At 42.4% G+C, this 576,716-nt stretch overlaps 7 protein-coding genes, 2 non-coding genes and 2 pseudogenes across 14 annotated transcripts; 5 read left to right on the top strand and 6 right to left on the bottom strand.

Moving 5' to 3' along the window:
* The first annotated feature begins 11,455 nt into the window (after window positions 1–11,455).
* Window positions 11,456–13,936, top strand: LOC121439942 (ribonuclease P/MRP protein subunit POP5-like). Its single transcript, XM_041640567.1, has 2 exons — window positions 11,456–11,546; window positions 12,224–13,936. Exons 1-2 carry the CDS (start codon window positions 11,456–11,458, stop codon window positions 12,826–12,828), a joined length of 696 nt encoding a protein of 231 aa, XP_041496501.1. The 3' UTR covers window positions 12,829–13,936.
* A 22,950-nt stretch (window positions 13,937–36,886) lies between these two features.
* Window positions 36,887–59,997, top strand: Xrcc2 (X-ray repair cross complementing 2). Of its 2 annotated transcripts, XM_041640715.1 has the most exons (4): window positions 36,887–36,994; window positions 51,216–51,297; window positions 58,072–58,728; window positions 59,707–59,997. In XM_041640715.1, exons 1-4 carry the CDS (start codon window positions 36,956–36,958, stop codon window positions 59,727–59,729), a joined length of 801 nt encoding a protein of 266 aa, XP_041496649.1. In that variant the 5' UTR covers window positions 36,887–36,955; the 3' UTR covers window positions 59,730–59,997. The 2 variants fall into 2 exon arrangements, with proteins under 2 accessions (XP_041496649.1, XP_041496648.1); XM_041640714.1 differs by having other exon boundaries at window positions 58,072–59,997.
* Window positions 59,998–106,825: 46,828 nt separating this feature from the next.
* LOC121439941 (keratin-associated protein 9-1-like) lies at window positions 106,826–115,329 on the bottom strand. The gene is made up of 2 exons (XM_041640566.1): window positions 115,274–115,329; window positions 106,826–108,020 (listed from the first exon to the last, which is right to left on the bottom strand). The coding sequence occupies exons 1-2, from the start codon at window positions 115,327–115,329 to the stop codon at window positions 106,826–106,828; spliced, it is 1,251 nt and encodes a 416-aa protein (XP_041496500.1).
* A 28,617-nt stretch (window positions 115,330–143,946) lies between these two features.
* LOC121440072 lies at window positions 143,947–144,104 on the top strand. The gene has a single exon (XR_005973326.1). It is a non-coding gene; the product is annotated as a U1 spliceosomal RNA (small nuclear RNA).
* Window positions 144,105–214,238: 70,134 nt separating this feature from the next.
* LOC121440068 lies at window positions 214,239–214,386 on the bottom strand (annotated as a pseudogene).
* Window positions 214,387–249,725: 35,339 nt separating this feature from the next.
* Cct8l2 (chaperonin containing TCP1 subunit 8 like 2) lies at window positions 249,726–251,414 on the bottom strand. Its single transcript, XM_041640536.1, has one exon. It carries the CDS (start codon window positions 251,412–251,414, stop codon window positions 249,726–249,728), a length of 1,689 nt encoding a protein of 562 aa, XP_041496470.1.
* Window positions 251,415–268,378: 16,964 nt separating this feature from the next.
* On the top strand, window positions 268,379–492,713 carry Kmt2c (lysine methyltransferase 2C). Its single transcript, XM_041640535.1, has 60 exons — window positions 268,379–268,397; window positions 269,366–269,527; window positions 318,464–318,552; window positions 343,138–343,279; window positions 349,153–349,350; window positions 351,499–351,647; window positions 352,621–352,730; window positions 369,771–369,933; window positions 377,409–377,580; window positions 380,181–380,292; window positions 390,863–391,032; window positions 391,597–391,748; window positions 392,765–392,869; window positions 393,840–393,917; window positions 395,096–395,799; window positions 401,639–401,758; window positions 404,017–404,133; window positions 406,924–407,025; window positions 407,210–407,314; window positions 409,883–410,064; window positions 410,286–410,450; window positions 411,448–411,557; window positions 412,180–412,245; window positions 413,246–413,458; window positions 414,543–414,671; window positions 417,164–417,283; window positions 418,812–418,942; window positions 426,142–426,310; window positions 436,564–436,692; window positions 436,868–436,900; window positions 436,999–437,115; window positions 440,273–440,405; window positions 440,638–440,852; window positions 442,200–442,273; window positions 443,230–443,412; window positions 443,808–445,703; window positions 446,191–446,483; window positions 447,756–449,578; window positions 451,020–451,131; window positions 453,419–453,497; window positions 455,101–455,164; window positions 456,910–457,142; window positions 462,634–464,352; window positions 467,821–468,033; window positions 468,721–468,885; window positions 470,250–470,391; window positions 470,517–470,664; window positions 472,404–472,582; window positions 472,682–472,818; window positions 473,597–473,846; window positions 474,953–475,092; window positions 475,498–475,605; window positions 477,461–478,577; window positions 479,371–479,507; window positions 480,941–481,083; window positions 481,346–481,514; window positions 487,908–488,024; window positions 488,353–488,426; window positions 488,611–488,719; window positions 490,761–492,713. Exons 2-60 carry the CDS (start codon window positions 269,367–269,369, stop codon window positions 490,851–490,853), a joined length of 14,778 nt encoding a protein of 4,925 aa, XP_041496469.1. The 5' UTR covers window positions 268,379–268,397; window position 269,366; the 3' UTR covers window positions 490,854–492,713.
* LOC121440056 lies at window positions 299,816–299,983 on the bottom strand (annotated as a pseudogene).
* A 6,439-nt stretch (window positions 492,714–499,152) lies between the features above and the next one.
* Window positions 499,153–535,023, bottom strand: Galnt11 (polypeptide N-acetylgalactosaminyltransferase 11). Of its 5 annotated transcripts, XM_041640722.1 has the most exons (13): window positions 534,879–535,020; window positions 533,356–533,517; window positions 519,940–520,272; window positions 519,089–519,212; window positions 517,451–517,617; window positions 516,245–516,370; window positions 513,193–513,442; window positions 510,749–510,866; window positions 506,656–506,808; window positions 502,848–503,066; window positions 501,464–501,568; window positions 499,945–500,082; window positions 499,153–499,825 (listed from the first exon to the last, which is right to left on the bottom strand). In XM_041640722.1, the coding sequence occupies exons 3-13, from the start codon at window positions 520,232–520,234 to the stop codon at window positions 499,694–499,696; spliced, it is 1,827 nt and encodes a 608-aa protein (XP_041496656.1). In that variant the 5' UTR covers window positions 520,235–520,272; window positions 533,356–533,517; window positions 534,879–535,020; the 3' UTR covers window positions 499,153–499,693. The 5 variants fall into 5 exon arrangements, with proteins under 5 accessions (XP_041496656.1, XP_041496657.1, XP_041496659.1 ...); XM_041640723.1 differs by lacking the exon at window positions 533,356–533,517 and having other exon boundaries at window positions 534,879–535,023; XM_041640725.1 differs by lacking the exons at window positions 533,356–533,517; window positions 534,879–535,020 and adding an exon at window positions 530,172–530,190.
* Window positions 535,024–537,706: 2,683 nt separating this feature from the next.
* Galntl5 (polypeptide N-acetylgalactosaminyltransferase like 5) lies at window positions 537,707–575,514 on the bottom strand. Its single transcript, XM_041640565.1, has 8 exons — window positions 575,307–575,514; window positions 571,893–572,010; window positions 565,868–566,034; window positions 562,508–562,630; window positions 561,050–561,299; window positions 551,054–551,171; window positions 540,469–540,618; window positions 537,707–537,886 (listed from the first exon to the last, which is right to left on the bottom strand). Exons 1-8 carry the CDS (start codon window positions 575,512–575,514, stop codon window positions 537,707–537,709), a joined length of 1,314 nt encoding a protein of 437 aa, XP_041496499.1.
* Window positions 539,188–539,320, top strand: LOC121440070. The gene has a single exon (XR_005973324.1). It is a non-coding gene; the product is annotated as a small nucleolar RNA SNORA75 (small nucleolar RNA).
* Window positions 575,515–576,716: the final 1,202 nt, after the last annotated feature.

Genomic DNA, 576,716 nt, shown 5'->3' with positions numbered 1-576,716 from the left:
TCCAGTGTCCTTTCCTATCCCACAGACGCATGAACAGCCCTGACTCAGTCTCCCAACAACATGACCTATCAGAGGCTCTGCAGCTCCTAGTGCTTAAGAGTTCCTCTGTCAGACACTAAGAGACAGGCATGGATCTGCATAGGAAGGTATGAAAAGCAAGATCTCCTGAGTAAATTGCGAGCTTGTAGGTCACGGGAGAGGGGAGAAGGGGAGAAGGGAGGAAAGGAAGGGAGTGTAGAAAAATGTATAGCTCAATAAAAACAATTTTTAAAAAAGAACAGAAGGTCAGGACTCTAAAGGACACTGTGAGTTGTATGTGTGGGTTTTTGATCAAGCTGGTACTTTAAAAAGAAGAGAGAGCCCCCTCTGTCTTACAATTCTCCAAAAAACATTCCAGAACTCTGTGTGTGTGTGTGTGTGTGTGTGTGTGTGTGTGTGTACATGCATCAAAGAGTCAAAGAAACAGCTTTTGAAACTTGACTCTCTCCTTCCACCATGTGGGTTCCAGGGATCCAGCTCAGGTCATCAGCTTAGCAGCAAGTGTCCCTTCCCCATTGAGCCACCTCACAGGTCTCTTATATAGAAAATTTACCTCAGAGGTGGAACAGAGCTAGGAATGGATCTCGGTTGGCTAAGTGTTTGCGTGGCTGACAAGAAGCCCTTGCTTCCCGCTTAGATCTGCGTGAAGGAAGCATAGTACTGCTCACTTATTATTCCTGTACTTGGGAGGCTGAAGCAGGAGGATTTCGTGACTTCCAGGCCAGCCTGAGCGACAGAGTGAGGGGGAGCAGGATCAACAGGGAAAACTGAAAGAATCTATGAAGAAAATGACCTCATTGAAGGAACTTCTAGGCATGGGTAGTCAGTCCCAGAGTACACTGGCCTGGAACTGGGGACCTGGGGGGTGGGGTCATTCCTGTAAGGATGCTGTAAGATTGTTGGGCACAGAGGCGCATACCTTTAATCCCAGCACCTGGGAGCCATAGGTAGTCAAATCTTTGAATTCGAGACCAGCCTAGTCTACATAGTGAGTTCCAAGACAGCCAGAACTACATAGTTAGGTCCTGTCTCAAAAAGAGAAAATGAAAAGAAAAAAAAAAAAAGATTAACATCCCCCTGGGACAGGTTTCAGAATTGCTCTCCTGGTCATTGCTGAAATTCTAGATTCCATCCATTAAAATCATAAACAGCTCTGGGAAAGGCAGGGGCTGCAGGGCTCACACACCACATTGTAAATTAATTGCTATTTCCTGAGCCAGTAAGTAAGGACGCATGGGCGGCGGGAAAGGGGGTGTTTATTTTTTTTTTAAAGTTTGGGCAACTGCCAGTAGTGCTGAAAATTTAATTACTGCTGCAAGAGAGTAATTAAATTTTGGAAGCAGGAAACTTATGTCCCAGAAGTTTAAGGCAGCTTAGGGGCGCCTGAGGAGAAAGCCCTATGGCATAGTGGTTGGCACCTCCCCATCTCCACCCTGCGTATGGCTGCCAGGCTGTGATGCAGGCTAGACAGTGCTCGTAGCTTGCTGTTGTAGTGATCAGGGGTAGGCCAGGGCATGACACCAGAATGTGGGAGCAGCCCCTTCCCAAAGGCAGGAAAATAATCACCAAGCAGATCCCAAAGCCTCTGCTATTTCCCACACAGCCCGAACTGTGCTTCAGCAAGGCCAAGATGACCAGAAAAGGTGATATTTGTTAACAGTGAGCCCCCCCCCCCCAGTGTCCCACAAAGGCCTTTGTTTAGATGGCACGCATTAAGATAATACCACGCCGTGCAACCACTCTGCCCGGTGCACACACGTGCTGCTGACAGCGAAGGGGCAGGCCGGGGGTGGCGGTAAGCCACAGACATTCAGCTAAGTCGTACGCCAAAAGCTGATCACACACTTAACATAAAATTTTGTGTTTTCAGAGATCTTTTTTGCCTTCGGCTCTGCCTTGGGGAAAAAAGCACGCCCATGAGGGCCCTGATGGGTGGTATGCCCCCAAACAATCATTTCTCAGGGTGAATATTAGTTTAGTAATATGTTCTACATGCTCAGAAGTCTCAGCAGCGCTCCACCCTAGGGGAAGTTAGCCTTGGTCTGATGAAGGTTGTTCTTTGGGACCAACATTTGAGGTTGTTAGGTGGGTTTTTGTGAACATTTTGTTTTTGTTTTTGTTGTTGTCGAGTTGTTTTTTGTTTGTTTCGTTTCTTGCTTTTTATTTTTTCTTTCTTGCTTTTTTGTTTTTGTTTTTGTTTGCTTTGTTTGTTTGTTTGTTTTTTGAGACAGGGTTTCTTTGTGTAGTCCTGACTGTCGTGGAACTAGCTCTGTAGACCGGTTTGGCCTTAAACTCAGAGATCCACCTGCCTCTGCCTCGCTAACTCTGGGATTAAAGGTGTGCACCACCACTTGAACAAAGCCAAATGAACCAGAATCCTTGAGTCTGCCCTTTCCCATTTTCTACACACAAGACCCCAACCCTGCCTGTTCACTCTCCACTAGTGAGGGTCCTTTAGCATCTTACCTGCCGAAGGCTCCCAGCACAAATTCACATGAAGCTGTTCCACAAAGGCCTTGTCAGGAGGAGGCACAGGTTTCTTATTCTGACAAAAAAATAAAATAAAAATAAATAAAAATTCTTAGAGATCATGTGGTCAAGGAGAGATGTTTGAGAAGTATCTTGTCCTCCGCACTGAAGATACCTTCCAGCACCTCCTCCCAGCCTGTCAGCAATAATCAAGGACCCCAAGTGTCCCTTTCATTTATAGTGTCCTTTTCTTTTTTTCTTCTTTGTTTTTAAGACAAGGTTTTGTGTAACCCCAGCTGATCTCAAACTCACTGGAGGCCAAGGATGACCTTGAACTTCTGGTCCTCCTGCCTCCACCTCCTGATAACTGAGATTCCAGGCGTGTACTGCCACATTTGATTCACGTGGTCCTGGGCATCAAACCTGAGGCTCTGTGCAGGCCACGTAAGCACAATACCAGTGGAGTCCCATGCCAGGGCTCAAGTGTCCCCGTTGGCAAGGAAGTCTGGCAGACACATAACCCGCTAGCTGCTGTCAGTTGTTGTCTCGGGTAGGGGAATCGTTATCCTAACTGGTCATTTATTATAGTAATCTGCCCTTTGAGATATTCAAAAGCACCAGTGAACTGGATTTTCTTTCTCTTTTCCCTTTTCTTTTGCTCTCAGAGTTGGGAAGGAACCCAGAGCCTTGCACAAGCTAAGCAAGCATTCTAGCACAGAGCTAAGGCCCCAGGTTAGGTTCCCATTTCCTTCCTCACACAGTCTCAGCTTCACCTTGAAGGGAGATTCCTAATTATTTCAGACATCACTCCACTTAATAAGCCTCAGAACCAAGACATGTACCTATCACGGGGCCATGGATCCTCTTTGTTTGATGAGAGCATCTAGAGGCATCCTGAAGGCACTTAATCGTTAAAAACTATTTTAAATGAATAGCTGTGGAAGGTTATAAAATTCAAAATCTGAAACATAAATACTCAACTAAAATCAAAATATTACGTCTTTTTTTCTTTACTCTCTCTAGCAATACAAACAGTCAATCCACTGGGAAAAGAAGGCTAAAAACAGATTCTCACAGCACTGTCCTCAGAGCTGTGCTGACAGATGCTTGATTGACAGCTGTCAGTCATTCTACCGATGTGGGATTAGTCAGAGTCTTAAGTGGACAAATGGAAAATTAATTAAAAATCTTTCATGAGAGGAATAACACTGAACTAATCTTGTAGACAGAGGCTGCTCGTTCATTTCCTGGCCGCCTTAACCTGGGCATGTGCTGCAGTCCCAGCACTTGGGAAGTGGAGGCAGGAGGATCAAGAGTTCAAACTCAGTCTCAGCTACATAGGCCAGCCTGAGACACTTACAGGTCTGTAGTTAAGAAAATAAAATTGAGGCATACGGTGGAGGCCAGAGGACAGCTTTTCGGAAGTTGGTTCTCTCCTTTAACCATGTCTCTATGTCCCTAGAATTGGATTCAGATCATCAGGCTTGGCAGCAGGTGGCTTAACCCATTGGGTCCCCTTGCCAGCTTCTAAATGAAACCTTTAGACCTTCTTTTAGACTCTCTCTTTCTCCCTGCCTCCCTCCCTCCCTCGTTCCCTCTCCCTGTCTGTCTGTCTGTCTGTCGGCAGGCTGGCCTAGCTCTCTATACCGCCAAGGACTACACTGAGCTTCTGATCCTGCTGCTTCTATGTCCTGAGTTCTGAACTCACAGGTGGGCCAGCATGCCCAGTGTGTTCAGCGGCCAGAGACTGAACCTAGAGCTTCACGCACCCTAGGTAGGCACTCTGTCAACTGAGCAACATCCCCAGTCCCTGCCACTGGTGGGGCACAGTCATACATACAAAGATCCTATAACTAACAACAACAAAACCTTCCCAGGCAGCGTGTGTAAGATGACAGAAATGATTATATCTTGGCCTATCTTGGTGATTAACTGGAAAAGAGACATTAGTCAAGGCCTTTTGTCCTGATTGCCTCTCATCACATGCCAGAGGGAGAGAACAGTCCCTTTGTCATCACTGTATCTTGGAGGTCATTGGGTTAGGTGAAGAAATGACTATAGCAGGCTTTGGAAATCAATGACGCACTTGTCGGGGAGAAGCTTCCCTTGCTGGCACTGCGTGCAGGGAACAATGAAAACAGGCGCTCAATACACAGCTGAGGTGACTAATTATTACATTGTAGCGGACACAGCTGCCTCAGGAGCCCGACAAAAGCACTGAACCAATCTGTATTGTTTTTATTGTTGGGTTTTTTTCTTTAATTATTTTGTTTTTGTATTTTTGTCATACTTCTGGTTCTTAGTTTGTTGTGCTTGGGTTTCTTGTGGGGATTTTTGTGTCTGTGTGGTTTCTTGTTTGCCCATTTGTTTATTTGCTTGTTCATTTGTTTGTTTTGAGACAGGGTTTTCAAAGCAGCCCAGGCTTTCTGCAGATTCACGATGAAGCTAAGGATGGCTTGGAGCTTCTGCTCCTCCTGCCTCTGTCTCCCAAGTAGGATTAGAGGCATGTACAACCACACCAAGTTTATACAGTGCTGGGATTGAACCCAGCATGTGGGCAGACATTCTGACAACTGAACTCTATCTACAACCTCTGTTTTGGGAGATTTTTTTTTTTTTAGAAGATCTATACTATAGTTCAAGCTGGCCTAGAACTCGCTATATAGCCCAGGGTGGCCTTAACTTATCCTCCTGCCTCACTTTCCCAAATGCGAGGATTACAGACATTAGCCACCATCTCCTGTCAGTCCATACTACTGTTGCTTTATTTGTTTGATATTCTAAGGAAGGGAACATGTGTACCATGGTGCCCATGTGGGGGACAACTTTTGAGAGTTGGTTCTCTCCTTCCAATGGGTCCCAGGGTTCAAACTCGGGTCATCGGGCTTGCTTGGCGCGTACTTTTGCCCCACTGAGTCATTGACACCAAAGTTAAAATCTTGATCTTAAAGCCAGGTGGTGGTGGCGCGTGCCTTTAATCCCAGTACTCAGAAGGCAGAGGTAGGTGGATCTCTGTGAATTCAAGGTCAGGCCTGGTCTATAAGAGCTAGCTCCAGGACAGGCTCCAAAGCCACAGAGAAACCCTGTCTCGAAAAACCAAACCAAACCTAAACAAAACAAAAAAAACCAAAATCTTGGTCTTGTTAAATTTCCATATCAACTTTTGAGATGATGGCTGAAGCAACGCCATTTTGCCCTGATTGTGCCCTAACAGCATTTGTATCTGCTCCAGAGCTTTTCAACCCCGAACCCAATGGACAGTCATGTCCACCTTGGCAACGCATTTGAGACTGTCCATGATCCTAAGCATGAACCAGATGTATAACCAAAGCAAAATGTTACCAGGTGCCTTCTGGGAAAGGAGAGGAACTTGGGATGCATGTAGGTGCTCGGGGGGGATGCCAGCAAGACACTGAAAAAGTTGAACACACAATACAGAGGGAAGCCACACGGCAGAATGTAGATTAGTAGAAGCAGGCTAATTTAAGATGTAAGGGCTAGTTGGGAACAAGCCTAAGTAAGCAAAAGGCCAAGCTTTCATAATTAATAATAAATCTCCATGTCATCATTTGAGGCCTGGCAGTTCCAAGGAAAGTCCGCCTACACCCCCTGCCTTTGTTCTGAAATTAAAGCTGGGTACCACCGTGACTGTTTTATACCATGCTAGGCGTTAAACCCAAGACTGAGCCGCTACTCCTGGTTTCTGCAGAGCTGGGTATCAAATCCAGGCTTTGGGCATTCTAGGCAAGCACTCTATCGACTAAGCATATCCTCTGACTTACTTCTTTCATTTGTACTTTTTATTTGTTTGCTTATGTATGTTTCGGTGTGGGTTTATGTCCATATGTAAAAGGCAGTGCCCATGTTCAAGAAGATGGGAAGTGTGAAAGAGCCTTTATGGGATGAGGGCAGACACACCCGTATTGATAACAACTCATAACTGTGGCTCATATGTGTAATCCTAGCACTTGGGAGACTGGGGCAGGAAGATTCCTGCAAGTTCAAGACCAGCCCAGGGTACAGAGTGGAACTTTGTCCCAAAAAGCTGAAAGCAGGGCTGGAGAGATGGTTCAGTAGTTAAGAGTGCTATTTCCAAAAACAAACAAATCAACCAAAAAGGAGTGCTATTTCCAAAGGGTGCAAGTTCAATTCCCAGGATCCATATCAAGTAGCTCACAAAGGGCCTGTAACTCCAGAGCCAGGGAATCACCCCCACTCTCTAAGAACACCCATACTCCTGTGCACATACCCACACACATATACACGATCAAAATAAAATAAAGCTGGAATCCATGACATTGAATTACATTCTCTAAGCAGCACAAATTAGTTCTGAGAGTTAGCTGTTGCTTTTTTTTTTTTTTTAATGCCACTTGGTAGAAAAAGGAGTGGTTCATTCCCAACAAGCTGTTTGTACCCAAGATTTAAAGGCTTACTACATCAACACAGACAATTAGCTTAAATCGAAAGCCTCTTGTACAATATCCAGAAAAGGGCGTTATTGGAATGAAAATCTCCTGAGAACAGCTCTGCTGATGCACTGGGCAGGTGCTGATTGCCAGGAGGCATCAAGGCATCCAACAGGATTGGATGACATCAGCATGAGTCTCACTGTGTGTCAAAATCGCATGAGGTCATTTCACACTAATCAAACGGGTGGCAGGAGAAAGGTGCCATTCAGCGTGTATTACCTCAACCGCCAACAAAAGGGCTGGAGACCAAGGGCTTAATGAATCTAACCAAACAAGGAGAGCAGTGGCGGTTGTGCCGTTAAGGCTCTATTACTTCTCTCATGGGCCCTAAGGCAAGTTCTCCAAAGTGATTCTGTGGTCATTAAAAAACTTTCCTGCTTTCAGCTGCGGAGTTCTTCTCATTGCAGACACTGAGCAGTTGTTTCTGGGTTACTGAGGTGGGGGGGGAGCATTGGAAACCTTCATTATTGGGCTGCAAAAAATGTTAGTAACGCACCTCAAATTCTGTCCAAGGGCAGATATCCAATGAGCTAGAGAGTGTGAGTGTGTGTGTGTGTGTGTGTGTGTGTATGCATGTGTGTGTAACTGTGGCTATCTATATAAACCCAGTTGCGTTTTTGTTGTTGTTGTTGTTTGTTTGCTTGTTTTCCTGAGCCATCCACCAGCCAAGCATTCACACTATCCCAGTAGCCCGGGTCCTACTCACTTTTAAGGAGGGGTCCATAAAAGAATCATAAAGGACTGTGGAGGGGAAAGACCAAACACTGTGATTTTTTTTTAAGCTGATGGGTGGGTTCTGAGCAATACCTTCAGGAAGGTAGGTCTGACAGTCATCTCTAAGATGGTTTAAACAGGAAGGCGAAGGTTACCAATAACAATGACCTGGTCTTGGGGTGTGTCTCGGTCGATAGGGTGCTGGCCTAGCGTGCATAGCCCTGACTCTGATCCTCAGCTCCACGTCAGCCAGATGTGGTGGTACACCTCTGTAAGCCCAGCACGTGGAGGGGGAAGACGGGAAGGACAGTAAATTTAAGCTCAGTCTTTGTCCCATAGTGAGTTCAAAGCAGCTTGGGCTACAAGAGATCTGTCTCAAGGTGAGAAAAGAGACAGCGATGTGGGGAGATCCACGAAAACTGTGTTATGAGCTCCAGAAAAGTATGGATTTACAAAGGATAATTTCAAAGATTTATCTATTTTTATTTTGTATTTTGCCTATGTGTGTGTGTGTGCATCATATGTGTCTTGAAGTCATCTTAGAGACCAGGAAAGGGCATTAGGAACCCTGGAGCTGAAGTTACAAATGGTTGTGAACTACCAAGAGGGTGCTGAGAATCAAACCCAGGTCCTCTGGAGGGGAAGCCAGAACTCTTAACCACTGAGCCTTCAGTCCTGCGCCCATGAAGGATGCTTTTAAGATGGCCCACCCTGAGGCAAAAAAAAAAACAAGGAACGATGAGAACTTTGCTTTTCAGCTTGGGCATGTGGATGGAGAAGTGAAATCTTAGGATCGAGGAGATGGAGGGATGGCATGTTTGATATGGGGTTGGGGATATGCGAATTAAAGAGGCAGGTAGGGTAACTAGATAGAGACCAAACACAGAACCCAGTCCCACTCGCCCACTGTCTGCTCGGATGGAAAAAAGAATGAGGGGACATGCTTCCAACCGGAGGACCATAGAAGGGTCCAATATGTTGATGGCCGATTCCAGGATGTCACAAAGGTTGGAAGGCAGGCAGCGATGGGATGCAGACTGGAATGGGGTTTCTCAAGCTTCTACACGCCTCCATTTTTCTCAAGTGGAAGATGCAGAAATACATTACTAACCACTTAATTGCTGATGAAGATGAAAGAGGTTGTGAACAGAATTTATTCAGTGTGTGGTGCACACGGTACTCAGTGTATAGCCTTACAGGCAGTCAGGCAGAGCGAATGGTTAGCTAGTGGACGCGTGGATAGGAAAGCAGTAGCGGGCAGGGGAGGAAGTACAATGAAGGGCACAAAGGCATGTGTAGTCTAGAGGTAGGGATGAGTTCAGGTCAACCCCCTAAACCAAATGACAGCATTAGCATCAGGCACTTGTATGCCTGATATCTATGCTTGTCAGCAGGAGAGCTGGAGGGTTTAAAGATACATCTGGGGGTGGCTGTGCATGCAGGATGATTGCTGTGAGTCTGAGGTCAGCCTTAGCTACACGATGAGTAATATGCCATATGGGGATACACAGCATGACCCTGTCTCAAAAAGGTACTCAAATAAATAAAAAGTAAAGATACATCTGGTTACAAGAATAAACTTGGGAGCTGGTGAGATGGCTCAGCTGGTTCAGCCCTTGGAACTCACATAGTGGAAGGAATGGAGAGACTCTGGCAGGCTGTCCTCTGGCCACACACATTCTGTGGCTCATGTGCCAACACCACCTCCACCCCCAATAAATAAATAAGTAAATATTTGTTTCATAATAAGAAACTTGGTAACTGGGTGGGGTCCCTAAGTAATCGTAACAGAAAGAATGACTGGGCCTCACTCTGCTGATGGGGGTCCATGCAGAAAGACCTCCTGAGGTAGCACACTGGCCTAGTCTCAGACACTGAGGAAAGAGTGAAAGATGCATCTCAACTGCCACTGCGCCTCCACCTCTCTGCCGATTCTCTCCCACACTCTGGTTCCAGGCCAGGCTCGACACCTAATATAGCATCAAACTCAGGATGTGGGAAGGAAGCAGACAGAAGAGAAGAGGGGCAGAGGTGGTAAAGCCCATCACCAGAAGACCAGATACATGGCCTTCAGTCTCAGGGCAAAACCAACATCCATGGTGGATCTCAGGAAACTGAATAGTCTTGAGCCAAGTGTGACCTCACCATTAATGTGAGACATTGTACAGAGAATTACATGGTCCTAAAGACAGCTCAGCTCCAGTTACAAGACCCTGGTCCTGGCTAGGGTATGCATGCTTGCACTCACAGGGCAAAGGGGGTAGAAGTAGGCTGGACTTACAACTCTGGAGCACAGTTCACTCAGAATAGTAAATTAATCTAAGACAAGAAATAAACAAAACAACCCTTCTTTTTTCATTTATCAATAGATAAAACCTCAGTTATCTCAGGCTAGCCTGAGAATGATCTTGGACTATTTAGATGAGGATAACCCTGAACCTGAGGACATCCTTGAACTTCTGATCCTCCTGCTTTGCTCTTCCAAATGGGGTTAAAGGTGTGCACCCAACAGCAGGTGTGCTGGGGTTACAGGCATGCACCCCGACAGCAGGTGTGCTGGGGTTACAGGTGCTTACCCCAACAGCAGGTGTGCTGGGGTTACAGGCATGCACCCCAACAGCAGGTGTGCTGGGGTTACAGATGCACACCCCAACAGCAGGTGTTCTGGGGTTACTGATGCACATCCCAACAGCAGGTGTTCTGGGGTTACTGATGCACACCCCAACAGCAGGTGTTCTGGGGTTACAGATGCACACCCCAACAGCAGGTGTTCTGGGGTTACAGATGCACACCCCAACAGCAGGTGTTCTGGGGTTACAGGTGTGCACCCCAACAGCAGGTGTTCTGGGGTTATAGGTGCACACCCCAACAAGTGTGCTGGGGTTACAAGTGTGCACCCCAACAAGTGTGCTGGGGTTACAGGTATGTACCCTAACAAGCAGATTGTGGTGTGATGATGGACTGCAGGACTCCAAGGGTGCCAAGCAAGCTCTTTACCAACTAAATTACATCCACAGCACCCTCCCTGTCCCCAATCCCATTTTGAATTGTTTAATGTGAACTGGCACCTTAGTTGCTGGTGTGGCCCTCAGAAGCATTTGGGGGCTCACGTGACATTGTTAAAGCTTGGGGAAAGTAATGTTTTCCTGAGAGGAGGCCCTTTCCCTCTTGGTCTCTCACTCCTGCCTCAGGCTGGTGAAGGGTGGTGAGCTCTGGCTCTGGATTTTACTCCTGGTCATGCAAAGTCAAGCATTCATTACTTTGGATCCTGACATCTATTTAGTCATAAAACTTTTAAAACCATAGGGTTATACAGCAGGTGCATACATATCCCTAAGCATTGGAACCCAAACATCCACCCTCTGCGCAGCACCTACCTGAGACACTAGGAGGCAGTGTTAGCCAGTCATCTGTTCCTAAGGCTCCAGGCAAGCATGAAAGGAACACTTCTTAATTGACCATACATTAGCTTTAGGCTGTAAGAGAAAAATGCAAAGATACTTCTAATTGCTAACATATAACTATAAATCCTAAGATAAAATTGTGCTCACAAAACAGACTGAAAGAGAGGCCAGTGTGTGGCTGAAGGAGAGCTGGAGAGCTTTGATTGGTTGATTGATTGATTGATTGATTGTTGATTGACTGATCCAGGTAAAGTCAAGGGGCAATACAACCTGGTGCACCAGCTTTGGTTCCATCTGAGTCCTTTGGCCTGGAGCTCAGCAGCTTTCCTTTGCGGCAAAAAGGAAATAGAAGTGAAAATGAAGAAAGCAGTCAAGAGTAGCGCTCAACAGGGCCACCCATCTGAGATTAGCACAGATCTCAGGAGCAGTTCTGGGCACCCAACAGCAGGTGTGCTGGGGTTACAGGCATGCACCCCAACAGCAGGACCGTCCCTCCATGTCTCACTTATGGAGAGATCCAGGACTTGTAGAGATACTCCTGAGTTCCTAAGATGAACAGAGAAGAGCTATGTCAGCCCCAGTAGACTGTAGAATAGATAAGAGGGACGATCGTTCACGTTTGAGAAAGTAGCATGAATATCAGTCCATGCCACAAGATCTCCAGGTCCGGGAGGCAGAGACGTGAACAACCCAGCTGCTCTAAAAGGTGGTACCCCAGGCATTTCAGGCAGTTCCGGGGACCTTGGGTAAATTTACATATTTCTGTCTGGAGAGATGAGTTAGAGCTACCTGTAATACTAGCACTTCAGAGGTTGAGGCAGGAGGATGACTTTGAGTTTGAGGTCAGCCTAGGAGGGGATTATATCTAAAATGACAAATCCAGCTCATTTGAAGATGTGCGGCTCAGAGCATTCACATCCGAATTCCACCTCCCTCTCTTGGGGGCTGTGTCTCTTCGGAGTCTGCCTTGCATCTCTAAAATGGGGTTAATGTGTAGACGACACAGATCATCTATGAACAGCATTCACCATAGTAGCAAGCCATGTGGAAGACGCTTGTCAGATACTAGCTGGTTGTAATAGTGATTATTTTGATGATGCTTGTGGCACCGTGAGGACGTTGCAGCCCAGACAGCTCAAAAACTACCAAGAGAGGCTTCCCCCCCCCCCCCCCCCCCCCCCCGCGCCCTCGCGGCGGGGTCGCGTGCCCCGGTCGCGCTCACCGCTGCCGTCTGCCGCAGGTACCTCCTGTGCGAGCTGGTGTCAGAGGACGCGCGCTGCCGCCTGAGCCTGGACGACCGCGTGCTCGGCGGCCTCGTCCGCGACACGATCGCCCGGGTGCACGGGACCTTCGGCGCCGCCGCCTGCTCGGTGGGCTTTGCAGTTCGCTACGTCAATGCCTACACCGGAGTAGTGCTACTTCGATGCCGAAAGGAGTTCTACCGGCTTTTGTGGTCAGCTCTCCCTTTCATCACGCATTTGGAGAGCAAAGGACACCGGTACTCGTGTTTTCTCAACACACTGCACGTGGGAGGTACAATTAGAACCTGTCAGAAATTCCTGATAAGGTACAACCGGAGACAGCTGTTGCCGTTGCTGCAGAATTGCACTGATGAAGGGGAACAGGAAGCCATTAAGAAGTCTTTCTCGATAAGCCGTCTACTGGAGAAAGAGCCGTCCGAAGAGCTCTCAGACATTGCTGGTGAGGACGCTGCGGAAGCAATAGAATGACCCTGTTTCCAGGCCCACTTGTGGGACCAGGAAGTTGGAGTTGGCAGCAGCGCCCCACAGTTCTCCAAACTATGAGCCAGAGCACAGGTCATGGCTGCCTTTACCATCCATGGTCCTAGAGGCTCTGTACAGAAGTTTCCTATGTAACCACTGAGCCGAGTGGGTGGAATAAATATTCTTGGCTTCCAAAGCAACATTCCTAAACTACATAAAGTATATAATTCATGCTTGGCCAGGTCTCTGCTATCACACTGGCCTTGAATGTGCTTCCGTGTGGTACTAGATGAATTTTAAATATTCCTAGTCCCTTAATATAAGAATTCAGGCATGGTAGTACATGCCTTTAATCCCAACACCAGGCTGGCTGAGGTAAGCAGATGTTTTAGGCCAGCCCTGTCTACAGAGTGAGTTCCAGAACAGCCACAATTACAGAGAAGTGTTGGTGAGGAAGACTCGTGTGAAGCAGAAATACTGGTGACTAACCACCAACTACAATGACATAATCTAGGGTCGGCCCAGTATATTTTGGGACTGCAGACACCAGGATACCCGCCTGACCACTGATCCGGCGGCTTGATAAGAAATGTAGCTTTCAGCTGGCCCAGTGAGGCAGGATAGCACTTGGGAGGATTGCTGGCTTGAATGCGGACGGTTCCCAGGTGGCGGGACTGTCTGGGAAGCCTACTGTTCCCAATTAGCTCTCTGCCTCCTGCTAATGGATCAAATGTAAGATGCCAGCTACTTCTCCAGCACCATGTCTGCCTGTCTACTGCCATGCTTTCCGTGATGATTATGGACTCACCCTGTATGGTGGTTTGAATAGGTATGGCCCCTGTAAACTCCTGTATTTGAAAGCTTGGTCATTAGGAGTTGTGGCCTTGTTGGAGGAATTGTGTCACTGCAGCAGCAGGCTTTGAGGTTCCTGTGCCTCAACCTATACCTAGTATGGCTCACAGTTGCTTCCTCTGCCTGTGGATCAAAATATAAAATTCACAGCACCATATCTGTTGAAGCACTGCACTGCCATGCTTCTCACCACGAAGATAATAATGGATGAGACCTGAAACTGTAAACCAGACCCAATTAAATGTTTTCTTTATAAAAAAAAAAAAAAAAAAAAAAAAAAAAAAAAAAAACTACCAAGAGATAACTCCAGAACCCATCCCAATGGCTGCAGTTCCGGTGTTTTGTTTGTTTGGTTTGGTTTATGTGTGCTCGTGTCTATGTATGTGTGTGTTCGCATGAGTGCGGTGCCCACAGAAGCCCGAAGATGTCAGATCCTATAGAGCTAGGATTCTGGGTGACGGTGAGTGGCCTGATGTGAGTGCTGGAAACAAGTTCCAGACATCTGTGAAGTCCCCTTAGCCCCTGAGCCCTCCTCCTAGCCTCCCACCTGCACTGTAATAAATGGGTGAAAGTTTGCTCATCCAGAGTTATCCTGCTGTGATCCCTGGGTCATGGCACAAATTATTTAATGAATATAAATCTCAAAGCAGCTGCATTTTGCAGCACTCTGAGGAGCAACGCTTAATTAATGTGGTAGTTCATTGACTTCCAGTTAATAGCTCACATAGGGAGAGATATTATGTATTTATCTTCTTCAGTGCTGACTTTCAAATCTAGGGACTTGCATATGCCAGGCAAACTCTCTACCACTGAAGTACACCAGTCTTGGTTTACTGTATTGTTTTTGTTGTTGTTTTGTTTTTTTTAATTTTATGGTAAATTTTACATGTATGTTTGTGTATGTATGTGTCTCTGTGTGTACATGTGTGTGTGTGCATGTGTATGCACCAGTTTGTGTTCAGAGGCCAAAAGATGGTGTTGGGTGTCCTCTGTCTATCTTAGGGGTTCTCTATCTATCATTCTCTGCCGACTTTCTCTCTCTGAACCCAGGGTCTTCTCAGCTCAGCTTGAAAGCAGCAAGCCCCAGCCACCCTTATGTCTCCGCCCCCTCACAGCTGAGGTTACAGTGTTTGCAGAAACACCCAACTTGTTTTGTGGGTGCCATTACATTCTCCCCACACTCTGCTGATTCCTTTGCTCTTCCCAACCTCCCAATCCACCCCCTCTCTCCTCCTCCAATGGCTGCTTTGACTTCTGGAGGCAGGTTACTATTTGTTTTTTGGTTTTTGCTTTTTGTTTTTGCTTTTGAGAAGCCTCACTGTGTAATTCTCCCTGTTCTGGAACTCCCAATCCTCCTGCCTCAGCCTCCAGAGTTCTGGGCTACAGTCCTGAGCCACCACCACCTGGCTTCTGAGTGTATTTTAATTCACAATAAGATGAAATAAAAGGAATGCCCTGTCATTACTGGTACAGTCTTGCGAACCAGTGGATAAGAGTGTTTGCAAGGAATTCAGCTTCGGGTAAGGATGAGATCAGGCCAGATTCCTTGAACTCAGATGCTGTGTGGAGCTTGTTCCTTAGAGGTAGGGGAGTCAGGGAAGTGAGTGAGGCTTGTTCTGGACTGTTCCCTTTGGTCAGATAGACGCACAGCAGCCCACAATAGGTTATTGTTATGAGAGGCAAAGAGAGCCAGCAATTTGGTCTTTGCTTTTCACTTTTTACTTACACTCTTCTGCTTGTGTTTTTAAATCTCTTTTAGTTTCAAGTCAGCACAGTGGAAGACACTTTTATCCTTTTAAAAATGCTTTTTTTTATTCATTCTTTGAGAATTTCATTTGGCACAGTTTGATTATATTCACCTCCCACCTCTCTCCCTGGGAGATATTTTCAGCAAACATTATCTCTGCCCTGAAGGAACTGTCAGCTAAGGAAGAGGAGTAGTATGAACCTGGAGAACTACCCCTAGTCTTGGTTTTCTCTGGGAGGTGTGTAATCTTGCTTCCCTCTCTGCCCACAGAATCCAATATGAGTTGCTTAGCCCTTGCCTTCCTCTGGGCTGGTCACCTAAACTGCAGCTGGCTCTGGACAGGAAGGAAACAGAAGCAGAATGCCACAGTTATAGCATCTCATCAAATGCTTCTAGTGGCTGTCCAGGTGGGCTGGCCTCCCCTGGGTGCCATAGCCTGCGAAGCTACCAGGGTCTTAGAGCCTTCCTCGCGGTACCCACTCTGGCTGGCTCATCCTGGCCCAAGCCACAGCGGTATTCAGTCTGGATTCCTGACCCAGCTCTAATACTGATACATGTGAGTGCAGGTTCATCCGTGTACACCCGTGTGTGACTACAGAGGCTGGGGGACAACCTTACTGTCATTCTCAAAAATGCCGTCCACCTCCATTAAGACAGTCTCCCATTGCGCTGGAGCTCATCAATGAGGTCAGACTGGCTGGTTATCAAACCCCAAGAATCCTATCATTGTTTCTGCAGCACCGGGATTAGAGGTGCATGCCCCCACACCTGACTGTATTTTTGTTTGTTTCATTTTTGGCAAGTTCTGAAGATCAAACTCAGGTCTTGGTACTCCAAAGGCAAGTGTATCACTGAGTCATCCCACCGATCTCTCTAGGCCTTCTTAAGGTCACCTGCCTGTCTTGTCCTTTCAGCCTGAGCCTGCCTACACCCCTGCTGTGACATAAGGTCCTCACAACACCCCCACACTCCCACTCCTACCTCCCCCCCCCCAAGAGGTGAAAGGAAAGCTCCACCCCACCTACTGAAGTGCCCGACCACCTTATTCTTTACATAAAGAGTACTTTGCCGCAGGGAATGAACAACAGCTATCCGGTGAACGTGGGATTGCCCTTCCGCCAGAGTGGCTGCTCAGCCTAATTTGGTAAGTGTTTCTTTCATCTCCATTGTTCAGGGTGAACTGTGCCGTTTGTAGATTATCCTCACTGGCCATCTGCCTTGCTTCTCAGTCATTTAGAAAGTATTTTAATAACGTCTTTGCCAACAAAAAAATAAACAGAGAGTGGCATTACTCTTTCTAAAAGCCTACATCTTGTTTACTGTGCTTATCTTATAATATCTTATAAAATTTTAATAGGGCCTGCGGTACACATCTTCTGAAAGTGGCAGAGCCACCCTGCAACTAGAAAGAAACAAATGGAAAAACAACAAGATGTAAGAAAATGTTCTTTGGAGGTACTAGAGGAAATTATAACAGTAAAAAAAACAAATTACAGGGCTAGGAGTGGGGAGATGGCTCAGGTGGAAAAGTGCCTGCCACACAATCATGAGGACCTGACTTAGACCCCAAGAACCCACAAAACAAGTACTGAGTATATGACCAGCTAGCCTAGCCTAATCCAAGAGTTCCAGGCCAAGTGAGGAAGACACTGGAGGCTGACTTCTGGTCTGCACAAAGACACACACAGAACAACAGCATTGCAGTCCAGGGTACAAACCATCAAGGGGTCTGACTGTTTTCCCAGGACGTCTTCTAATTCCTACTGAGGTGCCACAAAGGTGGCAAAGCTGAGTAGACGTTTGACAGGCCTACAGTGAGAACCCGGAAAACCCCAAGCCTTTATCAGCCATTCAACCATATTTAATCTACTTGTTATTATGCACGTGTGCATGATGGGGGACACACATGCCACCGCTCACCCATGGAGGTCAAAGGACAACTTCATGGAGTCTGCTCTCTCCTTCTACCTCGATGTAGGTTCCAGGAATCGAACTCAGGTCACCAGGCTGGCGCAACAACGATGGCCAGACACTGTTAGGCAGGTGATTCGGGGAGGATGGGGCGGGGGTGGTGCTTGGCTCACAAAGCTCAGTGACAGTACCCAGTCTGGGACATTTGTGCACTGATGTATGACAGGCCTGCATTGCTGAGGAGCTTCCCTAGGGAGCCCCCCAGGGTGATGGACACCATCCAAACAAAGGCCCTTGGAAGACACCTCCAAGGACATGCTATTTTCTTCCTAGCCATGGTGGACTGGAAAATTGCTGATGTAACATTGAGAGAAGGAAACTATTGCCCTCTGGGGTAGCCAGGGAGGCTATGAGCAATGGTCTTGCCCATTCATTTGGCACGGTGGTCTGAAAACAAAGCCAGATGATTTGCTGAAAGCACAGAAAAGGCGTCCGGCCCACTTGCCCATGTAGACTGTGTTCCCCTCTGAAACGCATAAGCTGGGCCTCTACCATCTGCATCCATCTTCCAGGCTCCTGCCAGAACAGCCCTGCTAACTGCAGACCGCCTTAGCCACTCCTCTAGTGGGCAGTCCCAACGCCTTCCACCGTGCTCTAAGCGCCAACAAGGTTAGGTTCTTCACAGCAGCAGCCCACTCAGTGCCACCGGCTGCTGTCTTTGTCACTTCCTTGTAGCTGTGATAAAACCCAGTGACCAAAAGCAACGTATACAGTAAAGAATTGAGTACGGCTTACAGTTCCAGAGGGATACGAGTCCATCACAGTGGGGAAGCAGGCCAGAAGCGCCAGGCATGATGGGAGGGGCGGGAAGCTCGAGAGCTCACGTCTCAAGCATAGAGGGTGAGGCTAGAAACTCTCAAGCCCACCTCCAGGGGTGTATTTCCTCCTGCAAGGCCAAACCTTCCAATCACCCCAGCCCACAAACAACAATACTATCTGGGGACCAGTGTTCAAATACTTGAGCCTATGGGGGGGGGGGGGGGCATTTCTAAGGCAAACCACTAAGCCACGGTCTCTGATCTTAAGAATACCGGATCCTAGATGGTTTCTAAGGGAAAGAAGTCCATTTAGTTCCTGGTTCTAGGTGCTGGACCCCCAAGACAGGACAGCCACTTGGGCAAGGCTGTGCACCACATCACGGATAGCAGAAAAGCAGGCCAAGCGGAAGTTCTCAAGCGTGGTGACAAAGCTCAAGGAGTGACCTCACTGTGCAACCTTGTCAGCCCAGCAGGGAGGCCCTGGTCCTGCTGAGCAAGCCGCTCACCTCCCAGCACCTCCACGGTGGCAGTCGGCATTTAGCCTGAGTTCCGAGGGAACCGACCCTGTTAAGATGGGAGCCGATGAAAGGTGGTCATGGTAGGATACGCCTGTCATCTAGTGCTCTGGACGCAGAGACAGGCATCCCTTTAAGACCGAATGTGACTACATGGGGAGTCCCAAGCCAGTCAGCTATGTAAAACCCTGCATAAAACAGCAGCTAAGGCTCTGGCTTAGGGACCAAAGCCACATGAAGGCCATGTTTGTCAGCTTTTCTGGGTTACTCAGAGAAGCACAACTTTTCCTTTTCTTCTGTCACTTTTCCAAGTTTGTTTTCCTGAACACTTTGTGCATTCCCTGGCCCAACATTCCCGGCTCCCTTACCTTCTCTCCAAAGCTCCCCTCCCTGTCATGTAGCTGCTTGTCCACCATGTGTCTGACCTCTGCCAATTTAAATGGCATGGCTTTTTCCTTTCTCTCTTCCACTGTCCTCAGGGTGGCAGCTGAGGTTTCACTGCTTGCCTGCCCTGTGGTTTTTATTTTAAATGCTAATAAAATTGCCCTCGTGGGTCTGACAGCACCAATAGAAACATAGCAAGTACATTGGTTACTTTTTCTGTTGCTGTGGTAAAAACACTAGGACTAAAAGCAACTTAGGGAAGAAATAATTTATTTTGGCTTATGGTTCCGGAGTGGGAATCCCTAACTTCAGGGGAGGCATGGTGGCAGAGAGCTGGAGTGGGAAGCAGAGAGACCACACCTCCAACAGGAAACACAAAGCAGGGGAGCCAGACAAGCCTGGGAGGTAAAGCTGCTCTCAGACCTGACCCGCCCACGGTGACGTACTTCCTTCCAGCAAGGAAATCTCAGCAAACGACACCTGCAACCAGGACCCAGGTATTCAAATCCGTGAGTCCGAGGGGACAGTTCTCATTCAAGTCACCGCAGCAAATGTTGCCAAGCGGTAAAACAGCTGAGAGAAATCCCTGAGTATAGCACAGAACTTTCTAGTTAATAATTTTTGAGATTCGGGATAATAAGGAAGATGCTCTCAAGTTGTGGAAGGCTTCTGGGCCACACAGACAACCGTGCATCCCCAAGCCTGGCCTATTGAGTGACTACTTAATAATAAATGCTGGCTATCTGATTACAAGTGCTAGAAGTTTTTGTAAGTTAAGTGCACCCGCCAAGAGGGACTTTTATAAAGAGCCTGGCATGGACCGAGGGACTCTCATCCCCTATTCTAAGCCATAGAGAAGAAAGAAAAACAGCATGGGGGAAAAAAAACGATCGTTAGGCCTCCACCAATACGGTATGATTTACATTTCTCTAAGGTCCTGGTTTCTGAAATTTTCCAAAGACTGCACCTTCTTTTCTGGGCACAAGGCCACTACTCCCTTCCTGAATCTATATGGTTCATGGCCCATCCACACACAGGGACAGAGCAGTAACCTTCCAGTGCTAAGATGCCCTGTGTGGGCCAGTCCGGCCTTCACAGTCTGATTCGGTGCAGAGGTCGAGATCAGAATAAATGCAGTTGCTATGGCTTCCCTACAAGTTACAGAGCAGTTTCAGAGAAGAGGATAGGACTCGAGGTGTGGGGGTCACCTCGAGGGAGGACAGTGATGGGACAGGTGTGGGACCAGGATGCTGGGTGTGCTCCTCAGAGGACTTCCAGCTTTCTCTGAACATCCACAGAGCCTGACTCCGAATACACTGATGTATCTATCAATTGTTCCCTAGACCTGTGTCTCCCCACATGTCCTTCAAGTTACTGAAGGACAGAAAGAAGTTTCCAATCCTGTCCATATCCCCAGGTGGCCAACAAGGTCCTACTTATGATAGGCTAGATATTAGTTGTCACTTGTCTCCTTGGGGTGACAAAAGAAACTTAGTGTTTGAGGTATTGCTGTGACAGAACACCATGACCAAAAGCAACTTGGGGATGAAGGGGTCTATCTGGCTTACATATCCCAAGTCCCAGACCATTGAGAGAAATCAGAGCAGCAAACCTGGTGGGAACCTGGAGGCAGGAGCTGATGTAGAGGCCATGGAGGGGTGCTGCCTACTGGCTTGCTTCTCATGCCTTGCTCAACCTGCTTTCTTATAGTACCCAAGACCACCAGCCCAGGGACAGCACCATCCACCATGGAATGGGTCCTCCCCCATTAATTACTAATTAAGAAAATGCCCCTCAGCCAGATCGTATGGAGGCATTTTCTCAATTCTCTTCTTTTAAATAACTCTAGCCTGTGTCAAGTTGACATAAAACCAGTCAGCACACTTAGGAAGGAAGGAAGGAAAGTTTATTGATGTGGGATGTCCTTCTGTATATGTGTTGCTCCTATTGGTTAATGAATAAAGCTATTTTGGCTCATGACAGAGCAGAAAATAATCAGGCTTGAAGAGAGATAAGAGAGATGGGGTGGGCAGAATCAAGTAGATGCTATGTAGTTGCCAAAGGAGTAACATGCCAGTGCCGGTAAGCCACAGCCTAGTGGCGATACATAGATTAAAAGGAATGGGTTAATTTAAGATGTAAGGTCTAGCTAGGAATATGCCTAAGCAATTGACTGAACAGTGTTGTAAATAGTATAGTTTCTGTGTGATTATTCTGGTCTGGGCAGCCCGTTTACAGTTTATTTTGGCTCCAGTTCCCTAGTGCAATCCATCACAGCAGAGAAGGCATGATGGCAGGAGCTTGAGACGTCTGTTTACACTGCACAATCAGGAAGCAGAGAGACGAGAAGGCTGGAGGTTAGGTTCCCTTCTCTTTTCTGTTCAGTTCAGGCCCCCAGGCCATGTAGCAGCACTGCCCACAGTCACAGTGGGTCTCTTCCCACCCTAATTGAGCTAATGCAGAGAACCCCTCACGGGGATGCCCAGAAGGTTGTCTTCTGGATAATTCTAGAGTCTGTCAAACTGATGATCGACGGTAAGCACCCAGGCACTTAGTGAATGACACACACAGGTCACTGGCAAGAGCTAGTCTCCCTCCCCTGGGCACAACCAGAAAATAAAACTTTGCTTCAGGTGCAAAATTGTCTCTTCTGCAAGTGCTGGTGCCAGCTTGATGGCAAAGGAGTCTGCTATTTAGTTAAGTTTCTTGCAACTTCCTTGCTACTTAATACATAACACATCCTAAATCCAAGCTGGGATTCCCAGCATGAGGGAACTCATCTGGATACCTGATCTGCACTCACCAGTGTAACTAGAGGCTTGGTCTGTAGGGCTTAGGAGATGCTGAGGGTGGGGCACTTGACTACCTATGAAGAATGGCCAGAAAGGTATCTCCAGCCACTGTGGACTGAGAAGAGAACCCCAAGATGGGAGATGTGTGTTTACATCTTTTATAAAGCTCACATGCTTTATAAAACACTGGTTGAGAAATGCATAGTCCTGGAAGCTGGTTGCCAGACCCTGACAGTGTGGTTGAGATGTTTGCCCCTATATCTGTGTGGTGATTTGAATAAGAATGGCCCTAAATAGGCTCATACAGTTGAATGCTTGGTCACCAGGGAGTGGCACTATTTGAAAGGATTAAAAGAATTAGGAGGTGTAACCTTGTTGGAGAAAATGTGCCACTAGGTTTCAGAAGCCTGGAAGATCCAAAGTCTAGTATTCCTTCCTGCTGCCTGTCAATACAGATGTAAAACTCTCAGCTACTTCTCCAGCACCACATCTGCCTGTGGGCTGTAACAGAATGTGTGCCCTGCCAGGATGACCGTGGACTAAGCCTGTGAAACTGTAAGCCAGCCCCAACTAAATGCTTTCTTTTCTAAGAGTTGCCGTGGTCATGGTGTCTTCACAGCAATAGAACAGTGGCTAAGGCCCTGCACACTTGGCCTCAGAGGGTTCAGTGTGGCCTCTGTGAACAATACGTAGGCCCAGTCAAGCCTCAGCAGGGTAGTGAGACCAGGGCACAGTCCCTTAGTAAGGAATCCAGGCACAGGTCTTGAACAGAATCATGTTAGAAATCTGTGTGATAAAACCCTGAGTGGACCAGATGTACCTGTGGAGTGTGCTGTAAAAGACGCTGTATTACTCTTGGGGAGAGGAGGCTGCATTGTCTCGTGGAGAACAGACAACAGAGGCATCTCTGACTTACGCTATTCTTCTTTTTTTTTTTAATGGTGAAAAAGTGTATATTTAGAATTAGCTGGCTGGGCTCAGTTTAGATGATTCCAATCTTGTTGGCAACATCCAGAGCATCATAATCAGGAGCCAACCAAACATACGCCTTCTCTCCGTTGGGCCTTATGAGGGTGTTGACTTTGGCCAACAGGAGGAACAAGCTTGACCACTATGCCATCATCAAATTCCCCCTGACTTACGCTATTCTTAGTTTTGTTCCAGTTCTGCTGAGTAGAGTAAAACTAACCTTCTGAATGAAGAGTTTCAGGTATTCTTTCATAAACACAGCTCGGACTGGACTAACAGTGGGCTATGTCCTGAGGTATCGTTAGGCACTTTTGTTGTGCTTCTGTAGCAGGGTACTCACGCAGACCTTGATGATACGGTTTTCCCCACGTCTGGGCCACATGGTACACACTGTGTGTGCAGGTCATCATTGAAGACTCATTCTGCAGTGGGTGCCTTTATGTAGAAATCTAAATGTTATAAAGTAAAGTCTTCAGAAGAAGTGCTGTCAACTGAAAATCTCAATGCCAGGATGTGGGATACCTCTCTATGAGCTATTGCTATTGGTTGAGGAGGGACCAGATGCACCCGAAACAACATAAGCTATTGGTATTGCTTGTGGTTGTCCACTAGAACTACACAATAAGAGCCTGCTCTATTGGCTTCTAGAAATAACAGTAGGAACTATCTAGGTTATGTTAATTGGAGTGTGAAGACCCACCAGGAACTTAGGTGGCACTATTCCATGGGCTGTGGTCCTGATCTGAATAAAAAGGGCAAACTGCACCAAGCACCAGCATCTATTTCTCCCTGCTTCCTGACTTTGGACACAAACTGGCCAGTTCCCTGAAGTGCACGTCACTATTCTTTCTCTGCCATAATTGGCGGGGCTTTGGAACCCTAAGTCTGAAAAAAACCCTTCCTTAAGTTCCTTTTGTCAGGTGTTTTTTCATAGCAACAAACAAGTAACTGATAAGATGAGGTATCAAAAATACTCAAAAAAATCAGAGTAGCGTGGTGGCTGTCAAGGGCTGCATGTAAGTGAAAGACAAAGTTATTAACTAGTAGGTATCAATTCTCAATTATGTAAGGTAAATTCCAAAGAGTGTCTGTGTAATGCTGTTCCAATAGTTAATGCTGAATAGTATATTTATGTTATATTAATTTATATTATATTTTATTTACATTATATATTACTTTATACTATCATGTTAAATAATTTTATCCCAATTTGGTTTGCTGTTTTAATTTAATTTTATTTATTTTCAAGGGAAGAGTGTAGGGTCTCATGTAACCAAAGCTAGATTTGAACTCATTATAGCCTTGGATAACACTGACTTTGATATTCTTGCACAGGAATTACAGGCAGTGCATCTCTCCACATCCAGCGCACAATAAAATCTCATGTATGTATGTATGTATGTATTATTTAACTCATGTCTATGTGTAGGTATAGCATATGCATTTGTGCCCATGTTTGTGTGTGAGAGTTCAGCCCTGTGCCCTTGTGCACGTGTGGAGGTCAGTCAATGACAAACTCTATAGTGACACTTCGTTTGTAGTTTAATAAATAAAGCTTGCCTGAAGTTCAGAAAGTAAAACAGCCCCACTAGTCAGCCTTACAAACCAGGCAGTAGTGACACACATTTTAAATCCCAGTAGCCACACTAATTTGTCATAGAAACCAGGCAGTAGTGGTGCAAGCTTTTAATTCTAGCTCTAGAGAGGATTATAAAACAGGAGGAGACAGCGCTCACACACAGTCTCCTTCTGAGATTTCTGGAGACAGGATCGCCATTACAGACTGAGGTCGAGGTAAGAGCCATTGGCTGACTATTTTGCTCTTCTGACCTTCAGGTTGAACCCCAATTTGGTGTTGGTGTCCACCATCAGCATTGTCTTGAGACAGGGTCTCTGGTTATTCACTGCTGTGTGCACCATGCACACGGGATTCTTCTGTCTCGGGCCCCCATCTCTCCATGGGATTACAGATGGGCACAACCACCCCTTGCTTTATGTGGGTCTTGACAACAAAAATTTAAATATATAAATTTTATATATTTTTTTCTTCAATTTATTTTTGAAGTTTCTGTTCCAAGTTGGACTCTGTTGAGACTGGAAGGATTCTGCCCTCAAAGAGATTATGGTTTTATGAGAGACACGTTTACAGGGTTTTTTATAAAACACAAGGTAGACCGATTCTTTAGGCAGCAGTGAAACTGACAACCGTCATTGCTCCCATGGCGTTTCACGTCTCATGATCCTAATGCAGGCCTGCCACTTGTCACTGTCTCTGTCTGCAGCTGACAGCCTTCGCATGTCATTCTGAGTTGATGCCCGAGGACATTTAAAAATAGTAGGGTGCTGAGCAGAAGCTAAATAGATTGCCAGAATCCCTGTGTTGATCAATTATTTATCCATCACAAATGCTAAGATCAAACAAAGGGAGAAATTGTCTATTTCAGCTTGACAAGAGGTAGGAGAAGACTGCCAGGAACCACAAACCTTCTAGTCGAAAGGACAAAATGGACAGAAACAAGGCTCCCGATTCCGCTGTGAGGTATTGAAACAAGGCGAAGAATAGACCACCAGTGGCTACAAATATATACAGTATAAGGATTTTATAATGTATGTGGAATGTGGTAGCTGTTTAACAGGAACATCTTCAGGATCCTTCAACACACACATAAATGTGCTGTGGTCTCTGCCACACACGTGCCCAACTTCCGTCTAATAGAGAGCAAAAAACACTCTAAGTTGCCACTGTAAATAGCACCATTTTTCTTTAAACTTCTTAATTCACATACATACTTCTGGAGGGGTTGTTGTGTTTATCTCAGTGGGTGTTTTTAGAGCTTCGTTTTTTTTGTTTGTTTTACAGGCAGTTATGAGCTGCCCATGTGGTGCTGGGAACTGAACTTAGTACTGCAAAAGCAGCATTCAGTCTTAAGCACTGGATCAGGTTTCATTCTTTCCAGACAGCATTTCCTGTTGCTCAGGATGGCCACAAAATCGCTGTGCCTCCAAGGACGACCTGGAACTACTGGCCCTCTTCTCAGTGCCTCTCAAGTTCTGGGATAACAGGTGAGTGGCACCACTCCCAGATCCTTAGTTTTTATTTTTGGTATTTCAAGACAGGGTATCATGTAGCACAGGCTGACCTTCAACTTGCTATGTAGCAGTGGATAGCCTAACTCCTCTACATCCCTAACGCTGGAATTATAGTACTGCTTATGTGAATACATTCTAACAGACCTTATTTTTCATGTGAGTGTGGTACATGTGTGTGTACATATTAGCATTCATGTGGGCACACGTAGGGGATTAAGTGCACATGTAGGCCCAAGGTTGATGTTGAAAACAATCCTCAAGTGTTCTTTTACCTTATTCTTTGAGTTAGGATCTCAATCAAACCCAGAACTTCCTGATAGACTTTATTTTTTTTCCTTTTTGGGGGGGAGGGAGTGGTGGGGCATTCAAAACAGGATTTCTCTGTGTTACAGCTCTGGCTGTACTAGAATGAGCTCTGTAGATCAGGCTGGCCTCGAACTCACAGAGATCTGCCTGCCTTTATCTCCCAAGTGCTGGAATTAAAGCACCGCCACCCAACTTTAAAAAACAATTTTATGGGGCTAAGGAGATGGCTCAGTGGTTAAGAGTAACTGCTGCTCTCCAGAGGACCTGGGGTCTATCCCCAGCACTCATATAGACAACTCAGAGTTGTCTATAACTCTAATCCTAGGGGATCCAACACCCTCTTCTGGTCTCATGGTGCACAATATACATAAAGGCAGAACACCCATACATATAAAATAAAAATAAAGGTTAAAAATTAAAAATGAAGCCAGGTACTTTCCTCTGTGTACAGAGAAACCCTGTCTTGAACCCCCCAAATTAAAAAAAAAATAAAATTAAAACAAATTATATTCAAAGAAAAACTTAGAAAACACACCAAGCATCCACATATGTCAGGCACCCAGTTCCATATATTAACTTCTTCATATAATATACTTAATTAATATTTAATACAAAGGTATTAATATTTTTTTCCTTGAGACAAAGTCTTACCATGTAGCCCAAGCTGCCTCAGGCCCCTGTGTGCCCTGCCACAGCTACCTCACCATTGTTACCAAGTCTATCCTTTATTCTGAGTCCCTTGGTTTTCTGCTAATGTCCGTGTGTCTGCTGAGGGTTCCTACCCAGGGAATCATGTCAAGTCATGTCACGGGCTCCTCTGTCTTCTCTTGCCCGTGATGCATGCAGACTGCCCTCATAGGCTTGTTTTTGTTTGCTTGTTTTGAGATGGATTTTCTTCAGGTTGGCCTGGTACTTGCACTATAGCTGAGAGTGGGTTCGAGTCCCCGGTGATCCTCCTATATCAGCCCTCAGGACGCTGGGGTTGTGGGAGTGCACTGTTCCAGTCCGGATTCCTCTATACAGAGAGTTTTCATAACACCGCCAGGTGTTTTATAGGATGGCCCCTCCCTGGAATTTTTCTCAAGTTTTTTCTCACGATTAGATTGAGGTCACGGGTTTGGAAGAAGAGCCCATCTTATCGAGGAGCCACACATCAGCATGGTTTACTGCTGTGACACCTGGTGATGAACACGCGCCGCTCTCCAGGTGCGGTGGTTTAGTGAAACATGCCCCCCCCCCCACGGGCTCTCGTATTTAAACTCTTCATCCCCAGCTGGCGGCGCTATTTGAGAACACTGTGGAACCTTTGGGAGATGCAATGCTTTGCTGGAGGAAGTATGTCAACAGAACAGGTTTGTTCCACTTCCTGTGCCCTCGGCTTCCTGCGTGTGGATGAAAATGTGGTCATCCTGCTCCTGCCTCCATGCGATGCCTTCCCAACACGAGGGTTTCTGTCTGTTACCTTCAGTCAAAGTAAACCCTGTCTTCTCTAAACTGCCTTTGGTCATTGTGGGTTTTTTTTTTAATCAACAAATTGTTACTAAGACACCAGATTTCCTCTGTGGTGTTACTCTTTCTTCTTCATTCATCCTGTCCTGAACCCTTTGGAAGGAAGTCATGATGTGTACTGCTCTCCATGTTGAGAGCAGAGAATCAACCTGAGCTGTCTGAAAGCCTTCTGATTGAAGATCTGCCTATCACCCCCAATTATTCATTTACTCAGTCATTTTCACATATCAGTATGATATTGTGTATATTTATTTTACCCTTTGGGCCATAATCCAGCACACTCTGCTGGTAAATCATCCCAGCTCTGGGACTTGGGGCCATTAGTTGGCTCCTGTGTGCCAACCTCCATCAATGTGAAGTTTTGGTTGCTATTGCTTTGGGTTTTTTTTAGCACTTAATTGTATTTTATCACCAGAAGATGCTCTGAGCTCCTCTTGCATACTTCCTGGTATAATCCATAAATCACACAAGACTGGCTTTCGTCTTTATTATATGCATAAATCATAATGTCAAAAAAAATCCCCAATCACAATTCTGAGAGTCCCTGGTAAACTGTTAAACAGGAAAGGAGACAATGGCTCCAGGGGGTGCTGGGTTCTTCATCGACTTTCAGGCCCAGTTACAGCTGTGGGCAAGCATCCAGGTAAGGACAGGGACAATGTGGCATGTTTATGTGTGTATTGAGGTGTTTGTTTGTTTTGATTTTTTTTTTTTTTTGAGACAGGCTCTCACTGTGTAGCACTAGCTGGCCTGGAACTCGAAGAGATCCACCTGCCTCTGCTTCATGAGTGCTCGAATTAGAGGGGTACCCTACACTGCCCAGTCTGATATTCTTTTCACATTGTGTATATTTATTGTCACATTACACTGTACCCTATAACATGTATATTCATTATGTATAAATTACAAATAAAACGTATGTGTGTCTATGTATTGTTTTAAAATTACCTTCGTCTATTGCTTTACTTATGTATGTGGGGATATAAATATATGTATATATAGTGTGTTTATATAAAATGTGTGTGTGTGTGCGTGTGTGTGTGTGTGTGGACATGGATGTGCACACGGGGAGACTAGAGAGCAAGACCCTCCATCCCGGGACAATCTGAAGGAATCCAGTTTCTCCTACCTCCTTGTGTACTTCAGTTCTTCAGGAAAAGGAACCCCACCCACTAATCCAGCCTACTAGTCCTTCTGTAGTTTACGTATTTTGTAGTATTTTGGGTTTTGTTTTTGTCTTTGTTTTTGTAGACAAGGTCTCACTTCCAGCACGGTATGTGGCCAAGAATGAACTCTGCACCCTCTTGCCTTTACCTTCCAAGCCTTGTGCTGCAGACGTGTCCCACTATACCTAGCTTCAATTCTGTCTTTCAATTTTAGCTTCCAACTAAAAGCAAAGCAGAGTCATGCTGACTGCTCACAAGAGGGATCAGGTTCAGATACTGGCGAGTTTGTCCGTCAGTTTCAGAGGTTGACAGGATGACCTCTGGCCTCTTCGGTGCTTACTTCTGCCTCTGATTCCACACTTGCTCTGAAGCCGTGCCCTTTATCCTGAACCCTAAGGGTGTGGTCACAGCTGCTGGTCTCAGTTCTTCATGGCTGCAGCATGCCCCGATGAGAGTTTTTCTGTTTACAGAACAATGCTGCTTCTCTTTTTCGGCTCCATGCATCAATCCGTCTTCTACAGTGAGTACCGGATCGCATGCAGCTACGCACAGTCAACCAACAATCAGTAAGCAAGTCAATCAACAACCTATGGGCATTTGGCTTTACATTCTCAACTTACGTTTATTTATTGTTTGTATGGGCAAGCTGCAGCATCATGTGGGGGTCAGAGGACACCTTGCAGGAGTCACTTCTCTCTTCCCACATGTGGGTTCAATGGATCAAACTCACGTCCTCAGACCTGGCAGCAGGTGCCTTTACAGTTGAGCCACCTCACCACATTCTATATTTGTTTTTAATGTGTTTTCTCTCACGTACGAAGATCTATGAGTGTGTGCGTGTGTGTGTGTGTGTGTGTGTGTGTGTGAGAGAGAGAGAGAGAGAGAGAGAGAGAGAGAGAGAGAGAGAGACAGGCTCATGTTTGAATACTTGGTTCCAGTTAGTGGAACTGTTTGGGAGATTAGAAAATAGGGCCTTGTTGAAGGAGATGTGTCACTGGGGACAGGGCTTTGTACTTTCAGAAAACCCATGCCATTCCCAGCGTGCTCCCTGCCTCCTTCTTGAGGAAGAGGATGTTCCTGCCACCATATCTCTGCTCTGCCATCATGGACTCTAACCTTAATTTGCAAGCCAAATAAATGTAACTAAGAGCGCATGTGTGAGAAGGTCAGATGACAACTTTTGGATGTCAATTCTTTCTTTCCACTGCTGTATGTATTTGTCTACTTGGGGGGGGGGGTACTCCCAAGCCACAGTGCACCAGTGGTCGGAAGGTAACCTTCAGGAGACTTCTCTCCTCCCACCACGTGGGGCCTGGGGATTGAACTCAGGTTGTCAGACTTGATGGAAGGCACCTTTATAGCAGGTGATTTATTTGCCAGACCCAGGCATGAAATTTAAATATGTTGTCAGTGTTGTCTACATTTTATGAGAGGAAAAACCAAGTGTGGTGGTGCATGCCTTTAATCCCAGCACTCAGGAGGCAGAAGCAGGTGGATCTCTGTTCGAGGTCAGCCTGCTGTACAGAGGGAGTTCCAGGACAACCAGGACTACACAGAGAAACCCTGTGTTGAATAACAACAAAAACAAAAATTATGAGAGGAAGTCTTTGATAAAAGGAAATATATACCAGCAACTTTAGGTATTTTTTCCTAAAGATATTTGCATTAGTATGAAATGATTCCAAATTAATTTGCTCAAATTCATAAGAAAGAAATGAAAGGTCAACCTAAAAGCTTTGCCTGAAATGTCAATGAATGCTGGGCTTTGCATCTGTAAGGTTCAAAGCAATCAGATCAAGAGGGGTAATGCCATATAGGAGAACAGGTCCTGGAGTGAGCCAAAAGGTAGGACACTTGCTATCAGGTTGCCTCTCCCTCTGTGATCCTGGGCCAAGTATCAAACTTCTAAGACACCAAAGTCCTTGTGTGGTTTGAGTGAAAATGTCTTCCATAGGCTCTAGTATTTGAACACTTGGTTCCCAGTTTGGTGGCACCATTTGGGGAGGTGTAGTAGGTGTGTCCCTTCTGGAAGAAGTACAGCGCTGGAGGTGGAGTTTTAGGGTTAAAGACATCATATCTTAAGAGCTCTGTGGTTCCCACCACCCCCACATGTGGCTCACAAACATCTGCAACCCCAGTTCCAGGGGATCCAACAGGTGCACACACAATGTACAGGCATACACACTGGTAAAACATTTATACACGTAAAGTAAAATAAATAATTTTTTTAAAAAAAGCTTCTTCATTCCCAGCTTGCTCTCTCTGTGTCTTGTTTATATTCCAGATGTGCGGCCGCAGCTTCCTGCCCCTGCTGCCGTGCCTTTGCTCCATCATCATGGGCTGCTGTAGGCCTCTGGAGTCAGGAACCCAAGTGAATTCTTTCTTCTACAAGTTTCCTTGGTCATGGTGTTTTGCCACAGCAATAGAAAAGTAGCTAATGTAACTAATGCAGCGTTAGTTTCTCCTCTGTTAACTGAGGCCTTGAGACTAGGTGACAGGTACCGTTTTTGAAAGTGAACCATATTTTGGATGCTCTCCTTCTTGTCTCCAGATAACCCTTGCTGCAGGGTAGTCATAACTCCTATTTTTTTTAATTTAAAAAGTGTCCTGTGTGTGATGTGCGGACATCACCATGCTTTGTGCATTTGTTTCTCTCCTTCCATCTTTATGTGGTTTCCGTAGATTAAACCCAGGTCCTTGAGCTTGCACTGCAGGTGTGTTTCTCCCTAAGCCACCTCAATGGCTTGTTTTTATGGTTTATAAAACCCACATTTTGAGACAATACTATAGCTCAGAAAGGTTCAGCTCTCACCGTTTCATCGCTGAAAGGAACTCAGATCTAGCTAGGTATGATCATAGAAGCCTCTAGTTTCTGCTCTCAGGAGGCGAAGACAGCAGGATCATCTTAAGTCTGGGGCCAACAAACAGAACTTCTGTCTATCTCACTGCGGAGCCCTTGGGCCTCCTAACCTGTTGACTTGCTTCCAGATGATTCAAAGGGTCAAAGGCCTTTTACAAGTCTATATTCTGTGATTACGTCCATCTTGCTTTGTTTTCTGAGTCAGATCTTGCTACACAGCGCTGTTTGTCTAGCTGAGCTTCTCATTAACTAACTCTAAATCTGCCTTATTTCTGGACTTCCTTCTACATGACTCAGCAAGTCCCATTGTTTCCGATTAAGAATTATTTTTATGTGCGTGGGTGTTTTGGGGCTGGAGATATGGCTCAGCGGTTAAGAGCATGGTCTGGTCTTCCAAAGGTCTTGAGTTCAATCCCCAGTGACCACATGGTGGGAGGGGGTGTTTTGCCCACGTGTGTGTCGGTGCACTGTGTGCAGGTGCTCACGGAACCCAGAAGAGGCTGTTAGGGCCTCTGGAACTGGACTTGCAGTTGTGAGTTTTCATGTAGGTACTGGGAATGGAACCAGGTTCTCCGGAAGATCAACCAGTGTTCTTAACTGCTGAGCCTTCTCCCATCCCATTTATTCTTAAAAATAAATAGAAGCAGCATCTTCTGTAACTTGCAACCAAGCCCGCTGTGATTTACTTATGGAACAGCTTTAGTATTGCTTATGAAAACCACAGCCCATGCTGTTCCATAGGCTTGTAATGAAAATGGAAGGACAGAGGGATGAAAAATATGAATCTGGGCTTTTCTAACCCAGAAGTTGTTTTGTCATCTTGATGTTGATGGCCAGAGCTACCACAGTCACACATCACTTAGTCTGGGGACACAGTCTAGGGATGTAGGATAATAAACACCAGTGTACGTATACCAGCTTGAGAAAGGAGAAAAGCTGTGCAATGGGGCAGTACGGTGACTATGGAATATTACCACTCACAGTGCAGTAGGGAGTTCAATGAAGTAACTCCTGCCGTGTATGACATTAGCCTGATACTCGAGGTCTTCCTTAACTCCTCCTCTACATACTAGAACAGATCAAGGATGGTCTTTTGGGTCTGGAAAGATGACTCAGTGGTTAAGACTGCATGTTGCTCTTCCAGAGGATTGGGGTTCAGTTCCCACCACCCACATGGTGGCTTATAACCATCTCTAGCTCTAGCTCCAGGGGATCCTTTTCTGGCCTCTGCACACACCAGACACACATGTGGCGCAGAGACATATACACAGGTGAGCACTCAGACAAATACGATTTAAGTTATTTTTTAAAGAGAGTAATAGTCTTTCTTTCTTTCCTTTCTTTCTTTCTTTCCTTCCTTCCTTCCTTTCTTCCCTTTGTTCCTTTCTTTCTTTTTTCTCCCACCTTCCCTCTTCCCTCCCTTCTTTCTAAACTTATTTTTTACCTGTATTTGTGTGCTTATGTATGTATATAGGCGTGTGTATGCCACTGTATGCATGTGGACGTCAGAGGACAACTTGTGTAATTGGTTCTCTCCTTTCACCATGTGAGTCCTGGGACTGAACTAAGGTCATCGGCCTCAGGAACAAGTGCTCTTAACCACTGAACAATCTCATTGACCACTTTTTAAAAAAATGTTTTTAGGAAGTATCTGGTAGGTTGTTTTTGTTTGTTTTACCTCAAATTCTGTAATTATAGGTATGTGCTACCATATATTGGACTACGATGTAAACACACACACACACACACACACACACACACACACCTCTGTTGAAGGGGGCTGCTTGTTCGTCTTGGCCACCCGGAACCAAAGTAATTACATAGAAATTGTATTAATTAAATCACTGCTTGGCCCATTAGCTCTAGTTTCTTATTGGCTAACTCTTACATCTTAATTTAACCCATTTCTATTAATCTATGTATTGCCACATGGCTGTGGCTTACCAGCTAAAGTTCTGTCTGTCTCCAGCAGGGCTACATGTCTTCTCTCTGACTCCACCCCCTTTCTCCCAGCATTCAGTTTAGTTTTCCACACCTAGCTCTTTTCCCCTATAGCTCTGCTATAAGTCCAAAGCAGTTCCTTTATTAACTGGTGGTATTCCCAGCAAACAGAGGGGAATCCCACATGATACCTCCCCAGATCTTATGTATATTAAAAAAAAACTCTTTCCTTCATATGGAGGCTTTTGGGGGGGGGGGCTCGATCCAGGGTTTCTCTGTGTAATAGGCTGTCCTAGAACATTTTGCAGACCACGCTGGCCTCGAACTCAATAGAGATCCATCTGCCTCTGCCTCCTGAATGCTGGGATAAAGGGGTGTCACCACAGCACAGTGAGGCTTTTTAAGGTGTTATTCATGAGAGGATCAGCTCAGGACACCGAAGGCCAACTTCTCAGCACAAAGGAGATTTATTTACCCCAGAGAGACAAATGGCAGGGAATAAGACACAAAGACAGAGGGGGGATAAGGGAGAAGGGAAAGGGAATAAGGAAGAGGGCGCAGGGATATTTGTGTATGGAGTGGGTGGAGGATTGCCTTTGAATAGAGAGGAGACAGATGTGACCCATAGGTAAATGGCAGTTTATAAAGGTACATGGGGAAATCCATGTTAGGATGAGGTGTTCAATTTTAATTGGGCATGTTGATTAGGTGAGTAGAAAGGGACTTTTGGTTTCTGAACTTCAATACTTTGATAGTGGACTTTGGTAGTAGCCTTAGGAAGAGAAAGTGGACAAATAAGGGAATAGGCCTTGGTGGCTAACTTTAGGAATTTAATCTAGCGAGGCAGAGGAAATGAGGGAAAACAAGTCCTCCCAGAGCCGTGTTTGCCATGCTTGGGCTGACTAGAGGCCCTTCAGTTTGTACATGTGGTATTCACTTCCTGCTTAGCATCAGTCCGACAACCCATTACAGTGTCATCATAAAGTAACATGAGCTAAACAGCGATCAGTCCCGTCATCTATTGCATGTGCATGATAGCAGCACCTGCCCCGTAGGCATGAGGAGCAGGCAGACCAGGGAGTGTCTCTAAGGCACTCAGAACAGTAGCTGGCATTTACAAAGCACTCTTGTGTCTTAGTTAGGGGTTACTGTTGCTATAGTGAAACACCACGACCAAAAGCAACTCACAGTTCCAGGTAACAGTTCACCATAAAAAGCAGCGAGGGCGGGGACTCAAGCAGGACAGGAACCTGGAGGCAGGAGCTGATGCAGAGGCCATAGTGGAGTGCTACTTACTTGCTCACCATGGCTTGCTCAACCTGCTTTCTTATACCATCCAGGACCACTGGTGTTGGGGACTGCGGACCACCAGACCCTGAATTTCCTGTAAACAACTTGTTTTCCTCTGCTCTGAGCAGCCTACAGCTGCTCTAAGCACAAGACCCTGATGGCAGAGGAGTGATTTCTGGTGGCCCTGAAGCTGAAAGATCCCTGAGAGCTGGGACATGGCCAGAGCACTATATAAGCTGCCCCTGAACACAATAAAGGGGGCATTCTTGGGGAATTCAAGGATGACCCAAGTCTCTGTCTCTGTTTGTGTGTGTCAATCTCCAGGCCCCTTGCCTGGCTTGCAAGTGGTCCCTAGTGCAGGCAGTAAGCTACAGGCATAGTACCATAGTACATGTAGTACAGGCCCTACAGGACCGTCGTACACGTAGTAGTACGGACAGGTACACACCAGCCCAAGGATGGTACCACCCACAGTGGACTGGGCTTCCCCCTTCGATCGTTAATTAAGAAATGCTCTACAGTCCTATCTTATGGAGGCATTTTCTCAATTTAGGTCCCTTCCTTTAAGATAACTCTGGTTTGTGTCAAGTTGACATAAAACTAGCCAGCACAGAGCATTAGCTCTTGATTACACGGCTTCAAGAGTATGACAAGAGACAGACACAACATCACATTTTTTCACAAGGAAACAACCTACACGTCTGGTGGAAAGTGAATTTTCAGGAAAGTTCTAGTAACTGACCTAATAGGTTGTAAACTCCATTCAGGCATGTCTCCTGTGACGTATTCCTAGCACAGATCTGATGTGTGGAAAATAGTCTGTCTGGTACATTCATTACGTTAGTGTGTACTGTGTATATTAGATGTGTGTTTGTAGATATACCAAGTATAAACATTCTATATGTATTTAGGCAGTGGGCATTTGACAGCCAATAGTGCTAAAATTACTCTACTCTCTACTCCCTCCTCGGCTCAAGAGCTTAACAAAATGGACCAAGGAATATAGTTCAATTGAAAAATGCTTAAGAATGCTTAACTAGCGGTATTGATATCCAGAACCACATACAGGCATGGTGCTGGCCCGTATTTCTAGTATTTTTATTTATTTTTCTAAGCAAACAAACTAATCAAACCAAGAGCTTGATACATGCACAGGCTCGGTATATTTCCACAGTTCTTTTCAACATACATTTCTGTCCCATTCCCCTCAACTACCTACAAATAACACACCCAGCCAGAGGCTTGTGCCTCAAGAACAGACAAAAGAGCTTGCTTACTCAGTAACGTTATTTTCTTTTTAGTATGCATCCTCTGTGCCGCCCAGGTTGGTCTCCGGGGCTCAAGCGACCATCCCATGTCCTCACGAATTGTTGGGGCCACTGGTGCACCAACAGCCCAAATCAGTGAGCTTTCCCCCTAACTGTTTGCTGTTGTTTCTCAAAGCCCAGACTAACCTTAACTCTAGATGATTCTGCCTCAGCCTCCCCAATGCTAACATCACAAGCGTGCACCATCACGACTGGAAGATTTACTTTAATAGTTTCTTAAAAAACAAGTAGGCGCCGGTAGTGGCTCATCTTTAATTCTAATCCCAGCACTCGGGAGGCAGAGGCAGGTGGGTCTGAGTTTGTGGCCATCTTGTCTACAGAGCGAGTTCCTTGACAGCCAGGGCTTCACAACTAAAACACAACTTAAAAATCAAGTGCATGTTGTTAAATTTGCCTAATAAAGACGGGTCGAGCTTAATAACAGAAAAGAAAAGCTAAGACCTAACAGACTCCGGGTCTCCAAGGAGCCCGAAAAGAAAAAGGCAGCGCGTGAGACTGCCGTCACCGAGAGGGCGGCGCAACTTTATTGCGCACGCTCGCGCCCCGCCCCCCCGCCCTCACAGAGCGCATGCGCGTACGGGGCTCGCTGGTCTGACTGGCTATTGCCAAATGGCTTTGCTGGCGGCAAAGTTGAGCCTGAGGAGCTGGAGGGGCGATGTGTAGCGACTTTCTCAAAGCCGAATCCGGGACGGAGGTGAGAACCGCGGGGCGGTAGGAGGGCCGCGCATCACTAGGGGAAGTCACCCGGCGTCCTGGGCCACCGTGGGGATGCGGCGACACTCTCCATGGCGCGCTGAGCTGCCTCGCTGGGGAAAGGGCGGGCCGCTAGCTGAGCATCTGTAGACGTTTTCTGGGATAGGTGATGTTTAGGTATCTTGTTTCACCTCTCTAATCTGCCTGTGGCATCGGACCCTCTCTATCCCAGAATACATTTGTGGTCTGTCTCTCTAGAGCCTCGCAAGCCATTTCATTCAGGAATAGAACCATTAACTATGGGTGTTAATGGCTCAAGTACTGTGTAGCTAAGAGTTAGGAGTAAGAAACAATAAAAAGTGGACCAGAGTGGTGGCGCTCACCTTTAATCCCAGCACTAAAGAGCAGAGGCAGGCAGATTTCCATGAGTTCGAAGGTAGCCTGGTTTATATAGCTAATTCCAGGCCAACTACGGGGCTAGTGAGACTCTCTCAAATAAACAATAATAATCGAAGTTGTGTTAAAAGGTACAGTAGATGGTAAAAGCATGCCAACCAAAAGCGGGTCTGTAAGACAAATTATAGGAGGAGATACTTAGATGTTTTCAGACAGGATCTACATAGCTCATTCTTGGCCTTGAACTTGCTGTGCAACTGAGGAGAACATTAAACTTCTTTTGTTTATTTATATAAATTATGTATATGTGTGTATGTCTGTCGGTTGGTATGTGCAGATGCATTGGAAGCCAGAAAAAGGTGTGAGATCAATTGAGTCACCTGAACCAAACTCATGCTCTCTGTAAGAGCAGTACCTATTCTTAACTTCGGAGCCATCTCTCCAGCCCCTAACCTTCAACTTCTGATCCTCCTGCCTCCCAAATGCTGGGATTTCCGAGAGTATACTGGGTTATGCCCTGCCAGGGATGGAACCCAGGAATTCATGAATACTAGGCAATGGCTCTACCACCAGAGCTACAATTTTCAACCCCTGAACCGGCGTTTTAAGGACCATCTGAAATAGTTTGCTGAGAAGGAGGAGGAGGAGGTGACAGTCTAAGCAGAGGGAGTAGCTCAGGCATGGTCTGAATCTACCAAAGACAACATTTAGGGCTGGGGTTCTCAACCTGTGGTTTGTGACCCTTTTGGCAAACCTCTATCTCCAAAATCAAAGGTATTTACATTACAATTCATAATAGTAGAAAAATTATAGTTATGAAGCAGTAACAAATAATTTTAAGGTTGGGGGTCACCACAACATGAGGAGCTGTCTTAAAGGGTTGCAGCATTAGGAAGGCTGAGAACCACTGCTTTAGGAAACAGCCAGTGTCTCTATAGAGTTGGAACACAGAGAATGTTGGGAAGCGAGCTCTAAGAGATAGTGAAGGATGTGTCTCCCAGGGTAAGGAGGGGTGCACTCACGGACACAGGAAAGGACACCAACAAAGACACTGTTTCCCGCTTCCCTCCCAGTTCCCCCTCCAGGCATTTCATAGCCCTGCATAGTAAACACTATAAATATTGATAACAATTGCTGATTTTCTTTTCTTTTTCTTTTTTTAAAAAATATTTATTTATTTATTTATTTATTTAGTATACAACATTCTATCTGTATGTATGCCTGCAGGCCAGAAGAGGGCACCAGAACCCATTACAGATGGTTGTGAGCCACCATGTGGTTGCTGGGAATTGAACTCAGGACCTTTGGAAGAGCAGGCAATGCTCTTAACCACAGAGCCATCTCTCCAGCCCCTGCTGGTTTTCATAGGGAAAAAAAAAGCTACAAGATAGCCCTCCTTTGCCAGAGACAAATATCAAGAAAGACAAATAGCATTTACTTAAGTATAATTAGTTTTGTGTAATCACAGGCATAAACTTTAAGTTTTTTATTTTATTAATTTGAATGCTTTGTCTCATGCTTATGAGTGTACCACATCTGTGCCTGGGCCCACGGAGCTCAGACGGATCATCAGATTCCCTGGAAATAAGTTACAGGCAGTTGTGAATTGCCATTTGGATAGTAATTGAACCTGGGCCCTTTGCAAAAGCAACAAGTACTCCTTTTTTTTTAAAATAGATTTATTATTTATTTTACATCCTGTTTTCCCTACCTTTCTTCCCATTGCCTCCCCACTCCTCCCCTCCCCCACCAATCCGCTCCTCCTCTGTTTCTGTTCAGAAAGTTGATTCTGTGGGTTTCTTGTGATGTCTTTGACCCCCCCTGGCTTGTGCAGTCCTCCAGCTTGGCCTAATGCTCCAACAGTTACTGGATGAAGGGCTCTCTGATGACAATTAGGGTAGTCACCAATCTGATTACAGAAGATGACCAATTCAGGCTACGTATCCAACTGTTGCTAACAGTCTTAGCTGGGGTCATCCTTGTAGATTCCTGGAAGTTTTCCTGGCACCAGGTTTCTCTCCCCACCCCATCCAGCCACTCCTTCAACCCAATCCCTCCTGTTTCCATCCCCTCCCACCCCCAGTCCACCATGAGATCTCTTCTATTTCTGCTTCCTGGGGAGATCCATGCGTCCACCCTTGTGCCCTCCTATTTACCTAGCCTCTCTGGGTCTGTGTATTATAGCATGGTTATCCTTATTTTACAGCTAATATCCACTTATAAGTGAGTACATACCTTGCTTGTTTTTCTGGTCTTGGTTAACTCACTAAAGATGATTTTTTTTTTTTTACTTCAATCCAGTTGCCTTCAAATCTCATGATGTCATTTTTTTTTAACCACTGAGTAGTACTCCATTGTGTAAATGTACCACATTTTCTTTATCCATTCATCAGTGGAGGAACATCTAAGTTGTTTTCAGGTTTTGACTGTTACAAATAAAGCTGTATAAATATAGTTGAGCAACTGTCCTTGTGGTATGATTGAGCATCCTTTGGGTATAGACCCAAGAATAGTATCTCTGGGTCTTGAGGTAGATTGATTTCCAATTTTCTGAGAAACCACCATACTGATTTCCAAAGTTTGCACTTCCACCAGCAGTGGTTGAATGTTCCCCTTGCTCCACATCCTCTCCAGCGTAAGCTGTCATTTGTGTTTTAGATCTTAGCCATTCTGAGAGGTACAAGAATCTCAGCATCATTTTGATTTGTGTTTCCCTGATGGCTAAGGATGTTGAACATGTCTTTTAAGTGTTTCTCTGTTTTTTGAAGATTTGAGATTCTTTTAAAGAATTTTCTGTTTAGATCCATTTTAAAATTTGATTATTTGGTTCTTTGATGTCTAGACATGATGGCTTGAGTTTTTTATGTATTTTGGAAATCAGCCCTCTATTGGATGTGAGGATGGTGAAGATCTTTTCCCATTATGTATGCTGCCATTTTGTCCTATCGACAGTGTCCTTTGCCTTACAGAAGCTTTTTAATTTCATGAGATCCCATTTATTAATTATCAGTTTTAGTATCTGTGCTAGTGTTCTAGTAAAGAAGTTGTCTCCTGAAAAGGGATTGGGGAATGGGAGGAGAAGAGGGAAGGGGAACTGGAATTGGTATGTTAAAAAAAAATGCCTCCTGTGCCAGTGTGATCAAGGCTATTATTTCCCACTTTTCTCTTCTCTCAGGTTCAGTGTAACTGGATTTATGCTGAGGTCTTTGATGCACTTGGACTTGAGTTTGTACGGGGTGATGGATATGGATCTATGTGCATTCTTCCCCATGCCTACCTCCAATTATGCCAGCACCATTTGTTGAAGACACTTTCTTTTTTCTATTGTAGAATTTTGGCTTCTTTGTCAAAACTCGGGTGTCCATAGGTGTGCGAATTTATGTCTGGGTCTTTGAATCAATTCTGTTGATCCACCTGTCTGTTTTTATGCCAATACCATGTTGTTCTTATTATTATAGCTCTGTAGTAGAGCTTGAAGTCAGGGATGGTGAAGCTTCAAGAAGTTTTTTTATTGTACAAGATTGTTGTAGCTATTCTGGGTTTTGTTGTTGTTTTCATATGAAGTTGAGTATTGTTCTTTCGAGATCTGTAAAAAGTTGTGTTGGAATTTTGATGGAGATTACATTGACACTGAAATTGCTTTTGGTAAGATTGCTATTTTTCCTGTGTTAATTCTACCAATCTATGAACATGGGAGATCTTTTCATCTTCTGATATCCTCAGTTTCTTTCTAAAAAGACTTGAAGTTCTTGTCGTACAAGACTTTCATTTGCTTGGTTAGAGTCACCCCAAGATATTTTATATTCTTTGTGACTATTGTAAAGGGTGTTGTTTCTCTGATTTTTTTTCGACCTGTTTATTGTTTATCTATAGGAGGGCTACTGATTTTTTTTTTTAAGTTAAGCTTGTATCCAGCTACTTCGCTAAAAGTGTTTATCAGTGGCAGGAGTTTCCTGGTGCATTTTTTTGGGGGCTGCTTATGTATACTCTCATGTCATCAGCTAATAGCAATACTTTGAATTCTTCCTTTCCAGTTTGTATCCTCTTGATCTCCCCTTGTGTCCTATTGCTCTAGCTAGAACTTCAACTTGAATAGATATGGAAAGACTGAGCAGACTTTTCTTGTTTCTAATTTTAGTGGAATTGCTTTGTCTTTACAATTATTTGATGTTGGATGTCAGCTTGTTGTATATTGCCTTTATTATGTTTAGGTGTATTCATTGTATCCCTGATCTCTCCAAGACTTTTATCATGAAGTAGTGTTGGAATTTTGTCAAAGGCTTTTTTCAGCATCTAATGAGATGCTGATTTTTTTCGTTGAGTTTACAAGTTCTCTTAACCATTGAGTCATTGCTCCAGCCCCTGAAATACACTTTTTTGTTTGTTTGTTTGTTTGTTTTTGTTTTGTTTTTATGGAGACAGGGTTTCTCTGTGTTACCTTGGCTGTCTTGAAACTCACTCTGTAGACCAGGCTGGCCTCTAATTCAGAGATCCACTTGTCTCTGCCTTCTGAGTGCTGGGATCAAAGCCATGTGCCACCACCACCTAATAAAATACATTTTTTTAAAACAAAGAGGAAAGGATTCTACCAGGCTGCTCCTATGGCCATTTCTTTTTGCACTTCTTTTTGTCGTTGTTGTTTTGAGTCAGGGTCTCATGTAGTCCAGGCTGACTGTGAACTGTGTAGCTAAAATATCTTTGAACTCATGATGCCACTGCCTCCTGAGTACTGGGATTACAGATGTGTACCACCACGCTTGGTTTCTGCATTTTTTTTCCTTACTGGAAAAAAAAGTTAGATCATGAAGGTTTATCTAATTGTCAGCTTGATTGGGCTTTAGAATCACCACACTGAATACAAAGGAGAAAGTGAGAAAGTAAGCTGAGCACCAATACTCCTGACTGGATGCCATGCCATAGCCGCCATGCCGCTCTGCCATGATGGTCTGTGTCTCCTGGAACTGCAAGACAAAATAGGCCTCCCTCCCTCCTTATGCTGATTTTTGTCAGGTGTTCTTGTCTCAGCAATTGAGACAAGTAACTAATATAGAGAGGATAGGAGACTGTATCAAAACGATACCTCCGCTGAAAGTCCCTGCAGAGCTGCTGCTGTGGCTCACTGACCGGCAGAGTGCTGCCCTAACATGCCCAGGCTCTGGCTCTGATCTCCAGTCCATGTACAACCAGGCAAGAGTTCAAGGCTGTCCTGTTACAGAGTGAGGTGGAGGCCAGCATGGGTTACATGAGACCCTGTCTCAAAAAAAAAAAAAAAAAAGAGGGTAGAATCTGGCAAGTGCCTTCTTGGGCAAAGGGCTTCCCTCGAAGCCTTACAACCCGACTTTGAACCCTAGGACCAACATGGTAAAAGACCTTAACACGTGTGTCATGTCTTACCTGCATGTGCGTGAATGTGCACACTTAAATCAATGTGATAAAAAAAAAAGTTCCAAGTTCCTTTTGATACTGGTAGCCGACCAGAGATGGACACTCAGACAGTTTATAACCAACTGAAAGTCTTTAGTCCTGCTATCTGGAACCACACCCAGGTGTTGCGGGCGCACCTAGGAATGTCCAGAATATGGTTTGTTTTTAAGGGCAGAGACCTCATCGAGGCTTCTCCCTTAGTGGCTGCAGGCGGATTTCACAGAGTAAGTAATTTGAAGTGAGAAATTTTAACAGAAGCTACACACCGTTAACTAGTTAGTGGGCAAGGAGGGTAGAGTTGGGAGGAGAGAAAGAGGGGAGGGGTGGTGTTCCTAAGCAAACAGGCAACTAAGGTGAACAGTTAGCTGTACCCCTCCAGCTTTTTTCCTCACGAGCAAGCAGTTTTAACAAAGGCTAAGATAACTCAGCGAGGACATCCTGACCTTTGGTTCCTAGAACAGAGTTGGGTTGTTTTCCATGGGATTCTCCATCGAGGAGATCAGATTCTAGTTAAACCTGGAATGGCTTCAGCCAGAATACAAGATGGAGGAACAGTGTCTATCCCTGTCACACCGGAAAGGCCCAGGTGGGCAGACAGTGCGGCCTAGTGTCTTGTTCTTCTATTTGCTGTGATAAAACGCGATGACAAAGCAATTGGGAAAGAAAGGGTTTGTTTGGCTTACACTTGGCAATTACAGCACATCATTGAGGGAAGCCAAGGCAGGAACCAGAACAGAGGCCATGGAGGACGACCTGCTAGGACGACCTGTTGCTGGGGTTAGCACCACAATGGCCTGGGCCCTCCCTCATTATCCATTAACCAAGAAAATGCCCCACAGATTTGTCTAAGGCCAATCCGATAGACATATTTTCTCTATTGAAGTCTCTTCCCAGATGACCCTAGATTGTGTCAAATTAACAAAGAACCAACCAGCACACACCTAGCATACTCAGTGTCAGCCGCGGGGTTTTAAAAAGTCAATACCATACTTTCCCAGCTCTTTTCGGATTTTTTTTTTTTTTTTAAGATTTACTTATCTACTATGTATACAGTATTCTGCTTGCACATATGCCTGCAGGCCTGAAGAGGGCACCAGATCTCATTATCTCATGGTTGTGAGCCACCATGTGGTTGCTGAGAATTGAACTCAGGACCTTTGGAAGAACAGCCAGTGCTCTTAACCACTGAACCATCTCTCCAGCCCCCTCTTTTCAGATCTTATAGACATTTCTTTCTAGCTGAAAATTTAAAGCATAGTCTGGTTAACTTCCTAACAAAATCTGTGTGTTTGTTTGTACGTGTACATATTCCATACTGCATGCAGAGGCCAATTAGACTGACAGACCAGCAAACTACAGGGATCGTCTGGTCCCTACCCACCCACCTGCCACCCCCAGATGTTACAGATGTGCACTCCTGCACCTGTCTGGCTTTACGTAGGTCTGGGGGTCTGCATCGCAGTCCTCGCTGAGCCATCTCTGAGTACCTTTCCCAATTAAAGCCTAATCATATACCTAATGAAATGCTGATTTATTAAGTTTAAATGTTAGTCTATAAATTGCCTCTGGAAGCAATGTTTAAAGCATATCTTAGTTTTTCTTGACTTTCATGGATTTGTCTTTCCTCTTCCTCTTATAGAATGATTGCTTTTAAAAGGTAATTATAAAACAGCAGCCCTGCTGAGAATAAATTTAGAACCCTGGGATTTAATCATATCATATTGGAGTAACAGTTGTCTTTCTGTGTAATAGAGACAAATGCTTTGTTCAAGATCCAAGCCTGGGTCTATGCCCTGAAGGGCAATTGAATTTTGGAAGTGACTGAGGAGTCTAATTTCACATGTGGAAAGAATTAGTCTTCTGATTTTATTACATTAAATTTAAATTTTTTGGGATGGATTTTTGCTGTATTGTCCACGCAGAACTAGAAACTTGAGCTCCGCCAACCTAAACCTCCCAAGTGTTAGAAACTGTAGACATGGGCCCACTAGCAACTTGGGGAGGAAAGGGTTACTTCATCTTCCAGCTTGTAGCCCCTCAGCAGGGAAGTCAGCAGGAAAAGCACCCGCAGTGAAGGAATGATGCTCATTGGCTAGCCCAGCCTGCTTTCTTACAGCACCCAGGACCAGCTGCCCAGGGGTGGTACAGCGGTCCTCCCACTCAATCACTAAGTTAAAAATGCTCCCCACAGGCTTGCCTACAGGCTAGTCTAGTGATAAGATTTCTTAATTGAGGTTTCCTTTCCCCAGATGATTCTAGCCTGTGTCGAGGTGACAAAACTTAGCCAGCACATCCTCTGATTTTAATATCTGTGATAAAGCCAAACTTCCACACTGATCATATACAATCAGGGCAACTGCTTCCCACCTTTGCCCACTGCCCATCCCAGCCGCCTTTCTTCCTCCCTCCATTTCTTTCCATGTTTATGTGGATGGAAGAGGGTGGCTTCTGGTCTTGTTGGGACAGGAGCTGTTTACCTTGTTTTTTGAGACCAGGTCTGCCCCTGGGACCTGGAACTTGCCAGTTAAGATGTGCTGGTTGACCTCACCAACCACTCCTGCCCAGATTTTCCAGGAGCTTGCTGAGGGTGAAAGAAATACAGGATGGGTAGCAGAGGAAATAGAGATAAGTGCCAGCTAAGGCGTGAGACTATTTGCAGACACATACATTGTAATTGGCATGAGTGTTTCTGTTGTATTTTGTTAAGAACGTGTTAATGCATATATACACCTGCTTTAAATAATAGTTGTCTTTTCTCTCCTCTATTTCAAATAATGTGACATCAATTGAGACAATAGTGGTTATCGCTTATTTTATGAAGCACTAAAAGACTAAAACATTTATCAGGGGACATTGTCATCTATTCTAAAATATATAATATGTTTGCAGTTGTGCATGGGATAGTTATATCATGCTAGGTAGAATTATGACCTAGTTATTATTTTTCATTTGGATATTAAGCATGAATGGATGTGATTGTGTGTCAGGTTGACAAAGTATGGCCTACTATGGCTAATCTTGGTTGTCATCTAGATTATATCTAGAATCAACTAAAACGCAAGCAGGTGGGCACACCTGTGGGAAATTTTTCTTAATTGAACCTTTTGAGGTGGGAAGACCTACCCTAAATCTGGGCCACATTTTCTGCTGGCAGCCCACATAAAAGGGCGTGAAAGAAGGAAGCTTCTTGCGTTTTGCCTGCTTGCCTTCATTCCCATTGGCAAGTTCTTCTGTCCTGTTACTAAGGCATTCCTTTATTGGGATTAGAACCTACTTCTTTGAGGTTCTGACGTATACTGAAGACCAACTGAGACATCCAGCTTCATGGACTGAACAACTTACCAGACTCTTGGCCTTTCTGTCAGGGGCAGCCATTGTTGGGCTGGCCAGCCCACAGCCTATAAGCCACTTAAAATGGGCATCTGTACGGGGAGTGCTGTCCTGCTACAGAGAGTTCTGCTGCAGGAATGGTGCCGTTACTAGAAACGTTCAGTGTTTGTTTCAGCTGTGAAGATGCCTGAAAAAAGGAAAAAGCAGTTGTCTCAGCAGGATTGATTTGACCCCCATTTAATAGGTTCAAAAACTCAGCTTAGCGCCTGTGCATAGATCTCAGCCCTTGGCAGTGACTCCAAGGTTGTATGGCAGAGTAGAGAATTCTAAGTTTTAGAGACCAAAGTGATTTTGACTAAATCCTAGTTCTGGAATTTATAAGTTTTCTCATATAAAAAATGGAATAACAATAAATGAGACTGCTGTGTCAGTTAAAGGACACACAGACTCTGCTAGCACAGTAAACACAGACAGTAGCTGTTATGGTAATAGTGACAAAGCATGGCACATACTGATCTTCAGCCTGGTGACGCGCGGCTACCAACTGAGCCATCTTGCTAGCCATGAAGGTTAGGTTTTTGTTTTGTTTTTAATTTTTGTTTGTCCGTGTGTGTGTGTGTGTGTGTGTGTGTGTGTGTGCGCGCACGCACATGAGTACATGCACCATACATGTGTACCAGTGCCCATGGTAGCCAAGACTGTCAAATATTATTCCTAATAATTTGAAAACTGGCTTTGATTCCATTTCCCTCATTGACATTTAAATCATTGATTCTGCTTTCTGTTAGCTGTTTAGAGGAGTATGAGAGAGCCCAGCCTTCTCTACGTGGTAGCCGTCAGGGTGATGTGTTAATGACCACGATAAGCTCATACTAGCATCATAGTTACTTTGTCGCTCACAAGGAAGTATTTTTTGCTTTCCTCACTTAATGGAGGAGAAATCTCAAGTTTGCAGAAGTGGCCTGGCTTTCTGGTTCTGCAGTCCTAAGTGTCTGTCTTTAACTGCTGGAGACTGCTTCTTGCTGCATAGGTTCAGACCTTTTGTTTCGTCTACTCAGATGTGGATTAGTGACTTTTCTCATTGTTGTAACCACTGATAAACAACTTAAGAAAGAGTGTGTTTCAGCTTACAGTTTAAGGGTACAGTCTGCCGTGCAGAGAAAGGCATGGCAGCAGGAAGTCCCACTTTGGCAGGGGTGTGCACTCAATATTTTGGCAGAACAGGTACCAGAGGACAAGAAACCTTAAAGTCCAATCCCAGTGACCCACTTCTTCCAGCCAGGCCTCACCTCAGTTGAGGTTCATCCCCAGCTGTGGATGAGTGTCAAGAAACATGAGTTTATGGGAGTGGGGAACATTTTACGTTCAGGTGAAAGTAATGTGCTCCTGGTTTACTGTTGTTTTTACTCTTTGGGGGCCCACCACCCAGCTCACAAATCCATGGAGACTTATTCTTACTTATGAATGCCCAGCCTTAGCTTGCCTTGTTTCTAGCCAGCTTTTCTAACTTAAATTATCCCATTTCTCTTTAACTACTACATTTTGCCTCTGGGCTTTTTACCTTTCTTTTTTCTAAATATCCTTCTTTCCTTCTTACTCTTCTTCCTCTCCTTCTCTTTCTCCTCCCTTTCCTGCCCACTCTCACTTTTCTCTAGCCTAGATTTGTCCTCCTATTTATTTTCTCTGCCTGCCAGCCCCACCTATTCCTCTCTCCTGCCCAGCTATTGACTGTTCAGCTCTTAATTAGACCAGTCAGGTGTTTTAGGCAGGCAAAGTAACACAGCTTTACAGAGTTAAACAAATGCAACATAAAAGTATGCAACATATCTTTACCTCATTAAACAAATATTCCACAGCATAAATGAGTGCAACGCATCTTAAACTAATATTCCACAACAGGTCCCCAGTGCCTTAGGGCCATCTCACAGTACAAATCAGCATTTATTCCAGTATCAGAATTTTATAAAGATCAGAATCTTTAACAGCAGCAACACTGTTCAAAGGCTAATGTCTCTTTTGAGACTTAAGGCAGTCTCTTAATTCTGACACCCCCTCCTCATAAGATCAAATATCAAGCAACATATTTCTAATATACAAGGCATAGAGTGAACATTTCCATGACAAAAGAGAGGAATGAGGAATGGGAGTACAGGGAAAGATCAACCAAAACAAGACCGAAGCCTAGCCCTGCAAATGTTAAATCCTGCAGCTCCATATCTAGCACTCTGGGTGGACTCGGGTTTCTGTTGTGATGTTTGAATCCACTGGGACAAAACAAAGACTAAGGCACAATTCAAATTTAGATTAAATGAATTTCTTTTACAGATTTATTTATTGTGTATACAGTGTTCTGCCTATATGTCTGCTTACAGGCCAGAAGAGGGCACCAGATCTCGTTACAGATGGTTGTAAGCCAACATATGGTTGCTGGGAATTGATCTCAGGGCCTCTGGAAGAGCAACGGCCAGTGTTCTTAACCTCTGACCCATCTCTCCAGCCCAGATTAAATGAATTTATTCTTCCTGCTAGCAGAAGGACAGCATGCTGTGTTGCAATGGGGTTAGGGTGGGGTTTTAACATTAGAAAGGTGTGCGTTACAGCTCTGCATAGAAACTACAGCGGGCAAGAATATTGCTTTACTTCCCTCATTGTTTCTTGCTTTCCCACTATGTAGTAACAAAAAGACCATCCCTTTCCCGAGTGACCAGCAGGTTTCACAGAAGCAGAGGCAGCTGTCAATGCCTCCCAGCCCTTTATCCTATTCTTATCTCACCTGCAGGCCACTAGGCTCTCCCAGGTGTTCCAGAGCTAAAGGTCACCGGCCCTTAAGGGACGCCTGGATCCATATCAGGTTTCTTTAGTCCTCACGGGGGACCTGTGTAAATTATTACCCAGGTCTAATGGCTGGGATAGAGTCGTTCATTCTGTGTCATCAGTGTAGGGCTGACTGTCAGGTCCCCACAGCTCCAAAGGACTTGGGAATCCCCTGCATTTCAGCTCTGGCCTGCAGCACACATAGCTTCCTCTCATGAGCCGCTTCCATGCTATAGATTTTCCTAGGGGATGTTTCATGGTCTTGCATCTTTTGAGGTTTCTACTGAAACTTAGACTTCATCATCACAGCTTCACATAACAACCTCCAAACCTGCCACACAGTGCTGGTCTCCACAGCTTTCTGTACCTATAGTATCAGGCACCGTTACTCTCGTAGTTTGTATGCCTGTAACCAGGGCATGGCCTAAATGTTCCCCCATCTTGAGATTTCTGCCACCAAACAAATACATACTTTTATATTCAGGCTCACCAAGTTCGAAATGCAGCCAGATTTTTTACGAGAATGTAGCTTGAACGATCTAGCTCCATTTCCAGTGGGAAGTGGGCCTTCACTGTCCGCATTTCTCTCTTCAGTCTGGCCTTCCAGACTCCCACCGGGATGTCCCGTCAAGCTCTGCATGCAGCTTTCTAGAGCTGTTCTGCCCGTAGCTCAAAACTCTTTCACATTCCTCCTGCAAACCAATTCCAGAGGCCTGAGAACTGACCCCCTCCCGGTCAGGCTCATCACAGCAACCCCCCCCCCCCCCCACACACACACACATCCTTGTTTTCTGTATTAGTTGCTTTTCTCTTTTCTGCAACCAGATACCCGGCAAAAACAACTTAAGAGTTCACCTTAAGTTCATCGTGGTGGGGAGCTCATGACAGCAGGGTCACGACTCATCCTTGGCCAGGAACTCAGGGAAGATGCAGGTGTTTGCCTTTGTTAGCTGTCAGTGTGACACAGCCTAGAATCAGCTGAGGAATTGCCTAGATCAGACTGCCCCATGGGCTGGCTGTGGCTGTCTTGCTTATTGACTAATCCTGTGGGGCCCATAGGTGCTGGCCATGGGCTGTTTAAGAAAGCTGGCTGAACTTCTGGTTGAACTTGAGGCAGAGAGCAACAAGCAGCGTTCCTCCATGGTTTCTGGTTCTGGTGTCTGCTTTTGTAGGCCTGGCTTCTCTCTGCGATGATCCGTGACTGGAAGTGTAAGCCAGGTAAATCCTTTCCTCCTCTAAGCTGCGTTTGTCAGTGTTTTATCACAGCAGCAGAAGGGAAACTAGGACCCTACAGCTCAGCTTACTTTCCTTCTTACCCTGGCTAGTACCCTGGCCTGTGATGGCACTGCACACATTCACGGAGGTTCTTTCCTCTTGAGTTGACATGCCCAGAGGTGTATGTCCTTGGTGGTTCTACCCCAATCGAGAAGCCCCCTGTTTCATGCAACAAGCTCTTGCAGCTCAAATCAGCGTCCGCTCTGCCTGCAGCCGTGCTCTTCATGCTTCGGCTGCGCCCTCTTGTGCCTGCTGCACCACCTGTGCCCAGGTACTTGGACTCCCACTTGCTTTTAAATACAGCTAAGTCTAGTGCTCTTTAGGGAACCTTTCCTCTGCCTTCCCCCTTTGGGGAAAGACAAAATGATAAAATGAGGCAAATTAAATCAGACCACTGTATAACTAACTGGTGTAAGTACACCAATGGTAAATAGCTTGTCTTATACCCTGCAATTGCTGTTTATTTCTTTGAGGGGTCAGACTTATTTTGCATCAGTAGATCTGATATATAAATTAAAAATTAAATATTTTAAAAATAAATGAACAGACCTAGGCATGGTGTCATGTACCTTTAACACCAGCACTTGGGAGACAGTGAGCAGGGGGGGGGTCTCTGAGCTTTTTAGGCCAACTTGATGTCTACAGCAAGTCCCAAGCCAGCTACATACCAGGGACTGCAGACATGGCTCCGCAGGTAAATGTTGCTGCTCCAGCAGGGCCCCGTTAGGTTTGCAGCACCCACGCTGGTACTGACCCCTCCCCTGGCCTGGAGCACCTGTTTACACGTGGCATAGAAACACACACATAAATATGAAGTCTTTAGACGTAAACATAGTGCTTCTCCTAAATTATATTCCCCTGTTAGTATTTTCCTCTAAATCTTCAAATTACGATCGTAAAGATTTTTAAAATTTACATAAATATGTATTTCTAGGATGTTGTATCCTTTTAAGTAATGACTTTTCCTCCTCTTCTTTTGGAAGCTCCTTGCCCGACTTGAAGGAAGGAGCTCCTTGAAAGAACTCGAACCCAACCTGTTCGCTGATGAAGACTCACCAGTGCATGGTAAAACACAGCGCTTAGTGGGAAAGCCTGTGGGAGGAAGTTCTGTGGGGCCAGTTTGCACACGATCTCATGGGCACCTGCATTCCACGTCCACACCTAGTCCCAGCACACGGTATTCATGGGAATTCCACCTGGCCTAGTTTTCATTCTTTCTCATTTGACATTTGCAGAGCTGCAAGAGTCCTGAGGTTCCCAGTTGTTCTCTTAATGTTTCTGCAGCGGGAAAAAGCAGGAAAGTTTACAGGGAACGTTGAGTGCTTGAGCTTAGTTACAGCGTAATGCATAGAATTTGGGTGTCTAATTGATTGTGAGCCACTTTTTGGGGTGACTTCTGCCGTGATCCTAGCCGTGGTACGTTCGTACATTCCAGGGTAGGGGTGTGAGGATTAGAAATGTTAGGTAGGGGAACAGAGATACGAAAGAGATACAGAGACACGGGATAGTGCCGGGAGGGCAACTCAGCAGATCCTGAATGCGGAATTCCCGAGTTGTAAGTTCTGGGTTTGCCCGTGCTTAATTTCCACACAGTTTTATACAAAAAGACACGTGGACACACGGCCCAAAGGACAACCAGAACAGTCGTCTGCCCAGTCATTTACTCGAGACATTAAGCCGCTAGTTATTGAGAAAAGTATTTGATGTTTGGGGCAGTGAACCCAGCCTAGACCAAGTATCCTGCAGGTAGCCACTCCCTAAATCAAACCTTCTATTTCCAGCTGGAGAGATAGCTCAGTAGTTAAGAGGTTAGGAGCACTGGCTGCTCTTCCGGAGGTCCTGAGTTCAATTCCCAGCAACCACATGGTGGCTCACAACCATCTGTAATGAGATCTGGTGCCCTCTTCTGGCCTGTAGGCATGCATGCAGACAGAACACAGTATGCATAATAAATAAATATTTTAAAAAAACAACTCCTATTTCAAAAGAAGGAGCAGAGTATGCTTGAATTCTCTGGCCTTTGGTCATGGTGGAGCAGATCTACCTGTACGGACCATCTTAACGTCCAAAACACCAAGTAAGCACACCCTAGGTCAGGATAGTTTGTTTTGTAGCCACACCTGTTGCAGACAACTTTGAAAGGACAAAAATAAGCTCAAACTCTCTGACTTTCAGACAAGATGGAATGGGCTCACATTTTGAGTCTCCACAATAATCGAGTTGTTTTTAATATAGTCTCACAGTTTTTTTAACTGTCACCCCAGAAAGACTGGTACTGTACTGGTAGTCAGCCCTGGGTCACCACAGCCAGCTTTCTCTGTGGACTTGCCCTTTCTGGCGGTCTTGTGTAATTAAGGTGGCCCTTCACGTCTGTCTTTGTCATGTATCAGTAGCACACCCCCTCCCCCTTTAAGATTTATTTTATGCATATGATTGTTTTGCCAATGTGTACGTCTGTGTGCAGGTGGGTGCCTGGTCCCTGCCAAGATCAGAAGAGGGTGTTAGATTCCCTAGAACTTGAGTTACAAATGCCTGTGAACTGTGATGTGGGTGCTGTGAATGGAACCCACACCCTTTGCAAAAGCAGCAAGTACCCTTAACCACTGAGCGTGACTCCAGTTCAGTAGCCAATTCTGTAGTGCTGCATAGTCCCACTGTGAGACTGCACTGTCGCTTGCTTCTGAATTTTTGAAGCTTTGAACGGTTCTGCCATGATTTTATGGACAAGTTTTTCTGTGGATAGATAGGGTTTGGATTCTTTTAAGTAGCACATAGAGAGGAGATTGTTAGCTTATAAGGCAATGCTTCATCTTTGAAAAAACAGCCAAAGTGATTTCTAAAATAGCTTCACGTTTTACCTGTGACCTTCAGTGAAGCATCTGTTCCTAATCCCCCACGTCCTAGGACTAATTATCAATATGTCTTTGTGGCTTCAGCATCCTGGTCAGTTCAGAGTGACACCCTGCTGTGCTTCTTTGCCCTTCCCTGGGGGCTGGCTAAGTTGCTTGCCTCCACCTGAGCTCACTCGCAGTTTGCCCGCCCTTTTAGGAGAAATGTCAGATATTTGCTGATTTTAAAACCAAGTTCCCTTTCATTACCGCATTGTAGTGCCCTTTACGTGTTTTAGGTAGAAGATGCATATCCAGTAGATGCAGCTGCACTGCGCCTGTCCGCCCGTTGTCTGGACTATGTTGATTTCCTTTGAGGCGCGGCATGGTTAACTTTGAGATTTTAGTGTCTCTTCTGTTGTTCCTATTTTAGTGTCATGTACAAGACTCTTAGTCCCTATTCCAAGGTCAGAAAGATGTACAGCCAGGTGGTCCCAGCATTTGGGAGATTGAAGCAGGAAGTTCAAAGTTTGAAGCTAGTTTATTGTGTGTAGCAAGATCCTGTCTCAAAAAATAAACAAGAAGATCTCTAGTTTGTCATTAGTTTGTTTTCATTCTTTTCTGGTTAGAAATGCATGCTTCCTTGATTCAAGACCTTTTAAATATACTGAGGCTTGTGCTATGGTCTGACCAGTGATTTATTACTCCATGTGCACTGTGGTTGTGTGTTCTCCTGTGCCTGGTCCAAGCGCTCTCTAGATGACTCTTGGTTCTGGCTTTTAGTGCTAACTTCTGCTTCCTTGCTGCACTTGTTTGCAGCTGTTCTGTTTCTAGAGTAGCTATTAACATCTGGCCGTTACCTAATTCTCCCTTCAGTTCCATCTATCTGGCTTCCTGGGCTTAGGCTTTGAGTATTATGCATACAAAAGTTTATTATTGTTTATGTCTTATTGCTGATTGGCTCATTCATCATTATAAAATGTGTCCTTTATACCTCATACATTAGGATGACATTATTTAAAACAAATGCAAAAAACTAAGTGTTGGCAAGACTGTGAGGGAACCAAAATTACCATGTATCTCTGCTAAGACGGGAAAATGGTACAGTCGATACTGAGGACAGTATAGAGCTTCCACAGAAGTTAGTGGAACGATGATGCCACATCTTCAAAAAGCAAACAAATGTCCATCAGGGGTTGAAAGGGTAATCCCACACTGACAGGCTGGGGAGGTGTCACCGTAGGTTTGAGGCTAGCCTGGCTACAAAGTGAGACTTTCAGACTTACACACAAATAAACAAGAAAGCAGTATATGCAAACAGTGAAACCCTTTCACACACAATGTGGATGAAACCTAAGAACCAGGACTAGAGATAGCTCAGCAGTCAAGAGTTTGGACTGCTCTTCCAGGGAGCCAGAGTTTGGTTCCCAGCACCCACATCAGGCAGTTCATAACCCCCTCAGCTAGGGGACTTCTGGCTGACACTTCTGGCTCCCCTAGGCTCTTACCCTCACTACACATTCCTACACATATACATATAATTTGAAAAAAAATTAAGACTGATAGACTAGGCGGACTAAGACAAACCACATGATTTTTCTTACCTGGGGTATTAAAAGCACTTAAACAGATACGGAGCTGCAGCTTTGCAAGATCTAGAATTCACTAAGTAGCCCAGGCTGACCTTGAACTTGTAGTTGCATTACAAATAACCAACACATCTAGTTTATTTCATATATTTTTAGCCTACACATACTTGCATGCACACACTATTCCAAATAATAACTCTTGTTTTAAAAGTTCATTGTGTGTGGTATTACTATAACAATTTCAGCCTTGTGGTGGTACACACCTCTAATCCCAACTCCTGGGATCAGGAGTTCAAGGCTAGCCTTAGCTTCATAGAGAGTTCAAAACTACCTGGCTATCTGATGCTGTCTCAAGAAGAAGGGTGGTGGTGGAGAAAGCCCTGGACTGCTCTTTACACAGTGTCTGTCCTTTTCTTTTACTTGCCGCTTGGTTTATGAAGTGTGTCCATTGTTGAATGCTCTCAGCTGGATCCTGACTTTTTCTTCCATTTTGCCTATCAGCTTTTGACTGAATATTTAATTCACTTAAGTTACTGTAACTACTGATGAGATGAGATGAATTGTGACCATTTTACTCCCTGTTTTGTATTTTATACCTTTTCTGTTTCACTAATTCTCCTTTTCTGGTTTTTGTTGTTTTGTTTTAAATAGATGAGTCTAGCATACTATCTTTTTTCTAAGATTTGTTTATTTTATATAATATGTGTACCTGTCTTGCCTGCCTATAAGTCTGTGCCCATGGAGGCCAGAAGAGGGTGTTGAATTCCCTGGATCTGGAGTAGCAGGTGGTTGTGAGCCACCATCTGAGTTCTGAGTCCTCTGGAAGAACATCCAGTGCTCCTAACTGCTGAGCCATCTCTCCAATTCCTCTACTGTACTATTTTAAATCCCTTGCTACTCTCTTTCATAATTTTAAAACTATTTTCCTAGTCATTAATTAATGTCTTAATTTATAACAGTCTAGTTTGGATTGATGTCAGCTTGTTAGTCATTCCCTGCTGAGGTCTAGTTAGTCTTCACCATCTTTGTGCTCTTTCCCATTATATCTGTGCACATGTGTCCACCAGAGTGTTTCATTTTATTGAGTGAAAGTGATTGGAAATAGTAGTACAGGTTTGAGGGCTGTGTGGTTTTGTCTGTTTGAGTGTGGGCCTAAGATTCACTGTGAAGTTGACCCTCAGGCGTGCTGGGATAAAAGTGTCTATCACCACACCCAGCTTAAAGGTGTTTTGCTTTCATTTTTTAATGTGAATATTTCAAAAGGTAACATTATGTTAGGAATCTCAATGTCCAAATTTGTGCTTGGTGAGTAGAAATGCAAGTGAAGGGATACTAAGTAAGTTTTCTGGAAAGAAAAATAGTTTGAGGACTAAGGCAAGGAAATAATTTGATTTGTTATTTGATTGTCCAGCTGGCCCCAGATGTCATCATGTAAGGGTCACATCCCGCAGGACTCAGCAGCTCCAGTGCACACAGGCAGAAGGGTGACAAACATACTCCTCCTCTCTTCTGCCATCTGCACACTCACGGTTCCTGTGCTGCTTTGTGTCTGACTTTGTGCCACTGTCTACTGTCCTTTCCCTCAGCCCAAAGGACTCTGGGATTGCTGGTTCAGCAGATCTCTGTCCCTGTACTCCATAGGAAAGCATGTCATTTCACACGTGCTTGTACTCACGAGTTAGGCCTTAGGAAAGTAACCCTGTGTTAGGGCAAGGCTTTGTAGCATATCTTTGCATCACATGTTATAGAAACACCCTCATGTTTAGTCACTACCAAAAAACGTGTACTTACATTTAATGTGCTGTAAAACTAGACAGGAGCTCAGCTGACACAGCACACACCAAAGACGGGGTTCTAGGTCACTACCACTTCTAGCATCTGTTACAGGAAGTTTATGGTGCAGAAAGATCCTTGGGCTCTGCGCTGTGGAAGCATTTTAATGCATTTGCAGCTGGAGGCTGTTTTCTGCACTGCCCAGTTTCTGAGTCCTCAGAACTAGGAATTATGATCGGCAAATCCAGTGTGTTGGCTCCACAGTTAGGCTAGTGATTGCTGTGGCCTTTTTCTTACGTATTCTAAAGGCTGTAGCTCTGACTCTTGCCTCAGTCTCTTAGCCCTGACTCCTCCTAGCATCTACTCAAGAGGAGCTGTCAGGGCCAAACCATCCAGATTTCCCCAGCTGTTCAAGTGCCAAGCTCCAGGGTTTGTTTTTTTTTTCTCCGCCTCCTCTTCTTCTTGTTTTCTTCTTTTTGCTTCAAGTTGTACTTGGCTGGATAAGGGCGCTAACTTTGTGTGTGTGTGTGACAACTTGCGGACATAACAGAGATCATAACTTCAAGGGAAGATACATGAACTGTCCCATTTATAAAGCATACTGTTTGAACATGTTTACATATGTTTTACTGATCTTATAAACATGTATGATTTTTTCCTGTATATACACATACACACACACAACTTAAAGAAGGAAATACTCACTTTGGCTTATGGTTTTAGTGGGTTCTTGGCCCCAGTACTACCATCGTGGAAAGACTGTTCTTCACTTTTGAAGGTCAGGAAGTGGCCAGGACAAAAATTCTCCAGAAACACACATCAGTGGCTTGTTTTTTTCAGCTAGCTCCCACCACTTTTTCCCCCTCCCAGTAAACGCCATCATATGAAGTCATCAAGGGATTGACCCATCGTGATAGCAACTCTCCCCAGACATGCCCTGAGTTGTTATTCACTGGCCAGACACTTCCAAATCCAGTCAGTGATGCCCTAGATTGGCCATCAGTTACGTCAGTTACATAGCTGCTAAGGTGTTGTCTCCTATCAGTGTTAGGGTCCTGAGAGGCTCGGGACGCCTGCTGTAGGTTTCTGCCTTGTGCTTTTGCATGGTGGGCTGTGTCCCTCACCTTCTACGTCAGCACTCTGTACAGCAGGCCAGGTGGACTGTAAGCTCCTGGGACTTCTGTCTCCCTCCCATTTCGCTACAGGAATGCTACTGCATCAGCGTCACGTGGGCTCTGAGACCCGAACTCAGGCTCAAGCACAGAAAGCAGTGAGGCTGCAGTGGCCTGAGTCACCCAGGCCCATAGGAGCTTCCCTCTTGCTGTGTGTGTTCTCTTGGTGCCAGTTACTCTCACTGCTGGGCTGAGGGTGTGGCTCAGTGGTAGAGCTGCTTCCTACCACAGCTACGGACCTGGATGTCGTCTTCAGCACCAACCAAAAAACTTTTTTTTTTTTACACTGTGTCCTTTCTCAGAGATGCTGTATGAATTTCCTTATTTATCTGTGTTTGTCGTGCAGATCCACGCTAACAGGTGGATTTAGGTGTTTAATTTGCACTTGAGTGCAGCTCTCTGTAAGGGTCTGAGACATGTTCTGTGTCTCGCTGTCGCCCTGCTGTGTCTTGACTGATGTTTCTGAATTTTACACAGGTGATATTCTCGAATTTCATGGTCCAGAAGGAACGGGAAAAACGGAAATGCTTTATCACTTAACAGCCCGGTGTATACTTCCAAAATCAGAGGGCGGACTGCAAATAGAGGTCTTATTTATCGATACAGACTACCACTTCGACATGCTCCGCCTCGTGACGGTTCTGGAGCACAGGCTGTCGCGGAGCTCGGAGGAAGCCATCAAGCTCTGCCTGGGAAGGCTCTTCCTGGCCTACTGCAGCAGCAGCATGCAGTTACTGCTCACGCTGCACTCGCTGGAGGCGCTCTTCTGTGGCCACCCCTCCCTCTGCCTCCTCATAGTGGATAGCCTGTCGGCTTTCTACTGGACAGACCGCGCCAGTGGAGGAGAAAGCGTGGCCCTGCAGGAATCTACTCTGAAGAAGTGTTCTCAGCTCCTAGAGAGACTCGTCACTCAGTACCGCTTGCTGCTTGTCGCCACAACGCAAAGTCTAATGCAGAAAGCCTCGGACCCGGCACAGGGGCCCTCTTCCTCCAAGCTTCCAGGCGACGGGGCCCTGGACTACAGAGCCTATCTCTGCAAGGCCTGGCAGAAGGCGGTGAAGCACAGAGTCATCTTCTCCAGAGACGACCAGTCAGAGAGCAGCCGCTTCTTGTTGGTTTCACATCATTTAAAAAGTAACAGTTTAAAAAAACACACTTTTATGATCAGAGAAAGTGGGGTGGAGTTTTGTTGATTTGTCATCAAAAAGGCTTTGGAGAGCTCTGAGGCAAGTCTTTAAAAGTCTTCTATAGGCTAACGTGGTTTGATTCTGAAGGTTTTGATTCTGGGGAAATTAATACAAACAGTACAGTAAGCTTGAAGCTCCTCTGTCCCTCTAGGCTCTGGAAGGCGTCCAGCACGCTGCACCCCACTATCCCTCTAGGCTCTGGAAGGCGTCCAGCATGCTGCACCCCACTGTCCCTCTAGGCTCTGGAAGGCGTCCAGCACGCTGCACCCCACTGTCCCTCTAGGCTCTGGAAGGCGTCCAGCACGCTGCACCCCACTGTCCCTCTAGGCTCTGGAAGGCGTCCAGCACGCTGCACCCCACTGTCCCTCTAGGCTCTGGAAGGCGTCCAGCACGCTGCACCCCACTGTCCCTCTAGGCTCTGGAAGGCGTCCAGCACGCTGCACCCCACTGTCCCTCTAGGCTCTGGAAGGCGTCCAGCACGCTGCACCCCACTGAACTCAGTAAATGATACATGTTTCAGACTAAGTCATGTTTTGAGTGTTTAGGAAGGGTTCACTGCTGGCCCTGGCCTCCTTGAGGAGCTGTGGCAGGAGAGGGTGGGCAGAGCTGTTACTTCAAAGAAATGAGCACAGGGGTCACCTGCTCAGCTGCCTCTGTCTAGAAGCTGGAGTGGGCTGGGTGTGGTGTACTCACTCACCTTGAATTCCCAGCACTGGGAAAACAAGACAGGTGGATCTGTGAGTTCAAGGCCTGCCAGGTCTATATAGTGAGTTCCAGGACAGACAGGGCTACATAATGTCTCAAAAAGCCAACCAGTAAACAGAGAGACAGACAGATAGATGAAGCTGGACTGTCTGAGCCCTCCTCCTCCTCCCTCTCCCCGCCACCCCTCTGAGGGTGTCACTATGTTTCCTTTCATCCCCAGGTCTGCCTCAGCTTCTGAAGTAACCAGGACATCTAGCACACAGTGCTTCACTGCACCTCACAGCCAGAGAATTCTGATCTGAGTTACACTTGAATTCAAGATGGCTTTCCATTTGCTTGGTTCTGTGTGATTTTTCAAACCTGGAGAAACGATGTACTCATGTAAGAACTCTGAGATTTATTATGGAATGTTCATCTCATTAAATGGTGGATTCTGAAACTGTTAGAATTGTTTATCACTAGTGTTTTCTTCCCTATCTGGAGCAGGCCACTGCGAGCTGAGGGACGCTATGGGGGCTGTGCTTCCATGACGCCCAGAAAGAGTTCGCACTGCAGGAGGCTGCAGACAGGGTGCTGCACAGGAGTTGTTCCAGTTCAGACTGCTAGGCTGTGATGAAACACCATGACCTGAAGAAGGTTGGGGAGTAGTCCGTCCTTGAAGGAAGTCAGGATAGGAACTCATGAAGCAGGAGTCAATACAGAGAGAGGCCATGGAGGGGGGCTGCTTACTCTTGCTCCTCATGGCTTGTTCTATCTGCTTTCTTATAGAACCCAGGACCACCAGCCCAGGGGTGCCCCACCCACAATGGGCTGGGCCCTCCCGCATCAATCACTAATTAAGAAAATGTCCTACAGGCTTGCCAATGGCTGGATCTTTTGGAGGCGTTTTCTCAACTGAGGCTCCCTCATCCCTGATGACCCTAACTAGGCAGCACTGAGGTGTAGGAAGAAAACTTTGGAAGCATCTCTTAGGTGTCTTCACTCAGGCTGGCTGTTCTTCTCAAACCTGTTTATACCACATGTCACATTTGGAGCTTCCCAGTGGTGACGTAGCTGTGTTCTTGTGTTCATTTATGTTTCCAGAGGTTTACGAGTTAAAACGCATCCTAGAAAAGCTGAAACTGAAGTTCTTGATGATGAAGGCACAGTGATATGCCTTGCTGGCTGTGCCCTCCCGGTGTACCTGGGCCTGCTGCCTGTGGGCAGCATCCTTCCCTCTCTGTGTGTCCTCAGTTAACTCTGCTCAGTGAGCCTGGTGGATTGCTCCCTCACCAAGCAGGAAACTTCCTTTTTGACCCAGAGTCTCACTGTGTAGCTCTAGCTGGCCTGGAACTACGTAGACCAGGCTGGCTCCTAAGTGCTGGTATTAAAGATGTATACCTCTGTGCCTTCCTGGCCCATTAATATAATTTTAAAAATACAATTGTATAATTTCCACTTTCTCTTTCTTTCCACCAAACCCTCCCGTGTGTACCGCCCTTTTTGCTCTCCCAATTTCCTTCATGGCTTCTGGCCTCTTTTAAAGTTGTCCTACACACACATACACTCCTAAGTATACAACCCCCTTGGGTCTTTTCAATGTTGTATGAGTGTTTTTAGGACTGACTATTTGGTATTGGACAGCCAGTGGGAGTGTTCTTTCCTGGGAAGGGCTTTTGCTTCTGCTCTCGGCATTCTTTGGTTGCCTGTAGTTTTTTTCTCTCCGGGGGTCGGGACCATGAGATTTCTCCCTTCGTATTAGCATGCTTATTGGTGGTGTCAGTGTTCAGGTTTTGTTTCGGCAGACCTGTCGTTGAGCCTTCCTAGTAGCCTCCCTGACAAATCTCACAGCAGACGACCTGGCCCTCTGACTCTTACAGTCTTTCCATCCCCTCTTCTGAGATGACCCCGAGCCGTAGTTGCAGGGGCTATGTTACAGATGGATGAGTTGGGGCAGGACACCGTGATGGCTCCTTCTCTTCATTCTGATTCTTGTGGTTTTCTGTAATGGTCTGTGTTACAAAGAGAAGTTTCTTTGCTGAGGGTCGAGAGCTATACTTTCTGTATTTACAATACAGGTAGGAATTATGCTGGTTTAATAAAGTGGTGGCTTATTAATATAGTTTTAAACATTTGTGTATTTGATTTTTCTGTTTTTCCTTTTTTTTTTAATTAAAAAAAAAAATTCTTGTGTGTGCAGGCAAGGGTGTGGAGTTCAGAGGACAACTCTCAGGGATTGGGTCTCTCCTGCCACCTTGTAGGATCCAGGGATCAAACTCAGGTTATCAGACCTACACATAAACACCTCTACCTAAAACCACCTCACAGGCATTTTCTGAATATTTTTATTACATGCAATGCATGTTACACAGAAGTAGTTGGTTAATATCTCAGGAAGCCTTTAGTTATAGTTTTTAGTTCTCTAACAGAAAATAATGGTAACTTGCTGTGAAATCGAGGATAATTTCCTAGAGCTATTTAAAGGTATATATTAAAATCCTACAGTAAATATTATTTAAGAGAGAAATGTTGAACATATCCCTTTAAAATTGCCTCAACTTATCAGGCATATTGTCACACGCCTTTACTCCTAGCACTTGAGAGGCAGAGGCAGGTGGATCTCTGTGAGTTTGAGGCCAGCCTGGCCTACATAGTGAGTTTCAGGACAGCCAGGGCTTTGTAGAGAGACCCTGTCTCAAAACAACAAAAACAAATGAAATTCACTCAAATTGATACTGTACCTGAAGGCCAAATTAATCTCCAGAGTAGGAAACAGGAGTTTTATTGATTTTTTTTAAAAATATTTTTTTTTTATTTTTAAATTAAGTATATATGTGGGGGTGGTATGTACCCATGTAAATGCAGGTGCCTGTGGGGTCCAGAAGAAATTGCTGGATCCCCTGGCACTGAACTTACCCGCAGTTGTGATCCACCTGATGTGATTGTTGGCAGCTAAACCCAAGTCCTTGACAAAATCAGTATGCACTTACCTCAGAGCCTTCTCTCACGTGGCTGCGACTGCTCCAGGCTTGCTTAGAACTTAGTCTCCCTGCAGCTGCCTCCTGAGTACTGGGATCACAGGTGTGCGCCACCGTGCCCACTGGAAGGCGGGGCTTTAATGTGCTAGATACTTCCCATCAACTGCTGGCTCCTTGGCAGTAGTGTGGCGTTGACCCCTGCGCTCTGTGCAGTGTGTACCTGTTCGGTTTCCACCTTGTCGAGGGTAGCCACAATGACAACAACGTGCCGCACCCCAAACATCCAGTCCTGTTGGGAAAATGCAGAGTGCAAGACCACACGAGGAGGTCCTGGTACCTGGACTGCTATGGTACGGAATACTTCCAGTACCCTGCTGCATCTAGAACTCCCTGTCAGCAGCATGCTTCTGCATATAATGGGGACAGCTCCTCAACTGATTCAGCTAAGAGAAGAGACAAATTCTAATCTGGAAGATGATAAAAGCCATATGGAGGGAGCAATAGAAAAGAGAGGGATGAGAAGGCGGGGGACGGGGGACGACAGTGAGGATGATGGGAATATGATCAGAACACATTATACACATGAACGGAAACTGTTACCAACCATGTAGCTTGAGTCTTGGAACCCTAGCTAGGCAAAGGAATGAAGGTAGGACAGACAGACACAGGGAAGCTGGAGTCTGGTAGGAGTCTGCTTCTACCGCAAACAGCATTCTTACTCATTAACAGGGCTTGGTAGCCATCTTGGTAGGAGGCCTTTGTAGGTAAGTTAGTCCTTGCACACACTGCACAATCAACTATAACCATTCCTGAGGAAAACTTGGCCGCTTCTCCTAAGCCTGGTCCATATGGACAATGGCTTTGCCAATTTCCCATGGGCCTAAGGCCTTGGGGTCCTCAACACAGCCCTGCCATGTCAATAGTGCACATTCACTAAAAAGTTAATTCACTCAGCTTCCTCCACTCCCTACAGGAAATGTCATTAATTGTGTTGAGTTGAGCTGGAGAGATGGCTCAGCAATTAAGAGCACTGGGTACGCTTCCAAAAGACCCAGGCCCGATTCCCAAAACCCAAATGGCAGCTCACAACTGTAACTCCAGTTCCAGGGTATCTGACACCCTCACACAAACATACACGAAGGTAAAACACCAATGCACATAAAATAAAATTTAATTTTTTAAAAGATTTAATAAGCCAGTCATAGTAGCTCATGCCTTTAATCCCAGCACTCAGGATGCAGAGGCAGGCAGTTCTCTGAGTTTGAGGCCAGCCTAGTCTTAAACTTACAATTTGAAAATAATGCTTCCAATATCCTATTGCATCTAAAACAGATCTCAGAACAGAGCCAAGTCCTGGGGTTACATAGGGAAACCCTGTCTCGAAAAGCAAAACAAAACAAAAAAAAAAAAAAAAGAAAAACCAAAAAAAAATTATATATAATTAATATACACTAATAAAAACTTTCAGAGGGGCATGAGGAAGGGACAAAATGGTCATTAGTAGGCTGAGAGGCTAAGCTCAAAGGTAGAATTGTTTAGTGTGCGTGAGGTGGCTTCAACCTCACCTCTGAAGAAAGAAGTTATTACTTAAAGATTGCATGATTGTGTGCATGGAAACCCAAAATCATCTGCACAGAGACGGTTAGAACTGCAAGTTTAACAAATTTACCAGCTGAAAGTGGTAAGTGTTTCTGAATCATGAGGCTAGAGGGATAGACCGGTGGCTGAGAGCAGTAGCTGCTCTTGCAGATGCACCCACATGGGGCTTACAGCCATCTGTAACTCCAGTGCGGATCTTCTGGCCTCTATGGGCACCAGGCATTCATGTGCACATACATACATGCAAGCAAATACTCATGTCGTACAAATTCTAATTGTTCTTAATAAAAACCTGGAGTCAGATATTAGGGGTGAAAGCTGAGAGATCAGAGAAGCGGTGCAGCCCCCCACTAGAGAGACCTTTTACCTCTACCGAATCCTCAGACCAAAGGGGCGATCCTGACCTCAGACTGCATCCTCTGAATGACTGCTTCAGACTGCATCTCGAGACTGCAACTGTCTCCACCAAACCGCAGACTGGACTGAGCTCCCGTCTCCTCCTGCCTTATATTCCTCTCTCCATCCGGTCACACCCCTTCCTGTCTCCACCTCCCTAGTGCTGGGGTTAAAGGTGTGGGCCACCACTAGTGGCTTAGCTCGGCACGCTGATCTTCTGTTTATTTGTTAAAAACAAAGTATCACTACACTCATACATTAGTAAAATCTTTTCAAAATATGAAGATAAAATTTAATGTCACCAGTAATTAAAAATGAAAATTAAAAGCTTGGAAGACAAAAGCACTTGTTACCAGCCTGAGTTCTACCCCCAGGACCCACGTGGTAGAAGGAAAGAAGTGATTTCTGCAAGTTGTTCTCTGACCTCTATTTATTCATGGTGGCGTCCTCACTGCGCCCCCAACACACACTGAAGAAATGAAATAAAAAAATTTAAGTAGGTTTCAAGAACTCAATAAGATGCCACCACGTGTACTACTGATAACAGGAAGAAAGGCCCCAATTGATGGGTGCTGGGATGCAGAGCTATGCTTGTTTCAAGCCCATGGGAGACAGAAGTTAAACCCGTGGACCTTTAGCTGCATGTCCTTAAATCCTGCTGTGCCCAGCACTCGGGAGGCAGAGGCAGGCGGATCTCTGTGAGTTCAAGGCCAGCTTGGTCTACAAGAGCTAGTTCCAGGACAGGCTCCAAAGCGACAAAGAAACCCTGTCTCAAACCCCCCCACACACAAAAAAACAAAACAAAACAAAACAAAAAAAAATCCTGCTGTGCATAGAGAAGACAGCAATACGCTGATGAGCATTGTTTATAACTGCAAGAGACAAATGAACCAAAACACAGCAGAACGAGAGACATACAAGGTGTTCATAGAGTGAGGTTCAATGGCAGGTTGTTCAAACACTCAGAAATCTCAAGGTTTTTATTGGATATTGTAGAAGAATGCATTTGGTATAATGTATCCCTGACTGGCCTGGAACTCACGGAGACCCATATACCTCTGCCTCTTGAGTGCTGAGTGAGTCACTGCACACCTTGGTGTTAACCAACAGCTTTCTGATTGAATTAGGACCCACTCAAGAAGAGGGAAACCTTGCCTAGAAATCTAGCAAACGTCCCAGGCTAGTGAAGTCATGCATCTTGGAGAGGAACTTGCAACCCCCACTGTAGTAAAATCGCATAATTCCTAACTGTATTTTAGATTTTTGTCCTTACACCCACAGAGAAGTGCAGTTCTTACCCTCATCAAGGAAACTTCTCTGTAACAGAGACAGACCATTACAGCAAACCACAGCCAATCAAAATGCTGAGTTGTGGAGCCCAGTCCCAACAGATAATTTGCATTATGACTCCCACACCTAAGGCTCAAGGGTCATTCAGAAGAGTAGGCTAAAGAGGTAAGTGGATCTCTGTGAGTTCGAAGCCAGCCTGGTCTACAAGAGCTAGTTCCAGGACAGCCTCTAAAGCTACCAAGAAACCCTGTCTTGAAAAACAAACAAACAAAAAGAGATTTTTTTTCAGAGCCAGAGGATTGGGGAGTTACTGTGAGATTGTGTTTCCTAGCAATGTCAGAAGCTACATCCATAAGTCACCAACAAGACTACTTAAACCCAAGCTGAACAAGAACAACAATATGTAGTAATAGGAGCGGCGGGGCTGTGTCCCCAGCACCCGGCCGCTCACATGGCTAGCTCTAGCTTATGCCCCGAAATAATTACACGGAAACTGTATTCTTTTAAACACTGCTTGGCTCATTTCTATCTAGCCTCTTCTAGGCTAACTCTTGCACCTGGACTAGCCCATTTCCAATCAGGTGTGTAGCACCCCAAGGTGTGCTTACCGGGAAGATTCTAGCCTACGTCCATCCTGGGTCGGAGCTTCATCGTGTGTGCCTCAGAGAGCAGAGCTCTCGTATCCGCCCAGGAGAGGGGAGCATGGTGTCTCTGAGCTCACTTCCTCTTCCTCCCAGCATTCTGTTCTGTTTACTCCACCCACCTATGTTCTAAGCTATGAGCCCAAGCAGTTTGTTTATTACTTAGCCAATGAAATCAACAGATTGATATATGACACTCCCACATCAACAATAGACCTGCTAAAGTGGATGAGGAGAGCCCCTGAGGCCTCAACCCTACACAAAGAACTGCAGACAGCTAAGGAATGCCTGGGGGTGCAGTAGGAGGGGGGTGGCCTTCCCCAGGGAAGAGCACAACAATTGTTTGTCCAATCTCCAATACTCATCCCTGAAAGGATACAGACAATGACATCGTATATACTAAGAAGGTTTTACTTGTGTATTTAGGAATATATACATATATACAGATGTGTATGGAACAGCAATTAATGAAAGACGGCCATTTGAAAGAGCAAGGAGGAGTTTGTGGGAGGGTCTGGAGGCAGGAAAGGGAAGGGGGAAATGATGCAATTATAATCGCCAAAAGTAAAAGATCGTTTCTTTTTTTAAAAAAAGAAAATATCAAAAAAAGTGCAACTTGAAGTTTGTTAACATAAATTAATATCTGAACAAAACTTGACAAGTTTTACCTTCTAGCAAGGTATCTTCAACCATGGGAGTCATCTTTACTTGACACCCAAATCCAATGGTAATAAAAAATAAAGAACAGCTGGGGGAGGGGAGAGTTGCTAACATGCCTGGCAAAATAACCCTTTTTCTGTTAGTGTAAAAATATTTATTCTATTGAATTCAGATGATCTAGAGCATGCATGGCTGTGGAATAAATGAATTTGCCACTCTTTTGTGAATGGTTCAGTGGCTGAGAATGGTTTTAGCATTTTGTTTGTTTGTTTTATATCGTGGCTGCAACCCCCTCCTAGCTCCTGCCCCCATCTTACCCTCAACCCCCAAGTCCCTCCCCAAATAATACTTTTTGACGTATTTCCTCTACTACAGAGCTCATGCACTTAAAGTACACTAATCACCGTCTACCTCAGTGGTAGGGTACATTTAACATATGCATGGCCCTGGGTTTGATTCCTGGCACCAACCAAACAAGTACAGGCTTTGATGGCTCTAGTGTTCAGAGCTGTGCAATCATTTCATTTTAAAATAGTTTCTTTTAGAATTTTCTTAGTGTTTATTTTATGTGCATGGATGTTTTGGCCTCCGTGTGTGTGTGTGTGTGTGTGTGTGTGTGTGTGTGTGTACGTGCAACCCCTGTGGAAGCCAGAAGAGGGCTTCTGGAGATCCAGCTGGTCTTTAATTCCCATGTGACTGCAGGGAAGCAAACAGAGCCTCTGCAAGAACAGTAGATGCTCTTCAGCCCTGAGCCAACCCTCCCATAACCTCTTAATTGTAACCCAGTGCCCTTTCCCCCAGCCCCTGGCTCCTCGTCCCTACTCTTGCTTTCTGTCTGCTCTGTGCTAGCTCAGCCATCTCTGAGCCCTGTTTTTTGTTTGTTTTGTTTTTGAGATAGAACCCCCTAGCCCAAGTTATCGTCAAGCTCACTAAGATGGTCTGGAGCTTCTGCTCCTCCTACATCACTTCTTGTGTGCTGGGATCACAGGTGTATACCACCATGCTCCATTTTTTCAGTATGTGTCAATCATTTACAAAGCTTAACGTTCGCTTACCCCACCCCTACTAATGGACTCTGAATTTGTTTATATTTTCCTAAGTTCCTATATATGGCTTAGTGATAATCCAATTATGTCTTTTAAATTTAAAGGGGGGGGCTCTTGTTTGGTTAAAAGGATGTTGACAGCTTTGTGTTTTCAATACAGTAATCTCTACAGTTAAATGTAAGAAAAACAGGCTCATCATAAAGGTCGAGTTTGGGCAGCATCCGTGAATCTGAAGGATTCAATTTATGGCGAATTAATTTGTATGAGCGGCAAGTTTATATTTTTGCCTAGAGTAGCAAACTTTGTTGTTTGTGATTTGAAGTTCTCCCTGTAGTGTGAGGATTCTTCTGTTAGTGTTTCAGGGTGGGAGACTTGGGTTTTACTGCAATGGAAACTGTAGACTGCTGTGATTGTCGTGGATGCCAAGGACCCATACAGAACTCGGGGAGTGCGCCTCTGTCCTGGCTAGCTTTATGTAAATTAGGAATACAGGCTAAGGTTTTGCGTATCTTCAATCTGATGCTATCACGTTTCATCGGAAGTCTGAAATTGACACACATTAACCTATACATCTTTAAGCCTTTTCCAAAATTACACTTGATATGAGCTTGGTACTAAACTACCTTATTACAGTGCAGAAGCTGGCAAGTTGGGTAGTGTTTCCATGGAAACCTTAATGTAATATTCCCTTGCTTTCATTTAAATTTCATTTTTAATATTGCATTAACATTTTTGTATTTAATGGGTAGATATTTGAATTAATAGTGAAGTGCCCACTCTCGTATAAATAAAATATAAGAAATGAAAATGTGATTTTTCTTCTGAGGAACAAATGAACATGTAATCCAAGATGATGTAGAAATAACAGTACTTGAGTTTTAAATTGCTGGGTTCCATTCATTTATTTCAGGACTTCTTAAGGGATCTCTGTGAAAGATGAAAGTGTTTGGGGATGGCTCCACAGATCCTGTCTGTAACATCCCCAGTGCAGTTCCTAATTCCTGGAGCCTCGTTGGAAGGTAATTGACTGTGCCCTGATTTATTCTTCAACATTTTTCTGACTGGATGACTTCTAAAGGCTCCTTTCCTCTGCGAGTCCTTATTGGTGTCGTTTATAGGGTGATACACTTTGTCTTACTTAACAGCAGTTATATTACCAAGTAAGGCTTATCTATTTGAATCCATTATATAAAAGTCTAACATACTACAGATAAATTCCAGAATACTATGTACTCTTTTCTTTTTTATACTACGCATTCTTGACCGCACACAGTGTGCCTGCATACGGTTGTAAATACAGTATTGAAAGATCTAAGCAAATAGGGTCAGGAGAGACATCTCAGTGGGTAAGGCATTGACTAGGCTACAAAGGACCTGAGTTTGGTACCCAGCACCCACTTAAAGCTGAGTACAATGGCTCCCCTTTGTGTCCCCAACCATGGAAACAGAAGGAGACAGGCAAATCCTGGGGCTTGCTGGCCAGCCAGTCTAGCCACAATGGCAAGCTCAGGTTTAGTGAGAGACTTTGTCTCAAAGCCAAAAAAAAAAAAAAAAAAAAAAGTGGAGGGCTGGAGAGGTGGCTCAGCCGCTGAGAGCACAGCTGTCCTTACAGAGGACCAGGGTTCAACTCTAAGCATGCACATGGCAGCTCACGACCATCCATAAGTCCAGTTCCGGGGATCTGGTGTCCTCTGTCCTCTTCTGCCCTCTGTGGGCACTGAACACACATGTAGAACACATTAATTAATTAAAAATAAAGTGGAAAGTAATGTAGGTAGATACCCAACATTGACCTGTGGCAGCTTACACACACACACATTCTCTCTCTCTCGCTCTCTCTCTCTCTCTCTCACATAAACCCACATGCACAGATAAATCTAAAAATAAGTTAAAAAAATAAAATGTTAAATAAAGCTTCTTTGGAAAAAAAGAAGAAAGTCTAAATACATGATGTAGTAGTTTGAATAAGAAAGGCCCCATAGGCTCATGGATTTGAATGTCTAGTCACCGGGGAGTGCCACTACTTGAGAAGGATTAGGAGGTGTGGCTGTGTTGGAAGAAATGCATCAGTGGGAGTGGGCTTTGAGGTTTCAGAAGCCCAAGCTGGACATAGAATTGCTCTCATCCTGTTGCCTACAGATTCAGATGTAGAACTCTCAGGTACTTTTTCAGTACCGTGTCTGTCTGTCTGTCTGCATGTCACTGGGCTCCCTGCCATGACAATAATGGACTAAACCTCTGGAACTGTAAGCTAGCCTCAATTAAATGCTTTCTGAGAGTTACCTTGGTCATGGGTCTCTTCACAACAACAGAACACTGACTAAGACATGTGTATAAAATCTGTGGGCAATGGAGTCTATGCTTGGCGTGGACACTTGGCTGTCAGTACTCTGCAGCTCTTGAGCTGGACACTGTGACATGTATGTGGTCACAGTGTGTGGGAGGCTAAGGTAGGATTGCCTTGATTGGAGGCCAGCCTGAACTACAGAGTACCAGGCCAACCAGGGCTCAGCCCAAATGACTTTAAAGAAACCAGGCTTTGAGTCCGGCTGACGTACTGCAATAAGTGTCCTTTGTCCCATGAGTAAGGAGCGGAGTTAAGATCATGGGCTTTCATTTTACTCCCATTCTTCCTAAAATAAACTTGGAAAATTATACATCCATTCAAACCCTTTGACCTTTTCAGATTTTTCATTATTAGTTCAATTAATGGCAAATTAATTAATTTCTGATATATTAGCATTTTAAGTATATTTGTTTGTGTGTATACCAGTGTCTCTGTGCACCTGAGGCCAGAAGAAGCACCAGGTGTCCTCCATTACTCTCCACCTGCTCCTTTGAAGCAAGGTCTCTCCCTGAATCTGGCACCTACATTATCTCTGCTAGGTTGGAGCCAGCAAACCCTAGCAACCCTCCATCTTTGTCCTCTGGTTACAGTTTACAGTTACAGGTGTGGGGGATGCCAGGGTCAGGACGTAAGCTAGGACCCAGATTCCATGTCTAATGATGGGGAAGCAAGCACGCCTAACCACGGAGCCATCCCGCTAGCTCCTAGACTAGCAGGTTAGGATAGAAATACTTATGAAATATACCCAACAAGACCTACATTTCAGAAGGGGAAAAGAAGGGTGATTGCCAGTCTGGAAACAAATGAGGAACTGCTTGATGGGTACATGTTTCCAGCTTTGCAAGATGAAAGATTTCTTACGTTGCTTGCAGTGATGTGTATGCACTTACCACAGTTACGATGGTTAGCACGGTAAACGCACACGTATATGGCCACACTGAAAAATTCAAAGTAAATTTCAAAAGTAAAGCTCGTGTTTAACAGAAGTTTACATTAGTTCTAGTTTTTATTTGGTTTTATTTCTATTCTTCCCCCATGAAATTTTAATCTAATCGATTTACTTCTTTGATCGTATTTTTATCGGCCTTAGCCAAATCATATGTCTCTGTAACAAATATGTGTATATAAGTTTAAATTTGAGACAGTTTCCCCTTTGACCTCACAGCACCAAGTATTTAGTAATTGGTTTAAAAAGTTCTGAGGATCAGCAGGGGTTGTGGCTTGGTTGGTAGAGTGTCTGCCTAGCATGCAGGAAACCCTGGGGTTCTATGCTTAAATGGGCATATGTTACGCTCCTGTAAGCCCAGCGTACTGGAGGGAGAGACGGGAGCTTCAGGAGTTCAAAGTCATCCTACTTAACAAGCTCGGGTTCAGCTTAGGACGTAGGAGAGCATGACTCAAATAAAGAAGTTACGAGCACAATCTCTGTTGCTGAAAGCAGCCAAAGTGTTTCAGTTGTTGATAAAAATAGATGTGGTGGTTGGTTTCGATGGCCAACTTGGTAAGATTTGGAATCACCTCAGCGCTACACCTTGGATGTATCTATGAGGATGTCTCCAGAGAGTTTCAACTTGGGGGGAACTCCCCATAAATATGGGTAGCACCTTCCCATGGACTGATGCCCTAGATTGAGAGGACTGGCTGCAGGAGCATCCTTTTTGTACCACCCACGACTGTGGATAAAGGGTGGCTACTTCCCTGACACTCCTGTAACCTCAGCTTTTTCCATGAAGGACGCACTTCAAACCGTAAGTCCGAATAAACCTCTCTTCCCTTGTTTTGGTTTGTGGTGGGTATTTGGTCACAGAGGTGAGACAGTAACTCACACAGAATGCTGGGCCAAGAAGTGCAGCACTGATGTCACCCAGACTGGTTTCTTAGGGAGGGCTAAGAAACAGAGCACTGTAAGCGGAGTGCCAAAGACCAGGACAGCAAGAGAAATGCAGAGATCCCCAGCTCGGGATGTGTCAGGAGAACGGGAACTCCATCGGGACCTGGACCCGAGGCCATCATGCTGTATTCTGGCAAAGAACCCTGAGGATTTGGTAAGGTTGAATTCAAAAGTGGCGGACTGGCTTGTTTGGTGGAGCAAATTCCAAGACAGCACAGTGCGAGGCTGTGGTGTGGTTCCTGCTCACGCTCTCCCGGACTGCAGAGCAGCAGCCAGAGCAGAAAGAGAGGGAAGCCTGAGGTGTGGCAGGAAAGGAATATAAGCTTCAAACTGCGAGCAGGGCAGAGGCAGACCAAGCACTGGAACCACAGGAAAGACCCCGCCCACGACCGGCGCTTGTAAAAATGCACGTTCACCCATAAAGGGGAGAGACCCAATTGCAAATGGCGCTGAAGACATTCCCTGCTTGAGAGTAACTGCTTCCGGATGTGTCCCTGTTATGCCCAGGTAGCAGAGTCACCCAAACACCAACCAGGAGACTGAGACCCATATGTAAAAGCAGAGGGCCTTTATTCAAGTTCAAACCTGGACTCTCCGTGTGTCCGAAGCTCTGGCGCAATCAGAGAGCCCCAAACTCAGTTGGGGTGGGATTTTTATAATAGCAGAGATTGAGGGAGGGATTTCTAAGGTTCAGGACCTCTGATTGGCTGACATTTGTCTAGGGGTGCCCTGCTGGAAGGGGATGGGTGTGTGCTGGGCTAAGGGACATCAGGTAAGCCTATATGTGGTGGTTGAAACGTTAGAAGTTTCCTTTGGAACGTTAGGTACTCTCCCTTTGGATGGTTTGTTCCGCAGGTGGTCTCAGTTTGTGGTCTTTTCTGGAACCAGGTAATCTGAAACTCAGGCCTCTATTAAGCTTGTCATGGCTGGGTCCTACAGTCTCCAGGTTCAGCCACCAAGATACTCAAAGGCCATTCCAGCTGTGGTGGGTAGGAGCTGGACTACAATGAAGCTGCCAACAGAACTTGACAGCCTCATCCATGCGGTGCTGGTTTTTCATGTTATGGAGTCATGGAGACTTTGCAGCAAGGTTCTAGGAAGCCTTTGAGGCTGAGGCAGATATAGCAGGGTTGCCTTGCCTTCCTCCTTCTAAAGGGGTTGTGCCCAGATGAGGCCCCCATGCTCCCACTTCCCATTTCACAAGTTGTTCACATGGAAGCTTCTCTTGCTTTTGTTTTTCTGGAAGATAGGAATCAAGACAACTCATATGTGAATGTTGTTTCATAAGCAGCTATGTTTAATTCCTTAGATTAAAGTTCCAGAACTGTTACTGCTACTTATAATAAGATCATTTCAGCCAAATGTAGTGGCACATGCCTTATTCTCAGCACTTGGGAGGGGAGACAGGGAGATTGACACAAATTTGAGTCTAGTCTGGGCTACATAGTGAGACCCTGTATAAATGAACAAAGACCACTTTTCCAACATGTAAACAATTGTGCATTTTATATTCTGTTAATACACGTTAATTGCAGGCATTTTATAAAACAAGGAAAATTTTAAATGATATTAATGCTATTGTTACATCTCATTTCAGGTTCCTTAACCGTTATAATGGTTTAAAACAGTTTGGGGAGGGCTGGAGAGAGTTCACACTGGTCTTGCAGAAACCCAAGGTCAGTCCATAGCGCCTGTGTCAGGCAGCTCACAACTGCCTGTTACTCAGGCTCTAGGGAGTTTGATGCCCCTGGCCTCCACAGGCTCCCCACACATGAGCACCAGCCTACACACAGCCACATAATTAAAAATAACTGCTTTAGAAATCTTTAAAAACATTTATTTCTTTGGATGGTTCCAGAATTTCTCATAAGAGGACAAAACAATAAGCCAGGTCCAACTCTGTTATATCCTAACAGGACATTAACTGTAGGAACTCTCATTTTTCTGTAATAACTTACTTAATGTTGCAAGGAGCCTTGTGCTAGCCTAGAATTATATCAGTGTTAAATGTGGAGACAGACTAAAGGCACTCATACTCACACATCACAGATACGATAAAAAGTAATTTTCAAAATATGTTATCAGGCTTGTGGTGGTCTGAATGTAAATGCCCCCCATAGACTCAGGGAGTCTATTAGGAGATTTGGCTTTGTTGGAGTAGGTGTGGCCTTGTCAGAGGAAGTGTATCACTGTGGGGATGGGTTTTGAGGTTTCAAACACTCAAGCTGGTCCTAGTGTCTGGTTCTCTCTCTTGCTGCTGCCTGCTGGTTCAGATATAGAACTCTCAGCTCCTTCTCCAGCACCATGTCTCCCTGTGCATTACCATGCTTCCTGCCATGATGATTAAACTCTGAAACTGTAAGCTAGCCCCAATTAACTGTTTTCCTTTAGGAGAGTTGCCCTGGTATGGCATCTCTTCATAGCAAGAGATAAAACTCTAACTAGGACAGAAATTGGGACCAGGGACCAGGGTATTACTGTGCTAGGCTGGACCATGCTTTCCTTTTGAGGAATATGGAACTGATGGAGGAAGGTCATTGGCTAATAAAGGAACTGCCTTGGCCCATTTTATTGGTTAGAAGATAGGTGGGAGGAGTAAACAGAACAGAACGCTAGGAGGAAGAGGAAGTGAGCTCAGACTCCACAGCTCTCCTCTCGGGAGCAGATGCCTCAGAAAGAGGCCATGCTCCGCTCTCCCGGGCAGACGCACGCGATGAAGCAAGCCGCCAGGTTATACATGCTGAACCTTTCCTGGTAAGACCGGTGCTCACAGATTATTAGAGATGGGTTGATCGGGATGTGAGAATTAGCCTGTAAGGGCTAGAGCTAAAGGGCCAAGCAGTGTTTAAATGAATACAGTTTGTGTGTTGTTATTTCGGGTAAAGCTAGCCGTGCGGGCGGCTGGGGTGCTGGGGACACAGCCCCGCCACTCTTATTACTACATGGAACACTTTTGGGACTTTAGGCAAGAAAAGCAGTTGAATGCTTGAAGTGGTGCTTAGTGGGTCACACTCGTAGGAGCATGGATGATTGTGGTGCTGAGCGGGGTTTGAACTGTGGGACCTGGCTCAGGTTTTAGAGAGGAATATTAGGATGCAGCCTAAGATCACTCTTGATTTTGGTAAAGTATATAGTTGCTTTCTGCCCTTGTCCAAAAAAATCTGCTTGAGGCTAAACTGAAGAGTTTTGGATCAACAGCACAGACAGAGGAGATTTCCAGACAGCCTTGTATTGACTGTGGCCACACTTGGGCAGATCTATAATAAGAAGGAGCAAGCTGAGCAAGGAAAAATATAAGATGTACAATTTGAGGAGAAAAGGAGCACCCGGGAGTGTAAAGGAGCTAAATCCTGTGTTCAAGGAGTTAAATAAACTGAAGAAAAGCCTGATGCTAATGGGATAAAGGAGTGCTGACTTCAGGGCAAGACCCCACCCAGCTAAGCTTCCAATTTCTGAAAAGAAATTAAAGCTCACCTTTAATCCCAGAACTTGGGAGGAAGAGTCAGGTGGATCTCTAAGTTGGAGGCTAGCCTGGTCCATAGAGCAAGTTCCAGGACAGCCAAGCTTAGGCAGTGAAGGAAACCAGCAAAAACAGAGAGCTGGTGAAAATATATTTGAACAAGGAGGCTGTGTTCCAGCCCCAGCAAACAGCAGAACTTGGTAGCTTCAGCCACGGAGTTCTGACTTTAGAGTCAAGGACAGAAGAAAGGGGTTATGAACTCTCCCTCTGTGACTAAGAAAAGCCACTGAGGCCAGATGAGTGTCAAGGGTGTCCCCGCATGGAGACCTAGAAAAGCCATTGTATGAAGCTATGAAGGTGAAGCCTGGATTGCCTTGGAGATCCCCAAGATGCTGGAAATGCCAGGGCCATGAGATATCTGCTAAGGAGAGCTGCTAACAGGGAGTAGAACCAGCCCAAGAGAAAGAAGTATGTCCCAGTCAACAAAGCACAAAGGAGTTGATATAAAGAGCGCTTTGACATCAGACATGGAGACGTAGAGTTTGTAGTTTGCCAGCTGGTTTCAGTCTTGTTTTGGTCCAGTACTTCCGAATCATTGAGCTCCCTTCCCTCCATTTTGGAACAGTAATGTATATCCTGTCATAAATACATAACAGTAATGTATATTTATGTTGGAAGTATGTAATTTTTTTCCAAGACAGGGTTTTCCTCTGTCACCCTGGCTGTCCTGGAACTAGCTAGCTCTGTAGACCAAGTTAGTCTTTAACTCACAGAGATCCACCTGCCTCTACCTCACAAGTGATGTGGGAGTGTCATATATCAATCTGTTGATTTCATTGATTAAGCAATAAAGAAACTGTTAGGCCCATTTGATAGGCCCACCCTTAGGTGGGTGGAGTAAACAGAACAGAATGCTGGGAGAAAGAAGCTGAGTCAGTGAGTCGCCATGATTCTCACACTCCAGACAGACACAGGTTAAGATCATTCCTGGTAAACCAGCTCGTGGGCTACAGCAGATTATTAGAAATGGGCTAGTCCAGGTGCAAGAGCTAGCCTAGAAGAGGCTAGATAGAAATGGGCCAAGCGGTGTTTAAAAGAATACAGTTTCCTTGTAATTATTTCGAGTAAAGCTAGCCGTGGGGGCTGCTGAGTGCCGGGGACGCAGCCTGCCGCTCCTATTTCAACAGAGTGGCGCCCAACGTGGGGCTAAATCCACTTAAAAACCTGAGAAGGCTTAAAAATAAGGGAGAGAGAGTTTAACACAGATTTTTGCTGTTTGTTGCTGGCGTGCTGTAGAGAGATTTTCTGATTCGGCAACAGCAGCAGAAAAAATGCTGTATCATTTTAAAGCTCGGCTTCCTGGGGCTGTGCTGCCAGTGTGAACTCTGGCTTTAAAGCATTTCAATGGATTTTATGGGACTGGATGTTTTATGTTCCCGCTTGGGATTGGAAGGAGAGTGCTCTGAGACAGTGCTGAACGCTCCCTGCCTGCACCTGGGCAGACTGCAGAATCAGGCTTAGGCAGGCAGAAGAGCATGGCGGAAGAGATGTGTTTTCAGACTGTGCAGTGCTCTGCGTGTCAGATTTGGTTGTAACTTGGATAAAAAGAGTTTCTGTGCTGCATGCTCAGTCTCAGAATTAAACTGCTGAATGCGGCTCCAATGTGGACTTGCTGTGTGCTCAGATCAGGGGCACCAAATGGATCTGAGGCAGGAGCAGCTGCTCCATGCTGAACTGTGCTGACCACAGGCAGGAACTGCCATAATTACCATAATAATAGCGCAGTTAAGGTTTAGACTTGGCAGTAAACAGGCACTACTGTATTACCCCTACATGGTGAAACTTAAGTTTTTAAGAACTGCTTAACATTTTAAGAAATGCTCCTGGATAGTAAAAAAATTACAGATTCACAATAAAACAGATTCAGACAGACCACTAAATGGATCACAGTGTTGGATAATTGTATGTAGGCTTGAGAGAGAGAAAAAAAATAGAGACAATAAAGTTAATGCCTTAAAAAAAAGGTAAAGTCTTTAAAGAGACAGAGTACAGATAGTTAAGAGATTAAAAGAAATAAAATAAAAATAAGCCACGTAAAAATGAAAAATTCACAGAGAGTCTGGATTATGTACATTGTGTTTTCTTTAAAATTTTTGACTGAGAAGGAGCTAAGTACAGAGAGACATTTCATTACATGGGCTTCCAAGCCAAACCAGAATGGATATAAGGGTATTACGATTTCAAAATTTGGGTCTAAGGATATGATGCTTTGGAGAGGGTCTTCTTTTGTTTTCACAGAGGACCAGACCCTGTGGATCGCATCTATCCCGATATGGTATGATGGACCACGCCCTCCTGAAGGGTTGGTGTGAACATCTTCGGAAAATTGCTTCATTCAACTGCCAACTGAGATGAAACTAGCACACAGGTTATACCATGAAAGACCTAATTAACGATGCCCCCATTCAGCAGGAAGCAGTTTGGAGAGAAAAAACTGCGCCCATGTTCCCAAATATGGTTTATAAATGTTCTTTTACATTTAAAGGGGGAAATGATATAGGTATGAATAATTTGCATTGGTATGTATTTTACAGTCAATTTTGTTATATGTATATGTATTTCTGATCTTGAATAAGGTGTTGTGATTGTGTAGTTCATTTTTAAAATGTAATGTATAATAGGAAATATAGGTTGCTAATGGATAATCATCGATGATAGTAAAGTTTGTAGTCATGTTACTTAGATTTTCTAGATATAAAGATATATTTCAGATAGGCATTCTTCATATCTCTCAAAGGCTACAGAATATGGCATTTAAAATATTTTTAATAACTTAGGACTTTTCATGACAATGAGACATATCTGCTCCTGGCAGCACCAATCTACTTCAAGAGGAAGATGGGCATCAAAGAGGATCCTTATGGAGTTTGATAGCCATTTGGGCAAGAAACTGCTCTTGCCTGGACTGTTGCATAAAATGGACACAGAGAACCCGCAGAGAGGACTGCTGAACTTGCCTAAAGGTGAGACGGTCTTTTGGGGTTCATGACTCATGAAAGAGTCTGCGAGACATTCTGCAGGACACAGCAGATAGTGACTGAACTGTCTTTGGAATTTCCTGCTTGATGAAAATGTCTGCTGGATACTATGGGCCTGTAGGCTGAAGATGGATGCCCCAACGGTACAAGAGAACTTTGGGTGACTGTCCAGGCAGCGAGATGTCTTTGTCATTTCTAGAGTTTTCTTATTTCTTGTTTACTTAGGTAGTATTATATCCTTCTGGAGTCTTTGATGGAGTTGAAGAATGAATAGATAGTTATAGTTTTCCTTAGTTATGACAAAAGATAAAATAGATATAAATATTGTAACTGTAATTCTTGCTTGACAACTGTTTTGCTATATGTAATTTTACTATGTTAAAGTTAAAGCCTTCCTTTTTTTTGTTTAAACAGAAAAAGGGGAAGTGATGTGGGAGTGTCATATATCAATCTGTTGATTTCATTGATTAAGCAATAAAGAAACTGCTAGGCCCATTTGATAGGCCCACCCTTAGTTGGTTGGAGTAAACAGAACAGAATGCTGGGAGAAAGAAGCTGAGTCAGTGAGTCGCCATGATTCTCATACTCCAGACAGACGCAGGTTAAGATCATTCCTGGTAAACCAGCTCGTGGGCTACAGCAGATTATTAGAAATGGGCTAGTCCAGGTGCGAGAGCTAGCCTAGAAGAGGCTAGATAGAAATGGGCCAAGCGGTGTTTAAAAGAATACAGTTTCCGTGTAATTATTTCGAGTAAAGCTAGCCGTGGGGGCGGCCGGTGCCGGAACGCAGCCCGCCGCTCCTATTTCAACACACAAGTGCTGGGATTAAAGGTGCGACTCATCACACCTAGCTGATCTTTAGACTTTTAAACATTGTTGAGACTATGATAGACTATGGAGACTTCTGAAGTTGGCCTGAATACATTTTTGCATTATGGTATGTCTATAAGCCTTTGGGGACCAGGGACTGGAATGTGGTGGTCTGAATGAAAATGTCCTCTATAGACTCATAGGGATTGGCACCCTTACAAGGTGTGGCCTTGCTGGAAAAAGTGTGTCACTGAGGGTGGACTTTGGGGTTTCAGATGTTCAAGTTGGTCCCAGAATTAGGTTCTCTCTCTTCCTACCACCTGCTGATCCAGATGGAGAACTCTTGTCTCCTCCAGCACCATGTCTGCCTGTGCGCCACCATGCTTCCTGCCATGATGACAATGGACTAAACCTCTGACGTTGTAAGCGAGCTCCAGTTAAATGCTTTCCTTTATAAGAGCTGCTATGGTCATGCTGTCTCTACAGCATTAAAACAAGACAAAACTGGTGGTATGGCTGGGTTGGTAGACTTCATACCTAGCCTGCCCACGGCCTTCAGTTTTCTCTCCAGCACAATGTAAAGTGGGTACAGAAGCACACACCCACAACCCCAACACCCGGGAGATGAAAGCAAGAAAAGTGGACGGTCAGGCCAACCTGGGTTACTTGGTCTTAGAAAAGATAAAAAGATTTTCAAAAAGAAGAAGAAGAAGTCTGTGACATACGCCTTTAATCACAGCACTCAGGAGGCAGAGGCAAGCTCCTGAGTTCAAGACCAATCTGGTCTACAGAGCAAGTTCCAGGACAGCCAGGGCTGCACAGAGAAACCCTGTCTGAAAACAAACAAACAAAAAAAAAAAAAACACCATCTGTCACTTCTTATAATTTAGCATATATTTTCTAGTAAATGAAATAATTTTGAGAGAAATCATTCTGAAAAAAGACATCAGTCCTTTGTTTCTTTGTAGGGAGTTTTCCAGTCAGAGTCCTGTGAGACCCAACTGGCATGCCCCTTTCTCCAGGGAGCCTCTCCTAGCTTCCCCTAAGTCAAGTCTGACCCAGTCACTTTTCCTCTGTGTCCCCATGTGTGCACTTGGCTCTGCATGCAGATTTTCTTGTATTAAATATTCCACATTTGGCCAGCAAGATGGTTTAGCAGCCAAGCCTGATGACTCGAGTCTGATCCCCGGGGCTCACAGTGGAAGGAGAAACCCCACTCCCTTAGGTTGTTCTCTGTTCTCTGATCACCATACATGCACCATGGGTCTCTCTCTCTCTCTCTCTCTCTCTCTCTCTCTCTCTCTCTCTCTCTCTCTCACACACACACACACACACACACACATATAAACACAAAGTGTAATATTAAGAAATCTCAAAATACGTTTACAGGTTGGAGAGTGGGCTCAGTGGTTAATGGCACTTACTCTTGCAGCACCTGGGTTCAGTTCCCAGAACCACAGGTGATCTGTAGCCATCTGTCACTCTAGTTCTAGGAGATCCAATGGCCTGTGCTGGCCTCTAGGCACACCATTCATACGATGACAGACATACATGCAGGCAGAATCCCATACAACAGAAAATGGAAAATAGACAATTAGTTGGGCCTGGTGGCACGTGCCTTTAATGCCAGTGCTCAGGAAGCTGAGGCAGAAAGATCTCTATGAGTTTGAGGCCAGCCTGGTTTGAATAGTGAGCTCCAGGCCAACCAAGGCTTCATAGTGAGGCTCTATCTCAAAAAAATAAATAAATAAAAATAAATAAATTAGTAAGCAAGGGGGAAAACCCATAAAATTATTCTTTTACCCTTATTTTGACTTTTGCTTCCAAAGTCAGTTTGACTAGCTACAGCAGAACATGCCACTGTCACAACCACAGCTAACCTCCTCCCAAACCTCTTCTTGGTTTTTTTCCTTCACTGCTGAGTACTGAAATAGACGGCCAGAGAGATTTTCCAGATAGTTCTTGTAGATAATCCCTCTGCCAGCAGCATGTATTCAGCCTTCTGTGTGAAGAGCATACTCCCCAGGGTACATGAACCCATCATGATCTGGGGAGTGTCCAGCAAAGCTCTATGCCATTTCCAACAAGCATTCTCTTTGTCCAGAGCAGGGAGGAAATATCCCAAGGGTGAGGAGATGATGTTAGCCCACAAGCACCTTGCCAGGTAAGCGGACAAAACCCACATGGCCTTCGTCACCTTACCATCCAAAGGAGATGGCTCTCCCTGCACAGTGGCTAATGCTGGATGAGTAAGACACTGCAGGCCTAGACCTCAGACCCAAATTCCAGACGCTGACCTCACCAGAGAACATTTCTTTAAGGGAAAACACCACGAGAGCTATGCTGAGGAAGACTGTCTTTCTCAGCACGGACATTTTATTTGACCTCTATTGAGATGTTCAAGGCTGAGTTCACCTAGGAGTGCTGTTGACATCACTTGAGAGGCAGAGGCAGGAGGAGCTGGTGCTCAAAGTCATCCTCAAGTACAGAGCAAGTTCACGGCCAGCCTGCACTACGTGAGCTATCTCAATAATGTAAACAAATAAATGAATGGCCTGGCTGGACCCTTCCCACCCTGTGATGCTTCCCTGATCCTCTAAGGCAAAGGTTAACTTCCGCAGACTTTCAGGATCCTTTATCTGAGATGTACATACTGTCTCGGCTAAACTCCCAGTTCCCGGAGAACTAGTTTTGAATCCTGTTTCTATAACTTCCATGGCGATTGTTGCTTTATTGCATAGGAGGTGCTAGTAACCAGTGGCTGTTGTTTGGTGCAATGTTGTTGGAAGGCAGATTGTTCCCGGCCAATCTGGGTAGAAAAACCCCTACAGTGTGACTTGGGACAGCTGAATTTACTGGCAAGTGATACTATTCACATCTCCGAGGTCATGAGTGGGTTCCCCCACAGAGCAGTTTTCAGCCATCCACGCCCATCATTGCCGTGGTCCTCCTGCTCAGCACTGTGCTTAAAATTGTAGTTGCATGCATTTAGCAGAGAGCTTCTGGAACTATTCCTAAATGCTCGATGTGGGATTTAAATTGGACTCATCTAATGAAGACCAGGGCATGCGAAGAGAAAGAACAAACCTGGTTTCGTATGAGAACATGCATTTTACATTTGGGCGAGTGAGAGCCTTATTAAATCAACATGTGTATTCTTCATGCTGAAATCTAATAAGTTCAATTAAATTAAAGTGTTAGGGGCCGGGGTTATGACTCAATGGTCGAGCACTTGCCCAGTGCGCTTGAGGCCCTGGGTTCCGTCCTCAGCACGAAGGGGCAGCCGACATGGTGGTGCGCGCATGCCACATCAGCGCTGAGGACAGAGTCCAGCGAGGTGTCTGGAGGAGCTTCCTCCCTCCAGCATAGTCCAGCTCCCAGTCATAGAAATCAAGATTAAAATACATGTCTTCATATATGTAACACATGTTTTGGAGCCTGGCTCAGAAGAGTATATTAAATATTTCTGACTGAGTTCTTAGAGTGGGCTGTGAACTGACACAGAGCACAGGGATTGCTTTGTCCTGTGTGGCCAGGAGTCCCGATCCAAGTACTTCCTAGGACAAAGCACTCGAGACCATCTGGTCACCAAGGCCTAAAACTCTTGATGTTTTTCAGCAGTGCTACTAAGCTCAATGGCCATTCAGCTCACCGGAGGCTCCTGCTGGATCACACACTGCTTAGGGTCGCCTCCTGGGCCCGGGAATCTGCCTTTCTACCGGGCTCCTGGATGGGGTTCTGAGATGCTTCTGATGACCACTGAAGAACTGGAGTCACAGGGAATCTGATCTCCTCAGATGCTGGGGCTGCCCCACGATCTATACTAGCAGTGTCTCTTCATATTATAACCCACAGGGCTGCTGTGCCTTCTCCTGCCCGTGAATCCCTGTCATTTTACCACACAGAAGGGGACTCAACCCTGTTCCTCTAAAATAATAAGGTATTTGTGATGGGCAAACATTAGAAAAGGAATTGTTAAGTTCTCAGGCGGAAACAAATTCACCTCATTTGAAATGCGTCAAATTCAGGATTAGGAACACCTCTGAGGAGTCGAGAGCGGTACTGGTACCACTCTTGCAGAGGATCCGAGTCTGGGTGATAGCACTCATGTTGGAAGGCATTCCAACACCCTCTTCTGGCCTCCACCAACTCCTGCACTCACGCATACATAACCCCCACACAGACTCCCACATATCCATAATTAAAGATAAAAAAACCTAGTCAAACAAGGAAGCATTGGTTTTAATCATCATTTTACAGTCAAGGACTGGCGTGACCTACGGAAGAGTTCACTTGCATTTATGTGGCAAGAAACACTCACCTTTCTTAAATCTACAAAGGTAATCCAGATCCTACCTGTAAGGACTAAAACTAACTGCGAGATTTAAGGAGAACGCATGACCTCACATGGTAGGCCATGTTCTCTCAGATGTGGTGTTGAAAACCCTCATCATAAGGCTGGGTGAGATGGTGCACACCTTTAATCCCAGCACTCCAGAGGCAGAGGCAGAGGGATCTCTGTGAGTTTGAGGCCAGCCTGGTCTACAGAGCTAGTTCTAGGACAGCCTGGGCTACTCAGAGAACCCAATCTGGAAAGGAAGGAAAGAGAGAAGGAAAGAAAGAAAGAAAGAAAGAAAGAAAGAAAAGAAAGAAAGAGAAAAGAAAAAAGGTTGACAAAATCTGGGGGCTGGAAAGATGGCTCAGCAGTTCAGTTCCCAGCACCCACATGGTAGCTCACAACTGTCTATAACTCCAGTTCCAGGGGACCTGACACCCTCACGCAGACATGCATGCAGGCAAAACACCAATGCATGTACAATAAAAATAAAAAGTGTCTAGAGGCAAATCCCAAAGACTAGAGACTATGATCACACTTGTATGCCATGTCACACCTGCATGATGTGTCACACTTGTATGACATGTCACACCTGCATGATGTGTCACACCTGCATGATGTGTCACACTTTATCCATGTCACACCTGCATGATGTGTCACATTGTATGACATGTCACACTTGCATGATGTGTCACACTTATATCACATGTAACACCTGCATGATGTGTCACACTGTATGACATGTCACACTTGCATGATGTGTCACACTTGTATGACATGTCACACCTGCATGATGTGTCACACTGTATGACATGTCACACCTGCATGATGTGTCACACTTGTATGACATGTCACACCTGCATGATGTGTCACACCTGCATGATGTGTCACACTTGTATGACATGTCACACCTGCATGATGTGTCACACTTGTATGACATGTCACACCTGCATGATGTGTCACACTGTATGACATGTCACACCTGCATGATGGGTCACACTTGTATGACATGTCACACCTGCATGATGTGTCACACCTGCATGATGTATCACACTTGTATAACATGTCACACCTGCATGATGTGTCACACTTGTATAACATGTCACACCTGCATGATGTGTCACACTTGTATGCCATGTCACACCTGCATGATGTGTCACACTTGTATGCCATGTCACACCTGCATGATGTGTCACACTTATATCACATGTCACACCTGCATGATGTGTCACACTTGTATGCCATGTCACACCTGCATGATGTGTCACACTTATATCACATGTCACACCTGCATGATGTGTCACACTTGTATGCCATGTCACACCTGCATGATGTGTCACACTTGTATGACATGTCACACCTGCATGAAGTGTCACACTTGTATGACATGTCACACCTGCATGATAGGTCACACTTGTATGACATGTCACACCTGCATGATGTGTCAAACTTGTATGCCATGCCACACCTGCATGATGTGTCACACTTGTATGCCATGTCACACCTGCATGATGTGTCACACCTGCATGATGTGTCACACTTGTATAACATGTCACACCTGCATGATGTGTCACACTTGTATAACATGTCACACCTGCATGATGTGTCACACTTGTATGCCATGTCACACCTGCATGATGTGTCACACTTGTATGCCATGTCACACCTGCATGATGTGTCACACTTATATCACATGTCACACCTGCATGATGTGTCACACTTGTATGCCATGTCACACCTGCATGATGTGTCACACTTATATCACATGTCACACCTGCATGATGTGTCACACTTGTATGCCATGTCACACCTGCATGATGTGTCACACTTGTATGACATGTCACACCTGCATGAAGTGTCACACTTGTATGACATGTCACACCTGCATGATAGGTCACACTTGTATGACATGTCACACCTGCATGATGTGTCAAACTTGTATGCCATGCCACACCTGCATGATGTGTCACACTTGTATGCCATGTCACACCTGCATGATGTGTCACACTTGTATGACATGTCACACCTGCATGATGTGTCACACTTGTATGACATGTCACACCTGCATGATATGTCACACTTGTATGCCATGTCACACCTGCATGATGTGTCACACTTATATCACATGTCACACTTGTATGATGTGTCACACTTGTATGACATGTCACACCTGCATGATGGGTCACACTTGTATGCCATGTCACACCTGCATGATGTGTCACACTTGTATGCCATGTCACACCTGCATGATGTGTCACACTTATATCACATGTCACACCTGCATGATGTGTCACACTTGTATGCCATGTCACACCTGCATGATGTGTCACACTTGTATGACATGTCACACCTGCATGATGTGTCACACTTGTATGACATGTCACACCTGCATGATGTGTCACACTTGTATGGCATGTCACACCTGCATGATGTGTCACACTTATATCACATGTCACACCTGCATGATGTGTCACACTTGTATCACATGTCACACCTGCATGATGTGTCACACTTGTATCACATGTCACACATGCATGATGTGTCACACTTGTATGACATGTCACACCTGCATGATGTGTCACACTTGTATCACATGTCACACCTGCATGATGTGTCACACTTGTATGACATGTCACACCTGCATGATGTGTCACACTTGTATGACATGTCACACCTGCATGATGTGTCACACTTGTATGACATGTCACACTTGTTTGTCACACTAGTATGACCTGTCACACTCGGATGATGTGTCACATGTGTATGACATGTCACACTTGAATGACGCATCACACATGTATGACATGTCCCAAACAGACAAGTCGGGAGAGACAAAGCAGGTTAATGACTAACTGGGAATGATCTCGGGAGGAAACGGGAAGTGTCTTCCACTGCATATGGGTTTCCTTTTGGGGTGATGAAAATGGAAAATTAATCATGGCTTCACAACTGTGAAACTCTCCAAGATTTGTATGCTTTATTTTTCTACATTACTTTTGGTACTAAGGCTAGAATCCAAGTGGAGTGTCACCCCTTTGAGATGGATGAGTCCTGACTCTGTGAAGCTGTTGAAACCATGAGAATTTCACAAGGGAAAGCTATCACCTGACTATTACTATTACAGAGGTCCTTGGTGTTCAGTGACTGTCCTCTAAGGCAAGTAACCACCCCACGTGGTGCATCCAGCTGTGCCCCTTTACAAAGATCACCCCGGCTGGCCATGTTGACTAGTCACATCCTCTCCTGGAGAAGTGGCAAGGATCACAAGACCCTTACCTGAGTATCCAATCACCCTGCTGTAGTAGGAGCGGTGGCTACCTTCCCGCCTGGATCCGACACGGCTAGCTTAGCCCTGGAAATAATTACACAGAAACTATTCTTTTAAACACTGCCTGACCCATTAGCTCTAGCCTCTTACTGGCTAATTCTCACATCTTGATTAACCCATATTTAGTGATCTGTGTAGCACCATGAGGTGGTAGCTTACCAGGAAAGATCTTAACCTGCATCTGTCTCGGAGAGAAGAATCATGGCGACTGCCTGACTAGGCTTCTTTCTCCCAGCATTGTTCTGTTTACTCTGCCTACCTAATTTTCTGTCCTATTAAAGGCCAAGGCAGTTTCTTTATTAACCAATGAAAGCAACAGATAGACAGATGACACTCCCACATCACCCTGCCACCTGTTGTGACCCAGGGAAGGGATGGGTAGTCTGGGAAGCCTAGCAGAGCATCTTCTGCAGCTGTGCCCATAAGGAGGCCCTCCTCGCTGCTGTGGGAAGACTTTTTGGGGCAACCTATCCATGGAGGAGCATCCACAGGCACCTGTAAGTAACCCTTCACCTAAGTTCTGTTAGGCAGCCCAGTAAACTCATTAGTTTCCCCTGGGTGAACTTTTTTGGGCTGGGGACCTGGGAAGGATTTTTTGTAACACTTGGCTTCAGTCAGGATTTCACATTTTGAGTTTTAAAGTTGCCTCCCAGGAAGAATGAAGTCTTCTGAGCATGCCCAGGACTCACCAGCTTCTCTGCTTTGCCATGTAAGCCAGTTCTATATATATAGGTGTATGTTAGTGTGTGTTCCTGTGATGGGGTATGCCTGTGTGTTCAGGTCCTCTACCTCCCTGCCCCAGCCCTCATTTTATACAGAGAATTACACAGTAGTTCAAGATGGCCTGAAACTCACTATGTGATCCAGTCTTGCCTCAAATTTATGGTGATCCTCCTGCCTCAGTCTTATAAGAATTGTGTGTGTGTGTGTGTGTGTGTGTGTGTGTGTGTGTGTGTGTGCATGTGTGTGTGCATGTGCATATGTGTGTGTACATACATGATGTGCCATAGAATAATCTTTCGGTACACTGTGAAGATATGTTCCTTCATTGGTTTAATAAAGAGCTAACTGATGGTTCCTTCATTCATTTAATAAAGAGCTAGGCAGGAAGAGGTTAGGCAGGACAGCCAGACAGCGAGAGCACTGGGAAGAAGGAGAGAGGAGTCACCAGGAGACTCAGAACTAAGATGAGCATGCTGTGCTGAGAAAAGGCACCAGTACATGGTAGAGCGTAGATAAGAAACATGGGTAATTTAAGTTGTAAGAGCTAGTCAGTAATAAGCCTAAGTTATCAGATGAGCATTTATAATTAATAACAAATCTCTGTGTGGTTATTTGGGAGTTGGCTGGTGGAACAGAAAATTACACCTACAATGATGTGTTTGTGTGGGCACATTCCTGTGTGAATATGGCAACATGCATGTCATAGCACCTGTGTGGAAGTCCAAGGACAACCTCCCATGTTGTTTGACACAGGTTGTCTTTTTATGCTGCGTATGCCAGGATCGCTGGCACTGTATTTTCTGAGGCATCTCCTTGTCCAGGCTCCACAGTTAAGAGAACTGGCTGCTGTTCCAAAGGTACTGAGTTCAATTCCCAGCAACTACACGATGGCTTACAACCATCTTTAATGAGATCTGGTATCCTCTCGAAGACGAGACCTGGTCAGTGGTCCTCACCAACTGAGACCCTGAAACCCAATATGAACAAGTTCAACAGAACCGCCATATATGGGCTGCCCATGCATGCTTCAGCATTGCCAGGTCATAAATTTCAATTCAGTTTCAATTTCCCCTTTTCTAGCTCCCATCTCCTCATAGGAACAATGGGATTACAGATTCTCTTGCTACAGCATCTGACTTTTATGTGGACGCTGGGGATTTGAACTCGGGTCCTCGTACTTGCACAGCAAGTGCTTCTGTGTACGGACCTATCCCTCCCGCCGCTTGTCCCTCTTTTGATATTCTTCCTGTGATTCTTCAGTCTGTCGTCGCTTTTCCTCACAGGGTGCGTTGAAGATTTTGAAATCCAGAATCCTATTCACTGCGGAAGAAACCGTGGCTTTTGCTGTTGTTGTTTTCCTTCCTTTAGTATGTGAACGAATGTTCTACCTGCATGTGTGTTTATGTGCACATCCGCCATGCTTGTCCCTGGTGCCAGAAGAAGTCATCAGGTCCCCTGGAACTGGAGTTAAGGGTGGTCGTGGGCCACCATGTGGGTGCTCGCAGATGAACTCGGATCCTCTGCCCTGACAGCAAGTGCTCTTCACCACCAAGCCATCCCTGCAGCCTGAAACCATGGCTTTTAGGAAGATTCTGTGCTCACGAAAGAGTTCAGATAAGGGCACTGGAATCAATGCTGAGGAAAATTCGTTAGGGAGCTGTGCTTCACCATTGACTAGCTCTGCCAGACAGAAACTTGAGAAATAAGGGAACTAACAGATGTCATGGTACAAATGGACTTAACAGACATCTATAGAACATTCCATCCAAACATAAAATAATACAACTTCTTCTCAGCACCTCATGGAACCTTCTCAAAAATTGACCACATACTCGGTAATAAAGCAAACCTTAATAGATACAAAAAATTGGAATAACCCAATGCAGGCATCATATTGGATCACTATGGCTTAAAATTAGAATGCAATAGCAACACTAATTCAAGAAAGCCCGTAAACACATGGAAATTAAACAGTGCTCACCTGAATCACCAATGGTCAATAAAAAAATAAAGGAAGAAATTAAAGACTTCCTAAAAAAATCAATAAAAATGACCAGACAACATACCCAAATTTATGGGACACAATGAAAAAGGAAAGTTCATAGAATTAAATGCCTACATAAAGAATCTGGAAAATCTCACACTAGTGAGCTAACAGAACACCTGAAAACTCTAGAACAAAAAAAAAGCAAACTCACTCAGAAGGAAATAATCAAATTGAGAGCTGAAATTAACAAAATAGAAACAAAGAAAACAATATAAAGAATCAATGAGGCAAAGAGTTGGTTCTTTGAGAAAATCAACAAAATAGACAAACCTTTATCCAAACTAACCAAAAGGCAGAGAGAGAATATCCAAATTAACAAAATCAGAAATGAAAAGGGGCAGATAAAAACAGATATGGAGGAAATACAGAGAATCATCAGGTCATACTTCAAAAACATATACTCCACAAAATTAGAAAACTTAAAGGAAATGGACAATTTTCTGGATAAATATCACTTACCAAAATTGAATCAAGATCAGATAAGCAAATTAAATAATCTATAACTGCTGAAGAAATAGAAATAATCATCAAAAGTCTCCCAACCAAAAAGCCCAGTACTAGATGGTTTCAGCTCAGAATTCTACAAGACTTTCGAAGAAGAACTAATACCAATTCTCCTCAAATTGTTCCACACAATAGAAACAGAAGGAACATTGCCAAACTCTTTTTACAAGGTTACAATTACCCTGATATCCAAACCACACAAAGACATTACTAAGAAAGAGAATTACAAACCAATCTCACTCATGAACATTGATGCAAAAAATACTCAATAATGCTGGGCGGTGGTGGCCCACGCCTTTAATCCCAGCACTCGGGAAACAGAGGCAGGTGGATCTCTGTGAGTTTGAGGCCAGCCTGGTCTACAAGAGCTAGTTCCAAGACAGGAACCAAAAAGCTACGGAGAAACCCTGTCTCGAAAATCCAAAAAAAAAAAAAAACTCAATAGAATACTGGCATACCGAATCCAAGAACACATCAGAAAAATCATCCACCATGACCAAGTTGGCTTCATCCCAGAGATGCACGGATGATTCAACATATGAAAATCTGTCAATGTAATCCACCATATAAACAAGCTGAAAAAAAAACCATGATCATCGCATTAGAGCCTAAAAAAGCTTTCGACAAAATACAAAATCCCTTCATGATAAAGGTATTGGAGAGAGCAAGGATACAAGGAACATACCTAAACATAATAAAGGAAATATACAGCAAGCCAACAGTCAACATCAAACTAAATGGAGAGAAACTCAAAGCGATCCCACTGAAATCAGGAACAAGACAAGGTTGTCCTCTCCACTCTCTCCATATTGCTTGAGTTTCTAGCTAGAGCAATAAGACAACAAAAGAAGATCAAAAGGATGCAGGTTGGAAAAGAAGAAGTCAAACTCTCACTATTTGCTAATGATATGATAGTTTACATAAGTGACCCCAAAAATTCTACCAAGGAACTTCTACAACTCATAAATATCTTCAATAATGTAGCAGGATACAAGATTAACTTGAAAAAAAAATCAGTAGCCGTCCTTCACACAGATAGTAAATGGGCTGAGGAAAAAATCAGAGAAACATCACCCTTTACAATAGCATAAAATATCTTGAAGTAACTCTAACCAAACAAGTGGAAGACTTGTAAGACAAGAACTGTAAATCTTTGAAGAAAGAAATTGAAGAAGACACCAGAAAGTGGAAAAATCTAACATGCTCTTGGATAGGCAGAATTAACATAGTAAAAATGGCAATCTTACCAAAAGCAATCTACAGATTCAATGCAATGCCCATTAAAATCCCAGCAAAATTCTTCACAGACCTTGAAAGAACAATACTAAACTTCATATGGAAAGCAAAAAACCCAAGATAGCCAAAACAATCCTGTACAATAAAGGAACTTCTAGAGGCATCACAATCCTTGACTTCAAACTCTACTACAGAGCTACAGTACTGAAAACAGCCTGATATTGGCATAAAAACAGACAAGAGGACCAATGGAACCGAATAGAAGACCTGGATATCAATCCACACATCTACAAACACCTGATTTTTGACAAAGAAGCAAAAAATATAAACTGGAAAAAAGAGCATATTCAACAAATGGTGCTGGCATAACTGGATATCAACATGTAGAAGAATGAAAATCTATCGCCATGCATAAAACTCAAGTCCAAACGGATCAAAGTCCTCAACATAAAGCCAACCGCACTGAACCTCATAGAAGAGAAAGTGGGAAGTATGCTTGAATGTTTTGGCACAGGAGACCACTTCCTAAATATAACCCCAGTAGCACAGACACTAAGAGAAACAATTAGTAAATGGGACCTCCTGAAACTGAGAAGTTTCTGTAAAGCAAATGACACAGTCAACAAGACGAAACAGCAGCCTACAGGATGGGAAAAGACCTTACCAACCCCACATCGAACAGAGAGCTGATCTCCAAAATATACAAAGAACTCAAGAAATTGGTCATCAGAAGAACAAATAATCCAATTAAAAAAAATAGGGTACAGACCTAAACTCTCAACAGATGAATCTAAAAATGACTGAAAGACAGTTAAGGAAATGCTCAACATCCTTAGCCATCAGAGAAATACAAATCAAAACAACTCCGAGATTCCTATCTGTAAGAATGGCCAGGCCAAGATCAAACCTGATGACAACTTATGCTGGAGAGGACTGAGGTAAAGGGAACACTTCTGCATTGCTGGTGGGAATGCAAGCTGGTACAACCCCTTTGGATATCAGTATGGCGATTTCTTAGAAAATTAGGAAACAACCTACCTCAAGACCCAGCAATACCACTTTTTGGTATATACCCAAAGGTTGCTCAGTCATACCACAAGGACATGTGCTCAACTATGTTCACAACAGCATTGCTGTGGGAACTTTTTCAGCCAATAGCCTTTAAATGTTGGCTCACTCTGGGCATGGCCACATGTATTATATAGAGAGAGATGTAAAACCATGCGCACCCTGCTCCACCCATGTTGGGTGCCAGTCTGGTGTTGATTATAATAAAGTAATCCCACACTAGCTCAGAATGGAGTATAATAATATTTCTTTATTTAGAGGTAGACTCACAGATCAACAGTCCTCTGCATGACTGGGAAACAGGAACCAAATCCAGCAGCCAAGGGACCATGCACATTTTTTTTACATCTGTATATATAGTACATGTGGCCATGCCCAAATTGAGCCAGTATCTTAAAGGCTATTGACTGAAGGAGTTCTCATAGTGCCAGCATTATTTGTCATAGCTGGAGCCTGAAAACAACCTAAATGCCCATTTACCGAAGAAAGGGTAAGGAAAATGTGGTATATTTACACAATGAAGTACTACACAGAGGAAAAAAAAAAACAATGACATCTTGAAATTTGTGGACAAATGGATGGATCTAGAAAACATATTGAGTGAGGTAACCCAGACACAGAAAGACAAATGTAATAAGCACTCACTCATAAGTGGCTTTTAGACATAAAGCAAAGAAAAAACAGCCTACAGTTCACAATTCCAGAGATCCTAGACAATAAAGAGGACCCTAAGAGACATACATGGATCTAATCTACATGGGATGTAGAAAAAGACAAGATCTCCTGAGTAAATAGGGAGCATGGGGACCATGGGGAGGGTCAAAGGGGAGGGGAGAGAAATGGAGGGGAGCAGAGAAAAATATATAGCTCAATAAAAACAATTAAAAAAAGGAAAATAACAACCATTATTTGCAATAATAATAATAATAATAGCTCTTTGCTTTACATATGAGACTTAGTCTCCTTGTTGGTTTTCTGGGTCATTTTGTGGACTGGGCATAACACCAGAGATAAGAAGAATGACTGCTTTATCAAGCAGGAACTTTTCTCAAGCCCCCCAGGGAATAGATGGTGTAGGAGGTTTCTTCTGTTTGTGTGTTGCTTTCATTGGTTGAATAAAGAGACTGCCTTGACCTTTTGATAGGGCAGCCCTTAGGTGGGCAGAGTAGACAGAACAGAATGCTGGGAAGTGTAGTGAGAAGGCAAGAGGCCGGCCTGCTTTTGTCCCGCCCAGCTCCCACATGGCTAGTTTAGCCCCGGAAATAACAATACACAATCTGTATTCTTTTAAACACTGTCTGGCCCATTATTTCTAGCCTCTTATTGGCTAACTCTCACATCTTGATTAACCCATTTCTAATAAGGTGTGTAGCACCACGAGGTGGTAGCTTACCGGGAAAGATTCAGCATGTCCGACCTGGCGGCTGGCTCCATCACATCTGCCTCACTTCCCTTCTTCCCAACATTCTGTTCTGTCTACCCTGCCCACCTAATTTTCTGCCCTATTAAAAGGCCAAGGAAGTCTCTTTATTAACCAATGAAAGTAACACATAGACAAATGACCCTTCTACATCAGGGAAGAAGGGAAGTGTGGCGGACACCATGATTCTCCTGCCCGAGATGGACGCTGGTTAGACTTATGCCGGTAAGCCACGACCTCATGGTGAACACAGATTAATAGAAATGGGTTAGATCAGGATGTGAGAGTTAGCCAAGAAGAGGATAGATATAATGGGCCATGCAGTAATTTAATTAATACAGTTTTCTGTGTGGTTATTTTGGGGGTTAAGCTAGCCAGGCGGTGGGACGTAGCCCACTTCCTCCTACTACAAATGGAGACCCTTATTCAAATTCCTGACTTTGGGAAAAGAACTTCTGGAGCAGACACTATAGTACACTGTCTTAGTCTTACTCTATGGGCCTGTTCCCCTCACGACACTCCCAAAAGGGAAGGTCTCTTTTCCCATTATACCATATCATTCTGGTTTCTCTATTAGCTGGACTCTTACCTTTGATGGCCTCAGGCTCTGGATCTGAACTGTAGACATTTCATCCTTGGGGTCAGGTGTGTCTAGTAAGTCTCTAACAGTTCTGTTCTTGGTGTGATTAGGAGAGCACAATGGGATTCCTGGTTCCACAATGGAGGGGATTTTTTTTTTCGCAAAGAATTATTTTGTTTAGAGAAGCTCCAGTTGTACACATTTTCATCCTTTACCAAAGCCCATACAAAATTTCCCAAAAGGGTGGACGGCGCAGGCAGACGCTGGGGACCGGCGCTGCGGCAGGGACCAGCACACAACACCGAGAGCAGATCGCCCCACTACAATTAAAACAAAGAGGTAGGCCTTTGGTTGGCGAGGTCCCTGGCAAAAGAGGAGCTGGGTCCTGTTCCTGAAGACCCTTCTGAGGGGTGAGAGGGATCGTGGCCCCGTCAGGAGCCAGGAAACAGAGCGAGGGCATTTTGTAAGAAGAGCCCCTGGCCAGCAGGGAAACCTGAACCGTTTTTTTTTGTTTGTTTGTTTGTTTGTTTTGGTTTGGTTTTTTTTGTTTTTTTTTTTATTGAGAAAAGGAAAAAAAAGTATCCGCCTCCTTCCAGCCTCCCAGTTCCCTCCCACTCCTCCCACCCTTCTCCCCCTCCCCCCACTCCTCCCCCTCCCTCTCCAGTCCAAAGAGCAGTCAGGGTTCCCTGCCATGTGGAAAGTCCAAGGTCCGTCCCCCTCCATCCATGTCTAGGAAGGTGAACATCCAAACTGGCTAGGCTCCCACAAAGCCAGAACATGAAGTAGGACCAAAACCCTGTGCCATTATCCTTGGCTTCTCATCAGCCCTCATTTTTCGCCATGTTCAGAGAGTCCGGTTTTATCCCACGCTTTTTCAGTCACAGTCCAGCTGGCCTTGGTAAGCTCCCAATAGATCAGCCCCACTGTCTCAGTGGCTGGGTGCACCCCTCGTGGTCCTGACTTCCTTGCTCATCTTCTCCCTCCTTCTGCCCCTCATTGGGACCTTGGGAGCTCAGTCCAGTGCTCCAGTGTGGCTCTCTCTCTCTATCTCCATCCATAACCAGATGAAGGTTCTATGGTGATATGCAAGATATTCGTCAGTATTGCTATAGGATAGGATCATTTCAGGTTCCTTATCTTCAGCTGCCCAAGGGACTAACATCTCTTGGGTATATTCCCAAGAGTGGTATTACTGGGTCCAGGGGTAGGTTGATCCCGAATTTCCTAAGAAACCGAAACACTGATTTCCACAGTGATTGCACAAGATTGCATTCCCACCAGCAATGGATGAGGGTACCCCTTCCTCCACAGCCTCTCCAGCAAAGGCTATCATTGGAGTTTTTGACTTTAGCCATTCTGACAGGTGTAAGATGATATCTCAAAGTTGTTTTGGTTTGCATTTCCTTGATTGCTAAGGAGGTTGAGCATGACCTTAAGTGTCTTTTGGCCATTTGAACTTCTTCTGTTGAGAATTCTCTGTTCAGTTCAGTGCCCCATTTTTTAATTGGGTTAATTAGCATTTTAAAGTCTAGTTTCTTGAGTTTATATATTTTGGAGATCAGACCTTTGTCAGTTGCGGGGTTGGTGAAGATCTTCTCCCAGTCAGTAGGTTGCCTTTTGTCTTAGTGACAGTGTCCTTTGCTTTAAAGAAGCTTCTCAGTTTGAGTAGGTCCCATTTATTCAATGTTGCCCTTAATGTCTGTGCTGCTGGGGTTATACGTAGGAAGCGATCTCCTGTGCCCATCTGTTGTAGGGTACTTCCCACTTTGTCTTCTATCAGGTTCAGTGTGTTCAGACTGATATTGAGGTCTTTAATCCATTTGGACTTGAGTTTTGTGCATGGTGATAGATATGGGTCTATTTTCATTCTTCTACAGATTGACATCCAGTTGTGCCAGCACCATTTGTTGAAGATGCTTTCTTTCTTCCATTGTATACTCTTAGCTCCTTTATCGAAAATGAGTTGATCATAGGTTTCTGGGTTAAAATTCAGGTCTTCTATACGATTCCATTGGTCGACTTCTCTGTTTTTATGCCAGTACCACACTGTTTTCATTACAGTAGCCCTGTAATAGAGTTTGAAGTCAGGGATGGTAATGCCTCCAGAAGATCCTTTATTATATAGGATTGTTTTGGCTATCCTGGGTTTTTTGTTTTTCCATATAAAGTTGATTATTGTCCTCTCAAGATCTGTGAAGAATTTTGATGGGATTTTGATGGGGATTGCATTGAATCTATAAATTGCCTTTGGTAGAATTGCCATTTTTACTATGTTGATGTCCCAATCCAAGAGCAAGGGAGGTCCTTCCATTTTCTGATATCCTCTTCAATTTCTTTCTTCAATGCCTTAAAGTTCTTGTCAAATAGATCTTTCACTTCCTTGGTTAGATTTACACCAAGATATTTTATGCTGTTTATGGCTATCGTGAAAGGTGAAGCTTCTCTGATTTCCCTCTCTGCTTCCATATGCGAGGGCGACTGATTTTTTGGAGTTGATCTTGTATCCTGCCACATTACTAAAGGTGTTTATCAGCTGTAAAAGTTCTTTGGTGGAGTTTTGGGGGTCGCTTATATACACTATCATATCATCTGCAAATAATGAAAGTTTCACTTCTTCCTTTCCAATACGAATCCCTTGATCCCCTTATGTTGTCTTATTGCTATTGCTAGAACTTCAAGCACTATATTGAAGAGGTATGGAGAGAGTGGACAGCCTTGTCGTATTCCTGAGTTTAGTGGGATGGCTTTGAGTTTCTCTCCGTTTAATTTGATGTTAGCTGTCGGCTTGCTGTATATAGCTTTTATTATATTTAGGTATGACCCTTGTATCCCTAGTCTCTCCAAGACCTTTATCATAAATGGGTGTTGAATTTTGTCAAATGCTTTTTCAGCATCTAATGAAATAATCATATGGTTTTTTTCTTTCAGTTTATTTATATGGTGGATTACATTGATAGGTTTGCGTATGTTGAACCAGCCGTGCATCTCTTGGGTGAAGCCTACTTAATCATAATGGATAATATTTCGGATGTGTTCTTGGATTCGGTTTGCCAGTATATTGTTGAGGATTTTTGCGTCGATGTTCATGAGTGAGATTGGCCTGTAATTCTCTTTCCTGGTTGAGTCTTTGTGTGGTTTTGGTATCAGAGTAACTGTAGCTTCATAAAAGGAATTTGGCAATGACTCTTCTGTTTCTATATTGTGAAATACATTAAGGAGTATAGGTATTAGCTCTTCTTGGAAGTTCTGGTAGAATTCCGCATTGAAAACATCTGGTCCTGGGCTTTTTTTGGAAGGGAGGCTTTTGATAACAGCTTCTCATTCTTCGCGACTAACAGGTCTATTTAGATTGTTCAACTGGTCCTGGTTTAACTTTGGTATATGGTATTTATCTAAAAAAGTGTCCATTTCTTTTACATTTTCCAGTTTTGTGGCATACAGGCTTTTGTAGTAAGATCTAATGATTCTCTGAATTTCCTCTGTATCTGCGATTATGTCCCCCTTTTCATTTCTGATCTTATTAATTTGCATATTTTCTCTCTGCCGTTTGATTAGTTTGGATAGGGGTTTGTCGATCTTGTTGATTTTCTCCAAGAACCAACTTTTTGTTTCATTGATTCTTTGGACTGTTTTCTGTGTTTCTATTTTGTTGATTTCAGCCCTCAGTTTGATTATTTCCAGTCTTCTACTCCTCCTGGGTGAGTCTGCTTCTTTTTTTTTTCCGAGATCTTTCAGGTGGGCTGTTAAGTCTCCAATATGTGCTTTCTCTGTTTTCTTTAAGTGGGCACTTAGTGCTATGAACTTTCCTCTTAGGACTGCTTTCATAGTGTCCCATAAGTTCAAGTATATTGTTTCTTTATTTTCATTGAATTCAAGGAAGACTTTAATTTCTTTCTTCATTTCTTCCTTAATCCAGGAATGGTTCAGAAGTTGACTGTTCAGTTTCCATGAGTTTATAGGCTTTCTGGGGGTCGCATTGTTGTTGAATTCTAACTTTAATCCATGGTGATCTGATAAGACACAGGTGGTTACTAATATTTTTTTGTAACTGTGTAAGTTAGCTTTCTTACCAAGTATGTGGTCAATTTTCGAGGAGGTTCCATGAGCTGCAGAGAAGTACATTCTTTCCTCTTTGGGTGGAATATTCTATAGACGTCTGTTAAGTCCATTTGATTCATTACCTCCATTAATTCTCTAATTTCTCTGTTAGGTTTCTGTCTGATTGGCCTGTCCATTGGTGAGAGAGGAGTGTTGACGTCTCCTATTATTAGTGTGTGCGGTTTGATGGCAGCCTTGAGTTTTAGTAATGTTTCTTTTACATACGTGGGTGCTTTTATATTAGGGGCATAGATATTCAGGATTGAGACTTCATCTTGATGAATTGTTCCTGTTATGAGTATAAAATGTCCCACTCTATCTCTTCTGATTGATTTAAGTTTGAAGTCAACTTTGTTAGAAATTAGTATGGCCACACCTGCTTATTTCTTAGGTCCATTTGCTTGATAAGCCTTTTCCCAGCCCTTTACTCTGAGTAGGTGCCTGTCTTTGTGGTTGAGGTGTGTTTCTTGTAAACAGAAGAATGTTGGATCCTGTTTTTGTATCCAATCTCTTAGCCTGTGCCTTTTTATAGGTGAGTTGAGCCCATTGACATTAAGTGATATTAATGACCAGTGGTTGTTAACTCCGGTCACTTTTTTAGTAGTAGAGTTTGTGTGTTTCCCTTCTTTGAGTTGTGCTGGTGAAGGGTCTCTAGATGTCTGAGTTATTGTGGTCATTGTTGGACTCCTTGGTTAGTGATTTTCCTTCTATTACTTTCTGTAAGGCTGGATTTGGGGCTACGTATTGTTTAAATTTGTTTTTATCCTGGAAAATTTTGTTTTCTCCATTTATAGTGAATGAAAGCTTGGTTGGGTATAGTAATCTGGGCTTGCATCCATGGTCTCTTAGTTTTTGCAGTACATCTATCCAGGACCTTCTGGCTTTCATGGTTTCCATAGAGAAGTCAGGTGTAAGTCTGATAGATTTACCTTTATAAGTAACTTGGCCTTTTTCCTTTGCGGCTCTTAATATTCTTTTTTTATTCTCTATGCTTTGTGTTTTGATTATTATATGGCGAGGGGATTTTTTTTTTTTGATCCAGCCTATTCGGTGTTCTGTATGCTTCTTGAACCTTCATAGGTACATCTTTCTTTAGGTTGGGAAAGTTTTCTTCTATAATTTTATTAAGCATATTTTCTGGGCCTTTGAGCTGTGACTCTTCTCCTTCTTCTACACCAATTATTCTTAGGTTTGGTCTTTTTATTGTATCCCATATTTCCCGAATGTTTTGTGATGAGAGTTTGTTGGACTTGCTGTTTTCTTTGATCAGTGTGTTTATTTTCTCTATGTTATCTTCAGAATCTGAGATTCTTTCTTCTATCTCTTGTATTCTGCTGGTTATGCTTGTTTCTGTAGTCTCTATTCATTTACCTAGATTTTCCATGTCCAGCCGGCCCTCTGTTTGTGTTTTCTTCTTTGCCTCCATTTCAGTTTTCAAGTCTTGAACTGTTTCCATTATCTGCTTGATTTCCAAGGGTATCATTCACTGATTTACTCAGTTCTTCAAACTTTCTGTTATACTTCTTATCCATTTCTATAAGGGCATTTTTTACATGCTGTTTAAAGGCCTCTATCACTTTCATAAAGTCAGTTTTTTCTACTTCTTCTTGATTAAGGTGTTCATGTCCTCCTGTTGTGAGGTCACTGGGTTCTGGTGGTTTCATGTTGTTTTTCAGATTGTTGGGTGAATTCTTGTATTGGTGCCTGCCCATCTCTTCCTCTGAATGCTCCCCTATGGATCTTCTTTTACAGGATCAGGTCTTCTTGCCCACTGATGTACCTTCCCAGTGATGTCACTCCCCAGTGATGGCTCTCCCCAATGATGGCTCTCCTGGTGCCCAGATCAGAACTCTGTGCTGCTTGGGTAGCTTGTAAACAAAGGGCCTACCTTGCTTGCTGCAGGCAAGCTATGGAGACAAAGGAACTACCACCCTCCTGTTTGCCCTCCCGATTCGGATTCAGTCCCAGTGCCCGGGCAGGCTGAGCTGGGAGCTGAGAGGGGAGGGAGGGAAATGGGGGGGGGGGTTCTGGATGTAAGCTGGGTGGGATAGGAAGAGAGAGGAGGTATCGGGCAGTATAGCCCCAGAGGATGACCGGGAAGTCCTGAACCGGTTTTAAAAGACCCATTAGATAGCATCGATAGGAGGAGATGGGCAGGCGCCAAGGCAAAAATTCACCCAATAATCTCAAAAACAACATGAAAACACCAGAACCCAATGATCTTACAACAGAAGGACTTGAACACCCTAACACAGAAGAAGTGGAAAAAATTGACTTTATGAAAGCAATAGAGTCCCTTAAAGAACATGTGAAAAATGCCCTTATAGAAATGGATGAGAAGTATAACAAAAAGTTTGAAGAAATGAGTAAATACGTACATGATACCCTGGGAAACCAAGAAAAAACGATCAAACAGGTAATGGAAACAGTTCAAGAATTGAAAACTGAAATGGAAGCAAGGAAGAAAACACAAACGGAGGACCAGTTGGATATGGAAAAATCTAGGTCAACGAGCAGAGCCTACAGAAACAAGCATAATCAATAGAATACAAGAGATAGAAGAAAGAATCTCAGATTCTGAAGATAACATAGAGAAAATAAACGCACTGATCAAAGAAAACAGCAAAGCCAACAAATTCTCATCACAAAACATTCAGGAAATATGGGATACAATAAAAAGACCAAACCTAAGAATAATAGGAATAGAAGAAGGAGAAGAGTCACAGCTCAAAGGCCCAGAAAATATTTTTAACAAAATTATGGAAGAAAACTTTCCCAACATAAAGAAAGACATTCCTTTGAATATTCAAGAAGCATACAGAACACCAAACAGACTGGATCAAAGAAAAAAAAATCCCCTCGCCATATAATAATCAAAACACTAAATACACAGGTTAAAGAAAGAATATTAAGAGCTGCAAAGGAAAAAGGCCAAGTAACTTATAAAGGTAAACCGATCAGGCTTACACCTGACTTCTCTATGGAAACCATGAAAGCCAGAAGGTCCTGGATAGAGGTACTTCAGAAACTAAGAGACCATGGATGCAAACCCAAACTACTATACTCAGCCAAGCTACTGTTCACTATCAATGGAGAAATCAAGACATTCCAGGATAAGAACAAATTTAAACAATACGTAGCCACAAACCCAGCCCTACAGAAAGTAATAGAAGGAAAATCGCAACCCAAGGAACCCAACATTGCCAACACTGCCTACAATAACTCAGGCATCTAGCGACCATTCACCAGCACAACTCAAAGAAGGGAGACACACAAACTCTACTACCAAAAACAATAAGAATGACCGGAGTAAACAACCACTGGTCATTAATATCACTTAATATCAATGGGCTCAATTCACCTATAAAAAGGCACAGGCTAAGAGATTGGATACGAAAACAGGATCCAACATTCTGCTGTTTGCAAGAAACACATCTCAACCACAAAGACAGGCATCTACTCAGAGTAAAGGGTTGGGAAAAGGTGTTTCAAGCAAATGGTCCTAAGAAAAAAGCAGGTGTGGCCATACTAATTGCTAACAAAACTGACTTCAAACTACAATCAATCAGAAGAGATCTGGATGGATACTTTATACTCATAACAGGAACAATTCATCAAGATGAAGTCTCAATCCTGAATATCTACGCCCCTAATATAAAAGCACCCACTTATGTAAAAGAAATATTACTAGAACTCAAGGCAGACATCAAACCACACACACTACTAGTAGGAGACTTCAATACACCTCTCTCACCAATGGACAGGTCAATCAGACAGAAACCTAATAGAGAATTAAGAGAATTGTTGGAGGTAATGAAGCAAATGGATTTAACAGACATCTATAGAACACTCCACCCAAATAGGAAAGAATATACCTTCTTCTCTGCAGCTCATGGAACCTTCTCGAAAATTGACCACATACTCGGAAACAAAGGAAACCTCCACAGATACAAAAAAATATCAGTGTCCACCTGTGTCTTATCAGATCACCATGGATTAAAGTTAGAAGGCAACAACAATGCTACCCCCAGAAAGCCAACAAACTCATGGAAACTGAACAGTCAACTTCTGAACCATATCTGGGTCAAGGAAGAAATTAAGAAAGAAATTAAAGTCTTCCTTGAATTTATCCAAAATAAAGAGACAACATACTCAAACCTCTGGGACACGATGAAAGCAGTCCTAAGAGGAAAGTACATAGCACTAAGTGCCCACTTAAAGAAAACGGAGAAAGCATACATTGGGGACTTAACAGCACACTTGAAAGCTCTTGAAAAAAAAAAGACGCAGACTCGCCCAGGAGGAGTAGAAGACTGGAAATAATCAAACTGAGGGTAGAAATCAACAAAATAGAAACACAGAAAACAGTCCAAAGAATCAATGAAACAAAAAGTTGGTTCTTGGAGAAAATCAACAAGATCGACAAACCCCTATCCAAACTAATCAAACGGCAGAGAGAAAATATGCAAATTAATAAGATCAGAAATGAAAAGGGGGACATAATCGCAGACACAGAGGAAATTCAGAGAATCATTAGATCTTACTACAAAAGCCTGTATGCCACAAAACTGGAAAATACGAAAGAAATGAACATATTTTTAGATAAGTACCATATACCAAAGTTAAACCAAGACCAGGTGAACGATCTAAATAGACCTGTTAGTTGCGAAGAACTAGAAACTGTTATCAAAAATCTCCCTTCCAAAAAAAGCCCAGGACCAGATGTTTTCAATGCGGAATTCTACCAGAACTTCCAAGAAGAGCTAATACCTATACTCCTTAATGTATTTCACAATATAGAAACAGAAGAGTCATTGCCAAATTCCTTTTATGAAGCTACAGTTACTCTGATACCAAAACCACACAAAGACCCAACCAAGAAAGAGAATTACAGGCCTGTCTTACTCATGAATATCGACACAAAAATCCTCAACAAAATACTGGCAAACCGAATCCAAGAACACATTAGAAAAATTATCTATTATGATCAAGTAGGCTTCATCCAAGAGATGCAGGGCTGGTTCAACATATGCAAATCTATCAATGTAATCCACCATATAAATAAACTGAAAGAAAAAAACCATATGATTATTTCATTAGATGCTGAAAAAGCATTTGACAAAATTCAACACCCCTTTATAATAAAGGTCTTGGAGAGACTAGGGATACAAGGGTCATACATAAATATAATAAAAGCTATATACAGCAAGCCGACAGCTAACATTAAATTAAATGGAGAAAAACTCAAAGCCATCCCACTAAACTCAGGAATACGACAAGGCTGTCCACTGTCGCCATACCTCTTCAATATAGTGCTTGAAGTTCTAGCAATAGCAATAAGACAACATAAGGGGATCAAGGGATTCGTATTGGAAAGGAAGAAGTTAAGCTTTTGTTATTTGCAGATGATATGATAGTATACATAAGCGACCCCAAAAACTCTATCCAAGAATTCCTACAGCTGATAAACAGCTTTAGTAATGTGGCAGGATACAAGATCAACTCCAAAAAATCAGTGGTCTTCCTATACACTAAGGATAAGGAAACAGAGAGGGAAATCAGAGAAGCATCACCTTTCATGATTGCCACAAATAGCATAAAATATCTTGGGGTAACTCTGACCAAGGAAGTGAAAGATCTATATGACAAGAACTTTAAGTCTTTGAAGAAAGAAATTGAAGCTGACACCAGAAAATGGAAGGATCTCCCCTGCTCTTGGATTGGGAGGATCAACATAGTAAAAATGGCAATTCTACCAAAAGCAATCTATCGATTCAATGCAATCCCCATCAAAATCCCATCAAAATTCTTCACAGATCTGGAGAAGACAATAATCAACTTTATATGGAAAAACAAAAAACCCAGGATAGCCAAAACAATCTTATACAATAAAGGATTGTCTAGAGGCATTACCATCCCTGACTTCAAACTCTATTACAGAGCTACAGCATTGAAAATAGCTTGGTATTGGCATAAAAACAGAGAAGTCGACCAATGGAATCGAATAGAAGACCCTGACTTTAACCCACAAACCTATGAACACCTGATTTTTGAAAAAGGAGCTAAAAGTATATAATGGAAAAAAGAGAGCATCTTCAACAAATGGTGCTGGCACAACTGGATGTCAATCTATAGAAGAATGAAAATAGATCCATATCTATCACCATGCACAAAACTCAAGTCCAAATGGATTAAAGACCTCAATATCAGTCCGAACACACTGAACCTGATAGAAGAGAAAGTGGGAAGTATTCTACAACACATGGGCACAGGAGACCACTTCCTACGTATAACCCCAGCAGCACAGACATTAAGGGCCTCATTGAATAAATGGGACCTCCTAAGACTGTAAAGCAAAGGACACTGTCACTAAGACACAAAGCCAACCCACTGACTGGGAGAAGATCTTCACCAACCCCACAACTGACAAAGATCTGATCTCCAAAATATATAAAGAACTCAAGAAACTAGACCACAAAAGGCTAATCAACCCAATTATAAAATGGGGCACTGAGCTGAACAGAGAAATCTCAAAAGAAGAAGTTCAAATGGCCAAAAGACACTTAAGGTCATGCTCAACTTCCTTAGCGATCAGGGAAATGCAAATCAAGACAACTTTAAGATACCATCTTACACCTGTCAGAATGGCTAAGATAAAAAACACCAATGATAGCCTTTGCTGGAGAGGTTGTGGAGGAAGGGGAACCCTCATCCATTGCTGGTGGGAATGCAAACTTGTGCAACCACTTTGGAAAGCAGTGTGGCTGTTTCTCAGGAAATTCGGGATCAACCTACCCCTGGACCCAGCAATACCACTCTTGGGAATATACCCAAGAGAGGCCCTATCATACAACAAAAGTATATGTTCTACTATGTTCATAGTAGCATTATTTGTAATAGCCAGAACCTGGAAACAACCTAGATGCCCTTCAACGGAAGAATGGATGAAGAAAGTATGGAATGTATACATATTAGAGTACTACTCAGCAGTAAAAAACAAGGACTTCTTGAATTTTGCATACAAATGGATGGAAATAGAAAACACTATCCTGAGTGAGGTAAGCCAGACCCAAAAAGAGGAACATGGGATATACTCACTCATATTTGGTTTCTAGCCATAAACAAAGGACATTGAGCCTATAATTAGTGATACTAGAGAAGCTAAATAAGAAGAACCCAAAGACAAACATATAGGCATCCTCCTGAATATTAACCTTCATCAGGCGATGAAAGGAGACAGAGACAGAGACCCACATTGGAGCACCGGACAGAAATCTCAAGGTCCAAATCAGGAGCAGAAGGAGAGGGAGCACGAGCAAGGAACTCAGGACCGCGAGGGGTGCACCCACACACTGAGACAATGGGGATGTTCTATCGGGAACTCACCAAGGCCAGCTGGCCTGGGTCTGAAAAAGCCTGGGATAAAACCGGACTTGCTGAATATAGCGGACAATGAGCACTACTGAGAACAATGGCAATGGTTTTTGATCCTACTGCACGTACTGGCTTTGTGGGAGCCTAGGCAGTTTGTATGCTCACCTTACTAGACCTGGATGGAGGTGGGTGGTCCTTGGACTTCCCACAGGGCAGGGAACCCTGATAGCTCTTTGGGCTGACGAGGGAGGGGGACTTGACTGGGGGAGGGGGAGGGAAATGGGAGGCGGTGGCGGGGAAGAGACAGAAATCTTTAATAAATAAATAAACGGAAAAAAAAGAAAAAAAACCAAAATTTTCCAAAAAAAAGCCATTAATAGTGAGAATCATTAAAAGTGAGCGTAAAAAGGCGCTGGAGAAGTGTGGTCTGCAGTGTGGAAATGCTGGAACTGTGTCAAGCAGCGGTGGTTGCCCTGAGGTAACTTATCACTTACACCTTCCTGCACATCCAGTTCAGCCAGAAGGAAGAGCAGTAAGAAGTTGTCTCAGGCACCTTCCGGACACTACAGACATCAGCAAGCTCAGGAGTGCTCCTGCAGACACAGCAGATGACATCACACTCGGGAGTGCTCCTGCAGACACAGCAGGTGACAGCACACTCAGGTGTGCTCCTGCAGACACAGCAGATGACAGCACACTCGGGAGTGCTCCTGCAGACACAGCAGATGACATCACACTCGGGAGTGCTCCTGCAGACACAGCAGGTGACAGCACACTCAGGAATGCTCCTGCAGACACAGCAGGTGACATCACACTCGGGAGTGCTCCTGCAGACACAGCAGATGACATGACACTCGGGAGTGCTCCTGCAGACACAGCAGATGACAGCACACTCGGGAGTGCTCCTGCAGACACAGCAGATGACATCACACTCGGGAGTGCTCCTGCAGACACAGCAGGTGACAGCACACTCAGGAATGCTCCTGCAGACACAGCAGGTGACATCACACTCGGGAGTGCTCCTGCAGACACAGCAGATGACATGACACTCGGGAGTGCTCCTGCAGACACAGCAGGTGACATCACACTCGGGAGTGCTCCTGCAGACAGAGCAGGTGACATCACACTTGGGAGTGCTCCTGCAGACACAGCAGATGACATCACACTCAGGAGTGCTCCTGCAGACAGAGCAGGTGACATCACACTCAGGAGTGCTCCTGCAGACACAGCAGGTCACATCACACTTGGGAGTGCTCCTGCAGACAGAGCAGATGACAGCACACTCGGGAGTGCTCCTGCAGACACAGCAGGTCACATCACACTCAGGTGTGCTCCTGCAGACACAGCAGATGACAGCACACTCGGGAGTGCTCCTGCAGACACAGCAGGTGACATCACACTCAGGAGTGCTCCTGCAGACACAGCAGGTGACATCACACTCGGGAGTGCTCCTGCAGACACAGCAGATGACATCACACTCGGGAGTGCTCCTGCAGACACAGCAGGTGACATCACACTCGGGAGTGCTCCTGCAGACACAGCAGGTGACATCACACTCGGGAGTGCTCCTGCAGACACAGCAGGTGACATCACACTCGGGAGTGCTCCTGCAGACACAGCAGGTGACATCACACTCAGGAGTGCTCCTGCAGACACAGCAGATGACATCACACTCGGGAGTGCTCCTGCAGACACAGCAGATGACATCATACTCAGGAGTGCTCCTGCAGCCTTAAGGTGTGGGGGAAAGCCCTTCAGAGAGTCTAAGGAAGTTTCTGAAATGCTTTGAGGTCATCACAAGTCCAGATTTAACATCCTGGGCTACACAAGCCCCTGTCTGGGGTGGGACAAGGGAAGTGATGCCAGCTTTCCAGCCGTGGTTAATCCTGTTCCCTGCCACATTCTAGCACTCAGAAGGCCAAGGCAAGCAGATTACTGCAAATTTGAAGCCAAGCTGAGCTTTATAGCAAGACTCTATAGCTAGACTCATGAGTTGAAGAGATGGCCTCAGCAGCTAAGAGCTCTTCCACAGGACCTGGGTCCCGTTCCCAGCACCCTCATGATGGCTTACAGCCATCTGTAACTCCAGTTCTGGGGGATCCAATGTCCTCTTTTGATTTCTGCACAGACATACATGCAGGCGAAAGACCTATACACATAACATAAAATGTTAAATCAAGGGTGCTAAGGGAAGGAAGGTTATTGTGTGATCTGGGGGCAGAAACACACTTTAGTCAAACCATAATGAGGATCGAATACTGTGATGAAGGGGGAACCTTGAGGGTGTTCCACAGTTTCCAGAAAAACTGGCGGGGTGGGCGCAGATGGGTTGGGCCATGTGCAGGAGTCTAGTTACCTGGTTCACGCTCATCCACACACTCTCGGGAGGCAGCCTCGCTGCCTGCCCAGGCTTTCCCTGGTGGATCTCCATTTCTATTGATTGGGGACTTAGATGCTGGCTAGCAATTAGTCCCTAATCAGGCAGCAGGATTTTCCTAGGGGGCCTCCAGCTAGCCTAATTGCTGGCAGCTGTGGGGAAGCTCAGCTGCCAGGAACAAGATGTTAACCCCCAGCTTCCCAGGCTCTACCTAGACTTGACCCAACAGAATTCTTCCATGTGTGTGACACCTCGTGATGAAGGGGGAACACGCAAAACCCTGCCCTGAGGCAGGGAACACTTCACAGAAAACCAAAGCAGGTTCAGAGCAAGTTGCATTAAGGAGATTCTCAAAAGTTCACACAAATAGAGTAGTTACAAGGAGCTATAATTCTCTATGGTCTACTGTTCCTCCCATCTCCTCCCCTTAACTGTTGTGTGTGTGTGTGTGTGTGTGTGTGTGTGTGTGTGTGTGTGTGAGAGAGAGAGAGAGAGGGGGGGGGGAGAATTGTGTGTTTGTGTGAGTACTCTTGGCTGGCTGTGCAGGTACAAGTCAAAGCCAGATGTCTTTCCTCCAACTCTTCTCCACCTTCATTTTCATTTATTTATTTGAGACAGGGTCTCTCTCTCTCTCTCTCTCTCTCTTTCTCTCTCTCTCTCTTTCTCTCTCTCTCTCTCTCTCTCTCCTTATTAATTATGTATACAGTGTTCTGTCTGCATGTATACTTGGTGACTGGAAAAGACCACCAGATCTCATTACAGAGAGTTGTGAACCATCATGTGGTTGCTGAGAGTTGAACTCGAGACTTGTGGAAGGGCAGCCAGTGCTCTTAACCTCTGAGCCATCTCTCCAGCCCCAAGATGAGGGTCCCTTATTGAACCTGAAGCTGGCTGGCCAATGAGCCTCCTGATGCACCTGTTTCTGCCCTGTGTGCTAGATTAGAGGCTCTTACTTCTATACCTAGCTTTTAGGTTGGGGTTTTTGGTTTGTTTGTTTGTTTGAGACAGGGTCTTACTATATCCCTGTCATTGTGGCCTAGAACTCTCTACAAAGGACCAGGGTGGCCTTGAACTCAGAGATCATCTGCTTCTACCTCCAGAGCACTGGGATTAAAGTTGTGTACCACCATACCCAGCCCTGTGCCTGGATTTTATATAAGAGTTGGGGATCTGAACTCAGGTCCTTATTCTTACACAACAAGTCATTTCTCCAGCCTCATCTTCATCACCTTCTTCTTCTTCCTTCTCCTTTATCCCCTTTCTTCCTCCTCCTCCCCCTTCTCTTCCTCTTCTCTTCTTCTTTTCCAGTACCAAGGAATGAACCCAGGGCTTTATAAGTGCTGGACAACCACCCTACCACTGATGCTGCAACTCATCTGTTGTGGGTTTTCATTGTTTTATTTTAACATTTTTTCCTGTCTCCTTGGGGGGTGTTTGTTTGTGTGTATATGGGAATACTTGTGAAGGCCTCAGGCTAGCATCCAAAGTCTTCCTCAATTACTCTTTTATCTAATTCATTGAGGCAGGGTCTCTTGCTTGAACCCTGAGCTCAGTGATATACAGACTCTAGGCAGACAGCTTGCTCCAGGGATCCCCTATTTCTGTCTTCTGAGTGTTGGTACCATGCCTACCTTACGCTTATGTGGGTCCTGGGGATCTGAACCCCAGTGGGCACACAGACGTGGCAAGCACTTTGCCCACTGAGCCGTACAGATCTCCAGCATTTATGTTCGTGTTCAGTTTACTTCATGTGGGGCTGGGGGTATACATGCCACAGCACATGTGTGATGCGTGTGGCGGGGGCTATACACATGGAGAGGTCAGAAAACAACTTAGAGAATCTGTTCTCTTCCTACTGTGTGGATTCTGGGAATCAAACCCAAGTAGTCAGGCTTTTCAATGGATGCCTTTATTCTCTGAGCCATTTTACCCAACCCTGCCCCATCTCACCCACCCCTACCCTGAGAATTTTCAAGCAAATCCTAGACAATGCTATTTCACTTAGAACTACTTTAGTGCATATTTGTAATACAGTTCAAGATGTGTTAAAAAATATATAATCACAGTGCCCTTTCTACATTCATCCAAATGAGTATAACTCCTTCATGTTACCAGTATGGGGAGCATTCATGATGACCCCAGAATTTGTTTGTTGGTTTAAGTCAGGATCTAGCCAAGGTCCTACTGCTTTTAGTCTGCATGACAAGGTCATGGTAGACTCTTACCTCACAATCTTTGGTGTGTTCCTCCATCCGCGTATTTTGTAGAAAATGGGCTGTTAGCATAAAGGACCACCTGAGGCTGGCTGACTATAAAGAACACACGGTTGTTTAGCTTCTAGTATTGGAGACTGAAAGTGTCAGGATAGCATAGCACTAGCTTTGACAAGGACTGCAAAAGCACACGCAAGAGAAAATGATCCCATGACCAGACAGAAAGCCACGGTGAGGAAGAGGGTCAAGCTCTTCCCGTGACAACTCTCAAGGCAGAGATTGCAAGAGAACTACTTAATCATTTCCGGGGACAACATCCCAACAACCCAAAGCCTCCCACTGGATCCCACCTCTTAAAAGGTCCCCACACATCCTCTCCATTCCCCACACTGCGGACCTTGCTCCTCCAATATGAGCTCTTGGGGAACACAGTCAAACCATAGCACCGCCCTCCCTCCAAGGCTCACGCCCAACTCACGATGCAGGGAGTATTCAGTGGTCCCCAAGTATCATGGCACGTCACTCCAAATCTAAGTCCAAAATGTCCTCTGAGTATTAAGATGTCCTTTCCCAGCTGCGATTCCCGAAAAACTCCAAGCCAGGTTCCCTCCTTCTACTATTTAGTGGCGGGGCCAAGATAGGACAAGCATTCCTGATGCAGAGAGGAGTAAAGCAGACCGAAGTCATCAGTCCAAAGCAAGACAAACCCAGCAGGATAGATTTAAAGTCCAACATCCTCTGTAGCAGTAGAGAGATCTGACGGCCTTCCTGTACAGCCTGGCTCCTGCAACTCTGTGGGTCCTCATGGCTGCTATCCCAACATGTGAGCATGCACACATGCGCACACGCACACATACACACATGCACGCACACCCACATCCACTGGAGGCTCCTGGCAGGCTGTAACACCACAGCGACTCTGCCTGGCTGCCTAGACACCCTTGTATACACCTGCAAGACAAGCCTCCTGCAGATACCCCTGAGAGCTCTGCCAGCACGAGTGAGGGCTCTATGGTACTATGGGCTAGAACACTACATCAGAGAACAAGAAGTTCCAGTCCAAGATGGGTTTAGGTAATGAGCTCGTGGTAGGCCCACAGGGTCCTTCCCACAGAGTTGGGAGGACAGCCACTTCATTTTTGCAGGGACAATGACAGTGACAACCCCAGTCCTTGGCACCAATTTTCTCTATTAGTTAATTTTCTGTCACTAATAAAACAGTGCTACAGGCTGGGCTCATTATAAAAGAGAGAGGTTTGCTTTAGCTTTTGGTTCTAATCTAAGGTTCAGATTTCACAATTAGTAATAACCTTGTGGCTGGCAGTAGCAAAGTGACCCAGGGAATTACAAGGTTAGGCATGTGAGTGTGTATGGGAGGTATATGTATGTGTACATGTGTGTATATGTTGTGTTTGTATGTTTGTATGCATGCCCTCTGGTATGTTTCCTATAGAGCCCCTGGGATTTGTTCACGGGAGACCCTCTCTGATAACTTTAATCCAGTCACCTCCCATGGGCCCCATCTTCCCGGCAGCCTTCAGTGGGGACTGACTTTCACCATGAGCCTTGCAGACAGCAAGCAAAGCAGCCACAGCAAGGGAAAAGGCCTGACCCTTCTTGAGAAAAAGGTTTGCGGCTCCATCCTCAAGAGTGCTTTGTAGTAGTGCCGTGAGCCACTCCGGGCTCTTTAGAGGCACAAACCATCTCAGTGCCCAACTCAGTGATGTTAGCACTGAGTGTCGAATTCAAGTGTTGCCATCCTGGCTCCCCTCTGGCATTTCACCGCATGGTTTGAGCAGACACCAGCAGCCATGACTGGAGCAATGCCTTAGCTCGGAGCTGTGGTACCTGATCAGATCCTAGGGCACTGGCTGTGATTCTCCTGTAAATATCTGCATGTCATGCTTGAAGAAGCAAAATAAATGTCTTCTTCCCTTCCATCCTGCCAGATTGGTGGGTCAGTCTCCTGAGCGCCTCTGAGCATAGCTACGGAAACTGGGCATGGGAGCATAGGCAACTCCAGCACTCAGGGAACTCAGATGGAAGAAGGATCACAAGTTTGAGGTCAGCCGGGTCTAAATAAAGAGTTCTAGGGCCAGCCTCAGCTATACAGTGAGATTCTGTCTCAAACAAACAAACAAAAAACCAAAATCATGTCAGGTGTTGCAGGCTTTTAATCCCAGCTCTCAGGAGGCACAAACAGGTGGATCTCTGAGTTAGAGGTCAGCCCGATCTACATAGTGAGTTTCAGGACAACCAGGGCTTCATACATAGGGAGACCCCGTCCAAAAAAATTAACAATAACAACAGCAAAAGCCCACCTCAAAACAAAAGAGTGTCTGCAGCCCACTCTGAGCCCTGTGGCCTTGTGTCTGAAGTGTGCCTACAGCTGTCCTGCTTCTGTAATGCTGAAATAGCTCAGAGTTGAGTAGGTAGTGCATCACCATTGACTGCTGTGGAGTAATCCTTCTGTACACTGTGAATATGTATTACTCTCATTGGTTAATAAAGAAGTTGATTAGCCTATAGCAAGGCAGGCTAAAGTAAGGCCGGGCAATCAAGCAGAGGATGCTGGGATGAAGAAGGGTTATCAGAGGAGGTGCCAGCAGATGCAGGGGAGGCAGGATGTGTAGAAAATGAGGTAACATGCCTTGAGTCACGTGGTGAAGCATAGATAAGAAATGTGGGTTAATTTAAGTGTAAGAGTTAGCTAGTAATAAACCTGAGCTATCGGCTGACCATTTATACGTAATATTAAGTCTTTGTGTAGGTTATTTGGGACCAGATGGTTGGGACAGGAAAACTCCGCCTACAATTGGCTACTCCCTCAACTTTTGACCTGCCTAGAAGTACTTGAGGGACCTCTGTCTGGAGCCTGGATGGCAATTTTCTAAAGAGCCTCGTTTACTTAGTCACACTGGAGATGACAGTGGGTTCTTTGATGCTATAGCGTGATTCTCCAGCTCACACACGTTTAAAGGGACCGTGAATCTGTATTAAGTTCAGGTTGGGATCAGCATCCCACAGAAGGGTTCACTGTCCCTCAGTTACTTCAGGTTATTAGTTCTAGGACCCCTGAGGTCACCAGAATCTGTGATCTCAAGTCCCTCATACAGAAACTGGGGTATGTGTATATCATTCATGCATGCCTTCCTGTATACTTAAGTTTATTATATTCATTTATTTATGGGCAGGGGCATAAAAAGCCATAGTATGTGTGGACAACTTTTAGGAGTTACTTCTCTCCTTCTACTATGTGGGACCTGGGAATTGAACTCAGGATGCCAGGCTTGGGGGCAAGTGCCTTTTTTCATTGAGCCATCTCAGCAACCCCTCTCTTGTACACTTTAAACAATCTCTAGAATACATAAAAGGATTAATATGATATAAACACTGCATAATCAATATGCTGCATGGTTTAGGGAATAATGACAACAGGGAGGTCTACCTATAAAAGCACAGTTTTGCTTGTTTTCAGACAGGGTCCTTGCTATAAGCTGGCCTGGAACTCAACTGTGAAGACCAGACAACCTCAGGCTCACCTAGGTCCTCCTGCCTCTGCCGCCCTCATGGCTAAAATTCCAGATCTGAGCTACTACACTTGGCTCATTTTCTGAGTGTTTCTGATCTGAGGTTGGTGGGGTTTGTGGGTATAGAAGCCACAGACACAGACATTGACCATACCCTGAGCTTCTTTTTTAGTGATTTATTTATTGTTATTTATGTGTCTTGGTGTTTTGCCTGCATGTCTATCTATGTGAGGGTGTCGGATCCCCTGGATCTGGAGTTTCAGTTGTGCGCGGCCATATGGGTGCTCAGAATTAAACCTGCATCCTCTGGAAGAGCAGTCCATGCTCTTAACTACTGAGTCATCTCTCTGCCCCAGACCTTGAACTTCTGATCCTCCTGCCTCCACTTCCCAAGTGCTGAGATTACAGGCATGTGTCATCACACCTAGTTTATAGTTATTTATCTTATGCATATGGTGTATGAATGTTTTACCAGCATTGTACATGCATCATATGTATGTGGTGCCCGCAGAGGTCGAAAGAGGGTATCCGATCCCCTGGAACTAGAGTTACAGGTGTCTGGGAAGCACCATGTGGGTGTTGGAAATTAACCCCGGTCTCCTCTGCAAGAGCAACAAGTGCTCTTAACCACTGAGCCACCTCTTAGTCTCTCTCACATTCGTTTATTTCTGTGACAAGTTCTCATGTGACCCAGGCTGGTCTCAGATTTAGTATGTGGTGGAAGATGCCCGTGATCTTCTTGCCTCCACCTCCCAAGTGCTGAGCTTAGAAGCATACACCATGGCCATGGCCAGCTGTAATCACGGGGTTTCCCTCACCGGAATCCTCCACACGCTGAGAGTGAAGTCAGCATGGCATAACCAGGTGTTGACATCCCTTTTCTGCTCCACATCAGTCTTCTTACGTGGGGACTTTCTCTCCCGCCCTGGAGACCCATTACCCCACAGTTCCTTTGTAAAGATAGAATGAAATAAGCGCTAGTAATTGCTCTGTTCTAAGGAAGCCATGCAGTGAGGAAGTGACCGTGCCTCAAGGAGCCGGCCACTTCATTACGCCTCTGTGGCAAGCTGTAGGAGGGAGTGGACCCCAAGAGGGGGCCACTTAATGGTACAAACCCCTTACATGCACCCTCAAGGACTCCACACCCACCCCAAACAACTGGGGAAATGTTTCCTCCAGTCCTTATTTCAGAAACAGCGTTCCCTTTGTTCTCCGCCTTTTCTAACATTGTGTCTAAGGAATTCCTTAGAAAAGATGAGACCCAAGAAAAGCACTGGTGGCGATTCACCTTCGTGTCCCCCTGACTGGGTTTGGAATCACGTAGGAGGCGCACTCGTGGGCCTGTCTGTGAGAGTGTTTTCAGAGAGGGATAATAGGAGAGGAGAGCCCCCCTCCCCCGCATGTGTGCAGTACCTGCCCATGGGCTACCGTCTCAAGTTAAATGCAAAAGAGCAGAAAGAATGAGGTGAGTTCTGGTAGTCCCTGCTCCTGCCTGCAGGTGCAGGGTGGCCTGAAGAAGGACACCAGCTGTCTCAGTCTTGGGCAACAGCTAGAAGCTCCTCATCCCACTGTTCTGCCTACCACAGGGACTGCATCCTCTGATTCCGAGCCAAAGGAAACCCTTCCTCGCCTAGTCACCAGGAATGAGAAGAGGCAGGAAGACAGCATCTAGTCAAGGGAGAGGCGAACCATCCACAGGGCCGGCCACACAGTCGTACACCCTAGCTGTCGTAGTGGTGGGACTGCATAGGAGTGACAAAGTACGGCCAGGCCTAGAGTGGGAGAATTGTCTGTATTCTGTCAATCATGTTTTAAATAAACGCTGATTGGCCAGGCAGGAAGTATAGGCAGGGTCAACTAGACAGGAAGTAGAGGCAGGGCTATGAGAACAGGAGAATTCTAGGAAGGATTCCTCCCAGTCCTGCCCAGATCACAGAAGAAGCAGGATGTGACCTACCCCTCTGAAAAAGGTACTGAGCCATGTGGCTAACATAGATAAGAATAATGGGTTAATATAAGTTTAAGAGGTAATAAGAAGCCTGAGCTAATGGGCCAATCAGTTTATAACTTATGTAGACTCTCTGTGTAATTTCTTTGGGACCTAACTACTATGAAAACTGGGCAGGACAGAAACCCCAATAAAGCAGGCCCTCGTGTTACACAGGCCCAGGCTTCGTCTCTGACACTGCATTGAGTCCTCTTCTCTTTTTCATTAGTAAGTGGAGAACATTTGAGAATGTTCTCTGACCATGGGTGGACACTCAGAGCTAAGGGTCAAGGAACAGCCCCAGGTAGATTTACCCGCAGCTGCAGCTAGATCCAGGGACTGAGCAAAGCGCCGCCAGCACTTTCCCTCTGCTTATCTCTGAGACTGTCACACAGGGTCTTACTCTCTGGTTCTCTGCCCACGCTGAGGAGCACAGGTGGCACACAGGCAGCTTGATATTCAATCCTCACATTCCTAGTCCTAAAGAGAGGCCTGTGCTCCACAGCTCCAGACCCCACACAGACTGCCATTAGCTGGGTTGGCTCATGGGATGGGCTGGAACCAGGCACCCTGGTATTAAGCAGTCCAATCACTGCTCAGAACTAACGGCTGCCCTTTAGGGCTAGTGGAGTCTTCCCAAGCACCCTATTTGACAGTCAACAGTTGTGAGATAACCTATGTAAAATGCTTATCTGCCTGTGTCCCCAGACGGTAAAATAGGAAGATCAGGATCCCACGCAATTTGAGGCTAAGGAGCAAGTTTGAGGCCATCTTGGGCTGTGTGAGGTGAGACACTATCTCCAACAAAAAAACAAAAACTGTTTAGCATAAACATTTGACACATGCTTGTGAGATCACAGTCGGTCCTTTAAGGCACTTGTGGTCATTTGAATGTAATTGGCCCCCAGGATCTTGTAGGGAGTGGCACTATTGGGAGGTGTGGCTTTGTTGGAGTGGGTATGGCCTTGCTGGAGGAAGTGTGTCACTGTAGGAGTGGGCTTTGAGGTTTCCTATGCTCAAGATACCCAGTCCAGTGTCTAATTCCATTTCCTGCTGCCTTCTGATCATGATATAGCCAGCATCATGTCTGCCTGCACACCACATGCTCGCCACCATGATCATGAACTGAACCTCTGAAACTGTAAGTGAGCCACCCCGATTAAATGTTTTCCTTGTAAGAGTTGCTGTGGTCACTGTGTCTCTTTGCAGCAATAGAAACCTAAGACAGCACCAGGCAGAGCCCAGCTCTCACGGCCATGCCCCCCCACAGCCCATGTGTACTCCAGCTTTCAGAGTGAAGGGTGTGACATTGTGATACAGAGGTCCCGTGTGTGAGCTCGTCACTGTCCCTTCTTCTCTGCATTTTGACCAGATCTGAGTGTGTTAACTGCCGCCCACTGCACAGTGCTTCTCTGGTGAGGTCTGAGAGCTGCAGTATCCTGGTCCAGACTGGTCTCTGCCTGCATCCGCAGCAACCGCATGAGCTGCTCTGGCTTTTGATACCTTCACATTTGGTACAGGCCTTGATCGCTACCCTTTCGTCCCTATCCTCTGCTGCCATGTTTTTCTTTTCTTTATTCCTCTACCTTTCAGTTTGACAGTTCCCTTCATTCCGCCTTTCTCCCAACTACGTTGTTTGGGTTTTGATTTTGGAGTTACACAGAAAAACACTGTGTATCAGTTAAATACTTAACAAATCTGACTGAGTGGGGGCCACGATGAGAGCCATCGTGCAGGAGTCTAACTGCAGTTCTCTGGCGTTGACTTTGTGAGAATTTCAAGGCTCGGTTTATGATTCCAGTGGTCTGCACTGTTGTGGGCTATCTGTGCACTGTGTAAAGGTGTATTACTGTGACTGGTGGAATAAAAGCTGACTGGCCAGTAGGTATAGGTGGGACTTCCGGGCAGAGAGGAAGAAGGAGGAGTCAAGGCATGTGGAGACACGGAGGAAACAGGTTGGGTGACAAACGTAGATGAGTAGAAATTGGTTAATTTGGGTTATAAGAGATAGTTAAAAAAAAAAAAAACAAGTCTAAGCTATGGCCGAGCTTTCATAATTAATAAGAAGTCTCCATGTCATTATTTGGGAGCTGGCTGGTGGGTCAGAGCTCTTTCTCTTTACTCTCCATCTTGACCCCATCCCCTCTCTCTGTCCACCACTGGAGCTCCGCTGCCTCATCTATCTTCCGCTGAGCTACACAACAGCCCGCGTTTGGAGCCCATACGAGAGCCTCTTCTCCATCACAGAACAGAGGTGTTCACTCAGATCTAAAGAGTTGCCAGGATAGAAGCAGCTTCAAAACAGTTCAGCCACTCCAGTAGCACTGAGCCAGGGGGCAAGTTAGTACGGCCAGACTGGTAAGAAGGGTACTCCGTGAGTCAGGCGGGAAGCAGTGCACACAGAGAACTATGTGGACAGATAGTTACAGAACATAGATAGTTACAGTGTGGACAGATAATTACAGAACATAGATAGTTACAGAACATAGATAGTTACAGTGTGGACAGATAGTTACAGAACATACAGATAGTTACAGAACATAGATAGTTACAGAACATAGATAGTTACAGAACGTAGATAGTTACAGTGTGGACAGATAGTTACAGAACATAGATAGTTACAGTGTGGACAGACAGTTACAGAACGTAGATAGTTACAGTGTGGACAGATAGTTACAGAACATACAGATAGTTACAGAACGTAGATAGTTACAGTGTGGACAGACAGTTACAGAACGTAGATAGTTACAGTGTGGACAGATAGTTACAGAACATACAGATAGTTACAGAACGTAGATAGTTACAGTGTGGACAGACAGTTACAGAACGTAGATAGTTACAGTGTGGACAGATAGTTACAGAACATACAGATAGTTACAGAACGTAGATAGTTACAGTGTGGACAGACAGTTACAGAACGTAGATAGTTACAGTGTGGACAGATAGTTACAGAACGTAGATAGTTACAGTGTGGACAGACAGTTACAGAACGCCACAGGCAGCAAAGGCCAGGAGGAAAAATAAAACGGAAGGAGGTGAGGGTGGAGCTGCTGTTGAAGATAAGGTGGGGAGGGGGGTAGACAAGGTGTCTCTGGGGAGGTAGGTGTATAACACCAGGAAGGAGGAGCCATGGAAGTAGCTAAGAAAAGCCCAGCCAGGCACGGTGGCTCACACCTGTAATCAGCGCTCAGGAGACTGAGGCAGGAGAACTGCAGGAACGTGTCTCAAAGTACGGAGAACTTAAAGAGATGACCCACAGTTAAGAGAGTTGCTACCCTGCAGAGAGCCCAAGGTCTGTTCCCAGCACACACACAGTGGGCAGTTCACAACTACCTTTTACTCTAGTTCTGGGAGATCTGATGCCTCTCTGGCTTCCAAGGGCACCTGCTCACATGTGCACATTCATGAAAAAAAAAAACAGGTGTGGTGGCGCACACCTTTAGTCCCAGCACTCAGGAGGCAGAAGCAGGCAGATCTCTGAGTTCAAGGCCAGTCTATTTACAATGAGTTTTCAAAAGAACCAGGTCAAGAAAGGAAGAAAGATAGAGGGAGGGAGGGGGGAGGGAATAGGAGAGAGAGAGAGAGAGAGAGAGAGAGAGGAGAAGGGAAGGAAGGAAGGAAGGAAGGAAAGAAGGAAGGAGAAGAGAGGGGGAGGGAAGGAGGGCAGGAGGAAGGAAGAAGAATAAAAGAAAGTTGGGTATTATAGCATGCACCTTTAGTCCCAGTACTTAGGAAGCAGAGACAGATTTCTGAGTTCGAGGCCAGTCTGATATGCATAGCAAGTTCCAGGGCACCCAGAAGTCAACAGAAAAAAAAAAAATCAAGAACCAAGGAAGAGTGACAAGTAAATGGTACATGTCATGCAAGGCTCACGACCTGAGTTCGACCCCCAGAACCCATGGTGGAAAGAGAAAACTTATACCCAAAAGTTGTCTTCTGACCTCCACATCGACCAGCTCATGCATGCCCATTCTCATGTTCACATCACAAACACATACTAAGTAATAAGAAATAAAATTTTAAGTGGGAAATTACCAACAAGTAGCTTAAGGAGTCATTCTAAACGCTCCAGCAGAGCTACAGAGATTGTTCAGAGGTTAAGAATGCTTGTTGTGCAAACATAAGACCAGAGTTCAGAGCCCAGCAGCTAAGAAGTGAGATGAGCATCCTGAATACAGCTGTCACCTCCACTCCGAGTAGCGCAGAGGCAGGAAAAATTACTAGGGCTTTCTGGCATTCCAACCACCCAAGAAAAGGTGGACCCCAGGTTCAGGTAAAAGCCCTAGTTGCCAAGCTTGATGACCTGAATTCAATCCCCAGACCCATGTGGTGGAAAAAGAGAAAAGACTCCCCCAAGTTGTTCTCTGATAGTCAGACTTGGGCCTTGACAGACACACACACACACACCACACACACGCACACACACGCATACACACATACCACACGCACACTAAATTTTTGTTTTAGTAAATGAACAAAGTTGTCTGGGGACAGAGCTCAGAAGGAAGAATGTTTGTCCAACATGCTCGGGGCCTGGGCTAGTTCCCAGTACTACATATACTACCCATGTTGGTGGTGCATCCCTATAATCCCTGCATTTGTGAGTCGGGGCAGGAGAATCAGATGTTCATCCTTGACTACATAGCAAGTCAAGGCCAGCTTGGACTATGTGAAGTCCTGTCAAGAAACAGGATAAGACAAAACAACGAAAATTAAAATGTAAAAAATGTAAAATTAAAATTTGTTTTGTTTTGTTTTGTTTTTTTGAGACAAGGTCTCACTACATAATCTTGGCTGTCCTGGTACCCACTATATAGACCAGATTGGTCTTGAACTCACAGAGCTCTGCCCGTCTCTGCCTCTGAGTGATGGGATTAGTCTGTAACACCACGACTGACCAAAATTTATCATTTGTCATACCAAATATAACTGAAAACACCCTTCCCAGAATTGTGACTGGGAAGATGGATCCGCGGAGGAAGCACTTACTGTGCAAATCTGAGCCCCAGAATTCAAGTCCTCAGCACCTCCACACAAAACCAGGCAGATATGGGGGCTGCCTGGGAGAGAGGGATCCCCAGGGTAAGCTAGCTCTCTTGACTAGCTGCAATTGTAGAGCTCTAGGCTCAACCAGAGACACCCCCCCTCCTCAATCAAAGGAGAGCAATTGAAGATAAGTCACCTTCTAGCACCTAGACATGGGTGTGCACACCCATGTAAACCTACATTCATACCACACACATAAATATAACCAAAAATAATCCTGCAAAAATTAGGTGTTACAACACATCATGTCATCAAAAAACAGCTCATGGAAAGGACGCGTTTGAGCCATTTTGCCTTTGATGGATCACAAGTGTCTGACGTCTGTCTGCCTGATACCTCATTGCCCTTCTAAGTGCAGCTTCCCCTCCAGGTTGTTTGCCGTTTAAACATCTCAGGAATTTGTGAGGCCGTGGGTTTGCACAGCACAGTCCACGGAGCACCTTGAGAGGCTGCGTCAGGCCCACGTGCTGACCATAGGACCTCCAGCGGAGCTGTGGGGCTCTGAGCCCACGCCTCCGTGTGCTGAGAACCAGAGCCTCCACAGTTCCTCGTAACCACACTCATTATCCCAGCTCCTGGGACTTCAGATGTGCAAAGAAATTTTGGTGTTTACCGTCCTCGATACCTCCGTGAACAAATCCAGAAAGTGCTCAGGGACACAAGAGATCCCTCTGGGGTACTTTCAGGCAATCTTGCCCCAGGAGGCAGGAGTCCAACAAATCCTACTTGGAAAACAAGGAGTTCTTCTCACGTGTGACTGAGAACAAAATGGGAAATGGTGATATTTGGGCACAGATATATGAAGAGCCTGTTCCTTTTGATTTGTTTACTTCTTGTTACAGTGGGTTCTTCTATGCCACTAATCCAGGGAAAAGAGAGAGAATCTGTGAGGTCAAATTAAAAGCATTTCTCTCTGTGTGCCAAGGCTGCCTTGGTGGAGAGGCCAAAAGAGGCCTGGCCCTTAAACCTAAAGAGAACTCACTTCCTTCTGCATGTGGCCAGGTCTTGTGAGTCGGTTGCAGTCATATTTTTAAGATGTGTCAAGCAAAGAAGGTGGAGCTCCCACTAGCTGGAGACTCAGTAGGTTGAAGGGATTCAGCCACCAGCAACCATGAGCTGTCCCTGCGGGCCTCAACCGGAGGTCACAAGATTCTTATCTCCTTGTCTGAGTCCTCAGGGATCACGTAAACAGTGTTTCCTCAGGAGTCAAGGTGGTCTGCCCCTAACCCTGCAGCTGTGAGCTGGCTCCACAGTCACACCTAGAACACGCGATAATGGCTCTGGTGACTCATGCCTGCAGTCCCAGGACCTGGGAGGTGGAGGCAAAAGGATCAAGAGTTCAAAACTAACCTTGGCTACACAGCACGTTGAAGCTACAGGAGACCCTTGTCTAAAAAAAAAAGAGCCCAGCATGAGAGGCAGAGGCAGACACAGGCAGATCTCTGCCAGGACAACTGGAACGACACAGAAGGCCTATCTCAAAAAACAAAAGTTACGAAACTCCCTGATGCCTTCAAAATGCCGTGAGCCGGAAACATAAGGCTTTGAATTTTTAATCTCTTCCTCTGTCCCGCAGTGTATTTAAAATCGGCCATAAACCTGTACAACAGTTTGAGATTCTTTTTTGTTTGTTTTGTTTTGTTTTGTTTTTTGAGACAGGGTTTCTCTGTGTAACAGTTTTGGCTGTCCTGGAACTTGCTTTGTAGACCAGGCTGGCTTTGAACTCACAGAGATCCACCTGCCTCTGACTCCAGCGTGCTGGGATTAAAGGTGTATTCCATCACCGCCTGACTTGAATTTGAGGTTCTTATTTCTAACATATTCCATTACAAAGTCTTCCTCTTAGGGGGTGGTTTAGTTTTGAAGGGTTTATTTGTGTGTGTGTGCGCGCGCGTGCATGCAAGTGAGTGCGTGTGTGTGTGCATGCATGTGCATGTGTGTGTTTGTGTGTGAAGGGAGGAACATCTCGCTGGAGGCCTCCGGAGAGTTATGGCACAGCTGTGGTTCCACGTGCATCTTGTCGCATCTTCTGGGAGGCAGGGGATGAGTGAGCAGGCACACACAGGCAAGGCTGACTGAAAGGTAAGGGCAACCGGTGAGTTTTCAGAGCCAGTGAGCAGGCCACGACAAAACTTTCCCTTGAAAGAGTGGAAAACCGAACTTCTTAGTACCAGTCAAAGTAATCACACCCTGAAGTGGCCCCAAGCTATTTCAGGACACTTAGGCATTACCAGTGACATGAATGTTAATATTTTATGGCTTGAACTTGTACTTCTCAAAGTTCTAATTAATCGCACCAGATAAAAGCTGGCATCCATGCTGGTACAAATGAGACCCGCAGCCTTCTCTCGGCGCCTGGGTGCCAGCTCATCTAGGATCCTGCCACAGTCTGCCCTACACGTCTCAGCTCCATGAAGGGGCCAATAATTAGCGTTTTGGAAGCTAAGCCACACTTCTCCACTGGATGCCATTTGCTGATTGCTAATTAATTAATTGATTAGCAGTTTCTTCAGCAGTGACTAACAAAGGCTCTTCAAAGGGCTTCCCCTCACCCCTTCCCCACCCACACTAGCAGGAGAAGACCTTAGGAACGGGCCTTCATTGTAGACATCATTCCAGTAGCCTGCTCAGCTCATCCCACACAGATGGTTGCATTGATCGATTGATTCATAGACAGTGTGAAAATGCATTATATACCAATAACTTTCTTCCAGGACACAGTATTTTTAAAACATTAGATTAAAAGAGAACATAGTTTGGCTTTAAGTCTAAAGAATTAGCTCATGAAGTTTAAGAAAATGTATATGTAACCTAAGCCATTAAGAGCACAGACTGTGCCAGGCAGTGGTGGCGCACGCCTTTAATTCCAGCACTCAAGAGACAGAGGCAGGTGGAGCACCATGAGTTTGATGCTAGCCTGGGCTACACAGCAAATTTGAGGACAGCCAAGGCTACACAAAGACACCCTCTCTCGAAAACAGAAAACAAACTAAAAAGAGCACAGACTGTGGGCTGGCAAGATGACTCAGCAGGAAAGGGCTCTTGCTGCCAAGCCTGAGTATCTGAGTTCAATCCCTGAAGCCCACGTGGAGGAAGGGACTGGTTCTGGCAGGTTGCCCTCTGACCCCCACATGCACTGTGGCGCATGTTTCCTCCCCACACAAATCAATATCGTCTTAAAAAGAAGAGACAGCACTCCAAGTTCAGTCTCTGTTTTCAGTAGAGGAAGGCAAAGATGGTCTCCGGCCATCCACCACACACTTGTTTGCCCCCTAAACAATCGCCAAAGTCTGCCCTACATGAATGGCCCAATAACTGGCCATCCCACGGAATGCAGTTTCATGGCCACAGTTCAACAAGAGTCCAGCTCCACTCCTAGAAGCAGAGTGCTACCCAGGAGCTTGGGCCTGTGTGAGATGCTGAGCGCCTAGACAGGGTAAGAGCGTAAACTGAGGAGTGTGCGGCCTGGGGCAGCTTGACTGTAAGGAAGTGTGAGCCTTGTGCCTCTGTGGGGACGGGGTCTATAGCTCAGGTGGACCTCAGGCTCCCTGTGTAGCAAAGACGATCTTCAGCTTCTCATCCTACCTCTCCCTCCTGAACAATGGGCTTCAGGCATGCTTCTGTCCTCTGCCAACCCAACTGATAACTTCCAGGAGTGCTCTCAAAATCTTCCCGAGTAGCCCAGAGCAGCCTGAGAATGACCCTCCCACAGGGCTGTCCCTGCAACTGCTTCTGTCTTTGAGAGCAGTCCAGAGGCCCGGCGTCTATTCCTCAGTCCCCAGTGTAGAGCACAGCGTCTGTCATTGTCACTGAAAGGACACAGTCTCCATTTAAGACGATAAGTCTTTCTTTGTTAGTGAGAAAAAGCTTAAATTCAAATCATCTCATTCAGTTTTCCTAGACAGTTACACAGAATATGTACATTGGACTGTTAGCCAAAGTAAGAGAAGCGAGGGAGGGACACCTTGTTACTTTTGCTTCCTGTGAGCCGTAAGTAATACGTGTGGGGGCACACACCTGTGAGAAACAGATGCAGAAGTTTCAGGAATCCGGGGCCAGCCTAGGTGACACAGTCCCTGTCTCGACATGTATTCTGCACAAGTTAGCCTCAGAATATAACTGGGAAATTCCTTCCCTGAGATCAGGATCAAAGCAAAGATGCCTGCTCTCAGTGTTGCTACTCAGCAGTGTACGGTATGTTCCAGCCAGGGCAATAAAGCCTGAGGGATAAATGAAGAAGTAAAGATCCAGGAACAGTAAAAGCCCCAAGCTGATAAAACATGGTGTCTGTGTGGAAAACCAGGTGGGATCTACGAAAAGGCAGGAAGAGTGACTGGACGTTAGCAGGCTGGGGGGAGTATACTCAGTCGGAAACTGATTTGGAATTAGGGACTTGGAAAGTCACATTCAAGTAACATTAAGACATGAGAAATCGTGGGTGTGATGTCTGCAGCAAAGGATGCCACAATGTCTCTACATGCTGTAGAGAGAAAGGAGGGAAGAGACAAGTGAACAGAGAAACACGCTTGTGTCATTAGAAAAACACAACCCCAGGCAAAAATCCACTTGGAAATTCAATGCAATTATGGTGGCTGATCCCAGCTGAATGAAGCTGGAGCGATTTTATAGCCTCACCTCAAGACTTATCACAGGGTCAATAAAGCAGAGGATGCCAGCCTCAAAACGAAAGTAGAATAAAAATCCACAGGCTGCTGAGATGGTTCAGTGGGCGGAGGTACCTGTCACCAAGCCTTACAACCCCAGAAACCAAATGGTACAAGCAGAGACTTCTCTCCTACCATCTGTCCTCTGCTGATCTCATGCATGTGGTGGCACATGAACACAAATACACCACACACACACACACATGAACATAGATACACCACACACACACATGAACACAGACACAACACACACACACACACATGAACATAGATACACCACACACACACACACACATAAACACAGACACAACACACACACACACATGAACACAGATACACTACACACACACAAATGTGTAATTTTAAAAATTAAAAAAAACTAGAAAAAATCATGAAGGAACAAGGAGTAATGAATAAATTAATTTTTTTTGTTGTTATTTTTGTTTTTCAAGACAGGGTTTCTCTGTAGCTTTGGAGCCTGTTCTGGAACTAGCTCTTGTAGACCAGGCTGGCCTCCAACTCACAGAGATCTGCCTGCCTCTGCCTCCTGAGTGCTAGGATTAAAGGCGTGCACCACCACTGCCCGGCTATAAATTAATTTTTTAAGATATATTTTATTTAAGTGTGCATGAAAGAAAGAGTGTGTGCTGGAATGTGTGGGTACCTCTGGGGACTGGAAAAGGACATTGAATCTCCCTGAGCTAGATTTTTAGGCAGTTGTAAGCCACCTGACATAGGTGTAAAGATTGGTCCTCTGCAAGAGCAGCAAATGCCCTTAGCACCGAGCCATCTCTCCCGCCCCACACATCTACAGAGAACCATCTCCCTCATGAACAAAGAGGATGTGGACAAAGAGTTTTCACAACTTTGTGTGATTCTTGGAGGCGCCAAGGAGACTGCCGGAGGCCTGTGCTTGACTGGAGGTACGGGATGAGGCCCGGACGCCACACTCGGGGGAACTTTTCGACTGGCAAGCCTTTGGCAGTTGGAAGTGGTTGACAGTGTGCATAGCAAGGGAGAAGTGGATCAACGGAATCTTGTGGGTTTTGTTTTGATTTTGAAACAGGCTCTCGTGTATCCCAGGCTGCACCCAAACCAAGTGGAACTTCTCTTCCTGCTTCTCCCTCCCAGCTACTGAGATTACAAGTGTGTGGTTTCTCCGGTGATAGGCATCAAACCCAGAACTTCAAGCTTACTGGGCAGATGCTCTACCAGCAGAGCTACAACGTAAGTCCCAATCTCACTTTTTTGCTTGGAGTCTCTACCACATAAAATCAGCTAATAATACTCATACTCTCCCTACTTCCTTTGACCCAATTGTTTTAGAACTCGCTTTCTGCACTATACTTTATAGCTGTTTCCCCCCGATGCAAAGGGCAGGCTCATATGAGAACTACATGAATCTACCCCCATAGTAGGATTACTGCTTTCCTTGAGCTCAGTCTGGCAAAGAACAGTCTCCTGTAACATCCGTGAACAGAACAGAAACACAACAGAAATCCGGAGGGTTGAACTCAAGTCGTCAGGCTTGCTGTCAAGCACCCTTCCCCACTGATCAATCTCACCAGCTTCCAGGTTGGGTTTTACAGAGCCTGATGGTGGTGCCTGTAATGCTAGCACTCAGTAGACAGTGGGACTGCTCATGAGTTCAAGACCAGCTTGGGCTACATAGTGAGGGTCAGAGCTTAATATCCAGCATGGAGTGTAGGTGGGAAGAGATGACATTGTACTTGGGATGGGGACATGAGGACCAGAGAACGATGGGATTCGGCTGTGGAGGAAGAGGCCTCCTTCATTTGCTTCTTCAAAGTGAGCTGTGGTGTAACAGCCCCCCAGACGTTACCATGAGGGTTCAGGCCTTGAACCCCAGCACACAGGCAGCACCACCTGCCAGAATGAGAACAAAGACCTAATCCGTCCAAATCCAGTTTTGGAAATTTCCTGGATGTACTAACCTTGCTTCTTTGGCTTCTGCAGCTCTGCTTCTGGCTGAGTGTTCTTGCTAACTGAAGGATGTCAACCCAGAACATGTTTCTTTGTGCTCAAACGCTCACCCTGAGAAAAGCTCAGGACTACACTCAGGCCCCGAGCACCCAGCATTGTCACCAGCCTGCTGATAAAGACTTGCTTGAGGGCTGGAGATATGGCTCAGTGGTTAAGAGCACTGACTGCTCTTCCGGAGGACCCGAGTTCAATTCCCAGCACCCACATGTTAGCTCACAACTGTCTGAAGATCCAGTTGCAGGTTATCTGACACCTTCACACATAAAAATAAAGTTAAATAAACCATAAAAATATTTAAAAAAAAAAAAAAGACTTGCTTGACCCTGCATCCAATTGTCTTCTCTGGTGGCTACCTCACAACACTGGGAGTTCCAGAAACTTCTTCCCAGGAGAGAGAGGGCTGCTGACCGACGCGGGCAACCTGCCACTTCTCAACAGCTCCACTCAGGGAAGATTTGGGAGAACGAGGTCAGCAGTTCCCCAGGCAAACACATTCCAGGGTGGACCGGGGTCCCTCTCCGCAGCACTGAAGACTGATGTCCACAGCAACATCCTGGAGAAGACACAGCAGAGCTACTTACTAGTGCAGCCCATCAGCAGCAGATGCAACGTTTCTGCTGAGACCTCCTTCCACCCAATCGTCCTATCCACAGAGGACACAGAAGCAAGGACACATCGGCTACATCCCCAACCCGAGAGCGAGAAGCATAAGAAAGAAGCTGGAAGAGCAGTGACACCTGCCTTAGCACTTAGGAGCTGGAAGAGGGAGGCTGGGGATTCGACATCACATGTAACAAAGCCAAGGCCACCCTAACATACATGATCTAGCCCCCTAAATTTTTTTCTTTGAATGGCCATTGCATTGGCGGGGTAGAAAACTCTTGTAACTAAGACAGGCTGGGAGGAAGACGTGGTGAAGGATAAGGACAGCCAGCCTAGGGATGTGTGAGGGTGAACGGCGGGATGGCCAGCTGGGTCCTCCGTCCCAAGGCTGGCACCTGGCCCACTTGGGAGCACGTCTCTGTCAGCTCCCAGATCCCATTTCCTAACAAGGCTCCCACCCTGGCTGCTCCGCCATCCAACAATACAAGGAGGCATATGGGAAACACTCCGAAATGCGCGTGACTGGCAGAGAGATGGAATAATTAATTGATTAATCACTCTGCTAAGGAAATGGCAGCTGAACATAAGTACATGTCTTTTTCTTCTCCTTTTTTTTGTCCGAGTGGGAATGGCACAGGGAGATGCTGGGAAGTCTGTTTCAGATCACTGCTGGTGAAATGAAACATTGATGGGCTTCTCTGAGGTTGCTAAGGTCTTATCCTGAACCTCAAGACAGAGGAGGAGGGATTCGTGTGCCCAATTGCCTCAAGGCACCCTGGCACTCGGTGTGTGAGGTCCTGAAGCCAAAAAAGCCTGGCCTGAAATCCATCCCATCTGATGTGTGTGGAACAATCAGGGGTGAGGAGGCTGAGTGTCCCTTGGCCTCAGGTGATAGTGATGTATATTTTTAATTTCTCAATGGCCTCACCCACACCCCCATTTGTCCATTTCTTCATTTACTTCCTGAGCCAGGCCTCACTCCAGCTCAGGGTGTCCTCAACCCTTGATGGCCCTCCTGTGGTTTTTTTGTTTTTTGAGTCAGATCTGATCATGTAGCCCAGGTTGGCCTGGAGCTCACTATATAGCCCAGCAGGCCTGAAATTCATCCTCCTGCTTCAGCCTCTAGAGGGTTAGGATTACAGGCATGAGCTGGTCCTCAACCAGCTTTTGAAACAAGTGAGGGAAATGTAGGCCAGAGGTTGACAGGCCCAAGGCGACAGGGCCGGTGTCCTCGTTAGGCTTGCTATTGCTGTGATGAGACATCATGACTAAAAGAAAGCTGAGGGGAGGGTTTATTTGGTTTACATTTTCACATTGTAGGACCCCCGTTGAAGGGAGTCAGAAATTCAAATAGGCAGGAACCTGGAAACAGAAGCTGAGCAGAGGCGTGGAGAGGTGCTGCTTACTGACTGACTCAATTTGCTTTCTTCTAGAACCCAGGACACCAGCCCTGGGTAGCACTATCTGCCGTGAGCTGGGCCCTCCCGTTAATCACTAATTAAGACAATGCCTACAGCCAGATCTTCTGGAGGGATTTTTCTCAATTGAGGCTGCCTTCTCTTTGGTGACTCTAGCTAGTGTCAAACTATCACACCTACCTGTCACACTGTGCCCTTTTCCTTCCCTGAAACTGTAGTAGCTTCAGATGGAAAAGGCAAAGGGAGCCGGGCGGTGGTGGCGCACGCCTTTAATCCCAGCACTTGGGAGGTAGAGGTAGGCGGATCTCTGTGAGTTCGAGACCAGCCTGGTCTACAAGAGCTAGTTCCAGGACAGGCTCCAAAACCACAGAGAAACCCTGTCTCAAAAAAAAAAAAAAAAAGGAAAAGGCAAAGGCAAAGGGAGGAGGTATTGAGTTCGCCCTAAATCCTCCATCCGGATGGAGAATTTAGCCCACACTGAAAACAACCCCAAGTTCTCTGCGGAAGAACTCAGCACCTGTGCCCCGTTGCACCCCTCCAGCCCAGACAAGCACAAGCTTCTCCTTTGAAGGGTCTGTGGTGCTGGGATCACACACCCAGTGTCATTTACAGACTAGGCAAGGGCTCTACCCCTGAGCCCCCTCCTCAGCTCCAAATAGGAATTTTTTCCTTAGGTCCTTGTAGGATGCTACTTGAATAGAGCAGGAGAGGCCTGTTCCACAGTAGACACCATCATCGAGGCAGCTCACTCCTCCTTAAACCCGTGCAAGCTACAAATATGTAAGACCGTGGGCATGAGAGGAAAGGATACCCCTCACCCTGGAGTCTGAGGATCTGGAAGGTTGGAGAGATGCTCAGCAGTTAAGAGCACTAGCTACTCCTGCAGAGGACCTGGGTTCAGATGCCAACTCTCACCTGGCAGCTCACAACCATCTCTTACTCCGGGTCCAGGGACTCCAATGTCCTCACCTGGCTTCCGTGGGTGCCAGGCATGCGTGTACACATTCATACGTGCAGGCCAACACACACATAAAATAAAAATAAATAAATTCTTTAGAAAATAAAGTATTTCTACAAGTTAACATGTGCTTAAGGCCTTTCATGCTTCCCGGCTCTAAAACTTCCTTATAGTTTAAAAAAAAAGAAAAGAAAAAAGGTGTATCCAGCCGGGCGATGGTGGCACGTGCCTTTAATCCCAGCACTCAGGAGGCAGAGGCAGGCGGATCTCTGTGAGTTCAAGACCAGCCTGGTCTACAGAGCTAGTTCCAGGACAGGCTCCAAAACCACAGAGAAACCCTGTCTTGAAAAACAAAAACAAACAAACAAAAAAAAAAAAAGGCTGTATCCAATCCCTTATGCAACCCTATTGGGTCTTGGTTTTCTTTATCAGATTATGACCCCATATAAGATACCCTCAAACCACCTCATAATTTCAGGTATGTAAAAGACTGAGAAGGGACTGGAGAGATGGCTCAGCAGTTAAGAGTTCTTGCTGCTCTTGAGAGGACTTAGGTTCAGTTTTAAGCACTCACACACATGGCGGCTCACGACCACCTACAGCTCCAGCTCCAGATCAGAAGCCCTTTCCTGGCCTCTGCAGGTCTATACACATGTGGGCACACACGCTGACACAGACACATGAAAAGGAAAATAATTTTTTTTTTCTGTTTTGGTAACAGTCCTGACTGTCCTGGAACTCACTCTGTAGACCAGGCTGGCCTGGAACTCAGAGATCCACCTGCCTCTGCCTTCTGAGTGCTGGGATTAAAGGCGTGCGCCACCACCACCTGGCTGAAAATAAACTTTATAAGAGAGAAAAGGAAAAGGTTTCTTAGCAACACTTGAAGATTTCCCTTGAGAGCCGGCAGAATGGTGCACACGGCTGATGCTGAGACGCAGTCCCAGCTCTCGCTTCCAGTCCATGCTCACACCCAGCTGTCCTACTCGTTCCTTGAGCTTCTCTCTGTCTCTCAAAATCCCACACTCAAAACATATCTTTAAAACATCTGACACTGGGCATGGTGGCTCACACCTTTAATCCCAGGCCTCAGGAAGCAGAGGCAGAGGCAGAAGTTGGTGATCTCGGAGTTCCAGGCCAGCGCTTCCTAATGAGAACACATCGAGAAACATTTTTAAGTCTTTGTGAAGCTTACACCATGCTTTGGTTGTGTTTTGTGCTTTTCCTGGGCATCTTTCTGTTTTAAACAGACTCCAGCCCTGTTTCACACCGGCTGCTGCTGAAATTGTTTTCTGAGTTGGTCTGAATGAAGGTCTCTGGAAAGAGGTAAGAGCACAGCTGTCCCTGTGTCCCTGCCACAACTGACAAACCATCTGTGCCTTCTGTGACAGGTAGATAAGAGTACTTAGGGAAAAAACTCCAAAGACTTGTGTGACCTGGGTCCTCACAGCCTTCTAGACTTTTGTTCACCTTAACATGGACCAAGCCACAGCCACAGTAAACTTTTCCATCCCTTAGACATAAGTACTGTCCTTCCTCAGAATTTGGGAGACTGCTGTTTCTCCTGTCTAAAATGTTCTTAGCTTGAATCTCCAAGGTGGCTATTCTCGTCATTCCAATCTTCTCCCCAGTATTTATCCATACCTGGAATTATTCTATGTCTGCTCATTGTCCATCTTCCCCCAATATAGTAGGAGCGCCTCAGGCACTGTGATTTCCTCTGCTCCGCTCACTGTCTGTCACTGGCACACGGTGGGCACTGAAGAAATACCTGCTGATCGGCTGGTGACCTTAGGAATTAAGAAGGTCCGTGGCTTGAAAGCGGCAGGGTGAAAGCCAAGTTACAATGAGCGTGAGTAAATGAGTGGGAGTGGCAGTGGGAACCGGAAGTTACCACAGCAAAAGTATAGCAAGTCGTGCACCTTCATAACTGGACAAACGAGGCTGAGCTGCAGGCGTGGTTACCGCCTAGCATGTGCTTGCCTACAGCGCCCAAAGCCGTGGGTTCAATGCCCCACGTCATATAAACCAGGCATGGTAGCACACCCCTATAATCCCAGCTCTAGGGAGGTAGAGGCAGGAGGATCTGAAATTCAAGGTCAGCCTGAGCTACATGAGACCCGTCTCCAGAAACAAACAGACCTGGACGAACCTTAAAGATGGGATCGCAGTGATACTAATAGAATAGATTCCTTTCCTCAAGAGAACGTGGTCTGGCCATTTGTACCAAGTGTGAACACGTAGCCCAGCCAGGGCAGGTCCTCTGTGTGTCTCAGCTTGGTTTTTAGGTTTCTCTGGAAATCCAAGTTATTTTAGAAATCAGTTGTCAGATTTGAGATTCTACAGACACACACACACACCACACACACACCACACACACATACACCACACACACACACACACACCACACACACACCACACACACATACACCACACACACACACACACCACACACACACCACACACCATACACACACACACCACACACACACACCACCCCTTCCTTAATCTCAAAGATTGGCTGTCTTCAAGGAAATCGGAGGTGGAGTTTGCCCTCCAGTTGGCCTTGTCCCACCACCACAGTAGAAAGAGAGGCAAGGCTTCCTGGTTTAATGGCTTCCTGGTTTGGCCTGTGCTTTGGAATACAAGGTGTGGCCATGTAGTTGTCAGCTCTTACCGCTCAGTGAAGGCTTAGGCTTCTAGTGTCATCCAGATAAAGCAAGGACGTTTTGTCCCAGTGCTTTGTGATCTGTGACCTTTTTTTTTTTTTTTTTTGAGACTTGACAAGGGGGTGGGCTGCTGGCTCCGAAAAGGCTCTCCACCTGATCTGGAATAAGCAGAAAGTCACACCTGGCAAGGAGCATCCAGGAAGTATGCTTCCCAGACAAGAGGCTGTCCTCCCCGATTGCTCCGCGTAAGCAGCAGGCTGTTTGTTCAGAGGGTTCTTGGCCTCAGCCATAGGGCAGAGTTGCCAGACAGAGCGGCAAACATTTCCCAGAAGCCCTGGGAAGGAGCACAAGCCAAACTTGCCTCTAGAATTGTCAGGAAACAAAACCCTCCTGGCTGCCCCTAACCCAGCCAGGGCCACCACAGCCTCAGTGGCCTCACAGAGGAGCAAGTGTGGCTCTGTGAAAAAGCTGGGCATTCTGGAAGGCTGTGGGCTGGCAGATTTGTTCACTGCAGCAAGCAGTTGGGGAGAACTTGTTCTGAGGCTCTGGGCTGCAGCTGGGGCCTAGGTCTGCAGAGCAAGGGACCAAAAGCTTGGTTCGAGTAAGGGCATAGGTACTGAAAGGCCGCCCTTCCTGCGGCTGCAGGTTGTAGGCGAGGTTTTGTTTGAGGTTATTATCATACTGGTGGCCGTTGGGGCTTTTTAAATTCTTTTACATTTATTGATTTTGTGTGCATCGTATGTGACGAGAGGTCAGAGGCCAGTTTACAGAAGCTACTTTTCTCTGCCGTGTGGGTCCTAGGGATTTAATTCAGGTCACGAGACTTGGCAACGAGCATCTTCACCCTCTGAATATCTCCCTGGCTCCAGTCTTGTGTTGCTTTTCTAGAGGGCATATTGCTATATAGCCCGGCTATCAACTCAGTTATCTCCTACCTCAGGCTCCAAGCATAAGGATTATAGGCACAAATCACCATGTTCAACCAGATACAGTTCAAAGCCTCAAAACTGTTCCCAAGAAGTAGTTATTTGGGGGGGGGGGGACTTTTTGCTAATTTCTTAGCACTCATGCGTATTCTGGAATAATTAATCTTCTGAGATTGGCTTCTTTCTCTCCTTGGAGAATGCGCTGAATTCATTCTTGCACAGGGGAGGTGTACGTTGCAAAGCCTCTTAGCCTTGGAAGGGCCCAGAAAGTCTGCCTTTCACTCCAAGCAGTGAATGGAAGATTGAGAACTAAAGTACCCCATGTCAAGAATCTTTTCAAACCAGGCGGTGGTGGCGCACCCCTTTAAGCCCAGCAAATGTGAGGCAGAGGCAGCGGATCTCTGTGAATTGGAGGCCAGTCTGGTCTACATAGTGAGTTCTAAGTCAGTCGGGGCTACGTAGTGAGTGAGACCCTGCCTGCAACACACACACACAAGCATGCACACATGCACGCACACACAACACACCCAGCACTTGGCTGATACCAACACCATTGTCTTCTCACAGGCAAGAGATTCTCTCATCTTCGTTCATTTGGATGTAATCTGGGTGCTTGTCTCTGAAAACTTGCAGGATTTTCCCCTTGCTCTCACCTGAAGGGTTTTTTGTTTGTTTGTTTGTTTGTTTTTGGTGTCTATTCTTCTACCATAAGCTTTTGAAGATGTGTGCAGTTGGGGGGGGGTGTGCAGATATGTAACTCATTTTTGGTTTTGCTGGAGCGCACAGTTAAGAGCCTTTGGACTTGAAAATGTGGGAACTGTTGGTGACCATGGGAGCTTATGAAGTGGAGGAGGGTGGGTGTGGTTTTGATTATCAGGTGAGTTATGGAGCCAGCAGGTCGTGGCTTAAAGAGATGGGTTTGAGTGTGAGGTTGACAAGGGGAAGAGTTCTTTTTTTGAATGGAGATTACACTTTCATTTCCCGGCTTCCCAGATACAAATAATCACACAGAAACTGCACTTTCATTTCCTGGCTTCCCAGACCCAAATAATCACACAGAGACTGTATTAATTACAACACTGTTGGCTAATGGCTTAGGCATATTCCTAGCTATCTCTTCCATCTTAAATTAACCCATTTCTATTTATCTGTGTATTGCCACAGACTGTGGCCTACTGGTAGTGTATTGGCATCTTTGTTTCATTTTCAGGACAGGGTTTCTCTGCATCAGCCCTGTTAGTCACATCAGCCCTGACTGCCCTGGAACTCCCTCTGTAGACCAGGTTGGCTCCTGCAACTTTCCTGGGAGAGCCAGGTCTAAAAGCCAGGTGGAAAGCCTCATGCAATAACCAACTTTATTCAGAGCATCTGATAAATTATACTCTAAAGATTAAGAAGAGTCACCTGAGTGAAGTGTACCATCACATGGAGATGCACACAGCAAAACCATGCCTTCCATAGAGGCATATAAAAAAATAGGAATAACCAGTTGTAATGAATGAACTAAAGTGAACTCACTCCTATCCACTGTCCCTGGGAGTAGCACAAAAGCCCATTCCAGGGGGCTGGAGAGATGGCTCAGTGGTTAAGAGCATTGCCTGCTCTTCCAAAGGTCCTGAGTTCGATTCCCAGGAACCACATGGTGGCTCACAACCATCTGTAAAGAGGTCTGGCGCCCTCTTCTGGCCTTCAGGCATACACACAGACAGAAAATTGTATACATAATAAATAAATAAATAAATAAATATTTAAAAAAAAAAAAGCCCATTCCAAGAACAATTCTGTGTTTTTGAAGAGAAACTGTGGCCACAAGAGTTTTATTTTATTAGTTTTCTCACAAGCGCTCAGAATTCCCCTCACACAGCTTCATTTTTGGACTGTCTTTTGACACACAAGTATATTGGTGATTCATTTATCGAATAAAAACTTTATTGAATGTATTTACTTATTTTGTGTGTGATACAGTACAGGAATGTGTGCGTGCCATGACGCCTCCGTGGGGGACAAGCTGCGGCAGTCAGTTCTCTCCACCCATCCTTTGAGTCCCAGGGTTCACACTCAGAGCAGGCTTGGGAGCAGGACTTCACCTGCTCAGCCATCACGCCAGCCAGCCATCTTGTTTTCCCAGACAGGGCACTTCACTCAACCTTGAGTTCTTTTATTTGTGCAGACTAACTTGCCAGCAAGCTCCAGGGATCCTCCTGCCTCCAGCACTGGAATTATAGGTGTACTCTGCCGTGTCTAGCCTTTAAAAACAACAACAACAACAACAAACATGTCTGCTGGGGGTTGACCGTACCTCCTCCCCGCACAGCCAGCAACTTTACTGATGAAGCCATTGCCACCTCCCTGCTGCCCCCTTTCCGTTCTTTTTTGCTTGTTTTATTTCTTTATTCATTTTATTATTTTTAATTGTATTCATATGATCAATTTTCCTGCATGTATATAAATGCAGCATATGCATGCCCGGTGCCTGAGGAGGGCACCAGACCCTGGAACTGGAGTAACAGGCAGTTTGGGAGTCACCATGTGAGTGCTAAGAACCAAACCTAGGTTCTCTGAAAGAGCAGCCAGTACCATTTGGGTACTTTTGTTGGTGGTTGGTTGGTTGGTTGGTTTGAAGGCAGGGTCTCTCTATGGAACCCTGACTGTCTTGGAACTCCCTATACAGTATAGGCTCTCCTTGAACTCAGAAATCTGCCTGCCTCTGCCTGGCCAGTACTGAGATTAAAGACTTGGGCCACCACTTCTGGAGCAGTACTCTTAACCACTGAACCTTCTCTCCAGCTCCCCTCTGCCCACTTTAGTTTTCTTTTGAAATAGAATATCATGTAGCCCAGACTGGCCTCAGTCCCACTGTCTTAACCAAAGTAGCTATGGCTGTGACAAATGCCATGACCAGATGGTGTTGGGGAGGAAAGGGTTTATTTCATCTCATACTTCTTGGGTTATTTGGTCCGTAAGTGAAATCAGGGTAAGAATTCAAGGCAGGAACTTGAAGGCGGGAACTGAAGTAGAGGCCCTGGCGGAGTGCTGCTTCCTGGTTTGCTCCACCTGCTTCCTAACTCCACCAGGACCATCTGCCCAGGGTGGCCACAACCACAGTGGGCCACCATCGGCAATCTCTAATTAAGAAAATTCCCTACAGTCTTGCCTACAGGCCAGTCTGGCAGAGACATTTTCTCCAGGGTGTTCCCTCTTCTCCAATGACTCTAGCTTGTGTCGAGGTGACAGAATACTAGCCAAGATACTGGTGGGTTGCTGAGAGTAACCTTGAACCTGACCCTCCTGCCTTTACCTCCCCAGTGCGACCTATGACAGGTGCGCACCAACATGCCCAGCTCTCTTTCCATCCTTTTAGATGTGAAAGTCATCCTGACTTTGCTCCTACAGAAGTCCCCCTTCCCTAGGAAGTCCCTTCTGGGCTTTGCCTCTACCACTAGGGATTTCCTGCAGCTATCTGTACACACCCATGGGAGTGCTGAGAGCCTAAAGTCATCTCTGACTGGTCCTCCCTGGTGCTTCAGATACTAAGCAGAAGCCTTGGTTACCCACCTCCCTGACAACCTGATCTTTCCAGAGTTACCCATGCTCTTCCACTCCTCCTCATATTCAAACCGTCATCAGATCCTTTATTTGTTTATTTATTTATTGGTTTTTTGAGACAGGGTCTCTCTCTGTATAGCTGTCTTGGAACTTGTAGACCAGGCAGGCCTTGAACTCACAAAGATCCGCCTACCTCTGCCTCACGAGTGCTGGGATTAAGGGCCTGTGCAATCACCACCTGACTCAGCAATCACCACCTGACTTCTGAAGACTTGTTTATTCCAAGTTTGCTTTTCTCCACCTCCCTCCAGCCACCCAGCCCTCATGAAGGCATCGTGATGGTACCTAAGTCCTCATTCCTCGCATTTCTGTTCCATGACCTCCACGCAGCAGCCAGCATCTTTCTAGTGCTGCTGACCAATCCCAACTAGCAACTACCAAAGCAAAGGAACTGTATTTAGGTCTTGGGAGTTGGAGTTTGGAGAGAGGGTTCCATGGCTCTGAACCAGTGTTCTGAGGCAGACAGTGTGGCAGGAACTGATGTGGGCTGCTGGATGCTGAGACTGAGCAGGGCCTACAAGGCATGACTTCCAGATGGTACAAACAGAGAAGAAATGTCCACAAAGCAGGAGTCCAGCCACCTTGTGATGTGTGTCTTGAGCCTCTGGACACGATATCTTTGTCAATCTCTCCAGAGTCGTCAGGTCAAAGGGTAGAAGTAACCAAGGTTCACATCCCAGGCCTCAGCAGGATTTGTGCTTCAGTCTGGGCCCCTTCCTGGCCTTTGCCCTCTGTTTTGTAATGCTTCTTCAATGCTGCTTTCTTCAGAATTCCCCGTTTCAGCATGTCAGACATTTTATTCATGTGACAAAATATTTGAGAAAAACAACTTGAAAGAAGGATAGATATGGGCTCATGGGTCAAGAGTTTCAGTGCACGGTCACTTGACTCCATTGCTCCTGGGTGGTGGTAAGGAAGGTGGGGACCTTGTGACATGTGGCAAGGACAGGGCAAGGACAGGGCAAAGCCCAGCCAGTGACCTGCTTCCCCCAACTAGACCCTACCTTCCAATACGGCCATTCATCATGAGTTTGTCAATGGTTAACCCAATCATGAAATCACAGCCAGCAATCACCTCTGAACAGTCCAGCAGATGGTGTCCAGTCCTTCAATACAGGAGCCCGTGGAGGACATATTATATTCACACTGATATACAGCGCGAGCTGAAACTTGTCAATATAGTCCAGTGTCTTCCAGACCATCAAGGAATAAAATCCAAAGTTCAAAGCCCGGGCATGGGCTGGCAGGGTGGTTCAACTAGTAAAGGGGCTTGCTGTGAAAACCTGGTCACCACAGTGGAAGAGGAGCCTGGCCTCTGAATGCTGTCATCCTACCATGTGTGTGCGGCATACACACGCACTAATAATAATTATTATTATTAATTTCCTTTTAAAAATCAAAAGCCAAACGTGATGGCTCATGCCTTTAATCCCAACACTGAGGAGGCTGAGTTAAGAACCTTGTTTCAAAGGCACAGTCAGCAGAGCTGCACAGTCTGACACTGTCCATAATAAATAAGAATAAAAACCAGTAAGCCTCAGCCTCCGAGGAGAGGCTCAGTTGGTAAACTGCTTGTTGTGCAAATCTGAGGACCTGAATTTAACCCCAGAACCTTGTGGGGAAACCAGGCAGCTGGCATATATTATAATCCCAGCTCCGGAACAGCTGAGGCAGGCAGATCCTGGGCTTTGCTCGTCAGGAGCCTCTCAAAAATACAAGATGGGCAGTGCCTAGGGAATGATACCAGAGGTTGACTGCTGGCCTCCACACGTGTGTACACACATAATGCAACACATAATGCAGTTTTCAGATGGGAGTTGTGGTAACATCAGGAGTTCAAGGCCAGCCTCAGCTACATAGGGAATGCAAGACTACATGAGACCCTGCCTCAAAAAATAAACTAGTCAACAAATGTCATGGCCTAGATTGAAGACCACAGTGTCTGCCTCATAACCCCACCTTCAATGCTTTCTCCCGGATCTGATGAGCTGGACCTGACATCCACCTAAAATTCAAAATAAGCAGCATCTTCACCCAGAGATCTAAGTTTTATTTTTATGTTTTATTATGTGTATGTATCTGTGCCTGTGGTGGTTTGAATAAAAAATGCCCCCATAGACTCATATTTGAATGCTTAGTCATCAGGAAGTGGCACTGTTGGAAAGGATTAGAAGGATCAGAAGGTGTGGCCTTGTTGGAGGAAGTGTGTCAATGAGCGTGGACTTTGAGGTTTCAAAAGCCCATGACAGACCCAATCTTTCTCTCTCCCTACATATCAGGATGTAGAACTCTCAGCTCCTTCTCCAGCACCAAGTTGGCCTATGTGCCCCCATATTCCCAGCCATGATGATAATGGACTAACCTCGGAAACTGTAAGCCAGTCCCTAATTAAATGCTTTCGCTTAGAAGAGTTGCCTCAGTCATGCCTTTCACATGAAACAATGACTAAAACAGTGATAGGGCCGGGTGGTGGTGGCGCACGCCTTTAATCCCAGCACTCGGGAGGCAGAGGCAGGCAGATCTCTGTGAGTTCGAGACCAGCCTGGTCTACAGAGCTAGTTCCAGGACAGGCTCCAAAGCCACAGAGAAACCCTGTCTCGAAAAATCCAAAAAAAAATAAAAAAAATAAAAATAAATAAAACAGTGTTATTGTAAAACTAAAACAACACTGTTCTCCAAGTGGCTGCAGCAGGCAGCAGGCCATGAGACCACAGTGGTCCACGAAGGCAGCCGGTCCCAAGCAGGGAGCCATGCAGCGGGTGAGAGACAGGTAGGCAGCCAGTCCCACAAGGAGCCACAGCCGGTGAGAGACAGGGACCTATTAGGCATGCCATGCAAAGAAAGTGGGTATTGATTTAGTGGGTTATGGAGTGGAAAGGGGAAAGGGGAGAAGGGAGAGAGCAGAGAGAGAAAAAAAAGAGAACAGAGAGAGAGAAAAGGGGGAAGGGGAGAAGTGGGGAGAAGGGAGAGAGGCAGAAGCTGCCTCTTCAGGAGAGAGATGGAAAGAAAGGAGATCAGGCTGGAAGCAAAAGGAAGATCTGCTTGCCTCAGTGGAGGGGGTAGGGGGCAGGGCTTATCTCTTAAAGGGACAGGACAGACCATTACAGACAGTGCCCATCCACTTGAGTGTGGGTAACTTCAGAATAAGGGCCAGAAAAAGTATTTGAGCCCTTGGAGCTGGAGTTGGAGTTACAGGCAGCTGTGAGCCACCTGGTGTGGCATGCTGGGAATTGAACTCTGATTCACTCTGATGAGCTGTAAGAACACATCTCTTGCCAGGATGGTGGTGGTGCACGCCTTTAATCCCAGCACTCGGGAGGCAGAGGCAGATAGATCTCTATGAGTTCGAGGCCAACCTGGTCTACAAGTGGTGTGGGAGAATTATCTGTATTCTGTCAATCATGTTATAAATAAACGCCGATTGGCCAGGTAGGAAATATAGGCGGGAAAACCAGACAAGAAGATATAATGAGAACAGGAGAATTCTGGTAAGGAGGAAGTTGATTCCTCCCACTCCTGCCCAGACCACCGAAGCAGCAGGATGTGATCTGCCCCACTGAAAAAAGGTACTGAGCCACATGGCTAACATAGATCAGAAAAATGGGTTAATCAAGATGTGAGAGTCATCCAGTGAGAAGCTAGAGCTAATAGGCCAATCAGCTTATAATTTATGGAGACCTATGTGTGATTTTCTTTGGGGCTAAACAGTTGTGGGGTACTGGGCAGGACGAGGGACAAAAACCACAACAACAAGCAGCCAGCCTCTCATCCTACATACAAGAGCTAGTTCCAGGACAGGTTCCAGAGCTACAGAGAATCCTTGTCTCAAAAACAAAAAACAAAACAAAAGAACACATTTTTTCTTGCTTTTTTTTTTCTTTTTGATACAAGGTTTCATTCTGTAGTTTAGGCTGTCTTAGAACTCATTGTATAGCTCAGGTTGGCCTCAAACTCACAGTACTCCTCCTGTCTCAGCCTCCACTCAACATACAGTCAGCATTTCCCAGGTGACAGATACAGTCCCGGACTCAATGGCTACAAGAGCACATCACGCTGAGGCTCTCAATCCTAAGACGTTCATGTTGTTGTTGAAAGATAGAGACTAAACTGTAGGCAAGACTGGAAACCGTGGACATCCTGCCTCAGCTCCCCCAGGGCTAGGACTGCAGGTGTACTCACTACACCTGAGTCAGAAGTCTCCAGTGTTGCCTGTAACCCCAGCCCTCGGGAGGTAGAGGCAGGAGGACCAGGAGTTCAGGATCATCTTCAACTACCTAGTGAGATGGAAACCAGCCTTGGCCAAATGAGAACATCTCAAATAAATAAATGTCCAAATTAATGTGTGTATGTGGGGTAGGGGTTGGAGTTGGAGAGATGGTTGGCTCAGTGGTTGAAGGCACTTGCTCGTCTTGAGGACCAGAGTTTGGTTCACAGCGCCCAGATTCCAGAAGCTTGTAACCACCGGCAATTCTGGCTTCAGGGGACCAGACGCTTACACACACACACACACACACACACACACACAATCTTTAAAATAATCAATCACTAACTCTTTCTCTGATCTTTGGGAATGATACGACCAAACCTCCCACTTCTGACAGACTATGCCTTTCACTTGGGGAGTTGGGGGGGGGGGGCTTTTTAAATACTGTCTCATACACTTCAAGTGCAGGCTGTTATTCCTATCTATGTTTTCATTTGTCTGAGCCCAAACTCATCTTATTTCTCCTCAAGGGCGAATCTTGCATGAACTGTCTGGTCAAAGGCACCCATTATCACAGAACAGCTGCACCCTGACAACCGATACTTGGGAAGAAGACGTCGATTGTGTTAGACCCCATTAGTGAAAGTGGCAAGGGCTGGGAGCCCGCCTGCCCCATGGAAGGCTCTCCAGCCAGGAGCCTTGGCACCCGCAAAGCTTACAGCTGCAGATTCAGAGGGTAGCTAATGGGGCTGCTGGACAGCAGCCCGCAGCGGACTCCTGGTGGAGAGGGCCAGAGGAACCAGCAAATGGTGCAGGCAGGTGTGTATCACACAGGGGTTTTTATATCCTTCAGTGTCTATAACATAATCTCTATTATTAATTTTTTCTACACATTTGTTTGTTTGGGGGTCTTTTGGTTTTTTTGTGTATTTGTTTTTTGTTTTGTTTTTTGAGACAGGGTTGCTCTGTGTAACTGTGGAACTGTCCTGGAACTCACTCTGTAGACCAGGCTGGCCTTGAATTCACAGGCCTGACTCTACGTCCCAGAGTGCTGGGATTAAAGGTGTGCACCACCACCACCTGGCCTTGTTTGTTTGTTTTGAGGCGGATTTTCAGACAGCCATGGCTATCCTGCTAGTCTTTTCTCGCGTTGACCAAACTGACCTTGAACTCAGAGTTCTACCTGCCTCTGCCTCCTGAGTGCTGAAATTAACCACGTGATTAATCTGCATGATTAAGAACACTGACTGCTCTTGAGGAGAATCTAGGTTTGTGTCCCGACACCCGCTTGGCGGCTCACAGCCATCTGTAACTCCAGTTCCGGGGGCTCTGATGCCTTCTTCTGACCTCCATGGGCACGAGGCATGCACATGGTTCACATAAATAAATGCAGACAAAGCCCTCATACACTAGGACCTGGCAGGGAAGACGCATTGCTCAGGAAGGTTTTCCCAGGGTGAGGCTCTTCTAGTGCGTGCCGGTTGTGCTGATCCTGCAGTTCTCCAAATGCAGCAAACTCAACCACATTTGTGCTAGTGGGGGCCTGTGTTCCTGCTCTTCCCTGATTCAAACAAGCTTAAACACATAAATCTAAAAAGAATTCTTTATGTTTATGATGCATGTGTGTATGTTTTCTGTGGGGGCACACGCTTTGACACACGGGTGTGTCAGTGCGGTGACACACGGGTAGAGGTCAGAGGTCAACCATAAGTTTCATTCCTCTCATTCCACCTTATTTGAACTGACAGTGGTCTTCCTGTATTATATTTGGACTTTATACACACACACACACACTCACACTCACACTCTTAGTAGGCAAAAGAGAGTCTTGGGCAAAGAGAGCAGCTAAGCAAGTCTCTCCCTCTCAGGCCGATCAGTGCACTGGGTTGGGTCCTGGGAGAGCCTAGGAAAGAGCACAGACAGGGCATCTTCTCTGCCTCAGACTGTTCCAGGGAACTGCCACCAGCTGTCTCTGGCTGTCTATGCTAAGCCACCAATGCACAAGACCCCCTCACCCCCAGCCCAGGCCACATCTCCTTACAAAGGAGAATTTGCCTGAGGATCCCCTCGTCCCCATAGAGGGAATAGACGTGAGGGTTGTTGAGCCACAAACTTCAAAACAAGGGTCTTGACCCTGTTCAATAGGCTGGCCAACAGCAAAACCACAGTGTATCCTAATTCCTCTCCAGAGAATCCACAGTCAGGTCTGAGACTTTCAGGGGTGAAACTAAGAAAAAAACAAAATGGTTTCTCCTTACAATCAATTCCCCCACCCCCACACCCCCCTCACAGAAGAGCCATTGCAGCACGCTGGGAATTCTGCTGGGAGTCACGGGGTAAAACAAAAGCTATAATCATGGCGCTCCCAAGCCTGCCCCACCCCGTGGACTTTGGAAAGGTACCGAGAGACCAGAACTGTTTTTCCCATCTTAGTCCCAGTAGGGTCTTCATTCTGAAGTTTCCTGCTTACACATCTTTTGTTTACAAATGACAATTTTCTATCACTGAACTTTTACGTTGAATTTAGCAAGGAACTTAAATAGACTGGAAGAAGAAAGTTAAAACCGAAACCCCGCCACTAGGAGATAGCCTAGTTAGAAGGCAACCTATATTATTAAAGTGATTTTTGAGTGTATAAAACTGTTTTCTTGTTTCACTTTCAAACTACCAGGATATTGGGAGTGTAGCTTAGTAGTTATCTGCTTGCCTATCCTGCTCACGGTTCAGGGTTCAAATCTCAGCATGGGCCGGGCGATGGTGGCGCATGCCTTTAATCCCAGCACTCAGGAGGCAGAGGCAGGCGGATCTCTGTGAGTTCGAGACCAGCCTGGTCTACAGAGCTAGTTCCAAGGACAGGCTCTAAAACCACAGAGAAACCCTGTCTTGAAAAACAAACAAACAAACAAAAAAAGTCTCAGCATGACCTGCGATCCCAGCACTAGGGAAATAGAAGCAGAAGGACCAGGACCGAAGATTCATCCTCAACTATTTAGCGAGTTTGAGGCCAGCCTAGGAAATATTGGGTGAGACCTATAAATTTTGTTTTAAACATGTTTTTTTGATAAAAGTCACCCATGCCACGGGGCATGTTCTCTCCTCCCACTGTAAGGGTTCCCGGGATCCCTTAGGCCATCAAACTTGGTGGCAGATGCCTTTACCTACTGAGCCGTCTCAACAGCTCCAAGACCTTGTTAAACAAACAAGTAAAACAACAAAATGTTGGTTTAGTTCTCCCCCTCCCTCCCAGTTCTTCAAATAAACCAGAGCCCTTCACCACGTGCTTGGCAAATTGTCAACCACTGAGCTACGCTGTAAGCGCCTTTATATTTTAGATTTCTTTCATTTTGAATATATGACTTCTTCCTTGTGTGTGTGGTCAGAAGGCAGATTCTTTGGGGGTCTGTTCTCTCTTCCACCTAGGATTTGCTTAGCAAGTGCTCTGATGCTCCAGGCCATCTCAATACTCCACCCCAGGTTTGTTTTTCCCAGACCCCCTTTTAATTGTTTTATTTTGAGACAGAGTATCATTAAGTTGCCCAGGCTGGTCTTGAACTCACGTTGTAGTCAGACAGGTCTTAAATTCACAATCCTTCTGGATCAGTCTCCCTAGGGACCAGGATTATAGACATCCAATACTTGGCCTGGCTAAGTAAAGCTTTGCTGATCAGGTCTGACAAGCATGGTGGCACATGACTATGATCCCTGCACTTGGGAGTCTGAGTTCGGCTTGGTGAGTCCAAGGCCAGCTTTAGCCACACAGGGAGTCCCTAGCCAGCCTTGGTGGCAGATTGAGTTCAAGGCCAGCTGTGGTGACAAGCCTTAGCCACCCAGCGAGTCCAAGGCCAGCCTAGGACTGAGGGTGCTACCACTGTTACTCTGAGGTTAGTGCCTCTGCAAGGCTTCAGCCAGGAGCCGCTAGAATGCCTCAGGGGTGGGGGAGGGGCTCCTCACTAGTTTTCTTCCTCAGTACTAACCCCGCCCAGAGAATATTCATAGAGCAGAAATGACAGAGTTGATTCTCTCCCAGTGGAAGACGGGGGTTTCTTAACCTCGGAGGGGCATTGCTGCTGCAGAAGCAGGCGTCACTGCAGGGCTGGGCTGGTGGAGGCAGGGGAAGCCTTCAGATTCTGTAGACAGGACTATTCCCAGCTCTTTGGCTGCCTGGCCAGCCGCCAGTCCTCCATTCTTCTGCAAGTCTGACAGGCTCCCTGGGAACTGCTGGGGTGTCCAACAAGCGGGTTGCACTGCTGTTACTCGGAGCTACTCTGACCCCCGACTCTCCTTTTGGGCAGAGCAGGTTCCTTGTGATTCCAAAAATTATCCCTGCTGCCACTGTTGATATAAAATGACTTTCAGTCAGCCTGAAATTTTTTTTAAAAGGCCATAGATTAGCAAGCCACGTGATCGATTGATTTGCAGAAACTTTAAGAAATGAATTAGTTGCGAGTTGTTTCGTTTTCTATGAACACAGGAGGCTAACGGTCCACGGAGCTGAGGGTGGTTAAGACACAGATCCAGATAATTAAAGGTAGGTATGGGATCCCAGTTAAACCTCGGCACTGTGACTTCTAGGTGGGGTCACATTACAAAGTAACCTGCCCTGTATTCCGGGCTGGCCTGTGATTGTGAAGGCCTGATGCTGGTGACCTGGTTACTACACTCACACAATGTGGGGTAGATGGTTGTCCAAAGTCAGGCCTGCAGAATTCCTAAACTGCACTGGGACTCGGCAGTGAAACACTCTACAGCTAATCCACATCCCCAGCCCCAGGAGGCACTTGGCACTGAGCTGTACCTACCCTACCTCAGAGTTCAACCCAGAACCCTTCCTCACACACTGATACCAAGAGCACCCCACCCCCACCCCGGCCTTGTTCTTTCTTTGTTGTTTTGAGGCAGAGCTTCACTGTGTAACACAGGCTGGCTTCAAACTCGAAATCCTCCTGCCTCAGCCTCCCAAATACTGGGATGACAGGCTGTGCCTCTACCCTCAGCCTTCCTCGTCTTGATCCGAGTATCTAACACAAAGGAGGGAAGAAAGGAAACGTGGAAGATGAAAACTCCTCTAACCACGGTCATCACTGTGGCCCAGAGCCCCGAGGCCCTCTGGGGCAACCCTACCACAGGTAAACAAGAGCATGCAACCCCAAAAACATTTCTCAACTAATCAGAAACACTCTCAGGAAGCAGGCTCTTAGCAGAGTTCACATTTCCTGCACGGCTGCAGTTGTGGCCTGGCCCTTCGTTGCCACTCAGCCTACAGCCAGTTGAGAACTCTCCGCCTTTGGTTTGCACCGTGTTATATTTTCAGCATCCCCTTTCCAAATTCCTGTAATTTCTGCTTCACCCAGTTTGTATATTTTGGCCCATCCTCTTCCAGCAGACTGGGGATAGAGATGTCACCCACTTGGAAATGACAGATGCTGCACCCCCATTTTCATGGGGCCTTAAGAGTTAACTTTATATACTGAATATTCTGATTCTAGCCTAAACACAATGCCATCTTAAGAAGTCCTTATATTAAGCGCCTGAGCAGTGAGTTTTTTTTTTAAGAACGAGCTCCCATGTAGTGTTAATCCCAAGAGTCACGAGAGAAAAACCAGTTCCACAATTTAGAGACAAATCGAAGCAAACTTGAATCAAATACTGCCCAGGTAGATAGACTTTGGCCAGGTTCACCCCAGGGTTCTCAGGGAATGTCCACGAGTCAGGTTTTGCAGAGTATTAAAAAGGCAAAACCCATAATTCATTGCATTTCCCATCAGTTCCAATCAGGGGCAAGAATACAGCCTAACCTATTTCCTGCCTATGCACCTCAAGCATATCCAGTGTAGTTGGCTCAAACCAACTCGTTTAGGCTCATAGGGCTTGTTACTTCCCCAGGGCTACAGCTCCCAACATTCCAGGAAGTTATCTTGTCCTTGGGCAACTGGAGCTTCCAGGTTAACTTCCGCTCTTAGCCCCAGCTAAGACTGAGGATTTAGCTAGGATGATCGTGTGCCGCTGCGGCTGCCGCTGCCTCCCAAGTATTGTTGACAGCGTGCAAATATTCTAGTGATGGCGCCGAGGTTGAGTGTGGTAGCTCCTTTCTACAATCCCACCGGTAGGGAGGCTGCCACAGGAAGGTCAACTCAGGCTGGAGGTCAGCCTGCTATCCGGTGAGGCCCTGCCCGGAGCAGATACCCAAAGAAACCCAAACCGTTTCTTAAGTCTTGCGTCTCTGAGTCCCAAGCTTGGAGATGGAAACACTCAGCTGCTCTTTGTCTACACTGACAAAGCCACCTCCTCATACCAGAAAAGTCACAGGCCCAGAACCAGCATTACGCTCTAAGACGGCGATGACAACCATGTTGGGATGGGTGGGGCTGTAATTCCAGCCCTCTGCAGGCTGAGGCAGGATGGCCACAACTTCGGGGCCAGTCTGGGATTCATAGTGAATTCCAGGCCCACCTGGAATGAAAGCAAAATAAGGGCTAGTGAGATGATAGCTCAGCTAGAAAGGCTCTTGCAGGCAAGCCTGATGACCCTGGACCCACATAGTGGAAGGAGAGATCCAGCTCCCCCAAGGTGTCCTTTGACCTCCACACACATGGCTTGACATGGGCATACCCCCCACACAAAATGAAGGAAATAAAGATTTTCAATTAAACAAATAATAACCATGACATTACGATTATAAGTTTCTTGTTGTTAGCTCAGCAAACAGAAAAGGTCAGCTGTCTGAGGAATTTCTAACTTGTGTGTGTGTAACCAGTTTAGCAATTCGATTATCCAGGGATTTTACTCTGTTTCCTGGAAGCCTTCCGGGAGGGGTGCCCCTGAGAAAGCTCCCATAGGTTTTGTCTTCTCCCTTCTGCAACTGACTGAACCCCTCCCCGGCCCCCAGGGAGGTGGGAGTTTGTCTTGCTGCCAAGATCAACGACCCTTGACAAAATTCCAGCTTTTCCCTAATAAGCCCAGAAAGTGCTTGCTGGTGTGATTGCTGCAGTGTGGCTGTGGTGTGCAGAAGGTCTAGGATGCCCCGCCCTAACTACCCAACCACCACACCTGAGTGAATGAGAGGTCATATGACATGATTTAGGAGCAGCACCCCAGCACCCCACCTCCATTCTGCCCCACCCTCGTGTCCAGAAAGACGGTCCCCAACTATTGTTCCCAACTATTAAATTCGGTAAAGATATTTTGTTTGCTTTTTTTTAATGGCAAAGTCTCTTGGTATGGAGTCCAAACAGGCCTCAGACTTGCAAGCAATTCTCCTGTCTCTGCCTCCTGAATATACTAGTTACAGGCAACCATGAGATGAATAATTCAGATTATAATTTGACCATGCCTTCCAGGTTAGACAATAGCACAGTCGAAGAGCAAGAGTTTCGGGGGTTGAGGGAACTCATTTATTTATTTGGGGGCAAGTCTCCTGTAGCCCAGGCTGATCTCCGACTCACTGTGTAGCTGTAGCTGAGTCTTGCCTTGAGAATGCAGTGCTAGGATTACGGCGTACACTGCCTGCTAACATTTGGGTTCATGCAAGTGTAAAGACTAAAGTTTGGACCCCCCAGAACCCACGTAAAAACTAGGCAGGTATGTCAGCTACCTTTAATCCCAGCAGCCCCCAGGAGGCAAAGATGGGGTCCCCAAGGCAAGTTGGCTAGTTAGACTGAGCAGAATTTGTGTGTGTGTGTGTGAGAGAGAGAGAGAGAGAAAGAGAGAGAGAGAGAGAGAGAGAGAGAGAGAGAGAGAGACCCTGCCCCAGTGAATAAAGGGAAGCGTGATGGAAAAGGCACCTGATAGCAATTTCCATTCACCTGCACGTGCTGCACACAGACAAGAAGCAGGAAGAGGAGAACAAGCTTAAAGTCAGAGAAGATAAAAGTTTGAATTCCCCAACTGGCATTTTTCAGAAGCAAAATCACTGGGAATGGCTTGATGCAGCGCCCATGGTGCTAATGAGGCTCCTGTTTGGCTGCCTTTGTTTCTGAACCCCAAAATGGGAGAAATATTGGGAGATCACAGATACAAGAAGGAAAGCAAAAAGCTCGACGCAACATCTGACTGACTAATTGTGAAGTGCTTGAGCTGAGTGTATGTCTGTCTGTTCACCCTGTTTCAAGATGGAGGAAAGAAGCTATGAAGGCTCCCTGCTCCACACAGGAAGGCTCCAGCAGCACAGAAGTGTTACACTTACATTGGATCCCCTTGTGGTTCCCAGCTCTGAAGGCAAGCATGGGTGCAGACCCTCTGAAGTGGGTAAAGGGCCCGAGTTTGCCTGGCTTGCTGAGGGGCAGAAAGCTCCAGTAAGTATACCCCAAGAACCACATGCCTCCCTGTAACTGGAGGTTTCTCTTCCGCCTGCCAGTTCCCGAATAATCACTCTGAGGTTTAATATTGATTACAAACTGTTTGGCTTGTTAGCTCAGGATTATTATTAACTAGCTCTTACAACTTAACCCATTTCTATTATTTTATATTTTATCATGAGGCTCGTGGCTTCTCCAGCAGCTGCTGGCATCTCTGAGACTCTGCCTTCTTTTTCCCTGTATCTTTGCTTGAATTTCCCACCTGATTCTATTCTGCCTGGCTATTGGGCAAATTAGTTTCTTTATTACCCAATGGTAACAAAACATATTCACAGCATACAGAGGGACAACCCACATGACCTCTCTGACTTTGGAGTTTTGCTGAGGTTCAGGTTGAACTGCCCTCTGTCCTTTAATTTGGATCAGTCGAGAAGCCATTATTAAAGGGAGGATCCATAGGTATTTGGCATCAAGTTTATGAACTTGCTTAGCTTCCAGATACACCCTGGTGGTATTTATCAGAGACTCGAGTGTAAGCTTCTTCAGTGTTTTCTGCTGCAAAGTGGAACAGGTGGGTGTAGATTTGACAGGTTATCCTGAGATATATTTCACGTAGAGACCTGCCCAGCCAAGGGAACTCTGACCATGTCATTTATAGGGGTGATATTATATGGGCCCATATTTCTACTCTGTATGGAGGCTAGAATTTCAGGCCACAGTTTGCACCTGCCCCACAGAAAGTGGTCACCTAGCCTTTTGTGACAAACTGAAGCCATCCTAAACAGAGAGTCAGGATATGCTAATGTCACTCTGCTCTGTTGACTGAGGTTTTCTGTCCCACCAGGTCCCACAGCCGTTTAGCCCCAAAGAAATCACACAGAGGTCTACATTACTTATAAACTGATTGGCCTAGTAGCTCAGACTTATTAACTCTTATAACTTATATTAGCCCATTATTCTTGTCTACGTTAGCCACGTGCCTCTGTACCTTATTCGGCAATGCAGTCACTTCTTGCTTCCTCTGTGGCTGGTTCACCACTGCAGACTGTGCTTCCCTCTTCCAGCATTCTTGTTGCCCCGTCTCTACTTCCTGTGTGGCACCCCACCCCACTTCCAAGCACACATCTGTTCCATGCTGCCATTAAACAAGCTGCAGCAGTCTGCTCACAAACCCCATTCAAATGCTCTGTAGCCTGACCTCCTGCCTGAGAGAGTCAGAGTTTACCCTGGCAGGGTCCAGAAAGCCAGAATTTTAAAACTGTGTGGTTTTTTTTCCTTTTGCTATGGCTGAGTCAGGAAAATCTCTCTTAAAGGAGCTGTGGCACACCACCAGCAAACAGCAAGAAGCTGTGTTAAACTCTGTATTTTTCTGCCTAGAATTAAGCTCTCTCAGGTTTTTAAGTGGATTTAGTCCACCAGGTTGGGCACCAATTTGTTGGAAGAAGGGTCACTTGTTCATCCTGGCCACCCCACCCACAAAACAACCACTCAAAAAACCTTAGTATTTAAATCACTGATTGGCCCATTAGCTCTAACTACTTATTGGCTAACTCTTACATCTTAATTTAACCCATCTCCATTAATCTATGTATCACCACGTGGCAGTGGCCTACCAGCTAAAGTTTCAACATGTCTATCTCCAGCAGCTCCATGGTGTCTCTCTGACTCTGCCCTTCTTTCTCCCAGCATTCAGCCCAGTCCTCCCTGCCTACCTAAGCTCTGCCCTATCAACAGGCCAAGGCAGTTTCTTTATTCATTAATGGTAATCACAGCACACAGAGGGGACTCCTTCTCTGTAATTTAGGAGTTCACCTGGGCAAGACGTGTTAATTCAGTCTATGTGACAGAGCAGGCCTGGATAGGAAGACGTGATAAAATGGACATAGGAAAATGTGGACATGACCACAGTCATTCTCCCGGATACCTAGGAAACAGAATGCTAACGAATTTCCCCCTCGGTTTACATTTTGGTATAAAAACTGTTTGGAGAATAAACTTGGGTGATTTTCAGGATGTGAATTCAGGAATTCATGAAGGATCTCTGAAAACTTCCTCCCAATAAACTCATGTGAGCTGTGTCTTTATTCCCATGCCTCCCTGCTGGTTTGAGAAATAATTTAGGTCCGGGCTGGTCCTGGACCATGGCAGTTATTAGAAGATAAATATAGAATATAATCTGAGGCTGGGCAGTGGTAGTTCACACCTTTGATCCCAGCACTTGGGAGGCAGAGGCAGGCAGATCTCTGTGAATGCAAGGGCAGCCTGGTCTACAGAATGAGTTCCAGGACAGCCAGGGCTACATGGAGAAACTCTGTCTTGAAAAAATATGTATACATCTGAACCTAACAAAGTTTAGTTTGAAGAAATGACTTGTTTGAGATTTTTAAATTTTTATTTAGCATGTATGATTGTGTTGCCTGAATGTCTATGCACCATGTAAGTGCCTGGTGCCCGAGAAGGTAAGAAGCAAGAGTCAGATCCCCCTGGAACTGGGGTTACAGATGGCTGTGGGCCATAATGTGGGTCCTGGGAACTGAACCCAGGTGGGGTGGCACATGATCTGAGAAAGCAGAAGCAGAAGAGTCTTGAATTGGAAGCTACCTTAGACTATACAGTGACCTCTAGGCCAGCCTGAACTAGACATGACCCTGTATCAACAGAGGGGGGCCAGGCTAGCTAGGCATGCTGGCTCACACATTTAGTCCTAGCACTTGGGAGGCAGAGGCAGGCAGATCTCTGTGAGTGCAAGATCATCCAGGTCTACATACCGACTTCTGGGTCAATCAGGGTTACATAGTAAGACCCTGCCTTAAAAATATGTAAATTCAAAAAATATAAAAAGCAGAGAGAGAAGAGAATGAAGGATAAAGAGGAAGGAGACGTCATGTTCAAGGTCATCCTTGAGTATACTTTACACTGGGATCAGAGAATCAAATTCAGCTTCGTGGGAGGTGTTTTTGCCCAATGAGCCATGCCCTTAGTCCCAGATGTTGCTAGGTTCACTTGTTTGATTGCCACGGTTTTGAGGCCAGCCTGGGCTACTGTGTGCTGTCTCAAACAACAATATTAATAATAATGAATGAATTAAAACAAATGTACACATTCTTCCTTCTGTGTGCTGTCTGCAAAGTGACGAACGCCTTCAAAATGGCCCACTATACGCATCCCCTGTGTGTTGCGAACTCAACAAGTGTTCGCTCCACCTTCACACGCAAGGCCAGCTCAGGGGTGTCTGCTCTGGACCCCCATTCCATCTGCCGATAAAGCTCTCCTGAAGATCTGTTTCTGGAATTTTGCAGAAAGCAGAATGTCAGTGCAGCCCAGAAAGTATAAAGGGAAAGTATTTTAATTTTTTAATCCATGCCATTCTTAGCTCTTCCTGCCCTGACTCCTAATTACACAGAATCACGGACGTCTAACAGCCTGGCCCTGACTCATGACTTACTAAAGAGGTCATATGTTTTTTTCAGTACAATTTCAAAATGTCATCAATCTTTTCTGAATCATTTTTAAGTGAATTTGCTGCTTTCTGAAAGGATGGGGTGTGTGTGTGGTACTGTGGGAGGTGGGAAAGTTCCGTGTGACTTCAGTTTTAGAAACTTTCCTGGCAGGGTGGCCTGTGACAGTTGATCAGTTCGATGGTGAAGTCAGTCTAGGAGCAGGTTTGGCACCACAAACCCGATGCACGAGTGCTCGCTCTCTGCCTTTGAACGAGACCTTCAAGGCCTGCGTGTCAGTGCTTCGGTCGAGCAGCCTGCCAGCGCAGCGTGGCCATGCTTCAAATGTTACAGCAGACAACATGAACACAGAGCTGGGTCCTGCCTCCTTCTGCTAGGCCGGACAAGGCCAAGGTGACCCCAGGGAGGAACCAGAACACACGTATTTGGCGGGGGGGGGGGAGGGAGGGGGGGCGCTAAGGTTCTATCCAGAAGCATCCATTTTGCCATCAAGTTAATCCCCTGGGACCCACATGTTGAAAGGAGAAGATGCATTGCTACAAGTTATCCTTTGACCTCTGGGTTGCCATGGCACATGCATACACACACACACACACACACACACACAATATGTACATAACTAAAATTTTAAATGTGCATACATTTATTTTTCACGTCTCTGTCTATATTTAGGTCTCACTCTATAGCCCGTGCTGTGCTGGAATTCACTGCAGTAGGCTGGTCTCAAACCCAGTGCTCTGCCTGCCTCAGCCTCCTGGGATCTTTGAGGACCTTTTTCTTTTCTTTCTTTTTCTTTTTTCCTTTTTTCTTTACAGGGTCTCACTGTGTATCCCCAGCTGACCTAGAACTCGCCCAGTAGACCAGGTTGACATCAAAGACATCAAACTCACAGAGATTCACCTGCCAGCATACATAGCTGCTTCTTCCTCCTCCTCCTCCTCCTCCTCCTCCTCCTCCTCCTCCTCCTCCTCCTCTTCTTCTTCTTCTTCTTCTTCTTCTTCTTCTTCTTCCTAGGCTTATCTCAAATTCACCATGTAAATGAGTTGACTTTGAACTCCCTGATCCTCCTGCCTGTTTGCTTGCTTGTTTGTGACAGTGCCTTGGTCTGTAGCCCAGGCTGACCTTGAACCCGAGGTGATTCCTACATCCTAAGCCTTCCCAGTGCTGGTTAGATACACGCCTTGATGCCCTGCCTTAAATATTCTACTACACACCAATGCACAGGTGCTTATCCATACCAGCCCCACCTATAACAGTCGAGGGACCCAGCAATGCTAGCTCCCAGGCCTGGCTTAGAACCCATGGTGCGTTTTAAGTTACATCCATGTTCTAGAATAATAGAACATTCTAGATAAATGTTCATGACCGACATCGCTTGACCTTGAACTCCCCACTGTCCTCTACAGGTTATCAACTCTGATGGATCTCACACCTCTGCCACCACGGCACCCTACTCTCTCTTATACCCTGCAAACAGCCCCTTGCGATTGAGGGGAAAACAAGGTGGTAGCAAGTCTGTCTTCCTTGGTCTAGTGGCCCTCATTTTTCCTGCGGACTTCTATGTCTTCTCCCGGAGCTATGAGAACTCAAAAGTGGAGTCCAATTATACAAACATAAAAGTTTAATTATGTCTTGTGTACGGTGGAGCAGATGTTCACAATAGCGGCTCTCGTCACGCCCGAGGGGCACAAATGTTCCCAGTGAGAGATGTCTGCTTGGCTACACACCTGAGCTGGAGTTGAACCGTGATCTCCATTCTCTGCTTCCTGGCATTTTAGAAATTTCCTAGACTGGTAGGAAGTGGGTTTGGTGGCTCCTGCCTGGAATCTCAATGCTTAGGAGGCTGAGGCTGGGTAATCATTAGTTGGAGGCCAGCCTGTGCTACATAAACAAGGCCTGTCCAAGAAAGGAGGAGGGGAGGGAAAAGGAGGGAAGGGGAGGGCAGGGGAAAGAAGAGGAGGGGAAAGGAAGGGAAGGAGAAAGGAGAAGAGAAAGGAGAGGAGAGGAGAGAGGGGAAAAAAAGAAAAAAAACTGTCCCAGGCTGATCAAGAGACAGACCCCATTTCTGTCTCTGACTAGGAAAGTAAAGTAAGTCTCAGAAAACAAGGTCTCTGCCCTCATGACTGCTGGTGACATCATATTAGGGCCAAACCACCAGCCCTCTGCTCCTAGCCTCCGGAGCTCTTCTTCCTTGTCCCTGTACTGTAATAGCTAAGTCAACTGGAAAAAAAAATCCTGAAGAAAAGACTAAGAAGAAGCAGAGCCCGGGGCAGCTGGGGCGGGAGGGAGAGCCAGTGGCATAAAGGCTCCTTGTGCTGGTGCCCAGCCTGCCACGGAGGCCTTGGCAGCCAAGTCGGAGGAGCCCACCGTGATCTGTGTTCTCTGAGGGAGATCCTTGGATCTTAGCTGAATAAAGAAGAACTTGGAAGCTGGCAGAGGAAAACGGGGGGCTGGGGGGACAGGAAGCATAGACCAAGCCAAGGGGAGCGTGGGTACGGCAGGAATGGAGGGACAGGTGAGCAGGGCATCTACCATTGTACCTCCAGGACCAGCATGAGCCAGTTTGACCGAAAGCTCATTTTGCCAGTTCCCAAATAAGAAAGCAGGGGGTTTTGTTGTTGTTGTTTTGTCTTGTTTTGTTTTCAAATAACTAATCAATGGTTTTAAAAGTCTGTTCTGGCACCGTGCCAACAGCTCAGTGGGCAAAGCCATTCGCTATGAAAACCTGTCAGCCTAAGTTCAGCTCCCAGAATCCGCCTAAGGTTGGAAGCAAGAACGGAAGTCCTCAAATCTGTCCTCTGACCTCCACGTGCATGCTGGGGCCCACGTGCCCCCACCATGCATGCACACATCGTAAGAATAGTAAGTAAATAGGTAGCTTGAGAGGTGGATTAGTCATTAAGAGCACTTTTTTTTTCTTGAAAAAATAAAAAAAAACAACCTCGGCTCAGTTCCTAGCATCCACATGTCAGACCACAACTGTCCTTAACGCCATTCTGGGGATCTGGCCTCCTGGCTTCAGTGGGCACCAGTGTGCCCGCATACATAAAGGCAAATACTCATACACATAAAAATAAATCTTTGCAAGATTATAATAAATAAAAATTTAAAGCCTTGCTCTTACCAGATGGGAAAAATAGAACAGAATCATAAAGTTCACCCAAGGGACAATTCTGATCAGAACTGACTCAAGGATTTGCTGTCACTGGAAAAGATCGTGTAAGGAAAGGGGCAAAGAAAGAAGCATCGGCCAGTGGTGGTGGCGCACGCCTTTAATCCCAGCACTCAGGAGGCAGAGGCAGGCGGATCTCTGTGAGTTCGAGTTCAGCCTGGTCTATAGAGCGAGTTCCAGGATAGCCAGAGCTGTTCTGTTACACAGAGAAACCCTGACTCGGAAAACAAACAAACAAAACCAACAAAAGAAAAGAAAGAAAGGGGACTGGGTGGCAGGTGGAGGTCTTAGGTGTTTGTGTTTTAACAACAGCAATCCTGCCTGGCGGTTGTGGTGCACGCCTTTAATCCCAGCACTCGGGAGGCAGAGGCAGGCGGATCTCTGTGAGTTCGAGATCAGCCTGGTCTACAAGAGCTAGTTCCAGGACAGGCTCCAAAACCACAGAGAAACCCAGTCTCGAAAAACCAAAAAAAAAAAAAAAAAAAACCAACAGCAGCAATCCTATGGCGTCCTCTGGTTAGTTGCTGCCCTGACTGCCGTTCTTCTCTTTCAGAAGAAGGTTAAACAGAAGCAAGATTGTCTCCTGAAAGGGAAAATTTGTTCAGAGTGAAATTTACGGTAGAGGACAAGAGGTTCTTGAGCCAAGGGCCCAGGAAACCTTTTGTTGTTATTATTTTTGTTTTTGTTTGTTTGCTTGTTTGAGACAGGGTTTCGTGTAGCCCAAGCTGTCCTCAAACTCAGTAACTGAGGATGATTTTGAACTTCTGATACCTGTGTCTGGTTTATGGAGTGTTGGGGATTGAACTCAGGGCCATATACATGCTACCTCCCCAGCTCCCCTGTTCCCCCCTCCCTAGTTCCCCTGCTCCCCAGTGAGACTTCTGAAACCAAATTTCTCTCATAAACATGGTCTTTGTCTCTCCTCATTTCTGGTCTTGAAGGAGTCAAGCTCTTCTGACCTCCCAGGGGAAACCCAGTGTATCCTGGACTCACAGTTGCCCAAAAGCAAGCTGGGGAGAGAGGGTGGAACTGGAGGGGGTACTAAGAGGAGAGAGTTGGCACTTCTAAATGGACAGAGGCTCCAGCAGCTTAATCCATCTTGAGCGGAATTGTTAATCAGGTGCAGAACTCCTAAAAGGAGCAAAGCTAGACCCAGCTCCTTCCAAGGGCCGCCTGCCAGCATCACCCACTCACATCTTCCTCCGCAAGCCCTCAGGGCCTTTGTATCAGGACCAGTCCACGCCAGCCTCTGCAGGAGCCACCTGTTCATGCTCTCCCATCTCCTCACTCCTCAATCTTCTCTGAAGTGAGGGACAAATGATGGGAGACCCAGACAGCTGCCATAAATATATCCCCTCCCCCAAATAAAGCAAGCAGCCGGATTCTAGGACTTGGGCCAGAGCCTGGCAGATGAGTTACCCTATGAGAAGGGCTTCTCTGAGCAAGTTAACCCTTTGTCTCACCCAGCCATAACCCGCCAAGTCTAGGCAGATTATGCCTACTCTGACCTATACTTCCCAACCCTGGGAGCTTTTTGTCCAAAGTTGCCTCACAGATTGCCCCCAGAGGCATTGGCAGCCAGCCTTCTAGATGGGCCCCAGTTACACCTTCCTTCGACACCACGCCCATAGTGTCCCCTCCCTGCTGAAGTGACTATATGAGGCCCACAGCAGTGGCCCTAGAAAGTGTGACTCCTTTCGCCTTTTGTCTCGCCTCTGACCCTGTGATGAGGGCCCTGTGGCAAAAGCAGACTCTTCCTGCCAGTAGGCAGGCAAGTGAGTGGGTCACGGTGGAAGCTTGATTTGTTTTCGGTGGTATTTGGGATTCAACCCAGGGCTTGGTAAATGGCAGGCCTGTAGCATGAATTCTAATTGATCTTAATAATAAAAACCTGGAGTCAGATTGGGGCAAATGCTGAAAGATCAGAGAGTCAAAGGCGCAAGGCACAGCCACCCCTTACCTCACCAACTTTTCAGCCAGAAAGGGGCCCAGCTCCTGTCTGGGCCCTGCCCAGATCACTTCCTGTTTCCACCCAGCCATAGTACTCATTTCCTGCTTCCACCTCCCAGGTGCTGGGATAAAAGGCATATGCCACCACTGCCTGGCCCCTCTGGTTAACTAGTGGCTAGCTCCTCGCTCTGATCTCTAGACAAGCTTCATTTGTTAGAGCACCAACAAAATTCTCTCTCTAGTCTTGCCTTCAGTTTCTTGAGACAGGATCTCACACAGCCCCAAGGATACCCTTGAAGTCCCAACCCTTCACCTTCCACCTTCCAAGTGCCAGGGTTCTAAGCGTGTGCCACCATGCCTGCCTGGCCGGATTAAATTAATAAGTGTTGGTGTTAATGTCAATGAGAAGGAGAGCTGCCACTGCAGGAGGCGAGGCAGATTTTACAGACTCCTGACTCCAGGGAGACAGATTTGAGTAGAAGCTGTGCTTCAGACGAGCTGTGGAGAGAGACTTGGCGTTTTCAAAGAAAGTGGGAGCAACACAGGACGAGAAATTACCAATGGTTTTGCAAACGTGCATGAGGTGTCTGCCTGAGTTAGAAAGTCAAGAAATATCTCAAAGGGCAGCTCCCAGCAGGACCGTGAGAGGCTGAGTCCTACCATAGTCCTGGTCTTAAGCTTTAGGAACCAAGAAATTATTTTTGCAAGTCTCTCAATGTAAAAGGTGGATGAAATTGTGCCCAGATTTGGAAGGCCTCATAAGCCGAGGCTGAAGCTGAATGAGGACTGAGGTGTGTGGCGAAAACTTGGCCGAAGGAGAGTGTTTGCCAATCAGTCCAAGGAAGTGTGTCTTACAGCAGTCAATAGCTAAACACACGGAGTGAAGATATAAAGTTAGATCCCAGGAACTGTGTCTCATGCCTACTCCTCCTCTTCCTCCTCTCTTCCTCCTTCTCCTTCCTCTTCTTCTTCTCTTCCTCTTTCCTTTCTTTCTCTCTCTATTTCTTTCTCCTCATTTTCTTTCTTTGTGTGTGTGTGTTGGTTTGTTTTGTTTGTTTGAGACAGGGACTCACTATGTACCATTGGCTGTCCTAGAATTTATTATGTAGACCCGGCTGGCTTCAAACTTACAAAGATCTGCCTGCCTCTGTCTTCCAATTGCTAAGATAAAAGGTGTGCACCACCACTCCCAGCAACCTTTTCTTTTTGTATGTTTTGGTGTTTATTTTTGTTTTGTAGCACAATCTGGCTCTTAAATCACTAAATAGCTGAAGACAGCCTCCGGCCTGAGCCTCCCGCCTCCACTCCTAATGATGGGATCACAGGGATGCCTCACAACTCCTGGTTTGTGCCAGGACCCAGGGCTCAAGCATGCTAGGCAAGAGCTCTGCTAACTGAGCTTCTTCCTCAGCCCCCGCCACTGCCGTGTTTCTTCTTCCTCATAACACATCCCTCTGCAAAAAAGAAACAAGGCCAGAGTGGAGGGCAAGCTTTGTGCTACCACACATCCCAAGTCACAGGAACTAACCACGCTTTGGCCAAACATGGTGGGCAGTGGGGAGCATCCCTTTTTTATATATTATATATTCCTTTCCACAATAAATTATCTTAAATAGGAAGCTGAGAATCCCAGCAGATACAGAGCAAGACTTAACAGCAGGTATGCTCCTTCCTCATCAGAAGTACGACAGATTCCATCCCTGTAGCCGGGCACATATTTCCGTGATGAAAGCAGTGGTCTCAAAGTGCCCTCTTCAAGCCCACTCTAGGAACCACCTTGTGTGCACTTGCGAGCCGTGGCTGCCAAGATGGTCAGAAATGAAGCTGCTTGGGCTGAGCATGCAGGTCGGTGGAAGAGCGCTGGCCTAGCATGTGCAAGGTCCTAGGTTTGCCGCCTAGCACCACAGAAAGAAGAGGGAAGGAAAAGAACCTACTCGTCTCTGCTCGAAGTGTCTGAGACCAAGGAGAAAACAAGCTTTTAGATGAGGGCTAGGGTGGAAGCTGGAGTCTCATCAAACACAGCACCTCGTCAACCATTTGGTTCTAGCTGAGAGTGATAACTGGTCTATCTAATGCCAGTGACAGTGAGGCTAAGCAAAGGCGTGGCACAGCCCTGCAATCCCAGCACTCGGGAAGTAGACACTGGGGGTGCAGGAGTTGGAAGCCAGCCTGGGTTTCGTGAGGCCCTGTCTCAGTCAGCAGCAACAAAAGAGGCAAAGCTAAGGCTTTCTAAGTACAGTCTTACTCCAGCCACACACCATCAGGACCAGGCTGCCTCCAGCCACACACCATCATCAGGACCAGGCTGCCTCCAGCCACACACCATCATCAGGACCAGGCTGCCTCCAGCCACACACCATCATCAGGACCAGGCTGCCTCCAGCCACACACCATCAGGACCAGGCTGCCTCCAGCCACACACCATCAGGACCAGGCTGCCTCCAGCCACACACCATCAGGACCAGGCTGCCTCCAGCCACACACCATCAGGACCAGGCTGCCTCCAGCCACACACCATCAGGACCAGGCTGCCTCCAGCCACACACCATCAGGACCAGGCTGCCTCCAGCCACACACCATCAGGACCAGGCTGCCTCCAGCCACACACCATCAGGACCAGGCTGCCTCCAGCCACACACCATCATCAGGACCAGGCTGCCTCCAGCCACACACCATCATCAGGACCAGGCTGCCTCCAGCCACACACCATCAGGACCAGGCTGCAGCAAGAGCTCAGTGCGCACACCGCTTTGCCAGTAGATTTTACCTTCTTCCTTTTTAAGATTTATTTTTATGTTTAAGGTGCGTGCACGTGTGTGTGTGTGTGTGTGTGTGTGTGTGTGTGTGTGTGATACAAGGCCAGAAGAAGGTGTCAGAATTGTTAATTGCTGGAATTAATAACATTGTAAGCTGTCTGTGGGTGCTGGGAACCAAACCCAAGTCTTCTGCAAGAGGAGGTCATGCTCTTAACCACTGAGTCATCTCTCCAGCCCTTGGTTCTCTCTTAAGATGTGACTAGCAGGTATATGCCTGTGTTTCTAGACCAACTGGACCACTGAGCAATGTTACCAAGCCACAGTAACCCTAGGGTGGCTTCGGTTCTCAAATTTAGTTCTAAGCCTTTCTATAGTTGTTAAAGCAAATTCTACAGGCATCTCAAGTCCTAGAGATATGGTGAGTCCCAGGTGTTTGGTGAAAACAGAGCCTTAAGTGGAGCTGGCACAAGCACAGTTCCTCCTGGTGCCCAAAAAGGAAGCTGGGGTGAGAGAGGGAGGTGAACTCTCTCATTGACTCCACGGACTGGGACGGGAAAATCAGGAGTGAAGGTCAGTCTGGGAGACACCTGTATTTTAAAAATCAAAATGAGTGGAAGGAGGGAGAGAGGGAGAGAGAAAGGAGAAAGGGGGTAGGAAGGGAAAATAGAAGGTTCTAGGAATTTGGGTCCAGAACCTGAGTAAGAGAAGCCAAGGTGATTATCTGGTGGTTTCTCTCTAGTTCCAGTGCGCCCAGGCCGCTGCTCTGGTGCGGATTCCCCGAGTGTTGGCAGTTTCCTCCGCAGCCATAGAAAATGCGGCAGAAATGGAAGAATTGAAGTTCAAAGACAAAGGATTTAATTAATTCTCAAGAACACAAAACGAGCTTCTTTTAAACAAATTGGTCTGAAATACACTCAAGACAGGGTGCACATGTGGCTGAATTAAAGGCCAGAAAGGACCCACACACCGGTGGTTTGGGGTGGGTGTGGCCATCACCAAAACCTATGCATTTGTCAACTAACCTTTGGCTACAAGGTTAAAAGTCAGAGCCTTTTCCGACTATCTCAGAAGTAAAAATGTTCAGTTTCATTTGCAGCAGGGAGGCAGAGGCAGGAGGACTGTTCTGAGTTTGAAGTCAGCAAGGGTTACATCTCAGAATAAGAAATCAGGGCTTTGCAAGTGTAGCTCAGTTGTGAGGGTGTTTGCCTCGCATCCAGGAGGCCCTCGATTTAATCCCGAACTGCATAAAATTGATCTCCCCTCTTTAATCCTAGCATTCAGGAGATAAAGACAGAAGGATCATGAGTTCAAGGTCAGCCTCGGCTACACAGTGAGTTCAAAATCAGTTTGAGCTACATGAAACCCTATCTCAAAAAAAAAAATGCTCATGATTCTCAGTTGTGCCATTTGCTGGTGTATTATCCATGTCTGGTAATTTCGGGATGTTTTTCCTTTGGACTTTACATATTTATTAATGAGACAATGTAGCCCTGGATGTCCTGTAACTCACTATGTCTGGCTTGTGCTTCCATTTTTAAAAGAGAATCAAATGTTTTTTATTCACCGGTAACTAACTATAAGTCCATTTCTAGATGTTTCTTTCTCACGTGTACTTTATTGTCTTAGAAAGCAAAGCCCTATTGGGGAAGCCGGCTGGCCCTCAGACTCTGATCATCTTCATCTTTGCTAGCCTATTGGGGAGGCCAGCTGGCCCTCAGACTCTGATCATCTTCATCTTTGCTAGGCTATTGGGGAGGCCAGCTGGCCCTCAGACCCTGGCCCATCTTCTTGACCATCCTAGAAGTGAATGTGTTTGTCAGAACAACAGCGTGAAGCCAGTCAGAAAGACTCTCACAGGGAGGATGTTCCCAACAGTTTTCAGAGAACAGTGTTTCCTTTCTGAAGGGTTTGATGTGAACGGTATTCCCAAGATTTCCCAATGACTATAATCTTCCCCTAGAAACTGTCCCTGTTCTCAAATAGGAAAGAAAACTCAAAACTAGGTAGAAACTAGGCCCTAGGTAACCACCAGAGAAGGACCCTGCAGACTCCCAGATCTGAAAACTCTGGCTTCGGCTGACACGGTGGCTCAGGAGATGGTAACAGCACCTGCTGGCGGACTTTTCATGATTGGTCCCACATGGTGGAAGATCACCAGCTTCTGACAGTTATCCTCTGTTCTAACGATCACACACAAATAAATGTATGCATAATTAAACTTTTTACATTGTTCCTTAAAAATTCCACCTCCTGCTGCATAAGTAAGGGCCCAATTCAACTTCCAGATTTACCTCAAAGGCTTTGTCTTAGTGTTTCTGTTGCTGTGATTAAAAAAAAAAAAAAAAAAAAAAAACCTGGCTTAAAGCTGCCTGAGAGGAAAGGGGTTTGTTCCAGCTTAAAGTTCGAAGGTTATAGCCATCACTGAGGGAAGTCAGGGCAGGAACCAGAGGCAGGAGCTGAGGCAGAGGCCATGGAGGAGTGCTGCTTACGGGCTCTCTCCTCATCGCTTGCTTGCTCAGCCTGCTTTCCTAAAGGATCCACCAGCCCAGCGTGGGCACGTCTCGTAGTGAGCAGGGCTCTCCCACACCAATCATTTCTTTGTTGTTTGTCTGTTTTTTTGAGACAGGGTTTCCTCTGTGTAGCCCTGGCTGTCCAAGAACTCACTCTGTAGCTCTCACCAGGCTGGCCTCGAACTCAGAGATCTGCTTGCCTTTGCTCTGCTTCCCAAGTGCTGGGGTTAAAGGCGTGTGCCACCACTGCACAGCTAAGAGTGGACTTTTATTAATTTGGATATTCTCTCTCTGCTTTTTGGTTAATTTGGATAAAGGTTTGTCTCTTTTGTTGATTTTCTCAAAGAACCAACTCTTTGTCTCATTGATTCTTTGCATTGTTTTCTTTGTTTCTATTTTGTTGATTTCAACTCTCAATTTGATTATTTCCTGTTGATTTCAACTCTCAATTTGATTATTTCCTGTCGTCTAGTTTTCTTAGGTGAGTTTGCTTGTTTTTGTTCTAAAGTTTTCAAATGTTCTGTTAATTCACTAGTGTGGGATTTTTTTTTCCAGCTTCTTTATGTAGGCATTTAGTACTATGAACTTGCCTCTTAACACTGCTTTCGTTGTGTCCCATAAATATGGATATGTCGTGTGGTCATTTTCATTGAGTTTTAGGAAGTCTTTAATTTCCCCCGTTATTTCTTCCTTTACCCATTGATGATTCATGAGCATTGTTTGATTTCCATGTGTTTGTGAGTTTTCTAGAATTAGTATTGCTGTTGACTTCTAGTTTTAAAGCATGGTGATCTGATAAGGTACATTGGGTTATTCCATTTTTTTTTATTTGTTGAGGTTTGTTTTGTTACCAAGTATGTGGTCTATTTTTGAGAAGGATCCATGAGGTGCTGAGAAGAAGGTATATTCTTTTATGTTTGGATGAAATATTCTATAGATGTCTGTTAAGTCCATTTGAGTCATAACATCTGTTAGTTCTCTTATTTCTCTGTTCATTTTTTGTCTGATTGACCTATCCAGTGGTGAGAGGGGAGTGTTGAAGTCTCCCACTATTAGTGTGTAAGGTTTAATATATGATTTAAGCTTTAGAAGTGTTTCTTTTACATATGAGGGTGCCCTTGTATTTGGGGCATAGATGTTCAGTATTGAAATTTCCTCTTGATGGATTTTTTCCTGTGACTAATATGAAATGACCTTCTTTGTCTCTTTTGACTGATTTTAGCTTGAAGTCTATTTTGTTAGATATTAGGATAGCTCCCCCCGCTTGTTTCTTAGGTCCATTTGATTGGTATATTTTTTCCCAACCTTTTTACTCTGAGACGATGTCTGTCTTTGAGGTTGAGATGTGTTTCTTGTATGCAGAAGAGGGATGAATTCTATTTTTGTATCCAGGCTGTTAGCCTGTGCATTTTTCTAGGGAGTTGAGTCCATTTACATTAAGGGATATTAATGACCAGTGGTTGCTATCTCCTGTTAACTTAGTTTTCATCGTTGGTGATGTTAATTTGTGCATTTTTTTCTTTTTTGGGATTTGCTGTAATGAGATCATCTGTTGTCTGTGTTTTTGTTGGTGTAGCCATCTTCCTTGGTTTGGAGTTTTCCTTCTAGTATTTTGTGTAGGGCTGGGTTTGTGGCTAGGTATTGGTGAAATCTAGATTTGTCATGGAATATCTTATTTTGTCCTTCTATGGTTATTGACAGTTTTGCTGGGTATAGTAGTCTGGGCTGGCATCCGTGGTCTCTTAATGTCTGCATAATGCTTGACTGTGACTGTCTGGCTTTCATTGTCTCCAATGAGAAGTCAGGTGTAATTCTGATAGGTCTACCTTTATATGTTACTTGGCCTTTTTCCTTTGCAGCTCTTAATATTCTTTCTTTACTCTGTATGTTTAGTGTTTTGATTATTATGTGGTCAGAGGACTTTGTTTTTTGATCCAGTCTATTTGGTGTTCTGTAAGCTTCTTGTATCTTCATAGGCATATCTTTCTTTAGGTAAGGAAAGTTTTCTTCTATGATTTTGTTAAATAAATTTTCTGTGCCTTTGAGTTGAACTTCTTCTCCTTCTATACCTATTATTCTAAGATTTGGTCTTTTTATGGTATCCCATATTTCCTGGATATTTTGGGTTAAGCTTTTGTTAGAGTTAATGTTTTCTTTAACTGATGAGTCTATTTCCTTTATTGTATCTTCAGCACTTGAGATTCTCTCTTCCATTTCTTTTGTATTCTATTGTTCATGCTTGTATTTGTGGTTCCTGATCTTTTTCTCATGATTTCTGTTTCTATAATCCCTTTGGCTTGTGTTTTCTTTATTTTTTCTATATCAGTTTTCAAGTTCTGAATAGTTTGTTTTATATGTTTGAGTTCTTTTTCTTGGTTTTCTTTAAGTGATTTGCTGATATCTTCCAATTTTTTGTTTGTTTTTTCCTCCATTTCTTTAAGGTAATTTCTCATTTCATCTTTAAGAATTTCAAACATTCTCTTGAGGTTATATTTTAGATCCTTTTCTCTGGTTAATCCATATTTGGTTGTTCAGGTCTTGCTTTCGGAGGGTCTTTAGGTTTTACTAGTGTTTTGTTACTCTTTGTGGTGTAGCATGTGATCTTACCTTTTCTACTCATCTTTTCCTATAATAGGTGTGGTTGGAGCTGTCTGAGATTCTTTTGAATAATCTTCTAGATGCCAGTGAATCCAGAGCTCAGATGGTTATTCCTCGTGGTACAGTCAGTGTCACAGTTCTAGTTACCCCGTTGGTTATTCCTGTTCCTGGAGGTAGCTCAGTGCTCCTGTGCTTTGGTCTGCTCCCTTAGAGTTTGCTGACTCAGGCCTACTTTGGCCTAGGCTGATGGCTTTGATCTGTTTCTGTAAATCTTGGTCTGGATCTGCTCCTGCAGAAGGCCCTGGCTTGGAGTTGGACCTGTTGTGGTGGAGATCGCTGACTCTAGATCTAGTTGCTGGCTTAATCCTGATCCTCCCATGTCCTAAGACTGGGTTTGCTCCTGGCTTCTGTTCCTGGTGGAACTTGTTCTCTCTGTGTCTTAGGTAACTGGTTCAGTCCCACTCTGGTTCTGGTGGAGATGGCAGACTCTGAGTCAGGTGGTTGGCTCAATCCTGGTCTGCCAGTGTCTCAGGACTGGGTTGGCTCCTAGGGCTAAATTTGCTCCTGGCTTAATCCTGGTCTGCCAATGTCCCAGGACAGGGTTGGCTCCTAGGGCTTCTGCTCCTGGTGGAGCTTGTTTCCTCCAGCCCTCTCTGTCCTAGGAGTCTCATTCAGTTCCATTCCTGTGGAATCGGCAGCAAGTGTCTTTATCCAGTGAGCTACCTTGCTAACTTGGTTGTTAGCTGTTTATTGTTTTGACTTTAGTTGGGATTTCGGTTTGAGACAGGGTCTCACCACCTAGTCCTGGCTGGCCCGGAACTATCTAGAGCAGACTGGCCACCTGGAGCTCATAGAGATCTGTCTGCTTCTGGCTTTCACTCTGTAGCCAAGGCTGACCTCAACCTCATTGTGAGTCCAGGCTAGCCCCCAATTAAAGCAATTCTCTCATCTCAGCTTCCTCAGTGCTGGGGATACAGATGTGAGCCATCAGGCCTGGCAGCTTGCTTTTCTCCATACACAACCTTGCATGTCAGATCTCTGTCTCTCTGTGTCCTCTCTGTCTCTCTGTCTCTCTGTCTCTCTCTCTCTCTCTCACACACACACACACACACACACACACACACCTGTATTCCACTTCTCTCAGTGATTATTAATGACTTAGCCTTCTGGCCTGAGTCACCTTCAATTCATAAACATTTGTTTCCAATGTCTCCAATTACAGTAAACATTCTTGTGCATACACATTTGCATTAGTACATTTTCTCTGCTCACTACGAAGAAGGATGGAAAATAGCTCAAAATTATTTTGTAGATTGAATGCAAATCTATATGATTCGGTTGTGATTGTGCAGATCACAAATTTGTGGGGGGGGGGGCTGATGGGGGGCACGAAGCTAATGTCAGATCATTTACAAGAAAACTTAAGCTCTGCTGCTCACTGGGAGAGGGTGAAACAGATGGGCCTTTGTTGCACGTGATCCGAAGGTTTCTGCAGACACTTCTGTTTGAATTCCAGGATTCACACGAGCCTTCTTGGCAGCAGAAAGTGAAAGCAAACCCGTGGTAAATCGGTTTCTTTCCCAAACAGCCCCTCCCACCAAATCAGGCTTCGTCTTTCTATTTTGAAACAAGCGTCCCAGTGATGAACGCTGCTTCCTGGGCTCTGGTGTATGTAGTCAGCTTATCACACTACATCAATCTTCACGGTTTTTAAAAAGATGTTTAAAGCATATTTGTGAGCGCCTGTATGAGCCTGGTGCCCTCAGAGTGCTAAAGAGGGTGTCAGATCCCCTGGAGCTGGAGATACAGATGGTTGGGAGCTGCCATGTGGGTGCTGGAAACTAAATCCAGGTCCTCTGGAAGAACAGCCAGTGCTCTTAACTGCTGAGCCATCTCTCCTGCCCAACACTTCATTTAAAATTTTGCCATGTATTTATCGTGGGCGGGGTGGGTTGCAGGTGCCGTGACACGCTTGTGGTGGTCAAAGAACAACCCTGTGCCATCAATTCTCTCCTTCTGCTTGTCTGTGGGGATTAACTCAGGTCAGCAGACATCAAGGCAAGGGCCCCTACCTGCTGGGGCACCTCACTGGTCCCTGTCCTTTCAGTCTGAACTTCTGAAACCTTTTTTTGGGGGCTGGAGAGATGACTCTGCCGTTCAGATCTCTTCCTGCTCTTTCAGAGGACCCTTCAGTTTCCGGCATTTACGTCATTCAATTCCCAGTCATCTGTAACTTCAGCTCCAGGGATTCGGACACCTTCTTCTGGCCTCTGTGGACAACCACACACACATGTCATACATTCACGCACACATATCATACATATATATTAAAATTATTTGTTTTTAAAAATATATTGTTTTCTTGCAGTGCTGGGTTAAAACCTATAGCCTCGTGGGGTGGGTGGCAAGCAGTCACTCTACCACTGAGCCACACCTGGTTGGCTCCAGGCTCTGGAGCTTGCTAGGCGAGTAATCGGCCACTGACTTACACCTCGCTCTGGTCTTAAGAAGTTTTTTAGAATTTTGCTTGGCCTGACCTCCACACTCCCTATAAAGAAGCAAGCCATCTGTTTTAGTTAGGGTTTCTATTGCTGTGAAGAGACTCCTTGACTGCGGAAAACATTTCATTGGGGTGCTCGCTTACAATGCAGAGGTTAAGTTCGTTATCATAATGGGACATGGCAGTGTGCAGACAGACATGGTGCTAGCTACATCTTAGCAGAAAGCAACAGGGAAATAGAGTGTGATACTGGGCAGTGTTTTGAGTATAAAAGACCTCAAAGCCCGCCCCCACAGTGACACACTTCCTCCAACAAGGCCACACTTACTTCAACAAGGCCACACCTCCTAACAGTGCCACTCCCTACAATATTATAGGGGCCAATTGCATTCAAACTACCATATCATCTGTGCCTACAGCGTCTTCCAGAGGAAGACACATGCTTGTGAGGGGAAAAAAAAAACTAAGCCAAAGTCTTGAAAGGAAAGCCAAACCCTTCCAGACCAGAGAGAGAGACTTGGAGAGAGTTCTTGTATCTGAACTCCTTCCAAGATCTCCAAGCCTGGAAGCAGGAGGATCAGAAGTTCACTGCCATCTAAACAACAAAAATCAAATGCTTGTAAGGACAATTCACAGTGATTGCAGTGAAGAGGGGAGGCAGGAAATTTCAAGAGAAAAGCAGTTCACAGCTAAATGGGATGGGTCATTCCACTGTCTGTTTTTGTTTATTGAGTCAGGCACTCATTGTGGAGTCTTGACTGGCCTGGAACTTGCCTTGTAGGCTGACCTCAGCTCACGGAGATCCTCCTGCCGCTGCCTTCCCAAGTACTGGGATTAAATGGATGTGAATCCCTTGCCAAACTCCACCAAATAGGATTTTAACTCAAAGGAGAGTCAGTAAACTCTTCTGTATAAGTTGATACTTTCTCTAGAACTAAATCAAGTCATTAAGTCATCATATTATGCCTTTTCTCCATTTTCCCAAGGACAGGCCCTAGGGTATCCCCAATGGACCTGGAAAAGGCCCGTAACTGGATCCTTATTTGGGAATTTTTCAGCATCTTTCACATCACACCATGGCAGTATCCATTCACAACTGTCTCTTGATTCTCAAGAAAAAGATAAGGAAAAGAGCTGGAGAGATGGCTCAGTGGTTAAAAGGGCTTGCTGCTCTGCAGGGGACCCAAATTCAGTTCCCAGCACTCAAGCTGGGCAGCTAAGAATCACCTATAGCTTCAGGGGATTTAATGCTCTCTTCTGGACTCCACAGGCAACTACACTCGTGTGAACATACACACATAGAGACACACAAGAATACACATAATTAAAAATAGAAAATAGAGGGGTTGAAGAGGTGACTCAGCAGATAAGAGCCTGCCTGCTCTTCCAAAGGACCTGGATTGAGTTCCCAGTACCCATATGGTAGCTCACAACCAATGTAACTCTAGTTCCAGGGGATCATCCTCTGGCCTCCATGGGCACTGTATGCATATCATAGCTATGCATACAGACAAAGCACTGATACACGTAAAATTTTTTTTAAAAAGTTTAAGCCAGGAATACACACCTTTACTCCCAGCACTCAGGAGGCAGAGGCAGGAGGATCTGTGAGTTCGAGGCCAGCCTGGTCTACAAGAGCTAGTTCCAGGGCAGGCTCCAAAGCTACAGAGAAACCCTGTCTCAAAAAACACCAAATAATAGATAGATAGATAGATAGATAGATAGATAGATAGATAGATGATAGACAGACAGATGATAGATAGATAGATAGATAGATAGATAGATAGATAGATGAGGATGGGTGAGGATCTAGACTGAACCCTGGGCAGCAGCATCCTCATCGAGGACTTAAGTCTAAATGGAGTGTGGCATAGCATAGCTGTAATCCCAGCACTCAGAAGGCGAAGATCAGGAGTTCAGGGTAACCTTGGCTACAAAGTGAGCTTCAGATCAGCCTGAGTGTCCCTAGGGAAGCATTGGGAAACTAGCTGGATGGGCAATGGCTTGGCAGGGAAAGGCATTCTCACAGGATCTTAGCTTGCTCAGCTGCAGGTACTTGTTTCTGTGTTGCAGCCCCTTACCTTGTCCTAAATTGTTGTGATGCTTAGAACAGTCACACAAAGCACTTCAGCACACTGGGAGGAAGGGCTAAGTCCAGACGCATGCAGAGCTCAACACTGGTGGCTCTTCCCAGCCTGCAAGAGCCCATGGCAACATGCCAAGCAACAGTGTTATCCATTTTTGGCCAAACCAGGTGTTTTTTTTTTCTCTCTCAGAATTAAACAAACAATGATCCATACCAAGCTCCAAGCAAGTAGTGAAGGCTTACCATGCCAAGAGCAGGAGAGGCAGGGAGCAGGCACACAGCTCAGCTGATCAGCACGCTGGGGACCCGGGAGTGGAGTCAAGGATGCACAAAGAAAGCAATGGAGAGAACAGGCATGCCTTTTCCTGAACCAGTAAAGAGTCCCTGGACCCAAGCACTGTATCTGTTTGCTTAGTGGGTCTTCTGGTCCTCAGCATGTCAACTGTCTTGGCACTGGAGGGCATGTCATTAAGTATATGAGAGAATTAGAATGAAGTGACGGGTTGTCTGGTAGGTACCCTGGCAGCCATCTTAGACCTAACACTATAAACTGACTGGCCCACAAGAGGCACTGTAGCCTACAGGCTTCCTGTCAGAAAAGAGAAATAAGATTAAGGCCGGGTGGAAGTTCCCCAAAGTCACAAGGCCAGAGATACCATAGAATCCGTGGGAGGCTGTCACTCACACCCACACACCCACACACAGGCACACACACAAACACACACACAGAGGCACACACAGGTACATACACACAAGCACACACACAGGCATACACATAGGCATATACATACACACACAGAGGCACACAAGAACACACACACAGGTACATACAAACACAGCCACACACAGACACATACACAGGCATCTATATACACATACACAGAGAAGCACACCATGCACACACACGCAGGCACACACACACACACACAGAGGCACATATGCTTCTATGTCTATGTGTTGGTGCTACTTTGTGTTTTGGTTTTGGTTTTGTCTTGAGGCAGGATCTCAAGTAGCTGAGGCTGACCTCCGACTTGATAAGTAGTCAGAGATGGCCTTGAACTTGAACACCTGAATTTCCTGCCTCCACCTCCAGTGGGACTACCAGTGTGAACCACCATATGCACACCCAGCCTATGTGGTACTGGGAATCAAACCCAGGCGGTCCTGTCAGCACCTGAGCTTTGTCCCCAGCCCTTGGCTTTACTTTCTAATTATGTTTATAGTGGCAAGTGCTGTGACAGGAGATGGGAAGACTGAGGGAGTAGATTATCCTTTTGAGACCATGGGGTTTCTCTGTAGCTTTGGAGCCTGTCCTGGAACTAGCTCTTGTAGACCAGGCTGGCCTCGAACTCACAGAGATCCACCTGCCCCTGCCTTCTGAGTACTGGGATTAAAGACGTGTGCCACCACCTCCCGGCTGAGGCTCTCTACTTTTTAGCAAAGTAAACTAAGAAGCTAACAAATGTGGACACTGGAAAGAATTCAAATAAAGTTCTAGAAGGTTACCCCAGGTCTAGCTGACACTCAGAGCTACTCGCTAAGTCCTTCCTTAACATGTTTGACCAGGGACTCAAATCCCAGGAAGGACTTGGTGTTCCCTAAGTTAATTAGACAACACCTGGGGAGAGGGACCGCCCCAAACCAGCTCATGCTATCTCAGCTGACACACTTGCAAGTCCCTAAACTAGTAGACACTGCTCTGGGAAAGCAGAGTCGAGTGGGGTGGTGCACAGGGGTGTGTCTTCACGCCAGTTTACTCTCAGGAACTATAAATACTTGGTTGTACAGTCCAGTTTCTGCCTGTCCTGAAAATATTCTACCAAGATCCCCCATCTGAAGGCAGGATAGAAATTCCAGTTTTGGCCAGACTGCTGGATTAAATCCCTAATCTGCCTACTCAGGGCTAGCCATCTTGGGCAGGTCTCATATTTCTCAGACTCTTCCTTGTATGTAGAACATGCCTGGAATATTAGATAAGTAGATCCCACACAATTTTTAGGGGCATGCAGCCCACTTGTTGACACAAGGAAGCATGCTTGTGGTGGATGCTCTGTAGTCAGAAGCTTCAATTTTTTTGCTGATGATCTGATACTATTGATGCTGCTGGTGGTGGTGTTGGTCCTGGTAGTGCTGATGGTGCGGGGGTGGTGGTGGTGGTACTAGTAGTACTGCCGGTGCTGGTGCTGGTGGTGCTGATTGTTGACAGAGATTTCTGTCCTACCAGGTCCCGCAGCCATTCAATCCCAAAGAAACACACAGAGGTCTATGTTAATTATAAACTGGTTGGTCTATTAGCTCAGGCTTCTTATTAACTAATTCTTACATCTTACCCATTATTCTTGTCTGTGTTAGCCACGTGGCTTGGTACCTTTCATCAGTGAGGCATTCTCATCTTGCTTCCTCTCTGTCTGGGTGATGACTGCAGACTGAGACTTTCCTTTTCCCAGAATTCTCCTGTTCTCATCGCCCTGCCTTACTTCCTGCTTGGTCACTTTGCTTATACTTCCTGCCTGGCTACTGGCCAATCAGTGTTCTATTAAAAATAATACAAATACAGGTGACAGGATAAAAGACCATTGTCCCACAGCAGCTGATGGTGTTGGTGGTGCAGGTGTTGGCTGATGATACTGATGGTGCTGATGGTGGTTTGTGTATTTATTTGGTTGGTTGTGGCAGAATCTTACTTTGTCAAGGCTGGCCTTGATCTCCTGATCCTCTGGCTCCCTCCTTCCAAGAGATTACAGGGATTGGTATGGTACCCAGTTTATGCAGTACTATGGTTGAGCCCAGGGTTCCCTGAATGTTAATCATGCCATCTACTAGCTTTTGATTTTCTAAAATGGTCTTTCTATGTAGCCCAGGCTGGCTTAAACTTGCAGTAATCATCCTGCCTCTGTTTCCAGAGTTCTGGACTAACAATCATATACTACCACATGTAGGGTAAAGGGGCCAGCCAAAGAAATACACCCTGGCCCAGAAACCAGAGCCAGCAAAAAAAAAAAAAAAAAAAAAAAAAAAAAAAAAAAACACTCTGACACTGAAACCAGAGCCAGCCAAAGAAACACACCTCTGCCAAGAAACCAGAGCCAGTCAAAGAAACACACTTTGTCCTGAAACCAGAGCCAAAGAAACATACTCTCCCCATGACCAACTCAATACAAAAACCAACCAATCCCTGAGCATGAAATCCAGTCACTCTCTGAGCTTGTCCAAGCTCAGGGATTGAAATTTGACCAATTCCCACCCTGTAAATCTTCACTCTAGAAAACCTCCGCCCCTAAGAAGCCCTGTATAAGCCCTGTGCCTGTTCAGTTTGCTGTTGCCTTTTTTTTTTTTTTTTTTTTTTGCTGTTGCCTTTTTCCACCATGGTGGAGGCAGCCAGTCTCCTGGATTCTTTTCTCCCAATAAATCTTTGGAATGAGGTTTAGCAGAGAAATAACAACTTTTCACCAGAGCCGGGGCAGAGAAGAGCAGGGCAGAGCAGAAATTTAACTTTCAGAAGGGAAACCTTCCCCTAGCTGAGCACAGTAGTTACACTCCTGGGACCTGAGCAGAACTGTAACAGCTTGGCTGGGGAAAACCCTCCCCTGCAGGAGCAGAGTTGTTACATTGGGGAAACCATTCCCTGGAGCAGAGCTAAAAGTTGCTAAATTTAGGTGACTTTCTGGGACTCCGAGGCTCCCTACCACCAGAATCCCTTTCCTTCTGAGCTGCAATGCTTACACCATGCCTGGCTGCATTTTCAAATTCTTAATAATTTTATCTTTAAATTTCTGCTTTATCGGTCATGTTCCATGTTGTCTTAGGGTTTCTATTGTTGTGAAGAGATACCATAACCACGACAACTCTTAGGAAGAAAAACATTTAATTGGGCCTGCCTTACAGTTCAGAGGTTTAGTCCATTATTGTCATGGCCAGAAGCATGGTGCTGGAGAAGGAGCTGAGAGTTCTATGTGCTGATCCATAGACAGCTGTTGTAGAAAATTATTTTAAGATGTGTTACATTTGTTTATGCTGTGGAATATTTGTTTAATGATGCAAAGATGTGTCACATTGCTTTATGTTGCATTTGTTTATCTCTCTGAAGCTGTGTTACTTTGCCTGAACGGCCAGTAACTAGGAAGGAGAGAGGATAGGTGGGTCTGGCAGGCAGAGAAAATAAATAAGGAGAAATCTGGGAGGAAAGATCAAGAAGCAAGAAACTAAAGAGAGGAGGACTCAAGGGGTCAGCCACCCAGCTACACAGCCAGCCATGGAGTAAGAAGTAAAGGTATATAGAATAAAAGCCCAGAGGCAAAAAGTAGACAGGATCATTTAAGTTAAGAAAAACTGACTAGAAATAAGCCAAGCTAAGGCCGGGCATTCATAAGTAATAATAAGCCTCTGTGTGTATTTATTTGGGAGCTGGGTGGTGCTTCCCCCCACAAAGAACAGAAGAGGCAAAGGAGTAAAAGTCAAAGAGTAAAGAATAAAAAACCAGCTTGATGTGGGTTGCCCCTCTGTATGCTGTGAATATGTTTTACTATCCTTGGTTAATAAAGAAGCTGATTTGGCCAATAGCAAGGCAGAATTGAGCCAGGCAGGTAATCCAAATAAGAATAAAGGGAGAAAGAAGGCAGAGTTGGGGAGATGCCAGCAGCCACCAGGGAAGCAAGATGTGAGGTAACAAGGCACGAGCCTCATGGTAGAATAATAGAAATGGGTTAATTTAAGCATAAGAGCTAGTTAATAGTAAGCTTGAGCTAATAGGTCAAACAGTTTGTAATTAATATTAAGCCTTGGAGTGGTTATTCAGGAACTGGCAGGCAGGAGAGAAACCCTCCAGTTACACCAGTCAACAACAGGCAGCAGGAAACTAGACCTGGCTTGAGCACTTGAGAGTTCAAAGCCTATCCCCTAGTGTCACACTTCCAACTCCAACAAGGCCACACCTCCTAGTAGTGTCACTCCCTATGAGCCTATGGGGCCATTTTTTTTCAAACCACACACGTATGGTAACAGAGCACCTGCCAAATTCCTGGCTGCTGGTTCTGTGCCTAGGGTTCCCCAACCCTACCAAGCCACTGAGGTCACCCTTCCTCCAGGCTGGGCCTCAGTGTTGGTGTCAGAAGGGTGCAGGTTGCAATGCCTTTGGGGGCTAGCCATGGAGTCTCATTGGCCCAGCTGCTGTTGGGACCAGCTCCGGAGAGATGTCAGAGTGCTGAGGTTGGGGACAGACCTATGCTTGATGTGGGATTCCCCTCTGTATGCTGTGAATACCATTGATTAGTAAAGAAACTGTTTCAGACCTATAGCAAGGCAGAACTTAGCTATGTGGAGAAAACTAAACTGAATGCTGAGAGAGAGAAGGCAGAGTCAGGGAGAAGCCATGTAGCCCTGCTGGAGACAGCTGCTGGGAACTTTACCCAGTAAGCCACAGCCATGTAGTGCTACACAGATTACTAGAAATGGGTTAAATTAAGATGTAAGAGTTACCCAATAAGAAACTAGAGCTAATGAGCCAAGCAGTGTTTTAAATAATATAGTTTCTGTGTGATTATTTCAGGTCTGAGCTGCTGGATTGCCAGGAAACAAACAAGCAGCCTTCCTCCAACACACACTCTTCCAGAAGCTGTATCACAGAGAATACAGTGGACCTTTCTACTCACTGGCTTTTACATAAGGGAACTCAGCCAATCACAGGTTGAAGATTTTGGGGCAGGCCAGGAAGGTGGCTCAGCAGGTAAAAGCACTCACTGCACAAGCCTGAGTACTTGAGTTCCATCCTCCAAGGCAGAACAAAAGCTGGATAAGGCAGTGGTCTATGTAGTCCCAGCATTCTGACTATGGGATGGGAGGAGTGGCAGAAGAGTCTTGGAGATGCTCCTAAGCCGGCTAGCCTAGAGCACACAGCAGAAACAAGGAGCTCCTGCCTCCCCACTGTGAAAGGAAAGAACTGTTCTCTGACCTCCACATGGGGACACACCCACACAAAAAGTTTTCAAACATTGGAACAGTGTGTCTGAACTGAACATACACAGACTCATCATAACACTCAGAGGCAAAGGCAGGAGGTTTCAAGTTCAAAGCCTGCCTAGGCTACACAGTGAAACCCTGTCTGAAAAAATAAAAATGTAGGGTGGGGGATTAGAGCTGTAGAGGACTAGAATAAAGTTCCCAGTACCCACATCTTAGCAGGGCATGGCTATCTCCAGCTCTGTCTTTACGAACAACAAGCTTGTGTAACTCCTGGGAGCTTGTGCAGCTCAGGACAGGTAGTCTCCATTCCCCAGGTGTTTCCCCAGGAAACAAACAAGCAGCCTTCCTCCAACACACACTCTTCCAGAAGCTGTATCACAGAGAATACAGTGGACCTTCCTACTCACTGGCTTTTACATAAGGGAACTCAGCCTTATGTTTCACTGTGTAGCCTAGGCAGGCTTTGAACTTGAAACCTCCTGCCTTTGCCTCTGAGTGTTATGAGACAGGAACCAGGCACACACATCAGGTACACGTACATACATGTAGGCACTCACCCGTATACACAAATAAAACTAATTCAATCTATTTCTGAAGCTCACTATGTAGATCAGGATTGCCTCAAACTCACAGCAATCTACCTGTCTCTTTTTCTGAAATGCTGGGATTAAGGGAGTGTGTCACCATGCCTGGCATATACATATACACATATAAAGTTATTCTTTGTATTTTCATTTAGTGGTTGATCCTGAAAGCCTAGATCCCTATCTCCCTTTCTAAGGTGGAGAAAGGTTGAGACAGGGTCTCATTATGTAGTCCATTCACAATCCTCCCGTCTCAACCTTCAGAGTAATTTTCTTTCAAATAGCTGAGGGGCTGTTTGAATTTCTACAAGGAGGGGAAGTGGCTGAATGATCTGGAGAAGCCTGCCCCATCATTCTTTAAGGAACTCAGTTTCAGAGGAATGGACTGTGAACCTGAACTTCACACCGGTGGGAACAGGGGGAGGGCAGTATGGCCTTGGAGCAGGAATGAGCCAGCTTGAGCCCTTGTAAGAAGCACCTGGGGAATGGAGACTACCTGTCCTGAGCTGCACAAGCTCCCAGGAGTTACACAAGCTTGTTGTTCGTAAAGACAGAGCTGCTGTAATACCACTGAAAGCAAACCTGAAGGGCTTCCTGGAGCAGGAGGTTGAAACTGGGGATAGGGCTGCGGTGTGGCAAAGGAGGGAGTGACATGAACATGTACATCAAGCCAGGCGTAGTGACACACATCTTTAAACTTGAAAGGAGAATCTCTGTGAGTTCAAGGCCAGCCTGGTCTACACAGTGAGTTCCAGGACTGTTGGAGGAGAGAGCTGCTTGTTGGTTCCCAGCCACCGGACTAGCTTAGACCTGAAATAATCACACAGAAACTGTATTAATTAAATCACTGCTTGGCCCATTAGCTCTAGCTTCTTATTCGCTAACTCGTACTTTAATTTAACCCATTTCTATTAATCTGTATATCGCCACGTAACTGTGACTTACCAGGTAATGTTCCCAGCGTCTGTCTCAGGTGGAGGATCCATGGCTTCTCTCTGACTCTGCCTTCTTTCTCCCAGCATACAGCCTAGCTTTCCCCATCTAGTTCTGTTCTGCCCTTGCCATAGGCTCAAAGCAGTTCTTTATTCATTAACCAATAAAGGCAACATATAGACAGAAGGACCCCCCCCACACACACCACAGAACAGCCAGGGCAACATAGTGAGACCCTGCCTCAAAAAAAGATAAGGAAGGACACTTGGGAGGCAGAGGCAGGCGGATCTCTGTGAGTTCGAGGCCATCCTGGTCTATAAGAGCTAGTTCCAGTACAGGCTTAAAAAGCTACAGATAAACCCTGTCTCAAAAAAATCAAAAAAAAAAAAGAACCAAAATGAGAGTGGGGAATATGTGGTGTGTGTGCAGACTGTGCTGTGTGTGCAGTGTGGTGTAGTGTTGTGTTTGTGCAGTATGGTATGTGTACAATGTGTGGAGTTTTACCAGAGCAAGGCCCCAGGGAAAGGTGTCTGCCTCCTGCTTAGGGCTCTTTGATGTACAATAAGCGTTATGATCTTGAACTCCTGATCCTCCTGCCTCTACATCCTGAGAACTGATATTAGAGGTGTAGGACACCATGCCTGGGTTATAGGGTGCTGGGGAATTGAACCCAGGGACTCATGCATAGTAGGCAAGCACTCTACCAGCTGAGCCACATCTCCAGCCCTTGATTCACTGTTTGCCTGCATCTCAGATGTCAGCACCCTGCACAGCAGAGTAAAAGTCCCAGATGTCCACCTTCTGAAGTAGTCTTATCATACTTGCACATCAGCACACCTGACAGGACTAAATATCTATGTATTCACACACTCCTTTAACATCCAGGGGTAAAAAAGGAAAACAGGAGTTGTCAGTGGGGACGTGATGTCATGGCTAAAGAAATAAAAGAGAAGGTTTGCTTTCCTAAAGTTCCAGCTGGGAGGTGAGATGGCTCAGCCTGGAAAAGCGCTTGCAGCACAGACCTGGTGACCTGAGTTTAGTCACAGAACCCACATAAAAGTGGAAGGGGAAGCCGGGCGGTGGTGGCGCACGCCTTTAATTCCAGCACTTGGGAGGCAGAGGCAGGCGGATCTCTGTGAGTTCGAGACCAGCCTGGTCTACAAGACCTAGTTCCAGGACAGGCTCCAAAGCCACAGAGAAACCCTGTCTCGAAAAACAAAAAAAAAATAAAAATTAAAAAATTAAAAAAAAAGTGGAAGGGGAGAACAGACTCCACAAAACTGGCCTCTGACCTCTGCATCCTGCAAGGATATGTATGCACACAATAAGCAAACAAACAAACAAACAAATAAGTTCTGATCACAGCCCTGAGTGGTCGAGCACAACTGTGATCCCAACACTTGAGAGTTGAGGCAGGAGCAGTCCAGAGTTGGAAGTCTGTCTTCAACTCTGTAATGAGTTAGCAGTCAGTCTGTGCTTCAGGAGTCTATGTCTCAAAAACAAAACAGAAGAACAATAGAAACAGGGTGGAGATGGAGCTCAACTGGTAAATGCTTCTTTATTATTATAGCCACAACAAGAGCCCATTAAGAAACAGTTTCCCTCTGGTCAAGAGAGTGAACTCCCTGTTCTGGGTAGAGGGACCACCCTAAAAAATAGGTTCGCCCTAAGCGTGTTGAAGAGATTGGAGGAATAATTATCCCTTTAATGAGATGATATACTTTTCCTTCCCAAAATTTCTGCCCCTGGTACAGTCCAGGGGGAGTTGCCTGAGATGCTATTGGATCTGCCCACCTTTCTGAGTTCTTACCCTATGGATTTTCTTCTGTCTTGTCTTTCAGTCACTGGCTGGAGTCAAGTATATTTCTTTGCCTCTCTGGGCTTCCTTGTTCTTTCCCAGAAACTCCCCTCCATACTATGTGGCTGCTTGACCTCTATGCCTAACTCACAAAGCTTGGCTCTCTCTCTCTTTCATATTTTCTTTATGTAGATGAATGTTGTACCTGTAATGGTAGAAGTAAAGTGCTGCAGATCCCCAGAAGCTGCAGCGGCAGAAACACTGTAGGTCCTCACAGCAGGCAGTGAACAGTGGGTCCTGAGAGCAGCCAGTCCCAGGCAGGGACAGCACAGTTCCCCAAGTGGCTGCAGCAGGCCACAAGGAGAGACAGACAGACAGGCACACCATGAGAACACACCACAGGTCTCCGAAGGTGGCTAGTCCAGGGCAGGGAGTCACAAGGCAGTGGAGAGACAGACATGGATAGGCATGCCATGCAGAGTGAGATTGGATATTTATTTAGTAGGTTATGGAAGGGAAAGGGAGAAGGGGAGAAGAGCAGAGAGGCAGAAAGGCAGAGAGAGAGAGAGAGAGAGAGAGAGAGAGAGAGAGAGAAGTAGGGAGAGTCAGAAGATGCCTCTTTGAGAGGGAGACAGAAAAGTAAGAAACTCAGGCTGCAAGCAGGAAGGAAGATCTGTCTGCCTCAGCAGACAGGGAAGGGAGTGAGCAGGACTTGTCTCTTAAAGGGACAGGACAGATAATTACAATACCTACACATATGGAGGTGCACCATATTTGTGTCTGGTGCCTGCAAAGGTCAGAGGAGCATTGGATCCCTTGGATCCCTTGGGACTAGAGGTATATGGTTGTGAGCCTCTATGTGGGTACTGGAATACATACAAACTTGGGTCTTCTTAATAGAACAGTCAATGCTCTTGACCTCTGAGACATCTCTCTAGCTAGTCCCCCGTCTCTCCATTTTTTGTTTTTGTTTTTTTGTTTTGTTTTGTTTTGTTTTTCAAGACAGGGTTTCCCTGTGTGACAGTTCTAGCTGTCCTGGAACTAGCTCTTGTAGACCAGACTGGCCTTGAACTCACAGGGATTCACCTGCCTTTGCCTCCCCAGTGCTTGGATTAAAGGCATGTGCCACCACCACCAAGGAGGCCATCTCTTCTTCTTAAACTCCTACCTAAGAATTTATTTAAAACAAACAAACAAACAAACAAACAAACTTCAATAAAACTCACCCTCTCCAGTCTGTGGATTCCATTCTTCCGATTTGAGAGAGAAGAACCCCAAAGCCCAGGCCTGGCTCAAGGAAGCTTTAGTAGCCACTAAGTTTCCAGGACCCTAGCTCCCCAAGGAAGAAGGTTTTACACTCAAAGATATCCTAATATCCCCATATCTCTAACATGCAGGAGGCCTTGGGTTTGAGCCCCAGCACTGCATGAACAGGGCATAGTGGCACACGTCTGTAATCCCAGAACTCAGGAAACTGAGGCAGAAGTTCAGGGTCATCCTTGGCCATGCAGTGACCTGGAGGCCTGCCTGGGCTACATAAGATTATCTTAAACAAACTTTGGAGGCCCGAAAATATTTCCACACTGACCAAAGGTCAGGGAGTTGGAACTTACCTCTAGTTCCTTCAAGGTTATTTGTGTTTCAACCCAAACAAAGGTCCCACCTAGGTGTAGATCAGAGAGTTATTGTCAACAGGAATGGCTAATAGCCAGACCTGTACTCCAGGAATAGAGAAGTAGATGTTCCTACCTCAAACAAAAGTCTAAGGATCCTACTAAATTCTAGTTCCCTTAAGGAGATAACTTTGGATTTCATCCAAGGAGTGGTTTGCCTACAGAATGTTTTGGTCTAGGGTGTGAGCGTGACTTGTTTTGTTCTAGCAACAGAATGTTTAACTATGGTTGTAGCCCACCTTCAGTTCATATGTTCATTTCTTTGTATCATGTTAATGTAGTTTTTTGTCTTACTCCTATCTTTTGGGATCAGGAATATTTTAAGCAGTTGGAAATTAAATGGGGGCGAATTTTCAGTACTCACTGGAACACCCTCCCGATACTAGCCTATGTTTCTCCATTTTATTATTTTCATTCATGTCTTCATATTCTTTACTATATTTCTAAATCCCCACGCCTCTACCCTGGAGAGAGGTATTTTTGTCAAGGCTGGTCCCTGACAACAAACCATTAAAAAAAACTTTTTCCCCTCTACCTAGGAGAAGCCACGTACAGCAGGGTTGAGGAAGAGCATGGCCCACATACAGCAGGGTTGAGGAAGAGCATGGCAGGTTCCTTCTGCTGCCCATACCCCCACACACCTTGCACCCTGGCAGTCAGGCCCTTCTGACATCCACCCTGGTGATGGATGAAGCTGCTTGCTCCATGGTCTTGGCGAATAACCTTGGCTTTCCCACCAAAGTACTATATACACAGTACGCAGAATGCAGATTTGTCTTTAACTTCCAATGTAAAACTGAGTCCTGGAAATAAATGACACTCATAACCCTAGATACCGAAGGGGTGTGTGTATGTATGTGTAGAGCTGAGCGTGCTTGTGCGTAGGTGTGTAAAATACCAAGTCAGAAAATGCAAGACCACTACTGAAATTAAATAGTAATCCCTTAGAGTGCTTTTGTCTATATTGAAATTACCTGGCGCTAGTCAGAAGGAAACACGGAACACGCAACAAACCCACTTGGGAGTTTATTTAGAGGGGGCGTGTACTGGCCTGGGGAATCGTTGGGGGGGGGGCTATCGCATGCGCACGGGCGGGGGGGGGGGGGGTTGGCGTGATGATGGGCTCACACATGCTCGCAAGGGCTTAGCTGAGTCCTAGTGGATGTAAGTAACTACACAGGCGTGCACGTGGGCCACACGGGCCTTTAACGTTCAGGCACTTTTGCCTTAGGGCTTGTCTGCACATGCATGGCTCTAGAACCCGGAAGTGCAACTTTATTTGTGTCTAAATAATTACATATATTTTCTGCTTTTGTTTGCTTTTTAAGTTCAGTTTATAGTTTTATCCCACTATTAATACCCCTTTTAACAGTACCAAGTCTAGATGCTCTTAAATACTTCCCTGAGCACTGCCGTGAAGCTCTCAGTAGTTACAGATGTTTGGAATCAGCATCTGTCACTAAGCCGATCGTAGCGTGGAGTTGCTTTCTCCTCTAGATGCTCATGGGAAGAGTAATTTACTGAAAATAATGAGGACTTTAGAAGGAAAAAATGATCTAGTTAAACCCCCCCCCCAAGCTTCCCCACTGAGCGTCTTGGAGGATCAGCAAAGACCAGAATCAGCTGCAGGTGGTACTATGCTCCTAACGGGCTTCAGACAGTCATTCACAGAGAAAGGGGGCCAGGCCTGGCGGAGGGCCCAGCACTAGGATGCAGTGGCAGGTGGATCGCTGAGTTCCAGGTCAGCCTGGTCTAATGAGAGTTCCAAACCAGCCAAGGCTACACGGTGAGACTGAACAGAAATAAAGGAGGAGTGGATTGGGGGGAGCGCTGGGGAGGTGGGAGAATGGAGTTGGAGAAGAGGAGGGAGGGGAAACTGTGGTCGGGATGTAAAATAAATAAATAAATGTAGTTAATACCAAAAAAGGGGGGGGGTGCATTAGTCCATTTCTCCTTCAGGTGGCTCAGGGGCAGAGCATGCTCCACTGTGTTTGGGACCCCGGCTTCCTTTTGAAGGTTGTCCACTGCATCAACTTTTCCTCAATAATCCAAGCCAGCAGCGTCAGCTCCTGCTTCTCTACATGTTAGCTGGGGGTGAAGCGGAGAAAGCAATGCCTTGTCCTGTAAAAACAACGCTCAGAAAGTGCACACAGTGGTGGTGAGAGGCACCAGACATTGTGGCTCGTATAGAAAGACTACAGAGAGACTTAGGCGAGGGGAAGAGCAGAGCCTGAGGAGAAGCCCTTAGAGGATCCTTTAATCCCTGCTGCATAGTGACACACAGTTCCCAACATCACCCAACAGGACCTGCTGGGCTCCTATTGCCCTTACAGTGACCCTTGCCTCAGCTGATCGTTTCCGTGAGAATTCCTGTTAACTGACTAACAAAGTGTATATCACCCTGCTCCTCTTCTGCAGAAACAGCTAAGATAAAATGAATAAACAAAACACGGTTCCACCAGTGAGGCTGTGGCTGCTCAGTTGGACACAGAGCACACACCTTGAAAGTAAGGTCTGTCTCACATAATAACGGTATGTGCCTGTGTGCGCATGTGTGGAGGCCTGAGGTAGAAGCCAGCTGTCTTCCCATAGAGACTGTCTCTCACTGAATCCAGAACTCAGCTTGTCAGAAGGCAAGCCGCAGAGATCACCCCTTCCCCTCATCACCAGCGCTGGGGTTACCTGTACACACCACCACACCCAACTTTTCACACGGATGCTTGCCATCCAAATTCAGGTCCTTGCGCTCCTGTGGTTTTTCTCGCATCATTTATGTTGTTATGGCAAAAAGGTTTGATGGAAAGCAACATAAGGGAGAAAGGGTTTGTCCGGCTCACAACTCCATAATCCCAGGGAAGGCAAGGCTGGCACGCAAGCAGGTGTTCACATCACAAGCACAGTGAAGAGCAGAGAGAAAAGAAGCGCACTCCTCTGCCTGCCTGCCTGGGGCTGTGCTCAGCTCATTTTCTTCACTAATTTACATACGGTCTAGGGCTGAGCCATGAAATGGTGCTGCCCACACCCAGGGTGGGTAGTCACACCTCCATCAACAGTTAAGGCAAACACGTCCCTAAGCCAACTTGAGCTAATCATTCTCCACATGACTCTTCTTTCCAGGTGGTCCTGTTGTGTCAAGTTGTCATTGGACACACCTCATCACACATGGCGACACTTTTCTGACCGAGCCGGCTCCTCGGTCCACTTCCCTGCTGTTTGACGTTGTTTTGTTGTGGGGTTTTGAGAGGGGATCAAGCTAGGTTTCCCAGCTATCTGTGAGTGAACACCTATCCTCAGATGGTCCTCCTACCTCTACTGCCCTTTCCTGGGTACCCTACTAAATGCCCTGTGGATTATCTAAATACTGTGATCATTTTCTCACTAGCTGGTGACACAAACAGGTCCCATCACAGAGACAGACCAGACCACCTCTGGTATGGAGGAAGCGCAGCCACAGCCTGCCTGGTGAACCTCCCAAAGACCAAGCCATTCCCTGGAAGCTCAGCTGCGTCACAGAACACAGACCGAGGGGTGTGGGAAGAGGGAGAGAGTGAAGATGTTTGATATCAACATTAGGCAACACTAGGGATCAAACCAGGGGTGTCATGAATGCCAGGCAAGCACTCTCCTGAGCTACAGCCTCAGCCCTGCATTTTTTTATTTCTAAGGTAGGAATATCCAGCACAGAAGCGTAATTGTTTGGCATCTAACAAAAAACTCACCAATGATGGGTCTGGGAATGTACCTGTAGTCCCAGCTTGCCAAGACACAAAGGCAGGAGGATCACTTGAGCCCAGAAGTTAAGGGCCAGCCTGGGCAAGATAGCAAGACTCTCATGGAAAAATACAGGGGGTGAGGAAGAACCTAAATTATCAGGACTGAGATGGACCTACACCCGTGGGGCATGCACACTCAGGACTCAGGCAGCTGGCTTGCAGCAGTACTCTGGGCACTTGCCTACTCTCTGCAGTTATCACCAGCTCTCCCAAACCTGGAGGGCTTCTGTCAGCCTGGAGAATGTGGACTGCAAGGCCTTAAAACCCAGGGAGTTCCCCAGCATCAGCAGGAGCTCTGTTAGAGCCATGGTATCCTCCTCAGTGAGGCCTGAAGTGCCTGTTTACCGTGCTCTTTCCACGTATTTTGAATGCTTTCTTGATGGAGGTGGGTCTTATATCTTATCTGTTGCTTTCATTGGTTAACTAATAAAGAAAACTACTTGGCCTGATAGGACAGAAAATTAGGTAGGCGGAGTAGACAGAACAGAATGCTGGGAGAAAGAAGCCGAGTCAGTGAGACACCATGCTTCCCTCTCCAGGGCAGACTCGATGAAGCTCTGACCCTACACATATTAATAGAAATGGGCCAGGCAGTGTTTAAATGAATATAGTTTGTGTGTTGTTATTTCAGGGCATAAGCTAGCCAGGCGGCCAAGAGCTAGGTGGCAGGAACGCAGCCCGCAGCTCCCTCAACACTTTCTCTCTGCCTTTCTTATGTTTTACATTGTGTGTGTGTACACGCTTGCAAATATATGTCCATGTGGGGGTGTACGTGTATGTGGATGGGTATACACATGTATACGTGTGTATGTACATGTGTATGAATAGGTGTGCTTGCCCGTGTAAGCACCTGTGGAAGCTAAAGATTGACATCAAGATATTCTCCTCAACTGCCTTTCTGCTTCTTAAAAAAAACCACCTTTTACTTGTTTTGTCTATATGCATATACATGTATGAACACTCATGCAAGCATTTATGTGGAGGCCAGAGGACAACTCACAGAAGTCGGTTCTCTCTTTGCCGGTGATAAACATGACAACAGGAGCCTTGGCCCGTGAGTCATCTGCTGACCCTCCACCTTAGGTGTTAGTGACGGGATCTCTCGCTGATCTGTCCCTCAGCCTTTTCACTATGCTGTCTGGCTGTTGAATCTCCAGAATCTCAGCTCCTGCTCTCAGTGACTGCTCCAGAGTTATGCCTGTCCACTTCCCACCATAATGGTCAAGGACTAACCCTCTGAAACTATAAGCAAACCCCCAGTGAAATGCTTTCTTTCTTTTTTTTTAATGCTTTCTTTTAGAAGGGCTGTCTTGGTCATGGTGTCTCTTCACAGCAACAGAACAGTGACTAAGACAGCCCAGTAGGCTGCTTGTCTGTGTCTCCCAGTGGGGGGGGGGGTGCACAGTCACACTCAGATTTTTTTTTACTTAAGATATTTTTATGTATGTGCATGTATATATCTCTATGTGTGTATGTCACATGTCTGCAGAAGACATTGGAGCCTCTGGAGCTGGGGTTACAGGTGGTTGTGAGTCACCCGTCATGGGTGCTGGGAACTAGACTTGGGTCCTGTATGCTGGAGAATATTATTTTCAGGTGTGTGACTTTTGTTTATGCTGCATTCGTTTAACTCTGTGAAGCTGTGTTACTGTGCCTGTCTAAAACACCTGATGGCCCTAATAAAGAGATGAATGGCCAATAGTGAGGCAGGAGCAAGGGTAGGTGGGGCTGGCAGGCAGAGAGGATAAATAGAAGGAGAACTCTGTGCAAGGAGAAGAGAACAAGGAGAGGAAGACGTCAGGGGCCAATCACCCAGCTACAAAGCAAGTCATGGAGAAAGAAGTAAAGAAAGATATAGAAAATAGAGAAAGATGAAAACCCAGAGGCAAAAGTTGTTGGGATAATTTAAGTTAAAGAAAGCTGGAAGGAAACAAGCCCAGCTGAAGCCTCCATGTGTGTGATTGACTTGGAAACTGGGTGGCGGGCTCCCCCAAAAGCCAAAAGAGTAAAAAAAAAATAACACACAATACCTATGCTGCTGAGCCATCTTTCCAGCCCCCCCCACAAACACATAATTTTAAATTTAGTTTTCAGGTATATAGAAAATATGTCGTTAGTAATGCGTTATGAATTTTGTTTAACTTTATCATTCTATACCTGAAGCTTTTGAGATTATCTGGTTTTTCCTTCAAGCTACCACAAGTTTATTGATAAAGAATAGATACCAGCCTAATGGACTGTCTTAATCACTGTTCTGTTGCTCTGAAGAGACACCATGACCCAGACAACCCTTCTAAAAGAAAACATTTCATTGGGGCCTTGCTTACAGTCTCAGAGGGTTAGTCCATGATCACCATGGCAGGAAGTAGACAGGCATAACACTGGAGCAGTCGCTGAGACCTGACATCCTGATCCATAGGCAGCAGGCAACAGGAGAGACTCTGAGCCTGGCATGGGCTTTTGAAACCTCCAATCCCAGTGGCACGCTTCCTCCAACAAAGCTACACCTCCTAATCTTTCCCAAATAGTTTCACTAACTCGGGATCAAGCATTCAAACACATGAGCCTCTGGGGGCCGTTCTCGTTCACACTACCACATGGAAGAAAGAAAATGAATACAAGAAACTTTGATGGAGATTCCCATTAATACATCAAAATCTTAGCCTTTCTGTCATTCAATGCTGTAGAAGTGGCTCAGTCATCACTTAGTATCTGCATCTGCTATACGATCTGACTGGTGATCGGCTGGAAGTAGCTCTTATTTTTTGTGGGGGAGGGGGAGTCTTGTCAGGCATGGTTGCCCATGTATTTAATCCCAACATTCATGAGGCAGAGGCAAGCAGAACTCTGTGAGTTTAAGACTAGCAGGATCTACATAGCAAGTTCCAGACCTGCCAGGGCTGCATAGTGAGACCCTGTCCCAAAAAATAAAAAAAGGAAAACAAAACAAAAAACCTTATTATAGGACTTAAGCCATGACTCAGTGCCTGGCAGTGGTAGCACACACCTTTAATCTCAGTACTCAGGAGGCAGGGATGGGTGAATCACTGTGAGTTCAAGGCCAACCTGGTCTACAGAATGAGTTCCAGGACAGCTAGGACTATACAAAGAAACCCTGTCTCAGAGAGAGGGGGGCGGGGAAGGGAGGGAGGGAAGGAGGGAGGAAGGGAGGGAGGGAGGGAGGGAGGGAGGGAGGGAGGGAGGGAGGGAGACAGAGAGAAAGAAGTGGCTCATAGATTAAGAGGTCTTTCTGATCTTTCACGGTATCTGGCCTCAGTTCCCAGCATCACATGACAGCTCGAAACCACCTGTAACTCCAGTTACAGGGGTCTATGCCCTATTCTGACCTCTGAGGGCACTAGACACACATGTGGCACACATAGAGATATACAGGCAAGACAGTCATATATATAAAATAAATAAATCTGAAAAGTTTCTAGAAGAAATAAGTAAACAAGCTATGTTTCGAGTATCATAATGACCCTAAATCTCGGACCTAATTCTTCTTTTTCTAAGATTTTACTTTAGGAGCTGGAGAGATGGTTCAGCGGTTAAGAGCACTGGCTGCTCTTCCAGAGGACCTGAGTTCAATTCCCAGAACCCACATGGCAGCTCTCAACTGTCTGTAACTTCAGTTCCAGGGCATCTGACCCTCACACCAATGAACATAAAATAATAAAAACAAAAACGGGTTTTTAAAAAAAAAAGATTTTACTTTATGTGTGTAAGTGTTTTGCCTGCGGGTGTACATGCAGGCCCGTGGAGACCAGAAGAGTTGTTGGATCCCCTGAAACTGGAGTTACAGTTGGTGGGTAGCTGCCATGCAGGTGCTAGGAACTGAACCCGGGTATTTATTTATTTATTTATTTACTAACTTACTTATTTTTAATTTTTTTTTTTTTTGGTCTTTCAAGACAGGGTTTCCCTATGTCGCCTTGGCTATCCCAGAACTCACTTTGTAGACCAGGCTGGCCTTGAACTCACAGAGATCCGCTTGCCTCTGCCTCTTAAGTGCTGGGATTAAAGGTATGCACCACCACTGCCTGGCCAGAACCCCAGTCTTCTGCAAGAGCAGTAAGTGCTCTTAACCACTGAGCCATCTAGCCAGCCTACTGCCCAGCCCCCATTCTGATGTAATCATCAAGAGCACTCCAGAAGCCCACTGTAAATAACTGCAGAGGTGGGGGAAAGGGGGAGGGAGGGGGGGAGGGAAGAGGGAGGGAGGGAGAAGAGAGAGAGAGAGAGAGAGAGAGAGAGAGAGAGCAGCCTGGATTTGTCAGGGGGTTTTCTGGCTTGTACCAGCCCTATTACAAACCCTCATACAGTAAACAATAGTAGAAGCAGCAGATGATCATGCGGGGCCTTTGCCCCCAGAGCTTGTCATTAATGCTCATAAGAAGGCAGCTTGCAGCAGGTGCACAGAGGTCCTAGGTTGTGTGATTCTCCAGTACCCTAATCCCTTCATATTGTACCTACAAAGAGAACAGGAAAATATCCTGACCCAAGTGTTTTTCAGACTTGAAAAATACAGGGAAGAGCCCACAGGGTTAGGTGACTCTGGCTCTTTACTGACAGGTGGCCTTGCACACTTGGACAGTTAGCACAGAATCTGGTGGATAGTTTGCGTTTGAAATGTCCACTACAGATTCAGCTGTTTGAACACTTAGCCCAAAGCTAATGGCGTCCTTCTGAGAGACTGTCCAACCTTTGGGAAATGGGGATGACTGGCAGAAGTGAGTCACTGGCAAGCAGGCTTTATGGGTTGGAGCCCAAGCCAAATGCTCACCCTTGCTACCTGCTTCATGATCTGCAAGATGTGGACAAGCCAAGCCTCAAGCTCCTGCCTCTGTGGACCCATTCCCGGACTGTGCCATTTCCAACACGGAGCAGAAAAAAACCTTTCCTCCCTTACGTAGATTCTTACCATGTATTTTTTGGCCACAGTAACAAGAAAAGAAAGGAGCGGACTCAGTTTAACTTCAAAACTGAGGTAAAGATTGGGATTATAGCTCAGTGGAAGAGCTTCCCTTGAATGTATGTAAAACTAGGTTCAGTCTCCAGAAGAAAAATAAAAAAAAGTCCCTACTAGATCAAAAAGAGACAGTTTAGATATGAAAATGCTTTGTGATGAATCAAGTTTTATCTAATAGAAGGAAGGATACTATTTCCAAAATTCCTTTTCTTGACAGGTGGTGGTGACACACTTGGGAGGCAGAGGCAGGCAGATCTCTGTGAGTTCAAAGCCAGCCTGGTCTACAGAGTTAGTTCCAGGACAGCCAAAGCTGTTACACGGAGAAATCCTGTTTTGAAAAACCAAATAAATAAATAATAAACAAAATTCCTTTTGTTGGCTAGACAATAGGCAGGCTGTCGTGCTTAGACACACATCAAAAAATGCTACCAATAAAACTGAGCTGGTGGCATACCCCTAAAATCCCAGCACTTGGGAGATGGAGGCAAAATGGTTAGAATTTCAAAGCCATCCCCAGATATACACACATATTTGAGGATATCTCCAAAAGACCCTGTCTCCCACTGGTGAGATGGCTCAGCAGATAAAGACATGGGCCGCCAAGTGTGACAACTTGAATCCAATCCCAGGGACCCATGCTGTGGAAGCAGGGACCCAAGTCCCACAAGTTATCCTTTGATCTCCATTGTGCTCAGGGTAGCAAGCAGGACCCCATCCCCACCACATCCTTGTCAACACAAACATAGCTTTCATCCTGAAGGAAATAAAAGATAGTTTATTCTAGAGACAAATTTAAATGACTAAGTCCTGAGAACACAGATGCAGGTTACCCCCAAATTCCATATTCCAACATGGAGGCAGTTTCAGAGTTTCACAGAACTAAGAGAGTCATCAGTCAAGTTTTAAATACATCGATTAGATGAGGTCGGAGAGTTGACTCAGCAGCTGAGAGCACCTGTTCTTGCAGCTGGTCCGGGTTCGGTTTACCAGCACCCACACGGTGGCTCACCAGTGTTTGGGATTCGATACCCTCTTCTGACCTCCACGGGTACCAGGCGTGCACATGGCGCACACTCATACACAAAACAAACAAACAAATAATACATTGGTGGTTACATCAGAGAGGTGGCTGCAGCAAGATGGGGGAAGCTTCTCTATATGCCTCAGATGCTATCTGAGGACATTCTTAACTTTTGGGGTTGGTGGAAGCTAGGGGTCTGTAAGCTAATAGATTCCAAAGGCCTTCATGAGTCATAGGATGTTAGCTCTGACACAGAGATGGGCAAGGAATTCTTATTCAGGGACTAAAGCAAGCCTGGGATAGGTAACTCACCTCTGGACCGGCAACATCCCAACCTCTCCACATCCCTGCAGCTGTCTCTGCAGACAGCTTCTTTTCAGGGGTTCTCACGGACAGTTCCCCCGGCTGTCCAAGTGGTCCTCACGTTACCCGTTAACTATTATAAGGTCCTCCGTGGCTAGAAAGCTCATTGCTGGGTCTGAGGAAGATGAGACTGAGTAGTGAGCAGGAGAATAGTCTTCAGAGGAGAGGAATCGCTGGGAACCACTAAGAACAAAGCTCTTAAACCAAGCATAATGGCACACGCCTCGATCCCAGCACTCAGGTGGATCTCTGTGAGTTCAAAGTCAGCCTGGTCTACATAGGAGTGTCATGACTACATAGAGACTCTGTCTCAAAAATCAAAAAAACGGAAAAAAAAAAAAGAAGAGAAAGAAACTTCTGGGTCATATAAAAACTATTGGCAGCATGTTCCAGATCTGACTGTTTCTCTTACCGCCTCCATATCAGTCACATTTACCTTGACATATAATAGGATTACTTCACTTAAAATTAGCATAATTAAGAATGCAGTTTGGCCCAGTAGAGTAAAGGTAACAGATGAAGAAAACTTGCATTTTAAATAACCCAGAATTTACATTTTTAAAAGCCAGCTTCTCTGTCACACTCTTCGCTAGACGGAGGTGCAACTCTAGGGGAGTCACTGTGGTGTTGTCTCATTCTGTTTGAATCCGTCTAGTTATACTTTAGAACATCTTAGAAACTAGTTTGTTTGTTAATAATTTATCTATTTTTATTTTATGTGCACTGGTGTTTTACATGCATGTCTGTGTGAAGATGTCAGATCTCCTGGAGCTGGGGTTCAGATCTCCTGGAACTGGGGTTCAGATCCCCTGGAACTGGGGTTCAGATCCCCTGGAGCTGGGGTTCAGATCCCCTGGAACTGGGTGTCAGATCCTCCAGAACTGGTGTTCAGATCCCCTGGAACTGGGATTCAAATCCCCTGGAGCTGGGGTTCAGATCCCCTGGAACCGGATGTCAGATCCCCTGGAATAGTTATGAGTTGCCATGTGGTTGCTAGGAATTGAACCTGAACCCTCTGGAAGAGCACCCAGTGCTCTTAATGGCTGAGCTATATCTCTCCAGCCCCCTTAGAAATAAATTTAATCAAGAAACTTAAGGTATATAATATCATGAATGTTGTTATTAAAGATTCATGTCTTTTATAATTTGGATAAACAGAGTCAACCCCAACTTTTGAATGTCTCTGGTTAGGGTAAATGGAGTTAAAGTTTAATTTAAAAACTACATTTTTTTTTCTTTAACCAGATTATACTTAATAATGAGGATGTATATAAAGAAGATATATATTAAAAAGACAGTGAAAACATGAATCTTATAAATATAAAAACTAGTTTTGAATGAGATAGAGATTTATGGTAAACAAACAGCCAAAACAAAAATATGATTAATAAACAAACATAATATCTTCATTTATAAAGTCATTAAGCCAAGATTAGTATTATTTTGCTACTTAGAAATGTACCTTTTAGCCAAGCACTGGTGGCATTTAATCCTTTAACCAGCACTTGGAAGGCAGAGGCAGGTAAATCTTAGTTTGAGACAACCTGGTCTGCAAAGTGAGTTCCAGGACAGTCAGGGCTATACAGAGAAATCCTGCCTTGAAGAAAAACAAAGAAAAGAAATGTACCTATTGGAATATTAAATATCACTTAAAAATTCTAGATCTAATTATAAAAGTATTTAAGAAACATGAAAAGTGAGAGACATATTTAGTTACACAGGGTACTCAACAGTCAATGGCATTGAAGATTGAAGTCAATCAGCATTTTCAAAGTCTACATGAATGTGTTCCCAGATGACTTGAGAAATCACTGCCTCGGATTTCACAGCCCAGGAGTGAGGTAGGACCTGGATATGGTTTGTCTAGGAATCAGAATCAGTCTTTGATGTGATCTCTTCTTTCTTTTGGTTGCTGAGATAATCTGTTTTCTTTATCCTTTGAGAAAGACTCATAACTACTTTAGAATTTCAGTTATCATAGTTAAATCTTTTGCAATACCATATGTTATTATCTAACAGGCCAAATTTTATACACAGATTTAACTATTTGTCTGATAAAATGAGTTTTACAATCACTATGTAATTGAATAGAAATGTTCTACATAGGACTAACTCTCTAAACAGAACTTTTCTGTGGGTAAAACAACTATAGACTATTTAAAAAGTAGTGTAGTACTTAGGAAAGTAGAACCAAAATCTAAATATGAATTTTAAAGTCCCTTTAGTAAAAATAAATAAGTAAAGTTTTTGTTGTTTTAAGAGGTTTTTTCTTTATTTTAAGTTATTGAGGTTTTTTGGTAAACATTCCTACAAATAGATCAATACTTAAGAAAATATTATTGTAGAGAAAAGAGTATTAATTTTAACTTAGGCCTCTAGTGGCTTAGCTCTGTACTCTGATTATTAGAGGCCAGGGAGTTGAGGCACACACCTTTAATCCCAGGACTCAAGGCCACCCTGGGCTACCGGAGACTGAATCTGTCTAAAAGAGAAATAGAACTCACACAAAGATGCCCCCAGCACTCGGGAGTCACCGGACTTTAATCCCAGCACTGGGGAGGTGGAGACAGGAGTGATATGGGCAGAGAGAGGACTATAAAGCAGGAGGAGACCGAGGTTTGATGGAGAGTGCTACAATCTGCAGTCAAGTTGAGGTCAGGGTTACCCCTTTGTTTGTCTGAGCCTTGGTAGAGGGAAGGACTCTCTAGTGGCTTGGCTGCTTTGCTTTTCTGGTCTTCAGCCTGAACCCCAATATCTATCTCTAGGTTTTTATTAGTCATGCTACAGTATTGAATTATGACCTTAAAACTTTTTATAACATTTATATTATATTCAACTTAGTTATAACCATATTTTTAAAAATCTTTTTAGAACATATTTTATTTTGGTTTTTCGAGACAGGGTTTCTCTATAGACATTTTTTTCTTAGCAAACTTTTTATCAATTATTTGATAAACATTTAAGTCATTATAACAGACACTGTGGTGATTTGAAAGAAAATGACCCCCCCCCCCAGGAGTGGTGCTATTAAGAGATGTGGTTTTTTGGCATTCATGTGACCTTATTGGGGGAAGTATGTCACAGTGAGGGTGGGCTCTGTGGTCTCCTATGCTCAAGCTACCACCCAGTGTGGCACACAGTTGCTTCTGCTATCTGTGAATCAAGATGTAGACTCCCAGCTCCTTCTCCAGCACCATGTCTGCCTGCAGGCCACTATACCTTTCCCTTGATGATAATGGACTAAACCTCTGACTCTATAAAGCAGCCCCAATCAAATGCTTTCCTTTATAAGGGTTGCCATGGTCACAGCAATAGGAACCCTAAGACAGGTACCTTAAAGTTATTTTTTATTAGAAAAAACATTTATGTCTTTTAGGGTCTACAAAGCATCCAGAGCAGGATAAAAATTTGGCATTTATAACTTTAATACTTTTAACTATAAATAGAGATAAATAGGTCATTATAATGTGACACATTAAGATTATCTGCAAACTCTAAGACATCTTCACAGATAGGCCGTAAAGTAGGTTTTGTTTTGTTTTGTTTTTGAAACAGGGTTTCTCTGGCTGTCTTGGAACTCACTCTGCAGATCAGACTGGCTTAGAACTCACAGAGATCCGCCTGCCTCTACCTCCCTGAGTGCTGGGGTTCAAGGTGTGCACCACCACCGCCTGACTTAAAGTAGGTTTTTAAAATGACAATTTCTAAAAATTGCTTAGGGTTGTCTATTACATAGGCCTGGATAAGACATGGATCTTGAAAAACCTACTTGTTCATTTTTTAAATATTTTTGAGGTTTTATTTTATGTGTATGGGTGTTTTGTCTGCTTGCATATTTGTGTATCGGATATGAACAGTGCCCATGAGGCTAGAAGAAGAAATCAGATCCTCTGGAAATGGGGTTACAGAAGGCTTCAGGCTCCATGTGGTTTCTGGGAACCACACCTGGATCCTTAGGAAGAGCAGCCACAGCCTTTTAACTGCTGAGCCATCTCTCCAGGCCCCTCATTTATTTACATTTAAAGAGGTAGCAATAGCCAAAAAATCCTAAAAATTCTAAAAATTTTTATATACATTCATATAATATACATATAAAATATATCTAAAATTATTCTTTTAATCATTGGGATAAAATTTTTTAATATCTTAAAGGATGATAATTATTGGGAAAATGTATCCTGGTGTAGGAGTAATCATGTCTTTGTGTGGTGTGTGTGTGTGTGTGTGTGTGTGTGTGTGTTGAGACTGAATCTCACTATATAGCCTTGACTGCCCTGGAGCTCACTATGTAGACCATGCTGGCCTCAAATTCACAGAGATCTCTCTGCCTCTGCTGCTGGTATTAAAGGTGTGTTATACTACACCTGGATTTTGGAGCAGTCATCTCTTAGTTTAGATCCTCAAGCAATAAGGCAATGTTATAGAGCTGGAATTTAGATAAGAATACAGGAGACAGACTTCTTGACTAGAGTTGTGTAAATATATATATATATATACATACATACATATATATATATATATTCCTTAAAATGTATTAAAAACTTTAAATGTTAAAAACTCACATTAGCTGGGGGTAGTGGTAGTGTACTCCTTTAATTCCAGCATTCTGGAGGCAGAGGCAGGTGGTTCTCTGAGTTCTAGGCCAGCCTGGTCTACATAGTGAGTTCCAGGACAGATAGGGCTAAGTAGAGAGACACTGTCTCAAAATGTAAAATTTAAAAAAAAAAAAATGGGAAAAGAAACCTGCTGAGTTTATATTACCCACGAAAACATTTATGTGAACACACACACAACACACACACACATACATATCCATGATCCAATTATTCAATTTAACTTTTCTTTCATTTGTTTGAATAACTTTTCCACTTGTGCAGCTCAAACAAAATTGCAGTATGCTTTTTTGTTCTATTTCATACCTGGAAACACCATGATTGCACCAAGTCATGCCACCATATGTAGTAAGAGCTGCGGGCCTCTTCCCACAGCCCGGCTCCTGGCCACCTGGCTAGCTTATACCCCGAAATAACAACACACAAACTGTATTCATTTAAACACTGCCTGGCCCATTTCTATTAATGTGTGTAGCACCGCTAGGCGCGCTTACCGGGAAGATTCTAGCCTACATCCATCCTGGGTCAGAGCTTCATCGCGTCTGCCCGGGAGAGGGGCGGCATCACATCTGAGCTCACTTCCTCTTCCTCCCAGCATTCTGTTCTGTTTATTCCACCCACCTATGTTCTAACCTATCAGGGCCAAGCAGTTTCTTTATTAATTAATCAATGACCTTCCTCCATCAATCATAAAAATCACTTTGCCTGTGCTTCCCATTACAGGTCAGGTCATTGTGGACATTGCTTTGTCTATATTGCCCAATATGATAACTTCTACCCCCTTGCCATTGGCAACTCAGTGCTGCTACCTGGCCCCAGCTTCTTTGGGTCCCAATCAAACCTATTGCATTTACTTCACCTAATTGAACAGCAGCATATTCGACCCTAAGGTCAATCACAAAGAAAATGTCAATAGCAAAGCTCTTCAACAGTGCCGATGCCCCTCTCACAATTTTGTGTCTTATAGGATTAGTGAAGAGTGTATCTTCCAGGCCTTCCCATTATGGAGGATTAGGTTTACCTACGGTACTGATTCTAGCATTACAATTTCCCTGAGCCTTAAAATTCCTTCATCAACACTAAGCCATGGGATATCAGACATCTCCAACTCTTTTTCAATAGGCCATCTTTTGACAAATGCTTCCGTCAACCAATAAAACAAACTTTTTGATAACTTTTTTAACTGTGTAAACTTCATATTAAACTTAGAATCTTCACTCAGTGACAGATATCAACAATCTCAGTTTGATCCAGTTGTGTGTTCTTTGTACCATTATACTGCACCCTTAAACTCCATTCCCATGTATTCCCAAGACTTCTGCTTGAATGAATTAGCAAGTCACTAAGCTCTTTAGTGTGCTGGAGAGATAGCTCAGCAGTTAAAAGCACTGCCTGATTTTCCAAACGCCCTGAGTTCAATTCCCAGCAACTACATGGTAGCTCACAACCATCTGTAATGAGATCTGGTGCCCTCTTGAGGAAGAGACCTGGTCAGTCGTCCTCATCAACTTAGACCCTGAAACCCCCAAATACAATAAAAGAAAGCTCTTTAGTAGAGTAGTGCATCCCACATAGGTTACACTTTCTACCTCCAGTCTAGCCTACTTAGCCTTAAGTCGGTTATAGGTCTAGAGGTAACTATTAGTGCGCCCTGAGGGACATCAGTGTTATCTTGCCGGGCATCTTCAGAGAAAGTCACTGATGGTTTAGTAGAAAATGAGGCATTGATTTCTTCAGTCAAAGTCTGCAAAGGCAATAATTCAGGGCCTGGGGACAAGAGTACATCTTCTGCTAAGGGAGGAGAGACTACTTCCTCAGGTGAGATAAACCCTTGAGAATCTGAGGGTTTGGGGTTCTCAGCCTCAATAGGGTCCTCCCACACACCTGCATCCCATGCCACAGTATACCATTATTTACCAATAATGCCCATACTTTGACTGCAGACCTCCTCATAGGCTCTGACTTGAATTTTTGCTGTAATTCAGCAAACCTTCTAATGAGGGCTTTAGTTTGATTTTCCACAACTACTCAGTGGTAAAAAAAAATAATGGCATCTTGAAATTTGCAGGCAAATGGACAGAACTAGGCAAAACCATACTGAGTGGGCCGGGCGGTGGTGGCGCACGCCTGTAATCCCAGCACTCGGGAGGCAGAGGCAGGAGGATCTCTGTGAGTTCGAGACCAGCCTGGTCTACAGAGCTAGTTCCAGGACAGGCTCCAAAACCACAGAGAAACCTTGTCTCGAAAAAACCAAAAAAAAAAAAAAAAAAAAAAAAAAAAACCAAAACCAAAAAAAAAAAACCATACTGAGTGAGGCAACCCAGACCTAGAAAGACAAATATAATAAGTACTCACACATAAGTGACTTTTAGACATAAAGCAAAGAAAAACCAGCCTATAGTCCACAACCCCAGAGAACCTAGACAACAAAGAGGATCCTAAGAGAGATATACATGGATCCATCTAGGAAGGAGAAAAAGACAAGATTTCCTGAGTAAATTGGGAGCGTGGGGGTGGGGAGGATGAAAAGGGAGAGGGGAGGAAGGAAGGGGAGTGGGGAAAGATGTATAGCTCAAATAAAAACAAAAAAAAAAGAAAGAAAGAAACCTTTAGACTGTTTATGTGCATCCAAAATTAGTCAGTTTTATTACTGAGTTCATTGTCTTTCTGTATATTTGGAGATGCTAGAAGTTATTAATTTTATCAAGAAGCACATCCCTTTCCTTTGTCAATTTATCCAGAGATGCAAAGAGCAAGTAACCAGCAGCAGTAGCAGCGGTGGCAGCGGCGGCAGCAGCAACATTTTCCTTATTTTTCTACAAGTTGTCAAAGGTTTTATATAGAGAACCACTAAATTCATTGCTTCTTGAAATTCATAGGGCAGGATAATCAAATGCATTGTCTCCTTAAGTTTGTAAAATAGGACTGGTACAGAAAGTCTTTCCCTGTGTCAACGAGCTCAAGACTATTCCCCCTTTCTATCAGGTTCAAAATATCTGGGTTTATGTTGAAGATTTTGATCTACTTAGAGTTCAGTTTTGTGCAGGATGATAAGTATGGATCAATCTGCAATCTTCTACGTGAGCTATCCAGTTTTACCAATAACTTTTGTTGAATGTGCTATCTTTTTTCCAGTGTGTATTTCTGGCTTCTTTATCATAAATCAGGTGTCTGTGGGTATGCACTTATTTCTGGGTCTTCAGTTCAATTCTGCCAATCAACATGTCTGTTTTTGTGCCAATATCATGCTGTTAATATTACTATAGCTCTGTAGTACAATCTGAGGTCAGGCATGGTGAGAACTCCTATAGATCTTTTATTATTCAGGAGTATTGTAGCATCCTGGGTTGTTTGTGTTTCCATATAAAGCTGAAAATTGTCTTTTCAAGTTCTATAAAGAATTGTGTTGGATTTTGATGAGAATTGCATTGCATCTTGGTTCAGTTAGAATTTTATTGTTGTGAAGAGACACCATAACCACAGCAATTCTTATAAAGAAAAACATGTAATGGGGCTGGCTTACAGTTCAGAGGTTTAGTCCATTGTCATCATGGCAGGAAGCATGGCGGCATGCAGGCAGCCATGGTGCTGGAGTAAGAGCTAAGAGGTCTGCATCTGAATTTCCAGGCAGCAGCAGGAGAGTCTGTCCCAGTGGGTGTGGTTTGAGCATATATGGAACCTCAGAGCCCACCCCCACAGTAGTGCACATCCTCCAACAAGGCCATACCTACTCCAACAAGTCCACACCTCCTAGTAGTGCCACTTCCTGTGTGCCAAATACTCAAACACGTGAGTGTATGGGGGCCATTCCCATGCAAATCACCACAACTCTGTAAATTGCTGTTGGTAGGATGACCATTTTACTATATTAATCTTACTGATCTAGAAGCACGAGAGATGTTTCCATCTCCTAATATCTTCTTCACTTTCTTTCTTCAGTGTATTAAAGTTTTTATCATAAAAGTCTTCCACTTGCTTGGTTAGTGTTACCCTGAGATTTTTATATCATTTGAGGCTTTTGTGAAAGGTGTTGTTTCCCTGGTTTCTTAGTCTGTCATTTGTATAGGATGGCTACTGAGTTTTGTGTGTTAGTTTTGTATCCTGCCACTTTGCTACAGTGTTTATCAGCTGAAAGAGTTCCTTGGTGGAACTTTCAGGGTCACTTATTTTCTGTTATCATCTACGAGAAGTCAAAGATACTTTGACTGCTTCCCTTCCTGTTCCCATCCCCTTGATCTCCTTCAGTTGTCTAATTGCTCTAGCTAAGACCTCAAGTTCTGTACTTAATAGGTGTGGAGAGAGTGAACAACCTTGTCTTGTTTCTGATTAGTTTCTTTGCTTTGAGTTTCTCTCTATTTTGGTTGATGCTGACTGTGGACTTGCTGTAAAGAGGAAAATTGGTCTGTAATTCTCTTTCTTTGTTGAGTCTTTATATGGTTTAGGTATCAGAGTAACTGTGGCCTCATAGAAAGAGTTGGGCAATGTTCTTTCATGAAATAGAAGAGTATTGAGTTCTTCTCTTCTTTGACAGTCTGGTAGGTGTTACCATAATAGGTCTGCCTTTATATGTTGTTTGAACTTATTCCCTTACAGCTTTTAATATTCTTTCTTGGTTGTGTATGTTTAGTGATTTGATTATTATGTGTCTGGGAAATTTTCTTTCTGGTACAATCTATTTGGAGTTCTGTATGCTTCTTGTCCCTTGATAGGTACCCCCTTCTTTAAGTTGGGGAACTTTTTTTCTATGACTGTGTTAAAAATAGTTTCTGTGTCTTTGATCTGGGTTTCTGGTCTTTCCTCTATTTCTATGTTTCACAGATTTGTTATTTTTTAATGGGTCCCAGATTTCCTAGATGTTTTGTACCTGGACTTTTTTTTAATTTAGAAGTTTTTTTCTGAGGTATCCATTTCTTCTCTCTTGTCTTCAGTGCCTGAGATTCTCTCAACCATCTCTTGTATTCTGTTGGTGAGGCTTGCCTCTGAGGTTCCTGTTTGAGTTCCCAAATTTTTCATTTCCAGTTTTACTTGAGTTTGGGTTTTCCTTACTGATTCTGTTACCCTGTGCAAGTTGTGGTGGTTTGAAAAAAAATGACCCCCAAAGGGAGAGTCACTATAAGTGGCCTTGTTGGAGTAGGTAGGGTCTTGTTGGAAGTGGAGAAAGTGTGTCACTATCAAGGTGGACTTTGAGATCTCATATATGTTCAATTCATGTCCAGTGAAACAATTCACTTCCTCTTGCCTGCAAAATGTAGATCTCTCAGCTCCTTCTCCAGCACCATGTCTGCTTGTGCTCCACTATGCTTCCCACCATGATGATAATGGACTAACTTCTGAATCTGTATGCCAGCCCTAATTAAATGGTTTTTCTTTGTAAGAGTTGCCATAGTCATGGTGTCTCTTCACAACAATAGACACCCTAACTAAGACAAAAGTCTTGAACTGCTTTCATGTCATTCCACTGTCTGTGTGATTTTATTAATGGGTTTATACATTTCTTCTTTAAGGACCTCTAACATGTCCATAACAGCTGTTCTGAAGCCTTTGTCTGATGCTTCAGCTATATTACGTTTTTCAACCCTCCTGTAGTAGGGTTGCTGGGTGCTAGTGGAGACATAATTTCCTGGCTGTTATTGATTGGGTTTTTACACTGGCGTCTGGGCATCTGGGTTTATGATTATTGTAATTCTAGGTACTGATAGCTGGTCTTGTCTTTGTTGGTAAATGTTCTATTTCTTGGTTTCTGCTGCCTTCTCTGGTCCTTAGGAGACTATGGTGGCTGTATGCTGCCTAGTAGGGACACTAGGCTTCCCAGATAGGATGTGCTTCCTGGTGTTGGGAGCTAGTAATTAGAAATGGGGATGTACTAGATGCAGGGTGGGGTGTTGCTGAGGGATTCTACAGGAGAGAGGAAAGCTGGGTGTGCTACCAGGTGTAAATAGACCCCTGGGGATGGGGCAGACAGGGAAGAAAGGCCACAGCAGGTGATCTGGGTGATGAGACTTGGACTGGATGTGGAAGAGAGTGGGGAGAGTAAGGATTGCCCACCTGCTTTGCTGTCTGGAGTGGCTGCCATGTTCCCAGGGGATGCCTGCAAGAGGTAGCTGAGATGAATGGGTGAGGTGGTGGTGACAAAGACTTTAGGAAAAGATCCGCATGACCCCAATGGAGATGGAGCTGACAGGAAGGGGAAGATGCAGCAGTTGGTCCACTGCAGGGCTGAGGTGAGACTGAGGGACTGGATTTGGAGGAGAAGAGGGAGGGGGAGTGAAAATTGCCTACCAGCTTTCTTTGCTTCTAGGACCCTTAACTAACCAACTTAGAAGAAACAAAGGACCTTTGACCAAATCAAGGGAAGTTCAAAAGCCCCAGACAGAACTCACCAACAATCCACCTGAGGGAATAAGACCAGACGGCCATAACTCAGTGGGTCATTGCGGGTACCTGACTTCCAGTCAGGTGATTCCTCTGGTGGAAAGTGGATCATTCTTAGAGGCCATGCTGGGTGCCTAATGCCAATGCAAAAAGCATCATTTTCAACTTACAGGGGATTAAAGATATTTTATTTAGTCTAGAGCTGCTGTGTGACAACGGTCTTGTACTTTGTAAAGATTTGTCACTTGTATTGTTTTAATAAAACACTGATTGGCCAGTAGCCAGGCAGGAAGTATAGGTAGGGCAATAAGAACAGGAGAATTCTGGGAAGAGGAAAGAGTGAGTCTGAAGTTGTCACCCAGACACAGACGACGCAAGATGATAAAAGGTACCAAGCCACATGGCTAACACAGATAAGAATTATGGATTAATGTAGGATGTAGGAGTTAATAAGAAGCCTGAGCTAATAGGCCAACCAGTTAATAACTAATGTAAGCCTCTGTGTGCTTCTTTAGGACTGAATGGCTGTGGGACCAGACGGGACATAAATCTCTGTCAACATAGAGCCTGATTTGAGTGGCATGGCCCGGAAACAGATTTAGATTAACAACAAATTCCATTCTCCAACATGGAAGAAGTTTCATGAAGTTTCATAGTTTTACAGAACAAAGAAAGTCAGAAATCAACACAAGTAAAAATACAGTTGGTGCATACATCAGAGAGGCAGATTCAGCAAAATGAGGAAGTTTCTCTATAGGCCTCAGAGGCTATCTGATGGCTTCTTAGCTTTGGTGTTGGTGGAAGCTAGTGTCTTTTAATCATGGAATATGGGTTCTGGCACAGAGATGGGTAAGGAATAGTTTTTAAGGGGGCTGAAGCGAGCCTGGGATCAGGTGACTTGCCTCTGGAGTGCAATATCCCAACCTCTCCACGTCACTGCAGTTCGAACCAGCCAATCAGTTTCCGTAGACAGCCTCTTTGCAGGAGTTGTCATTGACAGGCCCCACAAAATAAACAGGAAGAGGGAGGGAGGGAGACAAAGACAGACAGACAGCACGTCTCAGAAATAAAAAAGAAGCTGTTGTCAAACTTGGAGGTCCCAACCTGGGGCCCAAGCCAGGTCTCATCAGCCATCTTCGGTATGTCGGTTATAAAGCCAGGTTAAGAGTGGAAAGCTGTTGACTGAGGTCTCTTTCCCACCAGGTCCCACATCTGTTGACCAGGGTTTCTGTCCTGCCCGGTCCTGCAGCCTTCAGTCCCAAAGAAACACACAGAGGTCTACATTAATTATAAACTGGTTGGCCTAGTAGCCCAGGCTTCTTATTAACTAATTCTTTTTTTTTTTTTTTTTTTTTTTTTTTTTGATTTTTCGAGACAGGGTTTCTCCGTAGCTTTTTGGTTCCTGTCCTGGAACTAGCTCTTGTAGACCAGGCTGGCCTCGAACTCCCAGAGATCCGCCTGCCTCTGCCTCCCGAGTGCTGGGATTAAAGGCGTGCGCCACCACCGCCCGGCTTATTAACTAATTCTTATAACTTATACTAGCCTATAATTCTTGTCTGTGTTAGCCCTGTGGCTTGGTACCTTTTTCGGCAAGGCAGTTACATCTTGCTTGCTCTGTGTCTGGGTGATGACTGCAGACTGAAACTTCTCTCTTTCCAAAATTCTCATTGTCCCACCTCTGCGTCCTGCCTGGCCACCCTGCCTATACTTCTTGCCTGGCTACTGGCCAACACTATTTTATTAAAATACAATTGACAGGGTACAGACCATTGTCCCACAGCAGAAAACAAGCCAGGGACAGTAGTGCAAGTCTTTCATTCCAGCACTCAAAGTAGAGGAGTCAGGCAGATCTCTGTGAGGTCAGGGCCAGCCTGGTCTACAAAGTAGTGCCAGTCCAGCCCAGACTGCACAGTGAGACTCTGTCTCTGCCTTAGTTAAGGCTTCTATTGCTGTGAAGAGACACCATGACCTTGGCAACTCTTATAAAGGAAACATTTAATGGGCTGCCTTACAGGTTCAGAAGTTTTGTCCATTATCATCATGGTGGGAAGCGTGGTGGTGCATAAGGAGACATGGTGCTGGAGAAGGAGTAGAGAGTTCTACATCTGGAGCAGGAAAAGAGGGTGAGCCAGCGGGGCCTGGCTTGGACTTCTGACACCTTGAAACCCCAGTGACACACTTTCTCCAACGAGGCCACCCTTACTCCAACAAGGCCTCACACCTCCTGATAGTGCCACTTCTGCCCGAGCCTGTGGGGGCCATTTTCACTCAAACTCCCACAGTCTCAAAAACAAAATGAAGCAGCAAGGGGGTGATGACACACACCTTTAATTCCAGCTCTCAGGAGGCAGAGGCAGGCGGATCTCTGTGAGTTCAAGGCCAGTCTGGTCTGTAAAACTAGTTCCAAGACAGCCAGGGCTACAAAGAGAAACCCTGCCTCAAAAAATAAATATAAATGAATAAATAAATAGATAGACATGGAAAACAGGAAAAGGAGATCTACTCAGTGTGACTACATCAGGAACAAGGACAAACGAGGAGATCAGTCAACTCCTCAGGCCTGTCTTCTGTGGCCCTCAAGTGAGACCAATGTGTACATTTAACAATCCTGGTCAAGGGGCTGGAGAGATGGCTCAGTGGTTAAGAGCATTGCCTGCTCTTCCAAAGGTCCTGAGTTCAATTCCCGGCAACCACATGGTGGCTCACAACCATCTGGAATGAGGTCTGATGCCCTCTTCTGGCCTGCAGACATACACACAGACAGAATATTGTATACATAATAAATAAATAAATAAATATTTAAAAAAAAAAAAAAACAATCCTGGTCAAGGTGTGGTCCTGCCCACCACTGAGCCATTGTCTTAGGTGTTTTCTATTGCTATGAAGAGACAGCATTACCTAGGCAATTTATTTTTTTAAAAAAAAATTATTTTGGGTCTTGTAGTTCCAAAGACTTAGTCCATGACCATCTTATCAGGGAGCGTGGTATCAAACAGGGAGGCAAAATGCTGGAGCAGTAGCTGAGGGCTCACATCTGATCCACAAGTGTGAGGCAGAGAAAGAGAGAGAGAGAGAGAAAGAGAGAGAGAGAGAGAGAGAGAGAGAGAGAGAGAGAGAAAACGCTAACTGGTAACTGGGAATGGCGACACACACTTCCTCCAATAAGGCCACACCTCCTAATCCTTCCCCTGCTAAGGACCAAGCCCAGCCTCATTCAGATCACTGCACCTCTCTGGGTTTCAGTCTAGTTCTGTGGGGTGGTTTGACAAGTTCTTACCTCTGGGCAAAATCTCTTTTCAGGAGACAAGTCGTCCCCCACACACACATACACACACACTGGTACCATTTCCTCCTCCCCAGCATGAGATTCCTGGGGGAAATTCCTATTTCTTTGGGTAAACATACTAATAGACACAGGTGTCTCTTTACAATATCTTCATTTCCACCTGGCCAGTTACAAAACCATTTTTAAAACAGGTCATATGTAGTATATAAGCACTAGGAAGCAGGGAGGGAAGGGAAGATGGACACAGGGAAGCAGGAAGGCTGGAGAGCTGGCTGGTGCTCCTAACTGCCCTGTGTGATTTCAGATTCACCTCAGCGAGTGACAGAAAGTCTCTCCCGTCTGTCACAGAACTATTAGCTCTCTGGCTGTGGCTACATTAAAGCATTTCTCATGCAGTTGGCGCAGCATCTCCATGGACAGGGGAGACTGAGCCAGCCTTCTGAGTGGGTGCTTTGGAACAGTTTGGTCTGGATACTCCAATGTGAGCTATTTGCTTTGCCTAAGAAGAGACATCAGGATAAATCTAGGAAGGACTGCAGGGTTGAGCCGGCTCCTCCCTCACTAACTGCTAGGGTCAGCAAATGTTGGAACCCCTGAGTCTCAGCTCCTTTGACTGAACAGTGTAATGACTACACTAACGCCATCAGTTGTTGGAAAAAATAAGCTAAGTCATAAGTTAAAATTGAGAAAAGTGCTCAGAATACAATAGCTAACAAGTGGATGGACCGCACTGATTTCAAAAGCAGGAGATGATGATTTAGCGGTTAAGAGTAAGCATTGAGCCTAACGGTGGTGGTGGACGCCTTTAATCCCAGCATCCGGGAGGCAGGTAGAGCTCTGTGAGTTTGAGGCTAAGTTCTAGGAGAGCCAAGGCTATCCAAGAAACCCTGTCTTGAAATACAAAACAAAACAACAAACAAGCAAAAAAGTGAGCGTTTGAGTCCCAGTACCCACACTGAGTGACTCAGAAATGCCTGTAAATCCTGCTCCTGGGGGACCCAGAGCCTTTGGTTTCCTTGGGCACCTGCACATACACACACTGAATTTTATTCTTATTTTCTGTTCCTGAGTATTTTGTCAGCATTTATGTCTGTATGCCAGCTGTTTGCCTGTTTCCCATGGAGGCCAGAAGAGAATGTCAGATACCCTGGAACTCGTTACAGAGAGTTGTGAGTCACTATGTGGATTCTTGTAACAAAATGGCCTGGTACTTCTTCGCTGTGCTCTTTCCTCGCTTTTGGACTGGCAATGTATATTCTATGCCATTGCATGTTGGAAGTATATGATCTCCTTTTCGACTTTGATTTTACAGGGGTTACGGTTAAGAGATTGCCATGAGTCTTAGAAGAGACTTGAACTTCAGATTTTGGGGCAGTGTTGGGACTATGGGGACTTTTGAAGTTGAACTGAATGCATTTTTGCATTATGATATGGCTACAAGCTCATGGGGGTCAAGGGGTGGAACATGGTGGTTTGAATGAGAATGGCCCCCATAGGTTCATATATTTGAATACTTAGTCATCAGGGAATGACACTATTTTAAAAGAATTAGGAGGTGTGGCCTAGCTGGAGAAAGTTTGTTACTAAGGGTCAGCTTTGAGGTTTCAAAAGCCCATGCCAGGCCTAGTCAATCTCTCTCTCTCTCCCTCCTTCCCTCCCTTCTTCTCTCTCTTCTCTCTCCTGCACTCTGCACCCCACCCCATCCCCCCATCACTGGATCAAGAAGTTGCTCTCCGCTATTCCACGGTGCCACAAATGCCACAGTGTGTTAATCCCACTCAATGAGAGTAAAGACAGTCACCCAAATTCTTTGGTCAAATTGTACAAGCTTTATTTTCAAATAGACCATGCTATCTCTCTCCCTAAGACGGGGTTTGAGAAAATAGCATAAAACATAGGAGAAGGTGGGGTTTATATTAGCCCCAAAACTGCAAAGCTAGGGAGTTTTCAAGGGTTTTTGGTTACATAGGAATTTGGCAGAACATTTGAAAATTGTTGGCAGAACATCTTTATCGGGGTGGAGGTTAGGGTATAGGAGTGGAACGCGTTCCAGAAAATGGGTCAAGACATGGTCAAACCCAGGCTTTACAGAGGACAGGAATGAACATAGTTGACCTTGTAACAAGATGGCTTTTTAATCTTAAAGTAGAGTTAGGCTGGTCCATCACATGCTCCTGCCATGTTGATAATGGACTAAACCTCTGAAATTGTAAGCAAGCCCCCAATTAAATGCTTTCTTTTATAAGGGTCGCCTTTGTCATGGTGTCTCCACAGCAGTAGAACAATGACTAAGACAAGCAAGCAAAAGGGAAAAAAACAAACAAACAAGATTCATTCACTAATTTATTCAATAAGAATGGGGGGGGAATAGGGGCTGGAGAGATGGCTCAGTGGTTAAGAGCATTGCCTGCTCTTCCAAAGGACCCGAGTTCGATTCCCAGCAACCACATGGTGGCTCACAACCATCTGTAAAGAGGTCTAGCGCCCTCTTCTGGCCTTCAGGCATACACACAGACAGAAAATTGTATACATAATAAATAAATAAATATTTAAAAAAAAAAGAATGGGGGGGGGATACACTTGTGCACCCGGATGTCCATGCACATGTAAGTGTGCAAGCATGTGAGCAGAGGCCCAACGTTCCTGCTGCATGCCTTTCTCTAGCTTTCTCTACCTTTTGAGGCAGGCTCTCTTATTAAACCCACAGCTAGCCAGTTTAGCTAGACTTACTGGTCAGTGAGATCCAGGGATCCTCCTGTTTCTGTCTCCCAAGTGCAAGAATTATAAGATGTACAGCTTTCTGCCCCATTAAAATCCTGGTTCTGAGACTCCAAACTCAGATCCTCACGCCTGCGTGGCAGAGGCTACCCACTGAGCCATCGCCTCAACCCCTCAAGCATTTCCTTTTTAATAATTTATTTATTTTTATTTTATGAGCACTGGTTGGTGTTTTGCCCGCACGTATGTCTGTGTGAGGGTGTCAGATCCTTTGGAATTGGAGTTTACAGATGACTGCAAACTGCCTTGGGGGTGCTGGGAATTGAACCCTGATCCTCTGAAGAGCAGCCAATGTTCTTAACCACTAGTCATCTCTCCAGCCCCATCCTCACGCATTTCTTTTTCTTCTTTTTCTTTTTAAATGTTTATTTATTTATTTATTTATTATTTATTATGTATACAATATTCTGTCTGTGTGTATGCCTGCAGGCCAGAAGAGGGTACCAGACCCCATTACAGATGGTTGTGAGCTACCATGTGGTTGCTGGGAATTGAACTCAGGACCTTTGGAAGAGCAGGTAATGCTCTTAACCTCTGAGCCATCTCTCCAGCCCCCTCACACATTTCTTTAGCAAGCAGATTCTGTGACCAAGTTGCTGAGCAAAATCAAACATGGTCTCTAGCCTCATGTCTATCATCGTCTAGCAGGAAGACAGACATGGGCAAGGCCAACAGCAGCAACAACAAAAATATCACTCAAAAGCTGAGGGTGTAACTTAGTTGATAGAGTACTTGCCTCCCATACACGAAACCCCAGGCTTGATCCTTAGCACACGCACAACTAGTGTGGCAACCCTAACACTTAGAAGGTTGGAAGCCAGCAGATCAGAAGTTCAAGGTAATCCTGGACTAGCTAGGGAGTCCTGGGCTGGCCTGGCTATATAAAAGCCTATCTCAAGCCGGGCGGTGGTGGCGCACGCCTTTAATCCCAGCACTCGGGAGGCAGAGGCAGGCGGATCTCTGTGAGTTTGAGACCAGCCTGGTCTACAAGAGCTAGTTCCAGGACAAGCTCCAAAACCACAGAGAAACCCTGTCTCGAGAAAAAAAAAAAAAAAAAGTCTATCTCCATGCTAGCACCACTAATTTGACCAGGGACATTGTTTTCTTAAGGAGGTTGTAGCATAGTTAAGAGCTGAATTAACAAAACAGGGAGTTTTATTCAAGCGGCAGGAGTAGCAGGTGCAGGGGCCCTGGTACCGATGGGAACACGGGGTTTGGGCTGAAGATCCAGTGAAGGCTAATGCAGCAGAAAGAAAGCGCATGATACCCCAGGAAGTGGTGGAGATAAGCACCTGCCTACCGGCCGCTCCACCGCCACAGAAGGCCTTCAGGACTCTGCCCAAGAGTCCGCTTACCCTAGATGGTGCTTGCCACCTGTCCTGTGATTGACAGCTGCAATCGGCATCACCTGCTCTCCTGTTCTTTGCCTTCCATTTGGGTTCAGCCAGTGGGAAGTCATGTTGGTGGCCTGAAGGGCAGGAACATTGCCAGGTCACCGAGGGCTGGCTGCCTTGCCTGCCAGAAGCCAACACTGTTGGCACACAGCCCTCCCGGTGTAGCGGCTGCTGGGGTTTTCGATCCGGAATACCATCCAAGTGCTCTGGTGTTGACAGTTCAGTCTCCAGCCTGGAACTGCTGGGAAGCTTGGAGCTTTTGCAAGACGAAGCCTGGTGGGAGGGAGTTAAGGGATGTGCCTTTAAGGGGGACGATGGGACCCCAGTCCCGTCTTGTGTTTTTCTCTGTTTCCCAGTGGCCGTGTGGTGAACAGAGTGCTTATGTCATAACATCCTATGCCACCACATGTCCTAAGGAACAGGGCCAAAAATCTCTGAAACTGCAATCCAAACCGAATCTGTCCTCCTTACTAAGCCCTTCTCTCAGGTGGGTGCTACAACTGTAGCAGCTGACACAGAGACCCCGTCTGTGATTGGAGCTGCACTCTTCAGCGTCTGGGCCCAGGAAGGACGCTGTATCTCACTGCTGTGAGTTCTGGGGTACTGCCCCAGATGGCAAGCTGGGCAGGGTGGTGCACATCTGTAATTCCAGGACTTAGAAAGTGGAGGTAGGAGGGTCAGGAATTCAGGGCCAGTCTTGGCTGTGCAAGTGCAGGAATAGCCTGGGTCACAATAGCTACATTCTATTTCTAATCTATGCTTGCTTTTTGAACCGGGCACAAACTGTCCAGTTTCTGTGCACAGGGGGTCTTGTTGGCACACCGTCTGTGCAGAGTATTTGGTTTCTCTCCAGAGCTACTGGACAGCCAGAAATCTGAAGCAGAGGACGGGAGTGTATCGCTCAGGAGTGATCAGTCAGCTGGCAGACCATGCACGGGATAGGGTGGGTTCCAGGCCTTTCTTTTTGGCTTGTACATGGCTGATTCCTCCATGTATCTGCTCACATGATCTCTCTCTGTGCCAGATTTACCCTTTTAATAGGACAGCAGTCATAATAGGTTAGGTGAACCAATGGCCTCAGCCTCACACCGTCACCTCAGTAGAAGTTGTCTCTCAGAAGAATCTCAAGCCCAGAGTGGTAGCATACCTTAATCCCAACTCTCAGGAGACTGACCTGTAAGCCACGTCCTCCTGAAGGAGCTCCTCAAGTTGGTCATGGTCACTAGGAACCTGGTGACCTGAGTTTGATTCCTAGAACCCATGCAAAGGTGGAAGGAGAGAACCAATTCCACAGAGTTCTCCTCTAACCTCTACAACCACATGTACTTACGCATACATGTATGTCCATACATACGTACACAACAAGTCAATATATTTTTTATTTAAATAATTATTAAAATATATAAAAGATAGGCAGGTGGAGGTGGTGCACACCTTTGGTCCCAGCACACAGGAGGCAGAGGCAATAGGAGTTCAGTGTATATATATAAAAGAAAAACTGACTCAGCAGGTAAGAACACTCAGTGTTCTTGCAAAGAACCTAGGTTTGGTTCCTAGCACCCACATGAAGCTCACAGTCACCTATCATTCCAGCTCCTAGGGATCCAACACACTCTTCTGGCCTTCACTGACACCAGGCACGAACTATAGAAGGGTAGTTCTGAGCCAGGTGATGGAGGCCTTTAGTCCCAGCACTCTGAGGGTGGTGGTGCATGCCTTTAACCCCAGCACTTGGGAGGCAGAGACAGGCGGATATTTGCGAGTTTGAGGCCAGCCTGGTCTACAAGAGCTAGTTCCAGGACAGGCTCCAAAACTACAGAGAACCTGTCTCAAAAAAAGAAAAAAGTCCCAGCACTCTGAAGGCAGAGGCAAAAGGATCTCTGAGTTTGAGGTCAGCCTGGTCTACAGAGTGAGCGACAGGTGACTACATGTGACTATGTAGAAAAAACCCTGTCTCAAAAAGACCAAAAAGGTAGTTCTGTGTATCTGACATGGGAAGCTCTCCAAGAACATGATTGTTTGTTTATTGGTTTTGTATAGCTCATTTCAGGACTTTGTGTTTGGGTGGTTCTGTTTAGTGAGATAAAGTTTTATTCTGTAGCAGGATAGCCTGGAACTCACTATATGTATCACAGGCTAGCCTCAAACCCATAACGATCCTCCTGCCTGGGCCTCCCAAGTGCTGGGATGACAGGTGGGAGCCACTATACTCAGATGACATATATTTTTAAAAAACAGAAATTTTTTTTGCATGTACATATATATGGGTGTGTGCAGAAGCTAGAAGAAGACAGCAGGTTCCCTGGAGTTAGAGATACAGGAAGTTGTGAGCTACCTGATATGGGTGGTGAGAACTGAACCTGTGTCCTCCAGAAGACCAGTAATCACTCTTAACTGCAGAGCCACTTCTCAAGCCCCACCCAAGCAAATACACATACATGCTATTGTCATATAACACACACACATATATGGAATGACAAGGTGTTGTAGGAGTCTGCTTGTTTGTTCCTGGCTGCTCAGCCCCAAAATAATCACACAGAAACTATATTAATTAAATCACTGCTTGACCCATTAGCTCTAGCTTCTTACTGACTAGCTCTTACATCTTAATTTAAACCATTTCTATTAATTTGTGTATCACCATATGGCTGTGGCTGACCAGCAAGGTTCCGTCTGGCGGCTTACATCTTTCTCCTCTGGCAGCTCCATGGCATCTCTCCAACTCTGCCTTTTTTCACCCAGCATTCAGTTTAGTTTTTCCTGCCTAGCTCTACTCTACCTATCACAGGTCAAGACAGAGTCTTTATCCATTAACCAATAAAAGCAACACATAGAGATAAGGACTTCCCACACCAGCAAGGATGAAGTTCCTCATTACCACAAATGATGGAGTCAACTTTCCTGCATTTGAAGAGCTTGTAGGGTCAGTATATTCAAGAACAATGGAAGAACCTTGGCCTGAGAAACTACCTTGGGGTCAGGTTCTCCCCCACCATGTGAGTATCCCAAGATATACTTGAAACTTCAATAGTGAGCCAGGCAGTGGTGGCACACACCTTTAATCCCAACACTAGGGAGGAAGAGGCAAGCGAACCTCTGTGAGTTCAAGGCCAGCCTGGTCTACACAGAAAGTTCCAGGACAGGCTCCTTAACTGCACAGAGAAACCCTGTCTCAAAAAAAAACAAAAAAAAACTTAAAAGAGAGAGAGAGAGAGAGAGAGAGAGAGAGAGAGAGAGAGAATAAAATAATATAAAAAGATAAGCCACATAAAGATGGAAAATATTCAGTCTGGATCCTATATGGTGTCTTGTTGATTTTAAGTTTTTTGATTGCTGATGAGGAAATGACAGCTCCTGAGAGACATAGGATTGTAAGAGGGACTGCTGAATTATAACAGCCTAAATACTTTAGGAATGCCTTAACTTTAAAATGAAATTTAAAAAAATGTATTGTGTGGGGAAAGAGGTAACTTTTGTTTCTACCAAAAACATAAGGCTGTGAATTCATTCAAGGTTGGTAGAGATCAGGTTTGACTGGGGAGACCCCCTGAAAATCCTAGCTACAGACATAAAGAAATATACCCTAAAAAAGCTACAAGATATATGATGGATATTTTACCTATTCAAACATAAAACAAAAAGTCAACTTTGGCTGGCTTGTATACAGTGAACAGTCCGTATCTGTATGCAGATATATATGTTACCTTTGAATGTTTGAGTATTTTCAGAGCAAAGAGAACAGATACCAATATAAATGGGTGCCCTAGATGATACAGCCTCTCAGAATGCCTCTGTTATAATTTCTTTAGAGTTCTGCATCCAGAACAGCTTCAATGCTTCTGACGGAGGTGGTGCAGCCTAACAGGCTATTCTAGCCAGGACTTCAGATAAGCCTTGTCCTTCCCCATTGCACAGGACTGGGTAACAAATGTTACAGATAGCTCTCCCAGGACTTGACTATTATCCAAATTTTCTCAGGTCCCCCAGAGATGTCATTGCCCCAGACAACAGGAAGCAATATAGAAAATACAACACCCACATTACCGAGAGGTTTTTGGTAATTTGGGGAGTTATAGATGTTTGTTATTTTTTAGGGGATTGGTTAGAAATTATTATTGGTCATGATCAAGAACAAAGCTGAACAAAGAAAATTAGATCAGGGATCTATTAATGAAAGGAAAAAGGGGTATATAGCATATACATTATGAGATTAAAGGGTGAATCATTGAGTCTACTTTTGAACAACCACTAGTCTCAAATATTTTACATTGGCATGGATTTTGTATATTGACAACAAATTTAAGATTATTTTGTTATACTGTATATATATTTTTTACTCTTATTTAAGGTATTATACATATACAGCTAATTTTAAAATGTTTAAAATAAAGTTTTAGTCCTTGAAAGCTATTTAAGATAATAAAAATACAAGTTAATAGTCATCTATAACAATCAAGTTTATAATCATGTTAGGTATGTCATACAAAGACATTTTAGATAGATAGGTAATCTTCAAACACTTTAAAGGCCTACAAAAGGTGCTGGAGAGATGGCTCAGAGGTTAAGAGCATTCATTGCCTGCTCTTCCAAAGGTCCTGAGTTCAATTCCCAGAACCACATGGTGGCTCACAACCATCTGTAATGGCATCTGGTCCTCTTCTGGCCTGCAAGCATACACACAGACAGAATATTGTATACATAATAAATATTTAAAAAATAAAGGCCTACAAAATATAGCATGTAAAATGTTGTAATAACAAGGATTTTCATGATAGTGAGACACATCTGCTTCTGTCAGCATCAATCTACTTAAAAAAAAAGATAGTGAACATTAAAAAAAACTCCATATGAAGTTTCCTTCATTGTGTCAAAGCTAGCCACTTGTCAAGAAACTGCCCTTGCTTTGACTGCTGACAATATGCTGTCCAAACTGAGCAAGCAGGACACAAAAGAAAGTGATTGCCAAACTTTACCAAGACAGGGTAGGACAGTCCTTCAAAATTTCCTGATTTATAAAAAAATCTGTTAGATATTCTAAGCCTGTAGACCAAAGATGAATGCCCACAATGTTACAGGGGTAACTTGGGTGACCATCCAGGCAGCCAGTTGTTTCCATTATTTCTCATAGTTTTGGATGTTGCTTGTTCTACACTTCCTCCTTACTCAGTTACTATTATTAAATCCTTTTTGGGTCTCTGATAGGGTTAAAGATTAGACAGTTATAGTTAAAGTTTCCTTAGTTATGATAGAAAGTAGACTCACCAAGATAAGATAAAAATACAGTATTTTCTCTGAATATGCCAAATACAAATAGACCTGATTATTGTTCTTGTTTATAGTTTTATAATGTTTGAGTTAAAACCTTTTCTTTTTATTTAGACAATAAGGGAAAACTGTTCCAGAATATTTGTTTCCACTCTGTGGAGATGTGTCACTGTGATTGATTTAATAAAGAGGGGACTATTGTTAGGCAGAAAGAGGCGGGACAGAACTTACAGGCAGAGAGAGAGGAAAGGAGATGAATCTACGAATGGGGAAAGAACGGAGGAGACAAAGAAGAAGCAAGACATGAAGGAGGAGAGGTAAAAGCCAAGAGTCATATGGCAACATGTAGCTTTAATAGAAATGAGTTATTTAAGTTGTAAGAACTTAAACAAGCCAAAGCTAAAGACAAGATTAATAATTAATAATAAGTCTCTGTGCCACTTTTTGGGCTGGGAGCCCGAAGAAAAATGATTGTCCCCCCCCCTTTTTTTCCTTTTTGCTGTTTTTCAAGACAGAGTTTCTCTGTGTAACACAGACTATCCTGGAACTCACTCTGTAAACCAGGCTGGCATTGAACTCACAGAGATCTGCCTGCTTCTGCTTCACTAGTGCTAGGATTAAAGGAGTGTGCCACCACCTCCCAGCACATTTTCTATTTGATTTTATATGTGTATGGGTATTTCACCTGCACACACATATACCTGCATCATGTGAATGCCTAGTGCCATGGATATCCTGGGACTGGAGTTACAGACAGTTGTGACCTATCTTGAGAGTGCTGGGAATTGAACCCAGGTCCTCTGGCAGAACAGCCAGTGGTTTTAACCACTAAGTCATTTCTCCAACCCCCTTGATTGTTTTTTGTTTTGTTTTGGTTTTGGTTTTGGTTTTGGTTTTTTTTATTTTAACAGGGATATTTTCTTTATCGTTATTTTGTTTTGCTTTGCACTAAGTGTGTTGTGTGTGTGAGCATGTGTGTGTGTGTGTGTGTGTGTGTGTGTGTGTTATATGTGTGTCCTGACAGTATCTGAGACCTATATGCTAAGCAAATGGTCTACCACTGGGCCCCTGCACTGCTTTGATTTTTAAAAAAAAAAAATCTTTGTGGGCCTGTGCATGATGTGTGTGTGTGCATGTTCGTGTGTGAAAATGTAGTCCCACGTGTGCCCTGGCACACATGTGGAGCTCGGAGGACAACCTCAGGTATTGGTCCTTACATTCCACCTTGTTTGAGACGCTGGCTTTGTTGTTGGCCAATGCTTACACCAGACTCTCCAGGGAGAGTCTGAGAGTCTCCTGGCTCCACTTTCCATCCTGTTGTAGGATTATCAGATTATATACATATGCAATGCCGTGCCTGGCTTTCCATGGATCCTAGAGATTTTAATTCACACCCTCATGCTTTTGCATTCGGCACTTTTACCCACTGAGCCATCTCCCCCAAACCCAATTCATGGTTTTCTTTTACTTTTAGCAGAGTCTCACTATGTAGCCCAGGCTGGCCTGGAACTCACTCCATAGACCAAGCTGGCTTCAGACTCACAGAGATCCGCCTGTCTCTGCATCCTGAGTGTTAGCACTAAAGGAATACGCCATCACACTCAGCACTGTTTTCATTTCTTTATATATTATGTTATATTTATTTACTGTGTGTGCATGTATATGTTTATGTGGAGTAGGGCACATGCCATTGTATTTGTGTGGAGGTCAGAGGTTGGTTATCTCCTACCATGTGGGTCGAGCTTACATGATCAGGCTTGGTGTCAGGGACCTTTACCATCTGAGCCTTCTCGTCAGCTCTGTTTTCATTTTTAAAGACAGAGTTTCACCATGTAGCACTAGCTGTCTGTAACTTACTAAATAGCTCAGGCTCACCTCAAACCCATGATAATCCTCCTGCCTTAGCCCCCTAAATGTTAGGTTTAAAGGTGTATGCCTATTTAAGGACTGCCTTATCCAGGACACCTCAATAAGTGGCACCTAAAGCCAAAAGTACTTGCTTCTATCCACAGAGTGAAGTCCGGGAGAGCTGGAGTAGACCGGGCCTACATTCCTACTGACCACCGTCAAGAGTCACACGCTCGCTCAGTCTCACACGTCAGCCCTCACAAAGCTACGTGATAATCTTTTAACAAAACAAAGAGAAAGTATTCGCTCACTCTAGTACCGCCCATTCAAAATCTGTCCCAGGAAACTTCAGCTGCCCCACCCTCAGGCCTGGCACAGGTTGGTGCTGGAGGATTACTTAAGAGCTTGGACAAAGTCAGGAACCCTAAGAGCCAACGTGGGACTGAGAGAATACAAAATCGCACACGCCCAGACTGAAGTCTGAATATGAGGATTTATTCCGGAGGCCAGCAGCCAAAGTGTCTCTGGGTGACGCCTTCAAGGGGACAGGAACAGGTTCCATGGGAGTTGACCTGTTTTCATGGCTGTGGGCAATTGGCTCTTCCGCAGCTGGCAACGCCACACTCCCAGTGGCTTCTTCCATAGTCACGTGGTCTTTTCCATGGCCATCAAATCTGAATCTGTGTATTTTTCCTCCTCATTTGCACCTGGTCCAGTTTATTCCAATATGGCCTCGTGGTGTGTGTGTGCATGTGCACGCGCACGCAAGTGAGAGTGTCTGGGTCTGAGCGTGCATGTGGAATGCCAGAAGACAACCTAGGATATTGTTTCTCAGACACTAGTCACCATTTTTCTATGAGTGAAGGATCTTCCACTGGTAATCCAGTGAGCCCTAGGGATCTGTTTGTCTTAAGTCTTTCTCTTCTTGCCCCCCACTCCCAGTGTTGGGATTACAAGCCTGTACCAACTACAACCTGCTTTTGTGTTTTAAAAGGGTATTGGGGTCTCAACGTGGGTCCTTCTAGCTGGTTATATTTATTGGTATTTACTATATTAAAAACAGAAATTAGGACTGGCTGTAGTGGTTTACACCTTTAATCCTAGCACTCAGGAGGCAGAAGCAGGCAGATCTCTGAGTTGGAGGCCAGCCTGGTCTACAGAGTGAGTTCCAGGACAGTCAGGGTTACACAGAGAAACCCTGTCAAAAAAAAAAAAAAAAAAACGAAAGAAGGAAGAAGTGTGGAGGCCCAAAAATAAGAGCCAGTTCTGACCAAAGGTCAGAGAGTTGGAACTTACCTAGAGTTCCTTCAAGGTTATTGTGCTTCTACCTCAAACTGAGGTCCCAGGTAGTCGCTCAGAGAGTTCTGCTCTCTCAAGGTTGTTGTCAACAGGTGTGGCTAATAGCCAGGTGAGTACTCCAGGAATAGAGAAGTAGATCTGTTCCTACTTCAAGCAAAAGTCTAAAGTTTGAACTAAATTCCAGTTCCCTTAAGGAGATAACTTTGGATTCCACCTAGGGTGTGGTTTGCCCACAGAATGTTTTGGTCTAGGGTCTGAGCGAGACTTGTTTTGTTTTAGCAACAGAATATTTAACTATGGCTGTAGCCTGTGACCTTCAATTGGTCTGTTCATTTCCTTGTGACTGTTAAAGCAGTCTTTTGTTAAAAAGACTTTTGTGACTGTTAAAGCAGCCCTTTTGGGGCTCAGGGGTATTTTAAGCAGATGGAAATTAAATGCGGGCAAAATTTCAGTACTCACTGGAACTCCCTCCTGATACTATCCTATGTTTCTCTGTTTTATTATTTTCATTCTCATCTTCGTATTCTTTACTATATTTCTAAATCCCCATGCCTCTACCCTGGCAAGAGGTATTTTTGTCATGGCTGGTCCCCAACATGGAAGAAGAAAAGAAAGGAAGGAAGGAAGGAAGGAAGGAAGGAAGGAAGGAAACCAGGCCAGGGCATGGTGGTGCACACACCTTTCATCAGAACACGGGGGAATCAGGCAGGTGGATGTCTGTGAATTTGAGACCACCTATTACAGAAAGAAATTCAGTCTCAAAAAAAAAAAAAAAGCAGGGGCTGGAGAGATGGCTCAGTGGTTAAGAGCATTGCCTGCTCTTCCAAAGGTCCTGAGTTCAATTCCCGGCAACCACATGGTGGCTCACAACCATCTATAATGAGATCTGGTGCCCTCTTCTGGCCTGCAGATATACACACAGACAGAATATTGTATACATAATAAATAAACAAATAAATAAATATTGAAAAAAAAGCAAACAAAGAAACTGAAAAAAGTTTAAATAATTTATTTTTTTCTGTGTTTTTTTTTGTTTTGTTTTGTTTTGTTTTTTTGTTGTTGTTTTTTGTTTTTTCGAGACAGGGTTTCTCTGTGGCTTTGGAGCCTCTCCTGGAACTAGCTCTGTAGACCAGGCTGGTCTCGAACTCACAGAGATCCGCCTACCTCTGCCTCCCGAGTGCTGGGATTAAAGGCGTGCGCCACCACCGCCCGGCTTTTCTGTGTTTTTGAGACAGTTGACTCACCCTGCCGCAAACTCATAGTGATCCTCCTGCCTCTGCTTTCTAAGTGTTCAAATTACAGGTATATGCCATTCTACTTGGCTTGTTTTGTTTTTTTTTTTGCTTTTGTGAGAAAACATCTAATAATGTTGCCCCAGCTGGCCTCCTCCATCCAGCTTTTTAAATTTTCATTCTTCTAAAATTGACTTTATTGGGGGAGGGGCTAGAAAAATGACTCAGAGGTAAAGAGTACTTGTTGCTTTCACAGGTGACCTGGGTTCAGTTCACAAACATCTGTAACTCCAGTTCCAGGGGATCTGTCCTTTTCTGACTTCCCTGGGTACCAGGAATGCTTATGGTGCACAGACATATTTGCAGGCAAAACAATCATACAACAAAATGCAAATATTAAAAATTTGCTTTATTTTGAATTACATATATTTATGTATGTCTATGTATGCTCATGAGTATGAATGTAGGTGCCTTGGCCAAAAGATGGTGCCAGGTCACCTAGAGCTAAATTTACAAGCAGTTGTGAGTCCCTTTGGGGTGTTGAGACCCAAATGGGTCCTCTGGAAGGACTGCAAGCACTCTTAAGCGCTGAACCATCTTCTCAGGCTTTGAAAAGAGCTACAATAGCTCTTTTCTATAGAGTATAAAAGAGTCGCTCTTTTATAAAGAGTATATAGCTAAAGATGGCACACAACATCATCGCGAGGCCCACACCTCTCATCCCAGCACTCAAGGACAGAGGTGTAAACAGACAGACATTTCCCTGTCCTAACTGCCTGGTGCCAAACAATCGACCCAGAGACTGAATAAGAATTATAAATGCTTGGCTGATAGCTCAGGCTTGCAACTCGCTCACCATTACATTTAAATGAACCCATTTCTATTCATCTATGCATTGCCATGTGGCTCGTGGCTTTACCTGTTCTCAGCAAATCTTTCTTCCTGGGCCTGGGCTCTCTCTGACTCCACCCTTCTCTCTGACTCCGCCCTTCTCTCTGACTCCGCCCTTCTCTCGCAGCATTCTCCCTGTATCAGACTGTATTGCCCAATCTCTTTCTGCCCTACTATCGGTCACAGAGGCAGGGAGATTTCTGTGAATTTATGGCCACCCTGGTCTACGGAGCAAGTTCCACACAGACAGAGTTGTTACACAGAGAAACACTCCCCTCCCCATTTAAAAAAATTAGTATGGGGGCTGGAGAGATGGCTCAGTGGTTAAGAGCACTGCCTGCTCTTCCAAAGGTCCTGAGTTCAATTCCTGGCAACCACATGGTGGCTCACAACCATCTGTAGTGAGGTCTGGTGACCTCTTCTGGCTTGCAGACATACTCACAGACAGAATATTGTATACATAATAAATAAATAAATAAATAAATATTTAAAAAAAAATTAGTATGAGTTTGAGGCCAGTTTTGTCAATATAACATTCTAGGACAGCCATGGCTACATAGAGACACCCTGTCTCAAAAACAAAGCAAACCAAAACAAAAACAAGCAAACAAACAATATATTCATATCATGTTGATTTCATTTATTTATTTCTATTATTGAATGTGTGCATGGCATGTGTGGATGGGTGTCAGAGGACAACTTTGTTTTTTGTTTGTTTATTTTTCTTTTCTTTCTTTTTTTTTTTTTTTTTTTTTTTTTTTTTGAACCTGTCCTGAAACTAGCTCTGTAGACCAGTCTGGCCTCAGACTCACAGAGATCCACCTACACCTACCTCTGCCTCCTGAGAACTGGGATTAAAGGCATGCACCACCAGCCAGGCCTCAGAGGACACATTCGTAAGGGTTGTTCTCACTGTCTACCTTTGCACCGCTTCTGGAAGTCTCCATGCTTGCTTGACCAGAACCTTTACTTGATGAACCAATACGCATGTAGATCTAAATAATTCTTTGTTTTGGGCTTTTGGGGTTTTGGGAAATTCTTTTTTTTTTTTTTTTTTTTTTTTTTTTTTTTTTGGTTTTTCGAGACAGGGTTTCTCTGTGGTTTTGGAGCCTGTCCTGGAACTAGCTCTTGTAGACCAGGCTGGTCTCGAACTCACAGAAATCCGCCTGCCTCTGCCTCCCGAGTGGGAAATTCTTTTTTGAGTTTTTTGAGACAGTCTCGTGTAGCCCTGCTGGTCTCAAATTCACCGTGTAGCTGAGGCTAGCCTAAAATTCCCAATCCTCCTGCTTCCACCTCTCATGCACGCCACCAGCATGTATTAATATGTCCAGCATATGCTTTAAAAAAAAAAAAACCTCGAGAAGACTGGTAGACTGGGATCGTTTTGCAGTTCTGTAAATCTTGGTGCTGCACTTAATCAAAGACAGCTGGGTTCTCATATCTGCATTGGCTCTAATTGCACATGACATTCTGGTTGAATTATATGAACACAATCTGTCCTCACATGGATATGAAGTTGAGAAAGAGAGGGCCTCACAGACCCCCCTGAAGAAGTCTCCAGGATCCCAGTGGCCCTCAGACCACAGGCTGAGAACCCTGTGCAAGCAAACAAATCATCTTAATAGAGAAGGGACTGCGGTGGAAATGAAGACTGAGAACTCTGACGGGGGAGGGGCTGGAGAGCCAGCTTTACTGCTAAGCCTGATGACCTGAGTTCAGCCCCCAGAACCCACGTGGTAAAGGGAGAGACCGGACTCCTGCAGGTTGCCCTCTGACCTCCACGCATGCACCCTGACACTGGGGCATGGACTTGCACACACACACACAGAAACACATGCACACACACACACACATACACACACAGAAACACATGCACACACACACACACAGAAACACACACACAGAAACACATGCACACACACACAGAAACACATGCACGCACACACACACACACACACACACACACAGAAACACATGCACACACACATAAGTAAATGTTTAAAAACAGAACTGAGACCCCTCCTGGCTTACTTTCATGTCACCCTATAGAAGGGAAATTTCGGGATGGAGCAATGGCTCAGAGGTTAAGAGCACCTGTTGCTCTTTCAGAGGACCCAGGTTTGATTCCCAGTGCCCACAGTTACAGATGGTTATCTGTAACTCCAGTTTCAGGGGAGCTGACATCATCTTCTGATCTCTGAGCGCCAGAAAACACACAAGGTTCACAAGCATACATGAAGGCAAAACACTCATACACATAAAATGTAAAAGTCTTAAAAAAGGAGAAAATGAGAGGGAAACTGTCAGTCTCTTCCAGAGCAGGAGAAATCTCTAGCCTACCCATCTGTTCCTTGTGTCCACACAATCACAGCCTACTGAATCCATTTCCTTTGCCCCTATGCGCATGTTCCCAGTGGGCTTGAACAGCCTCCATGGGAGTTCATCCCTGGAGGAAATTGACTCCCTCTTTCCACAGCCACCGGTCACCCGCAGTTCTCCATCTAGGGTCAGGGCCATGTGGAATGTCCACACGCCACATCGGTGTGTCAGTTCATGTCATTTTGCTGGTTCTGTCCAGGCGACAGTATTGTTGGAAGTGGAAGGGTATAGAGATGACGGCACAGCAGCTGCCCGGCCTTCTGGCTCTTCCAGTCTTTACAATCCCTCCCCTCCATGACATTCCCTGAGCCTTAGGGGTAGGGGCTGTGTTGCAGGTGTGTCAGGTGGGATTGGGCACCCCACTGTCACTATCCTCTGCACTCTGGCCAGTTGTGGAGCTCTGTAATAGTCTCTTTCTGTTGGAAAAAGAAGCTTCTTTGATGAGCAGTGAGAGCTACAGGTATGACGGTAGGTAGCACGTAGGATGTTCTGCCTCTGCTGGGCCTACAGACAGCTTTGCCTTTTTCTCTTTCTTTCCTTCTCTTTATTGGGGGGTGGTGGTGCAGATAGGATCTCTGTCTAGCGTCCATTATAGACTCAGATTTTGAGACTTGATAGATATCCTTCTGCCCCAGTCTTCAGAGTGCTAAAATAATAAGAGGCAGGAGCCAAGGACAAGATGGCTAGTGTTGTGCTTTCCCGTCGCTTTAAGGGACAAGCCACGCCCACTCCCATTACCTCTGACCTGCCCACCGCCATCTTGGGCCCTTCCTTTTCTGCTTCCTTGACGTACGTGCTTTTTATTATAAGGAAGACCTGGGAATGTTTTGGTTTTGGTCCCTTTAAGAGACAAGCCACACCCATTCCCCTCCCCATCCCCTGAGGCAGGCTGATGTTCAGCTTCTGGCCTGAGCTCGCTCTCTTTTCCATCTTCCTCTCGGAGAGGCAGCTTCGCTTCTGCCTCTTTCCCCACTTCTCTCTTCCCCCTTCTCGGTCTCTTTCTCCTCTCTCTCTCTCTCTCTCTCTCTCTCTCTCTCGCTCTCTCGCTCTCTCTCCCTCTCTCTCTGTCCCCCCCTTCACCCTTCCTCCTCCATAACCCCCTAAATAAACATTCAACCTCACCCTGCATGTCGTGTCTATCCATGTTTCTGTCTTCTGCCTGCCCGCCATGTATCTCCCTGCCTGGAACCAGCCATTGCTCGGGGACCAGCAGCCGTCTCTGCCTGGGGCCCACTGCCTGCTGCCACATGGCCCGCCACCACTGCTCTGGGACCAGCATCTGTCTCTGCCTGGGACTGGCTGCTCCCAGGGCCTGCTGTCTGCCACCACATGGCCCTCCGCCACTGCTCAGGCCACCGCTCCGGGACCGGCAGCCATTTCTGCCTGGGACTGGCTGCTCCCAGGGCCCGCCACCACCATTTGGGACTTACAGCATTTCTGCTGCCTACTGCCGCGGGGATCTTGCAGCATTTTTTAAAAAAGAACAACAGCTAGTGCCTACAATCCTGGCTCTTGGGAGGCTGAGGAAGGATTACTGAGAGCCTAAGGTCATCTTGGGCTACAAATGAGTTCCAGGCCTACAGTGTGAGATCCTGCTTCAAATGAAGAAGGGTGGGGGTAGAAAAAACAGATAAACTAGGTACATTTGGGAGGCTGAGGCAGGATTGCTGGGAGTTCAAGACCAGCCTGAGGCACACACTGAGTTCCGGGTCAGACTGATACGGAGAGACTGAGCCCTTGTTTCAAACAAAGTTGAAAACACCAATATTGTGTTAGCAACTGAATTGCCCACTCAAGCCCTGAGGAATGTCCTGGGAATAAAACTGAGGACACATCTTTTAGCTTCTCCCCTTTGGTGCTGGGGATACACCCAAGGCCTTGACTCATGTTCCTCACCCCCAGTTCTCACTGGGTCGTGTCCTCCTCTTGCCTCCAGTCCTTCATGTTCCCTCCTATTGCTGAGAAAGGCATCCAAGCGTGGAAAGTCGACCATGGTCTGCCCATGAAGAGAACACTTCCCACATCTAAGTTTCCAGCCATCTCCTAGGGTCCCAGACTCAGCCACTGCTCTCCATCATGCTGTTGACCCTTGTCCTCCATTAACAAGTGGACCTGAGACCACACCAGACAGATTCTTTTTTCTGTCCAGTTTTGAACCTGTTTTGCATAAATAGATATCAACTCTATAGCATCAGCTCACTGAACTAGCAGGTTAATTCTCTGACCTGGGTTAAGAATGATTTCTAGGAAGTTTTGGTAGAATTCTGCATTGAAACCATCTGGTCCTGGGCTTTTGTTCGAAGGGAGATTTTTGATAACCGTTTCTAATTCTTTGCGAGTAACCGGTCTATTTAGATCATTCACCTGGTCTTGGTTTAGCCCTTCAACGGAAGAATGGATGAAGAAAGTATGGAATATATACATATTAGAGTATTACTCAGCAGTAAAAAACAAGGACTTCTTGAATTTTGCATACAAATGGATGGAAATAGAAAACACTATCCTGAGTGAGGTAAGCCAGCCCAAAAAGAGGAACATGGGATGTACTCACTCATATTTGGTTTCTAGCCATAAATAAAGGACATTGAGCTTATAATTATGTTCCTAGAGAAGCTAAATAAGAAGGTGAATCCAAAAGCAAAACACATAGGCATCCTCATGAATATTAACCTTCATCAGGCGATGAAAGGAGACAGAGACAGAGACCCACATGGGAGCACCGGACAGAAATCTCAAGGTCCAAATCAGGAGCAGAAGGAGAGGGAGCACGAGCAAGGAACTCAGGACCGTGAGGGGTGCACCCACACACTGAGACAATGGGGATGTTCTATCGGGAACTCACCAAGGCCAGCTGGCCTAGGTCTGAAAAAGCATGGGATAAATCCGGACTAGCTGAACATAGCGGACAATGAGGAATACTGAGAACTCAAGAACAATGGCAATGGGTTTTTGATCCTACTGCACGTACTGGCTTTGGGGGAGCCTAGGCAGTTTGGATGCTCATCTTACGAGACCTGGATAGAGGTGGGCGGTCCTTGGGCTTCCCACAGGTCAGGGAACCCTGATTGCTCTTCGAGCAGATGAGGGAGGGGGACTTGATCGGGGGAGGGGGAGGGAAATGGGAAGCAGTTGCAGGGAGGAGGCAGAAATCCTTAATAAATAAATAAATTAAAAAAAAGAAGAAGAAGCCTGACCTAATAGGCCAACCAGTGTTTAATTAAAAAAAAAAAAAAAAAGAATGATTTCTAGCCAGGCAGTGGTGGCGCACGCCTTTAATCCCAGCACTTGGGAGGCAGACGCAAGCAGATCTCTGTGAGTTCGAGACCAGCCTGGTCTACAAGAGCTAGTTCCAGGACAGGCTCCAAAAAGATACAAAGAAACCCTGTCTCAAAAAACAAAAACAAACAAACAAACAAAAAAGAATAATTTCTACAGGTCTAACTTAGTAAATGGCCCTCAGCCCCTTTCACTCACAGAAATGAGCACAACTTTTGCAAAGTGGAACTTCTCTGTCTTTCTGGCATGGGTCAGACCTTGCTTGGCAAAAGGAAGGAAGCAAGATGTGCAGAGAGACAAAGAGGCCAGGACCAGGATCAGGGCTAGGAAAAAAGCACCCTGACAGTGCCCATTTTAGCCAGTCACCACAGGGTGTCATTTCTGCACACAAGGAAATGATAAAAAAAGGGTTTTATTTATTGCTTGGCTAGTTGTAAGAATTTTACTGAATAGACCAGGCTAGGCTTAAACTCACAGATGTCTTCCTACCTCTGCCTCCCAAATGTTTGGGTTAAAGTCCTGAGCCACCACGACCAGAAGGGATATGTAAGAGAATCTGGAGCAAGAAGAGTTGGCAGCCATTGAAGTGGTTCAGCTAATGTCTCCTGCCAAGTCCGAGGGCTGAATTTGATTCCTGAGACCCATGAAATAGTAGAAGGAACCGACTCCCACAAACTGTCCTTTGACCCCTGAACACCAACACTAAATAAATGTAAATAAACAAATAAAAAAGGATGAGGGAGAGTTGAGAATTTACCAGCTCTGGCTGCTGTGTGCAGACTGGGATGGAAGAGAGGACAGACTGGAGAGTCCTTGTGGCAAAGAGTGCCAAATAAAGTTCTGATTTTGTTAATATTTTATTTTATTTGAGACAGAGTCTCACTGTGCGGCTCAGTCTGGCCTGAAACTTGCGAAGATCCATCTTCCTTTGCCTACTTGGGAAGGGGAATTAGAAAAGTGTCCCCTGCCACACCCGGACCCGGTTGTGCCGCTCAGTATGAGAACACTAGCCAGCTATGCCAGGCCCTTGGCTCCATCCTTAGCATTGCAGAAAATGAAAGAAAAATGTAACCCCATTTCATCCTATGGTTTTTGTTTGTTCATTTGTTTAATATAGTGTCTAATGTAGCCCCAGGCTGGCCCCCAACTGCAAACAAGAATGACCTTGAACTTCTGAGTCCACTGGACTCCAGACTCCTGATACCAGCACAGTTAAAGTCACAGAAATTTTGCCCCCAATTTTCTATTTTTACTTATTTGTTTGAAACAGGGTCTTATTCTAGCCAAGGCAGGCCTCACACTTGAGATTATCCTTCCGCTTAGGCGTTCCTCAAGCTGGAGGACAGGTGTGTGCCACCACACCTGGCTTGAACTCATCAGCATCAGTGAGACCAGAAACAGCTCCCATAAGGAGACAAGCCACGCCCACTCCCCCTCCACAGCTTGTCTCTCCCTTCTCCCCTTCCCCCACTCTCTGTTTCTGCCTCTCTCTCTCTCTCTCTCTCTCTCTCTCTCTCTCTCTCTCTCTGCTCTTCGCTCCCCCTTTCCTTTTCCCCCTCCATAACCCACTAAATAAATATCCAACCTCACCCTGCATGGTATGCCTATCTATGTCTCTGTCTCTCACCAGCCACATGGCTCCCTGCCTGGGACCAGCCTCCTTCCGAGACCTGTGGCATGGTCTTGTGGCATGCCCATCTGTCTGTCTCTCCTCACTGGACTGGCTGCCCCATCGAGGTCTCTCACCCACCACGCGGCTCCCTGCCTGGGACTCGTGGCCAGCTGTAGCCACTCAGAGAACTATATGATCCCTGCCTGGGACTGGGACTGGCTCCCAGGACCCACTGCGCGATGCTGCTCACCTGCTGCTCACTCAGCCCCTGGGGATCTGCAGCATTTTACTTTTAGCATTACAGCTCTGCCTCTGGCCTTCCCCACAGAAGATTCAGGACCAGTCTTAGCTTCAGAGGGGGTAATTTATTAAGAGGAGAGTTCAACCCAAGTTTACCCTGGAGGGGTTAGAAAGCAAGGTGCCAGGGCGAGGTTACACCCAGGTGTGGCTGTAGGCTACTTGGTGGGTAGAGACCTGGATTTGGGTGGTTTCTGAACAGCTCAAAGGGTTGCTAAGGACCTTGAATGAGATCACAGGGTGGGTCACTGCTGATAAGGTCACACCCCAGGTCACCAGACTTGCTCACTGAGGTGTTTTTACTGTAAGCAGAAGCTGATAGTCCCATCTGTGGAATTCCTGGAAAATATCAGAGAAGAATAGGGCTTTACTTGCAGGCTCTACTTGTCCACCCTTAAACACAGTTCATTGCTACCTTCAACTTTTTCTTCTTGATCTGCTTTTATTTATGTGTCTATATTGGTATGCCGTGTGTGTGTGTGTGTGTGTGTGTGTGTGTGTGTGTGTGTGTGTACATGCGCATGCGTGCATGCATGTGTGTTGTGGGGGGTGCCCTTGGAGGCTAGAAGAGAACATGGGTTCCCCTGAAAATGGAATTACAGGCAGTTGTGAGCCAACTACTGTAGATGTGGGAAAACAAATTCTGGAAGGAAGAGCGGCAAGTGTTCTTAACTACCAAGCCATCTCTCAAACCCCCTATTTTAGTATTTTTTTTTAATTTTTATTTTACATGCATTGAAGTTTTGCATGCAGGTATGCCTGTGTGAGGGTGTCAGATCCCTTAGAACTGGAGTTACAGAGACAGTTGTGAGCTGCAATGTGGATGCTGGGAATTGAACCTGGGTCTTCTAGAAGAGCACTCAGTGTTCTTAATGGCTGAGCCATCTCTCCAGCCCCCTATTTTAATATTCTGTAGAATTAAGAGATAGTGGCAGATGCCTTTTAAATCCCAGGACTTGGGAGGCAAAGGAAGGTAGTCTCTGTGAATTAAAGGCCAGCCTGGTCTACACTTGAAACAGCAGCCTCAAACAACCATATCCAAATAATTCTTTATAAACGGAATATTGTCTCTCTGTTATAATTCTTTATAAAAAGGAATATCTCTTTGCAGCAAATGTTAATTGTGCTCAAATCTGACTCGTAAGCTTCTGATAGACTTCAACCTAAGTGTTATGGTTTTGGTCCCTTTAAGAGATAAGCCACGCCCATTCTCCTCCCCATCCACTGAGGCAGGCTGATCTTCAGCTTCTAGCCTGAGCTCGTCCTCTTTTACATCTTCCTCTCAGAGAGGCAGCTTCGCTTCTGCCTCCCTCCCCACTTCTCTGCTTCCCCCCTTCTCTGTCTCTTTCTCCTCCTCTCTCTCTCTCTCACTCTCTCTCTCTCTCCCTGTCCCCCCTTCACCCTTCCTCCTCCATAACCCCCTGAATAAACATTCAACCTCACCCTGCATGTTGTGTCTATCCATGTTTCTGTCTTCTGCCCGCCCGCCATGTGTCTCCCTGCCTGGAACCAGCCATTGTTCGGGGACCAGCAGCTGTCTCTGCCTGGGACTGGCTGCTCCCAGGGCCTGCCACCACCACCACCACCGCTTGGGCCGCCACTCTGGGACCGGCAGCCATTTCTGTCTGGAACTGGCTGCTCCCAGGGCCCGCTGCCTGCCACCACATGGCCCACCGCCACCATTTGGGACCTACAGCATTTCTGCTGCCTACTGCCACCGGTTTATCTTGCAGCATTTTTAAAAAAGAACAACACTAAGGCCAGAGAAGCCTCTTCCCTTCCTCTGTTCCATTAATAGTCTTTCTGTCCTGTCTCAGGCCTACAGTATCTAAAAAGAACCAATTGGCCTAAAGTTCCAGAGAACTAAGCTCTCTAGAACCTTCCTCCCCTTTCTCAGGGTACTTTCCTCTCTGGCAGCCTGAAGTCCAGCTTTGTTATGAAGGGCAATCACTTAACTTCTTTAATAAGCCACCTGCCTACTAACTCCTCGCTGCTAGCTGTGAAGGAATTTGTGCCTTCTCCCTAAATTCACATATTCTAAGGCTAACCTCAGGAATTCAGAAAGTGAATGTATTTGGACCTAGGGGATCTTTAAGGAGGTAACTAGTTTAAATGAGGCCATTAGTTGGGCGTGGTGGTGCATACCTTTAGTCCCAGCAATTAGGGAGGCACAGGCAGGTTGCTGTGGTAGAGGTCAGTGGGGCTATATAATGGGATCCTGTTGCAAAAAAAAAGAAAAGAAGAAGAAGAAGAAAAGGTCATAATTGGTGAGTCCCAATACCCCAACTTAATATGACTGGATGATAAAAAAGACACAGACACAGAGAAAAGAAGACCGACCAATCGAAGACACTGTGTGAAGATACGAAAGAAGCAGTCTTGGACTAGGACTAGAGCAGAGGTAGAGCAATTGCCTAATATGTGTGAAGTTCTAAGTTCAATTCCTGGCATTGGAAGTAAAAAGGGGCGGGGGTTGGAAACAGGTTTGCTGGGCATGGTCTCTCTCTCTCTCTCTCTCTCTCTCTCTCTCTCTCACACACACACACACACACACACACACATCATGGCTATGATCCAAGCAATTGGGAAGTTGACACAGAAGCATTGCTGTGAGTTTATATAACATATAGTTCAAGAATAGCCTGGGAGGCAGAGGCAGGCAGCTCTCTGTGAGTTCAAGGCCAGCCTGGTCTACAAAGCAAGTTTCAGGACAGCCAGGGCTGTTACTGAGAGAAACCCTGTTTGTATGTGTGTGACCGGGGGTGAGGGGACCTGGAATATTGTATAACTCCTGTCTCAACCCCCTCAGAGGCTCTAGATCCAGTACACAGCCTTCCTCTGAGGAAGCAGGGCGCTGACAGGCTTCGAAGGCTGCCGCAGGGGAAGGTGGGATGTTGCAGCCTTCTCAGTACTATGCTGACATCACAGATGTGTCTCTGTGTGGCCCGCGCTTTGATTTACTTCCTGGTGTTAGGAGTAGGTTAGGCCAGCCATCTGTTCCCTGTTGCCAGTCTCCTGGAGGTCACTGGAAAACATCTTTGAGATCTGGAGACAGAAACACCTGTAGCAGTGATGTGAGCTTTTTCTTTCCTTCACAGAACCCACTCATGAAGTAGATGCGTGAGTTCATGGTATTCTTTTCTTTTTGCCACACTGTAGAGCAGATCCAAGGCTCCTGCACACTGAGGTGAGCAGTCTCCCACTGAGCTGCACCCCCACATCCAAATCTCTCCTCTGGCTTACAAAAAGACATATTCGCGGAACACTTTTCGTCCTCTTTTAGTTTTTAGCATACGTTCCCTGGTGAGAAACCAGTCATCTTTGGGCTCCTATGTGTGTTTTGGTTATGTGGATCAGAGCTCATGGCTTATGTGTTAGCCCAAGCTAGCTCAGAACCAGACATGTAACCTAGACTGATTCAACTTCCTGAGTTCTAGGATTACAGATATGGGTCACCATACCCAAGGGTACACAGCAAAAAATATATATTTTAACATTTATTTATTTTATCTATATGCATTTTAACATTTATTTATTTATTTTGTCTATATGCAGGCATGCACATATCAAGGCAAGCATCTACAGTGTGGGTTCCAAGTTATCCGACTTATTTTTACCCACTGAGCTATCCTGCTGGCTTCTATTTTCTTTCTTTCTTTCTCTCTCTCTCTTTTTTTTTTTTATTTTCGAGAAACAGGGTTTCTCTGTAGCTTTTTGGTTCCTGTCCTGGAACTAGCTCTAGACCAGGCTGGCCTCGAACTCACAGAGATCCGCCTGCCTCTGCCTCCTGAGTGCTGGGATTAAAGGCCTGCGCCACCACCGCCCTGCTCTTTTTTTTTTTTTCTTTCTACTTATTTTGGGACAAGATTTCTCTGTGTAATATCCCTAGCTGTCCTGGAACTAGCTCTGTAGACCAGATTGGCCTCCAACTCACAGAGATCTGCCTGCCTCTGCCTCTGGAGGGCTGGGATTAAAGGTGTGTGCTACCACCACTGCCCAGTCTGGCCCCATTTCTAACTCTGCATATTTAAGAGAATGAAGGAATTTGTTTTCTTATGCGATTGGCAATTTTAAAGTGCCATACCACATCGAATCCTTTTTAAAAAGTTATAAGCTGTGTCTGGTGGCTGAAGCCATTATCCCAGCTACCCAAAAGTTTGCAGCCAGAGTCATCCCAAAAACCTGAGACCAGCCTGGGCTACAAGCTGAGTTCAATGTCATCAATGGATATTTGAGACCTTGTCTCAGAAACAAAGCAAAAAAGGCTGGGGATGTAGCTCAGTAGTGCTTACCTAACATTCAAAAGACGCTGGGTTAACCCCAGTAACATAAGGGGGAAAAAAAGACAGATTTTTGCTGGGGTTTTGTTGTATACACCTGTTCTTCTACTAGGGGAGGCAGGAAGACCCACAAGTGCTAGGCCCATCTCAGCTATATTATTAATATTCTTTTTTTAAAAATGCTGCAAGATCCCCACAGCAGTAGGCAGCAGAAATGTTGTAGGTCCCAAATGGTGGCGGTGGGCCATGTGGTGGCAGGCAGCGGGCCCTGGGAGCAGCCAGTCCCAGAGCAGTGGTGGCGGGCCATGTGGCAGCAGGCAGTGGGCCCCAGGCAGAGACGGCTGCTGGTCCCTGAGCAATGGCTGGTCCCAGGCAGGGAGACATATGGCGGGCGGGCAGAAGACAGAAACAAGGATAGACATGACATGCAGGGTGAGGTTGAATGTTTATTCAGGGGGTTATGGAGGAGGAAGGGTGAAGGGGGGGGGGACAGGGAGAGAGAGACAGAGAGAGAGAGAGAGAGAGAGAGAGAGAGAAGAGGAGAAAGAGACAGAGAAGGGGGGAAGCAGAGAAGTGGGGAGGGAGGCAGAAGCAAAGCTGCCTCTCAGAGCTCAGGCTGGAAGCTGAAGATCAGCCTGCCTCAGGGGATGGGGAGGGGAATGGGTGTGGCTTGTCTCTTAAAGGGACCAAAACCATAACAATTATAAAACCCTGTATTTGTTTGTTTGAGAGAAGGTCATTCTGTGTATCCTTGGCTGGCCTGAAACTGGCTATGTACACCAGCTGGCCCCCAAGCACTGGGATTAAGGGCATTTGCAACTATACCCACTCAGTCTCTGCCTTTAAAAACAAAAACATAGTATTCTTCTACTGTTAAAGATATGACAAGCCTGGTGGTGGCGCACACCTTTAATCCCAGCACTTGGGCAGCAGAGGCTGGCAGATCTCTGTGAGTTCAAGGCTGACCTGGTCTACAAGAGCTAGCTCCAGGACAGGCTCCAAAACTACAAAGAAAAACAAAAAACTGACTTAAAAAACAAACAAACAAAAAAGATGACAATTTATCCTAATGTAATGACATGATTTTACTGGGCTTTAAGTTTTAAACTTTCTTACTGCCACTTGCTATTGTAATACCTATGAGCCTAACCCCAGGCCATGACATAATGACAACAGTTCATACTCCTGTTTTCAATGTTGACTTTGCTTATTGGCAACATCAACGTTTATTTGTCGAAGGAAAGTCCCGTGGTTTTATAGTCGGCACGGTGTTAACTGACATTAAAGAGTGACTGGAACACTGCTGAGCACGGACAAGGTTCTGGGTTCCATTCCCAAGAAGGAGATGGAAGAACACAGCCTTCAGTAGAAGACTTCAAAGCCTCGGGAATTAGAAACAAGAGGGCAGTGTGACTAGAGAGATGGTTCCTGAGGTAAAAGTGCATGCTGCTCTCCCAAAGGACCCATGTTCAGTTCCCAGCATCCATGCTGCAGCTTCACAACACTGTGTAGTTAATTCCAGCTCCAAGGAAACCCATCCCCTCTTCTGGCTTCAGTGGGTGCCTGCATACAGGTCACATAAACAGAGACATATAAGTAAAGATAATTTTTAAGGTCAGAAATGGTGTTGTACACCTTTAATCCCACTAATACAGAAGCAGAGGAATCTCTTGAGTTTTCGGCCAACATGGTCTACATAGTGAGACCTTGTCACAGAATGGGAATGCGGTCAATCCCCAGGACCCACAATGGTAAAAGGGGACTCCCACAAATTGTCCTCTAACCTTTATACTCTTACAGTGGCACAGGTCTTCCTCCCAAAAATAACAAATAAAAAATTAAAATTTATATGCTCAAAGGCAGAGGATTCTTAGCACAATTGATTAAAGGCAGGAGCAATGATTCCCTCTGAAAATTAGTTGGCTGTAAAGAATTAGTAATAACGAAAAGATGATAATCACATAATAAAGGCCTGTTTTGTTAGATTTTAATTTTTAACAAGGTTGAACTTTCATTTCTACCTTGTTTTGGCAGTACTGTTACAAAGTAATAAATATGAAAGACCGTTCTACAAATGCAAAAATACTAACTGAATAAGCTCATTTTCTACCTTTAATTTAAAAACTATTTTTAGCCAAACTTAAGATTTATAGAAGTTAATCTCAAGAGGGGCTCCAAAAGAAAACTATATAAAGGCTATTTTTAAATGTAAAATTGCTAATGTACAAAATTTACATATATACATATTGCAAATAATATGCTCCCACACTCCCGTCAGGAGGCTAAAAAAACATTAAAGGTTGGAATTAAAGGAAAAACAAAATTATTTTACCGATGAGCTTTTTATTAGGTAACGTCTTTACATTTGATTTTTTTTAAATCTAGAGATACTGAATAGAAATGTTCACAAAACTATTCATTGGCTAAAGTACTACGTTCGGACAAAAATGTTTTTAATTTGTCGCTTCGCTGTAGTATTGAACGGAAGCATTTCAAATAAGTGCAGTATCCCAACGTAGCATTGCAATTCAGCGTCTGTGGCCATGTCACCTTTAAGTGTGTGCAGTTTGGAAGAACAGAGTTGGGCATTGTTAAAACAGTGTCATGGTGTCGTGTGGGGACGTTCGCATCATCTAAATAGGCGAGTGGGGAGAAGGGCCCCGCCGCGGTCCCCACGGCCGAGAAGCTCTGGGCGAAGAAGCGCAAGGGCCGCTGCGTGACAGTGCCCGGGTGTCCGCGCCATTGTGAGGTTGGCGGCGCGGGTCTGAACCACTATCCCTTCTCCGTGGGGCGGACGATCCTCGTCGCGGGCCCTTCGGCCGAGGTCGGAGTCGAGTGAAGGACAGGTGACCGCGGAAGCCCGGATCCTTCCGCGTCAAGTAGTGCGCCGTGCGCTTCCGCGAGCCCACGGCCGGCGTCGGAGACAGCGGATCCGGCTCCCAGCGGATCGGCGAGCGCGGGCCCGCGAGCTAGGCGGCCTCCGGCAGCCCAGAGGCTGGAGCGGGCCTGCGGACGGCAGGTGTCCGCCCCGCCCCCACCGCCGCGGGCAGGAAGAGGAAGCGGAGCGGCTGGGCCCCAGGGCCACCCGCAGGGCCTCGCGGGGCGGGGGCGCCGGAGCTACAAGAGGCGCGTGACCTAGTTCGTCCCGGAGTGGACTTGACAGGTTGTCAGCTTGGCTCCCCGCCCCCACCGCCTTCCGGGTCTGGCTCCTCCCCCACCCTCGCGCTCCTGGGCTCTCCCAGCCATTGGCCTCGCCCAAGCCGCACTCCCTGCCATTGGCTTCACCCCAGCGGCCACGCCCCCACCCAGCTCGCCGCGCCATTGGCCACGCGTTCCCAGGCCGCTCTTCCTATCATTGGCTTCGCCCCAGAGGCCCCGCCCCCAGTCTAGCTCGCCCTCCCGTTGGTCTCGCACCCATCCCTCATCTGGCTAGCTCTCCCATTGGTCCCTCGCGCCGGGCAGCCCGCCTCCTAAGGCCCGCCGCGGGTCCCAGCTGGTCGCTGTAGTTTGCTCCCGCGGGTATTCGCCGTCTGGGTGGACTTCCCTCCTTCTTTGCCTGCGTCTCGTCCTGCTTTCTGCGGGTTCTCTGAGCCTGGGCCTCGATCCCTGATCCCCGGTCCCCAACTCGGGGTGCAGCTGCGATCGCCACTTGCGGACGGATCCCGCCCCGCCCCTTTCTACTCAGTCCTTCGTCAGCCCACGCCTTCATTCTCTCACAACTTCCCAGCCTCCACTGAGTGGAACAGACCTCAGCGAATCCAGGGAGGGGGAGTGGTTAAATGTTAAATATCAATATGAATATTTTAGTTGATCTTGGTTTTTAAAGGGGGAAATTGAACGATCTAGATGACCCAGATCATTTAAACAGATTAAGAGCATTTTTGTTGTTAGTGGTGTTATTGGTGGTGATTTTCTTTGGGTGGTGTGTGTTGGGCTTGAAGGGGCTTTGTGTGTGTGTGTGTGTGTGTGTGTGTGAGAGAGAGAGAGAGAGAGAGAGAGAGAGAGAGAGAGAGAGAGAATATATCTCTTATTACCTTTTAACTGACTGGTGTGCGCACGAGTGCAGAAGCCAGAGAGGGCGCCCAGTTCTTTGTAGCTGCTGATTGTGGGCGCTGGGAACTAAACTCAGACCACAGCTGGAGGAGCAAACATTCATCTCTCCACCCTGGGATTTAGTTCCTTTTTATTTATTTTTATTTTATGTACGTTGGTGTTTTGCCTGCATGTCTGTGTGAGGGTGTCGGATCCCCTGGGACTGGAGTTACACAGTCGAAAGCTGCCATTTGGATACTGGAAATTGAATCCAGGTCTTCTGGAAGAGCAGCCAATGCTCTTAACTCTGAGCCATCTCTTCGGCCCCAGGATTTAGTTCCTAAAGTGCCAAATGAGACTGCAATGACCAAATTTCTTAATCCAGAAATATAGGTTGCTTTTCTTGGTAAACAGGCAAATTTCTATTATGTATGCAATATTGGGACTTAAAATTTGCTTGTGTACTTTTTACAATTGAGCCAGCTGTTTAAATCGGTTTTGAGGGTGAAGATAAACTGATAAAACTGCAAACGTGTATTAGCCCTCCAAGAGAAACCTTATTTCAAAAACCTCCTAGTCATGGAGATGCTGCTGAGTCAGATAAACTGATAAAACTGCAAACGTGTATTAGCCCTCCAAGAGAAACCTTATTTCAAAAACCTCCTAGTCATGGAGATGCTGCTGAGTCCGAGGGGAGTTACAGATTCCAGGCCAGTCAGGGCTACTTACGGAGACTTTGGCTTCCAGGGGTTGTTTTAATCCCCCTCAGGGTAGTGCCTGTAATCCCTGGGGACCGGAGGCGTTCAAGGTTAGTGTGAGCTATTTAAAACCAGCTCAAAAACAAAAACTGCTGCTGGGTGTGGTGGCGCACACCTGTAATCCCAGTTCTAGGGAGGCTGAAATAAGAGCTGGAGTTTAAGGCCAGCTGGGGCTACAAGAGACCCTGACCTACATATCCTGTCACTGTCGCTCCCCACACACTAGGAGAGGAGAGTAGGGAATACTAGTAACTTTCTCAAAATTACTGAAGTTGGAGCTCTTGTGTGCATCCAGGTACAGCTCTGTCGGGCTCACTAATTTGTTCCTAATGACAGAAGTGGCCTTTCCAACAGCCTTTCAGGCTGACCCGTAGGGTCCTCGTAGCCCCAGATCCTGGCCCAGCGAGTCTCTGCTCTTTAGGAGCCTGGCTGTGCCTCACCGCCCTCTAGGCTCACTGAACAGCTTTCACAGGGCAGCTCCCATCTCGGGAGCTTTGCTCATCGCTTCCCGGCCTGTCTGCTCCAGTATTTCTTCAGACTTCTCAGGTAGCTCAGCTCGGGTGTCAACCGTCTCTGAAGCAGGTCCTCTCCCTGCCCCCAACCAGGTACTTTCTGTCCGCTCCCAGTTACTTCCTTCAAAGCCTGTCGCACAGTCTGAAGTCTTCTTCTTGTTTACTTAACATGGCTGGTTCCCCTTCTCCCTCCAAGGCCCTTTCTGTTTCCTAGGGCAGGTGCTTAACAAATGCTTAATGACTAAACAAATGGATCCATTAGATGTGATCCAGTGAACAAGCAAACTGGCCTTCCTGTTGGACTGGCCCCGTGGTGTAGACACACCTGTAAATAAGAATTGGGAAAGTGGCTGTTCTTGTGAACAGTTTACCATTCTTTGGTTTTCTTACTTTATTTCCTGTTGATTTTTGATGAGTCGAGTAAGAAGCGAGGTCTGTTGACTCAAGGACACCCTTTTGCCCACTTTGTTTCAAGCTGTGCACAGACTGCAGAGTCTGACCTGGCCCTGGCCCCAGGTGGGCAGATCCTTGGCAGGCAGCCCCTTCCCCCAGGGCAGCTCCGGGCTCTGCTGGATGCTGGTTCCAGTGGGGGAGGGGAAGAAGTCTAGTTCCGAGCGACAGTTCTTGGATCCCAGCGGCAGTCCCGGAGGTGGTTAAGTGTCACCCCGCAGGGCAGGAACACAGAAAAAGAGGCTCTTCTCTCCCTCCCCCTCCAGCACTCTTTCAGGGGCTGGACCTGTCTAGTCTTTACACATGGGCCATTGCACAGGCTTTGGCCTTAGAGTGGCTGCCCCAGACACTACCTGCCCCAAACATTCAGTGTGAGTTTGGTGAACTTTGGGTCTCAGTGATTCCACCCATGCCTTTGCCTGTATTGTCAGTTTCAGGGGTACAGACATGATGCGCTTATTTCCTCACAACTACCAAAGCTGGGTGTGTGGTGGAAAATATCACCACCTAAGTGATGCACCTAGTACTCCTCGGGTAGAGGCAGGCCAGTTCTGAAGTCAAGGCTAGCCTCAGCAGTCACGTGAATTTGACGCCAGCCTGACCTTCGTGAGACCGTGTGTGTGTGTGTGTGTGTGTGTGTGTGTGTGTGTGTAAAACAAAAACAAGTAAATCAAAAGAAGAGGGAAAAACAAAACCATCCCAAACAAGAATCCTGCGGGGCGGGGGGGGGGGGGGGGGGGGAGGAGCTCGAGAAAATCTGGGAAGACTTGGGGAAGAGAAAACCATGAAAAACCTATTTAAAAAAAATTCAGCTGGGCAGTGGTGGCACATGCCTTTGAGCCCAACACTTAAGAGGCAGAGGCAGGTGAATCTCTGAGAGTTTGAAGCCAGCCTGGTCTACAACAGTGAGTTCCAAGAGAGCCAGGGTTACACAGAGAAACTCTGTCTGGAAAAACCAAATAAATAATAAAAAATAAAGTCCCTGTGGGCATCCCTTAGGGCCACAGAGAAGCTGCCAGTAGCCATGAAAGCTAAAAGTTTCTGCCCAAGTCTTTGGTCATCAAGTCACCCCTGACTAGGGACGGACCCAGGGCTTCCTGGTGAGCTCTACAAGCACTCAGTGCGAAGTATACCTCCTACTGAGCCGAGTACTCCTCCTGCTCAAAGGTGCTGGGGGCTTCCTGCATTCCAGGCCAGAGTTCCCTAAGCCTGGGGACTGGGAAGTGTAGAGCAAATCACGCCCTTGGGCAGGGTAGTGACAGGGTGGGACCTCTGTGCAGATTAAGGACGTGGTTCTCTTCCCCTAGGACAGGGAGTCTACTGTGGGATCTGAATAAGAATTCAGCGCTGGGCTGTCTGTACCCTGGAGCGCTGCTAGAATACTGGATGGGAGAGCTGACAGGTTTTAGCAGAGTTAGCCTGTCACATCTCAGGTTCTTTTTTTTTTTTTTAATATTTATTATGTATACAATATTCTGTCTGTGTGTATGTCTGCATCTCAGGTTCTTAAACCAGCGCTCACCGCTAGCTTGGTAATTTCAAAAGAACCAAATTGGAGAATTTATACAGTTTAGAACTGGAAGGGTTTTGGAAATCACATTGCCCAGTTATTCCTAGAACAGGCTTGGGAACTGACAGCCACCCCCAGCCCACACATTAGTCTCAGTTTCTCTATTAGTGGGGTGAATAATAGTGGTCTTGCCTACTCAGGGTTGGTAGGAGAACTGGATAAGATCATGCTTATGGTGAGACTTGGGAACATTTTCCTTGTGCTCTTGTTACTGTTGGAGTAGGGTGGGAGTAGGGGCGAGAAGGGCAATGGAACAAGTGCGGTCTGCAGTAAGCTTGCCTTGCTGCAAACCAGGGCCTGCACTGGTCTTTGCAGGAGTCATCCAACCAGACGAAGTGAAGGTGGTGATGCCAGCAGTTGAAGTGTAGCTCTGGGTGTCCCCACCTTACAGTAAGGAAGGCTCTTAGGACGAGAGTTGGTTTAACAGCTACACATCAAGGCTCTCTCTCTCTCTCTCTCTGGGCACGTGGTTTGGGAGGACATGTTCCTCTCAAGAAAAGATTGCCTGTTTCAGGGTAATTTGTGTTTTGCCCTCTTGGGCTAGTTTAAGTCTTCTAGAAAGAGTTACCAAAAAGATTGTCCCTTGAGAGATCTGTGAGGGGACTGCCTATGCGTGGTAGAAAAAGCTGAATAGGGCTAGAGGAACCAGGAAACTCTGGGGTATCCTCCGCCCCAACCCCTCTGCCACTCAGATGGCCAAGGGGTGTGGCTCTGAGGTGGTTTGGGCCTTGAGGCTTGAGCGTGAGTCTATCCTCAGTTCAGTGTGGCCTAGCCTACAGTACACCTCCAGCTGGATGGACCTGGGCGGAGGACCAGAGTGACCCTTATCATCTCTAGAGCCTTGAACTTACTTTACTTAGGAGAAAAGAGAGAACTGAGCTGGAAAGCTTTTGTGAGAACCTTTGAGATCTAACTGGAAGCCACGGAAATGGTGCGGCTGGCTAACACTAAGTTGATTAATTTAAAGGTTCCCTTGAGGAACCCATACTCACACTGTTATGGTTTTGGTCCCTTTAAGAGACAAGCCACAGGGAGCTGGAGAGATGGCTCAGAGGTTAAGAGCATTGCCTGCTCTTCCAAAGGTCCTGAGTTCAATTCCCAGCAACCACATGGTGGCTCACAACCATCTGGAATGAGATCTGGTGCCCTCTTCTGGCCTGCAGTCATACACACAGACAGAATATTGTATACAAAATAAATAAATATTTAAAAAAAAAAAAGAGAGAGACAAGCCACACCCATTCCCCTCCCCATCCGCTGAGGCAGGTTGATCTTCAGCTTCCGGCCTGAGCTCGTTCTCTTTTCCATCTTCCTCTCGGAAAGACCCTTTCTCAAAAAAAAAAAAAAAAATTAAATTTTTCTGTGTTTTTATTTGTGTTTGTGGGTGCCAGTGACGGTCAGAAGAGGCCCTCTTTCGCCCTTGAGCAGGAGTCACAGGCAGATGTGAGCTACCCAGAGTAGGTGTTGGCAACAGAACTTGAGTTCTCTGGAAGAACAGCCAGCAATCTTTCCTGAGCCATCTGCATTAAAAATATCTTTTTTTTTAATATTTATTTATTTATTTATTATGTATACAATGTTCTGTCTGTGTGTATGCCTGCAGGCCAGAAGAGGGCACCAGACCTCATTACAGATGGTTGTGAGCCACCATGTGGTTGCTGGGAATTGAACTCAGGACCTTTGGAAGAGCGGGCAATGCTCTTAACCTCCGAGCCATCTCTCAGCCCCGTTAAAAATATCTTTAATAACATCTCCAACTCTGCTGCAAAACAATAGGTCTGGATTTCTTTTCTGTGTAAAAAGTCACAGATCCCAGTTTGGCCTGAGTCATAGCCTGTGAAAGATTAAGGGAACTCCTCAGGCTGTTGAGAGTGACAGTCTGGAGCTGTTTCTGTCCTCTCGCTTCTGACAAGTCCAACGAAAGGACAGGCTGAACTGTAGGCCAGTTCTACTTCCTGCCATAGACGTGACTATTTTCAGGTTCCATATAACTTCATGGTGTTCCCAAAGGACCCAGGACACTGCGCATTCAACCGGCGGATAGTCTGCAGCCTGATGGTCACTAAGTCACCATGGCAAACGGCAGCATGGGGCCCTACTTTTCCAACCATTCTCCATTTAAGTTTTTATTTTCTTCCCACCCTCCTTCCTTTCTTCCTTCCTTTCCTTCTTTCCTTTTTTACTTTCTTGCTATTTTTTTTAAGATTTATTTATTTGTGCCGGGCACATCTTTGATATCAGCATTTGGGAGGCAGAGGCAGGCAGATCTCCAGACTACCTCAGTGCTTCTCCAGGAGATCTTTTGAAAGCCGTCTGGAGCACAGGGCGGTGGTGGCGCACGCCTTTAATCCCAGCACTCGGGAGGTGGAGGCAGGCGGATCTCTGTGAGTTCGAGGCCAGCCTGGGCTACAAAAGCTAGTTCCAAGACAGGCTCCAAAGCTACAGTGAAATCCTGTCTCGAAAAACCAAAAAAGAAAAAACTGTCTGAAGCTAGTCAAGTAGCCTGCACTGGATTACATGTAGAATTACAAGCTTTTTTTTATTAGGTAGATTGTATATGTGTGTGTTTATGTGTGTATGTGTTGTGCAGACTGTCACAATCTCTGTAAGTTCATATGAGATTCTTCCCTGTTGTCTGAAAAATGCTGTTTCCTTAAATCTATTTTTTTTTTCATAAACATAGGGTCTAAGAGTCAAAGTCAGGATCTCATGCTGACCAGGGCAGCCCTCTACTGACTAAGCTATCTTCTCAGTCCTAAGACTTTTTTTTTTTTAAGTTCTTTGAGAGTTTCATACAACATATTTTTGTTTTTTGGTTGAGACAAGGTTTCTCTGTGTAACAGCTCTATCTGTCCTGGAACTCGCTTTGTAGACCAGAATAGCCTAGAATTCATAGAGATCCACCTGCCTCTGCCTCCTGAGTTCTGGGATTAAAGGCAGGTGCCACCAACCCTGACCACTATTCTTTTTTTTTAATCCTTCAAGATCAATTTATGCTGCCTCAATAATCTTGTCTGTGTGGTTTTTCCACTTCAGAGTGGTCAACTTATCAGGGCTTATACTCTTAGAGAAAACTGTCGCTCCCTATCCCACAAGCTAACAATCACCAGCACCTCTGCAGCTAGGGGTGGGGGTTTTGTGCCCATCTCACCTACAGATGCTGAGATTTGGTCTAGTCTGGGCTTCCACAGATCTTGTGCAAGCTGTTACAGCCACTGTGGTGAGTTCCTATGGGCAACTGTCCTAGCATGTCCAGAAAACACTGTTTCCTTGTGTTCAGGGTGAGTCTGCTCCCCTCTTCCCCATCTCTCCAGGCAATTTAGGCAGTCGCTACTCTGTGGAGGTCACAGACACTGGCCTACCCACCCTAATTGCCTCAGCCTGGTTTCTGCAGTGGCTGGAGTATCTCTAGCTCTCACGCTCATTCTACCTCCTTCTGCAAGGTAGTTCCTATTAGGGCTAAGCGCTTTGCAGTCTCTTATTTTCTGCAGCTTGGCCAGTTGTAGGTCACTGTGTTCATCACCATCTGCTTTTCGGAGGACGACTGAGAGCTTCATTGATCTATGAGTGTAATGGCGATTCATCAGAAATTGGTTTTAAACTATGTCAGGATAGCAGGGTAGCAATAGCTTCTACCATAGGACCTAGAACTTGTTCAGTCACAGATTCTTAGCCATGTAATGGTACCAAATGTGTTTCATCTTGTGGAACTGGACTTAAATCCATTCAGAAAGTGGTTGATTACTCCCATGATTTGCTTATTTAATCTCATCTAAATATCTGTCTATCTAGATATCTATCTTCTAGATAGATATTTTTGAGGCCTGGAACTTGCTTTATATATCAAGGTGGAATTCACAAATCCACAGAGAGGAGCTGGAGAGATGGCTCAACAGTTAAGAGCACTGCCTACTGTTCCAGAGGTCCTGAGTTCAATTCCCAGCAACCACGTGGTGGCTCACAACCATCTGTAGTAAGATTTGGTGTCCTGGCCTGCAGAACACTGTATATATAATGAATAAATAAATCTAAAAAAAAAAACCAAATTCACAAAGAGCATGTCCAGCGTTAGGCAAGTATTCTTTATTATTATTATTATTATTATTTTTTGGTTTTTCGAGACAGGGTTTCTCTGTGGTTTTGGAGCCTGTCCTGGAACTAGCTCTTGTAGACCAGGCTGGTCTCGAACTCACAGAGATCTGCCTGCCTCAGCCACCCGAGTGCTGGGATTAAAGGCGTGTGCCACCACCGCCCGGCCTTATTATTATTTTTTTAATAATTTATTTATTTGGGGTTTTTTTTTGGTACATTGGTATTTTACCTGCCTGTATGTCTGTGTGTGATGGAGGAAGGTCATTGGTTAATTAATAAAGAAACTGCTTGGCCTGATAGTTTAGGACATAGGTGGGTGGAGTAAACAGAACAGAATGCTGGGAGGAAGAGGAAGTGAGCTCAGAGCCAAGCCTCTGCTCTCCAGGGCATATGTGATAAAGCTCCAATCCAGGATGGATGTAGGCTAGAATCCTTCTCGGGGCATAAGCTAGCCAGGTGGCCGGGAGCCAGGCAGCAGGAACGCAGCCCGCAGCTCCTACAACATGTGTGAAAGTATCAGATCCCAGCCGGGTGTTGGTGGCGCATGCCTTTAATCCCAGCACTCGGGAGGCTGAGGCAGGCGGATCTCTGTGAGTTTGAGGCCATCCTGGTCTACAAGAGCTAGTGCCAGGACAGGCACCAAAAACTACAGAGAAACCCTGTCTCGAAAAAATCCCAAAAAAAAAAAAAAAAAAAAAAGTATTAGATCCCCTGGAACAGGAGTTATAGACAGTTAGTTATAAGCTGCCATATGGGTGCTGGGAATTGAACCTGGGATCTCTGGAAGAGCAGGCAGTGCTCTTAACCCCTGAGACATCTCTCCAGCCCCATAGACAAGTTTTCTTAACAACTGAGTTATATGCTTTTCTGAAGCCCTGTTCTTTTGAATTCTGTCTTTGTCAATCCCTTGACCTATACTCCAAGAGTGTTTAGCCTGTGAGGATAGGCAAAGGATTCTGGGAAAGAGCCCTTCTGTGGTAAGGAGGGACTCTTGGGAAGGCTCTTAGCTATCAGGGAAGGGACAGGTTAGCCTCTGCCTCTCCCATGTTAGATTGTGCTGTTTTCATCCCTCTCCACCCCATCCCCTACCTCCCCCACCCCCAGTTTAGAATGCACGACATTTTTCTTCATGCCTGCAAGGATTTTGTGGAGGGAGGTTTGGAGACAACAGTTCCACTACCAAACTGGGGTGCCATCCCCAGGTCAGCCTCCTGTCTCCCTCCTTTCCTCCTAATTTCATCCTTGTTCTGTTTTTCTGCATCTTCTCATCTACTTTTAGCTGAGGACACCAACTCACAGAGTGCAGCCATGAGAGTGACACAGGGAAGGACCTGGGAAAGAGGCAGGTCCAGGGGAATGTGGATAAGCCCCAGGCGTTGCCACTTCTGGGATGGAAGAGAAGTAAATGCCAGAAGAGGACAGTGGAGCCAACCAGAAGCCAAGGCCTGAGAACTGAGGTCTGGCAAGGGGACCTCCATTCTATACCTCCAGAAGCAGATGGGGATCTGCCAAACTGAGGTGAGGTTCTGGTCCACTTCTCCACTGCGAGTAGAAGACAAGCTGAGTCATATGTTGGGCATTGACGCAGACACTATTACTAAGGATCTTTGCTACTGTGGCTCTAGGATACAGACACAGGGATGCGACATTGCTGCCCAGGTCAATGCTTGCTTCTCAAGCTGTAAGCTGCCCATCAGTCCCACAGGTTGACAAAGGGGACAGATCAGTCCTCGATGGTAATGGATGCTCACACTGCTGGTTCGCAGATCAAACATGAATATAGAGAGCTCAAGGGGCAGGCAGTCAGATGGAGATGGCCATCAGCCCAGGCTAAAAGAATCTGAGATACACGGGGGCATTGCTACTGCATTTGCCCAGCATGCACAAGGATCTGGCGTCCTTCCCAAGAGCCTTAAGTGGACGTGGGGAGTGGAAGGAGGGCTAGATCTTGGAAACAAGCATTTCTTGCACGATGCTCTCTGTTCGGACCCTCTTCCTTGAACTCTGTCTGTAGCTGACTCGCCACCACCTTTGCTGTTCTGTGACATCACCTTCCCTTGGGGAAATTTGTGTGTTCTTTTGATTTTACCAACTCTGGATTTCAGAAGATTCATGGCCTTATGTGGTGCTATATGCCTGTAATCCCACTCGTTGGAGTCTTAGAATTATAACTAAATTGAGGAGCAATCTATCTTTATATTGTTATAAACTAATCATAGCTAGAACTCTCATTGTAGACCATGCTGGCCTCAAATTCAAAGAAATCCGTCTGCTTCTGCCTCCCAAGTGCTGGGATTAAAAGTGCACACCACCACTGACTGGCAAACCCTTTTTTTTTTTTTTAAAGTTTTCACTCATTTTTATGTGCACAGGTGTTATGCCTGCTTGTATGTCTGTGTGAGGGTGTCAGAGCCTCTGGAATTGGAATTACAGGCAGGCATGTGCTGCCATGTGGGTGCTGTGAATAGAATCTGGGTCCTCTGGAAGAATAGCTAGTGCTCTTAACCACTAAGCCATCTTTCTGGCCCTGGCTTTTGTTTTTTTTCAAACAATTATTGTGTGTATGTGTACTTGCTTGTGTGCCATAGCAAGTACATGGTGCTGGAGGGCAGTTTGTGGGAGTCGGTTCTCTCCCTCATCCGGTGGGTGCTAAGGCTGGAACTCATGTCATTAGGCAGAAAGCATCTTCACTTGCTGAACCATCTCACTGGTCCAAATAATGTCTTTTATTTGATTAAATCAAAGCAGCTCACATCTTTAGTCCCAGCCCTCTGGAAGCAGAGGCGGACAGTGATCTGAGAGTTCAAGGCCAGCCTGGTCTGCAAAGCTAGTTCTAAGACAGCCAGGGCTGTTACACAGAGAAGCCCTGTCTTGAAAACAAAACAAAACAAACAAACAAAAAAAAAACAATTGTATGAAAAAAATCTATTTTAAATTTAAGAAAAAATAAGAAAGAAATAAAATAAAAACAAAGAGAAGGACAAGGAAATTCCTAGCCTTGGCATTGTAGCTCAGGTCTATAATTCCTAGCACTAGAGAGACTGAGGTAGGGGGATCAGTTAAACTAGCCTGGGCTACATAGTAAGTTGAGCCACAAAATAAAAACTTGTATTGAAACAAAAAACAAAACAAAACAAAAAAACCATGAAGACAAATAGCAATAGTTTAATTTTTATTTATTTATTTTTATTATTTTGAGACAGGGTCTCATCTAGCCCTGAATGGCCAAGAACTTACTATGTAGACCAGGTTGGCTTTAAAACTCACAGAGATCTGCCTGCCTCTACCTCTCTACTGCTGGGATTAAACTGTTATGCTACCAAGCATTCCTGAAATATTTTAATTAAAGGAAACTCTTTGAGATAGGGTTTCATGTGGCACAAGCTGGCCTCAAACTACTAGTTCAGGTTCTCGATTTGAAATTGTTAGAACTGCTGTTCTGCAGAAACAGGTGTGATGGAGAGAAACAGGAAATAGAAAAGTCAAGACTTGGAATGGAGCTCTTACTAAAAAAACCTCTTTGTATCCCCATCTTTCCTTCTCTTCTTATACAGCCAATGCTGTCCTCAAACCTAGTGAGTATTAATGACCTTAATAAACTTGTGATCTTCCTGTTTCTAAGCCCACGTCTAGAATTCCAGGTGTGTGTGTTGTGCTGGGGCTTAGGCTTTTGTGCGTGTTAGGCAAGCATGCTGCCAATTGAGCTAAGTCCCCATTCTTAGTGTTTTGAGACTGGGTCTTATTTATATAGCCCAAACTGACCTCAAATTCACTGTGTGTCACCTTGAACTGCGCATCCTTCTGCATCCACCTCCCACAGACCTGCACCACCATACCCATCTTTATGTTGTTCTACACTCTAACTTCATTGCTGGAGAAATGGCTCAGTGGTTGAGAGCACCTGCTACTCTTCCAAAGGACCTGAGTTCCATTTTCAGCACTCACATAGACCCTCACAAGTGCCTGTAACTTCAGCTCCAGGGGATCTCACACACTCTTCTGACCTCTGTGGGTGCCTCTTGCACACACATGAAAGTACTCATATCACACATCAACACCCCCTCAACCACACACACATACAAATAAATCCTTTAAAAGGTTAGAAACAACCAGGCAGTAGTGGCACATGCCTTTAATCCCAGCAGAGGCAGAGGCAGAGACAGGCAGGTCTCTGTGAGTTCAAGGCCAGCCTGGTCTACAGAGACAGAGTGAGTCCCAGGACAGCCAGCAGTACACAGAGAAATCCTGTCTTGAGAAAAGAAAAGGTTAGAAACTGGCTCTGGTGAGCGTGTTGGCACACACTTTAGTAGTTAGAGTCCAACCTGGTCTACAAATTGAATTACAGGACAGAGAACAGTCGGGGCTTTTACGAAGAGAAACCCCATTGGAAAAAACAAAACAAAAAACAAAAACAAAACAAAAAAAAAAACCCCAGCAAAAACGAACTGGCTCTAGAAGCCACAGTTGTGAAGGAAAGAAATAAGGGAAAACTTCAGTATTTTGGAGGTTACTATCCAACCTTGACAGTTCTTACTTTATTTAGCGTGTTGCTATACGTATTTTGCAAAACATTTTTCTCTCAGGGGTGAGGACTGCTTTGTCTGCCAGGTGGGTCTTGTAATCTGCTGGTGAACAGGAGTCTTCTTGGCCACTATGATCTCATCTACCATCACCAGCAGCTGCACCAGCTCAGAGACTGCTTGCAGTCCTTGGGCTTTGGTCTTCAGTATATCCCATATCCCTTCCTGGGCCACATTTATTATCCCGTCTGATCCCACTCCAGTGAGGAAGTTCCCAGCTTGGTGAATTCCACTCATTTCTGCCATCACACATTGGGCAGCTAAGCCTGCATTCTCTGCCAAGGTTTTAGGTAGAGAGCTCAGGGCATGGGCAAATGCTAGAAAGGCCAGACCATTGGGGCCTGCCAGCCGGCTTCCTTTGTCCGACAACATTTTTGCCAGAGCCATTTCTGTGGCCCCAGCTCCTGGTAGCACTCTGGGATCTTGACACAGCTGCGAAAATGCATCAATGCCATAGTAGACAGCCTGCTCTGCACCCCGAAGTCCCTGGATGGTGGGCCCCCTAAGGACTAAAGTGAGAGAAGGTGTATTCTCATGTTCCCACTCAAACACCACCGCCACACTGCCTTGCAGCTCCTTCCTGTAAACCTTCTGGCACTTCCCGGGCTCCAGGGGAGGAAGCAGCCGAGTCAGCAGAGGAGTGCCCAACATCTCACTCAGGTAGACCATATCCTTTCGTGACTTGGCCTGAATCACCATGATGCCACAATTGTTAGCCTGGACCACCGTCTTCTCATTAACTTCCCCCCATACCACTGCCACATTAATGTCCATAACGGCCAGCTGGGCTATTTCCTTTTCCGCTTGTTCGGTTTCTTTCTGAAATCTTAGTAGTTCTTCAGGGTTGGAGAGACGGGCCGTGGCCAGGGAATATGGATTTGTAGGACCAAAGGGGCAAATGAACAGGGCCACCCTGGCATCAGCTAGCACCTCGGTCTTTTCTCCACAGGGTTTCCCACATATGGCTAACCCCGGGAGAATGTGGGAATCCATCAGGGTCCCCCCCTCCAGCATGCACACGCCAATACGCTCAGGCTTGAAGGTGCCATTTGGCTCTCTGGTAACCCAACACACATGAGCCACAAGCTTGGTTAAATACTCTGTGTTGGACAGGGTGTGGGTGTTTATCACAGAATAGAGGGCCCATGATGGGTCTTCCAAAGGCCCTAGAGAGCGAATGGCCAGGGAAGGCAGAGCTGTCAGGATTTCTGCTGTGGCCGTGGCCAAGCTCTCCCGGATCTGGTTTCGAGCTAAGCCGGCCCACAAAAGGTACTGGGCCTGCTCTAGTAAGGCTTCGGTCAGGAGAACTACAAAGGTTGTGCCATCCCCAGTGTTCTCTGCCTGTATTTGGGCTACTTCTCGGACAAACTGGGCAGCTGGGTGCTCCAGTTCCAGCGCTCGAAGGATGACGGCGGCATGACCTGTACAAACTGTTTCTCCCTTAGCAGTCACCAGGAACTTCTGCCGGCCATAGGGACCATAACAAGGCCGGACGATACTGGCTAGGGTCTGAGCTGCAGCTGTGGCCCTCAGTAGGCATGACCGTTCTTCTCCTAGAGACTCGTTTTTTTTCTCCAGGCTTGGCCCCAGCCTCTGAGGCAATTGGAGGATTGATGAGACTTGGCTTGGCTTGGCCTGCGACGGTGGGGAGACCGCCATGGGTTAGACGTTAAGCATTCCAGGCACTCTAGGAAAAGCAGTAGGTACACCCTTGGCCTCTAGCTTTGACGCTGCTCCGGAAGCCAAAGGCACATCACCTGTTGCAGGCAAATGCCAGCTTGAAAGAAACCTCCCCTTTGCATCCGAGGACGAGGTGCAGAGAGCTCTGTTCTAGACCGGGCTCCAAAGCTGAGTCTGCGCAAAAGCAGGCTCCTGGGCCCTCTGACCAGCGTGAGCTAAACTGTGCCTTTGATGAAATCACAAAGCAGCAAATGGAAGCAGAGACAGGGAATGAAGTCATAAAGGGACAGTTACCACGAGGAGACCCTGACAGCAGGGAACAAAAGCAAACAATCCAAATACCTGTGGTGTTGAAATTCCTAATGAGACCTCGCCAGCTGTCTTTGCTGATTTTGAGAGGGAACCGAGGCTGGGGGTGTTCTGCGTAGCACCAAAAACAAAAACAGAAGTAATAATAAAACATGACACACAGTTAGCCTTGTGGTTTATTTCTGTAACCCCAGCACTTGGAGGCTGAGGCAGCACAGTCACAAGTTCCATGCCCGCCTAGGCTATAAGATGAGAATGTCTCAAAAAGCAAACAATAAAAACAAAGACCAACAGCAGAAGACCCTAAACAAATACAAACCTAACCTGACAGAGCCTCGTTCTCGTACCCAGAAGGCAGGGACAAGAGAATTGGCACCAGTTTGAGGATAGCCCGGTAACTACATAGGAGGTCTAGGCTAGCCAAGGCTAGGTTGTGAGACCCTGTCTCAACAGACAAAACAAACACCTGGCAGAATGGAGTGTGCTGGTACACACCTATACACCTGCACTTGGGAGAGGAATGCTGGATGATTACTTTGAGCTGGAGGCTAACCTGGGCTACAGACCAAGATCCTGTCTTACAAAACAAAACAAATTACAGCACACACTGCTTTTACAGAGGACCCTGAATTAACCCCAGAGCTAACACTGGGCAGCTTACAACTACCTGTATCTCAGGTTCCAGGGAACCCAACACCTCTGGCCTCTGCCAGCACCTGTGTTCTTTCACATATACCCACACCCAAATACTCATAATATACTTTTTTAATTTAAAAGCTGGAGATGATGGCCCACACCTTTAATTCCAGCATTTGGGAGGCAAGACAAGCAGATCTCTGTATTTTTGAAGCCAGCCTGGTCTACATAGTGAGTTCCAGACCAGCTAAGGCTACATAGTGAGGCTCTGACTCAAAAAAGCAAAACAAAAACAAAATTTACAAAGCCAACTGTGGTACTGCATTCCTATAATCCCAGTTCTTGGGAGACAGAGGTAGGAACATCTCTAGGAATTCATAGTAAGTTCTACATAATAAGTTCCAGGCTAGCCAGACACCCTGTCTCAAAACAACACAACAACAAAAAGCTGCTAAACTCAAAGAATTGAAGTTTCCCTCTGCCTCCCCTGTCTTTTATTCCTTGATGGACCTGGTGGAGGATTGATGTTTATAATGTAGACTGACAACCACTTCTTGAGTGCCCACTGTGACCAGTGCCAGCTGAAACATAGAGGCAGGACTTGTGGGGAATGAAGCCATCCTTCGACAGGTGTCGGGGGAGTGCCCGGTGTGAAGACGGATGTGTGAGTTGAGTCTGGAGGAAACTCACAACAATGCCAGCCATTTCTCACATTCACTGGCACTTGTCCCCGAGGGAAACAGAACTTGGAAACCGCAGCAGCATGAATCGTGATAGAATGGTGGCTTATGAGCCCTGGTAGGACAGTGGATACAGTTTTAATATTGTCACCAAAGACCTGCTGCAAGGAAGAGGAAAACACCAGCATGGATGTAAATTCAGTGAGTCGGGCATCTTATGGAGAGAAAAGCAAACAAGCTTTTTTTTTTTTTTTTTGAGAACCATGATTGTTTTGTAAAACTAAAATCATTCTAAAAATTAAAAAGAGGCCAGGGGCCTGGAGAGGTGGTTCCCTTTACTTGTAGAGGACCTGACTTTGGTTCTCGAAACCCACAGCTGGCATCTGGTGGCTAACAGCTGCCTGTAGCTGCAGCTCCAAAGGATCCAATAATACTTATGGTCTTGGGACACCTGTAGATGGTACATGTACATAACTACACATACACACAAATGCACAGAGCATACAAAAATAAATAAAATAAAATGAAAAGAAACCAGGCTTGATGGCTCACACTTGTAATCTCAGCAATTCAGAAGGGTGAGGCAGGAGGATTGCAAGTTCAGGGCCAGCCTGGACTATATATTTTTTTTTTATTTATTTAACTATTCATATATTTAGAGACAGGGTCTCATTACTTATCATGGCTAGACTGGAACTGGTTAGCTGTGAATTCACAGAGATGTGCCTGCCTCTCAGGAGTGCTGAGTTATATTTCAATACCTGTCTTAAGAACAAAAGAAATGACACAAACAAAAAGAAAAAAAGGGCTCAGTACATAGGGAGCCCAGGTCATTGAGAATCCCCACTCGAATGTAGCTATCATTTTTTTCTCTTTGTGACAAGGTCTGCCGTAGGTCAGGTTGGCCTGATGCTAACTAGGTTCTTTATGTTGTTTTTTGTTTGTTTGTTGTTGTTTTTTGAGACAGGATCTTCTTACACAGTCCTGGCTGTCTGGGAAACTCACTGTGTAGACCAGGCTGGCCTCGATCTCCCAGAGATTGAACTCCATCTGCCTCCCTAGTGCTGGGATTCAAGGCATGTGCTGCTGTGCTTGGCTTGTGTTATTTCTTTTTTTATTGTCCTCTTGAGACAACCTGCAGTCTTCCAGGGAGGGTGAGACTCAAATGAAGAATTGCCAAGATCAGATTTTTCTATGGCAATGTCCGGGAGGTATTATCTTTGATGATTGCTTGGGGTAGGGAGTGCATAGCCCAGAGAGGCAATGCCATCGCTAGACAGGTATGAGAGAAAGCCGTGAGCGTGAGCGAGCCAGTCAGCAACCTTCCTCTATGGTGTATGCTTCAGTTCCTGCTTGAGTTCCTTCTCTGACTTCCCTCAGTGATGGATTGGGACCTGGAAATATAAGCCAAATTAACCCTTTCCTTCCCAAGGGCTTTGGTCAGTGTTGCATCACAGCAGCAGAAAGCAGACTAGAAGAGCTTCAACCTCTTGATTCTCCGATATCAACTGGCAAGTGCCGGGATTATAGGTAAGTATCACTAAACCCCACCACACTTAGCTTGTTTGTTTTTGGTTTTTCTGTACATTTGTTTATTTATTCATTTATTTATGCTTTGTTTTTTTCAAGGCAGGGTTTCTGTGTGTAGCCTTAGCTGTCCTGGAACCCACTCTGTAGACCAGTCTGGACTTGAACTCACGGAGATCCGCCTGCCTCTGCCTCCTGAGCCACTACTGCCTATCTTACATTTATATTTTTATTTTTTGTCTATGGGTGTGGAGATGAGTATAACTTGTAGGAGTCTGGCCGGGCGATGGTGGCGCATGCCTTTAATCCCAGCACTCGGGAGGCAGAGGCAGGCGGATCTCTGTGAGTTCAAGACCAGCCTGGTCTACAGAGCTAGTTCCAGGACAGGCTCCAAAGCCACAGAGAAACCCTGTCTTGAAAAACAAAAACAACAACAACAAAAAAAAACTTGTAGGAGTCTGTTTTCTCCTTTACCCATGTGGGTCCTGGGGATCAAACTCCTGTCATCAGGCCAACAGCAAGCCCTTTTACCCACTGAGCCATCTTTCAGGCTCTGATTGTTTTAAGATAAGGCCTCAAACTGTTGGCAAGGCTGGCCTGGAACTCTCAGCATTCATCCTTTTGAGTTGCTAGGCCCAGCTCCTTGTCATAGTTCCCTCCCACCTTCTTTCTTTTTTGAGACAGGGTTTCACTTTGTAGCCTAAGATGATCTTGAACTTCTGCTCATCTTCTTCCACCTCCCAAGTGCTGAGATCACAGGTGAAAGTTATCACGTCTGTCTTATGGCCTGCTGGTGTAGAACCCAGGGCTTCATGAATGCCAAGCAAGCGCTGTACCACCTGGGCTTTAACTCATTGTTTACTTCTTTATGAACATTGTTATTGTATAAATATTATATGCATGATAATGATAGTCATACAATTTTACAAAAATGGTTTATACAAACATTTTATGTTTTGTTTTTGTTTTGTTTTGTCCTGGAACTAACTCTGTAGACCAGGCTGGCCTCAAACTCTCAAGAGATCCACCTGCCTCTGCCTCCAGAGTGCTGGGATTAAAGGTGTGCACTACCACTGCCAGGCATATGTGCCTTTTTTGGTAATCCTTTTCCTTTCAACATTTTCTTGGCTTAGAAAGTGTTTCTAAGGAGACATTTCTAAGGAGATATCTGAAGACTGTGAACAACTTTTTTATTTCTGTGTAAACAGGGGAAAGCTTGAACATAGTCCCCATTATTACATATAATGCAGTTGAGTTTCCTGAAGTTGGGGAAATTCCAGGATTCAGCAGATCTCCAGTGAAATGGATGAGCCTCCCTCAGGGAAACCAACTTGTGGTCATATACCTTCCTTGTCAAATAGGTATGACAGCTTTTAAAAATTATTTATTTATTATTTATTTTTGGTTTTTCGAGACAGGGTTTCTCTGTAACTTTGGAGCCTGCCCAGGAACTAGCTCTTGTAGACCAGCCTGGATTTGAACTCACAAAGATCCACCTGCCTCTGCCTCCTGAGTGCTGGGATTAAAGGCATGCGCCACCACTGCCCGGCTGTATGACAGCTTTTTAAATAGGTCATCAGGCTGAAGGCAAGCATCCTTATTCACTGAACCATCTTATTGGCCCATGAACAACTATTTTGTTCTAAAATCTAAAGATCTAAAAATATCTTTATTATTTTTTAATTTATATATGTGTGTGTGTGTGTACAGGTGCTCATGTAGGCCAACAGTGACCAATCACCTTGAAGCTCTCTCCAGCCCTATTTCTCTCTCTTTAAAGCAAATAAACAAACCTACCTGGGGCTGGACAGATGATTCAGAAGTTAATGATACTTGCTGCTCTTGCAGAGGACTGGTTGAGTTCCCAGCAACCACATGACTGCTCACAACTGTCTCTAATTCCAGTTCCAGGGGATCCCATACCTAGACATATGTGTAGGCAAAACCTATAACATAAAATAAAACTTTTTTCTCCTTCTTTCTTCTCTCTTTGTCTAAATTTTGACAGAGTCTAATACAGCACAGGCCTCCAACTTGTTAGGTAGTTGAGGATAGCCTTGTACTTCTAATCTCTTGCCCCCAGCTCCACAGTGCGGGATTATAGGTGTGTACAAGTGTGCCCAGCTTCTGATCCTCAAATTCACCTAGATCCCCTGACTTCTGTCTCCTTTACTGTGGGGTTAAAGGTATGCACCACCCAGGCAGGCCTGGCTTGTCTTTACTTTTTTAATAAACACATGCTTTGTATTCCTAGTCTGTCTTCATACTTCCTGTGTAACCCAGGCTGGCCTTATGCTCACTGGGTAGCCCAGGCTGGCCTAGAAATCAAAACACCTCATGAGAGCTGAAATTGCAGGTATGTGGTATCATGTTTTGGGAGAGTCTGCTTGCTAGCAACAGGCTTCTGAAAGTTTGTGACACAGGTTCATAGCTCTCAGAACATGGCTCACTGAGACAATGATGACTTGTTCACACGTCACCAGGTTTGGTTGCAAGTCCCTTTACCCACTGGGCCATTCCACTGTCCTCAGACTCCGAGCTCACAGAGAACCACCTGCCTCTACCTCTCAAGTACTGGGATTAAAGGTGTGCGCCACCACCACCTAGCCAAACCCCAGCTTCTTAAACTGTGGATTATGACCCCCATAGGGGATCATGCAACCAAAATCAACTGAAAATAAGACAGGAGGCTGTTTAGTTGGTTCAGTGGTTAAGAACACTGACTGCTCTTCCAGAAGACCTGGGTTCATTTCCAGGCACCCACATGGCAGCTCACTCACAACCATTCCAAGGGATTTTATGCCCTCTTCTGATCTCCACACAGTACACACGCATATATGCAGGCAAAACACTCATACCTATCAAAATAATAAATTCAATCTTAAATAAATACCAAGATCAGTTCACTCTTCTCTTATTTAAAACAAACAAACAAAAAAAAAACAAACAAAAACATGGCCCAGAGTAGAGATGCACACTCTTAATTCCAGCACTCAGGAGGCAGAAGGATGTGGATCTCTGTGAGTTCGAGGCCATCCTGGTCTACATATTGAGTTCCAGGACAGTCAGGACTACATAGAGCCTGTCTCAAAAAATAAACAAAACATCAAAGGGTAATGGGTAGAGAGATGGCAAAGCAGTTAAGAGCACTGCCTGCTCTTCCAGAGAACCTAGGTTCAATTTCCAGCATTCACATGGCAGCTCACAACCATCTGTAACTCCAGCTCCAGAAGATCTGATGCCCTCTTTTGGCTTATGCAGGCAAAACTTAATTCTCATAAAAAATTTAAATTAAAAAGAATACTAAAAGATATCAAAGGGCAGTGAATCCAAGGTATTTCTTTCAAAAATATTTTATTTGTATATATGTATCTTGTATGTATGTACACACTCAAGTGTCCAGTATCCTCAGAGGTCCAAAGAAGGTGTGGGATCCTTTGATGAGCAGTTGTGGACCTCCTAATGTAGGTATTGGGAACTGAACTCTGGTCCTCTGGAAGGACAGCAAGTATTTTTAACTGTTGAGCCATCCCTCTAGGCCCTAGTAATTTCTGACCACTCCATATCTGCCAGTTTTTTTGAAGCCTGGCTTTTGAACACAGGACATGCATACTTGAGACTACAATGCCACACTATCAGAAACTGACTGAAATAACTCAGATTGGAGTCTGTAGTATGTATAAATGGCAGTTTTACAGAAGAACGTTTTCTGACCTTGTAAAAAATGGTTTACTTACAGGAAGAAAGATGTTTAACTTACTGTCTTCCTACCTTTATTCCTCAGCATGTAAGTATCATCGTGTATATCATTGGATAGAACTGTTAGAATTTTCTTTTTTTTTGGTTTTTCGAGACAGGGTTTCTCTGTGGTTTTGGAGCCTGTCCTGGAACTAGCTCTTGTAGACCAGGCTGGTCTCGAACTCACAGAGATCCGCCTGCCTCTGCCTCCCAAGTGCTGGGATTAAAGGCGTGTGCCACCACCGCCCGGCTGCACTGTTAGAATATTTAACTTTAAATATTGCAGTCTGAGATAGTAGTCTGGAGAGTGGCACAGGCCTGCCATCCCAGCCCTGGGAAGGTAGACTCAAGAGGGCCTGGAGTTCAACATAGTAAGGTTGAAGCTTGGGACAATGAAACACCTGCTTCAAAATCCAACCAGAGGAGGATAAGAGAGGCAGAGGCAGGTGGGTCTCTGTGAGTGCTAGTCCAGTCTGGTCTGTATAGCAAGTTTCGGGCTAGCCAGAAATACACATTTTCTTGGGCAAAAAAAAGTTTAGAGTGGACAAAGTCCAGGAAGCCTTGCTCTACACCCATCCAGAGGGGAATGGGACCAGCCTCACAGAGAGAACAGGTGAAGGATGGACATTTTCTTTTCTTTTCTTTTCTTTTTTTTTTTTTTTTTTTGGTTTTTCGAGACAGGGTTTCTCTGTGGTTTTGGAGCCTGTCCTGGAACTAGCTCTTATAGACCAGGCTGGTCTCGAACTCACAGAGATCCGCCTGCCTCTGCCTCTCGAGTGCTGGGATTAAAGGCGTGCGCCACCACCGCCCTGCTGACATTTTCTTAAGTAGAAGCAGAAGTAAAACAAATTGGCCAGGGAAAGGGGCCACAGCATGACAAGAAGAAGCCTGTTGGCTCCTGAAATGGTTTAGCAGACTGGAGCTAAAAGCCATAGAACAAGGGAAGAGGAGCTCAAAGCTGGCTTGAGTAGCTGGAAGGGCTGCCTGGGACTTAAATGCACCAGCCTTAGGAACCCAGTCACTAATCTAGGAGGTTGTGAGGTCTGCTTTTGTCTGCAGAAAATTTAGTTGTTGTTTTCTTAAGATTTAATTTTCTTACTTTAAATTATGTGTTAGCTGGGTAGTGATGGCTCATGCCTTTAATTCCAGCATTTGAGAGGCAGAGGCAGGCGGATCTCTGAGTTTAGTCAGCCTGGTCTACAGAGCAAGTTCCAGGACAGCCAAGGTTATACACAGAGAAATCCTACCTCAAACAACAACAACAACAACAAAACAAAACAAAAAAAAAGAAGAAACAACAAATCGTGTGAAGGCGTGAGTGTTTGCGAAAAGATCTGTGTAGTAAGGACAGGTGCCCTGGGAGGCCAGAGGAGTCAGTGTCCTGGAGCCGTAGTCACAGAAGCTCCTGAGAATCAAACTTAGGTCCTCTGTAGAACATCAAGCACCTTTCAACACCTAGCCATCTCTCCAGCCCCTATTTTATATCATTTGTAACCATATAACCATATATAATAACTCTATATGTATATATAGACTTTGTAACAAAACTATCTCCTGTGTGAAAGCACAGCACAGAAGAAAGTGATAAGAACAAGCTTTGTCTTTGACTCCTAAAGCAGAGTCTCAGAAAACAGGCTCCAGCAGACTTTTAAAAAACTTATTATTTATTTGGTGCAAGAAATCAAAGCCAGTATCTCCTCTAGTTGAAGTGAGCACTCTATCAACTACCCTACATGTCCAGTTTGGTTTTTATTTTGTTTTGTTTTAGTTAAATCTGTCTCTACATAGATCAGACTAACCACAGAACTGCCAAATCTCAATTTTATTTCTTTTATTATTTTTTTTTTCCCTTTTTGAGTTGTTGTTGTTTTTAAGACAGTGTCTCACTATGTAGCTATGGCTATTCTGTAACTCACTGTATAGACTAGGCTGACCTCGAACTCACAGAGATCCTCCTGCTTCTGCCTCATTCTTGGATTAAAAGGCGTGGACCACAACACCAGGTCTCAATTTTAATTTGAAAGGGGTGTTCTTGCTGGTCAGTGGTGGTGCACGCCTTTCATCTCAGCACAGAGAAAGAGGCAGGCGGATCTCTGTGAATTTGTAGGCCAGCCTGGTCTATAAGAGCTAGTTCCAGGATAAGCACTAGAGCTACACAGAGAAGCCCTGTCTCAAAAAGCAAACAAACAAACAAACGAAAAAGAAAGGACTGTTCTTTATTCTGAAAAATAGATTGGATATAAAATAATTTTTTTTTTCATATCAAAAGATGGATGTGGCCCAGGGTGGTGCAGGCCTGTGGGCTAAGAATTTAGGAGGTGGAGGTAGGAAGATCAAGAGTTTAAGGCTAGTTGGCTACATGGCAAGTTAAGGAAAGCCTGGGATATGTGAGACCCTATTTAAAAAAACACAATGAAGACACTACTGCCTAAAGTTTATGTATTATTAGTCTGTCAGCTTGATACATTTCTTTTTTTTTTCTTTTTTGGTTTTTCGAGACAGGGTTTCTCTGTGGCTTTGGAGCCTGTCCTGGAACTAGCTCTGTAGACCAGGCTGGTCTCGAACTCACAAAGATTCGCCTGTCTCTGCCTCCCGAGTGCTGGGATTAAAGGCGCGCACTACCACCGCCCGGCAGCTTGATACATTTCTAACTATATACATTGTATGCAAAGATATGTAAAGGGTCAGTGCAGGGTCTGAACTCAGGACTTTGATACCCTTAGCCCTCCTAACAATAAGGTTTTTGATCTGGTACAAACCGCGCTGCTTGTTGGTTACAATGGGGTGACTAGCATGGCTCCAAATGTCACGTCCTATGAATGTGACCCATCTTTCTTTTGGAAATAACATGCTTTGCTATTCACTAAGATGAAGACATACTAGATCGCTGAGGGTCTTCAGTCCAACAGGCGTGGTTTCCTATGAGAAAAGAAAACATAGATACGGGGAAAAGAGAAGCTGAAGACAGAGCGATGCCCAGGAAAGGCCATGTGATGATGGAGGCAGAGATTGGAGAAAGGGTGGAGGCTTTTCTTCATAACCTCCTAGAAGGAAGCATCTTTTTCAACATTTACTGTTGGCCTCTGGCCTCCAGGATGATGAGGAAGACGTATTAGTATTAGTAGTGTCTTAAACTGCTCAGATTGTGGTACTTTGTTGTGGTACCTGATACCTCTAACACAGCAGTCTTCTGAGTTTGAAAAGGAGACGGACCTAGGAACACATATGTGAGAGGGAGAGGGAAGAGGAAAAAATGAGACCTTTTCTAGAATACTCACAGTCTTCCTTTGTTCTCAAAGGACTACTGAAGGGCACTTGCTGGCAGTGTTTCCAGGTTACCCTCTGTTGATGATGTCTAACACCCCTCCACCAAATCCCATAGACACATTAAAAGTATGGTTTTATAGACCATGGATGTATTTTTGTTTTCTCAAGACAGGTTTTTTCTGTGTAACAGCTCTGGTTGTTCTGTCACTCTGTACACCAGGACGACCTTGAACTCATAGATATCCACCTGCCTCTGCTTCTCCAGTGGTGGGATTAACTTTGTGTGCCACTACTGCCAGGCTTAAAGCAAGCTTTTTTATTCATGTACATAGGCTGCCTTCCCCTAAGGTGGAGTTCAAGAGGTCAGCATTGGACATGAGGAAGACAGGGTTTTTATAACTCAGGGGTAGGGCATTTCTAAATGAGGGACTTGGGTGGCAAAATAGGCTGGGTTATCAGAACAGAACATAAGCATCACAAGTTAGGTATAATGACCTCCTAAAATTAAGACACTATTGCAGGGTGGTCCTAACAAGGTAGTCATAACAACAGGTAGTCATAATAACCTTTTGAAACAAAGGTAGGGTTGCAAGATGGTTATAATAACTTTTTGAAACAAAGACATGGTTGTTGTTTCCTGGAACAGGCAGTACAGAACCATTTGTAGTTAAAGTTACAGGTTGGGCATAGTCCAATCCTTGAGAAACAGAGATTTAATCATATACAACAATGAACATAATTTGTCTTTGCTGTAAGATGGCTTTTAAACCTAAAATGGAGGCAGGGTAGTTCATCACGTGGTGGTACACACCTTGAATTCCAGCTATGGGAGGCAAAAGCCGGCAGATTTCTGAGTTCTTGGCCAGCCTGGTCTACATAGCAAGTTCTAGAACAAACACAGCTGTATGATGAGACAGTCTTTCTCACACACACAAAAGGGTTATTAACTTTTAAATTTTATGCGATAAGTATTTGACTATCTGCTTGTCTGAGCATTACATATGTGCTTAGTGCCCTCAGAGGCTAAAAGAGGGTGTCAAGTCTCATAGATCTAGAATTAAACACAATTGAGAGTCGCCATATGGATGCTGGATCAAATCCCATTGCTCTGCAAGAACAGCCAGTGCTTTTAACCACTGAATCATATCTCTACTCCATCCCCTTTTGATGATGATTGTTCTATTTATTTTCTTCTGCTTTTTCCTTCAGTTTCCCAACACAAACCAGGCAGCGGTGGTGCTTGCCTTTAATCCCAGCACTTGGGAGGCAGAGGCAGGCAGAGCTCTCTGTGAGTTTGAGGTCACCCTGGTCTACAAGAGTTAGTTCCAGGACAGCTAGGGATGTTACACAGAGAAACCCTGTCTTGGAAAAAAAAAGCTGTCCAACACATAGACATATGGTGTGCATTACTGACATATCTTATACAAATTAATACATATAATGTATTTTTTCTAGTGATGGGAATGAACTGTCAGCTTTGGAACATGTTATATAGGGGTTCTACCATTGATCTACATGCCCAACAAAGGACAACTTTAACAGTAAAAAATAGCAATACAAAACAACCCCAAAGAACTCAAGACCTCAACTTCACAGGAGGATAACAGTCAGAGTGGATCCACAGAGAGCTGTATGGATGTTTTCACAGTCACCAATAGCAAAGGAAAGACTGCAGTCTTACCGAAGACACTTGGTGGTATCTATAGGTCATTAACTGGAAAGAATGGATCTGGACATTACATTTGTATGGAGCCACTGTTCTGCTAGACTCTTGGAGAATCTTGCTTATCGTTTCCTGAGATGGGTTTTTTTTTCCTGTGTTGTCAGTAATGTATTTTCCTCAGTACTCCAACACATAAAATATATATGTATGTACTTATTTATGTATGATCAAGAGAGTACTAGCTGTTCCCTGAAAGAGTGCAATATTTCAGAAAAACATGGAATAGAAATGAAAGGACCTTTGTAATGCAGTTCTTTAGAGGTGGTCACTATAGTTATTTCATACCTGTTATATTTAAAAAATGGTCCTTATTCTACATTCTTTTTTTTTTTTGGAGACAGTTTTATTATGTAACCCCAACTGGCCTCAACTTCACAGAGATCTGCCTGTCTCTGCCTTGTGTGTGCTGTGACTGGAGGCATGCATTGCCATATCTGGCCTAATTATTCAGAAAAGTTGGATGGGTGCCACTACCCCCAGCTTCCTTCTTGTCTTTCTGGTGGTTCACTTTGAGAAAACAGCTATTGTCTGGATTTTTGCCATTCTGGTCACAGAAAGGTATAATTTGCATGACTGGTATGGAAAACTTTTATTGTACTGAGTAAATTCCTCAGATATTTCTGAGTCAGTCACTTTTTGTCACATTAAAAAAATATTTGGAAACACTTTAAGGGAGGTGGATTTATTTAGGCTCTCATTTTGGAAGTGTCAGTTCATGGCTGGCTGGCTTCCTTGCTGTGGGCCTGTGCTAAGGATGAAGATATACAGGACAGGTGGGACAAAGAGAGGAGTAGAGGGTTAAAATATCATCTCAGGGGCACCCCCAGTGACTTACTCCAGCCAATACCCCATACTAGGTTCATCACCTCCAATAATGCCATCCAAGTACGAGCCCACCAAAGCACTGGCTCAGTCACTTTCCCAAAGCCTTTACTGTAGGCAGAGACTGCTTGTTTGCTTCCCAGCCACCCAGGCCCAAAATAATCACACAGAAACTATATTAATTACAACACTGCTTGACCAATCACTGAAGCGTATTGCTAGCTAGCTAGATCTTATATCTTAAATTAACCCATTTTCATTATTTTATATTTTACCATGAGGCTCATGGTTTACCGGTAAAGTTCCAAGGCGTCTGTCTCCTTAGATGGCTACATGGCATCTCCTTGACTCCACCTACTTTCTTCCAGTATTCAGTTAGTTGCCCCCTCTAGCTCTATTCTGCCCTGTCATAGGCCCAAGAAACTTCTTTATTCATTAACCAATAAAAGCAACACATATATAGGATTTCCCACATCACTTAACCTCTGAACATTGTATTGAAGAGCAATACAATGAGTACATGAGTTTTGGGGAGACATCTCATTTCAAACCATAGCACCTTTATCAGCATCCTGGGTTGTATTTCATCTGTTTGCTCATGGCAACTTTATGCTAATAAATCTGCTATTGGTCCTCTTAAGATAGACCCTGATGATGTGCAAGGTAGGATCTCTGCGAGTTTGAGCTAGGCCTAGTCTACATAGGAGATATAGGCCATCTAGGGCTATGTATTGATATACTGTCTTAAAAACAAATAAACAACCCCCAACAGCAAAACAGACCCTGATTTCCTGTATGCTTAAACTTAGCTACAAGAACAAAGATTTAAAGTCAGCACCCTCATCTTTATCATCTTTTACTCTTAGTATTCCTACCCAGATCTCTAGTCTGTTCTACATACTCTACAATATTCTGCTCCAGGTCTGTTCTGTTTCCTTGTAATTCTCTGATAGTAGTGACTTATATTCTGCTAGGGAATCAGGAACTCAAGACCACTAGAGAAACATGGAGTTCTTGAACTCTACATGGGCTATATGGCAAGACTGTGTCTCAAAGCAAAATAAAACAGAAAACCATGTTGATCTATAGTTTTGTGCATGTGATACTCATAGAAGAGGAGAAATTCTAGTCTCAATATGGGGACTAATATTTGAAAAAAAAACAAGTTTTCTCTTTTCCCCAAAGTAATTTTTTTGCAACGCATGTAGAAATAGAAATTGCATACCAGAAACAACATAGAAAATTTCATGTGTTTTAACAATAAGAACTATGTTCAATTGTGCAAAGCATCCATGTTTCTGAGGATGATGCTGTTACTATTTTTAATGACACCATTGAGACATGTCTATTGAAGGACAGCAAATATAAACAAAGTTATAATTCTGTATACTGTATTTTAAAATCTATTTCATAAAAATTTATATGTATGCTTTGCTGAATGTATGTCTGTGCATCACGTGTGTGCCTACTATCCATGGAGGCCAGAAGAGGGTGACAGATCTCCTGGAACTGAAGTTATAGACAATTTTGAGCCTCTATATGGGTGCTGGATTTAACCTGGGTCCTCTGGGAGAGCAGAAATGCTTTTAACCATTAAACCAACTATCCACCCTCTTACTTTTTAAAGATTTGTATGTGTGCATGTGTTGTGTGCACATGAATGCAGGTGCCACAGAAGCCAAAAGTGTTGGCTTCCTTCAGAACTGGAGTTATGGGCAGTTGTGAGCCGCCTTATCTGGGTGCTGGGAATGGGACTGCAAACCTCTGCAAGAACAGTACAGGATCCATCTCGGAGCCATCTCTTCAGCCTCTGTATCATTTTGAAATAGGGTCTCACATAGCCTAGGCCTGCTTCCTATCCACTACATAATCCCAGATGTCCTTGATACTGATCTTCCTGCTTCCTCCTCCCAAATACTGGGTTATAGGTTTATACCATCAAGCCTATTTATTTTTGAGCTTTGCAATTTTTTAAAATTATTTTAAGTTCTATTATCAACTTGTTCTTTTGCTTTAATTTGTGAATTACCTTAGTCCTACTTTAAATTTCTATTATTATTACTTTTTTTTTTTTGAGGCAAGGTTTCTCTGTGTAACAGTCCTGACTGTACTGGAACTCACTTTGTAGACCAGGCTGGCCTCAAACTCACAGAGCTCCGTCTGCCTCTGCCTCCCAGTGCTGAAACTAAAAGCATGCGCCACTACTGCCCAGCTTTTTTTCTTTCTTTGTTTTAATTTTAAAAGAGAGGGCCTCACACGCTGGACTCTGCCTTCCCAGTGCTGGAATTAAAAAGTGTGGAACACCACACTTGGCTCCATGACTGTTCTATTTTAACAATAACAAAACAATGTAACATTTTAATTGTTTTTAAAATGAATACTTTTCTTTCTTTCTTTTCCTTTTCTTTCCTTTCCTTTTCTTTTCTTTTCTTTTCTTTTCTTTTTCTTTCTCAGCGTTTCTCTGTGTAACACTGGCTGTCCTGGAACTAGATCTGTAGACCAGACTGGCCTCATACTCACAAAGATCCGCCTGCTTCTGCCTCCCACGTGCAGGGATTAAAGGCGTGTCACCACTACTCGGCCCAATGAATACTATTCTTATTCTAATATCAAAAGTAAACAGCTTTATTTGAAAAGTTTATATTTAAAAGCTAGGTCCAGGAACTGGAGGCGTGGCTCAGCAGTTAAGAGCACTTGTTCTTGCAGAAGATTGGAGCTGGTTTCTGCTTTTCACATAGCAGCTCACAAGTGCCTGTAACTCCAGTTCTAGGGCATTGGGTACCCTCTGGCCTGAGGTATCTGGACATACATGGTGCACACAAACTTACACATACATACATATAAATAAATCTTTAAAAAAGATTTGGGTTTGGGGATATCACGGTGGAGTGCTTGCTCAGCATGTGGAAAGGCCTGGGTTCAATATATATTGCCACAACAATAAATAAATTTAAAAAGGCAATAGTCTAGAAACCCCAGTTTCCAAAAAGCATTTATTTAAAGCGAAATGTGTAGAAGGAAATGAAAAGAGGCGTCTTTTATATTTTTATTTAATAATTAAATGTCACAGTACATTGTATTCCTCTCCTTTTAATTTGTGGCTTACCTTTATCCTGACAGCCTTCTTCCCTTCTCCAGGCTTCCTTTGGCTGTGCATATAAAAAGCTGAAAAGGCCTGCAGAGATTAAACCCTGAAGGAATTCAAGCGAGTCAATTTCTTACTTCAGCCATTGCAAACAACAACAAAAACCAAAACCAAAAAACCGTGCTTTCCGCTGGAATATCCTCTGGACCACCAAAGTTTGATTCAGATGGGAAGCCCAGTTCAGTGTTAATAGCCTGGCTGGTGGGTGGCTGGAAAGGTGACCCGCATCTCTGGAAACAAGTGCATTCTTTTCGCCTGCCATTGAAACTGTTGTCGAGGATGGAAAGAAGTGATCGCCCAGAGCGTTGGGATTCCGGGCTCCAAGCAGGGAGGGCTCAGCCTTCCACAAAGCTTCACAGATCTGTTTCCCCAGCTACACTATTTCCCACTCCCACACGCCAACCGATAGTAGGAAGGAAGCGCTGAGTAGCCCGGCATCCTAGAGGTTTCCACACCCGGCACGGTTTAGGCGAATTCTGGTCCATTTTTAAAGGAATCATTTGTGTGTGAGTATATGTGTGTGTGTGTTTTATGGGAGTCAGCTTAGCAGTATTCCCCCTTTTCTCTCTTTAGCACACGCAACGGACACGCCGATGAATTTCTGTCCGTGTAGACAGCTTTTATTCCTCTCAACCTGCCCGCTTGGCTTTTTGTCAAGCAGCCTCCGGGGCTCACAGTGTTTAAAACATGACGTCGAACTACAGCTGGAGTGAGAGTCGACGCCGCGCTGCTATGGCCGCGCCGCACCGGGGAAGCCTACGTGGGACTCCGCGAGGCCCGGGGCGGCCCACGCCCGCGGGGCGGGGGGGTGTCGCGGACGCACGTGCGCGCCCCGCACGCGGGTGCACGCTCCGGAGTGTTTACACCGCTCGCTCCCCACCCCGGCCAGGCCCGACCCCGATCCCGGATACCCAGTCCGCAGCTTAGCGCCCGCCGCAGCCTGAGGTGCAGCCGCCGCCGCGTCAGAGCGGGCGGGGGAGGGGCGGTGAGGTCAGCGGCGGCGGCCCGGTGGCGCGCGGCGCATGCGTGGAGCAAGTCCTGTGAGTGGCAGCGGCGCGCGGGGGGCGGGGGCGGGAGGCGCCTGTGTGTGGGCGAGCCGGCGGCGAGTTTGAGAGGTCTGTGGTGCGGGTCGCCCCGAGGGACCCGGGCGCGGGCCTCGCGCGACCGCTCCGTCCGTGTGCGTGCGTTGTTTGTGTGGTGAACGCACAGCTGCCAAACTTCCTCCTCCACTGCCCCGGGGAGGGAAAGCGTTAGCGAGTGAGAGGGAACCCATCGTGAGGGAGCCAGGCTTGATGGAAGCGAAAGCTAGCGCGAGGGGGAGATCCCGAGCGTGAGGGAGCGATAGCCAGCGAGCACGGGCAACGGCGAGAGCTGGCCGTGCGAGGCAGCGCTTGCCCGCGCGCGAGGACCGAGCGTGAGGGAACTAGCCGTAGGCAGCGACGCGAGCGAGCGAGCGGTGTGTGAGGGAGCGATCGCCAGCGCGCGACAGAGGGGCCGGTGCTCGCGCCACCCCGGAACCCACCACAACAACTGGAGCAGCTGTCAAAACTTCGCCGCGGCGTGGGCCTGACGGGGCTGACGGCGCGGGGGAGGGGTGGCTGTCGCCGCCCCGCCGCCACCTCCGCGGCCCTTTCTCCTCCCGCCGCGGGCGGCCTGGGGGAGGGGCCGGGCGGAGACCCCTGCGGTCGCCCCGGGCCCCGCGCCCCTCGCGCCGCGCCCCGCCCCGCCCCGCTCGGCGCCGCCCTCCGGCCCGGCCCCGCTGTCCCCAGCCCTAGCCGCGGCGCCCCGCCCCGCGCGGCCGGCCCCGCCCGCCCCGCCCGCCTGCCCGCCGCCCCCCGCCGGCCCCTGCGCGCGGAGTGCGCGCGCCCGCGCCGATGTGTGTGAGTGCGTGTCCTGTTAGCTCCATGTTGCCGCCTCTCCCGGTACCTGCTGCTGCTGCTGCTCCCGGGGCTGCGGGAAATGCGAGAGGCTGAGCCGGGGAGGAGCAACTCGAGCAGCAGCAGCGGCGGCGGCTGCGGCCGCTGCGGCGGGAGGAGCCCCCCAGGAGGAGGACCGGGATCCATGTGTCTTTCCTGGTGACTAGGATGTCGTCGGAGGAGGACCGGAGCGCGGAGCAGCAGCAGCCGCCGCCAGCACCCCCCGAGGAGCCCGGAGCCCCGGCCCCGAGCCCCGCAGCCGCAGACAAAAGACCTCGGGGCCGGCCTCGCAAAGATGGCGCTTCCCCTTTCCAGAGAGCCAGAAAGAAGTAAGTTGAGCGCGAGGGAGCCAGGCGGGCGGCCAGCGGCGGCGGGGCCCGGAGCTGTCAGGCCCCCGGCCCGGTGGGGGCGGGGCGGCCCAGGCGCGGCCCGGTTCGGCGGCGCCCGCGCAGGTCCCGCCGGCCGTGCCGCGCACTTTACTTTGGAGTTCGGCCTCGCTTCTGGGAGAACCGCCCGGCGGCTTCCCCAGGGCCTAGCCCGGCGTCCGCACACGCCCCGCCGAGCACGCCCAGCTCGCTGCCCGGCCCGGCCGCTTGGAGCCACAAAGCTGTGGGCGCCAGGGACCGAGCTGTCAAACGCCGCGGCCGGGTGGTCCCGGTGCGGCGGCCGGCGCTCTTTGTCAGCTCGCGGCTCCTTTAACTTTTCTTGCTCCCAGACCTGTGCTTTTGCCCCTTAATGATACATTAGGAAGCCATTCGAGCCTGTCCTCCCCATCCCCCACCGCCCCGAACCGCACCGCCCGGCTCCGCAGCCGGCGCTCGGGATCGCACGGGCCCAGGTGTGAGCAAGCCGGAGTTTCGGGAACGCGGCCGGCGTCCGCGGCGCTGACGGCCCAGAGCACTTTGTTTCGGGGAGCAGACAGCTTTAAACGTCGCTCGCCTAGTAACTTTAACTCCAGCTGGGCAGGGAATGGCTTTCGATTGTTTTTGAGCGTACGTGAGGACTGTGCCCGGTGGATGAACTGGCCAAGAAGTGTTGTCTTTACAAAGTGGTCATTCGGCAACTTTGCTTGAAAAATTAAGGGAGCCGGTTCAGTGCTAGTGAGTTTAGTTGCTCAGCTATTGTGGCTCTTCTGGGTGCTGCGGAAGATTGGTGACCGTCTTTCAAAGTTGCAGAATGGCGTGTGTTGCTTACTCATTTCATTGTATGATATTCTCACTGAACTGTTGGTGGTGGAAGGGTGCGCTGGGACTTGCAGGAAGAAGCCAGCACATTTATGGATAGGCTATTTCTTTGGTTTTCGTGCCTTCATTTGTTGTGCAGTAAATAGTGTTAACTGATGCGTAGCAGCCTGGGCTTCGGGAACCCATTAAGCACTTGACCCAGTGTACCTTTTTTTTGAGGTTTGCTATCCTTGTACTAGGAAATGTACCAGGGCCTTCAGTCGCCTCCATATTTATTGCCTGCCAGTTCTTACCTAGCTGTGAGAAATCTTGAGAGAAACACTGTATAGAGGATGTATACATTATTGCATTAGGTTCTTTGTGATACAGAGTTAAGAGTTTATTTTGTAAGGTGATGTCCTGCATAAAATATCATTATGTCTGCCTTGACTGAAATTTGGAGAAGGTATGTGAAGTCTTCAGTAACTTTGGATTTAGTCAGTTTAAAATAAATACACTTTTAAAAAGCAATACAGGTTCAAACCATGTTAAGAGTTTTACTTAGATTCCTTCTCATTTTCTGTTTGAAAACCATTTATGTTGCACAAGAAGGTTCATGATGGCACATGCCTTTAATCCCAGCACTCAGGAGGCAGAGACAGGCGGATCTGAGTTCAAAGCCATCCTGGGCTACAGAGCAGTTCCAGGATATCCCGGGCTACACAGACAAACCATGTTTTGAGGGGGAAAAAAAAAGAAAAACATTTACATCTCTTACTATTGGTTCATTTGAGATTACTGTATGTTTTATATTTGTACTTAAATTCTTCCTGTTAGAAAGAATAGATAGATACACAAGTGCTCATTTTTGCAGTGCTTGGACCATGCATTGTGCCTCCACCGCTGCTGTGAGCTCAGTTGTATTAGTGCAACTCAGTTGTGTTAGTGAAACTCCTCTGAACTCAAGACTGGTTATTGCCACTTTATTATTTTAATTATTAGCACTATTATTAATAAAGAAGAAGCTTCTTTTTGAGAAGCTAAACTTTTTTTTTTTTTTTTTTTTTTTTTTTTTAGCAAGAATGACAGTATAAAGGCCAGATGATGGTGGTGCACACCTTTAATCCCAGCATTCAGGAGGCAGAGGCAGGTGGATCTCTGTGAGTTTTGAAGCCAGCCTGGTCTACAGAGCAAGTTCCAGGATAGCCAGAGCTATGCAGTAAAACCATGTCTCAAAAAACAAAACAATAACAAAAAGAATAACAGCATAGCCTAACAAAACTTTGGGAAATGTTTAGGTCAGTTCTGTTAAGTATTTTTTTTTTCTTTTGCTGAAAAGCATAATTCTTTACAGTGGAAGTCAAATGTAGTGGCTTCCAACTTTTAAATTTTTAAAAGTTAGGTATCTTTTGAAGGGAGTGGAATTTCTAATTGTTTTTGAGACATGTAAATGGAAACGAATGTGTGAAATGGAAAGTAAAGAGGTTTTTGACTGTGTATCTCTATACCATATTAGAATCCATGTGGAAAAGACCTTGTAGCTAGTGAAGACCCTGAAAGTGAAACTGATGTGTAACAGATGTGATTTAAGGTTTTCAATAAGTGAAAAATGTGGAATTGCAAACAGTGCACTGAAGAAATGAAAGTTAATATCCTTTGTTTGTTTGTTTGCTTGTTTGAGACAGGGCCTCTTTCTGTAGCTCTGACCGACCTGGCACTTTCTATCTAGACTACTGGCTTTGAACTCACAGATACCTGCCTTCCTCTGCCTCCTTATCCCTGGGATAAAGTACATGCCCCACCACATCCCTTGAAAGTAAAATATTCTTTATGAGATCTAATAAAGGTTTTAATATTATCAGTGTTGATCACTAACTTAGGGCCAAAACAAAAACAAGGTCTTATGACAGTAGTTTGATTATAACAGAATGGATTTTTTAATTTGTCTTTGAATGAAAAAAGGTAACCATGCACTGCCAATTATTGTGCTTGAAGTTTTAATAATTAAGTAAACAAATCAAGTGTTTTATAATTTTAGCCCTCTGAATTTTTGTTTTTTCATGTTTAAAAGGCATAAGATAATATAGTTAGTTGGTTCTACATTAGCTAAAATTAACTATTTAAAAGCAAATATTTTGAACTGAAAGACTGTCTGAAATTTCTTCTTAACTATAAAGACTAGTTATTTTGAGTGCTCATAATCCTTACCTGAGGCATCAGTGTTGCATTCTGGTAAAACAGCCCCTGCTGGAGGATTGTATATGTCAGAGGTCTATAATTCTGTCAGTGTTAAATGAAGCTTGTTTTTTTGTTTTTTTTTTAAAGACGGATTTTTACTGTGGGCCTGCAACCAACTGTGTAGGCCAGGCTTGCTAGGATTAAATGGAATAAGATATGCTTGTGGAGTTCTGGGATTAAATGTTAAATACTATGCCTGGCTTTAGTGGGAAGCCCAGGAAGTGTTCTACCATATTTGTTATGTCATCAAAGTTGAAGTCAGGGATTGCACATAGTGAACAGGCAATGCCGAAGCAGCAGGTGGCAGGGACAGGATTTCTGGGATACTGTGTTCAACTCTTATTGAGTCAGCTCTGTGCTCTGAATCACTTTTCAGAGGGCAATTACTGTTACTGGAGAGACAACTTGAGTGTTATTGTTACAGAAAAATCGGGGACAAGGGATGATGTCTTACAAGGGATCAGCAAAAATTGCAGTGCAGCTGGTAACAGTTGTTACTTTGTTGTAAGATTCTTTTCTCTAATAAAATTTCTCAAACCTGCGAACTTGAAATAAGTGATAGACAACTTTTCTTCACTACTGTATGTACAGTTTAATAGAAAGTCTTCCCCCCAGATCACTATTTATGCATTTTGAGATAATACAAGTATATAATATTTATGACAGCATTTCTTTTTCTTGCCTGCCTGTCTTCCTTCCTTCCTTCCTTCCTTCCTTCCTTCCTTCCCTCCTCCCTCTCTGCCTCTTTCCTTTAGTATTTTTTTTTTTTTTGAGATAAGGCCTATTCTGTATTCCAGGCTGACCTTGAACTTGGTATGTAGCCTGGGCTGGCCTAGAGTTTGAATATTTCCTTAGCATCCGACAGCAGGGTTTGTAGGTATGCATGACCATACTGAACAAAATGATTAAGTTTTAATATTTTTTTAAGATAGCAGATAAATGGTGTGTGTGTGTGTATCTTACAGTATCTTATATATCTATTTTACTATCTGTCTGTCTGTCTATCTGTATCTACTGATCTCTTGTCCATAGTAGGCACTAAAATATCTTAATTTAATTGAAAACAGGATCTGGGACTGGATCTCTTCCCTGTACAGAGAGGTTGTTTTAACTTGGCTGTGTTGTAGTTTGCTATTGTCCTGTTGGTTTATTCCTAGGAATTATTAATATATGATGTTTTTAGTCTCATAATTTTACCTTGCTTGTTAAGTTGATAAACATGGATTTCCATGCAAATTTAAAAGTATTGCATAGTTTAATTTCTCATTCTTAAAATAATTTGTTATATTTCCTATTATCCACTTAATTCTATGATGCAAGAGTAATAGTCAGTTTTCAAAGTTACAAACTGATTACAAGACTTTGTATAAGACTCGGTGCCTTACCTGCTTTCTGTTCTGCAAAATTACAGGTTATTCTATGGGCCACAGTTTTTCTGATCAGATAGTGTCTGTCCAGCCCAAATATCCTTTAAGTCAATGTAAACTTGTAACTAAGGGGCTTTCATGGAACTTCATTGACCTTCTAAAATAAATATGATCAGTTTTTAGGTATAAAGAACACTAGTTTGGTCTGGAGAGAATGCTCTGGGCTTAAGAGCACTTGCTGATCTTCCAGAGAACCCAGATTTGGTTCTCACAGCCATGTTGGGGAGTTTACAAAGTGCACATACATATATACAGGCAAATACTCATACATATAATATCTTTTAGTAAGTGATCCTAGCACTTGGGAGTCAGGCTGGTAGCTCTCTGAATTCTAGACCTGTGTGGTCTACATAACAAAATTCTAGGCCAGAGCTACACAGTGAAACCCTGTTTTAAAACAATCAATCAAGGAAGCAAACAAACAAACAAATAAATATTCTTCTAAAAAATAGAGCCCTAGAAGTTCTCTTCATGAATTTCTGGTGGAGAAATGTGAGGTACCCTTGATGGGATATAATTTTTGCTTTTTCGTCTGTGATATTCTTAGGCCACAGAATAAACTTTCTAATAGATATATGTTCCCCTATTAAACTTTCTTTTTTACTTTTTTTTCTCTTTTTTACTTTTACATTTATTTATATGTGTGCGCACACACATGTGTGTACGTGGACTCATGCATGCATCAGTATGTGCATGAACGTCAGAGGATATCTTGTGGGAGTAGGCTCTCTTCTACCATCTGGGTTCAAGACTAGATGGTAAGTGCATTTAGCCACCAAGTCATCATATTGGCTCCTAAATATTTCTATCTGTTGGTTTTTAGCAAACTGATTAATCCCTTCCTTCTCCTATAAAACTTTTTTTATCATGTTTTTACCTAGTAACTATTTTCAGAACTTATTGGCAAGTCGAGTTGTAAAAAGTTATCCAGTAAAAGGGGCATGATTTCTGTTTTATAATGGCCTTGCATACCAATGTGTGCCTGTGGTGGTTATGAAATATTTAGTAGAAAAAACAGTCTTGAATTTAGAATCTGAAGTTCTTTTTTAAAGATTTCTTTGTACTTTAATTTTTGAAGCCAGGGTTTCACTGTGTAGCTCTGTCTGGCCTGAGACTCATTGGACTTGAACTGAGAGATATGACTGCCTCTACCTTCTGAGGTCTTGGATTAAAGGCATGAACCACCACTTCTGGCTTATTTTTATTTTGTATTTGTGTGAGTGCCTACGTGTATGCATATGTACAGTGTGAGTCCCTGGTGAATGCAGAGGCCAGAAGGCTACACCGGATTCCCTAGATCTAGAGTTACAGGCAGTTGTGAGCTGACATGGGTGTGGGAATTGAACTCTGCAAGTCCTCTGCAAGAGAAGCATATTCTGTCAGTATGAGCCATCTCTTTAGCCTAGAATTGGAAGTTTGATCTATTGCAGAATACGAGAGACCTTAGAGCTCAACTTTAGAGGAATAGGAATGACAGCTCGTTTACGCTTTATTATGTTAGAAAAGGCCTCACGTGAAAGATGTTTCACTTTGCTTCTGCTGCCGCTTCTGTGTGATAGCAGAGCTATATAAAACACAGTTTGAGATGACTTAGACTTTCTGTGTACTTTTTTACTAAAACATTTTTGCATTTATTTTTATTTTATGTTATTTTATGTAGATGAGTATTTTGATTGCATGAATATCTGCACCTGGAGTTAATAGATTATTGTGAGCCACCATGTGGATGCTAGCAGCCAAACTCTGGTCCTCTGCAGAGCAACAAATGTTCTCAACTGCTGAGCCTGTTCTTCAGCTGCTCTGTTCACTTTTTAAAGTAATTAAGACAGTCTTTCTTGTGGGTTAACATTAATTAAATTAATTAATACATATAGGCACACACACACACACACACATCCCACAGCAGCACAACTCTAGGAATTGGTTCTCTCCTTCCACCATGTAGGACTTGGGATCCGATATGTAGACCAAGTTGACCTGCATACTGAAATTATCATGTGCCTTGAAGTTGTCATTTGCCTCTTCTGCCTCCCAACTTCTAGGATTACAGGCATGTTTTACCACATCTGGCTCTATTGACGTTTTCCCCCCCTCCTTTGGCACATCTCACTTACTCACAGAACACACTGAATATCATGAACAGTCAGCCCTGCAAGAGAGGCGTCATCAGCCAAGTGGAGTCTTGGAAGGTTTACTGGAAGTAGTATTTGAATTAAACCCTGAAGGGTTGGTGAGGTTTAGCTAAGTAGAGTGATAAGAGTGTGTTTGGGAGAACAGAGGGAATACAGTTATTTCAGAGGGAAGTTAGAGTGTTTTCCTGGTGGAGAATGGAGGCAGAGGCTTTTTTTTTTTGTTTTTTTGTTTTTGTTTTTGTTTTTGTTTTTCAAGACAGGGTTTCTCTGTAGCTTTAGAGGTTGTCCTGGAACTAGCTCTTGTAGACCAGGCTGGCCTCCAACTCACAGAGATTCACCTACCTCTGCCTCCCAAGTGCTGGGATTAAAGGCGTGTGCCACCACCGCCCGGCTGAGGCAGAGTGGACTCAAGCTGTAGTGGTTTTTGGACTAGTGAATCTGGGCTCTATTCTGGTGTCAGGGTTATCAACTTTTAGGCATTTTAAATGGGTTACAGACTCAGTCAGATCCTGAATGATAGCTGACTCTTAAGGCCTTGGGTAAAAAGTGGTGAGTAAAAACTGCCAGCTTGTTTAGTTGTTGTTGTTTTTGGTCGTTTTGAGATGATCTAGAGTCGAGGCCTGGTCCGGAATTCCCAATCCTCCTACCTTCTCAGTGTTATTTGACAGCCCTGGTTAGCACAAAACTCTTTGTAGACCAGGCAGGCTTGGAACTCATAGAGACCCACCTGTGATTTAATGGGGGTTATTTTAGAAAAACCACCAAGGTAAAAAGTATGAAGAGACAAGCTACCTACAGGCAGAGATAATGTGCTGCTGATGCAATGTCATAGGCAAGTCAGAGGCAAAGGGAAGATTACTGGAGATGTGGCAGGGAAGGGAGAAGTCTTAATCATTGCAGAGGAGGAGTGGGAAAGTCTCTGGCATGTATACCTAGAGGAAGGAAGTACTCAAGACAAATCTGAGGATGTAGGAATGAGATTTTCGGATAGCTCAGGATAGGTAATTAAAGATGTGATTTACTTGAACCTGCTTACAAGTCTACTTTGCAGTTTCCCCTCTCCTGCTGGGGATGTACCTAGGGCCTCACACATTCTAGGCAAGTTCTTAACCACTTGAACTACACCCCTGACCCTTACTGTGCAATTTTTATCTAGACAAAGAGATTGGTGGGAACCAATGTGGGAGGCTGCTTGCCACATTGTTGGCTTAAGACAAACCTTTTCAGGAGTTGTAAAGTTGTAAATTTAATCTTGACTTTATCTTATAAAAATACATATGCTAAAACATGTTTTGTATATAGAAAAATATTTGGAAGACTATATATACTTTTTAGTGCACTTCCTGATTTAAAAAAAAAGTTAGCAATTTGTTTTGCTTTGCTTTTGAGATAGGATCTCACTATATAGCCCAAAAGGCCTTGAATTTACTACCTCTGCCTGCCCAGGATTAAAGGTATGAGCCACTATGCCTGGCATAGCTTAAAATTTAAAATACATGCAAGAGATAGAAATTCTGGTGAAAGACCAGTAACTATTATTTTAAAATTTTGTTCATTCCTTGTGTGTGTGTGTGTGTGTGTGTGTGTGTGTGTGTGATGTGTTTGTGTGATTAAGGCTGGGTCTATTTCCATCCCTCAAGGGACTTACCATTTCTGGCTCACTTGGAACTTGCAGTGAAGACAGGATGGCTTAGAATTCATAGAAATCCATCCACCTGCATCTGCCTTCCAAGTGTTGGAATTAAAGGCATGTGCCACCAGGTCAGGCCCAAAGCAGGGTTTTTACTGAATGTTTTTCATTATAAAGAATAGTAACTCCCTAGGAAAGATACTATGACAAAATGATTTAAAATTTTTTTATTAGCCAAACCTATAAATGTCATTATTGTGGAATTTTTTAATGTAATTCTGATCAGGATTTTAATAAGCTTTCTAAATGAGACTTACTAGGTAGAATTGAATGATTTCTTGTACTAAGGATGTAGGTCAGTAATAGAAAGTTTATCTAGTGTGTTTAAGGTCCTCCAAAAGATAATTATTTTAAATTTATTTTTTCAAGTTTAATCATATATACCGTCTATTTTAGTCATAGCCATTCCCCGTTATTTCCTACTTTTTTTTTTTTTTTCTTGAGAGAGGATTTCATTGTGTAACCCTGAAACTCAGTATGTAGACTAGGCTGGCTTTGAGTCTCTCTGCCTCCAGAGTGCTAGGATTGAAAGCCTGTACCACTATGCCCAGAACATCCTTTTATTTATTTTTTAACTTTTTAAATATAGGTAATATATTATTTGTTTGTGTGTGTGTGTGTGTGTACATGCATGTCTGTCTGTGCAGACATGCTTATCCCTATAGCCATCCTTATGCCATGGAACACATGTAGAGAGCAAAAGACAACTTCGTGGAGGTGCTTTTTCTCTGCTTTTACATGTGTTCTAGGAACTGAACTCAAGTCTGAGCTGTAAGCGCCTTTATGTGCTGGGCCATCTTGCAGGCCCCATTTCTTATATATTTTATATTTGGTAATGTTTGCTTTCTAAGTTTAACTGTAACCTATTACATTATAAGCAAAGCAATTGTAGTCCTTGTGGTTTTGTTTTTAATTCCATTCTTTAGTTCAGTCTAGCAAAGATAAGGCAAAATAAAGCTTCCTCTGTTTCTTGATAGGGGATTTATATTTCTAGTTCTAAAGATTGAAACCAGAGCATTATTTTATGTTAGACAAGCACTGTGGCACTGAGCTACATCTCAGCACATAGCCTTGAGATTCTAATATATTTCATGTTTGATATAAGCATCAAATTATGTACAGAAATGACCACATAAAATCTTTTTTTAAAATATTTATTTATTTACTTATTTATTATATATACAATATTCTGTTTTGCTTGTATGCCTGCAGGCCAGAAGAGGGCACCAGACCTCATTACAGATGGTTGTGAGCCACCATGTGGTTGCTGGGAATTGAACTCAGAACCTTTGGAAGAGCAGTCAGTGCTCTTAACCTCTGAGCCATCTCTCCAGCCCGACCACATAAAATCTTAAGGCTTCATAATTAGACAATGCTACCAATGTTGAAGTATTTGGTTAGGGTGGCCATGGTTTTCTCCTATGAGACTCATGTATTTATCATCATTGCATATTGAAATTAGGTGTGCTATTATTTATTTTTTAAATGACTTTTTAAATTTTTCATGTGCATTGGTGTTTTGTGACGGTGTGGGATCCCATTGGGGTAGTTACAGGCAGTTGTAGGCTTCCATGTGGGTGCTGGGAATTGAACCCAAGTCCTCTGAAAGAATAGCTAGTGCTCTTAACCATTAAACCATTTCTCCAGTGCACTCCCCCCCCCCCCCCCCATCGTTTTTTAAAGACAGGTTCTGTGTGGTCTTGGCTATCCTGGGATTCAATATGTAGACCAGGCTGGGTCTCACTCGTAGATTTGTCTGCCTCTTCTTCCTTAGTGCTGAGATTAAAGGTGTGCAACACCACCAAGCTAGGCTAGGTGAAACTTTCAAGAATATTTAACCTGAGCTGAGTGTAGTGGCTCACGCCTTTAGTCCTAGCACTTGGGGAACAGAGGCAGGTGGATCTTTGTGAGCTTAGGCCGGCCTGGTCTACAAAGGAGTTCCAGGACAGCCAGGGCTATTACATAGAGGAATCCTGTCTTTAGAGACAGAGGCCTTAAAGTATGTGGTGGTTATAGACACATCGAGATGTTATCAGTATAGAACAAAAGGAAGAGATGCTGTCTGCTGTTGGAAGCACCCCAGTTGGGCCATACCTTCTTAGAGTCAACTTGTTGTGTAGTGTATGTCTTGTCGAGTCCTGTTTGGCAGTAGTGATGACACTCGAATAGGTTTGGGTACAACTTTTTCTTTTGTACTTTTACTTTGGGAGTCTCCTCTCTCTCTCTCTCTCTCTCTCTCTCTCTCTCTCTCTCTCTCTCTCTCTCTCTTTTTTGGTTTTTTTGAGACAGGGTTTTCTCTGTAGCTGTGGCTGTCCTCCAACGAGGTCTGTAGATCAGGCTGGCATTCTCTCTCCTGAGTGTTGAGATTAACTGTGTGGGCAACCACCACCTGGCTTAGTTTTGGGAGTCTTAAGTGATTGCAGTGCTAGGAGCTGGAAGATTCTGTGGAGAGGCATGGGTTCCCAGACTAACTTTTCCAGAGTCTCAGTGGGGTTCAAGTCCTAGTTGACTTTTTGGTTGAGTGCAGTCACAAAAGCAATCACTAGTAAGAGTAGCAGAGGCACCACCCAGCTGAATCCAGCCAAGATTGTGAAATCATGAATAAATACTGTGGTTTGTTCGTAGCAACAAATAATAGTAATAATGGACACTAGGCTGGCAAGATGGCTCAGTGGGTAAAAGTGCTTAGCACCAAGTCTGGGTCTGATTCAGGGGAACCACAGGATGGAAGGAGAGAAACCTCTACACATGCACCTTGGGATGTGCATACACATACATACAAATAAACAAGTATACACATGTAATTAAAATAATGAAAGGAGATGATTTTATGAATTAAGGGACTCTTAAGAACAGAGTGATAAAAATGATAGAAAACTACTGTTTTCTAGCTTCTTTTACTGAGATAGTTAAATGAGGCTTCTTGCTACATTTGGCCCTTCTTTCTCTAAGATATTTTAAAGTAGAAATGAATATTTAAATAATGCTGTTATTAGGACTGTGATGTAGGTTGGTTAATTGAGTGCTTGTCTAACATGCATGAAACCCTGTGTTTGATCTGCAATGCCTGTAATCTCAACCTTGGGGGAGGTGAAGGCAGGAGAATCACAAGTTCAAGGTTATCCTTGATTGTGAGGGAAGCTAGCCTTGGATATAGGAAAGTCTGTCTCAAGCTCTCTCCCTTCAAATGTAGTTATGACTATAGATGGTCTATAATTAGATAATACCTATTAGATAAAAAATTATGCATGACCCCTCCAAGTTAGAATTTTGTTTTTGATTTATGCACACCTGATACATAGTGAAATATTTGTATTTTGTTGGGAGACCTAGCTTGTATTGCCAAAAACAGGATGTGTCAGAACTAGGTTCCCCCTTCAATCCCTGCCTTTGTTTTAACAGGACATTATGTAGGCAAGGATGGCCTTGATCTTACAGAATTCACCTGTCCCTGCCACCAGAGTGCAAAGATTAAAGATGTGTGCCATCACTCCCATCTATCTCTCTACTTCACCCCTCTTTTAGAATAGAAACTTTAGAATAATATGGACTTGAACTGGATGTGTATTTATTTCTCTTTCCCATCAAATTCTTCAGGATAGGAGATAAGTTGGTATGGTGCTTTTGCACTGCAGAGTCACTCAGTGGAGACCTGTCTCCTTTGTGTTTCTAGGGTATGGCATCTGCTTTAAGATTCTGTGATGGCTACTGGAGCTCCAGTCATTACATCTGTGTCCCATGAAGCAGAATGGAGGAGACCACAGACCAATATTACCCTTTAAAATGCTATTTAAAAAACACTGTTTGGACTGGATGTTGTGGTCTGGCAGGAGGTAGAGGCAGGAGGATCTCTGAGTTTGAGGCCAGCCTGTTATTCAGTGAAACACTGTTACAAAAAATGTGTGTGCGCCTGTTTGTGCTTGTTTGTGTATAGATGTAGGTAGACATGGCTCAGTATTTAAGAGCACTAGTTATTGCAGAGAACCCAAGTTTGATTCCTGTCTCTGACATGGTGGCTTACAACCATCCATAACTCCAACTCCATGGTATCTAGGGTCCTTCTCTGACCTTTATGAGTACCAGACATGCATGTGCCATACATACACACATGACAATAAAATACTGATACATAGAAAATAAATTAGAAAAAAATTGGCTATTTTAAAAGTACCCCATGTTTCAACTTGTATATCCATGTGATTTGAACTTAGTTATAGTGGTGATATGGCCAGGATAGCTTAAGAGAGGCCAGGAGTGTAGTAAAAAAATTTTTTATATTTATTTATTTATTGTATTAAATATATAATAATAATATATTTTATTTATTATATTATAAATAATCATATTATTTACAATAAATCATTACATAATTTTTTTTTTCTGTGCAGCCCTGGCTGTCCTGGAAATCATTCTATAGATCAGCCTGGCCTAGAACTCAGAGATTCACTTCTCTCTCCTGATTGCTGGAATTAAAGGCGTTCAACATCACTGCATGGCAATTTTACTTATTGTGCATGTGTCTGGATGTATGTGTGCTACAGCATGTGTGGTAGGTCAGAGGACAACATGTGGGTCCTAAGTACAAAACTCAGGTCACCAGGCTTGGCAGCAAGTGCCTCCTTCTGCTGAACCATCTTGTAAACCTGTGTTTAATTCTTTATTATTGAGATTCATGTCTCTCCTTCAAACCAATGTGGAAGGAAAGTGTTAAATATTATAATTGCTGTGTATTTCAGTGAAATTATATGTGACTTAAATTTTTTTTCCCCAAATGTGATGTCACTGGTCTGTAATCCCAGCACTCTGGAGGAAAAGGTGGGAGGAGGATTGAGGATAGCAGATTTGCCTGCCTCTGCCTCCCAACTGCTGGAATTCTCTTTCCTCATACTGTGGAAGCTCAATGCCAACTAATGCAGAATGACTCACATGACTCTTTATTTTGTGGAGTTTTAATTTTTTCTTTACATTTTTCTCTGCTCCCCTTTCTTCCCTCTCCCCCTCTCTCCTCCCCTCTGACCCCATGCTTCCAGTTTACTCAGGAGATCTTGTCTTTTTCTTTTTCCTATTTAGATCCATGTATGTCTTTCTTAGGGCCCTCTTTGTTGTCTAGGTTCTCTGGGGTTGTGGACGGTAGGTTGGTTTTTCTTTGCTTTATGTCTAAAAGCCACTTATGAGTGAGTACATATTATATTTGTCTTTCTGGGTCTGGGTTACCTCACTCAATATGTTTTTTTTTTCTAGATCCATTCATTTGCCTACAAATTTCAATATGTCATTTTTTTACTGCTGTGTAGTATTTTCTTGTGTGAATGTACCACATTTTCTTTATCCATTCTTCAGTTGAGGGCATCTAGGTTGTTCCCAGGTGACTCACAGGACTCTTGGAGAAAGCAGCTATTGCTTTTAAGTGCTGAGCCATTATGACTCTAGCCCTCTTAATTCCTTCCTTTTCTTTTTCTTATTTTGAGAGAGGGTCTTTCTGTGTAGCCTTGGCTGTCCTGGAACTCACTAGACCAGGCTGGCCTCAAACTCATAGAGATCTACCTGCTTCTGCCTCCCAAGTGATTAAAGGCGTGCACCACCACCTGGGTCAGCCTTGGTTTTTAAATAAACTCTTGCCTTACATAGAAGGAGGAGAAAGAGCAAATTGGTGTGTATGGTTTACTATGGACAATAGAGAGCCTTTGAGAATGTTAAACAGGAGAAACATGTCTGTTAGGAAAATAACCTTGGCAGGGATAGTAAAGCCATAACTAATGATTCTTTTGCTCAGTGATTAATATCAAATGAGGGATCTTTGCTTAGCAGGTATGAGGGGTTTGGTTTGATTCTAGCACAGAAAAAGAAGCCTGTCATGCAAAGTAACTTTTGTACTTTCTTTTTTCCTGTTAACAGCTTCATACATGTATATAAATGAGTTGTAGTTAGTTTCACCCTCATTCCCCTTTTCTGTTCACCTTCTTAACAAATCCTCTTCCTACTTCATGTCTTTCTGTCACAAAAAGTAATCAGAATTGCTGGCTTAAGTGTGGGTAGGACATTTATTTTCGATTATGGCCAGTTTATCAGCTGCTATACCATTGGAAGAAAATAATATCCATTCTCCCCCAATTCTGATCTCTGTTAGAAATAGTTTACGCCTGGGGCAGTGGTAACACGTGCCTAGAGTTCAAGGCCAGCCTGGTTCACACAGCAGGAGTTCCAGGGTGTGGAGAACTACACGGAGAAACCCTGTCTTGAAAAACAAACAAACAAAAGAGTTTTCATTTGTTTTTTGTTTTTGGTCACTATGAAACCCTGGCTGGACTTGAAAGATAGGGTTCTGCCGCCTTCCTCTGCTGGGATTAAAGGGGTGCACCACTCGGTTGATCCTCATTGTATGTGGTTCTTACATTTTTTTTTTTTTGTTGTTGTTCTTAAAGAGATGGTGCTGGGGACTTAAACTATGGCCTCAGGATTGCTAGGCTTTATATCCCCAGCACAGTGTAAATAATTTTAAATTTCTTGTAAATTTTGTTGGCGTAAGTCTGTACTATTTTAAAATGATTTTATTTCATATGCACAAGTATTTTTTCCTGCCTGCATGTCTAGGCACTATGTATCTGCCTGATACTAGTGGAGGCCAGAAGAGGGTGTCTCTTAGAACTGTAATTATAGACAATTTGGAGCTGCCATGTAAATGCTGGAGATCATACCCTGGTCCTCTGGATTATCAGCCAGTGCTCTTAACCACTGAGCCATTTCTCCATTCCTCTGAATGCTTTTTGTCTCTCTCTCTTTTTTTCATTCATTCATTCATTCATTCATTGAAACAGGCTTTCTTCATAGCTCTGGCTGTCTTGAAAGTTACTATGGTAATAAGTAACCTGTTCTCAGGCTGGTCTCCAACTCAAGAGATTCACTATCCTCTACCTCTGGAACACTGGGGTTAAAAGTCTTTGCCCCCATGTCTAGTTTCTTATTCTTTTTAAAATTTATAACTGTTGCTAGTATATAAAAATTATGGTTGTTTTATGGATCTTATTTCTTTTATTTACTAAACCCACTTACTGCTGTTCTGCAGATTCTTCAGAATTTTCTTCATACAGGATCATGACATCAACATACATATTAGATGTTTAACTTAATTTATTGATTTTTGTTTTTTTCCAGACATGTTTTGTCTGTGTAGCTCTGGCTGTCCAGGAACTTTATTTGTAGACCAGCCTGGCCTTGAATTTACAGAGACTGCTTCTGCCTCCCGAGTGATGGGGTTAAAGGTGTGTGCTACCACCACCCATTTAGATGTTTAACTTTAAAAATCCCAAGCCAATCTAAGATATTCTTTTCTGTTTGTTTTGAGACAGGGTTTCTCTTTATAGTCCTGTGGCTGTCCTGGAACTCCTTTTCTGTAACCAGACTGGCCTTAAACTCAAATCTGCCACTGGCTCTGGGATTAAAGGCATGTGCCATCACCACCAGGCTCACTTGAGAGGGCATTTTTAAATGGTTATTGTCCTATTTCTGAAGACTGATGTAGGTCTCAACTCTCAGGAACTTGAGAGATGGAAGCAAGATGACCACGAGTTCTTGATGAGCCTGTGTTACAAAGAGTTCAAGGCCAGCTTGGGAAACTTAGTAAGAACCTGCCTCAAAATAGAAAGATAGAAAGTTTTTTTTTTTTTTTTGATATATTTTTTAAAGAGGGCAGAGGCAACAGCTTAGTGATAGAATACTTGCTTGACATTCCTGGTGGGGTTAGTCTTAGTATTGGGCAGTAGGTCTGGAGGCCCGAGAAATCCGAAGATGAAATTCTTTTTTGTTTAAAATGTAATGGGCTGGATTTAGCTCAGTGCTAGAGTGTTTGCATAACATGTGGAAGGCCCTGTGTTTAATCCCCAGCACTTTAAAAATGACAACAGCAACAAAAACAAAATTATTTTAGTTTTATGTATGAGTAGTTGCCAGACTAGCAGAGATGAACTTTTTTTTTTAAATATTTATTTATTTATTTATTATGTATACAATATTCTTTCTGCGTGTATGCCTGAAGGCCAGAAGAGGGCACCAGACCTCATTACAGATGGTTGTGAGTCACCATGTGGTTGCTGGGAATTGAACTCAGGACCTTTGGAAGAGCACACAATGCTCTTAACCGCTGAGCCATCTCTCCAGCCCCCCAGAGATGAACTTTTTAAAAAATTTATTTAGAAACTTTTAGGGATCTTGCTATACTCAGATTGGTATGAAATTTAGTTTGTGCTAGGATTACAGATTTGAGCCACTGTGCCTGTGAAGATAAGTCCTTGACTCTAAAGTCACTTGAGTTTTCTAATTCAGGTGAGCATTAAGTAGAAAGAACATTAGTTAATAAAGGCAGCAAGTGTATATATAAGCAAATGGCCACATTTTGCTTTGAGAAGTTTTACGCTATTCAGACAGATATTCTTTGTTGATCTTGGCCAAATGACTTTTGTGCTTCAGTTGTTTTGTCTGCTAAATAGAGTAATAGTAGCACCTGTCATAGGGTTGGAATTGTAAGTACTAGAACAATGTCTGATGTATAGTAAGCAATTCATCCGTTTATTAGTATTTAATAGGTCAGAGTAAAGCAGCATGCTTAGAGTAGAAAATTGCTTGATTTGAGTCTTATCACCATAGTTCATGTTCAGTTAAATGTGGCTCCTAATGCTTTTGGAGTTACAGGTCTCTTTGATATATCATCTCTTCCCAAGGAAGAATGTATAAGTAAATCTAGGCATATATGTTTTCTACAGTTTAAGGGAAAGGTATCAGTGACTCCTTCTCCTCCAAGCATTTCCAAAAACATTGAAGGCCTCATAGCCCTTGGAGTAAGTCAATTTCCTCTAAAAATCAGTGTTCTGAATGAGACCCATCTTGGATATACAGGTGGTAGAGGTTGTTTTTCCTCAAAACTGAGTTCTAGAGAACACTGTGGGGAAACAGTGTTACTACTTCTTTTCCCCCTAGGAAAACACTCAACTTCAAAGGAAGACATTCTTTTATGGGTATTGTCTTATTTCAAAAGACTGTGGGTGATGGATATCAATAGCGTGTTTTACGATTGTGCTAGCTCACAAGAAAAACAAAACAGCTGGGCGGTGGTGGTACAAGCCTTAAATCCCAGCAGTTGGGAGGCAGAGGCAGGCAAATCTGAGTTCAAGGCCAGCCTCGCCTACAAGAGCTAGTTCCAGGACAGGCTCCAAAGCTACAGAGAAACCCTGTTTCGAAAAACCAAAAAAGAAAGTATATTGAAAGTGAATAGAGATAAGGCGCATACAAATTTTTCTTGAATTTTTATTTATTTATTTATTTTTTATTTTTTTATTTTTGAGACAGGCTTTCTCCGGAGCCTTTTGGTTCCTGTCCTGGAACTAGCTCTTGTAGACCAGGCTGGCCTCGAACTCACAGAGATCCGCCTGCCTCTGCCTCCCGAGTGCTGGGATTAAAGGCGTGCACCACCACCGCCCGGCTTTTTCTTGAATTTATTAAGTAAAATTTCACAAACATCAGTACCTTAAATGTAATTAAGAGTATACTTAGCGAGGCATAATGGCACACACCTTTAATTCCAACATTCAGGAGGCAAAGGTATGTGGATCTCTGAGTATGAGGTCAGTTTGGTCTACATAGAAAGTTCCAGGACAGGCAGTACTACATAGTGAGACCCTGACCACACATGCTTATGGCATGTGAATTCACACATCATATGCGTACCACCCACCCTTCTCCCTACAAATAATAAATAGTAATGATACTTAAAAATAACAAAAGGATTGAGATGACTCAATCCTTTTGAGTAAAGTCATTTGGGCTAGTGATGTAAGCCTGGCAACCTAAGTTTGATTTCTGGAATCCACATAAAGGTGGAAGGAAAGTTGTCCTTTGACCTTTACACATAAGTTGTGGCACACAGGCACACATCACACACATACACAATGATAATAAATAAAATCCTAAAAAAATGTAACTTAAAGGAATGTACTTCCAAAAGCTGTGTGCTCCAGTGTATTGAAACCTGGAACAGGCACTCTCAGGTAGACCAGGACCCAGCTGAAGAAGATGATTATACCGTTTACTTCTACATGGTGACTGCATTTTCAACACTATTGTAAGGAGTTAGAAAGATTTTGGGTATGCTTTGGTTTATGTTTTGTGGGTGCCTTTTAAAAAGGTTGGTGAAGTGTAGATTCCACAAGGTAGTTTATATTAGGAATTTTCTCTTTTTTATCTTGACTACCTTACTCTTATTTTGCTTATATCTTTTCTATGTTGTCCATTTATTAGCCTCTCTAATAGCCCTTTTTACTCCTACAGTTAGTTCCCCTCCCTCTTTTCTTCTGTCTCTGTCTCTCAAGACAGAGTCTCTACATGGCCCTGGCTGTCCTTTAATTTACAGAGATCTGGGCCTACATCCAGTGTGCTTGGTTGGGATTAAAGGCTTGAACCACATGGTTGGCTCTTTTTTTTTTTTTTTTAATGAATTTTTTTCCCCCAGGTATGGTGGCATACACCTTTAATAACAGCACTTGGGAAACAGAGGCAGGCAAATCTCTGTAAGTTCGAGGCCAGTCTGGTCTACAAAGTGAGTTCCAGTACAGCAAGGTCTGTTATACAGAGAAATCCTGTTTCAAAAAAAAATAAAATAAAATAATTTTTTTTTGTGGGCATTTATTTACTTGTTTGTGTGCATGCCTGTTTGCCCCCGTATGCACAACATCTGTGTGGTAAGAGGACATCTGTAGGAGTTGGTTCTTTTCCATCATATTGGTCCTGGAGAGTGAAGGGATTGAACATAGGCTTGATGGCAGGCCTTTCTTTACCTGCTGAGCCATCCTACCTTCCCATTCTTTCTGTTGAGCTCCTTATCTCATTTTCTTTCTTTCTGGATAAGCAGGAGCTGTTGAGACTTCTGACATTGTCAGTGGCCTGTGTGCTACCAAATGTCTTGTGATTTTACTGTTGACCCTTTACTATTGTTGGGAAATAATCAAAGCAAAGAATTTATTGACAGTTTTAAGAGAATTGTTTAGGCTTTCCTTATTATTAGAGTTTCTTATTGCCTATGTGATCTCATTGTATTTCCCAATCCTAATATTTACTGATCCTAATCCAGATCAGGATAGTTCTTTTTCCCTAACCTTGAAATTTAGAGGATGCTATCAAACATAGGCTACCCCCTTCAAGGTCTCTGGGGATAACTGGTGAGAAATTAGGAAGGTGAGCCTAATTTAGGATTATGTTGTGATATAATTTTCTCATTTATTTACTTGTTTGTGCGTTTTGGTTTTTTGCTTTGGTTTTTCGAGACATGGTTTGTCTTGACTGTTCTGGAACTCACTCTGTAGACCAGGCTGGTCTTGAACTCACATAGATCTGCCTGCCTTTGCCTCCCAAGAACTGGGATTAAAGGCCTGTGCCAAAAGCGCCTGATTTTTTTTTAATTTTTATTTTTATTTTTTTTAAGATAAAGTCTCACCAGACAGTGGTGGTACATGCCTTTAATTCCAGTACTTGGAAAGCAGAGGCAGGAGGATCTCTGAGAGTTCAAGGCCAGCCTGGCCTACAAAGTGAGTTCCAGGACAGGCTCCAAAGGTACAGAGAAACCCTGTCTCCAAAAAACAAACAAATTAAAAAAAAAAAAAGAATATCACTGTGTAACCCTGGCTGGCCTGGAATTCACTTTATAGACCCTGCTGGCCCTGAACTCACAGAGATCTGCCTGCCTCTTGCCTTCAGAGTGCTGGGATTAAAGTGTGTGCTGCCACACCTATCACTTACAGCATTTTTATTTTTATGTGTATAGGTGATTTACTTTCTTAGGTGAATGTATGCGTGCCACGTGCTTTCCTGGTGTCATCTGAGGCCAGAAGATGCTGTTGGATTCCCTGGGACTGGAGTTAAAGTTAGTTGTGAGCTGTCTTGAGGGAAATTGGACCCAGGTCGTCTGGAAGAGCATAAGTGGAAGCAGGAGGACCATAAGTTTGTGACTAGCCTGCACCACACAAGTTCAAGTTCTAGTTTGAGAAATGAGAACCTGCCTCAAAATAAAAAAAAAAAATTTTTTTTGGGGGTGGTGGTGGGGGTGGACAGTGGGAGGTGGGGGGCAGAGGAAAGTGATTTTTCCTGACATTCATGGTGGGTTTAGTCTTATTATTTATTGGGCAGCAGGGTTTTTCCGAGTAGCCCTGACTGACCTGGAACTCACTTTGTAGACCAGGCTGGACTCAAACTCACAGATTCACTTGCCTCTGCCTCTAGTGCTGGGGTTAAAGCTATGTACCACCATGTCCAATTTCATCATGACGTATTCATATATCTATCTAACATTTTGAGCATATATACCCACTATCCCCTTTTTCTCATCCTACTGTTCACCATCCTCTTCCTAAGTAGTCCCTCTTCATTTTCATGTCTTTTTTTTTAATGGCTCAATGAGCTTCATTAATTAGAGTTGCTTGTATGAGTGTGAAATATAGAGCTATGCCACTAAAGGAAGTCTTTATCCTATCCCCAGCAACTATTAACTGTCTATTGATCATTGGACAAGACAATGCTCCACAGTACTCTACCACTCTACTGGCTGTTTTGCTCCTCTCTTCCTGATATTCCTTGAGTTTGTTTGGCAGTTGGGGAATGATACAGCTGTTACCTTTATGACTATTCAGTAGTCATTTATCCTCTGCACCTTGATCAGTTATGAGTCTCCACAGTTAACCACTGTAACTGCAAAAAGAGCTGACAAAGCTGACAGCAGCATTAATTTGTGGGTGTAAACATAAATGTTTAGCCAGGCAATGGTGGCACACACCTCTAATCCCAGCACTCAAGAGGCAGAGGCAGGAGGATCTCTGTGAGTTCGAGGCCAGCCTGGGCTACAGAGCTAGTTCTAGAACAGCCAAAGCTACATAGAGAAACCTTGCCTCACAAACAAACAAACAAATCCACAAATGTTTAGAGAGCATTTTGATGGAAACAACATGTGCATTTAGCAAAACGAATTAGTGACTTCTCCAATTAGGGCCTATAATATCCTCCATCATGGGCTTTGGTTTACACTATTAGATGTAGAACAGGCCTCAAATCCAATGAGAAAACATTTGGTTACTCACATCAGTGGGTACATGTTAACTGTCTGCATAGTAGTATAGCATGCAGGTGCCACAGCTGAGTTAAGACTCGGTGACAGTGCTTCCGTAGCTTTTATCAAGCAGAGTAGAAGCTTTCATCTTAGTTCTAGCTTATTATTATTATTATTATTAAATGTCCTCCAACTAGAGCATGTGGTATCTATAGCAATAGTGTCTTACTATCTAGTTCTGGTGGAAACCAACAATAGTGGCAATTTGCCTATATTGTTTTATGAATGCAAATTTGTACTTTATTGAGAAATAATTTTTCTTGTAGTTATTTTAAACTTTTTAAAGACAGGCCCTCACAATATAACACTGACAGGCCTGAAACTCAGGTCTGCCTGTCTTATAATCATTAGCTGCCTTGCTTGGCAATTTTAGGCTCTCCCTCAAATACACACACATACCCCACCACATACTTAAATTAAGTCTTGAGCCTTAAAAAAAAAAAAACAGGTTTTAATAAGAGTAACATACATGGGAGCCCAAGAAGTGATACATCTGATAAAGGGGCCTGCTGTCAAAGTCTGATAAACTAAGCCTGTTCCTGGGTTTCACATGGAAAGAAAGTGAGGGAACCAACTCTTTTAAGTTGTCTTGACCTCCATACAAATACCCATGTACCATAAATAAAATTTAAACATAATATATTGGCAAAAAAACACTTCTATTAATGGACTCCCTCACACAATCACTTTGCTTTCATGCCCTTCTCTATGGAATAAATTAAGATGTTGAAGGAGGGCATACTTTATATAACAGAATCTTGACTTTCACTAACTTCCCATTTCTCATCTCATCCCATGGTTCCCTTCTCTTCCTCCTCTAACAAACACCCCTAAAATTCTAAACTTCACCTACAGAAAAATTACAGACATCTTTATGAAGATAAATAAAAAAAACAAATAGTTTGAAGCTGTATTTGGTTAGCAGCTGGAAATAGAAATGAAAGAAAAGATGAGAGTTACAGAAAAACAGGACATGAGTGACAGAAGCAATAAATAAACAACATGTTTATGTGTAACTTTCTAATCATTTAGCCATTTTTCATTAAGAACATAAAATTAAAATGTGGCCAGTAAGGAAGTTCAGCAAGTAAAGATACCTGTTGCCAAGCCTGAGGACTTAAATTTGATCCCTGAAACCCAAGTGGATGTAGGGAAGAACCAATTCCAACGAACTGTCCTCTGACCTCTGCAAGTCTCCCTAATACACACAAATAAACAAATCTTTAAATATTAAAGATATATATATATACATATATATGTGTATACACACACATACAGAAAAAGAGAGAAAGAGGTTGGGAGGGAGGAGGAGGGAGAGAGGGAGGGGGAGGGAGAGGAAGGGAGAAAGGGAGAGGGAGAGAATATGAATATGCTATACACATGTTGGGATGCCTATGGAAGCCACAAGAGGGTATTAGATACCCTGGAATTAGAGTTACAGGTGGTTGAGCCTCTCATTGTGGGTTCTGGGAACTGAACTCTGGTCCTCTGGAAGAGCAGGAATCTTAACCACTATGCCATCTCTCCAGAGTAAATGTTTATATTTACTTTATTTTATTTTTTAAGGGGGATGGAATCTTACTATGTGACTGTATCATAACTTTGTAGAACTAGGCTGGTCTTGAACCCAGAGATGGACTTTTCCTCTCCTTTGAAGCTCTAGGATTAAATGTGTGTGCAACCATACTTGGCCACCAGTTCTTATTTTTATTAAAACCGTTTTGGTAAATCATTTTCTAAATAACTAGTGTAAATTTAATTTAACTAGGACAAAAATCTTCTGATTCAGATGTGTAGAATTTTTTTTATATTTGAGAATGATAATATTACATACAAACAAGGAGTATCAAGTTTTGCATTGTCTTCTGAACACATTTAAGATTATTTCACACTTCATTGTAGATGTTTTTTTGGGATGATAATTAATTCTTTTCACAATAAAAATTGATTTGCTTTTGCAGTGGTTTTCATATGGTTCAAAGAAAGTCTGGGTTTTTCCTAGGGTCATCTTCAGTGCAGTTTGTAGTTGCATAGCAGTCTGTCTTGGTTTTGTCTTAAATCGTAACTCTGTGAGTTTTATTATTCCGAAGTTTTGTGAGATGTTAGAAGAGACTATTTTGTAGAAAGTGATAGTCTATAGGAATCTGGGTTCTGAGTGGTGGATGGTTTATTGTCATGGAATAAACAAACAGACACAAAAGCAATTATTTAACTGGTGTGTATGGGAAGTTACAGCCTGCCCTCTACTAGTTAGTTCATCTGCTCTTCACTTACCCCCATGTTGTGAAAATCTTTTAAAAAATTCTTTATTTTAAAATAAGCATTCTTTTGTACCTTGAGACCATGATTAAGCCATCATTTAAGCCTGTTTATTAGTTATTAGAGCAACAAAAGCAGACAGGTTTCTTTTTCCTTCCCTTTTTTTCTTGGTGGCAGTGGTGTTTTTTTCAGCACCAGGAGCCAAAGGGGGGAAAAAAAAAATCTGATCAGCTTCATTAAGGATAAAAAGTTGGGAAAACTGCTTGTTTATTAATTAAGCAGAAGGGTAATTGTTGTAATTGTAGGTGCTTGTTTTGAAGCTTGGAAAAAGTGTGTTTTTTCCTAAACCCTTCATTTATAAAATATGAGGAAGAAGAAAAGCGGGTTGTAGCATCTTAAGACTTTTTTTTTTTTTTTAAAGTGAAAAGCTTTCATTGTTAAATGGAAGCGTCTGCTTTAGCAGAGTAAAGTCCTAGTGGGGCATTAATGGTACAAATCAGAGATCATTTTGACTTTCTCACTTTATAAATAGTATATTAAAAGGATTTGCTGAAAGGGTTAACCTAAGTAAGGTTTTAACTTGGTGATGTGAAATGATTCAAAAGTGTGTTTATTTCCCTTTGTTTTATGTCCCGGGCTTTCAAAAGACTTCTTTAGGTTAAGTATTACAAAACAATAATCTGCACTTGTTGAGTTGTTTAGAATTAAACAGAGGGAGAGGTGCTTGTACATGGTTACTAAAGAGTTAACCAAGCAGGCAGTCTCTGCTGGCTTTGTAGTAGTAGCATCCAGATCTGGGGCTTCCGAGAAATCCAGTCCACTTTTTTTAGGTGCCTGCTGTGTGTCGGATCTACTTTCTTTAATGGAGCTTCCATCGACCTATCTCCTCCTCTTTCTTCTCATTTTCTCCCTCCCTCCCACCCCGATTGTACACACACACACACACACACACACACGCACACACGTACACACTTGTACGTGTACACAGATTCTCATAGCCATAGGAGAGCTTGTAGAAAGATCTTTGCAGGGAGTCTTTTTATTTTAAATTTTACTTATTTATTTATTCATTTTCTCCCTCCCACCCCGATTGTACACACACACACACACACACACACACACACTCTCACGTGTACAAAGATTCCCATAGCCGTGGGAGAACTTGTAGAAAGAGCTTTGCAGGGAGTTTATTTTAAATTTTATTTTATTCTATTTATTTATTTAATTTATTATTACTACTAATTTTTTTTTTTTTTGAGACAGGGTCTCTCTTTGTAGATAGACCTGGAACTTGCTGGCCTTGAACTTAAGAGATCTGCCTGTTTCTCTGTCTCCTGAATGCTGGGATTAAAAAGAGTCTTTAGTGTCTATTTATTTATTAAACATTATGGTTATTTATTTAAAAAGTTATTTTTGAGCAGGGCGGTGGTGCTGCACACCATTAATCCCAGCACTTGGGAGGCAGAGGCTGGTGGATCTCTGTGAGTTCAAGGCCAGCCTGGTTTACAAGAGCTAGTTCCAGGACAGGTTCCAAAAACTACTTGTAACCTCCCCGCCCCCCAAAAAAGTTACTTTTGTATGTATTGGTGTTTTGCCTGCATGAATGTCAGAGTGAGGGTGCCAGGTCATTGGAACTGGAGATAGAGACAATTGTGAGCTGGAAATTTAAAAATTAAGACTGGTTGAGCTTCCATTTCCAGCACCCACATGACAGCACACAACTGTCTATAATTCCAAGATCTGACACCCCCACACAAGCATACATGTAGGCATAACACTAATGCAAGTAAAATAAGATAAAAATGAAATAATTAAGACAGATCATGTACCCTGTCAATCTAATACCACTTGAGAAGAATACTTTCAGAACACTTTCCAGGAGATAACACGGTAGGGTCTTGGTTAAATCCCACAGCAGCATTAGCAACAGTAGTACAAGAAAAAAATAATACACACAGCTGGGTAGATGACGTGTGTATCGTGTCCGATGCTGGCCTTGAACTCACTGTTTAGCCAAGGCTGACCCCAAGATTCCTTTATATTATTAATGCACCAACTTTTTGAGTGCTGATGGGATTATAGGCATTCATCACTAAGTTCAGCCTCAATTTTAATGATATCTATATACTTCTGGGACTGGAGAGATGCCTCAGCAGTCAAGAACACTTGCTGTTCTTCCAGAGGACAGGGTTTGATTCCTAACACTCACATGGAAGTTCACAATGGTCTCTAATTCCGGTCCCAGAGCATGTGATTTCTTCTTGTGGCTACACAGGCAATGTATATACATGGTGTGCAAACATACGTAAAGTCAAAACACCCAAACATGTAAAATAAAAATAAAAAAACTATACTCTTATTTAGAATATAATTAGTAATGATAAATGTAGCATAGTCTATAATATTTATAAAACTACTTTGAATTATACCATCAAATACGTAAGGATTGTGCATGCCCCATCATATTCACTATTTCTTTTTGGCGGGGAGTTGTCACCATAAAGCCAGACAAGTTATGGCAACCAGTTTTCATCTGCCTTCCAAATGCTGAGACTATAGGCTCCCCATTATGCTGTATGTGGTATGTGTTTCTGCAGATCAAACTTAGGACTTAACCTCATGCTAGGCAAGCAGCCCACCAAGTGAATTAATTATCCCTAGGCCCAAGATTTGTTTCCTTGCTTTTTTTTCTTATTCTATTTTTGTAAAGCCAACACAATAGGTACTAAAAATCTCTCAATCTCTCCCTCTTTCCTTCTCTCTCTCTCTCTCTCTCTCTCTCTCTCTCTCTCGCAAGGACTAAATATTTGGCTCATCCTTGAACTTGCTATGTAGATCATACTGGTTTCAAACTCATGTAGGAAGTGCTCTTAACCTCTGAGCTACCTCTCATGTCCTATGTATATTCTCTTTTAAAATAAAACAATTAAGACAATATAGGAGACTAGAGAGAAATATGGCTCAGGGGGCAGTGCTTGCCTAGCAGGTGTGAGGCCTTAGATTCCCTCTCCTAAAGAGAGTTTTTAGGGTTAATTTCATTGTGTACATAATGAGATTCATATTTAGGCTGTTAACTTGCTCTAAGATATTTAATAGTTATCTCAGTTGTGTGGTCCATGTATATATATGTGCATGGGCAGACCCACATATGAAGGTTAGAAGACAACCTTCTACCTTGTTTGAGACAGGCTCTTCTGTTCACTGATGAATAAACCCGGTTATCTGACCCATGAACTTCTGGGAAGTCTCCTGTCTCCCTTCTGCTAGGTGCACTATTGTTCTTGCCTTTGTCAGGGATTCTAGGGTTTTGAACTCAGATCCTCATACTTGCATGGCAAGTGCTTTACTCACTGATCTTCTCCCAACCCCTCTCCACCTTATTTTTTGAGACAAGGACTTCTTACCAGAACCTGAAGCTCAATGATTTCAGCTAGACTGGCTGGTTAGCAAGCTTCTAGCACCAGTCTTTATGGAAAAAAAAAAAAAATCACTGATGAGAGACACAAGTTTAATTTCAGATACTGGTAAGTGCTATAAGCATAAATATACACGGTAATGTATTGACAGCATTTGTGATGTGTCAGGTTGTCAAAAAACTCTGCTGTATGGTGACATTAATATAGCCTTTCCTGATGAGGTACCTGTGAGAAGTTTTATTTTAATTTATTTTAGTTTTTTTGTTTTTGTTTTTTTTTGAGACAGGGTTTCTCTGTGTGATAGCCTTAGCTGTCCCGGAACTATTTTTTTTTTTTTTTTTTTTTGGTTTTTCGAGACAGAGTTTCTCTGTAGCTTTGGAGCCTGTCCTGGAACTAGCTCTGTAGACCAGGCTGACCTCGATCTGCCTCCGGAGTGCTGGGATTAAAGGCATGTGCCACCACCGCCCGGCCCTTGGAACTAGATCCGCCTGCCTCTGCCTGGGATTAAAGATTAGTTTATGTACATGAATGTTTTCCCTTAATTTAATTAATAATAATTAAATTAATTTATTAAGTTTATTAATTTATCTTACATTTAGACCATTTTCCCCTCCATCTTCTCCTCCCATTCTCCTCCTTTGCCCCACTCCCCGCTCCTCTGTTTCTGTTCAGAAAGGGGCAGGCATATCAAGTTGCTGTAGGACTAAGCTCCTCCTGTTGTATAAAGGTTGGGAAAGGCAACCCATTATGAGGAGTAGGTTCACAAAAGCCAGTCAAAATGTTAGGGACAGCCCCTGCTCCCACAAGAAGACCAAGTTACACAACTATCACACATATGTAGAGGGCCTAGGTCAGTCCCACACAGGCTTTCTGACTGTTGGTCCAGGCTCTGTGAGCTCCTATGTCCCCTTGTGATGTCCTTGCCTTCCCTGGCTTGAAGAATCTTATCTTGAACTGGATTCCCTGAGCTTGGCCCAATGCTTGGCTGTGGGTCCTTATATCTGTTTCCATCAGTTACTGGATGGAGACTCTGATGGCAGTTGGTGTAGTTTAGCAGATTATCATTAGGCATCATTATGTTGACTTTTTCTTTTTTTCCTCTAGTCATGTTTGGTTCTTTCCTAGATCTCTGGGCCTTTGGGTCCTGGCACTCCAAGCAGTGTCAGGGGCAGACTCACTCTCGTGGTTTGGGTCTGAGGCTGGACTAAGTGTATGAATGTTTTGCTTGCATGTATGCAAGTGTACCACCTGTAGCACGATTAATGTTTGAACCCAGAGACAGATATTAGAGTTCAGGCTGAAAGATCAGAGAAGTAAAGCAGCCAATCACTGGTTCTTACCTCTATTTCAGACTGAAATGGCTGATCCTGCCTCCATGAATCCTCAGACTGAGATTGAGCGTGAGACCTGTCTCTTCCCATTTTAAATTCCTCTCTAGTGCTGGGATTAAGGCATGTACCACCACTGTCTGGTCTCTGTGGCTAACTAGAGTGGCTGGGATTAAAGGTGTTTGCTACCACTGCCTGGCCTGTATGGCTGACTAGTATGGCTATTTTGCACTCCGATCTTCAGGCAAACATTGTTTATTAAAACACAAATAATATACCACTATAATCACCTGCTGCCAGGTACCCTCTGAGATTAGAACAGGATATTGGGTCCCTTGGAAATGGAGTTACAGATAGTTGTGAACTTCCATGTGGGTGCTGGAAATTGAACCTGGTTCTTCTGCAATAGCAGTAAAGTGCTCCTAATCTCTGAGCCATCTCCCCAGCACAGTTGGGAGAAATTTTAGTAAGAACATAGTTCATCGTGAGGGTTATAAAACAGAATGGCCATGTCATATTCAGGGGACACTCACTTCTTAAAATAAAAACACTTTTAAGAGGTCATTTGGGAGGTCACAGGGTCCTGATCATACAGAGACTGCATGTATAATGAGAAGCTGTTCATGGAGTGATTGCATGCATGGTGAGGAGCTGATCATGTAGTGTTGCATGAATGATGAAGAGGTGTTCATTACAGTGACTACATGCATGAAGAATTGATTGATCGTGTGACTGCATAAATGAGAAGTTGGGATTTTCTTTTTTTCTCTCTAAAAGATTTATTTGTATTTTTATTTATATGTCTCTGAGTGTCTAGCACATTTGTGCTGGTGCCTGCAGAGGCCAGAAGAGGGTGTCAGAGCTCTTAGAGTTGAAGTTATAGGTGTTGTTAGCTGTCTGATATGTGTGCTGGGAACAGAGCTTGCATCCTCTGGAAGAGCAGCAAATGCTTTTAGCTTTTGAGCCATATCTCTAGACGTAGGGGTTGGGATTTTTGTCATTAACTCATGAAAAACTCTTGGAGGATTTTAACCTTGCGGATAGGTAGGGCTCTTGAAATAATCTTAGTTGATTAAGTGTGGACTTAGGGTCATGGTCAAGAAAGAAGTGATCCTGTGTACTTGGAAGGCTCCAATGATAAGAACTGCTAATGGATTTAGAGGCTGGATGAGGAAAAGAAAGTTGCCTTCTTAATTTGTAGTTTCCACATCTGTGGACAATAGTGTTTATGAGATCCCAGTAGAGAAACAAGTTTACACTTGATTAGAGGCATCTTAATTAATCCATTCTTCTACTGATAATCATTAATTGATTATTAAGTTTATTATTGCCTTATAGTGAGTAGCCTTGAATACTTTTGTACACATGGGATATTTTAGAAAATAAACTTCTATGTAAAGCTTTCTTACCAATAAATGGGTACTTTGCAAGATTGCTTTTTCTTTATGTGTGTTAGTTAGTGTTACATGCACATGAGCATGCTGGGTATGCATACCTGTCTTCTGTCACACTCTGCCTTATTCCCTTTAGATCTTTAGATAGGCTGTCTAACTGAAGCTTGCCACTTCAGCTAGGCTGGATGGTCAGGGAGCTCCCAGGATCCACCTATGTTTTCTTTCCCCTTTCTTAGGGTTACAGTTGTGTGGGAACATACCCACTTTTTTTTTTTCAAGGTTCCACATTTCATTACTGAAAAAAACCAATTAACCCATGTGGAACTGATAATAGCAAATCAGACTCTCCAATTTAAAGAGCTTTAAAACGTTCAGTTCTATCTGGTAGGATAGATGATCATGATTCAGTATAAACCCATAGTCCTGCCATTATGTGTGAATTCTTAATAGGCCCAACTTTGTTTTCCTCCAGTATCTTTTCTTGGAGTTATACCTGATATTACCAGTTTTATCTCAAATCCACTGGGGAATAGGGCGATTTTGCTTTTATGTCATGGCCAGGAATCACTTGATTCTGAAAGTCTTATGAAAAGACATGATGACAAGCTGAGTCAGGCTTATGATGCACAATGGCTGAGGAAAGAAGAGATGCCCACTTTTTTGCCTGGGTTCTGGGGATTTGAATTCGCACCCCCATATTTGCACAGTTAGTGCACATACCTACTGAGCCATCTAACCAGGCCCTAACATTTATGCCATTTTGGGTTAGGGTTTTGAGCTATGACACAGAACGAAAGATATTCAAACAGCAGTTTTGAAAGAAAAACCTTGAAAGAAAAAATGAAATGACAGTCAAAACTTGTTAGATGGATGTAGATCAACGGTAGAGTGCTTGCCTTATGTGTACAGGACCTGCTTTAATCTCTAGTACTTACCCCTCTACCCCAATACTGGTAGATGAGTCAGATGTAGGAATGCACACCTGCAGTTCAAAGACTCAGGAAGCTGAGGTGGGTTCTTCCTGTCAGTCCTGACAAGCTGAGTTGACCTCTGCCACCCAGATGGTAGGAGAGAACTGGCTTTGTACATTTTCTTCTGACCGCCACCTTTGCGCTGTGACATGTACGTGTACACTTATCCCAAATAAACAAATGTATTTTTAAGAAAAAAGTCATAAGTGGAATAAGCAGTGTGTTAGATAATATTTCAGTTTTGACAGAATGATATGTTTGTGGGCTGCATGTGGTATATTGTATTGGTAGTCAGATTCACACCCTAGTCTTGCTGCATAGTAGCCATTTGATAAGGAGCTGATCATAAAACTTAGTTTTTCTCAGCCTTAAATGGGATCACAGTAGCACTTACTGGGTTGTTGTGGGCAAATAAATGAATGTAAAGATGATGTCCAGAGGTTAGGTGGAGTGATCACTTGTCAGAGTAAACTTTTGTTTTTCTGCCGTTGACAATTAATATGGGTAATAGAACATTATACTCTCTGTAAGTTATGTATTTCATGTGTAAAATTAAAAACTTAACCATGTATGGTGGTTAGTGCACAGTTGTTAGCACTGAAAGATGCTGAGATAGTAGGATTATGGGTTCCAGACCACTGATGCAACAGAGAAAGGCCCTGTTTCTTTTCTAAATAATAGTAACATAAGTGGCCGAAGAGATAGCTCAGTTGGTGAGTGCCTGAGGATTTGCGTTCAGATCTCTGACTTTCCTATAGAAACCATGCATGTACATGTCTGAACTCCTGGGTAGGGCAGAGATGGGATCCTCCCCCCCCCCCCCCAGTGCTGGTATTAACTAGTAAGCACCATAGTGTGTTTGTGTTTGTATTTGCATGTATTCATGCGCCCATGGAGGCCAGAAGAACTTCAGATCTGCTGGAACTGGAATTACTGACAGTTGTGAACCACCTAATGTGGGTGCCGAGAACTGAACTCAGGACCTTAACCATTCAGTTATTTCTCTAGCCCCATGTCCTCTTTTAAAATGTGAGTTCTGAGAATTCAGCTCAGGTCCTCATGATTGCAAGGCAAGCACTTTCCCTACCCACTGAGCCATCTCCTTAGTCAACATGTCTTTGCCTCCACTTTCCGAGTGCTGTGATTATAAGCAGGTACCATCATGCCCAGTTTTTCAGCAGGTAGGAGCAGAATCCTGGGCTTGATGCGTGCCAGACAGCATGCTACCAAATGGGCTATGTTTCCCAACATAGTCTTTTCTGGGTAGTGGGCTAAAAATTAAACTTAGGACTTTATGAAGCTAGACAAGTACTCTATACTGAGTTATTCAACCCCATTAGTTAATTCTTTTTAACTTGTGTTTATTTTTATGTTATTTTAATGCAAATTCCTACCTAGGTCCTGTGTGCTCAAATGTCAGAAACCTTAGTTAAAAAATGGCTTCAACAAGCAGAAATTTACCTCACAGGTCTAATTCAGTAGCATGTTAAATTGTCAAGAATTTAGATATATTTCCCTTTCTCATTCCTTTTATTTTCACCTTATTGATGGTTAATTTTTTTGGCACCTGTAGTATATGAAAAAATAATGTTAAGTATGGGAAATAGAGGACAAAAAATAATGTTAAGTATGGGAAATAGAGGACAAAAAAGCTCATGGAACTTACATTCTAGTGAGAATGAGGGAGAAGACAGATCAACATGGGTAAACATTTTATTATGTCTGAAATATTAAGTATTATGGGAAAATAAAGTAGTAGACAGGATGAGAAGGGCTGTATTGGGTTAGTAACAAGCTGATTGGAGAGGTCTCAGTAAGATGACTTTGAGTCTTAAAGGCAGTGTGAGAGTTGGAAGTGAAAAGGTAGGTAAGTGAGGATTAGCACAGGGAACAGTGGTGAGAAAATGCTCTTGTGCTTGAGTTGTTCATAGAAGTGAACTGAAAAGAGGCACCATGGCTGAGTGGAGTAATAAAGGGCAAGTAAGCAAAGTGGTGGGAGTCAAGTCATGCAGAGCCTTGTATTGTGAGATCTTCTGTTGTTTTACACTTAAGTGAGAAGAGATGTTTGTGGGTGCTTTTGAGCAGAGAATTGACCTAAAAGGCTTATTGCAGGACCGGGACACCTACAATAATGTAGAGTGCTTACCTAGTATAGGTGGGACCATGGGTTCAACGCCCAGTACCCCAAAAGAGGGAAAATAAAAATAAGGCTCATGCAAGATGCTTTGTTGAGAAGAGAATGAGAGGATAAAGGGAGAAGCAGGCCTTACTATTAAGAGAAACGTAGCAGCCAGGAGAGAGGGTTTAGAGCAAGAGAGGATCGATCAGGAGTGAATGTTGAAGTGATTCTTCATGCTTTCAGGTACAGCTGAAAGGATTTATGGAGAGATTGATAGAGGGTGTGAGAAGAGGATTTTTATTAACAACCATAGTCAGTAAAGATGATAATTGCCCACACACCTCTTTCGTTTGGAATATAAACCATTTCTGAAAGCCTTCATAAATTTTTCTTTCTGCTCATTTTGTCTATGACCAGACATTTTTCCATGTGGTAGATAAAGCAATAATGTGTACATTCAGCTTCATAATGGGAAGTGGGCTCTATAACAAGGAGCAAAGTATGAGGGAGGAGGAGCTGTGATTGGGTAACCAGCAGTACATATGTTTTTTGTTGGGTTGGCCATCTTTTAGTGACTTGTAAATAATCTTGGTTGTTAAGTACTTAGATTGTGTGTGTGTGTGTGTGTGTGTATCAGTCCTAGGCCAGCCTAGGCTGAACAGAGTCCCTGTCTCAAAAAATATCTTAAGGGCTGGAGAGATGGCTCAGTGGTTAAGAGCATTGCCTGCTCTTCCAAAGGTCCTGAGTTCAATTCCCAGCAACCACATGGTGGCTCACAACCATCTGTAAAGAGGTCTGGTGCCCTCTTCTGGCCTTCAGGCATACAGACAGACAGAATATTGTATACATAATAAATAAATTTAAAAAAAATATTATATATAAATATATACACACAAACATACACACACACACACACACACACATATATATATATATATATATATATATTGAGATAGGGACTCTCTGTTCAGCCTAGGCTAGCCTAGTACTGTTGATTTTTCCTGCCTCAGCTGTTTGAGTGTAGGTGTTACAGATGCACACTAATTTTGGTTCGTGAGTTGGTTTTTAAACTGAGATGAGTTTTTAAGATTTGAAATAAAAGAAGTATGGGCAGGGAACTGTAGAATCCAATGCATAATTTGAATTTTTTTCTTTTTTTTTTTTGAGACAGGGTCTCTCTTTGTATCCCTGGCTGTTCTGGAAAGTACTCTGTAGATGAGGCTGGCCTCAAACTCAGATATTTGCTTATCCTACCTTCAGAGTACTGGGATGAAGGCTTGCGCAATCACACCCTGCTTCTAGTCACTATGAGCGCTCACTATGCATCTTATAGGGGCTACAGAACATGTGTCTCTGTACCCCTTCTACCTGCCTCATGTTATTGTTTTCTGGTGCTAAAGATAATCCAATTTTCTTTTTAATTTCTTCTGGTTCATCTCACTGTAGTTATTTACTATTAACCTTTCTTCCCTCCCCACTTTTCCCCCTATATTCATAAGGCTGATAACTAAGTTATTTGGTAACAAGGATCTTTGTTTTATTGCTTCTATGTTATACTTACTGCTCTTTCTTCGATATAGAGGGGTGGTGCAGTTTTTAAGGTTTGGGTGTAGGAGGTGGAGAGATGGCTCAGAGGTTAAGAGTACTTACTGGTTGCTCTTCCAGAGGTCCTGAGTTCAATTCCCAGCAACCACATGGTGGCTCACAACCATCTGTACTGAGATCTGGCGCCCTCCTCTGGCGTGTGGGCATACATCAAGGCAGAATGTTGTATACATAATAAGTAAATCTTTTTTTTTTTTTTTAAAGGTTTAGGTGTGGGCTTTCTCATCAGACTTTTTTTTTTTTTTAAAAAAAAAAACCTTAGGACCGCTGCTACTCAGCTGCTATGACCCAGCTCACTTCATTGCAGAACTCTAATGATTTGTCCAGATTCATTTTATGATTCACATAAAAGTCAGCAGAAAGGAGCATTTTGGGCAAGTTTATCAAGCCAGAACATTTAATAGTCGTGTATGTGGAACACTGAGCACAATGCCTTTAACACATTTAAGGGGGAAAGTAATGAAGTGGTCCCTAGCTCATCATTTTCACCTTTGACCAGGTGTGAATTACTAATAATTACTAACCAGGTGAAGGGCCAAGAGGAGATAACTGAAATTTTGTGAAAGGAATGTTTATAAAGAAGTTGTCTTTGTTTCTTAGTCAAAAGATTTAGGCCATTAGTAATAATTTTTGCGATAGGTCATGCCTTCAGTTGAGGAAATACTCTGATGCTTCCTATTCTGGGCTCTGTTCTACATAGATAGTATTTACTTTGTTATATTTGGTAGACTACTTCTAAATTCTTAGTTGTGCACTTAAAAACGTATTTCCCTCTGTCTGTCCCTCCCTCCCTTCCGCAGGGTTTCTTTGTGTAGCCCTGGCTGTCCTGGAACTTACTCTGTAGACCAGACTGGCTGCCTCTGTCTCCTAAGTGCTGGAATTAAAGGCTTTCCCCACCACTGCCCAGGTAAAACCACATTTTTCTAAGACGGAAATTAATTTAGGTTTATACCATAAAATTCCTAGAGCTACAATATCTCAAGACCTAAAATAAATAAATAAATGAATGCCATTTTGTATGGACTAACCCCCACCCCCAGATCTATTTGTTTGTTGTAGGTATGTGTTCTTATGTCACATTTATGCTGGTGCCCGTGGAAGCCAGAAGGTGTTGTAGTTAAACTGCCCTACTCTTCTAGTGCTGGGAATTGAACTTAGGTCCTCTAGAAGGGTAACAGCTGCTCTTGACTATTGAGCCATTTCTTCAGTTCTATGAAATGATTTTTATTGAAAAGGTTGGTTGTATGTAGATTTGAAAGGAAAATCTGTTTAATGTGCATTATATGTAATGTATTCTTTTCTTATCAATTTGCCCAGAAGGATGTTTTTCCAGGTGAGGAGAGAATATAAAGATAAATGCCTCTGAATGTTGGGGCCTGAACTCAGGAAGATTGTTTTTATTTTCAATGAAATTTTTGGCATTGACTAGATGAAAGGCACTTTAAAATTTTATTTTCTTTAGCCTTATATTGTAATTTGTCTTATAAACTTACAGTTTCGGTTTGCAGAGATGCCTCAGTAGTTAAGATGCTTGATGGGCAAGTGTGACAACTAGAGTTCAGATCTCCAGAACCCACGTGAAAGCCAGGCAGGTGTGGCTGGGAGAGAGGACATTAGCATGTTTGTTTGTTTGCTTTCCCCCATTCCTTCTCTCTCTCTCTCTCTCTCTCTCTCTCTCTGTACTAGAGACATGAAGCAGAATTGAGTAATAGTTATTACTCTTTGTGTATGGACTAGTCCACTGAGGAACTGGTTAAATAAGAAGCTGAGGGTCTGGAAAGTTCACTGTTAGTAAAATGTATCTAGTATTCTCTGTGTGCTGTAGGCCCTCTTTCAGACATTTCATTTAAGTCTCCTTTTCCTCTTTCCACCCTTTAGTGTTGTTGTGAGACAAGGCTTCACTAGTCTAGCCTGAAACTCACTATGTAGCTCAGACTGGCTTTGAATTCAGAGTAATCTTTCTGTCTTACCTTTCTAATACTGACTGATATTACAGGAGTGAGCCATAATGCTTCACTTAAAATCCCCTTATTGTTCAGGAATCTAGTGCATTAATTTATGTAAGTGATGATAAATCCAGAACTTTTCCATATCTCAGAATCAAAGTGCTTTGTTTTTCCTTTTCCTTTTGTGCTTCCCTTCTTTCTTAGAAATCTTTAGATTCTAGTGGAGCCTGGTGGGTTGGGAGGTGCGAAGGATCTGAGAGGAGTTGGGGGAGGGGAAACTTTGATCAGTGTTTCTACTTCCAAACTGTTTGACCATGGCCACTTAATTTCTCTAAGCCTGAGTTTCTTTAATTGAGAATGGGGGAGGAATTATTTATATGTTTGATGCGCTGACTTATCAGGAGAATTCCGTGTTCCCTCCTTCCCTCTCCCCTCACCCCCTTTCTCACACACTCACACCCTATCTTATGTGTTCTGATTGGTGGTTTGTAGTTGCTATAGTGACCATTTTCCCTTCAGTGAGAGTTACTCATCATTTTGGTGTGTATGCTTCTCAACTTAGTTCTCAAATCCCCAGGGAAGTATCTAACAAAGTACTTTGTAGTTTTTGCCTCCACCAGTTCCTTAGTGATAGTAGCAAAATATCACAGAGTAACTACTTAAAATAATAGCGCCCCCCCCACCCCTTTTTTTTCTTCATGGTTTTGGAGGCTGGAACCAGAAGGATTGGTGTTTTGGCCTTCCTTTCAGTTTGATTTGCAGATAGCTGTATTCTCCCTGTGTGCTGACACAGTCTTGCTTTCATGTTTAGTTGTGATGTCTTTTTGTTGAAAAATTACTTGTGTGTGTACACCTATGTGGAAGTCAGAGGACAACTTATGAGAGTTGGTTTTCTCCTTCCACAACGATAGGTCTTGGGTATCACATTTCAGTTGTCAGGTTTGGCAACAAGTGCCTTTACCTGCTGAGTCAACTCACCAGCTCCCAGACTATACATCTTTTGTTGTCAATTTTCAAAGATTAGGTCTATTCATTTTACATCTTTGCCTGAATGTATGCATGTGTGCCATCTTTGTGCTAGGTGCCTGTAAAGGTCAGAAGGGGTTGGATCTTCTGGAATTGGGCTAAGGATGGTTGTAGACCACTATATAGGTTCTGGAAATTGAACCCAGTTCCTCTGCAAGAGCAATATATGGTTTTAACTTCTGAGCCATCTTTCTTGCCCTACAGCTCCACTCCATCAGATTACATCTTAACTATTTTAACTTTATTTCATTTTAAAAGGTGGCCCTATTTCCAAATAAAGTTATATTTTGGGATGCTTGATCATTAGGATTTTGACATACAAATTTGAGGATTACAAAATTAAAGTTCAAGCATGTCTCTACCATCATAATCACTATTTTTTTTCAGAAAAATTTCCTATCCATATTTCTGATACCAATTTTCTGCATTAAATTGCTTTGACAAAATGCATCAGAAAAGCATCTTTAAGAGAGACAGGTTTATTTTAGGTCATAGCTTCAGATAATTCAGTTGTTTGTCCCCATGTGCTTGAACAAAACCTGGTGATGGGAGCATGTCGCAGAGGAAATTCTCCACATCAGGGTTTACAGGAAACAGATAAAGGATGCTTGGGCTCTGACTTTAGAGCTTTCTTTCTTTTTTTACTTTTATTCCTTGGGATCCCCAGAATGTGGGATGGTGCTACCCATGTTCAGCTGATCCTGTCTGAAAATGCATGCTGGGCATGGTGGTGCATGTCTGAGCACTAGGGAAACGGTTGTCTCAAAAAACCAAACAACAGGACCCCCTCCCCTAAAGCCCTCAAGAATATGCTTTAGAAATCTCTTAGACAGCTTTCAGTTTCATCCAGGTGACAATCAACTACCACAGCTACTAAAACTTTTCATCACAGAGACATAAATTCTAAAAATTCTTCTTTTCTTTTTTTTTTCTTTTTGGTTTTCGGACAGTCTTTTTCTGTTTACCATCCCTGACTGCCCTGGCACTTGCTTTGTAGACCAGGCAGGCCTTGAGCTCACAGAGATCTGCCTGCCTCTGTTTCCCAAGTGCTGGGACTAAAGGTAAGTTAAAATAATTCTAACATGTCTACTTTAATAATTCTACAAGTAAATCTCATATGGTTTTATTCACATTCTTAAAATTACTGTACTGGGTTGAATAAGTGGGGGAAGAAACAAAACCACCCTCATGCCAGGCAGTTTAATTCCAGGACTCAGGCAGGTAGATCTGTTTGAGGCCAGCTTGGTCTACAAAGAGAGTTCTAGGACAGCCAGGGCTGCACAAAGGATCTCTCCCTACCTTGAAAAAACAAAACAAACCTACAGCTACCCTCACACATGCGCGCGTGCGGGGACACACACACACACACACACACACACACACACACACACACACTCCAGAATCTGAAAAAAAATGTGACCTTGTTGAGGAAATATTGGAAGTAGATTCTTCAATGCAATCAGGTTGAGTGAGATAACCTTAGAATAGGACAATCCCTAAATTCAGTTATAGTTGGCCTTGTAAGAAGGGGACCTAGACACTGACACACAGGAAGTTGGCCATCATATAAAGAAAGCAAAGACTGAAATTAGAAAGCCATAAGACAGGCCTCAGCAAGGATTGCTGGCCTCATCAGAAACCAGGAGATAAGACACAGAGCAAATTTTCCCTCAGAATCTACAGATGGCCATATCTTTGTCAGTGACTTGTTTTTGACTTCCAGCTTCCAGAAGTGTGACAGAAGAAGCGTGTTTTTTGAAGCCATGCTGTTTGTAACATTTTGTCCTTTTTTTTTTTTTTTTTTTTTTTTCCCCCGAGACAGGGTTTCTCTGTGGCTTTGGAACCTGTCCTGGAACTAGCTCTGTAGACCAGGCTGGTCTTGAACTCACAGAGATCCGCCTGCCTTTGCCTCTGTGCTGGGATTAAAGGCGTGCGCCACCACCGCCCGGCTTTGTTATGGTAGCCCCAAGAAGCTTGTACAGCTACCTACTTCTTTAGTTTAACAGGAATATTCACCCTGAAAATAATTCAGGGTTAAGTAACAGATTGACCCATTCAACCTTTCCTGTAAAGTATAATTGAAAATGAGACAAAAATTATGTAGTCTTTATTCCAGAATATATTTTTCCCACTGGAAATATTTTCCAACTCCCACCGAAAAGATTGTTAAAAAAATTAATAACGAGAAAACCCTAATAAAATACAGCTTTATCATTTTGTTTCAGTAGCATATGAATGAATGTGATGTATCCCGTCTTTACTAGAGTTTTCTTATTTGACAGCAATACCCACCTGTGCTCTGGATACTATCTCAACCTCTTATTCCGAAATGCATTTTTTGAGGCAGTGGTGGCGCACGCCTTTAATCCCAGCACTTGGGAGGCAGAGGCAGGTGCATCTCTGTGAGTTGGAGGCCAGACTGGTCTACAGAGCTAGTTCTAGGACATCTAGGGCTATTATACAGAGAAACCCTGTCTTGGGGGAGTGGGAAATCCTTATTTTTTTTTTTACTTTCTTTCTTTGAGACAGTCTCACTTTGTATCCCTGACTGTCCTAAACTTGCTATGTAGACCAGCATGGCCTTAAAACAGATCCACCTACCTCTGCCTCCCAAAAGCTGAATTTCAGGTGTGAACTACTATGCTTGGCACAGTTTTATTCTCTCACAAAGACCTGTAATTCTTGAACCCTTCTTCATCTCTGACATTACACATATTTATCTCCAGAACCAAACTTAGAAAGTTCCAATACATCATTCATGCCTTGCCTTGCCCCATCCCTTCCCTCCCTCCCCCCCCCCCCCTTTCTTGTTTTCTTGTTTTTCAAGATGTGTTTTCTGTGTGACAGCCCTGGCTGTCTTGGAGCCTGCTTGTAGACCAGGCTGACCTCAAGCTCAGAGATCCACCGGGATTAAAGACTTTCACCACCACACCCAGCTCTACTTTTTCTCATTTCTAATTCACCATGCACCTTCTGTAATCTATTTGATATTAGATTGTCACATTCAGACATTGCAAATTGTGGGGCCTTTCCTCACAGGTATCTTTTACAAGTGACTGTGGACATTACACAAGTTCTTACAGGAAAGTTTTATCTTTTGGCTTCTGTGGCTGGGCTTCTCAGTTCCCTTTAGTATTTCCTTATGAATACCACTAAAAATACCAACCCCACTACCTACACTCCAGATAGCCAGTGACTGTCTTCCTGTCAGCAAACATAGCACTTTCATACACAGAGACCCAAAAGTGGATCTTTGATCATCTGGTTTCTTCTTCAGATTCCTCTAATTGTATAGAAACTGGACACATTTTTGTTTTCTCCCTATTAACTCATTAATCCTATTTCTGATGACATTTGTCTCTTGATCATCCTCAAACCTGTTGAACTTAAGCATTTATTCCTCTTTTACCTGTCAACACCCAAATCTTTGCAATATTTGTCTGTTTATATCTTTTATACTAATGCCAGGTAGATATTTTTGAAAATACAAATTTGCTTTCACGTCATCTCCATCATTCCATCCATTCAATAGTTATGTAGTTTAAGGCCTTAAAATTGTTATACCTAATAATTTTTCCAATTTATTTTCATTTTCAAACCATCAGAAAAATACTTCAAGGAGTATAAACAGTAGACATTTAAAAACAATTTGTTATATTGAGCACTTGCCCATGATCCTAATACTTTAGAATACCGTTGTTCGATCTCTGCATAAAATTGGGCATGTGTAGCTGGTAAGATGGTTCATTGTGTAAAAGTGCATGATGCCATGCTTGTAGACCAACATGGAGGAAGGAGAAGACTAACTCAGAGTTTGTTCTTAGACCTCTGCATGCCAACACACAAATAAATGACTAAGAATGTAAAATCAGGGGCTTAAGAGACGCTTCCCCAGTTAAGAACACTTGTATTCTTACAGAGGATTTGGTTCAGTTACTGGCACCCACGTGGTGGCTCACAACCATCCATAGGCACACGCGGGTGCACATGTTTATGCCTCTAATACCAACACTTAAGAAGCAGAGGCAGGAGGAGAATAGCTTGTGTTATATGATTACATCATAATGAAACAGCAATTTTTAAAAAAATGCTATGTTAATAGATCTTGAGGAAGTTATGGTAAACATAATGCAAAATTGCTAACATTTAAAGTAAATTAGGCACCTTGTATTCATAGATTCTGTGCCAGGGATTCAGAGCCATAGATTGGAAACAGGCAATTAAAAATTGCATTTTTAACAAACATGAGAATTTTTTTTTCCCTGTAATTTCCCCATAGACAATATACTATAACATCTCTTTGCATTGCACTTGTATCCGATTAGGTGTTCAAGGATTCTAATGATGATGCAGGTAGCAGTGGCATATGCTTGTAGACCCAATACTTTGCAGGCTAAGGTGCTGGAACACTTTTAGCTAGAGTTCAAGATCAGTTTGAGCAGCATATCCAGATCCCATGCCAACAACATGACACATGAGCTAACTACAAGAGCAAAGATTACATGCAAATATCAGATCCTATGTCAAGAAAATGACACTAACAGTAAGTAAGGGCAAAGGTTATATACAAATATCAGAACATATTTATGAGGGACTATTTGAGGCTTTTGGTATAGGAAAATCTTTTAGAACTAATCTCTGAGACTAAGAGAAACTTAATGTTTCAGTTTAGAATTTATGGAGAGCTTCTGAGAAGTTGTGGGGATCAAATCCAAGGTCCTAAATATGCTATGGAGGATGACCTTGAAATGTATCTTATTGCCTCTGTTAGAGCTGGGATTATAGGTTTAACATGCCTGGTTTGTTTGTTTGTTTTTTTCGAGGCAGGGTTTCTCTGTGGTTTTGGAGCCTGTCCTGGAACTAGCTCTTGTAGACCATGCTGGCCTTGAACTCACAGAGATCCACCTGCACTCTGCTTCCTGAGTGCTGGGATTAAAGGCGTGCGCCACCACTGCCTGGCACTTGCCTGGTTTTATGTGTAGCTCAAATTCAGGACTTCATGAATGCTAGGCCAGCATTCTTCTAACTAAGACACATCCCTGTCATCACTTACCAACACATACCAGCCTAATTGCATTTATTATTATTTTTTAGAAAATATATTTTATTGAAAAAGTGAATTTTTTTTTAAATAGAGATTTTCATAGGTAATAGAAACTATGATGTATCGCCACTCATTTGAACAACGGTCACATTTTAGGTATCTTGTTTTATCTTACATCATATTTTTTGTAATTGATGGTGAGCTGGAAGCATAGACAGTGCTCAGTAGTTGTAGTTGTCTATTTAATATTTTAATTGAAAATGGTTTCTCCTCCTAGATCCTCCCCACTTCCCACCCATCTAACTCCAGTCTTTGCTTCCTTCTCTGTTTCCTTAAAAAATAAACTCAGCCTTATTTCATTTATACTCTTTTGTGTTCTTGTGTTACTTTGAACCAAGTTTCAGGCATAGCATTATTTCATTTGTAAGTATTTGAAAATGTAATCTTTAAAGGTAAGGATTTTTAAAACCAGACAGTGGTGGCTCACACCTTTGATCCCAGCACTCAGGAGACAGAGCTCCAAGACACACTCAAGCTACAGAGAAACCCTGTCTTGAAGAAAAAAAAAATTAAGGATTTTTAAATGTCATAGTTCCAACTTCATACCTTAAAAATTAAGTTAAAATAAAAAAAATATATGTGGGCTAAAGAGATGGCTCAGTGATTGAGAGCATTTGGTGCTTTTGCGGAGGACTCAGGTTCAGTTCCCAGCACTTACATGGCAGCTCACAACCCCTACAACTCTAGTTCCAGGGGATCCAACGTCCTTTTTTTTTTGGCCTTTATAGGTATAACACACATGTGATTCATATACATACACTTAAGCAAATGCTCATACACATAAAATTAAAATAAATCTTTATGCTGGAGAGATGGCTCAGAGATTAAGAACTCTGGCTGCTCTTCCAGAGGTCATGAGTTCAATTCCCAGCAACCACATGGTGACTCACCATAATGAGAACTGGTTCCCTCTTCTGGCCTGCAGGCATCTATACAGGCAGAATACAACATACATAATAAATAAATCTTTAAAAACAAAAAATGAAATCAATGTGTATGTATATGTGCCTGCTTGTCTCTATGCATACCACATGTGTTGTTCCCACAGAGACCAGAGAGGAACTAGAGTTACAGGTGGTTCTGAGTTGTCTGATGTGATTCTGGGAATTAAACACAGATCTTTTGCAAGAACAAGTACTCTTAACCATGAGCCATTTCTCTAGCTCTAAATTTGATAGAATTATCTTCCCCCACCCCCAGGTTTTCTCTGTGTGACAGACAGCCTTGGCTGTCCTGGAACTCAATCTGTAGACCAGGTTGTCTTCAAACTCACAGAGATCCACCTGCCTTTGCCTCCCTATCCCATGGGATTAAAGTCATGCACTAACACACCCGGCAGATAGAATACTTTTTATAAGTAGCCCTTCTGTCTCCCTTTTAGTTTGCTTGTTTTGAAATGGGGTCTTACTATGTTGCTCAGGCTTGCTCTGTATCCTGGGTTCAAGTGATCCTTCTACCTCAGTTTTCTGGGTGTACCAGGCCTGACTGCCTAGTATCTCTTGTTGGTTGTCTACTATAACTATTCTTTTTTTAATATTTATTTATTTACTTATTTATTATGTATACAATATTCTGTCTGTGTGTATGCCTGCAGGCCAGAAGAGGGCACCAGACCCCGTTACAGATGGTTGTGAGCCACCATGTGGTTGCTGGGAATTGAACTCAGGACCTTTGGAAGAGCAGTCAGTGCTCTTAACCTTTGAGCCATCTCTCCAGCCCCCTACTCTAACTATTCTTATAGGAAAGGCAGGATAAAGATTTAGTTCTTTTTCTTTCTTTGATTTCACCTAATTTATATATAAAAAAAACAACAGTGTGTTCATTATCATTTCCCAGCAGTGATAGTTTTTTTTCTTCTTCTTATGTTTTGCCTCTGTGCAGGAAAATATTGGAAGCACAAAAAAAATGCTATGATTCCTTTTAAGGTATCACTGGCTAGTGAAAGTTCAGTGCAGTGTGAAAGTGCCTGTACATGTAGGGAGCTTGTAGCAGAACCACTGAGCCAAGACAGGTCAGAAAAGCATTATGGGTTTGATCTGTACCTGTTTGATTGTTGAGGGAGGAGGTAGAGGTTACTTTGCAGGCAGAGGGAGGAGCTTGTGTAAAAGCTGCACCAAGTGAGTGAATTTGTATTAGAAGAAATAGAATTTGCCAACAGTTTAGCAAGCCTGGTAACAGTCAAGAGATGAGACTGTAGAGGTCTTTGGTTTCTAATGGCACCATAAATACTGGATCATTGCTGGGACTCCTCTCAGATATCCTGCTGTTTCCCAAAGTCAGGGTGATCCTGAGGCCAGGCATGACATCTGGGGGCAGGTTTCTTTAGAGCTGTATGCTGCAGCACACAGATGCCTTTGATGTTGGTCTCCCCAAGGCTCTCCAGGCTCTCTGGGTTTACCTTTATGCTTGTAGCTTGCAGGCACTACCTACCTTCCTACCTGCTTCTTCATCCGCCAGCAGGACAAGCAGTGCAGGCTGCAGCCACTGCAGCTCCAAGCGGGAGGTGGGGGATCTGGTTTGTCAAGCCTAAACTGGCCCCATTCAGTGGTGACATCTGGGTCTACATGCTCCAGCAACTCAGAGATGGAGTAGATGTGGGGGACCAACTCAAAGTGCTGAATCTGGGCCCAGATGGCAGCAGAGTTTGTCTACAAGGGATTTCAGCAGCCAGCTCTGGGCTCAACTTTTTTGTTTATTCATGATAAAGTCTCATCTTCCTATCTTGGGCCAAAGGTTGCATGCATTCTAATGACTTTTTTTTTATTATTTATTTATTTTATATGCGTTGCCTGCATGTGTTTCTGTGTGAAGGGTGTAACTAGAGTTACAGACAGTTGTAAACTGCCACGTGGATATTCGGGACTGAGTCTGGGTCCTCTGGAAGAGCAGACAGTGCTCTTAAACATTAAGCTATCTCTCCAGCTCCTCTTATGACTTTTAATAAAGACAAATATCATTAAAGAATAATCATAACAGTGTCTGTCCTTAATTTCTATAATATATTTCTAGTGTGCTGGCACAAACCTTCAATGCTAGAGACATGAAGCCTGGGTATATTAGTTTACTTTTGCTGTGAAGAGACACCATGACCAAGACAACTCTTATAAAAGAAAGCATCTATTTGGGAACTTGCTTACAGTTTCAGAGGTTTAGTCTATTACTATCACGGCAGGGAGCATGGAGGCATGCATGACACTGGAGAAGTAGCTGCGAGCTACATCCTGATCTGCAGGCAGAGAGACTGAGACGGATTGGGCCTGGCATGGGCTTTTGAAACCTCAAAACCTACTCCCTGGCGACACACCTCTTCCAATAAGGCCATACCTTCTAGTCCTTTCAAAGAGTTTCACCAGAGTGGTGACTAATCATTCAAATTATGAACCAATGGGGGGGGAGTCATTCATTTTTCTTTTCTGTTCTGTTTTCTTTTATCTTTCCTTTCCTTTCCTTTCCTTTCCTTTCCTTTCGTGAGCCCCATCTGGTCTCAAACTTGTGCTCCTCCTTCCTGTGCCTCCTTCAGCAAATCCTATGGGTGCTACAATTGTCATTCTTATTTAAACCACCACATTTGCCATTACAGATTCCATTTCAGAGGAAAAATTACCTCTTATTTTGAAAATTGTAGAAGCTATATAATTTTAAAAACATATTTTCATGTGTTCCATCTAAAATGGGTGTTTGTATGTTTTGTAAGTCATTTTGGAGGGAAAGGATCTTCCAGAGATGAATGGGGTGAAAGACGGAGCACTAGACATCATTTGTTTAAAAGGCTGTGAATGTTAAACTTCGGAGTTGAGTATTTCTTTGCTGTGCTGTAGATAATTTTAGGGATTTTTTTTACTCATTTAGAGTATTTATTGGCATATAGGTACCATTGTACATGTGTGGAGGTCAGGTGGTTCTTTCCTTCTACCATGTGGGCAACTGAACTTAGGTCATTTTGTTTGGCAGTGATGACCCTTAGCCTCTGAGCCATTTGCCTGACTTTTTGTGGATTTTTTTTGGCCATCGAAAATGCAGAATTGGTAAGATAGCTAGGAAGAGAGGCAGATATAGGTACTCCAAGCAAGAAAAGCCAAGTAGTGAAATGTTTCAGGTGATTGTACTAGGAATAGAATGGAAACATTTCTGTGTGAGATAATTGCATGCAAAGAACTGGCAAAATGTATTTTACTACTATAACGAGTTCAGTAGGACCAATCAAATGTCATTTAAAGTTTTTAGCTCCAAATGCCAGGAGATCATTTCTTTAACCAATTCTTAAGATTCATGGAGCTGGCGGTGATGCCTTTAGTCCCAGCACTTGGGAGGCAGAGGCAGGCGCATCTCTGTGGGTTTGAGGCCAGACTGGTCTACAGACCTAGTTCCAGGACAGCTAGAGAAACCCTGTCTTGAAAAACCACCAAAATCAATCAATCAATCAATCATGGAATGCCTAGTCCCACTTGGCATTTTTTAAAAAAGCAATAGGATTTTATATTTCTTGATATTAAGAAAGTATATATATATATGTCTGTGCGTATATACCATGGGTAGCCAGCCACAGAGACCAGAAGAGTGCTGCATCAGGTTGTATGGAGCTAGAGTTAACAGGCAGTTTTGAGATGCCTGATATGGGTGCTGGGAACTGAACTCAGGTCCTAGAAGAGCATGAAACACTCTTATCTGCTGAGCCATCTCGCCAGTCCACATCTCTAAATATTTTATGGTCTCTATCATAAAAATAGAGGGGGAAAGTAGAACTCTTACATTTATTAGTATTTTCTGTAGATAAAGGAATAGAACCCTGTTCTCTAAACTGGTAACATTTTGAACCAGCTGATTTCTTGGCAGGGGTCATTTCCTACATTATAGGGTGTTTTGTAGTATCACCCAGACCCTACTGGCTAGGAGTTGAAGCAATAAATGATATTTCAGATATTTCCTGGGGGGACAGCCACTTCCACTATTGAGAACCACCATTGAATAAGGGCCACTAAATATGCCTCAAGAGAGTGCTCTGCATATAAACAAATATATGTATGTATGCATATATATATATGTATAATATATTACATAAATGAACTGTCAGCTTTTAGTTGCGAATTATAAACAATAAAACTGTGTTGTCTGTTGCAGCTAATGAACAAGATGTTCATTGAGCAGCTCTTTCAGATTTCACTTTAATTATTTTTCTATTGGTTATTGAATCCAGTCAGGGCCTTGTACATGTTAGATAAGTTCTCTACTACTAAATTGTATGGCCTGTTCTAATCTTCTGTCCTAGATCATTATACTGATAATTGAGATTGGGTAACATTCCTAACCTTGGCTGACTTGTAGCTTGTATAGTTAGACCAGGCCTGACCTCAAACTCTTAGAGATCCAGCTGAGGGCTTAAACTGGGGTTAAAGGTATGAACTAACAGTCCTGGCCACTTACATAAACTGTTCGTTGTTTTTTTGTTTTGTTTTTCCTTTTAAATTTACTTAACCTTTTATTATAGTTGACTTAGTTCTGTGTTTCTATGTGTGCACGTACGTACACATGTATGAGTCATGAAAGCACTTAATGGAGGTCAGAACAATTTGCAGGAGTTTGTTTACTCCTTTCACCATCTAGGTCCAGGTCCCAACTCAGGGTTGTAGGCAAGCACCTTTACTCACCGAATCATCTTCTGGCCCAATTACTTGAGCTTTTAGTAAAATTTAAATTTCACTAAGTGTAGAATATAACTTTTTTTTTTTTTTTTTTGCCTGAACTTTGTAAAGATCTTGTTAGGAATTTAAAAGCCACTAATGGATACAGAAGAGGTCTTGGAAAGGTAGTTCAAATCCTGAATCAGTACTTCCAAACTTAAGATATTTATTAACTTGGTTCTGTCCTCACATTTAGGCTTTAAGGAAAAGATATTTTATATTTATTACGTGATGCACTATTATGCTGGAGAAAGCTTAAATTTTATTTGTTATAATTTCCAAGTGTGCTTTACATGTGTTTAAATATGAGTCTTAATAGGCAGAAGCAGGTGGATCTTTGTGAGTTCGCGCCCAGCCTGATCTACAAGAGCTAGTTCAGGACAGGCACCAAAGCCACACAGAGAAGCCCTGTCTCAAAAATCGATGAAAACAAAGCAAATAAACAAACAAAAAAGCTAACATTTATTGAGTGTGGTGGTGCCTACTATACATTTTAGTAATTAGGAAGATGAGACAGGACAATTAGGTGTCAAAAGACAACTAAACAAAAATTTTAGTATTTAATTTTATGTGTTGTTGTTGTTGTTATTATTATTATTATTATTATTATTTTCTTTTTTTGATGTAGGCCTCGAAGTAGAGGAAAATCTACAGTGGAAGATGAGGACAGCATGGATGGACTGGAGACAACAGAAGCAGAAAATATTGTGGAAACAGGTACTGGATCTTAATGAGTTTTGACAAAAGTACACAATAATTTGTACTTGTTTATATACTGCCCATACCATTTGTATAGAAGTGTTGTGTGTTAACATTTGTCTGTACACAAAACTCTTAAGTCTTCCATCTGTTTTGATGTCTATTGGTAGAGTGAAAAAACAGGTCTCTTTCTTAGTTTTCCCCTCGAATTCTTATTTAGTTAGAATCATTTTGTGTATATGAATGCCTTTTATGAAAGCAAAACTCCAACTTTGAAAGAAACTCCTTTTATTCCTTTAGTGTGACAGGTCATAGTAGATTTCTGACTTGTGAACCATCAAGTATTCACTCAAAGCTTATTTTGTTAGTATGAATATGGAGGAAAAATGTTTCATTAGCAAGTGGTAGTATAAAGTTCTGGGTTAAACCACTTGAGTGGACAAGTAAGATACCAAAAATAATTTCCAGAATCTTAAGTTAGTAATTTAATAAGTTATGGGATTCATGGTATGAGTAGAAGATGTCTGCATGGGATATTCTCTCTGGTAGTGTTTTCTCCACTTGGATAACATCTGGGCACTGTTATCATGATGGATATTACCTTGATGTTTATAGAATCTCACAAAGTTTCTTAGAAAAAAATTAAAGTGCTTCATTTTTTCCTAAAAATATTTCTTTATGTGTATGAACTTTTTTCTATCTACCTACCTCAATACCTATCTACCTTTCCTTCCTTCCTTCCTTCCTTCCTTCCTCCTTTCCTTTCCTTTTTTTTCTTTTTTTCTTTCTTTTCTTTCCTCCGTGTGCATACAGGGTACCCAAGTAAGTCAGAAGCTGGATTTCCTGGAACTGGAATGAAAGGCAGTTGTGAGCTGCCTGTGTTTGCTTGGAATCAAACCTAGACCTTCTGTTAGAGCAACCAGTTTATAACCACAAAGCCATATTTTAAAGCCCCACTCTGTCTTTCTGTCTCTCTGTCTGTCTCTCTGTCTTGTCTTTCTGTCTGTCTGTCTGTCTGTCTGTCTGTGTGTCTGTCTAACTCTCTACCTTGTGTGTGTATTTGTGGATGTGTATGGTTAGAGGACAGCTTGTGAAAGTTGTCCTTCCACTATATGGATTGTGGGAGTCAGATTTGGCATCCAGACTTAACTCATTGAGCCATCTCTCACGAGCTCGCTTTACCTTTTAGGATACTTCCTAGAAAATTATTTATTTATTTTCTTTGAGACAGGGTTTCTCTGTGTAGTCTTGGCTTTCCTGGAACTAGCTCTGTAGACCAGGCTGGCCTCGAACTCAGAGATCTGCCTGCCTTTGCCTCCTGATGTTGAGATTAAAGCTGTGTCACCACCACTCAGCTCTTACTATTATTTCTTTTGATGTAAGTGTAGAGTTCTTGGAAAGCCTTTGTATACTGTGTAGTCCCCTTTTCTTTCTGTTGTTTTTTGTTTTTGTTTTTTTTTTTTTAAAGACAGGGTTTTTCTGTAGCTTCGGAACCTATCCTGGAACCAGCTCTTATAGACTGACTAGGCTGGTCTCGAACTCAGAGATCTGCCTGCCTCTGCCTCCCGAGTGTTGGAATTAAAAGTGTGCACCTTTGTTGTGTTTCTTTAGAGTGATAAAGTGAAGATTGGGGATTCAGAATCTTCTCTTCCTCCCTTCCTTTCTTTTTATTTTCAAGATATGATTTCTCTGTGTACTTTTGGCTATCCTGGATTTTGTTTTGTAGACCAGGCTGGCCGCGAACTCAGAGACCCACCTGCCTCTGCCTCTGGAGTGCTGGGATTAAAGGCACGTGCCACTATGTCCAGCTCGTTAAAAAAATTTTAAATGACATTTTCAACATGATTATTTTATAAACAGTGTCATCCATTAATCTTCTAAATGTACCCATCAATATTCTTTTTGGGTATTATCTTACTGAATGAAGATTTAGGCATCATTTCTATGTTACTTTGGTTTTTTTTTCTTGTAAGTTTTGATGCTCTGTTTAATACCTTGACTTTTTGACTTCCTGATTTCTTTTTCTAAAGTTTTATTTTTAGTTACACATTCTTAGAGTTCACACATTACCCTTGTCATTGTGCCAGTTATTGGGACAATTGTGACTCATTTTCAACGTCTCAAGTCAGACTTTAGGTGCTTTCTCTCTCTTTTTTTTTAAACCACACGTTTTTTTGGTATTAAAATATATATCACAGTATTTCATGTATTCAAACCTATAGCCCAGTGATCTTATTAATGGGCTTGTTATCTTTCTAGCTCCAAGTCTTTGTAGTCTTTTTTTGTCTTTTCTTTTCTTTTTGACATTATGTAACCCTGGTTAGCCTGGAATTCACTTTCTATACTGCTCTGGCCTCCAACCCTTTTTAAAGAGATCCACCTGCCTCTGCCTCCTGAGGCTTAGGATCAAAGGCATGCACCACCACTCATGGCTATTGTCATTTTCTTGATGCACTTTAAACTCTTCCACCAAACCCATGTTTTGCATTTTTTAACTGATCATGGATGTAGGAAACACATAATTTGCTGATTGGCTTTAAAGTTGTGACCTCAGATCTCAAGTGAGTCAAGATTGCTCCTTTTACTCAAGATTGCCCCTTTTACTACACCTAGAAATTTCTTTCCCAGTAATTGAGGATGATTATTCACTCACCACCACCTCTTTGCAAGCTTCTAGTGCTTTGTTTTAGTTTTTATTCTTTATTATTTTAATGGGGGTGTGGGGGGGAGGAATTTCACACCCTTCATCAAGTGTGTTTTCCTGCTTGTTTCTTTGTCCACATACTTTGTTTCTAATTCTGTGTCTTAAGTACTTTCTCAGAATGCTGCAGAACTCATTGCTCTTTGGAAAGAATATTTTTGAGGGCCACCTTTAATCTTTACTGCCCCTAAATAGAAATTCAGCAACTTTCTGGGTTCTTCGAGGCTTTTTCAGCTAAGGAAAATAGTATTACGGGGAGAGGAACCCATAGGTAAGCATGCGTATCACAGTTGTTTCAGTTGAGGCATAATTATGTTGGTCTTTGTCTTGTTTAGTGAGACATTAACTATCAGAAGAGATAGTATATACATACTTATAAATGTGAGTTGATACCCATTGAAGCTTACCTCTAAATAGTTATTAACAAGCTAGCTTGCTTATTTACTTTTTTGAGACAGGTGTGTCTCGCTAGTTGTTCTGAAACTCTGTGTAGCCTCAGACTCAGGGACCCACCTGCCCCTTTCTCTTGAATGCTGGGATTAAAGTTATGTGTTACCATGCCTGGAAGAAATTGGTCTTTCCACACATCTTCATCTACTCATATACATATTATCCCTCCCTCCTTCCTATGTGTTTTTCCCAAGCTCTGGTAACCATGATTCTCTTGTTTGTTTGTTGTTTGTTTTTTGAGACTTTTAGCTTCTGTGAGACTCTTAGCTTCTGTATTAACATGAGATGTAATGTTTGTCTTTCTGTTTTTGACTTTAGAGTATATAAGTTCATATAGTATTATCCATTTCCACATTTCTGTAGATGGAATAATCCCCCCCCCCCCCCCCCCAGACATGGTGTAGCTCTGTAGTATAGATTAGCTTAAAATCACTATAAAGCCAAGGGTGGCCTCAAACTTGTGATCCTGTTGGTTTCCCATTTTGAGATCTGGGTACAGCCATGCATAGTATCATGCCTGGCTAATTTAATTTTATTGAAAAAAGGTTTTATTTTATGTGTACAGGTGTTTTGCCTGTGTGCATGTTTGGGTACCAGTGCAGTACCCGTGGAGTCCAGAGAGGGTATTGGATTTCCTGGAACTGGAGTTAGAGATGGTTGTGACATGTTGTATTGGTGTTAGGAACTGAACCTAAGTCTTCTACAAGAGCAGCCTGTTCTTTTAACCACTGAAACTTCTCTAGCTCCTTATTTTTATTCTTAATTGTATAATATTCCTTTAATATGTACACATTTTTCATCTGTTAATTTATTGACTCTGGCTGATTTGTGTTTGGCTGTTGTGGATATTATTAACATACCAATACAGGTACCTTTTCTATGTACTGATTTCATTTGGATATATACCCAATAGTGGGATTGCTGGGCTATATGGTTGGTCTATTTATAATTAGATTGGTTCATGTATTTATTGTTTGGGACGCAGGATTTTGCTAGGCAACTCTTAAAGGGGTCAGGTGATTTTTGGTGTCTCCTCCCAAGTGTTGGAACTATAGGCATATGGCACCCCCCCCCCCCCCCCCCCCCCTTATTTTGGTTTTTTGATACAGGGTTTCTCTGTGTAGTTTTGGTTGATCTGGAACTCAAAGAGATCAGAGATCTGCCTGACTTTGCCTCCTCAATGCTGGGATTAAAGGCTTGTATCACCACCACCTGACCATTGGCTTCCCCTCCCCTCTGTTCACCTCCCCTCCCCCTTCCCAGAACATTCCATAACTGAACTAGTTTTTAGAAAGATTTATTTATTTTTACTTTATATGTGTGAGTGTTTTGCCTGCATGTATGTAAGTGCACCTTGTACATGCCTGGTGCCCCCGGAGGTCAAAGGTGTTGGATTCCCTGGAATTGGAGTAAAAGTTGGTTGTGAGCCTCCCTGTGGGTACTGGGTATTAATTCCTAGTCCCCTGAAGAGCACCAGTGTTCTTAATGGCTGAGCCATTTTTCCATTTCATAACTGAGCTAATTTTCATTCTCACCATTAGTGTATGAGATGAGGCCAGTTCTTTATCTTACCAGTAATCATTTTTTGTTTTTATTATTATTTTTTTAAATAATTACTTGAAGGAGGATGAGATGACATCTTGTGGTTTTGGTTTTCATTTCTGTGATATTTTCTTAGATGCTCTTTGTATCTGATACCTCACCCTCTTCTTTCTCTGCTTTTGAGTTGAGTTCCTTACATACACTGGAAGTTTATCACTTGTTAGTGATTAATTTGTATGTTACTTCCCATTCTTCAGGTTGTTTGTCCTGTTGATCATTTCCTTTGCTGGACAGATGTTTGAAGTGTTAGTCTAATTATTCTTTATCAATAAAAATTCAGGCATCAGATATCGGGGTAAGAATCTGAAGAATCAGGGAAGTAGAGAAGCCATCAGTCCCCTCCAACCTTTCTCCAAAAGGGGCCGAATTCCCTCTCCATTCTGTCTTACTACTTCCTGTTCTATCTTACAGCCCTCCAAACCTCTGTGGTTAATTGTGGTTGGCTAGTGGCTAGCTTTGCCCTCTGATTCTAAGCAAGCTTTATTTGTCAGAACACGATTAAAATATCAAGCAACAGTGCTTCTTTGTTTGAAATCTTATTTTTCAATTTTTGTTATAGTTGCCTGTGTTTTTTTTTTTGGGGGGGGTCATGTCTAAGAACATCTTTATGCTGATGGATAGTTATTTAAATTCTTCTACACTTATCATAACTTAAAAATTTTGCATTTTATTTGAAGGCTTTGACCCAACTGTACAAATCTAAAATCAGGGAACTATTTCCTTTTGTTTCTTCTTCATTGTAGAACCACTTTGTTTAGCACTGCCACTCCTTCCCTGCCTCATGTGTGTGTGAGAAACTTGTGTTTGTAGCTCATTCTGTCCTAGAATTTAAGGTATTAGTTGTGATCTCAAGTTTTAAATTACAGTTGTGTGTCATAACATTATATTTATGCTTTATATATTTTAAAGTCAGGTATTATAATGCTTCTAGCTATTCCCCCCTCCAAATTTCAGGATTATTTTGGTTCTGAAGATGTCCGTCCATCCATCCATCCATCCATCCATCCATCCATCCATCCATCCAGGGTCTCATAAATATAGCCTTGTCTAACTTGGAGCTCACTATGTAGACCAGGCTGGGTCAAATCTAGAGGTACACCTGACTCTGGTTTCAGATTAATAGGATGCACCACCATGCCTGACCTTTCCTTATTATTTTGTGATTAACTTTTCTGATATTCTTGAAGAATATCATTGGCATTTTGATTGAAAATTACAGTGAATGTGTAACTCACTTGAGCTATGTAGACTTTTTTTTTTAAATTGGGAATACATTTTTTTATACAATAAATTCTAATTTGGTTTCCTCTCCCCCTATTTCTCCCAGCTCCTCTCTGTCTCTCCTCCCTGTCTGTGTCTCCCTAGGAAACAAACAGGCTTCTAAGGAATAATACCAAAATAAAACAAAATACAATTAACTAAAACAAAAACAACAAATCAGAATAGGACAAAACCACCAGAGAAGAAAAAGCACAGGAAATGAATATAGACACAGAAGACAAGCACATTCACACACATAGGAATCCCAAAAATACAAAACTGGAAACCATAATATACATAAAAAGGACCTGTAATGTTTGAGGGTTTTTTTTTTTTTGTTTTGTTTTGTTTTTTTTGAGACAGGGGCTCATTATGTAGCTCTGGCTGTTCTGGAATTTACTATATAGACCAGGCTGGCCTCAAAGTCACGGAGATCCTTCTACTTCGGTCTCCCAAGTGCTGGGATAAAAGATGTGCTTCACTTTACCCAGCTAAGGACCTATAATGTTTAAAAAACAACAAAAAAGCCCTGATATGTATAATATTAATTTATTAATAATATATATTCATTAATTAATATTATTTATTAGGAAAGTTCTATTAGGTTTCCATAAAACCTCTCAAAGGCCTTTAGTTTTAGCTATCCTCCCTATATTCCTTTCCTCTCCTCTTTCCCCTGAGTCTCTTCATTTGATCCTCCCATCCCAATCTCCCCCATCCATTCATAACTATGTAGTCTATTTCCTCATCCTTTGGAGACCCAACACCCCCTACCTCTCCACCCTCATTAGTCCCTTAGACTCTATCTAGCCTCTCTGGACATGCAGATTGCAGTTTTCTTATCAATGATTTAACAGCTAGCACCCACATATAAGTGAATGCATTGTCCTTCTGGGGCTGAGTACCCCACTCAGAATGATTCCTACCTTCCATTAACTTACCTGCAATTTCATGAATGCATTTTTTTTTCAAAAACAACTGAGTTAATACTCCATTGTGTAAATGTACCGTATTTTCTTTATCCGTTCATCTGTTGATGGACATCTGGCTTGTTTCCAATTTCTGTCTATTACTAATAGAGCAGTAGTAAACATGGTTGAGCATGTGTCTCTGTAGTAGGATATAGCTGCATCTTCCCTAGGAACCGCCATATTGATTTCCATAGTTTCTGTATAAGATTGCATTTCATCAGCAATGGAGGAGTGTTGCCCTTATTTTTACTTATTTTAGCCATTCTGACTGGTTTAAGATAAAATCTCAAAGTAGTTTTGATATGTGTTTCCTTGATGGCGAAGAATATTGATCATTTCTTTAAGTATTTCTCGCCATTTGAATTTTCTCTTGAAAATTCTGTCTAGATCTGTACTCCATTTTTAAAATTGGGTTACTTATTTTCATTTATTCTGTTCTTTTGTATTCTTTATGTATTTTGGATATTAGCCCTCTGTCAGATATGTAGTTGATAAAAAAAAATCTTTCCCCATTCTGTAGCCTGTCACTTTGTCTGAGTGACCTTTGCCATTGAGAAGCTTTTCAGATTCATGAGGTCTTGTTTATTAATTCTTGTTCTTAGTGCCTGTGCTATTAGTGTTGTAGTAAGAAAGTCTTTTCCTGTGCCAATGAGTTCAAGGCTATTCCCTACTTTCTTTTCTGTCAGATTCAGCGTATCTGTTCTTTTTTTTTTTTTTTTTGGTTTTTCGAGACAGGGTTTCTCTGTGGTTTTGGAGCCTGTCCTGGAACTAGCTCTTGTAGACCAGGCTGGTCTCGAACTCACAGAGATCCGCCTGCCTCTGCCTCCCAAGTGCTGGGATTAAAGGCGTGTGCCACCACCGCCCGGCGCAGCGGATCTGTTCTTACGTTGAGATCTTTGATCCGTCTAGAGTTGAGTTTTGTGCAGGGTGACAAGTAGCATCTGCATTCTTCTGCATGCACTCATAACTAGTTTGACCAGCACCATTTGTTAAAAATGCTTTTTTCCAGTGCGTATTTCTGGCTTCTTTATCAAAAATCAGGTGTCCATAGGTGCGCACTTCACTTCAGTTCCATTGATCAACATGTCTATTTTTGTGCTGTTTTTATTACTCTAAGCCCTGTAGTATTATATGAGATCAGGCATGGTGATATCTTCTGCAGTTCTTTTATTACTCAGGAGTAATAAAAGCTATCCTGTTTTTTCTTTCTTTTTTTTTTTTGTGTATGTTTCCATATGAAATTGAAAACTGTGGTTTCAAGTTCTGTGATGAATTGTGTTGGATTTTGATGGGGATTTCAGTGAATCTGTAGACTACTTTTGGTAGGATGGCCATTTTTTCTACATTAATCTTACCTATCCATGAGCCTTGACAGCTCTTTCCATCTTCTGATGTTGTCTTCAATTTCTTTCTTCAGTATCTTAAAGTTTTTTTTTTTTATCATAGATGTCTTTTATTTGCTTGATTAGAGTTACCCCAAGATATTTCATATTATTTGTGGCTGTTGTGAAGGGTGATGTTTCCCTGGTTTTTATTATTTCGGTATGATTGTCATTTGAATATAGGAAGGCAACTGATTTTTTTTGTGTGTGTTAGTTTTATATCCAGTTACTTGGCTGAAAGTGTTTATCAGGTGTAGGGAGTAACCCTGGTTGAACTTTTAGGGATGGGGGGCGCGCGTGCGCGCGCGCACACACACACACACACACACACACACACACACACACCACCCACTCACACTCTTCATCTGCAAATAAATATTTTGACTTCTCTTCATATTTGTATCCTTTTGATCTCCCTCAGTTTTCTTACTACTCTAGCTAAGACTTCAAGTACTGTATTCAGTAGGTATGGAGAGAGTGGATAACCTTGTCTTGTAAATATGCTTTGAATTTCCATTTAGGTTGATATTGACTGTGGACTTGTTGTAAATTGCCTGTTGAGGTATTTCCCTCGTATCCCTAATCTCTTCAGTGTTTTTGTCATGAAGGGCTGTTGGATTTTGTCAAAGGCCCTTTCTGCATCTAATGAGATTTTTGTCTTTTTGTCTCTTTATTGGTGGATTGCATATATTGATTTGCATATGTTCCTGCATCTCTGGGATGAAACCTATTTCATCATGGTATATGATCTTTTTGGTGTGTTCTTGGATTCAGTTTGCAAGTATTTCATTGAGACTTTTTATCTATGTTTATAAAGGAAATTGATTTAAAATTGTCTTTCTTTGTTGAATTTTTATGTGGTTTAGGTTATCAGTAACTGTCCTTGTAAAACGAATTGGGCCGTGTTCTTTTTGTTTCGTTTATGTGGAATAATTTGAGGAGTTTTGGGATTGAAATACTGAAAGAAGTCTGTGCCAAAAGTCATCTGGCCCCGGGCTTTTTTTTGGTTAGTAGACTTAATTACTGCTTATGTTTCACTAGGAATTTTATAGGTCTGTTTAAACTGCTTACCTGATTTTCATTCTGATTTGGTAGGTGATATATATTGAGAAAAACTATCTATTTCTTTTAGGTTTTCCAATTTGGAGTACAGGTTTTTAAAATATGTTCTTGTGATTCTCTGTATTTCATTGGTATCCCTTGTTATGTCCACTCTTTCACCTCTAATGTTAATATAGATCTTCTCTCTCCACCTTTTAGTTAGCTTGGCTAAGGGTTTGTTAATCGTACTGTTTTTTTTTTCAAAGAACCAACTCTGTTTTATTGATTCCTTATATTGGTTTTTGTTTGTTTGTTTTTAGTTTATTGATTCAGTCTTGAGTTTGATTATTTCTTACCATCTACTCCTTTTTGGTGTTATTTCTTCTTTGTTCTCGATCTTTCAAGTATTGTTATTTACTAATATGAGATGTCTGTCTATCCTCTTATTTAATGTAGGCACATAATTGTGTTCCATAAATTGGGGCATGTTGTATTTTGTTTTCATTTAATTCTAGAAAGCTTTTACTTTTTAATCTGTCCTGTCCCATTTTTCATTTATGAGTTGTTCAGTTTCCATGAGTTTGTAAGCTTTCTCTCATTGATACCCACCCAGCTTTAATATGTGGTAGTCAGACAGGGTGCTGCGTGTGATTTCAGGTTGGTTTGTTTGTTACTTAATTTTTAAAAATCTGTTGAGAAGCCAGCCGGCGGTAGTCCACACCTTTAATCCCAGCACTCAGGAGGCAGAGGCAGGCAGATCTCTGTGAGTTCGAGGCCAGCTGGTCTACAAGAGCTAGTTCCAGGACAGTCTCCAAAGATACAGAGAAACCCTGTCTCGAAAAGGACCCCCTCCAAAAAAAATCTGTTGAGACTTGCTCTTGCTTTGTGTTCAAGTATGTGGTCAGTTTTGGAGAAAGTTCTATGAGGTATTGAGAAGGTATATATTCTTTTGTGTTTGGATGAAAAGTTCTGCAAATACTTGTTAGGTCTATTCCGTTTCTAATGTTTATTAGCTTCAGCATTTCTTTGTTTAGTTTTTGTGATCTGTCTCTTGGTGAGAGTGGGGTATTGAAGTCGCCCGTTATCACTCTGTGAGGCTCAATATGTGATTTAAGCTGTAGTGTTTGGTACATAAATTCTAAGAATCGCAATATCAGCCCAGCAGTCATGACACACACCTTTAATACCAGCACTCGGGAGGCAGAGGCAGGCGGATCTCTGTGCGCTTGAGGCCAGTCTGGCCAGAACGAGTATTAGGAGAGCCAGAGCTTTACAGAGAAATCCTGCTGTATAGGGATTGGGTGGGGATGGGGAAGAATTGCAGTATTCTCTAGGTGGGTTAAAGGCGTGTGCTACCTTGTCCAGCTTTGAGCTTTATATTGATGTTTTTTTGGGGGGGATATTGACTTGTTGTGCTTTGTATGTTAATGCTTCTCTGTATGTCTTTTTTTTTTTTTTTAAATCAGGGTAATTGAGATCTGACAGAAAGAAATTAGACGAATTCTTCCTCTTTAGGATTTATAAATAATTTTAAAAAGAATTTATATTAGTTTTATTTTAAAAGTTTGTTTCTAGGCCTTTTCTTGATAGAAAAGTCTTTATGATAAACATTTATCTCTTACTATTGGTCTGCTGAGACGTTGTTAGGTTCAATTTTAGTAGACTGTATGTTCAGTTTTTCATGAAATTGTTCATAGTCCCTAGTGATCCTTTTTGTTTCTGGTGTCAGTTATATAATGTATCTCTTTTCTTTTGTCATCTATTCCTTTCACATATCTTTTTTTTGGGATAGATTTTAGATTCTAGCTATGTATACCAATCTAGCCTTATACTGAACCCTTGCCCCAGCTGTATATTATGCCTGTCAGCAGTGACAACATTCCTACCCTCCCTCCCTCCCTCCCTCCCTCCCTCCCTCCCTCCCTTTGATGTATTATTTTATGCTCTGATGGCTTGGTTTCTTTCCTTCTACCTTGGGGTTGATTTGGTTTGCTCTCTTCTACTACTAGGAATTGCGACGTTATTTTCTTTTCTTTCTTTGATTGTGGATGGTGAGGCACTGACTGCCACGGACTTCTAGCTCTTTTGCTGAACCCACTTGATTTTTCCTTATTGTTTTTAACTTTTCAATGAAAATTTAAATTCCTCTCGATTTCTTCAAGAGCATGTTATAAATTTGCAGATAATTTTTACAATTTCTGGTTTCTTTCTTGTTCAAGCTTTACTCCACTGTAGTCAAAGATGATGCATGATATACCTTTAATTGTTTTTTTTCTGTCTTCTGAGGCTTGTTTTCAGGTATGGTCTGCCTTAGAGACTGTTCTGTGCACTGCTGAGATGAATGTGTATTTTAGAGGTATTGGACGATATAATGTGTAGATGTCTTTTAGGCTCATTTTGTTCATAATGTAGTTTGACTTTGATGTTTCTTTTTTAAAAAGTGGTGATTGTGTGTGTGTTGGTGTCTGTCTGTGTATATGTGCACATGTGCCACAAGTGTAAGGATGCCTGCAGAGTCTTTTGAGAGTGGGCTAGATCTCCTGGAGCTTGAGATATCTTACTGGTGGCTGTGAGCCACCTGTTGTGGGTGCTGGAAACTGAGGCATCTCTCCAGGTGCCACCTTTCCTTTATGCTCTAAGGCCATCCTGCATTGCTTTGGCTCAGCCTCTAGTCCATTTTTGTAAGGCTCATGTATGCAGAATTGAAGCCTGGTGCTCACCTGCTGTCCAACCAGATGCCTTGCTTTGCAGGGGCCTCCAGAAGTCTTGGTGTTGTTTTAGTCACTCCATTCCAATGGGAAAAAAATGTTACTGATTGAGGGGGGAAAATATAACTCTGATAGTTTGATTTTTCATTGAAAAAAAAAGTTTACATGCTTTTATTTTTTTGAAATTTATTTTTATTTTATGTGTAGGGGTGTTTTACTTGCATGTATGTGTGTGTCTGGTGTCTAGGAATGCCAGAAAGAGGGCTTTGGATCCTCTAGAGCTGGCATGATTGACAGTTGTGAGCTCTCATATACTTTCTGGGAATTGAACCTGGATCCTCTAGAAAAGTAGTGCTGTTAACTGCCAAGTCATCTCTTCAGCCCCTCCAGCCTCCTTTAATATTTCTTTATTAATTTTTGTAGTTATTGTTATTGTTGCGTATTCTGTTTAGTCCTATGCTTGGAATGGTCTCGTCTTTTACCTCTTAATTATTGCTTTATATGATTGTTTCAGAGTTGTATATATTTTAACAATTGTTTCCTTTGTTGAATTGATTCACTTTTCATTATGTAGTGACTTTTTTCTTTTCCTTTTGACAATAGCGTATTTTATCTAAGTATTATTATTACTGCCTTCTCTTGTTTTCTAATTATTTGGTATGTCTTATTTGGTCCCTTCAGTTTCAGTATACCTGGTTCTTAATTTATGAAGTATATCTTTGTGTATTTGGTTTTCACTTTTTGGGGGAGTGGAGAAGGGTTTACTTAGGTAGTCCATACCTTTTTATCAAAGGAATTTGTTTTTATATTCATGGTCATTATTGAAAAAGCATATTACTGTAATTCTTAGTTTTTCCACTTTGTAAAAATACTTTGTCACTGTTTTCGTCTTTTTTAAAAAATATTTATTATGTATACAATATTCTGACTGTGTGTATGACTGCTGGCCAGAAGAGGGCACCAGACCTCATTACAGATGGTTGTGAGCCACCATGTGGTTGCTGGGAATTGAACTCAGGACCTTTGGAAGAGCAGGCAATGCTCTTAACCACTGAGCCATCTCTCCAGCCCCCCTCCCCGTTTTAGTCTTTCATTAATATTTGTGGCTTTTAGAAGATTATTCTGTGTATATATTATGTTTGTGAATATTGGTTTATATCTATTATTGTTGCTCCTGCTGTTTTGTGCTTTAGCTCCATTTGTTTACTTCTTACTTTTTACTTTTTTTCCCTGGTTTTTCAAGACAAAAGTTTCTCTGTGTAGCAACCCTGGTTGTCCTTTGGACCACTGTCAGATCCTTTATTTGTTTATTTATTTATTGGTGTTTATGAGATAAGGTCTCTCTCTGTGTAGCTCTGGCTGTCCTGGAACTTGCTCTGTAGACCAGAGATCCACCTGCTTCGCCTCCTAAGTGCTGGGATTAAGGGCATGTGCCACCACCTCTCTGCTTTTTTATTTTTTTGTGTCAGCTTCTCTCCTTCCACAATGTGGTTCCCAGGGCTAACCATTGGTGGCAAGTGCCTTTATTCACAAACCATCTTTCTGGCCCTGAAATGGCATGCGCGTGTGCGTGCTTTGTGTGTATGTGTGTGTGTCTATTTTCTGTGAGAAGGTCTTATTCCATAGCCCAGGCTGGCCTGGAACTACTCTAGTCTCAAACTCAAGGCAGTCCTTCTGCCTTAGCCTTCTTTGGTTTGTCATTATAGTTGTTATCTACAATGCACAACTTGGTGGCTCATTCTGTCAATAAATTTTCTACTGCCTGGTCCTACTATAGTTTATTATTCACCCACTGGAGGACTTAATTGATTATTTCTTTTCTTAAAAAAATAATTTATTTATTTATTATGTATACAATATTCTTTCTGCATGTATGCCTGAAGGCCAGAAGAGGGCACCAGATCTCATTACAAATGGTTGTGAGCCTCGATGTGGTTGCTGGGAATTGAACTCAGGACCTTTGGAAGAGCAGGCAATGCTCTTAACCTCTGAGCCATCTCTCCAGCCCCTTAATTGATTATTTCAAAGGTTCAGCATATATAGCTACAATCGTTTAGGTTTTTTTTTTTTGGTGTAGTCATATCTTAAACTCATTTGGGTAAATGTTAAGCAGCATAATTGTTGGATTATATGATCAGAATTAGTTTTGTAAATGCCTGCACACTGTCACGTTTCTGTATCATTTTGCATACTTATTAACAGTGTAATTGTGCTGTGGAGAGACTCTATGACCATGGCAACTCTTATAAACGAAACATTTGTGGTTGTAGTTTAGAGGTTCAGTCCATCACTGTGGGAGGCATGGCAACATGCAAACAGGCATGCTGGTGTTGAAGAAATAGTGAGTGTCCTACATCTTGAAGGCAACAGGAAGTCAACTGAGTGTCACACTAAGTAAAGCTTGAGAAAAAGTACTCAAAGTCTGTCCACACATTGACACACTGCCAACAGAAGGTGTGGTCCAGATTAAAGGTATGCCCTCCAACCTCAAGGTCTGGATTAACGGTCTGAGTCATCCAGCCTCCTCCAAGAAGACCACATTTTCTTCAGCAAGGACACACATTCTAGTAGTGCCACTTCCAATGAGTTTATGGGGAACAAATACATTCAAATTACCACAATAATGTCAGCATAAAATATCATTCTTTGTTTATTTTACATGTGTTTTTATGTTCAAAGTATGTTTATTCTTAGCATTATATAAGTGGCTCATATTTTTATTATTTTTTATTTTATTTTTTAAAATTTTTCATTAAGATTTATTATTTTATGTATATTAGTGCTTTATCTGCATGGTTGTGAGCCACCATATAGATGCTGAGACCTGAACTCAGGACCTCTGGAAGAGTAGTCAGTGCTCTTAACCACTGAGCCATCTCTCCAGCCTCCATGTTTTTACTTTTTTAAAAGATTTTTTTTTTTTATGTATGTTGTTCCTACCTGCATGCCTGCATGCCAGAAGAGGGCACCAGATCTAATTATAGTTGGTTGTGTGGTTGTGAGCCACCATGTGGTAGCTGGGAATTGAACTCAACACCTATGAGTCATCTCTCTAGCCCCCATGGTTTTTAATCTATTAGATAACCTGTCTTCTTTTTCTTCTTTTTTGAGACATGGTTTCTGGGTATAACAGTCTTGGCTCTTCTGGAACTCACTATGTAGACCAGACTGGCCTCGAATTCACTGACATCCGCCTATCTCTGCTTCCTCCCTGCCTCTGCTTCCCATGTGCTGGGATTAAAGGTATAAGCCACCACCACCTGGTAGACAACCTCTCTTCTAATTTGTACATTTACACCATTCATGATCAAAATGAATATTCTTGCTAGGTAGTGGTGGTACGTTCATTTAATCCTAGCACTCAAGAGGCAGAGGCAGGCAAAGCTCTGTGAGTTTGAGGCCAGCCTGGTCAATAGAAATAGAGTAAATTCCAGGAAAGCTAGGGCTTTACACAGAGGAAACCTTGTCTCAAAAACCAAACCAAAACAAAGTGATTCTATTTTGATTTTATTTTTAATCATATGTTTGTGTCTCTGTGTGGGTATGTACTTGTCACAACAGAGGCATCAGATCCCTCCTTGGAGATGTAGTTAGGTTGTTGGTTGTGGGCCACCCAATGTTGGTGCTGCTAAACTCAGTCCTATGCAAGAATTCGGGTTCTCTTATTTTTTTATTTTATTTTAATCCTCATATTTATAACACTGATTCCTTAGTAAGATGTCCCAATAATGTTAACAAAATTCATGTGCTATGGTTAGAGTATGCCTGCAGTGAAGAAGTGCACAAACTCAACCCAGCCTGTGTAGCTTGATTTTGTGACTTGGTTCTTCCATGTGTATTTGGGAGGCATGTATTTATAACGGTGTTTGTGTGTGTGCATGCACATGTGTGAGCACACAACAGTGCTTTTGGAGACCTAAGGTCAACACCAAATGTCTTCTTCAATTGCCCACCACCTTACTTTTAAAGGAATTTCTCAAAAACGTATTTATTTATTTATTTTCAGCAAAGCTGAAGGCAATCGTTTGGCTGTGTTGATAGTATTTCTAGGGATCCACATGTAACTGAGTGTACAGATGGTGTGCTTCTGTACCTGGCTTTTTCTGTCGGTGCCGGGCATCTGAACTCTTGCTAACTGAGCCATATCATATGCGGCTGTTTTTTAAAAAGGGGGAAGAATTTCAGAGAACTGTTAGTGAATTTTTTGTTTATCCTTACAGTTTTAGCTGGGATTCTAATTATTAGCTGCACTAGTACTTTCTCCCCATCATACTATGTGCGCACCTGCCTCTGCCTCCAGAGTACTGACATTAAAGGCATACTCCACTGTGCCTGTCATGCTCCCTCCACCCCTCCCTCCCTCCTTCCCTCCCTCCCTCCTTCCCTCCCTCCCTCCCTCCCCCCCTCCCTCCCCCCTCCCTCCCTCCCTCCCACTTATTTATTTTTAAAGATTTATTTATTTATTAGGTATATAGTGTTCTGTCTGCATGTATGCCTACATACTAGAAAAAGGCATTAGATCTCATTATTGATGGTTGAGAGCTGCCACGTGGTTGCTGGGAATTGAACTTAGGACCTCTGCAAGAGCACCCAGTGACTTCTGAGCCAGTTTATTTTATTTTTAATTATGTTTTTATGCCATATGTGTTTGAGTATGTGGATATGAGTGCATTTGCCAGCAGATGTCAGAGGCATTGGATCCCCAGATTTTACAGGTGATTCTAATGAGGTTCTTTAGAACAGAATTCAGGTCTTCTGCAAGAGTGGTATACACTTTGAACCTCTGAGCAATCTCTCCAGTCATGTTCCCCCTCCCCTTCTTTTTTAAAGATAGGGTCTCATGTAGTTCAGGATAGGTTTAAACTCATGTTTCCTCCCAAGTGTTGGGATTATAGGCTTGGCTAGTTTAGTATGGTGGTAAAGACTAAATACAAAGCTTTATGTATGCTAAGCAAATGCTGTACTAACTAACCAAGCTACATTCCCAGCTCAAGTGTGCATATTTCTATTGTGTCAGTTCCTGTTCTTGCTACCGTTTTCTGTTTCTGAGGGAAATCAATGAAGATTAGGTATCCTGAGTCCATTTTTGTATTAACTCTACTTAAATACAGTGCATTGTATGTACTAGTTGCCCAGAATTTTGTTATAAATTGTTGGTCCAAATGCAATATTAACTTCCTAGCATAAAGGCAGGGGATAATGAATGTATGTTTTTTCTATTTTCTCTTTACATCCTAAACTATTTTAAAAAATAATTTGTGGTCGTATATCAAGAGCCATGGGTGCAATTTAATGGTTGAGTGTCTGTTAGTGTACATAAGGAAGATAGTCCGTCGGTGAGATGGGCGAGACAATACATAGATCGTTTTGTGTGAATGCGTGTAACCAGAATAACATCTGTATACTCATATTTAATTACAGCTTTGTGCTTAATTAAGTGTTCTCTGAATGATCATTTTATGCTAGGAGGAATTATCTACTTTAATTCGGAATTTGGGAACAAACTAAAGTTCAGTAACTTGGCTTGGTCATATTGGGAGCCCATATCTGAGTTAAAGATGTCTATTGTGAATGATTAGATTTAAAGCCACTATTCATTTAACTTCCTTTGGGTTAAACTCTTCAAGGTTAAGTAAGAGCTGTAAATGTGTTAAAGGATTAAAAGAAGTAATGAATAATTACATAAAGTTAGAGATCAGATATAATTTTTCTTCATATTCCCCAAATGCAGGTCATATAACCCAGTGATGTTTAACGAAGTGCAGATACTTAAGTTCGTACTTAAACTTCCTTACTAGGGATTAGGTTCTTCCATAGTCTAGTCACATGGCACATGTGCCACCTAGTGGCTAGAGAATTAACCACTCGGCGATGGGTAAAGCATTTACCTGCTTTCTCCCCTTCCTTCTCTTCACCTTTCTGGTATAGATCATTTTGTGACCAAGTGAAACTGACTGTGTTTGTTTAGGTCAGGTTTAAAGTTGGGAGGTGTCCAGTTTCATTCCTGTTGATGTGATAAAATACCCTGACAAAGAGATCTTATTTGACTTGCTATCTTACAGTCTGTTGTTTTGCTGAATTCAAGGAGCTGGTCACTTCAGATCCATAGCCAAGAACAAAGAGAGAATAAGTCCATGATTGTTTTCAGCTTTCTTCTTCGTTTGGAAAAACATTTTTTATTAATTATTTGGAATATTTACATGTACATAAATAATACATTTATTCATTTATTTTTATATGTGTATGGGTGTTTTGTCTACATATATGTCTATGTACCACATACATGCCTGGTGCCTACAGAAGTCAGAAGAGAATGTTGGATCCCTGGAATTGTAGTTCCAGGTGGTTGTGAGTTGCCATGTTTTGCTACAGTAAACCCTCTTGACCACTGAACCATCTCTCTAGAACCCCAGTTATTTTTCTTCTCTCTGGGGAATGTTACTACTTAAAATGGACAAGTCTTCCTGTGTCAATTAACAATTAAGACAACCCCCCACCTACATGGCCACAGGCTAATTTGGTGTAGATAATTCCTCATTAAGTCTGTTTCCAGATGATGGCTGTATCAAATTGATAAATAAAATTAACCATCAGAGGTGGTGACTACCTATGGCAACAACTGTGTCTAGGAGATGATGGTATACACAGGAGGTTGGTGGCCAGTGCCTTACTCTATTGATCCCTACGTTGGTGTGTTTTGCTTTTACTGGATATCTCTGGCTGTGTTGGAATGTCTGATGCAGACCAAGCTAGCCTTGAACTCAAAGAGATCCATCTGCCTTTGCCTCCTGAGTGCTTCAAGTAGAGGTGTGTACTACCACTCATCCCCTCTTTTTTATTTTTGAGACAGGTTCTCACTATGTAGTTCTTTTTTTTACTTTTTTGCTCAGATTGGTTTAATAAAGAGCTGAATGGCCACTTGGAGGAGTGGTTAGGTGGAATTTTGAAGTTGTGAAAGAAAGCATATTGAATTAACTATGACAATAAGCAAGAAACATTCTTCCATGGTCTCTACTTCACTTCCCGGCTCTAGAGTCCTGAGCTGACCAATCCCAATAAAGAACTGTCATCAATGCCTGTGAGCCAAACATTCCATTAACACTACAATTTTAGTCATAGTCTTTTTTTGGGGGGGGGAGTTCTTTTTTTATTTTTACTTAAAAATTTCCACCTCCTCCCCTCCTCCCATTTTCCTCCCCCTCCCTCTCCAGTTCAAAGAGCAGTCAGGGTTCCCTGCCTTGTGGGAAGGAAAAAACCATATGATCATTTCTTTAGATGCTGAAAAAGCATTCGACAAAATTCAACACCCCTTTATGATAAAGGTCTTGGAGAGACTAGGGATACAAGGTTCATTCCTAAATATAATAAAAGCAATATACAGCAAGCCGTCAGCTAACATTAAATTAAATGGAGAGAAACTCAAAGCCATCCCACTAAAATCAGGAACAAGACAAGGCTGTCCACTCTCTCCATACCTCTTCAATATAGTGCTTGAAGTTTTAGCAATAGCAATAAGACAGCATAAGGAGATCAAGGGGATTCGAATCAGAAAGGAAGAAGTCAAACTTTTCGTTATTTGCAGATGATATGATAGTGTACATAAGCGACCCCAAAAACTCTACCAAAGAACTCCTACAGCTGATAAACACCTTTAGTAACGTGGCAGGATACAAGATCAACTCCAAAAACTCAGTTGTCCTTCTATACACAAAGGATAAAGAAGCAGAGAAGGAAATCAGAGAAGCATCATCTTTCACGATAGCCACAAATAGCATAAAATATCTTGGGGTAACTCTAACCAAGGAAGTGAAAGATCTATTTGACAAGAACTTTAAATCTTTGAAGAAAGAAATTGAAGAGGATACCAGAAAATGGAAGGATCTCCCTTGCTCTTGGATTGGGAGGATCAACATAGTAAAAATGGCAATTTTACCAAAAGCAATCTATAGATTCAATGCAATCCCCATCAAAATCCCAACAAAATTCTTCACAGACCTTGAGAGAACAATAATCAGCTTTATATGGAAAAACAACAAACCCAGGATAGCCAAAACAATCTTATACAATAAAGGAACGTCTGGAGGCATTACCATCCCTGACTTCAAACTCTTATTACAGAGCTACAGTAATGAAAACAGCTTGGTATTGGCACAAAAACAGAGATGTTGACCAATGGAATCGAATAGAAGACCCGGATTTTAACCCACAAACCTATGAACACCTGATTTTCGACAAAGGAGCTAAAAGTATACAATGAAAGAAAGAAAGCATCTTCAACAAATGATGCTCGCATAACTGGATGTCAACCTGTAAAAGAATGGAAACAGATCCATATCTATCACCATGCACAAAACTCAAGTCCAAATGAATTAAAGACCTCAATATCAATTTGAACACACTGAACCTGATAGAAGAGAAAGTGGAAAGTACTCTACAACACATGGGCACAGGAGACCACTTTCTACCTGTAACCCCAGTAGCACAGACAATAAGGACAACATTGAATAAACGGGACTTCCTAAAACTGAGAAGCTTTTGTAAAGCAAAGGACACTGTCACTAAGACAAAAAGGCAACCTACTGACTGGGAGAAAATCTTCACCAACCCCGCAACAGACAAAGGTCTGATTTCCAAAATATATAAAGAACTCTAGAAACTAGACCTTAAAATGCTAATTAACCCAATTAAAAAAAATTGGGCACTGAACTGAACAGAGAATTCTCAACAGAAGAAGTTCAAATGGCCAAAAGACACTTAAGGTCATGCTCAACCTCCTTAGCGATCAGGGAAGTGCAAATCAAAACAACTTTGTGATACCATCTTACACCTATCAGAATGGCTAAAATCAGAAACACCAATGATAGCCTTTGCTGGAGAGGATGTGGAGTAAGGGGAACACTCATCCATTGCTGGTGGGAATGCAAACTTGTGCAACCACTTTGGAAAGCAGTGTTTCGGTTTCTCAGGAAATTCGGGATCAGCCTACCCCAGGATCCCTCAATACCACTCTTGGGAATATACCCAAGAGATGCTCTATCATACTACAAAAGGATCTATTCAGCTATGTTCATAGCAGCATTATTTGTAATCTGGAAACAACCTAGATGTCCCTCAATGGAAGAATGGATGAAGAAAGTATGGAATATGTACGCATTAGAGTAGTACTCAGCGGTAAAAAATAATGACATCCTGATTCCATTTCTTAAAAGCTAAGTAAGTCCACCCACTGGGGTACATGCACATCATGTTTACAGCTTCTGAAGCACAGTTCCAGTGTTTCCTTTATATGCACACCCTTCCTCTCAGCCTTATACCTTGTTACTTACTATGAAGAACAGTAAACTAAGTGTACCCCCAGATTTTTGGCGCCTGAATGAGTTCCCAAAAAGTCATTTTATAGACGTTATTGTCTAGCACTTTACATATTATACACAGACAGAGAGTTGCTAGCAGAATGAGATTTCTTTCTCTCTTTTATAGGGAAAGCTGAAGAGAGCAGGCATCATAAAGAAGTAACATCTGACTTCTTGGTATCTCCCTAAAGCTGTAGGCCCTGTACTTACTGTTGGCTTTTTAAGTTACTACTTCAGGTTCTAGTCATGGCAGAGATTGATCTAACATAAAAAGGATCAGCTGCTTTCGTTTTAAAATCCCATTGTTAGTGTTTCATGGTCAGATAAACAAGCCACTTAGTTTTATTTTTTTCTTATGCTAGCTAGTTTCCTGTTCCTGAGATTAATGTCTGTGTTAACTTGAGTGTGAATCGGACTGCTGTGAGAGAAACTTCAAATACACAGCATTAGTTATATAAAGCTCATTTTATCTTATGCAGTATGAAAATTTTCTTTTTCCCTGCCCCCTTTCTATCGCCCCCACTTTCTCTCGCCCCTCTTTTCTATCTCTCCCACTCTCCCTCTCCAGTGCCACGGTATTCAGAGGACAACTTTCGGGGTCTTTTTTTTTTTTTTGTGTTTCACCTTTATGTGGGTTCTGGGATTGAATGCAGGTTAGTAGGCTTGTATACCAAGGCTTTTAGCCCCCAAGATATCTCACCTGACTCCATTTAGTATTTTGATCATGAAAGGTTGTGTTGAGACTTCGTTACTCTCTGTGGTTGCTTATGAACCCAGATTTCTTCCATTTTTTTTTTTTTCTGTGCCATATCTTGGAGTGTTGCTCTCATTGGCAACTTTGTCTTGAGTTAGTTGTTAGGTCTGTTTTAGTCCATAGGAAAGAGAAACAATTTTTTTTTTTTTTAGCTTTATACAATGGAAAAATGGCACAGTTGTTTCCAGTCTTGCGACTTGCTAAGTAACTACCATGCTTGGTTGTGGAGGCCTCTGGTTTATCCAGTACCCACTTTGCATATTGATTTATTAATTTTTTACAGAACTTTGTGCATTATCATGTACATTTTTCAAGTTCTTTACATACTTTGAGGCTATATACTTAATAGGGGTGTGTGCATGTATTTTCTCTCATTTGTGATGTAATCATCTAATCATGGGTTAATTTATCGGATAGAAATTTATAATTGTAATTGCATTTTTAGTCTTTTTATATATTTGATATAAATATATACTTTGTTGATTTGATGCTGGGTATTTTACATGAAAATTGTAGGATACACATGATACCTTGATTAATAAGCCTCATCAAAACAATGATAATTTTTTTCTCATACCCATTATTAAAAAGGCACAGTGCTGTTTTCATGATGAAAACCCAAACTTGTTGCTTCATGACACCAGTTTTATTAGATAGAACTTAAATGTACTTTTAATAACTAATAGTTTTCAGAATTACTCATTTTTTTTCTCTCCCAAATGCTTTCCTAAAGTTCATGTTGACTTTAGGTGATCATCATAAAAAATAGGAAAATAAAATTGAAATACTGGTATGAGAGGTGAGAGTTGACGTTTCAAGTAAAATTTATTGTTCAAACTGCTAAGACAGTCATATCTAGTGTGCCATAAAGTATGGTCTGGGATATTGGTGTGGAGCTAGTGCTGTATATGTAGGCTTAAAGGTTATTAAGCCCAGAGGAGATTGTTGAAACCTGGATAATAATTAAGTTCTTCAGGCAGAGGGTTGTATTTGCATTTGGGAGCGGAAAAAAAATCATCTGAAAAGAAAGTAGACTATTAAATATTTTATTCAGTTTTGGCTTTCTTTCTTCCTTTCTTCCATTCCTTCCTTCCTCTGTGCCTCCCTCCCTCCTTCATTTCTCTCTTCCTTTTTTCTCTTTCTCTCCCTGTCTCTTAGACATTTTATTAATTTATGTTTCCCTCCCGTATCTTTCAGCCCCTCCCTTTCTTTTTGTATTAAGTTTATAGTCCAGGCTTTTTTGAAACTCACTGTAAATCATAGGGTGTCTTAGAACTCACCATTCTCTTGTCTTAGTCTCTCAAGAGTTGTGCTTTACCAGCACATGACACCTTATGTGACTCAACTATTTGATCTTCATGCACAGTTTCATGAAGCATATGGAGAAGCATAGTTTGACAGGTGAATAAAAGAGAGATGCCCTTCATATAATATTTAAATAGCCACGAGCTGGTCAAATTGTTTCTTGAGATATAGTCTACATGTTTGTTTGTTCAGAGACTGTGTAGAAAGGTCTAAACAAATTTCCAATTAGAAAACAAGGATTTATTGAAGAATGTAAATTGTGTCAGGAACGTTGGCAGAGGAGGAGTGTCTCTTCATTCTGGTAATGAAAGACAGTGGATATATTTTTATTTAAAGAGAAGAGTATTGGGATAGAGGTGTGTTAAAAGCCTTATAGGAGCTGGAGAGATAGCTCAGTGGTTAAGAGTACTTGTTGCTCTCGTAGAACCTGAGTTTCATTCCTAGCACCTATATAATGGGTAATAACCATCTATAACTGTAGTCTTGGGGATCCAGCTCTCTTTTCCAGCCTCCAAAGGTACTGAATGTGTATGGTACACATACATTTATGCAGGCAAAACACCTGTACACATTTAAAAGTCTTACAGTAATTAGACTGCCTACTGAAAAGTATGTGTAAGGTTTCTGAAGTTACAGCCCTGAGGAGAATTTTAAAGGGCAGCAGAACAGTCTCTTTAAGAATTTAGCTTTTAGAATGGCAAGTGGCCATGATGCACAGTTATTGTTTCAAATTATAGTCTCAATTTATAAAATGTGAATAAACTTAAGAAATGAACTACACTGAAATACATTTAATTTATAGATCAAGTGTTAAAATCTTGAAAATATTCCAAACAGTTGTTTTTAGTGTGAAACTTAAGTTGTACTGTGGGCTTAAGGCAAAGTGAACCAAGGTTTAAATTATGTTGCTGATTATTTTTCGGTAGCAAACTTACAATAACTGTGTATATAGACTTTCCTATTTGTGAAGTGGTGTCGTTTATTTTATTCTTTTCCCATTTCTGTTTATGATTTGTAGTTAAGTTCTTCAGTGACTAAACACAAAATGACTCTATATTTTCTTGTTTACTGTGAAGCAGAAATCAAAGAACAGTCTGTGGAAGAGGACGCTGAAGCAGAAGTGGATAGCAACAAACAGCCAGTCTCAGCTGTTCAGCGATCTGTGACTGAGGAATCTTCAAACTCCCTGGTCTCTGTTGGTGTAGAAGCCAAAATCAGGTTAGACAATGATGGGAACTGAGATGGCTGACCGGGAAAAGGTGGTAGATTGACTGTAGAGATAATGGGGAGAGACAGGACTCAGGATCTGGATGGGGTTTATCATTTTAGTAGTTTTAAGTTTGACACCCCTGTGGTGTAGTTGGTATAGAAGTTGGCTCTGCTATGGACTGTTGTGATTGGAAACCAGAGAGTATACTAGATGGTGCTCTAGCCATTCTAGATAATTTTTTAAAAGTTTTTTGAGACTGTGTGTGTGTGTGTGTGTGTGTGTGTGTGTGTGTGTGTATGTATGTATGTATAGATAGATAGATAGATAGATAGATAGATCGATCGATCGATCAGACTTTTCTGTCTTGGAACTGACTTTGGAGACCAGGTTGACCTCGAACTCACAGAGATCCACCTACCTCTCACAATATACAATATATGTATTATGTGATTTTACTCTTTTTTTTGGGCTTTTTTGAGGGGATCACCACCACCTAGCTCCCAAAAAAAGCACACAGAGAGGCTTATTCTTAGTTATGAATGCCCGGCCTTAGCTTGGCTTGTTTCTAGCCAACTTGTCTTATCTTATGTTATCCCAACCTCCTTTTGCCTCTGGTCTTTATATTCTGTATATTTTACTTTCCTTCTTATTCCATGGCTGGCTGGGTGACTGGCCCCTGATATCCTCCTCTCCTTGTTCTCTTCTTGCTCCTCATTTTTCCTTCTAAAATTTATACACCGCCTGCCAGCCTCGCCTATTCTTGCTCCTACCTCGCTATTGGCCGTTCATCTCTTTATTAGGACCATCAGGTGTTTTAGACAGGCACAGTAACACAGCTTCACAAATGCAGCATAAACAAAAGTCATACACTGGAAAATAAAGTTCGCACACACACACACACACACACACACACACACACACTTGTTCTTACCACCTCTTCATTCTTTAAGAAGCACCCCTCTCCACACATAATAAATTGTAACAACAAATTAAAAGAAAAAAATGTTACTAAAGATTTGTACACATGTCCTCCTGCACAGAAAACAAACAAACAAACAAATAAATAAATTGAAGTAATGCTAAAAGTGGGGCTTTGTGTTTTTTTTTTTTTTTTGTTTGTTTGTTTTTGGTTTTGGTTTTTAGAGACAGGGTTTCTCTGTGGTTTTTTGGAGCCTGTCCTGGAACTAGCTCTTGCAGACCAGGCTGGTCTCGAACTCACAGAGATCCGCCTGCCTCTGCCTCCCAAGTGCTGGGATTAAAGGCGTGCACCACCACCACCCGGCAAAAGACAGGGTCTTATTATGTAGCTTTGGTGGCCTGGAATTCACTATGTACAAAAGGCTAGCTTCAAATTTGCAGAAATTTGCTTTCTCTGTCTCTTGAAGGTATGAAACAACACACTTGGCACAATAAAACATGGGATATTATAACTTACTAGTATGGGTTCTGTTTTGAAGTCCTGAATAACACTATGAAAGTAATAGTTAATTTTCAGTATTTTCAGCTTCTTAAAATGTTATCATTCTTTTGCTTTTAGCAGCCCTTTCTCCTCATTCTGTCCTCTTTGACTCTCATGAATATGGTTCACTTTTGTATTTTGATGGTGTTTGAATCTCGTATCTGCTTTTTTTGTTTCTTCATTCTCAGGAAAGTGCATCCAACCTAATAACCACTTGTGCCCTTATGAACCACAAATTTACATTTCCAGTGAGACTGTATTACTCTAATCCAAGCTCTTTTGTCTGTCTAGTGTACAATTCCATATAGGGGTATATTAGGTATTTCACCCATAGTGTGCCCTAAACTACTCTCCATTCCTCTGTTCTTGATCTGCTTCTCCCTCTGGCTTCCACATTTCAACAAATAGTGCCAGTATTTACCATGTTGCTTAGGTGTTGGTTCCTGATTTGTCTCTTCTTTGTAGTTCTTAATCTGTTAGCCCACTTAACTTCCTATCCTTTTGATTTGATCTGCTGTTTTGGTTGAATCTATTCCCTATTTTTTTACTTGCTTTCTTCTCATTACCTTTTCATAATGTAGTTTAGTTTTAAAAATTATTGTCAAATTAAGTTAGAGCTGTTCTTCACTAAGTTTAATGGCTACTATATTTAAATATGACATTTTAGTTGTATTTAGCATTTCAGGTCCTATCTGTTTCTGTAAGGCATGGTCTAACCCTGGTGGTCTGTCTTCAGATTCATCTCCCACTGTTTTTGAATGCACCCTATGCAGTTTTTGTCTTAGTTCTTTTGAATTTTTGTGTTGTCTGTCATATTAGTTGCCCTTTGAAAGACCTCTCTGTAACCGCCCAGCGGGTTGGGGGCAGGGGCGTGGGATCTTGCTGGGGTGTGGGATCTTGCTGGCAACGGTCACGGTCACGAGTCCTTGGTCAGGGGATCACACCTAGTTCTCTATGCAATCCTTTTGTGATTCCAACCACAAACAGTTCTCTAGTTAGTTGGAATGTGGGGCGGGTTCTGCTAACAGATAGCTCTCAAGATAGTTGGGTGTGGGGTCCTCCAGCTTCAGCTTTCTGAGTGTTAGGATTACAGATAAGTGTACTGTTTTTGCCTCTTAGGCTTGTTCCTTATGATTAGGATTTTTTTCCTTACATGTTTGTAGTTCCAAGTGTATAAATCTTGTATTACTTGCATAAATTTACATGCAGCTATTTATTTGTTGGCTGTTGTGATTGGGAGTATTTTCTAGTTTTTCAAATAGCTCTTTATTTTAGCATACAGAAACACTATTTATATGTTTTTTTATGTTTTGTAACTTGACAGAATATTTTTCAGTTTTAACAATTTTAATGGAGCCTTCAGAGTTTTGAATATAGATAATAGTTTTGTCATCAGCAAATAAAAGTAATTTTGCTTCTCTTAAAATGTTTTTTATTTATTTCTGTGTCAGGTTTGGTTAGCTTAGAATTTCTGTCATCATGTTAAAAAGAAATAGTGATAGTAAATGTTCATTATTTTATTATTTATTTCTCTTCATTCTAGGAAACTTGCTTGTACTTTGTCAACTTTGTCTCCCAGAGATTTATATAGTGGTATATTTTATTTGTGTTTTAATAAATACAGCTTGCTTGAAGATCAGAGGGCAAAGCAGCCATACTAGTCAGCCATACAGGCCAGAGAGTGGTGGCACACACCTTTAATTCCAGGATTTGGGAGACTGAGGCAGATTTCTGTGAGTTCAAGGCCATCCTGGGCTACTTGAGATCAAGTCTGTCTAAAAGAGAAACTTAGCCCACATGGAGGTGATCCCAGCATTTAGGATCACATACCTTTAATCCCAGCTCTTGGGAGGTGGAGACAGGAGTGATGTGATCAAGCAGAGAGAGGAATATAAAGGGGAAGGGACAGGAACTCAGTGGAATGGGGAGTAAGGTTGGAGAGCATTGCAGGATCACCCTTTGTTTGTCTGAGCCTTGGCAGGGGTAAGATCTCTTTAGTGGCTTGGCTGCTTTGCTTTTTCGATCTTCAGCTTGAACCACAGTATCCGTTGGATTTTTATTATTTGTGCTACATATTAATTGATTGAGTGATTGATTAATTGACTTGTTTACCCCCCCCCCCCCCCCCGTGTCTGTTTAGCTTTGTATAGCCTAGAATCTTCTCTGTAAATCAGGCTGGCCTTAAACTCACAGAGATCCACCTGCCTCTGCCTCCTGAATGCTGAGATTAAAGACATAGACATGCACCTTCACTACCCGGCTACCAGAGATACTTTTAAGGAATTTGAGCTCTGATTTGGGGGGGTGGGGGGGGGGTTGTGGTGAGGTCTTTATCCATTAATTTCTGTTTTTTTAATCTCTAATCTCTTTTCTTTTAAACATTTTTTAAAAATTTTATGCATGTGAGTGTTTTGTGTGCATGTATGTATGTATGCTGTTTGTGTACCATGGATGGTTGTGAGCTTCTATGTGGGTGCTGGCAACTAAACTTAAGTTCCTTGAAAAGAACAATCAGTGCTCTTAACCACGGAACCCTTTCTCTAGCTCCTACTCTTCTTTTAATGTTCTGTCAGTGTACTCACTTAAATTCAAACAACCTCTTTTGTAGAAAACTTAAATTACTAACACTTAACTTTTGATTTCTCTAAGTTTGTAACTGCCTTTTGGTTAGGATTTTAGCTTCATCTTACAAAACTTTTATTGTGTTTTACTATCAGTGTACTTTATAAACTATTTGCATTTTGACTAAAGGAGACCATCTGTATGCTATTGATCATTTCTAATACATTAGGATTTGCAGTGTAATATATTAACTTTTTTTGGAATATTTTCTTTCATTATTAAAAAGTATGTGTGTAGCCAAACATGGTGCAATGTACCTTTAATCCTCAGACCAGGAAGCTGAGTCTGCATAGTGAGTTCAGGTACCCATGGCTACCCTCTGCCTTACACACAATAGTGTGCGTGTGGTGGTTACATGCATCCATGCATGCGTATTTATTATAAGAAATATGTTGTGGAGAAGCAGTCTTTTTTGTCTCCTGTAGGGTCTCTTTTATTAAGTATTAGTGGTTTCTCTTTAAATTTAATAGACTAATTTTGAGAACAGTGCTTTCATTGGAAATTTGAGCAGATAATTCAGAATGTTCCTGTTTCTACATTCTTGCTTGTCTGCAGTAGTTTAGTATTGTGCAGTAGTATGGTCTGTTTGTTGTAGTTAATATATAAGTAATTTTACATTTTTTAAACTGAAGTTTTTAGTTCACATTATGATCTTGATGAGATAGTTTATTGGCCTTCACAGATGTTTAATGTCATGTGTTTGGTATAACATCTTCATAAAAATTAACCTCTCAGTCTTAAAGTCTTTATTTCTTTCTGTTTATCCAGCTAATCTCCCAATACATTAACAACACAAAAATTTACTAATTTTTTTCTCTGATTTTTCTTCATATATATTATGGTGTAGTATATATAACATGCATAAAAGATGTTTTTAACAACTAAATAAATGTTGTTAGCATAGGCTTTATAGAGCCCAAATATGTGGTTGTTAGATTTAATACTTAGGTTTTCTTTTGAGATGAATATTTAGATTTAATACTTAGGTTTTATTTTGAGATGGCCAAGTGAATAAAGTGCTTGCCATGCAAGCATGAGGACCTGAGTGTGAATCAGGAACCCACATAAGGCTGGATGTTGTAGCACACCATTCTATAATCCCAGTGCTCCTATGGGAGATAGAGATAGGAATATCTCTGGCAGCTGGCTGATAGTTAACTGGTATACACATTAAGACCCTATCTCAAACAAGGTTGAAGGCTAAGAACAAACAGTACCTTAGATTGTCCTCTCGCTCTCACATGCATCATATGTCATGCTCATGCTACTATTCTCATGAGAATGCACGTGTATGCATACATCTAAACCCACAAAAATTTTTGTAAAAGGTGATGCTGGGTTTGGGCGTAGTTTAGTGCTAGAACACTTGTTTATCTTGTGTGTAAAACTCTGGGTTTGATCCTCATTACTGCAATAATAAATAAATGATTAAAACTACCCGAAAGAGTCTAGAAAAGGTGGCTTGGTGATTAAAATTCCTTGCTGCTCTTTCAGAGGATTCAACTTCAGTTCCTAATACAATGTTGGGAGGTTTTACAACTGCTTATAACTCCAGCTCCAGGAGACTCAGTTCCCTTTTCTGACATCCATGGGACCCTGCATACACATTATAGATGTGAACCAAAAGCTAATCTTGAGAGAAATCATACTATAGAAAAGTAGAATTGCAAATATATAATTGCTATTTATTTCAGTTGTTTTCATGGTATAATCACAATGTAGATTATGAATATATAGTTAAAATTTACCTTAAAATATAATTAAGGTCATTGCATAAATCTACTTTTCATTTCTTGCCAGTGAACAACTCTGTGCTTTTTGTTATTGTGGGGAGAAAAGTTCCTTAGGACAAGGAGACTTAAAACAATTCAGAGTAACACCTGGACTTATCTTACCCTGGAAAGATCAACTTTGTAACAAGAGCATCGATGACAACAGCAGCGAGACCTGTGAGAAAATACAGAACTCAGCTCCACAAAAGCAAAGAGGAAAGAGAAAGTAAGAAATTTTGAATTTAAATTGTTGAAGGAGAAATGACCTCTAGCTTATTTACTTTTGATCTTTTCAATTTACAGTTGAGATTGTTGCTGTTGAACAGTTTTGTATTTTACACATTGTATTTACACTGTCTCATTTACCACTAACACAGCAAACAGTGGCTTTCTAAATTTATTTTACATGTTAGGAAAATTGATGTGGTGACACAAGTTAACCTGGAAGAAAAAATGTAACAAAGGTCATATAAACCAGAAGGGTGCTCAAGGGATTTACACACGGGAGGAAGATAGAACATACTAAAGTAATTCTTCCCTTCTTTCTACCAGCTTATGTTTGTAAGAGTGCAGTATTGTACCCCAACCAGAATTTTTGGCACTTCATGTCTTGTCATTCTCAGTTTAGGAGTGTATATGCTTTGGAGACTATTTAGCTTATAACCTCTCATTATATTTATGTCACCTCCCTCTTTGCCTTTCCTTCTTTTCCACCCCTGTCATAGAAGATACTATTTTAAAAGAAGTATGCATAGCCATTTTTACATCTTTTTCATAGGCACATAAACACATTATAGTTATCTAAAACTCTTGTGGAATGTACTTTTAATTTTTTTCAGTTGTGTATTAAGGTCATTTTAATATGTGGACTTGATAGTCAAGGGAATAGAAAGTTTCTGTAATTGATGGAAAAAATATGTTAAAATTAATTTGACTTCAGAAGGGTGGTGGTGGCGCACGCCTTTAATCCCAACGTTTGGGAGGCGGATCTCTGTGCATTTGAGGACAGGCTCTAAAGCTACAGCGAAACCTTGTCCTGAAAAACCAAATAAATAAATAAAAATTAATTAATTAATTAATTAATTGCCTTGAGAACGTGGAGAGATGTCTCAGTAGTTAAAAGCTTTTGTTGCTCTTGTGGAAGACCAGACTTTGGTTCTCTATATTTAGGTTAAATGGCTCACTGCCACCAATAAGGACCTCCAGGGCATACTGCTCCCTCTTTTAGCTTTCGAGGCACCCTCACACATACACTGGTACACACACACACACACACACACACACCTTTAAAAATTAATTTTGGGGCTGGGGAAATAGCTCACTTGTTAAGAACACCTACTGCTGACTTAAATAGCACCCAGATTCTATTCCCAGCACCCATGTGGCAGCTTGCAACTTCAGTTTAAGGAGATTAGGTGCCCTAGATTATTAGGGGGAAGTTTTAATGGAGATTACCTTATTTTCTATATTTAATGTTGAACACAAGCATTGTCTTTATTTACCAAATGATTTTAAGTTATAGCTAAACCATGCCAGACCACAAGTCTTCATGTGATAAAACACTCAGTTCAACATTCTTCTTTACTTTTATCTCTTATGCTCTCTTTCTTACTCTCTATGCCTTTAATGTCTACTTTGCTTTTAGTTTGTAAGGTACAGTCCTGAGATTACTTCAGCATCACTTACAGACCAGCTGCTGGTCATCAGAAAGCTAAGCTCACGTGTTCACGTCCTTTCCCCCCCTTTCACACTCAAATGGGCTTTCTTTTTCCCTGGAAAATAGTTCATTTGCAAATAAAGTTATCTGCCAGCTTTGTATTAAGATAATGCATGCTAAAAGTTTCTCATGTTTTATAAGTAAGACCTTTCATTGTATTTTTAAAAAACATGGTTCCTGGATAGAATGAGTTACTTTTAAAACTTATATTAAGGAATGGAAAAAATGAATTTATAACTGTAACGGTCATTTCTTATGATTGGGAGAATTTTTTTTAAAAAAAGATTTATTTATTATGTATACAACATTCTGCCTACATGTATGCCCGCACGCAAGAAGAGGGCACCAGATCTCATTACAGATGGGAGCCACCATGTGGTTGTTGGGAATCGAACTCAGGACCTCTGGAAGAGCAACCAGTGCTTTTAACCACTGAGCCATCTCTCCAGCCCCGGGAGAGATTTTCTTAATCGTTGCTTACATGAAGTAGTGTAATACCACCTTTAATATTGTGAATAATAAGAACAGACCAATTTTTGAAAATTTGTCACTGTAAACTGATAATTAAAGCTATTTGACATACTTTGTACTTACTGTTATAAAATGAAATGATTTTTCCAGTAATTTTTCACAGCTTTTACTTAATTTTCTTTTCAGAGAACGATCTCCCCAGCAGAATGTAGTTTCTTGTGTAAGTGTAAGCACCCAGACATCTTCTGAGGACCAGGCTGGCAAGTTATGGGATGAACTCAGTCTGGTTGGCCTTCCAGATGCCCTTGATGTCCAAGCTTTATTTGATTCTACAGGTAGGGGGCTTCTCTGCTGTTGCAGCTTCCACTTGTTTCTAGAAGCATTTATATTTTGGTGCTTACTCAATAGTAAATTCTACAAATAAATAAGATCATATTACAAAAAAATGTCATAATTAAGTTTGCTTGAATATGCATTTGATTTTCATAGGTATTTGACAGTTGCAAGAGAAAACTTCAAAGAACTATGTGAAACTTAGGGAACATTTAGGCTAGGTCTTTTGCCAGTGAAAGTGAAGTGTAAGTCTTTGCCTCCAGTGGTTTACTTACTGTAGTAGTATGATGATCCACAGGATATGGTGCTGTTGGAAATTTTAGTCAATCTCTTTCTTGTTGCAGTTCACCTGATGGCTGATGGTTAGGCCAAATGCTGTAGATGAGTGTTCTTGCATGCAATTGAGAGGAGTAGAAGTATAGATGCTGTTAAATTTTCATGCACTCTTATCATCAACTTCATATTATTTTATATAAAGATACTAAATAAAACAGTGTTTAAATAAAATGACTTAGTGAATTTTGCTTGTGGAAAAAATAATTACTAATTCAATAATTCCAAAATTTCTATATACATCAGTATCATCTGGAAGACTTGTTAAACTGTAGCACAAAACCTATTGATTTTGTGAATCTCAATTATGTGCTCGAATTTTCATCACTGAAAAGTTCTCAAATAAGTACTCTTGAGTTCCAAGTCACAGTCTGGGCCAGTTTGAGAAAGGCTACTTTGATAGAGTTACATAAAGATACACTTCATATTTACACATTTTGATTTGTTTGTTTAATTTTTTGAGATAATTCTTACTCTGTAGCCCTCATTATCCTGAACTCACACAACTCTAAGCCCTGGCTGGCCTCGAGTAGATCCTCTTACCTCAGCCTCCTTAGTACTGAGATTACTGCCATGTGCTACCATACCCAAATTGCAGCAATACCTTCAGTGTTTATTATTTTGTTCCTTTTTCTATTTTAGGCACTTGCTGGGCTCATCATCGATGTGTGGAGTGGTCACTGGGAATATGCCAAATGGAAGAACCATTATTAGTGAATGTGGACAAAGCTGTTGTCTCAGGGAGCACAGAAGTGAGTAGAAGAAACAAATCTTTAAGCCACTTTTTTTTGTTTGTTCTGGTTTTGTTTTGTTTTTGATAGCTTAATATATAATGGAAGATAATCTTGAACATCAGATCCTGTGGCTTTTCCTCTTTGGTATTTATATGGTACTATGGATAGAATCCAGGGCTTCATACATCCTAGGCCTGTCCTACAATCATCTAACATTTATCCAAAGATAAAATTTCATTGAGAAGAATTATTTATTAAGTGTGTAGTATAACTCAAAGCACAGAATTGGTAACTACACCAAGGGTAGTTTGTATAAGTTTTTTCAGTTAACTTAAAACTTCACATTTAAATAAAAAAATGATCCATTTTAGAAATAGGAATTACTAACTACATTTTTTGTGTCCATATAACTATTTGTTTGTTTATGTACTTAATTAGAGACTGTCTTTTTCTAGGTAGTCCTGGGTGGAACTCACGTAGACCAAGATGGTCTTGAACTCATCGAGTTCCCCTGCCTCTGCCTCCAAGTATCGGGATTAAAGCTGTGTGCCTCTGTGCCTTGCTTCATGCAGTGACGTCTGTCTGTCTGTCTGTCTGTCTGTCTGTCTGTCTATCTCTCTATCTATCATCTACCCACCCGTCCATCCATCTGTCCATCCATCTGTTTTTGAGACACAGTTACTCTGTGTAGCTCTGGTTGCCCTGAAACTACCCTGCAGACCAGGCTGGTCTAAAACTTAGAGATCCACCTCTTTATGCATCCTAAATGCTGGCATTAAAGGTGTGTTTACACTGCCAGGTACATGTAGTGACTTTTAAAGACCACCTTTTTGATAGTTTTAAAATAAGACCCTGACTTTAGTCCACAATATGGAAGAACTATGTTCAGCTCTTCAAATGCTGATGAAAATATTCTTTTTCATTCCATTTGTCAGTTCATTTAATCTTTTTTGGCAATATTTAAAGTAATATGCACACACCCTGTTTTTTTTTTTTTTAGAGCTTTACCTATTATTGAATGATCTCAAGAATAAATGCAACAGCTACCTTCCATTTGTGAAGGCAGCAAATCCCGAAGCTATCCTTCTTGTCAACTCTAAATTCGTTTTGCTTTTGCATGAATAAATGTAGGAGAAGTGACATAGCTTTTTGAAAACAACATGAAAGCTAGAAATTTTGACTATAGAACTGTATGTGCTTTAATAAATAGTGTTCAGAAGTATAGCTGAGGAAAAGACTTATGGTCCCATTTGCTTTACTCATATTGTCCAGACCTAATTCATATAAATGATTGTTAATTTAAGAATAGTCTGGAGACACAGACTTATAGTTCCATTTACTCAGGAGGCTTAGGTAGGAAGATTGCAAATCCAGGCCCAATTTGACTTCATAGTGAATTCAAAGCCAGTTTGGTAATCAACTTAGTGTGGTCTTATCTCAGAATTAAAAGTGAAAGGGGTCTGGAGTTTTATAGTTCAGTTGCAATATGCTTCGCTAGTATATGAAAGGTCCTGCCTTCTACCCTCAGTATCTCTTGACACTCTTCACCCACCAACCCAGAGTGCTGGTTCTAGAAAGTTTATGTTACATTAGTTTACTGCATAATAGTACATTGCTTAGTGTGAACATACTTGGATAGCTAGATTATGATTGTGATGGATAAGTCAGCACCATTTCTTTTGTTAAGATTTTAATTTTGGTTTATTTCATAACATTGAACGAATTATAAGGAAGGCAATGACAAAAGGCTGAGATGACCTGCTATTGTGTTAGGGCCAGTGGCATCAGTAAAACTCATAGGGATATTTAAGTTTTATTACATTTACTCAGTTACATAGTTTGTTCATGAATTGGTGGTTAGAGGACCACTTGGAGTTATTTCTCTCCTTCCACTGTGTGTCCGAAGAATGGAACTCAGGCCATAAGGCTTGACAGACAACAAGCACCTAAACCTACTGAACCAATTCACGGGCCCTCATGATGTTTATAATGACAATGTATAATGATAATGTATAGGTATGCATAAGTTTGTATGCAATAAAAAAGATTCCGTTTTTCTTAGACGGTAGTTAAAACTCGCTTTACCCTATTTGGATGGAAAGTATACCATGTATGTTGTTCTTTAAATGATTATTGATTAATATTTTTGAGATCAGTGTTATGCCCTGTTTTCATCGAGGGGATGGGGTAAGAGGATTCATATTTTTTTGAGACCTGCATTCTTTCTTTTGTTATCTTAAGTGTTAATCCTGAGTGGTTTTGGCCAAACATGATGAAAAGCTTACAAAATACTTAGGTGGTGAGGTGGTCATTGAGGAGCCATTCCCAGTGATGTCAAACCTTTACTATTAGATTCAGTCATTCAAAACTTAAAGTAGTGTCGGAGTGTTATTGCTGTTTGTATTGTTCCCTGAAGTGTTCCATAGAACACGGTGTTCATTTATTCTAAGTTATAGTGGGATATAAGTATACTAAGGTTTATACAAAGGATCTTTGTAACTTTGCATAGTAAAGATAATGCCCAGGATACTTTACTTTGTCTGTAATTATCAGAAACAAGTTCTTTAATTCTGAAACAAGCTCTATTTGAATCTATCATCTATGACCAATTTCTTTTTTTAAAAATTGCATATTTACTTTCTGTACCTCTGTGTGTGTGCTTGTATGAAAGTGTATGTGTAAAGGTGTGCAATTACCTTGTACAGTTGGCAGTCTGAGGACTAGCTGAGGGAGTTGTTTTCTTCTTCCACCATGTGTGTAACAGCAATTGAATTCCATTTACTTTCTTGACAGCAGACACCCTTACCTCCTGAGCTATCTTAGCAACTTCTCTACTACCAATTCTTAGTGACTACCCTTGACTTAAGCCCTATAAAAAGTAAGGATTTAAAAAATATTACATTTATTTTGCTTGTGGGTGTGCCCGAGACATACAGCATGCCTGAGAAAGTTAGAGGACAATTTGTGTGAGAAGGTTCCCTTTCTCTACCTCTTTGGCCTGGGAATTGAACTCAAGTCATCAAGCTTGGTGAAGGAGCCTTTCCTTGCCGAGCTATTTAATAGATGACTGGCCCAATTAAAAATTATTTTAGCTTATTAATATTTTAAAGAAATGTGTTGCTGGGGAGTGGTGGCGCACACCTAAAGGTGTGCACTCGGGAGGCAGAGGCAGGTGGATCTTTGTGAGTTCGAGGCCAGCCTGGTCTACAAGAGCTAGTTCCAGGACAGGCTCCAAAGCTACAGAGAAACCCTGTCTTGAAAAACAAACAAAACCCAAAAATACAAAAACAAAAATTAAGAGATTGAAATTCTGAATGCTGAAAAGGGATTTGGGATTTAGGCCATTTTAGGAGTTGGAAAGACGAAGAGTTTCAGGCCTCTTATATACTATAAGACTTAAATATTTAAAATTACATTTATCTATTTGTGCATGTATGCATGTATATATTATTTGCACTCGTGTGTGTGTGTGTGTGTGTGTGTGTGTGTGTGTGTGTTTGTGTTCACTAAAAAGTGTGTGGTGGAGCCCAGAGGATTAAACTCAATGCTTTGTAGAAATGCTTTTACTGCTTAGCTATCATCCTCTCACCCATGACCGAGACTTTTATTTGGGGACTCTGAGGTCAACACCTGATAGCTTCTTTTTAAATTCTGTACTTTGGTTAATTAGCCACTGGTATTTACATTTTAAATAATTAAGGAAAATGAGTAATATTTCATAATAGGAAAATTCTATGAAATTCAATTAGAGTCTAAAACATTTTGTGGTATTTGCGTAGCATTATGGAATATTTTATTTACTTGTTTATTTTTTTATCATCACTTTTTAAGTCACAAAACACATTATACTTACTATGCTGTGACATTTATTATTTTTAAAGGATATTATTATACTTCCCAGACTGACTTAAACTGGGTATGTACAATAGGAATATCTTGAACTTCTGATCCTCCTGCTGTCACCTAGAGTGTTGGTACTAAAAGTGTGGCTTAGCACATGCTTGGCTAATGCAGTGCTAACCATCTAACTCAGGACCTTGTACATGTGGGAGAGCACTATAATAACTCTTGAGCTACGACCAGCACTATACGCTTCTTTTGTGTACTAAAATTCCTGAATGTAGTTATCAGTTTTAACAAATTTTTGATTGGTGCGTTTAGGTTTTCTTACTTAAAATCATCTCATCTATATGCATAGATTTGAGTTCTTCCTTTTTAGTTTCTTTCTCTTTTTGGATTGCTCTTGCTAAAATTTTGGCCATATTAGATAGGCATCCTCTTTTTTTTATTTATTTATTTTTTTATTTTGGTTTTTTTTTGAGACAGGTTTTTTTTGTGTAGCCCTGACTGTGCTGGAACTCACTTTGTAGACCAGGCTGACCTCGAACTCACAGTCACCTGCCTCTCGTCTCCTGAGTGCTGGGATTAAAGGTATGCGCCACCACTGCCCCGGAGATATCCTTTTCTTGTTTCAAAGTGTACAAGAAATGGTTTTCTGCTCTTCTCCATTCAGTATATCAGTGACTGATTTTCAAGCCTAACTTTTGGTGTTTTCTTTTTTGAGACATGCTTTCTAGCTGTATTCTTTAGAATCTGAGACCAGGTTGGCCTTGAACTCAGATTTCTACTCCCCACCCCCCACCCCAGTACACCACCATAACCACCAAAGTGAGGCATGTTCTCTGTCTCTGTGTCCTGACTCTGACTTCTCCAGGCCTGTACACGCCCTCTCTAATAAACTAATAAGCAAAGCGGGGTGTGTGTGTGTGTGTGTGTGTGTGTGTGTGTGTGTGCGCGTGTGTGCGCGCGCCTGTGAAGTAGTGAGTTCCCCACCACCAGAAACATTCAAAGAAGAGGATGATGAATTGTGCTCTGGAAGAGGTGTCTGTACTGTGTGTCCCCCCCCCCCCCCAGCTTTTTTTGTCTTTAAAATGAACCCACTGTTTCATTGGTTTTATGTGTATTTTTATTTACTTATTTTCCGGTCTTTGTAACAATTTCTACTTTTCATTTGTTTTGTTTTTTTTTCTTGTTTATCTGTCTCCTTGAGGTGCATTTTTAGGTTGTTTGAGTCAGCTCTTTCTCCATCCCACTTCATGTCTCTGTCTGTCTGTGTGTGTGTGTGTGTGTGAGAGAGAGAGAGAGAGAGAGAGCAAGCACGTGTGCGTGCATGTATGTGCACGCACACACATGCGTGCCATAGGTGTGCAGGTACCAGATCCCCTGGAGCTGGATATATATATGTTTGTAAGTCACCTGACGTGGTTGCTGGGAATTGGGTCCTTTGCGTGACCAAGTACAATTTCTCTAGCTCCATGAAGTACTTAACGTTTGTTTTGGTGTGTATGTGTTACTGAAAAGCTCCCTTTTAGTACTGCCTTTTCTGTCTTCCCCAATTTTGTTTTAATTTTCATTTGTTTTAGTAATTTAATTTTTATTTTAATGTCTTCCATTATTCATTGGTCTTTTATAACCATTGTTTAATTCCATGTACTTGTATGTTTTCCATGAGTCTTCATGTTGATTTCTTATCTATATTCTGTTGTTGCTTAAGAAAGATACATGATGTGATTGTAGTTTTTTTTTTAAATTATTAAGATTTGACTGGAGACCTGGCATGTGATTGATCCCAGAATATATTGTGTTGAGTATATACTTGTCTTCTTTGTCTCTTTTTCACATTTATATGTGGTATGAGTTTATGTATGTTAGTTTATGTGTGTGTACATTTATCTGTCATGCCATGCCATGCTATGCCATGCTATGCTATGCTATTCTTTTCGTATAGTCCAGAGGTTGATATCAGGTATTTACCTCTCACTGAACCAACTGAATACAGATTCTGCTAATCTAGCTAGTCAGGTTGCTCTTAGGGAATTTTTTTTTTCATCTCTGGGGCACAGGAATTATAGGATGGTCCCTAAGCCTGCTTAGCTTTCATGTGGGTCCTGAGGATTTAAACTGTGGTCATCATACTTGCATATGTTATCCACAGAGACTTCCCTGTTGGCGGAGTTTTCCTGTCCTTACCACCTGCTCCCAAATAACCATCATAGAGAGTTATGACTTATAAATGTTTGACCAATAACTCAAACCTGTTACTACCTAGTTCTTACAATTTAACTCATTTCTATTAATATATGTATTGCCCCAAGATTTGTGACTTTTGCCCCTATCCTATTTTTGTGTCCAACTGGCGACTCCAGATTCCATCTTTCTTCCTCCCAGCATTCTCCTAGTCTGGCTTTCCTGCTTTAACCTTATTCTGTTCAGCTATTGGCCAGTGAGCTTCTTTATTAAATCTATCACAATTACATATATTCACACAATGGAAAGGAATATCCCATAGCATTTTCCTAACCCCTTTTTTCCTTTATAGTTTTTGATGTAAAATATTTATTATATGAAGTGAATGTATTTTACCAGATAACTTTTCTCTTTGCTCACGCTCTTTGTCTAACATTTATTTACATTTTATGTGATTCTTTTCTATCCATCCATCTGTATGTCTTCTTTCTACCTATCTATCTATCTATCTATCTATCTATCTATCTAATCTATCTATGCCAGTTTAAAGCTTCTGATTGAACTTAATATATTTCCTTCCAAGGTTATTGTTGGTTAGGGTAGAATTCCTTCTGTGCTTTTGGTTTTTGTGCTTCGTGTTGTTTATTCTTTTCTACCTTTCAGTAGTTTTCTTTCATGGAAGTAGTTGATTTTCTTTTCTTTGGTGTGTATCATTTCTAGTTTTACATATTGTATTATGTATTGAGAGTTATATACTGTGTGTTTTCAAGGTGGCACCTACTGTCTTTTTGTTTATTTCTTCTCTTTTTAAAAACTTGGAAAAAAATTTTCCTTTTTATTTTTGAAATAGGGTTTCTCTATATAGCCATAGCTGACCTAGAACTAGCTCTGTAGGCCAGGCTGACCTTTAGCTCTCAGAGATCCTCCTGCCTCTGCCTAATGAGTGTGGCTTATCTTTTTGTTTACAATTAGGACTTGCTTAGACATTTTTTCACAGGTCTAGTCAGTCATATGGTGACTTTCATTAGTTTCTTTGTGATTATGAGATATTATTTGTCTCTTGAATTAAAAACAATGTTATTCCAGTTCTGTAAAGAATGTCACTGGAATTTTGATGCAGATTGCATTCAATTTATAGGCCACCTTTGATGATATAACCAATGTCACAGTAGAATTCTGCAATTGCATGAACATGGATGTTTTTTCTGTTTTCTGGCACCATTTCAGTTTCTTCTTACAGTGTTTCAAGTTGTCATTGAAGAAGTTGTTCTTCATCCTTTGTTTATTCTAAATTATATAATAGCTACTGTATATGAATCTTAGTTAAATCAACCACCTCCCAACCTCATGGTTTCACTTTTAGGGAGCCTCTCCTGGCTTAGAACTTGAAAGGTAGACCAACTTTAGTTTTTGTCCTGTCTTTCCCTCTGCCCCTTCATCATTGACATATGAAAAGACAGTTTTGGTTTCTTGTTGTTGTTTTATATACTGCATTTTTTTTTTTTGGTTGATGAAATGCTGAAAGTGCTTTTATCAGGTTTACAAAAGTTTCTGGTTGAGTCCTTAGTGTTTTTTAAATGTAACACATATCGAGAAATAAAGATCATTTTACTTCTTTCCTATTTGTATTTCTTTTTCCTTTCTCTTTCCTTATTGCATAGCCAAGACTTCAAGCTCTATACTGGATAAGAGTGGAAGGTGTCTTTTCTCATTCCTGATTTTGAGGAAAATTTCAACTTCCCCCTATTCAGTAATGTTGTTTTGTTTGTATGCCTGGTCTATTCCCAGACTCTTCAGTTATTTTTTGTCATGAATGGATGTTAAACATTGTCAAAGGCCTTTTGTACTTCATGTAATCAGTTTTTTCTCCTTCTTTCCTTCCTTCACTAAATTTTGCTGATTTGTTTATATTGAACCATCCTTGTATTCTTGAAATTAAACCAACTTGACATTGGTATATGATCTTTTTAACATGGAGTTAAAGTAGCTTGGCTCTCCCAGTTACACAGCTGCCCCTGCAGCTCTCACCGTGGGACTGCAGTGAGTTGACTGACTTCAGGTTCTGTGATTTGTTCTTTGTTATCAGGCCTCCAGATTAGCTCAACCTTACACAATAGCATACTGATACTCAGAGAACAGGAAAGCTGACCTTCTTTTGATTGTGTTCCACAGTGCTGGAGTAGTCACAATCTCACAAACATCTCTAGCTGGCACTTTACTCTAGAAAGTTCTGACATATCTTTCTGAAGATTGTGGGTTTTCAACTCTTACTTCACTAAACAGGTTTAGGAGCCTTGTTCATTTTCTCCTGTTGAAATATTCTATATGAATATTGGTATGGTTCAATCAGTATGAGTCCTATGACTCATAGTCTTTGTTCATTCTCTGCCTGCCTCTTTTTTTCTTTCCTTCCTTTCCCTTTTCTACTTTCCTCAACACACTTGTTCAGAATTTCAGGCATTCTTTCTTAGTGTTTTTTTCTTTTGTGGTTGCTCGGGCTTGTATTTTTTATTTGAGTGTTCTCAGTTTCAGAATTTCTTTTGTTCCTTCTTACTTAGTTCTCCACTAATAGTGTGAATTTCTTTTCTCACTTTGCTATGCATCTATTTTTTTCTTGCTACTTATGAGTTTCTCTCATGTTTGTTTTGAGTCCTTCAGGCATTTAATAGATTTCTTCCCCATGGAGATCTGTTGCTGGAGAATTAATGTATTCCTTTGGAGGTATTGCACTATATTTCTTGCATGTCTTTTTTCTTTTCCAGTTAATTTTCTAGAGTGTTCTTTCTCCTGATTCTCCTTGATGTCTGCACATCTCCCATTTGTTGTAATAATTGTTGATCCCATTTTGAGGCATAGCTTGTACAGGAAAGTGCTTTTTTGTTTAGGTGAGATTTAGGTTCTTTGGTTATAGATGAGTTCAAAAGTGTAACACCCCTTTCTCCTTGTAATCAGTGTTAGCATCTCAGTAATCTAGTAGCCATGAAAGTAATTGTAAGAATTTTCAAGAGATATGAACTTGCAAAAGAGTGTGTCCTCCGGTCCTTTTGAATCTAGTTCCAATGACATTGGCTTATTTATGTATAAGCTGTCCTTGTGTAGCAGGATATGGAGAGAAGTGTCTCTTGTGTCCTTCAGCCCAAGCTTAAGAGATACTTGAATCTGTCATGCCAGAATTGTCATGGTTCTGAACTAATAACATGTAGAGGATTTTGTTTACAATAATTGTAGCTCTAACGCTGTGGGTTGCTGCAATGTCCTTTCCTGGATACAAGTCACACTTGGATATTCAGTGCTTGTAGCTGTGGTTCTGGGGCTAGAATATCTTGGCAGGACTGTCGTCAGGCGCAGTGTGGGATGGATCATAGGATCAGCTGTTGCTTGTGATTGCTGGTAGTTCTTGGTTTGAACCAGGCGGTCAATTAATCAAGTAGTTACTTATTCTTATAGGGTAAATGTATATGATACCAGGACATGACAAACATTTTTTCATGCTTCCAAAGCCAAATGAGTTCTCTAAGTCCCAAGGGACAGTGGTAGGTAATGGAGTATTTTCAACTGAAGCCCCAAGGCAACGGCCTGAGGAGGAGACCTTTGTCTAATCTCTCAATGAAAGTATCGGTGGCACTATGATTTTACAGTTCAAGTACTGACTGGTCCTGAAACTGACCTCTGCTGCATGGGAGGCACATAAACCCCCAGTAGACACTTAGGGACTACCTTCTGGTTGCTGATAGTGCCTGACAGATAGTAGTAGCTTTTGATGCAGATTGAGTACTAAGTCAAAAGAAGGTCCAGTGTACATTCTCTCTTTTGAAATGGTGAGTGCCTCAGCAAGTAAAGGAACATGCTACTCAAGCCTGGCAACTCAAGTTTGACCCTCAGAACCCACATAATGTGGAAGGAGAGAACTGTTTCTACACAGTTGTCTTCTGACTTCTGCATGTGCTTCTTGCTTGTACGTTCTCATGCTAATACACACGCAAACACAATAAACTCTGTGTGTAGTGTTTTGCCCAACTGCTTGCAATAATAATGTTGATTAAACACTGCATTGTTTATCATATATTTGCCTCCCTTAAATTAAGAACTTTGATAGTGTCATTTAAATTTAAACTGTGTTTATGTTTATAACCTATAAATTGTTATTATATTCTTTAACATTTGTAATTTAAGTATGGTTATTTTTTGACATTTGATTTTCTCTGAGATGGTAATTTTTATCATACAAAGGGATGATAATTTTTTTTTACATAATCAGATTTTCTACATAATCAGATTTATTAATGTTTTTATTTATGGATATTAGTTATTGTTCTTTTGCTGTACAGAGACACCATGACCAAAGCAACTTAAAAAAGAAAGCATTTATTTGGGGATTTGCTTACAATTTCAGAGGGTGAACCCATGACCATCATGGTGGGGAACAAGGCAGCTGGCATGAAGGCATGGTGCTGGAGCAATATCTGAGAACTTACATCCTGATACAAAGGTAGAATGCAGAGAGAGTGAAACTGGGCCTGATGTGGTCCTTTGAAACCTAAGTAGGAACCACATTCAAAAGTATGAGCCTGCCGGGTGGTTGTGGCACACGCCTTTAATCCCAGCACTCGGGAGGCAGAGACGGGCGGATCTCTGTGACTTCGAGACCAGCCTGGTCTACCAAGGGAGTTCCAGGACAGGCTCCAAAGCTACAGAGAAACCCTGTCTCGAAAAACAAAACAAAACAAAACAAAACAAAAAAAAAAGAGCCTATGGGGGGACTATTCTTATTCAAGTTAACACTTATTCAAGTGTTTAAATGGGTGTTATTAGGGGCCATATGGATGTTGGGAATTGAATTTGGATCTTTTGTAAGAGCAGCCATACCAGTGCTCTTAGACAAAGAACCACCTCCCCAGTCCTCTAATACCCCCCTCCCACACACACACAAGTAGATACTTCAATTAGAGATATATATTTAGCAGTGTACAAATTAGAATAATTACCATCATTGACATAAATCTTACTTCAGGCTAGCTCACAAAGAAAATTAGATAGGTTGTCTTTCATTTGAAGCATTTCAGTTTCAGTTTATAAGGGAAGAGCCCAACTCTTAGTGTTTTTTTTTTTTTTTTTTAAACAAAGTGTCCTTGAGTGTTTTCTTTCTTAGAGAACAAATTTCAAGTTTAAAGTTTTGAAGTAATATGAGCGGCGGGGCTGCGTTGCCCTTATTACTTCAAAGTTTTACCTGTGTTGTGTTTGTTTACCTGCCTGCCTACCTGTTGAGGCAAGATTTCTCTGTGTAGCCCTGGCTCTCCTGGAACTCACTCTGTAGACCTCCAGAGACTGGCTTGCCTCTACCTGAGTGTTGGGATTAAAGGCATGTGCCATCATTGCCTGGCCTATCCTCTTTAATTTTAAGATTTAGTTTCAGATTTTATCTTCAGGGTTAAGGTTTTGTAGTACCATGCTACATGTCAAAGAATTTTTTCCCTTTTTTTTTATTGTTTTTTGTTTTTAAGGAGAGAGAGAGAGAGAGAGAGAGAGAGAGAGAGAGAGAGAGAATATGAATACATATGTGCATATGCGTGAGAGCACAGGACACCTTGCAGGAGTTGATTTGCTCCTTCCACCATGTGGGTTCCAGAGATTGAACTCAGGACATCAGACTTGATAGCCTGAAGACCTGAAGAGTCATCTTACCAGTCTTTTGATTTGAGGGGGGAAAACCCCCCAAAAGCTCCACTGTTATGTAAATGGAGATTTTAAAGCTTCCAATAGTGGATTTTGGGGTTTATCTTTACATCGTGAGCTTCTAGTTTTTGTTGTAGGTCACAGGACATAACTTATATAGACTGAAGTTTCTGTCCTGCCCAGTCCCACAGCCATTCAGTCCCAAATAAATGCCCAGAGGCTTATATTAATTATAAACTGTTTGACCTATTGCACAGGCTTATTACTAACTACCTCTTACAACTCAAATTAACCCATAATTTTTATCTATCTTTAGCCACATGGCTTGGTACTTTTCTCAGTAAGGCATTTTTATCTTACTTCCTCTATGGCTGGCTGGTTACTGCATCTCCACCTTTCCTCTTCCCAGAATTCTCCCAGTCTGGTTTCTCTGCCTATACTTCTTGCCTGGCTACTGGCCAATCAGTGTTTTATTAAACTAATACGAGTGACAAATCTTTAGAGGATTCAAGAGCATTATCCGACAGCATACTTATTAAATATGGCCTAGAAAATATATGCTCTTTTGTATATAGGCATTTATTTATGTTCGTATATGTAATGAATACTTTGAGAATTTTATGTACATATGGAGTAGATTTTGTGTCTGTGTGTCTGAGTATTGAATCAAACTTGCTTGTTATGAAGGTCTTTATTTCATGTCTACTTAATCTCTTGGTTTGACGGTTATATTAAAGTCTCATTTTATGTACTTATTTCCAATCAGGTTTCTGTTTTGTAGCTGAAGATACTTTTTACATTCATAAGCTTTAATAACATTTTATTTTACATTTATACTAAATGAAGTTATGCTGATATTCACTGTTACCTTTTACCTATACTTAGACTTTTAGTTTGAATTCTTCTTCTTTTTTTTTTTTTTTTTTTTTTGGTTTTTCGAGACAGGGTTTCTCTGTGGTTTTGGAGCCTGTCCTGGAACTAGCTCTTGTAGACCAGGCTGGTCTCGAACTCACAGAGATCTGCCTGCCTCTGCCTCCCGAGTGCTGGGATTAAAGGCGTACGCCACCACCGCCCGGCCCTTAGTTTGAATTCTTATGTTTGTTTCTTGAATTGTAATTGCCAGTGTGCCTAATATGTATGCCCGTTGGTGCTTGTGTTGGTGCACACCACTTACATTACAGACATATAAATGTTATGTTTGTACATAAAGTATATATGAGTATATGAATTATACAGCTTTGGAAAAGTTACTGCCTTTTAGTAGCAAAGTTTATTGGTTATATCATATGTGAACTTGAATGTTTCTCAATAGACATTACAAATTTTTACTTCCAAATAATTTTTTAAAGTGTCATCCTGGGGATTAGGCTATGGCTTTAACATGCTAGGCAGTAGTTGTATCACTGAACTGTATCCTAAGCCTGCAGGTAATCTTTTATAGATAACTTGTTTTCCTCCTTTTTATCCAGTATTGCTATTGCTTGATATTATTACCTGGAAATGATCTTTTCTTCTGTCTTGTGTGTGTATGTGTGTGTTTTCTAAAATTCCCACCTGTCCTCGTTCTTAAGATTTTGCTGTTCCTCGACATGGGCTGTTTTAGTCTGAAGCGGATCTTTAGGAAGTTCAGAGAACAACGGGGAGCTTTTTATAGGAATGCAAAGATCTGTGAAAATGACAAAGACCGTGTTTTATTTACGTCTCTTGTCCGTTTAGTTAGAATTATGCTTAAATATTAATGCTTATTTAGGTATCATAAAATTTCAACTAGAATAATTTATTTGATTACGACTCGTTTTTCTTTCTAGTGTTCTTTTCGGCCTTTTATTGACCTTCTGGGTCAGATTTCCACATAATTGTCTTTAGTTTTTCTCTCCCCTACCCTGTCTAACTCACTCTCTCCCAGCTTGGGCTCAAACTTCAAAACTGTGATCTTCCTCTTTGAAATACTATTGTTGGTTCTGTTTTGGTTTGTGCTGTAGATTTCTTTTTGGATGTCATTTCAGTTGAGTTCAAGTTTTGGAAGAGCTTTTATAATTGAAGTTTTATTTATACTATTACTAATACTTTTACTGACCCTTAAAAGCTTTTTATATTAATACTACATTATTACACATTGCTTTTGCTTATCTATCTCTTCTTTGCTCTCTTTAATGATTGTGCAAAATAGAAAAGGAGAAATTAAAATTCATATTTTTCTAACCCAGGCTGGCCTTGGAACTCACTGTGTATTGTAACCCATGCTAGTCTTAAATTCATGGCTTCATCCTCCTGAGAGCTGGGGTTATGGATATGTGCTGTCATGCATGGGTATGGTTTATGAGTGCTGGCAATAGAGAAATTACATGTGAAAAAATCATTCTTTGACTTTTTTTGTAGTTTTACAGCTAAGTTTTATGGTTTAGAAAGATATCTACCATTTGTATGTCACATTTTCATTCAATGTCAGATGTTCTTTAATTAACTATGTGATTCTAGGAGAAGGACTTGAAAGGTTCACTTAAGTGCAGGTTCATGTTTCTCTTTCTTGATACCTTTATAATATAAATTATTTTACTGGATAAGTTCTAGTACTTATGAAAAGTATCTAATGTCAAGTAAGCTTTTTTTTTTAATCGAAGATATAATTAAAATAATATATTGGCATTTCTAAAATGACATACTTTGGGGAAAGGATCAGTTTAAACTACATTTTGTCTTACGATGCACTTACACTATAACTCATTTATTTGCCAAAATTATTTTTATGCAAAAGGTTTTTGCGCAGCTTGCCATATTGTATCAAACAAAATAAGGGATCTTAGATTTTACCAATCTGCCAGAAAATACTTTTATTATTTCAGTGAGTTATTATAATTATTTCCCTGCACATTAATTGCATTTTCTTAGCTTAACATTTCTTGGTCTTTCTGTGTGACATTTACACTGAGTAGATTCTCATGGATAATCCTGAGTCTGTTAATATTCCAAAGAAAGCTAAGTTCCTTGGAAAGTTATATTATAAAAATACAATTCATTTAGGAACAGTTGGTTACTATAATCTATATCAATAAAGAGAAATGAGACTTTATTTTTTTTGTTTTCTGTCTTTCAGAAAGTAATATTCTAAGTAAAAAAATAGAATGGCAATTTATAGTTAGTATTCTTATGGATATTGCATGAAATTAAAGTGTGACAGGTTAATTAGTAATGATCAGTGGTTTCTGGAGTTGAATTAAAATTGGATAGAAGACAGACAGTATTTACTGTAGTGGATTGATGATAGTGAAAAAATATTCAACAGTATATGATAATACTAGATATATAGAAAAATATTGAAATTAATTATAATTAAAAATCTGTTATCCTGATTAGCAGAATATAGATTGAATGCATTAGTATGTGGGGCATGCAATAATATTTGAAGAGTCCGCTTTCCTCTGCTAGTTAAATGAAGGTTTAGTTGTTTTAGCTAGGCTTTTTATGAGCCTCATTTAGGAACACATTTACCAAAATGAAGTACGTTTGGTGTATAAGTATGAACATGTGTTCATTAGGCCTTTCTGTGTCAAAGCATTGTGTGTGTGTGTGTGTGTGTGTGTGTGTGTGAGAGAGAGAGAGAGAGACAGAGAGAGACAGAGAGACAGAGAGAGACAAGAGAGAAACAGAAACAGAGACGAGGTCTGTCTTTGCTGTTCTGGATTTCTGTTGACCAGGCTGGCCTTGAACTCAGAGAGACCCACCTGCCTCTGCCTTTCAAGTTCTTGGATTAAAGCCACGTGCCACCACGCCCGGCAGAATTCCTGGTTTCAGCTGGGCGGTGGTGGCGCATGCCTTAAACGCCAGCACTCAGGAGGCAGAGGTAGGCGGATCTCTGTGAGTTCAAGGCCAGCCTGGTCTAGTAGAGCTAGTTCCAGGACAGCAACCAAAAAGCTACGGAGAAACTCAGTCTCGGAAAAAAAAATAAAAAAAATAAAAAGAATTCCTGGTTTCATATAAAGAGAGAATGCCTTTTGGTCCCTACAGTCCAAGACCTTGGACTAGCTTGAAAAAAATAGTTATGTAAAGATATAAATACTAAGGTGCCAGACAGACTGCTCTCTGCTTTAATAATCTATGGAGTAGGAGCTGTAAATCTTCACAGTGGAAACCGAACAAGTAAAATATGAGATAATTTGGGGTGACTTCTTCTGTATTCAGTTGTTGCTTTGTTGTTTTGTTTGCTTTTTTTTTTAACCACCGTAAGAGATTGAAATGGAAAGGAAAATAAATATAGCTAGGTATTTCCCAGCTTTTGTATAGAACTAGAACTATACTAAGTGCTGTAGTTAAGTTTGTATTGTAGATTCTTTTTTAAATTGTCATCATTATCACTACTGTCTTTCCACCCCCACCAGGTTACTGAGATAGCCTCATTATATAGTCCGAGCTGTATTTTAGTTCTTCATATTCTTACCTCAGCTCTCTGAATGTTATTTTATAGGTATTTTATATACATGCCTGGCTATGAAATTTTTTTATGTGTTTAAATCATATAGGGGCCCTTCATTATTTTACAATTTACTAGTTTCTTTCATTCATGGACACACAGACACCAGACACACTGGCTATCTTGCAGCTTGCTGTGTAAACTCATCTGGTCCAGTACTCACAGAGATTCGCTTGCCTTTGTTTGCCCTCCTGATATAAAAGTTTGCCACCATGCTTAGCTTTTTTTTTTTTTAAAGAATTCTAAAAATTTATAGTCTCTTGTGGGATTTAAAAACTGATATTGTAGTAACCCTGTACTGTAAACCAGGTTTTTTCTTTGTAAAAAGATTCATTTATTTTACTTTTATGTGTGTGACTGTTTTTCCTGAATGCATTTATGTGCACCACATATGTGCCTATTAGGTCCCTTGTGACTGAGGCTATCACGCTGTGCTGATAGTTGCGCCTTGATTTATTTCAAGAGCAACAAGTGCCTTTAACCACTGAGCCATTTTCCCCAACTTCTACCCCATACAGACATATATACAAGATCTCTTGTAGCCTTGCTGGCTTCAACCTCAGAGCTTTGTGCATCCAGACAAAAACTATACCAGCAATGTACATCCATCATTCCTAAACCTGCTTTCTTCTCCCAATGTGACAACAACAACAAAAACCATTTTAGCTTAATGTTTTTGAGAAGGTAAATTGAAATACTAATTGTCTAATGAGTTGGTTGAATATGAATGAACTGGGTTTCTGAGACGATTAGCATTTTAAACTGGCCCTTTGTTTTTGTTTTTAATACATTTCAGTTGTTTTAATAGTAAGGTACAGCTATTTCTTTATTCCTTTTTACCCTTCTTCACAGTTTTTTAAAGGTGATTTCTCTCCTTTTTCTCTTTCCAGCGATGTGCATTTTGCAAACATCTTGGAGCCACTATCAAATGCTGTGAAGAGAAATGTACCCAGATGTACCATTACCCATGTGCTGCAGGGGCTGGCACCTTTCAGGACTTTAGCCACTTCTTTCTTCTCTGTCCAGAACACATTGACCAAGCTCCTGAAAGATGTAAGTGTACTATCCATGCAGTTGTAATTTCATAGGTATTTACTTAAAATATCACATGTGTATTTGGAAAGTTACTTTACTTGTATTAAAAGGTAATATAAAATTCTCAAGAAGGAAGAAATTAATATTTGAAAGATGATATATAATTCCAGTGGTCTTTGCTGTTGGATATTATGTCCTGTGCCCCCTCCCCATCCCGTATCCCGCCCCTGTCTCACTATGTAGCTCTGACTAGCCTGGAAATCATAGATCCACCTGCCTCTGCCTCCCGAATGCTGGGATTGTAGGCTTGTGCACTATACCTGGCTCACTGTAGGTTTTTGAGGGAAATCTGTAACCAGTAATTTTATTAGTATTAATTCCAAAAATGTAATTTTTTTCTGAAATTACAAGTTTTCATATTTTAAATTCTTATATAAAAAAGTTTTAAACTACTATAGAAGACATACTGAATACACAGTATCTTTAACATGTCCTAAGAGTATAGATTATTAAAGCAGAGAGTGGTCTGTCTGACACACACATCTACCTTAGTATTTATATCTTTACATAACTGGTTTTTTCATGCTAGTCCAAGATCTTGGAGTGTAGGGACCAAACAGCATTCTCTTTCTATATGAAAAGTTTAGTAAGAAAATTTGGCACAGGAAATATAGCCTGGAGCAGTATGAAAGAAATGATGAGGGTGACACCCCCCTCCTCCCCTTACACACTTTCTGTATGTAAGTCAAAAATTTGGCCATTCCAAAAATTAATACAAGGAAGAAAATGTGAGCACTTAATCAGATTCACAGTATTATTTTAGGATTTTACTCCATACTAAGAGGAAAAGGTAAGTGGACACTGCATGATATATAGTGGAAATAGTGAAAAATTGCTTCACAGTACCAGTCCAGAAGTATAAACATACCCTGCAGATATTTTTGTCTTTCTTTCCTTATCTTTAAGCCAGTAGTATGAAACCAGTGCCCAATAAAGTAAATTTTATTTTCGGAAGATTTTTAACAATGCACTATAAAAGTTCATCTTTCAGATCACCTGTCACATGTGCACACATGTATGTGGAGGTGCATTTGCATAGTAGATTCCTGAGGTTAATGCGGTTGCCTTTTACTATTGATCTTCATCTTTTGAGAGAGAGTTTCTCACTGAATCAAAACTCACAGCTTGTCTAGACAGGCTTATCAGTAGGGAGCTGCCCGCACTTCTGTTGTATTTATTGCCCTCTAACTCCACCTTCATCACAAGCTGCAGTTGTGCATGGTAGCCATACCTGGCTTTCACATGTGTACAGTGGATACAACCCTAAATTCTTTTTCTGACCTTTTCAGTATATTGGAAGGAATCCATAATTTAACTTTTCTTCATGGGATTGTTTGATAAGCAGACCACAAAGCATTGTCCTGCCAGTCAAGAAAGTGGCAAATAGTATTTGTCTTAGTGTTGTTAGAATTAGTAAGCTTTGCTGACTTTATCCTGAAGTTTTTTCCCCCCTGTGGAGCAGCTTGACTTGTTGCTCTTTACCATTGCTTCATTGTGTTGGCTGGACTTTCTGCGTACACATCAGCAGTTTGTCAGATCTGGCAATCAGTGCCCTTCTCCACTGAGCCATCTCTTAAGCAGTTCTTATTGACCTTTCTTAGGGTCCCTTTACCTTCCAGTTGGAGCAATTTATTTCAGAGCAAAGCTCAGCATGTTTGTCCTACCTCTTGCTCTCCTTGTTTCATAACTATAGGTAAGGGACTACACCTGATCTTAGCCAAAAGCAAAAGTAAGCTGGAGCTCAGAAATTGGCCACCAGAGATAGCTTTTCTGTCTGTTATTGTCCTGCTGTGAGAATTTTGTTACCCCTACTTCATTAAGCATCTATGTCTAATGCTTCTTCTCTTTTCCTACTTTTGTGCTTATCTTCAGGTATTCTTTACTTTCATTAATGATTATTAAAATTTTCTTAGGTAGAAGTACCGATTACCAAATAGTAAAAAGTTTGATCTTCAAAGCAAAATTTACCTGGATTTGATTCTTGTAGACCAGGCTGACCTCGAACTCACAGAGATCTCCCTGCCTCTGCCTCCCAAGTGCTGGCATTAAAGGTGTGTGCCACCACTGCCTGGCCTTAATGATTCCTTTAAATTTTGTTTGTTTGGTTGGTTGGTTTGTTTTTGCCCTCTCTTAAGTCAATCCCTTTTGGTTTTCCAACTGCTTAAAGAAATGTTTCGTTTAGTGGTTTGATTAGTGCTTCATTTTTTAATGGCTCTGTGGCTTGCTGACATACCCATATTGTGTGTATATATGTACTTTTTTCTTTAAAATTTTTTTTTAGGCCGGGCGGTGGTGGTGCACGCCTTTAATCCCAGCACTTGGGAGGCAGAGGCAGGTGGATCTCTGTGAGTTCGAGGCCAGCCTGGTCTACAGAGCTAGTTCCGGGACAGGAACCAAAAGCCAAGGAGAAACCCTGTCTCGAAAAATCAAAAAAAAAAAAAATTTTTTTTTAGGAACTGGAGAGATGGCTTAGAGGTTAAGAGCACTGGATGCTTTTTCAGAGGTCCTGAGTTCAAGAAACAGCAACCATCCTCAGTGAGATCGGCAGGGATACATGCAGGCAGAATACTATATATATAATAGATCAATAAACCTTAAAAAAAGAAAAAATCTAATATTAAAAAAATTTTTAAGAAAGATTTTATTTTTATTTTATGTATGGTGTTTTGCCTGCATGTATGTCTGTCTGTGCAACATGAGGTGCATGCAGTTTCTGTTAAGGCCAGAAGATGGTGGTGGATTATCTGGAACTGGAGTTATAGATGGTTGTGAGCCATATGGGTGTTGGAACTGAACCTGGGTCTTCTGAAAGAGCAGCCAAGGCTCTTAACCACTGAACCATCTCTCTAACCCCATGCATGCACTTCTGATGCATCACCAGCAACATAAATCTTACACATGCCCTCAGAAGGATTATTTGGTGTTGCTACATGTGCTTGCTCTTTAACTGCTTTCATTCCTTTTCGTAGTGTTTTTTATTACTCCTATCTTTTACTTCACATTGATGTGTTTCTTTGACAAGATTGTCATGTAGGTGCTACTGAGAAAATAGCACAAAATAAACAAAATAAATAGCATTTCCTTCATAAATGATATCTTGAGTAGTTACAGACAGAGTGAATGCGGGCTATAATTATGTTGGTGATAGAAATGAAATATGAGCAATATAAATAATTTTAGTATATTTGGGAGCATATTTGATGAAAAATATTTGCAATTAATTTTAATATTTTAATTAATCTTATTTAAAATACTAATATTTCAACATATAATTAGTACAAAAAGTTCTTGATACTTGTTTTTTTTTCTTACTATGAATTTGGACTTATGTATTTTATATTTAGTGTGCATCTCCAACCACCAACAGTTCCTACTATGGCAAGTTAAAGTGGTAGAGCAGCAAATGCTAGGCAGTTTTACTGATGAAGCATGTTAGTGTTTCTGGAAAACTAATATAAAGGTAAAATGAATATCTGAATACCACTTGCTTCCCAATTTCTAAAAAAATAGAAGAATCATTTTTAAAAGTGCATAGTTTTTATGGGTACTAGCACTTTTTCTTAATATTAAGAAAAATAACATCCTGTATTAAATGAAACTACACTTTTATTTTTAAATTAATCACTTGTTTTATCAATACACATCTATTTTTAAATTAATCACTTATTTTATTTATTTATTCATCTAGTTTGAGACAAGGTTTCTCTCTGTAGCAGTGCAGGCTGTCCTGGAACTCATAGAGACCTGCCTGTTTCTGCCTCTGCCAGTGCTGGGATTAAAGGCATGCATCACCATGCAGGACTTAATCATTTATTTTAAAAGGCAATTAAGAGCCTTTTAAAAGTGTTCTGAAAAGTAAGCGTTCAAGAGCTGGAGACATGGCTCTGCAGTTAAGAGGTCCTGAGTTCAATTCCTAGCAACCACATGGTGGCTCACAACCATCCATCATGAGATCTGGTGCTCTCTTCTGGCGTGCAGGTGTTCGTGCAGGAGGAGCACTGTATACATAATAAATAAATCTTAAAACAAAAAAGTAAAGTAAGCCTTCAACTTAACTTAAAATACATTTAAATAAGACCTTGATTTGTTCTGGGTTATTGGAGATACAAAGTAGAAAAGTTTATGCTTCATCCTTCAAGGCTTTATTCTGTTGTGTTACAGTTAATATTTTAACAAATTTCTTTCAAGCATACAGGGAAAAGGAACATTCAGTTAAATTCCAACTTTCCTTTTAGGCGAAAAAAGACGTATTGATATTTATGTGTGCTTATATGTAAATTGCAGTACTCACTCTCACTATGCAGCTGAGGCCAACCTTGAAATCCTGATCCTTCTGCTTCCACCTCTCAGGTGCTGAGATTACAAGCATCATTTCCATATGCCATCATTTCCAGCTCCACTGACTGGATCTTTAAAACAATTAAATTGTTTATTTTGCATGCATGTATATGTGTGGCCGGCGTGTACTAAGGTGTTTGTGTGTGAAAGCCAAAGGACAGCTTGTGCTGTGGTTGAGTCTCTCCTTCCACCATGTGGGTTTTAGGGATTTTGTTCAGGACAGCCAATCTGAGCAGCAAGCACTTTTGCCAGTTAAGCCATTCTGCTGGCCAAGCCATCCTACTGTCCCTATCGGGTGGTTCTTAGTTTAAGCAGAACGCATGATTACACTTAGGATTTTGAAATTGTGCTTTGCATATCCAGATGATGATTTAGAGAGAATAGAACCATAAGTAGGAATGATTTTACTTACAAACTATTAAAATACTAAGAAAATATTATGGGCTAAACCAAAGGAAAAATGTATAGAAAATTTAATAGAGCTGGCCAGTGCTGGCTCATGCCTTTAATCTGAGCACTTGGGAGGCAAAGGCAGACAGATCTCTGAGTGGACAACAGAGTGAGTTCAAGGACAGCCAGGCTACCTAGAGACACCCCACCCCCCGTTTGTTTTTTAATAGAAATAATTGGGATCTGGTAAAGTGTACTGAGATAGGGAGATGTAATAGCAAAATGGTATTAAAATACCTGGTTTTATACATTCTTTTGAGGAAAAGAAGTAATTTTAGAACATCTGACTGTTGAGCTGTTGTGTAAGGCTTGTTGATAAAGGGTTGAGGCTTTTGAAAGAAGTCTAGAGTTGATAATGCAATTTTTAGAATATTTTGTCCCCCCCCCTTCCCCCCGGCAGGGTTTCTCTGTAGTCCTGGCTTTCCTGGAACTAGGCTGGCCTCGAACTCACATAGATATGCCTGTGTCTAAGCCCCCTCCCCCAACAAGTGCTGGGTTTAAAGACATGAGCCACCCACTGCCCAGCTTTGAGTATCAGCATTTTATGAACATTGAAGGAGTTTATACAACTATAGGGGGAAGTGTTGAGTTTATAAGGAAAGGTCAAGATAGTTTCTAGGGTAGTCAGTATTCAAAGTGGTTATAAAGATGCAGTTCCCCACAGAATTCTAAAGGGAACCTAAGGGAAATTTTTTTTTAGATGTCAACAAGGCACAGTCTAAAAAGTAGCTGTTGTATTTCATGTGGTTATTGGTAACCTCAGGTACGAGGTGATTGTGTAGCTAGACTTTATGCCGGGTGCAGTCTGCTATTTAAATCTTAGGACCTTTATATTTGCTTCAAGCTAGGAGTAATGCTCACATTTTCAAAAAACTGTAAATAAAAAACTTTAAGTCTATATTACAGGCACTGCTTTGGCTTACAAAACCTATTTACTACATAGTCCTGGGCAGAACAATGTTCTCTCTCTTTTCTAAAATTTAATTATTATCTATTTATTTCTTACAAAACCTATTTACTATATAGTCCTTGGCAAGAAAATGTCTTCTTAAAAATTAATTAAAAAATAATTAACTTTAATTAATTAATTAAAAATTAATCCTTTGAAGAAAAGGAGTATTTTCTTATTTTACATACCAATCCCAGTTCCCACTCCCTCCCCTCCTCAGTCTCACTTCCCTTCCCCTTTCCCCCCACTTTCATTCATTCCTCAAAGAGGGTAAGGCTTCCCATGGGGAGTCAACAAAGTCTAGCACATTGCTTTGAAGCAGGATCAAAGCTATAGCTAGGTTGCACAAGGTATCCTGCAAAAAGAATGGGTTCTAGATAGCCAATACAAGCATTAGGGATAAATTCTGGGCTTACTGCCATTGGCCCCACAGTCTACCCCAGCCATACAGCTGCCATCCACATGCAGAGGACCTAGTTTTGTCTATGCTGGTTCACCCACTGTTAGGCCTGAATCAGTGAGCTCCCATTAGGTTGCATAAGCTGTTTCAGTGGGTACCCCCGTCATGGTCTTGACTCCTTTGCTCATATTGTCACTCCTTCATCTCTTTGATTGGACTCTGGGAGCTCAGCCCAGCACTTTGCTGTGGATCTCTGCATCTGCTTCCATCAGTTGCTGGATAAAAAAGGTGTAAAATGACATTTAAGATAGTCATCAATCAGATTACAGGGCAAGGCCAGTTCAGAAACCCTGTCCACAATTGCTTAGGGTCTTAGCTGGGTCATCCTTGTGGATTCCTGGGAATTTCTCTAGTGCCAGGTTTCTTGCTAGCTCCATAATGGCTCCCTTAATCAAGATATCTCCTTTATTTCTTAGGACAGTGTTCTTGACTTCTGATGTAAGCAAAGGATATTGCTACTCAGTTTCAAGATACTTGACATTCAAAGACAGTAGAAAGTGCATTTAGCCAGAATGGATTAGGATGGCTGGAACAAAGAGAAAACATTGCTCTCTTAAATTTGTTACAAAGGCATATTCACATCATTATTATTGGTGTGCTTTTAAAGTACTTTGTTTCTCTTTCTACATTGTAATTTGTTTACGTTTTATTGTATATTGGGAAAAGCATAATTTATTCATACATTTATTTTTTTGTTTGTTTTAGATAGTAAATGAACTGTTAGCTCTCTTAATTCTTTTTAAATGTGGATTGGTGTAGTCTGTTTTTAGTTAAGAAACATTAATCTAATTGATATTAACATCCTAATTTTGTATTATTTGGTTTTAAGTTTTCAAGTATTTAATATGAATAAAATATTTAAAATATTTATTTTAATGTCTCTGTTGATTCCCCAATCCTCCAGCCCCTTGGTTCTTTCTAATACATGTACTGAATGTCAACCAAATGACCAGCAATGCCATTGGTATTAAAAGTATAAAATTAAATAAGAACTGCGCATGGTCTCAAGTAGATATAAGCAGAAATACTTGCAAAGTTACACGATTTAATTTCATATGGTTAAATTTATATTAAATACACTACAGTGTTTTAAGTGAAACCTTATTCTGACCTGGTATATTTGGGTAGCTTCAAATGTCAGATTTCTATGTAAATTCCCTTCAAGTGATTTTTAAACTGTTAAGAAAACTATTTACTCATAACACAACAATTTCATTGTTTTGCTGTTAATTATAGCAAAGGAAGATGCAAACTGTGCAGTGTGTGACAGCCCAGGAGATCTCTTAGATCAATTCTTTTGTACTACGTGTGGTCAGCACTACCATGGGATGTGCCTGGATATAGCTGTTACTCCATTAAAACGTGCGGGTTGGCAGTGTCCAGAGTGCAAAGTGTGCCAGAACTGCAAGTAAGTTTCTAATTTCAGCTCAAGGGTTTGTATTGAGTTTTAGTGAGACCTGTTAAATATTAAAGGTTTATGAAATATGATAAAAATAATTTATATTACAAGCGATAGTCACACTATCACCATGCCCCATACTACTAGACATTTACTAATGCTTATGTTATTTTGAAATATATCTAAATGGAACTTACCATGCTTACAGTTTGTTAATAAATGATATTATTTTTTTAAATAAAGATTAGAAAAACAAAACTTAGTTTGAGAAACGTTGGGAAGAGATTTATTAGGATAATGAAGCTGTAACTGCAGAAATAAGGTAAAGCTTTGAACCTTCAAATAAGTGTTCTGTTTGAATTTCTGTTTTAGGATGGACAAGTACTACTGACTACTATTTTGATAAAATTTTGATGTTCATTTGAAAGACAATTGCTTCTATTTAGAATAGTTTTTTTTTAAAGCATGGTGTAGAAATTAAGCATTTGGAGTTACCATTTTTTTTTAATCTGTTGTATTTCATCCTTTGACCATTTCTCCCATCTCTTCTGTAATTCTCCCTCTCAACCCATGTGTGTAGCTAGAATGGCAATTTGAAAATGTTGCTTGCATCATCACTCATGCACAAACTCTTGCAAACAGACTATTTTTGTAACCAGGAGAAAGTAAGACCCAGAGTTGCCAGGGTAGGTCCGATTTTCTGGTTATTTCATGAGAACAGTCAGAATCAGTATCATGGAATCATGAAGTCAATCAAACCATTTGCTTTCATATTTTACTAAAATTCAGGAAGAATATTAGTTAACATTTATTTGATAATGTATATGTATACTTAGATTCTTCAGAAGGGTTGTGAGAACTTAAATGATGTATGGCCTCAAGTCTATCCATATAATTGAAGATATCCCAAAAACTTGTAGAGTTTGTTAAACTAACAACCAGAGGCCTTGATGACACATCTTCTTGCTTTTTACTTATCCCTAGGTTTGATTTATAATTTTTCTTTCAACTCTTTTTAAAGTCTCCCCACCCCTCCTTGTGTCTTAATTCTTATGATCTGAGAATCAGTAATGAGTTACTAAGCATCAAGACATTATTTTGCAGAGCATGAGCCCAGTTTGGGTGCAAAAAAAGTGTTTGGAGAAAGGCTTTCAATTGTAATTCATAATTATAACATGATTATTTTTTTCCTTTTTTATTCATTGAGTTTCTAGAATTTCATTTATTATTAGTGGGCATCATGTGCAGAACTTGTGTGTGTGTGTGTGTGTGTGTGTGTGTGTGTGTGTGTTTGCGTTTGCGTGCACATACACACAGATTAGAGGACAGCTCAGTGGTGTTGGTTTTTTCCTTTTACCTTTATGTGGGCTCCAGGGATTGGACTCAGGTGGTTGGGCTTTGCAGCCAGTGCCTTTACCTATTGAGCCATCTTGCCAACCCTTTTTCTTCATTTTACATTTTTATTATTATCATTACTATTTACGGTGGCAGGAGTGGTGTGGGGTGGTGAGTATTAAACCATCTTATTTAGAGGCTTGGGTGGTGCAGGAGAATTGTCTGTATTCTGTCAATCATTGGCCAGGCAGGAAGAATAGGCGGGAAAACCAGATAGGAAGTAGAAAATGATGCAAGGAGAACAGGAGAATTCTGTGAAGGAGGAAGCTGATTCCTCCCACTCCTGCCCAGTCCACCGAAGCAGCAGGATGTGATATGCCCCACTGAAAAAAGGTACTGAGCCACACAACTAACATAGATCAGAAAAATGGGTTAATCAAGATGTGAGAGTTAGCCAGTGAGAGGCTAGAGCTAATGGACCAATCAACTTATAATTTATGGAGACCTGTGTGATTTTATTTGGGGCTTGCCGGCTGTGGGGTACTGGGCAGGACAGAAACCCCCAACTAGCAGGCCCCTTCATGTTACACTTGGGCTTGGGAAGGGTGGAAGAAGGCCAGGTGATTGGAGGTCCTGGGCAGGACAGATCTTCATGGCTTCCCTGGTGCTCTCCTCCACACTCTTTTTTTTTTTTTTTTAAAGCTCTCTTTTCTTTAAAATATTTAGCATTTACTATTATGGACGTTCTAAGCTTTTTGACCCAGCACTTTATTTAAACCTCATAGTAATCTTGGATTTTTCACTGCCATTTTATACCTGAAACTTGATTTGATGGTCACATAGTTAGAAAACCGCAGCATACATAAAAATGACAGATCTGATATCAGACCCAGCCTTCCTCTTTGGTTATGCGCCAGTGTCTTTCCAGATCATCCTGTCAGGATCTGTTCCTTCTTCCTTTCAACACAGCATAGCTAGCAGTTCTCGCTTCCCCTGAAAGATGAATATTAGTGCTTCTAAAAAAGTAATGGTGAAAGGTTGTTGCTGTAGCACCTCCTCCTCTGTAGGGATCTACAATGACTAAGACAATTTAACTGCAGTAGAAAGCTTTAAGTAGGATGACCTTTTGTGTATTCACAAGGGGCTGTCATTCTCATATTCTATACAAAGACAGAAGAGACACTGAGGTTTATGGTCTGTGCAGTTTTAAGAATGACTGTTTTCATGCATACTTATGTGACAACATACCTTTAAAGATAATGCTTATTTTTTAGGCAATCGGGAGAAGATAGCAAAATGCTGGTCTGTGATACATGTGACAAAGGGTATCATACCTTTTGTCTTCAACCTGTTATATCAGTACCAACCAATGGCTGGAAATGCAAAGTAAGTGGTTTCTTAATTTGTTTTTAAATATCCTCTAAATATTGCATAGAGAGCAGACAAATCATACTCCTTTTCAAATTCATTTATTATCATCACCTTTATAAAACATCATATTGAATTTTTGATGTATGATTTATATGTAGAAACTTTGGGTTTCTCTGTGTAACCCTGGTTGTCTTGGAATTCAGTTTGTATACCAGGCTGGTCTCAAACTCAGATCTGCCTGCCTACCTCTGCCACCTGAATGCTAGTATTAAAGGTTTGTGACACCACCACCATCTGGCTGAAACTACATGTTTTCAAAAATCTTTAATAGCATTCTACCATGAAGCCATTGTCATTTTCATTATAATGAGCCTCCCTTTTTTTAAAACTTGGAAAAAAATTCCTGGTACTCCTTGGAAATTCTTTTTTTGGTTATGTACATTTTCTCTGGCTTTCTCCATGTAGTCTTGCTTTTCTCGTTATTGATTACTGTTCATGTTTTAGAAGTTTGTAGGAATGCTTTTATTTAAATAATTTGTATTCTTTGGGAGGGGGTGGCCTTTTTGACTCAATGTAGTTGTTTTTAGATAGAGACACACCTACTTGAATACTTCTTTATTTCCCTTTTTTTGTTTTTAATGAATCACTTGTTGGCAAACATTTGGGTTGTTTATAAATTGGCAGTTTTTAAAATATGGTATGAATTTCTCAACTAATTTATTTGTTTGATGTTTTATGAAAGAACTTTGTTTTATATTGCTCATCAGCATTCCCAGTTTCCTTCTGAAGTAGGAGAATTCTCTTTATGAGGAAACTGAAAACATATTTTAAAATTTATTAACTTTTAGCCGAGAGATAAAACATACTGTGTTTACTTTAGGTACTACCTACCTTAGGCTTCTACAGCTGTAGTCTTTGTACATGCCCCTGTTATGTTGTGTTCATCTGTGCACCTGGGTTAAGTACTTGGAGTCATGCAGTTTTGAGATTCTTACCACCCTGTGTTAGATAATTTAAAATAAGTGGCTACTGACTCTGATATTTATGATTTAGATGCTTTCTAAGTCTCTCTCTCTGTCTGTGAGATAGAATCTTGATCTGCACAAGCTGTCCTGGAAGTCATCAGCCTTCTGCCTCGTGCTGAAAGTACAGTCATGCCCATTACAACAGAGTCTTGGTTTGGGGGGTTTAGATGAGGTCTATAAATATTTTTTTTGTATTATTTAGTTGCTTATATTTTTAGACTTCTTTATTTGATAGGTTACTTTTGAACATCTGTTTTCATAGCCCCCCCCCCTTAATTTTTAATTTTATGAATTTGTGTGATACTCAGCAGTTTTCACCCACATTGACTGTTTTGAACATGGTAATAGAGACAGAAGTTAGCTAAGTATAGAGCTTGTTTTTTGAGGCTTCATCTTATTAAATTTTCTGGACAAATGTACATGGAAACAGTATAGGATGTTTCTTATTCTTTTTGCTCAGGCAGCTTTATTGGACTTGTTAATACTTACATCTGGAGTTTCCATCTCCTTCAGACAAATTTCCAGATTTTTTTCTTTTTCTTTTTCTTTTCTTTCTTAAGCGTCCAAAGGGCCTATTTCTTGAAACTCATTCTGTTTGGGCTTGTGAATGTTGATGGTGTATTTTTGGGTAACAAGCTTGTTGATAGCAGAATGGCCCTTCTTTTTCTTGCTACTGTCTTTGAGAGAGCCATATGCTTTGTGTTGAAGGTGGCAGATTAGGACTTTCCCTTTTCTGTTTTCCTAAGGAAAAAAAAATTCCATGACTGTGTTTATGGTTATTATTTTGTCTGCTTTAGTATGTTTATGACCTGGAGAGGTTTGTTCAATGATGGTCACTTTAAACTTTTTTTGGGAATTTACTAAGCCTTTTTTTTTATTACTGTCTAGAAACTCTGTCACTTGATTGACAACTCTACCTACTTAGGTACTACCTTAAGTTTACTTTAAATTCTCATCTCAGTAAAACGAATTTTTTTCTTGGACGATATTAACAAATTACTACAGATTTTAAAGTTATGTAGACAGTCAAGTCAGTCATTACAGTTCTCCATATTCTTTCTTTGAAATCTTTACTAGCTAATAATAGATTCTAGTTTTATAGTTGCTGAAGACTTAGTGGATAGATAAATATTCCCTTATTTGTAGACAGGAGTTTTCATCTTTCTTCAAAAATGTAGGTATTATTTTAAAAGATTGTGTTGTCTCTGTGACATCACACTATTTATACTTCCTGAAATAACAATTAATTGCCCCTAAAATAATTAAGAAATATTTCTTTCCATTAGGATGTATGACTAAAGAAATTATGTATGACACATCCATATGTCCCCCCCCATTTACTTGAGTTATTGCAGTTTTTTTTGTTTTTTGTTTACTTTTTGTTTTTCAAGATAGAGTTTATCTGTCTAGCCCTCGCTATACTTGAACTCATTCTAAAGACCAGGCAGGCCTCAAACTCACATTCCCCCGAGTGCTGGAATAAAAGCATGCACCACCACCTGGCAGTTATTGTAATATTAATTTAAAAATAAAACCAAATAGAATTTATAAAGTAAACACAATTGAGTAAAAATTAATATAATGTAAGCCGGGCGGTGGTGGCGCACGCCTTTAATCCCAGCACTTGGGAGGCAGAGGCAGGCGGATCTCTGTGAGTTCGAGGCCAGCCTGGTCTACAAGAGCTAGTTCCAGGACAGGCTCCAAAACCACAGAGAAACCCTGTCTCGAAAAACCAAAAAAAAAAAAAACAAACCCAAAAACAAAAAAAAATTAATATAATGTAACAAATTTTATTTGCTGCAAACCTGTCAAGACCAGGTTTAATGGGGAGGTATGTCCTCAGATCCAGGTCTTTGACTTTAACTAATTTGACACAAAGTTTTTGCATGAAAATAATATATAATTAAAATTGTTTTTCACTTAACCAAATAGCAATCACTGTAAAATTGAGAGCTTACTTTCTTTCCAATTCTTTACATTTTATTTGTTTTAAAAAACACACAGCACATACCAAATTGAAATGTGTGCCAGCCAAATTTCAAGCATTTAATAGCCACATGTTTGGGGTAGCTGCCATGTCAGAACACAATTTCAGGCTCTGGTGATTTCCCAAGCACAACATGTTTTTCTACCATGGGAGGCCAATAATTGAAACAGTGGGCACTCCTTTTCTATAGATCATGGGTAATAGGCCAGGTAAATAAGAACATTTAGTGTTAATGTTTCATTCTATCAATTGCAATACTCTGCTGTTTTCAAGAACAAATCAAGGTGATATGCATGGAATCATATCTATTTGATCTGTTTCTCTTTTAAACAAACTGGTTACCTTCTGGAGTTGCAGATGTTAGTTGTTTAGAGGCAGGGCATTTGGTTCCTTGCAGATACAGTGAGCTCCATCAAGGGATCATTTAATCTTGTTTGTTTGTTTATTTTATTTTTTTATTTAATCTTGTTTGTATGAGTTGCACTGGTTCATTTCAAGTACCCCAGAGTGTGTTCATTAGCTAGACCTACATTTATGATGTTATGCAACTCTTTTTTTTTTTTTTTTTTTGGTTTTTCGAGACAGGGTTTCTCTGTGGTTTTGGAGCCTGTCCTGGAACTAGCTCTTGTAGACCAGGCTGGCCTCGAACTCACAGAGATCCACCTGCCTCTGCCTCCTGAGTGCTGGGATTAAAGGCATGCGCCACCACCGCCCGGCTAGTGATGCATCTTTTTCCCCCACAATAAAAAAGAAAATCTCTCTTTGTTCTTATATCTTTCATGGCACCCAGGGTTAGTGCAAATAAATGCAGGCATCCCTGACCCCAGTCATTTAATTTTATTTTCATTTTGATTATCATTTTATTTTATTTATTTTATTAATTTTCCCTCCCTCCCCCCACTGTTCTTTTTCTAGGGTCTTCCTTTTGTAGCTCAGTGTTTCTGCTGCCTCAGCTTCTAGTGCAGAGGATACAAGCGAAAAATGATTCCTAGTTTTATGAATAAGTTCCAGTTCTTAGTTGTTTTGTTTGTTAGTTTTTTTTTTTTTAAATAGAGCTGTCTTCTTTGGTTTTCCTGCAGCCTCATGTTCTTGTCCCATTGGCCCACTAAACAAAGGGCCTCTGGTTTATGTCCTAGCTTTATTGTCCAGTGTACTGTGTGTTTGGCATTTTCCCTATGTTTGAAGGCCTGGAGTGAATCTGAGAAGGTGGCACTTGGAATTGGGGGTGTGGGTTTCCTGGGCTAGGGAGAGTGGTAGAACCCACAGAACAGTAAGAGTTTTCATAAGAGAGAGGGAGTGATGGTCTGTGGAAGAAGGGAGGCACCAAATGTTGTAATGGCATTTCATTTTTATTTTAATAAATAAAGCTTGCCTGAAGTTTAGAGAGTGAAACAGCCACATTGGCCAGCCTTACTGACTAGGCCGCAATAACATACTTTTATTCTCAGTAGCCACACTAGTTTGCCATAGAAACCGGGCGCCTTTCATCCCAGTGGTGCCCACCTTTAATCTCAGCCCTAGAGAGGATTATAAAACGGGAGGAAGCCACTCTGAGACAGTCTCATTCTGAGCTTTCTGGAGGCAGGATCGTAATTTCAGACTGAGGTCGAAGTAAGTGCCAGTGGCTGGCTGCTTTGCTTTTCGGATCTTTAGATTGAACCCCAGTTTCTCTCTATGAGTTTTTAGTAATCATGCTTCAACCAAACTGCCTTGAGCAGGCTTCTTATGTCCTGTTACCCTCTTTGGAACTGCTTTCTAGTGCTTTTCACACTTCTAATTCAGAAAAGCTGAGGGTGCTGATAAGGAAGGTACTTGGGCCTTATGTCTGGTGTCCTCTTGTTGGGGATGATTGGCACCTGGCATTGGAGGCTGCTTGCTATCAAGCATTTTCGAGCGGGCCCCAGTGAGCCCTATTAGGCAATAGCTGGAATGGTGATAAGTGAGAGGTGGAGTGCGGGCAGAAGGGCTCATCACCTGGAGAGCAAGATTTAAGTAACTGTGCTCAGGTGTGGCTGCCTGGAAGGTGGAGCCTGTGGGCTAAAGACCCTGCTCCAGTTTCTTTCCTGCCTGGATGAGAGGCCATTCCATGTTGTCTTGGTAATTCAGCTAAGGAGAAAAAACACACTGCTTTGTGTGTTTATACTCTGGTCTTTGATTCTCTACCTGCCTTACAGCTTTCTGAAATACAAAGGTGAATTCATAATTCTTTTTCTTCCCTTTGTGAAGGAAACATATTCAAGGCTATAAACTTACCTTTGATTATAACTTTGATTGTATCCGAGCCTATTTGTAACTTTGTGTATAAACCTGACCTAATGTACTGAAATGTGTTTACAGTTTAATTGCACTCAGAGTTTAATTGATATAGGATTTTGTTTGGGGGACAGGCACTCACTTGCAGTTCTGGCTGGCTTGGAACTTGGTGTATACTGTGCTGATGGTAAATCTGTAGGTTACCATAGTCTCCTGAGTGCAGGCATTGCAGGCCTGTGGGATGGTGTAGGTTTTTAAGCAAATGCTTTCACACTTGTGATAGTCATTTTTAAAACTGTGATTGTGTTTATTAAATTTCTTGATAGACAAAACTTCATTTTTTGACTAGCAGATTTAAAAATTAACAAAATCAATCACTTCTATTGGTTCTACCAGTTTCTCCTTGTGTTTTTCTCTCTTAACTAAGCAAATATGTTTGGCTTTGACTTAGCAACAGGTTGAGCCACTGTTTTATTTATTAGTGTAAAACTACTCTATCCTGTGCAGTTGTTCCCCACTCCCACCCGCTTTGGACCTTTACACAGTAACATGAAAAAGTATCCTGTTCACCAACTGATTGTTATATTTTAACATCCTTTTACTCTGCAGCCTTCTGTGCCATTTTAAATGTGCATTTAAAATGAGTTAGTAGTTAACTATTTAGATCGATTATAATGAAATTTTTGCTAGATTTAAATTAAACCATAAGGCTTGTTATATTTTTGTTGGTAAAATACATGTCTTACCTTGTATGGTGATAACATACGTGCAAGAGGCTGGGAAATCACCAGTTCCCGTTAACCCCAAATTTATGATACTTTCAATTTTTTGTTTTGTTTTTGAGTCTTTGTTTACCTCTTTTTTTTAAGAAAATCGCAAATTTTCTCAAAGAACTATTCTTTTCACCCTGACATAAACTTTATATTCTAAAACAGGTCCCCCCCCCCCCCCCCCCCCAAGGCTTATGAGGTGGATCAATGGGTAAAGGCACTTGCTTCGCTAACTCCTAGAACCCACATTAAACTGGGAAGGGAGAATCTTTTTTGTAGTATAACCCTCTGTGCACACCCCCCCCCCCAAACCGTGTGCCTGACCACCCAGCCATTCATTCATTTATTTATATTTTAATTGAAAATTTGATTCTTTTTCTGCTCGAGAGCTTTGAGATCTTTATTTTTGATAGTTCTTAAGATGATTTGTTTCCAGGATCTGATAGTAATTCTGTACTGTTTACTTAGTTTATAACTAAAACATTTTGGTTATTGAGATTGTATCGAAGTCCATTTATTTTTAAATATTTAACCATGTTTTGTTTATACTATTTAGAATATAAATGTTTGTTATAAAGAAAATAACTCTTTATTTTCTCTTTAGACATAATAACAGCTAGATAATCTTTGTTTTTTGTTTTTGCTTTTTTTTTTTTTGATACCAAATCATTATGTTCTTTGTTGTTGCTTTTATTATCTTAGTAATTTTCTGTGGTATCTTATGTCTTTCTCAAGGTGTTCTTTGACTTTTCTTTTGTCTTCTTCTCCTTGATTTGATCCCTATCATATTCTGGCATCCTTCTCTATCATGACATTTACACATGGTACTGTTGAATGCATACCTTTTTAAGCTGTTGTTTGAAGGCAAGTAGTTTGACTTCCTTAACTCTGTCTTTATACTGTTGAGTTACCTCATAGGGATACTGGTTTTTAAAGAGTCCACATGATACTCAGCATAAAACCAGTACCAGCTTAGCTGCCGTGGTATTTTTCTCATTGCTGAGAATTGAATCTGGGGACTCGCACACCAGACAAACACTCTGCCACTGCAATGCACACCCTCGTTGCTACCACAGAGATTTCAGTTGGAAGGTTTATCCTTTGAGCCATTTGTAAGATGAACAACTTCTGATACCATTTTTTTTTTTAAAAAAATTCTTTCTCTGTAGTCTTTTGCTATAATCTGTTCGTGCATATAACATTAGAAGGCTCATTGTGTATGGCAAGGAGGTGTTCCGTTTAGGGGGTTCTGGTCTAGAAGAGGTCTTTACCCACTAGCACAGAGCAAGGCAGTCTTCTAATCTTTGCTGTATGTCATTATGTCATAACTCAGGTGAGTTTTCATCCCATCCCATCACCCCCGTCACCCTTGTCCCCGCCCAGAGCTCTCCTTCACGTGAGTTCATTGTTCCGCTCTGTTCACCAGGACCATCTCTTTCACATATTAAAATGATTTATTTATGAAGGCGGTTAGATGCCTCAGAGAGTAAAGGAGCTTCCTGCCAAGCCTGATGAGTTTAATCTAGCAGGAGTGGAGTGAATCCTGCCGGTTGTCTTTTAACCTCTATACATGTGCCCTGGCAAACACATACACACACAATAAACATGAAAACAACTTAAAAAGTTATTACAGAGATTAATTCATGAATTCCTATTTTTGATGACATATTTTATGTAATTATTTTTGTGTTCAAACTGTCATGGATTGATTCTTCAAACTGTCTGCTATGTGTTAGGCTCTCATGTTCGAATACTTCATCACATACATACTAAACTTGTCTTAACATCTCTCCTGCCCCAGTCCTGGAATTGTTCTACTTCAATAAATCACCTGACTGGTGCAATGTCTGCTGAGCATATGTAATGGGGGAATGCTGATCCTGAATGTCTATTTCTGATTCATCCTGCTGAATTTTTTGCCTTCTTCTTTACAAACATTTCTTTCATGGTATGAATTATGAATTCCAGATCATAGATGCTTTCATTTAGTCACTCATTTAAAATGAGTTTGTTTGGGTTTTATTCCCTTTTCTTTTCATAAATTTTTTAAAAATATAATATATAGGATCTTAACATACTTTTCTATAGTCGAAACTTTTATGAAGTGTCTACTGAGAGAACTGTCACTACTTTCTTCTTAGAACTTGTACACTGGTTCTCCTAATCTCTTGTAAGTAACTAACTTCATTGTTTTCCAGGTTTTTTATTTTCCCCCTCTTACACTAAAAGCATATTATAAATAATCTTTTGTATATTATTTTTATGGAAAATAAACTGGAAATTCTTCCTATGAGTTTATAGAAGTGTTTTTAATATGGAAATTATATAAATTCATAGAGATTTTTAAAAAGGCATTTCCACAGCTTTGGTGCTATAGTTTATTTAACCAATGTCTTGTGTTTTCCAGGTGGTTATTGAATATATTGTTATTCAGGTGGTTTCCAGGGTTTCACATTACAGATGCTCCAGAAGTGTGTAACTTTGTGTGTGTGTATGTGTTAGAAATTGTCGCATAAATTCTTAAAAGTAAGATTACTGCCTCTGAAGTGTATGTATGTTTAGTTTTGACTTGTGCATGTTGCTGTGCCAAACACTGAGAGAGCTGCTGCTGTAGCTGCATTTGTCCCCATAGGGTCTTTTTCAAATATTGAATATTGGCCTCACATGGTTGAAAGATGACATCTCAGTGCACTTTCATTCTTCATCTCTTTCATGAAGAAAGATGATAATTTATTTTATTATTTGTTTAGCTCTTTTGGTTTTTGCCTCTGTATTTGGTTTGTTTGTAAACATTTTGATGCTTTCAAGAGATCTTAATAAACTAGAGACATACAGGCTATTACCATGCACTGTTTGATGTGCATGTTTTTCTTAATTTGTGAGTATGTTTTTTGACTTATTGTTTGACCATTCAAATGATTTACTTATTGAGACCGTATCACTGTGTAGTCCTGACTGTTTTAGTTCCTAGGCTACCAAGGAGTCAATGGATAAATAGCATTGCACAATGGTGGGATCAGGAGCCATGTTTTATAGAAACCACTCACTGCTTCTTCTCTCCCTTTCTTGTTGAAGCAGTGCTTTGAGGATGTCATAAAATGCATCTCAGTCATGTTCACTCCATTTCTCCAGTGCTTCCCACATCTGTTCCACTTCCCTACACCCAACACACACACTCTCTCTGTCTCTCTCTTTAGCCAGAAGAGTCTAGCGTACTGTTTATAAATTCTTGGATGTATGGCTTTCCACTGGAGTATAGTCAGCTTCAAATGGAGCCACTACAGTTGACTTGCAGTTTCTCGGCTTTAGGTATATTTGTTACCTTGGTCATCTGAATCCAGTCCAGCCTCTTTCAGACTTGTATTCCAGGTCTTTTGTGCAGAAGTATGCTATGTTCTAGCGGACAATGAGGACTGCTGAGAAGTCAGGATCAATGACACTGGGTTTTGTTCCTACTGCACGTACTGGCTTTGTAGGAGCCTAGGCAGTTTGGATGCTCACCTTACTAGACCTGGAAGGAGGTGGGAGGTCCTTGGACTTCCCACAAGGCAGGGAACCCGGACTGCTCTTTGGGCTGATGAGGGAGGGGGACTTGATTGGGAGAGGGGGAGAGATATGGGAGGCGGTGGAGGGGAGGAGACAGAAATCTTAAATAAATAAATAAATAAATAGAAAGAAAGAAAACAACATTAAAAAAAATAAGTGTGCTATGTTCTTTGAGCCAACAGTTTCATAACTGTGGCCTAGTTTTCTCTTCATAGTCCAAACTATCTTTCTTTCTCCAAATAAGCTTTATGTTTATCATCTTCTCCCAAGCCTGGGAAGAGGGGCAGAAAGATTTTAAGAGCCAGAGGCAGTAGGCAACTAAAAGATGTTAAAATTGAGAGGACATGCATAAGACCTGTACGACATCTAGCCAGATAAAAACCAAACATGTTAGGATACCCGGGCATGATGAAGTCCACCCTAGCTGAGGAGCTATTGGCAATTGATAACTGCTTGCACAAAAGGAAAAACAGTTTTCTTTAAAAGTATGTATCCTGGTAGATCTGCTTCCTACTTCTAGATTATATTTCATCTTTGAAATTTGTCTTTCTACGTTCTTGGTTTCTTCCATGTTTGCTTTCTTGATTATCTTCAATATCTATTTAAATTTTCCTCTTAATTTCAATGCAATTTTTTTGTGATCAATCACCATTTGGGACAAATTGCTTTTTCAAAAAAATGAATTGATGTGAAAAGTAATGAAAAATCCTCAAATGTTTCGTTCATTTCCAAAAGATTTACATCAAAAATCAGAACTGCAACTACAATAACTTTTTTTTTTTTAAATGTTGGTGGTGGTAGTGTTTTTTTTTTTTTTTTTTTTTTTTTGAGACAGGGTTTCTCTGTTTAACAGCCCTGGCTTTCCTGGAACTCACTCTGTAGACCAGGCTGGCCTCGTACTCACCACCATCTGCCTGCTTCTGCCTCCCAAGTGCTGAGATTAAAGGTGTGTGCCACCCCACCCCATGTATAAAAAACTTTTCATTTCTATTTTTTTATTCTAGAATTGCAGAATATGTATAGAGTGTGGTACACGATCTAGTGCACAGTGGCACCACAACTGTCTGATATGTGACACTTGTTATCAACAGCAGGATAATTTATGTCCTTTTTGTGGAAAGTGCTACAATCCTGAAATGCAGAAAGATATGCTCCATTGTAATATGTGTAAAAGGTAAGGTGAAATAGCTGCTCCATTTAGCTGTTTTGTTCATTCTTTGGTTTCTGTGATCGTCTGCACTCTTTTAGCCCCTTTCCTACTCTGTGCTGTTATAAATGGAATTGATTGTTTATGCCTTTTTTTTTTTTTTTGAGGTAGATTCTCTATGTATTCCTGGCTGGCCTAGATCTTGCTGTGTAGACCAGGCTAGCCTCAAACTCACAGAGATCTTCCTGCTTCTGCCTCCTGAGTTCTGGGATTAAAGGTGTGTTTCATAAGATACAGCACAGAAGCGAACAGACAAAATATAAGAATAGGCAAGGTTAGAAATGAGCATTGAGAGAAAATTCAAGAGAAGATAGTTTAAAAATAAGGAAGGAAAAATATGTCATTATAATGTCCTTAAGTGTCTTCTTCATTTTGAAAACCTTTGGTAGTTTTCTCTAACCATCTTTTCTCATTTTTAACCTTATCATAACCATTCTTTTTTTTGTAAGAAGTCAACTTTTCGTTTTTCATATAATATAATAATTTTGCTTTAAATTAGAGGTTTTTATATAAATTTATTTATTGCTGCAGATGGATTCACTTAGAATGTGATAAACCAACCAATCATGAATTGGATTCTCAGCCCAAAGAAGAATATATCTGTATGTATTGTAAACACCTAGGAGCTGAGATAGATTCCTTACATCCAGAAAATGAATTAGAGATGTCTGAACTACCTACAGGTAAGTGCGTATGCATGTGTGCATGCATGTTTTTTACTTTTTTGAAAAGCAATATATCGATTAGTAACCAACATATTACTTCATTAATAATGAAGGAAGTCTTTGTATCAAAACTCTTTGTAATTTCAGTTTCTCAAGCGTCTCATTCTCATCTTGTCTCCTCCTTTGTTTTTTTCTCACTATGTTGTACAGGTTAACGTTAGCCTCCCATATACTTGGATTATAAGTATGTACTATCACACTTAAAGTTTCTTAGCATTTGGTATATTTATTAACCTTGGTCATCTGAATCTGGTGACTAAATACAGTCTAGCCTCTTTCCAGCTTGTATTTCAGGTCTATCGTGCAGAAGTGTGCTATGTTCTTTGAACCAACAGTTTCTTAGCTGTGGCCTATTTCTTTTTTCATAGTCTAGGCTATCTTTATCCAAACAAGATTTATGTTTATTAATGTTACTTTTTTCTTCAGCTTAAAATTTTGTTTAGGTAGTCAATGTTTTATATGAGTTTCTTTTTGTTATAAAACACAGTGACTATATTCAAAGAGAGGAAAGAAAATAGATCTACTTAATAGTTTTTCATTCAGCATTTTAGAACCCTTTATGGAAGTCCTATTATAATCTATAAAAGGCTTAAGTAGAAAAATCATTAATTACTATACATCAGTAAACAATAGTAGAATGTTTATTTAAAATACGTGGTTATCTACATATGTATATAAAAATTTTCTCTTTTGTTCTTTTGGTTTAGTGATGTTTGACATTGAACCTAGGGTTTTGTTTACCTTTACTTTTGACCGATACCTTTAGCCTGTAAAGCTTATTTTAAATGTACACATAATCAACCTTAATAAGGCATTATAATGTCCATGTTTTTAAATATAAAGAAAGTAAAATCTGAAGAAAAACTGTGACATTGCTGTTGATAATTTATACTCATTAAAATAAGGACATAGTTCTTGGCTTGATTAATAAAGAAAAACTTACCCTGATGTAAAGAATTAATCATTTTGTTAAGATTATTCCACTGGAATGGAAATAGAAGATCAAGTTGTATTTCTGGAGCCAGCAGTTAATAAAGATGTCAATGATCACCAACCCACCCCTGGAATTGTTCCTGATGGTAAGTCTGTTTCTGTTTTTGAAGAAAATAGGTAATATACAGATATCTTCTAAAATCTGAATGAAAATTAGCTAAGGTATGATACACTTGGAAACTGTTTAGCGAGCAGCCTTTTTTCCCCCACCTTTTCTTCCTCACATCCTCCACATCAAGGTTTCTCTGTGTAGCCCTGACTGTCCTTGAACTTGCTCTGTAGATCAGGATGACCTCAAAACTCAAGAGATCTTACTCTGCCTCCCGTGTGCTGGCATTAAAGGTGTGTGCCACCACAGGCTGGTGAGTGGAGCCTTTTAGAAAATTGTCTTCACTACAACTTTATAGTTTAGCTATAATCTAGTCTTAATTAATGAGTATGTACTTTATTTAGGGACCACCTGATTTTCATTAAAAAGCAATCCATTGGGTTTTGATAATTGTGAACTAAAGCTATTGTAGAATATGAGGTGTTTCTTGCAGAGATAATGAAAAATTTATTATATGAAGTTATTTCTGTAGTGCTATTTGAGGATATTTTTAATGATGTTTCACATAAGTTTTTGCAGTATTGGTAATAGCTTTACTTGTATAATTAGTAAAATTTTATATTGGGGAAGTTTCTTATTAAATTATGAACTTTTCTGAAAGTTTATAATGTAAATGAAGCTTTGTGTTAAATTATATACTTTGTGTTCAAAACATAAACTCTTAGAGTTTTTCAAGTTTTTAAATGCCCACATTTAACAACTCTGATTAAAAATTATACTTCATACAGATGTGACTGGATAAAATAAGTTATAGGAGATCTGTAGTACATAAATAGACACCTCATTATATCTTTGTATATCACTGACTAATATAATAATAGCTTATTTTGTGCTTGTTTTGGAATTTGGCATTTTATAGTAAAACTCTTGTTCAGTTATTGTAGAGAGAGCAGTATTAGAGAAATGATGACTCTTTGCTTAAAGAATCCATAATATCTTATTTGTAGAAGTTCAAGTATATATTGAAGATCTCCAGAAAAGTAATTCACCAGAAAGCCTTGACACAGGTGGCCTCCTCACTTCTGGTATGTTCAGATTGTCTAATTTAATTGTGTTACAAGACAATAGCCCAATAATTTTTTTTTCCTCAACTAAGAATGGCAATGGATAAGTTGCCTATGAATAGTTTTTGGTTATTTCACATGTTTCGTTGTAACAGATCTATTATTTGCTGTTTTCCTTTTATCCTTACATATAGCCTTTCATTAGAATAGGCATGTGAAGTGAGATTTCATTTTGGTATCAGAACATGTATTAATTTTAATCACTGGTTTGAAAATAGTAAATGAAGAGTTTTATGTCTTCATTGATACAGCCTCAATGGCATTTTGAATAAATCTCTCATTTTCAGCAGTTCTACTTTTTAGAGACATTGGAGCCTCATGCTAATTGAGAACTCTAACTTTCTCTTAAGATCCGGTAAATTTTTATTTGTTTGCTAGTGTTTTGAGACTGGGTTTCACTGTATTTAGCCTTAACTGGCCTAGAGCTCACTATGAGGATTTGGTTGGTCTTGAACTCATAGAAATTTGTCTGCTTTTTCTCCCAAGTGCTAAGATTAAAGGCATGAAAGTTTTAATAAATTAGTACTCTGATTTAAAGTTTACTAGTCGTACGTATTTTAGTGTTTGACATATTAATAAACTAGTCAATATTAGTGTCTAAAGTTGTGACATAATCACAATCCCTTATATATGCTGGATAGGTTAACATATGTAGGTAAAAGCCAAAGGAAGTCTTAATGTAGATGGAAAACCCACCAAATGGTATATCACAACTGTGTCTGCATTGTATCTTTATGTTCTTGATTAGTCTTCCTTTTCATTTAATATCATTGTTTTTTTAACTAGCTTTAAAAGAAGTTTAACTTTGCATACATAGTTAATTTCCAGTTTGTAAATGCTAAAATTGTAAATGTGTCATATGTGTATAATAGAAATATATCAATTGTTGAGTGTCTTGTTTTTAATTTTTTTTAAATTTTATCTAGAAATTGCTTTCAACTCTAGGGATCATACTAAGCCTATTTTTAGAAGGTCATGATTGTTGTTAAGCCATAAACCATTTGGAAATTTTTGCCTTAATTACTTCAAAAGTTCTTAAATACCTTCAAAATTGTAGTTTAGCCAGATAATCCGATTTATGGTTAGATGTTTTGCATTTTGCATGTGAGTTAACGTTACCCGTATTCTAAATTTTGTAGAATCATCTGACAATAAAATGAAACCTGAATTGGTAAATGAGATTTCTCAGGAAATTGAGAGTGAAAAAATGGAAACTCTTTCTAAAGGGGTGCATGTTTGCGAGGAGGAGGAAAATGAAGACAGAATGGAAGTGACAGAAAATATTGAAGTCCTTCCACACCAGACCATTGTGCCACAAGAAGAACTGCAGTTGTCAGAGGAACCTGAGGCAGTATCTAAAGAAGAACCAAGCCCTTTACAATCAGCTGCCGAGTTCGCTGCACCAGAAGCCTTACTGTCCCCACACAGCGAGAGTTCCTCATCTTGTAAGGAAACGTTTGTGATAGAAAGAGTACAAGACCAAATGGAGCAGAAGGAAAATTCTGAATTCCCCACTGGGTGTGTGGATTTTGAAATGACTCTTGCTGTTGACAATTGTGTCAAAGATGGTTCATGCCAAGGAGAGAAATCTGTAAAGTTAGCAGCTGAGGAGGAATCATCCTTCTCATCAGCAGCTGACCTGAGCAAAGCAGACATGTCTTCCTCCTCAACAGTTTGTTTAGACTTGCCTTCATGCGACATGCTGCATGGTTACCCTTCAGCTCTGAACTCTGCTGCTGGAAACATGCCAACCACATACATCTCAGTCACTCCAAAAATTGGCATGGGTAAACCAGCTATTACCAAAAGAAAATTTTCTCCTGGAAGACCTCGGTCTAAACAGGTAGGATGATATTAATGATGACAGGAAAGATACGGCATTTCAAATGTGAAAGTTACGTCTAGCTTTGGTTTAGAAGGCAGTTTTTTCTTTTCATCCACAGAACTCAGTTCCGATATTTTTGTTTTTTGTTTTTGGAAGAATGCATTATTTAAAAAATACTGTTAACTGAGAATGTAATTTATTAAATTTTGGGTTATAAAAATGTGATCTATTTGATTATAGTTTCTAGCAGAATACACATTCTAAGGTGTTTTTAGTTCCAAAATAATCTTAGAGCTTTAAAAACACAGTATAAAATTATGAATCTATAGTAATATAGCAATAATGTTTATTTTTCCCTGTAATATATATATGTACATATGTGTGTGTTGTTGGCTTTTTTAACTGCACAAATGGAAATTTTATACTGGTGAATTTCTCATTTTGATGTTTGTTTCTGTATATAAATACTAAGTCTTTGTAAAATCATTTTTCAAGGTAGGACATACTTCAGTAGTTTTAGATAAAACAATCTTAAAATGTACTGTTGTTTTTTTAGCCAGAATAGGGCACAACTCTTGAATGTGCTGGGTGAGCATTCTGACCTAAAGGCGTACTCACTGGTTTGTTTTCCAGAGATCATACCATAAGACTCAGGCTCCCTTGGGAGTTGCTAGCCTACTCTGAGCTTTCCCAGTGCTGGAATTCTAAGCTGCTTCTCTTTCTTGGACTTTGCACTTTTCTTAAGTACTATAGATTCTAAATTTTAGGGATGAGTCACAGTTCTTCTTAAGTGAATTAAAGTGATACTAAATAGTAAAATAAAGATAACACTGCTTAGATTTATTGTTGTTCTACACAATTGCTGCTTTCTGATATAAACAATACGAAAGAATTTAGTTTTTAGTATTTGTTTGTAATTTTAAATCTTATGACTTAAATTATTTCCAGGATTATATTTGACTTTTCAAGAGTGGTAATGTATTAATCTTAACCAACTAACTTTGGAGGTGTAAAGGTACTTAAAATCTATTTTAATGGACTGATTTGTCTCCTGAATAAATCTTGTGTATTTTTTATTTTCTAAAAACAAATTACACCAAAGGCAAAGGGACTAGCTGATGTTCTGTGGGAAAGACATGTAGTGGATTACAGTACTTCAGGCAGTAGTGTGTGTGTCTCTGTGTATGTAAGTCAGAGGATACTGGTGATCAAACTTCAAGGCATTATGCTTGGCAACAGGCACCCCCTAACCATCTCCCAGCCTTAGAATACACCTCAAATTATTTCTTGATTCAGTATCTTTCTATATAGCCATAGTTGCCCCTGTGCTTGGTGTATTTCTTGTGGCATTCCCCCTCGTTCTAGTTAATAGATTCTTTGACATTTGACTTCTCTTATCCCATGAGACTTTGTTCTTCACTAATGAGCACACACCCAGTCTTTTTGTCGTTTTTCAAAATCAGCTATTTAATAGTTATGTTACATAGTTCTGTTTCTTACCAAAAAGTTAGCAAAAGAAATTTGAATCTCACATTCACTTTTTGTTCCTGTGGTTTTGTTCCTGTGGTATATATCAAGATTATATACTTGTTGGGAGGACATCTGACTATATAACCCATGCTGGTCTGCAACTCCATATATTCCAACTTCAGCATCGAGATTGCTGGTTACAGATGTGGATCTCCAAGCCTGACTTGCACCGTCTTTGCCAACATTATGTAATGGCCCCACCCTAGGCTAACTAAAAACCCCTCTTAGGGTCTAGTTTGACCTTAACCTTGGAAGTAGAGTCCTTAATTGAGCAAAAAGCTTTGCTTTCCTCTGCTGTACTATTTTTTTTTCTCTTCTTTTTGCTTTTTCCTTTTCTTCACTTTTTGGATGATAGTAGGTGATAAGGCTCCTACTTTGAAGCCTAGTCTGGTTTCAAACGTGGAACAATATAACCTTCCTTTTTCAGCTTCTTGAAAGCTGAGTTTAGATTTGACTTTTAATAAAAAGCTGGTTATAACATTCTTTTCACTTACCATTATTGGCCCCCTTTTTCCTATCCTACAGCCCTGTAACCTGCATTATATTTTTATACGTTTCCTTGAGAAAATTAATGCTCACATGAACAATTTGGAAAATTATTCAATGTAACCAGTACAGTCTCTGAATATAGTATTCACAGTCTCTGCTGGCTTTGATAGCCACTTGGTTCTTTGTGACTCTTCTCAGTTTTCAGTTTCCTAATGTTTTATAATTTGAGCTCTCCTTGTAGATAGCTTAATAGTAACAGTGCATTGTTAGACTACTGGATGAGCTTAGTGTGTTTGGCAGTACAGTGCAATGTTTATTGATGAATTCCTTCATGCATACAAAAATATTATGGACGAGAAAAATAGTGTTTAGTAGTTATTGCACAGAATGCTTGACACAACTGAGGAAAAAAAGGTTTGTCCTCATGCTTACAGTTCAGTCCAGGTAATTACAGAGTGATGACACCACTAGGCAATCACAGCACAGCAGGCGAGCGTATACCTGTCAGTGGCAGCTAACCTTTCCTCCATGCTTTATGCGAGTTCTTTCTCTTCAAAGCTGGGATCTAAAGGATGATTTGTAACTGAACTTTCATAAATACAACCTTTTCAGTTTTAAGATCTTAGAGATATATTAGATAATTTTTTTTTGTTAAGATGTATACAGGTAGTCATGATTTTTCTTTGGTTCCTTTTAAAATTGCTTATAATCTATCTTGCAGTGTCCTATGATAATATACTTATTAAAATTCATTATGTAACTATCAAGCTTTTATTATAAAAATTCTTTGTAGCAGCCAAGTAGTTTTCCTAATTATCCCTGCGTTGACATCCATTCTTGGTCTAGAATGCTCTTCATTTGGTTCATCCATGTTATATGAAATGTAAATGCTTTGAAATGAGATGAAATTTTGGCATTAAAGCTAACCTAAATCAACAGAAAACTCTTATTTATGAAAAAATTTAACACTATTTTTGTCTTGGAGTGTTACTTTTTATGGTAGTTATGCAATGTTAAAAGATTAAGAGAAATTTAAGATACTCAGTAAGGAAATACTTAGTGAAAGGCCAGTGAATGTAGTGAGACGACACCATTGAGCTATATCTTGCCTATGTTTTTCCTCTAGTAAATAAATAAGGTGTAGAGCATCTCAGGTGAAGATGTAATGAGAGCAGCCTACAGATCAGTGGCTCACTTACGGTGCAAAGGGAAGGCCTACTGACAAGGGTAGAAACAGACAGCCATTTTTGAAAAGATTGGAAGGATGGAGTAAAGCTGTATCAGTTAGGCCCTGATTGTGGAGAGTACAGTATGTTTGAAAGATAGTAAGGAAACCAAGGCAGGAAGAACGTACAAATAGGGAGGAAATGAATGATTCATGACGTGAATGGAGTGGGTGGAGGGAGGCAGTTGGAAAGGTTTGCCTTCTAAGTAAATTGAGGTACAAGCAGAGGGTTAGAAATAGGTAGGTTCCTTGCTGCATGGGATTTATATTTCTTCAAATGAATCTAGCTGCTGGACAGAGAAAGTCTTGAGACTCTCAGGGTCAGAGGTTGGCAGAAAGAAATGACTTTTTTTTTTTTTTTTTTTGGTTTTTCGAGACAGGGTTTCTCTGTGGCTTTGGAGCCGAAAGAAATGACTTTTAGAACAGGTGGCATGCAAGATTGTGGCAGGCAGGATAGGAATTCTGGCAGTGGAAGTGCAGCTGGGAATGTATTGACCAGAAAGATGAGATAAATTCTGGGGTTGCTGAATTGGATGGAAGGACTAAAAGCAGATCAGAATGTCAGAGAATACTTTTTGGCCAGAGTTCTAGATGCCATTCTAAAAATGAAAGACTAGCAAATAAAACCAGCTATGGGAGAGATTTTAGATGTGATCCATGTTAGAGGTTGTCTCAGTTACTTTTCTTTTACTATAAGAAGACACCATGATGATGGCAACTTATAGAAGAAAGGGTTTATTTAGGACTGATAATTTTAATGGGTTAAATAGAATCCATAAGCATCATGGCAGGGATCATGACAGCAGAAAGGCAGGTATGTCATTGAGGCAGGAGTTGAGAGCTCACATCTTAATCCACAAACTGAGTCACCTCAAAGCTTGCCCTTGGTGATATACCTCTTCCAACAAGGTTACATTTTCTAATCCTTCCCAAACACTTTCAGCAACTGGGTACCAAGTGCTCATATATAGTCCCTGGGTTTATGGGAGCTTTTCTCATTCAAACCTCCACAGAGATTTTGTTTAAGAAGATGGATGTATTAAGGAAATTTAAAAAAGAAAAGGTCACACTTCCTTGGAGATGTTAGAAAAAGAACTAGAAACTGCATGTAGAAGACAACTGTTTCCAAGATGGCATTTCAAGCCTTCACTGTAAATAATGTTTAGGATTTGGGCTTTAGCTCTTAAGAAACTCAAGGACTTCAGATGTTCATGAAAGCACTTGCAAAATAGAGAAAAATCATTAGGGAGGTGTGCTACCACCAGATCAACAGAACTGTCCTGAGTAAATTGAGAACAGAGAATGGACTTTTGGCAACATGGAGGTTCATAGGGCCCCTTGACAAACGCAGGGGAGATGGTACAGACACAGATGCCATGGGAAGTGGGGTAGTGAGCGGGAGTTATTAGCTGCTGTGTACCAAAAGGAGTATGTCCTTGTTAACTGAGTGTGGTTAGGGAATCGATGACAGAGAGAAAACTTAAGAATTATCCTGGACTATAAAACACAGAGTGGCTGATGATGAATTTCTGTTCTTCAGACACGTGGCTCTTTAGTTTGAGTTAGAAGTAGAATTAATTTGTCCTTTATGTTTCTTAACTTTTTCTCCTCCAAACTTTATCAACTGTCTCTTCAGTGTGGATTGGTGGTCATGCTCTTTATTTTGGTTGTTTAAATTGCTCATTGCATTTGTGTTAGTACTGGGATTCTTACTAGTTTGATGATCTAGAAACATGGTAAGTACAATATATCTTGTTTTAAGATTTTGTCATTTAATTGGTAAAATAATTATATGCATTATTAAATGGTCTGATTCAAAATAGGCTCTTTGTTATTTGTCATTTGTTGTGTTTTGCTTTAAATTATTGCCTTGGTGAAATAAAAACATCCTTGCTCTTTAGTGTCTTTGTCAGATTAGCTGAGAATGCTGAATGTGGTTATTTGGAAGGGAGATGCCTAGATGCCTTAATCTTATTTTAACTGTTTTAATGAGACACTATTTCTTGCATATTAGGCACCTTAGTCATTTTAATTTGCAAATTTAGGACAATTTGCTTTAATAAATCTCTTAACTATTCAAATTAGCTCCTTGGGTATGGTTGCTGTATGATGTCATTCCCATAAATAAAAATCATCCAAGGTGAATGCTTTCATTCTGTATGTATTTTAGTCTACTGGTTTTGGTGTTTATAGAACACTCTTTAAGGTTGTCCTTTCAACCTTTTTGGTTTAGACATACTTGTTAGATTAATATAATCCATAAATAGCTTTCTTCTAGTGTTAATTCTTAGACTGTGACTGACTTTTATTTTTATTTTTGTAATGTAGTTACAGTTCATGAGTCAGTACTGGTGTTATATAAACTTTGATTTTTTTATTACACTTTATTGTATTGATATTTCTTCTGAGATATTTAATTTAAATTATGCCTGCAAACATTTAAGTTAAAGTCACTTTAGGTGATAGGTTTATTTTCTCAGACTTGAAGCAATTTGTCCTAATTTTTCATACATTTGCATTCGTTTTTGCTGTTCTAAAATTCCTTAGTTGCTGGCTTTGATCTTTTATGTTGCTGAGTTTTATACATCTATTTTCTCACCTGCCATATCCTAGGGGGCTTGGAGTAACCATAATACAGTGAGCCCACCTTCCTGGTCCCCAGAAATTTCAGAAGGCCGGGAAATTTTTAAACCCAGGCAGCTTTCTGGCAGTGCCATTTGGAGCATCAAAGTGGTAAATAAAACTTGCATTTACATTCATGTATCATTTCTTTGTAGTTTGTTTTGTTCTATTGGATGTTAAGAACTAAACCTTTCTTTCTAGATTCAACTTCCAGAGCCACTTTTTCAGTTTGACAGCTTGGCTTATATTTCACTTAAAGATCTAGATGAGGAGGAAGTTAAACTGCAGTATTATAAGGATACATTTTTAATGCCCCTTTTTCTGACTAGTTTTCTTTTATTGTTGTTGTTATAAGTTGTTGTAATTTTTATTTTAAGGAATAATTCTTGTCACAGACCAAAATGTAATCAGGAACTTGCTCATTTACAATATCACAAAGCTTAGTTGATTACGTACAGACAGAGAAAGTTTCATATTTGTGTTTACCTCAAGTCGCAGAGAGTTCCCGTATCATAGGTTGACGGTGCTTTCTCAGTTCTTGACGTTAAGTAGTCAGGTACAGTTTGAAGCAAAAAAAGTTCAAAAAGCAATCATCTCGATAAAGTACTTTATTGACTAAAGAAGGTAATTTTTCCTTATCTTCTATATGTGGTATGTTTCTAAAATAGAGCTACTTAAGTTAGACTAGTGAAAGATTTCAGAAGACTTTCAGAGTATATTGTCTTAGTTTCTTTTACAATTTTAAGTGCACATTTATGCTCATCCAGATAATTGTAATCACCCAAAATAATGTGACATAATTTTAGCTTATTCATTTTAATTAATTGATTGGTTGATTGGAGATTAGTCTTATTATGTAGCCCAGGCTGGCCTTGAACTCCATTCAAATCCTCCCTCAGACTCCCAAGTGTTGGGATTACAGCCAGGTGCCACCATACCTAGGTTTAAATATATAAGAGCGTAAAACGTGACTCGATGATTTTGTAGCAAACGCTGCCGATTTTCACTCACTTTTAATCTGTACCAATGGATGTTAGGAAATATTAACTGAGGGGTTACTGTAATCCTGATTTTAAATTACTGCTTTAACTTTTCCCCACACTCCTACCTGCCAACAACCTGCCTAGTGCAGTCCCACCTTCTGTCTCTCTTGTTCAGAGCTGAAGACCTCTGGGACCCAAAGAACAGGGTGAGCGAGAACAAGGAAAGACAGGTTGGAGCTGGAAGGTGTTTGTATTTATTAAAAATGAAGGGGAAATCACAAATCTTCTTCCCATTTGTTCACACAGTGTTTTATTCTCCCCACATAACTACAGTACTTTGACCCTGAGCTTGTTCTACTCTGCAGGCAGGGATTTCAGTTTAGGAAGCTGATGAAGGGTATCAGGTGAGGATGTGTCATACTTCCCATTTGTTACAAAGAACAAAAGGTTCCTGGACCACATATATAATATTTTTATAAGATTCAGTTTTTCCTCAGTCAGTAATATATATTACTGAATATAACCAAGGTGAGGTCAGGACTCTAATCTTGGTTGGTATCTATAGCTTAAGATCTCAGAGAATTTAACATATTTTCCTATAGGACTTTTTCTTATGTTAGTAAAACATTACTTTTAAGGTTAGTTATTTTGCCTTTATGTCAATTTAATTAAAATCTTGAAGCAATTTTAAATATTGTGTTCAAATGAGTTAGATATGTTCAATTTATATGACAGCTGTTTAATAATAAAGGTTCTATTTTCACGGCAGACATAATACCCTTCACACTGGTAAATAGTAACTTTGCTGTTTTGTAATATTTCAGAATAGTGACTAAAAATGAGCGACTGTGGGCCACTTGTTAGGTCAGTGACCTTGGAGATGTCACTGATACCTCCTTACTCTCAGTATAATTATCTCTGTAAATTTGTTAAGAAGAAAAATTGTTTATATCAGTATATACTAAGTGCCCAATAAATGTTCCTGTTAGACTCATCTCCAAGAGGAGAGTTTTTCTTTGGCATCTGTCTTGTACTGAAGATAGCCTGTGCATATAGAAATGTCTGTGTTGGGTCTGATTACTCTAGACACCCAGAATAAAGGTATAGAGAGTCAATTAGTGTCAAGGCTTGCTGATGGGAAGCACACATGAGAACAGAGGCAACACTGGATTCTAAAGTTTTAAGTAGTCTTATTAATAAGTTTTGGCTACATATTTAAAGATGGAAATAGTAAGTCTGATCTATAAATATATATATAATCCAATTGTAAAAGAAAGGCATTTCTCTAACATTTGATAAAATGTTTTTTTTTTCCACTGACCATCTGTATTTTAAAATTCTCTTGGGCATTTACTGAATGTTTACTCATTCTTATTTGTTATGTAGGGCCGAGGGTCTGGATTCCCAGGGAAGCGGAGACCTCGTGGTGCAGGGCTGTCAGGACGAGGTGGCAGAGGCAGGTCTAAACTAAAGAGTGGAATCGGAACTGTTGTATTACCTGGGGTGAGATTTCTGTTCTTATTATTCCAGCAGTAGTTAATGGTGATACTCTCATTTGTAGCAAGTTCTTTTCATCCTGAGAGTCCCAGGAACAGTCTCATCCCTTTACATTTTACTATGTTTCTGCTTGGTAATTATGGATTTCATTTTATTTTGGACGTTTGTTCAGTTTGTTCAGGTGGTTTTGTTTTCTGATTTGTCATTCTTTTCTTTTTTCTTTGACCTATTTTTCTATCAACCTTCTACAAGAGAGAATTTATAATGTTTTTTTTTTTTTTTTTTTTTTTTTTTTTTGGTTTTTCGAGACAGGGTTTCTCTGTGGTTTTGGAGCCTGTCCTGGAACTAGCTCTTGTAGACCAGGCTGGTCTCGAACTCACAGAGATCCGCCTGCCTCTGCCTCCCGAGTGCTGGGAATAAAGGTGTGCGCCACCACCGCCCGGCTGTATTTTCTTTTTAATTAAAAATATACTATTATTGAATCCTATTTTTAAAGATGTATTATTTCATTTCATGTATATGGGTATTTTTCTGCATGCAGGTATACCATGTGTATGCCTCTGTGTGCCCTAAGAATTCAGAAGAAGAAATCAGATCTCCTGGAACTGGAGTTACACATGGTTGTGAGCCATTTGGCATGGTTGCTGGGAATTGAAATCAGGTCCTCTGCAAGAATAATATGTACCCTCAGCTACTTAGCATTGTCTTCAGCCCCCATTTGTTAGTTTGGCATTTAAAGTTATTTCTTATTACAGTTGCTATATTATAATAAGACCTATAGTAAAGACCTAGAAATGTAGGTTAATACAGGTTCGAATGATGTTCAAGATTGCATGAGTATTTTAGATTGATAAATGCTTATTTATGAGCACATTTTGAGGTTTCCTGTTGATGTGCATTGAAAAATCTAGTTGAGCTGTGCAGTGATGGCTCATCTATAATCCGAGCACTCTGGAGGGATAGGCAGGAGGATCTCTGAGTTCTAGGCCAGCCTGGTCTACAGAGCGAGTTCCAGGACAGCCAGGGCTACACAGACAAACCCTGTCTTGAAAAAATTAAAAAACCAAAAAAGCAAAACAAAACAAAACGAAACAAAAAAGAAAAACCCAAAACGAAGGTAGAAAGAATTTGAGCTGGGTGTGCTGGTGCACTCTAATCCCAACATTCAGGAGACAGAGGCAGGCAGATCTTTTTGAGTTTATGGACAGCCTCATATACTTGGAATTCCGGAGGGGTGGGGAGCAGGGATGAAAGAGATGAAAACTGATTTATTTCTGGGCATAGTAGCTCAAATTTTTAATCATAGTACCAGCAGGTGGGTCTCAGTGAATTTGAAGCTTAGTTGATATACAGAGTGAGTTCTAGACTAGCAGGACTAGACCTACATAGTGGTAACCTGTCTCAAAACAATCAAATGCAAGCCAAAACAGATTTATTGAGTGGTATGAGACTTATTAGTTGGTATGAGGGTACAGACATTGACACACACAATTTAATAAGCTTTGGTGTGTACAAACCTTGAAAACCATAGAATAATCAAGGCAGTGAAGACATTCATCTCTTAAAGTTTTACCAGGATCCTCTGAAGTTCATGTGGTTCCCCATCTTCACCTCTAACCTTTCTCTTCAAGCGTGACTGATCTTAGTTTCTTGTGGCTTGTGCCTGTAATCTTAGTACTTGAGAGCCTGATGCAGGATTGGTGCCAGTTTACATAGCTTAACCGAAGAGTTTTGATTTGTCCTTTGGTCATATCTCCAGGTTAAATATTTAGGTTGCTTAATGGTTTCCCTTATATGACTTTAAATTGCTTGTTTGTGCCTTGATCACAACATTCACATTGGTACTATCAATTAAAACTGATTTTACATGTGTTTAAATTGAAAATGTTGCATTAGTATATTTTTTAGCTAAAATTTCAGCCATTCCCCAATAAAATTATTATTTATGTTTTGACCTTGAGTGTAACATTTCTCTGTAGGTTCTAACCTTTTAAGGAAAAAGGATCATATTTTATTATTTTAGTATTGACTTCCTGGTTTCCTGTTACTGTATCTAATTCAGAGCTTTTGTTGGGGCAGAGTGTATAATAAGAATCCAATTGGTGCCTAGTTGGTTTGGGGAAATATAATCAAGTTTAGAAATGAGCACCCATGGTTGATTATTGTTCTGCTAATACTGACATTTTGATAAGCTAATCATAATATTCTGAAGTGGTGCCATTTAGTAGAGATGAATAGGAACCACATATGCAATTTAAAATTTCCTGGGAGTCACATTTAAAAAGTTATAGTGAACTAACAAACTTAATTTTAATGTGTCTTATGACTTCTATATTTATATTATTACCATTTCCCCATGTAAGGTATATAAGCTTGATAGCAAGCAACTTTTATATTCTGAGTTTGGTACTGACTCTTTAATGACTGCTGTGTGTATGATAGCATATCCTATTTTTATCTAATCACATTGCAGTTCTCAAGTGACTAAAAGTGATATATATATATATACTTATATATGCTATAATTTTATAGTTTCTTGAGTAGAATTTCTGGATAATTAAGTATTACTAAAGACAGGCTTTCGGGTTTTCATTTATCCTCCTCTGTGGTGCTTGTATATCTAAAGTAAGCACTTAGTGAATTGAAAAAAAAAATCATGACTTAATTTGAGAGACAGGGTCTTCCTATATATCCAGGCTAGCCTCAAACTTACCATCCTCCTGCCTCAGCTTCCTGAGTTCTGTGATTATTATTTTACACCACTATGCCTATGATTGATGTTTTTGTTTTTTGTAGGTGTCTGCTGCAGATACTTCATCAAATAAAGATGAAGAAGAAAACTCTATGCACAATACCGTTGTGTTGTTTTCTAGTAGTGACAAGTTCACTTTGCATCAGGTTTGAACTTAATCTTCTGTTTTCTAATTCTTCCCCACTTTAATCTGTCCCATCTGCCTAAATATCATCCAGATAAGCTGTAGAACTATGATAATTAAGAATGTATTTTTAAAATCTATATTAAAATCTGTATTCTTAACTTTATCTGCAATTTAAAATTGTTTTACATGTTGTTAATTTTCAGGATATGTGTGTAGTTTGTGGAAGTTTCGGCCAAGGAGCAGAAGGAAGATTACTTGCCTGTTCACAGTGTGGTCAGTGTTACCATCCGTATTGTGTCAGTATTAAGGTAATGTGCTTAAGTTAAATGAGTTAACAAAAACATTTCTAATAAAGAATTCCATTTGCTTGTTTGTTTGTGCGTGCACACGCCACAAGTGTGCATCTGGAGGTCTATATCAAGCTTGCTCTTCAAGCTATCTCACTATTCCCAATATATATTTCTATTTTATTTGAGCACTAATACTGTTTTCTTAGTTCTTAAAAATTAATTATATATCTGTTATATATGATATATACAATATTGAAATCAAGTATTTATCACCATTATGCATATGTGGCGATATTTAAGTACCTTAAATACTGTTTTTTAAGTGTTTGTTACCTCAGTAAATTATCTCCCAAAAACTTTGTGGTCTTGCATTGTGCAAGTTACCCTTCTGTCATAAGCGTAGGTATATCCTCTTAAAACAGTTTGTCTTATGACTAACTGAGGCATTAGTATTATCACCACCCATCTTTGATTACAGAAATTCAGAACTAGTATCTTACATTCATAAGTTTGTATGCTTATCCATGTTTCTCCCATGTTCAGATTCCTCAGCCCGTCCTGTCTTATCCCGTCCGTCCATGTGTGCCCCCCGCACGCCCTCTTTGGTTTTCAAGAAAGGGTTTCTCTGTGTAACAGTCCTGGCTGTCCTGAAACTCACTTTGTAGACTAGGTTGGCCTTGAACTCACTAAGATCCACCTGCCTCTGCCTCCCAAGTACTAGAATTAGAGGTGTGTACTACCACCGCCTGGCTCATTTTCTCCTCTTTTTTTTTTTTTTTTGATGCGATTCTGCTATAATCAAGAGCCCGCAACTCTTAGTTGCAAGCATTATTGACACTAAAAACATTGTATGTGGCAACCATGTACTTGGTTTTAAGTTACCTAAATATGGGCATATTACAGTAACTGAATGACGTGATTTCTTTATACAAACTCATTTGAAATAAAACTTACAATATTTGAGTAAAGTAACAGGTGCTCAATGCAAGTATCAGTTTCCAGCTGTGAATGCAGGTTCCCCCAGAGTACTTTAAACCATTTTCTGTTTCTGCTGTAGCACATAGGATAAGCATGAACCTTAACTTCTTGGTTATTAATCACTCTGAACTTAATGTGATCTTTACCCCTTCCTTCTACCCTCCACCACCACTGTGTGATGCCGTTATTTATCCAAGATGTTGATATGGTAAACAAAGTATCATGTGTCCCCAGGAGATGCTTAATGTTATACTAGCATTTTTTTTCTTTGCTAAAGTAACACTTGCTTTTGTACATTTAAGATTCAAAGTGAAATACTATAATTTTTTTAAAAATAGAAAACTAGTACAGTTAGTATATACAGTCATTTCTAATTTATTACTCATTGTACCTTGCCTTTCTTTGTTCTGTCTTCATTTCGTAAATAATACATGATTTGTCTTTGGAGTACTATCTGAATGTGATTCCTTTCCAGATGTGATTGTAAAGTCTTGTGAGCCCAGTGATGTCTTAATGTGGCCATTTCCCTTGTCTGCCATTGTCAGTAGTTTTAGGAGGGGAGTTAAGATTAGAGGCACCCTCCTGAACTTTTCTGAATTTTTTAGCTTATCCAGTAGTTTCCATTTTCAACTAAAGTAATTGAAGCTTATATGTGTGTGTGTGTGTGTGTGTGTGAGAGAGAGAGAGAGAGAGAGAGGGAGAGAGAGAATGTGTACACACACACAAAGACCTGTTATTGGCTAATTACCAATAACTGGAGTTTAAATTCATGCTTTTCTACCTGCTTGTGGCTTCTTTTGTTACCATTGATACTATTTTGGACAGAATAGAATACTACGTTCTCCTATCTGGATAAACACCAGGTGATGGTGATATGACTCAGTGAAGTGCATGCTGAGCATGTCGGATGACATGAGTTTAACCCTGGAAGTCCATATAAGGGTGGAAGGAGAGAACTAACTCCTTAAAGGTGTCCCGTCCTCTGACCTCCACAGGTGCACAATACATACACACAAATAGTAATAAGTAAAAACTAAGAAATAAAGGAATATCTAGAAGTATTCAAGAGTATGAACATTTTCAGGCGTATTTCTTACTGTGGCAATCAGTGGACTTTTTAATCTTCCTGAAATAGGTCCAAATAATCTTCATTCTGTAATTGATATTCCCATATATATGTAGATCTAAAAATCTTAAGTAATGCCCTTCAAAGTGAGAGTGTGTTTTTGTTTGTGTCTTCTGCATTTATGGAATATTGCCCATTTTAGACATCAAAGCTGAGAATATTTTTAAAATACAAGAAAATGTCATATAATCTCTAAAATACTGTGCAACTGTGAATAAGTTAAGATGCAGCCAACAAATTAGCCCTTAGCAGCATCAGTAGTATGAAAACAAATGGTTCTGACCTCAGGAGCATATGGTAATTGCTGCTCTAGCATTACTGTCCCATCCCCCTTCCTGAGTACTTCTAACCTGCTCCTCTTGTGTGTGTGTGTGTGTGTGTGTGTGTGTGTGTTCAAGCACAGTAATAATGTATGCACTATACTGAGTCAAGCAAATGATTTCTAAGATAAATAAATAAATCACGATTTTTCTTTTTTCCAGATCAGTAAAGTGGTTCTTAGCAAAGGTTGGAGATGTCTTGAGTGCACAGTGTGTGAGGCCTGTGGGAAGGCAACTGACCCAGGAAGACTCTTGCTGTGTGATGACTGTGACATAAGCTATCATACCTACTGCCTAGACCCTCCATTGCAGACAGTTCCCAAAGGAGGCTGGAAATGCAAATGGTACCCTAGGATTCATGTTACATTGTCAGTGTCTTTCTAGTTCTGAGCTTCTGCTTATCATTTTGGTCTTATAAATTAGTTGTGTATGCTTTAATCATACACATTTGGCATGATACATTTGTAAAATTATTTCTTCTCATTCTGTGCACTTATAGCTTCCCAAACTGTCATAATTAAATATAGAAATAAACTTGGGACTTCTGTGGGGATTTGGATTTCAGGTGTGTTTGGTGCAGACACTGTGGAGCAACATCTGCAGGTCTGAGATGTGAGTGGCAAAACAATTACACACAGTGTGCTCCTTGTGCCAGCTTGTCCTCCTGCCCCATCTGCTATCGGAATTACAGAGAAGAAGACCTCATTCTGCAGTGTAGACAATGTGATAGGTACTGTGCCTTTTTATCCCCTTTGCCATTTTATAAGCCTTTGTCTTAAGGAACTGAAAGGAACTTAGAAAATTATTTTCCTTGATAAATTTAGGGAACAAAACTTTGCTTTCTAGACTTTTAGTATATTAGAAACTTCCACAGTATGTTCTTATTTTAAAAATATAAAATTTAGATACTTAGGGTTTTCAGTTGGGGACTTTTTGATGGTTTATCAGTCTCTTGAAATTAGATACATAATTAGTGCTTGCATTTATGCATTTTCTTATGGTGAATCTCTGATTATTCTGGTAGATTCTAAAAATGGTATCATTTTCTCTGTTTCTCTCTGTCTCTCTCCCTCCCTCTCTTCCTCTCTCTCTCAACATTTTCCCCTAAAGCTCTAGATTTAATACCTAGATGTTAGATAAAACCTTTGATCTTCCTAGCTAGTATGTTCACCTTCAAAATGCAGACTACTTCCTTTGTTTCAATACTGTTAGCAATTGAGCACTGTATGCATTAGTTTTAATTGATCAGTGGTACAGTATTCCTTTTAAATAAGTTGTATAGTTTTTGTGGACAATACGACAAACTGTTCTAAAGCAAGGTCGTCATCCCTTGACACGAAAGTATCTGTTCTTAGTTAGATGCAGCAGGTGACACATATACATGCATACAGTTAGTTTTATTTTTACTCTTGTGAATTCCTGCTTGACCTGGCTAGCTTCATTGACAACTTTGTCTTTCAGCATTTGATCATAAATGGTAATTGTCCTTCTAATAGTGTTCATCTGCTTCTTCTTTAGTATTTATATTCTCATTTATTCCTTTTCTTGACTTCTCAGCATAAGGGAGGGTATTATTGGTTAATAGGGATAATTGGGGGAAAAGACTTAGACATTCAAGTCTTGGGACTTTAAGTTTAAAGACTGTCAACTCCTGTTGTGATTTTTATAAAGAATACAATTTCTTGTATATTCCACTTCTTTTAAATATATAAATATGCTCTTTTTAGGTGGATGCATGCAGTTTGTCAAAACTTAAATACTGAGGAGGAAGTGGAAAATGTAGCAGACATTGGTTTTGATTGTAGCATGTGCAGACCCTATATGCCTGCATCAAATGGTAAGAAAATAACATAAACTATTTGTTGCCCCATGTCTCCTTGATTTGTGAAATAGAAGTTGCTTTGTGCTATAATACTCTTCCTATCTCAACTTTATTAAAATAGTCTGTATAAAGACAAAATGACACACATACATTTTAGATATAAAATATAAAGTTTTGCTTTTAAGGTTTAACCTCTTGGAGTTATCTTATTCAAAAGTCCCCCATTCATATTCTGCCGGTTTTTTTCTTTATGCCCCTTGTTCTGTTTTGTTCTTGTTTTGTGCCAGCACCAGTAATCCTAGCATTTGGGGAGGCTGAGGCAGCAGGATACTGAGGCTAAACTAGCCTGTAGTACATGTGCATATCAGACCAAGCTCAGCTATAAAGTGAGACCTTGTCTCAAAAAAAAAAAAAAAGTGAAACAATCCCTTTGAAAACCAAAAGCTCCTTTTGGGGTGGGATGGAACACATGGGTATAGTACTTGACTGTCTGTATAAGGCAGCTCCTCACACACATGCAGAATCCTATAATATTTAGACATTGGTTGAATGATACATGTACAGGCATGGAAATCTTTATTCTGTATGTCATTTTTTTTGTCTCAGTCATTTCCTGAGTTGTTGTTTTTCTTTTCAGTGCCTTCCTCAGACTGCTGTGACTCTTCGCTTGTGGCACAAATTGTCACAAAAGTAAAAGAGCTAGGTAAAATTTAAAAAGTTTTCTTTCAGAAAAAACATATACTTCTTAAACAACTGGCTGGTTGAGTATATGAAATTAAATGAATTTTCTGGAATTTTTAGAATTAATGTATAAAATGTTCATAGTGGCTCATTTTACGGAAGTAGTATTTCTTATAAATTTCAGAAAATAATGAGAATAATAGCTCTTTGGATTAACTATTAGTATCCTGCCTGCCTTTCTTCAGTTGGATACTGGACTTGCTTAGTTGTCAGCAGGAAAAGAAAGCCTACTTAAGTAAACATTCAATTAGCATTAATTAATTAATATTTTATAATTTTTCTCTGATAACAGTGGTAGCATGGCATTTTTATGAGAGATTCTTTTAACTGATGTTGACAACATTTCTGATACAAAAACCTATGGATTGTATTGGAATTGCTTTAATAAACAAGTTTTTACATTAAAGATTTGAATCTATAGAAGTGTTATCTTATTATGAATATTTTAGCTAGCATAGGAAACAGTGGCTTCATTAAGGCTTTTTCACCCCTGTATATTATTTTACTTGAGGGTGCAGGATTTTTCCAATATTTCTACCTCTCTGTGTAAGTGATAATATTGTTACTACTGGAGTACTTTTGTTTCTCTTACATGAATTGATTTTTACATTTTGGTCTTCACAAGGAAAGGCTTATTACAGAGCAGTGGTGGCAGTACGTGTAGCTTCAGTTTCTTCCCTCTTGATACATGAAAGTGGAAGTGCTTTTAGGAAAATCTTTTGTAATTTAATTTTACTTACTTACTTACTTTTTTTTTTTTTGTGTGTGGTCAACTTACATCCATTCTGCAATAGTCCTAAAAGGTTTTCAATATTAATTGAACATCATCAGTTCATGCACTTTGTAGATTTTTGTTGGATGGATGTGTAGTTGTATTTTCTTGCCATGTAAATGTTGGAATATTAATCAACTTATCTGTCAATTTCAGATGAGCTCTTAAATTTGCATTTTTGTAATCTTAGATCCACCTAAGACCTATACCCAGGATGGTGTGTGTTTGACTGAATCAGGGATGACTCAGTTACAGAGCCTCACCGTTACAGTTCCAAGAAGAAAACGGACTAAACCAAAATTGAAATTGAAGATTATAAATCAGAATAGTGTGGCTGTCCTTCAGACCCCTCCAGACATCCAATCAGAGCATTCAAGAGATGGTGAAATGGATGATAGTCGAGGTAATAACTCTTTGGTCTTCCTTGGAACACATGTGCAAGAATTAGTGTATAATGTTGCTGGAGAGATGGCTCAAAGGTTAAGAGTACTGGCTGCTCTTCCAGAGGTCCTGAGTTCAATCCCCAGCAACTGCATTGTGGTTCACGACCATCTATAATGAGATCTGGTACCCTATTCTGGCCTGTAGGCAGAATAGCATATGCATAATAAATAAATCTTTCAAAAAAAACAGTTAGTGTATAAAAGAACTTGTGAAAGATACATATTTATAAAACGTTAGTCACACTGTTTAAGGTACCTCTTGATGAGAAACTTCTCCCTTTTGAGTGATGTTCTGAGACTTGCATTTGCTTGTTTTCTTGTTTTGAAATATTTTTGTAATCCAGATCTCTAATATCATTGTGTTTGTAAGTGTGGACATTCAGAGTGATTCACTTCAGTTTGCTGGACTGTCATCCTAAGCCCTCCTCTAAGCTTTGTAAATTGGTGACTCATAAACATTTCCTTTATCAGAATAGAACTCATAAGGTTTTTCTGTCTGAACTTGTGAGGTAACAAAATAGTTTTAGTAACAGCATTAAGTATAGCACAGAGTAGATTTGTTTGTTTCCTTCTCAGAATGATCACTTCTGGTGTCTTTATTTTGGAGTGATTATTTTCAACTGATTCAGAAATAAAGCCATAATTATTTTCCCACCATTCAGTAGAATCTATTAAACATGTATAAAACATGTTGGAAATTATATTAGTGGACAAAATATGTAAAGCATGGATCTTATATCATCGTGTTAAAGATAAGATTGCTTTAAAAATTGATTGTTAGGTGTCTTTTTGAGCTCTTTGTTTCCCCTTTCTTAATTGGCATGTCATACTCCCTAGGAACACAACACTGGGTCATGCATCATGATTCCCACCCCTATCCTGAGGCACAGGATTAGACTGAATGGTTTAGAGTGGCTTGGTGGTCTTTTGCTTGGCTTCTTTTTCTTTTCATTTCTTTTTCTTTTTTTTTAAAAATGTCTTTTGGTTAAGATTTCTGTATTTGTTAGAATTACCCAGTTTCATCTGTATGTTTACTTTTTCCAGAAGGAGAACTTATGGATTGCGATGGAAAATCAGAATCTAGTCCTGAGAGGGAAGCTGTGGATGATGAAACCAAGGGAATAGAAGGAACAGATGGCATAAAAAAGAGGAAAAGAAAACCTTACAGACCAGGTAGATTATATCAACTAGACGCATGTGCTCTCTCTTTCTCTTTCTCATCTCTCCAGATGTGTTTGGGTGCTTTACTTTCATATATGTAAGTGCATCATCTGAGTACCTGGTGCCCACAGAGGCCATTAAGAGGGTGTCAGATCTCCTGGAAATGTAGTTAAATAATAATTGTGAGCCACCATGTAGATGCTGAGAATTGAATCAGGATCCTCCGGAAACACAGCCAGTGTTCTTAATAGCTGAGCCATTTCTCAAGGCCCCAAGCTAGACATTTCGATATAACGAAACTTGTAATGATGACTTACAACTCAATAACTAATCTATGTGCGGCTTATTACATGAAACTAAAGATGTATTCTTTACACTGAAAAATTTGACTACTTGACAATAAATCATTCCCACAAATATAGCCATCTATTATCCATGTTACTTATTTTGTTTTTATTTATGTTGAACTTTTAAAGAAATTCATGTATTTTCTGTACTTCACCAGGTCTCTTGTAAGCATTCATTTTCTAATAATTTTTGTTTTAAAACTTCAGTAATTATGCAGGCAAAAAGGTGAACAAAATATCTTGTTGAATTTGTAGTGCAATTGATACACTAGTAACTAAATTCTTCTAAAAATTGTTAGTTCATTTTTATTTATATATATGTGTATACTTGTGTGAGTTTATGTGCACCACATGCATTCATAGACACTAGATGGTATCAGATACCCTAAAACTGGAGTGAGAGGGACTTGTGAGATATTGTGTAAATGCTGGGAACCAAACTCAGGTCCTCTGCGAGGGGAGTGAGTATTCTTAACCACTTACCATCTCTCTTCCTCTAATTTCTTACTTTCCCAGTGTATTTCATGGGTAGAGAAAAAGCTGCCTTGGTTTTTACCTTATGGTAAAAAAAGGTTTTGGAATTTCTCATTGGAAGTTGTAGGCTTTTCAAATCTCATTTATTAATGTCTGTTTTTAGTGCAATCTCTGTTGTTTTGATGGATTGTATCTTATTGGTAAGAGCACTCTATATTCCTTTTAGTTGTAGGTAAGAACTTTCCATTTGTCTTCTCCAAGACCTTCAATGACACCTACGTTATGAATGAACCACATCTGTCATAGCACGTCTGTTTTTTTTTTTCCCCCCCTCTTTTGGTTTTTCAAGGCAGGGTTTCTCTGTAGCTTTGGAGCCTGTCCTGTCCTGGAACTCACTCTGTAGACCAGGCTGGCCTCGAACTCACAGAGATCCATTTGTCTCTGCCTCCTGAGTGCTGGGATTAAAGGTGTGCACCACCACTGCCCAGCAATTTCATTTTTTCTTAATTATTATGTTTCCAAGTATACTTTATGTTTTTAGATAGAGCTATTCCATTTAGAATGTTAATGCTGGTTTATTCTGTCTTTTCTTTTTTCTCTGCCATATATGGGTGACATCCCTTTATTTGAGGGGTGTTGGAAAGCACTTTACTATACAAATAGATCATGACAAAAGCTTATAGGATTTAGTGCCTATTAAACTGTTAAAATTGCTAACCATTTTACCAATTTTATTTTGCTTAGACTTATGATATGGGCAGGTGTTATTTTACCAATGAATGTACTGAAGAGTAAAATAACTTGCCCACATTTAGTTAGTAGATAGAAACCTATAGCTTGGCTCCATATTTTGTTTTCCTAGCTACAGAACTTAATGTCTCTGTGACTTCTGGCTTTTTTGACATGGGATAACAAGATAGTACTACTGAAGTTATAATGATCAATGAGTGTTAGTTTATTCTCATTCAGTTTTTATCCTCATTGTGCATGCTGGTCTGCTGCGCTGTTTTTGGAGCTATTACTTAACAATTACAGAAGGGGAAGCAGGGATATATCACTTCTTTATATTCAAGCTGTACCTCCCATTTAGTGTGTATGTTGATCTTATCTAGAGGAGGAAATGCAAGTAGTTCTTTCCGTACAGTAGCAAGTTGTAATTATTATTTTATGTAAGTGATAATAGTAACTTTGACATTTATTTTTACTTCCAATCTCCTGTACTTTACATAAAAATGAGATTCTTGAGGTTGGAGGGATTGCTTAACAGGTAATGTGCTTGCCATGGAAGCCTGAAGACCGACCAGAGTTTGGGTCCTCAGCATCTCTGTAAAAGTTTTGGAGTCAAAAGACAAGGGATCCGGAATCAGCAGCCTCTGGTTTCAAGTGAAATATTCTGCCACAGTGTATAAGGTGGAGAGAGATCAAGGGTAAAATCCAGTGATTAGCTTCTGTCCTCCACATGTATATATGTACACATATATACACACAAAGATATGTGTGCCCCCACACATATACTCAGGCCTCCATGCCACATACCTATTCACATGCAAAAATGAGATCATTAATTTATGTTAAACATGCAAATGAATTTAGATAAAAGTTCACCATTAAAGACAAAGCCATTCTTGTTACTGTAGAATTCTAGAGACATTTATGACTTCATGTGATTTCTATCTTATATAGGTATTGGTGGATTTATGGTACGGCAAAGAAGTCGAACAGGACAAGGAAAAGCCAAAAGATCTCTGATCAGAAAAGATTCTTCAGGCTCTATATCTGAGCACTTACCTAGCAGAGATGATGGTATAGTACTGATTTTCTTTGATTTAATTCCTTTGGTTTTATACTCTGTTGGAATAGACAGTCACTGAAGCAATGCTGCCACATATAACCATGTGCTTCTTTTTGATGGAACAATTAACTTGAATGCTATAGAGTTAAGAAAATGGTTTTATTTTAGGACGTGTGTGGTATGGTGAGGGATAGGATCTAGTCTTATAGTTTAGTCTAGTGGCTATTTCCCTACTTTCAATTGTTTTTTATCTCATGTAATTGATTTGTAATATAAAATGTTTGAAGGTAGCCGGGCGGTGGTGGCGCACGCCTTTAATCCCAGCACTCGGGAGGCAGAGGCAGGCGGATCTCTGTGAGTTCGAGACCAGCCTGGTCTACAGAGCTAGTTCCAGGACAGGCTCCAAAGCCACAGAGAAACCCTGTCTCGAAAAACCAAAAAAAAAAAAAAAAAAAAAAAAAAATGTTTGAAGGTATTACTTCATTTGGTAGCACTTTCTGTGTCTGCTGCAGTATTTAATTGTCTATATGTGAAAGGCATACATTGTTTGTTTATTTCTCCTCTAGAAAGGCCTCTTGGGTGGGGAGCTTATTCCCTGTTTAGATTTTTTCTTTAATGGAAGTAAAGATTCATTTTGACTCATAGGTGTGAGTCCATGTTATTTCGAGAGGTGTGTTGGGGGGGGGGTTGTTTAGAATTTTTAAGAGCTGCATTGAAGGTAATTTCTTTCAGAAATCTGCATCTGTTACTTTGAGATCCTCCTTTCCTAGGGTTACTTATGCTAAAATCCTCAAGCTTGAAGCACCCCTAAAGTTTACTGCAATAAACTTTTGGGCCATGTCCCATTTTCCCATTTGTAAGTTTTATGGACAGGAATTTTTAAAAAAGCTTTTTTGACAAATGTCAAATTCTGTATGACAAGTACTTGCTTTTGGTACTGCAGGAGGTGGTTTTAATGAGTTGGTGGTTTGGGTAGGTGTAGTTGTACTTTTTTTTTTTTTTTTAACTGTGTCACAGGCAAAAGGATACTATCCATATCCACTGAATTTTCTTCAGGAGTTTGTTAGTAGCCATTTCCTCATAATTCTGAATATCTGGTGTTTTTGTCCTTTGCAATCTATAAATGAACTGCTTAGGAAATCATGTTACTTTGCTTGGGAATACTAGTTATTTAGATAGACTAGGAGCCAGGCCTTGTGGCATATACCTTTAATCCCAGTACTTGGGAAACTGAGGTAGGTGGATTTCCATGAGTTCAAGGCCAGCCAGGTATACATAGTAAGTTCCAGGTCAGCCAGGGGACCCTTCCTTCCCCACTCTCCACCCCCAAAAGAGAAAGGCTCGGAATTGTACTAATACTAAATAGATATGAAATGGAATTTTTAAAGCATTTATAATTTAGAAATGTGCTTTAAGATCTTTGTGTGATATAAAAAGTACTTGTTTATGCCAAGCTATGCATATTGGTAAGCTATCAAATTACCATATTTTTCTGGAAAGTAAAGTGCCACATATTTATAAACATGGCTCTTATTTCAGGCTGGAGTGAGCAGTTACCAGATACTCTAGTTGATGAGCCTGTTTCTGTTGCTGAAAGCACTGAAAAAATAAAGAAGAGGTACCGAAAAAGGAAAAATAAGCTTGAAGAAACCTTTCCTGCTTATTTACAAGTAATATTCTGCTTTATATTTTATTGTGTGGTTTGCTAATTTAGGCAATGTATTGAGGTGTTTTTTTTTTAATGTTTACACTTTACTCATTATGTGTAATTTTTCCCTGGTTGTCATAAATGACATTCTCTTTATTCGGCTTCATCAAAGAATGAATATTTGCTTTTGTGTGTGCTTTGAATATTATAGGTGTGTATCAACAGTGTTTTTCATGAAGGAATGTGTGTATGTGTGCACATGCAGTCCTGGGGATCATAGCAGAGTTTTCCTGTACTGAACTTGTTCCAACCCTGATGGAGGAAGGTCATTGGTTAAATAAAAAGAAACTGCTTGGCCCTCATTGGTTAGAAGATAGGTGGGAGGAGTAAACAGAACAGAACGCTGGGAGGAAGAGGAAGTGAGCTCAGACTCCACAGCTCTCCTCTCGGGAGCAGACGCCTCAGAGAGACGCCATGCTCCCAGCTCCCAGGCAGACACATGCGATGAAGCTCCGACCCAGTATGGACGTAGGCTAGAATCTTCCCGGTAAGCGCACCTTGGGGTGCAACACAGATGATTAGAAATGGGCTAAATTAATGTGTGAGAATTAGCCTAGAAGAGGCTAGATAGAAATGGGCCAAGCAGTGTTTAAAAGAATACAGTTTGTGTGTTGTTATTTCGGGCATAAGCTAGCAGGCGGCCAGGGGTGCTGGGGACGCAGCCCCGCCGCTCCTTATTACTACACAATCCTATAAAGTTTGTTTTCTCTCTCTCAGTTAAGTTAACTTAGTTTTACATGTGCTGTTGGCTATAACATAGACACTTTGTGGATGGGAAATACTCTTTAAACCATACATATATGTGCACATGCCAAACCTGGCTCCTATTGATATTTTCATATAGCAATACAATTTATTTGATTAATTTAATTGAAAAGGTTCTCAGCAGCCAAAATCATAGCTTTAATAATTGGTTACCACATATAGAAACTTGTTAATGAGAGACCTAAGTCAAAGAAAACCAAAGAATTTTTATAAATTTTTGATACAGGATCTTGCTGTAAAGTCTAAACTGGCCTTGAACTCCTGATCTTCCTGAGTCAGCCTCCTAAGTTTTGACATTACAAGGTGATTGCTATCATGCTTGGCTATAACAAACATTTATTATTGTTGTTGTTGTTATTATTTGCTTTCCAAAATATATCTGTAATTATGAAGAAAATATTTTTGGTAAACATAGACTACAAAAAAAGAGGAAGTCTTTATTATAAATGTCAAATCACAAAAGACTTGAAAGATATATTAGGGAGAATGCCATCTTAGAGGCAGGATAGATTGTAAACATCCTCATCTACTACTACAGAATTCTCGGTTCCTATTTTATTCTTCCCACTCCTTTATTTCTTCACAGGTAAAAATTAAATTGGAATACACTATCATTAACTATCTACCTTAATTTTAGTACTTATCACTATTCCTATGATCCAGAACTAGGTTTTACGTAGATACCTTGCTTAAGGTACATATTTTTCTTAACCTTAATTTTCCACTAGAGGGTTTCTCTCTGTAGCCCTGGCTATCCTGGAATTAGCTGTTTAGAGCAGGCTGACTTCAAACTCAAAGATCTACCTGCTTCTGCCTCCCGAGCACCAGGATTAAAGGTGTGCTCCACCAGGCAGGCCCTTTATATGTTTGTCTTAAAATATATTTTTAATTACAAGGTAATTTGCTCAATTTTCTTCTCTAGTAATTACACGACTAGCTTTAGCTTTGTGTGTATATTTGTGTGTGTAGAAGTCTGGATGTGAATACACATTCACTGTGGGTGGAGGTCAAAGGTCAATCTCAGGTTATTACAAAGCTGTCCGCCTTTATTTATTTCTTTATTTTTGGACAGAGTCTTTTTATTGTGATTTGTGATTCATTGAATCAGTTGGAATGGTTGACCAGTAAACGCCAGGTATAGTCTAAACACTAGATTTACAAGCATATGCCACCAGAATTTTTATCATGAATTTTAAGGGTTTAATTTAGATCTTCCTCCTGATGAGCTATATTCCCAGCCCCTAGACTACTAACCTCTTAACTGTCTATATGCGGGTTACAGAGCTTATCCTTTAAATCAGAGTCTGTGTGTCTATTATAGATGTGTATCAACAGTAAGCCTATGTGTTTCTGTTTAGAAATTCACATCTGATCTCTTCTTCTAAAACTTTCTCTCTGTGTCTCTCTCCATCTCTCTGTCTCTTTCTTTCCTCCTCCTCCTCCTCCTCCTCCTCCTCCTCTTCCTCTTCCTCCTCATGATGATGATGATGATGATGATGATGATGATGATGATGATGATGATGTGTGGTGCCTTCTATAGTGTTCACATTTGATGTCAGGTAACAACTTTTGGGAGTCAGTTCTCTCCTTCCCTTGTGTAATGTGGGTGTCAGGCTTACACAACAAATACGACCTCACCATGCACTATCTACTTTTGTCATAGAGTATCTTCACTGAACTTAGGGTTGCTCACTGTTTTGGCCACTCTGACTGGCCTCTGGGATCTACTTGTCTCTGTTCCTCTTCCTCCATCCACTCATCCAAGAGTTATAGAGCTTCTTGCTTTAACTTTGATGCCTAGAGATCTAGGCTTAGATCCTCATAACAGCTTTCTATGCACTGAGTCATCGCCTCCGCTTTTGTGCTATTTTTTAAAGCAGCAATTTTATCAGTAGGAAAATACTCCTTTTTTTTGTTTGTTTGTTTTGTCTGTATGTGCTTCTTTGTTCTTGCCTTCTCCCTACCCTCTACTCGCTCTCTCCTCTCATTCTTCTCCCCCCACCTCTCTCCTTCCCTTTCTTCTTCCTCTTCCTCCTCCTACCCTGACCCCTCATCCCTGACCTATCTGTCTTCTCTGAGACAGGGTCTCACTGTGCAGTTCTAGGTCACCTGGAACTTACTTTGTAGACCAGGCTGGCCATTGAACTCAGAGGTCTGTCTTCCTCTGCCTTCTGACTGATGGAATTAAAAGACATGTACCACTTGCTCTTGATATTTTTTAAGGCAGAATTTTAATAGGCTCTTGGTCTTACAAATAATATATATTCCTATAATCTGTTTTTAAAAACTAATAAACTAATCCTCTACTGTAAATCTTCCTCTCCTTCCCTCTCTCCTCTCCTTGCTCTTTTATACATACAGTGTCTCTTTTAACCTTACTGGCCTTGAACCCTGGATTCATGCTTGTTGGCACACACTTTACTAACTGAAGTAGTTAGTACTACTAGCTGTTTTACAATTTAACAATAACAAAAAGACCTTAATTGCATATTTCTTACAGGGTAAAATGAAGTAATTTTATTTTATTTTTATTTTATGTATATGAATACTTTGTATGTCTAAGTATGTCTGTGTATTACATCATTGCCTGGTGTCCACAGAAACCAGAAGAAGGTATTGGATTCCCTGAAACTGGAGTTCCATAGAATTATGAGACTTCATATTGATGCTGGGACTCTTTGGAAGAGTAACAAGTGCTCTTAACCACTGAGCCATCTCTCTATTTCCAGCGCCATGTTCACTTTCTAATATGAATGAGTTTGGTTTCTTATATCTTTAACAACCAGGATAAAAGGCATGCACCCCTACACTTGGACCCCTTACCTTTTCTTGAAACTCTTTTCGGGATGTACTGAGAAATTGATCTGCTCCTTTACTTGTGGATCTGTTTGCTATCTGTAATCCATATTTAGAAACCCCTTTAGCTTACATCAAAGTATGGAAGCCATCTATTTGCAAAAGAGCACTTAAATGTGCTCTCTTTCTTGGCCATTCTTTCGTTTCCTTCTTTTCCTTTTTTTGTTTTTTTGTTGTTGGTGTATGTTTGTGTGTATGTGCCCACAAGCGTGCGTATGTGTGTGTTTAATTGATTTTTATATTTTCTTTATTTTTAAAAGACACTTTTAATGCAGACCAGATTGGTCTGAAACTTGATGTGTAGAATGATCTTGAACTCCTTATCTTCTTGCGCCTGTCTCTGTAGTGTTGGAACTACAGGTAAGAACCAACATGTCTGGTTTTAAAGGAGCCTCTAAAAATACTGAATATTAATCTTGCTTAATTAATATGGTTCTTGCTTCTAAGCCTGATGCCCCAAGTTTGATCCCTAGAACTACACTGAGGAAGAAGAAAACTGACCCCTACAAGTTGTCCTTTAGATTCACACATGCCATGGTGCATATGTATTATCATGTCTCTGTAAAGAGATCTTGCCATAGGTCTGTACTCTTTTTTTTTTTTTTTTTTTGGTTTTTCGAGACAGGGTTTCTCTGTGGTTTTGGAGCCTGTCCTGGAACTAGCTCTTGTAGACCAGGCTGGTCTCGAACTCACAGAGATCCGCCTGCCTCTGCCTCCCGAGTGCTGGGATTAAAGGCGTGTGCCAGCACTGCCTGGCTTAGGTCTGTACTCTTGTTGTGGTTCATTCTTAGAGTTCGCCACACTGTCTAGTTGAAAACCACTTGGAGCTTCTCTTGATGTTAACTCTAAGGAATGCCAAATGTGGCATGTGCCTTTAATCCCAGCACTTGGAAGGCAGATCTCTGAGTTTAAGGACAGCCTGGTCTACAGAGCAAGTTCCAGGATAGCCAGGGCTACACAGAGAACTCTTGACTTGAAAACAAACAAAAAAAAGTAAAGCTTATCAAATTCATTAGAGTATTACAAACATTAAATATCAGGAAAGTCATCATGACTCATTAAAAGTATTTTTATTGGTGTTGTCAGGTTATTGAAGTTTATACTTATGAAATTACATCAGTGATTGATTTCTAAACGTCAAAGATGTTTTATGCTCTTCAGCATTCTTTTATGGCCTTGTAGATTTTCAAATACAATTTTCATAGCTAAAATATTTGAATAGGATATAAAATATCTTCCAGAATTAATCCAGTGTCTGTGGGGTGGGGGGTGGTATGTGTGCATGTGCTGGTGTATCATGTATCATTGTATTTGAATAGAGAGAAGTAAAGGACCACTTCAGATGTTGGGCCTTGCCTTGTATCTTGTTTGAGACAGGTTCTCTGCTGCTTTACTGTGTGTAACATACTAGCTGACACATGAGCATTTGGGGATTCTACCATCTCTGCTTTCTATCTTGCCATATAGGTACACTGGGTTTACTGACATGTGCTACTGTTCTGACAATACGTGGATTCTGGGGATTCTAGCTCAGTTCCTCACAATAATGCAGCAAGCACTTTCACTACTGAGTCCATGCCTAAGCCCTCCAATTTCTGTTCTTAAATTAGTTTTACTAACATTGTCTTTGGATTTTTATTTCTATAATAAATCAACACAGCCATAAACAACTTGGGGAGGAAAGGGTTTATCCCAGCTTGAAACTCTCAGGTCACACTCTGGGAGGTCAGGGAGGAGTCTATAAGCAAGAACTAAAGCAAAGGCTGTGGATAGCTACTGCTACTGTCTTTGATTTCCATTGCCTGTTGAACCTGCCTTCTTAGAGCAACTGGGGCTACCAGCCTGGGCCATCCCCAGTGAGCTGAGTCTTGTCATGACAGTCAGTCAAGGAAATGCACCACAGGCTTGCCCACAGGCCGTTTTGGTGGGGGACATTCAAAGTGTCTGTAGCTTGTGTCAGGTTAACATAAAACCAGCCTGCGTGAACATTTTTTGCCCCCTTCCAATTTTGTGTAATTTATTTTATATTCTTACAGAAGTCTTCATTTGCACCTTTCGTTGGACCTTTCTTTCATATATTTTGGGCATATATTTCAGAACTTTTCTTTGATAATAAGGGTTTATATGCTTTTAAATATTTATGTGTACTTGCAAATCCCATGACACACTTGTGGAGGAAGACAGCTTGCAGAAATCAGTTGTCTCCTTCCACTGTGTGATTCCCAAGAATTGAACTGAGACTGTCATGCTTTCTGGCAAGTACCTTTATTTGCTGAGTCATCTCACTAGTCCTCTTTATATGCTTTTAAAATCTGTTGTTAAGTCTGGTGATATAGTCCAGTTCGATATTCTTGTTTGACATGTGTGAGGCCTGAGTTTCAAATTACAACTTCAGTTTCTAGTGCTGCAAGAAACAACAGCCCATTGTTCCCCTTCATTTTGTAATGTGAATATTGATCTATCTTCCTGCTACGAACACTGGGGCCGTTTTTATTTAAAGAGTTATGAAAAGAAAGTACTTTTGAGCCTTCTATTTGTGTGTATATGGCAGGTATATAATGTTATTAACTCCTGCCAAATAAAGGCATCCAGATAAAGGAATCCAGAGAGACCAGAGTAGGAAATATTCTAATTCAGGGTTGCTGAGTTGAAACAAATGAAGGGAAGTTCTGAGGTTCTCCTTTTGTCTTCTGTGTTGATCTTGAGGAGTTCTGAGAACTCACCTTGAAGCTCTGCCCCTCTAGTGGAGAAATGTTCATCTCAGTAAATTAACTGGAAGTTAGCAGCCTTTCCTAGATCACAAACGTTCCATACATGGACCTAAGTACTTCAGATTCATAGCATACATCCTCTGATGTGGGTATGCTTCAGCGTGAGGTTACTGCAGACAATAGAGGTGTGCAAATCCTGGATTAGTAGATCAGAATCTTGTGTTATCCTCAGTAGGTAAGCTATACATACTGATTATATTTGTAAAGCTGTGTCTATTCCTGTGCTATTAAGAAGCCAATAACATCAGAAACATCTATCAGTTTCAAAATTTCATTGTAGATGAGTCTTAGTGAATAATTCTAAGTGAATTATTTTGCAATTTTTAGAAACACATTTGACACATTGTATTTATATTTGTTTAAGTTTGTTTTTGACAAATGTATCAAAATTAATTCAACAACTTTCACAAAACCAACAGGATTGCTGGGCGGTGGTGGCGCATGCCTTTAATCCCAGCACTAGGGAGGCAGAGGCAGGCGGATCTATATCAGTTCGAGGTCAGCTGGTGTACAAGAGCTAGTTCCAGAACAGGCTCCAAAGCTACAGAGAAACCCTGTCTCGAAAAAAAAAAAAAAAACAAAAAACCACACACACACACACACAAAAGGACCCCCCCCCAAAAAAAAAGAAACAGGATCTTTGTATATTTCTGTATTCAGTTTTTATATTGTGAAATGCAAAGTTTTTCTTGTCAAAATGATGACAGGATAATGTTAGCTTTATAGAATTTAAAACTAATTATTTTCTTATGTGTTCATCTTTATCTAGGAAGCATTTTTTGGAAAAGATCTTCTAGATACCAGCAGACAAAACAAGCCGAGTTTAGATAATCTATCAGAAGATGCAGCTCAGCTTTCATATAAAACAGGTTTCTTGGATACTTCCTCAGATCCGCTACTGAGTTCATCTTCTGCTTCAGCAAAACCTGGAACTCAGGGTATGTAGATTAATTCACAGGTATTTTCTTTATGCCATATGTCATTTACCTTCTAGTTAATATAAACACTCCTTATAAATACTTTTGTTTGATTTCATATACATTAAGGTTAACTTTATTGAAATATAATTTATATTCAATAAAAGTAGCATTTTTAGTGGAAAGTTCTACAAGACTTTTCAAATGACTTGTCAAATTAACCTACCAGTATGATAATCACCAAAATTAGGAGTTGTGAGAAAAAACCTTTCAGTTTATACTTTAACTGTTAAAAGTTGACAGTGTCAACTACACAACCTTAAAGAAATTCTGATGTGTCAAAAACTGCAAAATGAAGTTGGGAGTGGTGGCACGTGCCTTTAATCTCAGTACTTGAGAGGCAGAGGCAGTGGAATCTCTGTGCATTTGAGGGTCTGCCTCCTCTGCGAAGCAAGTTGCAGGACAGGCAGGCCTACAAAGAGAAACCATCTCAAACAAAACAAGTAAACAAAAGCTGGAAAATGAATGTCTCCAGTTGGGAATTGTTTGTATATAGTATGATATATCCTCATGTAGTTTCTCACCACAAAAAGACACTCTGAACCAGTTAGTTCATCGTTGTGATAAGGGGCTGTCCAGTGTATAATTATTGTCACTTCTGATCTCCTGAGAACATGACTATTAAAGATTTCTCCTTCTGAATATAGTGGTATACGCCTTTAATCCCAGCAGTTGGGAGACAGAGTCAGACAGGTCTTTATTAGTTCAAAGCCTGCCTGGTCTATATAGTGAATTCTAGAAAAACCAGAGTTACATAGTGAGATCTTGTCTCTCAAAAGACCTAAACAAATGTATGTATGTATGTCTGTCTGTCTGTCTGTCTGTCTGTCTCCAGTAATTCTTAAATCATTAGTGAACAAAATTGCTCCTTGTTGAGAACCACTGTGCGGATGTAGGGCATGTAGGTACTATTAAAATCAGAAGAGGGAGAGTTGAGCGATGGCTCTTTAGGTAAATGGCTTGCTTTGCAGTTACAAGGACCTACGTTTGAACCCTAGAATATATGAAAATTCTGGATATGGTGGTGTTTACTTGTAATCCCAATATTGAGAAAGTGCAAGCAGGAAGATCACTGTGACTTACTGCCTAGACATTCTAGTTTAATTGTTGAGCTCAGGCCAGTGAGGCTCTGTGTTAAAGGGAGGTGGATTTTCCTGATGATGACACCTGAGATTGTCTTCCATGCTACACAACTCTACACATGCACACATGCATTGGTGTATGTGCACGTGCATACATACACACACACACACACACACAGAGAGAGAGAGAGGGGGGGGGAGGGAGGATATATATACTATCTATACAAACTTGCATGTACAGTTTTAAAAACTAGAGTCATGAAGGAGGCTAAAGATGTAGTTCAATTGGTAGAATCTTTAGCTGTCATGCATGAAGCATTGGGTTTGATTCCAGTACATCATAAACTGGATGAAGTGGCATGTGCCTATATTTCCATTTAAGAAGTGGAAGCAAGAGGGTCAAGTTCAAGATACAATCCATTATGTAGTGAGTTCAGAGGCAGTCTGGGCAGCATAAAGCCTTCAGCCTCATGAAGAAAAATATAAAGTGAAGGAAAGAGAGAAAACACGTGTGTTTTTCAGTATTCATATTAATTTAAGAGTTACAATCACAATGTTTTTTTCCTTGGAATCTATAGTACTACCAATTATAGTGTGATTTTTTTTTTCCTGGCAAGCTTTGTTTTGCACTTTGTTAAGTCTTTAATTTTATAAACTCATTTTAGAAAAAATATTGTAAGTAGAAGTATACTAAATAATGACTTTCAGTATTAAGTAATTAAAGTTTATTTTACCCATATTGTCCTGTCATGAAATACAATTGACTTCCTTATGCTATAGGTTATATCTGCAAAAACAAAAGACTAATTTAAGGGATTTGAGTACCTGAAGATTTTTCTATCTTTAGGGCTGTCTTACATACCAAAGGACAAAATGTGCAAACTTTTACTTTTGATTTGACTTCCTTGAAATAATTGCAGGCAGTTTTATCTCTTCTCAGGCGAATAAACAATGATTAACAAAGGATGGAAAGATGGAAACATGATTTTGTTTAGTCTTACCAGATTCATACAAATAATTTGTTTTATTTTATGATGTTTTTAAGTACTCATTAGTTCTTATTCATATGTTTTAAATATTCTATAATGACCTAGTTATTTCAAAGAATATGTTAGAAGTATTATGACGTGACTTGAGTTAAATGGCTGTTATTTGCATTTGAATTTTGTGAGGATAAGGTCTGAGTTGGATGGGGACAAAGGATAGGACATAAGTTGATACAAGAGTTTCTTACATAAAATTTCCTAAGATGTGATGATTTTGTAGTAAGATCAGAACTTAGACTAGAACAGCACTCATTACAAAACATAAAAAACATAAATTAATCTACTTCTTGCCTGTATATAGAAAGTTTAATGAATGAAAAGTTGCCTTATTGAAAGTTTTATTTAATGTAGACATGAGCACACTTAACAATGTAATATTTATTATTATTTTATGTACGTGGACATTTTACCTGAATGTATGTTGTGCACTAAGTTTGCAAATGATGCCCATGGAGGCCAGAAGAGGGCACAAATCCCTTGAAACTGGAGTTTAATTTGAAATGGTTGTGAACTGCCATGTGGATGCTAGGAATTGAATTTGGTCCCTTTAAAGAGCAGCCAGTGCTCTTCTCTGCTGAACCGTCACTCCAGCCCCAGGGATGGATGTTTTAAAACCTAGTCTTAAAAAGTTTGCGATATAATTTTTATATAGTAAGTTTTCATTACTTAAAAGCAAAAGGGCTTTTTCATTAAGTGCTTGCCCTGTAAACTAAAGGCCCTGAATTTGAGTTCAGAACTCATGTTAAAAAATTGGACATGGACACACACACACAAAAAAAATTGGACATGGTTTCATATGGTAGTAGTCCCAGTACCGGGAAGGTGGAGATAGGAAGATTCTCAGGGCTTGTTGATGGCCAGCCTAGTCTATTTAGCAAGCTTCAGGCCTGCAAAAGACCTTATTACTAAGAACAAGGTGAGTGGCACCTTACAAATGACACTGAAATTGGCCTTTAGTACCTTCCATATGCAAACACACACACACATACACACACACATATAGAAAATGAGTAGCCATAGATGTCCCCTCATAACTACAGTATTTTTTCTTTTAAATATACCAATCTGTAGAAAGTATTTCATTCATGTACTTAATTTGGAGTATTATAAATATATATTTAAAGTTTTATGTATTTTACAAATATGGATGTTTAACCTGCATGTATGTGTGATATGTGCATGTCAGGTGCACTAGAAAATCAGAGAGAGCTTGGATCCCCTGGAACTGGTGTTGTAGATAGTCATAGACCACAGTATGGCTGCTGGGAACCAAACCTAGTCCTTTGCAAGAGGAAGTACTCTTAATCACTGAGCCATCTCCCCAGTTCTGTGGTGTGGGTGGGTGGGTGGGTATGGTGTGTATTTTAAAGATTTATTTGTTTTTGTGTATGTGAATATTTTGCCGCCTTTTATGTTTTGTTCGCCATGTATGTGCACTGTCCACGGAGGCCAGAAGGGGGCATTGGATCTCCCAGAACTGGAGTCATAGTTGGTTGTCAGCTGACATGTGGGTACTGGGAACTGAACCTGTGTCCTCTGCCAGTGCAAAAAAAAAAAAAGATTCTTAATCACTAAACCATCTCTCTAGCTCCTGGAGTGTTATTTTTATGCCATTAAAAAAAATTTGTTGCCTTTAATTAAAATACACTGAAAAAGCTTAAAACTTTCAAATATTCTTAGTTGAGTGGCTAAGGTAATTACTACTGGTAACCTTAGTAGGAGTTTTACTATTTATTTTCTTACTTGATTATGTAAAAATCTTTAGAATCCTCCTCTTTTCATTATTCACATTTTTCATTTTTACTTCTCCGTAGTTTGGTCTCTACTTTAAAAATAAACTCCAAAGTCAACTTCAACTATTTCAACTTTTCTACCATGCAGTAGTAACTCACATTACCTTTCATTCACATGGCACAATGTTGCCAGGCTTCTTTTCTTCACCAGTCTGTTCTGCTCGTGTCTATCAGTATTCTTATACTTCCCTCATATTCAACAGCAAAGCCCAGTCTTCACCACACTCTTGCACTGGCTATGACATCTTGTCTCTTTGACTCTCGCTGTGATTCCTTTAGCCACTTTGGCCTTCTGTGTCAGCTAGGATAGCTGATTCCCATATGTGTACAGTGTTTTCACCTACTTTGTCCTTTGTTTTATTTAGCTCTCTAAATAATTTAGAAAAATGAGAACCAACAATGGAATCAGTTAAGAAAACAATCACAAAATTACTTGAATTAGCAAACTCCTTTCTATAGTAACCCTAAATATAGATGGTCTTATTTTGTTTTGAAACAGAATGTTGCAGTGTAACCATGGCTTATCCAGAACTTGGTATGGAGATCAGGCTGACCTCCAACTCTAGAGACCCTCTTACCTCTGCTTGCTGCTAAGCTGAAGCTTGATCCTTAAGTCCCACATAGTGGATGGAGAAAATCCGTTCCTGCAGTCTTCCTCTGACCACTCACACAGACTGAGGCTTGTGCATGCTTTTTCCTTCCTTCCCATACTAAGTGTAGAAGAGAGAGTATTAACAAACTTTTAAGTGTATTAACCAAAAAAGACAGAAGATTCAAAGTGAAGCGAAAGGAGATGAAACTAGTGATGAAAAAGGAAACATAACAGATACTGAAGAAATTCAGTGGCTAATTAGGAGATACTTGGAAAATCAAACTATAAAAGCTAGAAAATGCTGAATTTGCATAAATTATTACTCACGTATGACCTATTATTTAAATCTCTCTCCTCTATTCCGCTGCCCTTCTCTCCTCCTTCCCTCCCCTCTTCTCTCTTCTCTCTTCTCTCTTTCTCTTCGTCGTCGTCGTCTTCCTCTTCCCCTTCCCCTCCTCCTCCTCCTCCTCCTCCTCCTCCTCCTCCTCCTCTTCCCTCCCCCCCCCCCTCTGGAGTTTTTAAGAGTCGAAGTCTATCCCAGCACTTGGGATGCAGAGGCAGGCAGATCTCTATGAGTTCAAGGCTAGCCTGATCTATATACTGAGTTCTATGATATCCAGAACAAACAGTGAGACCTTGTCTCAAAACAAAACAAATAAAAACCTCAAAACCAGCAACAGAGTTAAAACATGAGACCTGACAGTTCTACTGAGCTAGACTTGGCCATCGAGCTCTAGGCCAGTTAAACAGACAAGTGTGAAAGTGAAAAGCAAAGAAGAGATGTAACATTGTCATATGAGTAAGAAGAGCAGAGAAGTCCAATGATCTCTCTCTTCCCCTACACCCCCCCTCCCCAGTCCATCTCTCAGGTCCTGATATGAGGTTTTTGTTTAAACAGATGTCAGTCATGGGGAGGGTGTGGTCTCGCCCATCATTGACCCATCATCATTTAGACTCTGATCTCTCCTTCAAGGTGGTCTGACAAAAGTCGGACTGTGTGAAATCTCTTGCAGGGAGACAAACTCACATTCATTTCCTTCTCCCAGCATGAGACTCCTTGAGAAATCCTATTTCTTGGGGTCCACTCTTTCAGTACTCTGAAAGCTGAAGAGAAGGTGGGTGCAAGTGTCTCTTTCATGTATTCTCATTCCTGCCAGACCTATTCTCCAACAACATCAGGATTCATATTTATGTTTGAGAGACTCCACCTTAGCCCCACACATTGCATACTGACTCCACACTGCATATGGGGCTGCTGCTTTTCAAGAAGGGCAGCCAGGCAGAGCGCTCATGTGCTCTCGTTCTCTCTCTCCCCTGTCATACACACTCTCACCCCTTTTCCCCTCTCCCTTTCCCCACTTTTCCTCTCCCTCCCCTCTCTCTCTCTGTCCTGGCTGTCCTGGAACTTGCTTTATAGCCGCTGGCCTCAAACTTTACTTGCCTCTGCCTCCCAAGTGCTGGCTGAGGTTAAATGCTTGTACCACCACCATCCAAATCAAGAGACTATTAACAACTTAAACATAACCATAGAAAGCAAAGTTAAATATCTCTTCATGATTCTTTAATCATGAAAATACTAGCTCTGAAGATGTTAGCCATAGAGGGAACATACCTGATATAATAGGGAAAATTTATAGTCAGCATACTAAATTGAGTAAATTGAAAGCATTCCCTATGAAATCAAGTAAGAGTACGTACTCTTTATTTTTTTTTCGTACTCTTTATTTTTAAAGAGTCTCTTTATTCAGTACAGTGCTTGAAATATTATGGTACAGGAACAAAGCAAGATAAAAAGATTAAAAAGTTGGAAAGAAATTGTTATCTTTATATGCTAATAACATATTTGCTAAGAAATAAGTCAGAAAACTAGTCCCGTTCACAATAAGTAACTAAGACCAAAATACACAGTTATAAGCCTAATGAGGGAGATAAAGGACATTTACAATGAAAAAAAATTGGGGATAACACTAAGAAAGAGAAATATAACTCATGTTCATAGGTCCACAAAACTAATATTGTGAGATTAGCTTTACTGCCTAAAGTTTGTAGGACATTACATTCTTTAATAAAGTCACAATGAAGTAAGTTCCTCAAAGAGTTGGGGAAAAAGTCAACTGAAACTATCAAAGCCCCTGTATAAACAGCACAGTCCTTAGCAGAAACAATAGTGCTGATATGGAGGCATTACCACAGAATTAGATTTTAAGTTATACTATGGAACTATTGCAACTTGAATATGATCCTGGCACAAAATATGGGCATATGGATCTGTGGAATGGGATAGAAAATGCAGAAATAAAAACATACAGTTAAAGTTACCCAATATTTGTGTACTATCCAAAAACAAATTTGGAAGAAAAGGTAACATCTTCAACAAGTAATGCTGGGAAATGTACATATTTGCATGTAGATAGTGAAACTCAGTTTCTATCTCTTACTATAGAAAAACCAATTAAAAGTGGATCAGACATCTTTCTTTTTTAAAAGAATATTTATTTATTTATTATATATACAATATTCTGTCTGTGTGTATGCCTGCAGGCCAGAAGAGGGCACCAGATCCCATTACAGATGGTCGTGAGCCACCATGTGGTTGCTGGGAATTGAACTCAGGACCTTTGGAAGAGCAGGCACTGCTCTTAACATCTGAGTCATCTCTCCAGCCCCCAAACAACTTTCTATAATACTTGAAGCTAACTGATATTGATAAAAATACTTTATAGAGGCATAAAAAAGGAATTTTTTGAAAGTGGCACTAATATTACAGAAAATAATTCCAGATACAACAAATAAGACTGCATGAAATAAAAATGGAGCTGTACAGAAGAGGAAACACTCAGTAGAGTGAGGAGATCGCCTATAGAGTTTGAGAAGATCTTTGTCAACTATGTATCTGACAGAATTAATATATAAACTCCATAAGGAACTAAAGGCTAACTACACCTCCTAAAAAAAACTTGTTAGTTAGTCAACAGGAAAACTTAGAGACTGTTTCCAAAAGAAGAAATATCAGTGTTCGTGAATACATGAAAAATGTTCTACGTCCTTAGCCATCAAGAAATAGCACATTAACTGATGTGATGGCACACTTTTTTAGCCCAAAACTGGGGAGATAGAGAGGCAAGTAGAGCTCTGTGAGTTCAAGGGCAGACTGGTCTGCATAGGCTCTCCAGGATAGCAAAAGCTACATAGTGAGATTCTGTCTCAAAAAATGAGAGGAGGGACTATCTTGGGATTTCAGTCACAATAGCTGGGTTGAGAAAACAACATATGCTGACAAGGATGCAGTAGAAATGGAACTCTTAGAGACCATTGGTAGTAATGGGAAGTCGTACAGCCGCTATGGAAATTATTATAGAGGTTTGTCCAGAAACTCAAAACTAGTATATGATCCAGCTGTGCAACTACTTAATATATACCCAAGAGAACTGAAGTCAGCTTCCCACAGAAATCCTTGCATATTTATATTTATTGTAGCTTCACAATACCAAGGATGTAAAAGTAGGCTGATGTCAATCAACAGATGACTGACTGTACAGAGAAAGCATAAGAGAGTGTGGGACAGAAGGCACCAGCTGATAGGGGCTGTAATTTTGATGTGTACAAAGCATAATACAAGTGTATTAAAATGTTATAGTGAAAAGCATCATTTTGTATGTTAGCAAAAAATTTCAAGTCTTAAAGAGACTTGAAAACTGGGTGTAGCAAAATCTACCTGTGGACAGTCATCTCTGGAAATGTCATTTCTGCCATTTTTCAAATATATCCCCCACAGCCTGTTTTATTTCCTTACTTCATTGTTATTTATGAGCAAGTGAGCCCATGAGAACAGGTCATTTGTTAACAGTTCATCTTGTTCCAGTGACTTGGACAATGTCCATAGACATAGTTCTTTGGTATTAAGAAAGTCTTCTGGTTAACAGTCAGTACTCAACAAACAGGAACAGAAGTAGTAGATGCCTGGCTTATGCCTTACTAGAAATTTCTGAATACTAAATCCATTTTTCATGCTTTTTTTTTAACATTGTACTGTATTTCTAGATGTCATTCTTAGTTATTCCACAAAGTAATAAATTAATTTTTATTTTACAAGATTTTGATTTTATTTTTATTGCTTAATGGTCTTCAATTTTTATGTCTTTTTGTCAGTATACATCAGTCTTGAAAACAAAATCTAAAATTTTAATGTTTTGTTAACCAAAAAATAAGCACCTTTGATTTTAATTCCTTAAAGTCGTGATGGTTTTAAATTTTTATCACTCTGCCAGTTGCCTCAGCAGCTGCTATATTCTAGATACTTAGGACATTTTAGAATATTGTGTCTAGGAAAATACTTAATTTTCATATACTTACTATATTTAGGTACTGCTGATGACCCATTAGCTGATATTTCTGAAGTCTTAAACACAGATGATGACATTCTTGGAATAATCTCAGATGATCTTGCAAAATCAGTTGATCATTCAGGTATACATGAATACTGTTTGCCTGATTTCTGTTTTGTGATTTAAGAGCTGTATGGATGTGGAACACTTTTATTTTTCCCAATAATGGAAGTGGGTTTGATGTTTTGCTTTGATTTTTTTTTTTTTTGACTGTGTCAAAAAAGCCAGTATTGATCTTCTTGGACTGGCTTTAGGAGGGGACATAACAAGTTGGCTCATCCCTGTTACCTAATTGCATCAGATTTAAGGCATGTTGCCTTAAAAGTCTTGCTGTACTTTCTCATCTTTTTGTGTATTTTCCCTCCCTTCCCACTTCTGTGGTAATCATCCATTTTATTTGATTTGGGTCTTGTAGGTCTTGATTTATGCACTTTCCAGGTTGGGAGCTCACCCTTCCCTTTTGGTAAGAACTGAGCGATGGATGGCACTGACTAGAAGTAGTCTTTCTTAGTAGTGATCTCAGCTGGAGCAACCTGTAGGTGCATGCGTGTTCATTAGTAGTGCTAATGCGTCACTAATCCATACTTTGCTTTTCCCTTTTTGTGTACAGCTAAAGCATAGTGCTTTCAATGACTTCCTTAATAATTTTAATGAATGGTTCTTATATAGCAGTAGTTTATAATATTACCTGAATAATAGTTTCTAATACAATATTAAATACAGACTAAAATGTAAGACTAATGGTATTAAGAAAGTACGAATAGATGATAGGCTACTATTATTAGATGTTATAAGGTTATGAGCATAATTTATATTTTCAGATTATAGCTATGAAATATTTAAAATAATAATTGAAATTACTTACAAGAGATAATTGTGAAGCTGTAATACTGAGTGTGCATCTTTGAATTAATTTATGCCAAACCTTATTATTCCTGACTCACATGTTGTATTTGACAGTTGACCTGATGATACCACTGGTTTTCAAGTTAGAGCAGTTATTCATGTAATTGCGTCTTATGTATTCTTAAAAGCATTTAGATTTTGTAGATATTGCCAAGTTGAAATCAGTTATGTTCTTTTGTTCCTCAGGAAATATATTTATTTTGAAGAAAAGATAACTTTAGGCATCATGTAAACATTGTAGCTAAATTTAGTAATAGCCTTTCCAAAGTACTACCAGAATTCTGATAATTATAATTCAGGAGTATAGGCTTCTTTTAAATCAGTATTGTGTGTTAATGCATGTAGATAGTGTTGTCCATTTTGTGCATGTGTTGGATTCACCTTTTCATTTATTTACCTTATTCTTTTAGATATTGGCCCCATTGCTGATGATGCTTCCTCTTTGCCTCAGCCAAGTGTCAGTCAGAGTTCACGACCGCTAAGTGAAGAGCAGCTAGATGGGATCCTCAGTCCTGAGCTAGACAAAATGGTCACAGATGGTAAAATATTTGCCCTACATCTAGGCTTTCTAAAAGACATGAGTAAATATGACCTTGAAAGCTTTTTGCATGCAATTTTACACTTGGACTTGCTTTCATAATTTTTCTATTAATTAAATGCTATTTTATATCCATATATTGAATAGGTAATTATTACTGTTTTTTTTAATCTTAGGAGCAATTCTTGGAAAGTTATATAAAATTCCAGGTATATTTGTATTCTGTTGTTTTACTTTATAAAAAGTGGCATTCCACATTGAATGACCCTAATAATTTTCATGTTACTTCTGTGATTATTTTACCCAGAGCTTGGAGGAAAGGATGTTGAAGACTTGTTTACTGCTGTACTTAGTCCTACCACTCAGCCAGGTGCATTACCACAGCCTCCTCATCCACCGCAGCTATTGCCAATGCACAATCAGGGTATGTTATTACCTTCTAAAGATGAATTTATTTGTGTGTGTATTTGCAGGTGTATGGGAGGGCGTGCACAGGTGATCAGCCTCAGCTGATGTTTTTTAAGAGCTATCTTCTTTGCTTATTGAGAGCAGTACAATGTCCAGATTATTTTTCTATTATTATGTAGAGTATATGTGCTCAAGCGTGTGTGTGTGTGTGTGTGTGTGTGTGTGTGTGTCAGTCAGAGAGAGGGAGAGAAGGAGGGAGGGAGGGAGTTAACGGTCAGAGGGCAATATGCAGGAATCAAGGCTCTTTTTTTGCTATGTTGTTCTCAGAGATCGAACTCAGGTTGTCCAGGCCCTTGGTCACAGGCTTTACCCACTAAACCATCTTGCTCCAAACCATTTTTGGAGTCCCATTAAATTTTCTTTTCTGATTTATTCATGTGTGTGCATAGCTGTGTGGGCACATCCACTCTGGTGCATGTGTGGAAGACAGGATAACTTGCAGGAGTAGGTTCCCTCCTGTCATCATTTGGATCCTGGGGATCTAAGTTAAGTGGTGAGACTTGGCAACAAGCACTGCCTTTATCCATCCTCACTCCTTCTCTCCCAGCTCTTTATGCTCTTCGGGCAGCTTACTAATTGATGTATCCAGCTGAAGCCATGGGTGTTATTACATATGCACATACACTGCCCTGTTCCTTAGTGCCACATGGCACAGACTTGTAGGAGAAAACCCACTTTGCAAATGATGGAAAAATACTTCCCCCAGTCGGACTCCATGAAATTGTCTAACACATAAGATTCATTTTGAGGCTAGACCAGACTTGCTCCTAAATTTGCATGCACCATTTGTAATGGTGCCTGGCCTCTCTTCTTTCCTCAGTCCCACCCTAACTCACTTTTCATCCTGCTCATCCACACCTGGTGACTATTCTCTTTGGGTGACTATACCTTCTGTGAAACAACTAAACTCAACAAATCAGGTCTCAGTTTTACTATTGTTTCTTCAGAGGTCAAACATGCTTAACCCTACCCCCCATGTGCTTTCATTTGTAGAGAGTGGCACAAATATAAATGCTTTTTGAGGTGATAACTTTCTCTTTTTAGCTTGTGATCTCCTCAAAGATTAGATTCTCGTCCTGTTCATCATAGGATGTTTGTTCAGAGTCAGTTAATGACTTGCCCATTTTTAAATTCCTGTGAACGTTTTTGGAAATTTGCCTTTTTTTGTTTAACCAGTTTTCTTTTATCTGCTAGTCACAATTTGCAGTGTAAAGCAGGTTCAATCTATAACCCAAGATTTCTCAGAGGATGCATTAAAACCATGTGCAATGGGATACTCTCCTTTTCCTTCCACCCCTCTATGTGTACATGTATGTGTGCCTATGTTTATGACTTTTATTTTGGTAGAAATGGGACATACATACCTCATTCTGATTTATAGGTAGTTGCAGTAAGTCAACTCTATAGATAAAAGAATACATGTTATTTTTCTAGTGTTACAAACTGTAGCTATGGTATTAGTGAGGTATTTTTTCAGAGAATCATATTGCTAACAGAGTATAGATTCCTGAGCTATTTACTGAATTGTATATCTGTTCTCAGCCCATCCAACTTACAGTAGGTAATTATAATGCTTCTTATTCACCCCCTCTTGTTGTTTTATTTTATGTTTTATTTATTTTTTGTTGGGTTGTCTGTTTTTTAAAGGCAGGATTTCTCTGTGTAGTCCTGGCTGTTCTGGAAATGCTCTGACTGGCCTCAAATTCAGAGATTGACCTGCCTCTGCCTCTTGAATACTGGAATTAAAGGTGTGCACCACCACTTCCCAGCTTATCTTTTCCATTTTAAAAGGTTAGGTAAAAGTGAGAAGGGTAAAGAGAGCGAGTGCAAAGATGTCGTGTGGTCTTGTTGTTAGAAACAGAATGTAAATTTAATTTACATTTAGAATGAGAAGTGAGGCAGAGAGGCATTGTTAATGGTAATATGGAAAGTTAAGAAGCAGAGAAGGGAATTTCAAGAAGGTTGAGATAATGTAAGTGGATGTTTCATCAGGTAAAAGATAAGTGTTCTATTCTTTCCATGAAGTCATTCTCAAAATGTTTTTTTTCTATAAACTACTATAGCTTAGATAGATGTTGTAGAGTTGAAGAAAATGACTCTCTTAACTCTAACTATGTATCAGGTATGGTGAACTTTAGCACTCCAAGGCTGAGGCAAGACTGCTGTCGTGATTTCTAGGACAGTCAGGGCTATATAGTCAGTTCTTGTCTCTAAAATTTAATTATTTTAATTTATAATGAAGGAGAGATGCATTCCTGTTTACTCGTGAGACCTTTAAAAATCTTTTACTTCCACATGGTTTCTCTTAAATGGAGGAACACATAAGTACTTTAAGGTTTAGTGAAGCTACAGAGTTAATACATGCAAGACTTTACAGAATGGTACTTAGCACCAGAGATGGTGGACTTAGAAGAGGTGTATTACTGGTAGATAGCGACAGCTATGAGCATGTTTTTACCACTCAGCTTTTGTTTGTCCTAATTATATGAAACTTCAGCATTTTTAAAGGTGTGCAAAACAATTAAGTGGGTAAGGCTCTTATATGAAGCCTGACTGTCTGAATTCAATACCTGAAATCCACATGAACATGGTAGCGATACCCTTGATGGTAGTAGGGAAGAACGAGGAAATCTTACATTTGCCTAATGTTTACTTGAAAAGAAGATGATAAAGTATTGAAAGAGAAGCTGAATTTCAAACCTATAATTCATTGTTTTTGTAGTTAATGCGTATTACATATTTACTGCCTACCAGGAAATGTATGTCCTAAGTAAACACACAGTATTCCACTCAATGTACACAATTCCTCTGTTTGACAAATTGAGTTAGAAGTCAGTTTTGCTTTTAACAAGTTCTAGACTTGCATTGAAAATGTAGAGCTGTTGGACTGTAGAACTATTTGTATATTATACTGAAATTAGGGAAGTGTGATTGTTAAAGACCACATTTCAAAATTTTATAACCAAGCTTATCACCCCTTATTCTGTATTATATAGTATAATATTGAAAAAAAACCACTAGTTTAAAATAGTATTAAAAGATTTCATTTCAAATATTTAAGCATCTTACAATTTATGAATATTTAATAAAATGATTGTTTTTCTTCCTTTAAGATGTTTTTTCCCGCATGCCGCTCATGAATGGCCTTATTGGACCCAGTTCTCATCTTTCACATAATTCTCTGCCTCCTGGAAGTGGATTGGGGACTTTCCCTGCTGTAGCACAATCCCCTTATACTGATGTCAGGTATTTTAAAATTTTGCTTTTTATGGAAACTTAAATTATACTAACCTTTTTTCTATCTTTAAATTATTATTCATGATATTACTGTTTGTTACATTTGCTGTGAGTTTTACTTAAGACCACCAAGCATATTTAAAGCTGTTTTCTAACAAATCCTAACTAGAGTAATTCTTGAGCATAGTATTAGTAGAAAGTTACCTTGTTTATGATGTGAATGTGTTTTGTTATTTTCCAGAGACAAAAGTCCAGCATTTAATGCAATTGCAAGTGATCCTAACAGCTCCTGGGCACCAACAGCTCCCCCTATGGAAGGAGAAAATGATACCATGTCAAATGCCCAGAGGAGCACACTGAAGTGGGAGAAGGAGGAGGCTCTTGGTGAGATGGCAACAGTAGCACCAGTTCTCTACACAAACATTAACTTCCCTAATTTAAAGGAAGAATTCCCAGGTCAGTCATGAGTGGATCTCTTGAATGCCATGCCCTTGTTTTGAAGAGTATACTACAAAGTCCTTTTTCATCACGTTTATCTGACCTGGTTGCCCATGATGCAGATTCCTTTACTTAGTAAACCTAGGCCTTGTGCTCATTTGTATATTTCCCAAAACTTTCTTTTATTTATGAGATTGTCAGTTTTCTAGGTCTTATCAGTGCTCAAGTATGAGGTAGTTAATGCTTTTTTTTTTATCAAGTACCTTTTTTATTCTTTGAGAATTTTTCACATATACAATGTATTCTGGCCATCATATTTATCTATTCTTAAACCTTCAACCCCTCCCAGATTCTCCCCCTCGTTCCATTCCAATTTTGTGTCCTCCTTTAATTTTTGGGGGGGTTTTGTTTTGTTTTGGTTTGGTTTGGTTTGGTTTTGGTTTTTTCAATACAGGGTTTCTCTGTAGCTTCGGAGCCTGTCCTGGAACTAGCTCTTATAAACCAGGCTGACCTTGAACTCACAGAGATCTGCCTACCTCTACCTCCCAAGTGTTGGGATTAAAGGTGTGCACCACTACCACCTAGTGGTGTCCTCCTTTAAAACAAACAAACAATAACAACAAACAACCCACTGAGTCCAGTTTGTGGTGCCTGTATGTCCTGGGTATAGGATTTATTGTCTACCTTCTAGGGATCATACCCTTAAGGAAAATTTATTTTTCTTCCTCTAGAAGCCATCAACTGTCCTCACTATGTGTGGGAGGTCATGAGCACATCTGCCCTCCCCCATACCCCTTGCAGGTTACCTGGTTCTCACAGAGGCTGGAAGAGGGCATTGGATCCCTCTGTAATTACAGATGGTTTTGAGCCCCGTGTGGATACTAGGATTCTTACCTGGGTCCTCTGGAAGAGCAACCAGTGATCTTAATTTATGCTGAGCCCCCTCTGTCTCTATTCCTCATCATGAGACTATGTTAGACTTGAAATGCAATGTTTTATCTATGCCTGATACATAAAACCTCAAAGATAGTTTTCTGTTGTGTTTTGAGTATGGTTTGTTTAGGCTAAGACTGAATTACCAGCTGTGATTTCAGGTTGGAACTCAAAATGTTTTAAATTTAAATGATTTCTGATTTTAAGATTATTGATACTAAATCTATTTTTGTGTTAAAAATATTATCTGAATAAGATGATAAACAGTTTATTATTAGTTTTTATTACAACACTGTATCACCTTCTTTCTGAAGTGTGTCTTCTGTGGTTTATCACAACACTGTATCACCTTCTTTCTGAAGTGTGTCTTCTGTGGTTTATCACAACACTGTATCACCTTCTTTCTGAAGTGTGTCTTCTGTGGTTTTGCAGATTGGACTACTCGAGTGAAACAGATTGCCAAGCTGTGGAGAAAAGCCAGCTCCCAGGAAAGAGCACCATATGTGGTATTTAAAAATTCCTATGTGTTATATCTTTAAACACAATATTTGAAACTTATTTTTATTAGGTAATGAAAAGAAATACTCAATACTGAGAAAACTAGCAGGTATCTTTATTTTAAAGTTATTTGTTAACTCATTTTTCTTTTGCTAAAGAACGTAAGTTATTTTTACTAAAGGACAGAACATTTTTAACAGACCAGAGTATATTAAAGACACAATTAATCTCATTTAAAATCGTTTTGTCTCTTAACAGATAGTACTGCATTTGCAGATGAGATTAGTTTCCTTTTTTGTGTGTGTGTGTGATAGTTACAAAAGAGTCTTTATACATTTTGAAAGAAACACATTGAAACTTCCTTCAAGGAGTTCTGAAATATCACCATTGTGGGATTAATTTTTCCTGAGGAGCTGAACTGAACCCTTGCTTCAGTTGCGGCCACAGTAAAGTCTTATTGTGAGAAAAATAAATGCTATTGTCATCTACAAGATCTTCTATGCATCAGTTTTCAGTTAGAATGGTAACTTTTGGTGAAGCTAATGGGGGCAGGACTGAGGAATAATTTTATGGCTTGTTTTACCTTAAATTAGTAATGAGAGAATTTTTTTTAATGCATAATTTTCCTTGATTCTAAGTTTTAGATTTGCAGCTATTTTAGTTTGAGAATCAGTTTGCTATCTTCATCTTTAAATTGAGGGACATGCTAGTTCTTTTTTGTTCTAATGATGTGTTTGAATTATCATAGTATATATTCTATTACCCTGGGATTTCTTGCTGTAATTCAAACACATAAACAGAATTGTCTTTACCTGATAGTAGCATGCACTGTGGAGAAAGTGGACTACTATCCAGGTCCTTTTTTTAAAAAGCAGACTGTAAGTTTTCGAGAGTGATATTTCAACTATTAGCACAAGTTTTATATCCTAAAAACACTGGAACGTATTCTTTTCTTTTGCCAAAGCAAAAAGCCAGAGATAACAGAGCTGCTTTACGCATTAATAAAGTTCAGATGTCAAATGATTCTATGAAAAGGCAACAACAGCAAGACAGTATCGATCCCAGCTCCCGCATCGATTCGGATCTTTTTAAAGATCCTTTAAAGCAAAGAGAATCGGAGCATGAGCAGGAATGGAAATTTAGACAGGTATGTGGGTTGGTTTTTTGTTATTATTGTTGTTGTTTTGTTTTGTTTTGTTTTTTTGATGATTTGGTTTTTAAATTGCATTTTAGCTTTTCGGGAAAGAGGGGTTTTTATGTCATTTCAGAATACAGTTCTTAATAGAACCTGAACAAGCGTTAAAATAGATTTCCCTTTTTGGTAAAGTATATATTCATATTGGTCTTAGATATTTATTGAAGTATTATAGATAATATACTGCTACAGGCGAAATGACATGCTATGGTGATAATCCCTTGTTAAGAATTTATTAGGAAGCAGTGTGCTAACTACTTACATCATGTGATAAACTTTGAACTATTTTTTTCTCCATGATAGTTGTTTCCTTCATGTTCTTTTTTTTTTTTTTTCCATCTTAACAGCAAATGCGTCAGAAAAGTAAGCAACAAGCCAAAATTGAAGCCACACAGAAGCTGGAACAGGTAAAAAATGAGCAGCAGCAGCAACAGCAGCAACTACAGCAACAGCAGCAGCAGCAACTTGGTTCTCAGCACCTTCTAATACCTTCTGGTTCAGATACTCCAAGTAGTGGAGCACAGAGTCCCTTGACACCTCAGCCTGGCAATGGAAATGCATCTCCTGCACAGACATTCCATAAAGACCTATTCTCCAAACACCTACCCAGTGCCCCTACTTCCACACCTTCAGATGATGTGTTTGTCAAACCACAACCTCCACCCCCTCCTTCAACCCCATCCCGAATACCCATTCAGGAATGTCTTTCTCAGTCCCAGAATTCTCAGCCACCTTCTCCACAGATGTTCTCACCCGGATCATCTCACTCCAGGCCACCTTCTCCAGTGGATCCTTATGCAAAAATGGTTGGTACTCCTAGACCGCCTCCTGGGGGGCATAGTTTTCCCAGAAGAAGTACTGTTACACCAGTGGAAAACTGTATGCCTCTGTCTTCAGTATCTAGGTCCATTCAGATGAATGAAACATCAGCCACTAGGCCATCCCCAGCCAGAGATTTATGTGCTTCCTCCATGACAAACAGTGACCCCTATGCAAAGCCTCCAGATACACCTAGGCCCGTGTTGACAGATCAGTGTCCCAAACCTTTTAGCCTTCCTAGATCCCCTGTGATTTCAGAACAAACTACAAAAGGTCCTCTAGCACCTGGAACCAGTGATCACTTTACTAAACCATCTCCTAGAGCAGATGCCTTTCAAAGGCAACGGCTACCTGACCCATATCCACGACCATTGCTGACACCTGCTCCACTGGATAATGGGCCTTTTAAGACGCCACTGCACCCTCCTCCATCTCAGGATCCATATGGATCTGTGTCACAGGCATCAAGACGACTCTCTATTGACCCTTATGAAAGGCCTGCCTTGACTCCAAGGCCTGTAGATAATTTTTCTCATAGTCAGTCAAATGATCCATATAGCCAGCCTCCCCTAACTCCACACCCAGCAATGAGTGAATCTTTTACTCATTCTTCAAGGGCTTTTTCTCAGCCTGGAACCATGTCAAGGTCAGCATCTCAGGACCCATACTCACAAGCCCCAGGAACTCCACGCCCTGGTATCGATTCTTATTCTCAAACCTCAGGAACTCCTCGATCCAATCCAGACCCTTATTCTCAACCTCCTGGTACTCCCCGACCTAACACTATTGATCCATATAGTCAGCAGCCACCAACTCCCAGGCCTTCTCCACAGACAGACATGTTTGTTACATCTGCGGTAAATCAGAGACACACTGATCCATATGGTCATCATCTTGGAACATCAAGACCTGGGATTTCAGTTGCCTATACTCAGCCACCAGCAACACCAAGGCCAAGAACTTCAGAGGGTTTTACTAGGTCCTCCAGTGTAAGACCAGCCCTCATGCCAAACCAGGATCCTTTTTTGCAAGCAGCACAAAACCGAGTACCAGGTTTACCTGGCCCTTTGGTCAGGCCACCTGATATGTGCTCCCATTCACCCAGGCCACCTGCGCCTGGCCTTACAGACACATTCAGCCGTGCTTCCCCATCTGCTGCTCGTGATCCCTACGATCAGCCTCCAATGACTCCCAGACCTCAGTCTGACTCTTTCGGAACTAGTCAAGTTGTCCATGATCTTGTTGACCGTCCAGGTCCTGGGTCAGAGGGAAACTTCAGCACTTCTTCAAACCTTGCTGTAAGCTCCCAAGGACAGCAGGTCTCCAGTGTCTCCCAGCTTCCTGGACCTGTGCCAACTGCAGGAGGCACTGATACCCAGAACACTGTGACTATGTCTCAAGCTGACACAGAGAAACTGAGACAGGTAAATATTACAGTGTTTTAAAATGTTTTTAACATTATCTGTGGAAGTTCCTCATTAAGTCAAATGGTAATTTCTTCTACACAAATGTTAAAGTTTCTTTTTAAAATTATTATTTAGAGTTGATTAAGGAAAAATGAAAATGATAAAATTAATGTCAATTAAGTTGTATTTAACTTGGATCTTATTTCGTTCTTTATGAATTTGTTGAAAGATCTTTAAATATGAAAATTCTTAACTTTTTACGGTGGTTATTTGACCAAGGAAAAAGACCCAGATCACCAGTTTTTGTTGTCATTTGTTTGGTTTTGGGGTATGTGTGTGTGTGTGTGTGTGTGTGCATATTTAGTAGTTAAATATAAGTAGTGCTTTTATGACACTTTAAAGCATTTTAAAATTTTAAACATTAATTTAGTCATATAATGGAAACATTGGGAGTTTTAAAAATGTTTATTTATAAATCTCTGCCATTTTGTTTCTTTCTGTTTAGCGGCAGAAGCTGCGTGAAATCATTCTTCAGCAACAACAGCAGAAGAAGATTGCTAGTCGCCAGGAGAAGGGGCCTCAGGATACACCAGTAGTACCTCATCCAGTGCCCCTTCCACACTGGCAGCCAGAGAGCATCAACCAGGCTTTCACTCGACCTCCACCTCCCTATCCCGGGAACATTCGATCACCTGTTATCCCTCCACTAGGACCTAGATATTCAGTTTTTCCCAAAGATCAACGTGGACCCTATCCTCCTGAGGTTGCTGGTATGGGGATAAGACCACATGGATATAGGTAATACTTTTAATTTCCCGCTAGATTTAAGTTGATATTGGACGAAGGAACTAGACAAATATTATTATTGTGCCAGAAGGTATTACAGATTTCTGCTTCCTTTATCACTGTGAGATACAGTCATTCTTTTTTTAAACTAAGGGAAGGTCGTGGAGTTCTTCCCTCTAAGAACTCTAAAGCTTCTTGGTAGACCCTTTGTCATTAAATATTGACAGAATATCTGTAATCTTAATGATTTAGTTTACCATTCCAGCCAACTCATATCTTCCAAACTTTAACTACTGCATCCTAATGAAGCTTCTTATTAACTGACAGATGATAATGGTACATTTTACTCATTTAATTTAAAATGTAAGATGCTCTTAGAGAGCTGCAAATTGGGAAGGTGCCTTCCTTTAGAAACTCTGATACCATTGACTTGTAGAGTAGGCCGAGATGTATGACAGCTCCAAACTTGCTAGTCATATAAGGAGAGAGCTCTTTAATGTGGCACACAACTTAAACTTGCACTGTATCTGTTATATTTTTTATTTCATTTCTCTTTATTATATTTTAGTTGTGGTTTGTGCCCATTGCTGTTTTGTGTATTTAAAAACCTTGTGTAGGGGGAATGTGGTAGAAGTGCATGTGGAGGTCAGAGATTGATGCCGTTTGTCTTCTACCACTCTTTACCTTATATTTTTGAGATAAAGTCTTTCATTCAACCTGGAACTAGCCAATATGGCAAGATTAGTTTTCAAGTGAGCCTTAGGGATGCTTTTGTCTCCCACCCACTAGAATTATAGGCAATTTTTTTGCATGTGAGAAGGGAATACAAATTGTGATTGTCATGCTTGCTCAAGAGAAGTTCTCCCTCCTTCCCTCCCTGTCTTTCTTTCTTTTGAAATTCTATTTGGGTATGCAAGACACACAACACACGTGGCAGCCAAAGAACTGTGTGGAATCAGTTCTATCCTTCATGTGTCCAGGGAGCCATACTCAGGTTGTTTACAGGGCAAGTGCTTTTCCTCATTGAGCCATTTCACTATCCCAGTTCTGCCTATTTAAAAAAAAATTAAAAGTTTTTTCATATTATGTATTTTGATCATGATCTTTTCTTCTCTCAAGTCCTCTCAGACTTGCATTTTCCCTGTCATTGGGCTTAGCAACAGTATTTCTATTTATATGTATACATAGAGTAACTTAAAACTTTTTCTTTTCTCATTCCAATTCTAAATTAATCATCATTCCTAATTATTTGAATGTTTTGTGTTTTTCTTTTTTTGCTTTTAGATTTGGATTTCCAGGACCTGGCCATGGTCCCATACCAAGCCAAGATCGCTTCCATGTGCCTCCTCAACAAATACAGGGATCTGGGATTCCTCCACACATAAGAAGATCAATGTCTATGGAAATGCCTAGACCTTCAAATAATCCACCAATAAACAATCCAGTTGGGCTTCCTCAGCATTTTTCACCACAGGGCCTGCCAGTTCCGCAGCATAACATACTAGGCCAAGCATTTATTGAATTGAGGCATAGAGCTCCTGAAGGAAGGTCGCGGTTGCCATTTGCTGCTTCTCCTGGCAGTATTATAGAGTCACCTTCTCATCCCAGACATGGAAATTTTATTCCCCGACCTGATTTTCCAGGCCCTAGGCACACAGACCCTATGAGACGACCTCCTCAGTGTCTACCTAATCAGCTACCTGTGCATACAAATTTAGAGCAGGTCCCACCATCTCAAGAGCAAGGTCATCCTGCTCACCAATCTTCTATTGTCATGAGGCCTCTAAGTCATCCCTTAGGTGGTGAATTTTCTGAGGTTCCTTTGTCTGCATCTACTCCAGCTGAAACAACACCCGATGCCCTGCAGATAGCCAGTCAACCCTCTGATGGTCTGGAGGAGAAGCTAGACTCTGATGATCCTTCTGTGAAAGAACTGGATGTGAAGGACCTTGAGGGAGTTGAGGTCAAAGACTTGGATGATGAAGATCTAGAAAATTTAAATTTAGACACAGAGGATGGCAAGGGCGATGACCTGGACACTTTAGGTAATTTGGAAACAAATGATCCTAACCTGGATGACCTCCTAAGGTCAGGGGAATTTGATATCATTGCTTACACGGATCCAGAACTTGACTTAGGGGATAAAAAAAGCATGTTCAATGAGGAATTAGATCTTAATGTTCCAATTGATGATAAGCTAGAAAATCAGGCTGTATCAGTTGAACCAAAAAAAAGGGATCAAGAAGAAAAAACTATGGTTCTCAGTGATAACGATTTGCCACAGAAAAAATCCACTGGTAACAGTGAGATAAAGACAGAAATCCTATCTCCACACCCTAAAGAAGAAACAACAAATGAAATGAAGAAAAGTGATGACAATAAAGGTGATGCCGACACTCTGTGCTCACAGGCTTCTTCGCATACAGACCGGAGTGAGAGGGAAAAGACTCCTTTGCTGCCCACTGATCCAGACATGCTTGAGAAAAGAAACAATCGGGAAAATGCTGGCTCTGGTATCAGTGCTGTTCAAGGGTCCACTCCTCTGCCTGCTCGGGATGTGATGAACTCTTGTGATATAACTGGATCAACTCCAGTCCTTTCAAGTTTACTTTCTAATGAGAAATGTGATAATTCAGACATTAGGCCTTTGGGGTCTTCCCCACCAACTCTGCCAATTTCACCACCCACTCATGGGTCAAGTTTGCCTCCTGCTTTAATAGTACCACCTGGCCCTCTTTTGGATAATGCCATGAATTCTAGTGTAACAGTGGTCCCTAGGGTAAACCATGTTTTTTCTCAGGGTGTGCCAGTAAATCCAGGATTTATTCAGGGTCAATCATCAGTGAACCATAATTTAGGGACAGGGAAACCTACAAATCAAACTGTGCCTCTCACAGATCAGTCCAGCACCAGTGGCATGCCTGGACCACAACAGCTAATGCTTCCTCAGACATTAGCCCAGCAGAACAGAGAGCGGCCCCTCCTTCTAGAGGAACAGCCTTTGCTTCTACAAGATCTTTTGGACCAAGAGAGGCAGGAACAGCAGCAGCAAAGACAAATGCAAGCCATGATTCGTCAGCGGTCAGAGCCATTCTTCCCTAACATTGGTAGGAAATTCCTTGTGTCTCAAAGTAAATTATTGGGGGCATTTGGGTACATGCAGCATGCTTCTAAGGTCTCATTATTGAAATTTCATTTGGAGTAGAGCACTGAGAATTTTCTGTCTTCTTGAATCTTTAAAACAGGAATTTTAGATTCCTTCCAGGACAGTCAGCATGATGAAAACTTTGAATTATGACCTCATTCAATTCAGCTTTTATAGTGTTAATGGAAACTAGTCCTTTTTTAGTTTTATTTGCCAGTTGTTACCAACGAATCTTTTTTCAGAATCATGAGAAGATAAATTTAAAAAATTATGATAGAAATAAAGCTTCTTGTTGTTTGTTTTGGTTTTTCGAGGCAGGGTTTCTCTGTAGTTTTGGAGCCTGTCCTGGCACTAGCTCTTGTAGACCAGGCTGGCTTAGAACTCACAGAGATCCGCTTGCCTCTGCCTGCCGAGTACTGGGATTAAAGGCGTGCGCCACCACCGCCCGACTCTTTTTTTTTTAAATATTTATTTATTAATTATGTGTACAGCATTCCTTCCATGTGTGCCCGCAAGCCAGAAGGGGGCACCAGGTCTCATTATAGATGGCTGTGAGCCACCATGTGCTTGCTGGAAATTGAACTCAGGACCTCTGGAAGAACAGTCAGTGCTCTTAACCACTGAGCCATCTCTCCAGCCCCTTGTTGTTTGTTTACAAGTGTTTGGTAATATTTTTTGGTTTTTTGTTTTCCCCACAGAAGTTCCTTTCAACTTAGTTTTGTTGATTTACTAATTTTAAGAAAAATAGAAATCCATGCAGCCCATATTCTTCAGTGCCCTGTCTTATAAGAATTAAAAATCAATGGGCACATATCTGAGGAATATTTTCTTTTAAACAATAATGACAATAAAAGCTTTTTATCAACATTGCAGTACAAATTCCATCATTTGATTCCTTTCCCCACTGAGATGCAAAGAGATGCTCTTTCAGTATCCTCTCAATAGTTTTACTATGTAGGTATATGCTAAAGACATTGGTAGCTTTTCCTTTCTTTTAAAAACTGATAACTAATTTAGTGGAATTCTTTAGTTTTGGAAATAACTGCAAATTCTTATTTCTTTTGTTGCATCTCCAAAGAAATCATTCTAATTAGCATTGTAAAAGTTTGAACCAATAAGAGTTTGAACAATATACCTGCATATTACTGTTATGATTGCCTATAGACTGACAGACTTGTTCTATTTTCTTAGAGTTATGGATACCTGAAATGTAGCTAAATTCAAGATTAGGTTGTCACCACTTTTGGATTCTCCTATGTAGCATAGAAACATGTAATGATTAAAGAAAATAAGAATCTATAAATTATGTAATAATTGTGATACTTAAGTTTAGTACTTTGTGTATCTTGAACCATGAACTTGAGCTATGAAATAAGTAATGTCAAAATACATTTCTTCTTTAGATTTTGATGCAATTACAGACCCAATAATGAAAGCCAAAATGGTGGCTCTTAAAGGCATAAATAAAGTGATGGCACAGAACAATCTGGGCATGCCACCAATGGTAATGAGCAGGTAGGTGGAAGTGCTCTTCTTCTTCCTGGGCATGTGGATGTGCATGGAAACACTGGGATCATAAAAGCTCAGAAATCTATCTTCTGAAAGTGAAGAATATTTAAATTCAGCTGGATGTGATCATACATAAAGTGTTAGGCAGTTTATTTTGGGGGGGAGAATAAACAATAAAATAATACACATTGGGAAGACTGACTTGCTCATTGACAACATCAAACGTGTGTGTGTATGTGTGTGTGTGTGTGTGTTTAAGTAAGTATTAGCACTATTAGATTTTTTTCTTATTTGAGAAGCTCAGTGGTTAAGGAAAATATAATTTCAGTTCTGAAATTAAATATTCCCAAACTGACTTTGGATTTGAGAAGGGGATATTTGGATACTGGTAGTGGAATAATTTTAACACCTAACAGAAAAATGGAATTTGTACATTCAAGAAGGTTAAAGTTAGAGTGGTTATGTACCCTAGTGGAGTATTTCCTAAATCTTGATCATTTTCCATCTTCAAAAAAAATTTTTTTTCATACAGTTTCTTTGCCCTACTACAGACATACTAGATGGGGTGTCTAGGGATACTACCTGTATGCTTGTGTTTTTGACTAGCACCTTGAATGGCTCTGTATTTTATTGCTGTTTCTGACTTCTGTCAGAACAGTAACAGATCCGTAATGATCCTGCTGAAAAATTATAAAGGGGAGTATAAATGATTATGGAATTGAATATAGAGTCTGTATAGGTTAAAGATACAGGCATATGTTTAGAGAACTGTGCAGATACTCTGGGTATGATTAAGGTGCATTTTTTTTAGGTCAAAATAGAGATAAGTGATTTGTGAAGATTTTCATTACTGAGCAGGATTTATTTATTAGTGCTTTTCTTCTCACAGGGTAACTTTATGGCATAAGTCTTTTAAAGCTTGAAACCTTTGAAATTCTTCTCAGATATATAATAAAAATACAAAATTGAAAGAAATGAACTATATTTAAAACTATATTATTAATATATGATTATATTGATAAGCACTATAAGCTGTAAATTTCATAACTACCACAATTTCAAGGTACTGATTAGCAATGACCTACTAAGTATATGCAACACTTGATAGGAGCATGTAGTACTGTATTATTTTAACTTGATAGTCAGAGTCTAGGAAATGCTAGAATTTTTTAGCTTTTAATTTAAGGGCCTCATAATCAGAAATCTAATTGTGTCTGAGTCTGTTAGACATGCAGTAATTTGTCAGCCACATGGTAAGTGTACTGATGACTGTTCTGAGTGCTTTGCAGAACAAAGAAAGATAGTCCCTTCTGAGTGTAGTGTGGTATGTTAATGATGTGGGCAGACAGCCAGTGACCAGAGCTATATTAGGGAGAAAGGAGATAAATTAGTCAAACTTTTGAATAAGAAATCACAGATATATACTCTAATATATGTCTAATGACATAAAAGCTTCTTTACAATATTTGGGATATATTTTGAAATCGTACTGTATATATATCTTTTTTTTTTTTTTTTGGTTTTTCAAGACAGGGTTTCTGTGTATGTATGTCTTAACATGTTAAAACATTCACTGACTCAGTAGGATAGACATGTTTTCAAATAAGCCGTAATAATTCTGTGGCAGTTATTGGCTTAATTAGAATAATGTTTCTCCAGATGGATTTATCAATAGAGGTTTGTTACCAGTTCTGTTTTTAACTTTAAACTGTGTTTAACCATTAGATATAAATACATACGAGAATGAGTAAAATTTCTTTTGAGATAATTCTTTATATATAAGTGGCACCTCCCCTCAGCCCTTCCACCCAAGCCCCCAGTGTCTTATTCTGTAGCCCAAGTTGGCTTGGAACTCAACCTGGCCTTGAGTTTGTGGCATTCCTACTTCCTCACTCTCCTCATGAACCATAATAGATTTTTAATAGATTACAATTGGAAAAAAATTCTTACTTTATATATTGAAGCTAGATTTTCACCATAATTGTATCCTAAAAATATATTGCTCCTGTAAGAGCACAAGCTCTGGATGGAATAGCTTAGCTGACTTCTTATGCAGTCCTCATGAAGATAGCTGCCCAATCATCCTCAGCTTTCATCCATAGTGAAAGGAAAGTGCTGGGTGCATATTTGATGAAGTTAAGGGAAGGGCTGTTGAACACCATGAAGATGGTTGTAGTAAGTCTCGGGCGGGAAACATTGCCACTGCTCTTCTCTTCCTTAGAAGAGAACATTACTAGGCACCTATGTGACTGGTTCTCAGCTCGTCATTTGATACTGTGTGATTCCTTTACAGATTTCCTTTCATGGGCCCATCAGTGGCTGGAACACAAAACAGTGAAGGCCAGAGCCTGGTGCCTCAAGCTGTAGCTCAGGTAATGCTGCTCAAATCACTCATTTATGGAGGATGCATAGCTCTATGTCTTACTAAAGCCAAATCATAGTGAAGCCCCTCCTAGAAAGGAATAGGGGCCAATCTTCTGGCAACACAGTTGAAAACAGATGTGTTGTTGCTGTGTAAACAAAACACAGATTATAAATACTACAATTTCTGCACAGGACTTGCACACATTAAAGATTAAAAATCACTTGGAAGGAGACTAAGTGCTTTGGGCTTCTGGCTTTATATTCATTTATAACTCCTGAAAGACATTCCATAGCCTGTTCGTTGTAATTATTCCATCACATTTAAAATGTAAAACTGCTGACAACAGGGGAAAATGTCTGTAATTGTATTATGTATAATCATTCCATCAGATGACTTTGACTATTGAGCATTTATAATCAACTTTAAGTGTAAACATTGATGCTATGTTCATGGTATCAAGTCTGAGAACAATAACTCTTTTCATGTGTTAGTTTCTGTGTTGATTTTTAAAACATGTATCTGTTTAGTACATGTGAACCTTTTTCTGTGTACTTTTGGGATTATCATCTACTCTTCCCATTATAATTTATATTTTTTATACAGATAATTCTTGGCTTTTCCTTATTAAGGGAGAAACACCCTTTGACGCACTGGAAAGGCATAAGCATAGTTGAGTTTTTAAAATTCTCAGTTTTTCTGTGAATTCAGGGTGCACTTTCAGCAAGTTCTTGAGCCATTCTTTACTGCTATTTCAAATGTTACACCAGTTCTCCTGCAGTACTGTAAGACTGAAAATGCCGGGGCTGGAGAGATGGCTCAGCGGTTGAGAGCATTGATTGTTCTTCCAGAGGTCCTGAGTTCAATTCCCAGCAACCACATGGGAATAATAAGATCTGGTGCCAACTTCTGGCCTGCAGAGACACATGCAGGCAAAACATTGTATATATAATAAATAAATATTTAAAAAATGATTGAAAATGCCATATTCTGACTGTTGAACACAGCTCATGTCTAACAAAACTTGTTTCAAATGAGTAAATGGTTTTTTTTTTTTTCATGGTTCTATTTATCAGGAAATTGTGACATTGTCAGCTATTTAATCACTGTGAAAGAAGCAAGGCAGTAGTTAGAACACAGGACTGACATTATAATGAGTGCATTTTCTTTTATATGTATACTACATTAATTCTTGCTATAATTGGCCTTTTGCTATATAGTACTATTTAGTGATTCTATAACATGTTTATGAATTTTTTGACCAAAATAAAAACAGGTAGGCATCATCAAAACATCAGATTTCATGTGAATTTTTAGCCTAACCATGACAATATTTGATCTAACCTCGTATTATATTTAAGATGAATAATTTATTATTTATTTTCCAACAAAATATGGAAAATATAGTTCAAAGATAGAAATAAATGTTCAGATATTAAACCGTTGCCCAACTAATTTATTCTAGTTTTTATAAGAAATGAAAATTTTATAGATGTTTTAAAAAATTAAAATTTTTCTATTTTTTTTTTTTCATTTTTCCTGCATTTTGAAGTTTTCCCCCCCTTAAACTGAAGTATGGAATTAAACATATTTGTAAATTTTACTTATTTTAGGATGGCAGTATAACACATCAGATTTCTAGGCCTAATCCTCCAAATTTTGGTCCAGGCTTTGTCAGTAAGTATAAATCTAATAAGTTACCTGTTTTCTGGGGGTTGCTTGTTTGATTATATCTGTGTTGTTTGGAAACCTTGGAGTTAGTGTAGGAGTGTTACTGTAAGCCTGAGTGCCTCCTCTTTTACCAGCGTTCACTGTCCTCTAGGCGTCTTTACATCAAGGCATGTGTTTTCATTGCTTTTTTTTTCTGCTGTGCATGAAGAATTAGTTAGAAATAAATACTTTAATGCAGGAAAATCATCTTTCCTATTTTCTTCAACATTGTTGCTCTTTTTAAGATAGATATGGCACTTTCCAATCAATAGACTTAAACCACGTTTGCTCTCATGACAGTCTGCCTATGACAAGGACACTAATTGGGGAAAAACAAAGGGAATATGTTTATAAGAAGCTGGGTTGTAGCATGGTGTGAAGGTCACGTGTGCAAGATGCCACTGAATCCTTCTAGCTGTCCTTAGGGGTCCCAAGGTGGTTCAGGATAGCATTTAACGTTCCCTCAAACTGAACCTTTCTGAAATCTTCAGACTGTTTAGCTAACTTTTTTCACCATTATCTTTCATTTTGCTCACCTCTGCTCTCCTGGTTCCAGAAACCAGAAAGGCTTTCCTTGCGGTAGGTCTCATTCTACCAGAAGCAGAACTTCTGAAACCTTGTGAAAAAGCCTGTTCTTGACAAATGTCCTTCAAATTTAGTGCACTAGATTGCACATTCATACATATACTAGAACTTTTGGGTTTAGGAACAAACCCAAAGTCTGACCTTTTGAAATTCCCCCGCATTAATTATGATCATAATTTGAATACATATTTGTATTAAAAACAAGTAAACTATTATAACCAACTGGCTTTTTCTGGCTGTATTGTGCCCATTGGATTTGGTTGGATCTTAATGTATGACAATATTCTGTTATCATTGATGTTATTTTCAGCTAATGTCCTTCTAGGATTGTGATTTTCTTTGTCTTCTAGTCAGTGAAAAAGGAATACTCAGAATTTTTCACTACATGAGATGACCTTTTTTGGAGACTTGGCATCAGTGGGATAAAATGCTCTAAGAGAACAATGAGGAAATATTAGTATGAAACAAAGATGTGGGGAGAGGCATTAGCAGTCTTAAGAGTTGAGGAACAGTTTGCTTGGTTAGCTTTCACCTCCCCTGGTAGACATAGAAATTACAAAATTAATGAGTTAGTGTTTTCAACTCACATATTTCCTTTATAAAAATGTAGATTTCAGATTGCTTCTTATGTTTTCTGGGTTTCACCTCCCTGTTTAATATATGTTCCCCCCCACACTAAGATATAGGGAAGACAGTATCAATTGAGAGAAATCTGCATGGGAAATGACTACCTAATCCATGCTCTGGAATTTAGTGGGATATATTTTTCTTGCCTCTATGATCTGTAAAACTGAATTAATAAAATGCACATACAATTTAATATTCAGTTTGGTTTATGGATTAGATAATTTGATGGTTCTTTTGGAAGATCGGAATTGCAGAACTTATAAATATTAAGTTAACCAGTGTTTAATCAAGCATTCTCTGGCTTTCTTGAGTAAATGCTTTTTCTAAAAGCTGATACTTTATAGTTATATAGGGCTCTAATATTTAGAATTTTGTTTTCAATTTTTCTTTTAAATATTCACAAAGAAATTGTATCTTCTTACAAATGAACTTGTTTAACTTTTAATAGTCTTGAACTCTTTAGAAAATTAACACACTTTTAATTTTGATTTTCCCCTCAGATGATTCTCAGCGTAAACAGTATGAAGAGTGGCTGCAGGAGACTCAGCAGCTTCTTCAGATGCAGCAGAAATACCTTGAAGAACAAATTGGTGCACACAGAAAATCCAAGAAAGCTCTTTCAGCCAAACAGCGCACAGCCAAGAAGGCGGGGCGAGAGTTCCCGGAAGAAGATGCAGAGCAGCTCAAACATGTTACTGAGCAGCAGAGTATGGTTCAGAAACAGCTCGAGCAGGTACCAGACAAGTTTTTAAATGGATGGAAGTCGTTCGTCATTGAAGAGCTGTTTTGTGTGGCATTTATTCAACGGCTCAGTGTTTTATTTTATGCTGTTATATGGCATGCAAATTATACTACACTAGGACCTCTTAATACCTGAGGAAGTAGCTGTCTAGTCCTATCTTAGTGATGCTTGCTTTTGTTTACCAGCCTACTGATTGTCAGTCATTCAGTGATCCTGGAATGGTTGGATAAAGTAGCTATTTTCAATTGTACTAAGAAATCACTGCATCAGGTATGGTGGTACACACCTCTAATCCTAACACCTAGGAGGCAGAGGCAGGTAAATTTCTGAATTCCAGGCTATCCCTATCTAAATAGTGAGTTCCAGCCCAGCTAGGGCTATATAGTAACCCCCCCGCCCCAAACACACATACACTTTATTTTTTTAAAGAAAAAAAAAAGAAAATTAAGTCACTGTACCATACACATGCTCTCCTATCATTTGATAGGTTAAGGCTAACAGAGAGACTTCATGTTGAAGTGAGAATCTGATCTGACAAGTGCTCGATCACCTCCATGTTTATCTTTACCATGTCCTTTGGTCTCTGATTTCTAATGAAAGTTCATATATAGCATTTGAATGACTATAAATATGGTTGGTGTTTTTGTTTTTTCAAGGCAGGGTTTCTCTGTGTCGCCCTGGCTGTCCTGGAACTCACTCTGTAGCACAGGTTGGCCTCAAACTCACAGAGATTGTTTCCTGAATGATGCACAATTAATAAAAGCTCAGAGACAGAAATTGGGGTTAAACCTAAAAGTCAGAAAAGCAAAGCAGCTATCCACTGGCTCTTAGCTCTACTTCCATCCGAAATGGCAATCCTGTCTCCAGGAATCTCAGAATGAGACTGTCTGAGAACTGCTTCCTCCTGTTTTATAATCGTCTCTAGTTCTGGGATTAAAGGTGTGCACCATTACCACCTGGTTTCTATGGCAAACTAGTGTCACTACTGGGATTAAAGGTGTATCATTGTGACTACTGGGATTAGAGGTGTATGCCATCGCTGCCTGGTCTGTAAGGCTGGCTAGTGTGGCTGTTTTACTTTCCTGCTCCTCAGGCAAGCTTTATTTATTAAAATACAAATGAAATGCCACTATACTCGAGTGCTAGGATTAAAGGCATAGGCCATCATTGCCTATGCCTTTATTTTTATGTTTATTTCTTATTTTCATCTTAAGAATCATCATTAAGTAAAGGATAGAGCAATAGTTTGGTGGTACCTAACATACATGAGATACTTAGTTTATTCTCAAGTGTCTTCAAATCACTAATAGTAAACTTTAATCTCAGCTCTCAGGAGGCAGAATTCTCTGAATTAGAGGCTAGCCTGGTCTACAGGTTAGCCAGAGCTGTTACACAGAGGAACCCTGTCTTAAAAACAAAACAAACAAACAAAAAACAGTAAAACAAAAGAGGAAAAGAAAAAAACCTAGAATATCGTGAAAAGGTGTAGACAGAAGTTTCTGTCCCTCTGAGTTCCACAGCTGTTCAGTCCCAAAAAAATACACAGAGGCTTATATTAATTATAAACTGTTTGGCCTATTATCTTAGGCTTATTATTAACTAGCTCTTACAACTTAAATTAACCACTAATTCTTGTCTATGTTCAGCCGTGTGACTTGGTACCTCTTCTCAGTGAGGCATTCTCATCTTGCTTCCTCTGAATCTGGCTGGTAACTGACTCTGCCTTTCTTCTTCCCAGAATTCTCTTAGTCTGGTTGCCCGCCTATATTTCCTGCCTGGCTACTGGCCAGCCAACATTTTATTAAACTAATACAAGTGATAAATCTTTATAAGGTACAAGAACATTGTCCCACAGCAAAAAGGGACTTATTTCCAAAAAAATGAAACCATTTTGCTGTTTTCTTTCATTATATACCAGGTATTTCTAAGAATTGTTTAAGGTTGAAAAGAAAGTTTTAAAATTACTTTGAATTTTAAAAGTTTAAAATGAAGTGTTCAAGATGAGTCCATAGCTCACTCAATTATTTACCTTAATGCATTAGTACCATAGGGTTCTTATAAATGTTTATAGACTAGACACAGTGGCACATACTTGTCCTAGCTAATTGAAAAGGCTGAAATGGGAGAATTATTTGAGTTCAGTACCGGCCTGTGTAACACAATGAAATCCCATCTCAAGGAGAGAAAAGAAAAAAGGCACCACCTCCCACCACCAAAGTTTTGGGATAACTAAAGAAAATTTAGTGTATTGTAAAAATACATAGTAATGAAATGAATGAAACTGCTGATACATGCGTACAACTTGTATTTCAAGAGTATTACATTGAGCAAAAGGGGCTATTTCCAATAATTTCTGTAACATTGTAATGATAAGAGTTACAGAGATGAACAGTATATTAGCAGTAACTATGGGGAAGACAGAAAGAGTTTGATTCTAAAGAGTTTTCTATTGATTACGGTAATGACTATAATTTCTCTGTGTACTAATAGTTCATAGATTTGTACACCAGAACTTAAACTTTGCTTTTGTTTTAAGTTGCAAAATATAAAGAAATCAAAATATTATTATTAGAGGCAGACAAGAGATTCATAGTGTATGGGTTCATAGAAATAGAAGTGTTCCCTGTATAATGAAACACTCCAGGAAACACCTCTCTCTTGTTTTATTTGACCTTGTCTACAACTTGAAAGTATTGTTATCATCACCGCTTGATACTTAAAAGAAACTGGCAAGTTCGTCCAGGCCAGGTTACATGCTTGCTCATTAGTTAACTGTTAGATGAGTGCTTTAGACTCAGCTGTCTTCGTCCAAGACACAGATGTCAGCACAATGTACCTACAACATAGTTATATTGTCTTCATTGATTAACAAACTAGGACTATTACAGAATAAGAGCTTCTTTTCTCTTTAGATTCATTCTCTGGACCTCTGTTCATTGATGGTAAATACTCTCTGTTTAAAGCAGATAATTACATCATATTTTTAGTCTTTTTGCTTATGATGAATATTATCTCAAAAGTATCTTGCTGAGTAGAACTAATATAATTTTGATGAAAGTCTAGTTTTTTGCAAATCAATTAATGAAATCCTATTTATGAGATAATGTACTTTATTTGAAAAATTAGGCAGGCTCATACTTACCACATGGTTGTCTGTAACACTCTGTAATCTCAGTAGGAAAGTAGTTTATAGATTTTGTTTGTGTGAACTGGAGAATGAACCTAAGTCTTTGCACTTACCAGTTGTCTTAGTTTCTTTTCCTGCTGCTGAGTCAGTAGTAATTTGTAGAAGGAGAAGACTGCTTATTTGTTCCTGGCCGTCCAGACCAGAATAATCACACAGAAATTGTATTAATTTCAACTCTGCTTAGGCATATTCCTGACTAACTCTTATATCTGAAATTAACCCATTTCTATTAATCTGAATTGCCACGAGGCTGTGGCCTACCAGGTAAAGTTCTGGCATATCATTCTCCTTTGGCAGCTACATGTTGTTTCCCTGACTGCCTACTCTCTCAGTATTTCATGCCTGGCTTTACTCTGCTAAGCCATGGACTAGAACAGCTTTATTCATTAATCAATAAAAGCAACACTTACACAGAAGGACATCTCACATCAAACTTAAGGAAGAAAGATTTATTTTATCTTATCTGTTATTATAGTCAAGAGAACCCTCCCCAAGGCATACCCAGAGGCGCATCTCCCAAGTGTTGCTAGATTGTCAAATTGACAAGCTAACCAGTATCCCAGATAAGCACTCTACCCCTGAGTTTTAATCTCCACCAATAGTGATGTTTTTAGAAGTAGTAAGAAATGACAGAGACAGGATTTGAGATAACTTCATTGTGTAAAGGCGCTTGTTTCCAAGCCTGAGAACCTTAATTTAATTGTTGGAACTCATAGTGGAAGGACAGAATCAACCCTAAAAGTTGGCCTGAATTCCATGCATATGTGTGTGCACATTCCCAATCACATTCTTCAAATGTCAGAAGAAAGATATGGAGGACCCTGTACATATTCCAGATATTGTTCCATATACTGTGTACATCTCATTGCCTGTCATTAATCTAGTCTAATTTTTCAGTTCCAACATGTAAACTGGTAAGAAAGACCAAAAAGAGGTAAGAATGAACTGGCAATGTGGCTTAGTGGGCAAAGGTGTGTGCTACCAAGCCTTATAGCTTGAGTTCAGTCCCCCCTCGTACTTGGTGGAAGGATGGAAACCACTCCTGCATTGTCCTCTAACTGCCACACCCACAGTGTGAGCACACACATACATAAAGTAGATTTAAACAAAACTTTAAAAGAACAAAAAGATAGAAGTTATACACTACTGGAGAGGAGACTGAACACTTTAATTTTGCAAAATACATGCTAGCTTGCCTGGAAAATCAAGTACGTAAATTTGATTACTATTAAGAGTACTGGGTTAAATATGTTAATACAAAGTGTATACAGTGACTGCTTTTTAAAGTGTGTGTGTCACTTTGTAACTTTCTTCCTCAGCTTTGTAATGAGCGGGTGGGTATCCTCAGAAAATGCATTACGTCTTCACAATGTTTGTCTAAAAGAACAAATTAATTGACCTTTGTAATTATATATTAAGAATCAAAGAAAAATAAAGCCAGGTATTATGGTGCACGCCTTTAATCCTAGCACTCAAGAGGCAGAAGCAGGCAGATCTCTGAGTTCGGGGCCAGCCTGGACTGTATAGAGAGAGACCCTGTCTCAAGCAAAACAAAGGAATCTAATTAGAAACTTGAAAATAATCACTTCAGAGCTTAGACAGGTTTCAGAAATTATCATTTGAATGTGCCACCAGTCAAATCTAGCGTTTTACCAATCTTTTAAATCTGAGAGAGGAAATGGCATATTTGCCAATAATTCTTATTTTAAACGTCATTTTATGTAATTAAAAAAATGGAATTTTAGCCAGATGTGGTGGTGCATATCTTTAATGCCAGTATTAGGAGGCAGAGGCAGGCAGATATATGAATTTGAGGCCAGCTTGGTCTACAAAGTGCATTTTAGGACAGCCAGTGCTATACAGAGAAACCCTTTCTCAAAAAGCAAAACAAAACAAAAAATCTTATTAAATGGTTACAATTTTAGTAATTATTCTTACCTTGTATATTAATGTGACTTCTATGACATTATATTTTGTTGTTTTGTTTTATCTTACTGTTAGATGTGTTGTGGTTTAAATAGCATATGAATTTAATACTTATTTCAGAAAATTAGTTTTGAATTTTTTGTGGCTATTTAATATGTGAAGAACTTTCACAAGTAAAAAATTATTTTAATATTTTTCTTTGTGTATACATATTCAAATGTAGTACAGCATACATATGGTCACATGTGCATTCCAGGTATCTAACTCAGATCATATGCCACCAAAACTATTACCAGTATTTTAGTATAGTACCTGCCTTAGTAACATTTATAATACCTGCTTTAGTAATAATTACTTTTATTGTTTCAGATTCGTAAACAACAGAAAGAGCATGCTGAATTGATTGAAGATTATCGAATCAAACAGCAGCAACAACAACAGCAGCAACAGTGTACCCTAGCCCCTCCCATCCTTATGCCAGGGGTTCAGCCCCAGCCACCTCTTGTTCCAGGTGCCACTCCACACACCATGAGCCAACCCACCTTCCCCATGGTGCCACAGCAGCTTCAGCATCAGCAGCACGCAGCAGTCATCTCTGGCCATTCCAGCCCTGCTAGAATGCCCAGTTTACCTGGATGGCAACATAACAGTGCTCCTGCCCACCTCCCCCTTAACCCTCCTAGGATTCAGCCCCCAATTACCCAATTACCTATAAAAACTTGTGCACCTGCTCCAGGGGCAGTGTCAAGTGCAAATCCACAGGGTGGACCACCACCTCGAGTGGAATTTGATGACAACAACCCTTTCAGTGAAAGCTTTCAAGAGCGGGAACGAAAGGAACGCTTACGAGAACAGCAAGAAAGGCAGCGAGTCCAACTGATGCAAGAAGTAGATAGACAGAGAGCTCTGCAGCAGAGAATGGAGATGGAGCAGCATGGTCTGATGAGTGCTGAGCTTGTCAACAGGACCCCTGTGTCCCAGATGCCGTTCTACGCTTCTGAGAGACCCTGTGACTTTTTACAATCCTCAAGACCCCTTCAGCAATCTCCACAACACCAGCAGCAAATGGGGCCAGTTTTACAGCAGCAGAATGTTCAACAAGGGTCTGTTCATTCACCCCCAAACCAAACTTTTATGCAAACCAGTGAGCGAAGGCAAGTAGGACCTCCTTCCTTTGTTCCAGATTCACCATCTGCTCCTGGGGGGAGCCCAAACTTTCATTCTGTTAAGCAAGGACCCGGAAGTCTTTCTGGGTCCAGCTTTCAGCATTCCCCATTGAGACCTCCATTCCCACCAATTTTATCAGGAACACCTCCAGGCGCTAATAGCAATGTCCCAAGTGGCCAAGACCCTGCTGTAACCCAGGGCCAAAATTATCCAGGATCAAGCCAGTCTCTCATTCAGTTGTATTCTGACATAATCCCAGAAGAAAAGGGGAAAAAGAAAAGAACAAGAAAAAAGAAAAAAGATGATGATGCAGAATCCACCAAAGCACCGTCAACCCCTCACTCAGACTCAACTGCTCCACTCACCCCAGGCATCTCTGAAACTACCTGCACTCCTACAGTGAGCACACCCAGTGAGCTTCCTCAGCATAGAGAACAAGAGGCAGCGGAGCCAGTTTGCCCACCCACTCCCAGTATCGCAGCAGGTCAGCCCAGTATAGAGTCAGAAAATAAACTTCCAAGCAATGAATTCATAAAGGGCACTCTAAATCAACAGACACATGTTAATCCAGATGCAGACAAGAACCCCATGGAACCCCCCAGCAAAGCTGAAGAAGTAAAGCTGGAAAAGGTTGAGGCAGAGTCATGCCCACGTCAGGAGGAGGCCCATGTGGAAGAGAAAACTGGTAGTAAGATTGAAGACACCAAGGCTGGTCCTGTCTCCTCAGTACAGTGTCCTTCCCATTCTGCCGGAGCCCCTGTTACCAAAGGAGATACAGGAAATGAACTACTGAAACACTTGTTAAAAAATAAAAAGGCCTCTTCCCTTCTCACCTCGAAACCTGAGGGCACTTTGTCTTCAGGGGACAGCTCTGCAAAGGATGGTAAACTGGCTGAGAAGCAAAACCCAGCAGAAGGATTGGTAAGTGTCAGTTGTGAAAACTGTAACTCACCTTTGTTTTCAAGCTATTTTAGTGGATTAATATCAACAAATTACTATATAAAACTATTTTGCAGCTTTTTTAATTCTAAAGAAGGATTTTTTTTATTTCTATGGAACCCTGTTTTTGCTTGTATTTACAAAATATATGAGTAACTTTTTGCTTGTGATATAAAACAAACATATTGTTGTAATGTATGCCTTTCAGCTGGTTATCACAACCGAGTTGGACTAACTATAGCAAAGGAAGTATTATGAACCTTTATAAGTGCATAATTTCCATTAGCCTCTTTAAAATTTAGAAGATAGCTCCTGCACTTGTCTTACTTGCCTTGAGTACTCTCAGGGATCACCCTTATTGGGAACCCATGGTGTCATAAAGCACACGATTTTAGATGTGGATACTATTTCCATCTTTGTAGTTTTCTATGTATCGATATTCTACCCATTTTAAGTGTTAACATTGGTCTTGCTTTTAATTTCTATGACAGACAATTTTCAGAACACACTTTGATTACAGGGTAACCCCATTTCAGTGAACTTCATTAAGGTGTTCCACAAGCAGGTGTTCTCTGTCTTTGGAATAGGTCTGTTTGTTGCTTTGCTCCTTGTCTTTTATAGATAGTGATGGTTTAATGCATTCACACAGCTTCCCTGGGGTGCTGCTCAGTTGGAATTTTATAATTTTCATATTTTACTTGAAGTGCAGTAGTATTCTTCCTTTTCCAAACTTGCAATTTTAAGAACGATGACACTTGTCTTCTTACAAGGATTGGCTGTAATTGCTGGCTGTAATCTTTCTCTGTTGTCACCTATCATTCAGTAGAGATTGAGTGTTGCCCCAGCAGTTGTTACTTTTGTCTAATTTGCGGTTGTGGTCTCTTCCTTCTTTTAATTTATTCTTTGAGAGTTTCATGCATGCATACAGTGCATCTTGTGGTTGTGCTTTTCTAGTTGTTTGTTACCAGTAAATATGCAGCCTAGGCCCAATCCCTGGCTGCTATCTCCAAGACATTTTGCCTCTGGGAATGCTGAATGCCCTCATCCCCAGGACCTTGGTCCCATGCCCACTGTGCTCTCTGTTCCATGTGCTGCACCCCCTTCTTTTCCCCTATCTTTTCTTAATTTCTTTTTCTTTTGTGAAACTTGGTTCTGAAATCTTGTAGATAACTTCCTGACTTGACCAATCACAGATGTGTGTGGATCATGTGTTTACATCACATCTGCTATGGCATTACTCACATAGTATCTACCTTCAGCATGTTCATACTAAAATTTGTGCCATACAAGAATGTTTAATGGCACAGAGAAGCAGGCACATGTCAAATATAAAAAGCAGAAACTAATTTATGATTATGAGCACAAGGTATAAACCTCTCTGATTAAAACAACAAAAGCCATGTGAAGCTATACATGGTGGTACTCGCCTATAATCTCAGCACTCAAGAAGCTGAGGCAGGAAGATTGCTGCAAGTTTGAGGCTAGCCTGAGCTACAAAATAAAACTTTTATTCAAAACATAAAAATAATATAAGAATAAAATAAAAAAATTTACTTGTACTTTAAAATAGTTATATCTGTTTTTAGGATAATTGTGAAAATTAGAGATAATGTCTGAAAGCATTTAAAGTGGCTGAGGTATGCGTACTTAACATGCTTTCCTGGTCAGTCTCTCATAAGCCAATTACAGAATTCTTAGGCCTTTGCAACTGAAAGTTCACTCCTTGAGGACCAGCAGCATGCACGTCACCTGGGGTGGTTTTACAAAATACCAGATTTCTTGTGCTGCTATAGTTGTAAAATCAGAATATATCATTCATCAAGATTCCCCTGGTAATAATGATGTGCTAATGATGGGGAAATGCTGCAGGCTTCCTTACACAATCATGGTAGCCCTGGTAAGGCAGAGATTGCTGGTTCATTTGGTTTAAGGTTGGGCCAAGGGCTACTTTGTTTCTCTGTACTGCTCTTGGAGAATCAGGGATCTACCCAGGCACAGGCAATGCAAGTCTGCTTCAACTTCCTCTGTTCTTTGTATGAGCTTTTTTTTTTGGTTTTTTGTTTTTGTTTTTTTCTAATGGTTGAGAGAAACCTAAGAAAAGGTAGTCATTTATGATAAATGAAAATCTTTTGAAATTTTAATTTGTCCATGAATTTTAAAAGTTTTATTGAACCATGGCCAATTCATTTGTAAAAAGCATATGGCTTCTTTTGTAGTACTAGATCAGAGCCAACAGTTCAGACAAACTGTATAGCTCATAAGCTAAAATCATTGCCCTATTTCCCTTTATAATTTTGTCATCAATATGATATTAGAACATAACTAGAAACTATAATTTTTGAAACATTCAAAAATGATATAAAACTATAAATTTTATAAACTAAATTATATAATTTTATAAAACTAAAAATTAAATAAAAACTATAAATTTTGAAACATTCAAAAATTATACGTAGAATTGATTTACTAAGTTTTGCAACTATAGTTATCAGTAGCAAGCCACTAATATTAATTTTAGAAATAAGGAAGCATGAAAAATGTTCCTATGTTTTGATATTGGTACCTAACTGAAACCTTTTTCAAGGCCTGTATTACTCTTACTTCTTTGTAACAGTGAAGGCAGAAGGAAAGGAAAGGAAGCTAGACACAGAGATGGATTCTTGTAGAGGACTTGAGTTTAGTTTCTGCACCCACATAGTGGCTTGTAGCCATTTGTAACTCCAGTTTCAAATGATCAGTGCTCTCCTGACCTCCACAGGCACCAGCCATGCATATGGTGTACATACAATGTATATATACAGATAAAACATCCACACACCTCCATAAACAAAATAAATATATCTTTTTAAAAGCAAAGGAAAGATTAATTTGCTATCATCTGATTTCTCTTTTTTTTTTTTTTTTTTTGAGTAAGTATGTAGCCATTAGGTTTTCATTCACATGTAGGGTTTGGCACTAGTCTGAGGGGTCAGTATGACATCTTACTACTTTCTAGCAGCTGTTCTCTCACCTCAGATGCATGGGCTTTAAAATGTTCTTGGAACCTGTGAATTAGCTCCAGATCTCAGATTTCAACAGTTCCTAGCTCTTATGGGGGATCAAAAATAAATCACCAAGGCACAATAATTTGGTACAAGTAAATGTACCAAAGCTGCCCAGTCATTTGGCTTGGTGCCTCCTTGACTTCAGCGTAGATAGTGAGGAGTCATACTTCATTATTCTATCTAGGAGTTTCAAACTTCCCTACAGTGCTGAGGCTGGCTATTTTTCATATTTTAATATACCTGAATGCAGAAGGTATTATTTCAGAAAACCTCACTGTGTAACTTCCCTTCTTAACATGTGATGCCATGTTAGAAATGTGAGTCACAGGATGGAGCTGGTCTAGCATGAACTAAGAATCAAACATGTGGGTAGTTACTTACTTCTTAACCTTTCCAATTACATTAGCAAACTTTGGGGGCTCAAATGCAAGGTGGTTTTGGAGGTGGCAACAACCAGTTGCCAAAATCAGATGGAGGAAGTGAAACCAAGAAACAGCGAAGTAAACGGACTCAGAGGACTGGGGAGAAAGCAGCACCTCGCTCAAAGAAAAGGAAGAAGGATGAAGAGGAAAAGCAGGCTGTGTATTCCAGCTCTGACTCCTTCACCCACTTGAAACAGGTGAGCTGTCAGAACAGCCCTTGCCACTTCCAGGAGGGGAGAGAGCAAGTGCTTTTTCAGCCCTATGAAACGGAGGCTTTCACTTAATTACAATTGCAGTTAGTTCCTAATTAAAATAGAGAGCTCAGGGATAAAGGGCATCTGGAAAGGAAACTAATAAACCTTGTTTGCTAGCAAACCTGCACTTTATCTTATTGGCACTTGAGATTTATATTCCAGTAGATGGATTGGTAGATGATGGTCAAGATTTATGTATGTTCAAAAGGAGCAGCCTCAACACTAGGAAGCGTTGTTTCCCCATTTCTTGTGACTCTGGACCCAAAGAAATGCAGCCATGGACTCTCATTTAAACTCTGCTTGTTATACCTTTGTGGTTTTACAAATGTGGGGAGGGGACACACCTCACACCTCCCCCAACCCCCATTCCCATTGACGGTGCCTGGCCTCAGTTCATGGCCTGGTTCTTACTGAACAAAGATAAGGAGCATGTTGGCATCTCTTTAACAGATGGGAATAAAACTTATTTGGCATATATCCCAGAGATTCTGTAGTTCCCAGTGTTTTGAATCTTGAAATTTTTAAGTCTTATTTTTCACAATCCTTATTTGACTTCAGGTCTTAGGAAACCCCCAAACACTTCCATGTTTGTTAATCATGTACATTACTTTTAAATGTGTTTTTTAATAGCAGCTCTCTCTGCTCCCTCTAATGGAACCGATCATTGGAGTGAACTTTGCGCACTTTCTTCCTTATGGCAGTGGCCAATTTAATAGTGGGACTCGACTTCTAGGAACTTTTGGCAGTGCCGCCCTTGAAGGGGTCTCAGACTACTATTCTCAGTTGATCTACAAGGTATGTTTCTTTGCCAGGGTGCCGCCTTGCTTCACGCTGGAGAGCTTCCCACTACTGAGGAGTGTGGCTTAGTTTTGCATCTAGTTTACATGAAGTCTCCCAAGTTTCACTGAAAGTTAGGGTCAGCTAGAAGATTCAAGGTGTATCTGGCTACGTGTTTCTAATATGTATACTTGAAATTTCATAGACATAAGAATACAAATGATGGAAAATATCCATTGTATCTTTCCATGTTGAGGAAACATGTTTTTCCTTCCTTGTAACCTTTGTTAACTCTTAAAATGAATCAAATTGACGGTACATAGTTGGAATAAAGGGTATCGTTAGATTTTTACCTTGGAAAATGAATTTTAAAAGTTTTAATATATTTCATCAAATACCTTAGGTGCTAATTGAAATTATGCACTAATTCTTAGGTTACCAAAATAGCATAAAATCAATCAAGTTAATATTACTTCTTAAATATTTTTATGATTGCATTATAAGATCACTTTACTTCGCATCTGACTTAAACAAAGCAATTATTTTGAGATGTCTGTGAGAGTGTTTGTTTTCCTGGTGGCTTTTCTTCTGTTATTAAGACAACTGTCTCTCTGCTCCCTTTGCTGTCCTTATGGCCTGGTCTTCAGTTAGAACTCCTCAGTGCAGGCTGCTCTTCAGTGATGCTTCTCTCAGTCTCCCCGTGCACTGCACTATTATGTGTAGTTATTACAGGGTGACGCCAGCACTCCTTGCGGAGACCAAGACTCTATGACAAATTGGTGACAAAATGGAAGGCTGAGAGAGATAACTGAAAATCAGTTGTATTTCTTAGTATATTTGGTATCTTTAGTAATTTTTTTCTCTTTTTACTTCTTTTAGAGATCTTGGATAATCCAGGTTCTCATCTGAAATGTAAATTGCAATTATAGGTTAAAGATGACAAACTCTACATTTCTATAGAAGTAGGATATATTTTAATGAAAGTTGAGTAAAGGAATATGTAACTGCTTTTTTGCAACTTATTCAATTTTAAAGCTGCTTTTCATCGGTTGTTGTAATCATGAAACTTAAGAAAAGTTACATAAAATAAAATTAAGTGTAACAAAAATTGGGTTCTTCATTTCAAAGCTGAATGCTCAAGCTGGGCCAAGTAGGCAATTGGATAACAACATCCCATTCTGATAACCTCATGGCTCTGTGTGTGTGTGTGTGTGTGTGTGTGTGTGTGTTTATTTTTGTGCATTTGGAAATGGAAATGCCTCTGAATTATGTTTCATATAGTCTTGCTTCCTTGTGCTAAAAATTCACAGAATTAGATTTTAGCAAGGTCAATGCATATTTGCTCAGTAGCATATAATTTAAAATTTTTTGGTCTCCTGCAGCAGAATAATTTAAGTAATCCTCCAACACCCCCTGCCTCTCTTCCTCCTACACCACCTCCCATGGCTTGCCAGAAGATGGCAAATGGTTTTGCAACGACTGAAGAACTTGCTGGAAAAGCTGGCGTGTTGGTGAGCCATGAAGGTATGATAACTTACACCGCTGAAGAATCTTCTTTTGAAAGCTGTGTATATCAAAATGTCCACAGAACTATACAGTTCCATCAGCTTTGCCCTACATACTTTGGTTCTATTTGTTTGCTTTTCCAGTTGCCAGAACTTTAGGACCGAAGCCATTTCAGGTGCCTTTCAGACCTCAGGATGACTTGCTGGCTCGAGCTATTGCTCAAGGTCCGAAGACAGTGGATGTTCCTGCCTCACTTCCAACACCACCTCATAATAATCATGAAGAATTAAGGTAGACGCTGGTGTGTGTGTGTGTGTGTGCGCGCGCGCGCGCGTGCGTCTGTTGCCTGCATGTATGTCTGAGTACTACATGTATACCTGGTTTCCACTGAGGCCAAAATAGGGCACCAGATTCCTGGAACTAGAGTTTCAGATTATAAGCACACTGCACACTGGGAATTAAACCTGGATCCTCTGGAAGAGCAGCCAATACTTTTAACCACTGAATCATTTCTCAGCCTTAGAAGCTACTTTTAAAAATTAGTTGCTCCTTTTAAAATATGTGCTTAGCATAATGTGTTTAGGAGTAGTATATAGTATACTACATAGTATATATATTACTATGTATATTATATGTACAATATATGGCATATACTATTTGCACTATTATATAGTATATAATATGTGCTCTATATAGTATAGAGTATGTATAGTATATATAAATATACTATATAGTATATAAAAACTTTTGAAGTATAAAGTACTCTTCAATAGAAACTGCCCAAGGCATCATTACTGTTAAAGTGTAATTAGTTTGTGCATTTTAATGTTTTCATAACTTAAGCATTATACACCATGATAATTAAATAAACATTAAAGTTATGAGAAAACCTCCATACCAAGTATTTCAAAGTTTTCTTTTCCAAGCTGCTTGTGGGATTTGTTGGATTTATTGATACTTGTAGATATCTAAAATTAGAGATCCACCATCATAGATACCAGAGTGCTATCATGGAAAAGAATGTGTCTCTGATACAGGAAGCTCATCATCAATTTGTATTAGTTCTTTTGCCTCTATTAATCTTCCTGGGGAATCAGCTTCGCTTAGTAGATAATTTTACTCCCCAGGTAGTTAAGAGTCTGTATGAACTTCTTTAGACTTATCTCTTTGTGGAAAATCTGATGGAGCTCTGTGTTCTGAGATGTCAGTGTCTTACTTTATTGAGAAAACTTGTCACTGGACACATCAACAGGATAGAAATTTTTTCTGTAACCACTGGAAGTGTCACTTGTTGGGGTTTGGAATCCATGTTTCCTTTCTCTTTTACCTCACAGCTAAGAATTCCCAGCTGTATCAGTACAGTGAAATTCTTTCCAGCCTTGGGAAAGAATCATACTCGGGAGTATGTATTTGGTGATCTAACACAATGTCTGTTTATTCCCTGGATTTTATATGACTGCCCAGTAGCCCTCTACATGTCTTTTTAAGTATGAGTAGAAGAAATGAAAGATAGAAGATTCATGGCAACATTCCATAGTCTTAGCTTTAAGCCTCACCATCTTTCTGTTAAACCAAAAAGAACCTTGGTTGAGAAAAGGGAGTCTGCTCTCTCCCGTCCCCACCATTTTATTATTTAATAAAATTAAGTGTCTACAGCACCACAGTTAACTGTTTTCTCTCATCTTGCCACTCTATACAACAGTAAAGATCTATCTTACAACCCCTGCCTGTCTCTTAGTCTCAGTGACTTTTTTTTTTTTTTGGCCAAGGTGTCAGTTTCCCATGCTGTGCTGTAGTCTGAACTTCTCCTTCTAGCAGGCCTTTAACTTCCATCTTAAGCTTTGTCAAAGGAATAGACATTTGTACTGTTTTGTAGTAAACTTATTTACTGTTTTCTTAGCAGAGTAATAACTGATCTAGTTGCTGCTATGATTTTGCAATTGCTGAGAGTATCCTTCCTGTGGTACTTGTGGGATTGGTGAGAAACCCCAGTGAAATTGTACATAGGGATCTGTGTGCTCCTCTTTCAGGATACAGGATCACTATGGTGAACGGGACACTCCTGACAGTTTTGTTCCTTCATCTTCTCCTGAGAGTGTGGTTGGTATGGAGGTGAACAGGTACCCAGATCTGTCATTGGTGAAGGAAGAGCCTCCGGAACCAGTGCCATCCCCCATCATTCCAATTCTTCCAAGCATTTCTGGGAAAAGTAAGAGATTGGCTTTATTAATTTAGTCTATCAAGTTACTATTATAAATATTTTGACTTTGGAAGCTATGACTACTCTTTTCTCCCCCACCCCTTTTAGGTTCAGAATCAAGAAGAAATGACATCAAAACTGAGTCAGGCACTTTATTTTTTACTTCACCTTTTGGTTCATCCCCAAATGGTCCCAGATCTGGTCTTATATCTGTAGCAATCACTCTGCATCCTACAGCTGCTGAGGTAAAAGATGGCATCACATCTTATGCTGTGGAGTGTGTCCTGTTGTTAAAGCTCTGTTAGTGACCCACAATGAAACAGAATTTGGGGTAGCAAAACAAAAGATACGGGTAGGGTGGAGAGTCACTTCAGATATCCAGGCTGCTCTTTAGTACTATTAAGAGGTTTATCTGAGAACTAAGCCAAGGTATAAAAATAGGAGCTGAGAGTTCATGTACTCTTGTAAAAGGGTGTGTGTTTTAGAGAATTCTAGAAAGAAGCCTTTCCACAACTTTACATGTTGTAAAAGTTCACCATTGAAAAACCATAGTCAATAGTCAAGTCTATAAAACCACTAGAAACTTTCTCCAGGCAGCTGATGGCCGACAGCACTTACTTATCTATCAAGGACTTGTTTTAAAAACTCGAAGTTTCATAGCGACATTTTGTTGAAGGTCAGACTTAAAATTCATGATGTTTGGTTGTTGCAAAACTGTTGTGGACTTTTTTCCAGAGCTAGATAGGAGTTTTCCCATAAGTACCATGAGGGGCTTTTCAGATACTAAGGTAGCTAGAATCACTTACTGTTTATAAATCCCAATGTTAGTTGGAACCCTGAAGATTACTTTTTATGAAAGCTTTTTTTGTATATTAGTTTATGAAATAATTTAAGTTTAAATAAGAGTAGTTGGGGTTTTTTATACTGTATATAATCCTGAAGATAGAATTATCCTAAGTATTAATTTCTCAGTAATTCACTTTTCTTCTAGGTGAGTAACACAGTGTTTAAATTTTGTTTCAGAACATTAGCAGTGTTGTGGCTGCGTTTTCCGACCTTCTTCACGTGAGAATTCCTAACAGCTATGAGGTTAGTAATGCTCCAGATGTTCCATCCATGGGTTTGGTCAGTAGCCACAGAGTAAACCCAGGTTTGGAGTATCGACAGCATTTGCTTCTTCGTGGGCCTCCACCAGGATCTGCAAATCCTCCCAGATTAGCAAGCTCTTACCGGCTGAAGCAGCCTAATGTACCATTTCCTCCAACAAGCAATGGTGAGCTAGTGAGCTTTTTGTTAACTCCAAATCCATTCTTAGTTAAAAAGCCTACTCTTTTCGAAATTTTGATTTAATTTTTAACAAATAATAAGCAATGTGTTGGTGTGTAATTTTTGATAAGTTAACCTTCTCTGGCTGTTGTTTTCTGTGACAGTATGTGAATTTCTGTGTTCTGGCCTATGGCATCAGGCTGGCCTCAAAACTGTCTGTAGCCCTGACTGCAGATGAGGCCATAGATAGAATTTTGTTTGTCTGTTCTGTTCTGCTGCTGTTGCTGTCACTTCCTCAGTTAGCCTTTATATGTCCTCTGCAGGGCCTCCTTCTTTCCACAGGGATGCCTAGGTCCCCATAGCTGAGAACTAGTTCATCTTCTTCAGGCCTGCCATGAAGTTGCTTTTTCTAGCTCACTGACATCTTGTGTGCCAGCCCTGTTTCTCACTACCTCCTCATCCCCCAGATTCCTTGTAGTATTTTGTCTGCCTTGAACTTTTTCTAGAATCTGGTTTCTTCTCTTGTCTCATCTTTGAACTCTTTTTGAAAGTCACCTGTGTTAAAGTTTTGGACTCTTTGCCATCTTATCTACTGGCTGCTTATTTCTCCTTCCATTTTCTGCCTTGACCTTCACCTCTTATCATAGGAGATGCACTCTGTATATGTAGACTTGCTCTTCTGATCCCTCATCCTTACTCAAAATATACCTTGGTTCTTATTCCCCTCTGATGCTGTAAGTCATATAAGTCATTTGTACCCATTGCTCTTTATCTCCCACAGAACTTGCAGTATCACCTTACCTGTCAAGAAGTGGGTCTAGTCTCTGTTGATGCCCTGTACACATTTGAGGATCTTAGTGCTTTGCTTTTGTTTGATTCTTTCATGCTAGCTTCCTTTCCCAGTTATTTGGGAGTGGGTGTTTTCCTTTATTTCTACTTTAGTGTCAAATATTAGATGCCTGGTCACCATAACTTAGAAGATTTTCATTAAAGCATAATATAAAGTAAGTCAGTAATCAATGTTGTAATTGATTGTTATAGTTTAATTTTATACTGTGTAATACTTGTATCTTTGGTCTGTTTTAATTGCTAACAAAAGTCCATTGCCTGTAGGTCTTTCTGGATATAAAGATTCCAGTCATGGTATAGCAGAAAGTGCATCACTCCGACCTCAGTGGTGTTGTCACTGCAAAGTGGTTATTCTTGGTAGTGGTGTGCGGAAGTCTTTCAAAGATCTGACCTTTGTGAACAAGGTACTTTACTTTTCTTCTAATGACCTACCCTACTTCCATGCTGTTGGCAGTGACTCCTGTAACAGAACAAAGTGCTTTATGGGACACAATATCCATATTAGGTGTGTTCAGCTTCAAACCAAATAGCTACAACATACTGTTAAATTGTTCATTGTTGAGGAACACATTTTTTAAATGCAGTGAGATTTTAACAGCGTAGTTTCTATTTTTGTTGTTGTTTTTTTAAAGACATTGGTCTCTCTAGACCAATGGCTGCCGGACAGTGAATGTTGGGTCAGTGCCATCACAATTGGAAGGTAGAAGACACTCACTTTTGAATATCATATGAAAACTAGCAGTCCTTGGGGGTACTGGTTTCATTAACATGTTTTATTGAGGTCCCACATATGTCTCTTTGTTTTTCAGGGTTCCCGAGAGAACACCAAAAGGATGGAAAAGGATATTGTCTTTTGTAGTAATAACTGCTTTATTCTTTATTCATCAACTGCACAAGCAAAAAACCCAGAAAACAAGGTAAAGTAAGCAAAGTATTAAAGAGGGATTTCTGCCTCATGAGTTACATGTCCCTTCTTCAGAGAGCTCTTGTGGATAATCCTAATCAGATACTGATTGAGTTGACAGATAAGCCTGAAATAGTCTTCAACTATATTTTTTCCCTGTTATATAACCTATTCGACAAAAAGTGGGAAGGTGCAAATTACATCTTAACACTCATTTATTTAGTGGTATTGAGGGTTGAATTTAGGGCCCAATACTTACTAGCCATTACTTACTTTACCATTAAGTTATTTCCTGCTCCTCTTTTAATTTTTGATTGTTGAGGTGGGTCTAACTGAGCTGCCTTGCACTCATAATCCTCCTGCCTTGGCCTCCTGCCTGGGACCCTTGCTTGTCTGCCCATCTATCTTACTTTTATTTTGAGAAAGAGTATTTTTGTGTAGCTCAAGGTGGCCTTCAACTCTCAGTCACCCTTCTGTCTCAGCCTTTAGAGTTACAGGGATTACAAGTTTGTGCCACCATATACAGATTAATTATGCTTTTATGAAAAAAATTCGTCTGTATTTTTCTTATATTCAGTTTTATATACATGTATAAATATGTAGTGTGAATGTGTATGTATGTCATGTGTATGGTGCCTCTGGAGGCCAGAAGAGGACATTGGCCCTCTTGGAGCTGAATAACAACCAGTGAGTCATAAGCCACCGTGTGGGTGCTAAGAACTGAACTCTAGAACTCTAGCTAGTGCTCTTAACTGTTGATCTTTCTCCATCCCCTAACTCAACTACATTTTAAGAGTGTAGAATTCAATAGAGCATTGGTACTAGAATGTTGCATTATACTAATTACAAACATTTTACTAAAGATTGATACTTTTATTTTATTGATCAGTAGGGCTTCTAAAAAATTTGTCTAGCCTTGCATTGTACTAGAAACCATTTTGTGCATATTCAGCTGCTCTGTATATTTAACAATGTAGTTGTTCAAATGATGTATTTTGGATGAAAAAAAATCCTGTAAAGTAATACTGCCACTCATTACAGCTTCAAGATAATTTTATTAATGTGACTCTTACAAAAGAGTATTCAAAAAACACTACTTTTTGACATGTATTAATCCCTAGTACAATATAATCCAAACTGACAAATAAATTTAGGCTTTTAATTAAAATTTTATTCCTAGGGAGTAGGAGTGGGTTTTTATCATGTAGCTTCTTAAGTGGATACCTGGAGTGGCCCATGTATTTAATATGAGGTACCTCTTAGGATCAGGATGTAACCAGAGGAGAACATAAGGCTTTACTGTTCAGATTCTGATGGGCTACCCATACCTGAGAGGTACTGGAGCTTTTCACATAGCCCGACTCCTTGAGCAGCTAGTCTCAGCTGAGGGACTCAGAGAATCCAAGTTATTTACTCACCAGCAGGGTTCTCCTTTCAATTCTGTTCTTTCACACTAGTAGATTAAGTCCAAGATTAACAGACAAAAAAAAAAAATTAATGAGATGAATTCTTTCTAGGTGATGCTGCCACGTTCTTAAAAACATTGATCTGTTGTTTAAATTGAATTAGTTCTAAAAAAAAAATGGTTTTTTGTTTTGTTACAGTTAGGAAGGGGGATGTCCCAAGAAAGTTCAAGAGCAGAACATTCTCTAAATTATGACTTTGTAGGAAAGTCACAGGGATCCCCTTTGCCCCTTACCTTCTTCGTTTTCTGATATCCCTAAATAACCATCCTCCGGTCTACTTGTTATACCTAAAAATTCACTCACCTCTATGCCTTAAGTCATATACTATTAAACTTCTCGCTAGAATTGCTTTGAGGACATGTGAATCCTTCCTTTTTCTCATGGTTTCTTTTTGCTGCCCAGGAATGCCTTCCTCCACTGCCACAGTCCCCTATGAAGGAGCCTTCCAAAGCATTTCACCATTACAGCAACAACATCTCCACTTTGGATGTACACTGTCTCCCTCAGTTCCAGGAAAAAGCTTCCCCTCCTCCATCATCTCCCATAACCTTCCCTCCAGCCTTTGAAGCAGCCAAAGTAGAGTCTAAACCTGATGAGCTCAAGGTGACAGTCAAGTTAAAGCCTCGGCTGAGGACTGTTCATGGTGGGCTTGAAGATTGTAGACCACTAAATAAAAAGTGGAGAGGAATGAAGTGGAAGAAGTGGAGTATTCACATTGTCATTCCCAAGGGGACCTTTAAACCACCTTGTGAGGATGAAATTGATGAGTTTCTAAGGAAATTGGGCACTTCTCTTAAACCTGATCCTGTGCCCAAAGACTATCGAAAGTGTTGCTTTTGTCATGAAGAAGGTGATGGGCTAACAGATGGACCAGCAAGGCTGCTCAACCTTGACTTGGACCTGTGGGTCCACTTGAATTGTGCTCTGTGGTCCACAGAGGTCTATGAGACACAGGCTGGTGCCTTAATAAATGTCGAGCTAGCTCTGAGGAGAGGACTACAAATGAAATGTGTCTTCTGTCATAAGACAGGTGCCACCAGTGGATGTCACAGATTTCGATGCACCAACATTTATCATTTTACTTGCGCCATTAAAGCACAATGCATGTTTTTTAAGGACAAAACAATGCTTTGCCCCATGCACAAACCAAAGGGAATCCACGAGCAAGAGTTGAGTTACTTTGCTGTCTTCAGGAGGGTCTATGTACAACGTGATGAGGTGCGACAGATTGCTAGCATTGTGCAGCGGGGAGAACGGGACCATACCTTTCGTGTTGGAAGCCTCATCTTCCACACCATTGGTCAGCTGCTTCCACAACAGATGCAAGCATTCCACTCTCCTAAAGCACTCTTCCCAGTGGGATATGAAGCCAGCCGGTTATATTGGAGCACACGCTATGCCAACCGGCGCTGCCGCTACCTGTGCTCCATTGAGGAGAAAGATGGGCGGCCAGTATTTGTCATCAAGATTGTAGAGCAAGGCCATGAAGACCTGGTCTTAAGTGATTCATCGCCTAAAGGTAAGATCTACTTGTTTGCTGTTATAAGACAAATGAATGTTTCATGTCAAGTGTTTGTTTTTTCCATGATAATTTCATGAGAATTTTTTTATCAATGCAAATCTTAGCCTCTTTGTATTACAACACCTTGTTCTTTGCTTTAAAGTTTATACAGGTTTGAACAGAAGAGTTGGTAAGACCTGCCTATCATTTTACCTTAGAGCCCCTCTCAGGGTCAATTACTAGAAAGCAGAGACCATATTATCTAAAGGATTGTTAAGATATTATCTTATCTCAGCTTCAGATTTAGAACTGGGAATTAGAAACTTGATTTTGTACTCTTGGGCATGTTTATCTTTTCATTTTTATTGATGTAAAAAGTACTAAGTAGTTGCTTTTAAAATGTTTTCATGGTTTTAAAAATATGACACAGTCTAAAGATATTTCCAAAGAAACTTTCAGTTTTGTGTTTTAATCTGAGAGAATGCCTATCTGTAGCCATTACTAATGGAATTAGTCACTTTTAACTGTTTTCTTTGTTACATATCCAGTTGAATTCACTGAATTCTTTCATGTTTACTGTTTGATGTCCTAAGGTGGCATAATTTCCCCCCAGATTTCAGTGAGTCTTTAAGTTGCTGACATTTAACCAACATGTTTGTTACATTGCTGGCCAACAGGTTTATTTGAAAACTAGCAGGTCTTTATGAAAGACTCTTCTTCACCCTCTCTTGGGTTTGAACAGTGTTCAGTTTTTCTCTTTGTTTAGCTAAAAGGAAATACATCATAAAAATTATTTTTTGTTCATATATAGATGTTTGGGATAAAATTTTGGAGCCTGTGGCATGTGTGAGGAAGAACTCTGAAATGCTGCAGCTTTTCCCTGCGTATCTGAGAGGAGAGGACTTGTTTGGCTTGACTGTCTCTGCAGTGGCACGGATAGCAGAATCAGTAAGTGTCCTAGTCACAGCCTGATCCAGCATGCTCAGTGTTCCCCTTGGAGATTTCCTACTTTCCAGGACTGACCCATTCTCATGAGGAAATGGGTGTGGGTGGTTAATTGGAGACCTTAGCTCTCTCAGAGGAGTAGTTCATGTCATCACGTCCTGTTTATTCACATGGTTGAAGAGGTATCCTTGGTCTGATGAAGTTGTAGTGTTTTGCAGAATATTTTCCCCCTTTTCATAAGTTTTCTTGACATTCTCCTGCTCTTGTCCAAGGGGCGGGTGGTCCCAGAGAGCAGTAGGTTACAGCAGCACTGACTAGTGTCTTCTCTGAATTGTAGGTGTATTTGGCAATGAATCTATGTAATAGTTGAGAAATGTATTTCAGAGCCAGGCCTGATGGTGAAGGCCTATAATTGCAGATACTTAGGATGTTCAAGTAGACGTATAAGTTTAAGATTAGCCTGAGTAACCTAGTGAGACCCTATCTCAAGAGTTTTAATTAAGAAAGTAAAAGAAAATAAAGGTTTTAGTTCAGTAGTGCTGGCCTTGATTGTCTTAGGGCCTAGGTGGTACTCTCAGAACTGATAAAGAAATGAATGAATAAATGGTTGGATGGACAAACGGATGGACAGACAGACAGATAGATGGGAAAGTGTTGTAGAAAATAAGACCAAGCCAGTGAGATGGCCCAGTGGGTAAAGGCACTGCCACTAAGCCTGACAACTGTAAGTCAACCCCCAAGACTTATATGGTGGAGGGAAAGAACCAGCTTCCCACAGTTTGCCCTCTGTCTTCCAGAGGTTCACCATGGCACTTGTGTATATACATACGCTTGCACTCTCTATCTGTCTGTCTGTCTCCCACAGCCCCTCCCCCCCCGCTCCTCTCCTCCATAAATACAGACAGGAATAAATAGAATAAGTTATTTTTTAAAAAAAAAAAAAGGAAAAAGAAAGACCACCTTTGGACGTATCAGCTACTTTTTTAGTAAACCTTCATTTCCCACCAATACTGCTAGAACAGTGAGTGACACCTCATATTATGATCACATTTGACAAAAGTGAGAAGTGATCCAGAAACTAAACCGCATAGGTGACCTCCAGCATCCAGACAAGTAACATTCACTAGGTTGTGACCACTGCTTCCTGATTGCAAACTGGAACATCAGACCCTAATTCACATGTAGGAAGGCTTTGGTTGGTGTATTGGTTCTGGGAATTTATCCTCTCCTCAAGGAAAGGTGGTTTGGACTTAGCAAGTTTTACTTTGGAATTTATACATTATTCAAATAGTTATGAGTGCAGGTTCATCATAGTAAATAGTTCACAGATGGGGAAGAAAACATTTCTAAATTGTTTTCACTCTGGGTCATCTTTGGCCAGCTGTAGATTATATCCTTGGCCAGATGAGTTACCTTTTTGTGTATTTTTTTTTAAGCTACCTGGGGTTGAAGCATGTGAAAACTACACCTTCCGGTATGGCCGAAATCCTCTCATGGAGCTACCCCTTGCTGTTAACCCCACAGGTTGTGCTCGTTCTGAACCTAAAATGAGCGCCCATGTCAAGAGGTTTGTGTTAAGGTATCTTGTTTCATCTTCACATAGTACAGCCCAGGGTTTCTAGGCACCTTAGTGGGTTTTGTGCTTAATTTGTCTGCTGCTTACAAACCCTGCTGTCTCTGGCTGTGTATGTGCCTAATAACTTCAGAAGATGCACTGTGTCTCTGCTAGGCAGCTTTCTGTGTGTTTCAGTAAGACTTTTAATTGGCTTGGCTTTCACACTGTATTCAGAGGGGTCTTCAGTTGTCTTTTTATTTTCCTGTTGGCACATCATCATCTGTAGGCCTCATACCCTGAATAGCACCAGCACCTCAAAGTCATTTCAGAGCACAGTCACTGGAGAGCTGAACGCACCCTACAGTAAGCAGTTTGTCCACTCCAAGTCATCACAATACCGGAGAATGAAGACTGAATGGAAATCTAATGTATATCTGGCCCGGTCTAGGATCCAGGTGAGAAATGTTTTGTTTTGGTTGGTTTGTTGGTTTTTTGTTTTTGTTTTTGGTTTTTTTTTTTTTTTTTTTTTTTTTGGCAGGGTCGGGGGTTGTTTTGCTTTTTGTTTTTGTGGTTCTGTGATTTGAACCCAGGTCCTTGTGTATACTAATCCCAGCTCTGGACTTTAAGAGTTGTATTCTACCTAGTCAGTTTTCTTTTTCTTTTTCTTTTTTAACCTTGTGAGTTTTCAACATGAGGACTATGGTTGTAGCCTTAGAACATAGTGCTGGACCACCTCAAGTAGAAAGTATTCCTTGGGACTTTACCTCTTTATATCTCATTAAAGACTGTGGAGAAAACAGGATTTTACACACAAACTGAGTTTTAAACAGCTCAGTAGAGCTGTTTACAAACCTTTGAAAAGTAAAAATAAATACCAGCACTTGAAAGGCAGAGCCAGGAAGATCACAAGTTCCAAGATGACTCTGTCTTAAACAAATAAAAAACTCAATAAATACTTCCGTGTGACCTTGCAGCTTTGAAAGTCATATCTTTTAAGCACTTCCTGTCATGAAATCGTTGCACATTCCTGGTAGACAGTGGGGTATCTAAATGTAAGCATTTAAAATTAAACTTGTAGTCCTCACCTGCTGAGTTATGATCTTAAAACTGACATGTCTAATCAACATCTCACTTGTCCCAGAATGGAATTATAAAGCTCCTACTTTGTAAATTTCTACAGTCCCCAAGCTCTTTACATTTTTAATAGTATCTATCAGTTCCTAAGTTGATTTGTATCCTCAGATCCATGCTTCCATAAAATCCTGTTAACTCACCCCATCTTCCTCCAAGTTCCAGCCTCTTTCGTTTCTGTGTGCAGTAGAGATTCTTACAAGTTTAGTGCAAGCTCTTTGCTCCTTACTGGTAGTTTCTATTATCTTCTTGTTCTTAGACATTTTGCAAATGTGCCTAGCATCAGGCCCTCTTTATCACTTTCTTCTCTTGATGATTCCTTTCAGTCTAGAGTGCTTTGACCTTCAGTCTGAGCATCCTTCTGTGTTCCTGACCAATGCTTTTTCTGGTTGTACCCAGAAACCATTGTTGGTCAGCTCCTGAGACATGTAACATCAGCCAGGAGTTCTGAAACTGAGACTAGGGGTCTGCCCACCCCAGAGACTCTGGAGGGGCGCAGCCAGTCTCATGACTTAGATAAGCATCTGCCTTCTTCATGGGTTATTTTTTTTCTAGTTCTGATTCTGGTTTCCTTGTTTTCCTCTTCCGAAGTGTTCTTTACTTTATTAGCTGATCTTTCTTATAAAATAGTTTTAACAACCGGCTAAGAGCTCTTTGCACTCATCATTATTTTGTTTGAAGTCTTGTTTCATATTCTTTATGAAATAAACTCTCTGCTATGACCCTCTTTGAGATTATGTGGACATGCAGTACGGTCTCTGCTGCTTTCAGTTGCTTTTCTCATTTGCATTTTAGATAGATATTGTTCATTCTGTGCCTGTTCCCATTCCTCAAGAATGTCTTTAATAGGATCTTAACTGTGTCTTCAAGTCATATAACCTAAATCGTTTTTTAAATTTTCTTTCTTTCTGTGGACATGCATGACGGTGTTCATATGCCATGGTGTACATGTATAGGTCAGAGGACAACTCTGAGAATTGGTTCTCTCCTTCCACCTTTACACGAGCTTCAGTGATTGAACTTAAGTTGTCTGGCTTTTGCAATAAGCACTTTTATCCACTAAGTCATCTTTGTTGGTAGAACCTGAGGCATCTTTGAGAGTTTTGACTTTCTCTCATTTCTTTTCTCACTTCTCTGGTGGCAATGGCGATAGTGGTAGGTATCTTAAAAGGTGGGTCTTTCCCACCTCTCGTCTCTCTTTCTTCCTCTTTCTGTCTTCTGACTCTAGTCCCCAGGGACTCGTTCTGCCCCTTTTCTCTCCTCTTTCAATAAACCTCTCATGTGAGCCCGGTGGGCATGGCATGACTTTTCTTCTTGGCATTTTAAAATAAATTACAACATTGGTTTCCTGACCAGGAAAGCTCTCCTGGTGCTTCCTCCTGCCTACCAACATTTTTTTTTTAACTTTTTTTTTATTGAGAAAAGAGAAAAAAAAAAACAAATTTCCTCCTCCTCCCAGCCTCCCATTTCCCTCCCCCTCCTCCCACCCTTCTCCCCCTCCCCCCACTCCTCTCCCCCTCCCTCTCCAGCCCAAAGAGCAGTCAGATTTCCCTGCCCTGTGGTAAGTCCTAGGTCCTCCCCCCTCCGTGCATTTCTAGGAAGGTGAACATCCAAACTGGCTAGGCGCCCACAAAGCCAGCACATTACGTAGGTTCAAAACCCCGTGCCATTGTCCTTGGCTTCTCATCAGCCCTCATTGTTGGCCATGCTCAGAGAGTCCAGTTTTATCCCATGCTTTTTCAGTCACAGTCCAGCTGGCCTTGGTGAGCTCCCAATAGATCAGCTCCACTGTCTCAGTGGGTGGGTGCTCCCCTCGTGGTCCCGACTTCTTTGCTCATGTTCTCCCTCCTTCTGCTCCTCATCGGGACCTTGGGAGCTCAGTCCAGTGCTCCAGTGTGGGTCTCTGTCTCCATCCATCACCAGATGAAGGTTCTATGATGATATGCAAGATATTCGTCATTATTGCTCTAGGATAGGGTCATTTCAGGTTCCCCATCCTCAGCTGCTTTGAGATATCATCTTACACCTGTCAGAATGGCTAAAATAAAAAACTCCAATGATAGCCTTTGCTGGAGAGGCTGTGGAGGAAGGGGAACACTCATCCATTGCTGGTGGGAATGCAATCTTGTGCAACCACTTTGGAAATCGGTGTTTCGGTTTCTCAGGAAATTCGGGATCAACTTACCCCTGGACCCAGCAATACCACTCCTGGGAATATACCCAAGAGATGCCCTATCACATGACAAGAGCATTTGTTCAACTATGTTCATAGCAGTATTATTTGTAATAGCCAGAACCTGGAAACAACCTAGATGCCCTTCAATGGAAGAATGGATGAAGAAAGTGTGGAATATCTACACATTAGAGTACTATGCTGCGGTAAAAAACAATGACTTCTCGAATTTTGCATGCAAATGGATGGAAATAGAAAACACTATCCTGAGTGAGGTATCCCAGAGCCAAAAAGATGAACATGGGATGTACTCACTCATAATTGGTTTCTAGCCATAAACAAGGGTCACGGAGTCTACACTTGATGATCCCAAAGAAGCTAAGTAAGAAGGTGAACCAAAGGAAAAACATATAGTTGTCCTCTTGGCTATGGGAAGTAGACAAAATTGCCGGGGAGAAAATTGAGATCTTGGGGGTGGGGTGGGATGGGGGTAAGGGGAGATGGGGAGAGAGGGGGGAGAGGGGGAGAATGGGGGGGAGCTTGGGAAAGGGGGAGGATTGGGATGAAGGAAGGTTGGATGGGGGAGCACGGAAGCACGGTTCTTAGTTAAGGGAGCCACCTTAGGGTTGGCAAGAGACTTGAACCTAGAGTGGCTCCCAGATACCCAAGCCGAGGTCCCCAGTTACTGCCTACCAACATTTTGAGGTGCACCAGATCCCTGTAACCCAGTCCACATACGACAGCCTCACTTGTCCAACTAACTAGCCCCTCCAACACCAGCATGATTGGTGAGCCCCCTATTTTCTACCTGTGGCCATTTCCCATGAGTGGGGGACTCATCTCTCTAGTGTGGTTTCTTGCCTTTTGGCCTCATCAAGTCCTGGTACCAGGCAACCACGGCTCTCTCAGGCTCGGAGCCCTTGGCTCTTGTTCTTTGTGTGATGTGCACAGGACAGCCTGTGCTTACTTAGTGTGATCCTCTCTGATTTCCTGGGATGCTAGGAATTGCAAACTCTTGAATCTTATTTCTCTGCCTCAGTCATGGGAACTGTGCCCACCTTTGCAGTCAGACGTGGTCTACTCAGTACCCTTTAGATAACAATCCAAATGGCTGCTTCCAAGCACTCTATTATCCCAGTATTTTACGGGACCTTTGGAACAGTAATCCAGTAGTTGGAAGGAGGTATCAGATCCCTTTCACTCTTCGCTTCCCCCTCCCCCAATAAGCCTCTTTACACTAACTCTGTTGCTTGTGGCATGTTTGCTTAGGGCCCACTGAAAGGTAATCACTTCACGCTGGGATCTACCCTCCTGTTCCACCCTCAATGGATCCACTCTCTTCTTCCTGCAACAAATCTGCTTTTTCGTTCACTGATGGCATTGTGTTCCATTCAGTACCAACAATTGGTCTCTTAAGGGGTTATCCGCCTCTGACTATTCCCCTGCATGTGAGGCTTCCTTTCTCAAGCAGTCTTCTCTTCATCTGACTCGAAGTCCTGGTGCCAGGCAATTGTGTCTCTCTCAGGCTCAGAACCCTTGGCCCCTGTTGTTGTGTGATGACGCATAGGACAGCCTGTGCCTACTTAATCTGATCTTCTCTGAATTCCTGGGGTCCTGGGAATTGCAGACCCTTGAGTTTTCTCTGCCTCACTCATGGCAACTGAATCATCACCCTGTAGTCCTGCCTTTTGAGAATTATGTGTTTCATGACCTTTGTCCCTTTAGGTTTGTACTAGCTTGCAGGGTTAGGTGTTTTCCTATTTGAAATATCTTATACCCACCAGAAACTCTAGTATTGCTTTTTCTTATAAAGGTTTTTTTTTATATAGACAAGCATATCATTATTGTACACATACCATTGGTTGTATTCTAGTTTTTTATCCTTACAAAAACTTCAGTTGTTTACTTCCTTTCATTGTACAGCCTGCTATAGTAATGCCATTTAGTATATAACCTGCTGTGCTAAATTTGATCTTGCAACCATTGCTATTATTGTACCTTAGGTTTTTCAGAATAGGCCTCAGTTTGGACTACTTGCTTATGCTGATGAAAACAATACTGATCTGCACTGACATTCTTTCTATATTCTGGTTCACATCTGAGTCACACCTGGAACAATTCAAACTGCTTAAGTTGTTTTCTTTTTTAAAGATGAGTCTGTGACAGGAAGACATCTGTTGACTGCCAACTCCTTCAGAATCCATGAGCAGGACTTGAGTGTCACGATTTCTCTTCCCCAGTTTCTTCCCTGGTCAGAATCGAAAGCACAAGTTCAAATTAGGGCAAGAAAATGCAGATTACCTATGAACATTGTATTTATTTACTTACTTTTTTGAGTATGATATTTTCCCACAACTTTATTTGCTACCCCGTCTAAGACTGCATTACAGGATTTACCAGACACATCCTAGACAGTATAAGCTGCCAAATAAGGCACCAGTGTGTTAGGCAGTTCAGATTTTCTCAGCCACTCAGAGGCTAAGGCAGGAGGACCAAAAGTTGCTTAGTGAGATCCCGTTTGAAAACATGTATAAAGATCTGGGAATGTGTGTTAGCACTTTCCTAGCATATGTGAAGCCCTAGGTTCAAACCCCAGTAGTGAGTTTAGGGGGCTATATCCTGTACATTTCTCCACCTTTCATGGTAATTAGAGCAAAGTAATGTTTTCTGTTTTGCCTTATTCCATTGTTTCTAGGAAACTGAGAGTCAAATCTGAAACTACTTTGTAGTGTTCATAATCCCTTATAGTTCTTCTACTTCCTGTTTTTGTTTTGTTTCGTTTTTGTTTTTTTCAAGACAGGGTTTGTGTAACAGCCCTAGCTATCCTTGAACTAGTTCTGTATACTGGGCTGGCCTCGAACTCACAGAGATTCGCCTGCCTCTGCCTCCTGAATGCTGGGGTTAAAGATGTGTGCCACCACTGTCCCGCTTTCCTGTTCTATCAAATGTATTACTCTATGGAGTTTGGGCTAACTTCATATAGAAGGCACTAGCTTACCTGACTGATGATAACTTAGCAAGCCTAGTGGGAACTCCAGTTCACAGTAGCATTTACAGACATTGTCTTAATCCATTTGGCATTGCTGGTGTAGGATGCTACACATGGGCAGCTTATCAACTATAGTTTACCTGGCTTACTGTATTGGTGGTGGGAATGACAATGCCTCACTTCTAGTGAGGTCCTTTCTGTTGTGGCCTTCTAGAGTGAAAGGCAGAACAGAGGGGTGTCTTAAGTTATCCTTCTGTGGGAGCTTAGTCAGTCATTCAAAGATAGCTAATCTGCTTCCACTAGCATTGCAATAATCCATGCCTGAGGACAGTGTGAAAAAGGATACAAAAACAATGTAATAATGTAAAGTTGAAAGGAGCAGGATTGTCAGAGTTTTAAATTTCAGAAAACAATACAGTCAGTAGCCCTCACTTGAATGTAGATGAAATCTTAAATATGGCTTTTGATAAGACTCCAAGGGCAGTACTTTTTTATGAAAATAAAGGTCTGTCGAGTATATTGAATGTGTACAATTCTTTTTTTCCTTCCATTTAGGGACTGGGCCTGTATGCTGCTAGAGACATTGAAAAACACACCATGGTCATTGAGTACATTGGAACGATTATTCGAAATGAAGTTGCCAACAGGAAAGAGAAGCTTTATGAGTCCCAGGTACTATATAAACTGACCACAATCAGACATCTGACGAACACAGCCATGTGTGTTGAGCTGTGAGCAGAAGCCATAGCTGTAGACTCTTACATGGCTCTTGTCTCTTGCCTTCACCATCATCGTTCGTAGTTGGTGTTACTTGCCCATATGTAGACTAATACCCCCAGCTTTACAAAACCCCTTCTGATGTTCACACTGACCCACCAGCAATGCATCAGCTGTGTTTGGTAGGGTCCACAGGAATGACCAGGGAGTCTGGTCAGCACAGACTATGAGTTGAAGTGAAGGAGCTTCAGATCACAATGATGATTGCCTGCCTTCTCTTTAGAACCGAGGTGTGTACATGTTCCGCATGGACAATGACCACGTGATTGATGCTACACTCACAGGAGGGCCTGCAAGGTGAGGCAGGACCGCCATTGGTCCAGAAGACTTTGCTTGTGTAGAAGTGTCCCCACTCTGGCTGTGCAGTGGACTGGAATCTTCGTACTTGCTTTGTTAAAACATCAATAGAAATGTCATTAGTTTCTTTTAGAGGGGAATGCTCTTATTGCTGTTGTGTTCAGTTTTCTGATTTGTCTTGCAGATATATTAACCATTCATGCGCCCCTAACTGTGTGGCTGAAGTAGTGACCTTTGAGAGAGGACATAAGATTATCATCAGCTCCAACAGAAGAATCCAGAAAGGAGAAGAGGTAAGGGGTGGCCGAGAGGGAATCTGCCTGATGTCTGTTCCAGGATGTAGCAAGCAGTTCATGGACCTGGGGTTTCTAGCACATTATTCTTAGAAAGTTTTGCCATCTGTTCATCTCACTTCAAACATTCAAATGCCGGCTTCTTTCATGCGGTAGTTCTTAAAGCCACATGAAACCTACCACACAGTACCACACACGTCTTCGGATCATCCTTTGTCCTTTAATCTGGGCAGTCTGACAAGCCCCTCTCAAGATGATGCCTGCCACTGATTGGACATGTAAGACATGGAATTGCCACCTTTGGCAGTTGCACAAACTTGATAACTCACATGATGTATTATTGGAAGGGTTGCAGACACAAGTTCGGAGAGCCACGTGCTCCTATGTGCACACTTAGGAAATTTCACATCATATATGTGGGTGTTTTGTGTTTTCTGTTTTTAAAATGTTTCATGTAAGACTTGACATTAGTTTCTAGTATCTCAAAGAGGTGACTTTGGACTAGCTTTTCACCTAAGGTTGCTGTTATTCCTAATTGCCCACTTTACATTTCCCAACTCTTTCACGTGGCATCAGCACCTTGAATCAAGTGCCCTAAGTCTGGAATTGATGCCCATGGCAAGCTCTTGGGAAGACTGCAGTGTTGGGAAGCCTGGGTGTGTTCACTGTGACAAAGCCCCAGTCTTCTGTGGGCAGAGCTTGAGATCATACCTATTTACTTGGTCCTTTTAGAATGTGCTTTTAAAATTAAGAACATGCTTATGAAGTGAGGTTAAAGCTCACCATTCACAGTAACAGATGTGTAAGAATATCCTGGTGCCAGGACCCCAGGTCTCATCACTCCAGGATAGGCCCCACAGAGCCCACCCTTGTGACTCTCCTGTTTGTATCATTTTGCACACACCCTCTAGCTTTGCCAAGCCTGTTTTCTGTAAAATGGAGATATATTGTTTAATTCCATAGCGGGGAAGAACTCAACAAACACCTAAGAAAAGATAGTGGCTTCTTTTCGAAGCACAGCTGCTCTGTGGGCACAGTTTTCTTCCTTCTTATGTAGTCTTCCACATAGCTGTCTGATGTCTGAGTTAGGCAAGACCCAAGACATTTACTGTGTCTTGCCCCTCACTTGGCTTTTTGGTTTTATGAGGTAGAGGGGGCAAGGATGTAAAGCTTATTTGGTGGGATTCTTATTGCTTCCCATCCATTTGGTTGGTCTGGAATTTGAGTAAGAATTCTATAGCCTTGAATGTTGATCCAGAACAACTTTCTCTGAGGGGAACACTAGTTTATCTTGAGCCAAATACAAGCGGCCATGGTTGGCAAAACAGATTCAGTGTACCCTGAACTCCATCATGTTCCACTGTGGAAAAGATGGCATTGACTTTGTCATTACAAGGTTAAAAGAAAGTGCTCAATTAGTGCTTTAATTGGTGAGACATGAAGTGTTGGTAGGTTTTAGACACTATCTGAAGATAGGTTTGTGATGGTGGACATTCTAAACTGTTAAAATCACAAAGATGTTAGACCAGGTGCAGATGTTGGTATAAGACAATAAAGGGGATTGGATATAGCTCTAGAACATTTTTATGGCAAATCTGCAATGTTCCAGCTCTCCATGATGCCAAATTCTAGTAAGCTAATAAGTCTGTAGGGCCTTTGAGTAGATATAGCTTCCATCCACATGAAGAGAAGGAAAAGGCCATGATATTGGCAAGGGCAAGATCATCTCTGACCAAACCAGGGTAGCCTTCTAGGATTTGAGGGAGTGTTAGTCCTCATCTTTCCAAAAGTGGTGGAGAGAACACCAGAAGACATAGAAACAGTATCCACATTACCTTCCCGCAGATCTACTTCCTATTAATGTATGGTACTTACCACGTCCTTTTGTGGTTCACCACCTCACCCCATCCTCCCGCAAGGTTGCATGGGACCTCAACAGACCCAGTTTTGGCTTATGTTTGTTTTCTTGCTGGTTTTAAAATACGAGAGAGTTGGAAGTGGGGTACTACCCTGTCTCACACTGTGTCTTTGCCATGGGCAGCTCTGCTATGATTATAAGTTTGACTTTGAAGATGACCAGCACAAGATTCCATGTCACTGTGGAGCGGTGAATTGCCGGAAGTGGATGAACTGAATGCATTCCTTGCTATCTCAGCGGGCGGCTCGTCCCTAGGAAGAGGCGACTCAACACTTCATTGGATTTTACAGACAGAAAGATATTTTTGTTTTCTGACTTTTTGAAAAACAGCTTCTGGAAGCTCTGGTTCCTCGGCCTTTGTCTGAAGGAAGCACAGCACGGAGGGAGCCAGCTGAGGCTGCCTTGCTGTGCACTGAGGTCAGCAGAGTCACAGAATGGTCCAGCACTTTTTTTTCTTTTTCTTTCTTTCCCTCCTTTTGTTTCCCTGTGGGTGGGTTTTGTTTTGTTTTTGTTTTGTTAGTCTCACTAAGGAGAAACTTTTACTGGGGCAAAGAGCCGGTGGCTGCCCTGCCCCAGGCTGGGGGCCTTCCTATGAATGTAAGACTGAAATCACCAGCGAAGGGGGCTGTCCAGAGTGCTGGCCACGCCTTACTGACAGGGGCAGGCCCTGAGTTTAACTAAGTGGACACCACTGATCAAGGAATGTACTGAGATGACTTCCTTAGGGATAGAGCTAAGGGATAATAACTTGCACTAAATACATTTGAATACTTGATTCCATGAGTCAGTTTATTGTAGTTTTTGATTTCTGTAAAATAAGAGAAACTTTTTGTATTTATTATTGAATAAGTGAATGAAGCTATTTTTAAATAAAAGTTAGAAGAAAGCCAAGCTGCTGCTGTTACCTGCAGAACTAACAAACCCTGTTACTTTGTACAAATATGTAAATATTTTGAGAAAAACAGTATAAAATAGTTATTGACCAAATGCTACCAGGCGCTGCAGCAGCTCGGGTGCTTATAACCGTGGTAGGGATGTTACAATATAATTTTGTGTTATTAAATATGCCATTATAATTATGTAATAACCAAAATTTTGCCCTGGTGTCTCTGGGCTTTTTGGAAACTGTCTCTTAGTGCTTGTTTTCTACACCTAACTTCTGACAGAGCAGCGCGTGTGCTACAACTACAACTTTTATAGCTGCTGGTGATTTAAACTAATGTTTCCTATTATATTGTTGCATCCCTACTTCTTCAGTCAGGTTTTTTTGTGCTTACAATTTGTGATAACTGTGAATAACGGCTTAAACACACACCCAAATGGAGGCTGAATTTTTTTCTTCAGCAAAAATAGTTTTGATTAGAACTTTGTTTCCGACCACACAGAATTATGTAATCATAAGAGTCATGTAGCAGGGACCTAACCCAACTCCTTAGCCTTCTATTTAACATAAAAATTTAAAAAGAAAAAAAAAGAGAGAGAGTGAAAGAGACGTGATGATGCTCCCAGCTGCAGGACTCCGGCAATAGGGTTTTTCGAAGATGTAATTTTAAAATGTGTTTGTATGAACTGTTTGTTTACATTTCTTTAATAAAAAACACACTGTTTTGTGTTTGCTTGTAGAAACTTAATCAGCATTTGAACCAGGTTAGCTTTTTATTTTGTACTTAAAATTCTGGTACTGACACTTCACAAGCTAAGTATAAAATGAAGTTTTTGTGTGCACAATTCGAGTGGACTGTGAGCTGTGAGTGCATTCAGTGACACAGCTCTCAGCTTGTAATGTATATGGCATGATGTATTTTTATCTTACAGAATAAATCAATTGTATATATTTTTCTCTTGATAAATAGCTGTATGAAATTTGTTTCTTGAATATTTTTCTTCTCTTGTACAATATTCTGACATCCTACCAGTATTTGTCCTACCGGGTTTTTGTTGTTTTCTGTTCTGTATAATAGTATCTAATGTTGGCAAAAAATTGAATTTTTTGAAGTATACAGAGTGTTATGGGTTTTGGAATTTGTGGACACAGATTTAGAAGATCACCATTTACAAATAAAATATTTTACATCTATAGAATCTGCTTCGTGAACTGTGGTCATGTTTGGTTCTGCGTGGTGTCTGCCAGAATTACTGGAGTCTAGATGTTCAGGTGTAGATTTAGCCATGCTCCCTGGATGTGGAAGTCTCAGTGTGCTGCCCATGCTCAAGCAGCCTTCTCGCCTTCCTCTCCTCAGTCTCCTGAGAAGTCAGGACTACAGGTGTGTCTGCTGCTAGGCCACCTAGACAGGTTTTGTTTTTGTTTTATTTCCTTTCTTCAAGCTACTTTTTGAGTTTACTTTGTATGGTAGAGACCTAGCAGAATGAATAGGCATAACTCATTTAATGATTTACAGATATGGTAGTACATACCTTGAATCCCATGTGAAGCAGGGAGTTTGTGAGTTTCAGACCAGTGTAGGCCACATACATGTAAATATGTATATGTAAACAAGATCATCTCTCAGGAATGAAGAAGCTACAAAAATCAAAATTCCCAGAAGCCCCCTTTCCCTAACATGGTAGGTTCAGAGCTCCATTTCTTCCCCCAGACACATTGACCTTCAGGAGTCTGAGGGGAGGAAATGTCTTTGTGTTTATTAGAGTGATGCTGCTCCTTTAAACTTGTCTCTAACCCTTGTTTATGGGTTAGAGACCACTCTGCTTTCTGGGATGAGCCCTTCATGTTGTGTGGAGGGGGGAGGGGGGGCTTTGTTCTGTCTGCCCAGCTAGCTTACACCCGAAATAACCACACAGAAACTGTATTCATTAAAACACTGCTTGGCCATTAGCTATAACTTCCTATTGGCTAACTAAATTTAACCCATTTCTAATAATCTATATATCACCATGAAGTTGTGGCTTACTGGGAAAGATTCAGCATGTCTGACCTGGCAGCTCCATGGCAGCTCTCTCTGACTCTGCTTTCTTCCTCCCAAAATTCAGTTCTGTCTTCTCCGCCTACCTAAGTTCTGCCCTATCAGGCCAAGCAGTTTCTTTATTGATTAACCAAGGAAAGCAACACATAAACAGAAGGACCTCCTACACCACCTTCATCTGACAAACTAAAAGTTTTTGCTGTATACCAAGGAAACCAGACACAGACGCTAAGCGGAGTGGTTCCCTCACCAGGTGAGCAAACTGACATTGCTTCTGTGTGCTCCAGACACCCAAGCCAGTGGCCTGCCACCAATGGGGGAGCCTAGCACCATGCTGAAGAAGTATCACCTGTCACTGCTAAAAGTGCCTTAAGATTTCCTGAATGAACCTGATTCTCAGCAGCTGGTCTACTGTCAGCCCTGTCTGCTGCCCAGTCTTGATTGTTGAGCTCGTGTGTGATATGCAGAAGTCTCCCCAGAGTGGCTGCACACGTCTCAGCATCTTCTTATGCAGTGTTCCGCCAGGCGGTGGTGGCGCACGCCTTTAATCCCAGCCAGGCAGAAGCTGGCGGATCTCTGTGAGTTCAAGGCCAGCCTGGTCTACAAGAGCTAGTTCCAGAACAGGAACCAAAAGCTACAGAGAAACCCTGTCTCGAAAATAAAAAAAAAAAAAAAAAAAAAAAAGTTTCTCTGTTCTGAAGAACAGAGCTTAAGTTTTGAATACGGCTTTCAAGAAAATTGTTCCAACTCAATTTCAATCTAGCCATGAAAATAAAGTTAAGTACCTTGCTTCATTTTCCTCGATGGACCTACTGCAATCTTAAAATTCCTCTTGGGATATATGCCCAGCTTTACTGTTTCGAAAAACAAAAAAACAAAAACTTACAAATTCCCAAGGCATTCAGTTCCTCCAGACCATCCACCCCCCAGCTGTCCTCCTTTCTGACCTCTTACGTCTCCACAGTATGGTGACTGTGTACCAAACACTGCTTTTGCTGAACAGGAGGCTGGCAATGTGCTCACTCACTGGCCCCGTAGAAGCCTCATGCCAAGACTTGTTTTCTTCAAAGCCACCCTACCAATCTGCTGCTAGGCTATGGAATGAATTGTGGATGAAATGGGGGTTTCTCTCAGGAATACTTTCCTTCAGTTACCACGACCCAGTCTGTGAAAAGAGCTGCTGCTGTTGTTTATACTCCATGTGTAGGAGACCCTCACCTAGCCTGGTGTTAAGTTGGAAAATTTAAGATGTGCCATTGGGAGATCTCAATCTGTCTTACATTCCAGCCATAAAGGCAATGTTCCACCACAGTGTGTTTCTGCTCCGCCACACACAGATAAAATTCTTTAACAAGCTATTGTTTCTTGTCACGTTACATACACTACAGCCTTTGTCAATCTCCACCCATCTCCACATCTCACATTTTCACAAATACACCCCCGGTAGGGGGTGGTCTGTTTTGTGTTAATGCATGTAAAATGATATCTGATGTGGTTGAATTGCATTTCATCAGTGACTGTGACATTGAGAACCTTTTCATATTATGAACTTTGTGTACACACCACTCCCATCTAAATATTCAATAACTCCTTTTGTGCATTGTAAAAACTGGGTATTGAATGTCTCGAGCTTTTTCATCTTCTCATTCTGTCTTTGAACATGTGCTTGACTCTTGATTAAGTCCCATCGTGTTAACATCTTAAGGCTATTTGTTTGGCAAATCTTTACCTACTCTAAAGTCATGAAGATACTCTGCATTTTTGCCTTTATTTTATGTTCAGATCCCTATCTGACCTGAAATAAATGTGTTCAATCAAGGATGGAGAGAATTAAGGTTTAATTTTGTTCAGGTACAACCAGTTCTTCCAGTAAAATGTACATATTTGGAGTTAGGGAGATGACTCAGAAGATAAAGTGCTTGACTTGCAGACGTGAGGCCCAGAGTTCAAGGCCAGGACTCACATTAAAGCCAGGTTAGTGCAGGGGCCTGTGTGTATTCTCGGTGTGTGGAAGGGGGAGCTCCCTGTAAACATTTGGTTTCCTTGAGGCACTGAACTGAACTGGTCATTTAGCCACACTGGCCTGTTTTTTGTTATAGTTGCCTCTTTGCCCTTAAGTCATTAGCACAATAATTTTGAATTAGTACACATCCTCCAGAATTATTCTTCAAATTTTCTTATCACCTAAAAAGGTCAGCTGCAGCAAACTCTGGAAACTTCCCAGCACTCAGTTTGAGATGCAGCTTCTTGGCAGCCTTGTCACGTTGGCCTTGGTCTGTTCTGTGCCCCACAACTTCAGTTGCAAACTGCAGACAGTGCTCCAGCCTCATTCTCAAACTGCCACTCATATGCACAGCATAACCCCCCCCCTTTTGTAATTTTTTTATTTATGTATTTTGATTTTTTTTGTCCTAGAACTAGCTCTGTAGACCAAGCTGGCCTCAAACTCACTGAGATCCACCTGCCTCTGCCCTCCAAGTGCTGGGATTAAAGGCGTGCGCCACCACTGCCTGGCCTATGCTCCTTTCTTTGTAGCTTATGTGTGGAATTCTCTAATGTGTGGAAGCTCTTTGGTTTATGATGAGCCATGTCCCAATAAGCCCTCCTGAAAATGAGAAAGATCCTAAGCTGAAGGTGCATTTAAATACACATAGCCTTTTAAAGGAAGTTTAGCCTCATCGAGATGCCACACATCAGGTACCACATAAGGCTACATTTGGGCAAAATCCCTGAACAGAACAAGCCCATTCTGTGTTGGTTATATATTGTTATGTATTGAGTACTGTGTGTGTGTGGTCGTGAGGTCTCATATAACCCTCGATCACAGAGATCTGTCTCCTCAGTCCTGTAATTAAAGACCTGCAAAGCCATGCTGCCTGGCCTGAATACTTAGTTTGATGTAGATTAAAGCTGTATCATCAACAAATAAGCGGGGGGCGGGGGCGCAGAATTCTATACAGAAAATTAGGCTGAGATGTACAACTTCATCTCAAACTCAGTTGTCAAGGCATCTCTATGAAGGCACTCAGGTATGTCACATCAGAGAATCCTGAACTGAGATTAAGAGTCAGAAGGCTATCTGAGGAACCTCAGGGCCCTGTCACTTCAGATTGGGATCCTTGGAGCAGTTGTTGTAGTTGTTTTCTACATTCTTTGAAGTCCTTTGGTAGACAGATACTGTAACTGTTCTTCCAACTGAGAGGCTTGGTGGCAGGCCAGTGTTCCATCTAGCTCTCTTGCTGGCTTTGTTCTCTGGGCATCTCTCCGTAGTTTTTATCATATCCTATCCAACTGTTTTTGCCATTTCCAGTTGGTCTGAGTGCAACCTTCTTGGGCAGTTTGAGTTCCTTGGCTGAACAGCAGGGGATGGTTTGGTTTTCTAAGACTGGCTCTGCTGTACTCTGCTATGCCCCCCACAAATGAGCTTCCCTTCACTCATATCTGTGGGCTGGTTGCCATTCTTCCTGATGCCATCAACTTTTTTTCCTTTTGGCTCCTATTTCATTTCTCTTCTGACATTTCATATTCTTCCTTGAGCTTCAAATTTGCTTTCTCTGTCTAAGTTAGGATCACTAAAAAATTAATTTCTATTACAGGTGAATGACTACTGCTTATAAAATTTCCAAGTAATCTGGTAGCATACCATACACATTCTACTATGTTTTCATCATTAGACATTTTAAAACAATGTTTTAATTTTTTTCTTTGACCAGCAAGTGAAAGTGTATCAGTTTCAAACTATTGGAAGGTTTTATAGTTCATTTTTTACATTAATTATAAACTGACTGGCCTATTAGCTCAGGCTTCTTATTAACTCATAACTTCTGTTAGCTTATCTGCTTCCTGTGTCTGGATGACAACTGTAGACTGATCCTCTTCCCAGAATTCTCCTGTTCTTTATAGGTCTTTTTTACTTGACACCTTGGACATATGTACATGCTGTGGTTTTGAGTGGAGAGTTCCCAAACCAGATAGGCCTAGTGATACTGTGTATTGTTAAGATATCAGCACCCTGTTTTGGGTTTTGAAAGACATGCTGAAATATCTCACAGTAACTGTAGACAGATATGCTTGTTGAAGCTCCTAGTTTTTGGCAGCATGTATTTGGGATTCTTCCTGTAGATGAATTGAGCCTTTCTGTCATTGGGCAAGAACCCTCGTCAGCTCCCATGTGGATGATGTCCATTTACTACAGTGTCTGCTGCCCATTCATTTTTACAGTGAGTGTCTTGTAGGTTGGTCCTGCATTCTTATCCAGTCTAGCCTTCTAAAGGAAACTTTACATTCAGTAACAATATTTAACATGGCCATTGCTATTGCTGGGTTTAAATCCACTCACTGCCCTTGGCTTCCTTTTCTTTGAAATCTATGACAGGTTAAATACTTAGGATACAGATCACAGATGTAAATGGGGTTTAAATAGTTTTGTGCTTTGAGATAACATCACTGAGCTTCTGCTATATCAGATTGTACCTACCTAAGAAATAGAAATTTGAGGCAGGGGGAATCACCTTGTATTTTCATGCTTATTTACAGACTTTTATGAAATTTTTCTCCAGCTGAGATTCTTACCAGTTTTAGAAAAGAGTGTCACAGACAGACTGCTGTATCCAAATTCACTCAGGTCAAGCTAAGGAACTGCTACTGAAATTAGTAACTGCCGTCCATCTAGCTTAGTGAGCTGTCAGCCCATGTGTGAAGCACTTCCCATCATATTCCAAGGTCATCCTGACCACAGGCCGGCCCCACAGCAAGGCAGAAGATGGAATGCTGTGGGATAATGCTTTTGTGCACTGTAAAGATTTATCGCTTATTGGTTTAATAAAGCACTGATTGGCCAGTAGCCGGGCAGGAAGTAGAGGCAGAGCAACATACTTAAGAGAATTTATGAAAGAGGAAAGGCAGAGAGAGTCACCAGCCAGATGCAGAGGAAGCAAGATAAGAATGGCTTAATGAGAAAAGGTACCAAGCCATGTGGCTAAACACAGATAAGAATGAGTTAATTTCTATTATAAGAGCTAGTTAGTAATAAGCCTGAGCTAATAGGCCAAATGGTTTTTTATTAATGTAAGTGTAGTAATTTGAGCGGCGGGGCTGCATCCCCAGGACCCCAGCCGCCTGCTAGCTTATGCCCGAAATAACAACACACAAACTGTATTCATTTAAACACTGCTTGGCCCATTTCTATCTAGCCTCTTCTAGGCTAATTCTCACATATTAATTTAGCCCATTTCTAATCATCTGTGTTGCACCCCAAGGTGCGCTTACCGGGAAGATTCTAGCCTACGTCCATCCTGGGTCAGAGCTGAATCGCGTGCGTCTGCCCAGGAGAGGAGAGGATGGCGTCTCTGCTCCAGAGCAGAATTGTCGAGTCTGAGCTCACTTCCTCTTCCTCCCAGCATTCTGTTCTGTTTACTCTACCCACCTATGTTCTAACCAATAAAATGGGCCAAGGCAGTTTCTTTATTAGCCAATGAAATCAACAGATTAATATATGACACTCCCACATCATATAAGCCTCTGTGTTTCTTTGGGGCTGAACATCTGCAGGACCAGACAGAACAGAAACTTCCATATACTGGAAGAGACATAGATCATAGTTAAATGATCAAAAAGATCCTTTATTTAATGTAGACAGCTTATTAAGTCGTTAAAATAATTTATAATAGTTAAATGCCTCTTAAATATACATGATACCTTCTGAAGCTAAAAGTAATATGCATTCAACCAGTTTTAAAATCTATTAGAAACATTAAACAAATGATAGTTAAAAAAAAAATCTCCTATGAAGTCCTCTATGAAAGGAAATTGTAACAAGTTCCTGATTAGACAGAAACCGTTCCCTCTCCAAAGGAGAATGAGAAATGTAAATAAATACAAATGTCTGCTTCCTGGGTTTGTACTAATAGACCCAAATCCTGATATTTATTTTGTTTTCCCTGGATAAACAAGAATCCCTTAGCAGCAGCTCAGAAATAACCCAAGTCCCAGTGAAGCACCTTCTGCTCCTGTGATGGTCACCTTCTACCAAGGTTCTTGTCTGCTGGGGTCTGCAGCATCCTTCATAAAGCACCTTGATTTACGGCAGGTGTGACAAAACCTGGCAAATTATGTTGTCTCCATCCAGGGCCCACCTTAACCTTCTAGGCGCCACTGCTGGGAGGAGGAGCCATCACAGATGGCCATGCCAACAGAGCCCTTCTGATCCATCGGGTCTACCACTCTTAGGCACTGTCCAACAGACACTTGGTACAGCCTATTGTTCTTCTGGAAAAAAGGGGGAAAAAAGGACTTTTTATTTAAAAACAAACATTCCTGCAGCATGCAGGAAAGATGTCAAACCATTAGGACTAGTTAAAGCCCATGTTTATAAACAAGAGCCTTACCCCAAAGGTCCACTGCTGAGATCCTCCTGACCCATGGCACTTCATGAGTCGAGGTGGGTCTGAAGAGCGAGTTTCTGACATATCGAGGCAAAGGAGGTTGTTCAAAATCAACTCATGCTCTTCATTATAAATCCAGATCTAGTGATAAAAACAAACAAAAAAGATTTTAAAAAAACGACACAAGTGTTGCTTTAGGTACTGAATGAGGGCCTGGATAATACTTCACAATGTGCTCTTCGTGGTCTTCCCAGCAGGTACACTGGTCAGAGCACTCCCTCAACTATTTGAAACAGTGAACTGGGAGATAAGGAAGGACAAAAGATGTCTCAGGGTCACTGGGGACTGTTGATTTAACTGAATAAAAGTGATTGTGTCACTGTAAATCATTTCCAGTTTCCTTAATTCAGAGACCTGTAAAGCGGATTATTACCACAGTCCTCATCTGCTGGATGATGTGCATAAGCTGTTCCAGTCCAGCCCTTCTGCAAATATCACACCCAAATTCCAGCTCACAATGTCTGCTGTGAGACCTGGGCCAGCCAACCTGAAGCAGGTTTGGATGCACATAATCTTGATTTCTGGCCCAGGCCTCAAACAGGATGAATACAGATGCAGTGAGAAAATTCCCACAGGTGCCATCACAAAAGGAACTCCACCAGGGACTAGAAAGCAAGCCCTGCTTGAATCCTGTACTGGCCGCTTGAAGCCAGTATGACTGAGGAAGTGCACTGTTTATTAGGCTTTGATTATAGGTAGCTATAGTATCAGCGTAATCCTGCATGGCTACAATCATTTAAAACCATTTACCTTGGGCAAGTGGAGAAAAGGCGCCTGCTGCCAAGCCCGATGACCTAAATTCCATTCCTGTCCCCACGTGATCAGAGAAGAGCACTGACTGCTGCAACTTGTCCTCTTACCACCATGTGTGCACTCACATAATAAATTGATGTTTTGTTTTTTAAGACAGTATGTTCTAGAAATGTCCAAGTCTACATTGCATTTATCAAAAGACCCAGGTGTTTCCCCATCGCTGTGTGATAGCAGCGCAGCAATGAGATGAGTGAGAGTCAACACAGGCAGTCCTGACAGCTGGGAGTTTAAATCACTTTAGGTCGTGCCGTCAAATAACAAGCCTGAACTTACAGTAACAAACTGAAATGCTATTTGCTTACATTTTAATATTTAATATTGAAAAGACAAACTAACTGGAATTAAGTAGATGGAGTAAACCAAAATTCTGCTGAGATGTCCTCTAATGAGTTGTAAAAATTGGTCAGAAAAATCTGACTGCTTCTCTACTGAGGAATTAAGGTGTGAAGAACAGCACTCCCCATACCACAGTAAAAAGCACAAAGGTCTAAACAATTGACAAGCAATGATCAGAGGCAGAGAAACAGAGAAGACAGAGCAGTTATTTTAAATGATCTCTAGAGTCACTTAAGAGAAGTCTGATGGTCTGCATCTGCCCACATGTGCTTTCCTTCTGCAGAGCGGCTATGCACTGGGAGGCATCACCCACCTGAGTCGGGTCTCCATAGTCACAGGCCTTAAGCAGCACCAGGCCTCCTTTCTGGCTGGAGCGGCCCTGGGCTACCAGGCATTTGTTGGTCTGCAAGTGGTAGAGCTGCAAAAGAGAACGGTGTTCTTGAGGACTCCTAGGCAGACAACTTGGTGCCTGAGGGATGTGTGCTTGGCATGAGAAATACTCTTCCAAGTAAGAACCTAGGAGCTAAGATGAAGCCAGGCCTGGTGACTTAGGCCTATAATCCCAGCACTCATGGAGCTGAAGCAGGAGGATCATGAATTTGAGGCCAACCTGTGCCACACAACAAAACCCTGTCTGACCTTTCTTTTTTTTAAAGTACACTATGTTTATGCTGACTCGGAAGTACAGAACCAAAACCTTCCAACAGTAACACAGACCAAGAATTATGCTGGAAGGGATTTCAACTATATGGACACAAAATACTTAATTTTTTTACTTAAGAAAAGACCCAATAAACACCTTGGTGGTTGTTTTAAGGTTTTATAAAGTAAACAAGGAGAAAAGTACTAGGCTCAATTTAATACAAAAAGCTGGGAGATGTGCCTTAGGAGTCTGAACAACTTCCTGTCAGTGTGGGGGGTATGCACAGGAGTGGGCAGGCACACCTGTATATGTGCAAGTTTGTACGAACGAGCTTTCTCCCTTGTTCACTGTGGCACGGGGTCTCTCAAATAAACCAGAGCTCAATGAGCTTGCTCCAAGGATCCTGTCTGCCTTCCAAGCACTAGAATTACATGTGGATCACCAACCGCCCAGGGTCTTCATGGGTTCTAAGGCTCCAAACTCAAATCCTCACTCTGAGTTGCAAAGTGCTTTATCAACTAAGCCATCTCCCCAGCATCCAAAATGTCAGTTTTAGAGATTACTCAGAAAAGCAGACCCCAAAAGCTGTGAGCGCAATTAGAAAGGGTCTACCGTGTGCTTCTGCTAAGCTCTGACGACCGCCAGTGCACTGGGTGTGAAGTTCACCGTATGTCACACCAACTTAACTGTCACCTTCAATCTGTCTCAAGTCGGTTCCTCGAACAAACTGAACAGTAACCACTGCTGCGTTTTGCTGCTCATCTGTCTCCCTCTGAGGAACCATTTCAGGTCTCACACTGCCTTTGTCCCCATTGTGTCTCTACTCTTGGAAGCTAATACATAAGCTACATAAGGTCCCAGTCCCTCCAACACAGTAAGTACATCTTGACCTGGATGTAAACAGCAAACACAAAAATTTTCAAGCTTTTCTACTTGAGTAGGGGGAAATCCCCAAAAGAATATACTTAAATCTAGATGGTTTATCACAGAACCTCAAGAAAACTGCCTGCTACACGCCTCCCAACAAAACCCTCAGACAGGACTGCTGTCTCACCCGTCCGCGCAGAAGGACTCTGGGACGCTTGGGCCCTCTGTTGATGAAGATGGGCTGCTGAGGTTTGGCATTTGGGCCAGGTATTTGCATCTCAGGGTAAATATTGTCCAAATACCATTTGAATGATTGACAGCCCAATTTCTTCCTCAATTCAACACGCTCACTGATATTTCCAAAGCTTTTGGTCTTCAGATCAGGTCTTAAGGAAAAGTACTGCTCCTAAGTTTAAAAAAAGAAAAATGTGGAAATATATTACCCATTCTGTGAGGAAAACAGTCCTGTGTTTCCTTAATGTCAAAATATCAATGGGAACTTTCCACATGCCTGGCACTAACCGTAACATAAACTCAAGATATATTTGATTTCACAGAAGACAAACTGAAGGAAACTCTTAAGTCAGCAGATTTGGTGACCTGAAAGAAAATGGCCCCCAAAGGAATTGGCACTATTAGAAACTGAAACCTTTTTGGAGTGGTGTGGTCTTGTTGGAGGAAGTATGTCACTGTGGAGGTGGGCTTTGATGTCTCAACTGACTTCGTATTGCCTGCAAGAAGATGTAGGACTCTTAACTTCCTTCTCCAGCACCATGTCTGTCTGCATGCTGTCCTGCTTCCTGCAGTGAAGATAATGAATTGAACCCCTGAACTGTAATCCACCCCAATTAAATGTTTCTTTTAGAAAAGTTGCCATGGTCATGTGCCTTTTTGCAGCAACAAATACTACAGAATACAGCAGATTCTGTGTGAGAGGAGTGACTCAAACTCTTGCCTGTTATTCTCAATATGAGCGAAAAATCCATGGTCCCATGGATACCAACTAAAACTGAGCCAACTCTGCCTCTCAGGAGGCAGAGACAGGCAGATCTCTATGTGTTTGAGGCCAACTACAAGAGCTAGTAGACAAGAGCTCCAGGACAGGCCCCAAAGTTAGAGAAACCGTGTCTCAAAAAAAAGAAAAAAATTAAAACACGCACCTTTAATCTCAGCACTAGAGAGGCAGAAGTAGGCAGATCTCTGTGAGTTCAAAACTAGCTTGGTCTATGTAGCAGCTCCAGTCAGTCAAGACTACATGGTAAGACTATGTAAAAAACAGTACCACTAACAAACAAACATAAAAAAAAAAACCCAACACTTTTAATTTTTTTAATTCTTTAGCAGAAACTTCTTTTTTTTAAAGACAGGGTTTCTCTGTGTAGCTCTGGTTGTCCTAAATTCGCTTTGTAGACCAGGCTGGCCTTGAACTCACAAATGACCACCTGTCTTGGCCTCCTGAGTGCCAGAGTTAAAAGCATACACCACCACCTCATCTAGAAACTCACTTTATCTGTGCAAATGTACATTTCCCCTGACTCTGTGTGTTGCTTGCAAGCTTACTCTGATGGAGGGTGCATGCCCTTTAAGTAGGGTTCTGGAATCAAGATGGCTGTCGTATTTGTGTGACAAACATATTTACCCACTGAGCCATTTCACTGTTTGAAAAGTGCAACCACATGAAAAATGTAGTTGAAATAGAAGGAATATTTTTAAACTATTAGTTATTCTTATGTTAAAGTTAATATAATAAAGTTATTATGTAGTTTCTAGATAGTGCAAACATGCAGCCCAGAATTAACCTCTAACATTCCTGTGACCACTACACAGCAGCATGCCTAGCTTACAACAATGACATTTTAATTATAAAATTATTTTAATTATTAATTATTTTATATTTTATTTTATTTTTATTATATTTATTTTATATTTATATTTATTATATTATATTTTATTATATTTTATTTTAATTATTAATTATTTTATAAGAAATCATACCAGTGAGATTCACATTTGGTCTTGCTTCCTCTTTGAAGGATCTCTTTACACATACAAGACTTTTGTAACATGTACTACTTATGTGAAAAACACTGGTCTGTGCCTATATAGTTCTTCCAAAAACTGACACAGTTCACTACACAATGAAGTAATTTATGATTTCATCAGGACAGTTACATAGTGGGACACTTTCAAGCTCATAATGATGGGGGGTGTTTTGTTTTGTTTTTGAGACAGAATCAAATGTGTATCCCTGGCTGGCCTAGAACTCACAAGACTGGCCTTGAAACAAACACCAGCTACCTCTGCCGAGTTCAAGGCATGGGCTACCAAGCCCTACCATTAAAAGAGTTGAATTTTATCTCTGACAAAACCTTGGCTCACTTTAAAAAGATGCCCAGAGTCACAGGCAAGTGCTTCTGGAGAACAGTGAAGCTTGGCCCTCAGCTCAAGGCACTGTACTCCACAGGGAGCATTCACAAGGTTCTTCAACTGCATTCAACAGGAAAGCAGCTGCTGCTTCCTTGCTCAGGCATGCAATGTCTACACAGCAAACACAGTAAGTGTCTGTATTTATCTGACTGTGGAAATGAGTTAGACCCTGCAAACCTGAGTGGGTGGGCAGAACCTAGAGGTCAGCAAGCCACATTGTGAGGATCTCTGTCACACAGAGATGATAACAATTCACAACAAGCTGAGCCCCACAAAGCTCTGCGTTAGGAGAGGGAAGGAGACAAACAGAAGCTTGGCATCCTGAGCCCCCGTCTCTGCTCCCCGCTCCCTCCTCAGCACTCCAGTCTGGGTATCTGCTGCTATTTACATTTACCTCACAGGGTTGCAGATCACTGTATATTCCCTTAGTCATCTTGTTTGTCTCTAAAATAAGAGGCCGGATACTTAGCCAGACATGCTAGTGCATGCACACCTGTAATCCCAGAACATGAAGGCACAAGGATGGAGTATCAGACCAACCCATTCCAATGACAGTAGCAACTGCACACAACTAATCACAGCAGCATTTTAATAGGAGTTAACATGTGAACAACAGGGAATGACCACACTGACAAAGTATCCCTGAACAATGAGAATTACTGGAGTGCTGAGACCAGCCTAAACACAGATGCCAAGTGAAGGCCACGGGGATAGGCACACGTGTGCAAGAGGTCTAGAAGAGACTGTGGAGCCAAGAGACAGATGTGGTTCTCTAGGGCTTATGGATAGAGAGGTGACACATGAAGGATACAGTATTTCTTTTTGTTGTAACAAAATGCTTTAAAATGGACACACATTATACTTGATAGAGGGGCTACAAAGAAAACAAAGCTGTATAAGGTAGGAAAGAAATGCAACAGGAATCCTGAGTGAGCAATGTAGCCCAGTGGGTGAGTAAAGGGGGAGAGTCTTCTGTTTTGTGTTAATTTCATGGGTTAAATAAAGAGACTGCCTTGGCCCTTTAATAGGACATAAAATTAGGTAGGCGGAGTAAACAGAACAGAATGCTGGGAGAAAGAAGCTGAGTCAAGGAGTTGCCATGGTTCTCCCACTCCAGACAGATGCAGGTTAAGATCTTCCCTGGTAAGCCACCTCGTGGGCTACACAGATTATTAGAAATGGGTTAGCTCGATATGTAAGAGCTAGCCAATAAGAGGCTGGAACTAATGGGCCAGGCAGTGTTTAAAAGAATACAGTTTCCATGTAATTATTTCGGGGCATAAGCTAGCCATGTGGGCGGCTGGGTGGCGGGACACAGCCCCACCGCTCCTATTACTACAGGTGAGAAAGCACAGCCCAGTTCTGGAATCCTTAACCCTGAAGGGCCCAGAAGGATCAGCACTCTAAAACAGAGCTGCTTCCGGTGCTTACAGGGTCACACTCAAAAAAGTCAGGTGAGAATCAAAACTGAGTGAATCCTGGGTAAAAAGAAGCCCAGAGAGAAATGGCACAGCAATGAGGATCAGCCAAGGAGAACCATGCATGAGTGGAAAAAGGCAGACACTCACCTTGTACTCATCCAACCAGACATGTGCCAGCCTCAGGGAGTTGTGCGTCATGGTGTCCTGGCCTTCGGGAGATCCATATGGCCGCCTTTTTCGGAAAATGTGTCCTACTCTCGAGCAAGGGATGATGAAGAGCTTCCCACCACACATCCAGATCTAGCCAGAAGCAAATGGACTGTCAGTTCAGACTGAAGCAGCACATACATTCTATGAATGGTGGCTATGCAACAAGATGTACTCAGAAGAAAGTGGGGGGCATTTAAAAATTAGGTCTTCCTAAAATGAAAAAGGCAGCAAATTCTGAAACATTCATCTGTTCCCGTGTATCTAAATTGTGTTATCATCCTTTGTTGATCTTAAGGATTTAGGACAGGAATGCTTATTAGCTAGTCTTCTGTTTTTCATGTACTTTCTTTCTTGCCTGTCCTGGAACTGGCTCTTGTAGATCTCTTGAACTCAGAAATCTGCCTGCCTCTGCCTCCCAAGAGCTGGGATTTAAGATGTGTACCCAGCCAATATTCTTAGAAACAGTGTATAAAAGAAAGTAAACAACTTGTTTTTCTTAGATGTCTGCATGGTGGTCCTGCATATGCAGCACACATGCAGAAGAATGAACACTGAAGCCTGAAGTTAATATTGGGAATCTTGGGGGCTGGAGAGATGGCTTGAGATGGCTCAGTGGTTAAGAGCACTGGGTACTTTTCCAGGTCTCCTGCTCAATTTCCAGCATCATGGTGGTTCACATCTATAGAGGGATCTGATGCCCTCTTCTGGTGTCTAGATGTACATGCAAACAAAACATCCATATACATAACTAATAAATAATCTGTCTTTTGAAGGGGTGTGAGTCCCTCTATCACTTTTCTACTTTATCATTCTGAGGCAGGGTCTCAATCAAACCCAGAGCTCACTAGTGTAGTAGGGAGACTGACTGTTCCTGGCTGCCCAGACTCGAAATAACCACATAGAAACTGTATTAATTAAATCACTGCTTGGCCTATTAGCTCCAGCTTCTTATTGGCTAGCTCTTACATCTTAATTTAACCCATTTCTATTAATCTGTGTATTGCCACATGGCTGTGGCTTACTGGCAAGGTTTTGTCTGGTATCTGTCTCTGGAGGGCTACATGGCTTCTCCCTGACTATGCCTTCTTTCTCCCAGCATCCAGTTTAGTTTTCCCCCCTACTCTTTCCTAACATAGGCCAAGCAAACTTCTTTATTCATTAACCAATAAAACCAACACATATGCAGAAGGATTTCCCACACTACACTAGTATGGCCAGTCTTGAAAAGGTGGGGCGGGGGGGGCAGCAGACCAAAGCCTTGACAGAAACCAGACCTTAGTTTGACTTCACTAGAATGGGACAACTGAACAAGCAGGTCTCATTAACCATAACTTATGGGTGACCATCAGCAAGCACCCTAAAACCTCTTCTGCTGGATCAGCAGGCCCCAAAAGCCCTTCTGCTAGCTCAACAGATGCCCCCCCCCCAGATTTCTGCAGGCTAAAGATAGTTTTCCCTACCCTGTTGCTGGAAGGTCCCTAACTACTAGGACTTTCCACCAATCAACCCTCATACTAATCTTTTCTCCAATCAGTTCATATTAATCCCTCCTCTCTGGCATTCCCCTAACTTTGTTTAAAAGGAGCTTGTGACTTTCTTTGGGGGTCGCTCTTTTGCTACCCCAACATTGGAATTGATAAAACGCTCTTGTTATTGCATATGTGGTTGTTGGTCATCTTTGGGGGCTTTTTCTCAGACCCTAACAAGTCTCACTACCCAGCTTGTCTGGGGATCCTTTGTCTGCATTCCAAGGCTAAATTACAGATGAGTAGCCATGTCAACCTGACACGGACACAGGTCCTAAGGAGCCACTCTTCTCTACTCTTGCTTGCAGGGCAAGTGCTTTGACCACTGAGCCATCTCCCCAAATCCAAAAAGTAATTTTTCTAAATTATACAAGTTCAAAAGTACTTGGCTACAGAGCTAACAAGGTGGCTCAGTGAGTAAAAGTGTTTGCCACCAAGCCTGACAACTCAGGTCCAACCCCAGAACGCACGTGGCAGAAGGAGAGAACCAACTCTGTAAGTTGCACCCTGGCCTCCACATGAGTGCCGTACACAACAGGATGCACGTTTCTCAAAAGAACATTCAGAAAGCTCTTTTAAAACATATGTGTGCCAGCTGGAACCTTGGCCTAAATAAACTGCTCCTGGAGAGGGAAGCGGCTGGGTCCCCACTTAAGGCTCAGCTCTCTAGGACTTTGTCCTGGATGGAACAACCCATTCCTCCACCACCATCCCCTCAAGCCCCAGAAACAACCTCCCCAGCAGCCTCCACATACCCACTACCATTCTCCACCACATCCGGGACCACTAGAGCTTTTGCCCAGACTGCCCCTGGAGGAGCCCCGGAGACTAGAGGCACGGTGCTACATGCACCCAGAGGAAGAGCAACCGCCTAAGCCACAGATCCCACCTTTACCGACTGGAGGAAGAGGGACCCCCTGAAGCACAGGTCCCATCGGCACCCATTGAAGGAAAAGATGGGCAGACATCAGTGTAAGAACACCTCTAGCAACAAAAAGACCAATACGGCACCACCAGAACCCAGTAGTTCTACAACAGGAAGAACTTAAACATCTTATCCTAACCCAGGAGAAGCAGAAGAAAACAATCTTCAATATAACTTTATGAAGAAGATAAAGACCCGTAAAGAAGAAATGAAAAATTCCCTTAAAGAAATGGAAGAAAATGGAAAAAAATTGGAAAAATATCAGTAAGAAATCTCTTAAAGAAACCCAAGAAAAAATGAACAGGTAAAGCAAACAGCTCAAACAGTTCGGGACTTGAAAACTGAAATAGAGGCAATAAAGAAAACATAGACAGAATTCTGAAGTGGAAACCTGGGTAAACGAACAGGAACTCCAGATGCGAGCATAACCAACACATTACAAGAGATGGAAGAGAGAACATGAGGGAATGGGGTGCTCAAGACGGGGAAAGGAAAGTAAGGGAGAGAAAGGAAAGAGATACCTTGATTAAGGGAGCCATTAAAGGGTTATCGAGAAACATGGCTCTGGGGAAATTCCCAGGAATCCTCAAGGATGACCCCAGCTAAGACTCTAAACAGTGGAGAGGACACCTAAACTGGCCTTCCCTGTAATCAAACTGAGGACTACCTTAATCGTCATCATAGAACCTTCATCCAGCAACTGATGGAAGCAGACACAGAGATCTACAGAGAAGCACTGGACCATGTTACCTAAGACCACGATGGTGATGCCCACAGAAACAGCTGACCTGAGCTAGTGGGAGCTCACTGACTCTGGACGAATAGCAGGTGAACCTGCATAGGACCAAACTAGGCCCACTAAATGTGGGGGACAGTTGTGAGGCTTAGGCGTCTGTGGGGCCACTGGCAGTGGGACCAGGATTTGTCCCTAGTGCTGGAACTGACAACTAGGAGTGTATTCTTTTTGGAGGGATTCCTTGCTCAGCCTAGATATAGGGGGAGGGCCTTGGTCTTGCCTCGAACTGAAGTGTCAGACTTTGTTGACTCCCTATGGGAAGAAGCCTTACCCTCTCTGAGGAGTGAATGGGGAGATGGGGTGGAAGGAAGTTTGAGGAAGCAGGAGGGGTTGGGAGTAGGAATGGGGATAGCTATGTAAAATGAGAAAAAAAAAAACTGTATTAAAAAATCTTAATAAGAGAAAAAAATTATAAGGGATAAAACAAAATAATGAATAAAATTAAACAATGACAAATTTTTAGAAAATATACATGCCATGTCATCTCTGAGAGTGTATATACATTTAACATTTATGGGATTCTTTTACTTTTGCTGAGATGAAAGAACAAGAGAAAAACTGAAGTTTATATGATATCTATATAAACTTTCAACCTGAAAAAAATTTGGAGAAAAACTGCCCTTTAAAGCACTGTGGAGGTGTGTATAAATACTGTGCTGTGGTGGACAGGTCCAGTGTGGTGGGGGGGGGGCTACCTGCTCAGAAGGTTCTGTTTGCCCCAAAATGCAATTATATTCCATTACAGACAATTTAATAACAGAACACACACAAAATCAAAATTACCCGAAATGAGATTTCCAGATTTTCTCCTCCCCAGATATCCATGCCACTGTCATACTGTCCAAGATCATTGAAATACTGTCTGTGCATTGCAAACAATCCTCCAGCCATTGTAGGTGACCTAGAAAAAGACCACAGCCTGAGCTCATTTAACCTTCTGTTTAAAGTCTCTGCGACTCTGGGACACAGTAGGTTAGCTGTCATTAGAGAAAAGGTAAACAATAAAAGGATAACAGATAAAAAGGTAACATTTTCATCTAATAGGGAACTCTAAATGTTTAGAGCTATCATACTTGGCCTGTGAATGGGGTAGACGCATGGTATCTGGTTTAAGGCCAGGGATTCTGTTAACTCCTAAAACACGTAAGGGTCTCTCCCTCCACTCCTCCCTCCCCACAGCAGCTTGCCAGCAGTGGACAATGTCATTAGGGCTGAGGGTGCAGCACCCTGTCTTGCAATGAGAAAAGCTGCAGCAGGCACTACTCAAAGGCTCAATTCCAACTTCCAGACATCTGACCTCCTGACCTGGAGTTAGGATTCATGGGTGGGTTCTACTGCTCCAACTGCCTACAGAGAAGAATACTCAACAAGGATTCTAGAATGTCTGACAAAAGAGCAGACAGAAATAATCAGAAAACCAGGAAGGCAAATAAACCACAGAAAAGAAAAACAGTCTATAACAATAATAGATGTGAACGTTTTAATTATGACGTTACCAAACAGACTTGAAAACTGTTCCATATACTCAAAGAAAAAAGAGAAGATTGAAAGCTTGGGAGAAAACTAGATACTCTAAAAGCCATTTACACACGGACTACATGTGGCTCAGTTGGTAAGGGGACTTGTAGAGCAGGCAGAAATCCCTGGCTTCAATCCCCAATCCTGTATGTATTGCAGTTATATGAACCCCGTCTGTCTTTAAAAAACAAAACCTATTTATACATGTCTGAAAAACACTTTGAAAAAAAGCATCTTCAAAGGAATTCAAAATAAGACAGCCAAGACTGTATTTGAAACTGGGAAAGAGTTGCTGGGAAAGAGAAAATCATTTTTCTTCAATACCATGACACTGGGTATATCAATTACACCCAAAGCAGGCCCATGCGCTGGAATAGGTCAATACAAAGGGCTCTTCGGGGAGGTGTGGGTGTTCTTGTATATGCTTTGTTTTGTTCTTGAGTTTGTTTTTTAAGAAAGAATATGAAGGTGAATGGGTAGGGAGGGAGATTTGGGAGGAGTTGGTGAGGGGAAAGAATATGACCAAAATATATTGTATGAAAAATTAAAAAAAACTAACATGACTTCTTGTTTGCAAAGGTTCCTGAAGGCTGCATCAAGTTACCTTCAGGTCTTGTGCAAAAATAAGAAATACAAGAGCATTACTCTTGGGTCTCATCTCAAAATATCCAACTATGGATATGCAAATATTCCAAAACACAACAAAAACACCTGAAGTCTAATAAAACACTCCTCAGCCTGACAAAGACCCAGCGCACGGGGGCACCCATACTTCCCCAGGAAACATGACCTATTCCCTCTACAAACTATACAGCACTATGGACACTGACAGTTTCTTATTCTAACTCTGGGTTGCGTTTATAGAAAATTATACCACTTGCTGGACCAGGCACACTGGTGCACACCTTTAATCCTAGCATGCGGGAAGCAGAGGCAGGTGGAGCCAGGCTGGTCTACAGAGTCAGTTCCAGGATAGCCAGAAGAGATAAATCCTGTTTCAAAGACAAACAAAAAGCAGAAACAAGCCGGGCGGTGGTGGCGCACGCCTTTAATCCCAGCACTCGGGAGGCAGAGGCAGGCGGATCTCTGTGAGTTCGAGACCAGCCTGGTCTACAGAGCTAGTTCCAGGACAGGCTCCAAAGCCACAGAGAAACCCTGTCTCGAAAAACCAAAAAAAAAAAAAAAGCAGAAACAAATTTGTTGTTTTTGAGATAGGGTCTCATTGTAGCACCTAGCTTCAATTTTTTTTTAACCAGGTAAGTTAAGATCTTTGTCCCTTGCAAAGAAGAAATTTTCCTTAAGGGGCTGGAGAGATGGCTCAGTGGGGCTGGAGAGATGGCTCAGTGGTTAAGAGCACTGCCTGCTCTTCCAAAGGTCCTGAGTTCAATTCCCAGCAACCACATGGTGGCTCACAACCATCTGTAATGAGGTCTGGTGTCCTCTTCTGCAGACATACACACAGACAGAATATTGTATACATAATAAATAAATAAATATTAAAAAAAAGTTTCCTTAATAGTCTGTTCTTTTCTTTTTTGAGACAGTGTTTCTCTGTAGCTTTGGAGCCTGTCCTGGAACTAGCTCTTGTAGACCAGGCTGGCCTTGAACTCAGAGATCTACCTGCCTCTGCTGGGATTAAAGGCATGAGCCACCACCAACTGTTGTTTTTTTAATAGACTCAGATCTATTTAATTGTCAACCTCTCTTACCTTATTGGTGCAGTGGCTCCATCAGCTCCTCCCAGCTCAGATGCAGGAACTAAATCCCACTTGAAGTGCAGCCCCCAGTTAAAACCTCCCCGCACCACTGGGGATGAGCTGTAGGCAAGTGTGTCAGCGCTGATGATGTCGATCACGGGGCACACCACAGTGTGCGGATCCTCAAGGATGACGGCCAGCAAGGGCTGCAACCACATCACATTCACCTCACAGTGGCTGTCTAGGAACACCAGGACTTCTCCTGGGGAGGTGAAGGGAGAAGATGAGGGAGTGGTACCTCATACTATGATCACCCCCATCAAGAAACTATTCTCTGCACTGCCAACTGGGTTCAGGGAAAGAATCCTTTGGCCAAGAGTTTTCTCTGGAATGTACACTGTCATGGAGAGGCTACAAACTACATGCACAACCCCAACAAGCTGTCAGAACTCAGGAGACTCCTCCTTTCCCAGCGACAGCCACTGCCAATGCGTTTGGGTGTAGTGATATTGGCCAGTTGTGGAGTCATTTCACTCAAAGTATCTACATTATACATTCCTGCCTCAGTGTCCTCAACTGCACTGTCACCAGTAACCACTAAACTATGGCAACTTCCTTGAAAGAGGGGCAGGGCCTGAAGGGTGGAGTACAGACTGCTGTGCCAACCACAGTGGGTACCATCCATACACGTCCCCTTCTCCCCTGCATTGTCCACTGTACTACCTCCAGCTCACTGCTCATATCCCACAGGGCTCTAAGGGATTCACTCAGACTCATCCTGTTATCTTTGGTGCTTACTGATAAAGGTGAACAAAGTGGAGAACTGTTAGTTTTGATAATTCCAAATTTGAGAAACTTATGAACGACGACAACCAGATCATAGAACAACAGTGACTATGCACTGCAGCAGTAGAGTGGCTCAAATGGCACACTCTTTAGCGCTCCCAAGTTTTCTGCAGCTCACATCTTCAATGACCCAGCACAGCCGACTTCCCTTGGTTAAAGCCCTGGAGAAGCAGGTGTCTCATTCTGACCTAAGGGCACTGGCTCTGACTGGACGCAGAGGGGCCGCTCTCCTTTTCTGTCTGCTGCTTCAGGTCATAGTAGGTTTTTAAAGAAAAAGATCAAATCCCAACCAAGTCCAGCAGGTGCCCAGTGCTCATCACAGACCCTGGGGGAGGGGGCAGTGCCCAGTGCTCATCACAGACCCTGGGGGAGGGGGCAGTGCCCAGTGCTCATCATCACAAACACTGGGGAAGGGGGCGGACTGAAGCAGAGCTGTTCACAGCAGGAAAAGGTGGCATCACTGAGGGAAAGACTCAAGTCAGGACTTATCAAACTGCCCTCATGACTTCTGATATGCCCATGAGCTACTTTATATTTTTAAAGGTTTATTTATTTATTATCTTCCTGCATGTATGCCTTCAGGCCAGAAGAGGGCACCAGATCGTATTACAGATTGTTGTGAGCCATCATGTGGTTGCTGTGAATTGAACTCAGGACCTTTGGTAGAGCAGCTAGTGCACTTAACCACTGAGCCATCTCTCCAGCCCCCTCATAAGCTATAGATTTGCTTGTATTCCCCCCCCCCCCCACCCGCAAGACAGGGTTTCTCTGTGTTGCTCTAAAGCCTGTCCTGGAACTAGCTCTAGTAAACCAGGCTGGCCTTGAACTCACAGAGATCTGCCTGCCTCTGCCTCCAGTGCTGGGATTAAAAGCGTGCACCACCACCTCCCAGCTTTCATGTATATTTTTTAAAGGAAAATGTTTTAGTCAAGATCAATAAAAGAAAATCAGGAATGCCAACCTTATAACTCTATTTTTCAAGGTAAGCATAAAAAGAGATAAGCCAGGTATGAAGGTGCATGTCTATAATCCTAGTACTTGGGAGGTAGAGACAAGGACCCTGAGTTCAAAATTATCCTCGGCTATACAAGTCTGAAGCCAGCCTGGGATGAAAACAAAGGCCACAGAAGAAGCACCGGAGTCAGGAGTGTATCCCTACAGAAGACTGGTTCTGCAACTCTTCTTTGCTGTAGGGGGAGATTAGTGTAGCCTGAAAACCTCCCAGGAACAACCACCCCTTCATGCTATTGGAGTTTTAAGCACTGTTTATAGCTATGGAAAGCAATCCTATTTACCAAGTAAAATCCTGACACTGACTCTAAAGAGGGGTACTCCACACTAACAACTAACTATCAGCGTAACTCAAGTCAAGCAGCTTGGAGTTTATGTTTCTATGAGATTTTTAAAAGTTCAGTTACTTGTCAGCTTGGACTTTTCTACTTATGTGAGCAGCAAGATAAGAAACCTATTTTAGAGGCCAATAATTAACCAAAGGCCACTAAAGAAACAGGCCAGCCAGGCGGTGGTGGCGCACGCCTTTAATCCCAGCACTCAGGAGGCAGAGGCAGGCGGATCTCTATGCGTTCGAGGCCAGCCTGGTCTACAAGAGCTAGTTCCGGGACGGACACCAAAACTACAGAGAAACCCTGTCTCGAAAAAGAAACAAAAACAAAAAAAAAAAAAAACAACAACAAAAAAAAAGGAAACAGGCCAGTGAGGGCTCTAGCAGCAATTTTTGTACTCTGTGCTTTAGGGCAGCAGGTCAGAGTTACAAAATCTTTCCAAACAGAACAAGCGTCTTCACTCCTTTGGACAACAGACAATAAAACATGGTGTAGTGGGCTGAGTGAGAATGGCCCCAGAGGCTCGTATTCAAATGCTTGGCTCCCACTGGATGGAACATTTTAGGGAGGATTTGGAGGTGTGTAGCCTTATCAGGTGTGTCACTGGAGGTTTGAGGTTTCAGAAACCCATGACAGGCCAGGCCTAATTAGTTCTGTCCCTGTCTCTTGCTTATGGATCAGATGGACGCTTTCAGCTACTGCTCCAGTCCCAAAATAGTCCTAGACTAACCCACTGAACCTATAAGCCCTAAACTAAATACTTTCTTTTATAAGTTGCCTTGCTCATGATGTCTCTTCACAGCAACAGAACAGTAACTAAGATGTACAGTTTTTTGTGGACCTCTGTAGGTGTCCAAAACACAGTGCAGATATACCTGTAGCATGGGCTGCTCCGATCATTCTTCCTCGGATCAATCCCTCACGTTTCCTATTTCTTATGACCTTGACTTTTGAAGGCAGGTATCTTTGGATGTACTCATCTAGCTCTCCTTTTAAATCATCTGAAAAGAACAGTTCCATAATTACTCACACCACATAAAACACCCACGAAGACATCTTATAACCATTTCTAAAGTCATATCTAGCCAGGTTTGAGTATTACGGTCTCATGGGTTGTGTTCATTCATCAGTTCATTCATATACTGGTATGCAGCTCTACTGAAGCTGTCAGTCTAAAAAGTTGTTGAGTGCATGGAAAATGTTTCCGTCCCACCCCATCACTGGATCTGCAGTGCTGTGCTGAAAGGAAAAGGCTGGAAGCCAGGCAGATTCAGTATAACCTCAACTCTACCTACTTAGAATCAACTGTACTCTTCTATCTCCATCTCGGTAAAATGGATCCCCACGCAGCTTAAGGGGGTTGAGAGCTGAATGGGAACAAACAATAGAAAGCTTTTCTTTGTTAAAATTGACAGTTAAAGAAAGGCATGTAAAATACATAGTGGTTCTCAGAAAACTGGCATTCAGATAACATTTAAGAGCTTTCTGAATGCAGTCCACTCTGGGAAAACTGATGTAGCTGACTTACTCTAGAAGCATGGTACACGGCACTGGGCCAAGTAAAAAGTGCCAGTTCCAAAGGGCACATACTGCATATCCATCTATATTACACTTTTGAAATGACAAAGAGGTCACCAGATGCCAGGGAAGGGTGCTAGGGACACAAAAGACAGAGCACCTGGGGAGCACCAGGATTGCTGGGTGCTCAAGACTCTGATGGTGCTAACAACAATCTTCCTGCAGAATAAACTGACAATTCTCCATTGTGCAATTCTGTTTTCTACATTGTATTCTAAGTATAAAAGAATCAACGTGGGAAACTGGTCAAAGTGCAAATGGAAATCTTGAGAACTTTCTATGAATCTGAGCTTAATTCATAATGGACATTTTTAAAAGCAAGCCAAGGGGAAATTCCCCAGGGGCAAATCTGGTAACAATGAGAACAGACTATAAAGACAAAGGACTTCAGCAAAATCATCCTATCATTCTATAATCAATGGACAGGCTGGAAGCTCAGCTGTGGCTGCACCAACAGTGACTAGGAACCCTGGTGAACTGTGCCCACTCACAGCAACACTTACCAAAGTCACTGTTGTCATCCACAAGGATGATCTCATGAAGAATGTGTGCTGGCGTGCGGTCCACAACACTGTGCACAGTCCGCAGCAAGGCAGAGAAGGCTTCATTGTAGAAACAGATAACAACACTAGCAGTTGGGAGGTCAGTCGGGTAGGACTTTTCTCTACACCTTTATCAATACAAGAAAATCTGATATTTTAAGAGGCTCAGATGTCTTGGCCCATTTCCTGCCATCTTGCTCATCTTCTTTCTGGCATGACAGCGGGTTTTAGGCATTCACGAAAACTGCAACTAATTCTTTGCTTTACATCACGTTAGTAATGTTATCTTTAAAATGTGCTTTCTTTTCTTTGGTAGAAGTTACAAAGTGAGTGGTTTTTCATGAAGTTACTGTGTGTGTAGCACTCTGAAGCTGATACCCAGCTTCTCAATGAGGTTAAGTGGAAACACAAAACTTTGTCTTTGAAAGTTTTAGTTTTTGCCTAATAATGTACAAAAGAGTTGAGTAAACTGTGATATTCTCAGATGACATAAAAGCTTCCATGGAGCCAGGTGGTGGTGGTGGACGCCGTTAATCCCAGCACTCAGGAGGCAGAGGCAGGCGGATCTCTGTGAGTTCGAGGCCAGCCTGGTCTACAAGAGCTAGTTCCAGGACAGGAACCAAAAAGCTACGGAGAAACTCTGTCTCGAAAAAAAAAAAAAGTTCTGCAATCTTCCTGGGGCTGGAGAAGTGGTTAAGAGCATTGCGTGCTCTTCCAAAGGACCTGAGTTCGATTCCCAGCAACCACATGGTGGCTCACAACCATCTGTAATGAGGTCTGGTGTCCTCTTCTGGCCTACAGACATATATGCAAACAGAATAGTGTGTCCATAATAAATAAATAAATAAATATTTTTTAAAAAAAAGCTTCCATGGACACAGCTACTTGATAGGTGGGTTTGAAAAAATCAACAAAGTTACTGAAGAGTAAACTCCAAGGTCCTGACTTCTTTCCTTCAGCCTCACAGCCCTCCAATGTCTGCCCACCTAGTGCCAGCCTCCTGCAACTTCCTACCATAGCCAGAGTGGATGAGGGTCGGTCCCTTCAACATGCCACACATACTTCAGAACCCTCTCTGTGCTGCAGAGACCACTCCACCAGTCCCATCTGAGCCCTACCTAATGCTACTGCAATAACTTGTTTCCTCACCTGCCCCAAACAGACTGAGCCCTGTAAACCTAGGGCCACATCTTATTCTGTCCAGGGCCTTTGTATTGCATGACAAACTGAAGGTGCTCAAACATCTGTCTGTGCAACGACTGACTAGAAAAACAAAAAGCCATTGAAAGAAAGAAAATAATAAAGTACAAAGCAATATGGAATTCACTAGTTTTAATCCCTTGTTTCCATAAATGCAGTAACGATTTTTTTGAAGTCTAGGTCCAGGTTATTGAGTTGGAATGTCCAAAGACACAGCCAGCTCTAAGACTGCATCATTACACTTGCAGACCACAGTGCTGCAAGAGTGGTGGGGGTGGGATCAGGTCACTGTTCTGACATGACAAATACCAAGTGTGAAATCTGGACACTGCCCTTGCCTGTTCTCACTGGGGATAAAGCACTGTCATTGGAACTCATCAGAAGACAAAAGGACCATACTCTGCATTCCTGGTGTCTGGCACATCTCTGTGGTATCCCAAGCGGTTACTGATAAGCATATTAAAGGCATGTTTCTGGTAACCCAGGTCTCTCAATTCCTGATCACGTTCATTGAAAATCATGCCTGAAAGAGAGTGAAGTTACAGTCAGTGTCTTAGGTCTGGAAAGATGATCAACAGCCACTATGATGTGATGATCCCCTGAAGCCTGATTCGCCATTATATCAGATTATATCACTGTGCTTTTCAAATTGGCTGTCTGCAGTTTCAGGTTTCAAATGAGTAAACTGAGGCTGAAAGATTGTTATCAACTTAATGCAAACTAAGTGTGTCCTAAGCAGGAAAACTTGCTCAAAAACATTCTTTTTAAGAACAATTTATTATGAGCTGGCACACATAGCTTTAATACCTACAATCAGAAGACAGAGGCAGGCAGATCTGTATCCTGGACTACATGGGAGTTCCAGACCAGCTTAGATACATAGTGAGACCCTGTCTCAAAAAAACAAATAAATGAACTAACAAAAACTCTGCATTTTACTATATTCACAAGACAAACTATCTGTGACCAGAGGAATACTGATAATGTTCCCTACGAGAAATAGATTATTAAATCCCAGTGGACTTCAGTAGGCCAAAGTCTCAAGTTCTTATATAAACCCGTGCCCCACAAAAATTCACACATAAGTTTTTGTATAAAAAGGGCTCCTAAGAGCTTTGGGTTCCAACAGCTGAAAAGGTCAGCAGCTCCTGTACAGATCTAACGGGAACCATGTAACTTATCGGAACAATAAACAGGACATTTCTAATCCTGAGCATCACGATTTAAAGAGAACAGACATGATTACTTACCAAGCTCGGAGGAGGATTTTGAGAGGCCTTTATCTGAATCTTCAAGGTGATTATTCATCAAATCGTCCATTCTGTTTACTTTAAACTGTGGATCTAATACTCGACCTGGACTTCGAGTAAAACGTGGGTAGAATTTTTTGGGAAATGGTCCATGGGGCCCAGACCCCTTGATGGGCACATTTTTAAGGGGCTGAGTCACTTCACTGAAGTTGAAATAAATGAAAAGCAGAACTGTCCAGGTAGCAGATGTAAAAAGGCACCCATAACAGAAATATCGAACTGTGACACTTCCCATTATAGACCTAGCATAGCTCAAGGGCCATTTTCAGTTTCCTAAAAAAGAAAGAAAGGCATGTTAGAACCTCCAGCACACTGCTCAATCACCTACTGAACACCCTCACTAGTTTCCAAACCACCCTAACTACCCATTGTGAAAAATGTGTATCAAAAGAGCTGACACAGTCCCCGCCCTGTTAATGAACACTCCTTCACCTTTGCTCTGACCAGTCTGGCCACTGTTTAAGTTCTAGCTTTGCATGACTGGAATACGAGTACTGCACGTACCATCACAAGACACCAAGTCTCTTCAGATACCAGGAGCGGCTCATAATTATAATCCCAGTACTTGGGAGGAGAAAGCAAAATGACCATCTGAGTTCATGGCCAGCCTGAGCTACATAGTGAATTCCAAGCCTGGTCTATAAAGTGAGACCTTGGCTCAAAAATAAAATACAGGGCCCTTCCCCACCTCTACCCTGGGGGGAAAATAAAAACCATAACCAATCTGAAAAAGAAAGTCCTACTTTCTAACCAAAGCGTCTACTCTACCCCAGAGCCTACTACTCTATCCCAGAGTAATCTAGTTAGAACTAATCTAGTTCTAACAATTGTTGTCAAGAAAGAGTTGCAATAACTGTTCTCTCTTCTTAGGATATCATGTAAAAATACTCAGAACAAAATATCATATCAAATAGCATCGCAAATAAAACATTTCAAGTGAACTGAGGATGAGATACTATATAGGTGTCTGCACGAAGATGCAACTTATAAATTACTTATTTCTACAGCCATTTAAAAAATCATCCCTAAAAAAACAAGACAAAGCAAATTAATTAGTAAGCCTCACTTTAAACATTAAGCTTCCTGAACAAGATTATGCCCTCAGCCTAGATGGTAAACAACTGTTCGGAAATTATTTGCCAACTAAGAACTACTAGATGTTTCACAAGTCCACTTAAAAAACAAAAGTAATTAAAGTAAAACTAAAATGATAATACTAATAAAAAGAGGGTAGTGACTAAATGAACTTAGGGAGCCAATTAGCTTCCCTGTCAGCTGGAAGTACCTTTAAAACTAAATACATACATACATGAAAAATCCAAATGCAAGGAAATGCTTTGGAAGAAAAGTTCAAAAAGCCTTTATCAGGAAAAACAAGTCACAATTTGCAACAGCAAGAGAAGACAGAGTATAGTGAGCTTTAAGGCAAACTCTCAGCTTCAACTAAGAAAAATTTTAACTGCCTTGGCTCAGGAGCAGACAACTAATAAGCCAACAGCAATAAAAACAAAAGCACAACGTGCTCAGAAGGCCATGGAATGCTCAAGTCGGGCCATAGGCATGTCACTTTAATCCATGTCAACTATGTAGCAAAACTAACATTTAAACACAGCTCTCCTCAATCCACTCCAGGCCTTCCTACCTCTACTGTAGACTCCTGTATCCTAACACATAACAAGTTGGCATGAAGAACATCCAAGCCCTTCACAGTCCCAGGATACAATTGTCCCAGCAAACAACTCTACACAGGTGGACACTGATCTTTGCATCTGTTCAGCCTGATTTTCATCATCTGGGCCAGGTCTAGAATCCTTCAAAGAGTGTGGAGAGCGCTGTTGTAAAGATCTGGGTTTACTCTGGCTGTGGCTAGGGCTGCACTAGCCCTAGGAAGGACAGACAAGTGGATCCCTGTGTCTTGCTGGCTAATTAGCCTAGCACACTTGGACAAGTTCTAGGCCAATGAGACCCTTGGAAAAAACGCCTGGGAAGTAGTTTTCTAACAGCTTCACCATAGACAACCCAGTTTTCCTGGCCTTCCAGCTATGCTGTAAATTTATACTTTCTAGGCAACACTATACAGATTGGTATCATTCCCCTTTCAATCCAAAACCTCCACTGCCGCAACCGGTTAAAGCAACTGCTGAGCAGGTGTGAGGACTTGAGTTTGATCCATGGCACCTCTGTAACAAAAGACCAGAAACTATGGCAAGCTTTGAGAGTTTTTTTTTTCCCTTCCTTCCTTTTAGATTTATTTGTTTTAGTTTATGAGTATTTTGCCTCCATATATCTATGCATACCAGGCATGTCTGATGTCTATGAAGGCCAGAAGCGGGCATCAGTTCCCACGGAACTAGACCTAGGGAAAGTTAGTGAACTACCATGTGGATGTGGAAACCAAACCTGGGTCATTTGTAATACTCTTAACCACTGAGTGTGGCATGCTTTGTAATCTCAAGGCTGAGAACATGAAGACAGGTGAATCTCTGAGATTTGCTAGCCAGCTGGACTAGCTGTTAAAGGCCAGACCTCAGTAAAAACCTGTCTTTAAAAACAAACAAACAAACAAACAAACAAAGAAATTGGCCCCAACCCCCATCCTGCCACTTGCCAACATCAATTTTTGCTGCCCAAATATTCTTGGATGTGTGGCATTCCACTGGAACACAGATGACTTATCAGGGACTACATTCTTAGAGAATTCTGACTCCTCCTCTCCCAGCAGCTAACCACTGACAAGAGCACCTTAGATAGGTGTAGAATCTCATGCCTACTTCCTCTTTCCATGTGGGATTTGGTTTGGCTTGGACTTAACAGGTCTTGTGCACGCTGTCAGAAGCACGTAAGTCATGTGCACAGCTGCCCTCCCATCCAGAAGACACTAGTTCCTTTTGGTCATCACTTCAGTTGCACTCTTCCCACTGGCCTCTTTCCACAATGATCCCTTGGGTTTGGGAGCTGGGGTGTTATACACACGTTCCCTTTAGAGCTAAACATTCTGTAGTATTTTATTCTTTGCACCTGACCAGTTGTGAGTTCCCATTTACGACAGAAGCTTCTCTTTGACTGAGGTTTTTGTCCTGCCCGGTTCTGCAGCTGTTAAGTTCCAAAGAATCACACAGAGGTCTACATTAATTATAAACTGATTGGCCCAGTAGCTCAGGCTTCTTATTAATTCTTATAACTTATATCAGTCCATAATTCTTGTCTGTGTTAGCCATGTGGCTTGGTACCTTTTTCGGCGAGGCAGTCACATCTTGCTTGCTCTGTGTCTGGGTGACAACTGCAGACTGCACTTCCCTCTTCCCAGAATTCTTGTCGTCCTGCCTCTACTTCCTGCCTGGTTACTGGCCAATCAGCATTTTATTAAAAATAATACAAGTGACAGGATAAAAGATCATTGTTCCACAGCACTTCTCTGGTAAAGGGGCTGAGAAGTTCCTTAATCTACGGGTATAACAGAAAGTTATCAGGAGTCAGTTTATTATGTCCACGGAGCAGAGCAACTCCTACCATAGGTTCTCAGCCAATAATGGTGCCAGGTATGCTCCTTAAATCCAATCAGAAAGTGGTTGGTTACCCCATGATGTTTGTGCTACTGATGCACCAGTGGGCATGTCATACAAGGTCAGCCATGACTGTACCTGGAAGAGTGTACAGCTGGTATGTCTGGGGCCTACTTTTCTTTTCCAGAGCACAGAAAGCAGTTTCAGCACTTTTATGAAGCTAGCTAGTCATGATAAAGTCTCCGGGTCAGTACCAGCTGATTTCCCCATGTTCTGTGACACAAATATGTAACGTCTTAATAGGGTATCACTTAGGTTCAGGAAGGTAACCAGGAACAATGACAATAACCTGTAATGGAGGTCTCTGGAACCTCTAATTTCTTTCTTTCTTTCTTTCTTTTTTTTTTTTTTTTTTTTTTGGATTTTGAGACAGGGTTTCTCCGTAGCTTTTGGTTCCTGTCCTGGAACTAGCTCTTGTAGACCAGGTTGGCCTCGAACTCACAGAGATCCACCTGCCTCTGCCTCCTGAGTGCTGGGCTTAAAGGCGTGCGCCACTACCGCCCCGCTGGACCCTCTAATTTCAAAAGAAGAAATAATTCCTGACACTGGGGTTCTTATTTGTTAGCCTCTCTAAGGTTATTGTTACCACTAAAGGATAACTCCATTTTAATACATTTTAATTTTTCTGTATGTGTATAGATGCACTTTTTGTTTGTTTGTATGTCTGTATGAGACAGGGTCTCTCTACATAGCCCTGGCTGTTTTGGAATTCACTATGTGGACCAGGCTGATCTCACAGAAATCCGCCTAGCTCAGCCTCTGGTGCATGCCACTATGGGTACAAATTTACTTTAGTTTTTACAAGTTTATATAGTTGTGGGATCCCTATGCCTTTTTTGGAGGTGGGGTGGAGAGAACTGTCTGTGAATTCAGATGCAATGGGCTAGTTTTTAGAAGAGCACTGGCTCTGGAAAATCAGGCAGTCTAGACAGCTAACAGTCCTCTGAAAGGTTATACCTTCATAAAAACATTTCTACCAATCCTTTGAAGAGGGTGGACCTTATTGTGATGTGGCTGCCTTCAAAGAACAGGAAACAAGGAGCATTCTCCATCTCACTTTTAATACTTTAATACCAGAACCAGGATAGTTGAGATTTGTTTTTTCCTAGATACAGATCTCCATATGGGTCAGAAGGACACCGATCATGCTCTTAAGGACTGCACACCGGCTTTTTGCTCTGTCTAGAACACTTATCCTTGGGTGATTTCACAGCTGCCTCCTTTACCTGTTTACTTCCTATTCAGACAGGGCTTCTCAATAAGGTCCTAAACTGAGAGCACATACCTTAAAGTGCAATTCAGACACTGGATAGTAAACCTGGTCTTCCTTGACATACACACAGCTACTTCTTCATCTAGCTCATCACTTTTAGCTCCTCCATATCGGAAGATGAGAAACATTAGATCGAGAGTCTTGTGGTCTGATTCCTTGAAGTATTTCCTGAGTAGTGCTTTTGGTATCGATCAAAGCATATAATAAATATTTGTTGAAATTAATCAAAGACTGTAAGTCTTTAATAACTATCAGTATGCTTTCCAAATGCTGGGAACTTCTAAACATATCACTACTAATTTGTTTGAGACAAGCAATACCTTAATGCTCTGTCTACATGAAGGTCATGACCACCTTATTCAACAACAGTAAGCAACTGGTGCTGGAACAGCAATAAGAGACAACTCAAGGAATTGCCCAACTTCTAACATTAAATAATAGTCTGTGGTGAAACAGGAAAGCCCTCTCCATTTCAATCACAGTCTCATCTTTGGTCCCCCCCCCCCCCCTTGGTTGTCTGCAAACATCGAAGTGCAAAATAAAAAGATTTTTCTATCCAAAGAGCCTACCCACAGGGCTTGTCGAACTCGGTCTAGAGTCCTCACAGACCTCTTGCCACATGAGTCCAAATTAAGGACAATAAAATGTACTAATTCTTTTTTTTTTGTTTTTTTTTTTGTTTTTGTTTTTCAAGACAGGGTTTCTCTGTGTTTTTGGAGCCTGTCCTGGAACTAGCTCTTGTAGACCAGGCTGGCCTCGAACTCACAGAGATCCGCCTGCCTCTGCCTCCCGAGTGCTGGGATTAAAGGCATGCGCCACCACCGCCCAGCTAATGTACTAATTCTTAACAACTCTATTAAGTAGCTATTATTTCCCCAGCCATGTTTTAATTGAAAACATGGCAAATCACTGTACATGAGAGACATTTATAAAATCAATCATTTCTATAATTAGCCATAACAGTGCTTGAAAGCAACAGGGATACCAGTCTTAGACAGATCAATAATCAAATAAGAAAAGGTACATAGCAAACACATACCTGCTAGTCAGGCATTAAAGCAACCGAACAAAAATCAAAGCCTGAAATTCTAATCTAATCTATTCTGACAAATGACAAGTCCAGCCTGAAGAAACAGTCTTTGTTTTGTATCTCTGTTAAGTCTTCTACTGGCAATTATCCCTGGCATCAATGTTCAAGGCTGAACATATTTAAAAGGAAGATCAAAGCAAATATGTAAGGTCAATTAATGCCAAGGCAAACAAACAGCGAAAAGCTTTTTTCAGTTAGAAACATATATGCTTAACGAAGCCCAAACAGTCACAACCGGGTGTCAGTGTTGAGTGAATGACAGCTAAGCAGTGGAACAGGTCAGTGTGACTCTTTCCCTTTCACTGGTCTGGTAGCTGCTCTCAGGCAGAGGAGGAAGTGGGCACAGAACACACAGCATGATGATTATAGTGCAGAGAGAGCACAAACTAAAGCCAGACAGAAAGGTGTGAGGAGAGGAAGAACTAGGATAAAAACGTGAACAGGCTGGAGATTCAAGGAGAGCAGACTGAATAAAGAGGTCGGGAAATGAAAGGCCCAACACCTGCAAACTGAACGGCACTTCCAGATCTGCGAAACGAAGGCATCTCAATGAACAACGTATCCATAGCAGCGTAAGCAAGGTTGTTATAAAGACCTCACCGTCAGAGCCATAAGCAAGACCCCACCCACAACACAGGGATTCTTACATCTTCTCAAACCCAAATATTGATCAGTGCCTTCCTTGTGTTAACAATTAGTAACTACTTTCTTGGATAATTTTTTAAAGTATATTTCTGTTCAAGAAGTTATGGGACATTTAGACTGAGCAGTGTGAACTCTTAGACACCATCAAGGGTGCGAGCACAGTACATGTGGGGTAGTGAGAACAGACTGAGAAGGCATCTGGACCTCAGCTTGGATCCTTGGCATTGTGCAGGGTGTGCTCCTACACAATTGCAATCTCAGTGCTGGGTAAAGCAGAGAAAGGCAGACAGATCCCCGGATCTCACGAGCCGCCTAGATGAACCAATCAGAGAGCTCCTGGTTCAGTGAGGACAGAGTCTCCAAAAATAAAATGGAGAGCAATTAAAAATGACACCAAATGGCCTCCACATGCACACACACACACACACACACACACACACACACACACAGTAAAAATACTGAAAGGAAAATTTTAAAATAAAAAAAAAGAACTTCTACAATTCTAACCAAATCAATTTGGAAATCAAACATATATTTGTCCTGTGATGCCAGGACTGAACTACGGAATTCAGAGCCTCATCAAGCAACATTAAGCTGCACCTCCAGCCCTAGAAGAATAACTCTGAATGAAAATACAATGTACTCTAACTGATCTAAATTTAAAAAAAAAAATTCAAACATGCAAATCACTGTAGAAAACAACAACAACAAAAACAAGGAACAGTAAGATACAAGTAGAACAACTAAGCTGGTTCCTAGCCTTTCTCATAAACCATGGAGAAGAAACGAAGAAAAAAAAGAATATGTTGGAGGAAGGGAAGGGCTAAGAAGCAAGACACCATCTTCCCAGGCCAAGACTGGCTTGGCACTACTGTGGAATAGCAGAAACTAGAAAATCTGTGCTAATAAAATCAAGAAAGCACGGGGATAACAATCTAAGTATACACACCTGAATCTGCCTGCTAAACTCTCATCTACACGACACTGTGTATCTCCACTAACCTTCTATTACAGCTATACCGTAATAATACCTAACATCCTCTACTTCTAAAAATCACTAAATAATTCTAAGGGAAAGGCTCCCAGGAGGGTGCTCCAAGCTTGATCATCTTACTACTGTACTTAAGAACTACGAAGATATAGACGAACAAATGGAAATACTTGAAGCAACAGTGAAAGTTGGCCAGTACTGCTTTATGATACACCCCATGCTTATTTTTAGTCTCTATATGGCTGTTACTAATTGCTGTTAACACTAAGGTATGGTGAGTGGCATTTTGGCTAACTCTATTTATACTTTTATGCAATTATTTATACTATTATGCAATCATTTAATAAGTGAGGCTAAAAAAAACTTTCCTAAAAAACATTCCATAATGTAAGAAAAACCTTGGAGAGAAATAAGTAGTCTAAGGCTTTCAATGAGATGCAATGCCCTTTCCCTACTCTCAGACACAAAGGGGATTTCTATCCCAGTGTGTTCAAAGAAAACCCTGGCTTTTAAGCACCCTGAAAGGAAAGATGGATATTTTAATCTCACTAACTTGTAAAGTTTGAGAAAATGCAAGCACTGAGCAAATACTCCATGAATGACTAATGAACACTTCTTCTGGAGTCCTTGACAGTAATTGTGAGTCCTGTACAAGCCACATCCTGTACCATATGGCTATGGAAGGAGCCTGTCCAACAGGAGGCTTCTGTTTTCTCAGCACAAACAATTCCCATAATGGTTAATCAGGTTTAAAAATGTCTCTTTAATGTTAAGAACTTACCTTTCAGTAGTCCCTAGCTGGTTTCTGTGTATATACGCTGTATAAACTGTCTAAGAGCAAGCATTCGTCAGCCTTGTCCATAAAAGAGACATGCCACATCATGTGACTACGATTACTGGCTTACAGCTGCGCTGTGCCCTACCATAACCTGTGAAATGACCAGGTGATGACAACAGGAAAAGACACAGTATTCCCTTCGCTCTTGTCTGTGCTGGAAAACTAGAAGAAGGTGCAGAGTACTAGCAACCTAGCTGCAGCAAGAGTGCCGGATAGGAAAGGTCCAGAGCAAACTAACTCCAGATGCCAAGTATCTCGTCTACTGGGGATCAGGAGCACTTACTGTTCTTGCAGAGAAACTGGGTTCAATTCCCAGCACCCACATGGTGGCTAACAATCATTTGTAACTCCAGTTCCAGAGGATTCCACGCCATTTTGGTCTTTGTGGGCATTGCACACATATGGCACACCAATGTACAAGAAGGCAAAAACACTCATACACATAAAATAAAAATAAACCTCAAAGGAAAAAAGAGAGTGCTAAGGGCCGAAGCGCTGGCTCTGCAGTTAGGAAGAGCACTGGCTGTTCTCCCAGGACCCGTGTCAGGCAGCTCCAAGAGCTCGAGCTCTCCGGTCTCCTCAGCACCGTGTGCACTCACGCTCACATGCAGATACATAATTAAAAATACTAAAAGTAAATCTTTTTGAAAAGGAAAAATTAGTTTAACTGAACAAATAATTTTATTTTTAAAAAGGTATTAAAATAACATGGGATCATGTTTAAGATCAAAGCACACAGGACGCTGAGTACAACTTTCTGTCTCAGCCACAAAACTGGATTCTCAAACAGGATTAAAACCCTTGCTTACAGAAGTCTAAGTTTCCTACTGTACACTCCTTTGACCTTCTCGCCTGTGTTTCTGATCTATCACCCTGATGTGCAGACGAGCACAGCTCAGAAATCGCTGTATTTCTCCAGCACCTGCAGGAGGAAACAGATGAACTGCACGTGAATTTCAGGTCCTCCTGAGCTACAAGAGTGAGACTCCAAGAAAACTGCAAACAAACAAAAAACATTCCTGAATAAAGCAACTTCGGACGGCACCTAAATCACAGCAGGAATAAGACATTCCAACGGGACACTCCCGTAGGAAGCTCCTGATTGTGTGATAGCCTTCCTGAAACACCTTTCTGTTTCCCTCTAGGTCCGCGTTTCTATGTTAAAAATCTTTCTCGTCAGAGATAGAAGTGCATGCCTATCGTTCCAGCACTTGGGAGCTGGAGACAAGAGAACCAAAAGTTAAAGATCATTCCTGTCTACATGGCAGGATGAGCATGAGACCCTGTCTTAGGAAGAAAGAGAACAAACAAGTAAATAATAAACCTTAATAAATTCTACCTCTGCTTCATGCTCACTGGTCCTAAAATTTCCTTCTTCGATGTCAAGAACCTCAGCATCACCTCAGACTCTTCAGGTGTCTCCCAGTCCCTGCCTCTGCAGATAGTCCAGCAGCTGGAAGGCTAAGGCAGTGGAATGCAGAGCTCAAGGCTAGCTTAGACAACTCAGCTTAGTAAAAACAACAAACAAGGCCGGGCGGTGGTGGCGTACACCTTTAATCCCAGCACTCGGGAGGCAGAGGCAGGCGGATCTCTGTGAGTTCGAGACCAGCCTGGTCTGCAAGAGCTAGTTGCAGTACAGGCTCCAAAACCACAGAGAAACCCTGTCTCAAAAAAACCAAAAACAACAAACAAAACAACACAAATACTACAGTACTAATATAGCTCAGCTGCAGAAGAAACACACAAGTTCTGAGAGACAGAAGCAAACTCACAAAAGAACAGGAACCTGGGGACACAGGCAGCCAGCAAAACCCCTTGAAACAGAAGGCTCGGGACACCCAGCAGGTCAATGAGCCAGGGCAGGCAGAGGGCAGGCACTGCAGTCTCTTCTGAGCACTCTGCAACAGCAGTCCTCAGTCACAAGACAGGCAGACAGTAAGAAGGTGCTGCAGCCTGAGCAGAGTCTACTGCTACCTCGCTGGAACCATTACAGCACACAGGAATGCTTCACGTTACCACAGTTCCTATAAATCTAAAGCTACTCCAAAATTAAATTAGAGCTTGAGAATGGGGCCAAAGTAGAGATTATTTTATCCTGCGAATCAGCAAGTTATATGCTCCCTGAAATTGCTTCAATTAACCAACAAGATAAACAATGAAGGGATGAAGATTAGAACTATTAATAGATTTCAAACTTAATTTGTAGTGTTTAAAACTACATTTATGAGCAAAAATTATGAGCAATAATTGTTCCCTTAAGTACCCTGGTATTTACTGCTTATGTTAGGATGATGGGTTCCTTGTTTTCTCAGGGCTGTAACATGCATACTATGGCTAAAATTATTTCCCTGGGGAGAGAGGTAAGCAACATCTCCCTCTTCCTCTGAAGGTCCCAATGAAAAACTGAGGCACAGTTCCACTAAGATTCACTCTGGGGAGCCAATGAGTTTGTTAAGCTTCCAAAAGGGTTACTGAAGCGTGATGGCTTTCCCACAGGTGCACAGAGGGAGTCCCCCTCCCCTAGTCGTCTTCCCTGGCCAATGTACTCTAGCCTCTCCCAAGGGCGATTAGTGCAGAGTTGCCTACCAGAGGTGGTGTGGAGCCCCTGGATACTCAGCTGGCTGTCCCCTCCCCTCTAAGAGATGTACTAATCAACACGACCAGCTGGGATGACCTTTTTCAAGCACGCACAGCTCAACTCCTTGAAGATGTGGTTGTCTGACTCAGAGGGTAAGCATATACAGCACATACACAATCTGGCCTTTAGCTAACTCTTGTCCATGGGGTCAAAGAGCACAGATTCTAGTGCATCTAATAGTATACATATCAACTATTCCTTCCTCACTACTACCTTTTTTCCACAGAATGTCATGCAGCTTTCACTGTAGTTTCCAATGTGTATCTGAATAGCGGGATGCTCGGAGGGAAACGTATGTGAAGAGTGTGCACAAGTACAGCTGAGGGACTGTGCTGTAAAACCTGTCTTCTAGTGCTAGGTCTACTTTTCATTCTCAAATTCCAGTGATCCTCAAGCCAAGGGTTGGGAAAAACAGCTGTTACCTGGGAAAGAAATTTGGCACCCCAGGGACTTTTATAAAACCTGGCAATGTTTTTTGGTTGTCCCATTAGGGTTGAGAAGGAGTCCCATTAAGGGTAAAGACCAGGAGTATTATGCATCTCTATTAGGCACAGGCCAGTCCTCAACAAGTCATTCAGCCCCAAATTTCCCCTAAAAACAGCATTTTTCCAACTGATAAATGCAAGAGATTGGACTGACTGGTGAAATGAACAAATCAAATCCCTAAAGATAGATACTTGATGATTAAATTTATGTAAGACTCTTGATATGACAAAACTATGCAGATGAAAGAGATTAGTGATTGCCAGAGGTTAGAGATCCAGGGTTCAGGGAATTCTAAAAGTGAGGGTGGAATCACTGTAAGACAGGACCACTCTGCCTTAACTACACCAACATCGACACTGTGGCTATGTTCCCGGATGTTACTTTTGGTAAAAGGAAGCAGAACTCCCCAAACAATTTTTTATTTTTATTTTTAACCATATGTATGTGGGGATGAGTATGTACATGTGCGTGCAGGTGCCGGTAGACAGGGTTTCTCTGTGGCTTTGGAGCCTGTTCTGGAACTAGCTCTTGTAGACCAGGCTGGCCTCGAACTCACAGAAATCTGCCTGCGTGCCCCGGGCTCCTGACCTGGGTTTCTCTGCAAGAACACTACTTCCTCTTAACCGCTGAGCCATCTATCTCTCCAGACCTACCTGAAAGGTTATCGGTTAACTCACCAATGGGTTGTGAGGGCTTCAAGGCTAGTGGAAGCTGAATGACTAATTGTAGGAAGACAGGCTGAGATTTAATGAACTGGGCGTGGCAGCTCATTCTTATAATCCCAGCCTGTGGGAAGCTGAGGCCAGTCTGGGCTACAGAGTGAGAACCTATTGGAACGTGGGGTGAAAATGGCTAGCTAATGTCTCTAAGCAACTCTTCTACCCATCTTAGGAACAAAGTCCTGACAGCTGTGTACAAAACCGTTTGGGATAGAAGGATGAATATGGTAGAATCAAGCTACCAGTGAGAACAATCCTACGGGGAAGCCACCTGGGCTTGGCCTTGGGCTGTGAAAATGAGCAGAGAGGTAGAGAAAAATCAGCAATCTGCACTTGTCAGCACAACGGGAAGCCCCACAGGAAGAAGAGGCAATAGTACCAAGCTTCAACTCTTGACGACACAGAACAAGGGTCAGGAGTGGTTTGGGTTTTAGAGATGCTACATTCAAGGAACAGTGAGAGGGAAATGACCTCACATTGGAATCCAGGTCTCACTTATGTGGGAACTGCAGTTGAAGTTACATAGCAACCACGATGGTGCAGGGGAGCTTTAAGTAATGAAGGTACAACAGGCGCAGACCTGGGGGACACTTGGGGACACTGTGAACCTATGAAACATCTCAGAAGGGTCCCAAGGAACATCTAGAGGATATGCTGACAAGCAATATGAAGTGCCATGAAGCTTACTGAGGGCCAGGCTGGAGAAATGGCTCAGTGATTAAGAGCACTGGTTGCTCTTCCAGAAGATCAGGGTTCAATTCCCAGCACCCACATGGGAGATAACTGTCTGTAAATCCAGTTCCAGGGGATCTGGTCTCTACAGACACTGCATACACATGCTGTACAGACATACATGCAGACAAAATATACATAAAATAAAAGTTAATTAATTTAAAAAATATACTGAGGGCCAATCCAGGTGAGTGTTGAGGTAAAGCCAGATTCAGCCATCAGCACAGGTTTAAAAAAAAAAAGTCTTCAAAGCTTTTCACATTCAAACCTTACATATGGATTCCAAAGAATGAAAGCAGAGACTGTATTATCAGAGTAACAAAACTTAGAGAACAACTTTCTCTTTACATACGCAGAAGGGGATTTATGAGAATGACTTACAGGATCTGCTTCAGCTAGTCCAAGAACGACTGTCTACAAGGGAAAGTCCAAGGATCCAGTAGTCAGTCGTTCAGTCCCCAGGGCGGGAGGTCTCAGCTGCTCTTCAGTATCCACTGGAATCCCAAAGAAGCAGGCTCCGATGCCAATGAAGGAATGGACTTGCTAGTGAGGGCAAGAGCAAGTAGAAGAGAAGCTTCCTTCTTCCATGTCCTTTATATAGGATGCTAGCAGCAGGTGTGGCCCAGATTAAAGGTGGATCTTCCCACCCCAAAATATCTGGACTAAAGGTGTGTCTTCCCTCCTCAATGATTCCGATTAGAAGTGACTCCCCCACTTCAAATGACTTAATTTAGTTAATTCCAGATGTAGTCAAGCTGACAACCAAGAGACTCATCACAGAGACTCAAACAGATACACTTAAAGACGGATAAAAGGAAAGAGACAATGATTCTACTTACAATGAAGTATCTAAGCCAGGTAAATTCAGAGAGATTGAAGGGGTGATATAAATGTTATGGAAATAAATGGCGCTGACTGTAACATAGCATTATGAATGTGCTTGATGCCATCCAATTATACTACTAAAATTAAAACAATAACCTCCATGTTGTGTATGCTTTACAAGAAAAACAGTAGTATAAACTATGAAAACTTGCAAGAAACAGCACAAAAATGTTAAAAATCTAAATAAGACTGAAGGACACTTGTCCAAAATGAAAAGTATGCATCTCACCCGCAGAGCACACAGAAACTGAGAGTAAGAATGGGTTATTTCCTATTTTTTCTTAAAGCAGTATTTCATATTTTTTTTTAAAAAAATCAAGAAATAAGTTTTTGTGTCTTTTTTTTTTTCCCCAAATCGGAACTACTCCTGTTACATAAGTAACTCTATTTTGGTGGGTGCACAGATTGAGAAGCATCCCCCGAGTCTCCGGTTATGTCTGAAGATAATCAACCAACCAGCCTGACCCTGATGGCTCTCCTAAATACAGAAAGGACTAGACCAACTCTTCCATCATGAGCACGTTAGTATCATGAAAGGGGGAGATCTAACCGAAAGGGGGTGGGACTTGCTGGTTTTCCTATTTATCCAAAAATGCGTTAGTTTTGGGTGCATACAAACTATACAAGACAATTTCTTTCTTTTTTTTTTTTTTAAACAAGACAATTTCTTTAACAAGCATATTGGGGGCGGGAAGAGAAAGAAAAACAAGCAGCAAACAAGTGTCCTGTCTTTCCAGCCTCACGTGTAGTCGCGGTCCAAATCCTGACCCGCACTGACCGACTAACAACAATAATGATAAAATCGACATTTTCCTGGTGAATCACAACACCGCCCGGAAGTTACGGCCACCGAGAACTTGGCCCCGCGCAATGCCCATCCCCGCTGCTGAAGCCGGAAGCAGCGCGGGCCTCCCAGGCCACCCAGCCTGCAACAGCAGCCTCGGCGCTTCGGGCCGCGGCCCACGCTCGGGCGCCGTCGTAGGCCGCGCGGGGTCAGGCGCCTCGGGCCGGCTACTCACCGCGACACCCGCAGCCTGGGATGGCGGCGCTCCGGGGCGCGGGCTGTGGCATCTTCGCTCCCGCCACAGCCCGGGCCGAGCCGCACGAGCCGCAGCGCGCGACACGGCCCAGGACACGCAGCCTGGCTGAGGCCGGCTCCGCTGCTCGCGTCACGCCACGCGCGCCCCCGCCTCCGAGGATGACGTCACAGCCCGCGGCCTGGCGTCACGCGGCCCCGGCTCCTCCCAGGCCAGCGCGGAGCTGAGCTCTGTCCCACCGAAGCGTTAGAGCTGTCCTCTCAGGAACGTTCTCAGTCACTCCTGAGAGAAGTGTAGGGGAGATGGAGGGGCCGGCGACTTGTTCACAGGAAGAATGTGAAGGAGGCACAACCCGGCTAGAGAGAATTTAGGAGCTCTAACAGAATGGTAAGGGTTTTGGTCTTTGGTCCAGTAATACTGCATTACATTGACAGATACCTAAATCTTGAATCCTGTCACCTCTGAAATAAATGCTATTCAGTCAAGACCTTAACCTTGTCTCGTGGTGTCTGGTAGAGGAACCGGACACATGTAGGGAGGAAATTCTGCATCCCTTATTATTAAGAAAACAGCATCACTTGAACCAAATCAATGAATCACTCCAGCTAGCATTAACCGGCTGTGGTGGCTTTAAGTGTCCCACCCCCCAAGGCTTGTATGTGTAGAGCTTGGTGCAGCCGGTGGTGCAATTTCCAAAGGTTCTGGAAAACTTGAGGAGGTGGGGCCAGCCTGGAGCAAGGAGGATGGGGGTGGGGGGTGCCCCCTTGAGGATCTTACCTAGTCCAGTGGTCCAAGTCTCCTCTGAGCTTCCTGTCCATCACAAAGTAACTAACCCCACACACTACTGTCATCCCGAAGTTCCGTCCAAGTGCAATGGCCAAACAACCACACAATGAACCCTCAGCCACCGTGAGCCAACATTAACTCTTGTCCCTTTAAGTTGTGGTCACAGTGGCTCAAAATTAACCCATACATGATCCTGCCAAATATCTATCAGCATTGTCAGGGTTTAGGATGCTATGCCATGCTATCAAGGTCTCTCCACAGGACTGAGGTCCTAATGACCCTTACCTGTGCCCTTCCATGGCCACCGCCCTCGTTAGACAGTTGCTATCCAGTGCTCATAGTTTCCATTGCTGTCCACACAGCAATTCACCTTAACTGGAACTGGTGGCTGTTTCAGGGACGGCCCTCTCTTGCAAGGGTACTAGTGCATTCGTGCACCATCACAGTGTGTGGCATTGTACCTGACTAAAGCAAGTTAAGGGCTTATTTTGGCACACAATTTGAGGGTCCGGCCTCCCCTGTGGTGGGTAAGCCATGGTAGCAGAAGTAGAAGGCAGCTTGTCAGCATTGCATCCTTCGGAGGCAGAGAGAGGCTGATGCACATCTTGCTTTCCTTTTTTTTTTTTTTAATTTTAGAGACAGGGTTTCTCTGTAGCTTTATTTATTTATTTATTTATTTATTTATTTATTTATTTATTTATTTTTGGTTCCTGTCCTGGAACTAGCTCTTCTAGACCGGGCTGGCCTCGAACTCACAGAGATCCGCCTGCCTCTGCCTCCCGAGTGCTGGGATTAAAGGCGTGCGCCACCACCGCCCGGCTTTTTTTTTTCCTTTCTTATTGAATCTGGTCCCTGCTCCGTGTGTTATAGCCACCATATTTACGGTGGGTTTTCCCTACTCAGCTAAACCTCTCAAGAAACAATCTCAGAAGACGTACCCAGAAGAGGTGTACCTCCTAGGTGACTCTAAATCCTATCAAAGTAATAATGAAGATTAACCATTTCACCTAGTATCCCTGAGGGGGTAAAGCTTACAAAATAGAGGACAACAGTGAACCCCCATTCTGGATGCTCGCTCCTGCTAGAAACCCCTCAGGAACTTTGTGGCAGTGCTGAGGAAACAGTTTGTGTTTGCATAGGCTACATTCAGTGATCCTGTAAGACATCACCCCCTTTTTGTCCTTTCCGTGTATTTCTTCCCTCATTTTCTTTGTAGATTTTGTGAATTGCTTCTCTCTGACCTTCTTAGACTCACCTCCAACCGATGAACCTTACAGCATTCCTCAAGCCCCAAAGAAGTCCTTTAAGCATTGAGGTGTCCCTGGGTATGGCAGATGGGGAGCCAGCAGCTCTGTCCCAGCCCTCTCTACACAATTAAGAGTTGGTTAGAGCTTAACAACAAGGCATACATAATCCAAGAAGCACCCAGAAAGCTGTAGGTCACAGGACTGAGGACAGACATGAAAGATGCAGAAAAGAGTGACTCGGGACAGAGGGGCCATCAGGAACATATGAGGGACCTGCCTGGAGAACTTAAGCCTAGGTGATTTGGACATCACTCTTAGGAACCCAAACAAGCAGGCGGCAGCCCCAGACTCTACACTGGCTGCAAGAAAGGAGCTTGATCCAACTTAGCCACTGTACATCAGTCATGGCTCTCTGTGAACATTTTCCTAAGGCAATCATGCCAGCCCATGAGACTGGTGAAGGCCCTCAAGAGCAGACCATCACAGCCAAGTGAAGTGGTCAGATAATCACCATCAATATATTTTATCTGGATCAATCATATACCAGCAACTCAACCATGAGAGAGCTTACGTTTCTAATGTCAAGGTCCTTCTCCCCAGAACTTCGATGGCAGATGGGCAACAAAGGGGGAACTGTCATTAGAGGTGAAGAAAGGCATTCGAGAGACTGGCCACTCTGATTGTATTTCTCATTGTATTTCACACAGCTCCATGGTGTTCCACATTTGTCCTGTGGTGCCAATATGCTGAGGAGCGAGGGGACTTGTTCACCCTTTATTAAAGAAAATTGTTTCGTTTCTTTTTATCAGTGTGTATAAATGGCTCCAGCTCTGGAAAGATGTTATCCAAATACCACTGGAATGACTTGCAACCCAGTCGTTTCCTTAATCCAACACGCTCGCTGATGTTTCCATAGGATGCATATTTCAAAGAAGGTCTTTGAAAAAAAAAGTTGTCCTAAATGAAAACAAAGAGTCGTTTTGTTAAACAACAGCAACAAAAGCTTTGGTAATCACGTCGTGATGGCAAACATCAAGACATGTTTTCATTACTGGAACTAAAAATGTTCATTCCTCTTGCTGTGTAGCAGTTTTCTGTGAGATTAAAATCCTCTATCTTTAGCTGGGCAGTGATGGCAGCACCTTTAATCCCAAAAATGGGCGGTGAGGCAGAGGCAGGTGGATTTCTTTGAGTTCAAGGCCAGCCTGGTCTACAGAGCTAGTTCTAAGACAGGCTCCAAAACTACAGAGAAACCCTGTCTTAAACAACAAACAACACTGGGCAGGTTGTGGCACATGCCTTTAATCCCAGCACTTGGAAGGCAGAGGCAGGTGGATTTCTGTGAGTTTGAGGCCAGCCTGGTCTACAAAAGCTAGTTCCAGGACAGGCTCCAAAGCTACAGAAAAACCCTGTCTTGAAAAACCAAAAAGAAAAAAAAAAGATTAGGAGAAATACACAGCTTAATTATATCTAATATATGGAGACTTTTTTGGCATGTTATCTATAATTTATGTGTTTGCAGTGCTGTATAGAACTATAGCTACTAAATACATCACGTGTATCCATTATATTCCTCTTTCCTTGTTTTTAAAGATTTCTTTTTCTAAGACAGGAGTCTCCTTATGTAGCTTTGGCTGGCCTTGAACTCAGAGAGACCAGCCTCTGCTCTGGAATGCTAGTCCTTTAATATACCACCAAGCCAGAACATTTAGTTTAATTATGTGTATGTGTCTTTGTGGAGATATGTATATCTGAGTTCAAGTGCCTTCAGAGACCAGAAGTGAGACCATAGCTCCTGGAGCTGGATTTAACCATGGCTGTGAGCTACCTGGATATGCGTACTGAAAACTGAACTCAGGTCTTCTACTAGAGCTATATGCTCTTAACCTCTCAGCCATCTCTTAAGTTCTGTCATTCTACTCTGTTTTTGAGACAGGGTCTTACTAAGTTGCCTTGGCTGGCTTGAACTTGCAATCCCTCTGCCTCGGCAGGAATTCCTTGACAATTCCCTGATTATAAAAGAAATATCATTTTTACATTCATAATTAAAAATCTTGAATTATAGAAACTGCTGACTTTTTTTTGTCATCTTGGCACAAACTGGATTCACCTGGGAAGACAGGCTCCAAACAGGAATTGCCTCCATCAGATTGGCATGTGGGGCATTTTCTTGAGTACTGTTATAGGAAGGTCCAGCCTACTGTGGATGGTGCCATCCCTGAGCAGGTGGTCCTGAGCTGGATAAGAAAGCATGTGGAGTCTCCTCATTGAGCTCCTTTCTGTCTGCTGGTGGCCGATTATGGATCCGCACAAGAAGAAGAGAGAATTCACAGAGCTAGCACTTAGCTTCTGTTTTTACAGAGGTCTATTTGTCTACTGTGCGAGACATTCTGAGATCTAAATTCAGACTAGTCAGAATTTACCACATTTGTCTTTCGTGACCTACAATAAAAGTACTTTCTGTATAATCATTCTGTGTGGATGACTTGGTTCTGGTGTGTATGAATGCGCTTACTTTAAAATGTGCGGTAAAAAAAGGAGGAGGGAGGAGAGAGAGAGAGAGAGAGAGAGAGAGAGAGAGAGAGAGAACGTTAAAGAAGCCATAGAGAGGAAGCCAGTAAGCAGTTTGCCTCCATGTTCTCTGCGTGAGTTCCTGCCTTGACATCTCTGGATAGTGGTCCATGATGTGGAAGTACAAGGGACATTACTCTCTCCAAGTTGCTTTTGGCCAGGGTTTTATCACAGCAGCAGAAAAGCAGACTAGGACAGAAACATAAGATGAAGACCAGGACACTGTCAGAGATATACTATGCGTTTATCTTAGAGGAGGCCTGCCATTATTTCTTTATGCATGGCATCTGGACAGAGATGTGCCCTTGGAGAACAGGGTATAACCCTTGGGGACATACATAAACCAAGGGGCAAAGCTTGCTAATAGAAATCTTTGACTGTCGATAGGGAAGGAATTCATGTGTGGGCACAAAGACCGACACCAACCACATTACCCGGGAAACTGATAGTGGCTCGGTGCGGCAGGGAGGAGAAGAGTGATTCCCCATCGATAAACGGATTTAGCTGTGGGGAAGGATGCTGCAGGGTGATTTACTTCTGAGAAACTTGAATGTTCCTAAAATTCAAACTTTAAAAAATAAATTGCAAGGACAGCCGCTTAGGGTTAACCAGTTGAGAGCTGGACTGTTCACCAATCCGGCTCCACTCTTCATGAGTGGGTGAGAAATTGAAGGGGCTTCATCAGTTTACAAGCAGGAAAGAATACAGTTTGGATCTGGAAAGGTGGCAGAGTCTTTTTTTTTTTTTTTTTTTTTTTTTTTTTGGTTTTTCAAGACAGGGTTTCTCTGTGGTTTTGGAGCCTGTCCTGGAACTAGCTCTTGTAGACCAGGCTGGTGTCGAACTCACAGAGATCCGCCTGCCTCTGCCTCCTGAGTGCTGGGATTAAAGGTGTGTGCCACCACCGCCCGGCTGGGAGACTCTTGAGAGCAGCCCAGAACCTGCTCTCCCAGATCAGAGGTATCACTTACCTTGTATTCGTCCAGCCAGACGTGAACCACTCGCAGTAAGTTCCATGACAAGGCTTTCTCGAGCGCAGGCTTATTGAGATTCTGTGCCTTACTGATATGTCCAACCCGAGAGCAAGGAAGTATAAAGAGTTGACCTCCACACATCCAAATCTAGACAAGATCATAATTGTTTTACTAGTAACTAGCAGCTGCTTTAGAACACACACACACACACACACACACACACACACACACACCCCTAGTATTTGTTTGACACTGCTTATTGAGATGTGTGTGTAGCCCAAATTGGCCTCAAACCCACTCTTTGAGAATGACACTGGGTTTCTGATCCTCCTGCCTCCTCTTCCCTAGTGCTGGGAGTACAGTGGTGCACCACCATGCTTGGTTTATACCATGCTGGGCTTCAATCAAGTCTTCGTTCATACTAGGCAAGCATTCTACCAGATGAGCTACACTGCTAGTCCTAATCTCTAATATGTATTCCTTTTATTTTAGGTAATAAATTTCATAAACTCATTCTCTAACACAGGTGCTATGACTACCCCTCCCCCACTTACAGATAAGAAAATTAACACACAGTTTGATTAAGAAGTTTGCCCAGGCCGGGCGATGGTGGCGCACGCCTTTAATCCCAGCACTCGGGAGGCAGAGGCAGGCGGATCTCTGTGAGTTCGAGACCAGCCTGGTCTACAGAGCGAGTTCCAGGACAGGCTCCAAAGCCACAGAGAAACCCTGTCTCGAAAAACCAAAAAAAAAAAAAAAAAAAAAGAAGAAGAAGAAGAAGTTTGCCCAGTGATGTGGAACAATTGAGTGGCCAAGCTCAGGTTCAAATTTAGGAAGTCTAGCCTGAGAACCTGAGTTCTGAGTGCCAATAATTCTCTTTGTTTCCTGCTGCATGTTGCCAGGTGTAAGTAACACCAGGAGAAAGACAATTTCTGGCTGGGTTCAGTTCCTTGTAGTTTATGTTGTTTTTGTTTTTTTTTTTTTTTTTTGGTTTTTCGAGACAGGGTTTCTCTGTGGCTTTGGAGCCTGTCCTGGAACTAGCTCTTGTAGACCAGGCTGGTCTCGAACTCACAGAGATCCGCCTGCCTCTGCCTCCCGAGTGCTGGGATTAAAGGCGTGCGCCACCACCTCCCGGCTCCTTGTAGTTTATGGATAAAAACACTTCACAGCACATATTGTAATAACTCCATTCACTGTGTGAAAGCAAGATATGGTCATTGAAAATTGTCCATGTAGGCCTGGAGGGATGGCTCAGCCGTTAAAGGCTAGGCTCACAACCAAAAATATAAGAGTTCGGTTCCCAGCACCCACGGCTGTCCCTCCAGGTACCTTAGTAATAAAATAGAATTAAAAAAAAAATAAAAAAAAAAAAAAAAAAAAAAAAAAAGAAAATTGTCCATGTAGGAAAGCGTACATCCGCACACCTGGGGTTAATCAACAGAATTCAAGTATGTGTGTGGACATGCGAAACTACACGTTAAGATAGCTCACTGTCTTTCGTGTGGGTTATGCAAAACTGTTTTAAAGGCCCTGGGCTAGGAACAATGCTCAGTGGGTTAAAAGCACTTCCCTACAAGGATCTGAGTTGGACTCTGGTATCCATGCAAAGAACTGGGCATGACTGCACACACCTGCAACCCCGATGCTGGAGGGGTTGGGAGATGAAGGCAGGAGGCTTACTGGGGGTTAATGGATGCCAGCCTAGCAGAAAAATAGTGAGCTTTTGATTCAGAGAGAGATCTGCCTCAAAGGAATAGAGGTGCAGCATGATAGAAGAGGACTCCTGACATCCTCCTGACTTCCGAATGCATAGGCATGTGCCTGCACGCACACACACACATACACACACACACATTTAAGTATATATGCATACACATTTATACACACATCAAAAAAAGTCTCGTTTGGAAATTTTAGGAGTTTCTATTTTGTCACTGTAAAAGAGGGGCTGGCAAGATAGTTTCTTGAGTAGAAATTAATATTCTATTTTTAAAAATGCTGCAAGATCCCCGCGGCAGTAGGCAGCAGAAATGCTGTAGGTCCCAAATGGTGGTAGTAGGCCATGTGGTGGCAGGCAGCGAGCTCTGGGAGCAGCCAGTCCCAGGCAGAAATGGCTGCCAGTCCCAGAGCAGTGGTCTGAGCGGTGGTGGATGGCGGCGGGCCATGTGGCGGCAGACAGCAGGCCCTGGGAGCAGCCAGTCCCAGGCAGAGACAGCTGCTGGTCTCAGAGCAGTGGTGGCGGGCCATGTGGCAGCAGGCAGTGGGCCACAGAGACGGCTGCTGGCCCCTGAGCAATGGCTGGTTCCAGGCAGGGAGATACATGGCGGGCGGGCAGAAGACAGAAACATGGATAGACACGACATGCAGGGTGAGGTTGAATGTTTATTCAGGGGGTTGTGGAGGAGGAAGGGTGAAGGGGGGGACAGAGAGAGAGGGAGAGAGGGAGAGAGAGAGAAGAGGAGAGAGACAGAGAAGGGGGAAGCAGAGAAGTGGGGAGAGAGGCAGAAGCGAAGCTGCCTCTCCCAGAGGAAGATGGAAAAGAGAGCGAGCTCAGGCCGGAAGCTGAAGATCAGCCTGCCTCAGCGGATGGGGAGGGGAATGGGTGTGGCTTGTCTCTTAAAGGGACAAAAACCATAACAGAAATGCCTGCCACCAAGACTGACTACCTGAGCTTGATCCTAGGACCCCGTAGAGGAGGGAAGGACTCATGTAGGTTGTTCTCTGACCTACATACATAGTCTGTAGCAATGCATGCCTCCCCTCCATGTATGCACACACACACACAAACACACACACACACACATTAATCTTCAAAACTTTTTCATCTTTTTATTTGGGAGTGGTGTATATGGTCAGAGACAACTTTGCAGAAGTTGGTCCTGTCTGCTGTGTGGATCTCAGGGATCTAACTTGGGTCATCAGGTTTAGTGGCAAATGCCGTAACCGACTGAGCCATCTCACCCGCTCCCATATGATATACTTGCTGTAGTCATTCTGTTTCCTGGACTCCAGTGACACCAACATTGCCTGGAAACTTGATAAAAAGGAAAACCCATGGGCCCCTGACAACTACTGACCCAGAGCCTGTGGTTTGGGCCCAATCTTCTGCCTTTTCACAGCCTCCTTCTGTGATTCAAATGCACACTCAGATTGGATGACCCTCTGCTAACTCATCAAGACTGTAAGTTCTGATTTTGCAGATATTTTTCTGAGGAAATTCACTTAATCATTATGGAACAGTTATGGGAAGTTAAATTCACTGGGACATATTTGTGGGGCTGGAATATGACTCAGTGGGTATGTTTGTCTGGCAAGCAAGTCCTGGGTTAAATCCCCAGCATTATACACACTGCTCTTGGTGGTTCACAACTGTAATCCCAGCACCCAGGAGGTGGTGCTATTCAAGGTCACCCCTGGCTAAAGATGAAGTTCAAGGCCAGCCTGGGCTACAGGAAACCCTGATTTAGGGAAAATAGATGGGGTGGGGACAGAAACTCCCAGAATGCCTTTAAAAAATACTTCAGATTCCTTGTCTAGAAGACACAGAAGATAAAAACCTTAGTCCAAAAGTCCAAAGAGTTAGATATCTTTTTAAAAAACAGTTCATTTATTGTATGTGCATTTGTGTTTTGCCTGCATGTCTGTCTGTTTGAAGATGTGGGATTCCCTATAAGATGGGTTATAGGCATTTGTAGACTGCCATGTAGGTGCTGGGAATTGAACCCAGGTCCTCTGGAAGAACAGTCAGCGCTCTTAACCACTGAACCATCTCTCCAGCCCCCAGTTTTATATTATTATTATTATGGTTTTTCAAGAGCATTTCTCCGAGTAGCCCCCCCCCCCTGGCTGTCCTGGAACTCCAGTTAGGTCTTTTATGGACCTATTCAATGGTTTGGCTGCCTGTGTTCCAACTGGCTCTCATTTTCATTGGAAAGTGTGACCTAAGAGTTGTTGATATAGGCTTCTTTTCTGGGTGCTTCATCATACACCAAAATCTAACAGATAGAAATAATCTGTTTCACTCTTTTTAAAAGAAAAACTAAGGAAATTTGAACAGCTGTTATATTGTTAATGTATCTAACAGTTTTATAATTACCATGATACTAATTTTTCCACCTTTTTAATTATTTTTTGTGTCTGAGGTTTTGTCTGCATATGTGTTTGTGTAACATGTGTGGTATCTGCAAAGGCCAGAAGAGGTCATAGGATTCCCTGGAACTGGACTTACAGTTAGTAGGGAGCCGCGAAACAGGTGCTGCAAATCGAATCCTGATGTTCTGGAAGAGCAACCAGTGCTCTCACTGCTGACCTCCAGCCCTTTTCTATGTTGTTTGTTTGTTTGTTTGGGAGGTTCATTAGTTTCAAGAGGCTATGGGTATATGCACTGAACAGTAAACAGAAGTCAACTTATTGCTGGGGGAGGGGGTTGCACACGGCTTTGATCCCAGCACTCGGGAGGCAGAGGCAGGCAGATGTCTGTGAGATTGAGGCCAGCCTGGTCTACAAGAGCTAGTTCCAGGACAGGTACCAAAGCTACAGAGAAACCTTGTCTCGAAAAACCAAAATAAAAAAAAAAAAGTCAACTTATTTTTTTTTTTTTTAAAAAAAGTAGGTAATAAAACTGAAAATGTCAAGCTGGGCAGCGGTGGCACATGCCTTTAATCCCAGCACTTGGGAGGCAGAGGTAGGTGAATTTCTGTGAGTTCGAGGCCAGCCTGGTCTACAAGAGCTAGTTCCAGGACAGGCACCAAAGCTACAGAGAAACCCTGTCTCGAAAAAACAAAACAAAACAAAACAAAACAAAACCCCTGAAAACATCTTTCAAAATGTTTGTCAAGAAACAAGTTGAGGAAAGCAGTAGATTTTAGCCCAGATCCACAGGTCCTGAGAGCTGCTTGTTTAGTCTTCTGTTTTATTTTGCCAAGGCTAGCCTCAGACTCCCTATATAGCTGAGGATGAACTTGAACTTCTGATCCTCCTGCCAGAAATGCAAGGATCACAAGGCCTGTGCCACCATGCCTGGCTTTCTGTGGGGTTGGGGTTGAACCCAGGGCTTTGGGCATGCTAGGCAAACACTCGGCCAGCTGAGCCTCATCACTAGGTTGGTCACAGATGCTCCCTAATGAAGGTACCCCGCTACTGACAGGATCACAAACTAGGAGACAGAGGAAGAGCTGTGGCCATCTCTACATAGACAGTGGCATAGGAAAGGGAATCTCCATATGGATGTGTCTTCTTTAGGGACAAATCCAGAGTGAACAAGAAACAGGACTAGGGATGAAACCAGTTGGGAGAGTGCATGGTGCTTGAAAGGTGCTTGCAGCTTCCTAGATTTGACCCCTCTTGTAACTTTTTTTTTTTTTTTCGAGACAGGGTTTCTCTGTGGTTTTGGAGCCTGTCCTGGTACTAGCTCTTGTAGACCAGGCTGGTCTTGAACTCACAGAGATCCGCCTGCCTCTGCCTCCCGAGTGCTGGGATTAAAGGGGTGCGCCACCACTGCCCGACCCCTCTTGTAACTTTTGAGAACATTGTGACCAGGAGTGTCAGGGAGTCTGGGCCAGCCTGCTTGACAAATGGCCAAGTAGTTCTCCTTGCCCCAGATGGTACTGAGTCAGTCATTCGAGGTGGGCACCAGGTGAACACACAGGTAGCAACATCTGTAAAAATCAGACATTCTAGCCAAGGCCAGCACTACTGCAGTAACACCAAAAATTGTGAGGAATAATAATTGCTTGTGGTTTTAAGCTCCTGTTTGTTTGTTTTTTTTGTTTTTTTTTTTTTGTTTTTTTTTTTTTTTTTTTGGTTTTTCGAGACAGGGTTTCTCTGTGGTTTTGGAGCCTGTCCTGGAACTAGCTCTTGTAGACCAGGCTGGTCTCGAACTCACAGAGATCCTCCTGCCTCTGCCTCCCGAGTGCTGGCATTAAAGGCGTGACCACCGCCCGGCAAGCTCCTGTGTTTTGAGGCAGGTTTTTTTTACATTAGTTAAAATTTACTGGCAAAAATTAACTGATATACAAGGCATCACTTGTTCTCCTAACACGAGTTTCATTTACATCAATTTTACACTGACATAGCTGTTCATTCCACAAACCCAGAGTGACAGATTCCAATTCTGATCAGTGAACATTTGCTCATTGCCCTTCCCTCATCTTGGGTCTGAGGACACGTCAGTTCTGGACTTGTGTTTTACAGGCTCTGGCCAAGAGAATGTCAGTCACATTATGACTACAGAAGGTGGAATATGCTGTGTGGTTTGGCTTGACTTTTATCTTCCTGCCATTCAGTGTGAGAAGATCATGTTCCATATGGTGTCTACTTGTGGAAATAATGCTAGAACTCAACTAAAGCCCAACCTAGTCAGCCTCTGCTGAGTCACCCCAGCCACTGTGGACATAAGCAAGAAAAAGGTAAGTGTTACTATTTTACACCATTTCTGAGGTGCTTCATTCCACAGCATAACTGTGGTAATAACTGATAGATACTGAGGTAATAACTGACTAATTCCTAATATTCTTAGTAATAAAAATTCTGAGCACATGACCCACGAAGAATAATCCATTGACTCAGTGGATAGATGGTCCACATACGAGCAAAGTATTGGAAATCTGCTGAAGCTTCCATGATGTCAATGTATGAGAACTCTATGGTTTGTTTTCATATCAGAGCACCCAGCAGGATTTAAACTGGCATCTATATCTAAAGAGGTACAGTCTTAAACTGGGCCGTGGTGATGCACACCTTAAACTGGCTATAGGGAGGCACAGACAGGTGGATCTCTAAGTTCAAGGCCAGCTTGGTTTACAGAGTAAGTTCCTAGACAGCCAGGGCTACAAAGAAATTCTTTCTACAAACAAACAAACAAACAAAGGAACAAACAAAGGAGCTTCAGTCTTGGAGGGAGTAAGGCTGGGAAATGGGATTCCCTAGGTTGTCACCCTTAAAGGTAGAAGTCAAGGTCTCAGTTTTTGAGTAGCACACATTGGCAGTATGGAGGGATGCCAGGATTGAGACAGGTACTGGAAAATTAGAAAGCTAAAACTTCACGTGGTCAAGGCCTGTTTTTGTTGTTGTTATTGTTTTGGGTTTTTGTTGTTGGTGGTGGTGGTGGTGTTTTGGTTTTTCAAGACAGGGTTTCTCTGTAGCTTTGGTTCTGTCCTGGAACTAGCTCTTATAGACCAGACTGGCCTCGAACTCACAGAGATCAGCCTGTCTTTGCCTCCCGAGTGCTGCAATTAAAGGCGTGCGCCACCACCGCCGGGCTTCAAGGCTTGTTGAATGTCAACCAGGACTGTTGAGTCGCAAGAGTCCAGAGCTGGTTATGGGAACCATTCAAAGGCTGGGTATGAAGCATAGCTGCATGGCTATCTAGTGAACCATTGCTCTCCATGATGCATGACAGCCACTGAACTCAACAAACAAAGCAAAACTCAGGGCTTTGGCAGCTTCTCCTACACACGTGTTTGCTAGAACTGACCCAGAGACAGTAGAGACGTGCTGGCACCCCAAGACTGGAAAGGGAGGCTCTCTGAGAGCAGGAAGCAATGGGTTTGGAGTATAGTACTTTCTGTTTTTGTGACCTTGGGAAGTACTCTATCTTTGTTTTGTCATAAAAATTAAGAGATAAGGGCAGTACCATTATCTCATTGAGTTAACGTCTGTAAAATTTTTCAGTAGTGTGAGTTAGGCATAAGAATCTGTCCAACAGCCGGGAGGTGGTGGCACACGCCTTTAGTCCCAGCACTCGGGAGGCAGAGGCAGGCGGATCTCTGTGAGTTCGAGGCCAGCCTGGTCTACAAGTGCTAGTTCCAGGACAGGAACCAAAAGCTACAGAGAAACCCTATCTCGAAAAATCCAGAAAAAAAAAAAAAGAATCTGTCCAACAAACCGCTCATATAATCCTTTGCATCTCAAGTGCTACTACTTCAGGAGGGTTATGAAAAAAAAATGATGGCTCAGTTCCCTTCTATATGATGATTGCAGAGTTCTCTGTGTTTCTCCACTGTGTTTATCAAAAGCAAAATTAAATAACTGGTACCCTGATAGGACGAAAGCCATGACATCAGAAGCTAATTTTATACTGTGTACTGCTGTATTGTAACACTGTCCTGTGTCCCTTATGATGATTAATTTGGTTGTGAACTTGGCAGGATCTATAAGCAGCCAGGAGACAAAGCCTGTGTTGGGGTTGTCTCTAGATTGGCTTCATTGAAGTAGGAAGGCCTTTGCTGACAGTAGGCAGCACCATTTCGTGCACTGGGGTCCTAGGCAGCATAGACAAAAGAGAGTGTGCTGGGCAACAGCTTCCATCTCTCTCTGCTTTCTGAGTATGGCTACAATATGACCAGCCCTACACGTTCTTTCCCACCATGACGGTCAGGTGCCCAAGTAAACCCTTTCTTCAGTTGCCTTTGTCAGGTATTCTGTCATAGGATGGGAAAGTTACTAATATGGTCCTCAGGTCCTCAGTAAACACCACTGCATGAGTGAAAAGGATGGGGTGCCATCGTCTGAATGCTTGGGCTGCAGCATAGCTTGACTGGGAAGATACGCCTTTGTCGTCAGTTAGCAGAAAGGAACTGAATCTAAATATGTCCCTCAAGAGATAGTCTCCAGCTGACTGTAGACTTGCTTGTGTCATCAGATCCTGTCAGCCCAGGCATGATCTGTTAGGGTTTTGTTTGCTTGTTTAAGTTTTTCAAGACAGGGTTTCTCTGCGTAGCCCTGGTTGTCCTAGAACTCACCCTGAAGAACAGACTAACCTGGAACTCCAAGAAATCCACCTGCCTCTGCCTCCTGAGTGCTAAGATTAGAGGCGTGGTGGCACATGCCCAGTTTAAAATTGTTATTTTGTTCTCAATGGCCAGTGTCAAAAGAGTATATAAACTAGTTACAAAATTACATGTTTGTTTATGTATAGAGAGAGCCAAGCATACTTCAGAGATTCAAAACAGCCATTGGGATTAGAATCATTGGAAATATTGGCCAGGAATAATTGATTCATTTGAAAAGGAAGTTAGCTGTCATTTACTGTCTGTGAGGAATGTAGGACCAGAAATGGGACACATTTGCCTTTCATTACATTTTAAATTTTACTGAGAGAGAGAGAGAGAGAGACCATGCACACCTGTTTATGTGTATGTCCTCACGCACATGTGGTGAATGGACCAGGTCACACGTAGAGGTCAGAGGACAACTTTTGGAAGTTGGTTCTTTCCTTTCACTGTGGGGTTCCCTGGGACTGAGCACAGGTCTGCAGACCTGGCAGCTGGCAGCAGGCACTTTTACTCACAGAATCATCTCAATGACCCCTACACTTGCTTTGCAAATACACATACCTTCACAAAAGTAGTTCTACCCTGGGCTACAGAATGTGTTCATAGTTAAGTCCTAAGAGAGGAAAATTTATTGGGCAATAGTCTTAGAGATCCCTTAGTAAATCAAGGGATCACCAACCAAATAAAAAGAGCCAGCGGCTGGTATTTAAAATACTACCAAGGTCAGAAGGGAATGCATGAATGGGGAGGGGATAATGAAAGCAGCAAATGTGTAAGGTGAGTCCAAGTAGGAGCTGAGATACCTGTGTAAACACAATAAACCTACCAAGTCTGTGCTGAAAAGGACAAAAATGAATAAGGAATAAATAGGGCTGGCAAGAGGGCTCAGTCAATAGCGCTTGCCACATAAATGTGAGGATGAAGGTTTGATCCCCAGAACCCATCTTAAAAAAGAACATGGGTGTAGCGGTGCGCACTTGTAATCCCAACACTGAGGAGGTAGAGAAGGGAGGATTCCTAGGGCTTGCTGGCTGCAACCTAATCAGCAAGTTCTAGGCTAGTGACTTCTCAAAAAACAAGATGGACGAGACCTGAAGAACGATACCTGAGATTGGCCTCTAGTCTCTTCATTCATACAATGACGAAAATGACCAGCTACTAGGAAGGAAGGAGGGAGGGATGGAGGGAAGGAAGGAAGGAAGGAAGGAAGGAAGGAGAAAATAAAAAACAAAACAGGGAGGGGTTATATAACTATCAAGACAACTAGAGAACCCACGTAGACTTAAAATATCTTATTAGTTTACTGCACCATGCTATGAAAACAACAAAGCATATGGTCGGGGCTTTAAAGCCCTACCAAAGCCGAGCAGTGGTGGTGCACTCCTTTAATCCCAGCACTCAGGAGGCAGAGGCAGGCGGATCTCTGTGAGTTCGAGACCAGCCTGGTCTACAGAGCTAGTTCCAGGACAGGCTCCAAAGCCACAGAGAAACCCTGTCTCGAAAAACCAAAATAAATGAACAAATAAATAAATAAAAAAGCCCTACCAAGTGTTTCCAGGGAGCCCCATCATCTGTTGCGTGCCCTTGCAGTCTCACCAGAACTGTCTGGCATGCTCCTGGAGGGAACAGTGTAACTAGATGAAAAGTCAGATTCTTGCTCAGGTAAGAGCTCAGGTAAGAGCTCTGGCCCAGTAGGCACCACACTGGGTTCCATTCATCAATACAGAATGAAGCATCAGACTGCTCTCTACACAAATACAGCTACATGGGGAAACAGAATAGAACAAAACAAAGGAAGTCTGACTTACTCTTAGTGAAAGCTCCACATTTTCTCCTCCCCAAAGGTTCATGTCCTTGTCATACTGTCCGAGTTCATTAAAATAATGTCTGTCTATAGCAAAAATTCCTCCTGCCATTGCAGGTGACCTAGAAAGGAGTAAAAAATATTAGATAAGTTCCAGAGAGTTTGTGATCTCCAGTTTTCCTAAAAACATATGAAATGTTACCGCTGGCTCAGTGATTAACAGTGCTCACTGCTCTTGCAGAGGCCTTGCTGGGTTCTCAGAGCCCGGGCCAGGCTGCTTACAATCAATCGCCTCTACACAGGCTCTAGGGGCTGATGCTCTCTGGCCTCTGCTTCTTGCAGCCCCCATCCCACTCTGCCCTTCTAAGAGAGCCCCTCCTTTTGAATTCCACTGTGTGAGACAGTGTGACTTCTGTCTGTGACTGGTTCATTTCTTTTTTTTTGAGCACGGAAGCACAATTCTTAGTTAAGGGAGCCACCTTAGGGCTGGCAAGAGACTTGAACCTAGAGTGGCTCCCAGGAGCCCAAGGCGATGTCCCCAGTTAGTTCCTTGGGCAGCTGAGGATAGGGAACCTGAAATGACCCTATCCTATAGCAATACTGACGAATATCTTGTATATCACCATAGAACCTTCATCTGGTGATGGATGGAGATAGAGACAGAGACCCACACTGGAGCCCTGGACTGAGCTCCCAAGGTCCCAATGAGGAGCAGGAGGGAGAACATGAGCAAGGAAGTCGGGACCACGAGGGGTGCACCCACCCATTGAGACAGTGGGGCTGATCTATTGGGAGCTCACCAAGGCCAGCTGGACTGTGACTGAAAAAGCATGGGATAAAACCGGACTCTCTGAACATGGCGAACAATGAGAGCTGATGAGAAGCCAAGGACAATGGCACGGGGTTTTGATCCTACTTAATGTGCTGGCTTTGTGAGAGCCTAGCCAGTTTGGATGTTCACCTTCCTAGATATGGACGGAGGGGGGAGGACCTTGGACTTTCCACAGGGCAGGGAACCATGACTGCTCTTTGGACTGGAGAGGGAGGGGGAGAAGGGTGGGAGGAGGGGGAGGGAAATGGGAGGCTGGGAGGAGGCGGAAACTTGTTTTTTTCCTTTTCTCAATAAAAAAAAAGAAAAAATACATTTTTGACTAAAAAAAAGATTTTATTTATTTATTATGTATAAATCATTCTGTCTGGCTGTTTGCTTGCAGGCCAGAAGAGGGCACCAGATCTCATTATGGATGGTTGTGAGCCACCACCATGTGGTTGCTGGGAATTGAACTCAGGACCTCCGGAAGAGCAGTCAGTGCTCTTAACCTCTGAGCCACCTCTCCAGCCCTTTTTTCAAATATTTATTTATTTATTATGTATACAATATTCTGTCTGCATGTATGCCTAAAGGTCAGAGAGGGCACCAGACCTCATTACAGATGGTTGTGAGCCATCATGTGGTTGCTGGGAATTGAACTCAGGACCTTTGGAAGAGCAGGCAATGCTCTTAACCACTGAGCCATCTCTCCAGCCCCTGAAAGATTGTTTTAAAACAAACAAAAACCAAAATGATTGATGGCATTTCATTGTTTATAGACTAAACATTATTCCCCTGTGTACATGCATTACAACTTCTTGTTGGTTTGTTTGCTTATTTTTGTTTTTCAAGACAGGGTTTCTCTGTTTTCTAGACAAGTTTTCTCTGTATAACAGCTCTACCTCCTACCTGTCCTGGAACTCACTCTGTAGACCAGGCTGGTCTCAAACTCACAGAGATCCTAGGATTAAAGGCGTGCGCCACCACCGTCTGACCCAACCCATGATACTATTTTCTAATAGTATGTTTACATTCTTGGCCATAGAAGACGGACTTTGCTGTCTTAGTGGAGTGAAATAGCACCTAATGGGCTTGGACTTACATGGTTTTTTTTTGTTGTTGTTGTTTTGGTTTTTCGAGACAGGGTTTCTCTGTGGTTTTGAAGCTTGTCCTGGAACTAGCTCTTGTAGACAAGGCTGGCCTCGAACTCACAGAGATCCTCCTGCCTTTGCCTCCCAAGTGCTGGGATTAAAGGTGTGCTCCACCACCTCCCGGCTGACTTACATGCTTTAATGAGGAGGGGTACTGCAACATTTTTGTTTAACATTGGCCATTTGCATTTTCTCTTGAAAAATGTGTATTCACATCTTCTATTTTTTAATTAAAGTTTTTTTTTCTTGTTTGGTGAGAATTTTTATATTCTGAATTTTTGTTTGTTTTGTTTTTCAAAACAGTTTCTCTGTAGCTTTAGAGCCTGTCCTGGAACTAGATCTTGTAGACCAGGCTGGCCTCAACTCACAGAGATCTGCCTGCCTCTGCCTCCCAAGTGTTGGCTGTATTCTGGATATTAACTCCTTATCAGAGATATATTTGCAAACACTTTCTGGCAAATCTATGAGACCTCTCGTTGCTTTGTTGACTGTTTCTTTTGCTCTGCAGGAGCTTTTAGTTTGATGCAATCTCATCCCCCATTTTCACTTTTATAGCCTGTGCTTCTCAGAGTCTTAGTCACCAAATCTTGGCGTAGGTGGATGTCATAAAGTATGTGCTTGGCTAGTGGCACTCTATTTGGTCTTGTGTGGTAAGGGATGGGGTTACCATGTTAGTTACTGTGCTAAACACTGACCAAAGCAATATGAGGGAGGTCCTGAATGCTTGCATGGCCTGAGTCCTAGAACCCTGACTAGGGTGGATAAGAGAATGAAGAAAGGACAGACAGACAGACAGGCAGACGCACTGACACAGAAGAGCTGGGGTTAGGGGGTCTTTGGTAGCTCTGAGGGAGTAGCAGCAGCACTCCCTCAATGTGTTTCCTGTGTACAGTAGGACAGTGAAGCAGGGTTGTTAAACACAGCCGAAAAGGAGGCAGGTTCAGTTAATCTCACTCAGTTGGAACAGTTTCTGTGGGGAACAATCTAAAGGCCTTAAACACGGGGCGGGGAGCTATGGTGGACATGTTGCACATACTGTCAATGTTCACACTCAGATCTGAGGAAGACTCTACCATCTCTCCAAGCATCACAGAGGGGAAAGGCTTTGCCACTCCTTGGAGTCTTTAACACGGATGTCCCTGGCATGACCCCCATGGTGACCATTGCTGCTTGGCTGAGTTTCAGCATTTCGACATTCCATACTGTTCCAGTGGAAGCTTCACCCCAGTCCCTGGCATCCAGATACCCAAAGAGTCTGGGATATTCCAATGGAAGCTCCACCTCAATCTCCCTCCCTCTTCTCTCCCTCCCCAAACACTGCCTCACTTAAGAAAGCCCCCCAAACATGGCTCCTCCCCAAGAGATGCCCAAGACCACTCACAGGGTATTTAAACTCCCCCCCCCCCCCAGAAAACAGACATGTGTGGTGATTGACTGATTGATTTATTGATTTATTTCTCTTCCCGTTTCCTCTAGGGGGCCCAGAAAATCAACCAGGAGTGTTTTTTTTTTGTTTTGTTTTGTTTTGTTTTTTGTTTGTTTTTTTCCCATTAAACCTGGGCTTTTTCTAATTCGGTCTGATTTAGATTGCTGCTTCAACAGAGAGGCTTATCAGGGTGCAAAAACTTTCCACAGACCACACTTCTCCAGCACTTTTTACTTTCTTTCTTTTGGAGTGGGGGTGTTCAAAACAGTGTTTCTCTGTGTATCCCTAGCTGTCCTAGAACTCACTCTGTAGACAAGGCTGGCCCCAAACTCAGAAAGATTCTCCTGCGTCTGCCTCCCAAGTGCTGGAATTAAAGGTGTGCACCACTACCACTTGACTTTACTTTCATTTTTAATGGATTCTAAATATTAGTGCCTTTCCCTTTGGGAAATTTTGTGTGGACTTTGATAAAAGGATAAAAATGTGTACAATAGTAGCCTCTTTAAACAAAGTAATTCTTTGGAAAAAAAAATCCCACCACCTTAGAAGGAATCTCATTGTGCCCTCTTAATCACACCAAGAACAGGAACATTAGAGATTTACTAGACACACCTGACCCCAAGGATGAAATGTCTACAGTTCAGATCCAGAGCCTGAGGCCATCAAAGGTAAGAGTTCAGTTAATAAATACAGAGAAATCAGAATTGTACAGTATAAAGGGAAAAAAAATAAGACATCAGGACTTCCCTTTTAAGAGCATTATTGAGGGAAACAGGCCCAAATAGTAAAGACTAAAAAAGTGTACTATAGTGTCTGCTCCAGAGAAAGTCCTTTTTCCAGAGTCAGGCATCTGGATAAGGGTCTCCATTCCCTGGGGGCTTGAAGAAAGTTCCTGCTTGAAAAAGCAGTCAATCTTATCTCTAGCAAGAGGAACTTGTGACCCTTCTATTAAGGTAAGACTACTGCCTAGTGTCAAGATGAATGCTAGATTCCTCAACTTCTGATCTCAAGTCACACCCCAGCTCACATGCCCCTTTTTTCCAGTTTTAATCCTAAATGCAACTCCACAGTAGGAAAGATGCAGTCTTTTTTTCATTTAAAGGGCTGCTGCCAGTTACTTCAATTCACCCTCAGCTCTTGTCTGCCCCCACCCCATGCTGACTCCACACATTCTCTTTGGGAGCTGAAATCCCCACCCCATCCCTACCCCGCCGAAGCAGGTCTCCAGCATTTTCCCATATTAGCAATACACACTCACTCAGGACTTGCACTTTTTGCTTACTCCCTGCAGGGAGAAGGGGTTCACCTTGAAGGCTATAGTCCATTGTGGTGGGGAGGTCAAGGCAGCATGAGCCTGAAGGAGCTAGTCACATTGTATCTACAGTCTGCACAGAGCACATACACCTGGTCACATTGTATCCACAGTCAGCACAGAGCACACACACCTGGTCACATTGTATCCACAGTCAGCACAGAGAACACACACCTGGTCACATTGTATCCACAGTCAGCACAGAGCACATACACCTGGTCACATTGTATCTACAGTCTGCACAGAGCACATACACCTGGTCACATTGTATCTACAGTCTGCGCAGAGCACATACACCTGGTCACATTGTATCTACAGTCTGCACAGAGCACATACACCTGGTCACATTGTATCTACAGTCTGCACAGAGCACATACACCTGGTCACATTGTATCTACAGTCTGCACAGAGCACACACCTGGTCACATTATATCCACAATCTGCACAGAGCACACACACCTGGTCACATTGTATCCACAGTCAGCACAGAGAACACACACCTGGTCACATTGTATCCACAGTCAGCACAGAGAACACACACCTGGTCACATTGTATCCACAGTCAGCACAGAGCACACACTACTTGGTTCCCTTTTGCCACTCTTTTTTTTTCTTTTTCTTTTTTTAAGACGACCTCACTGGCCTAGGCTGGCCTGGAACGCATGGAGATCTGTCTACCTCTGCCTCCTAAGGGCTTCACAGTAATCCTGGAGTGAAATGATGAGTCGGGATTGTATCCTGGCCAAGAGAGTAATAATGACGACAAGAAACAAGATCTCCAGTTACTGGTTTAGCTTGAAGATGGACCTAACAGATTTGCTAATAAATAGGACAAGAATATGGGAAGATAGCAGGAGTCTAGGCTGATACTAGAGGTTTTCTACATGGCAGATGGAGTTCTGTCCTCAGACATGAGTACTCTTGGTTTCATAGGAAGCTTACGATCCAGGCCAAGGTGAGGTATGCATGCAGCATCTCAGTGGAAGGCCAAACAGGCAGCAGGTGCAATTGGGCAGGTGAGCCTAGAGGTCTTTCTTGTTGCTGTGACAAGATACCTGGCCAGAGCCACTTAGGAAGGTTTGTTTCGGCTCAAGGTCCAGGGTGGAGAAGTCATGGTGTCAGGAGCGTGGGGCTTTGGTCACCTTGCACCCGTAATAAGTAGAAGAAGATGCTGGTGCTCAGCTAGCTCTCTATTTTATTCAGTCCAGGCCCCCAGCCCTTGCGATGGATCCAATCACACTTGGGGGAAGAGGATGTGTGGAGTCAGCAGAGGAAGGAGGAGGAGATGGACAGGAACTAAGGGTGAATCGGGGTGCTGCCAGCAGTCTTTTATTGAGAACAGATTACACCTCTTTTTAAGAATATTTATTTATTATGTATACAATATTCTGTCTGTGTGTATGCCTGCAGGCCAGAAGAGGGCACCAGACCTCATTACAGATGGTTGTGAGCCACCATGTGGTTGCTGGGAATTGAACTCAGGACCTTTGGAAGAACAGACAATGCTCTTAACCTCTGAGCCATCTCTCCAGCCCCAGATTACACCTTTTATACTGTATAGTTGCATTTAGAATTAAAAACTCGAGACAGGGACACCTGAGCCGGGGGTGGGGAGGGGTGGGGAGTGGGGGGTGTGGCTTGAGATCAGGGGTTGAGGAATCTAACTTTGACCTGGCCAAGGCCAACGGAAGGGTCACAAGTTCCTCTTGCTAGAGATAAGAATGGCTGCTTTATCACACAAGGACTTTCCTCGAGCCGGGAATGGAGACCCTTATCCAGATGCCTGACTCTGGGGGGCGGGAAGACTTCTTCTGGAGCAGACGCTATAGTACACTTTCTTAGACTTACTATATGGGCCTGTCCCCCTCATGACGTCCTGATGTCTTATTCTTTTCCCATTATACTGCACCATTCTGATTTCTCTGTATTTATTAGCTGAACTCTTACCTTTAATGGCCTCAGGCTCTGGATCTGAACTGTAGACATTTCATCCTTGGGGTCAGGTGTGTCTAGTAAATCTCTAACATTCCTGTTCTTGGTGTGATTAGGACAACACGTTGGAATTCCTGATTCCAAGGTGGTGGGGATTTTTTCCCCAAAGAATTACTTTGTTTAGAGAGACTACCATTGTACACATTTTTATCCTTTTATCAAAACCCACAAAAAATTTCCCAAAGAAAAAGGCATTAATTTTGAGAATCACTATAAGTGAGAGTAAAAAGGCGCTGGAGAAGTGTGGTCTGCAGTGTGGAAATGCTGGAACTGTGTTAAGCATTGGTCACAATGCAGTCCACACCAATCAGGAAACTCCTTTGTAGGCATACCCTATTGGGGAATCTAGATCTTGTTAAGTTTATCGTGAGTATTTTTGACACTAATAAATTTAATTTCTGTATATATACTTAGTGTAACGGAGAAAGGAGTTTTTACAGTTGTACAGATGCAAACCAATATGTGTGGGGTAGCTGTGTGCCACGGCACGTGTGTGTGGAGCCAGAGGACAGCTCGTAGGAATCAGTTCTTCTTTCACTATATAGATCCCAGAAACCAAACTTGGCTTGTCAGACTTGTTGGAAAGTGTCTTTTCCTGCTGAGTCAGCTTGCTGCCCTCACGAGTAAAAGTATTTAAAAAGCAGTTGTAAAAGGTGTGTAAAGTGTGAACATCTGGAAAAGTGAGGACTCTCGTGCATATGAATGACACAAAGGGTCTGCACATTGGGCTAGAGTCAGAGATGGACACCGATGACAGGTGGCTTCCAGTCCTAGCAAGCCTAGCACTGACTTCAAGTTCCAGGACCTTAAGTTCAAAGTCGGTATTATCAGGAATCATCAGCTTAGGATGGGTTAAGAATCAGTCTGGGGCCAGGCAGAAGTAGAGTGAGGAGCAAGGGTTAGGCCCTGGGCACTTCAAGGTGAAAGCAGCTTGCAGAGCAGAGGGGTGCTCAGCAGAGAGGATGGGCAGGTGACACATCAAGGTGGGAGGGGGCAGGGGATGGTGAGACACACAGCAGGGAAACGGTGAACTGGACATTGGGATAACGGTCACAGGTCTTAGAGGTGACAAATTCTTACTGACATCAGTTTAAAACACTGAAGTTAAAATTAAATATGCAACTCTTTCCATTGCCTGTAACACGAAAGAGAAAGACCAGGCAGTGACAGGAAGTTGCGTCAAAGAAAGTAAAGTTATAGTGCCCGCACTAAGATCAATAAGTAATAAATGGGCCCTCATGGAACAGAAAAGTTTCTGAAAGGCAAAAGGCACAATCAATCAAAGAGGCAGCCTACAGAATGGGAAAAGATTTTTTGCCAATTCCATATCAATAGAGGCCAAATATCCAAAATCTGTAAAGAACTCAAGAAATTAGATACAATCCTCCCCCACATAACCCAATAAAAATGGGGTGGGAATGGCTTGGTGCCAAAGACCAGCAGATGTCTGGCTGTAGAGTCATGGATGTAGCCTCTGGGGTGTCAGTTAGAGCAGAGACAATGAGGAGGGGGATGGGAGAGCGCAGAAGTCTGCAGGGATGGTGTCTGAGAAGCAGAACAGGGCCCAGCGAGCTTCTGGGATGTGTTCCTAGACATGGTGTCATGTCCAGTAATGCCAGAAGAGGCCAGGAGATGGCAGTCCACGTGAAGTGGGTAACTTTATAGGCATTTGATTCTTGTCACCCTGCTAGTGTTGTCCCCTAAAACTTACAAGTAAGGAAGTGTGAACATGATTCCCTCTGCACAGTTCTACTACAGGGTTAGGAAATGGCAGCTACTTGGCCTGGGGAGCAAATGGGGTTAGCAATGAGAGAAGTTTCACATCAAGTTTCCAGGGAATGTAGCCCTAGCCATCAGGAAGGCCCTCCAGATGTGCCAGATGTAATCACCTTATGTTCACATTAATATATTTTCCAAGACAAATGAGCTAGGAGAATCATGTTTCTCTCAGTCTGTCAAGTTGCACCTGGAAACACTGGGGTAAAGATTTTCTGTGTGAATTTGGCAAAGGTATGCATACTTCCTAACCATGGCAGTTTGCTCCACAGTCACAGACAACTCCCTCCTGCAACTGAAAAAAGATAATTGGGGGAGGGAGATGACTCATGCTGTGAAGTGACTGTTTTGCAATCATGATCCCCAGAACCCATCTAAAAAAAAAAACTGGGCATGGTGGCGTGCACTTGGAATTTTAGTGTTTAGGGTATGGAAACAGGCAGATCCCAAGGGCCTGTTGGCTAGCAATCCTTAGCATACTTGGTGAGTTCCAGGTCAGTAAGATGAGAGACTGTCTCAAAAACCAAGGTAGACAGCTCCTAGGAACAACACCCGAGATTGACCTCCACCTGCACATAGACTTATGAGCACATTTCATGCACACACACACACACACACACAAAAAAAAAAAAAATCAGGACAACATTCAACAGCCATGGTATCTTTCTTTTTTTTTTAATATTTATTTATTTGTTATGTATACAATTCTGTGTGTATGTCTGCAGGCCAGAAGAGGGCAGCAGACCTCATTACAGATGGTTGTGAGCCACCATGTGGTTGCCGGGAATTGAACTCAGGACCTTTGGAAGAGCAGGCAATGCTCTTAACCACTGAGCCATCTCTCCAGTCCCATGGTATCTTTCTGAATGTGGTGTGGCATAAAGTACAGCGTCAGCTGAAACAAACTTAATACTTTAAGAAACACGTGGCAAGCTGGGCATAGTGGCACACACCTTTAATCCCATTACTCAGGGCTCATAGGCAAGCAGATCTCTGTGAATTTGCAGCCAACCTGATCTAGAGAGTTCCAGGACAGCAAGACAGTCAGGTCTACATATAGAGACCCAGAAGGAAAGAAAGAAAGAAAGAAAGAAAGAAAGAAAGAAAGAGAAAGAGGGCTGGAGAGATGGCTCAGTGGTTAAGAGCACTGCCTGCTCTTCCAAAGGTCCTGGGTTCAATTCCCAGCAACCACATGGTGGTTCACAACCATCTGTAATGAGATCTGGTGCCCTCTTCTGGCCTGTAGGCATACATTCAGACAGAATACTGAGAATACTGTATACATAATAAATAAACAAAATCTTTTTAAAAAAAAGAGAGAGAGAGAAAGAAAGGAGATAAAGGAAGAAAGAAAGAGGGAGGGATAGAAGGAGGGAGGGGAGAAAGGAAGGAAAGAAAGGAAAGGAGAGAGAAAGAAGAGAGGAAAGAGGAAGAAGAGGAAGAAGAAAGAAAGAGAAAGAAAGGAAGGAAGAAAAGGGTGGCAAAATAAAGCATTGATTTTACTACAGTCTCCCAAACAAGAAGAATCTCACCGGATGGGTTTGCTTGGTCCTTCTGGGCCGTCCAGCTCATACGAGAAAACGTTGTCCCATCTAAAATTCAGGTTCCAGTCAAAAGCTCCCCTTACAATAGGTGCCGCTCTATAATCCAGTGTCATGTCATCGATGACATCAATCACAGGGCACACCACCATTTTGTGGTCCTTAGCAATAGCATGCAGCAAGGGCTCCAGCCAGACTGTATTCACCTCACAGTGGCTATCCAAGAACACCAGGATGTCTCCTGTGAAGGCGAGAGCAGACTAACATTGGTCCTCGACTTAGTGGGTTTTCTGTTGCTTTGATGAAATGCCACGACTAAAAGCAACTTGGGAAGGAAAGGGTTTATTTGGCTTTTACTTCCACTTCCATATCATAGTTCGTCATTGAAGGAAGTCAGGGAAGGAACTCAAGCAGGACAGGGACCTGGATGCAGAGGTGCTGCTTACTGGCTTGTTTCTCATGGTTTGCTCAGCCTGCTCTCTTACAGAATCCATGACCACCACTCAGAGGTCACGCCATTCACAAATAAGAAATTAAGAAAATGCTCTACGGGCTTGCCTAATGCCCTCACAGAGGCATTTTCTCAAGTGAGGCTCCCTCCTCTCTGATGACTCATGCTTCTGTCAAGGTGACGTACAACTAGCCAGCATGCCCCCTAGAGGAAATATGTCCAGTCTAAAGCAAGCTGGATGCAATGAGTATTCATTGACTGTCTATGTGCTTGGTTCCTCAGTTGCACTGAGGGAAATGAGAAATACATGTTTTATTGTGCCCAAAAAGGTGAGACCGCGTGTGCTGTAAGTGTTCTTAGGAGGTTAGAGGACAGTTGGAGAAAACTCTAGTGGAGCATACACATCTGAGAAGAGCTTTCCTTTTCGAAGATCTTCTCAGGGGACTGGAGAGGTGGCTCAGTTATTGAAGTGCTTGCCCTACAAACCTGAGAGTCTAAGATCAATCTCTATAACCTACATTAAAGAAAAAAAGCAAAACTATCTGGGACTGGTGACCTTTCTTTACAATCCTGGCACTTCGGAGTTGGAAGCAAGTGTCTACCCTAAGGTAGGCCAGCCAGGCAGCCCGCCTGCTTTATGAATTCCAGGTCAATGAGAGAGCCTGCCTCAAACAAACAACCGTGATGGCACCTGAGAAACGATGCCTAATTTTCGCCTCTGGAAATCTCAGCAGGTGCGGTCTGGACTCTAGTTCACACCTGTAATGGGGGGCAGAGAGGTACAAGAGTTTGCCCTTCCTAAGCAGCCATTCCTATTATCCTACGCTTTGCTTTATATGGCTTCAGGTCCTGGGATCAGATGAAGTCTACCATGTCTTCCTTGCAAAGACAGGCTGTGTACCCCTCAGACTGTGAGCCACATGAACCCTTCCCTACTTGGTGACAGCACAAGAAAAGTAATTAACATTCTGGCTCATGGCCTGGAAGAATGTTCATACCTGAAGCACGGGAGGCACCGATCATCCTTGATCTAATGAGACCCTCTCTCTTTTTGTTTCTTACTAATTTAATCTTTCCGCGAAAAAGTTCAAGCTGATAGTCCAATTTTTCTTTCAAATCATCTGGAAAAAATATTTGATACTTGACAATTTATAGACTGCAACTATAGAAATTCAAACATTGTCATTATGACCAATTTCTTCCTTCCTTCCTTTCCTCCCATCTTCTTTCTTTCTTTCTTTTAATTTTTTTTTGAGACAATGTTTCTCCGTAGCTTTGGAGCCTGTCCTGAAACTTGCTCTATAGATCAGGCTAGCCTGGAGCTCACAGAGATCCACCTGCCTCTGCCTCCCAAGTGCTGGGATTAAAGGTGTGCGCCACCACCGCCCGGCATGACCAATTTCTAAAAATCTACTATTGCACAGATTTTAATGTGGCCCTGTTTAGCCTCCAATCCACAAGAAAAATGGTTCATAATCAAACTGTATGATTTTTGTGCTTCTAGTGATCTCTGCTTCCCCACATCATTATTAAAATTTACTAAGCTGGGCGGTGGTGGTGCACACCTTAATCCCAGCACTGGGAGGCAGAGGCAGGCAGATTTCCATGAGTTTGAGGCTGGCCTGGTCTACAGAGTAAGTTTCAGGACAGACTCTAAATCTACACAGAGAAACCATGTCTCAAAAAACCAGAATAAATAAAATAAAATTACTATATCATTATTAAAATTTAGTAGAAAAACGTGTAGGTTATAAGGCTTTTGGTATAACCTGATTTTACTACATTACATAAGTTGTACTGTGATTAATTTTGCTTCTAATTTTGTGTGACTTGAAGGTGAATCATCAAACCAAGCGAGTTCAAGAGCCACCTACATCCATTCCTTCTAGATAAGAAAGTCCATTGGCACTGTCTTGTGGGCATGTCAAGGAAAGACAGGTTTCAGTTCAAAATTTGTTATATAATTCATGATAAAGTCGTTCTGAATTAAAGTAAGGAATATTTTGATCCTGAGTTCCATAGGAACACAACAACACTCTGTGTCCTGTGTTTGAGGCTAATGTCAAGGAATAGTAGAGATGACTGGTCTGGCAGCATACTTGGGGGCTCGACCACCACTAGTGACCCTCTTGGTCTCCTTTGAAGGGGACTAAAATGCAAGATGTGTATGTGAGCAGGTCAGTAGAGATCATGGACTGTTCACCAAAGGGACTTGGGAAGTATTAGATCATGAGGATGGAGTCCCCATGAATGGGGTTTATAGGAAGAGGCCCAAGACCTCACTTGATCCAAAGAGGATGGAGCGAAAGAGCATCAATGTAAAAGAGCCAAAAGAATGCTGTTACCAACCTGGTCTTGTTGGCACCCTGGTCTCAGATCAGTGTTTGTTGCTCAAGCCACTTTGTCAAGCTGACAAGAGACCAATGTGTCCCTAGACTCGGTGTTGTGCTGGAAGGCTGGCAGACACGGTCACTCCTGGAGCTGCACGCCCAGTGTGGGATTTGTGAACTTCTGAGTAAGAAAGCACAACTCTGGCCAGCAGGTACATCTGCACACTGCACCCAGCTTTACTGAGATTTTCTGAGCAGCAAGCTGTAGACATCTCAGCTCTACCGAGCGGATAAGGTAGTTTGGGGGAAGAGACTCAGCTAGTAATGACTCCGATGGAAATGTCATGTGATAAGTTCCTGGCCAAATCATATAACTTCCATAGTAACATTAGCTTGGGTCACACCCAGAGCAACCTCCAGTCACTCCCACAGGGCGGCTCTCCTGGAATATCTTTTCTTCTCAACATACCTTTTTCCTGCAGGGCTGTCAAGGCCCACACCTTTAATACCAGGCAGAGGCTGGTAGATCTCTGTGAGTTCAAGGCCAGTCTAATCTACAAGAGCTAGTTCTACAAGGCTAGCCTAGACTCAAAGCTACAGAAAAACCCTGTCCCCACAAAAAAAAAAAAATAACCCGGGCGGTGGTGGCGCACGCCTTTAATTCCAGCACTCCGGAGGCAGAGGCAGGCGGATCTCTGGGAGTTCGAGGCCAGCCTGGTCTACAAGAGCTAGTTCCAGGACAGGCACCAAAAAGCTACAGAGAAACCCTGTCTCGAAAAACCAAAAAAAAATTGTAAAAAAAAAAAAAAAAGAAAGAAAAACCCTGTCTCGAAAAACCAAAATCCAACAACAAAACAAAACATAAACAAAAAAACTCAAAAACAAACAAACAAATAAATAAACCCATACCTTTTCCCTTTTAAGTTCATCATAGACTAGCTTCCAGAGGGTTGGGTGACTTTGCAGGTCTGAAACCTACCCAATATTGACATGATTATTCGGGCACTCCTGGCTTGCCTAAGGTTAATAATTAGTTGTAAACAGACAACCAATTTCAAAGCCTAAGCAGGGGTAGCTAGACTTTTGTTCTAATGTCTTCATCCTATCGTAAGAAGCAAGCATAGAGCAATCATTGCTTACTTGTAGTTGGCTCGAGTTCTTTCCTAGGTCATCTCCCTATGTTAAGCCCTGACTTGCTCTTCATATTCATCCATCTATTCATATTTTTGAACAAGGTAGCTGTTTAAAATGTTCAGATTGGCTTTGAACTTGCTTTGTAGCCAGGGATAACCTTGACCTGATCCTCTACTCCCACTTCCACCACCACACCCAGATTAAGCGTCACAGATTGAATCCCAGGCCTTACACCTGCCAGGCATACACTCCGCCAACTGAGCTACATAGCCATAACTTCCCATGTTCTTGTGATTAAATTCCAAAAATGCCCTTCATGAGTAGTCGCTTTTAAACAACTCCAGCTTTATGCCTTTTTCCTCGTCCTTCCAACTGTGCACTCATGCGTAAACTTCCTAAAATGCTGAAGTATCCCATGCTCACCCTGATTTGTCTCATCTTGGGCCTTTAAAGTGCCATTTCTTTCACCTAAAACATTTTTTCTTCCTAGCCATTTGGGCAACCCCAGCCTATCGGTGCCTCTCCCATTTAGATGGCACTTCTTTCTGAAGTGATCCCTAAAGTCAAGGCAATGCCCCTGTGCTGACCTCACGGACATCGTGCCAGGCCCTGGGTCAGTCTTTCTCACCACACACAGTGGCTGCAACAGGTATAGCATCTCCCCCAACAGCTCCTAGAAACATCTTCTATGTGAAACATGCAAGTGTTTCCCCCATGCATGGACAAGCTCGCTCATGAATGCAGCACTTTGAAGGCGGAGGCAAGAGGATCAGGAGTTCAAGGTGGGCCTAGCCTGGGCTACATGTGACCATTTCCCCAAAACAAAATAAATCTCAAGTATCACTCGAGAAGAATGCCACCTTCCAGGTAGATGATTGTCACTGTTTGTCTCACCAATTTCACTCATGTCATCAACCAAAATTATTTCCTCAAGGAAACGGTGTGGGGTGAGGTTCATCACACTAGACACTGTTCGGAGCAAGGTGTTAAATTCCTCATTATAAAAACATATGATGATGCTGGCGGTGGGGAGATAGGCTGGGTAGTGTTTCTGATGACATCTGCAAGAAAAATGGGGAGAGAATTAGTCATCCAAAAACCTCAAGTGTGGGGCCTTCTTCAAATGCCAGTCCTCAGGGCTGGAGAGATGGCTCAGTGGTTAAGAGAACTGACTGCTCTTCCAGAGGTCCTGAGTTCAATTCCCAGCAACCACATGGTGGCTCACAGCCATCTATAATGAGACCTGGCGCCCCCCTCCTGGCTTGTGGGCACACATGGAAGGAATGCTATACACATAATAAATAAATAAATATTTAAAAAACAAACAAAAAAAAAAAAACAAATGCCAGTCCTCACTCTGGCTTTCTTTGGTGAACATTAGAACAGCACATTAAAAGTATACAAAAATTAACAACAAAATGTCCTTAAAATTTTAAAAATCATTTTCATGCATGTGTATATGTCTGTATCTATGTATGCAGACACATGTACATGCAAGTGCCTGTGGAGACCAGAAGAGGGCGTCAAAGACCCCAGAGCTGGAGTTAGAGGCAGATGTGAGCTGCCTGACATGGGGGCTGGGAGTCAATCTCTGGTCCTCTGGAAAAGTAGTAAGCTCTCTTGATTTCTGAGCCATTTCTCCTGTCTGTCCTTAAATTCTTTAATTTTTTTAACCTTTACTTATTTTGTTGTGTGGGTGGGTGGGAGGTATGTGTGCCTGCCACAGTGGGCAAGTGAGGTGGTCGTACAATTTACAGGAGCCGGTCCTCTCCTTCACCACGTGGGCTTCAATCTCAGGTGTGCAGATGCCACCTTGCTGACCACACTAAATTCTTATACTCTTCTCACACTTTGGAATTATTGTCCTCTTTATAATTACTCTTTCTTGACTTTCCCTTTTGATAATCTTAGGTCTATTTTAAAGATAATATTAAATACAGATTATATCCAAATATTGGCGTCTATTCTAAATATGGTGGTTTAAATTTATGGAAAGATAACTTCAAAGTAAATTCACTGTGACGTGTGCTTAGCTTTGCTTTGGGGGTTTTACTGTGACACCTGATGTGACCAAGAATTGTAGTGGAATTGGTGGACTAGCAAAAGGTCATATTATTTTTGTGTGCATACAAGTGAAAAACAGGAGTTGAGATCTAGTGTTTTATTGTTTGGAACTAGCATCAGCAAAATAGAAGGGTGACCCAAATACCTCCCAAGACCTAGTTAGAGGAAGACAGCTGAAATCTCAAGGAAATGACAGGGTCAGAAGGCTGAGAGCTATCTGGACTGATCTCCATCACTCTTGCAATAGTGATTGGGCTTTTGTTTTTTTAGGCATAATTAACCGTATAGCCATGGCTGGCCCAGAACTTGCTATGTTGATCAGGCTGCTATGACGTCCTGTGTGCTAAGATTAAGGGTATGTAAAACCACGCCAGCATCCAAGGATGAATCAGAAGGGCTTTCTTTTTCCTGTCAATTCATTGGCTCATAATGGCACAGAGGCCACTTTGAAGGTAATGGGGGCCAGAGAAGTGAGGGCAAAAGAAAGAAACCACCATTCCCACTGCAACCGTGTGAAAAGGGCAATATTTTCCAGACAGTTCCAGAGCAGTAGGGACTGGGCAGATGAGCCAAACAGGAATTTTGGCGTGTGTACCTGCAGGATAAACATGGGTTGAAAGAGTGTTTATCCTGACCAACATTGTTAGTCCAGTGGGTGGTGGTACAGAAAGTCCAGCTGCTGAGTGGAAGCTGGCACCATGCCCAAAGGAATGGAAACCGTGTGAGGTGGCAACCTGGCCAAATCTGGAGTGGTCGCAAGCATGGCAAGCACACTGTCTGCACCCAGATGGACGTGACCTGAGAGCACAGCAACAGAATGATGTGCCGACATCAAACTGAAATCCTTCTGCGTGACAACAGAAATTACCATCAGGGTGAAGAGATACCTCCAGAGTCAGCAAAACTACTGGCAACATCCATCTGACTGGCGACTGAGAGCCAGACTGCTTACTAGAGCCAACAATTAGCAGGGTGTTGAGGCTGTTAACACAGCAGAGTGCTCATCTAGCCCTGGGTTAGATCTCAGGATCAGGAATACACAAGGCACTGTTTAAAAAAAAAAAAAGCCTAGCAGACCGTCTTCAAAAGGAAACAAGTGGTCAATAGGTGGGGAGGGAACAGGGGTAGAGGAGGGACTGGGGTTGGTATGCAAAATAAATGAAAACATTAAAAATGAAACTGTTCAATGCTGCCAGTCATCAGGGAGATGCAAATTAGAACTATGATGAGACGGATGAGATTCCAGCTCACATTATCCAAATAATGAGAACATTGTGGAGGGCAACATAATCCAACAACTCTGCTCTTAGATATCCAGTCAGGTGTAAGTCGAGCCTAGACAAGCGATATCTGCCTCTCAGACTACTGCAGCATGGCTCCTAGTAGTCAAGATATGAAACCACCAAAGCGCCCAGCAGAAGAGGAATGAGTTAAGTGTGTGCACGCGGAAGAATGCTATTTAGCCTCAAAAACACAGGCCGGTGAAACGGTTCATTGGTAGAGGGACATGATGATCTGTGTTGATCCCTGGGCTCCGCATAGTCAAAAGAAGAAAGCCTCTGACCTCCACACCAGCCTGTCCTGTGTGCATATGTATATGTGAACACGCATGCAAATTAAATAGATACAGTTTTTAAGATAGGAAATTCAGATACCACCCACTATTTCAAACTACTTTCTATTTCCAGCTAGATGTAGTAGTCTCAGCACAATATCTGTCTATATATATAAGATCCTCCAAAGATCCTCCATAGTGACGTACTTCCTCCAAGACTATACCTACTCCAAAAAGGTCACACTTCCTAGTAGTGCTACTCCCTTTGGGAACCAACTTCTTTCAATCCAACACAGATATATTTAACTAATTCTTTTGTATTTTATAAAAAGCCCACAGTTAAGACACTGATATTTTAAAAAGCAATTGTAAGACTCAAAGGAGACTGTGGAATTATAAAGAGATTGAATTTTTTTTAAGAGATTGAATTTTAAAGTGTTTAAATTTGTACACACAGGGGGAATTTTTAACTTTGTAACATTTATATTGTAGTGTTATTAATGTGTGATTTTGGAGACAAATAAGAAAAAAAAAGTTGTGACTTAAAAAAAAAAAGATAGGAAATTCAGTGATGTATCACAATAAGGATAGACCCAGAAAAACCCTGTCTCAAAAAACCAAAATAAATAAATAAAAAGGCCTAGAAGAGATGGAGTGAAAACCACACAGGAGGGAGAATTAGTCTTCTCCAGAGATAGGCACACCAAATAGTTATCCAACGCCAACTGGCCAGTCATCTATCTATCTATCTATCTATCTATCTATCTATCTATCTATACATATATATATATAGAGAGAGAGAGAGATGCACATATATATATGCATATACATACGCTAAACACTAAACAGGTACATCAGAGTACTGCTGGAGATGATGTTTGGCCGTTATTGGACAAATCACATATTTCCATTAGTTGAAACTCCTAGTGGGACTTGACAACTCGGGTATGCAGAAGAGCAAGGTGGTTAGTGCAGGGTGGGGCGGGGATGAGGAGGGAAATGGTTGGAGGCCACGCAGAAGAGCCAGGGTGGGAGTCCCAGAGTCCCATTATATAGCACTATATATATGTAATGTGTGTGTGTGTGTGTGTGTGTGTGTGTGTGTGCGCGCGCGTGTAAACAGCGCTGAGAAAATGGGTCTGATGTGTTTTTAGTATGTGAAGATGATAAGCATATGACATTATACATTCTAATTTGCCTAATTTAGCTTCTTCACAGTATACAAAAGTGCTCTGTACCATAGATGTACAAATTTTACTTTTCAGTTAAAAATTTAGATTAAAATTGAAGACAAAGCTAGAAAGATGGCTCAGTGGTTAAGCACACTGGCTGGACTCCCAGCATTCACTCACAGCTGTCTATAACTTCAGTTCCAGGAAATCTGATGTTGTCTTCTGGAGCCAGAGAGCACCAGGCACAAAAGAGGTGAGCATACATACATGCAGGCAAAAACACCCATACAAATAAAAGTAAATACATCTTTTTTAAAATCAAGGCAAGCTGAACTAGAAGTTCCAAATAATGAAAAGATGTGATTTGTCCAACAATGGCCAAGCCTGCTGAATCTATTTAGTATTTTAGTTTTTTTTAATATTTATTTATTTGTTATGTATACAATATTCTGTCTGTGTGTATGTCTGCAGGCCAGAAGAGGGCACCAGACCTCATTACAGGTGGTTGTGAGCCACCATGTGGTTGCCGGGAATTGAACTCAGGACCTTTGGAAGAGCAGGCAATGCTCTTAACCACTGAGCCATCTCTCCAGCCCCCCTATTTAGTGTTTTAATGTGTGTGTGTGTGTGTGTGTGTGTGTGTGTGTGTGTGTGTATGCATATAAAAACCACTTGGGGTTGGATAACCATTTTGGGTGCATATCTCTTGGTAAGACTAATAATCTCACTCTCTTGGTAGTTGTTAGTTGCCTTTAGTTCTTACCTAGGGATAAGCCAGTTTTAATTTCTAATTTCTTCTCTCCATGGTACACGCCCCGTGCCATTGTTCAGGTCTTGTTTAAGCAGGCGTATTTCGACTTTGTTTTTCCTATCGAGTGATTATGTGTTGGAAGAAAGGAACCAAGGCAGTTACACTATTTTAGATAAGATTTAGGGGGACATAGTAGCATGGGGAGAAATTCACAGTTTACTGGAATTAAAATATTGATCTTTGTGGTAGTTAAATCTTAACTTGATTTAAAGATTGTCCTTCAAGTTAAATTAATACCATGCTTATAGTTTAAGGAAATTTAAATTTATTCTTTTTGTGTGTGGGGGAGGGAAGAGAGGCGTGCAGTTGAGGTTAACCTTGAACTTCTGACTCTCCTGCCTCCACCCCAACACTGAGATTACAGGCAATCACCACCATTCTTGGTTTATGTGGTGCTGGGAATAAACCCTGGGCCTTGTGTATGCCAAACACTCCAATTGAACTACATCTCCAGCCCAAGTTTGTTTTCTTTCATCATGACTCAGCTACACTCTGCCATTGCGTGCAATCACTCCATCTGTTGAGTGTGCCCTATCATGAGTGGGTGTGGCTTCACTGCTTGTGTTACACACATATCATACAGTGAAGCAATATGGCTCGTTTTTCGATTTCCTGGAATGGCATTACTGGAGAGTGTATGATTGCTTAGCTTGAACATTTTTCTTTCAGCTAATGGGAACTGATAATCTTTTCTAGGAAATGATTAGAACCTAAATAATATTTAAGAGGCATCAACAAGCAAGATACTGAACAGATGAACCTCAAGAACATTGTGCTAAATGAAATAAGCCAGTACCCCAAAAGACAAATTCTGTATGCTTTTACTGTTTTGAGGTCTCTGGGTGGTAAAGTTCATAGACTCTAAGTGGACTGGGGAAAGGGGAGTGCAAGTTTCCCTTCAGGCAGTGCTGTGGTTGCTCATGACTGTCCGCGCTTAATGTCGCTGAATTGTCCACTAGAAAATTATTAACATGGCAATTTTATATTCATTTTACCACAGTTAACATAAACACAGATAACAGAAGACACGAGAATGAAGTGGACTAGGAAGGAAAAGATAGGCGGACATCCAAAGCACTTTCTGTTGGGAATTAATGCTTTGGCCAGGAGCCCTCACTGGTGACTGAGTAAAAACCTTCAAGAGATTTACTTAACTCTTCAAAACCTCTAGAACATGTCCTGCCAAGGGGGAAAGTGGTCTCCACACCATTAGACATCAGAATCTTGACCTTGTCTGACTTAAAGTCACAAGAACAGGAATCTATACTACAGGATTTCTTATATGCTAAAATTGAGCGTGGTTAGTGGGGAACATACATTTTATGCCTGGACTCTGGCACCTCTCTCCTGATGCCCAGTCTTCTGCTGATAACAGCATTAAGTCCATATTGTTTAAATTCTTTGTAAAATTCTGGGGCTGAAAAGTCAATCGTATCTGCAAGAAAAAGGTAGTTTGCGTCACAAAAGTAAAAGCTTACTGCTGGCCCACTGACACAAATAACAAGAGCAACCATATCCTGAATTTTTCTGAAATAGTCATTTTCCGGACTCTCAGCTACCCACAGATGAGGTTAAAGGTGAAAACCCAGAGCTTTGCATAAACCAAAACAGACTTCTTAGTAAATGTTGTCATTAGTTCTAGATGGAAGACACTCAGCCCTATCCGAGCTGCATCAATCACTTTCCTGTTGTGTTAAATATCCCGACAAAAGCATCTTAAGAAGTGAGGGGTTGTTTTGATAGACAGTTCTAGAAGTCCATTATAGAGGGGAAGGCACTGCGGCAAACCCCTAGCAGAGGGCAGTGCATTCAACTTGCTTACTTTTTCCTATTTATTATGTGATCCAGGGAATGCGCTCCCTCTCCTCTCCTCTCCTCTCCTCTCCTCTCCTCTCCTCTCCTCTCCTCTCCTCTCCTCTCCCCTCCCCTCCCCTCCCCTCCCCTCCCTCTCTCTCTCTCTCTCTCTCTCTCTCTCTCTCTCTCTCTCTCACACACACACACACACACACACACACACACACACTTCATAAATGCCACACAGAGGTTATAGAAGCTTCTGCTGAAACACAAGTAGTCACAAGTCATCATCAGCAACCTCCAAGATAAACTCATTCCCTAACCAAAGACAGAGCTGGGGAAAAGGGTAGCCTGGTGACAAAAACAAAACAAAACAAAAAACCTTTCAAAACTTGCCCTGAGACCTTTCACCTCACCCTCTCCCTAAGGAAGCAAGTAACAACATCCATCTTGCCCCACCTGGTGGTGTCAGCAGGGCCAAGCAGAGCCTAATCTGCCTCTGGTCAGTTTGCCCTCCAGGGTAGTGTAGGGAGAACGTAGGGGAGGAGCTTCAGGGCCTCTCTGGCTGAAAACTGGTGATGCTGAGTCTCCCTGACGCATTGTCAGTGGAATGTGAATCTCCAGCCCCCCAGGTAGCTTTCTTCTTCCCTTCCCCTCTCAGGAGACCCAGTAGGGAGCTAAATGTCCACTTTCATTCAGCAGCAGTGAGGACCGGAATAGTTGATACTCTGTTTCTCTTTGAACCTGGTGGCGGTGAGGACTAATGGACAGTTGAACCTTTTAACTCTGGTGTCAATGGGGCACAAGGAGGGAGGAATGGCAGGACTAGCTGACACTGTGCCCAGTGACAAGGTTGTGAAAGTCAGTGGTCCGTTTAAGTGGAAACCAAGAGACTTGAATTGTTTTTTGTTTTGTTTTGTTTTTTCGAGACAGGGTTTCTCTGTAGCTTTGGAGTCTGTCCTGGAACTGCTCTTGTAGACCAGGCTGGCCTTGAACTCACAGAGATCCACCTGCCTCTGCCTCCCAAGTGCTGGGATTAAAGGCGTGCGCAACCATTGCCCGGCAAGAGAGAGACTTGAATTCTTTTATCACCTGTTTACCACAGATGGTGTGCACATAGCACTATAGGCAGATGGGGCAGGGAGGGGCTTCTGGAATGGAGGGTGGCCGGACACACATACTTACCTGTTCTTCTAATAGAGGACAGAAAGGACCAGTAGAAGCATTCTTACATCCTATACTGTATGGCACACTTATACTCAATATTGCAGAAGGGAGGGATCAGCACTGATGTATTACTAGCCTAGCACATAAACACTTTTTAGGGCCTGTTGGTTCTAAGGTAATTATGCCTTAGGCCAAATGTTTCTGGAGGAGTACAAGACACCGGTAACAACTAAGTATACCCATTGTTTTCTTGAGCCTAGACATCCACAGAATGAGGGAAGAAGGAAAGAGGTGATAATGAGAAACAGAAATTAAAAAATTCAAAAATGTGTTCAAGCACCTTCTCCAGAATGCCAAGACTGAGCTCCAAATGATTGACAGCCTCTGTCCCTGCCCACCTACGAAATCTGCGCGGTGGAGATGTAATAGAAGGCAGACTTTTAGCATCTGAATCCTCTTTCAGATTGCTGGTGCCTGAATAAAGTAAAGTTTTAAGGGTCAGTGACTGTCTTTGCTCACTGGCTTTTGTGAGTGGCAGGCACTCCTATTCAATTTTGCTTATACATGTACTATAGCTCCCTGAAGGAGATCTGCTTGAAGTCATGCTACAGTGTCTCGCAGTATTTTTAATGTCCAGGATCCAATAGAAAATGTCACACCAAGTCCCAAATGGAATTTAAAAGGGACAACCAACAAACGCCAACACTGAGATGAATCAGTTGGCCCAGACTTGCTAGGATGCTAAAGCAGCCGCCGCCGCAGCATCAGAAGCAGATGGAAGAGGGAGAACAGCTCAGCTAAGGGACAGAAATTACAAGAACTAACCAAAAGGAAATTATAGGAATGGTGATTACAGTTATCTAAGAGGCAGGGTGACTCTAAGTAGTAGTTAAACTACACAGAAGGCAGAGCCTGGGAACTTGAGGTCAGGCCCTTGGAATTAGTGTGGTATAAACAACAGAGATGAACAGAAAGAAAAAGATTCTCAGGGACCGATGGCATAGCTACAGAGCTAACTGTATCACAGGAGTTACAGAAGGAGAGAGAAAGCAAGGGTGAGGGTATAGTGTGAGCGTGGGGTAGGGATGCTGCAGAGGGGCCATTCTATGTCTTACTCTTCCACGGTGCTGTCAGCAGTGCTCCAGGGCAGTGCAGAGCCCAGGACACAGATCTGACTTGGAAACCATTAATTATCGCTTTATTGTTCTCTTCATCTTTGGGGGCTGATTTTGTTACATCAGGTAACCTGCGTAAACATGAAGCCCAAATTGTCTATGAGTGAGTGTTGGGGGAGAGCAAATTTTAAGAGGGTCTTGATGTAGAATATCTACAGATGTGTTAATGCAGTTACTATGCCGTACCAGAACTGCCAAGTAACAGCATGCAGAGGCTGTGGAACCACACTGGTAGATTCAGGCAATGGCTGCCTTTGGGGCTGGAAGGACCAAGGGTGACATTTCTATGGCATCTTTTGAAATTCATTTATGTGGAAAACAGAAAGCTGCCTGAAACCAATATAGCAAACTACATAAAAATGAGAAATTAAGAGTTAGCGCATGCATGTGTATATACCCTATTGAGTTCTGTGTATATAATATATCGATATATGAAATATTTTATAGCTCAAAAATTAAATTACCCTAACGGGGGCATTCTTCACCCTTCCAAATATTGACTCTGTGATATGTTGAAAGTAGTTAACAGAAAAAGATCAGTTTGTTCCTGGGTATAATTCTGGTTTTCCAGGTTCATCTGCATCAGACTTACCATTAGAAGTATTCTGTTTGGGGGTTTTCTTTGAGACATGGTTTTGCTGGTGCACATTTTTTCTAACTGAATTAGCCCTTATGAATTCCTGGGTTTTCCTCAGCTGTTCATTCTCTTGATCATAGTGGAAATAGGCAATTAACAGAGCTGTCCAGAGCCCGATGGCCAGGGATCCACAGACGACACACTGAGCTATGATGTTCTTCATTGTGGAGTTCATGTTTTTAAATTCCAGTTGTCCTAGAGGAGAGCATTGTGAGAGAAGCTGTGTGAGACAACTCAGTGGTGTTTGACTTGTCATGTAGCTTAAGTTCCGTTTTCAGTGCTTTAGAAACCATCATTTCACTACTTTTCGAATACAGAAGTTTACCTCTTTTCTATCACACATATATCCATAGGATCACCATCCAGATGAAACAGGCAGCATAATTTAAAGTCTTTGCCCTACCCCTGAGCAGAGAGCGCAAGGAGAGGAAGCAACAACACAAAAGAGCATCATCAATCTCTCACCCCGCCCAACCCACCTGGAGAGACTGCGATGTCAAAGCATGCGATGTCACATGCTGAAGAGGACAGCTGAGGCATGTGCACCGAGGCCCACTGTTGAGGGGACATAAATAGACTCAGTGGTCTGGGTTCTAACAGCGATACGAACACCGACCCTGAGTGTTTCCATTGGCACTCGCAGTCAGATGCAAGTGAAGCTTTTCTCGGCAGAACTGCTGTGAGACTGTCCTTTCTTTTTCTTTCTTTCTCTTCCCTCCCTCTCTTCCTCCCTCCCTCCCTCCCTCCCTCTCTCCCTCCCTCCCTCTCTCCCTCCCTCCCTCCCTCTCTCCCTCCCTCCCTCCCTCCCTCCCTCCCTTTCTTCCTTCCTTCCTTTCCTTCTTTCCTTCCAGCCCTGTCTGTCCTGGAACTCACTTTGTAGACCAGGCTGGCCTCGAACTCACAGAGATCCGCCTGCCTGTACCTCCTGAGTGCTGGGATTAAAGACAAGCAGCACCACTGCCCAGCTGAGGCTGTCCTTTCAATGATGAAATCAGTCAGAGCTGTCAGCAAGCAGATTTTAAACCCATAGTGCCGAGCAAGAAGAGAGCAGAGGGGGTGGGAAGCTGACGATCAGACCTGAGTTTGAATCTCCAGAGCCCACATAAAAAGCCAAGCAGAGCAGTATGTGCTTGTGACCCCAGTACTAAGGCGGGCAGAGAGACAGAGCCCCGGAGCTCTCTGGCCAGCTAGCCTAGACAATTGCTGAACTTCAGGTTCAGTGAGAGACCCTGTCTCAAAGGATAAAGGAGGAAAGAATCAAGGAAGGATTCCCAGCATTGGCTTCAGGCCTCAACACACATGTGTACTCACATGCATGTGCACCTCGCATGGGGAGAGAGAGAGAGAGAGAGAGAGAGAGAGAGA

Source organism: Microtus oregoni, unplaced genomic scaffold, assembly GCF_018167655.1.
Source record: "Microtus oregoni isolate MIOR12 unplaced genomic scaffold, Mior012 000064F_ref0000363, whole genome shotgun sequence".
Taxonomy (NCBI): Eukaryota; Metazoa; Chordata; class Mammalia; order Rodentia; family Cricetidae; genus Microtus; species Microtus oregoni.
The sequence above is the reverse complement of the archived record's forward strand: the minus strand, read 5'-3'. Positions and strand labels throughout refer to the sequence as shown.

Coding starts and splice junctions, on each gene's coding strand:
- LOC121439942 (XM_041640567.1), top strand. CDS start 11,456: ATGAAGAAAGCAGTCAAGAGTAGCGCTCAACAGGGCCACCCATCTGAG. Junction 11,547..12,223: donor TTCTGGGCACCCAACAGCAG/GTGTGCTGGGGT, acceptor AGGACGTTGCAG/CCCAGACAGCTCAAAAACTA.
- Xrcc2 (XM_041640714.1), top strand. CDS start 36,956: ATGTGTAGCGACTTTCTCAAAGCCGAATCCGGGACGGAG. Junction 36,995..51,215: donor AAGCCGAATCCGGGACGGAG/GTGAGAACCGCG, acceptor TTCTTTTGGAAG/CTCCTTGCCCGACTTGAAGG. Junction 51,298..58,071: donor TGAAGACTCACCAGTGCATG/GTAAAACACAGC, acceptor AATTTTACACAG/GTGATATTCTCGAATTTCAT.
- LOC121439941 (XM_041640566.1), bottom strand. CDS start 115,329: ATGTCAACACCTGGTTATGCCATGCTGACTTCACTCTCAGCGTGTGGA. Junction 108,021..115,273: donor TCAGCGTGTGGAGGATTCCG/GTGAGGGAAACC, acceptor CTGTGTCTGCAG/GAGCACTCCCGAGTGTGATG.
- Cct8l2 (XM_041640536.1), bottom strand. CDS start 251,414: ATGGCGGTCTCCCCACCGTCGCAGGCCAAGCCAAGCCAAGTCTCATCA.
- Kmt2c (XM_041640535.1), top strand. CDS start 269,367: ATGTCGTCGGAGGAGGACCGGAGCGCGGAGCAGCAGCAGCCGCCGCCA. Junction 407,315..409,882: donor CGTATTGTGTCAGTATTAAG/GTAATGTGCTTA, acceptor TCTTTTTTCCAG/ATCAGTAAAGTGGTTCTTAG. Junction 410,065..410,285: donor GGAGGCTGGAAATGCAAATG/GTACCCTAGGAT, acceptor TTTGGATTTCAG/GTGTGTTTGGTGCAGACACT.
- Galnt11 (XM_041640723.1), bottom strand. CDS start 520,234: ATGGGAAGTGTCACAGTTCGATATTTCTGTTATGGGTGCCTTTTTACA. Junction 516,371..517,450: donor GGATGACAACAGTGACTTTG/GTAAGTGTTGCT, acceptor TGTTCTTTTCAG/ATGATTTAAAAGGAGAGCTA. Junction 499,826..499,944: donor CTCAGCAGTGGACCTTTGGG/GTAAGGCTCTTG, acceptor CCTTTTTTCCAG/AAGAACAATAGGCTGTACCA.
- Galntl5 (XM_041640565.1), bottom strand. CDS start 575,514: ATGAAGAACATCATAGCTCAGTGTGTCGTCTGTGGATCCCTGGCCATC. Junction 572,011..575,306: donor CAAACAGAATACTTCTAATG/GTAAGTCTGATG, acceptor TTTTTCTTGCAG/ATACGATTGACTTTTCAGCC. Junction 540,619..551,053: donor ATGTGGAGCTTTCACTAAGA/GTAAGTCAGACT, acceptor GATCTTGTCTAG/ATTTGGATGTGTGGAGGTCA.